This window comes from Balearica regulorum, chromosome 7 (assembly GCF_011004875.1).
Source record: "Balearica regulorum gibbericeps isolate bBalReg1 chromosome 7, bBalReg1.pri, whole genome shotgun sequence".
NCBI classification, from domain to species: domain Eukaryota; kingdom Metazoa; phylum Chordata; class Aves; order Gruiformes; family Gruidae; genus Balearica; species Balearica regulorum.
Window position 1 is genome coordinate 23,185,271 of NC_046190.1, and position 485,904 is coordinate 23,671,174.

Genomic DNA, 485,904 nt, shown 5'->3' on the forward strand with positions numbered 1-485,904 from the left:
GACGCTCCAGCACATACACCATTTGAACAAATCTGCTGCTCAGTAAGTCTGAGTATGATTTCCACAAACAGTGTCCACAAACTCTGTTGCCTTCAAGAGAAGGAACTGTGCTAGGTAGTTCTGTTTCCATATACAGAAGGATTCTATTTACACAAATTCGCGACTGCTACAACTGCTAGAGCACCGAGTTGCTCTTCATTTTATTATTGCTTTTTTGCAAAAAAACCCTACGCAGTCGGGTCTAAACACATATTACAAACACAATGGGAGAGCATACAAACATAGAGAATAAGAAATTTGTGTTGAGGAGAACTGAAATTATTTTAAAATATAAATTTGAGAGTGTGTGTGTTTCACTTAATTCCATCCATTAACCTAGTCTGCAGCTAGAGACAGATAAATTTTACAAAGAAAGCCCTGGCTATGTTGTATTAAAGCTTACAAACTTTATAAACTCTAAGAAGAAAGACTGTTCCAAAATAGCTGCTGAATTCCTTGTGGAAGCTTCCTCTTCATCCTTCTTATAGGCAACAGTGAACTTTAATAAGCTATTAAACTAACACATAATTGATTTTTCTAGGGTTTAAATAGCCAATAAATATCAAAGAGACTTACAAGTTAGCAGTCAGACAAATGAATTACAAGGTAGAGATTAACTTACCTCACTAAGACTTGCAGGCACAAGCTACAGATGAAGTAAAGGTATTTTTCCAGCTTCACATTTTCTCCCATGTTAAATATATTGCTGAATCTACTTCTGTTTGTTCCTGTCCCAATATACTAACATACTAGCTGGTATGGAGCTGTTTCAGAGGTTATGTCCCAACCTTCCCTTTTCAGGCCTCTGAGTTAATTTCATAGTAAGTAATTGATATACACAGGACATCTACAAATCAGTTTTGAAACCTGGTAGACAAAACTATGATGATGGGATAAAAACAACAGTCAAAGAACAACCGGATACCACCAATGATTAAAATGAGTTGCATCAACTTGGGATTATTCTGCAGAGCTTTACAGAAGTGTACTTCCCCCTTCCCGGCAGCTAGGATTAAAATAAATAAATAATAAATCTAAGCATGTACATTTTCTTTATTTGCAAATGTTTCATACTCCATATTAATTCTTGAAGAGGTGACTTTGTACTTTATTTTGGCAGATTATTTTTTTAGATAATTGAGTTCAAGACTACTTAAGCCTCACTCTGCAACCTGAATTTTTTAGAGCTGTAGTCAAGCAAAGTGTCAAACAGTTATCCATGTTCTCATTCGCATCCTGAGGATACTGTAACTTCTCCAACTGCTGAAGGTAACAAAAAGCTAAAAACAAACTGGAGCTGCTTCTGCCCAGAGTCCCTTTACTCAAATAATATCCTTCTACCAATGAGAGAACTGCAACAGTAATGTTTCTGTCCAAATATCCACCTCTGAATTGCAGTCACTTCCTAAAATCATAATTTCTATGGCCAGAAACTTAGCTGTTGCCTATGGTCTATCCGTGTGCAGCGACAGAGAAACAACTCCGTATCTGTTGGGAAACCTTAATCAAATAGTTGTTTCAGTAAAATAGTACTCCATCATTTTATATTTATAAAATTAGTGAAAAATTAGTACTGTTGAAAGTTCCATGTTATTAAATTGACAAAACCATTACATGAAAAAGTCCATTTTTTGGAATGGAGGGATGAAAGAAGAGAGTGCTTTGTTCTGGTAACCACAACTACCGGGGCAGTTAAGTACAAAGCAGCGTGCAACAATCCCAAACATAAAACACAATTTAGCATAATGTAATTACATGAGATTGTAACAGACATAACAGCAATTTAGAAACAAGAAATTGAGAAGTGACATTTATTAAAATGAACACGACTCAAATCTCAGACTAAACAGCGAAAGCTGATGCACTGAGGTGCAAAAACATGAAGTGAAAATGAAGAGCCTCACCTAGAGCCGATTCCCAAGGAGTACCATGCGCTAGAGGGCAGCCTGGACCTTCACTGGCTGCGCGAGAACTACGGCAGCTCCACTCCCACGCTCAGGACAAGCAGGTAACAGCACCCTCCTGCACATTTCTGCACAACTTCTAACCACACACCGGAAAGCGTCCGCAAGAGCAGGAGTGCAAGTGACACTTCTCACTACACCAATCATTTGTAATGACTCTTCTGTGCAAGAATCCTACCTGCATACACTGCCATCTTGCACAGATTCCGTAGTTTCCCCTCCAACAAAGAAGCCACAAAGTACTTTTCAAAGGACACTTAACTACTGTCTATTATGAGGGGAAAGTTAAGCACAGAGTTGTGATGAAAAACATCAAACCCAGGGACAAAATTACACATGACCTCCAATCTAACTAAACATTACATAAACTTTGTTAATGATCTAGAATAAACAATTTACTCTTGTTTGTTAGTGTATAAGAAAATAAATCAGCAGTTTCAGGCCAATAGATGAGTAAAGCCAAATAGCAAAGAAAGCTCATACACAGACAGGTAAATAGAACTATTTTCATAGATTTATTTGGAAAATACTTACAAAAGCAAGTATGTTTGACACTAAAATAGTTAAACTTATTCTGTGTTTACATTGGTGTAATTAAGCGTGCAGCATTAACAGTCTTTTCTGTTTGAAGCATTGTTAGTTTGCCTTAAGGAAGTGGGGAAAATTCTGGTTTACTGATGAACAAGGTCTCCCTGCCACTTCCTCAGCAGCAACTACAACTGTGATCTCTGCCTGAGATCTCAACACACTGAAACCTGGGTGTGCTTTACTAACTGCCAGTCTGCCAAGTACAGATTTACTGGAACTTGGAAGGCAGGTCAGGTTTTTTCCCCTAGGAAGAAATGAGGGAGAAGGAGAAGAAAACAAAAGGATTGGGTTTTTTATGTAAAGAATTTACCAAAGCTACATTTCATGAGAGAGTCCTTAAAAATGTCCTTTTGTTAGTGTCCATCTTCCTTCAAAACACGCACGTACTTCTGAACTTACCCGTAAACCAATGCCCCTGAAGCTCACCATTCCTATAGCACTTTTTTTGCTAGGAGAGGCCAGGACTAGAGTAGCTAAGATTCCCCATCCAGACAGCAGTTCAGCAGTGTCAGAAATGAAATACAGTGCAATTAGTTTCCACATACTGTATAGCTACATTTTAAGACAAAACTGGCACAGACACTGATTGAAAGAGTTTGCTGTCTCCATGTAATCCATGCTCTGGCAACAGCTATAGACTGTTCTCAGAGCAGTTTATCAGGGCGCATGGAGTGGATGGGATCTCACCAGCCATTATTTTGCATGCTGCCAGTAGCTGCTGCTGCTCGAGCCAGCATATTTCTGTGTGCCTCCGAAGCAGAAGAAAAAGTCCCATCCATCACATGCATTGGCAGCATTCGCCTTCTGCCAGGCTGAGGGGTGTAGCTGTTCTGTCGCCAGTCTTCTTCCGGGGGCATATCAACTCTCCTTGGACCCGGGGCCTTAACGCAAGAAGGGGGCACAGGACAACCTTGAGAGGCACCGGGATCCCAAGAAGGCTCATATGGTATTCTTAAAGTGCTGTAGTCTGTGCTGGCTGGTAGCCTGCAACCGATGGCATAAGATTCATGCGTTTGATGTTGCAAAGGCTGCTGGAGGAAGCCTTCCTGTAAACTCTTGCCTGGCTGGCCAGCATGTTTCCCCCAGAGCATTGTTCGTTTATCTGGTAACGTGGCTGTTTGCCTGGCAGGGTAGCTCGTGTTCAGCCAACGGCCAGAGACACTTAATGCTCCACCTCCTAAATGCGGATTAACAAGAGGCTTTTGCCCCTGGGAGAGGGTGCCTTTGGGTGCACAAGGGAGACTCCCATAGCTCAGTACCACACCTGGGTAGTCTTCACCTTGGAAAGCTTCACCCCTGTCAGGCACAACCAAAAGTTTCTGGATGATGTTCTTCTGATCTCCTGGGGGGGGGGGGGGGGAATAAAAACAAATTTTGCTTAGTTATATTTTTTGTTTCATCCTCTCTGAACTTTCAGCTGTGGCCAACAGGTGACAGAAGAAAAACTAAATCACTAGTACATCCAGTTACTGGTTGACATGCAGTTCTGAACAAAAGCTAGCTGTACTCTTTCCAGCATTCACTTTCCTCACTGCATTTCCTCCTTATCCTACCAGAGCTGCTGTCACAGACTTCAGATGATTTCTTTAATAGACTTTGTGGCATCAAAGAGGAGCCCAACAAAATATTTCAAGTCTGGTGGATCAAACCGGTTTTGATGGCTGTCACAGGGAAAATAATTCTCATGCAGGAATTAGTTATTTCTATTGGCACAACTACATGTGTGATTTGCTGGAACAAGTAGCTTGCGGAAGTACTCTCATACATGACAAGGTGGTGGGTCTTACTGCTACTTTTACACTAAAGAAAATACCTCACAAAAATGTGAATACAATTTTATATGAAGTTATCATTATGATAAATGTTTCCATAAAGATTATTCCCTTCTGTTATGTCCGCTTAGCATGCGATCATGGAATGACTCAAAAGGGCATAGAAGAAAAAGAATGTGATTTGTCCTTCCAGATTTCTGGAAGAATTCAGGCAGATGGTGAAACACCATTATAAAGATCAGATCTGAAGAGCTGCATTTCAGCAATATTTCTGATCGTGAAGGAGGATGAAAAGTCCTGTGATTACCTGATGGTTTACGTGCCTTGCCCACCATGCTGGGCATCAGTACATCATGGGGTAGGTGCTGCACCTGCTTTGGGTTGTGCTGGGGATCAAAGGGAAACACAGGAGGATCATGGGGGAAAGGAAGGGAAGTGGAGCTGGAAGAACGGTGGCTGGTGTCCACTGGCATTTTCCTCATATTTGGTGCTTCCTTTTATAAAATGAGAAAGAAGAAGAAAAGAACATAAAACGATGAGTAAACACAGAGTTGGGTTGAATCAAGCAAAGATGGTGTTGATCCAAGGAAAGGGATGAGTCACCAGAACAAAAACATGCATCTGTATGTGAAAAAGAAACACAAATCAAAACTGCATCAAGCTAGCAAGGCTCTTTCTGCAGTGGTGGGCTACTTAGAAGGATCATTTGACTGGAAATATACCACAGAGAAAAAGCCAAAACAAACACAAACCACTCATGGAGGTTTGGTTCACAAACTGAATCCACAGAACAATGGCAGGTCAGTCAGCACTGGAACTGCCATGCTACACAAACCATGAAGTAAAGAAGGGTATTGCTGATCCTTCCTTCCTATTTCCTAGCAGGCTTTACTGAAAGCTCTGATTCCAGGCTATGACCAGATTGACCTGTTACAGCTGAAGTATTTCCCAGTGCTGTACCAATTCCCTCTATTAGGAGGCACCAAGCACAAAGCACGGATGGCTGAATGGCACAACGACTAACTTGAGGAGTGGTGACAGACAGCCATCCCATCAACTGCTTCTGTTGTGGGGATAAAACCTTCAGCAGAGGGGGGTGTTGGACAGCTAGAGGTTTTAAATTGCTTCTGCCAGCACCTCCAGGTATGCGTTAAAGCCCTCAACTAAAGCACACTGAGGAGCAAACATTCAGAAGTTGACATATTCTTAGTTTGTGGTACACAGCAGAAAGAATCACACTAATCAGTTAGTTTAACTAAGATTTCACAACTGAGACTCTTCTACACTTATTATGCAGTTGGTTTCAAATCAAAACTTAAGCACAGTTTGCACAAAATTCAATCTAAGCCAAATCTTCACATTGTATCTGGCTATGTTGCTAAACACCAACAATAATCTGTTACTGTTTTCCTCACTGGCAGTTTTAATTTGCACCTAAGACTACTTAACAGAGATCACAAAGAAAAAAAAAACCAAACCCACCAAACCCCAACAATCTCCCTATTTTTAGTTACTTCCTGTATGTAACTGGCTGCATGTAATGTACTAAGTCTTGAATTGTCTCCCCTTTATGCTTACTTCTACTCTCTAAAAACTCTACTCACTGAAAATACCCACAAGGGAGCTGCAACTTTCACATGGTTAGTGGTGTCTATTTAAAATCATAGGTATATTAGAAGCTTTCTTGAAAATACTCTAAGTCAACTGAAAAAAAAAGTTTATACTGGATGTCTTTGTATACTGGCACGTAATATTAGCTCACATGCTTACCAGCTACAGCAGGTACTACTCTGCAATGACTCCTGAAGAAGATGGCTTCGGTAATTAAATAAAAGAACATTCTTCTTCCAAAAAGAGAACAAAAATTCACAAAGACAAGCTTTCATCCTGGCTTATTATTCAGTTGTCTGCTGTCTTGTTTGTTAACTACTAAATGCAGACAGAGAAAACAGCAACCCAACACACAGACGATGGCTCTTTGGAAAGCTGTACATCATTCTACTTACAAAACTGTGAGAAGAGACCAAGGTCTCTTCTCTGTTTGAGATGACTGTCCCACTGAGACTGCGAGCAATGCGACGGAAATTCTCTGCACTGTACATTTCCTCCTCTTCTGGTTCCCTGCTATGTTCTCCGGTATATGTGACCTGCACATAACATCACACATTTCAAAAAAGGCTCTCCATAATATCAATTTTGTATAATAATTATAGAGAAGAGATCAATATAAATCTAATAGACTACTTCAATGAAACTCCGTGATCTTTTCTTTTTTGAAATCATTCATTCAGGTACTACCTTGAAAACTTACAGCAAATGGATGTGGTGATTAAGAATATTATTCCTTATAGCCTTTCTTTCTTTGGTAAATATATACTGACTGATGTGTCTAAGTGAGATTCACTCTTTTATAAATATCTGAAGCCTGGACAAAAAGTCTCTATGGGATGAATGTACCTGAAGGACTGACTGCTGCTACAGGCATCACTGCCCCACAGGGATAATCATGGCTGCAATTGACAGCCATCCTATGATAAAGTACTACAGCCTTCTCATAACAACAACAACAAAAAAATCTAGTATTATTTAATTTGATTATTTGATGAGTGCTGGAAGTTTGTTAATCTTATATTAGCACGGGAAATGTTTATTCCTCCTTTCTTTTCCTCTGTTCTACATAAGCAAGACCATTTAAGCTCCCTTTAGTAAGTATGGAAGTATTATATGAAGTGTCATTTCCCCTTGAAAATACCTGAATGTTTTCATGTACAGGCACTGACAGGTCACTGCCAGTTATTTAAACAGTTTCGAGAGAAGAAGAGAGAAGAAGAGAGAAGAAGAGAGAAGAAGAGAGAAGAAGAGAGAAGAAGAGAGAAGAAGAGAGAAGAAGAGAGAAGAAGAGAGAAGAAGAGAGAAGAAGAGAGAAGAAGAGAGAAGAAGAGAGAAGAAGAGAGAAGAAGAGAGAAGAAGAGAGAAGAAGAGAGAAGAAGAGAGAAGAAGAGAGAAGAAGAGAGAAGAAGAGAGAAGAAGAGAGAAGAAGAGAGAAGAAGAGAGAAGAAGAGAGAAGAAGAGAGAAGAAGAGAGAAGAAGAGAGAAGAAGAGAGAAGAAGAGAGAAGAAGAGAGAAGAAGAGAGAAGAAGAGAGAAGAAGAGAGAAGAAGAGAGAAGAAGAGAGAAGAAGAGAGAAGAAGAGAGAAGAAGAGAGAAGAAGAGAGAAGAAGAGAGAAGAAGAGAGAAGAAGAGAGAAGAAGAGAGAAGAAGAGAGAAGAAGAGAAAAAGCATCTTCTCCCACTCTGAGGTGACCAACTACCAATTGTGGCAAATACCAAATTATCCCCTCCTATCAAGATATGTAGTGACACAGCAAAAAAACCAAAATCTGTGCCCCTGCAAGTGAAAACATCAGGAAGTAGTTATTGTAAGTTGTGATGCAAGGCAGTTCGTATCAGTACATTCAAAGAGACTAGATCTTAAATTTTTCAGGGGTATGTTCCTCAGTCAGAATTTATAAAATCTGATTGCATGCAAACTACGTGTAGCATGAGTCACTCATTTTTTAGCTAATGAATCTTGAACTAGACTGCACTTAAAATTCTCTCCAACATTAGTATCAGTGACCCCAGTACCAGTTTCATTATATATTCAACTTCTCCCACTATAAATTCTTTCACTTGCACATCTCTCTAGCACATCTTCAGTAACAACAAGTCACCTTGGAGACAGAAGAGACAGTGGATCCACACAGACTGCGCTCGATCTCTGCTGTTGGGGTTTTCGAGACACCCATGCCAGCTGTGGCATGCGGCTTCCTCACACTCAGGTTCACAGAGACTGGGAAGGAAAATGCTATGGTTAAATTCAGCACTTGATTGCACATTATGGCATATTTCTGACTATCTTACATCTGACTGCAGGAAAGACAGACTGACTATCCACACAGAGGGAGAAGTCATCAGAGGTCCTCTGAACATTAATACATAAGCTAACTCCCAACATTTCAAGAGGAGACAGTCTATCAGCACACTCACATCTGCCTCACTTGCCCTTTTGCAGGCTTCTGGGGAGCAGTAAATTGAACTATTTAAGAGTTAAGTGATTAAACTGCGCACCAGCATTTGTTTGATACAGAGGTGAGATAGTTTAAGGGGCCTAAAGGGACAGGAAATCAGCTACCAGGAGCAAGTTACCTAAAGTTAACTTGGGATAAATAAGACTCATCAGCTTTAAATTCCCCACACATTCTCACCTGCTTGTTCCCACCCAATGCCAGTTTGTCAGCCATTTTCTTGTGCTGGTTAAATAGTTAGGAGTGTTATTTTTAACTAGGATTACTACATTCACTTCACTTCAGCGCAATCCCCACCAACCCTTATAATCCTACAATTTCTCATGGAACAGACAGGCAGATCAATGGCCTAAAGAAAATGGTCACAGGGAATCTCTCCATAAAGGAAGAAAGGCGATGTGCTGGTAACGACATTTTCTGCATTGAGCTGGTGTTTGGAGGATCAGGTATTTGCTTTAATCTCTATTGTAAAGCTCTAGTAATCAAACAGAGGCATTTTCACCATGATTCTGAATGCAAAGATCTGACAAAACCAGTTGATATGAGGCTGAAAGCTTAAACAGTTTTTGCAGATGAATAGGTAATCCAAGCTAAAAGTGAGAAAGAGCTGTCCTAGACCCACTCAGGTGATTTTCATCCAGTTCACCACAGTAGATGCATGGGTTCAAATTTTTTGGTTTTATACAGAATTTACAGAAATTGAGAAGAAGCATCTGAAAGTCACAGCAAACCAGAAGATCTCAAACACAAACTTCACTTTAGAAGAATATCTGAACCTCATATCCTTTATGTATGTACTGGGAAAATAGGCAAGAAAAGTGTCAGCCTAAGAAACAGTGCACTTGATGACAGAACTCTGATGTTCCAGCCAACTCTAAAGCAACTGGGCTCTATCCTGTCAGATTTCCAGAAAGAGCTTCCAGAATCAGTATGCTAAGTAGGAACACGTAAGACCTTCTGATTCAAGACCATGCAAGAGAGTACCTGCAAGGTTGTGAGGTCAGATCTTGCCTAACTCTGAAAGAAAACCAAAGGACAAATGGGAAATGGCTACCTTTGGATGTGTCACTTGGTCTGCTAGTGGAGTGCAAGACAAGAGAGTTTCATAGAAAACTGGAGCTGCTGAATAAAAACCTGTTCAAAAGTTTACTGCAGTATTCACTCTGGGCACAGCCAGGCTTGATTTGTCAGAAACAATGGAGGCTCTGCTTCCAGGGCTGCAGGTAGGGGAAAACCTCTCTTGTATATGTATTGCAATATATATATATATCACGTATACATATATATACACGTATATATATCACTTTGGTACCAATCAAGTTTCAGGCTGCTTTGTATTTGACCAGAAAATTCATAGCTAATGCTATGACATGGATCATAAAGAAATTTGCCTCACTTGTGCCAAGCAGAGAATCAGTGTTGCCCTATCTCAGGCAAGAGATTAGATCAGCTTAAGTGGAACCAAACTGCTGTCATCAGACTCTAACTGAACGTCTCCAGCAACAGCTGGATGTTCTCACCAACAGAACAGAATCTGGTCATTTGCTTTCAGCACCAACTAACCTACAAGGTCTCAAGGATCTTAATGCAGATTGTGTGCCCCCAGTGCTGCTTTCACAAGTAATTTTCCAGAACTTCAAGCAGGTAGTCCTTAGCAAAACACAAGTTCAATTCTCATAGATCTGGAAACCCTTTTAAAAAGTTATTCCCCTCAACCAGGTACAGACTAAATTCTCAGATACAATACAATCAGTTAAAATTCACAAAAGTGGACAACATTAACTTCAGGCATAGAAACAGTTTAATAAATTCCAGCAGTGATGTAGGACTTTAAAACAGCAAAATTCAGCAGCCTGACCTAAGCAGCTAGCTCCCTACTTAAAAAGAGGATCAATTATTTTTACGTTACTCTTTAACAGATGTCGCTCTCTGTTTGCCAAGATCAACAGCTACTCTACAGCCTCCCCAGGCAGTGCTATCACACTGCTTCTCTACCTGTACAGTTAGAATGTTTTCAGAGTCCACAGCCTGAATCTTTCTGCATCTGTGCACAAATTCATGCCTGTTTAACTAAATTGACTGGAAAACATACCTCCACCTACATTGGAGTACATAAGCAGGTCAAGCAAGAAAAATAGCTGCATCATTCTTACCTGATTGGTCAAATGGATACCTAGCACTGTCCTGTCTTCCCAAGAAAGGCCTAGTGGCCTGAGATACCTGCAGACTAGTCTGATAGAGGGATTCCAGTTCTGAGAGCTCCTGTTCTGTGTCTTGATTCCACTGTGGATGCAGATGCACTGGGATCCTGCTCAAGTCATCTCCAACTGCTTTCTGATCAGAAAGGGGTGGACTCCTCCCAGGTACAGGAAGCCATTCAGTATTCTTATTAGCCTTCTGAGAACTGTAATACCTAGTGACATTATCCACCCAACGGTCCACAGGCATAGAGGCAATCATGCTACTAGTAGCTCCATCATCCACCTGTTTCATTCCTCCATCATGACAGTGCCTTTCCAGGTAGGGTGCAGGGTCTGCTACATTCTGTCCACCGCTTCTACACAGCTCTTCACTGTGAGAACAAATACTCTTAGAAGCAACATGTTGGGCACTAAAACCCTCCAAAGAAACTACCCTGTCCCTAATATCCACAGTTGAGTGTAATTTTTCAGAAGACTGGTTTTTGTTCTCTTGGTTTTGATGGATTAGCTGTCTGTAACCAGAGGATGAAGGGTTGATGAAAGATTTTTGTGTTAACTTTGGAGACTTCTCATCCTGACACACTGCAGCAATCCAGCCTTTTTCATGAGTACCTTTTCTCTGGGAGACTGCATGCATTTTCTGAAACTGCTCTGCCAAGGAGCGAACATGTCCCTTTGTACTAAAAGCCTCAGATTTGCAACCTCCTGCTGTGCCATATTCATCCTGTGAGGGTAATAAAATCTCATGGCTGTTTGCTCTGGAGTACTTATTTGTGTTCTGCAAAGGATCCAAGGAGCACTGCTGTGTAGGGGATGAAGTTGCAGGGCTCACTGCATGATAGCCCCCTAAGTGATCAATGCTGGGCTGCACTGGAGAGCTTGCAAATTTGGAACAAGGACTGTGCTGGCTGTCCTTTTCAGGAGATGCTGCTTGTGGTGGATGCGGACAGGGAAACAGTGTAGGCAAAGACCCGGAGTTTACTGTGTTAGCCTTGGATTTGTACTGAGGTGTGAGAATAGGCGTTATGTTATGGACCTCTTCTAACTTGCTGCTACTGCAGCATTCCCTATAGTCTTTTGTCCCTGTGACTGTGGTGTCAGCAAATTCCACACTATGGTGGGCATCATTCTCAGTTCTTGCAGACCTCTCTGTCAGCCCTTGCCTACAGGGAAAAGAGGGAACTCGGTCATGAAAATCAGCAGAAGCAGACTGGAAGTTTGGAGAGATCCTGTTGGATGGATTGCTTTCAGAAGGGGGCAAGGAGGAAGACTCTGGATATAATGATGAGTGCAATTCATGGCAGGAAGCAGGTGGGTGGAAGAAAGAACTGGACCCAAATTCCACTTCTTTGTTGGGTTCCAGTGGTAACTCCTGGCTCAGCAGTACTTGGAGCGGGCCAGTCTGTTCACTAAAACACACAGAAGGGTACATGATTAGCAGTAGTCATTGCTTACGTTTATCCCTAGGGTGCAGAACTCACACTAGGTGACATAAACCTCAATACACTTTGATAACTGTGTTCTGATGAAGACTGTGCATTTATTCAGTAGATACATACATGTTAGTTCTTTGCTTCTAATCGTGATTTCCTACTATAACTGATCTACTGAATCCATATCATATTTTTATGAATTTTTTGCTACAGTTAGGCTCTATATAAAGTATTCCTGCACAGCACCCTAGGCACTTTGACCAGCAGACTGAGCATGTGGGTAGGGATAACTGTAAAAATAATAAAAATAGCATTTATATAAAAGTAAAACAACTGTTTCCAACATTAGTGTCTTAGATATTTCTGAAAATACTTTGGACACATTCATGATCTAAACATGAACTGACAATATTTCCCTCTCTCCAGGCAACTTCATGAAGAATAACTGGACAAATGGAAGGAACAGGTTGAAATTTCTCTCGTATCATTGTAATCTGATCTTTGAGATATTTCTCTAACACATTAAATAAAGTTCAAGCTAAATATGTAACTATTATTTTTGTAATAATTTGTATTCTAAGTACACTTCTAAAAAATAACTTGTATTCTTTTACATACCAATGCAAGAATATTCTATCCTTGGGTCATACACGTCCTTGGCATTTCTCTGCATTTAGTTAGCATTTAATATGCAGACAGAAAAAACCAGTACCAAGTCCATGTGCCTGTGAGAAAATGACTGGCTACAAACAGCTCCAACAGAGAACTTAAGGAAACCTGTAACATCATTGCTTTGTTCCCTCCTTGAGATGCATACAATGAAAGTTATCATGAAGACCTAGTTGGTGCGTGTAACAAAACAACCTTGTCAGTGAGTAATTGCAAACTTTGCACTGTCTACAATGTTATTATATGAAAGCAAGAGTACAGAACTCTGGCTATGAATAGATTCTTTTCATTGGCTACAATATTAACATTTGTTGGATATAACTTTTTGCAAAAGTAACGTTCTTTTCACAGAGCAGCAGTGAGCAAGTTCAGCATTAACAAAATTAGTTTAGGAAGTCCCTTTCTTTCATTTTCTCAGAATCTGCCAAAACGTATAACTGCATTTCTCCTATAAAAGAGGATATAATGGACCTCTGACTGACAAACAGATCAGCCCTCACTACATATAATTCAACTACTGCAGGAAAAGAAAAGAACATTATGAACTATAGCCTGGCAGGTGTGCAAATTACCTGAGTTTCAGTATATAGCCCTATGTGGCATTTAAAAAAAAAGGGGGGGGATTCTCATCTGAGATTTCATCTAAGCTTCTGATAATACAACATGTAAGAAAAGGGAGAGGGAAGAAAAGTAACAGTTCAAGAAACAGCCTAGAAATTGGATAGGGATGGTCTAGTGCTAGGAGGGAATGGCATGGGAAGAAAGAAGGATTAAGCTGCATGCTAAAGAGGGTAGGAAGAAAGAATCAGTTACAGCAGAGTTAATTATGCTATAGTTAAAGTCAGTATGGAAGAAAGAATCATGAAGAGACACTGAAGAGGCTGCTAAGGCAGGCTACAGGATGCTGGGAAGCACAGAAAGAAAATGAAGAATGATACAGCATCAGGGACAGTAGTCAAGGTGACAGGATCAGGATCCAAGAGTTGTACCAGTGCACCACTAGAGAAGTGGACTAGAAAAGATGAGTGTACTTGACGCTTTTCAAACTACTGAGCACTAAAACAAGCTGGTTGCTGTTCCCAACATTAAAGCAGTTATAGCAAGATTTTTCCTGTAGTTCACTCTTTTACTGAGTCCCAACACTGTTCCTGATTGTAAACAGTTGTATATTTCATCCACACACACCCCGCCCCCTTTTTAGCCAGCTTATTGTCTATTATACTCTTCCCCTTGGTGCATAAAACATCGATGCTGCCAGGCACTGACTGCTACAATTCTCTGTCACAGACCACGTTTTGAACACATGCACATTGAACTATGCTATAAAGAATGGGGGAAAGAAAAAAGGTGGTACTTGACCATCTTCAAATAGGATTTAGCCTAAAGAAGAAAATAACAGGGAGTAACAGTGTAGGATTTGGACTATCCAAGGGAATATATATATATATGTATAGGTTGCTATTTATTTCCAGACTGCACTGCTCATAGATGCAGCTCAGATCTGGGTCTAGGTGATATACTTGGACTACCTTGTAGACTGGGCCATGGTGCCGCCCTGTGGTGGGTGGCAGGTTGGCGGCGGCAGCGGCTGCGATGGCTGTTGGTGCTGCATGCGATCCTGGAGGCTCCGGGCTTTTCGGATACTGATTTGCAGCTTCTTATCGACTAGGGCTCTGCTGTGAGTGCTAGCGCTGGCATCATGCATGGCAAGTCTTAGTTTAGCTAAAATGCAAAAGAAAACATAGCAAGAAAACAAACAGAAAAAAGGAATAAAATTGAAAAAAAAAAAAAAAATGCAGCAAGAACATAAAACATGGACCATGCAAATACTGCCAAAAAAGAGTTCACAAGGATGCTACTGTTTCCATTAATGCACATTCAGCTTAGCCAGGTGTCCAAACACGTTAATTGAAACTAAACCAAAATAAAGTAAAACAAAAAAAAAAATTATCCATGTTTTAGCCCAACTTCTCATCCCCTTCACACAGGCTCTTTCCAACCCTACCACATTGATGATTCATTCTGTCATCTACCCTCATCCTGTATCCTCCATACCTGGGACTCCCTTTATGTACAGGAATACCCAGCTGGGATTTGAGATTCAGCATAGACCTTGCTGTAATGGAAGTTAACAGAGCAGAAAATATCACAACAGCTGAATGCTGTGCCCCTTATTCTGCAATCCGTAAGAGCCAACTTCTAAATGCAAATGCACAGGAGCTACCCACTCTGTCTGCAGCCATTCTATACAGACAGAGAGGAGCATGGGGTGAGACAGCCAGCCAGTCATAATGGAGAAAGACTGAAAATAAAATAAAATCACATAGCACGCATTCTCAAAGGTCACAATGCATTTAAGCACTTCAATGTCCTAATGCTTTTTTCTTCATGAAAATCAGGTACAGCATAGCTCATTTCTATTAATCCAGAGGACTCGAGTGAGATAACCATTTTTTCTTCCTATGCTACAACCCTCCATGAGAAACAGGGGAGCTTAACCAACCCTCTGTAATTTGGTCTGAGGATTGGGAAAAATTGTTATTGAAGACCAAGTTGCAGGGGAGATACCTACCAGGTGCTTGCTGAAATGCACCATTTAGCACCATAAAAGGGCACATCAGCACCCAGTACTCTTACTGACATTGCGCTGGAGAGAAACAACAAAAACGTATGCAAACATGAAAAACATCTGAGATGCAGAGGAGTAGGACTAAAACCCTGAAAAGGGAATGCTTGAAATAAGGAAAGACAGTCACCCTGCACATTCCATAAATATCAGCTGGATCCCCATATTACTACCTATTTCATGTGATTCTGATGTTTCACACTTTTTTCTACAATATTAGTAAACTGTCAAAAGCGCAAAGCTCAGGCGGTTAGAGTTACTTACATATAGCTTCGTTACAGAGAGCCAAAGCTGCAGCACAATCCCCCTTCTGCTCTTGATTCAGCGACTCTTCAAAGACCGAGTCTGCCTCCTGCATCGACTTCTCAAAGCCATCACTCCTCCCTGCAACGGGGAGCACCCTTCATTTTGGTTTCATTCATTGCAGGACCCTCACTTACCCTCATCCCATTAGTGATTGTCAAGTTCTTCCATATACGGAGTCTCGCAGAGGCTGCGCATATCCCAGACTGCATCACCTAAGCTTCCCTAGCAGAATACAACTTGAGCAACCTGACATGCTTGATATCCACACAGTAAAGCAACATGAACCAGATTTTTTCCAAAAATTTTGCTTTCTACTTGAGAAAGTTGTACTGGCTTATTATATTATTTTCAACAATCTAAATCAGTACAAAAGATGGTATGGTCGTATCACAGAGTCGGTTTCAGATGACTTCTGTCAAGCAGGAATTAATCTAAATTTAGAATTAAATCTGAACCAAAATGTATTAGTAAAAGAAATATATCAGGTCAGGGCTTTCCTTGTACATTATCTTAAATTCCCTGCCAAAAATCTTCTGTCTCTCCTTCGGATATCCAATTACTTCCACACAAAATGAAACAAACTGAGACATCTGGGGAACAAAACTCAGGCTTGAGTACAGTGTAAATGCCTGCACAAAATACTTCTACAAATGTGTGTTCAGTACATACACTCAATGACTAAGAGAGACACAAGGATATGAAAACCCAATGGTCTTGCAGCTTTAAGAGGAAAAACACAGGTCTAAGAAGCCAAGAAGAAAGGGACAATTGTCAAGAATTCTTTTTGCAACAATTTAGAAAACAGTGTTGGCTAAGGGAAGGATAAATCATCCTTGGATGCAAGAGAGATGAAACACTGCGTCCTGGCATCAGAATATCTACTCCAAGAGGATGAAATACCCAATCTGGTGTCACCTATTAGACATTATGCAAGTTACGCACTGAAATGTACACATTCAAGTGAGGCATGGAAAAACAGAAAATAAAACTCGACATTTTGTTTTGATAGGGGTGGGGTCTTTTTTAAATGGAATGTCTCTGTCATTGTTGTAGAGAACATGGGTATCTTTATCAGCTAACAGTAAATTATGTTTTCTCAACTTTCATAACATATGCTATAGCCTGGCCTGCTCCCCGACACCATCGTGCACAGATGCAAACACAAACTCTCTTATACCATAAACCCCAAAAAACTCACACAAAAAGCAAGTACTGCAGAGAGAAGTGAGAGGAGTTAGAGCAGTGAGTTAATCAAGCAGCACATTCAGTTTCAAAATCAAGGCTATTGAGGCTTGTAATTAAGGCCAGTATACTAAAGTTAGCTTTCTTTGCATGAATTTAGCAGTTTACTTGAGGGAAAATGAGTCACAAGTGTTCTGGAGTTCTGCATACAAGCAAGCCTTCCAGGCAGTCAAGCAGTCTGTTAATGCTAAGCTATTACGTCTCTGACTGGGGTGGGGAAAGGCTTAAAAGGAATAAACAAAAACTTTCTCAGATCTCAAGTCAACGCCTGTAAACTCTGTAAACATTCTACTGAAGTGCTTTTTTTGATTAAGCATTATTCTAGCTACTTTTTTTTTTGAACAAGGAAATTAAGCAATTTTTGCTTCTACCAACTAATACAACAAGAGATCAAAGCAGGGTGATATCTTGGAGAATATGCTGTTTTCTTTTGGGCAGAAGCAGCAGAGAAGACAACATCCTCGTGCTGAACAATAGTGGTTTACTTTTCAATTTTTACATCATTAGCATTTATATTACAAAAGTAAAACACTAATATTAAAGATGTCCACCTACTCTGGTACATCAGAATTTTTCACCTGGTTACTGGCACATCACAGCAGCACCGTAAAGGATAACCACATGGCTCACTGATGGTCAGCAAAAATTATAAAAATATTCCCACAGTCAGACATTCTTCTAGAGATCATATTTTTCAGCTGCCATTGGCACAGTGACATGCTGGCAGTTGGCATGACTGCAGAGCACTGGCTGCATTGTGCCCAGAGCTAGCATTGCTGTGGGGTGTCCCTCTCCTTCCTCTCTGTCCTGTAGCAGCAAACCAGCACCTCAACTCTTATCTACAAGAGGTTTGAGCAAGCAGCATGGAGAGGCCATGGCAGGAGGCCTGACAACACAGGAGGCCACAGTGGGCTTGCCCCAATCATGCATGCATTTGTGGGAGCTGAGCCCAGGCGTTCACTACACCTTCCTTGGCTCTGCTGACCCAACAACCACCCCCCAGTTAAAATGCTCTACCAGGCTTCAGCCTTCACTCTCCACTGGGTCAGTGCGCTTCATCCCACCTTCTGACTCCCCTTACTGGCTGACAGAGATTGAGGGCTAAAACAAAGGCACTACACGTGGTTCCTGTCACCAAGTTCCCTCTGCTGCAGCTTCATCCTTCCGATTATACCTTTTCCGCTGCCATTCCTTGCCAGAAACATGAGGAAGTCATGGAAAAGATAATCAAGCTTAGTATTTGACTGTTTTATTGGGGTTTTTTTTCCCCTCAGAAAAGATATGTAACTAAACCCAGCTCAGATTTTCAACATTAGATCCAGCTTAAGCCTGCCACAGTACTTGTTCCCACCCCTGCGGCTGCACAGTGGGGCAGGGAGAAAAAGAGTGAAAATACAAGGGCAGGAACAAGCAGAACTGCTTAGGGCAGTGATGCTACCAGAAACAAAACAATGGTGTAAATGGACAAGCTATACTGCAGGTCAACCCGAGGTTGTCTGAAAGGTAGAAACAGCCCTGCTCATTGCGAGATGTTGGTTGAAGCCTTTTAGCTAAATCTAGATACCAATATTAGTAATGGTGCACATCACCACATGAAAACTGAAAGGTGCAGATATATTAAGGACATCTCTGCATTACTTTGTTGTTTCATTTCAGAAGGAATTTAGTCAAAATACCAAACACTGGTTTTCTGCATTCTACAGCTTTGAAATTGATGGTCTTTCACTAACTGAAGGTACAAAATTGTAATGGAGGGGGAGAGAGAGAGAGACTTAAAATACGAAATTAAGTACAAAGGTTCAAAAAACTTCAGCACTACAACCTTGCAAAGCATACTACGTTCAAAAAGTTACCCTGATTCTGCAGTCATCTAGATCATGAACCTGCTGGGACGGGATTAAAACCCATTGCTGCCTCCATTTCCTTTTCTCTTTTTCTGCGTAGTTCTTGTTCATGCGCTCTCCTTGCCACCTCCTCTTGCAATCATTCCAGTTCACTCTTTAAAGGGACAAACATCTCCCCACCTTCCAAAAAAAAAAAAAAAAAAACCCACCCCAAAAAACCCCAATGAAACATTTTTTGATAGTAAAATCTCTTTAAAGTGTCCCTTAAAAGACAAAGAAATATTAATGGAGAATATAATTAACATTAGAAAATAACAAACTGACCAAGCAAAGATCACGGAATTTCAAATCAAAGTTTTGCTTTGTTAAATTTTACTTTTAAAACCCTGCCCGAGCCATTTGGTTTCCAGTTGCCTTCTCTGTGTCAGCGACTGGCAGAAATGCTGCAGTATTGCTTCAAGCTCCCCTGCAGCACAGCCCATCCATCCCTGGATTCAATGACCCAAGCAACTGCAAATGGAACAGAGAGAATCACTGGAAAGATAACCCTAAGTTGATACTGAAATCTTGAGGCTTCTTACTGTGCTTATAATTTTGTAAATAATTCTATGTCAAATTAGTCAGATCATTAGCTTTAGTAAATAAAATGGATTCCAACTGAGATGCTTTTCATCTAAAAAAAATGAGAGGAAAATAAAGCACATCAATATCCTAGTCAACACAGCAGAAAATCACTCGGTCATTATTCTCACTTCAAATATGACCTGCATTCAAAAAGTGTCTCCCCTCCTCACTTTCCCTTCCCCAGACATTCTCTGAAATAAAGTATTTGCTCAGAACAATAAAAAAGCAGAACGCATGTTTTGCAGAAAAGCTCAGACCTTAGCCAAGCATCTTGTAAACATTTATTCTCATTTCTGACAATTCTGAATTTTGTATAGCATTATGAGCTTCTTTCAGGACTTGTCATCCTACTAAGTTATCATGAGTTATGCTTGGAAAGGTATTTTCCACTGATAGTAGAACACTGAGTTACAGGAAAGAAAAAGGAAAAATAGGCTTCACGTTATCAGTTAAGTGAATACTCAAAAAAGATGCCAGAGAAACATGATCAAAGAAATATTCCAAAGTGTTTTGCAACCCCTTTTGGTAAACCTTATTAAGTTGTAAAACTGTGTTTATGTTCCTCCATGTTTCTTTTCCCTTTCCTCATAATTTCACTGTGAGGATAAACAATTCCAGAAAGAAAAGAATAACTCCAATACAATTTACCTTGCAAGGCCACTGCTACCGAGGAAGCGTATCTTACCATCTCCAATGTGTGGCGGGCTGTTTGTCCAGCTCCCAGTTGTTGAAGTAGACTCCACTTCCAAGATGCTGCTACTGTGAGACTTTGGGATGTTACGCCAGGCAGGAAACCAATCCACTTGCTCGCTTCATATGAGCATCCCTCCAAGAAGAGAGTAATTATAGTTTACCATTTTACTAATCTCCAGGAGAAATTACATCTTCCCTTTTTTTTTTTTTAACCATCACGTGAATGTTTACTTGCATTTTAATTTCATTTTTTTAAAAAGTCTACCAGAAGAAAATCTTGGGGGAAACAGAGGAAGAGAAAGTTAACACAGGGGAGGACAACAATTCTAAACTCCTCCCTAAGAGTCTACAATGTATATTAAAACCCATGGTCTGATAACTGTTCAACAAATTCTTATAGCTGAAAATCTACTATTCTGGCATTAAACAGTCTCAGTTGGTGATTGCCTGAAGCATTCTAAGCCAAGGAGAGAAACACATTGTGCTGCATATTTATTTTTGCATATAAATATTGCAAGCGTCTTGCAAGTCTTCAACAAACCTCTCAAACTGAAAATGTCAAAGATTTCTATACAAGACTGTTGATTTCTGATTTTCTACAAGACTTCTATTAAGCAATGGTTTAACTGAAACAAAAAGGTCTATGACCCGTTCAAAGGACAATCATAAAACTTGATATTTTAGTTGAATTTTTAAATCATAGAATACGGGTACGACTATTTCAGATGCATCATTTTAGTCAACATTTCTCATGCAACTGAACCCCATTTCTTTTCCTTCTTACTAGCAGTAAGCTATCAATATACTGACAAGAGAATGAATCGAACTCACTCAGACTCCTACTTCCTTTCTATTTCTCCCCTGCCCCCCCCAAATGTATTACAAGCTAGCAGCACCATTTCATATTTTTAAAAAAAAACTGTTCTACACCATGTCGTCACTACAAAAAAAGAAATCAAGACTTCAACCACTCCAAAAATGAAGTTTGTTAAAATCTACCTGTGGGTGCTTGAGCTCTCAGACAAGGGCATGTCCAGACTAACTGGGCTGTTGCTGTTGCGCTCGCTGCTTTCATAGCCAGACTCCATCCTTTGTATTAGGTGAGGATGTTGATCCACCATGTGATGCTGGGTGCCCCGGCCTAGCACACCTCGCTTGTATCTGACATTTGACTGGCTTGATCTTGTTTCTTGAACAGTGCGTTCCTTCACCTCATTCTCTATAAGCTCTTTACCTGTCAAGACAAAAGAATATAGCTTGGTAGATGATCCAAGCTTCAATACCAACAAATCATCCATACATATATTAGCTTCTCAACCATGCTTAAACCAGAAGCGGTGCCTTTAATTTAGTGTAAAGCTAGCAAAAATTAAGCAGAAAAAAAACCCCAAACAATTTTACAGCATTCCTAGTAATATTAAGCAATAATCTATCCAACAAATTTATTTTTAATCTCTCCCCTTTACTATAACTTGCCATATTTCCCCCCAGGTAACAATCAAGTCTGGAAAGAAAATCTCTTCCTCCTCATACAATACGTATTGTACGAGATGATTTTACAGTATACCCAACTGTATTTCCAGTTTATATTTGTTATTGTACTCTGTCATATCTACTTCAGACACTGCACTTTTTACATTGTTTATTTTGCCATTTATGATTTGATGAGGCTTATATAACATTAGTTTATAGAGGATAGAAAAAAATTTTCTTCTTTTTTTAACTCTTGCTGACTGATTTCACCATCTTCCCACTTGCCTCGTTTGCTCCCTTCCCTAGACCTGTGTTCTCTTCTCCCTTTATCTTGCTTACATATATTTCTTTATGCTTCCCAATTCTTTTCAACCTTTAGCTCCTTCTAGTAGGTCTGCAACAGCATCCTCAATAACCACAACCCTACTGCCAGTCACGCAAACCTCTTCCTTCTCATCCCACAGACCGTCCCTTCAAGCACTCTAAAACGGGAGCACAGCAGCTCCAGTAGCATAACAGCATAAAACCCAGGCACTGGTAAACATCTGCTCTCCACATCTTTTACAGTTTTTATTACCTTCAAAACCAGCAAAGCTGAGGACAAAGTCTCTAGGTACAAGCTGCATAGCTGCTATGGTGTAAAGCAGCCCCAGGTAAATCATCACTGGCTGCCAGGCTCTTACCCTCACAACAAGAACTCAGCACTGATACATGAGGTACTCGCCGCACCACAGTCTGAGCCATTATGCAAAAATACCATGATGAGCCAGAGAAAAACAGACCAATACAAAAGGCCATTCCACGGGATAAACTTCCAGATACTTAGCAGTCTAGTCCTGTGACCATTCAAGCAGTGCAGACACTAATGTTTCTCTTATTATTTCCTTACATATGAAATTTAGCACACAGAAAGCAAACAGAGGTACCACACGTGCAACATGAATACCCCCACAGAAACCAGCTTTCAAGGACATGACTCACCACTGACCTAAATGCCATGTTCAAAATTTCACTCTCCTACTTTACTTAAACAAAACAGGATACTGGAGGATTATAAATTCCACACATTCTGAAATAAATCTTTCTTCTCAAAGTCTTACCTGCCTCTTCAGAGAAGGGGCTAAGCTGAGTGTAGCCACAATGCTTCCTCTTGTCTTTACTGAAGATGCTGTCTATATTCAAAGACTCTCTTTTGGGTCTCCAGGTTGGCCGGTACCTGCTAGATGAACTGGATTTAGACTCACTACTGGTACTTTCCACCTCCCAGTCTCGAGAGTGTGCAGACAGACTTTTTGAGGATCGTGTTTCTGCCTGATCCACGCCACTCCCTCCACGAGGGGAATTCTGGATGGTTTGAGACATCTGCTGTGGTCTGCTGTGGATCATATTGCTCACTGTTTCTTTAAATTCCCTCAGCCTGCTGGTGCTGCTGGATGGTTTGGGGGCAGTTCTGGGGGCTTGTTTCTCCTTCAAGGTTTCTCCTGAAGTTTATAGAGACAGCAAAAGCCACAAAAATAACTTCAGCTTAAACTAGCAGCCTTACTTGCAGCATCTCCATGCAGACTTTGAAAAACAAAAAAACCCCAACAAAATAAAAAAATCCCAACCAACACCCCCCCAAACAAACAAACAAAAAAAAGCAAAGACAGGGCAAAATACAGACAAAGATATAAGAAACAAGGAAAAAAAATGCTTGTACACACTGTGGATCTTAAAAAGATGCAGAAAGAGGTATCAATACTTGAAATAAAATAACATCTCTTGCCTTCACTATGGTATCCTGATGATTGAGCCTCATCTCCTTTTCGCCGAGACCGGCTAGAACTCCTCTTGCGGTCTGCCAGCGAGCTCTTTTTGGAAACATGCCTCTGATTGCACTCACTGTCAGTCAGGTGCCCTGGAAGGACAGAAGAACACAGCAGAGATGACAAGAGGCTTTGGACCGAGTGTGCTGTACACTAAGAGCAGCAGGGCGCTCTTGCTCCTGAGGAGCTGCAGATGCTCCAACGCTAACTGGCAGATCTGGGTAAGTTTTTGTATCCAAAAGTTTTTGGTTTTGTCTTGGGGAGGGAAGGGTATTCTGTTTTTAAGAGTCATAAGAGAGCAATACAGCCCCTCCAAGGACTCTGGTTAATGCGAGCTCATCCACAGGGAGAGGAAAAAGTTGACTCTGCCTTGTCTAAGGACACCACTTCCTTGCTGTCTGAATACTTTTTCAATTTTAACGGCCATGATCACAAAACTCCTGAAGACAGCTTGCTTGACATTACTCTGTTGAATGAAGACTCAAACACATGAACGAGTTACCACGTAATAGTAAATTACCGCACATGATCAGCTGCCCTGCACTAACTATCCATCTGCACTCTCTTCGCCTGTAGCAAATACTAAGTAATCTGAGTTAGCTTAGTCTACAGTGAGGAAGCCTCAGGTGGCTCTCAAGGGCTAAATCAGCTAATTCACATTTGCCACAAACTAAGAACATACACACAAACCATCAACATGGATCAGCTGACACATGACAACATTCCCTTACTATAGCTCATGTGTCTGAGTGCTAATATTGTCTCTTGCACACAAGTTACTCCCTATCTCCTCACACCAAACATGAATTAAGAGTATTCAACATCACAAGTTTTCTGTATTGCCTTTTATTTTCCTAATTTTATGGTTCTCACACGTTCACAGTCCTAAACCTGCAAACACAAACACACGCATGGCTTTACTCACGTGAGTAGTCCCAAGCAGAGATGCAGGATAAGAAGGGAATTTATGAATAAGCTACAAAGACTTTTCTCTAGCCTTATATCACCAACTTTCACCTTGCACAAGATGATAGGAAAGGAAAATTCCTACTACCCAATAGTGGATTAACAGCCCCCAGACTAAGTAGCTGGCTGTTCTGAGCCTTCCCTCTTCTTTAGAAATCAGCATAAAAACCAACAACATTTAAAGCAGATTTTACATGCAAAATTGTAACTTCCAACAGTTGAAAAAAAAATAATTCACTTCAACTACAATTGCTACAAAGATACAACAATAAATGAGTGGGAAGGAATCCAAACAACAAAAAGCAAGCTACACAAGACTCACATTTCTATTCATTGCAAAGTGGAGAGTGATTCTGTAGCCAAATTCTTTAGAAACAAGCAGATTATATAAAAGAAATTAAGGAAGTAAAAGAGAAATGTTGGCAGTAAAGATAGAGGATGTGCAGCATTTAGGTGACTGAGGACGAGTCAATGCTTTGGGAGAAGTTTTTTTCCTGCACAGCACGGACTGGACTGTCACACATCTTTTAGGGACTGAAGGAAGTGTATTATTTTATACCTTTCAGTGGCTCCCCTCAAGATAGAAGCTGCTTATGTTTTACTTCAGCGTGTACAACTTCTCCAGTTAAATATTTGACCCCCCAAAGTTCTTTTGACCTGATGAGTGCTTGGTTACCATCCTTCAAGTACTGTAACAGAAACTATTTAAAGAGATTTAATGCTGCTTGAGCTAGCTTAGAGTCTGCACAGACTAATTAGAGCCCAACTTAGCCTTGTAGAATGAACGTTGCTAGTGTCGCATAAATATTTTCTCCTCCTTTCATAAATAGCAAATTTTATCCTAATGTCACTGGACATTTCATAGCCATGGAGGAGATGCCAAGAATCAAAAGTTTGCAGGACACAGGCTTTGCTGTCTTTACCTGGACCCTCTAGAGTAAAGACTAAATGAAACATAATACATGAATATAGGAATTACAATCCCAGAAATATTAGCTAACATGTTACAGTTTGGTTTGGTTTTTTTTTTTAATTCACTAAAATAACAAGTCAGAATTTCTGCTCAGGTGCTTAATCATATGCTTAAAAGGTGTCCCTCGCTGAACATATCACTTAAATACTTCATCCTCTAGAGATGGGATGGCTTCATAAGCAAACCGTGATAATCAATGGAAAAGTTTGTTCTCATAGGGGTTGTGCACGTGCCTAAGAATATGGTAGAGAAGAGAATGAAATCAAACAGGTTAAGACACAACATCCCCTACTCCCTCCCACTGTAATCTCAGTTGCATGAATAGGGCAGCCAGAATACGCACATTTTTCTCAGCAGCACAGGTTGGTAGGAGCAAAGGAGGGCTTATGCAGCCACCCTTCATGCCCCCATTCTGAAGTACCCAGGTGCCCTGAGGTCGTACGACCCAATGGTGGTCCTTCCCTGGAGGACGATGTGGGATAGGGTCCATAATTTTCTGGGCTGGAGTAGTGGGTAAATGGCCACTAAATGAAGACTGCTGCTCTGCCCAGAATGATTCAGTTGACAGGTCAATGTGGATGGCTTCTTTATAGCCCCACGGATCAGCATTTGATGACTGAGCAGTTGTATGAGTTGGCAGATTGACCTTTTTGGAAAGGTTTTGGGTAGGTAAAAAAAAAGGGGGGGAAATGCCCAGACAGGTGGCTCGCTAAGGGGACAGACTGACTATAGCTAAGGCTGAATTGGGGAAGAGAAGGACAACTGAATTTAGGTTGTGAGACGGACTAAGCTGAAGGGAATAACAGGATAGAATTAGTAGGAGAAGAAAGAAAAAGAAAAGGAGAAAGTCACTAAAAATGACAGAACGAACAAAAGGTTACATGCTGAACTTCATGCTTAGATGTCTGCAACCATTCCCATACCCCCCCTTTTCTACTGACTTTTGCATGGCAACTTTTGCAGAGAGGAACCTAATCCAATAAATTCTGTACCACTTTTGCAGACTATATAAACAACATTCCACTAACATTTTCAATTTAGGCTTCGCACTCTGAAAATCAACATAAATTTTGTCTCCTCATCACTCAAAATCTGCTTCAGCTTTCCCTTCTTTCTCAACACTCTACCTAGGACTATGACTGGAACCTACAGTACCTGCTAAAACATTAAAAGTACTGTCAGGCTATCTAAAACCATACATTACAGTTACTTGGACCTCTGAAGAAGAATGAAAGAGTACTGAAGAAAACCAATTTCAAACATTTTTTTCTGGATTTTGACGTGAAAAATATTTGCACCATGATTGTTTCAAATGAAATAAATATACGTATATCATCACAATAAAAGAGACCAACTATTTTGCAACTAAAAGGACAAAGTAATATGATAACTGTTGATGCTCTGGTGCAACAAGCAGTTGTTGATTCAACTGTTACGTCCTCTTAGAAAGTCTATTTAAGGCACAATAAAGTAACTTTTCACACAGACTTATAGCAGATTGTATTTCTGATGCTTGAGAAAGTCTAACCTTAACTCATGCATTACTTCTTCAGAAGTGATGTTAGAAGTTAGTAGTGTACAGAGAAACAGGCTCACTAGGGTCACTGGGCATGAGTAATAGAGCAGATCTAAGCCTTCAGAGACTTCCAGTTAAGCTCTTTTCAGCTAAAGAATTTTCAGGCAGACAATTCAGCTGCCTGAAGGAATACATATACAGATTGTCTTCTCATTGCAGATTCTCACTTAACCTGCTTCCATGGCAGGGGCAGAAAATCATCTTATGTTCCTCCCTGGTGCAGTAAATACTACCAACACCCACTCACATAGAAAGTCCTTAGTGCTCAAGTATGGGAGTTTCTGGTGATGAAAGCACCTTTCCCAGACAGCTGCAACTCCTGAAATGAAGTAACTGCCTGTAGATGAGTATCACACGTAACACTTACCAAGCCAAACAATGGCAGTGTACAACAGACTCCAACTTACAGAATTATATAACAAAGAGAGCAGGTGGGATTGTAGATAACAGAAAACATGCCTGTAGATGTTTGTCTGGCTAGATACAAGTTTACAAAAGCCAACATGACATTTGAAGTTATGCTCATTTTTTGTGAATGCCAATGGTTCACTACAAACCAAAAACATTTAGGATACAACCTGTAACGAAATAGCGAACGCTGTTTAGTATATAGAGATTTGTCACTGGAATCCACTGCAGTCATCATATTTAATGACAATGATCACACAGATATATAATGGTATCTGATACCTGTGTCCCTGCTGCTTTGTGAAGCTGCATCATTCTCCACATTGTAGATGACCGTCCCCTGTGAGTCAGAGGAGAAGTGACTGACCACAGACTCATGGTGTGCCTGTTTATAAGGATAGCTATCTGTAGAGGAATCTGTCCTGGTATCACTCGAGATGGAAGGTTCTCTCCCTAGGGAAGGAAGCAATGTCAAATTTCAATCTTTTTGGGCTACTCTGAAAGGAAGTAGAGGCTAAAAAAAGAAAACAGGAACGGAACGGAAGAAACTACACAGAAGTCAACAGAAAAAGAGACTACCAAACATACAAACTCAGATTCAAGGATGCCAGAGCTTATGGGAAAGGTCCTCTCCTTTGGAAGGGGGGAGTCTCATTCTTTCTGCAAACATTTACTTCTTTCTCTCCAATAACTGAAAATTTATCAAATCCTTTTATTAGGCAAAATTAAACCACATCCATTGGACTGACATTGGTATCACACTGAAATTATTCCTTATTAAATTTCGACACTGTCAAGTATCATTAAAATATGAAATACACTGCTTCAGGAGAAGTCAAAGTTAAAAAATAGTCAAGTACAAACTATTAATAAGGTAACAAGAACATCGCAAGTTATAACAATTAACACACTTCACCTACTATGAATCAAAAGCTTATATAGTAAAACTTTATACTGAAATTACATTATCTAAAGCAAAGTAACCTGCTCCTTCTCAAGAAGCTAGCATTGGGTCCACTACACAAGTGGGATACTGAAAAGGATGAACCATCATGATTCAACTTCAGTACAGTAATTCCTAAACTCATTAAAAGAGGAGAAAAAGACAGCCTCCTCTCACCACTTTCAGTACATAAAATTAGAAATCTGAATAGTTTGAAGACTGCTGGCCATTTTATATATGTGAGGTAAACACTTCTGAATACACAGGATATTAATTTCATACTTGTTCCTCAGCAGACAAATTAATGAAGAAAAGAGAAATTAAAGAAGAAAGTAGTTCTTCTATTTAATCACAAACACTCAGCCTGAGGGAACTTCATGCTTTTGGTGAGAGCAAGTCCTGTAGCTGATGTTTTATTTAAGGATGTCTAACAACTTCTGAAGTCAGAAACTTCACCCCACCTCCCTACTGGTTAAAAATCTTATTGGTGTAAAGAAATACAGAATACAGCTGTTAACAGAGATGACAGTCACAGAAAGAAAGGTGAATGTAGTCAACAGGAACCAGTGCTGTGGAACTGAGTACTAGAAAATAATTTGTAACTGAAGTCTTTATTCAACAAAAAAAAAAACCACAACAAAACATTAAGAGGAGTTGCATGCACTTAGCTTCACAACATTTCACACCAGCACCTTTGAAAATCTTTCCTCCATAATTTGTACTGTCAGATGTTGGTGTGGTTAGATGCGTTTATAAGATTCTCTTGACAAAATCACAGTATTCTGCCTGAACTTAACAACTTAAGAATAAGCAATTTCTACTCATTTCTGAATTATGGGCAGCGGCTATCTGGTAACACTGAGGAATCCAGAAGAAGCTGTAGCTACACTTAGTGAGAGACAAAAAGGCCATTCTGAAAAAAGTATACTAGTGTAGAAAACTCTGGATATCAACAAGGCTAGAGCATAATTCACTTCTATTTGACAGGAAAATGTGTAGGGTACGATTTCTCCTGGGACTTCAACCTACAGAATCTCACAAATTCTCTCAAGAGGCTGGTATCAATGTTGAACACTGCAGATTACAGGAGTAAGCCTTGAGGGCTCACCAAGTGTTTTTGAAATGAAAGAGCAGGTTACTCACTATAGCCTTCTGAATTTTATCTGAAAGGAAACACACACACACACATATATATATATATATATATGTATTTTATACTCAGTCTCCTGAAGTAATTTTAAAACATATTAATATTAGATACTGCAGAGACAATGAGCAGAAGGGTTATCTATGTATTTCCTGGAGATCAGTAAGCAGAACAGTAAGGCAAGTTTACAGTGTATATTGACATGAAGCTTGTAGAAGTGCTCACAACTGATACATAGCACTGAAGGTCCTCCTCTCCCTCTTCCAGACTTCTCTTTTTTTTTTTTTTTGGAACAGGAAGATACATTTATAAATTGCAAGGCATCTTGTCAAGTGAGAAGTGAAGGTCATCTTACCAGTGTTTTTATTTAAGATTTATTTTAAGAGGAGTTGGAGATTTATTTCATTACTGGTAGATTGTCAACACATAAATAAAGAGACAGCAGATGTTCTCTACATATTCATTGACCAGGAAGCATAAAGTTAGCTATGGGTGAGGAAAACCATAAAATATTCTTGGAATTTCAGTTGTATAAATAGCCTAAAATCCTGGAAGAAAGGTATTTCTGGTTTTAGTCTCGCCTTGCTGTTCTTGGGAACTTATAAAACTGTCTCTACTTCACGATATTCTATGCAAATATCTAAAAAAAAAGGAAATCATTTTCATTTGCAAAGCCATTACAATATAAACTTAAATCCGGGGGGGGGGGTGGGGGTGGGGTTTCCTCACTCTATCTAGATTGTAATTGCTTATCTTTCTCAGAATTTATAAATTCCTCTTCAAATGAGGCCTCAATCACCAATAGTGTAACTAGATGTCCAAAATTACTTCAGAAAACTTCAAAAAACCAACAGCCTGTTCAGACCACTACCGATATCTCGAGCAGACCAAGTTCTAACCTCTGAAGCACCTTAATTGGACATATCTTTCTAATTTAATGGTCTACTGTTAATACAAAGAATTCAGGAAGTATTGTGTTAAAGGCCTCCGAGATGTTAGGTGCTAAAAACGTATAGCTGTGGATCTTCATGGATGCAAGACCGACCATGAAAAATGAAGAAGTAAACATGATTTAAAGGGCACAAGACTTTGCCAACCCCTTCCCCCTCAGTCTCCCACAAATCAGTTCATATCTCTTGCACTGCTTTATCTGAGTAGAAGACAAGCCAAAGGCTGAAGATAAGCTGCACTGATTCTGCATCTCATTTTTTATTTTTAATAAAACTATTTTCTTCCCCTTCCCCCCACATCCTTTCACCATCCTAGCAAAGGACTCATTTATGACATTTCCTTAATGTTTCTTTTCCCCAACTTCCCCCCTGAGTTTAATTCTGCAGCTTCCTTTAATTTTTATGTGTTCGTGCATCTCTGCTATCATGCCCTTCCTGTTACAACTGCTGATGGATTTATGAACTCAGTCACTGTTATTGTTCCTCTCTACATCCATGCCACAACAGGTCCTTCAATTCCCCCCCATCCCCCCTCCAGTTTCTTTCTCCAAACCTTTTTGGAAAAGATTAATACACAAACAATCACAGTCTTGGACTGAGAAAGAGGTTCAAAGGTGAACACTGGAAGTCCTCTTCAGAATTCTAGATCAGCTTTGACAAGCAATAAGGACCCCTGCTAACAAGAACACACCCAAAACCAGCAAAAAACTTTTCACATGCAGCATTACAGCATAAAAGTATAAGGCATATAGTCCAGACTGCTTACCCGAGTCTTCGCTATCATAGCAAGTCCTGCTATATTGCTGTAAATCCACTTGAGGGGGCAAGTCTTGTGTTGACACTGGAGTTCCTCTTGGATCTGCATACAGCAGCAGCAAAGGCTGATAATGACCCTTGATGCACTTTGTCACAACATCTTTCCATTTTGGACCAATCTAAATTAACAACAACAACAAAAATGCACAAGAAAGGTTTTCTGTCATCATTTTCTATAAGCAGCTCTCTTTTTTTCCTTGTACTTCTTTCAGAGTTTGATTTTCCACTGACATTCTTTAACTCCTATATCTAGCACTGAACTGGACTCACCAATAAAACTGACTGCTGGTCACATGTTGGAAAACACATCAAAAAGAGATGATTTCTAAAATGTAACTGAAAGTAAACTGTCTCTTAAAATTGGCATTTCCATTCCTCATTCTGAGATTCACCTTATTTGAGAAAAAAGGTACCATTTGTGACACCAGCTGGTCAAGAACACACCCTTGGAACATCCTGGAACCAACCCACCTAAAATCAAGGTATTCACCATCTTATGGCTAAACAAATTACAATTCCTGCTAAAAATACAACTACAAAAATAATCCTTTCTTTTCAGATTCTTTTCCCCAGAGAAAGTTTTTCATCTTCTGAAATGTTCTAACTCTGCATCAGTCAAAAAAACCAAAAAATAATTTGTTAACAAAATTTCTTAATCCATCCATCAGCATAAGCAAAATGAACAATAAAAGACATCAACAGCATGACAGCAAATCCAAATCCAAGCTAACCACTTTGGTGTGTAAATATTTCTGCTGTTACAGAACCTCTGCAAGCATTTTGATAGGACAGGCAATAATTCATACACTTATATCCATCTCAAAAATCTTCCCCGTGTACTAATACAGGTTTCACCTAATACACTGAACATCTATTCCAACAAATTTGCTCCATACACGAGTATTCTACTAAAGCACTGCAGTACCTATCCTTGGCAAAGTTTTGCTGCAGAGAAATGTGAATGTGATTAGAGCTTTCCCTTTGAGACTGTGCTTGACATGACTACAGGACAAAATCTTCCTCTCTCATCTCTGTGCTTCCATGACTAGAAGGAACAAAAGGAGAGTGGTGTGAAATAATGCCAAACAAACTAATGCGATGTAAATAACAGTGTGCCAAGATCCCAGCACTGGTATCTTTAATGTCAAGGACCTCATGCTTGGTGAAAAGGGAGAAAAAAAAGCATTAACAAAAGAAGCGGAAAATTTATTGTTGGCAGCAACCACTAGGGAAGACTGGTATCAAGATACTTCAACAAAGAACGCAAAAAGCAGGCACTAAATATCTATACCGCTTGCAAACAAGGGAAAAGTATATATGTTAGATATGCACATGAGGAAATGGTAGGTTTTCAAACAACAGCATAAAAGTAAGACTGGCAGCCAACAGAACAGAACTAAGAAGGCTTCTGAGATTTCTGGTATCCTTTTTTGAGAATGCTTTACTTTGCTCAGAAAAAGGAGCATCGGAGTTAAGGGTCTTGAGTGGAAAAAGCCAAAATTTCTCAAAATCTGTAGAAAGCAGTATGGATCTACACACAAGTAGCTAACAAATTTCAAACAGATTATTTTTCTAAACATTATTTTCTCACCTCTTTGACATGAGCATCATCAAAGTACATCCACTTGCGGATTTTAGTTTGGAAGAAGAAGGTAGAATAGTGTTTTCCATAGTAACAGATCATTCCCACCAAATACAGCTCTGAGTGTTTTGCTCTGTCATCAGTTACTCTGAAGAAGAGCTTCAAGAAGGGAGGTAAGAAAAATGAAAGGAGAAATTAATAAAATGCCAGAATTTTACATACTGCTTTGTCTTTTAAGACCTCAAAGTACTGTATAGAGGTGTCAGGTTTTTACTTTAAGAGATAGAAAAAAAGCAAATACTTGAGTAATTAACCAATATTTAAGCAAACCCAGTGACACAGACCTGGAACAGACTCCTATCAACTCACCAGGCGCTCAAGAATCAAGTCAGTGTTGGAGACTGTGGCTGTACCTTAAGGAAGGCATTTACAACAATGATATAATACCTTTTCAGGATTTGAAATGTGACTTCATTCTGAAAATTTGTATTCTCTGTGTCATGCTTGCTGATTATATCAAATACTGTTTAAAACATTCATTCCTCTTTGCTTTGTAGAAACAGAGCAGTTCTGACAGTGAATAGCTGGCACTTATTTTGACTTAAGCAAAGACAAATTTATGACAACATCACTTAAAAGATGAACTGAAGATATTAGTAGGTCAAAAAAATTTAGTACACAGAAAAAATGTTTTCTGACTATTTAATTGACCATGTTTTATTTAAAAATGCACAGGATTCATTTTTCAGTGTATTACTGCTTTACTATGCAAGGACTGTGCTGTTTCATAACCACATTTCCATTAACTTGCACCAACTTTGGTAGACGATGCACTGGCCAATGCATTTTTTTATAGATGTGTATACTTTGGTTGCTTGGTTTTTTAACTTTCATGTAATGCCTCAATGCTACAGTAAGACACAGCTACAGTTTGGTATACAAATAATTCAGCTCTAAAGCATCAGCTAATGTAGAACAAGTGAATCCTCTAGGGGACAAACTTCCAGATCCCGAACACAACTTAATCTATCATTCAATCACACAGTGCCAGCCACCATCTCTCAGAGACAGCTCAGTTATAAATAACTCTTAAGTGTTATAGCTACTCACGTCAAAGAAAAGAGGATTTAAAGAAGTTTGGGGGGAAAAAAAAAAACCCAAACAGAAACAAACCCCCCTTTACTGCATTTTTCTCTTCAAAAGAAATAAACTTCTGTTCTTCAAAATAAAACAGTACATACGTGTTTCCATAGAAACAGCACAAACCTCTGCAAAAATTCCTTGCACTTGCAAATATTTTTTGCTTCAGATAAGCTTTGTCTTCCAGAGTAATTTTTAATTTTCAGTCATTTCAGAAACTAGAGAATATACAATTACACTAGTACTTTCACAGGTTTTGTGAAGCATTCAGAAATGGGTCAGATTCTTGGATCTGCCCTCTATTCCTCTATTTATGAATACCAAAAAGGTTAAAGATGTCAACCTTTTATTTTTCTCAATCCATTACTATAGACTACCATGAGAAAGACTGTGTTTGTAGGCAGTGTCAAAATACAAAAAAACCTCACATCTCCCAGTTTAAGACAAGTGCCCAGGCTGTGAATCACATCCTCAGCCAGATCAGAGTGGTCCGAGTCCCAAACCAGGCCAATGGTGATGATCTGTGGAGAGTTCATCAGCACACGACGAATACGGATCTTTTCCCCACAGTTACTCTGAGAATTTAAAGAGAGCAAAACATTGAATATAATTCTTCTCTTATTATGTTAAAGCAAGGCACTAACAAGTACAAGTTTCAAAAGTACAGCTTCCAAAGAGATGGTGGTGAAACACAGCAGATATAATATGTTCAGTGTCAAAATATGAGCTTATGTCACAGATGAAGAGTGTTATCAAGACTACCTGGTATTTGCAAGCTTTAAAGTACACACTGCTGATTCCTCCTCATACGACTGATAATGATTAAAAGGTATAGTGCAAAAGTTGGTTATTTAAAAAAAGATAAGCATGCATACATGAAAGATCCCAAAAACATTCTTAGGAATTGCAGAGAAAGCTTACTTTCTTTTGATTAGAATCTCCAATTAAAAATTATATTTACAGAGACTGATCCTTTATAAGATAGCGTCAGAAAAAACTTCAAGGGGCTACTTTGCTGTGAAAATTGGGTGGTGGTTGTACAAGGTACCTCAAGCATCTCATCTGGGACATGATAGTTAGGTCAGTATTCATATATATATATGAGAGCAGCAGTTGGAAGATCAGGAGAATAAGAGGTGTTTACTAACCCATATCAGTTCATTTCTTATTTCCTGTTTCCTTTCCCTCTCTCATTTTTTTAATTTTTTAAATATCTACCAGTGCTTATTGACTGGCCAGTCTCCCCTCACTTGCTAGCCAGAGTACTTCTCAGAGATCAGCTTGCTTCTGAAGCTAAGACATTTCTCAGTGGTCCTTCCAATCCATCGCCTCTTGGAACTGTGGGCATCTTTAAAGCATCATGAACAAAGTTCACCATCTGAATTAGGAGATTATCACTGTCATTTTAGCAAATGGTGCTTTTTTTTTGGGGGGGGGGGGGGGGGGGGGGGGGAGAGGGGGTGCATGGGGACGGTGACATGGGATGGACATGGATGGGATAACACAACAACTATGACAAAAACCTTTTGCAACACCCACTCTCCCCCTGTGGCAGGTCACAAAGGTACCTCTGCAAGATTCTGAAAAAATATTTTCATACTGAGAATAGTTTCTCATCTCTACAGAGACCAATTTCACAACTGGAGGTAATCATTCCTGACACTACAACCAGGGAAGAGATCATAAAGCATTTCTTCCCTGCAGCAATCTGGAAAATTAACCGGAATTTTAGTCCCAATTATCAATGAGAAACAAAAATGAAATGTTAAAAAAACAGATAGAAATGAGCTTACTTGTAATGAAGACATTACTTTACAGGTAGAAGACTGGGATGTTTAAAGGTAGATATGAGGTTTTAATATTAAAAGATGGCTCTATTCACACATATTTTGTAAGGGTCAACTCAAAGTACAAAAGCATTCCTGTGGACTACCTCACAACAAACCTATCTTACTCTCAAATTGTTAGCTAGCTGAAGTAAAGATGACATCAGCATTTTCTGCAAGACAGGAGGAGTATTACATCCTGATAAAAAGCTTCCCTTGCGTAACTTTTAAACCACCCTTGGCTAAGCCTCAACAGAAAAATTTCCCAAATGGAAAAAGAAAGGAGCAGCAAGTACGGGTAAGTATTTTCATCCAAGCGATTATTTCACAGTTAAATAGCAGTTCACCCTGACAAAGAATGTCTTTATTAAATTTCCCATGCTTTGGTTATGAATATCAATCTTTTAAACAAAAAACCAATATCTTTATTTCTTTTACTCAGATAAGTGAGTCAATATTTGCCACTATTCAAAAAAGAAAAAAAAAAAAGAAAATAATGTTTTGATGAAGACTAAACGTGAATGTTTCAGAGTTAAGCGCTACAGAAAGTGGGGGGATAAAATGGAAATACTGCCCCTGGGGAACAGGCACACAAGCCATTCCTGTTAGTGCTTGTACTGCTTCACTGAGGACTGGTGAGGCATCTAACAGTAGCACTACATGAAGCAGCAATTATGCAGCTGTTTCCTGCCCTACCTATTAATCAATATGTAAAAAACAATGATAACTCTTGCATACTTACACAAAGCCCTGGGTCTGGACATACTCAAATTAAAAGGCAGAACAAGATATCAAACACTTGCTTTAGAAATCAAGCCCTTATGATTTAAAAAGTAATAATAATTCTATATACTTACATGAAAAAAATTTTCTTAACCCAACTGATACACAGAATTAATTCAGCTGAATTTTGTCAGACTTACTGCACAGCAGAACAGAACATTTTTAAGAATAGCAGCCTGTGATTATCAACTGGACACATGCAGTAATTGTTTTTATGTGGTTAAACGCCAGTCATCACTCAAAACAACTACAGCCTACGCTTTCTGGTCAGTATCTTCCACACTGGACAGCAAACCTCACTCAGACAGACAAACCAATACTCCCTCAAATTTTCTGTGATGATTTCTGCCTTTGGCTTAGCTTTTGCAGATAAACTGTGTAGCCTATAAGCCCTTCACTGTCGGGATTACCCTCTGGCAGTGGGAAGCAGTAGTTCTTTTCTCTTTCCCTCTGAATGACATTTTGGCTGTATGCTGCAGGTACAGCAGTTTGGTTAACAGTTCAATTTATTCCAACTGAACAGTAGTAATGAAGTTGAATGGAAGCTTATCTAGGTAAAACAACTGATCTTGTACACACAATTACCACGAGTGGTACAAAAGTTCTGCTATCTGTGCATAGCATGGTACTACTGAAAAGATTTTACAAGAAGTACTACTTTTCTCATTATTACAGATGAAGCACACCATCATCAACAAATAATCACCTGAGAAACCGGATGAACTGTGGGAACATTGTTCCAAAAAGTGTAGCTAATCAAAACCACTGTCAACATACAGAAGTCTTCTATAAAAGGATACAGCCTCCAAATTCTTTGTCATTTCCATTTCTTTAGGTAAGATCTCAGAACTTTCATCATAGGATGAAAGCAGCATGTTTGCAGCTTCATATAATGCTAGTGTTGGAGGCCTCACCAACTCTCAGTGAAGCTGAACAGCATACATATGATAGATACTTCTAGCAGCAACACAGGCTTGAACAGAAATGGATCGTGTGGCCATTCCCCAGGAGCAATGTAAGCATTTCCAATTTATTCCCCCTCATCACCTTTTTTTTTGGTGGTTTCTAACTCTCCAGAACACTCACTTTAGTTTCCATCCAAATACTACATCTATTCTTGTTCTCACTACTTGAGTCTAGTCAAAGAAGCACTCAACATCAGTAGTTTTTCCCTTCCTTTATTGAATAACTGAGAGGTACTGAATTCAAATCAAAAGAAAACTCTCCTTCTTATCCTTTTTATCATTATGATGAGCTAAACCTTGAAAATGCCCATGAGTTAAAGGTACGCATCAGCGTAATCTACTAAACCTCTTCTGTCCTGTCCATCCCTTTGCAAAGGAAAACTAAGGATACTAACTGGACAGTTTCGTAGGTCTCCCATAGTGCTGGCGTTCTGTAGCAGCTCTCCAAACATATCTGGAGTCGGTTTCTCTCGTCTCTCCAGCATGCAAATAGCTTGATTGCTTCAGTATAGAGCAAGCATGGAAAACAAAAGTTTAATAACAAAATAAAAACCCAGACCAACATTAAGTAAGTATGTGTTTCACTTAAATTTTATGAAAAGTTAAGAACCTTAAAATACACAAAACTTTTTATATTTAATATTGTAGTACAGAAAAATCACATTATTAAGTGTGAATTACTACACCTTCCCTGGTAATACTGCATAAAGAAAACAAGTAAAACTAAAAATAGAAACAGTTTCCAGTTTGGCTTAAAATTTACATCTTAAAAGCAAGCTTTAGCATTTTGATAAATACTTTATTTCAAAAAGAAATATTTGCTTCAAAATGCTTCCCTTCAGTAACCACAACCGTAGTAAAGTAGCACAGTAAAGCACATCCTTAATAATAAAACTATAGACAAAAAAATATAACAGTACCCAATTCATTTCATTGTCCAAGTTGAAAAAAGTATGACAGTAAGTACACAAGAATATCAATACTCAAAGCATGTTCAAGCTTAAAATCATTTAAGAGGTAAATGAATATATCACTGTTTATTGGTGTTCTTAAAATAATGCATGACTTAAGATTTGAGATATTTCATATAAAATATTGAATACCATTTACATAATTTTTTTCCTGTTTTTCTAATAAACAATATTCTGATACACATTGTCTACTGGTAACCTGAAGAAAAACTACAGTTTGATGGACCAGCAGGTAGCAGCCACAAGGGAGAATGCTTTACAATATTCCTGGTACTCTAGTAAAGTGGTAGCTTTTAACAGAGACCGGCATGAGAAGAGCAACTAACAGTTTTCAAGACAATTTTTCCGGGCTCTGTAACTACACGTCTCGTGCAGGACAAGAAACAAAGAGAAGTTTTCATCCCAATCAAAATTTCAAGACAGAAATACACTCCTGCCTTGATCAGATTTAAGCAGCTTTTAACTGAGCAGCCAGCTACTAAAAGAATAAAAGACATCTCTCCTCTAGCATTCATTCAAACAAACTACTACAGAGCTATAGCTATTCCTTTATGCCCTCTTTAATGAAAGGTCATGTTGACCAGGGGAGTTCCCAAGTAACTAGAAAAAGCAAGAGCTATATCTATCCAAGAAAGAGAATTTAAGGAACCACAGGCTGGTCAGTCTTGCTCCAGTACCTGGGGCGATGAAAGACCAAATCCCCTTGGAAATCATCTCCAGGCATATGAAGGACAAGAAGGTGAGTGAGAGCAGCCAGCATGGATTTACCAAGGGCAAACTATGCCTCACCAACTTGATTATCTCCTATTATAAAATGATGGGTTCTGCTGAGGATGAGAGAGCAGATAATATCATTTGGTCTCTAGCAAGGTTTCCAAATCACCTACAGCGTTCTTGTGGCCAAACTGGGAGGTGTGGACTGCACAGGTAGAATACAATGTGGACAAAAACCTAGCTGGACCTTCAGTCTCAGAGGATCAAAACATAACCAACAGTCAGTTGAGACAAGTGTTCCTCAGGTGTTAAATACCGGGGCCAATGCTATTTAACATTTTCATTAACAACCTGGATGATGAATCAGAATACATCCCCATCAAATTTACAGATGACACCAAACCACACAGAAAAGTCAATATACAGAAAGGGTGTGCTGCCATCCAGAAAGATCTTGACAGGTTGGAGGAACAAGCTGACAGGAACCTCATGAAACTCAGTAAAGGGAAAATACAAAACATTGCACCTTGGACAAAGCACATTCAATGCAGCAGTACTGGCTGGGCAGAGAAAGGACAAGAGGTAAAAGATGCAGAAAGGGAAATTCTGACTGGATATAAGGAAAAAAAAAAATTCACACTGAGTGGTTAAGCACTGGAACAGGCAGCCCAGAGGAGTCCTTGAATGTTTTCAAAACTAGCTGCACAAAACCCCAAGCAGCCTGATTAGCTTTGAAGTTAGTCCTGCTTTGAACAGGAGGATAGAGTAATTGTGCAAAGGTCCTTTCCATTATAAATTATTTTTTATTTTTCTTATCTTGTTTCTTAACTCACCTGCTTGCATATTAAGGTCTTTCAAAATGTACACAAGTCCTTGCCACTACAGCGTCAGATTCAGAATCATAAACAAGCAGACACACTGATCCATGCCTAAATAGATATCTTCTGCTCCACTAAATCCTCATGTTCTTTATCATAGTTATCAAAGCTCCACTAACTTTGAACGAACCACATTCTAGACATTTAATCTTGTGAAGGTAAAGATCAAACTGCAATACCAGTATAAAAACAGGTAAGTTCTCACCCCTGTAAAAATCTCAACTCACCAGAGCGAGGTTGTAGAAATATAATGTACCATTTGGATGAAAGGTAATGGGTCAGAGGTGGCACCACAGCTGGTACAAACACACTAAAGAGAAAGAAAACATAATACATTGACAAGATTAAACAGGTATTTCTACAGCAAGACTTCTGTTTATATCTTTTTTTACCATGGCAATGTATGTCTTGGGAATGAAAATGTGAAACTTGAGAACTGGTGATTTGTATAAAGCATGTCTCATTACCTCACCTGTTCAAACAAAGTCATTGCAAACTTCTGATGGGAAACACAATGTGATGCAGTGCAAATATCTTCCTTTGTCTCATCTGCAATGTGGAAGTGAATTCGCATTAACAGGTTTTCCTAACCAAAGAGAGAAAACACAAAAAAAAGCATTATATCACTTCAAATATAGACAAAAGTTAAAATATAAATCACAAAAGCATAACAGATGCAATAATATTATAAGTGTTACTTACAGAAGGCCCCTGTAAATTTTTGAAAGTTGCTTAGAAAACAAAGAAGTTGGCATTTCTTTGATATGAAAGATTTGAAATGCTATGTCAGGTAACCATTCATTTTATTTACTAGCACAGCTGAAGATTCTGTCACTGATTATTCTGTCCAATTCCCAAGCATCAACAGATTTGACCAAATCTAATAGGCAGAGCAGCTCTGCAGGTTTAAAATCATTGGGTTGCCACTAACATCTCCTCATCAACACAAAAGTAACCCGAATCAATTTTTACATTCCACAAGTGCTTTGAAATATGGCAAATAATCTACATTCTGTCAAAAAGGGAGGAGAATTAATAAATGAAGAGGCAGACCAAATTTTGCATGAAACAAAAGCACTGAACATTTTCTAGATATTATTTCAGACAACCCTATTTGTTTTCAAGTTCCCAGGAGTTCTTGTCCTAAGATGTCCTCTCCTCCCACTGTTGCCAACATAAACCTGGGGGTGCCAGCAGTCTACTGACACTTTGTCCAGCAGCACACTTTTTCACTATCACTATGAGCTGCCTGGATGGTTTATAGGCCTGCAACAAGCAAGTCAAGATTATTAGGCAAAATAGCTCTTATAGGCCTGCAATAAGCAAGTCAAGATTAATTATTAGGCAAAATAGCTCTGACCTTGTACATTTTCCCTTGAACTTTAGAATCTAAGCTCTTCTCCATTTAAATTAAATCTCTGCCTCTAGGGCTGAAAAGGTTAACTAAGTGAAAAGCTATGGAATTATCTCTGCCTTAGAGTTTAAACTCAAAAGGGAACTTGTACCCATTTTAACAGTCCTTGTGCCAGTACAGTTAACCTAACAAACCTGCTTGTGGGGAGTCCCACAGCAGTATTAGATGGGCTATTTAGATTAGTTTTCTCAAGGAAGAAACTAAATCAAAAGTTGCCATGTTGTTCTACATAGAGAACTCTGTTCAAATGCTGGGCTGCATAAGACAATTTGCCATAACTGTGTTCACAGTGGCTCCTGTGTAGGCTGATGCAATTTATTTCACTTTGAGTCTTTATTAGTATGCTATACTTCCATTTTAAGTGAGCTCATTAAACTACTGTTTTGCTATATTAGTATTCTACAAACACAGAATACCTCAGGTTATCACAGGCCCACTATCAGTCCACTTAGTTTAAGAGAAGAACTACAATAGCTATATGCATTTATCCCATTTCTATGATCTCTCACAGTGCAAGTGTCAAACTAGGTAGGTACAGGAAATGAAAGATTTAATACATAGAAAAGACTTCACTCTGATAGGTGCTTTACCTGAGAGAAGTTTTACCTTGCAGTAGTTAATTCAGTATGTTTATACTTTGGTTAAGAATTAACATAGAATCACAGAATGGTTTGGGTCAGAAGGGACCTTAAAGATCATCTAGTTCCAACCCCGCTGCCATGGGCAGGGACACCCTCCACTAGACCACGTTGCCCAAAGCCCCATCCAGCCTGGTCTTGAACACTTCCAGGGATGGGGCATCCACAACTGCTCTGGGCAACCTGTTTCAGTGCCTCACCACCCTCACAGTAAAGAATTTCTTCCTAATATCTAATCTAAATCTACCCTCCTTCAGCTTAAGGCCGTTACCCCTTGTACTGTCACTCCATGCCCTTGTAAACAGTCCCTCTCCAGCTTTTTTGTAGGCTCCTTTAGGTACCAGAAAGCTGCTATAAGGTCTGCCCAGAGCTTTCACCAAGTAGCGTAAAAAACACACTTGGGCCACCCTATGGATACCATTGCAAAAAGGGGAGCAGCCAACAAGTCAGCAAGACAAAAATACCTCCTAATTAAGTTAAAGAAATTTAAGAGCCTGAAGAAGGAAAAAGAAGGTATGTGGGTAAGAAAAAAAAAATGTTAACATAATGGATGTCAAGAAAGAGTTTAGAAAAAGGAAGCAGGTGGGTAAACCTAGGGATGCAAGATTTGTGTAAAAGCCATCTCCCAACCACACTGGTGAGATAACCAGCATAAACAAAAACTGTCAGATGGTTTACAAATACAGCAACAGAAATATTTGGAGATGATGCATTTTACTGTTGTTTACATCAACTTACTAACATAAACAACTGTGTTGAGTTGTGTTTGATTTATTTTTACTTTCCCCTAGCTAGAGTTTGTGAAAACACAATTTCAGAATAACTGGCAAACAAAATGTCCTTTCACCCTTTTCAGGTTATCCTTAAAACTAGAACTCTGGTTCATTCTGTAGTGCCATTTTTTCTACAGTTCCTATCCAAGACGCACTTGAGACTGCAAGCAGTACATACGCAAAACTAACTGTAAAAATGGATAACATTGACATTTCCATTTCAAAATCATTAGCAATAACTCTCAAATCAAATACTGGTTTCCCATTGGATCAGTTCAAGCTTGGGTATCTCTCTGTGGACTTCTCCAGCCCACACATGCAAGGTCTGTTGGAACTGGGGAGGGGAGAAGATTGCATAGCAGGGGTTCGCATCCTGGCCTGTCAAACCACCTTTCAGCTATACTCACAAAACATTCAGCAGCATCATCCATAATGCCCAGCTGGAAGCGCTGTTCATCCTGAAATGTCTTTGCAAGAGCAGTGCGCAGGGCATCAGAAGGCAAGACCTTCTCACTGCTACATTGAAACTGGTTGAAGATACCCTAGTAATAAGACAAAAACATAGTTAAGTTACTGTATTTTCAAAACATTACTCTTATATGAAAACAAACAACAAACCTTTAACTCACTTTGACCAAGTAACACACAGATATTTGTAGTGTACAAGAGAAAATCCTAAAAGTTCCTCCTTTGAAATCATATCCACCTTTGTGTATTCCTTCCTTTCCCTTCACATATCCAAGGGAGGGTGGGGAGCTTTGGAGTAAACTTCCCTCAGTGTCAATCCCCCTTGGATCTTCCTCCAAATTTGATTCCTGAAACAAGTACAATGGACACCAAAACTTCTTCACTGTTGATTCCTATTTCTCCCTCTCCAGTTCACTTTTTTGCTCCCAACTCAGTAGGTTTCTTCTTACACATGCTGCTTTCTTTTCTCTTTCAAGCAACTCTTTCCAAATGTCTTAGCCCTTAAACAGCCGCAACCTGCTGCTTGCACTCTTTAAAGAATTTACCTTCCTTTAAGTCCAAGAAGTGGGTCAGAATTAAGACTATTTTTGGGTCAGCATGCAGAAGGGAAAAGGCACAACACAAACAGTGGTTCCTATGTATGGCCAGCTGTTCACTTGTTACTATAAACCTGCGTTTTCATAACTGTATCTCACAGGTTATCTGAGTAATTATTTGCAAGGACAAGTAGTTCTGTAAAGACAAATTATCATTTACAGTGTGGGTTATATGCATGGAAGTTCAGTACATTTTCCCAACTGATTAAAAAACCACTTTTATTCTGTGAGACATCCAAACAATCTTCTGAACAGTTATTTAACTTTCATTGTGCCCTTCTACAAAAACAGGAACATAATTCTGTATGCAAGATCCTCAGTTTAAGTAAAAACTTCTAACCCCTATTTTCTGCAAGACTATTCCATCTCCATCACCACTGTGCTCCACTTTCTACCTCATTTCATATGACAAGCAACCATCTTCATCGGTGTCAATCTCAAAATTCTGCTTGTCCTTTCCTATAAAACTTTCCTCTCCATTACCCTAAAGATTGCAGAAAAGCTCCGTTCTTACTGCAAGAGAAAAAAAGGATCATCTTCAATTGTGCACCACTTTGCTTTTCTACCTAAATTTAGTCAAACAAGGAGGAAGCCAGCCTCCAAACGGTTCGCCAGTTTGGTTTTCTTTCAAATCTACTGAGAATCTGTAGTGATGTCGACTCACATATCACTTTCTCCCTTAATTACAGAAAGCTTCTCCCCAGCATACTTAGGATCTCCATTAATTGGAAATAAATGATCTGAATCTTTCTCTTCTTCAGCTATTCTTATTTGTTTCTTATCAGGAAACAAGCAGGTAAGCCAGGAGAAAGTTTGCCAAACTGTATAATCTCAGCTGCTTTGAGGAAGCTGAAGGAACGCAGAACACAGCTGTGACTGCACAGCCAGCAAACCAACCTCCGTGTCTTGCCATTTCTGGCCACAGGAATGGTACAATTTATAGTGTTGACATATCTAATACAGATGTAAAATGCCCATCTCTCCCTATTGCTATTTTTATTTTGCTGGTCCTTATGGTGCTCATTCGTGGGTGAGGGCCCACTGTGCTGAAGCCCATAGCTCTTCTAATATTGCCTTTATTAGAGTATCAGATAATGAGGAAAGTGGTGAGAGAAGGCTGTGAGGTAGTAAGTCTCACACTTCATGAAGTACAGACAATACCTCTCCTCAGTTACCTTTTATATATACATACCTAAAAATGGAAAGAATGACAAAGTCTCTGTACTTAACCTTGATTCTCATTTCTGTCACTGATAACAGAGCAAGTTTCATGTTTCATTAGTAAATTTTCTCATTTCAGTGGATCTCAAAAGCAAAAAAAGCACTGAAACATAATTCTATCCTGCTTCAGCTCTTTACATTAAATAATTTAAGAACACTTGCAAATATTCATGACTGTGCTTTAGAAATGTGTTTATTCTGGTTATCATCAATCTCACTTCATAGATCTGGAAACTGAGGCACTTGCCTAGCAACTGGCATGCAACCTCACTGGGGGAACTGATGGACAGAACCCAGTTTACTTCAATGAGAGCTCTGAAATGGCTCTGTACTCTTGATAGGGAGGAGAGAATCAATGCAGTCTGCAAACTAGGCAAAAGCAGAAGCAAGTAACCCCAAACTCCTATTTTAAATTTCCATTTTTAAAGAAATAGTAGACTTCTACCCATAACATACCTACTAGTTAACAAAGAGATCCAGTAAGGAAAAAATGATCCTGATCATTATAAGCAACTGCTTTTCCCAAGATCCTGCATTTTCAATTTTTTTGCATCACAAAATAATTACAGCCTTCACAATTAAAACCAAAGAACTTCCATTAAATATAAACAGCAGAAAATGGAAATCTATTACCATAACCACAGAACAGAAATAATTCAGTAACATCAAATAATTCTGTGAAGAATTCTAATATGGAAAATCAAGGAGTAAGAGATCCTAATATTATATAGAAGAATGCATCCTAATAATTTCTAATGACATAGCACACAATGGTTTAGTCTTATTTAGATTACAAGGGGGGGGAAAAAAAAAGTCTTAAAACCAGTAAGTAATTGTGCATTTTAATCTAATAAAGATCAAATCTTATCATGTCATTGCACAGTGCAGTTTAGAGCACATTGGAATACAGTGCTTGTAGGAAGTCCGAAAAGCACATCAAATGGAGTCAAAAGCATTTTGAGCACAGGGGAGGATTTGGTTTTGGTTAGGTTTTGTTTGGGGTTTTTGGGGTGGGGGTTTTGGTTTTTTGGGTGGGTTTTTTTTGGAGGGTGTGTGTTGGGTTGTTTCCCCTTTTCCTTATTTTTCAAGGCAGGTTCTTTGCTTACCTTCAGAACAGGTCTTTCTTGTCTCTCAGCCTTAGAATGGCAGGTGTGGCATTTCCTGCAGTTTCATCACTTTAAGTTATCTAAGTCAGATATCTCTCCTTAATTTCAGGTCTTCCCCTTAAGTGATACTGTTAATCACTAACATACTTGTTCCATATACAGGTCTGAAAGCCAGCTGGGTGCAGACCAAGAAAGCCCTAGTGATTCTGCCCCAGAAGTTTTCATGACACCTTTTCTCCAAGTGCTTCTGTAACTTACTAAGAACTTTATATATGAAACATTCAAACTTTGTTCTCTTTCAAAAACTTCTTCACTTGAATTTGAAAATAGTGAGAACCCCATTAGTGTATTCACCACACCGATGATCTCTCTCGGTGTCTACATTCCAACACAAATGAGCTTATCTCTAACGGCAGCAAAAATATGAAGACACTGCTAAAAGCTTCAAGAACAAGGGAAGTCTCTGCTATTTTACAAATTTTCAGTAAATAAAATAAAGGATGCAGAACAAAAAAAAACCAACCCCAAAACATTATTAGCTTAACATAAAATCTGGGCAATTACTAATATTGAACTAGCAGCAGTACTTTGATTTCTACATTAATGACCTATTCTTGGCATGTTGGTAAGTCTACAAGCCACGACAGAGAACAGCATGAGCAAGGGATTTTTCAGACAGGAAGTATGCCTTCTGGTTACACTGCATTCCTGAGGTCTATATAAAAAGAAGCCCATCTCCCTCCATATCCCCTTCCCTACAGATCTTCAAAGGTCTGGAAAGAGTAGCAGAGACAGCAGAATTAGGAAGCGCTAGCATTCTTTCAGAAGAATAAATTGCCGGAGTCCATCTAGTTGCATCTAGTCTCAACAATTACATAGCTGATCTTTCACCAGCTTGCTTTCAGAGGCATCCAGATCTGGAAATTCCCTAACCATCCCAGGCAATCTATTGTAGGGCCTCACTTGACTTACTACCATTCAGAAGGCTTTTTCCTAATTTTGTAACTGGAAGCTTCGTGTCCTTTCTAGAAGAGGTCTGGGCTTCCGACACATGTCAGAACAAAGGCTTGCAGAGCCAGCAGTCTCCCAAAATAATCTCCTCCAGTTTGGGAAGTGTGGGGATCAACATAAACTTTCTAAAGCTTCAAAGGAAAACAACCTAATGTTTGAGACAAGGAACCTTTATCATACAACTATTCAAGTTAAAACCTGGCTTTCTATTTCAGAATGCTAAAATTCACATGCTTGATCATAAAACAAGTTGTTCTTCATTTGATTAGAGAATAAAAATAGCAATTATTCTTTGAGGTAATTCATGTGATAGACATTTTAGAGTTCTTTTAAATTTTAAGATTTGGAACCTGAAATATCAGTGAATGCCCCCATAGTTTACAAGATTTGCTCCAAATTATCTCTAACAGTGTTTGGAATCCATTTTCTTCCTAGGAAAGAAGTATTCAATTTATTTGGGGTAAATTGACATCTGCACTGTGTATCTAACCATACTGATGAAACAAACCCCAGACTTGATACACATGCACATACAACTTTTTAATCAAGCATGTAAAAGCCGACTGGCATAAGAATAAATTGATAGCTGAAGACAACAGGCAATAGCTACTGAATCAGATCACTGTCCATGCACTGTAAATTTGAGTTCTGTCCTTGGCAGCTGAGAACTAATTATTCCTCTTCCAGCATTGTGCAGAAGTTCCTTCTGGATGAGGATATTGCTGCAGCTCTGGCAGTGTGGTATTTCTTTCAAAGAACAAAACATACTCCCCCAAACACTTTAGCATTCCCTACATTAACAGTTTCTGCCTTTTAGCAAAAGCTACGAATACTAACGTGGCCAATCCTCATCCTTCTCTCACTGCTCAACATATCAATGTTATTCTTGCTGTCACTCAATTGTGACTTTTGTTTGTTTTCAAACTTCCTCTCATTTCAATAGCATGCCCTTCTTACTCCATTGCATTCATTGGACTCTACAGTACCTTATCTCTCATCCAGAACATCACACACTTCTCCTAATGCAACCTCTTACTCAGTACAACAACCTGTGTCAATAAAAATTCTGGCTGCTAAAATTACTCTTCTCCCATGCAACCACATCAGTCTCCACCCACAGTATTTCCACCAGCTCACATTTCTTCCCCACATTTCCTCATTTTATGTTTGCCTTCAAGAGTGCAAATAATTCTAGCTCTATTTGGTTTCATGTCTTTGGATCTCTTTCCAAACCTCCAACTCTGGTAACAATCAACCTATATTTCCATTATTCCTCTCTTACAGTCTCTCTTCCATTTTTACTCACACTGTGCCCTGAACATTAACATAAGGTCCCCAATATAGACTGTAAAGTCAGGCACCCCTGGCTACTACCAAAATCAAATAAAAATATACTTCTCTCAGGTTTTTTTAGAAGGATGTCAAGAAAAGAAACCCAAATAACAGAGTGTCCATGTGAACTAGGTGACAATTTGTTAACTGCTTGATCAAGATCAAAAGAGGCAGATGTTATTTGGAAGCTTCAATTACCAGTTTAACAACTCAGGAAACTGTGCTTGCTGCTAGTTTATTTGTCAGGCAGTTAACCGCAAGTGCCAACTGAAAAAAAAAGTTTAAACAATAGAAGTAATTACTTTATGTATTTTTACTACTGTTTTACCCTGAAATACTATCCTGATTTGGAAAAAAGCACAAAACAAGAGGATGAAATCTTTGCAACCAACTTATTACTGTCTCAACCATATAATGAACTTTTCTTAAGAAATCCCTCCACTTCAATCAAGTGGCTTATCAGAACCACAAACTATAGTCATTCCACTTCTTTAAAACACTCTAATACCCTATTGTTCTCAGTTTTTGTCTTAGAAAACATCATTTCTACACAGAAAATTCACATTCTTCCTGCTTTTGTTGCACATGACTAAGTTACAGAAAAGACCAGCCCTACTGGAATTTATCAATCAATAGAGCATTCTTCTTTGTGAACTACAAAAACCGCTCTGTCCTATATCCTGGCACTATGGAGCTCCCAGTACAATCCCTGGAAGGAGAACAAACTCTCTGTGGCATGCTCAGTACAGTGGACGGATTTCCCCCTTCCTGCACTCTTCCAGCTGTGATAAACAAACACCAAAGCAAAGTCATGCTCTAGAAAAAGGAAAATAAACCAGAACACAGTAGACTTCAACATTAACAATAAATCAAAAAGCTGTTCCAGTGTTACGGCAGGCAAACCACACAGCAGTAAGGACAGCTTGTGTACTGAAAAAACCCCACTTAAATAATGCCACATCTTAAGGAACAGCGTTTGGGATTCCAGCACAGAGTCTGCAGTTATCCCTTGTCTTTTTATAGCTGTTGATGCAAGGTTCCTTCAAAATAACCAATAAACGTATGTCTGGAATGATTTTAAGGTTCATTTTGTAGCCACGTAAACATAGCCAGATAGCATGGTAAGTTTTAAAATCACTTCAAGAATTTGTGCAATGATGTCTTCAATGTGGTACAAAAATAAAATGTGATTTGAGATCAGCTATGACATCACCATCCCGTGATCCCTCATCTTATAAAAAGTAATTTAAAATAACAAATAATATTTATAGACCTAGCTGAGCATTTACAGTAAATATTGTGCATGACATCAGAATCCCTAGGAACAGTTGCAGCAAGCCAAGAAAGTGTGGAAAAAATACAACTTCTTTGGTGTTATTCGAAAGGGCTAAATTTAGCTTAGTGAAGACGATCTTCCTCTCAAGTCAATGGGAAGAGAATGTCGCCTTTAGAGCAACACGTCAAAGCAGGGGAAGAGCGCGAACCCTCTCTGCGCAACACAGCAGGTATGAGGTATCCTGTGGAGGGAACCCGCGTGGAGGGGGACAGGACGTAGACTCTTCCCCCCCCAAGTATTGCCCCTGTCCCAGGCCAGGCTGGAATCTGAACATGCCAGCATGCTTTGGAGACCAAACGTGTCCTGCCTCCAGCCTGCTTGGTCTGGACAGGTATTTTGGGCAGATCCACCTGACAGCATGCAAGGCTAATTACCTCTCCCCCAGACCCTAATGGGAGATTTTCGCATGGTATAGAGCTCCAAATTCTTGTGTTCCCACTGGATCCAGCCACATCTTCTCCCTCATCTTAGCAAAGCCTAAGGCAAGATGCAAGAGAAAGAGGATGTCAAAGACCTGGAGGCTAAGCTGGCATTACCCCGGCAGGACAACAGTTAAAGGCTTCCAGAGCAGACAGGAGGGCCTGTGCAGGGGAAGAGATGAGCACGGAAAGGAAGGGCTGATCCTGCTGTACTGGGACACGAAACATGCTCTCGGTGATGCTTGCTGTATTAGATGCACATTAAGCACATTACCCATTTGTCTTATACAAGTTTACATATAGGATGTGCCAGATAGTCAGACTTTTACAGGACAAAAAAAAGAGCAGTTTGAGAACACTGATCCAGAGGGCAGCAGAGAACAAGTAAATACCTTAAACAGCCTTCCCCCCCCCCCCGCCCCCACTGCCCGCTTAATGAGTTTATGAAGATGAATGGGACCATCTCCATGGTTTGAGGCTATCTATCCCTTGTAGACACTTTTATCATTTAGTATCCCTAACTTTTCAGTTGCATGCAAGCAGAAAAACCTGTTTCTGGTGTTTGGGGTTTTTGGGGGGGTTGAAGGGAGGTTTGCATCCCCAATTTCACTTAGAGTTAAATGACGTCCTTTATTACTCACCTTTGACAACAACATAAAATGGGGGATTTTTTTTTCAAATATTTATGTACACACATCAACATTTTACACAAGTTAATAAAGTGGAAACTTGTCATGATATCACCCAGAGAAAAACAAAAAAATTGTGAGTTGCTTTATGAAAGTAAGGGAACCAGAAGCAAAACAGTTCTATAACATCTAACAAACTTTTATGTATTTTTTCTCTTGTATAGTTTTATAATTGATGTCTATAAACTTTCTGAAGGTTCTGGAATAGGCTTGGGTAGAACACACTGAAATTTCCCATGAAGCACAGATAGAGAAAATACTAACATTTTGGTTTGGATTAAAGCCAAGTGGAATTCATTTATTTACTTTGTCAAGTATTGGTTACTGCCCCTCTTCAGAAATACTTGCCCAGATAATTCTTTATTTGTTTACACATTTCTTCAGAGTTTTTCATTGTACATTGAGTTTTGTGAGCTATAGGAATTCTGCACACAAGCAGGCGCAAGTTTTCTAAAATGTGCAAAAGTACTAGAGGACTGGTGCAATGTTATGGCTTTCTTGGAAAATAAGGGTTGTAACACCTGATTAAGCGTGGCATTGGTAAGAACTTCAGATAGGAAACAAACCAAAAAATCCTTGCAGATATCTGGGAGCAAGAAGAGAGAGCAGCAATTTTTTTTTTTTTTCCAAAGGCTGCTTAATTTAAAAAGTTAAGCATATGGCTGCAGGCATACAATTTGTGAATTCTGCCACTCTACCTGTCACTTCCAAGTTTATAATAGCATACTGAACACTTCAGCAAGACATCAAAAGCAAGGGTTTTATCAATAAAACGAAACACTCCTCAACCCAATGTCTGCTTTTAATACATACATTCCAGAGATCCTGTCATCTTCCAGTCTTACTGTAGTGCTTTCCCCTCTCATATGGGTACTGCTAACGCAGATGCATCTTTGACCAGAATTCATCTTTCAATACCAGTTCCACAAAGATTCATCCTCTCCTTGTTCCTATAACACCTTCCCACCCACCCCCCCCCTCTTTTTCAGTACTGTCATTCAGAAAAAGACTTTTAACTATTATCTTTATATTAAAACCTCTCAACTCTGCCTCAAAGTCCAGTCTACTTTCATTCAAATGGCAGAACCTGTCTGATCTCCTGATATTTCCTTGCCACATCTTGCTATTAGGTTAAATCCCAAAACAGCAAAAGCTTACACTCATAACAACTCCCTAAATCCTTTTATTTCTGTCCTCAGCTACCAAAGAATGCAAACAATCACTTGGCAATACACGAGGGCATGACCCAAGAATTAGCTTCAAATTATTTATCCCACAAAACTTAATGAACTCAAACCAAATCATGCTGTCTTGTCACTTCCCTATAGAGAAGGGGATATATTTAATAGTCCATCTTTTCTCTGTCTGGATAGCTGTACTTTGGATGTGCTATCTTGGTCCTAACCCACTGTTATATCCTCCCCGATGAGACTGCTGTAAATATCATCTTGTCTCATCATTTCAACAGATACGTCTTGAGACAAATTTCCCTTCAGAAGGAAATTACTTATCTTCTTTCATGCCTTAGTAGTCTCCTCTTTGCTGTTCTTTTGCAATGAAAAACCCCTCAGTACCAGTCCAAAAACTCACTAGATAACTCATTTCAAGCCTGTCTCTACCAGAGCACCTGTAAAGTCACTTAACAGTAGCAAGATAGCTATTATACTATAAATATTGCCTGTGAACTTCAGATGATCCCAATTTAAACCCTGCACTCTCTATTTTGCTGTATTTATAAGACATGTTGCCTGTAGAATTCATGACAATAAATTCTCCCACAATTAATTTATATATTTAGTTGGATTTACAACCCATTTATGATCAAAGAAAACGTCTCAGTCTCAATTTCAGAAAGAAAAATTACTGCTCAGGAAGATTAAAGCTGGTATTTTCATTGTGTTTGCATCATGTCCATTTCTCCCGAAATTTAGAGGGAGTCATGGGTTTGAAGTAGCAAAACTTAGAAAGGAGGGCACAAAAACCCAGAAGCGCTAAAAATTAACAGGTATAGACAAATGGAGATGTAGGATTGCACAATTTACTCAAGTACTTAACAGTAATCGGAATCAGAGCTAGCATCTAGATCTTACTGTCCAGGCAGCATCTATGGCAGTCAGTTACTATATCTGCATCTACAAACAGAATTGATGTTTTTTAAAACAGAGACCACAAAGAGCTGAGCCATTTAACGCAGACATCAATATTTACAGTAGAAAACACCTTTTAGTCTTACATAATCCACAGTTTTGAACAGAAAGACTGAAAGCTAAATGGCCTTCTCCATGATGACATTTAAACTGGCTCTGAAGGAAGGGTAACTTCTGAAGAGCATACTAACTGTATACAATATGATATTTATAAAGCAAATGATAAATTAGAAAAAATAAAGCAAACCGATGTTTTACTGGTTGAACTCATCTTTCAAACAACACGGAGACTCACAATGATCTGCACTTCACTGATAAGAGTCCTTGCATCTAAAACTTTAGCTACAGTATTTTCACAACTTACTGGCTTAAACATATTTTAAATACAGCACTATGAGTGCCTTGGGCCCATATCTATCAGATTTACCTTTGCTCTCACAAATTTCCAGTGCAAGTTTGATTACACATATTAATCAAATATCAGAAAGATTTCTGTTCAATTTTTTTAAAAATTGTTTTTAATTTATTTCTAACTTTTACCTTAAGGGCACAGAAGATGCAAGAATCGCCCATACATTTGTGTGTTGTGATTTGCCGGAAACTGCGGCGAAAAATGTCCAGGTGCCAGAGAACCTGAAACATAAAGAAGGGCACAGCCATTTTATGAATATATAAAATAAAATACTGCATGAAGTTCTCATTAAAATTGCACATGCTAAATAACCCCAGAAATAAACTAATGTCAGTGAACATCACTTTTAAAACAGGATTCCTTTCATCTAACTGCAAGTTGATATTTTCATCTTTCTTCCTCAACCGTAGCATTCACAAACATTAATTTACAGTAGGATATACCTCTGGATTTCTTGTCATATGCTTTTAGATTAAAGAACTTGCTTCTTTGTCTGTGTGGCAGTGCCAGCTTAAACAGCACTTGCCCTGACTGCACCATCACGCTGGCACCAGGGCCGGTCACTGTGCAGCCGTACGGGGAGGCTGGGCAGAGCTGCCAAGGACAGTCCACCGACCGCCGGGACCATACCTCAGCACTCCTTCACCTCCCAACAGCCTCCTTGTTCCCAGCAGGAGGCACAAACACTGTAAAAAAAATGGAGCACCAACAGCATATACATTAACAGCTTCTTGCAAGTCAAAATGATACATTACTAAGAGCCGTTATGCCCAATATTATCATTAGTAAGTTTATTTGCATGCCATGATTACCGGCAGATTTCTAACTCTAACCCATGTGGGTAGTTATACTGTTCTCTCAGGACAGGTATGGTGGTAATACCAAGTATGTGACCAGCTATGGTCACAGCATATAAAAGCAAGCAGGTTTGTGTATGTTCTGTTAGCAACAGCAAGAGGCAACATTTGCTGTAACAGCACCAAGTTTCATCCTTAAGTTTCGCCACTAATCTGTGCAATCTTGGGCAATTACCTAAATTCATATCTGTAAAATAGCAATAATATCGATCTCTGAGATGTTTCACAGTCACCTCTTTATATATAAATCTGATCAGTGCTGGCTATTTCAGCTTCAACTAACAATAACTGGACTTTCTCGTAAGTCTCAGCCTCACCAGCCTTTCAGGAGGCAGAAGCTTGCACTGAAAGAAGCCCTGACCTAAACTGTGTCCTGCCAGGTTCCAGACAGAGCAGCAAGGTCCAGGCTGGCATCAGATGGGCTAAATGCTTCGTTAGCATATGCAGAGGGACCAAACTTCTTATTTCCATTTAATGTGTACAGAGCAACTGGCTAGAAAAAATTTCACACCCTGAAAAAAGTTGTGCTGTTTTCAAGAAGTGCTTCCAGCTGGAACAATTTGTTAACATATAATTTTAGGTAACATTTACGTGCTATGGTGTAGTTAAAACATGTTTGTTGAATATTTCATCTGTAAAGTTTCCCAAAGCTTCAGAATTTTCATGGCTATATTTATACTCAAACTCTCCCTATACTTAAAAGTCCTGGGAGGGAACATAAGCCTTGGAGCCATCTGATTACACACAACATTGCTGAAGAACTACTGCAGACTTCACAAAAGGACAAAAAATAATACATTTAGGAATGAGTCCAACTTTTCGATGTAATTGCCTTTGGAGTTTATCTTGAATGTTTATAGAAATACTTAAGAGTAAGGAGCAACAAACATTCAAGAGCCTCTCAGACTAACACTGAATGTTAAAAAAATTAAGATTAAAATTCCAGAAGCATATATTTTATCACATGATTAACATGTTTGTTGTTTGGGTTGTTTTTGCTGTAAATATTTTTGGTATCCTATCTCTCTTGAGCTTTAGGAGAAAATGGTTTATGTAGAAGACTAAAGGCCAGGTCATATGCTTTCATCTTCATGTATGGCATACAGCTGGTATTAGGCTCTACCTAGTTCTGACCTAGGTTCAGTACCTCAGTAGTAGGGGGCAGCCGGTGATTACACCTTACAACTTAACAGAAGCAATTACTACAGTACATCACTGGAAACACCATTTTTTTATTATAACTTCTCTTTGTACTAGTCCTGTATTTCACAGTGTATTAAGCCTATTGAGGGTCACTGGTGTTTCTATTTGTATTATTTGCATCAGGGGGGTATCTTGAAGCCTGAAGTTAGTTGAGAACCTAATCATGCCCATGGAAAAAATAAGCCACAGTAAACAGTTTGTCCTGCACAGACGAGTCATATGAAGGAACGAAAACTGATGTGGAGAAAGGGTTTTAAACCCTGCGGCCAGAAGGGCTGAATCTCAAATGTCAGACATTCAAAACATCTAAATGGTGACAATACCACTATAGCATCCATACCACTGCACTAAATTTTGACACAGGAAAAGGTTTTTCTTCTAAATCAAAAGGTAAAAGACTCAATCATCTAAACTAAGTTACAAATCAGCAGTTGGAAACAAAGCTGACCTACATAAAAAGGATCTTGTATAGCTAATATAAAACCTTGAACTTGACTGGTTCAACAACAAAGTTAAATTTACTTTTAAGGAGTAGACATACTGCAAGCTACGCAATATTCTAGTATTTCAAAATAAATTTTCTACATAGATTTTCAACTTTGGTTGACATATTACAAGTTTACACAAACAAGAGATTGAAGTACACTAAGTGATTACCACGTGAATGCTGCTGATTTCACCAGGAGAACCTGAAAATTAAAAAAAAAACACCTGTTCTATACTCAACTAATCTGCAATTCCAAGTGTAGCTTTATTCTACTTCGACCACAAACAATTATGTAGTCAAGCCTGGCTATATTTGTTGCACAATAGAGTCTAAGAAAATACTGCAATAGATAGAGGACAAAGACAGAAACGTTTTTTTATTCTGTGCTCTTACCTGTAGTGCACTATTCAGGAAGCAACTGTTCTGTCCTGGTTCATTGCTGAGACCTTTACTGGGTGCTATTGAGGTTGTATTTCGTGGAGTAAACATGCCCTGTACATTCCCCCGACCCACAGAAAAGTAATTTCTTTTCCAAGACATCTTCCAGACTCAGGTGTAGGATACACAGGTTTAAGCTGAAAGAGTATTTGACTTGATCAGACCCTTCCTTTCTTTCACCAAAATTCAAAACTGGAACAACATCCAATCTTCTTTAAATTATAGTTTAAACAGAATTTATCCTTTCATCAGGACACAAGCAGTTTGCTGCTTTCAAATCCAGTCCAGGATGCTATTATTCCACTGATGCTTATGTATGCAAAAACCTCTTTTACAAGCAGCCACATACAAAGTTTGCAAAGGGAAGGAATCCATAGTCGTGCAAGTTCATCTGCTATGCTGCTTCTCCCTTTTCCAAACAGGCAGTGACTTCAGAGAACAAGTAGCAAATCAAGGAGGTCCCAGAATTGAGTGGGGAAAAACAATAGCTACCTCCCACACCCCAAAACCCCAGCTTCTCTAATCCTTTTATAATCCTCCTGCAGAAGACGGGAAAAATCCAATTAGTAAGGGAGCAGAGAAACCAAAACCAAAATAAAACCTTGGCAGCTCCCTTTCAGTTACGTCTGTCTTGGGTGATGAAAGAGACATTATCCTCACAGGGAAAAAAGATGCAACTCCAGGTCTTGAGAGCGAAGAACTTTAAAGTAGCAAAAAGTCTCCGATACAGTTCTCCTAATTCTGCATGCGATCTTTAGAAGTTTCTTCTCCTGATCCTCCTTTTGCAATCGGAATGCCCAGCTGTGCCAGAAAGCTTGAGAGAGAAAAATAATCAAAGGCTTGCGTCATTTAATTACTCTCTTGGTTTTGTGGTGTTCTGCCAAGATCACTGTTGCCTCACCTCCCACAATACACTGAATCTTCTAAAACAAAGCAAAAAATATAAACCTTCCTCCACCCAAAAAATAAAATAACATGGAAAAGAACAGAGAATAGCAAGAAAAGTATGTAGGAGGGCTGGCGTATATTGGGTGAAGAAGGAAGTTAGATTAAAAAAATAAAACATAACATTCATGTGAAACTCCATGGCAGTTTTCACACACATTCTTTACAATCTTGAAGTGTTAAATTTATTTAAGATCTCTTAGTCATTCAAACACTAGTACAAGGATTTGTGATCCTGTGAATACATGCTAGCACGTTGTCCACGCTAGAACTGGGATTTTGCACTGAACTGGGAAGGCTGAGAAGACAAAGGCACAAGGCTCTTCCCAACTCAGTAGCCCACAGCTCTCTCCAGAACAAAACAGTCTCCAAGTTTTCTTAATCAGAAACTACGTGTATCTCTAAAAACGTTACTTAATCCAGGTGCATGGGATATATAATGTCTTCCAAAAGACACTGATGCATCTGAAGAAGCTGGAAGAACCACTCAATAGAAACTGCTCTTACCATAAGTTTACTTTTTCCCCCTCATCTCACAAGAAATGTAAAAAAGAATTTGATCTAAGAAATTCCTAGAAACAGGAATTACAAGATTCATGGCAAAACTTTTTTTTAAAGTTCTCACAAGGGTAGCCCACCTGTATTTACTTTACAGACAATTGCATAGTATTTTCCAGGGACATTCCCAATGACATTTAGGATTATCCCATTTTTGATACACATAGTAACAACTGAATGTACCTATTATGGCTGGTATAAGGAAGATGACTCTATTCCACATGTACTGAAGTAGTCATTCCAGCACAAAGTCACTAAAAAAGTAGACCCATGTATAGTTTGTGCATCAGCAAAAATTAACTAAGAGAATAATTCTTTACAAAGACATCCTGGGTATCTGTGAAGGCACATTTTTTGCCTTCCACATAATTATAAATTCTTCATGGAAAGAACTTCCTCAACATCTGTGAAATTGTTACAGCAGACTAACCCATTCCCTTCTAGTAGTATTTTGTTTGTACTTCTATTAAACTCATTCTACAAATATTAATGAAGTCTCAGCATTGCTGTAAGGCAAGCAAATATCTACATACAGATGAATATTCTTCTCGGTTGCCAGCGTGCCATGCAAAATTTTCAGATGTGCTTGCAAGCCTGCAGACACAGACCATTACCATGCCCGTCGTGCAACATTCCTGAGCACTGAATGTATACAGGATTAATTTCAAAGCAATTTCAGCCTCAGCCCCCTTTCTTTGCTCAATCCCTTGATGAACCATGAGCCAATCATACTGTGTGAGGTAATTCAGTTTGAAGCAACAATTTAAGGATCACTGTAAACCAACTCCACTTGCAATAGGTGCAGTGGCTAAGCCTGTGCCGCAGAGACGGAGCAGAACACTGCACGGAATGAGCTGAGGCAAGCAGGCTCTGTGCTAACTCACAAAAACCCCTGAGCCAAGCACTCTGTCTTCTCCCTTCCACAGCACCTACGAGATGAAAAATACAATCCAAAACATGCCCAAAGTGGTCAGCTGGGAGCAGTACCTATCCAGTGGACTTCAAGTTTAAAACAAGATTCTGCACTGAAAATGGGCTATAAAACTAAGCATTGTTGGGCCAAGCTGTTTCAGTTATGAAACAGTGAATACATTTTTTCTATTGTTTTTTATTGTCCTGGAACCAGAATCAGATTAGAGGCTTTGTAGTTCGCCTGCCATTGCAGCAAGACTACTGCAAGCTGGCCAGGACTCTCACAGTAACCATGCAAGCTTACTACCTACACTGCAATTGCACAGGCTTAGTTGAACTGACTTCTTCCCACAGGTTCGCTATGATCACTCACAGCAGTGAGTTCAGTTTGCTCATTTGGCTATATGGCCTTCGCAGAGCTAAGAACCAGCAGAAAACACTATGCTGGTAACCACTGAGTTATGACAAAACCAGATCTCGAGTGATAAATGGCACCTTCATGCCTTGCCAACCTTGAAAAACTCACCACCGTTATGTAATAGCTACGAAATGGAATCCTAATTAATCTGAAATATATGTAAGGCACTATTTGTATGGATTATTTACAGACCCGCTTAGCTTCTACTCTACCATAAAAAGGGTAACAAAAAGCAAGCAGGAAAAAAGAATTTCTGTAAAACCCAACCATCATTATTAAAATATCCTGCTTTGTTTCCACCATCACTGATGAACCATCAGTAGAAAAAAAGCTAAGTCTCCCATACTTTAAACTCCTCACATACAGTTGCCAAGAAAACAGCAGTGCTCTATAAGGGAAGAGGAAGGCTACTGCTGCGCAAGCCTATCAGCAGATGTAGGCGTTCTCCAAACATGCTACTTCTCCCAGATACTGTGTTAGCTTGTAAGCGGTCCCAACCACAGAACTAAAGAATTGACAAAATTTACTTTCTTAAATGAAATCACAGTAACACTTTGATGATATATGCCATGAGTGTCAGAGATTTACATAGTTAAGTGAGAAGAAAACATTTTCCTATATTGTTTCTGATTAAAGAAGTTTTTGACAAAGGCTGCTCCCTTATTAAGAACATATACAAGCCAACAGCTTTTTAACAGTACAAGGAAAACACCTACAATTGAATTGCTGATGGAGTTTCCCAGCCTTCTGTAGCATTTTACTGTTAGGTGATAACAACTGCAACTCCATATAACTCTTGTATTAAAAAAAACAAAATAAAACAAAAATCACACACAAAACAGAAAACAATGAAAAAACTAACAAAACCCCATTAAAAAAAAAAACCACCCAGAAGACAGATTCAAAAGCTGTATCTACTGTATGTCCCAGTGGCATCTTGGCACAACTCCAGAAAACTGAGTCCAAAGTAAAAGAAAACAGTATTATCAGACCTAAGAAAACTATTCTTAGAGAAAAGAGACAGAATTCTCATTGCTGGAAACTTTACTAATACAGAAATATGACCAAAACAGGAGGAGTGTCAGATGCAAAAGCATAAATGATGCTCTTGGTTCATTACTCAAAACATTATCTTAGAGACGTAATGAACTGAGGCAGAAAGCCTAAAAACTTTTAAGATACTTGAATTTTGTTTATCGTATTAAGAACACTATTCACTGGAACAAGGCACAAAATTAACGTAGCCAGCATGATTAAAAAAGCTAACTATAATCCTGAAAATTTGCACAGCCTTATAATAATGTTATACAAATGTTGAAGAGGAAATAATTTATTAAAAACCATAAAAAGAGTATAGAATGAAAAAAGGAAATCCAACATTCTAGATCTTCCCTTGAATTCATACTGTCTGGCAACAGCTTTCTTTGGGAAGGCAGGAGGGCTCCCAGGTGCACAGACAGGCTCAACACACAAGAGAAGGGCATGTGGCACCACTCCCACCGCATCTCCAGCGATGCAACCCCAGAGCAAAGCTGGCTATGGTTCAGCACTTACTTCTGGCCTGAAGAAACCTGAATCTGTCCTTGGGACAGCACAGCACTCTACAAGACATGTACCACAAAGAATTTCAAGTCCATGTTCATTCTCATATTCGCTTGCTAAATCAATCACGTAGAAACGTAACATCTCAAGGTGCATCCTTTGTTCTCATTCTTTGGTGAGGTCCCACTATCGCTGTTCATTTTAAGGGGGAAAAATTTTAACACTCCTCTCTTACTGCAGTCTCACGTCTCTCTGGACATTTTAGGCTATTGCTTGATGAACTGTTCCAGGCATATGGCTGAATTAAAACAATCCATTTTGGAAAGGAGATGCTTCCATTTAGCACTAGGTATGGCTGAAACCACCAATTAAGTATTTATCACACTGTTAAATAAGAGGTCCAGAATTTATTTTTCATTACTTCTATTTCCAAAGAAACTATCAAAACACAGAACAAAGTAAATGCTTCAATGTACAAATGTGTGTGTATTTAGAAAAGAGACCTCCCACCCCCAAGATACTTTTTGGGCTGTAGGAGATTAATGGTGTTGAGGGCAAGTTGTCCTTACACGTGCCACAACAGCTCCGAAAGCCTAAACAGATGAGAAATGGCTTTTAAATCCCTTATTTAAATATTTTTCAAAGAAATTGTCCAAGACAATGGATTTTGGTCAAAGTTTTCACTTAGATGGCTCCCTGCAGGTTGGCTCTCTTGGTGAGTAAGCACAGGTATGATCCCCTTGGCTGATCCCATGGCTGTTCTCAGCTAGAGGAAAAAAAGTTTTCAAAGCTAGAGAATGTACTTTCTCCACGTAGTTGAAATGATGAAAACATTTTCTAATTTCTGCATGGATTAAATTATATTTAATTGCAGAGCTATCAATATTAAGACCTTCATTTACAGTTTAGACATCCCAAAGGATAGCCAGCTTTGCAAGTCAGTCTGAATTCAATCTTGAAGGTGATGAAATAGAGGGACAAAAAAAGTTCCCATTAAACTGGATGAAGAAAACAGTGAACAGGACAGTGATCCTGAAGGTAAACATCTCTGACAGAAGTCAGCTGCTGCACAACCTCAAGGGGATGACTTCCTCCTCTTCGAGATGTCTCCTCTTTTTGAGATTCTTAGCTAGCCAGAAATACTGGACAGATCTCTTTGCGCACCTAGACGATACAGTGTAACTACAAAAAAGTGCAATTATTTCCATTCATTTCTATCTCCAAGATTTTTCTGATAGTGCAAATGGGACAATAGAGGGGGGAAAAGAAAAAAAAAACCTTCTGCTTTATGCATGCATTTTCTCAGTCTTGATTGCTATGCTGGGAGAAAGGGGGGTGGGGGGAAAACCTGCGATGCTTTTGCTGTCAAGCTTACACCCATTTGTCAGTCTTCCTCTTAAAGGAACAACTTAATTACCTAGCTCTGTGCTACTTGTGCCTACTGGGTGGAACCAGGAACTGACAGCACCTGACAGCGCCACTGATTCCCATGACAGACTCATACTGGTCTCCCTTATTTTTCATTCTGCTATTGCACAATTACTAGTCTGTGAAGTGTTGTAAAGTTACAACAAAGCTGTGAGTATCACAGACCTTAGGCTAACTCTCCAGAACCATGTTAGAAAATATACTCAAGAGTTTGCATAAGGGTATGATAAATGGTCTTTCAGACACCAAGAAAATGTTTCCGCTTATCTGATGCAAAAGTAATTATCCAAATGTGAGGCTAAAAGTTGCTAGTAAAGACCATCAAAATTATCTTGGAGTGAAGATCGAAAACAAGTCTCCCCAAAACCACAGATATACTTTTTTAGAGAGTAAGAGTACAGCAAACCTGTGACAAACACTACAGGATTCCCAGCAAATACAAATTAAGGCCACTTCTGAGAGACCACTGCAAGATAATGGCAACCAAAACTGAAGGGACTGGACAGAACAGTGAGCAAATTAGGATAACACACATCCTTGACTAAAACTGCAGTAACTGCGGTCACTACCACTGTATTTGTACAGCCTGCCAACCACTAGAAGAAACTGTAGGCAGGATACTGATGGGCCAAACTGCCTCTTGGGAATGCAGCTCCCTGAAGTGGCAATGTTGGCATTTCTGAACTAGTAGACAGCTTACTGCTTCTGCAGTGATTGGAGGGAGAAAACTGAACAAATTTTTTTTATGAAGAAAGAATATATTCTTATACCAACTTTTCAAACCAACAAATAACCCAGGAAAACCAAAACCAAATCCACTTGATGTTCCTGTTAACTGCTTAGATCAACAAGGGGCATGGAGAGACTGTGTTCTGCGAAACACCCCAAAGCAAGACTCTGCATGCTGCCGGGGTCAAGTATAGCTTTATACTGCATGAAGATATTCTTTACAGCAAGCAGTTCTCCAGCTTCTTCATCCAAAATGCTTGTGGGTTTTATAAAACTATAGTGGATAGTCTCTTAAAACAGTGTAATGAAATCTTGCAAACACTTACCTAATCTGAATCATTTGATTTTAAGCCTGACAGTCAGCCACATCTATTTAAAGATCATCTCTCACAGTTTTAAAAAAAAAAAAAAAAACACAAAAAAAAATACCCACAAAAAAATCCCAGCAGAAAGACATTGGCTTTGAACTGCAGAAGGTTCAGTGATGGTGGAGGGCTGGAAATTTCTATCTATTCAAGCTCTTCCCAACTGCCTGCAGGTGCTTCTCTGGGATTACAAAGTCTTAGCAGTCATTTCTGCAACCCTCCCTGAAAGAAGAACATCAGCTGATAAACACTCGTCTTCTGTGTGAACCTAGGACCACGTACATTTTTGTTCAAAATAGTGGAAGAGTATGTCACTTCTCCCATAGAACTACAGAGAGAGAGTAGGGTAGCTGTGTCCAGACTTTCATAAAGCAGTTAAGAGGACTCAAAGTATCCAGTTGGCTCTCAAATAATCAGAAAAGCTATTAAAATCCATCCAGTAATGAGCTGTAATACAGCATGATAACCAAAGGCAAATTACAGTAAAATATAAAAGCCAAACACACAGCTCTAAATATCAAAAGCCAACTTTACAGCATTTTCAGATTGAAAATAACTTAACCTACAAGCTAATTTAGAAGTTTCTGGACGAAAGCATCTCTTCTTAGAGACTGCAGTTTGTAAGAGCACAGTGTGGGATAATCAAGTAATAAAGGGCTTCTGTTCAAAGACAAACAAAGAGAGATGAGGTCAAAACTAGGGATGCAAAGGCCACGTTATTTACTTAGTGTGGGGCTTATTGCCAAAACACACTTCACTCCCCAGATAAAACTTTTACTCATATCAAAAACACGGTATTAATAACCACTGATCTCATGCATCATGGTACTTTCAGAGCATGCATTTTCTGTGGAGGTTACAGGGAATGGAGGCAGATGAGCCCACAGCTTTGTGTCCTACTTCGGAAACGCTTCCAGAAGCAGCTGCTCCCCTTTCTGTTACACAGCCTGAAGGATCTGTTATCTCAACAACTTTTCTCTGACAGTTGAAGAGGGAAGGAATTTATATAAAATTAAGAAGGTCTGCCCAGCCTGAAGCAAATTCAAACCATTACAAAACAATCTGCACTCCCTTCAGATCTCCCCTTCAGAGTTGCCCAGTTCTTTAAGACAGCTGTACATGATAATAAAAGCCCAATTCTTAACACATCTAGATTTCCAAACTGCTAATCCTAAACTTTTGTATCACTTTGTACACGAAATCTAAGTTTATTCTCCCAAGCCTGTATTTAAAAAACAGCCTACCTACCCCTAGGCTTGGTGCTGGGCATTTCACAAGGAGAAAGGGTGGGGTGAAACCAGCTTTTCACCCCATTCCATATGGAACTTGTGGAGTTCAGATAAACAGGGAAAACACAGCAGCTTCAAATGTTATGCAAGCGCTCAAAAGCGGTTAAACATCACCAATCAATCCTGTGTAACAGAAAAATCATGACAAATAGGAACAGGGCAGCTGTCAACCATATGGTGAAATGGAAGGTTCTGGTTTGATTCTAGCGAACGCTCAGCCAGCCTCCTGCTGCCAGTTATTCCCTTTCCAAATCTTCACCTTGGCTCTCCAAAGGGGAGTTTCAAGATGAATTCCATATTTGATTCAATCTTCAGTTATAAATAAACATTTTCATTGCAAAACTCTGTATTTTACAGCCATCAGCTATGGCAATGAGATTTCAAGGCCCTTTTTCCTATGGCATCTTATTCACAAGAAAATAATCTCATCTCTATTCCCTTAATAGCACCGACCCAAGCAAATAGAAGTCTTCTACTTTGGCTTGCAAATTCCAGCCCAACATTGACTAAAGAGTTCCTAGAAGCTTTCAGAAGTAGTCAGTAGTATTCAGCAACATAAGACTTAATGACTGACAACTTTTTAAATCCTAAAATCCTGCTGCTATGTTTTTCCTGACCTTGCAGACTTTCAGTGCTGAACAGAAAAAATCTTCCTCTCCTGTAACAGCCACCGTGTTATGAGTTCTCCTGTCAATCTTCACACCCCTTTCCTTCCTTAAAACAGAATTCAGTAGCAATCAACTCCCAAAGCATATGCCGTTCACAAATCCCTTTGTTTCATTAAACTCTATTTCATTATACCTTGATTTCAGTAACATTTGAAACAACACACACATCCACATAGAATAAAAACCACAGGTAAGAAACAGATTTTGCAGGAAAACAAGCAAACAGAAGTACTCCAGCACTACTAGTACTTCAATTTCAAAGGAAAGACAAGGTAGACTAAGCAAAGGCAGCAACACATTGAGAGTAGCAGTGGACTTTGACCAAACAGATGGACAGCCTTCAGGTGGAAAAATAGGTCTTTCCAGCGAAGTGTTAAGAATCTCAAAGTGAAATACTGCAATGTACTGTTCTCTCCAGGTAGTGCTCAAGGGGAAAGATGACATCCAGGGCAGAAATCAGTTTCCTCAACACAGGCACAGAAGGGACTTTTTGGTACCACTGGCTACTGAAAACCTCCACAGAGGGTGGGCAGATACAATTCCCACCTCCCTCATGATCAACAGGTGGGGCCAGACAATATATTTGATAGTACCATAAAAGCATTTACTCCCTCCCTCTTTTCTCTTAGCTCAGCATAGTATCTGGTATTAAAATAATAGTTATAGCTTATTCTCACTATTAATTCACTGTATTTTGTGTTTTATCTATAACACCATTACCATGCATCAAGATGGCTTGTAACATTCATGTTCTTGCCAGACTAACATACCAAGGTGCAAAACTGAAGCAGTATAGAGGAACTTGCACAAACAAAGCATAGGCAGAGAGAGTAAAGAGTGAGCAGCAGTTTAAGGTGCCTGTGCTGGGTCCCAGTATTAAATGCTTACATCATTTTTTCCTGCCTTGCTAAAACTGACAAGCAGAAGGAGTGCTGCTGCCCTGCAGAACATTATATAGATTAATACTTCTACATAAAAATATAAAACCATGCCCCAGCATCCACAACATGCTGATTATTCCTTTTTTTTTTAAAGCAGTCATCTGTGCTGTATAGCTATAAATAACACTTCAGCACAATCACGAGTGTGCACACACATGCATAAGCACTTAATAATCTCAACTTGGGTTTAAGATCATTACTATTTAGGTTTAGGGGAATAAGCTCAACTAACAAGAACAGGGAAACTCATTTTTGCTTCATTTGGCTTTGTATACAGAAGCATTTTCCCGCAAAAACCACTGAAGACTTCATAACCTGAGTAGGAAAAACACTTGCACATACTACAAGAAAAAGCTTACTGAACCAAAACATCCTGTATTCAACAGCAGTTAATAGCACATGGGAAGAGTAAGACAAAGACAAACAAGTTGGGGGGGGGGGGGGGAACATACCATGATACCCAACACTTCATCAACAACCTGGAACAGATGAGCAGGGGGAGTAGAAGGCAACACCTGATTTCTCTTGCTTTCTATACAACTAGGAGACGAGCAGAGGAAAACATCTGATCAATGCATTTAGGGAAATTAGAGAAAAAGACTGTGCAAGCTGATGAGGTTTTTCCCCCCATTTTTTTAAATAGGAAGCAAACAGACATGACCAAAACTTAAAATTTCACATCCCAAACTTGCACATGATGCTCTTGTCTCCTACTAGCAAATAAAGCGTTTGCAATATGGTGCCATGGCTTTCCTGTGGCTCCTGTACCCCAGGACCAGAACTGGCCAACTGGGCCACTGTCAGCTAAGCCGACAGCTGTGGACATACTGTGCCTCTCCCCAGCTGCAGCCCCAATCCATCATACGATCTCATAAATAAGTGGCCATTTTGCAGGGCTCTGTGTGTTTTAAAGAAGAGGATAATGACAACTGAATGCACACCGGTCCTGAACTCACAGCTAAATATCAAATACAGGCAAGGTCATGTAATGATTCCTGCAAAGACAGGAAAAAGGAGCCCTCATATAAACAGGCCATACACCTACCTCCATTACTTGAAATTTTACTTTCATTGAGAAGCCCCTTACAAATAGATCATTTACACTGCTTAAATTCTTCTGGTATAAGACATTCTGAAAGATGTACTAGAATAAATACTTCGGAGAACAAAAAAACCTTGATACCTTTTTTTATCAAGCAGTTGTAAAAAAAAAAAAAAAACCCCACAAAAAACCCCTTCAAATCCAGTTCAACCTATTCCACTGTGTAGATGGCCAAAACAGGCAAAAGGTACTTTCACATACAGTATAGTTGTCAGAAATACATTTTAGAAACTAAAACATTACAGAATATGTATAGTATATATACATAGATGGAAGTTTCATGTGTGCAAAGCAGATTGTATCCTACAAACAAGTTTTCTGAAATACAGATCTTTCATTTTATGTTAGATCTGTAAGAAAGGTGAAGCTGTAAGATTTGCACATGAACTTTCACAAAACTCTGGCCTCTTTGAATTCAAATTTCTAAGTTACGATTCAAAGAGACTGTTCATGTAAGTCTTACCAGATGCTACCATGAGGAACTACTTCCATACTGATTTTAAAAAACTTACACAATTCTTTCCTTACAGATTTTAATACCTTAAAATCTTGGGATCTGCTGGGAAAAATGCTGCTGTTTGTTCTGTAAGATGCAGAAACAATGATACAATTACCTTGTACCAAAACCAGGCTTATGGAGATGATGTTATTGTTTTCATTCAGAAAGGTTATTTTATCTTCACCAGAAAAGTACTGTGAAACTACCAAATGCAAAAGGGATTATTTTGTGTCCTGCTGTGGCCTGGAGAGATCCACAAAGCATGAAAGAGACTCTTGTTAAGTACAAGCAAGCTCTGTCCTAATGGGTCACAGAAGCAGAAGCTGTGCAAATGCAGTATAATACAAGCTGAACAGACCAGTTGGGTGTTGGGGTAAGAAAAAGAAGAATGATGTCAACAGCTTTGATTTATTTTTTCTCTGCCTGGCGATGAAATGACACTACTGAGTGGCACCAGAAGCTCCCTACAAAATAAAACAGGAAGTGTTTGAAAGGAGGTATATACCATCAAAGGAGCCTTTCCACATTATTTGCAGATTGCTCACTGGCAGAAAAAGAGCATGAAGAGGTAGTTCACAAGAGTTTCTCTCTTTGCAACTGGAAGCAGCCTGTTAAATACGAAATTAAAACAGAATTCCATGGGTGCCCAGGGAAGTTATAGTACATTTAACCAACTAGTACGTGTGGAGAGGAAAACACCCTCAATAAAAATTGTTGTTGTTATTTTAAAATAGAATGAAAAAGAGCAAGTTTGAGGGTATGTACACGTTCCCCCATGTACAAAAACAAGGCCTGACCTGACAGCACTACAAAGCACCCAGCCAACAACAAATGTTAAAGCCACACAGTTCAACACTGAAAGAGTAGCTACTGAAAACAGCAGCCTTGTTCAACTTCAGACAATAGGATTTCAGCCTGGACTGTAAATAAAAGGATGCTTACTTCAGAGATTTAATTTCTTTCAGAAGTGCTTCAACTGTTTCAATGCTGCTGTGGGTCTGAGCTCTACCGAAAAGCAAGCAGCTACTTCTGTTACCCTCCCAAATCTGATCCTGCACCAATGGCCAAAAACACTTGTGAAACTTAAGACAATGTGCATCTGGCAGAAACCATATACCCTTCAAACAGTGACTCCCAGGAGTGCTGCAAGGGTAAGCACAAAGGATTACTCAATTTCTGGTTTAGTCCGGCCCAGAATACATGGTATTAGAAAGCCCAGTACCATAAACTGCTATGTTATATTCTGTGTACTCAGTTCATCTTTTTTTCCCCTGTAGAGAAAAGTACCCAGCCTAAATTGATGTGTCTCATCCCTTTAAGCAGAGTGCCTCAGGGAACGGGGCTAGGGTGGAGCACAGAGAAGCTTTGGGGAAAGGTCTTGAGCAAGCAGCTCTCAGGGTTTTTCTGCTCCATCGCACACAGCAGGGGATGGGGATGTAACTGGGTCTCAGGATGATATCATTTATGTAAGTATTTCTTTTCTTACTTCTAATTATGTGTCTGATCCTTTAAGAGCATGGCTGTGCCATCTAGCACCCTTGGGGGCAGGGGTGCAGCCCCATCCTGCCCTGTCCCCCTTGGGGAAGTATCAAGGGTGCTCAAAGGAGAGGGCTCCAGGGACTGCAGGGTATGGCTGGTCTTAGACACAGCACAAAATTTCTGATAGACATTTGAGGCCACTCAGTGATGGACAGGCTGGGAAGCAGAGACATAGTGGGCAACTGGAAAGTTGCATACAAGCTTATTTCCATTTTGTTTTCCCTAGTTCTCTGGAATTTTCTCTTTTAAAAAAGCAAAATTTCTAGTACTTATTTAAATGAAATTTGGCTTTTTGGATATTAAAATTCTTTCAGTCTTTTGGGAGCCCACCACAGGAAAAGGGTTAGATATGTCCCCCTCAAACCTGTGGAGGACTCCACATCCTGTCATGGCAATCCAAGACAGTCTCCAAGGCTTGCTTCTTCCCACAGTCCCCCGTCCAGACTACACAGCCGCCCCCTCACCAGCACCACCTGCAGCTGGGCACAGGACAGAGCCTTCATCTTCCAGCTGCACAGCAGAGTCACATGCCACACATTGCCCACACCTCCTCTTGCCAAATCCTCTTAGGACAAGACCTGTTGATACTGTTCCAGGCTTGTGTCTCTGACCATTGTTAACACTGCACAATGTAACTTGCTTTCCCCAGAATTCCCTAGACAATATGCTGGAAACAAAATAAGTTGCTGAAGGGACATAACTCTTGCATTTGACAGAAGAGGATCTGAGGAAGATTAGCAACTTGGTACTAAAACAGAAGCAGATCCAGAACACCAGCAAGGCAATAAAAGGACAAAACCAAAGAGTGTTCTGTTTAAAACTCCTCTCCCTCAGAATAACCAGCCTTCAAGGAATTATCACCTGACACCTGCGAAAGCAACTCTGCAAAAGCTATCCTTATCAAGGATTACCACACCACGATGGTACTTTCAGTCATCTCGTTACACCACAATAAATGCTTTGTTGAGAAATCAATGACAAAATTACTAGAAGAAAGCATTCAAATGCACTGTTACTATTATTATTATTATTATCCATTGCTTAACCGGCATTACAACATGTAACACTTCCTTCTACACACCTGTAAGGGAAACAGGAAAAAATAAGAATATTCTATCCAGATTAAGAGTCTATGCATCCTTCCTCTGTGATTAAGAAAATAAAATAAATCATACATGTGTGTGTGTACACGTGCAACCAAGTGGCTGACCTGGAAAAATCTTAGATTTCTGGTCAATCAGGACTGAAGTCACTCCATTTGAAGCTAAACTGCTCTGAGCTTGAGCCAAAACGTGCCATAGTAGATGTATTTTCTTTGCTAGACTAGAAGGAAGTTTTTTCCTGGCTTTTTAGCATTCTCATTTTTTCCCAGTACCCCCAAGTTCTCCAATTCCAATACGCTCTGGTGACAGAGGTACTCACCAATTAGGGCAGCAGTAGTAACGCACATCCTCTCATGGAATCAAGTAAATGAGAAACTTAGAGAAAACTTGTGGAATTTCATACACATTAAAATATCAATTAAAAGACTTATTATGATCCAAAACATCAGAACCTGAAAAGACAACTGGAAAATGGATGAAATTACATGGCTGTGACACACTATTCTTTGGAAGAAGTAATCTTGTCTCACAGTTTACATCCGTGACAACTCCCAGGAGAAACAGCAACTGATTAATATCACTTGGCTCTTGGTGGAGTCAAAAACTGTGTTGTACCGCAAAACCTTCCTACAAACGCATTTGTTCCAGCTCTCTTCATTTTGCTTCTTGATTACTAGAAAAACTCTTCTTCTTTAATAAAAGAATATAGATGTGTTTATATCTATTCAGAAGGGGAATATGAGCATAATTTTCTCTAACACATTGCTTTCATTATATCCCACTATTCCCCCTTCCCGTGGCACATCAGTCTCCCTGCATTTGCTTCTAAGGACCCTTGGATCTAGCATAATATTGACTTTCCCATTTGTAAGTGCATTATTAAATCCTGCCCCAAAAGTTGATGCTGCCAGCCTTCACCAGCCACTTGTTACATTACAAAGCAAGAGCTTCTGTTTTCTCTCCCTCAGAGAAGATGGAAACATACCAAAAACATCTACAAAACTATCTGGTTATCCTCCAAATCACTCCTTTCCTGCCAAGCACAGCGAAGCTCAGTGGCGAGGCAGCAGGTGTGCCAAAACCATTGTTGATCGTGACAGCCACCACAGTCTGCTTCCTTCGCTCCTCTGGCTGTTTGTCATGTTTCTCCGGCCTTAGACGGGGAACTCTCTAACCCGGAATCAGCCTGTTTGGGTTTTTAAGACACCTAAAACTTTGAGATTACTGACTGTAACCTATAGGCGTAACTACGTTATAAATGAACAACTTCAGAAAACACGTAAGCCCCCGTACGTCCACCACAAGGCTTCTCTGTCAAAGAAAGAGGTTTCTTGAACTGCCAGTTAAAAAACAAAACAAAAAACCCCCGTAGATTAGCGATGACCAGGTTCCTAAGGCTTCTCTAACTCCCACGAAGTACAATGTACTAGCAGGAGACCCATCATCGCACACAGGTGATGCCGGAGTGACCTTTTTGTAAGGACAAATGAACCCAAAACCTCAAGGGCTACCAAAGCAGGGCGGAGGACACTCCTCTCTATTCACCCCAGTGCTCTGGGGCAGTCAGTTAACACCTCTGCCCTTTGACTCACAGGAGTCAATTCAGCTCACAAAATTAGCACTTTTGGGGGGGACAGGAATAGAAGAGGGGCTTGCTTTATTTCCTACTGGTTTAGTGAGCTGAATCAACTCATCAAGAAGTTATAGCCACGGCAAGGAGAGTCGGACTTTCTATTCCAAGTGTGGATCAGCTGAGCCCTGCCTCAGCAGACTATGATCAATATCTCAGGCAGCCTGAAACACACTGGATTATGAAGAAGTCCTTAAAAAAATATTTGGAATGCATTTGAACACGCAGAACGTGTTTATTATGCTGAATAATTCCACCTCCATCCCCCCCAGTGACAAACTGGATTTATCATTTTTTGGAATTAAAACCTCTGCTTAGTATCACCAAATGTATGAAAATAGTTTGCGGTCTTTTTCAAATCTACAAATTTAAACAAAGATGTACTTCATGCTAAGCTGAAGCAGTGAGAAGTATGGAATAGTAGTGGTAGACTTCCAAAATTCACAGAATAATTACTATTTATTTTGGAAACAAGACACTTCACAGAAGGCAGGGATCAGGAAACCAGCCAAAGCAAGTTGACTTTGACAAATCAACACATTAAAATAATAAAGAAAAGCTCTACAGATATTTAATACCTCATTTCGTTATTAACTCTTTCACACAGAATTCAACAAGTAGAAGGAAGCAAAATGGCATCTAAATTGTCTAAAAAGCAGTCCTGAGAGTTTCTGGCTAGGTAATAGTTATACTGTAAAGTAACAAGGATGGGAAATGAACTGCCAATGTCCCTTCCAGCTCTGACAAATGTTAAGGTGAGAAGATATTCTGAATGGCTTCACCTTCAAATTTATCATGGATACTATTAGTCAGAAGAAGCTACAGTATGGTGGGCCAGAGGCAGCTTACGGCTTAGAAAGTGCCTTTCACACAGGTAGCAAAACATAAATAAAATGTACACATAAACATTAGACAGCAGGACTAGAAAATTGAAAAGCAAACTATTAACAAACTGAAGCGATACTCTTTCTTTGCATCTTAGAAACAAAGATAATCCATATTGAAAAGCAGTATTTTCTACCTTTCACTACCATACATCGGGGAGAATTCCTGTTACAGCTTGGATTCAATCAAAAAACCCAGTCACATCACAGCAGTGGTAACACTGAATTAAACAACAGATTTAAAAATCAGAAAGACTTACCTTCAGAAGCTGCTTTCTGTTGCATGAACTCCACAATGGTACTGAACAAAAGCTAGAGATCAGAGCACGTTGGGAAAACTCTCGCAGGACTCACTGGCAGAGTAACTGCTCCCAGTAATACTTGCATGGAAAAATTATTTAAGGGCGGAGGAAAGAGCTAGAATAGTGTGGGAGGGGACAACCTGCTGTTTCAAACAATAGGAAGCTGTTAAAACAAAAAAACAAGGGCCTCCCTCAGCACAGGAAAGTCTCATTTGAAAAGCATTGCCCCCGCTGCCACCTACCAGGCAGGCAGCTCTGACAACAGAGATAAGGCCAGAGGCCCAGCCCCGCTTACCAACAATTCCCTTCAGAAACAGGGCCAGGCAAGAGGGAGGAAGGTTTTCCCAAGCCTTTTATAAAAGAGACCAGACTGGGGGCAGAGGAGGGGGAGATAGGGCTGTAAGGGATGACTACATTTTACAGCAGCAGCCCGGCTGTGCAAGGCAGGGCTCCCCTTGTGCGACAAGTGAACTGGCGAGGTTCCTGCAAACTGTTTAGCTAAACATGAAGGATGTTTTCTCATAGGAGGGGTTGATAGCCAGGAGTGACATGTAGCCATTTAAGAGAAAATTGCAAAGGACTCAAAAGATGGCTTCAATTTTGATCCCTTGGTTTGCAGCCCCATGGTTGCAATGTAAATTTAAAAGCGGTTTTTCAAAGAATAATTATTGCAGGACAATTCCTGGAACCATCCCCTGTGGTTCAAAGCCAGTGATACCAATCAAGGAAAAAAGCAGCTTGTTCGGAAAAACAGCTTCCTACCCCCAAAACTTCCCATAAGCTCAGTTATTTAAATTCAGAAGCAGTATTACTACACAATTACTCCCAGAGTCTCTTACAGTACAGCTCCAGGACACTGGTTGCTATCTGCATTCAGCATCAATTTGTTCTTCTAACACGGTCACGTTCATAGCACATACAGGGAGAGTTACTGTATATCCAAGACCAAAATAACTTTAAAGAAAACTTTGGTTGTGTTACAAAAAACAATGCACAGCATTGTCTTTCTGTCCTAGCACAATATAATGCTAACAAACAGAATCAGATTGAAACATAATAACGTTTTGGACCATACAAGGTATTGAAGATACTATCCCCACCGGGACCATTTACCTAATAGAAACAAACAATGCAAAAAGGAAGCAGTTGGAATACAATTAAATCGGTTTGCCTTAAGAACAATCCAGTCCTGCAGGATAGAAGGGGCTGAGCCAAGTTTTAGCTATGTCTTTCCATAATGATAGAGTTTTGGTGAGACAAAAATAGGAGTTAGAACAAGAAAGGAAAAAAATATAGCAAAGGCAAAATACTCTAAGCAGTTTTACCTCACGATGCTTCTACGTACTTTTTTTTAAGATTTAGATTTGTGTATGCAAATTTCAAATAAAATAATTTTCTGAAGTGTACTAATAGTGGCATAATTGCGAACAAAAAACCAGTACAATGTTCAGTAACCATGCTAGGCTCAAAACCTGCTCCACAGCTGTGTGTGGTTAAAACAACATGTTAACTCTGTAGTACCCTTTACTCAGCTTGTTTCAAGGAAGCCAAACGGCTGAAAAGTACAGTTTGCAACACCAGCACAGACCTTTTCCAGGAAAAGGCAATATCCTCATTTTTACCACAGAAACAGTGACTGAGTCTTCCAGGTGTCTCGTACCATTACTTGGATCTGCTGGTTTCCTTTCAAATATCCACACAAGTCTTACCAAGAGTTAGCAGGTCCATTTGTTCAAGTGCCATTATGTCCAGGGCTCAATGACCTGAGGTTGGCAAGCACCCTTGCAAACAAAACACTAGTCTCTACGCTCCCTTTCTCCTCCTCATTCCAAAGGACAAAGCATTCGCCTTTCCTCCTCAGACACAAAGACCACATAGATGCTTCCCTGCCCGCACTGATTTCCTTGCTGAGGTGGTGTGGGCCAAAGCTCATGAAATGGCAGAGGCACCTAAATCAGTAACACCAAGAGTTTTGTAGTACTGAAGTTTACAAATTCCTATTTGCTTCAGCCTCGGTTTCCATCACTTCAGAAGTCTTTCTCAGCTTTTTGCTAAAATGCTTCTGGTGACCACATATACTTGAGTAACTGCTAGAAGTACAGATCAAATTGTGGATGTTTGTAAAATGGTGTCAAAGCAGGTATTTGAAAAGTCCTTCAGCATGTGGATAGTGGAGACTAACAGTTACCTGTGTAAACAATATCTGGTTCTTCAATAATTCAGCACATGAAGAAAGCATGAAAGTTATCTCTAGAAGTTCTCTTTAAAGGAAGATCAGTTCTGCTTCCATCACACTTAAAATTAAAACTTTTTAAAATCATACAGCAGCAACGACAGGTAAGTGTTTTACTGCTAAAACAAATCCCACTGCATCTGACAGAAAATAAGATTTTACTCCCTGCTGCTGACGGCCAAACAGTTCAGACAGCAGGCGGGGCTCCATGCCCCAAACAGAAGGGGACACGTCCCCAGCCAAAACACAACAGTACTGCTGCGCTCACAGGAGAGAGCTTTGCTAAACACACCAGCTAAGCATCTGACTCACTGCCACCAAACTAAGAAAGAATTCAGAGCAATTACCACATTTCTGCACAGAACAGGAAGAAAGAAGAAAAAGAGAGCGTTTCCACTCTTCTAACATTTCATCTAAATTAGGACAGCACAGCAACCCTCAAACTTGCTCTGGTCAAGGACGGCAGCCCCTAGGGCTACTAGGATCTGATAGCAAGGCTAGCAATTATACAGCCATCCACATAGCTGCCTCAGACTGAAACGAGGCAGGAAAACCAGGCAAGATAAAGCAACAGAAACAAGCCTGAAATCCCACTCTCTCCCTTCCTTGCTTTTCTGCTTTGGTTCAGAGATGAGCAATCTGAGAAGCAAATGTATTTGCAGACAACCCTATCTATTAGAAGCATGTATGCCTACAGCATACATTCACGGTTGGCAAGATAAACAGAGATTGTCTAAGAAAATGACAAAAGCATAAGTTAAAAGAAATTTGAAGAAACAAAACATAGATGACAGCTGCAATAACCATTCTTTCATTACTGAAAATAGTTCTTTTCCCAATGTCTGCAGAGTCATATGATTTCAGCTTCCTTCTGCTGTTGCAGATCGTGTAGCTTCCTACCCAGCAGCAAAGGCTATGCTAGCCCTTCCCTTCACCTTCGAATAATTTTCCACCACAGCCCTCCTACTCATAGAGCTGTAAATGTCAGCACATTTAGTATAGTTTAAATACCATAAGTTTGTCTACATGGAGAAGTTAGTCAGGAGCAAGTGTTATGTGGTAAAAATGTAGTTTCTTGACTGCCTTCAACAAAGAAGCTGTTTGCAGAAGTTCCTGCCCACCTTTCACAGATCACTCGTTCCTGTTGTCATCTGATGCTCTGTTCTGCAGATGGCAGCCTGTGTAGGACCACGTTACAAATGGCATCACGAAAACAATTTGGGTCAAAAATAACCAGAAAATAAAGGTATGAAGGGCACTTTTTTTATAATTCCGGTTCTTCAGAATACAGAGCAGTCCTGCAATAATCAGTTTTAACTGGCACAACACAGACCAGCAAATTACAAGGGGTACAGGAGCTGAGAAACAGTAGTTACAATAGCTTCTTCTCTGAGCGTTGCAACCAAAGCCAAGATACCACGTAGATGCACTAACTCCTTGCACAGGTAACTTACAATGTGTTTTATGATACAGCTATGCCAACCTGACAGCTGCTACCAGGGTGGATCCGTTCACCATCACGTGCCCCTTCTGCTCCCCTTATGCTAACATTGGGCAGTCTGCAAAATAAGCTAGTATAGGGCAGTAAGTGAGCAAAAAACAACTCTACCAATGGAAATAAAAATGATAGGGGTTTTTTTCATCAGCTAGCTGTCTCAAGATTCAGAAAAGCAGGCCTGATGAGAAATGCCTTGTAACAGTGGCCTGAAGTTAGATTTTCTTACAGAGATAACAAAGCTGCCCCTCCATCTGCAGACACATGTGTGGCAATTGGTAACACGGACTAAAGGCGTGGTTTCGTTTAACTGTGGGAAACGCCAGACTGTGTCGGTCTGTTTACTTTCCCTAGCCTCACGCTCCCACTGCTTCCGAGTATTGCGTTGAGCTGCGAGCCAGTTGCATGAGCCACTTCAACCAAGAGCAGACACGCCACACGGCCGAGCAAGGAGAGAGCAGGAGTACCCAGCCGAGACCCAGCAACCCACCCAGCCCTTTCCTGAAGCAGCCACAGCAAAACCGCGTTAGGGTAACATCACACTGCACTCCATGAAAAATCAGTTCAAAACAACTGCTGCAAATTAAAATCCCTGGTTAATCTTTTCTAGCCTCTTTGTTTTAAGTAAGTACATTCTTCTAGGACAGTAGTTTTTAATTTGAAGTATGTATCCCTTGGACTTCTAAGAAGTCTGAAAACAGATGTTTGCCCCCTTCATTGAAAACCTCTGAGGTCAAATAAGTTAGTTCTGTGAAGTGGATACAAAGCAGTGACCATCAACAATTTTTTTTTGGGGGGTGGGGAGGGTGGAGAGGGCGGTTAGAGGCAGAGAAGCTCATGTTCCCACATCAGCAGTACATTTTTCAAGAGGAGGGAAAAAAGCCAACAAAAATCTAACAACAGTCTAACAAACTTTAGGGCAATGTGTTCAAACATATTAGGCAAACACATATGCTGTACTCAGCTGACCTTCTCCACATGGCAAGACAACTGTTTAAATACTGTCTGGGTGGGGGGGGAAGCACAGAAAAATCTTGATTTTACTTTGTCAACAGAGCTTGCTTTGGTAGGGTGCACACAGCCTTGAAGCCAAGTGGATCCATACAATGAAAACTGATAAAAATCAATACTGCTTTCCCCCTTGAGATCTGAGATATTCTTTTATTAAAATCAGGTTACCTAGAGCTACTCAAGTAGCTTGTAAATTACAAGATGAGCAAAAAGCTTTTTTTGCCATTTCTGAATATTTCTAAAGAATAACCAAATACACTGTTGTTTTGGTAGTGATCAACAAAGAATCAGAAATATTTTTCAAGACTATTCAGAGACTGGTTAATGTGAGGCCAGAATTTTTATGCCCTTCACTTTCCTTCAGCCTCCCAACTGTTCATTCTCATCCTTGCACAACCCTTTCCAATAGGGCAACACAAGGACTCATGTGGCCACAGGGTCAACCTGGTCAGGGTAAACAGTGACCTGGTAGAAAGACAGGCCAGAGTAGTTTGAAGTCAGCTCTGTTCCATTTCCAAACCTTATGGTTTGACAAATTAATCTGGCCCATTTACAACTTTAAGAGTAAAACCAGTTTGTATATACAGTTTGTACACAGAGTATTTTCCACTTAACTGAAAAAAAGCTGTCTTATTTCTTACATGTACATACTACAAGGCAGAGTGTTCCTCACTGAAACCAGTCTTCCTTTTGGCAGATGACTCAAAATAAAAAAAAAGAAATACCAAGAAAAAAAGAAAGCATTAGTAACCTAAGCACACCATTATGAACATATCCTGATAGGAGTTTGATTTTTTACATGTAGGAACTGTAATCCAGTACTTCAAACTAGTTTTACCTATAGCACTGTGAGGTCTGGAAGTCTACAAAACAATCAAGTTTTAAAGGTTACCAAACACAAGCAGGAACCAAAATACCACTCTTTACCAAAGAGGTACCCCCACAGATACCACAAATAACTGCACTTCTTGTTGCTACTACACTCCTAAAACTAAAACAAAACCAAGAAAAGCCATTCTATTGCACGCTTATTCCCAGTGACTGCAAAACACGGTGCACTGCATTCAATCCATCTTGCTTTTTGTGACTTCCACCTCAGTGTGTGGACCAGAGCCAAAAAAATGTTTTATAAATATCCTATGAAAAAGACATGGTAAAAGGTCTGTCGTGGTTTTACCCCAGCCGGCAGCTGAGCACCAGGCAGCCGCTCGCTCGCTCCCCCCAATCGGGATGGGGGAGAGAATTGGAAAAGTTAAAGTGAGAAAACTCATGGGTTGAGATAAAGACAGTTTAATAGGTAAAGCAAAAGCCGCGCGCACAAGCAAAGCAAAGCAAGGAATTCATTCACCGCTTCCCATGGGCAGGCAGGTGTTCAGCCATCTCCAGGAAAGCAGGGCTCTGTCACGCGTCACAGTTACTTGGGAAGACAAACGCCATCGCTCTGAATGCTGCCGCCCCCACCCCCCCCCACCCCCCCGCCTTCCCCCAAGCTCCTTATAAACTGAGCATGATGTCATATGGTATGGAATATCCCTTTGGTCAGTTTGGGTCACCTGTCTTGTCTGTGTCTCCTCCCAACTTCTTGTGCACCCCCAGCCATCCCGCTGGCAGGGCAGTGCAAGAAGCAGAAAAGGCCTTGGCCCCGTGTAAACACTGTTCAACAATAAGTCCATAGAACAAAAACATCTCTATATTATCAATGCTGTCTCCAGCACAAATCCAAAACATATCCCCACACTAGCTACTATGAAGAAAATCAACCCTCTCAGCTGAAACCAGGACAGGTCTTCTTGCAGACAAGTAACACACCAGGCTATAGATACCTGTTAATCAAACAAAGCACTAAATTAAATTTCTTGATCAAAGCACAAGTACATTCTTTGAAAGAGTATGATGCCATGCCATGTCCAAAGCCACAGACAAGTCTCCTGTCACCTGTGCAGGTGGGGCAGACACACACACTGTTTTATGTCCTAAAAGGCACAGCACAAAATTTGTTTCCCTGTAGGAAAAGGAATTTCCTGTGGTTTAAGTATGACCCGAAACATTCAGGAATTAATTTACAGTTTGACTAAATTGGGAATCAGAAAATAACTTTTCCTATGCAAAGCATGCGCATGGCATTGGACCAGCGTAACTGGAGTGATAAATCCATATTGACTTTTCCTGGCGTCATCAAGAACTTAGGTAATTTTGTGACCCTAAATTATGGCACCCAACCTGTAAACCTTGATACATCAGAATCTTAGTAATGCTGTGGTCCTTGACAAAAGGTTTGCAAGAAAGTCTTGAGAAAGAAGATTATGCAATATTGATGCAGACAGGTGAAGCAAATAAACCCAATGCTTTTCAGGCTCTTATGTGACTAAAGAAAAAAAAAAAAAGGAGATGACGTGTTGGAGGTGGAAGATTCACTTCGGAAGCTAACTTACATCACTGTGAAACCAAAATGAAAGCTCACAAGAAAGTTCTCCCTGCCTATATTCATTTGTTCCCTTTGATATTCTAGTTTCTCATCTTTATTAGTTTACTTTTGTATCACTTAATTTAACAACAGAAAACAACAAGATCACAAAGCCACAGTCACAGAGAAGGTAATGAGACTCATAAAATTTTATCTTGCACCATTTTAAATTTCCCGCACTAATTATTTTCCATTGTGTCTTATTTTTAGTGTTTGTCCTATGACTGAACCTTGGCAGACTGACATGCAGTCAGGATATATAGCACAGAACTCCAGAGAGCATTTAAATCCATACCACAATATTGAAGAGCTGAAAACAAAAGTCAATGACACAGGTGATTCCAGGAATCACCCCTATCACTGAGGGGGGCAGATACCAGTATTTTAAAACAATTATGAATTGCAAATTAAAATAAGTAAATCCTCTATGAAAATCTGCCATTAGAAAGAAGAGGGGAAGTAACAACATTTCTTAAGTTTTCTTACTTTTCACCTTGAAATGTTTTTCTAATCACTTCATTACAGCAGCCAACATTTCTTAAAAATGCATGCACCTACATAAGCTGCTGCAGATGCTTAAAATCCAGTGACTTTTTCAATAGTATATACAGTCACACATGTGAGGGTTATTGTTTGTTTCACAGCCAGTGAAATGAAATTGGCTTTAGACACTAAAATATCAACAAGGAGGGTGGGAAATAGCTGATGACTTCCAGAGGGAACAATGAGCCACTCACCAAAAATCTACTGAAAGTCACATCCATCACAGTAATATATGCTCTAATGAAAAAATATACTTAGCAGTTAAAGAGATTTTCAGGTGGAAAAGTAATTGACCAGATTTTACCTTGTAGCCTAATCCTACTATGTCTTGGATTACTTACTTGTTCACCTTAGCCTAGCATCCTAAAACTGCATTACCCCTTTGGACTACAAATCTGCTTTTGACAGAACACCAGTACTCTCTGCATAAGTATGTGAAAAAATAGTACTATAGCAATGTGCCATTCACTCAGAGGTTCCTCCTGCCCAGGTGTGAAGCATACACAAAGCACAAGTATACATTAATATACCTAAATATAAAGACTCCATTGGTCTTAAACCATGCTAGATTAGCGTACTTCACCCCTTAAAAAAGCCCACTGCTAATATAAGTCAACTAGGATGATACAGATTCCAGGACGAAGGCTGTTCTATCCACGCAGGATGCCCACTACAAAGAGCAATACAGAATACAGAGTAAAGTATGAACATCAGCAGCTAAATTTAGAGAGTAAAAACATCATCTGTCGCATACTGATTAGACTGAAACACTATCAAGGCAATAGATGAAAGCAACCTGCAGAAAGATGGATTCAGAGGTGTGTACTGAAAACTAAAAATAGCACATATCATAACAAATATATACGGCTATATGTGAAAGTATTTTTCTTTATATTAATGAGGAATTACTCCAGAATCATGCTCTGTAGATTTAGAGACTAAATCTGCTTTGGAATCTAATGCAGAAATTAGATGTGGTAGAGATGGGCCTTTCCAATTCAAGACTTCAAAGGGATATGTTAGCCTACATTTCTAGCATAAGAATACCAGAGAGACCTTCCTCTAGTCAAGAGTCAAGCTTGAGAAAGCCTTGCTTTACTTTGTCACATTGTTCTGCTACCCACAAAATGACAGAGGCCCTCCTACCAACTTCATCTTCATGTGGTAATTCCCTTGAACAGGGAATTTTTTTCCATTATTTATTTCTGCCAATTTTAACTTATCTCGTGAAGAGTGAACACATTAGGCCAGAAATTAGAACCGCAAATATAAAAGTCATTTAATCTCCATGATAAATAGAATGTTCAAAGAAAGGTTTCAATGTTTCCTCTACCCTTATAAAAAAGACCCCCACAAAAAACAACCAACAACAAAAAAACAAATCCCACAACTAAAGCTATAATCAATACTTTGCCTTTCTTCATCAGAACTAGCAAATCTAATTCCTGTGCACGTGAAGATTTAAGTGGTGTAAATTCCATACAGGCTTGCACATTCCCATCTAACTAGCAAAGGGCATGATCATTACTCTTCCTCGTACAGGTGGGCTATAACCTTCCCAGAGCAGCTATAAGGCACCTTACATCCTTTCTATACTCCAAACTCCAGTGTTCTGAATTGCCTTGATTTACCCAAGTATCACAAGTTAAATTTAACATAGCACCTTCTACCAAGGACAGTAGGTACACAGCACAATTCATCACCATGAGAAATAGAAACAGCTAAGGTAGTGGCTGAATACCAGATACTATCTCAGCAACAGTTTAAACAAGTAAATACAAATGAAGAGTATAACATTATGTATGCTGATACAAAAAAGCTAAAAAATATGCTTGCGAATAATTAAACACCCTACACACTGCACATTTTTCCAGTGTGGTTTGCGAAGAAGAAAACCTTTCATTTGCTTGTACAGCAGCCAGTACAACACAAACCGACACCTGCTGCAATGGACGCGCATCGAGAAGCCTCGCCTGGCCCGCCCCCCCCAGCACCAGTACCCGGCCGCATTTAACGCGCCTTCCCCACCCGCCACTCCCCGTCCCGCCCCGCTCTCAGGGCCACGCACCGGCCCATCTCGACGCGGCCGCGGGCCCCCGGCACACTCACCCGCAGGCCGGGCCCGCCCGGGGAGCGCCGCCGCCACCGCCCCGCACACACGTGCGCAGCCGCCGCTGCCCTTTCCCGCGGCGCGGGCAGCGCGGGAGCGGGAGCCAGGGCCCCACCTCCGGCACCATGACGTCACCGCTCCGGCCGCGCACCTGATCCCCGGGCAGGTCGGGCCTTAAAGGGGCAGCGGCGGGGCCGGGGCGGTGAGGCCGCTGCCTCCACAACCACCACAGGGAAGGCGGCCGGCCAGCAGCGGGTACCAACGAAGATGGCCGCGCTCAGGTAACAACACCCGGAGCCCGTCGGCTTTCCCCTCGGGCGCGGGTTGGAAGCAGAGGGCCATGTGTGCGCTGCCCGAGGCCTTTCAACACCTGTCCTCCACCTGTTGGAAACGCGAAGTGACCCTTCGGCTGCGCCCTGCCCTCAGCGCCACGGCCTCTCACTCCAGCGCTGCCGGACCCCTGCTGCCCTCCTCCCTGGCAAAAGTTATCTCGGGGGTGCTGCCTATGTAAATAATTCGGGTAAGCAAACCACTCTCCTGGTGGCCTTTCGCAGCATACTTCAAATCATTTCCCCTTCTTTTCGCAGCTCTCTTCTTTAAGGCGGCCCATGGCCACGACAGGATGCACCTCTCTGACAGGCTTGTTATCCACAAATCCAAACCACAGCAGTTCTTAAGCACCTGAAGGCCACAACTTTCCTCTTTCACCCCAAAAACACAGTGCCAAGGGAGGCTTGCCTGTTCTCAGGAGCGTGTACAGAGCCAGACAGAGAAAAACAACTACTATTACGTTAGATACTGTATTTCTGCCAGAAGAAACCAACCAACTTAATATGGCACAAAACTGATAACCGGTTAGTTTGTACCATCAACGCCTGGTAAATGAGATCCACTCAAAGTGTAACTGGGACAAATCAAACCAGTATCACTATCCTCTTCCCTAATCAAAATCAATTGTCCTCTTACCCTGCTCAGTGATCCTGTCTGCTAAGGAAATGTGCTGGAGGACAAGAGACCTTTAAATCAGTATCTGCAACACTTCCACTCAGCTGGGCAAATAACATTAAACATGGAAGAGAGAAGAATTAAATGGAAGCTACAAACGCTAAAATTTCCTATTCAAGAAGCAAATTTGAATAGAAACACAGTAGTTCCTATACTGTGTCATCCTTCCTATTTATATCTAATCCATACAGAAAACATTGTACTGCCATATACCCAGTCATGAAAATACATCAGCCTCACTTAAACCTCGAGGAGGTTGCTAGGAATTCTCAAGCTGCAGCCATGCAGACACTTTTATTTCATTCACTACTGGTAGCAGAAAGTCACCAGTCTTAATTGCCATTCCTCCAACTTTCAGGTCAACTTCATGCAAATCAATTCATCTCTGCTCCAATTCCTCATCTGTAAAATATCGACAAATGATACTTACTTTCCCAATTCTCATCTATGCTCTCAGTGATAGTTCTTACTTTTAGATATCAAAGATGAAATCATAATAGAGGAAGGTGTCACTCATTGTCCAACTAATATCATAAAGGTTTTACTTAACCTTCTACAGGTATTTCCAAACAATTATTTGATTCTGCAAAGGTCCTTTTTATTTGGTTTCATACATGGGTTCCACCATCAATTATACCAGCACTCATCAAAAACAGTGTTGGCCTTTAGAAGTGCAGGAGTCAGAGCAGAAGATGAGAGACAGCATTCTGGTTTGCATACAGAAACAGGCTGAGTTCTACTTTAATACAATTTATTATAGCCTCATATACAAAATTTTACTTCTTGCTTTGGCAATAAGGAAAATACTATAAAAGATACATTTATTAAAATACCTGAATTACAGTCAACTCTCATTTTCCCCTACAGAGATTATTCCTTTTTTCTTTCCCTGACATTTTTAGGCATTTATAAATCTAAAAACATTTTCTTCATGTTTGGACCCTTATGAGGATTTTTCCTCATTTTCTGAGTATTTCTAAGATCTGTGTTTCTGCTTTACTGAGGTAAGTTACCTAAGATTACTGTACTAAATAATCAGGACTATCTTTCAGAAAATGGTGAATATGATATGGCATGTTTTCCAAAAAGGAATTTCACATTCGTATGACTCTCAAACTACATGTGGACAGAAGCTATATGACATTATTTTATTTAAGTACTTTCAAAAAAAAAAGGTTTTAGAGCAATCTAAATTAAATTTATATCGATGGTAAGCACCAATGCTAAACACTTTCATAAGTAGGGAATCTCATCCTCTCAGGTCTCTAGGCTATTACTGAAACATTAAAAGATAAAGTTTCTTGCTTTTTTCATCTTTTATTCTAAGCTGAAAAACAGTGTGGAACAATCAAAACAACTCTATCTACACTATAATTAAAAAAAAAACACTTATTGTCAAAAGCTAGGTTGTCAGTTCATTAGTGCTAGTTTCAATTCAGCGTCTCATTTGCTAAAATTTTAGTCTCAAGCAATGAGATTTTATTTTAAAGTAATTTAGAACAGATTATCGTAATTATTGATAGTATTAAATCTGGAATTTAAATACACTCAAATACACTTTTCCCTCAATAAAAATAATAATTTTAAAATGTCACATTAAAAAAAAAAAAATCCCTGGGCTGATTGTTACTGTGTTGGGTTTGCATGGCAAGGTTTTGGTAGCCGGGTGGGGGGCTACAGGGGTGGCTTCTGTAAGAAGCTGCTAGAAGCTTCCCCTGTGTCTGATAGACCCAATGCCAGCCGGCTCCAAGACGCACCTGCCGCTGGCCAAGGCCAAGCCAATCAGCACCTCTGTGATAACATATTTAAGAAGGGAAAAAAAAAAAAAAACCAGTTAGAGGGACCTTTTGCAGCCAGAGAGAGGGGTGAGAAGATGTAAGAACATCTGCAGACACCGAGGTCAGTGCAGAAGGAGGGGGAGGAGGTGCTCCAGGCACCGAAGCAGACATCCCCCCCTGCAGCCCATGGTGAAGACCATGGTGAAGCAGGCTGTCCCCCTGCAGCCCATGGAGGGAGGATGAGGGGGTGTAGCGATTCCACCTGCAGCCTATGGAGGACCCCACGCCGGAGCAGGTGGAGACACCTGAAGGAGGCTGTGACCCCGTGGGAAGCCCGCGCTGGAGCAAGCTCCTGGCAGGACCTGTGGATCCGTGGAGAGAGGAGCCCACGCCAGAGCAGGTTTGTTGGCAGGACTTGTGACCCCGTGGGGGACCCACGCTGGAGCAGTTTGCTCCTGAAGATCTGCACCCCGTGGGAGAGACTCACATTGGAGAAGTTAGTGGAGGACTGCCTCCCATGGGAGGGACTCCATGTTGGAGCAGGGGTATGATGAGAGGAGTCCTCCCCCTGAGGATGAAGAAGGGGCAGAAACACCGCATGATGAACTGACTGTAACCCCCACTCCCCGTCCCCCTGTGCCGCTGGGGGGGGGAGGAGGTTGAAGCTGGGAGTGAAGTTGAGCCTGGGAAGATGGGAGAGGTGGGGGCAGGTGTTTTAAGATTTGGGTTTATTTCTCATTCCCCTACTCTGTTTTGCTTAGTAATAAATTAGATGAATTTCCTCTCTAAGTTCAGTCTGTTTTGCTCGTAACGATAATTAGTGAGTGATCTCTCCCTGTCCTTATCTCGACCCACAAGCTTTTTGTTATATTTTTTCTCCCCTGTCTAGTGAATGAGGGGAGTGATAGAGCAGCTCTGGTGGGCACCTGGCCCCCAACCAGGGTCAACCCACAGTTACCCATCCTATTTGGTGCTCCTTTGATCACTGAGCTCCCACCCTTACAGAAATGGCTGTGCAACTTCAGTTGGAGCCTGGAAGTCGGCTCTTCACAGCTGACAGATCGACTATTGTCTGTAGCATGTTTGCAGCGCTATTTATCCAGACTATTGTGTTGCCTTCGTGTTGCCTTCCCCTAGAATCAACTATTAAATTAAACCAACATATTTACACATATTAGCATCCAACATAGCTATCCACTGGCAACGTTGAATATTCAAGACTTAAAATTACAGCTCAGTTCTGTTTTGCACAGTGAAATCAAAACAAAATCACTTCTAAACCTTATTTTATGTAAAGACCACTGGATTTTTTCTAAATCTCAGTAGCCTAAATAAATTCAGTGTCCTTTCAGTAGCCTAAATTAATCCAGTGTCATTTAAAAGCACGTAGCTACTAACATAAGAGAAACTTCATTTACTTCTGTTGCAAGGACATAGTTCAAACTCCACAGTGAAAGTGGGTGTATCTGTCTCATAGTCCATGTTTAGGCACATAAAAAAATCTTGCATTGAAATACTGCTGAAGAGTAACAGAGTAGTACAGTTTAGCATGGTGGTCTGTGCTCAAGAAAGCAGAAAGGACTAGAGAATTAGAAGTATCTCAAAATTTACACAGGACTCACTGACTTGTTAGCCCTCATTTTATGCATCAGTCATCTATAATATTTTCAAACAACAATGATCTTACAGTAAAGATGAGCCACATCCCATTTTGGAAGCGTATCAGTACCCAGTGCTGTGTTAAGAATGGACCTTCCTCCACTCCCTTCAGAACTGAAACCTACTACTCAAACTTTGGACTTTTTGAGACATCACTAAATTGCATGTTTGGATTGTAATTCTGCTAACAGAGCCTTCATAGCACCACACTTTAACTTACATTTATAAATAAAGCTTCTATTATGTATCTTGATGTTGTCATTCTACAAAGAGACAAATACCAGGTACTTTAAAAGGACATCAAAACAGCCTAATCAAGCATTCCATGGTGAGATGCGTCCTTCCTTTAAAGAATAAAGCAAAGCAAAAGTAACTTCTGTTGGTCAAGAGTAAGTTAATTATCTTCATTAAGACAAGCACAGAAAGTACAACATGATGCACCATAAACAGTTAAGGCAGGTGGTCTGTGCTTCCTCAGTACATTTTTTCAAGTGCAGCTAAGCAAGGTGAAAGTTCAGTTCCATGAAAAACTGAATTATTTAAGGCATACACATTCCATCTCCCTAAGAAAAAACAAAGCCATGAGTTTTCTGATCTACCTATAGCTTTCAAAAACAATAGGTAAAATACAGCATGAAATTATCCATTGACCAACAGCCCTCTGCTGCTGTAGATTTCATTGCTACCCAGCCCCGCAGGAGAAAAGCAGCTCTATCGCCCTAACCTGGAGGACTGGCATGAGCTCAGCCCTCGGCTCGGCAGCATCGCAGCACTCCCAAACCCCAGGCGTTCTCAACTAGATCATTTGAATTACACCAAATGCTGTTTTTGCCTTGTATACCCAGAAGCATCGCTACCAGTTAGAGCTGGTTGATGAGGTTGCAATATCTTGCAACTTCTATACTACGGTGTGTCTTCATTACATATTCCTCCTACATAGTAGTCTCATCCTTCCAATTCCAGTGGCACATGCTATTGGCATTCTCTCAGAAACTTAGCAATTTTGGCACATTTTTCAAAGATTATTTTATCACTGAGTATTCATCAGCAATAAACTGTGTTACTTTGCATTCCACTACACTAAGGGTCGTCCTATTTATTCCAAATTTCTATATCACCTGCTAAATTCATACTGCTAGCTCTAAATTTTCTATATAAAAGCAAAGATTTCTGGTTCTGATGGTTAAAAAGAATACCATTTGAATATGACCACACCCTAAACAACCACAAACCTGTGAGTTCTCCCACATTAGGGGATTGGAGCATCTCTTGTATGAGGAAAGGCTGAGAGAACTGGGTCTGTTTAGACTGGAGAAGAGAAGACTGAGAGGGGATCTCATCAATGCTTATAAATATCTAAAGGGCAAGTATCAAGAAGATGGGGCCGAACTCTTTTCAGTGGTGCCTAATGACAGGACAATGGGCAAACTGGAACACAGCAAGTTCCATCAGAACATGAGAAAAAACTTCTTTGCTCTGAGGTTGACAGAGCACTGGAACAGGTTGCCCAGAGTCGTTGTGGAGTCTCCTTCTCTGGAGATATTCAAAACCCGACTGGACATGGTCCTGTGCAACCTGCTCTAGGTGATCCTGCTTTAGCAGGGGGGTTGGACTGGACGATCTCCAGAGATACCTTCCAACCCCTACCATTCTGTGATGTATTTGTCTGGAAATTTGAAAGCTAATGATCAACACTTAAATAACCAATGACAGCAGTAACTTCCCTTGCTCATAATATGAACATGACCATCCAGTTAGAAAAACAAGGTATGTGATGAAGGAAAAAACATAAGAATTTGCAGAATTTAGCTCAAATTCACTGTGGGATGGAGAAACAAAATAGTGGGATAGGAGCAACCAGTGATCTAGCAGAAGAGAGAGGAGTTAAAATCATCCCCTCATATCCAAACCAATAACAAACATATCTTTCAAATGACCATTGTCCTTTCTGGGATTTGAAAAAAAAAACCCCAAACCTCCACCTCTTAAAAGCTCCAGAATGTTTCCTTGAAGGATGTTGGACCCCTAAAGTTTCCACATCAGACATCTCCCCTGCATTTAAAGGCTGCTCACCAACTCTCATCCAGCTGTCAGAACTTCCAGGTTCCCTCACATAAACATCTCAAAATGCCAAAGTAGTAATAAATAAATATTTTTTTAAAGTAAAGAAAGAAAAGGCAAAAAATGTAATTTTGAAGCAGCTCACAATAAATTATTAGAAAGAAGGAATACTAAAATGTTGGGATTTCCTTCACATTTACTTAAACAAAAGGCCTCATTAAAAAGTGCTTGAAGCTGTGACAAATTCCACTCTCAAAACGCAGAATTCAGGTTTGGCTGGCTACACTGTACACAGGTTGTTGGCTTTGACTCATGCAATTACTTATTTCTCTTTGAGAAAATAGAAACTAAAATTGCTAAGCAAGGTAATTTCCAACTGCGATGATTAAAGATGTGTGTTCTAGGGTATAACAATGCAAATAGAGACTCAAAGTATGCTAACAACACATGTTACAGCCCTAGGTAACTGAGGCTGCGCTCATTTCTCTGTGGAGAAATACACAATGGAAATTGAGAAAGATTTTATAAACAAAACAATTACCTACAGTACACTCCTTGTTTTCTTATGATAATAATATGTTGAGTACCCAAAGTGCTGGACTGACAACTGAAGTCATTATGAAAATGAGAAAGAAATAAAAGTTGACTATTGACAGACTTGTCAAGGGTATAAAGTAGGAAAAGTGAGCTGAAAATATTGCATGGTATACCTAGTACTTATGTAGAGAGGTACCAACAAAAACAAGATGCAGGCTACTGAGTTAGCAGACATTAGAAGTGGAAGGACCAGTAATATGGAGGCTGCCACATCATCTTTTTGTATAGTGGATACTGTCTCAGGGTACACTGTCTCCATGTACAAACCGTTCATTTTTTTAATCAGTAACATTCCAAAAAGTCTATATGTACTGTTCATCAGTTTTAAATATTGTTATTATTCAAAATATAGCTAAATAACAAAGATGCCTTATGAGAAACAGCAGTCAATTATCTCAGGAATTGGTCCTTTGTTCCTGGTCTGAGACCTCATCTGCATTTTTTGCAGATTTTCTTGCCCTACCTCTCATTGATGGGCCTTACACTTGACAACTCCCTACCTTCTTGAAATAGCCTACTACATACGCACACACACACAAAATTATGCCTTCCAGTTCAATTTTTGGGGCTTGCATGTTCCCCCCCCTTCAAATTATTTCAGTCTTTCGCATTATCAGGCCCCATTTTCTAGACCTCAAATTACTTGATTACTCTTCTCCCAGCCTCTGTTCATTTGAGCTGTATTTTCTTAGGGCATTTGCCCTAACTGGATGCAATACTTCAACTGAGGACTTACCCGTAGATTTAAAAAAAAAAAAAGATTGTTCTGTATGTTTTACATGCTATACTCATATTTTTATCCCTCCTGATATAACATTTGCCCTTTTACATCATCAGGAATTCTGGAAAATTGTCACCTAATTACTTGTTCCCTACCCTGAAATATTTATGTATTTCATTATTTCTGTTAAGTGCAGAACTTCAATCTGTCCCTACTTATCCCCTAAGATTTTCTCAATTTTCTCAAAATAATTTTCTGCTCGAACTTGTGTCCTATGTATATATATTCCCTCCAAGTTTTGGGGGCATTTTTAGTGAATCAATTTTGTAATTACAATCTCTAGTCTATCATCAAGGTCATTAACGAAAAGATTGAAGTGAAGCAGAATGAGTACTGACCCAACAGACCATGGTGGATCCACATTCAATACAACCATTTCATTTTGACAGACAATCATTAATAACCTCCCACTAGGCAGAGTCATCCAACAACTCTTGCTCCTACTCTACAATAGTTTCTTTCAGGCCACGTTTCTTCACTTGTTTGTAAGATTATTGCATTAAACAGTGCCAAAGAACTCACTAACATGAAAATATTAACATTCACACTTTTCTGTCAATTCACAGGCCTTATTGTTATGTTACAGAAGAAAATTAAACTCGCGTAACTATTTACTCTTCCTAAATTTGTGGTGGTTGTGACTCATGTTCTTGTCATCTCCCAGAGGAGAAGACAAGAATTTGTTCAAAATGTGGAAGACAAGAGGAATAGTCTATAATTTCCTGGCTCCCTTGCCTCCACCTCTCCTTTCAAGTCTTCCCACATCTCAAATAGCAGCTAGTGGTGCTGAGATAGCTTTGGTCACTTTTTTTTTTCTTTAACATGTCAAAGGATGAATTTCATCAGATCCAGACTAATAACCTGCCCAAGTACTGAGAAGCATGCAAAAGGCTTCCTTGCCATCCATCTTATACATCCTCTGTGCTTTTTATTTTCTTCTTGTGCTAACTGCTGCTCACTTATACTCCTCTTCTGCTAACGTTTTGCATTTTCATAGTACTTACTTCAAGTACATCTTACAAAATTGTGCTGCCTATCAAAAACTGCACAGTACAGAGCCATCGATATATTAGCAGCTAGAAGCAGAGAGCGGTGAGAGCAGCTCAGTGGGCAGCAGTGGTGCCTGCAGGCTGTGCAGCCCTCCCGGAAAGGTCAAGGCAAGGCCCTGGGAGAAGGAAGGGATGCTTCTAAACGTGGCCATTTCTAGTTCAAGGCAATACTGAGGCGATCTGCAATAAGACAGTAACACAAACAGAACTGGAGCTCTGCAATCCAGACTTGCAATCACACCAGCTAGGGAAGACCAATTAGCAGATCATTTGCAGCATATTAGCGTCACTTCTGTGTCAGTTATGAAGTCTGTCTCTGTACACCCCGACAGGCAGATAGAGCTCGGTTGGATTGGGGGGTGGGGTGGGGTGTGTAATTTGTTCACATGCTCATGCACATATACTGAATAAGGGATTGCAGATAAAACAGGGATTAAGCCTGACACAGACGATCCTGCAGATACTCCGGCTCTCACGGTGCATTTGCTCTGACAGCACAGTGCACGAAACCAGCAACCCTTCTGTACATTCCTATATTGTTGCACCACTGCATTTAGCAATGTTATTTGCTGTCATTGCCCAAAATTAAACTACATAATAATAGACTCTTGTTATAGTACATGCGTATATGGCAGTTTAAGATACAAATGTTTGATTTCATTATTTTAAAATAGCAACAAAGAACAGGAAGAAAAAAAGTTTAAAGACACTAGCAGCTCTAGTGCAGCTCTGCTGGTTTTTGCCAGATAACTAATACCTAAGTTTCCTTAAGTGTATTGTAGGGTATTTGCCATGCACCCAAATTGTTTATTTCCTTTTCACAGGAATTATACAGAATGATTACACAAAACTGAAAACTGTTCATTATCTTCTGTGTACACTAAGCATACTCATAGCCTTCTAGCTCGTCTCTTTATTGAAAAAATTAATTGTGCCATAAATACTAGAGACCAAAAGAAGTAGGATACTGTAATACAATTGTAAATAAAAATGGATAGTTTGGATGCAAAATATCTTTAAAATTAATTAGTTCCCCTAAGATTATCCAAAATTGATCTGACACATATAATTTTATGACAATATAAATAGCAGAGCAAAATCTAACAAGTTCAACATTGGAAGAAAAAGAATTAAGATACTACTTGCGTAGGTTAAGATGGTAAATTAATACTTAGCTTTTAGGAAGTATCTGACTTTATCTAATTAATAGTACAAGAAGTTTTTGAAGAAAAAAAAAAAAAATTACCATTCCAGACATACCTTGCTTTGTCCACTACAGGAGGAGACGTCTAAAACACTGATTTATCATGACTTAACAAGATACTGACCACCAGCTGAACTGCATTAACTGACTAATGCACTTCTAGTCCAATTACCCTGAGAAGCAAAACATGTTAGTATAAACCACTAGTGAATTAACTATATATACTCAAGGGAAAAGCTCAGACAATATACTTACGAAAGAAAATTTATGTTGCAACTGCTCAGTCGCTAATTCACAGCTTACCACATTTCTCCTTATGAGGCAAAGTAATTTCCAAGGACAAATATTCAACTGGTGGGACTGGGGGGAAGAGGGTGGGAGTGTTGTGTTTGTCTCCTTTTTGCTATGGACACACTTTAAAAGAGATTAATATTTTGGGAAGTGGTAAGAATGTTACAAATGTTACTGGTTTTTTTATTAAAAAAAAACCAGTATATATATTATTTATATATATTATTTATATATCCTCTTAGCAATATTGAACATTAATACTAATCACTTTTTGATAGCATTTTACTGGCCAATTTGAAGTGGGTTGGCATTCAGTATATTCTGAGACATTAAACAACAACTGTGTTTGATTTTCTTTTACATGAAGTAGATTAATTACTACAGCTCCCATAACTATCATTTCAACTCAGAGCTCAAGAACTTAATGTGTATAGGAAAATTAACATGGTGGAGGCATACCTTCTAGACAAGATTTGCACTACTGCTTCATCCATCAGAGCTATTTCCATCGATACAAAAAAATGACATTGATGCAGGCTCCTAATATTACCTCTAAACTTGGAAATAAGAAAGACCTCTGTCATATCTAGTTCACTATCTGCTACATGATTAGCTTCTCGGCTTTATTCAGAGCCACAGTGGAATTCAATCCAAATACCTATCTAGTTTAATTCTCTAACAGAATTTGAATGGTTAGTATAGTCTGTATTCACAATGCTTGTTTACGCTTAGTTTTAGCTACAAGCTCGGTTGCATCCTGTCTATGTGGTCAGGACCCATAACGAGAAATAATTACCACTGATTAACCTATGTCCAAAGAAAGACTGAACTATGCAGGTGAGCTTCTGAATTAAATCTCATTTCTCTCTCTTGTGTATAGATAAGGCCAACCATATCCCAGGCTGCATCAAAAGAAGCGTGGTCAGCAAGTCGAAGGAGGGGATTCTGCTCCTCTACTCCGCTCCAGTGAGACGCCACCTGGAGTCACCTTTCCTGGAGCACAGGAAAGACATGGACCTGTTGAAGCAGGTCCAGAGGAGGGCCACAAAAATGATCAGAGAGATGGAGCACCTCTCCTATGAAGAAGGGCTGAGAGAGTTGGGGTTGTTCAGCCCAGAGAAGGCAAGGCTCAGAGGAGATCTTATGGTAGCCTTCAGTACTTAAAGGGGGCCTAGAAGAAAGATGGGGACAAACCTCTTAGCAGGGCCTGTTGCAACAGGACAAGGGGTAACAGTTTTAAACTAAAAGAGGGTAGATTTAGACTAGATATAAGGAAGGTTTTTTTTATTTTTTAGTGGGTTTTGGTTTATTTGGTTTTTTTTACAGTGAGAGTGGTGAAACACTGGCAGTGGTTGCCCCAGAGAGGTGGTAGATGCCCCATCCCTGGAAACATCCAAGGTCAGGTTGGACAGGGCTCTGAGCAACCTGATCTAGTTGAACATGGCCCTGCTCACTGCAGGGGGGTTGGACTACACAACCTTTAAAGGTCCATTCCAACCCAAACCATTCTATGATTTTTATGATATGCACACAAGTTACATTAGCAAAATCATCTGCTAACTCATAAGAATTCATTGTAATGTAGTTTCATTATGTTATTTTGCATATCCTCCAAGAACTTTCACCCCCCAGCCCCCTACCCCTCCAGGAAGAAGTTAACAGATTTTAGAACTATTTCTGTATGAAAACAGCTCAAGATCTTTTTCCTCATCTCACTGAACTAGGGATGTGACAGCGCTGGAACAGCCAAACACCCAAATTCTAATACCAATTCTAAGCTAACATCCTCCTACAAGCCAAGCCTCTGTGCCCATCCATTTTGGCTATTTATGATACCATGCCAAAGTAAATTTGTTGAAATCTCTGGACTGAAAGACTCAAAACAGAATTCTGGTTAAAACAAAACAAAAACCCCAAAACAACAAACCAAAAGGTAAGAACAGCTGAGAACTGAGTTCACTTAGATTAATTTGGAATTTCAAACAGTAAAAGGAATACTGCCTGCTTACATAGCAAAGACAAGAATTAAAAAGAAATAAATCGTCAGCCCTGTGCTTGTCAGAGGAAGCCATGTTTCTGGACATCTATCACAACAAGCAAGGGAGTGGTGCCACATAAAGCAGCTGACCCTCATTCCAACACATTCAAGCCTGGGTAACAGTTACATACAATTTGACAGGGAAAGCTGGAATGGATGCTGATGTAATACACACACAGTGGAAACTAATGCTGTAGTGGCCCAGTTCGAAACTCCTCTAAAATTTTAAGTGCTGTCACCTTTTCCATAGTATCAACCCCCACCCACAGACACTATTTGAATTGATAAGCTAAACCTAAAGACATTATGCAAGCAAAAAAGTTGTGCATATTCTTAAGAATTTACCAATAAACTGAGCCTGCCAGCCTTCTCTCATTTATACTTACTTCCGCTTTGATAGGTCAACAGTTTTGCAACTTAAAAATTGGTTACCTTGAAACTGCAAAGTTTAAAATCATTACATTTAAAAAAATTAGATCATATCCATAGCTCCATTTAAAAACATGCTTATATTTTACTGAGTACACAGAACTTTTGCCAACATTACTACTTCTGCACAGATGTTTGTTATCCTTGCTTAATTGGGCACAGCAAGAATTAATCTAGAGCCAGGGCAAAGACAGAAGAAGTTAGACAACATACTGTCTCACTAAAAACACCTTCCAGAAGCAACCTAGAAAGCTGTACAATTACATAGAACACAGTGGGAACGTTAAACACAAATATACTCCCAGCAAGGGCTAACCTCCCCCACAAAGAGCAAAGCTGCAGTCAGACACTTTGGATAAAAGCACTAAAAATTTGTGTGTATCAAGGACTGTAGACCACATGGTCCTGTACACAGACTGAGATCTTCCTGGGGAACACAAAATTAACAAGTATTATATGCATAAATCCATTGTCCTTCTAAACCTTGAATCTCATACATAATTCCTGCCACCACATCCCTTAAATATTAAGGTAGAACCGCAAAAGATACAGCGAAAGAAGACAAGAGTAGATAGGAAGGGAACAAGGGGACCTCAATAGAGGTCTTACATTACAAGTGATTATGCATCATTTCACAATATTATAATCTGGAAAGCAAAGAAATTATGAAGTAACAGGTTTAAACACAAATATAAAGATAGAAATTTACTATACATCACATAAATTGCAGAATTCCCAACCACAGAACATTGTCGATGTCAAAATAGAATTTGATTGAAAAAGACTAGACTTATTAATGGCGGACAGGTCAATCAGAGGCAATTACAGATTACTAGCTAGATCCAGATCAGGATACCTCTAAACTACTGACAGTTGGAAAGATGAAAGATAAAACACAAACAAAGGAAAACACATCTTAGACATGCCTTGTTTTTTCATAATCTTTCTCTATGCATTTTCTTTAGGCCACAGTTGACACTGCTTGACCAATAGAAATTATGTAACCCTAGCCAAAAGCCTTTCCAAAAAAACCAAAACAAGTAATAACCACCCTCTTCAGCAAACAAAAAGGCCACAAAACAAAAACACAACACCAAACAAATAAAAAGCCATAAAAACAAAGACATCTAATTACCAATTGATTGTTGGGGACAAAGAATAAGAAAAAGTTAACTTGAAGAACAAATTTTAAATGAGGCAACCAGAGAAGGGCACCAAGCAAAGTTCCTTTATTAACCATTCTGCCTGTCATCAACTACCAGCCTACTAACACAGAAAGACAGTAAAGGAGGTATGATATTGAGTCCAAGTACATGAACCCTGGTAGCAACAGGTATAAGCCTAAATTAAAAGAATGACCACCTACAACCCTGGCATAAAACTGAGGGCAAGGAGGAGGAGAGAACCCCATAAAGCTGAAAAACCAAGTGATTCTGGGGAGCAACTAATGAAAATAATGGGGTGAGAAAAATACTCAGAAATGTAAAATTCCTGAGCTGGAGGAGAATGCTAAACAGACCACCCCCTTACTGATTACCACCAGAGTAAAAAATCGGGCTAAGCAGATTTTTCAATCTAATTTAGCATGGTAGCTCTCATGTTTTTCACTGAGAAGGTCAGGAAGACTGAATGTGAAAAGCAAACTCAGTACTAAAGCTTGCAAATGTTTGAAACCAAAACACCAGACTCAAGTTCTTCTATATTTTCCTCTGTATTTTTCTTCTTCTTACTGCAAAGGATCCAAAAAAGCTGAGTAAGTGAACGATGTCATTGTACTTTATAAAAGAGGCAGATCTTGCACAAAGTGTAAACATGTAAGTAATTGGGAAAAACTGATGTACCTTGCATAATAGATATGGTTGCTTTTTATATCTTGGAAATTTACACTGTTTTGAAATGCATGCTAATACTTTGCCTAGCAATTCTACCTGATTATCTTTTTTTTGTATTAGACAGAGTTATATTTCTCATCAAAACATAACTAAATATGCAGTCATATGACATATAACCTATGTCATTCATAACACAAAGCTTTAAGTGCTGGCATCCTGGCTGCATCCAGAAATCTGAAGGTACTACCAGCAAACATATTTTCCTGTTCTTCAATTCAATGGGAATAAAAGACTCAAGAGGCTGAAATTTAAACAGCATAAGAAAACAAGACTGATTCCAGCTGTATAAAAGTCTGTATTTCCAATCTGCAGTTGCTGCCTAAGGCAGCAACAGCCACTGAAGATACAGATATTCTCTCCTGGGAGAAACTTCTGTCTGCAAGAGAGGTTACTCCAATTGTGGAAGCAGAAGAATAGACATCATTAAAAAGATGACAAATGCTGTTCTACATTATCCTAGTCTAAATTCCAAATAATTTCTGCAGTACCAGTATACGTTGATAAAATCCTAGTGCAACAGAGGAAAAATTTCCCTAATGACTAAAGAATCTCCAAAGCAATTTTCCTTTGAAACTACACAAAGATGCCAGTATTTCCTCTGGGAAGATAGGTTTCTTTAGAAAAATGTCAAATGGATTTTTGGCAGTGATATAGTTTTCTTATTCCAACTTCCAGTTTCCAGTACCATGGTTTCAAAGATCTCAATCTGCCAACAGGGCAAGATGAGAAACAAGTTGTGACATTAAGTCCAAGTAAGCTTAGAGGAAGGCACGGGATTTGGCATTGCATTTCCCAAGGAACACACAGATGACAGGCAAACACATGCTTCCCCCTCGGCCCCCAAATTCAGAAATCAAGACATTTAAGTGAATGCTATTGAGGCAGAAGAATATAGTTTTCCCTCTCTAAAGTCATTTAGATAATTATAGCCTGCAAATAGTGCTGAACACTTGAAGGAACTATTAAGTAGACTTTGCAGGTGTGTCATTTTTTAAAGCCCAGACAGAAGGAAAAAAAAAAAAGCCTGACACATACACCTTTTTGATCATTAGCTTTTCCAGGAAGTTCCTACTAATATAGAAAGTTACAAGTGCCCATGTTTCAAAAGCCAGAATTCAAGTGATTAGCTTTGTCTAGACCAGTATGTGTAGCGCTCCATTAGCAGTACTATGTTTTTACAAGATCAATAATAAAATCCTTTGTGAAAGCTGATTGGAAAACCACAAAGAATGGGTTTCCAGAAGCTCATGGACAGAAAATAAAGCCTCCAGAGAGGAATCAAAGTCCTATATATCAGCTACTGTTGCGAACATACCTTATGTTCAATGAGTATATCGTGCTACTATTTCTTTTCCTTCTGAGGAGGTAAACTGCTTGTGAGATGAAGGATCAAGGACTGCACTATTAAAGACAACTAGTAACTGAGAGCCTTCACATGCTGTCCTGAGCTAGGGCACCTATGGATGATGAGGTAAAATCCTGGCTTTCATTAAAAGGGACTGAGGGTTTATCACCCCCCCAAAGATGAAGAGGTTTTCCACGACCTCTTTAAAGCAGACCAGAGCTGGCCTTCACCAGTCCGTGACAGACTCAAAGTCACCATAACTGCTTCTCTTTAATGTGATAATATTATCAGTCAACAGAAATTCCTTAGGTAAGCAGCTAAGGCAACTTCTCCCCATTCTGACAAAGAAAACATAAACAAATTAAAAACTCCACACTAGCCAAACAGGTTAATACTCATAAAAAAGGGGAGAATGGCAGACCCTTCATTTCATTTGACATCACCTTCCTCTGTATTCAGTAGTTGTTGGGGTTTTTTTGTTTGGTTGTTTGGTGGTTGGTTTTTTTAAGAACAAAGAATGTTGGCAGAATTAAAACTGCATGACTACACACCTAAATAATGGGAATAGGCAGAGGAAGGAAAATTCAAACATTAATTTATGTGCTAAAATTCTATTTATTGCCTACAGTCATCGTGGGGGAGGACAGATATAAGATCATTGTGGGGGCAAGTGAGAGGCAAGCTATTTCTTGAATTGTTTTTCAGTTGTTACCAACTGTGTGCAGTCCAAAACAAGCAGCTGGATCTCACTTTGGTATTCACACTAGAAAGCAGCTATGTCATATAAATGTAATTTGGCAAACCGGAATGCCCATGCAGAACAGAACACCACCACACAGCACTGCGGCAATCTGGCCCTGAACCTGGAGCTCTCCTTAAAAATACATAAATGAAAATCAAGTATTTGATCTTTCTCCAACACCAAGGAATAACAAAGAAATGTAAAATAGGTATTTAAAACAAAACTGACCAGTTTCATCAAGAAAATATTACTACTAAATAGAGAAATTTCTTCCTCCCCACTCTAAGCAGGTATTAACCTCTTCATAAAACTATACTAATTATATCCTATAGAGGCATATATTATGATAGTTTCTATATTTTTTCCTTTCTCATGACATAACTCTGAGACTGAAGGCAAAAAGATTTTTTTATACAGTCTCAAAAAAAAAATCTCCTGAAGAGATTTTTTTTTAAAAAACCTAAATGCATCTTTTCTTTCCTCTAAAAGACTGAGAAGTAACTGACAATGCTGTTCTTTTAAAAACATTTATACAGTTCAGTCTGCTTAACAGCTGATTGCAATTAAACAAAATTTATTTTTGGCCTCTTTCTGTCCTTGTTTATATCAGTAACAAAAAAAAACCCCACAAGAAAAAAAGAAACAAAACAAGTTTAGTTGAAGCAACAAGCTCAGCAACAGGCATGTTGTACAGTGCCTTGGTGACTTCCTGCTTAAAAGCCATCCTCAAGTTATCTGGTAGGTCTGAGTTTTGTCTCAGTTTTATTAGGAGAAAAGAGTGTGCTGGCTCCCTTGCTTTAATTCTTCCTGTGTGCATCATATCTAAGTTATGCTACATCCCACCAACAGCTACAATTTGTTCTGAATATTGTCATATGTGTCAGAATCCTCTATTTCTTGTACAAAAATTAATGTTTGCTTAGTCAAGTTCCTCCATAGTTTATTAAAATTTAGAACATAGAATTTCATATTTTGGTTAAGTTCTCTTAGGAAAATGGCTTGATCTATACTAAATCTTCACAGAAATATGCTTCAAAGCAGGAGTTAATCTATCCACAGCCTCAGCCACTTCTTAGGACAGTTAGACAGCAATTTCTCTGCACTCCTTTTCTTCCTGAGCTGGTGCCTCTAATTCTTCAGTCTCATGTGATGCCATTTTTACTGAAGGAATTTACTGAGCACTTGAAATGATCAGCTCATGCAGTTAAGAACAAATAATCCTGAAGAAGTGGAGTGTGATCAACAAGTAAAGAATAACAGAATAACTGATGCTAGAAAGAACCCCAGAGGCGGTCTCTAGTCTAACCTTATGCTGACAGCATGACCAAGAAGTCAGATCAGGTTGCTCAGGCTTTATCCAGTCAGGTCTTGAAATCCTCTAAGGATGGAGACTGTATAGCCTCTCACTCAAATGCATGACAGTCCTAAAGGAGGGGAGAAAAAAAAGAAAGAAAAAAAAAAGAAAAAAAGTCTTCCTTACAACCAGCTGAAACCTCTCTTGTTTTAATTTATGTCCATAAATTCATGACATACTTGATATCCTTCCAGATGAAAGTTCCTACTTCTTATTTATGAGTGATTTTGACAGGCCAAATGAGGACATTAGTATGACTGGACAAATGAAGACATTATTGTGTCCTATATAGAACAGAGACCTATTGGGACTCCCGTATCAGTTCAATAGGCTGGCATCATATAAAAGTAATGAAAATTTAGTATGTAGAAAACACTGAAACATTCTCAGAGTTCACCTCAAGAAAACCATTTCCATTGTTTTATTGAAGTAAATATCAAAATTTGAGTGTTATTAATACTTCACCTCAAGAAAACCATTTCCATTGTTTTATTGAAGTAAATATCAAAATTTGAGTGTTATTAATACTCAAGGCCATTCACAATTACACACAAGATTAATATCATAATTCATGCACATCTTTAGATAATAATAGGGGTCCCAGCATTTAGCCTTCATGTCATTACTCAAATGCATTCCAAACAAGCTGGAATAAGAAAAGGAAGGGAAGCCCATGAACAACGTGGAATATTGTTGCACTTTTTTTATTGATACCATCAAAACAAAGTGGGATGGTAGAGACAGGAAAGAAGCACTACAGCTAGCATAACTATTTTCAGACCTGCCAGAGACAGCTAGATTTGAAGTAAAACAATACTAAAACAAATTAGTATTTAATGTTTTTTGCTGTGAAAATCCAAATTAAAAAAAAAATATGCAAAGATGTTTAAAGAGTTTAGGATTAATTAGAAATCTTATTTTAGGCTTTGGATTCCTGTTCAAACAATTTTACATACTATTTTTATTTACCATGCATACATGAGATAAAATATCTCAAAGGTTAAAATTTATTGATAAATGACATATCAATCCTAACCTCTGTACAAACAGTACATATACTCCTTATCTGAGGAAAAAAGCAATACAATTTTGTAATTGATACTTGAAGTAATATTTTTCACAGCAGAATTAAGTTATTCAGTTGGGCATGACACTGCAACGGTCATGCGTTTTCCACCTTTTCTCTCCCAAAACCTCACATATTCCTCTGCAGAATAATCCTGAAAAAATAAGATCTTGTTAGTACTGCTGCTTCTGCCTAGAAACGTTCCCAGAGCTACGCAGTCAGAAAAAGAAACTTCAACTCGAAACTGTCACTCTTTATCCTTAACCTTGTGAAGCTCTCTGTTCTGGTAGAGATGGCAAGACTCTATCGTTTTCTGTCTGTGAACACTGGCAGTTCCTACCAGAGCAAGAATCGAAGACAGTGGAATTGCCCAGGTGCCTTTCCAGGCTGCAACTGTGGTAACAGACAAACAGGCAGAGTAGAACCCATCACAAGCAAAAAGTGAACAGAGAAAAACAAAATGGAGAAGTGGTAAATAGCTCAATTTATGTGATAATTATACTGCTGAATATGACTGCTATAATTATTAACAGTAAATGGACTAATTGAAGAAATGCATTACTAAATTAATGAAAAGTACCTTTCTATCTCTCCTAAAAAGGAAGAGCCCTTTAAGAAAATACATTTGTACAACACAAGGTGTTTCTTCTCAAAAGATGGCTATTTCCATATCAAATCTATAGTCTTACACCCAGCTATCTAAAAGGAGAAGATAATATAAATATCTTTTTGCTAACAGTAAAGTTATATTCTCTCCTTGCCCATTGTCTCCTGAAACAACGCATTTTAAGATGTTTAAAACGATGTATTAAAAAGCTTCCATGAAAAAATGCATGAAAGTTGTCTAGGTTCAAGAATTTAAACAAATTAGGAGCACCTTAAAAACAGCACTTTCAATGAAAACTGTTGTTTATCCTGCAGCACTGCCAAGCTCAAACTGCAGCATTCTTTCCTGGTTCTCTTAGAGAAAAATAAATAAATCTATATTTAAAATCTATCAAGCATCCATAATCAAGAGGATCCTGAAGTTTTTGTTGCCAATGCTTTTCTTAACATACTTCAAAAAGCATTTACATGTATTTTAATAGATGATATCTGGGGAGTTTAAGTACTGCATGGATTTGTTGTGCACAACAATGTCCATAACAGACATCACAGAGAATGCTGCAGTTTACTAATCACAAGTTTTATGAAGCTTTGCTATCTATTTATTAGCATGCCTCAGGTACAGTAGAATGGAAAAGTTTTAGGGAACAGCAGATTATATAATCAACACTTTTTTTTTTTTTTTTTTTTTTTACATTTTCCCTCCCTTTCCCCCCCATGACCTATTTTTTGAATAACACATAGATATAGTGAGGACATTAACCTGTTTCCATGTCATAGTACCGCTCATGAGATGCATTAGCTGTTGTTTATCGATCCATTTATAAGTTCATTCTACTGGGAATACCAGCTGGAGGATCAGAAAGTCTTTTGCTATCCTCTGTTTTGTGATACATTTCACTGATTAACTATTTCCCAGAATACATTTATTTTAACATTTTGTGGAAATGCTTACAGAAGAATCCTCCTCTTCAAACAGTCTCCCACATCTGAATCACTCTCACATATTTTTAGCCCATTCATTATTTTCAAAAGTCAAATTTAATAAATCACATACTTTTTTTTTTTTAATAAAAACATAAGAATTACATGCACCAAACATTACTACAAATACTGATTTACATTTTACTAGGTATTAGAAATAAACAAGGTAGCTGGTCTTTAGTCAAGAGAGTAAAATGCCAAAACAAGTTTCATGCAGATAGAAAGAAAAGAAAAAAGAAAACAAAAAAAAAAAGCTAGTTTCCCCTTGATTCCCTACAGGCTTGTTATATGCAAACTGTTCCTCCCCACACAGTATACAGTGTGTATTTCTGTATAAATTTTGGTGAGGCAAACTGTACCATAAAAAAGAAATCTAAACAAGGCACTAATATGTGATTATTATTTCTTACAGATAATCCTACCTGCTTCTGCCTTTAGCATTATTAACCTTTGAACCAGCAATTACTTACTGCTTATTTGCAATGTATATACTCATAAAAACCTACCTTTGTGCCAAGAAGTGTTTATACCATTTTGTAAGCTTGACTGCATTTTAAAAATAGACGTCTACAATAAGCCCACATTCACTGTTCTGATTTAAACAGGATGAGAAACAGCTGAGCTTTAACTGTCTGAATTTTCAGACCTGTAAAAGACAATAAGGGAAAGTAATTCCAAAAGCCAGGCTTCTAGCCTTCATATTCAAGGACTGCACTGCAAGCTTGACCAAATCCTTGCAGCAAATCAATAGTGGCAGAATGTCACGAGCCAGGGCAAATATATTTTTGCAAAATAATTAAGCAAAAGATCACCAGGGTTCATATCCTGTCACACTTTTAGACCCAACCACAATTTAGTGAAGTCCTACCTGCAACATAAAATGGTATCATTTCAGGCTTGGAAAGATGTTCAAAAGAAGGAAACATTCACAATTTAAATCTACGAGGTTTTAAAACCTGATTAATCCTAAAAAAAACCCTGAAACAAACAAATAAACCCCACAACAACAAAAAAACCCAAGGATTCAGACATTTTTGCTTTTAATGACAGAACCCCTGGGAAATGAGTGCAGTGCAAGCAAAGGAGTGGGAAAAAAATGACAAAACAGATACGGATCACATACTGTATACCAAAATTGCTATGCAAAAAAGGGAAGATATTGCTCTAAGTAGGATGCTATAACTGAAAAAGGGAGAGAAAACAAATGTGACCAAGGATATATCAGACAGCATGATCATAAGCCTCATTTCATTAGTAACTAGGCAGCAAATTATTTTTATTGCCCACAGAAGCATCTGACCAAAATCAGTTTTCTTCCAACACTTTTTGAATCAGTTGGCCAGTTTCCAACATTCTGAAATAAAACAACAGAGATCTCAAAAGTATTTCATATTCCTACAGACTACATGAAAATTGATGGTCAGGTGGAGGAAAAAGACCCAATTTGCACTTTTAGTGCGGAGGAAGTAGGAATATTCAGCTCCTACATATTTGATTTGGCAGCAGGTCAATCAGTACAGACTATCCACAGCACTGTCCCTTGTTATGGAGGGGAATGGGATTAAGGATTGGAGGAGAATGGATAAGGAGATAAAAAGACAATCCAAATACATCCAAATGTAAACTTTATTATTTTTGCAGCTCACAGAAACTACAACCTGCAAACAGTAACTTGTCTTAATAGCCTTGCAAACTGAGAATAACTTGGAAAACTACTTAAATTTCTTGACCTCCTTGTGTTAAGTAGGTTGCCTAGAAACATCTTACCTCAGAATAAATGGCAAAATGGATTATGCGCTCCTGTCTGCGTATTTCAAATATTTTGTTGAATCTATTTTATGAAATCCATGCAAATAATTTTCCATTATACTTTTTACAGCATTGAATACAATGAAGATACTCAATGAAGAGCAAATGAAGTAGACACGTAATAATGATAATATATTCTGAAAAGGCTTCCATAGATAAATACAAACCTGGATACAACATGCAGAAGTGTTTGTGAGGTGACTCAGCTCCTAATGATATTTCATTTAAGTTCATTTTCTTAGCAGCAGCCTGAGGTTATTAATAACTCCCAGTATGCTACTTAGAGCTCTGGATTCATTTTCCTGTTAATGGTAGCAATAGGTTCGTCGTTAATAGTCTCAAGATAATGCTGGGTTTTGCCACATGGCTGGATTTGTATGAAGTTTCTAATGAAAAACTGGAGAGTGTAAGAAATTGTAGCTATATATAACTTTAGCGTCCTCACATGCACAGCAGGCAATTGGAATGGACACTGTTCTAGTATTTACAAGTGCAAACGATGCTCAATATTTACTCCATGTTCTGTTTAAAAGGACTACAGGGACGTTAAACAAGAGAACATATGGATAGATCAGAGGATTGGTAATGCAATACTGAGCTTTTCACCTCTAGGTCATTGGTTCAAATCTAAACTAGTCGGTAATGAAGGCAAACTATTATCATCTGACAGCTCTGGCCTTCGCAAATTGATTTGTCAGGCTCAGTCCAGTTCCCATCAAACTCAAAATTCACCATTACAATTTGCATTCCTGAAAAAAAAAACTTCACCCCAGCAACGTAACAAAAAATTAAACAGATACAGAAGTAATGTCCTCCTCCTTAGGCAGCATCTCCAGACCAAGACCTAGGGAAAGTGCCAGAAGACCAGTGAAAATTACACCACTAGCAGCACAGCACATCATTCTGTGGATAAAGATTACTTCTACCTCTCAGATACCCAATTATAATTACTTCTGTACCAGCACAAAGCTTTCAGGTTTTTTATTACTAAAGAAAGAAGACACCAATATGCAGGGTTTAAAGCTGAAATTTCACAGTGCGGCTTAAAGATTTCTTTGGATATCTTGTTCAAAGACACATTTCATAAGGCTGAAAGTTTTGAAGAAAATGGTCACAGTGCTCTATAAAAGGAATATCAAATTTAATATCCGTTTTGTTATTATGTATTTGTAGCCAAAACGTTTAAACAACACTTGTAGCAGCAAAACTTAAGAATTTTATTTCCTGCAGATGGGTTTAATTCAGAAACTGATTTATTTACAAGTTACAAGAGGTCATGTTTTTACAGTATTTCTTCATAGATATGTTAGACAGAAAAACGTACAGGTTAGTCCATAACAGCACATAATTTTCTGCATGCTTTCATAAATGGAACAAAAATGGTTTTAAGCTTCAAAACCAGAAGTCTAGCCTCTTCCTTTGTCTCTTGATAGTTTGAGACAACTCAAACACTCTGCAGGTGCCACAGTTCTCCATTTTACCAAGTGATAACTGCTACAGAAGTGAATAGAGACACTAAGTTTTAATATAGCACCTTTAAGATCATCTTTAGTTCACGTAATTAGGGCACTAGACAACAAGATCTACTGGAAGTTTTACACTCTATGAACATGAAACGTTACTTCTAACATTCAAGAATACAACAGAAGACATACAGCTCACAAATCTTGGAAAGTGTGGGAAAAAAATAACTTAAGCAAGAGTCTCCTGCCTTTCTTGCAGGTTCCTTGGTTTTTACTGTGGTGTTGATAACATACAGGAGTTTTTCCTTCCTTTTCCAACAACTCCAGAAACAGAACACTTACTGTAACTTTAGGAAAGCCACAACACATTAACTCCTCAACTGAATGATTGCACATAAGTTTAGCAAGTGGAATGATTTAGCGGGCACGTAATCTATTGCTATAAAATCAGAGTAGCATAGCCAAGTGATACCCTAGTTTGGCAAAACACTAGTCCTGTGTCCTGTAGATAATGGCTGGTGAGAACCACCCAAACCTTTTAACTTCCTCAGGTCACAGAAAAGCAAACCCCATGCATCAAGTGGCATAATGCAGAGAAAAGAAGGAATAAACTGCATGCTAAACTTGCATGTCAAGAGACATGGTAAGAGACCTATATATTGTGTCACTTGCCTTAGAAAGCGTGCAGCTAGGAGTCTTACACGCAGGGCACAAGCTTAGGAAAGGGAATTGCCTACAGATGAAGGCAAAATCTTCAAGACTAAAGACTGCAGTTAACAGGAACAATAGAGAGATCCGTGCAAGACAATCAAAATTCCTCAACAGTCAGTAATAACATTTCTTGCTGCTCCTCTCTGCTATTAAACACTGCGTATCTGTGTTAGGGAATGACCTCCAGTGACAGAAATACACAATAACTTTGGAACGGTGACTGCAGCCACCACTGATAGGAAAGAAAGAAATTAAAAGGCAAAGTTTAGACAAAGGCAAGGAGTATTTCAGAGAACAAATTAAAATAAACTGTTTGAATAAATGTGGGTGGAACATATGTTAGGAAAATGAAGGATGTGTAAGGAATTTAAATTTCAGAATGTTGCATGAGAAAAATGGAAAGACTAATAAGTTATAATAAACCTGCCTGTTGGCACCTGTAGAGGACATACTTTTATTGGTTCTGAACAGTAAGGTAAGCAGATTTTAAAAAAAAAGAATAGCTGTGATTTTTTATTATTCTTTCATCATCTTACCTCACTTTTCTTTTTTGTATCACCTGCTGCATTTTGCATAGTTACACGAAAAGTTATTCAGGACAGCCACAACTGTTCTTTATATAGATATGTTTAGAGAGTACTCAGACACAATGGAGGCTACATTCTGATTAGCATGGATAGAACCTACTATAACTACAATAATGTGATACCTAAAAGCGCTGCCACTATTCTTTCATCTCTAGGTAACAAAGTTTTTGAAGCTCCACAACTGGGAAATAAACACACTTTCTCTTCCATGTACTCTCCATGAAAATTCACATAAGAAGGCTTAATGCCTAATAACATCAACAGGACTGGATAAAGAAGGATTTAAATTCCCATTATCCTTTTTAATGAACTCGTGACTACAGTCTCAAAATAGACTGTTAACCCAGAACAGAGAGAACAACTGACATAATTTTTACCTGCAATGACTGAAAGAAATGATCTGAAATGCTTTTACAGCTGTCACTAGCATAACGAAAGCAAAACTTCTAAATTCTCTGTGATAACTGTAAGCTTGTCTGTACTGGACAAATCAAGCACACCTTCCCCCTCACCCCACCCCAAGAACACTGTGGCAAAAGGCTTCCCGGCTGGCATCATCCAGGTGAGGGAGAAAAAAAAAAAAGAAAAAAGAAAAAAGAAAAGGCTCCTATTTAATTCAGTCTGAATGATATGCAGCATGCTTGATTAGCTATATACTCTTGATTAGATGCTGGAATAGAATTTAAAGAGTATCCTGTCTAGTGAAATTATCATTATTTCTATCACTCCCTAAATGAGAACAAATTTCAAAAACTCATTTGAATATTTTTTTTTGCCATAATAAATTTTTTGGTAATTATTTTTAAAAGCCATCATGTTCAAGTTATGTATTACCACCCCAGTTTAGTTCTCTGCACAGCAGTACTTTCTTTCCCTCTGGAAACAAACACAAGACTATCCATAGTGCTATTGCTGCTATTGTTTTCCAAAACTGCTATTCAATGTCAAGTATATTGCAGCACAAAACCTTTCAGTTGTAGATTTTTTTTCAAGTCTGAAGAGTAGCACAAGCTTAGAGAGGTGTGTTTTCAGTACATACTTCTTTCAAACTGCATGAGAAATTACACAACGATTTTTCCTCACATTTCACATGCATATTTTTTCCATTATTATAACACTCAGAGTTTGTTCTGAAATCTGAAAACCTCTTTGAATTCTTCTCACGATCAGCCACTACAACAACTTCACTCAGCTGAAACACCAGAAAGCCATTGTGTCTGCAACTTTTTGAAAGCAAAAGGTGGGTATTGTTATGGTTTCTATTTAGGGCTGTAATCCTCATGAGTCCTCACTCATAATCCTCCTACTGAACGAAGAGTTTCAAGTGAAATCAGATCCTGGAAAAGCAAACAGCTTCTGCTCTTAAAAAAAAAAAAAAAAAAAAGGGAACCACATGCCATACTTCTGCCTACCTTGGACCAACATAGTAAATATAATACTATAACTGAGCAGCTTCTTCTAACCAATAGCTTCTATGCAAGTGTAACTTCTAATGGCTGTTGGTCATGTCTGAGTTATTAACCAATATAATGCAATGTCAGTGATACTAGCTTCAAAGATCCCGGCTGCTAAAAGACCTGTTTAGCCACCAGAATCCTCTTTTTTTCGTACCTGCTATTCCTTTCTCCTCCCAAGCCGCCCAGCTGCAGGCATGCAGAGCAGGCCCCTCACTCACAACTCCACCGGAGGTCAGGCCCCGGGGGCCACGGCGGAGCCTCAGCACAGAAACCCTGCTGACCGCAGCCTGCCCACGCGTGGGCTGGCTGCCCCGCCACCAGCAGAGGCCAGGCCGTGCGAGCATGCGGGACTGCTCCCTTTTACAGAGCTGGGAGAGTCACTGGTGGGTCTCCAGACACATGGAACAAGCAACCAGTTAGTTAACGGTTAGGTTTTTTCCCCTGAGGGGACGGGACGGGACGGGAGGAAAGAAACCTCAAGAATTCCCGACAGCGGTGGATCCAGGGTTCCCGCCGCAGCCCGTAGGGACCCGGCCGCTGCCGGCACCGCGGTACAAACTGCCCCGGCCCCTCACCCAGCCCGCCCGTGCCGCTGAGGGGAGCGACCCCTCCCGTCCCGCCACCGGAGCCACGGCCCCGCTGCCGCCAGCGCCGCGAGGGTCAGTATGGCTCCGGAGAGCCGCAGCGGGACCCCGCTGAGGAGAGGGGAGGATGGTGGCGGGGCGGTAAGTCCCTACCTGCCGGCGTCGAGTCCCGCCGCAGCGCGCAGCATCCCCTCCCCTCGACCGCCCTTATCCCCTGCTGCTATAGCTACGGGGAGCCGCGGCAGCCGCCTCTCGCGAGAGGCGCCATCTTCCCGCGAGAGCCGCGGGCCGCGCCGGCGGCGAGGAGCGCCTCCTCTCGCGAGAGGCCTGAGGGGGTCCGGTCCGTTTTGGTCCGGTCCGGCGAAGTTCGGTCTGACCCGGCTTCTCCAGCGCTATTTCTCATTCCGTCAGCCCAGAGCAGCCCTTCCCCGAGTTGGGGCACTTCAGAGGGCAGGCGGCCTGACCCGGTGTCGCGTCCCAGAAGGGGCGAGAAGTCTCCGGAGTGTTTAATCCCCTCGTTGGGAGGCAGCCTGTAGAGCTGTCCCCGGACTCGGCCCGAAGCCAGGGCGTAGCTAAGCGTAATTTCAGGTGTGTGTGGGGTTAGCTCAGCCCCGGTAAACCGCCTTACACTGTGGAGGTGGCGGCGCTCAGGGGTCGGTGGTTCCCGGGTCTGGAGCGGGGCCGGCCGGCTGAGCGCCGAGTGAACCCCCGTTCGAGGCGGGCCCGGCCCGGCCTCGCAGGGCACTCGCTGCCCGCAGCGCCCAGGCTCGTTTCGCCCGGAGCAGGCTTACCGCGGTTAGGTGCTATAAACTGACGTAGCAGGGGTTGCTCGATTGAGCTGCCTGGATAGAAATATCTTTTTCTTGCCAGAAAAGAAATAGGTATGCTTGCAGAATATGTAAAATCTCTAGCAATTGCAAAGTATGGGCTCTGATAGCTGTGAGATGTGACTGGAACCAAAGGTAACAGTCCAACGCATTCATGTCTAGCAAAAGTTCATGTGAGAGCTGGGTTTCCTCACAGGTTACAGCTGTAACATCCTATGTTCAATATCATCTGTCCAAGTACTTCGGGCGTCAATTAGACCATCTCAGGATTTGGGAAAGTTTGAATAAAATACTTTACAAATTTGTATTTTGATTTTCTGAATACTAGACAATGTGTAAAATTAATACTAAACTCACATTCCTTGAATTGCATCAGCTGCATGTTGCAGTATGTGATTTTCCTGTCACCACAGAATGGTAATAATATTAACTCTGGCATAGAGGTATTTTTGATGATATCCAAGAAACACATCTCAAGCCCACTGAATTGAATGGGTCCTTTCCTATGAATTCAGGATCAAGATGACTGGGGGACTGCCATTTCCATGAGCAGTTGGTATCAGTGCTAGCACCCTGGATAAACAATGTAATTAATTACTCAAACATGAAGACATGAGGGCTAATGGAGTTTCTTTTCTGTCCTTGTATTTCAGCATTCCTAACATCTGAGAGATATGTCTTTTCTAACAATCCTTAGAGGAGTGCCACCAGCTCTGTAAGTTGTGGAGGAAGTTCTTTTTAACCAGTTGTTGAGCCCTGTTTTTATATATAAGAAGTGAGCAAGTTGATGCATAATGTTCTGCATCTAAAAGATGTATTTCTGTATGCCAGAATTGCCACTTTCTGATAATTCAGGTATACCGTCAGTGATATACCAGATGCATAGAGTATGCCTGGAGGACTGGGACTACCTTTTGTTTTGCCCAGAGCAAGCGCTTAAAGCATACTCTTTGTATATATGGGTGTCTGCAATGCTGTTTGTACCACTGCTGTTAATATAGCATTTCTAACACCACTAAAATAATGAAGAAAAAAAAAAAAGTTTGTGCATTTGGAAAAATGCTTGTTGACTTGTTGTGACTTCCCATCCCATTTCAGTCTTTTGCTTTAGGAATCAAACCAATCATACTGGGAGAGAGAACAAATGAGGAAGGCTTTGAGCTTCTCTTAGTGACCAAAGATAATTAAGAGAAACATTTAGAGACAGTAGATATAATGAAGCCCTGAATCCATGCTAGCTTCAGGCCCATTAAAGTATGGCTGTTTCTGTAATAGAATATGGAAGTAATTATTCATCTGAGCCAGGCACCGTGGAGTTTGACTGAAGCGCTCTTCAGTGTAATTGAATTTGTATAGCATCTGTGAGCAGGGGAGGTCCTATGCGGTAAGGCCCATAGGTTGTCCCTAGGCTGGCCAGCAGAAAGTTTCTCATTTGTTTGTCCCTCCTTCCAGGGGCCACTTTGTTTTCCCTGCAGTGAATGATGTATAATGAGATTGTTGCTTAAGGCAGGATCTTCCCCCAGTAAGAAGGGGAAGTCTGCAGAGTCCTTATTTACCCTTTTGTGTAGAGGGATATTTTGGAGCACAAGTAAAGCATTGCTTAGTGGGTAGCCTTTTTCACTGCTGTTAGTGCCCTCCTTGTATGTTTTTTTTCTCCCCAGCTACAAATGCAGGGACCTGGAATAAAACAGTGGTGCTGCCCTTGGCTATGTGTGAGCCTTGGAAGAGTTGAGACCTGTGTGAGCCTGCCGTAGTATGGTTGTACCTTCCCTGTCCAAATTCCCCAAAAATTAGTGTTCCCAGTAGGCCTTGTTAGAAGAACAAGGAAGAATAACTATTTTGATTTGGCACTAGAAGAAGAACTTATAACCATAAATTAATCTCGCCTTATTTATGCATTTATTTATTCACTGTGGATTTTTGAAAGGCAAATGTTTGTTATAAGTCTGGCTGGAGCTATACCTATAACTTCTTCCTGTTTTTTAAAGGATAGTAGCCCCTGTCTGCAAATTTATGTGTGTCAGTGCTCCCGGAAAGTACATCGGATGGGATTTTCTTTAAATGAAAAACACACTTCTAAAATGAAAAAATCTTTGCACAAAACATTTTCTAGTTTTTTAATTGTTAATCAAAAGGTCAAAACAAAAAAAAAGAGCCTACAGGTTTTCTTGAAAAAGTTGGAAGGTATGCATTAAAAGTTTTGATATAAATAATGTTTCTAAAAAGTATAATTGAAAATTAAAGGCAGAGTTTATATTTGAGAATTTGTTTATTAAGCTGACTGGAGTTTAGACTGGTTTTAAGAGCATTGCTTCAGAGTGGTTTATGTAGTTCTCTTCCCTTTACTGCATGTGTTAATTAACACAATATATATCTGAGCAAGTACTTGCACTCATTAAAGCATCATGTAAGCTGTACTGCAAGCAGAAGATGATCATCACAGAAAAGACAACACTTACTGTGTGTTAAATACATAGAGAGCAAGAGGTACAGCATCAAGGCACTGCTAATTAATTACATCAGCTGAAGAGACTTTTACTAGTACATGGATATAATTAATAGTGTCTCAAATCCCACACACTCAGCAGTTCACAAAAGTTGTAGGGTTCCACAAAATGTGTGCAATCTTGCTTCTGCATGTGTCTGCAAATTCTGCTTGATTATCTGTGGTCCTGGTCAGGCACATGTCCAAGACAGAATAGGCAACTTGTCTAAACTAGTTTGTAACCTGCAATTTGAGGATTTGGACATAGATGAGATTGCATATAAATGTATTAATGTACTGTGAGCCAGCAGGCTGGCTTGCAAACTTTTCTAATACTCATTCAGGAGAAATGAGCATACATGCTGCTGATGGGCAGCAATGGACTCCATAAATTGCCAGAGAAGTGCTAACAGCAGCTTGTTTTGCTAAGGGGCAGTCCTTTGGAAGTGGGGCATTTGCCGGATGATCTCACCTGTGGCAGTCTTCTGTGGAAGAGAACATATACTTGCAGACAAGCTAGGCAGGAAAAAAACCTCAGTGCAGTGAATTTTCAACCCTTGTGCCACAAGTCAGCACTTCCCATGGTGGGAAAGCCACACCCAGACCTCTTTGCTCCATAGCAGATCGATCATCTTAAGGCTTTTGGCTGTCTGGTGCCTGCCATCTTGTGTAAGAAAAGTGAACACATTTTATGTCTTCACAGTATGATTTTTAAAAAAAGTAAAACAAGACAAAGCCCGTATTCTACTAACAGCCTGAAAGTGTTCCAAATTTTATTTCAGAGAGTCACTAAGCCTAATGACAAAGCCATCTCCTCTAAATGCTCCGTCAATAACAACATCAAATGTAATTCCCAGATGTTAGTTGTATGAATTATATCATCATCATCACTAATGGCAAGCTGCTCACATGAGAGAGACAAGTATGAGATGCAAACCCTTTGATTAGGGAATACATTGCATTCAAATGGAAGATTTTCTGTGCAACACAGAAGCATAACAACTGTGCTACTATCTGCCAAATATTTATGCCATCAGCTATAACTTCAGGCAAGATTTTAATATGAGTCCATATTTAGGGATAGTATTGCTGAGATTTTGTTAAACGCCTTTCTTTTACGTTAAAACATGGGCACTGTTTTTTACACACTTTCAGTATGGCTTGGATTCTTTATCATACAAGTTGCCTTACATGAGAGAAAGATTTCAAAGCTTGGAAACTGTAAAATAATATTCCACAAAATTCTATCCATTCTGTTTTTCATGGGGCAGCCCCTCTCTATTAAATGGATTTTTGGCTGCTGTTCCATGGAGTATCAGCTTAATATCCAGTACATCCTCTATGAGGGAGCTGTAGCCTGCCTCTACAAGAGGATAGGCTCAATAATTTGTTAGTTCTTTTTTATCTTGAATTACAATGATCCTGCTTAAAAGCAGATGACTGAGTTTCCATTCTGTAGCTCCTAGTATGTGGGGGAAATCCACTGTAATTAAATCTTATAAAATCCTCTTATTCCCAATATAAATAATTCTCTGACATAGGCAATTCCCCTGAGACTACATCATAGCCCAAGGAAAACAAAGAGCAGGAGCAGTTACTTACTACTTCTTAAATATTTGATCATTTTGAACAAACTTCTGCCCTGATTACAGTAGCTGCAAGCCTCACTGAAATTATTTTTGAGACAGAATTTGGATTACTGATTTTTCTCACTTTTAATGTTACTTTGAATAATGACTAAACTAGCATATATTTTAAGCTATGTTAACAGCAAGACAATAGTTGTCAGAATTGTTCTAAAAAACGTAGTGTTGTATCTCCCATTTTTTACTAGAAATAAAAGCACATAAATCCTGCTTGACAGGATTTGAGATTGCAAGTGTACTGGCAAAAGCAGAGCTATATGCCTCATTAAGCAGATTTACCAAAACTGAAGGATCCTCTTAGCTTACAAGTATGAATTATAGTAATATTATTAATAATTTGAAATGATACAATACTAATTCCAAGCACATTGCAACTTTTTATCCCCATTTAGGGTTTGGGATGATGGAGCACACAGACAAAACCTCCTGTCAAACAGTACATTATGAACCAGAGCGAGCTTCAGGTATATACCCAGTCCTTTGACCTACTTGCTGGATACCACTGCCTTCTTTGTATGTGGGAACATTGAAACTACACCACCAGAGAGCACTGTGCTATTTCTGCACAGTATTTCTTACCTTTCCCTGCATGTTTAAGGACCTATTTTATTTAGTCTTTTTTTTCTGTGCTCCAGTAGAACTCAAATGATTGTTGTGATTATATTGGAATTCCCAAACATTTTTGGTATCATTGCGCTGCGTGCATCAACAGCCCTTAGTTGCCCTGACCAGCCTCACCTGGGACCTTCATCCCAGTTATGGCCCAGAAACTCCATTTAAGCTCAGTCTTGGGCCTGGGGCACTTGTCTGAGCTATGTTGTAGGGGTGCTGGCCTGCACTGTTGTCTCCTGGCTATACCTGAGACTTGTACTGTTGCTAGCCTGTCTCATAGATGGAGACCCACAGTGTAGCTTGTGTCCAGCCCTGTCTCCTTTTGCTCCTGACCAGACTCCCTGGATGGCCCCTGCGCCTGATTCATCCCCTCACCATGTCTGGGATGATTGATGGACCCCATCATCAGCACTCAGCTCTGCCTGCCATGCTCAGATGTGGGGGCTTGTGTGCTAACCCCTCCTCAGAGCAGCCAGCCCTCTCTGCACTTTGACATGTCTTAACTGGCCCATGATCTGGAATACCTGCTACTGAAAAAAGACCATGACATCCAGGTACGAAACTACTTTGTTTCTGCTGCATGACATATTTATCATGGAAGCATCATGTATTTCACTTAAGTTCATGTGATTCTATATTGCAAGAGTCTAAGATCTGTATTGTAAAAGGGGAGGCAATAAATGGCATATATGGTAGGAAAATATTTTGTTTACTCTCACCTAGTTTTCTCTGAAATTTTCTCTGTCTTTCTGAACTTCTGGTATTCTCTTTGTAGCCTGGATTGTTGTAATATAGTTGGAATACTTTTCGAACTGGAAAAGAAATCCCTACTCCTTAACTAAATGTAGATGAAAAAGCTAGATTGATTAAAAATGTTGGAAAACTCACAGCAACCTTACCTCCAAACAGAGATCAAATATGGAATAAACTAATAGTTTAGTATGTGAGAATCTCCCATTTAAATGTCTTTCACCCATGAAATTTGCATGCATTTATGTAGGGATTAAAAAAGAAAAGCAGTGTGGAAATGTCTTTTCAACTAATTTCTGAATCCATTTTATCCAAAGAAACAAGTTTTTCTGAGGATTTGTTTTCAACTCAAACTTCAAATACTTTGTAGGAACTTGTCAAAAAAGACAACCTTTTTCATTTTTGTTGTAATGTTCTTCAGAAGGTCAAAGTACCATCTTAATGTTTTTAAGTTTAATCACAGAACTGAGTTATGGATACTTCTTAATCATTTAATAGGACATATAATAAATGTTCTTTAGCCATTTCAGCAGAAAGGTTAGGAAACTACTCATTCATTACTTCTGCAGCTTGTTGTTGTTTCCACAGTTTTTAAGATCTCAGGGTAGCCCTGGCAGTAGCTTTTTAGAGGAGTGTAATAAAGCCAACCTCATAACTATCCAAACAGAATAAAAATCAAATATGATTGCAGGGATTTCTAGACAAGGAGGAAAAGCTCCTAAATAAAAATACTTCAATGGAAGCTGTCTGTGTAAGTAAGCTGTTTAGCCCTGTTTAAAGAGGAAATGTTGATGTAAAGAAGGCACCAGTCTCCATGCAGGCTGAACTAGGGTATGCTAGTGAAACAGGAGTCTTGTGTGTTATGTGTCAGAGTCAAATGTTCACGAAACAGAAGGTGTTTCATGTAGAAAAATAAGGTTATTTATTGGTTTTCCACAGTGCTTGCCTTTCTTCTTATATGTGTGGTATTGATAAAGCTATTACAAGAAATGGAATACTTTGATGCTGTGTATTTGAATAAGTAATGCACTGTGGCAGATGTCAAATTATTTCTGTTGTAATTAAAGCTTTTTCTTTCTTGCTTTGTAACTATGGGCAAGTCATCTCACTTGGGTGTAGCTCTGTTCCTTCCTGACCTATTGCATTCTTGGTCTCTCTTTGTGAAAAAAAAACCTGCTTAAGCTATCACTTATTTTATACTCCGGAAAATTGGGGAATCTTAGGTGACAGTGAAATACTTTGTGTGTTACATTGACAGTCTGACTTGCTATTTGATCTCTGATGCTGTTATGATTACCTGTATAATTTCCTCTCAAAATCATCATTCTTCATGATCATTTTTGCAGTATTTATCCAAGCCACCTTGATGTATACCTATATTATGACCATGCCCATCAGTCCCCGATCTTTCTTCCCATGCTAACAGTCTAGTTGTGAGATTGAAACTTTTGTTATTGCTAATCCCCAAATTGATTCAGCAGCATTTTTTAAAGAGAAAACACAAAGGCTTTTTTCCTCTTGGTATTTTATTACTTGTTAATATATGACAAAACAGATTTATTATGGAGCAGACAGGCAGCATTTAGCATTGCTAAACAGAAAAACACTTCCTAGTTTTGCCGTTTTATGCCCTGGTGAATAAAAAGCTCCTTTCCTTCAGACTGCTTCTTATATGGTTTAACACCACAGCAAATACAAGTTTAGAACCTGCTAGGAACTTGTCTGGGCTAAAGGCAAAAGAAAGGAAGGGCTGACAGGACTAGAGTTGCACATTTCAGCTCCTTACTATCAAGTTGCAAGTAGAAAGGGCTGAGAAAAAAGGAAGGACTTGGCTGTGGGGATTTACAGCTCTTCTGTTTCACCACTCCTTGGCACGTTGACCTCAGCATGGTACTCAGAGGAGTCTCCTGAAGGCATCCAAGGTATTGGGGTTCTGTTGAAGGAGGGTCTGTTGCTGAAATTTTGATTATATATCATGAGAGATTCCGGAAGCAAAGGGCAGATATCAAACTGAGGCACTTTGAAGGTCATCCGTTTGGCTGCTTTCTCATAACCTCCATAAGGCATGGCAGTCCTGGCACAGGGGAATACATGGAGTTAGCGAGCAGAGCATAGGTAAACAATGGGATTTAGAAAATAAAATTATTGAGATTGTAAATTTTATCACTGTTGCAGTTGACTGGCCAACAAATCCGTACACCTTTCACACCTGTTGGTACCCTGTACATGTAGGAGGCAGAGGCTATGTTATTGCAAAAATGAGTGGGATCTGGGTTTGTCCTGAGTATTGATGTCGTGAGGCTACGGAAGTGGGTGGCAAAATTATATAGAGAGGTTAACAGAAAATTGTTGCTGCTCTAGAAATATTTGTAAAACTTTCAGTTCTTATCAGAAGCAGCAGGAAGATCCTGATTCTTATCTGAAGTACTGTGAAGTATATGGCTTCTGATAGTAAGTATTTTTCCTGAACTCCTGAACTTTAAATGGCTGCAGTAATAAACAGTGGCAAACTAAATCTCCCTGGTCAAATGAGGCGAGAAAGAAAGGGAAATAGGATTAAAGTCCTCTTATCCAGCTGCGTAGGTTTTCTGTCCACAAGCTGAATTAAAATCTGTAGCTCTTAACATATCTTCTCTTTGTAGGCCTCCAAACGTTTCATCCACAGGAGGCTGTGCTAAGCAAAATGACATGCAACTTAAACTTACTGACATTGCACAAAACAGGAGTGCTATGGCCAGGGTTATTGTGTTTTCTCATGCTAAATAAACTGAATTGAATAACCAAGAAGACTTACCGGTTAAAAGACTTGTAATGGGGGAAATCAGCTTTGGGACTATATGACAGTAAGTCAATGGTGAACTGACTTTTGTCCTCGGGGCTGATACCCATTGCTCGTTCCCAGGGGGTGATGTACGTTTTAAATATAGTGCGTTTTTTGCCTCCTGACTTTCCATCTTAAACAGAAGAAGGTAAAACACTCTAGTTAGAATACATTTTAAATACATTGCCTTTCTGTATTCTGCTACTGAAGTTGAGACACCAGCTTTGTTTCCAGATTCTGTAAGTGTCCTGTTCCAGCCCAAGATGTTATGGTTAGATTTCTCTTTAAAAAGACTGTGATAGCCACTTCTGTCCTTATCTACAAAAGCAGATGTACCACAGTCTAAGAGCCGCTCATCCAAGAATTTGCATTAGAGCATATATTTAAAAGATAATTTTTCTTTGTTCTCTCTGGTCATTCAAATAGAAACATCTTACCCCAAGAACCAATGTCCTTACCCCATCTCTTTCCCTACCTCAGGAGAAGCTTTATACAAGGCAAAATGCTATCTAATTTCATAATTTACTTCTCTCTTCTCTGTCTGATCATAGCAGACATAACCCCTCCACATAAACCTCATCATCACTATCAGATGCAACAAAGCCCTGACTATAAACTCCAAAACTAGGCTCAAACTTTGAAGTTGGCTCTGACCAAAAACCTTTAACTATCGTATTTCAGGGTCTTGGCAACCCACAACCATCTTTCCTAATGTTTTCCTCAGTAGTCTGTTCCTGAATGTTCTAAAATTACCATCTCCCTTGTCTCAGTATTTTTATAAGTTGGCATTTTGTTTGTGATTACATGAACAGACATTCATATTTTCCCTCTTCTGAGCCAGGATATTAGAGACAAGTTTGGCTGAAACACCTCAGGATGACTGAAAGCAGTTTGAAAACATGATGGAGTATCTCTCTGGACGTTAAAATCCTGTCAATGACAGAGCTGTACTTTGCTGTTAAGTCAGATACTTGATTGCCAGAAATCTTATGTTAGCTTCTGGCTGCTCCATTAAGCAAATGAGCTTAGACAGCGGTTTTCATTCTGTGTGCCTCTTTTTTTTTTTTTCCTTGCAGTTGTGTATAATACCACCTTGTTAATAACTGGTTGTGTATTGATATGTAGCACACTTTTAAGATTCTCATCCCTCATAAAGCTTAAAACTCCTGAGCAATGACTTCTGCTTAGCTTGTTTAAAGCAGATAGGAATAATAGGTTAATGGCGTTAGACATTCTGGCGCTTTCATGATGCTATAGTTTGTGTAGAAAGCGTAAATCCTTATGAAGTCAGTGGCAAAGAATGAACACTATTACTCTTATCTGAAACTTCCTTTTTTATCACACCTTCTTTCTTTGTTTTGCTTATTTTCTTCAAACCTGGCCAAATCCTGGGCTTTCCTGGTTTCAGAGAATTGCAGACATGTACAAGAATCTCACTTTCATTAAAAAAAAAACAACTACCTTCCTCTTTCTGTGTGAAGGACTTGACTTAAACTAAGTAGTTTAAAAGTAAATTGATTGCTAGGGTTGAAAAATAAAAGCAGTTGGGATCCACCTCTGCAGTACAAGCTATGGGATGATGTTAATCCTCCTTCTCCCTGCACACAGACATAGGATAACAATGGAGAAAAATTTCCTATAAGAAGACAGTCTACACAGATTTCTTTTTCGCAGGGATGCCCCAAAATGTAAAAGGTGATTTTGATATAAAATGGACATTGTTCCAGAATGTAAATGAAAAACCTTGGATTTTACAAGTCACTCATTTGGTCACTTATGACAGAGGTTCCTGGTTCCCAAGCAAATTTGCTTTTTGTTGTAAAATCTCATAGGGACTGTTAAAAATAATGATTTCACCTGCTGATTTTCATACAAGGGATTTGGTTCTTGAGGTTTCTGGCCAAACCAAACAAAGGATAAAATTAAGCAAGGACTAAATTCAATTTGAAATACTTTTACTCATAAAGATATTGTTTCAGTAGACCAGTGGTGATTACCAGATAACTTTTTGAAATCTTTCTGTTCCTTTCTGAAGATTATCAAAAAAGTGCTGTTTGTTTAGGTGAAAATTTTGATTTGAAATCAGGGCTGATATACTCAAGACTGATGAGTCAGGTTGGATTACTGAGCTAAAGAGCTAATACTACTGTCTCCAGTAGCAGTCGGTGTGAAACCCTTGAAAGGGAAGGGTATGCCATACTGGCATACTGCTGTATCAACCTGAGGAGCTCAGTAGTTAAGTTTCCCATCATTTCTTTGGTCCAGCCAAGGAAGGTATTTCTGCTTTTTGCCTGTGATTGAGCAACACAGAAGCATGCAGACAAAACTGTTAAGCTAAAGGCAGTTCAACTTTTCTAGACTTTGCAATGAAACTTAGTTTGGAAGAATTCAGGTTTTAGTCAGATTAATTTACTTGTCCCTAAGACTACGGTTGGCACAAGCTCTGATAGCTCGAGCTATTTCTTGTTCTCGCAAAGAGATACTTGCCTTTCTCAGTACCATCACCTCCTTCTCCACCACTTCCAGCTGATTCCCCTGCACGCTCCCCTTCGCTGTCCCCAGGGCCTCCTTTGTTTCCAGGCCTAGGAGGAACAGCGGGATACTGCTGCTTACTGGAGCCATGCTGCCCAGCTGTCACTCCTCCTACCATCCGCCCGTGGGCATAGCCATGAGCATCTTCCCTGTAATGCCCTCCTGGTGGGATGAACTTCTGAAAGTGATCCTAGGGCAGGAGAAAAGAGAGTAGGAATCCCTGTTACAGGACATGGTCCATTCACATTGGCAGGGCTGTGTCCCAGAATGTGAACTCCTAAGTCCCTGTGATCTGACCAGTTTTGCATCTCAATTACAAAACCAGCGGCAGAACTTCATGTGAGTTATTCTCTATATTCCATGTAGGAGCAGTTGTAGAACAGCAACAAGGGTAATGGAAGCACACCTTTTAATGGACACTTCATAGTCATTTTTTATGATCCAAGTGTGAAGAGAGGGATCTGTGTATTGTCCCCAGCAGTGATCAGCATGAAATACAGGGGAAAGGGAGAAATACAGATTTTGCCAGAGCAGGTAAAGGCCCAGACAGAGATACGTTGGCTAACCTGTGGGAAAGCAAGCTGGACAAGAAATAGGAAGTGTTTTCATGTCAAGGTTAAGATAGCCCAGCTAAGTCAGCTTGATTACAGCGTGGGAGCTAAGTGTTACAGGGCAGTAGAATGACAGGGTACCTGTGGCAACATAAAAGCCTGTATGTCTGTTTTCTATATGTATGAAGGTCTGCATGGGGAAGGGTATTTACACATTGAGAAAGACCGAAGAAATAGCAGCCTGGGAAAACATGAAAGATTTCCTGGAGACCACAAGAGGAAAATGACAGAAAGGAAGAGTTTTGTTTGTAGCAATACATGCATTAATGAACCAAATCTAACCAGTAACAAGGCAAGAATGCAAGCTGTATCCATCAGTAAAGTCAAGTTGGTCTTACTGTCCAGGCTATCTACTCTCCCCAGTCCAGGCTAGAAAGCACAATCCCTGCAGTACATAGTGAAAGAGCACATAGTCCGTGCAGGATTTATAGACCGTGTGGTGCCAGCACAAGGTCCTGTCTTTGCACACAGCAATTTTAATTAATACTTGTGTGGAAAAGAAGCTGATACAATATGTTTGGAAAAATGTTTTATGTATTGGTCATAAGTGAGATCAAAGCTTGACTCCTATCAGATATAAAAAAGTATCTCTTGTATATTACAGCCCACACAGTTCTATAATACCAGTAACCTAAGTTATGTATCACATATGGTCTTTCCTGTTGGACTAGGGGATTAGCTATAGAAGCGCAAAGATGTAACATATCAGCTGAAGCTGTGTGGTTCCTCATGCTGCAATTCTGCCTGTATAAATGCATCTCAGTCAGTCAATGGGAGACAAGTGCCAACCTCAGGGCTGGCTCTCGAAGGGTTAAGGCTTTCTTAGGGCTCTTACACCTAGTGCAGTTTAGCAAAAAAGCAGCTTTCCAGGCGGTAAACAGGCTTCCAAGGCCAGCTGTTCGGTCAGCTAAAAATAGATAAGTGAAAACCCCACAAGGCTCAAGGCAGAATTATCTAACCCTCTGCTCCCTGTGTCTCCAGCAACAGCATCCAGGGTTTCACAGCAGGTCACCAGGCTGCAACCCAGGCAGGCAGCCAGCTGCAGGCTGAAGTGGCAGAGCTGGTGCCCCCAGGGCCTTTAGGGACTGTCTGTCCTCCTAGCTGTAGGGAATTCCCTTTTTAGGAACAGAGGAGATAATGTTCCCCTGAATGTCAGGAAGCACTGGGAAGGGAAAGGATTGTGAGCATTAAGTTGTACACAGCAGCTAGCAGGGCAATCTGTTTAATTATGCGTGGGAGCTATGTAGCTTTTAAAAGGCAAACTGAAAAAAAGGGGGTTTTGATGGCTAGGGGTCAGAATAAGGTTATTCTCAAAATATCAATATATATGCAAGGTTAATGCTTCCACCGATTTGCGCAGTAATTTCAAAACAGGATTTGCATCTGTTTTCCTTCAAGTTTCACCCATGCTATTTACCCTTCCTAAGAATTAAATGCTTATTTCTCTTCTCCTCTGGTTACTTACATGCACTCTCCTGGTGGGAAAAAGCCCGAAAGTCACAAAACATCAGCATAACATGAACTATAGTAAAAGGGGCAGGTTTGATTTTGTACACAGCAGTGTTTGATGTCACCAGGAAGGGGCACCATTGTCATCTGGTATTATTTTAAATTGCAGTATTGTCACTAAGCAGGAGTGAAGTTTCTCTGAAACACAGGTCTGCCTCAGGAAAGCGACACCTAAATCTTTAGCTGCAAATTAAATTAGTTTGATTGGTCTCCAGCTAGTTTGTGATTCTTCATGGACCTGCTGGGAAAACATCCTATGTTCAGCAGACATCACCATTCAGAGAGCAAAGAACCATTTTTCCATGTAATACCCTGGTCTAATTTTCTTTAGTTTTGGCTACCACAATAGATTGTCTTAGCTCAAATTAGCAGGAGAATCTTCTTTTTCTGTAACAGGAGGCAAAGGCAAATTCATCTTTTTTAAATACTGAACCTCGGTGGATTCAAACAAGCTCATTCCAAGAGAGCGGAGCTCAGGAACGGCAACCTTAAGCAGGAGTCTCAACGTAGTCAAAGCTGGGTAGGTGCAGCTTTGGTTCCAGTACTTAGAACTTCCTGCCTCTGGTCAGAATGTTCAGAGTGAAATACGGCTTACACGTGAGGGGAATGCATGTCTTGGGCCATTGCTAACAGGATGGGGAGCTTTTACGTATTTGCATGTTCACATCACAAAACTGACCTCTCAGGGTTGATTGACCCTGTTGGTGGAAGTTCCAGGAGAGAAGCCCAGGAGTGTCAGCTGAGAAGGCCAATAACCTCCTGTTGGCTCTGGGGGCCAGATCACACATTCCCTCTGTGGTAAGGTCTGCCCTGTCTGTGCGTTGCTGGAGGTAGTGGATGTTATCAGTCCCTGGGTGTCCCTAAATCCACTCTAACAAGAGAACAATTGTGGCAAGTTCATGTGATGTGTTAGTCCCCTGGGTTAGCTAAACAAATTGGGCTCATGTCTTTGAAGTCCTTAGTGCTAGCAAGACCCTGATCCTGCAGGCTGAGTGCCTAGATGGATGAATTCTGAATTCTCTAGAGTTACTGCATGTGCCTCATGAAAAATAGATAATGAAAGATGATCCAACTAATGGAGCTGAGATCTCTAAGTATCTCAAGGCCCTGATGCCACTGCAGGCAGTCCTCAGCAGGAGACACCGTGTGCTTCCCGTCAGCTCCTTGCTGTGCCCTAAAGAGAATGATTGAGGCCACCAAATGTGTTTCTATTTCCACCTCACTGATAAAGAGCTTCCCAAAGGTTTGATGCCTATGTGGTTACTAACACTTCTGAAGTTACTGTGACCGTGTCCTCTCAGTGGCAGACACTCAAATGCTCCTTAATGGTGGGATGGGAAATTTAAAATGCAGACAGTTGGAGAGTCTCATAGAGTGCCTCCTGTTTTTATTGAAGTGTGTGCCTTGATCCTTAATTTGGAGTTGCATGGCCTTAAACCTATGATTCACTTTAAAAAAAAAGGATGAAAATAAAAAGTAACATCAGCTGTTAAAGTATCTTAATCTATTTTTTTTTAAACGTGCTCCCCCAGGAAGCACAGTTCAATAACTTGAGCTCCTGCTTTCTATTTCCAAGTTTACTTCTGACTTATTTAATCTTAGGCAAATTATTTTGCCCCTCTATGCCTGAATTTACCCATCTAAATAATGGGAATTTTTATCTAATACTACCCAAAATTGTTTATATCTTATTTGCATATTTTATATCATCCTTGCCACATTTTATTTGTGAATGAAAGAAACTGAGTTTCAGAATTTCAGTCCAAAGTTTTCTCACAGTGCTCCAACAAACTGCTGTGGAAAATAAAATGCCTTTCTTGTCATTCTGCTGTTTCCACATAAATCACTTCTTCAGTAAAAAGGCATCAGACTTCACGTTCACTCTTACGCAGCTTTGAGTATAGTTCGGACCTCTAGGTCTTCTGCACCAATCCAACTCCAGCACAGCAAGGCTCATCATTTTGCTAGAAAAGTTACGTCTCAGCTGGCTCACTCCACTTAGGTTGTAACCTAAGACTCTCATATCTCAGTTTGCGGTTATCCTGTAACATTTGTTCAAGAGGTTTAATATTCCCTGCAGAACAGACTTTCTAGAAAGAATGTGTTTCCTAACATTTTCCCTTTAACCCCACCTCTAGTGATCTTGATTGCATTCTTCTAAGTACATCAGTGCACACTTGTGCATTAAACCAAGTAGCTGCATGATAACATGTCTGTTCCTCCATTGTTATGCTTTCCTTCACACACTGTATCATGCCTGGCTATTTAACATGTAAGACCTCTGAAGCAGGTTGCTTGTGTACTTCTGTTGGCTGTGAAGCATCACTGTTGGTGTTACAACCACTTCTATTTTCTTCCTGCCACCTCTGCTTACTCCTTTGAGTTCTTGTTCAGCAGCAAAAGGAATACAGGGTAACTCCTGCCATTGTCCAGAAGAACAGTAATCCAATTCTTTAACCCTTTTTCACCTCCTGTGCTTTGTTTCACATTTGGTGTCTTAGCTTATCTGAAGAGACATCTTGACCTAGAGTCCAGCAGAAATTACCTACCAACATATATTCAGCTTGTTTTCATACAAACATTGCCAAGATGTAGAAACTGCATTTAACTTGTGGGCAAGTCCAAGAAAGTATCGAGGTGGGGTTTTTTGTTTGTGGACGGGGGTTTTTTGATGTACTACTGCTGATAATTTTCTACTCAGATACTGGTTATTCCACCTTCCTACTGGTTTTAGTTTCAGATCTGGTAGGTAAAGCAGAAAGAGGAAAAAAAATCAAGTCTTTCTATAAACTATCTCCTGCATGTAACCCAAATCAGGCCACAGGTTTTGACTACCAGAAAGACTATTTTTAAGGATCCTCACTGGAAGAAAAACAGCATAACAGCAACATGCAAAAAACATAATTATGGTTTTGTTTTCAGTTTCCACTTGATGATAGCAGGAAGGTCTTACACAGAGGTTCCCAAAGCGGAGGAGGGACCTTGAGTGGAATTAGGGCAATAATGAGTGGGGCTGTAAGGCTAAGAAACATAGTTTCACATGATCCTGATGTGTTTGAGGCCAAACAAATTTAGCACTATGAAGTTGAGAAAAGGTCTGTGAATCTATTCTGCCAATCTCTTAATTGCTGAACAGTGAAATGGGATTCAGGAGACCCAGAGATAAGACTGAGACCCTCTCTGTGATTTTGAGTGTTTCGTTAATCTACCACATGGTTCAGTTTCACCGTTAAAAATAAATGTAGTAATTGCTTTCATGCTATAGTTGGTGAGATACTACAGCACTAGAGCACGTAGCAAGGTAGGATTTCATAATGGTCTTTAGTCAGTAATAAATTGCATCTTGCAGCTCCACAGTGAGGTTGATAATATCCTCTGAGACATGGAGAGAACCACAGTTCCTGCAACAGGGTGGCACAGCCTGGCATGAGTAGAAGAAATCCTTCTTCTGATTTACTAGACAGGGCTCAGCAGAGACCAGCTTCTCCAGCACCAAGTAAGGAGGACGTTACATGAACTCTTGCTGTTTGGCAGGATATCAGTGTGCTAAAAGTGTCAAACTCAGCCCTCCCTAAAAACATCCCCTTGTACTGTATATTTGCAAGAGAAGAGTGCCACAGTATTGAAAACAGCTGTACAGTAAGTAATGCATTACATTGTGCTCATGTTGGGAATGGTGAGTCCTTCTGACTGTGAGTTAGGTACCATTTGCCTTTAACTGGGTGCGTGGAGCTGCAGCAGTGGTAGAGAGTGTAGCAGGTTCTCACTTTTGCATGGAGCTGTCTGATATTCACGCATAAAATATATATAGGTTTTCTCTGCTAAAAGTAAGGAGTGATCTGATTGTCCAGTGTGGTTGTTTGAGTGGAAGAGAAGGAGGAGGAGAAGAGCAGGAGGGTGGATCGATGACACATGACTGCTGAGATCTTCTACCTTGTGTGGAAGGTTTATGGCTACAACACAGGCTAGTCTGGGACCCCTTATATGGTTTGGATTTATTTTTAATAACCTTTCTCTTTGTATGTTTTTATATTACGTTACCTTGCTGTTAAACCTTTTTTGGGGGGAAAGAAATAATCTGTACTCCATCCCAGACCTTTTCTTGCCCTGCTTTGCTAAGTGTGTCCTGAGAATATTATAAGACAGTTAAGAAATCTTTGACATAAGAACAGAAGACACACCACCAGCTTTAAATCCCTTCACTATCCTACAGTCTTAAAGCACAAGGACTTTGGGATGGGGAGCAAAGGACATGAAAATTAACTGGGAGGGGGAAGTAACTGGAAGTAGCAGTAGGAATTCTTTGCCATTATCTTCCTTCCACAGTACCCTTTTTTTTAAGCCTTCTTTTCTGCATCTGCCTATGAGCAGAGCCAGGAGCAAGAAAGGAAAGGAGCAGAAAGCTAATCAAATATTGCAATCAAAAGGGCTTTTTGATGAAAGTTATCTGGTGCTAAGGTCAGGCACTATCCCGATGATTTGGAAGATAACAGTGAGGCTACAGATCTATTGCCTTTACCTGTCCAAGAGCAACCAGCTCTCCAAGAGGATGGCTTAGTTGCTGCGATGGCTCAGCTCTTCTTCTCACTGCTCTGACTGCCAGCAAAGGTGCTAATTCATGCTGGCTGTAGTGATGAGAATAGTTATCCACGGAGGCAGTGGATGCAGCCTGGCAGAGTCCTTGTACAGAGCGCACTGGGCAGCCAGCAAATGGTAACAATTATGTTTGTGATACTGCTAAGCTGGCCCTGAGTGAGTGCTCTAGGGCAGACCAAAGTCTTCCTGCACTGACCAACAGAGAGTTGGTATCTGTACCATGAATGTAGAGAAAAGATAGCCCTGAAAGTGAATCATGGAGGATCTTAAAGTGGAGTACAAGCTGCTGTTTGGAGACTATGCCATTGTTCTCATATAGCAAAGCCATGAAGAAAATCCTAGGCTTGTTAGGGTCTTATCTAACCCCCAAATACATCTCTCCACAGCACAGTATCTTACAATCTTGCTCAAAGAGCAAGGGAACAGGGGTGTTCTTACAGAGCAGAGGGAGAAATTCCATACAGAAAGGATATAGAGTGAATGTCAGGCGCAGATGAATAAACAAAGTAGGAAAAACAGCCAACAAAAAAGAAGTGATTGTCATCAGCCTTTGTAATGTCAGTCTTGGAGGGACTCTGTGCATGTCCAGTTTTGAGTCAGTTTGTCACAACTCATTTGCTTTGTATTTCTCTGATTGGACACCCTTAAGTGACACCCTCAAATTTTTTAAGTTTGGACTTCAGCCTTTTTATTCCCTCACCTTATTATTTCCTCACTCCTCCTCACTGCAGCAGATTCTGACATACGAACTTGTGCCTCATATGTTTTAGGAGCTCTGAGGTTGCTGAGTATTTATAAAAACAGCTTGCATTTCTCTAGGATTTTCATCTGAAGAGTCCAAAGTTCAACGCACCATTCATTCTCACATCCTTTCTAGGAGATAGCTCACTGAAGAGATGAACTACCTAAAGCACAAAGAGATGAAGAAACTGCCCAAAGTCTAATAACACCAGATATGCTTGCTATATCTCTGATCTGTCATCCCTGATCTGTAATCTGACCTACTGTTGTAATTTTAATGACTTTTTTTTTTCAGGCATCTTTCCACATCCTGCTTCCTAAATTGTCATTTTTAGAAGTGAACTGCAAAGATTTAGTTATTGCTGCTTTTGAAAACATCAAAGGCCTAAAAAATAGCGTGTTTTTGTTTGGCAGAACATTTTCTTCAGCTTGACTTTTATTATTTTGGTCGAGTTTCCTTGGACTAGAAAATAGATGCCATAAAGGGATAAAATTACGCCAAATAAGTTGTAAAGAACATCAAAAGAGGAGATGCTACATCAAAACACATATGAACCTGAAACATTTTCTATTTGTTTTACTGAACTACTGACAATCATGTGAAAGGAGAGTTTCATTTGTAAAAGTTTAAGTATCTTCAGAAGACTTTACACCAGGCAACTAACAAAGATCAAATAACAGTACTAACTCATGGGAAAGGGAAAAAAAAGAATGTCTGAATTTATACACCCTATCTGATAGGAAAATAGTTTAGAAGAAAACAAACATAGCTTCTAGCAAATAAACTGAAGATATTGCAGTGCCAAATTAGAGGTTTCTGTCTGAATTTTCATTTGTGGAACTTCTTGCAGAAATAAGCAGAGGACTCTGCCCAGCAGGAAGCATGAAAGTGTATCCTAGGCTAAAAATAGAACTGCACCTACTGGAACTGAAGTCAGACCTGGATGGATCATTTCCATTTTGCAAAGAAGAAATGGAATGGGTACAAAAACAATTCATCCTGCCCTGTGCAGCTCTGAACACCTGCCAAACATGCAGTGCTCCCTTGTCACTCAGTACTGAATTTTCTCATGCTTCTGCATGTGTGATACCAAGTATTTGTCAAAGGAAACTAATGCTGCTGCCGAAAGAAAATAAAACTTGTGTGTTTATACAATTTTGGCTTTTTCCTGCACTTCTTTGCCCGTAGACACCCCCACCCCCAGCCCATACACATACAGACAGAGCTTTGGCACACTCTATTCCTGTCTCCCCTGGGTGTATGGAGCAGCTTTTTAGTTTTAATTTCCAACCTACCACAGAATTGTCGGTGAAGGCATCAGGGTTATTCTCATAAATGAACTTCTCCACCCTCAGCTGACGTAATTTGAACATCTTGGATCCTTTGTTAGTGAGGAGAGAAAGCTCTTCTAGCATCACATCTCTGGGGATGCTGATCTTCTTCCCCAAGTTCAGCTTGGACACCTCTTGTGGCATGACTACAAAACATATGAAATGGGACACTTTAGGGAGTGCTGTGGTCCAAGTCTCTTGCCCATTCCTTCCCAGCATCAGTAGTGACTTCAAACCAGCCAAATTCTCTTCTAAATTAAGTTTTTAGGAAATAAGAATTATAACCATTGTGCACCAAATTTTTACATTGATGACACTTTGGATATAGATGGGTGGAACTCACTATGGATTGCAATCAAGGCAAATCTGCACAGAGAAGGGTTGCCTAAGGGTGGAGCTAGATGCATGTGTCCCACATCTGAAGCACCTCAGTCAGTGCAGCAGGATTCCTTAGTACTGCTTCAAAATGCACCACTGCCTTGTCTGGTTACTGCCCTGCACTCCCCTCCTCTCCTCTGGAGTTAGATGAGTGGCAGTCAGTTCTTCAGACTAGGTTGAACATATAATAAAAGACAAATCTGGCATGTTTTGGTTTAAACAATATCCTGAAACCATGGCAAGACTCAATGTTATTATATCTTTTTGTTTGTTTAAGGAGAATTTTTAAAGGGAAAGTACCTGAAGTTCTCTTCAAAAGTCTTAATATGCTGATTACTCGATATGTCCTTTTCCATTTAATTTGGTACCACCAATTCTCCATCAAAGCAATGGATTCAAACATTTTCAGTGTAAAAATCTTGCAGAAATGCAGCTAAAGCTTTTCATTCAGAAACAAGCAACTTTTCCTAGGCTTTCTTTTTTCTGTATTAAGCAAGGTTAAGACCACTTCTCCATGTCTGCATCTCATTTACAACAGAGAATGAATCTCTGTCCTTAAATAGTATGAAATTGGTATAAGCCTATTCATTTTATTAGACATTCTCTGAAGAAATTATTGGGTTTTTTAGCAAGCCAATTGTATGTAGCACTATTTCATAGCACAGGAGGAAATGCCCTTTAACTGAAAATTGGATTTTTACTTTTTTGTTTACTTGAATAAAGGATTAGGGACAAACAAAAAAATATATACCTGTACCCTAGCAAAGAACTTTCTACAGCCCTTTTGGGGGGCTGAAGAAAGGGACAGCACTGAATTATTGCTTTTCAAAACCTCTAAAAACCTTCCCCATGCTATCAAAAGTCAAGAGAGCATAAGGATATCACAGTTAATTAAAAGTTACCCTACCCAATATACAGGTAGTTTGTAGAAAGAAAAGTGTCCCAAGTTATATTATTCCTGCTGTTTTACGCCCTCTAAGAGACTTTAACGTTTTCAACTCATGAGTGCTGGAATCAAAGGAATTTTTTCACATAGAGGAAAAACAAATTAGAGGCAAAGATTATAAGGGAGAGAACAACATCGAGTATAACTAGGCACTGCAATATTGATACCCATAAAAGATCATGTTCTCTTTCCACTTACACTGGTGTGCATCCAAATTAATGCTGCAGAAGAATATGGATTTACAAAGTGTAATCTAGGTCAACACTTGACCTGAATGTGTGTGTGCAATGCTTCTGAACAGTAAATTAGAAAATATAATGTGATTGAAGGCTGAGCTTTAGTAGTATTTGTGGTTCTGCCTCCTGGTATGTTGACTGCATGTCTTGCTCTGGGAGTTCAGTCAGACAGGGTGTGAAATTTTAAAGGCGGAAATTCAGGTTGAAATGCAAACAATTCTCATGTGTGCAGTTTTGCGTATCTTACCTTCGTGTGTCAGCTTCCCAATGAGTTTAGTGGACTTTTTCCTTTTAACAGGAGCAGGAGTCCCTGCAAGGGGCATTCCCACAAAGGGTTCTTTCCTTTGCTCTAAACACACAAGGAAATGGAGAATGAAACACTGGAAAGGTAATTCTTGCCTCTTTTAGTTGCCAGCTACGGTTAAGAGATACACAGCGTTCAGTTCACACACAGGTTCTTTTCTGTCCCACATGAAGAGGCTAGTGAATGGTATCATCCCATACAGAATACCATCAAGCAGGCCATTGTGGTATTCTTTGGGGACAGCATTATGACACAAAATATGGAAGCAGATCACAGCAGAAGCATTGCCAAGGTGCCATATAGCATTGTCATCCAAAATAGGCATTTTAATTGCAACATGGCAGTCTCCCAGCACCCATGTGTGCCACAGTGGTAGCCTGTTATCTTGTACTGCAGTAACAGAATGTCCGTTTGAAAATTTGCTCTATCATACCATATTATATTACCATGCAGTTATCATTAGATGATGATATATATTTTTGTATAAAGATTTTGGATCTGCCCATGAGTTATTTTGGAGCGTTTCGAATAATGTGCAAGTTTGGTTTGGATATTTAGATAGTCCTATTAGAATTAGAGTAGGTATTCAGAAAACCAGTAGACTGCAAGTTCTGGGGAAAAAAGGAAACAAACCAAAACTCTGTGTAATTCTGTCTTTTATGACTGTTACTGTTTCATTACAGAAGGGCTAGAGGAAGAAGGAACAGTCAAACTTCTTAAAGGAAAAGTTGTTTGCCCAAGTTGTTTGAAGTCACTTGCACCTGTATCTTATGTATTGATCTTATTGCATATCATTTTGGAAGGGGGAGAAGGAGAAGAGGGAGATTTCTTCTGGTACAGTGTTCCCCATCTCTGTCCCCAGATAGGATGAGAGATCTGTACTGCAAAGTTAGTAAAAATCAGGAGAAGTCTCAGCAATTCCACTTCAGGCAGCTTCTCAGAGTCCTTCTTGTGGGTTATCACACATAATGTAAGTCGGGTAAATGTCTTGCTTTCACTTCGGCACTGTCCATTCCCAAACAACAGCATATAGGGGGACAGATCCTCACCCAATACAATACAAAGAAAAATTATCAAAGACCCATTGGCTTCAACAATATCAGACAATAACTAACCATCTCTGTCCTTGTGCTTCATTGCACTTTAGTTGCTTAAAATTTCATAACTGAAGACATTGAACCATATTTTAAAACTAGGAAGCGAAGAGCTGGCTCTAGGATTTTGTACACTGCCCTTGTTGTGATGAAGCCATTTTTTATCTCCTATATATTTTGCAGTTTCATTCCACCATTGCTCCGGTTGCAACATGATTTTCATGTGATGAGGTGGTGATAACTGCTAAAAGAAGCCCAGCCACAGCAAACCAGCTCCCATCACATTGGCAGATACTCTCTTGGATTAGTTTTTCTTTCAGATTTCCAAGCTTTTTTTTTTTTTACTAAGATGCTGCCTACATAGTACACATCATAAAAGAGTCCATCCTGGTGTATTCCGAAAGCAAGTGTGAGCAGGTGCAGCCATAAAGCACACGCTGCACATTCTCCTTGAGCAGACAGACATCTGCTTGGCTATATAAAAGAAGCAGGCCCTGCTTGACAGGAAAGGAGCAATGCTGCCAGGAGGCAGAGGGGTGGGAGGTTATGGCCCATCTGATGGGTCATAAGACTGGCAAAACAGAGGGAAATAATCTCTATGCCCCAAACATACAGGGGCGAGGCAGAAAGGGCTGGCCCTGGTGAGGAACCATGGTCCTCTAGCACACCCATTCCCAAGGAGCAGCAAGGGCAAATCCATCCCATTCTGCTGTCCTCCTTTACTAATCCAGCAAGATTGCGGAGTGGAAAACCTGCTGCGTACAATTGGTCTAGCATAAGGAAAGGGGCAGCAGTCTCTCACTATGGACAGGGTCCAGAGCAACACTGGGACTACTGCTCTTTCAGCCACCCCACCATGGGGTCCCCATCCTCCCCACTATCCTGTACGTAAAGCCAGGGCCACAATTATGCTTTTCTCCCCTGAGGTCTATCCCTTGGTTCAATTTCTCTTTTTCTGCATCAATCTTTGCAGCAGTCATTTCCTTCTTTTTGCTGCAAACCAAACCAGTCTTTACCCTCTCCAGCACCTGCTCTAAACTATTTTGCTGCTCAGTAAACTCACCTCAGGCTTGCAGTGCCAGGCTCAGACCAGCTCACGCGCCTGCCCAGAGCTCAGCAGTGAGCTGCTTCCTCCCAGCCCGTCTCTGGGTGCTGCTGGGGAGACTTGTCCAGCAGCCCCACTCACCCAGGGTGCCTGGGCGCAGGCAAGCTCTGCCCAGCACAAAGTGCTGATGCAAAGTGCTGTGAATTTGACTCCTGAAAGCTGCTCGCACAGGCATCCTGCGGTTATTAATAGCCAAAGGCCCAGAGGGCAGAGTCTCAGATAGCACTGCCACCAGCCCCGAGGAGAGGGGAAAGGAAAAGGTTGCTCCTCAGGCCTCCTGCAGTCACTGCTTCAGTTCCCTGGAAGACCAGGCACTCCATAGTGCCTGGTCACTTCTTCCTCCTCTCTTTTCAAATGGACATGCCATTCCCCTTCCTCCTTCTATTGCATTTTAATGCAATTCATAAAGCCTCCTCAATATCCTGTTTGTCAGTAATGCCTCGAAAGCTCTCTTTGGTCTTGCTGTGTTTTACACCCTCCTTCTGCTCCCTCCTCACTCCATCATTGAACCCAGTGTTCTCTAGGCTCTCATACGTAATTCCTAAAATGCCAGGCATTCAAATAATACATCAGAAAGCACAGAAGAAAAATAATTGTATGCACAAAGCAAGAAGTAGTAGGAAAACCACAAAGTCTAGAAAGCTATTTACAGAGTTCTAGGAAGTAGCTGTGCAATGTGTGTGGGAAACCCAGCAGAATCAAATAGCAAGGAAACTAATTTTCTGATTCATGACAGAAATAGGGTTGATTGCTTGCATTTGGTGCAGCTTTGTACATGCAAATGACTCCCCTCCTTTAGCTCGTGTTCATTTTGTGGTGACTCTCCTAGTTACTTCTTCCATACGCACTTGGGTTGTGGTTCTAGGATGAAGGGAACATATCTCATTTTACTAGATTACTCAAAGATGCACATACCTTTCAGTTTCTATGTAAAGCAGAAATCCTACAGAAAACATTGTCTTCCTATTACACATTGTGTCAAAATCAAGTTGTCCACTGAATAAATCTAGAGTCTAAGGCGGGTGGGGACAAAAAACACAGCTGTGATTGTAGTAGAAAATCACTTGCAAAGAGAATTGCAAGCAAAGGTAATATAAAGAAACATCAGGATGCAGTCACTTTCCCTTTTTCCTAGATTTTGCGGAGTTGTTTTTGCTTGCACCAAATGTATATGAAACTTCAGCGTGGTAAGTGGGTTGAAAACACAAAGTGTTAACCCCCAGCACTGTTTGGAAGATCCTGTATAAGACTCCTGTAACATACCTATGGGCAATAATCAGCCTTTATACCCTGCTTGGAGTCAGGGCATGTATGGCAATCTCCTGGCCTAAAGTTCTCATTTTCCTCTTGCTTGCATCCATATAACCACTCTGTATACCTCACACTGTGCCTATAGCACAGCTCTTATTCTTCCTTGTTCATAGGCACTGTAGCACCGTGCTGCACGCTTTCCACTATCCAAAAGAGTGCTGTGTCTTTCACTGAGCCCAGCAGATACACCAGAATGATCTGTGGGGGCTGGATGGTCCAGATCCTGCCCCCACACTCCCATGCCAGTGATCAGGGAGTAACTTCCCAGAGCTGTGCCAGTGTAAAACAGGTGCAGGGGATAGCACAATTGAACTGTAAACACCCACTGCCTGCTCTGGGCACCATCACAGACCTTCATGCCCATGAAGGCATTTACATCTGCACAAAGCTGGAGGGTGTCAAATACTACTATCACAACTGACCATCTGTCCACACTTCACACTCCTCTGCACAAGTGCAGGTGGCCACAGAGGAGCAGGTCTCTTGGATGCTGGCCAAGCACTGCTCACTGCAGGTTGTACATATTTGTTTCTCTTGGATTGGTTTAGCATCATGCTGGGGATTTGCCCAGAGTGCCCAGTGCCTGCTATGAAGCCCAGTTGTGCTCTTTGAGATGCTGCCCTCCTATTCAAGTTCCCTGCATTATAAACCCTACTTATCAAGGGAGCTATTGCTTGTCACAAGGTGATGCCGTGTTGGGGGGGGCATTGTGAGAACAGACACAACATGCTGCTATATTGCTTAAACTCAGCAGCCCTTTGCCTCTCCTTTCCCAAAGGCATGAACTAGGATTACCTCTTAATTTTAGGAAGCTTCTACCTCCATTTTGATAATCATCTAAGAAATGAATGTGATTTATATTACGGGGTGAGAAGCTGAGAAATGCAGTTGCCACTATATGACACCTTCTTGCAGTCACTAGAGCGATGCTAAACTCTGCCTCCTATTTGCCTCTTGTCCGGGTTTTTCAATGCTGTTGTGCCTGTGGCTGTTGTCAGGCTCAAATTCTGAAGAGACCTTGGCCACCTCCACTTTGAAAGATGATCCATAGCCCTCATTCAGTGCTATGTGAAGTCCCGTTCTGTCCTTGCAACCCTGATCCTCCAGAGGTTATTTTCATCTGCTTGTGCATATCTACGTATACTGGGTGAGAAACAGGACCTAGGAGTGCAGCTGGAGCGTACTGCACAGAGCCTGAGCCTTGAACCTAGAAGGAATGTGAGAGAGGCTTTATCCTATTAGTATGGCACCAGGATTTATAGGGTGATTTAGGTAAAGCAGTCTTGCATCTGACACATATGCACCAAGGCATATCTTTAATTGAGATTTTCACCTCCTACTCTACCTTCCAATAAAATTATATGTCTCCATTTTCAGTTACCAGGCTGAGAACTAAATCCTGGTCCTTTCTCCTCTCTATGCACAGTTTTTTCTGAGAGTTAGAAATGTCTGGTTCACTAGTCTAGAAATGTCAATGGTGGGTCTAGCAGAGACTTCACTTGTGCCTTGCCATGGTGTTACTTTCAGCAGCTCAGTGACTTTTTCCACTGGGAATATTGTCCCAATCTGATATCTCTGCCATAAGTAATACAATGAAATCTGCATGGATAAGATAGGGCTCTTACTATTATCTTACGCACTCATGCTAGTCAGTGCTCAAGGTTTGAAGTCATTACAAGCCTTGCTTGATGAGCTGGTTTAGTTTTGGGTTGGATAGGGAGACGGGAATTTACCTGGCATGTGGTGAGGTTTGGTGGCTAAATTCAATCTTTGCTTGAGTACATGGAGTTTTCACTTAGGTCAGTGAAGTAGTACATGTGCTGCCTGTAGGACGTGTCAGCACTTCAGGGAGGAGTTTTTAATCATACAAGGAACTGTCTGTATCTCACTGTGACCACCTCCCTCTTTCCAAATATACCCTTTGCTTAAGTGGCTTTAGGAACAGCCTGCACAAAGCTTTGCTTTCTCTTTTTGCACTGAATTCTTGTGCACCTAATTTTAAATGGTCTAACTTAAAATTTTTGATGTCTGCAAAATCATTTCAAGAGCAGCAGATGAAATCTGCCTTGTTACACAGGGCTAGATGGACATAAGCGGTAGCTAAGACAGGTGTCGTCAGCAGGGCTGTCTCCTGAGCACATTTTGATCATGTGGAAGTCTGGCAAATGGCGTCAGTCTGGCAAATAGCCTTCACCATTTCAGTTTTCCAAAGACAGAGAATTACATCTTGACCCTGCTCCCCTTCTTCCCTGGAGCCCAGGACTGATCTGTGCTGAAAGTATTGAGAAGCAGCGGCTTTCAACATGATTCAATCTGTGCTGAAAAAAAGTTGCAAAACTCTTGATTTGGCTTTATTTTGGTTGTTTTTTCTTTTTAAATACATCATGTATAATATTTGCTATTTTAAAATTTTTCGTATATGCTTAATCTCTTCCACTTTTATACAGACATCAGGAAGACTTGTCAGTAGTTTGTAGCACCACAATAGGAGAAACAGTTAATGCCAGGCTCCCTCCTGCCACTAAGTGGGCTTAATGCACGATGAGATGTAGGACTGGGACAGAATATGTAAGATTTGATCACAGAGCTGGAGTGTGTGTTGAAATAGCTGGCATGCCCATGGTGTGTTACATGCTGGGCAGCCTGTTTGCCTGTGTGCCCCACACACTACTACACAGGAATCCCCTCCAAGCTGCAGCAAGCATCCCTGGTATGAGGCTGGCCTTCTCCTCTGGTATGTGGGACTGAGCCACACCATATGTGAACGCCAAAAGAGGATAGATTAGGAAGAAAGGATTTCCTAAGATTTTAAACCCTCCAGACTTAACATCACATCAGGTGAATGCCAAAACCCCAGGTAATTCAGAGAAGAACAGTGGCAACATCTAGTGGCCGTTGAAGCTATAGGTCTGTGCTGCCTGGGAATACCCTTATTCTTCATACATGCCACATACTTGCCCTGCTGTGCTCTTTGCTGGACACTTCTCCTTCCATCGGGTGTGATTGTTTGGGGGTAGATATCTCCACAAGGCACCTTAGTATTTTCTGGTTTCAAACTACCCTCTGAGTAGCACACTGAAGTCCAAGTTCATCCCTAGCCTGCTGCATAGCTGTTCAGTAATCCTTTGGCTTTGCTTTGGGTAAGTAACCTCAGGGCAGGCTCCTGTTCCACCTTTGAAAGTCTGTCTAGCTCCTTCTGACATAATCTGCTGTGAGAAGAAATGACTCTCACTTGAGAAGGTTGTAGAGGTTAACAGGGAATTTAATCAGAGCCCTGGACACAGCAACTGTCCTGCAATGTGTCAAACCATCTGGAATAGCTTGTAATCCTACTATGTCAGCTTTATTAAGAAAAACAAGATGCAGTCCTAATCTGCAGCCTGTGCATCTATAGACTTATTTCTTTGGGAGCTGTGCTCCTAGTTGGACAGAAGCTCAGGTTTGGCATCAGCAAACATTGCTGCCCCTTTGTCCGTTTCCTGTCCGCAAACCAATGAGAAATATGCTGGATAGTCCCAAGACCCACCTCCAGACCACTGCATAAGAGACCCCTCCTTGTAATTAATCTGAAAAACCTCCACAAAATGATACCTGGACAGGTGTCCGGAGTCAGCAGTCTAATCCTAGAGCTGACCCCAGCTTCTCCTGCAGTGCTCAGGAATTGCTGTCTGTGAGTGACATGCATCTGGGAAAGGTGACCTGGTAATACATGTCGTAAACTGAGCACAATGAACCTCTCAGGACCCAGAAATAAAGTAGACTTCAACATGAATTGGGTTAGGGTTAGAGTTAGGATTAGGCTTGGAGCCTGAGGATACAATGGGATATATCTGATTTTCTGACTGATTTGGTTTTCTGAACTCTTGGTTAATGTAAAGAATAAGTTGAATTGTTAAATGTGAGTTTATATTTGGATTTACCAGAGCTGACAAACTTCTGTTGATACTAGATTTACAAGCAGAGAGTAGGGTTTAGGTTAGAGTAGGCTGAGGAGCAGGGTTGGGGCAGGTGAGCTGGGACTGGCCTGTAAATTTTTTCACCCTGTCAGTAAGTGAGTGTTTTACAGCCTGTAGTACCGAAGTTTTGGATCTCATTGAAGTTTTTGCTTGCATGGGGCTTTTTTAATGTATAGGGGGGTTAAGTCCAACTTAGGTGTTTTTATTGCTGAGATATCCCGTCCTTTTTTTGACTCCTTATATTCTCTTGGCCTTAGTAATTTGTTGGTAGTGCTAACTGCATGTGCTGTACACATAGCAGTTCCTTCTGGGTGCCAAACAAAGGAGGCAACAAAATGCCACATGTAAAGTGCATATCACAAGTTTATTCTTCTGCACAAACAAATAGAAAGTGACTGTAATTGGAAGAAACACAAAGACAAAACAGAAAAGGAACAGAAGTATTTCCATAAACAAAGATGCCAACTCTGTTCTTCTGGGGTCACATCTTCCCAGACAGAGCACTGGTGCTGGGCTCCCATTTTCACATGACTGACAAGTTTCTTCTAGGAAGAGGGTCTGGTAGGGGATGCTGAATATTATAGCAGAAAGGGAGCATATTCTTTCTGAGGGACAATCTTGGATACTGTGCTTTTGTCTGGCAATCAGTGACTCCTCATCACACCAGTCTTTTCCAAGATTCTTCCTCTCAGCTGCTGCAGGATTGTGAGGTTATCTCTACCAAGCGTTCCCATCTATTCAGAGGGAAAGGACTGATACTTCTGAAGCAAAGATAAACCCCCCAGGTTTGCCATAGCTGCAATGTGTAACCTGTAGCATGCTAGAGAGGAGGTATGATAGGCAGTTTTAAATCAGAGCCCATGCAGACATCTTCAAATGCTTAACAAGAGGACACTGGGGTTTCGCCTACCAATGCAGCTTATAACTTAGCAGGTGGGAGCTAGAACTTGTCAAACAACTGTTTATGTCTGTGCTTGTTCAACAGCTGAGGAATTAGAAATTTGGACAGGCTCAAGACAAGCTTATGTGATTCAAAAGTATTCCTCATAACCTCACCTGTGACCTTTCTAACAGGTCAGCCACAATATTTTCATGAGCAGACACTAGCAGAGCTGCTTGAAGCCAGCAGTAGTGCAGTTTTCTTCCTTATAGCTTAGCAGATGCATCTCAGTATTATTTCTCATTTCATGCTACTTGCAGCCACAGGCCTTATTTGGGATACAGCACAAGCACTGTAGGCTTCATCTGCAACATCCTCTGCTTCTGCAGATCAAGCCCTGTGTCAGCATAGGATCCAGAAAAGATTGGGAGGGGCTGAGATCCATCAAACTACTTTGGCTTTGCTTCTAAACATAGCTTTGAACCAAGGATGTTAGAAGTGAAAGGCAGCATCCCCAGCCTCCTGGTTCTTTTCCTTGTTCTGATGTTTAATATTCATTCTCCAATCAGACCTAACTTTTTTTTCATCTCCTGCCCATTGCATTATCAGAAATGATGGGCCAAATGCAGTTATTCCACTCACTTGGGTCCTGACATCTAACATTCAACAGTGTTTGGCCATCACTCCTTGGCTTGCATCAGTGTCTCCCAGAAATCTGGAGTGGGACCACTGAAATACTTACTAACCACATGCAATCTCCCTTACATGCTAAGGGCAGACCTCTCTTTTTTTCCAGTGGCAAAATGAATTTCCCGTGACACTTAGGCCCTGAGAGCACTTACCTTTAGAGGCCTGAGGGAAAGGGACGCTGGAGTAAGATTCAGACTTTCTGAGGTTATTTCTTCACTGCAGAATTATCTTGAGCACCCTTTCTCTGGTCCATACAACCCCTCTCTACACCTGAGTTCAGCAATGCTTTGAACCTAGGCTAGCTTGTCTGTCTAAGGCTAGTGTCTAAAACCACTAGCCAGTGACAGACAGCACTCCCACAAGGAGACTAGAGACGAAGCTTTTGGAGCACTTGCTAGTCCTTTAGTTCCTTCCCAGAGCTTTCCTAGAAAAATAGAAGACGACTCCTTCCATGTTTCAGAAGAATCACAGAGATTCAGCTTGCTACAGCACACAGGATTTTTTTTCCAGAAACGCTGGCAATGCAATTCAGCACAGGTTAAGTGAGAAAGCAATCGTCCATGGCTGCTCCCCTTCACCAGAGCGAAGTGGATTCTAGCGACTGGAATTAACTCTGTGGTGACAACTTGTCATAAGACCTGCCCTCTGGGGCTTTCCAGGAATACACAGAATCACCTCATCAGTTCAGGTCTGCTGCTCTTATGTTGTACAACCATGTGCTTCTGGCTGAGCCACCCCTTTGCTCATTAACTAAAGGCATTCCCAAAGGTTTTTTTCTCCATCCTCTCCTATGGCTGAGTCTGCCAAGTGAGGTGTAAGTGCTATCCTCCTCCCTCCCTAGCATGCTCATCCTATGTTTCAGAGCCCCCAGAAATGTGCACTGCAAACACAGGTCTGCAGAACAAGCCCAGCCAGAGTGTGAAGGATTCAAAGGCAGGATTGTATATTACTTTTCCTTTTCTCTCATTCTCTCCCTCCTAAGCTTGTCTGGGACTAGAGCTGCTAGCTAGGGTTTCCAGAGCTCTTTTTCTTCATGGGAGAGCACACACGCAAAATCTCCAGCCTCTAAGAAAAAGTAGAGCCCCCAACTTTTGTGAAAAGAGCTAAACATTGTAAGCTCCAGCTGTGCAGAGGAAGGTTGGCTTGGACTTAGTGTGAAACCACACTAATTGCACTGCTTACAGACTTGGCATCAGCCCCATTTGCACTCCTTTTTTACTCCCCAGAACCTAGTTGTGTACATCCAAAATTTGTGCTCAGTCCCGTCAGAGAACAGCTTCTGCTTGAAGGAGAGGAGCAAGTCTAATGAGATGGAGACATGTCTCAAGCAGGGCTATGAAAGTCTCATCCTGCCTCCAGTACTCATTCCCGAGGGTCTAGCAAAAGGCTGGGCAACCCCTGCCCAGGAAGAAGTGGCAAGCCCCTTCCCTGCAGCTGGGGCATCTGTTGTGTTTGGGAGCCAATGCTTCAGGAGCAATGCTTTCTTGGTGTACTTGTAAGATCACACTGTAAAGGTGGCGGCTGCAAAAGGGGGAGCACAGGCAGAAGGCAAATGGCAGGGGTGTGTACAAACCAGAGCACAAATGACATGCACACACACATGCACTGTCCCTACTAATATCCTGAATTCTTCCTTGGGAAAGGGAATACTTTCTTCTTGTATGCCTTTAGTGTAGACATTAGGTCTGAGGCTAGCCTGGGACGTTAAGGAATAACCAGTCCTGTTTCCCCAGCATCACCAGCAAACTGAGCTCTGTATGTGTGTGTGAATGCAGACCCTCTGGGACTCTCAGAGCACTTCAGTTCTTACCAAATAGACCCCCAAGGACACTTAAATCATTTAGTATGAAATTCTACTTGTGACTTTGTTTTCCTGTCCTCCACTTCCATACTGAGAGTGTCTGTAAAGGGGCTCCGTTTTCCAACTCATCAGAGTTTTCAGCAAGTTTTATGTCATGACCCATTTCCAATCTAGCCACACTTCTGACCTAAACTAAACAAAAGATGATATGCAAATGCATATTCAATCCTGCCTCCTTTTAAAGCCAACTGTACCTCTCCCACGCAATCCTCCTTTGTACTTACAGCATCCTGTTCTAGTGGGACTAACACTGCAGGGCCTTCCTTGCACCAACCAGCCACTGCCTGAGCTTAGCTTTGACTTTGCGTATCCTGAAAAATGGATACTTCCTTCTGCAGTTCCTCCAGCTTGTGATAGCCCCACCAAGTCCATTCAACGCCCCTCTTTGGCAAACTGCTCCCGGACCTGATAGCCATGTTTAGCACCAGCTAGGATGACTCTCCTTTTTACCCCCAGCTCTGGTGGCTGGAGGAATGGGCACACATGGCCACCCTCCTGTGCAGGGCACGCTGCCCACACATGCACATGCAAACACCCCCACTCACTCTGCTCTCCCACCTCCTTTCCCATGCCCCTTCGGAGGTGAGTCTGGGAGAAGTGTCCAAGGCGAAGCCTCACTTCTACTTTCACTCGCTGCTGAGCGTTGCTGTGTGCATTTCTGTGCATGTGTGTGTGCACACAGGCGCATGTGTACAGACTGACAGACTCAGAGAAAAGCAGTCTAATAGGGAAGCTAGGGCTTCTGTACTGCAATCCCACTTTTGACCCTTTCTTCCTGGAAAGCTCTTGTCCCCCAATCTCCAAAGCCCTTGGGAAAGGAAAACCACTACTGCCTACATGTCCTCATGTGAGACAATCCCTGCCATTCACCCCTTCCAGAGGTGGGTTGTGCTGCTGCATGCAAGTTCCCAGTCTCTGTGTACCACACATGGGCCCCGTCTCCACATTCTTCCTCCTGCTGTAGCCACAGCCAGTAAGCCTTGCATGAAGCTGCCCATCTGAGACCAAGGGGAGGCTGGGGGAGAGGGTGGTGCAGAAGGGGAGTAATATTTTTTTTTCTCTTTTCTTCATTTTGTGTCACTCATCCCAATGTACTGAGCTGACATGAAAGACAAAATGAGCACTATCTCTGCAGAGCCACGGATGGGATCTGAGGGGTGCCTACCTCAGTGGTGGCCAAAGCTCGGCCTCCACACATTGGCCTGCATCCCTGTTCTCGCTGCTGAGAATTTGGGCCTGGCCACCTGAAACCGAGAGGCCGAGGCTGGGTTTGGGGAAGGCCCCCGGCCCACCTGACCAGGCTCTGGGGAGCTCTGGTACAGCTTAGGGGACTGGCTGAGCTCTACCTGGAAGGGTGCTGGTGTAGCGGGGGCAGAATAGGCCATTTCTGTTCTCCACACTGGCTCATCCAATGTGGTGGCCGAGCGGGGCACAAGCACGGTGGGTGTCAGGCTGCTTGAGGCTGGCATGGGAGCTGGAGTGGAGAAGCGACGAATCTCCTGGGTCTTGGCTGTTTTCACAGGGACTTGCTTGGCTGCTGTGAAGGACAAGCTAGTCTGCGGGGCTGGCTGACCAGGAGACTCTTGAATGCTGGGGCCTGGGGGATCCCCAAAACAGAACATGGCTGACTTTAATTGATAGGGCTGGTGGCGCATTAAATCAATGACCTTGATCCCTGATTTCTGGCCAGGTGCCTTTTTCACTTTGCTCTCTGCTTTGCTAGCCTGAGATTTGCTGGCTGCCAGGGGATAGAAAGGGGAATGCATTGGGTTGTAAGCTATTGGAGGGGGAGCCCGGATGTTGGGTGAATATTTCCAGGATGAGGGTAGAGAAGGGGAAGGAGAGGGGGTCCTGGGCTTGGACTCTGGCTTCAGCTTCGGTGTCGCCTCCACCACAAATTTGTCCATGCGGCTCTGGCGTTTGGCAAAGAGCTCTGCCCCCTTGCCTTTAAGCTGAGGCATGTCCTGGGCCCCATTTACCAGTCCAGCATCTTGCTGCTGAGGCTTAGGAGCCACTGGAGGTGGGGTCTTGAATTTGCGGCCAGAGGACTGCATGAAGTTGCAAGCCTCAGCACCCAGGCTGAGGAAGTCCTCCTCAGGGCCCAGACTCAAAGCCTGCCCCAGGGTGGTCACCTTTTGGCTTCTCATCCAGGTTCTGCACCAGAGATAAGAGCTCAGGGTTGGGTGAATTCTTCTTCTTATCCTCAATCTTACTGAACATGGGTTTTTTGTTGCCCCGCCGGCGAGCCTCCTGCAGGATGCCTGTGCGGGGAGCTGGCACAGCAATCCTCTGCTCCCTGGAGGTTAAGGGCTCAGAAGGAGGTCGTGGCATTGCTGGTGAAACAGCAGGAGAAGGCTGCTTTGGCATAGGAGAACTGCTTATCGTGTGCTGTGATGGTGCTGGACTAATATACAAAGAGGAAGAGGCTGTTCCAGGGACTCGTGGCTGGGATGCTGCAGAGGCCACCTCCCCTCCTGGCTTTGAGGGAGTTGACAGAAAGATAGAGGTGGTGGATGTCCGGGCAGTGCTGGCAGAAGGCTTAGTCTCTGGAGCACTTCCTCCCCCTCTTGGCTGTGACTCCCGTGGTGGTGTTGGCCTTCCTGGTGCGGGAATATACAGAGATGAGGAGCTCACTGGACTACGGTGCGTTGGCACTGGTGCATTGGCAGATGTTCCTGGAGGCAGAGGTGAGAAAGGGGGAACCACCACGCTTTGCCCACTCAGACTTTCACTAGGTTTTTTGGGTGCAGATGGCCTGAAGATGACAGAAGATGTTGCTGGGCGTTGGCCAGAAAAGCCAGGGGTAAAGGGCCGTGCAGACCTGTTGAACATGCTCGTTGAGCTTGCAGAGAAGGGGTCGGGGGTGCTTGGGGGAGGCGGGAAGAAAGTGGGGCTAGGGGGAGCCAGGAGCTGAGTGGGGAGGATGGCTGGCTGCTTGCTGGGCACTTGCACACCTTCCAGGTGGATGCTGAGGGGCATGCTGTCTACCTTCTGTGGCACAGGCATATTTCCGTTCACCGTGCCTTGCTGTGGCTGGGCAGCTGGGGCAAGCTGGGGGGTCTTCTGTGTTGGGACTTTCTCAATTGTGTACTTCCCAGCCCGTTCCCTCTGCTGCTCAAATAATCGTGCTCCTTTACCTGAGGCCTCACTCAAACCTTTTTGCTTCTCTTCCTTCTGTTCAGAGTCAGACTTGGACTTTTCAATGTCCAGGTAAGTGTTGTCCCAGTCTGAGTGATTAGTTAGGCTTCGGGCATCAGAGAAACCTTCCTCATCAAATTCAGACTCACTAGTTGGAAAAACTCCGTCTTCCTCCTCGTAGGAGCGGTCTTCGTCGACACTTCCAAAGCTTACCAATGTATACTTCTTAGCCCTCTGCCTGCGCTTCTTGAACATCAGCACCCCCTTGGAGTGGGGGTTGGGTGCATCTGTCAGCAGGGATGCAATGGTTCTGCACTTGGTTTTGGCTTCCTTCACATTCTTCTCTTGGATGCTCTCGTGGCGGTGGAGCTCTGCAGGAGACAAAAAGGCAAGCTCAGAGCTCAGCAAAAGGCTGGGTGGGCAAAGATGGACAGTGATATGGTGATAGGTATTCTAGTGCCTATACAAGGAAACACACTGTCACTCCCTGCCCTTCTTTTTCTTTCCTACCTTTGCTCATAGTGTCTTTAGGAACTGCTAATAGAAACCCAGGTGCAGTTTTCTCTTTCCCTGCAAACACAATAGAAGTCCATGCAGGTGTGGGGAGGGAACTCCCCCAACTCTGATGGCCAGTCTCTGTTTCCCGGTCAGACCTGGGATTTCCTATTTCTGCAGCACGTGTCCAAGAGTCTCAGGCTGTCAGCATTTTTACTGTGCCCTTGCTCCTGGGAATTTTTACCATTTACTTATCACTCTGAGGGTGGAGCCCTGCTCTTTGTAGGCCTCTCTGCCATATGGAGGATTCCCAGGAGCAAGTAATCTCTCTGGCCGTGAGAGTTTGGGAAGCAGCCGCTGCTACTGTTAGCACCCATGCATGTGAGCAATGGGAGAGGTGCTCTGCGGGCACAGCCAGGCTGCTCCTGCTCTAGGCCCTGCAGTGCCAGCTACAGAGTCAGTGTCTTGAAGCAGCAATGTGTGTAGGGCTGTTCACTGCTCTCTGTACCAGCCCTGCAAAAGCAGGAGGCGTGTTTTCACCCTTGCTGTAGTCCCTTGCCTGTGCCCCAGGCCCAGCAGAAGAGCATTTGCTCCCAAGCAAGAATCCTGGACCCCCCACAACTGATCAGCCAGGCCAGAAGGAATCCACTTAGACAGGCTTGCTTGGAAAAGCCAACACCTGTTGGGACACTGGCATGAAAGTGTGGGATAACCATTTTCCACCTGCTCTGCCAGCCCAGCGGTCAGTGAAGCCCCAGGGAGGAACATTGTGTTCTCTGTCTTGCATGCAGGGAAAGCAGGGAGTGAACAAGATTCAGTAGTAAAACCAAACTCAACTGCCCTAAGGAAAGTATGGACATGCCTTGAATTGGTGTTCAAGTGACAGAAATCAATGCTAACCTTGCATAGAAAAAAACCCACATACCTAAACCCTATATAGACTAATTTCTGATTTCTTTCATTTCATCCTTTTCCTTACTCCAGTTGTCTTTTTCCCGGCATGATAGTACAGATGAAACATCCATCCACTGCCTGCATCTAATAATTAGTGAAAAAACTGTGTAGAACCTTGTCCAGCCCTGACATTCTCAAGAAAGAGGTACAAAATTATGCCCTGCTGAAGGGAGAGGAACAGGGAGAGGGAGAAGAAGAGGGAGAGTAGAGCTGCAGGCAGTGCTGGGGGACAGTATTAGCTCAAGACAGGATGGAAGCTGCTTGGTCCTCTCAGGATCTCACTTCTGACCATTTTATCAGAGAGCATTCATTCAATGGGGACCTGCTAATGTGGCAAAGTTACCTGCAGTGAGGGACAGGGAGCTTAGCTAAGAAAGAATGCTAGTTTTCCTGAGGGCTGCACATGTCCCCCAAAACCTGGCTAGGCTGCACAATTGTGGCAGGTGTCATCATTCCATACTGCACCAGTGTAACCACTGTTACAGAACAGTCATCCCTTCCAGGAAGCTTAAGATAAATGCAAGGAAAGACTCTTCTCAAGGTTTGCAGCCATTCTGTAGCACATGCTGCTGCTTTGGGATTTCAGCGAGGGGATTTCTGTGGTTTGACATCACCTCATGTAGATGCACAGTCCATTCCTCCCCTTTGCACCCAGAAAACTGGAAACAGCAAAATTAATGCCGAAAAAATGGCTCACTATTTGTACTTGCACTTGCTCTCTGCAAAAATTTCCTTACAAAATGACCCTGCCTTGCTGAACCAAGACTGAAGTAGTGTCCAGGTTTTTGTGGAGACTTAGTGCTCTTCAGGGCAGTCGTAGGGTTGCCCTCAAAGACCTGCTCTCCACGATGGAAACGAGCTATAGTCCCTGAAGGTCTGTCCACTCCACTTTTACAAATCTGCACGCATGTGTCTCTGGGGATTGTTCACAATGGAGGAAATGAGAAGTTTCTTTCTTGCTACAAGCATCCTTGCTACAAGCTACCACACCTCACCTGGCTTGTATTTTGCTTCTAAATTTACAAGGAAGAAGAGCAGCACTACAGAATCTCAGTAAAGTGCAGAATATGTAAACTCCGGACCCTGAGTGACTCACAGAGGATTTCTGGCATCGGGAGCTAACAGCTAAGGAGCTACACCATCCAAAGTGTCTGTGCAGCCACTTCTGACAGCAGAGTACCATGAAAGCACTCAACTCTAGAGCCTGGGCTAGCAAATACTGTCAGAGACAATATAACAGTAGACAGTCTTGGCTATGCCTCCACCAACTCTTGGTCCTGGCACAGCATTAGCATCTATGTACAACTTCCCTAGGAAGTTGCTCTGAACTACCCTGTGCTCTGAAGCAGCTGGCAAGTGAGACTGTCTGGGACCTGCTGCTCGCCTCCCTCTTTTCTTCTTCTTACTTTCCTCCTCATCAAAGGCTAAAGCACATAACTAATTATACCAATCCTTCCAACAGAAAAATGATCATGCTATTCAGTTACAATCTCGCTCAACAGTTTAAGAAAAAAGAGAAAGAAATCTTCCTGAGATAACTTGCTGAATGTAAAGAGCAAGAGTGAAATCAGAATAGGCAAAAGAACAGGGGAAGGAGAGGAGAAGAAAAAGGAGAGGAGAAGAGAGGAAAGGGGTAAGAAAGGAAAAGAGAAGAGAAGAGAAGAGAAGGGAAGAGAAGAGAAGAGAGAAGAGAAGAGAAGAGAAGAGAAGAGAAGAGAAGAGAAGAGAAGAGAAGAGAAGAGAAGAGAAGAGAAGAGAAGAGAAGAGAAGAGAAGAGAAGGGAAGAGAAGAGAAAAAAGAGGAGACATCTGTACCTGCATAAGGCTGATCCAAGCTTGAGAAGGCAGAGTCCAGACCTGGAGAGCTGGGCATGTCACAAAGCCCGTTTAATTCACAACTCCCCATAAACAGAGAGAGAGGCAATGAGAGAGAAGCAAAGCAGTTCCCTGCTGGAGCAGAACCAAAACTCGGAGGTGTCCAAGCCCTTTGCTATCAGCTCCACAAGCCTTTTAAAGCCTCTCTTTTGTCTCATAGGCATTGCTGCCGAAAGCCATGAGGTCACTTTGTCTATTTTTGTCTTCTTAGCTTCATCACTGAGCAGTGTGATGGACATTGTCACCTGGCACTTAAACACCCTCCTTCTTTCCCCCACCCTCTACTCCCTATGAGGAGAAACTCCTCTTTTTTATTTAAAAATAAGAAGATATACTCTATACTCTCACTGCTTCTGTGGTACAAGTTTGAGCTTAGTGTTTCCAATCCCTCAATGTCCAGCATTTCTGTGCTAAAGAGTCCTTCAAAGAGATGAGACTAACAAAGTGCTCATGTCCAACATGGACAGGCAGAGAAATCCACCTAGGAGGAAAGCAACTTTCCTTGTCTGAAACCCTCAGAAAGCACCCAGCTCCAGGTAAACATAAGAAAGAAAAGAGAGAGAGGAGGCTTTCTTTTCCTATGTATATCAATTTCCTTCCATGTCTGAGGAGAACCAGTCCATGTTACAGGTTTCTGCTGCGTACCAGGACTAAGGAACATTTAACAGAGGAGCATTAGGATCCTGGGTGCCTGCAGTGAAGTGGTTTAGTTGAATTAAAATGGAAGAGACTGTTACCTACACCACTGAATAGTGTAGCTATGCCCAGGGAGGGTGATGGAGCGTTTGGAGGTCAAGGAGTGGTGTTTTGGCAGCACCATTCAGGGCTCCAGTGCTGGAGACTGAGAGATGTTGAAAGATGAGATGCTGATAGTGAGGACTGGGTTGGACGGGAAGGAAGGGAAGAGAGGGTGCTGGGAGTCTACAACTCTCTGCGGTTGTGGCCTGCTCAGTATCTCCTCACACTTTGGCTAGATCTCGTCTTACTGCCTCTTTCTGTATATGAGAAATAGCTCCTGTGAGAGAATCCCAGAGCCATGGCCAAGGGACACTGGCCTGTGATTGTGGATGCCCCATCCCTGGAAGTGTTTAAGGCCAGGTTGGATGGGGCTTTGAGCAACCCCATGCAGGGGGTTGGAACTAGATGATCTTTAAGGTCCCTTCCAACACAAACCATTCTTTGATTCTATGATTCTCCCTCCCAACAGACCCAGCCTTAGCAATACAGTAGTGCAGAATCCAGCAGACCATCTCCAGTGTTAGTCTAGAAAAATGAAGGTCTCACCATGCCTCCTGAAATCCACTAGCCATCACTGCATGCCAAGAAGACAACTTCCACAGGCAATATTGCTATGAGAGAGACCTGTCATGCCTCATACAGAGGCTTTTACAGCAAGAGCAATGAAAGTGTCTCAGTCTCTTCTTCTTTGGTGAATATTTACACATATAGGGATACAGTCTCTGGGAAAACCTTGCAGAATCTGGTATATACAATATGCAATTGGAAATGGAAATACAGCTCTACAGTACAGAAAAAAATCTCTATTAAGAACATTCAAATGGAATAGATAACAAAGTAAATGGAAGGGCTATAAAACTCTCCTAAATTCTGTTGGTGTGGTGGATAATTTCTATAGAAAACTTTTTGTTAAATTTTAAAGCACTTAGTTCTTGTGCCCACTAAATTCTGTTGGAATAATCCACAAAAGGAGAAATTTCTATTAAGCAAAGCCTACAAAGACTTTTCCATGAACTTAATTTAACTGAATTTCACTAAAGTGAAATGAATTATATTACTAATTACAGTAATGAGAAGTGTAAAAAGTATAAATCTTTTCAAGATCAGGCCCCATTAAAAGAAAGCATTTTAATGTATGCTAAGGAACACTACTGAACAAGCAGGCTTACACGATGCCAGATACTGTTCATGTTCACTAGGAAACAAACAATGGTAAATTTTATTACCAAAGACCAAATTCTAGAAAAGCCATTACCATGGAAAACAAGCACGCTGCTAATTTCAGAGATAAAGAGCCTGTTACTCTGTGATGAAATACTACTTGTCTACTATTTTTTCACATGGGTTCAACTAGAATTTTGTTCTTCCAGCTATTTATGTTAGACAAGGTCATTTTTCCATGGCTAACGTTGCAAATATCTCAGTAAGCCATTAGAGGCTATAGACATCTCATGCTTTTCATACCTGGAGTCCTTTCAAAATAAGATTTGGATAGATTATATTTGCCTTCTAAGTATTTCCCTGTTGAAAGCTTCAACCTTTCAAGCTTCAACCAATGTTTGAATTGCAAACAGGAAAGCAGAGGAGCATATATTCCTTTACGTAAAAGAAGTGGTAAAACTCTTGGGACAGAAAACTTGTTTCTTATTCTTGGATATTTGCAAACTTCCATCACACAATCTGTGCATAATATAAAACATAGATACGGCTTTATCTCAAATTTCGGATGCTACAGGCAAATGCTTCGAGTCTGCAACACTTAAGCATGTATCTGAGGTTAAATACATAGATAAATACTGGTCAAACCAGTATTTCTTCTTTAATGGTTAGTGATTTTAAGAGTTCCCAGTGAGACACTGCCTCACTGCAATCTCCTGGATTAGAAAAACAGAAATCAAGTTTCTCTGCAGGTGAATTGACAGCCCATGGGAAAAAAAATGCCCAATCATTCTGTAGAATTTTGACCATTCTTAGCCATTCTGCTCCCATGCTGCTTTGAAGAGCTCTGCTCAGCAGAGAGGGTGCAGAGACAGTGCTGTGCATGGATGCAATGTGTTAGTTTCATGGTTTCCTGCTGGAGACTTAACTAGCTTGTTCACTCAAAAAAGTCTCCCTCAGTTGAGTGAGAGTTCGCCTTTCTTCCTGAGCTGGATGGAAATGTATCCTCAATGCAAAAGGTAGCACACATGGCCAGCTTTCCTGTGCTAACAGCTCACATTGGGGCCCTGGATATTCCCTACATAGTCTTCTGTGACAAGACTGCCAAGGGAGAGCTTGCTTTTTTTGGCCAGGACAGCACCTGTTGAATGCACTAGTGAATCTGTCTTTTACAGATTTCCTAAGAAAGGTTTTTGCAGTCATGCTGCATGTCTTTCAATCTTATCTGTTTAATGCTAATAGCTTTTGAGCCCATTTGCTAATTTTAAGAATCTGAAGTCACAAAGATACAACGCTCCTACAAGTTCACATGCAAATAGGTGGCTGGACAGAGGAGATAGACCCCACCATAGGAAGCAGGAATCCTGAGTACAGTCTTAATTAGGCACCAAAAACTGAAGAACACACACTACAGAGAGATTATGAGTTCCAATTTTGAATGTGATCAGACAGATTTGCATTTTACTACACATGAGAGAATGAGATATCAAATACAAGACATAAATTAAAAGGACACCAGGATCTGTTAATTCTGCTGCTCACAAAATTGCGTGATGTCTGACAGCAGGATACCACTTATTCATCTTCTCTGTGTCCTTCAGTGTTTCCAGCATCCACTCTCTAGTAACAGAGACAAGCATATGCTCACCATCTGGGTCTGTGGACTTCATTAATCCTGTAGCACTTGCCATATATTCTTGTTATCCACTTGATTTTAGTCCTTTTCTGCAACCAGTCAAGATCCTACTACATTTAAAAATCCAGCCTTTCACAAGACAATTGTATACCTTCCATGCCTTATGTCATCTGCTGATTAATACACAGCAATCTCCATTGAATCCTCAGACCATCCATTAAAAATGGTATAATTGCTATTCCCTGTTACTGCTTGCTAGGTACAACACACTCAAGAGAAACAAAAAACATTTAAAAAACTTCACTAGCAGGAATTTGCAGTTGAAAAAGCAGATAGGGAGACAGTAGTGGTGTGCCTGGGAACACTTTTGAGCTCCTCAATCCAGGTAACCCACCTCCCTCCCCCGTGTCCCACACACACCTGGGTTTCTGTGGGAAGAAAGACCAGAGAAAAGCTGCAAGGTGTCCCAGGCAGGTCCCAGTTCTGAGTAGTAGCAGTTTCGGGGCTGTGGGGTGCCCCACAGCACATACTGCTTGTTCTGTCTAGATGCAACCAGAGGACAAGATCCACTGACAGAAGAGAGGAGGGCTGGGATTTTTAATCATCTGTCCCCTCGCCAGTCATATAACATTGAGGTGGAGAGGACATTTGATTGACATATGTTAGTGTTTAAAGCTCCATGGGTGAAAATATAGAGGTAGTCCTGTTAGATTCAGAAGCCCAGTGAAACACTACTACCAGCTTAGCCAGTTAGCTAATCTGACATCATAAGCCATAAATAGTTATGTTTTCTATTCTATTCTTAGCCAATTGTGCAGTCACCTTACAGTAGTCCTATCTCATCCATATTTCTCTCGTTGAAAAAGTCATGTGGAACTGTATCAGATATCTTACAGAAGCCAACATATACTGTGTCCCCCTTCTTTCTTTAGCCATAAAGTTTTATCTTACTGAACAGGTCAAAGACTATCTCTTTTTCCAGTTTTTATTAGTCCATGTTGGTTTTACTGATCATTTTATTTTCCACAAAGTGTGCTTCAAAGAACTACTTCGTTCACCTAACTGAAGCTAAACGTTTATTTTATTTTCTTATCCCCAGAGCCTGTGTCTATAAGAAGGGTGCTATTCTTGGTCTCTTTCCCTGAGACCCCTCCCATTATTCCAGGATATTTATCAAGGACTGAGGGCTATTTTGATACAATTTCACTAATTCCTTACATTTCACCTCTACAGAGAATATGGTTCAGCCTTGTCTTTACAGTATAGTCAGTGTATCAAGATATGCTGAATCCACTCGCCTCTGTTCCTGCTCCTATTTCTTTTATACAAAGGGCTAGATTCTAGGTTAGCATAACTGGTAGATACACTGAAGCTTTACAGATTTCACAAAATACTAATCTCCCTTTCTATGATGGATTTACGTGAAACTGAAAACGATTATTTGCCAGGTTGACAGTTTTCTCCTTCCTAGCTGTAATTTTCTCTCACTTTTGTTGAGCGATGACTCTGTTGTTTAATTACGCCTTGTCAAAGTCCTTTAATGGCTCACCCTTTTATGCCTCTCCCTCCTCCATCACTATCACTTTGTCTCATTTCAGTGTTGTCTCTGAGCAGACTTGTCCAAACTTTGTCAGCAAGTCCCATATCACTTTCAGAACTGATGGAAACAACATTGGACAGGGAGAGGGATTCCCATTGCCTGTTTGCATTATGATTTCTTTCAACTGAGCTCTCAAATCCTGGAACCTAGAAACTATCAGCTTGGCTAAGACAGTCTATGGGGTTATATATATAGTCATTTCAGTGTGATTATTGCTCTAATGACCTTGAAATCTGAATTATTGGCACAATTTTGGCTTAATCCCATTGTTCCCCAAGAACCTAACACATCCTAAGTCACTCCAGAAGTGCATGTGCAAGGACAGTCTATGTTAACTGAACGTGTGTGGCAGCATATTCTGAAAAATCACTAGCTGGGGCTCTGCAAGGGCCATGGAAGCATGAGTTCGGAAGAGAACTGCTGATGCTGTTTCACCAGCAGCAGGATGATGACTGACCTCTGACCATGTCTGAGGAACTGTGACGCAGAGTCAGAGTCCCTGCGCTGACAATAATAACATAGAGAAGTAAAGTCTGAGTAAGTGATAGTTTAAAAAAGATGCTCAAAGCAATATCTCATATAGTGGAAATATTAGGCTAAAAGAGAGTATATACCTTTTCATTTCAGGGATCACATACAGCTTTCCTCCAAATGTCTTCAAATACTAAAGATCTTTCCCCTCTCAGAGAATATTATATCCAGCTAGATTTATCTAGCTAAATCCATGTCTCTGTCAGACTCTGGGGCAGCAGGATAGCAGTGAAGTACAAAGGTGAAGCAGAGCAGAGCTCTATCAGCCTTACTTCCAGTGCTGCAACCCACAGCACCTGCACTGAAAATGCTGGACATGAGAGATGCCTGAGGGAACGAGGCGGGAAGTTTCCAGTGAGAATACCTGAGGAAGATGGCCAATTACTTGTGACAATTTCTGAGATGGCTCAAGAAGAAGGAAAAATTCATCCACAGTAGCCAAGACAGACAACACTAGCTTATAATCTCTGTCTTCTGCCCAAACAGTTCATAGATCAGCCTGAAAATATCACCCCTGTGCTTTCAATAGAAGAATATAAAACGAAGGCATAAGCTCAAATGCCATACTCAAGCCTAAAATTGGAGGAAGAGGGCTCCAGATGCACAGTGTTTATCTCACTGTAGTCTTTAATAAATGCCTTCCAAGCTGCAGAGAATTCAAAAATGAGTATTAGTTATTAAGTGGGATATTCTTAAGCAAAGGCATACAGCTAGACTGCATACAGCAGTGTATGTAAATTGATTTCCCAAGTGGAGGGAATTTCCAGTTTAATGTGTGCTGAAGTGGAATCAGAGTCTTCTCCATGGAGGCTGTCATCTTTGGTTTCCTAGTGGTTGGCTGCTCACTGAGCAGCAAGGGCTAAGGGTTATTCAGCATTGCTTCATACCGCTAGGAACAGACTTTGTGTAAGATCAGTAGTTCAGACAATTAATTTTAATCCCCTGGTCTGAACAGACTGCTTTTCTTTTTTACTTTAAAGCAGGTAGGATGGGGACAGTTGACTACTATCCTAAACCTTTTGGTTTTCTAGACTGCAGTGAAAGGCAAAACCAGTAAGCTAACCTAACAACCACATAACTGTTATCATTAGAGTCACAACTGTCAAAGTTGAAAGCCAAGTAGAAAATGTGGTGCAGTCAGTTCAAACTGCCATGCAGGTACTTCATCTTGTTCACAGCTCCTGTGGTCTATACTGATTGTAATAGGCTGATAGATGCCTTGCTGCACTCACCCTCTCTGCAGAGAAATGTGACTGCAGTCACTCTTAGAAGAGGTAATCTGTATGACCCTCCAATGAACAGGCCACTTATTTATAAGCATCCTATCTTGTCAAGTGATGCTGCTGTACATCCGCTTTAAACAAGAAGGATTTCCTTTTCTGATATGGAATGTAATAACTCTGATGACTCTGCACAGGCAGCCAGGCCCATATAAAGCAGAAGAGGAAATTTCCCCACCCATTTTTCCCTCCTTTCCTCTACCGTACATGGAGAGGCTCTTGAGTCCTAGGAACTAAAAATAGTCCGTGGATAATGTTTAATTGAGATATTTTGAAGCACTTCTTGCACTGACACAAATTCCTACAGTGTAATAGCAAGTTAAGACTAGACTGCTGTCCCGGTATGTCTGTGTTCCACTAGTAATTGGTATTCCCAGTTGTGAGAAAGCCTGAGCCCATTGTCCCTGGGAGACGATTTAGGATGGGGGTGAAAATACGGTGCACCTTAGAGAGCATAGGTGGCTGAGGAGAAGCAGCCCTGGCTAGAGATACATCCCAAGCTTCTAAGGGTGGGGTGAGCAGAGGAGGACACTGCAGAAGCTACGTGGAACCAAAGAACCTCACTAGCAATTACTTGTGACAACTATAGTCTGATTCTCCCTGCCACGAGCTCCCACTTCCCGCTAACCTCCTGAAACTCATTCAGATTTTTTAATTTGTATTTTCTGTCTGGTTATCTCTTCCTTTCCTTCTGCACTGTCCAAGCATCACAGAAATCATCTCAGGAAGGGATGTGGCTTGGCCCTTTACAGTGATGATGAACTAAGGCCCTAAAGTTCCCCAGTTTCCCCAGGGATTAATCACCTCTTTAAAGAGACCAAGTTACTGTTTTAGTGGGAAGGAAAAAAAATTGTACTTTTGTTTCTTGGGATTAGGCAAAGTATTGGCTATTCACATGTATGAATTCTCTCATGTAGTTCATTTAAAGTACAGCAAAGAGTCCCTGTTTGCTGGCTGTTCTCTTGACCCACCGAGCAAAACACCAGGGTGCATAGTAGCCACTGGGTAGCAATGAAGACTGAAGTCCTATTACTTGTAGGGCAAGTTCCCCACATTTGGATGGTGTGTGGCTCCTCACACCGCCCCACTAGTCTGCATCAGCAATGCTGTGAGTGGTTTTTGAGCAGGCATGTCCAAGTCACGTGTCCCGTGGAGGGCTGGGATGATGTACGTGCTTATCCCACAGGTTGGAAAAAATGAGCCAATACCAATGTGCAAATAGGACAGGAACTTTGGAAAAGAGATGGGCCCAAACCTCACTGCAAAGGCTGTTGCCTCTCTAAGGAGCTCTGAGGCCTTGTGCCTTTACCAGGGAAGGAGAGGCACAGCTCAGCAGCTGACAACATGCAGGGCATCCACCATCAGCTGCTGTCCCCTCTTTCCTGTGCTTATTTTGCTCCACCCCACCACTGCCAAATCCTCATCTCAGGCTGTTGGTACTTGCCACCACACTGTATTCTGCTCCTGGAGTCAAATCATTGCCTAGAGTAAATAAGTGAGCTCTATTTGCTCCTGTGTTACTGTGATGCAAAGCAGGTGTTAGACAGCAGTGACACCTCTGGCAATTGCCGTGTGATTTGTTTCCTCTTAGCAAAGGCAGGGAAAGCAGCTGTAGTTGTCAGGAATTAGTGGAGTTGATGCAAAAAACTACATGTACTGGAGAAATGTCAAACAGATGAAAATTAAGAGAAAATGAACCAGTAACAATCAGAGCATAAAAACTGATCACCCATCCTGGTGAGACTAGGAAAGATGGTGGGCGAATATGGGAAGCATTTTCTAGTTTCACTGATGATTTTGAGGACAGTATACAGTCAGCCCAGATCAGATTTGCTAACAACATCAGAAAGGAAGGAAGATCACACAGAAAAGGGGAGGCAGGGGGACTGAATCAACTTGCCTATGATCTGTGAGGCTCAGAGCTCTGGAAAGCATGCAGTGAAGACAAAGGTCTACAAAAGGTCCAGAGATAGGAAATAAAGACTAGAGCTACAGTTCTTAAGTTTGAGAAAACCCAAGAGCTGACAGGCAATAGCAGTCTTACTGAGATCCTTGCAGGGCAATAGAGCTGTGAAGAATGTCAGTTGCTACTCTTGGTGGTGTGCAAAAGAATTATTATGTGTCTCTGTTCTTGTACAGAGATTTCAATTATTCATCTAGAAATTTGATGTTTCTAGATACTAATCTAGAAATACTATACCTGTAATTCTTTTTGCCTGAGGTGCAGGGACAGGTGGGAAAGGGAGAAAGGCTCTGTAGCTTAAAATGAAAGTTAGAATGAATACAAAGGGCAAGAGAAATACTCCAAAAATGGAGAAAGATCAGAGCAGGCATGAGAAAGGAGTACATTCTAGAAGAGGAGGAACAATCTAGGTTACAGTCCCAATCAACAAAAAAGGAGTTTTTCACATTCTTACGGTGCAGCAGTGGGAGTCATAATAGAGAAAGCCATGGCAAGGCAAGGAGCGTGTGCTGAGCAGGTGTGCTGGGAATATATTTAGGGAGGTAGTGCTCCATGAGGCAGGCATCTGATTAGGCAGTCAGAATGGTCCTTAAATGTCTGTTGTGTGTATATCAAGCCCCAAGCTCCTATGACTGATCATCCAAGTCACCTACCATAGTTAACTCAGATTTTAAAAACTCACTTAGCTTCTAAACCATGAGCTTGATTTTGTGTTCCTGTCTAGCAAAACCCAGGACTCTCTGTGTCCCAGATTAGGCTCCTGTGCAGTGGGTATTGCTAAGCAAAAGCACAGAAAGAGAGCTTTAAACTCTGCTGGCTCCATGGGAGCCTGGAGCAGCTGTAGGAGTTGAACTAATGCAAGCACAAACATCCTTGCCAAGGCTACTTCTTCCTGGCAAGAGATGCTGTACCATATACCTCCCTTCTGATAGCTTCTCTGCAGGCAGCCTCCCCACGGAGCCAATGCAGCTCAGAAGTCCCTCATCCTCCTGTGTTTATTCCAGGTATAGGTGCTCCTTAGCTCTGCTCACCACATAACGAACACCTTCCATCCCTCTTTCTTCCTTTTACTGGCTGCTGATCATGACTTTTGTTTTAATGGCTGCTGTGCTCCACCATGATCAGGACATGGAGTTTTACCTTCACATTTACTGCCAAGATTCCTAGCCCAAGAAGAGGCCGAGCTGGCCATGTGAGTTGCCATCCATGGCAGAGTAACTCTTACATAAGAACACCCATGACCAAACATAAAGCAGAAGGGGGGTGAGCAGTGGAGGGGTAATAGGAGAATAAAATATTATCTCAGTCTGCAGTGCTTCTGGGAACCCTACCTCTAGCTGGCAATAGAGTTGCATCACCTTCTGCCATGGGATATTATTTTGCCATCAGAAATGCTATGCATTAAATACATGGCTTTCCTGGGAGCCTTCTGTACTGACGCTGTCCATGGAAATAAGTATTGATGTAAAGCAATTACTCATGCACTGCTAGGACTATCAGGTGGCAGGGAGCAGCTGAACATGCCTTTCTCAACATTCACCTCATGCTTGTACATTATTCAAAGGGGGAAAAAATAGCTTCATCCTCAGGGAGGCCGAAATTGCTACTTTCTTTGCTTTCCTAAGGAAAGTGAGTGCTAAAGACTATGAAGAAATAGTACAAGGCACCAGGTCCATTGTAGTGCCCAGCAGGGCCAGACATGAGGGACCCAACCAAGTCTGTTCTCTCAACACAAGGCAGAGCAGTATGACAGTGCCTGACAGAGGCAGCCTAAATTTGAGTTACCTCTATAGGATCCCTTAGGCAGAACAGATAAAAGAATGTTTAGCCCAAGAAAAGAGAAAGAGAAAAGAGAGCTTAATAATTGCCTTGCAATATTATCTTGCCTGGGGAAAAATGTCTAGTATTTGGAGCAGAGAATCAGAAGTTAGAATCTGTGTGCTTTATTTCTGATTCAGTCTAGTAAGTTTTCTGTCTATTTCCCATTCTATCCCCCAGCTAAGTCACTTTTTTAAAACCTGCTGCATTTCTAGGCTCAGAGAAGTGTAAATTAGTCAATCATACTGCACACTGAGGTACTCAGATGAAAAGGTTTTGATTAGCTTGGTTTTTAATATTATTGGATAGATCACAACTGTGAAATCAGGTAACATCTTGTTCTGCCTTCGTGTTTGGGTTTGAAACACTCCATGTGTAGCAGAAACCATGAAAGATATTCACAATTAAGGTCACTTCAGGTCCATCACCCGTGTACTACACTACATTTTTCAGTACTTTATTCCATGTGGAAAGGTCTTGACTAGTAGGGATCCCACTACAAGGAAGTGTTCCAACAGCTGATTTACCAGTTCCTGCCTGTCCTTGCTGGCAGCCCTCCACTGCTGATACCTAAAAAGTGATAAATTCTACCAGAGCTCACCAGCTGCTGCCAGACATGGACACCCTTGCTGGAGTAAGTCTGTGCAGAGAAAACATCCTCCAAAAGTCGATGTAGACAAGTCCCTCCCTGAGCTTGACAGGGTGAGAGAAATAAATGAGCTACTGACAACATTATTTTAGGCTGACTGAATATTATCTCTGCTCGATCCTTAATCATGTGTAATGCTACATGCCTCTGTGCCCATGGAGAGCTGAGCTAAGCTGAACAGGGGGCTCCTCGGGAGCCCCTCAGAACGAGCGCCCTGTGCTCAGACACACGGATAGCTAAGGAGCAACACTGAGCTGCTGTGAGATCTCTGAAAGGCCAGGCATGGGAAATCTAACCCCCAACTTCTTTCCTGACACCATCATTTCCCCTGAGTCCTCTTGAGCCCAAAGTGTTGAAACCAATGACCTCCACTCTCTTTCCAGCACATAGAGGTGCTAGAGCACAGCTGGTTGTGTGGCTGCAGCTATTACAAGTGACTCTCAGATACCAGACCCTTTCTCTCATCTGTTCCTTGGGACATCTTGGGTGAGGTAGACCCCAGTGTCAACGCTGCAATAGGAAGCCCCAGTCCCTGCATGTCTGATTTCTTCCCAAGCTAACCTATTTGACATTTGCAGGAATGAGGCTTTTAGAAGGTGATCCAGTGTAGGAAGAGGGCATGGGTGAGCAGCAGGGTGCAAAGGACTTACTGGCCTGCTTGGCTTTCTCCACATACGTGGTGGTTAGGTCTTCATCAACCGGATGTTCCACTGGCCCCACCATGGGGATGAGATGGCGTTCTGCTCGGATAACCTTGGTGGCATGGGGCAGGAGCATCGCCTCTGGAGAAGTCACCTGTCCCTCTGTTGATGGTGGCTGCAACTGCCCCTCACTCTCTGAGAATGGAGTGTCTGTGCGGCTGCCAGGCGGGCAGGCAATCTCCCTCTTGGCCACCCCGCTGGAGCTGGCCATCTCGGCTCCCCCTTGTGCAGCAGCCTCTGGCATGCTCTCATAGCCGCTCTGTTCGGACAGGGACACCTCATCCTGAGGTGCATCAGCCTTGCTGTTGGTGCTGTCGGGTGGGGAGCGTGGGCTCTTCTTGCGAGCCCGGCGGTGCTTCTCCTGGGCCACGTTGTCAGCATCGCTGTCTGTCTCACCATAGTAGGCCTCACTGTCTGGCGGGGAGGTGAGGCTCTCCAGGTGCCTCTGTGACCTCCGTGGCTGTGAGGGCTGTGTGGTGGCTGGGGCTCCTGCTGGTTCAGGGCTGAGTAGCTGCACCGGGGGGCTGAGTGGGGACGGTGGGGAGAGCACTCGCTGCCCTGGAGAAGGGGAACGCTGCAGCCGTGGGCCGATCTGTTCCCCACCAACTATCCTGCGGGAAGAAGGAAAAGCAGTGAGCAAGGTCTCGTTGGTGGGGCTGAGCTGGAAGGAAACCCCCACATGTGAGAGAGGGGTAAGGTTTGAGCTGGTGTTTCAGGTGCCTTTCAGGTGGTACAGACACCTGAAGTGCAGACACCAAGGGCAGATTGATGTCTGACATCTGCTACATGCTTTCATGCTGATTTTCTGCTTCACGACTATTTGAAAACCAGGTGTTGAGCACTTGAAAATCAGAATGCCCTAAGAGCATAAAAATCTACTGAGCCAGCTTAATCAGCTCCCCAGGCATTTCTCCTGGGGAGGTGAATTACTGCATAGCAAACATTCCCCAGGACGGTGGGACATACCCCTACAGCCGGCTGCTTGCCAGAGGAAGACCATGCCTCAGCACCACACTGCACTCCAGCTGCTCCTGCAGCTGGGACTGTACCGTGGAAGCTGCGTCAGCTCTGTGGATCCCAGCACCCCGAAACTGCTTTAGTTCAGAGTGGGCTCCAAACAAAAGTCAGCGCTGCTTGTTTACCCTGACCTCTATGTGGAAGTAAATAGCAAATACTTAGGAGAAAAAGGCCCAAGTGGTTTTCAGGGGTAGGACTCTGCTATCCTGTGGTAGGTGGTAGCAGCTCACCCTGATGTGTGGCCTGCTCACTGTAGGACCGCTCCGCAAGCAAGCTACCAGTGGTTTTGATGACTGTACTGCAGTCATGCCAGCCAGCCCAATCCATGGTGACATTTGCCTTTAGCTTAGACATAGCAACTTCTAGCCTGTAAGTCAGCTGGAAGGATGACTAGAGTAGGGGCAAGGCAGACTGGGGCAGTCAGCCCGATTGCTGACTGCCAGAGGGAGGGAGAACTGGCTATGCTGATGGAAAAAGATCCAGCTCTGTCCTCCCTTCTCCTCAAAGTGAGTCTGGATTTCAATGGTACTTTGACTCCAGACCACACAGATGGGGCAGGTAACTTTTTCCTTCCCTTGCCAGAGTCACCAGGGCTTGTTACAAAGTTACAAAGGAGCGCTATGTATTTGCCTTCTGAGCATGCATACCAGGAAGCCAGGCACACAGCATTGCCTCTGTAGAGCTGTGGAATTCATGACTTGGATCCCAATTCTAAACTGTGAAAAATTTATACTCATGTCAAATGCAAACCTTTGTGGAAGCTTAGGGTGGGACAATTTCTCTGACAGTTTATTTTTTAATAATATTTGCTGTTATGAACTCTCACTGGGGAGCAAACTCAAAGCTTCCCAAGAAAAACAGAGCAGTCCTTTCTCTTCTTTAAATACTCAACCAGATAACTGAAAAGCATCACTGCTTGTAAGCCAATTTCTCTTGTTCTGTACTGTCAGGTTACAACGTCTCTCCCTCTCTTCACACACATCCTGGACTGACAGAAATACACATATGACCTTGCATACTCCAGAGTCATCCAGCTACCTCTCCTTTCTGAACAGGACTGATTGGTGTTTTCTCTGGGAACATAAATATGAAGTGGGAATAGAGATGTGATCAGAAAGCAGTATTTGCTGAGTTCTCCACTACCCCAAGATGCAGCCAACTGGTTACGTTATTTCCAAACCATCCGATGTTTGTTCCCAGAGGGCTGCAAGAAGCCTGCCTTTGTCACTTTGCTAATTCAAAGTGTGCTGATTTTGGCCCATTGGAATTTGCCTGGGCACCTGTTGGCTGCAGATAGGCTCTGATGGGGTGAGATAAGGCCTTGGCAAGGGACCAGGAGCTATTCTGGACACCTTGTGCAGGGCTCACTCATCCCACTTAATCACAGCTAGGGTATAGGGTGAGCACATCAGAAGGCACCAGTGCTTTCCCTGAGCCAAGGGGAAGATCCTACGTGGCCAGGCTTTCCTTCTCCAAGCACTACCCACCACTGCCCCTGCTTTGCAGATGCCAGCAACTAGCATGGCTTTCCCTCCCCACTGTTCACAATGCTCTGTCTTTTCAGGGCTGTAGAAAATCACATCTCCCAGCCCCCTTCACCAGGGCCTTACTTCCTGAGAGCGACTTCTGTTTTGGCAGTTTGGACTAGCTGGGACCTCACACAGCTTTGCTGCCTTCGTCTTTATATGATTCATTTACAGCTAGGGCCTCATCCAGCATGCACTGAGGCACTGGGTTAGTTTAGCACAGGTAGAACCAGGGACATTACTGGGCCCATTTTTGTGCTTAAATTTGAACCTGATCTTCAGTATTCTGCTGGACTAGAGACTGCCAAAGATACTTCTTCCTGTAAAAAGGGACTCAGCTACACACCTCTTATTGTTGTGGAAGTCAGTTCACACCCTGTTGGACTACAATGGCCTGCTGTAGTAAATACTTGGGTAATTTTGGCTCAATTATGCAATGTGTAGTCAAATCCATTTCTACAGTACAGTTATTTACCCAGAATGAACTGGAGTCTGTTAATTGCTGAGATGAACTGCGCTATGACATCTGCTTGCTTGGAGCCTAAATTGCTCATTCTTTGCAGCATAGCCCTCAAACTGCAAACATTTTCCTGCAGCCTGAGGGGCAGGGAGGTCTGGGGTCAGTTCAGCCCCAGGGCCACGCACTCTGGAAAGCAGCACAGAGACAGTGCAAAACTTTGGATGGCCACATGTTTGCCATGGGGAAGTCCTCCTAGTACACCTTGCAGTATGGAGAAACCAAAGGCTTCAGGCCTGCCTTCTTTCTGCTAGGTATGGATAGCTGCTGCTCTGGATGAAGCTGCCCTGTTGCTTGCACTGTCACAGCATCGGCACTTGGGAACATGTTACCTTTTCACGCGTATGTTGAGCGTGCCGTTGGAGGAATCAATGATCTGCATGGCAGTAGCGTGGGAGAGGCCAGCACATGACTTCCCATTGATAGATACTAGCACGTCATTTTCCCACAGGCCTCCACGGCACGCTTTGCTTCTCTTTCGGATCTGGAAAAGCAGAAGAGAGAGGATAGGGATGAAGGGAAGAACAGCGGCTATTTAGTACACTTGTTTGTCTTCTGATGGCCCATCTATTGCTCTGTCCCTGACAATAAAATGAGGCCTAAAACTTCTGTGCTGCCAGGGTGTAGGACCAGTCCTCTTGGGTGAGCCCCAGCTGTGCCTTTTGGTCTCTGTATTCCTGTTAGTTCCAAGAGTCGTTCTGCTGAGCATAGGCCTGACATGATCACTAATCTAATTTGAGTCCTTCAGTGCAGACGAAAGACTCAGGAATACCTACATGGTCTTCTCAGGTTGCCCAGAGAAGTTTTGGATGTCCCCTCCCTGGAAGTGTTCAAGGCCAGGCTGGATGGGGCTTTGAGCCACCTGCTCTAGTGGAGGGTGTCCCTGCCTATGGAGGGGGGTTGGATCTTTAAGGGCCCTTCCAACCCAACCCATTCTATGGTTCTATAATTCTATGACTCTCCTCTCATTCCCTATCTCCTAAGTTGCTTAGGGAGTCTATGTTTCAGAGAGGGAACAGGAACTCTTTCCAGACTATCCTTGTACATGGCTGTGTGTCCTCTGCACCCCTACTGTGCTTCCTTGCTATGATCCCTGACACTCACACAGAATCCCTGCAGGTACCATCCCTGCGGAAGATGGCATCGGGAAGAGATGGTGGCTCTGAGGCACTTCCTGCTGCCAAGCATTCCTGCTCTACTGGCTTTGGCCAATGTATTTCTGGACATCTGCATCAGGCCATATGGTGTCCTGTTACACAAGTGTAAACTTGGAGTAAATCTTTAGCCTTAACAGGAGCTGTGCAGGATATGCATTGCTATATCTGAGAATGGAGCCTGGGTGTTTAGTTCCAGGCTAGTTCCTAGATCTGACCTCTCATGGCCAAATTACACCAAGGAGGTCCTGTGGCATGGCTGACTGGTATCAGGGCCCAGGCCCTCTGCACCCATGGGGTGTGCGCACACCCAGGGCTCAGCCCTGCTGGCTTGTGTTGAGCTAGCAAGAGCAGCACCCTTCTCTGGTCAGCCTGTCAGCAGGATTGAGAGGTGTTGGGGAAGAAGATGGAAAGAAGAGGGCTATGCTCCAAGTTGTTTGTGTGTTTGCTGGCACTTCATCACTCTGTAGCCTCTCCAGCTTGACCCCAAATTTTGCCTGCATGCTTAAAATAGGGACTGGCTCATCCCAGCTGCCACATCCATCAGCCTCTGTCATTTTAGTCCTTTATCTCCCTCCTTGTTAATATAAGCTTGGAATGAGAACGTGTGGGTCTGTAATGAACTGCTGAAGAACCACTTTTCTGCTGTTGCAGTATAAATGCTGCTTCCTGATACTCCCTCAAGGTGCAGCTGTTAACTGAGAAGAGACAGCAGACACATTTTCCAGTGCTGCCTACCAACACAGCAGCTAATGCAAAGAGTTAGAAAGTTGAAGAGAGGTTAGAAGGAGGGTCTCCTTCTGGTATTCCCCAAAAGGCCAACTGCTGTTCCATGGCCAAGTGCTTGGTGCTCAGCACTGGTTGGGAACACACTTTCTGAGTCTCTCTCCCAATATGGAGTGAATGGACTGGGGGTTAAAGGCTGTCAGCAGGTGCTTAGAGCATTCCTCACATCCCATCTTACTCCTCCATGCTCACTGAAACCAACTGGATGTGGGCTGGTGACCACCCAGAGCAGAGCCAGTAAGCTTCTTGCAATCCTCTGGTCCCATAGTACTGCAGGACTTTGCAGGCAAGTGTTTGGGATTCCCAGGCAGGGAGGGTCAGGCTGCCTGCTGCTGCTTCAGGCACCTTTAGATCAGAGTAGGCTGGTGGGATGCAAGCTGCCTCATGCAGGCTGAGAAATGTGAGCAGGCAATGCATTTCTTTTGTTGTTAGTAAAGATGCTGGCTCTGGCTTGGTCTATGCTTAGATTTTACCAGGGGGGTAGAAGGCCCACACAGTAAAGCAACTATAGTTACTTCAGTGCTATTGCAGAAGCCTGAAAACTAGCTCTATAATGCAGGAAAGGACTTGTCCCTGTCTCCATTCCCCTTTGGGAAAACAGGACCAGGTCTTTTTCAGCACAGGAGGAGACCTACAGAGTCTGAAAATAGCACATAAATGTTCCTGTCTGTGAGTCTCCCACAGGTTTATGAATCCTCCCTGGAAGTTTATGACTCTGCTTCCCAGGGGCAGAGGGAAACAAACTATTCACAGCTTCATTTTAATGACAACCCCCTACCCCACTGCATTTGCCAGGGAGGAAAGCAAAGGGGTTAAAGCACAAGAGGATTGTGCAGGGACAGAAGGAAGAAAGCACGTCGCACAGAAAGGACAGGACTTAATCCACAACCATGACAGCAGGTTGCAGTGTACCGGAGGCTGGAGAGCCTCTGGACTGAGACCAGCACAAGCCTGCCAGTTTTTATATGACCACCAGCACATTGCTGTGGAGACCTTTAATGACAACCCCTAGCCTGCATGTCTCACTCACAGCAAGAGCAGCACTGAGGCTTTGAGGCTCCGCGCCAGGGTGGCTGCCCAGTCTGAAAGCCAGGCTCACTGCCCACACTGAAGGTCAGGCTGCCCTCGGGCTCAGCCACTTGCTCCCCATGTCCAAAAGATGCCCTCTCCTGGGCACCCAGTGAGCCACATGAAGCGTCACTAACAGGGAGCTTCTGCTGAGGCTGCGGACAGGTTGGAACGTGTCACCCAGCAGCTGTTCTGAAGAGACAGGAAAGGATGGGAAAAGCGGCATTTCAGAGAGAAATCCTCTCTGCCTCCTGTAGCAGATCCCTGGAGAGCTTTCTTGTGTGAGTGAGAGGCAGCCCTGAAGGACTCTGATAAGTGGTCAGGGGTAGCCCCAGACCAGGCCCTGTGGGATTGCACTGTCCGATCTCCTAGCACATACTGTGAGGATTGACCCCTTCTTTTGGGGAGGAACCCCACAAATTCTGTCAGCCTCTTGTAACTACCTACCTGTTATACTTTCCACTCTGTGCCTCAGTAAACACACTCCTCCTGGCACACCTTGGCTCACATGGGAGGAATGTCCTGTTTAGATTTCAGCTGGGTTTAGGGATCCCAGTTTCAGGGCTTTACTGATTTATGCTACTGGAAATACAAATCAGTGTAGAAAACTGGAACTGTAAAGTAATGAAACACATTTACACAGAAGATTGTCCATTTCACTGCCCTCTAAGCAGGACTTCTGTTGTGACAAAAGGGCTCTTGTCAGAGAGGATTGTCTGCAGCACCTAGGTACATGCACATACATGTGCATGTTTTCTTTCATTACTTTGCCCTCTTCCTCTCATTGATCATACTGAATCAGACAGGAGGGAAAAGACAGAAGCAGCTGAGGGAGAAAAAAGTTAAAGTGTGAAGGCAACAAATGAGGAGGAAAGGAAGAAAAAAAGGTGTTGAAGGGAAGGCCAGTGCTAGGAGAGGCCAGGAAGGCCACAGCTGGAATCAGGCTTTAACAGTACAGTACAAGTTTCCTTGTACAGCTCTGGGGAGACAAAAGGACATGCTGATTATTGGACGTGTCTCGGGGGAATTCAGCCTACCTTTTGGGAACAGAATGCAAGAGATGAGGGGGTCAGATGCAACTTGCCAGCATCTGCCCTTCAGTAGGGACTATATTTAGATAGTGGTATGTGGGGGGTGAACACACGCTGGGATGCTAAGAATAGAGTAATCCTGATAGTAACTCAGTGGTTTCACATCTTGTCAGAGTACGGCCCAGGAAACCTGTTTTGAAACTTTGCAACCACCCTCCCTGCTGGCCAGCACCGCTTCTTCATAAGAAAGGAAATATGCTGTGGGTAATCAGAAGTGGTTTGCAGTGCCTTTCAGGAATAAGTTGTAATAGGTTCATGCCATCTCCCCCTTGCCTCCCCAAGGCACCTCCCACCTCCTCTCATTGGGAGAGCTCAGTCTATAAGGTAGGAAGACAAATTACATTACCAGTCTTCCCCTAATCTCCTAAAATCTTTCCAGCAGCAACCTAGCAAACTCAGGCTAAGTCAGAGTTGTATACTGAATACAATTCATCTTCCCATCCAATGCCCCTTCCACTCTTTGATTGTGTTTCTCATCACACAGCTGTCCCCCTTCCCTCAGCAGCTACCATGCCATGGGGTCCAACACTCCATGGCAACCTGGCAGTGTTTAAATTTCATTCCCAGCCTTATGTGAAATGTAGTCCTGTCACAGGGTTCCCATGCAGAAGTAAGAACTGCCTTGTTGTAGTATAAAGCAGTATAACAAAGTATAAAGCATTACCAAAAGGGAATGAACTCAGGCAGGAGCCAACCAGCATTTGGGTCTGCTCCTCCCAGAACTTCTGCTCAGCTGAACCACAGATGCAGTAGTTGCTTGATGGAAGAGCAGAAACAAATACATCATGTTGGTTACTGGAACAGTTTGTCTTCCCTTCAAAGCCAGGGCCCAATCTTTACTTGTGCAAGGAAGGAGCCCCCTGTGGCTATAACATTAGAGTGGGATTCAGGAGACCTTGATGATTTTTTGTGTGACTTTGGAGAAGACACTCAGACTGTGAGCCATAAATGACAAGAGCCTGGAAATCAGGACATTTTTCAACGGTCTTTTGCTCTGGCTCTTAACTTTTGTCTCAGCTGCCCACCTGAACACAGAGATCCGGTAAGATGCTTTTTCTGTTGCACTTAACCTTGTCTGTTAAGTGTGTGAATAACATCACATCTTCATGGCAATGCCATATTTTTATTGGAAGCTATTTTACAGGAGAATATTTACTGTAATCCATTATAATTACACTAACTATTGCAATTACACTTCTCTATTTAGTTCCAATAACTTCCTGACCAAACACCATATTCCTGTTTAAGAGGTGACACTGGATGACTTACCTCTTGGTAAAGTAGGTCCAGTGTCTCTGCAGACCTACTTCACAGGTCATCCACAGTGAAGCTTAGGGAGTCTTTATATAGAGAAAGAAGGGAGAGAACACACACTTTCTGAGATGAACACAGCACAGGAGGGTGGTGAAAGAAGTGGCAGGACAGACTTGGTGGCTTCTGAGCAAGGGGTTTAGAAATGAAACTTGGTAGTGGCAGAGGATGCTGGTGCTGGCCAATCGATTAAATGTATGCAAGACTACTGTAATATGTTACCACCTAGAGTGTACTGGTGAGGGGGATATTGCTATCCCAGTGTGGGAAAGAGAGAAAGAATTCTTCAGTGCACTAGACTTAATTCTGATTTGTACCAGGGGATACAAGCTGATAAAAACCAAAGCAATCAGGGCTTGTTAGTTTTCTCTCTCTGTTGAAACAAAGTGCCTTAAATGAGCATTTTGTTGTGATGATACAAGAGGAGGAAGAGAAAAACAACCACAAACAATCTACCTTCTTTGCCTAAGCAAAAAGTTTAGCACAGAGCTCATTGCTGGGTACAAGTATCTGTCCAGAGTTGGTTGCAGGTAGATAAAAGAGGCTTTATCTCCATGGCCTTTTGTTACTTGATGGGAGATTAGCAGAAAAGTGAGTTAAGTGTAATACCAATGACAAGGAATAATGCCACATGTACTAGAATAGATACTAAAAGTACTTGATAAGCATTTTACTCTCAGCAGAGTAAACAGCAGGATATCAAGGGGGTTTTATACAGAGCAAGGATTCAGAAGGAACAGATACATTTGTCAAAAAGCAAGAGTCCCAGTGCTCACATCTAGCTGCTGGGACAAAAGGAATCGAGTCTTCAGAAGAAACATGCTTATACATGTCCTATGTAGGTCCTTTTTTAGAGGCTCAGCCTTGCTCTTTTTTACATAAAAGATTTTAGGATCAAAATCTAAGGGAATTAGAGCTTATAAACAAATCTGTTTATGTCTCTTTACAGAGACATAAATGTCTCTTTACAGAGACAGTCACTGAACAGGGACGGAAGGGGTGAGAAAGCCTTGGAACACAGGGCAGAGTCATCCAGAGATGTGGCTTCCGTGGTCCAGAACAAGGAAGCCAGTCTATTGGTCACAGGGACCAGTGGCACAGCATACAGGCAGCAAGGACGTCTGGCAGAAGAGACAGTAGAAATAGTGAATTGTCAGCAGAGAAACATAAAGTGGCAATATGTGAGAAAGAGGTAAAAAGGAAGTTGTGATCAACTGCTCTTAAACAACAAAACAATTCTTGGTTTCAGAAGCTATACAATCCTGTGTCAATCCTTCCCCTAACAATTCACTCCATTGCTGCAGAGTATTTGCACAGAACAGGGAACTGAAAGGAGCCTCTTGAGTTATCAGGGCCAATCCCCTGTTGTTTCAGATGCCATATTGTTTACTCCAGTTCATAAACTGATTGCAAAAGGTTTTCAGTTCTTTTTCTAGATTGGAAAGTTATTGCTGAAGCTCCCTGGTTAGTCATTTTGTGCATATTTGATCGCTGAGAGTGCTGTCCTATATTTGAACAGTACTGCTGGTTTTGCCCAACATGTATTTGTAGACAGCAATCATATCTTTTAATCTTTTGCTAGGTGAAAGAAGGCTTCTCTCCTCCCCTCCCCTCCTTTTCTGCAGCTGCTGTACCTTGAATTCATTTTTCTTGAAAGTGGCTGGCTTCATAGGTGTGATATTTCCAGTGAATTCCCACTTGTGCATTAGATAGTAACATCAATGCCTTCCTATCTCAGATAGATATGGCTACCTGAGGCTCATTTGGTTATGTTTGCCTTTTTTTTCAGAGATACATCACTCTGCTGGCTCATTATCCTCTTGTGATGCACTAACAGTCCCAGGTCTTTCTCAGTACTTCTTCAGTATTACTCATGCACCAGACTATGCCGGAGGTACTAGTGCCTTCCTTGCTTTGTATAGTAAGTAACCGAGTTTCCCTCTCATGGAATAAATCCTCTTTTGTAGCAGGATCCCTAAAAGGCAGCTTTGCATGCACTTGAACCATCTTAAAGCTGCCCTGTTCATCTTGGTAAAAATTATTTCCCTAATATAGTTCTGTGTTACATTTCTACTTTAGTTGAATATGGGTTTAATGCTTACGTCCTATCTTATGACTTTTCTCAGACTAGCTATTTTACATTTTGTTTAGTTTCAAGTGCATTTGATGCACATATCCTTATTGCAAAGAAATCCTCCAGGAACCTGATGGTATTGTTCACTCTTACTCTCTTTTCAGCATGGGTGAACCTTCTTCTCATTTATACCTTCTCCTTGCAAGGAATGCTGCATATGTCAGGACCATGTACTTTTCCCTCAGCCTTTCTAAAATAAAAATCTTGCCATCTATGGATCTTTTTTATTTCTTGCTTTTATGCTTGCTTGCTTGCTTGCCTGATGACTGTCTGGCCAAAGATTTGTTGTGTTGTGTTGCCGTGTGCACCACAGCTACTGAGCTATATGAAATCAGGTTTATTTTGGAAAGGGGTAGTGTAAAATTCCACTGTACTTTATCTGCTTCACTGGGTAAAAGATTCGTTAGGAATCAGAGTAAGCCAAATACAAATGCACAGTACTTTGACTGATTTCACTTAAAAGGACATTGGTGTAACTAAGAACAAAACAGAGATTTTTCTTTCCTTTTTGGGTTATTTTCCCCTTTATTTTTTTCTCTAGTTCTCCATATTCCAATTCTTCCTAATTTCTGTAGAATTATTCATGCGCTCTGTTGATGTTTGATCCTGCTGTGTATCTGCCCGCTGTGCATATCAATGTCTGTTGTCTTTCAGCTTACTCATTACTGAGTTGATATTTTAATAAAACCCTAATTTAAAAATCATCTATTCTTTCTCCCTAGACACTAATGAATTTTCTTTTGCTTCTTCTTTTGTCTCACCCTCCACTCTCACTGTTTTTATGAGACTGCATTTTTATGGTACCCCTTTCATATACACATCAGTATGGTATCCTTCATATACACATCAGACATTTTTAGCACCCAGACACTGTAAATGAGTGTTTGAGTAGAACAAAATAGTCAGTATGGGCTCTTGTAGCCGAGTTTAAGATGAAAGGAATAGACATCTGCAGTTACAGATCTGGAACCATGTAATCAGTTGGTGTTAATACTAGCCTTTCACTCTTGCTTATGTTATTTACATTTGAGCTTTTTCTTCAATATCCACTGGGCACTGCTGAAAGAAGCAATGTGTGTTTCCCTGATCCTGAGGCAGGCAGAGCTGGATTGGCTCCATACGGTTACTTGAACATGAGGCTAGTTATGTATGACTCAAGAGGCTGTCCACAAGGTATATAATTCCAGCATCTTGCTCTAGGTGTGTCCCTGAACTCATAACCCACGGAGTCGGATGGCACAGAAGCTCTGTGGCAGCTGGATCCAGCATGTGAAGATCCAGCTGCTTTTCTGCCCCTTTGTGTTGGCTGGACTGAGGTTTAGAATTGATCCCTTGATTGGTCAAATGGTTTAAACTACAGCTATACATCCTTTCAGTCTGTAGAAAAATGGGCTCACACCCCACTTCCAACATGTTCATTTACTTTAGTTACGGCCAGTTGAATACTTTGTGCTAGAAAAGACGGTTTAAAATGCATATGCTCACTGTACGTTCTGAGTTAGCTGCAACTTGAAAAAAGTCAGTAATTTAAGCCATCATTGTGAACAGCTTACGACAGAACAATCCAGTAGAGGCCTACCAATGTATTTGAAGAGGGTAGAGAATAATGCCGAAAACATTCTAATGTCATTAAATACCATCTTGTCTCAAAAAAAAAAAAAAAAAAAAAAGGTAAGCATACAGCAGACCCGAAGAATTTTCAGGAAAACAAACAAACAAAAAAAGATCCCAAGAACAGCAATTAGTGATTGATTTTATCATAATCTCCATATAGAAAAACAATAAAAAGATGATGATGATGTAAACTTTAGAAAGAAGAAAGGCAAGAAGACCTGTGACTGTGTAAATTGATCATGTAAGTTGATTAATTATGTAGGGCTTTGTAATACAACAAGAGCGACTCAAACAGGAAATCCCACTTTGTGCAATTCTTATGTACTTCATAAGGGCATGCTGATAATCAGCTAGGGTGAAAGAATTTCCCTCTGCATTGCATTACTAGAAAATTAGATGCATTGGTGCAGTTTACAACTTCCTCTGAAACACTTACAGGAAACACAAAGGAAACAGGAAGCAGGAGATGGAGTGACCATTAACTAGTCTGGTCTAGCAATTCCAGCATCTCTACATAACATCAATGTATATCATTTATAGATAACTTGTTATACTTGATTCATTTCCACTTACTAGGCCCAAATTAGCTTTTTATCACTCTTCTTCATCCAGAAAGGTATATAGAAACAATTTGACTCTGCATCCAAGGGTAAGCATCTTTGCTTAGTGTTACTACTATGACTTTTCTAGTCTAGAAGTTGAAGTTGCCTAAAATGACAGCACTGGAATCCCGTGAGACACCAACTGTATCCACTCAGTTATCTCCTGGCATGTAGCAGATATTCAGGCCTGTGCCTCCTATCCCATTGTCTCCAGATTCATCTGTGTTCCTCTTCCGTTCTTCCCCATTCTGTCCAAAGGTTTTGCTGTAAGAACCAAAGTGCTAATATTTCTGTTCTGCTAAGCCAAAGTTTTCCTGGTCTCATATGAACACTTCTCGTTCTCCCCAAGAGAACTTTCTTTGACAGCAATCAGCTTACTAATAGACCCTCTCATTTATCTAATCAGTCTTTCCATACACACACAATACATTCTTCACCATACTAATGTACATCGTGGTGTTATTTGACCTTACCACTGCTAGGCAGGCTCAATCTCAGTGACACCTCCCTCTGACCACACTTCCCAGTGCTGCCCAGTGGCACTGATCTCCTGGATGGAGACCAAACAGAGCAAATTGCTCATCCACAGGAGTCCCAGCTCTAACAAACCAATGGAGAAACAGGCAATACTGCCCCGTTTCTCTATGCTATATTGTACGACCACAATCCCTGGTCAGGCTTCTTTTGCAATGGGACCATTCCCATCTTTGGCTCCTAAAACATCCAAAAGGACAATGCTAACGATGTCAGAGTTTTGGAAGACGCTTTGCAGGCAGGATTTTGGCCCAGACTTCATCCTGCTGGTGCCAATAGCACAATCCTAACTGCAGAAGAATGAAGATTTGATTTTTCAACTCAAAGAGCTGAAAACTGAGATTCAGACTTCTACTCTCTGCATGGTAAGAGGAGAACAATTAGGTTACTCCATGACTTCTGGGGGTTTATTGTCTTCTAAGCAGTTTACATTCAGATATGATCTTACTGGGTTCCCAGTAAGGATCTGTAAATCCTTTCTTTGGAGACTGTTTAAACGGTGTTGCCTTTAAGACAGTGAGCATGTATGGTCACTTGGATGCCATTATATTCTGGAGAATAATAGCCCAAAGTGATCATTATAAAATCAAAGAAATCCTGCTTGAAGAATGATGTATTACTTTGAGCCTCAAATGGATTTGTATCAATTATATTTTCCATAATTTTTGTCAATGCAATATCCAAGTATTGTAAAATAAAGATATGTTTGTATTGCTACACTTAAGGTATGATACCCAGTTCTGGGTGAGAGCTACTTCTAGTTAATATCTTTCTGGAAGTGCTACTAATCCGTGAACAATATTCCATTCATCCTAAGGTGCAACTTAGCCTGGGTAATGGCTAGTTCTTGTCACTGTTCAGTCCTGAGTAATCTCTATAAGACACTCGGTATCTCTTCCCTCTTCAGTCCCAGTTTCTTGTCTATTGGGGGAAAAACAAGAGTCAAAATAATCCTAGACATTACAGAGTTTATGTGGCCACTGAAAATCCCATCTTCCTAACAACCACTGATGCCAGATACCTGTTTCAAGGATATTGATTCTTTCTCTTCAGCACCTGAAGAGAAAGATTCTTTCTCTTGAGCTCTAGGAGTATGCACAGAAGGTGTTTTAGTGGAGAAAAATCATCTTTCTCTGTGTGAGAAACATCCACTTCAGGGCCAAGCTATGGGTTTCCAAACCATTTGGCAGAAGTTACAAACACTCCTTGACCTGGTGTGAGCCAAATGACACAGAACATTTCATTTCAAAATTCTCTGTCAGAGGCACAGTCTACTTAAGGAAACAGAAGGCGCTGGGCATAGCATTTTTTCATTCCTGCTGCTGGGTGCCTTCCAGGGAGACATCCCAAGATATCATTGTGTCAAGGCTAATGCAGCTGTTACAAGCTTAATAAACAGAAGAGGTTTTTTCCTAATTTTTAAGCTATTCAGTAGTCTTTATGAAAAGAGAACAGTAACAGCTGTTTATCAAAAGTAGTGCAACTCAAGGTTCATGTTTATTTCTTTTTTATTATTTCATCTCCCATCCAAACAACTGCTTTTCTTTAATTCTTGAAATGGAACCAATATTTGCTGCATAGACCATCAAAAATATTCACTTCAGACAGTATTGAGCAAGTTTCACCAAAAGAAGAGACCCTAAGAAATGTGCATCTATTTTGAAAGCTGGAATATAATAATGAAGTGTTAGGGACAGTTGAATTGAATTACAAATACAATTTGTTCCTTCAATTTAAATTATTTTTTCTTCAGTTGGATGTCTTACGCAAGTACTGAAGCTGCCATATTTAAGCCCATTTTCCTGCACTGTCACTACGGTCATATCTCTGCTGACTACTGGGTAGAGTTGTACAGTTTATAAAGCATCTGAGCCATACAGACCTGCACTGAAGCACGTCTTCAACTGACATTGTCTCTACCTCAACAGCATCTATTTCAGGACCCATATCCCACCCCATACCCTGCTTGACCATTCCACCCAAGTCTTCCTTTCAAGATCTGCTGCCACAGCAAGGAGTTCCTGCATTCCTTAATGGTAGTGAAAGATGCCCAACTCAGCAGGGATATCTGAGTTCAGCGCAACACCTTTGCCCTCACGGTTCACATCTCAAGGTCCTACCTTTGACACTTGAAGGGGTCTTTTCTGCTCTGAACCCCCTTGCAGCCGGAAGCCCCAGGGGGCACCTCCAGATAGAGTGATGAGCATTTCTTCCTCAGTTCCCATGATTTCTGCGCTTTGGATATTTTGTCTTCCCAACTTCAAAACAGATTCCAGTTCTTAACAAGCAGTATCTTCTACTCCCATCTTCACAATTCGCACAATTTTCCAGTCCCCCAAAAGGCCCTCTGCTCACTTTCTCCTTCAAGTTCACACACACACAACAGGAGAGTTGAGACTGTCAAGCCCAGCCTTCCCTGCTCTTCTGGACTCTCAGCTGCTGCTCTGCCTATGATTAGACATTTGATTCTGCTCTTGGTAAGGGGCCAGAGTTGTCCTACACACGTGTCATGTCAATCTCACCCTCTGTGCCCCCCCCACATACACCATGGATCTCTCACCGGAGCATGGCTGAAAATAGCGCACCTCCTGTCTCTCCAGAGCTTTGTCTGACACTCTTAAAGCTGGAAGCATTTCAGTAAAAAATTTATTTCCACTTTTCATTCCAAATGCAAATCCTAGAGTCACCCAGCACTCAGGATTCATGAGTTTCAGGCAAGGACATGACACAGGCACAAACTTGTACAAGATCAGGTGATAGCACCTTACCCTGAGAAACTGAACAAAAACAACTTGTGAGTGGTGTGCTCTCCACCTGTGTTGTCCCTGTGCAGCTAGTGTTACTACACACTAGCACTGTCTGCCCTGAAAACCACAGGCAGAATATCGATGTGACATGCTCCCTCTGCAGCTTGCTGCTCCCTGACATCCCCTACAGCCACTCCTAATATTAGACACTGGGACCAGAATAGCCAGGATAAACTACACAGATGGGATTCAAACAGTTCTGCAGGGCACTGCGTACATAGACTCCCCATGGCCAAGAGAACGGCTTTGCACCCAGAGCCTTCACTGTCTTCTCTCTAGGACCATGGCAGACAAGACCTCCTGGCTATCCCAAGCTACCTTGATCCACTGGAGTTACAGGATAAATAAAAAACATGTTCCCCCTTTTGCTACAGGGCTTAAAACATAATTTTCTGCTAAGATCCAGAGGACAAACTTATTTCTTCCTTATTCTGCATATGCTTATCTCTCAGTGACTAACAACTATCTTGCCAATCTCTGTGATACCCTTGTACTGTAACATTCAAAGGACAGTTTTGCTCTGACACCATTGCTCGGTAGACTGCTCCACTACCAGTATTGGAACACCTAGGGCCATCACATGGTGCTGGTGGGTGCATGCCAACAAAACGTTACTAGGTGGTAAACGACTCTTGCACCACCATTGCATTTTGGTGCCAGGCTGGCCCTGGGTGCTCCTGTGTTGTGGTCACACGGCCAAGAGCACCACGATCGGCGGGGGACGAGGCTCCGCAGTGTCTGGCCGCGGTGGTGCCGCAGCGCAGCCATGCCCTCCGCCCACGACTCAGCCGCTCTTGCGGCGAAACGCCGGTTCTAGGGCTGTGCGAGCAACCTCAGAAAACGGCCCCCGCGGCTCTGCCCCCCACCGCAGCCACGGCGGCCCCGCAAGAGCCCTCCCGCCCCACTCGGGGCTGCCCCGGGCCTGAGGGAAGCGCACGGCCCCAGTCAGGCAAGCGCGGCTCCGGCCTGGGCGCCCCGGCCGTTGCCGGCGTGGCAGCTGGTCTCCGGCCAGCCTGGGCCGGGCCACTCCCATCGCCACGGGGCCGGACAACCGCCCAGCGACGCCACAGAGCACGAAAACTCTCACCGCGGCCCCGCACCACCGAGCAGCGCAGCGATCGGCGTGCGCCCCCGGAGTGGCGTCCGCGCCCGCGGGCGAAGGCGGTGCGCGCGCTCCGCGCCTCACGGCGCCTGCGCCGCATCCGGGCCCTGCCGGGTGGGGCGCTGCGGCGGCCGGGGGTTGGCGGGGAGTGCGGACGTGGCAGGCAGCGGGCGGGGGAGCGGCGCTTCCGGGGGAGCGGCGGGTCCGGGAACCGGAAGCGGGGCCGGCAGCAGCACCGGGAGCGGCGGGCAGCGGCGGTGAGTGAGGCTGTGGAGCGGCTCCCGGCGGGGGGGGTGGTGGGCCTGCTGGCGGCGGCCGCGCAGGTGCTTGGGGTGGGCGGCTGGCAGGCAGGCAGGCGGTGCGCCCGCCGGGGCCCTGAGCCGCAGCCGCCGCTTCCTTCCCCGCCGGGGAGTTGAGGCCTGGCGGCGCCCAACTGGGTGGTGTGTCGGGCCCACCGTGCCTGCGCGCCACGCCCGGCCTCTGCAGGGGCCCGGGTCTTCCCGGTAACGTGTCCGGGTGGGAGCGCCGTGCGCCGCCGGCGGCCCGGCCCACCGAATGCTGGCCTGCGGGATTGGGGCCGGCTGTTGCGGGGCCTTCTCCTTCAGGGCATGGGCTGTCCCGAGGGGAGCCGTCGGCGTCTCGGTGTGCTGCGGCGAGTCCCGGAGGCTACGTGTTGGGCCGTCGCTCCCTCCCGGAAAGCCCGGGTGTGCTGTGAGGCAGATGCCCCCTCTGCAACGTCCCTAATCTCTTGTAATCCGTGGATCCTTCCCCCAGTATTTGTGTCGTACTCTTCAAGCTTCCATTCATTCGAGGCTCGTAAAGGACAGTCGTCCCGTGCAGAGACCCGGTGACTGAGTCTAGTTGGATTTGGTAGTGAAACTTGGCAGTCGTCTGCCTGTGGCTTTGAAAAAGGAAGGAGGGAGGGAGTGGAGATGGAATGACCAAAATACAAATGTAGTCTTGAAAAAGTGGTGATGTGGAATGGATTCTTGCTTTCCATGTAGATGATGCTTTAAATGTGTTTTGTATCAATGGAATTTACTTTTACTCTTTCTGAACAGTGCTCTTTGGCAGTAGAATGAAGGTTAGATTCTTTTTATTCTTGGGATGTACTTGGGTATTGTTCAGTATGTCTCTGTGGTATCTTAGCTCTGAAACCTTTAAGAGACTTTGTAAAACCATCCAGACTGGGCCTCCTTGGTGACTGTCATGCTGCAGTTGAAGTTCTGCTTAAACTTACTGGCTGATGGAAGTGGTTGCTGAAACGTAGGTTTACACCCACATCATCAATTGCTTACACCCGCATCAGAAGTTATCCACCAGAGTTAACATTTGTACAGTCATGTTAAAGTACAGATTTTTCAGTTTGATACTCAGGCTTGATTTTTAGCCATTAATGTGATAGTTTCATAAAATACTTTACATCCTTTTGTGTTACAGGGTTCCTTTAGTCAACTTTACCAAATGTTGGGGGGAGGGAGGATTAGAGGGAAAGAAATTGCCATCTGAGACATAACATGTGATGCATTTTTTGTTGTTGTTGTTTACAAGTAGTGTAAATCACACCACTAGAATGGGAGGTTCTGGTTATGGGGTGGATAGAAATGTATGTGGCGTAAAACTCCAGAGCCTTCTGTCTTTAGAGGATACTTACCTTCAATCATCTATATATACTGTCTGTGGAAGCATATGCATTTCTATCCATTTTTGTGTGGAAGAGGTTCTTGCTTCTGGAGCTAACCTTTTCTGCTTGAACCTGTACAACTCAGAGTTCTTTATTGCTCTAGACAGACTGTAAAGTGGACATCAATACAAGGAATATTTCTTCTTAATATGCTGAGACACTTGCTACAGGTTCCAATTTCATGGCTGAAAGCTGAGTTATAGCAGTGAACAGATGTCTGAATGATTGTTTCTTAAATGGGTCGTTTGATGCTTGTACCTCATTGAATGTTTTCTCCTGCTACTGTAAGGCTATATTTTCTTCCTATAACACTTATCAGAAAGAAGGTCAAAAATCCAAGGGAGAATTGATGGTTGGCTAAGGAAGGGCAAGGTACAAAGACTGACTAAAAATTATCAACAACAAGGTCTCCACAGAAGAAAGAAGGTGGATGTTTCTTGTTCTTTAGGCTTCCAAAGCTTTATTAGTGATGAATTGTGAACATAGAGCTTGTTCTTATATGTTCAGCAAGATTTATTGTTAACACAGAAAGGACTAAAGGCCAGCGTAAACTGGGTAGTATGCCTTAGGAAGAGCTAATTTTGAGCTTTTTTTGTTTCTTGTGAGCAATGGGAATTGCGTAATGCATATTTGTGTAGAGGAAGTCAGAGTACAGAAATTTTGGATGAAAGATGGTCAGTATTACAATGTATGTGAAGAAAACTTGTTTAGCCTGATAACATGTTATTTTAGTCTTATGGATCAATGGGAGTATATAGAATTCTTCCTTCTGGTCTCTTCTCTAAACTTTACACTTGTAACTTTCCCTAATCAATTATACTTGTGCAAAGTTCACAGAAATGAGTCAGATGACTTCACACATTGTAACATGTACGTGGAGGTAGCTAAGGAAGAGAGAAATCTTTCACTGTCATCTTGTCAGTGTCATATTTTTCAATGATTCTTGTTTCCACAGGGTTGCTCTCCAGAAGCAATGCCCATATCTGAGCATTTTTGAAATTTCTTCTTAGAGCTTTATTACAGAGATGGAAAAGTAAATCAGTCTCACCAGGAGACTTCAATCACATTTTATACTCTATGTTAACTTAAGTAAAAATCTGGTGGTGGTGGCAGGGGTTGGAAATAGTGGTAGGTTTAAGGTCAGGTCAAGACTAAGCTTTTTTTTTTTTTTTTTCATTTGGTTTTTAAGCACTTTTCACTCTCTCATAACTTGTATGTTGTATTGGACCTTGCCCAAAACAATGAATCAGCCTAACAAACCAGGGTTTAATGTGGCCCTTCTAAAGAAGAACGTAGAAGTGATCACACCTTAGATGTGAACCATGATTTTTATGTCCTGAAGCCTAAAAGACCTCTTTGAAACAGCCCAGGAAAGACTGGGCTGCAAAAATCTGCTCCAGTACCTATTGTGTCAAGTTCTAGCAGCTAATCTATCCTTTCTTCTCTTGAAAGTCTTCTGTGAAAATATTGTGGCTTCTGGACTTTCATGATATTAAATTGTAAAGTTTAATTTTGAAAACTGTGTCTTATACCCCTCATGAACTGTTAAAACAGGTGTTTCTGGTGGTGACTCAAAATGCAGAGATGAAGAAAATATTACCTATGGTGTGACAAGTTGAGAATCTGCCCAGGTAGAAAGACAGCACCACAAAAATACAGCCAGATTGGAGGGTCAGTTCCAGTAGTGCTGTTTGGATTGATTTGGACAAATGTATGGGAGACATTTGTTATAATAGCCTGAGTGCTTCCAGATCAGTTGCCAGTCTCTTAACTTCCAGGATATGAGCTTCTCTTACAGGATTTTCTTTAGAAAAACTAAATGGGACTTGTGTCTGAAGAGAACCAAGTGTTCCATGAGTGCTTGTAGGGGACCTAGTCAAGGTGTAGCTGAAACAAAAGCAAGGACATCTGCCTTTCAGAAGAGTGTTCTGAACTCCAGAGTCTAGGGCTTTCTGGAGAAGTAGCAAAGTTATGCCATTCTTACAAAGTTGCAGAACAGAAACATTAAAAATACTAGGTGATATTCTGAATTGGTCTCTGAGGATGCTGATGGTCCCCTTCTGTCCCATCTTTTGGAAACTGTTTTGAGTTCTGTGTTCAGAAACTAAGTAGACATATTTCCTTCTGTTTCAGCATAATATAGGAGACCATGCTGTTGTATTTTTTATTTATTTAATTTCTTTAAGGCTGACTCTCCCCCAGAAGTTGAAACAAACAAGGCTTTTATTTCTTTGGGACCAGTAAAAAAGGCACAAGCATCTTTCTGAAGTAAAATACTTTTGTTGTATCAATTACCTTTAGAAAGCGATTAAGAACTGATGAGATCAAGCGTTTTGGTTTCAAAAGGGAATTAACAGTGAATGCAGACCATAAAAATGATGAATATGCAGTTTTCAGTGATTTGGGAGATTTGCTGATTGAAACAAGTTCATATGAATCACTAGGTTTTTTTTTAAAAAAACAGGCCATGAAAACAGCACTGTAGTCCTCTTTGTTTGGATACTAAGGAATGTGGAAACTATTGTAAAAATTAAAAGATTTCTTCCTGTCCTCCAGTATTGCTGTGTATTTTTCTCCCATCAGTTGGTTTTCTGCCTTGTATAACAGTGTTCCAGTATGAATTTTAACTGTGTAATTATTTTGACCTAAACTTCCACGGTCACCTGCCTTTATAGAGAGGAACAGAAAACAGCTTCATGCTTTGCAAGAAAATCATTATTTATAGTAATGACCACTTATTGTCATAGTATATTCCTAATAGCATGAGTCCTGCTTATTTGAGCTTTGTGTATTGTAACTGCTGAGTAGTAATACCATGTTCAACAGCATCTTTTAATGTTATGTTTGACTTAGTCTTGGTAATGTGTTACTACATGCAAAGGAATATCCTCAGTATTTTTATCAAGTGAAACAGCCTGTTTTCTCATTTTTTCCCTATTTGGTGTATGTATTTCATTTTTTCTGCAACTTTTCTTTTTTTTTCATGTCATAAGACATAGAGCATAAAATTCTCCCTTTCCCCATGTTTCTTCAAGTGATCAGGTTTTAATTTACATATGTATTTTTTGAGTGGAGACAAAATGAATGCTGTTTGGTACAAATGACTTATACTGGGGGAGAAGGAAAATGGACTCATTCAGTGACAACTGTTTTCTGCCTTCTCAGAGGTAGATACCCTTGGCCCTGCCCTTTATGGTGTTCCACATCAGTGATGAGCAAGCATGCCACTAGCCTTACTTTTAGAGCAAGTTGAGCAACCGAAATAATGAAGCAGCCTTGTCCCCAGCTTCAACACTAAGCTTGTTCTCAAGTCTTCCTCCTCCTTTCCAGCTCCATTCTTGATCTTCTGCCAGTATGGAGCAAGCATCAGCTTGTGCTATGGTGGAGAGAAGCCTGTGCTGGCTGCCACATGGGCTAGCTAAAGGTCTGAGGTATATCTTTACCTTTCTCTCAGTTGAGACATGGAGTTAGAACCATCTCCTTTGTGTAGCTATTTTTTCCATAGAAAGCGTGGGAAATTATCTCCAAACTCTTTTCCTCTGTCAGACTTGCATTAAATGAGCAAAACCTCTTGGTTTTTGTGGAGAGAGCAACAAGCCAACAGATACTACCTGCTCAAGAGGGCAATGCTGATATTCACATGAGGGAGGGGAGAGAAGGCTGAAAAGACAATAATAAAAGATCATCAGGTAAGACGTATTGAGTACACTTGCAACAGTAAGTCAGAAGTGGTTTGCAAGGGATGTGCTTGAGTTCTTGCCCTATCATGCTTTAAAAAAAAAAAAAAAGCATGAAAGATTGATCTTCTGCCCTGTAGTAATTCCTTGTTCGAACATCAGATCTGTTCAGGGATTTCTGTAGGTGTAACTTGTGAAGACTGTCTTAATGAATATAGCTCAGAAGGTATCCCACAGGATGCTGTGACTTTGCCTGCAGCTTTTCCTGGAGGAAGGACCTGTTTGTAGGAGCAGTGACTAGAAGCCAAGTTCCTCATGCACAACCCAATAAGCAGTAGTCAGGGGCAGGAAGAAGAGAAAGCAGCCTTCCTTCCTTGGCAGAAAGCCCTGCCCAGATGTTCCAAGATGTGCAGGTAAAGCAGTCAGCTTGATGTGTTCTCCCTTCCCTTTACTCCTAGCTTTGCAGGAGGAACTCTCCTGCTTTACTGTTTGCACTGAACAGGAGGTGGTTGGGGTTGGTCTGTGATTGCAGTGTGGTGACACTGGTTGCTTGCCTGGGGAGGAAGAGGTTAACCTTTGGGGGAACTTGGAAAGGGAGCAGGTCCGAAAGTCCAGATTTCCTGGCCCCATGGCTGCTCAGGTTAGGCTGCTCCTCAGAACTAAGTCAAAGGTGGTGTGGGGAAACTAGAATCTTTAGCAATGACTCTCTTGCTGGGATGTTTATCATGTGTAATCACGTTTAAAAACAGTGCAGGCTGATCAAAAATTCTGTCACACTGTTGTAAGCTGTGTTGCAAATGACATTATATGTTACTTTCAAGAGCAAATTACCTTAAATATTTAAGATAAGATCTTTTTCTAAACAAATGCTGTATCATTACCTTTATACTGCTTAAAGAACAAAAATGTAAAACTTTATTTATTTCCCTTCATATAAAGTTTAATTTCAGAGTAAGCATTAACATTCTTAGTATTGACACTTGTCACGTGTACTAGCTGTAGGAGGTTAAATGTAGTATGTATGTATTATGCTAGCTTTCTTCTGTAAATAATTAGATCACTGTTGTGATATATGTATTTTCCCTTTATTGTATATATATGGATCTGAAAGAATTTTTGTGTGGATGGTTCTTAGAAAGCTGTAGTTATTTAGTATTCTTGCTGTACAACTGTTGTCAGTTGTTGAAATAATTCTTTGACATCATATTTTTGGTAATGTGAAGAACTAACCTTAGCATTGGTTAGCATACTGTAATCAATTTATAGGCAAAACAGCTCGGGTGTTTGTTATCTGCTTGAGTTAAGCTGTAGATTCCTTGCTGGGATTTGCCTCAAGTGGCTGATAGCTGTTGCAGCTGTATGTCTCCTATGTGTTAAAGATACATAGTAAATCTTAATACAGAAGTTTATCACAGGGTTTGAAGCAAACTCTGAGGGCATATTCACCCTAACATTTCATTTTTAGATAAACTGCAGTCTTTTAATAAAAAAATTAATTGTTCTAAACACACATTTCTTCAGTGTTAGTGTAGATACTGTTACTCTCTTCAGGGAAGACTGACATATGGAGTGTCCAAAGGAGTACAGGGGATGCAAAGTATCCTTGAGAAATAGACTGTAAGGGAATCTCCTAACTGTGAAGTCATCCCTTTGGCTCTCCACAACTCAAGGGCTCTGTGGCTCGCCTGCCTGCTTGGTACAATGGTATTGTAAGAGTTACCTGCTTGGTTTGGGGTCTCCCAATGCCATTTCTGTGTGTTTGTAAAAAGTTACTCAATCTCTTTATACAGTCAGTCAGAGGAATCAGGAATCTGTTAAGTAAGATTTCTTCCATAACTTTGCTAAGAAACATCTCTCCTGATGCTCTGTTTCAGGTCTTACCCTTTTGTATAACTTCATCTTTGCCTGTGATGCTTTTCCATTTTGAACATATTTCTTAGATGAACATTCTGCTTTTGGAATATCTTAGTTTTCTGAAATTCATGTACCTAACAAGGACTTTAAGTCATCTACTGTTGGGGGGGGACAGGGGGGAAGGCTAAAACCCCCTATTTTTGTCTTGTTCCAGATTCTATCGCATACTTCAAGAAGCAACCTTTGTGGATGATGAAGTGTGTGTTGCTTGTAGCAAGGAAGCATGATCAAGTAGACTAACATAGAGATGAAAGCTGAACTTGTTCAGTGTTATTGAAGTGTTATGTTAAGGAATCTCCCATCTATATCATGAACTCTGTTTTCTGTTGGTCTGATGTACTGTGGGGTGGAAGTAGTTCGTGAGGTGTCTCAGGAAGCTTGATAATCATCTGCTATGGAATGGGAAATTATGGTATTTTTTTCTTAGATGATGATCACAAGTCTAACCAGAATGAAGCGGTGAATAAGTTGGTTAGAAAATATAGTTTCTGAAAATATTGTTTTGTAACTATGTCTTGTTAAGTATTTCTCTTACTTGAAAAAAATTGCTGTGCAAGAATAAATTACCATTAATGTTTTACCTTCGCTAGTATCTCCGGAGCTCTCATTTCTATGAGAACAGTAGAGAAGTTGGCCAGTTTCGTTTATGTCTGCTAAAAGCCATTTCCCTCCCTTTTTGCAGGTGAGATTATTTTGGGGATGTGAATACAATGAGTGTAAACCAGCAAGCTCACACAGGGCCTCCTTACGGGCAACCTCAGCCTGGATATCAGGGATACCAGCAGCCTGCCTATGGAGGACAGCCATTGCCAGGGGTTCCTCAATCGCAATATGGAGCTTATAATGGTCCGATGCCAGGATATCAACAGCCAGTCCCTCCACAAGGTACTTCTCTGTCAAAACTTCATGACTGATAACTTGTGAATTGTTGCGTGCATGGAATTTTTCTGTATACTTCCTATTGTTAGTCTTTATTTTGTGGTAGCAATTGTATTTTCTTCAGTACATAGCTTACGTGATAAAAATCACGTTCTTCCTGTACATTCTGAGGTTATTGTTCTGTCATTTGTCCGTTTTAATAGGGCTTACTCTTCTTTTAATAGCTCATAAAATCAACACATTGAGAAGCGCAGCCTGCCTTTTTTTGTATGTCCCTGACCCTGTGGTACTGAAGCACCTGACTAGGATGCTCTTCCAGATGAGATTATGGTGAGGGCAGCAGTTAGGGACTGTAACAGATTTATAACTGAGACTGCTTTACATTATTATGCAGAAAGATCTGCACTCTATCCTGAAAGATTAAGACGTACAACTCTAGGCAGAAGGTGTACTTGGAGATATTTTCTTTAATACCTTTAAAATCAATAGAAAGTTTGTGGACATGTTGGCAGGCTAATGTGTCCCTGAATTTCCCTCATTCTGCAGGATCATATCACTTGTTGGTTTTGTTTGTTTAAAAAAAAAAAACACAAACCCACAAAAAACAAAGTAGTTCAACTTTTTTCCCAGCTTTCAAAAGAAAGGCTAACTTAAAATTATTAAAGAACTTTAACAGAGTCTTTGTTTCCAAGTACCTGAATCGCTTTAGGAGATTAATAGCAACTTCTACATGTGAAATGTAGAAGAGAAAATACCATTGCTTCGAGTAGAAGTATTTCTGCCTTTCAAAATCACGTAGATGAATTCAGTTCTGCTGAGATAAGCACAACATGAACTTTCAGTCTGAAACGTTTGTTTAGATTTCAGATTGGTATTCTAAGGAAATAAAGAATATGCTAATCATGCTAATGGTCTCTGTATTATTGTCCCCTCCAAATACATCTTGAATTTTTTGCAACTTGAATTTTAAACCAAACTCAACAAGAAGGATAGAACAATCAAAGTGCCTGCAGTTGTCTCAAAACTAACAGAAGTGGGAGACTGAAATTGGGGAGCTGAATGACTACCCTGTTGAGTTTTTTGTCTGGAGTTAGCAGGGTAGTGGAGTAGAAGAGTTAGTGTGGTGTGCTAAAGAATGGGTTATTCAGTTGCTCCATCATCCTTTTCTTTCCTTAATCCTCTTCTTCCCCTCCTCAGTAAATCCCTTCCAACAGCACTTTTAATCTGTGGGTTTTGAACTAATTTAACAGAGGGTTTAAATTCCTATCAAAGTTATCAAAATCAGTGCTGGGCAGAGGAAAAAAACCCTGTTTCCTGGGAAGGCAAGAGGCAGAGCTCAGCCATTGAGCACTCTGTTTGGCTGCTCAATGTAGCCATTGACTAACTAGTGTTTCCTGTCCCGTGGAAGGAGTGGGGAGAAATTGGACTTGCTTCAGTGAGGGAGAGAAGGAGATTCAAGAAGGACAAAGATTACTACAGATTTGTTGGAAAAGTTTCATCAGTGCAGCTATTTATAGGAAGCAGGTTTTAGCTGTTAGCAGTGTGAAGAATGTTTATTATGTTTGTGAAAAACTGATGGGCATGTTCCATCAGATACTTCAAGAACTTTCACACTTTACAAGTCTGAAAAGTATTTCTTTTTAAGGGAATTATTTTTTTCCTTCAGAATTATTTCTGGTTTGCCTTTTTTAATTTTAGAACAACGGAAATGTGGTTCATGACAACTCAGTAAGGATATACCTAGAAAACTTAATAACATGCATGTAAACTTGTGCAGATTAAAAATGCAGATTTTGTTTGTGCCAGTAATGATTGAAAGGTAGTGTGACACTGAGAGCAACAAGGTGGTCTTATCCAGACAAGTGTATTGCACTACTCTTTAAGTCAATCTATTGTACTTTAGTGATATATCAGGCAAAGGATACCCGTGGTTTGTGGAGATTTCTCTTCCATCTTTTCTTCTGAGACCATCCTTCCTAGATTTAGCAGACCGTATTAAGGAAATCTAGTTGTCAAGTTGCACGTTTTGGACCTGTTACTGTAAATCCAGGATTCCTATCTTTAGAAGGAAGGAATGTAAAATTCAGAGCACTAACACAACAGCTGGAAGTTGACATGTTCAGTAGCTGCTGAATATGACATCTAGGTGGAAGAGAGTGGCAAGCAAACAACACATTATCAGAGAGCAGACAGGTAATAGTGAAGGCAGTAATGTTTATACTTTCTACCCCCATTTTCAACATGTTATATTTATCACAGGTCTTTGCAGCAAGCCTGTAGTAGCTGCATAACGTAGAGGAGAGAGAATTAATTTCAGAGATGCTAGTGACAAGAATTTAGTGAACACTGAGAGGTAAAAGGAAAACTGCCAATGTTATTCTGTGATCTCAAAATAGTTGTCTTAGGGATTTATTTTCAAAATAACAATAAAATTGCTTGGAGGACTGAGTGAAAAAGTTTTGGGAGCAAGTGCCATCCTCAGTTAGGGAGTCTTTCGCATCTGATTTATGTGACAAACCCTAGCTCCAACTAATGGAAACATGGGAATGCTGTGCCAGTGATGCTAGTCTTGCTTGGGACCAGAAGTAGAGTACTGTGCTGCTAGCTGAAAATAGCTGCTTCTTGCTATGTGAATGTTGAAAGAACGGGGACAATTTTGTACCAGTCTTTCAGTCAGTCTCTTGGTTTCCTTATGATGAGATCATGCAGTTGAAGGTGCAAACACAATTATCTGAATACCAGTAACAATTAGGATGCTGTTGGATTGTTTTATGTAGACTCAGTTTATGATACTATTAACACTTGTATTAACATTAATGTATGATCTCTGTTAGTAATGTATATTATGGGTGGTAGAACAGTGAGAGGGAGTGTAGCTTAAGGAATAATGTGGTAAATGTGACATGGATTTTATGTATATGATATTTTCTGCACTACAGACTGTCCTCAGCACTGGAAACACTATCTCTTGGTGCTTTCTCTCAGGCTTGATTTACTGGTGTATTCTGTCTTTCCAGGTTACTTTCCTTCCTTGGGGTTCCCTTCGAAGGGCTCTCCTGTATCTCTCAACTCTGACACTTCTTCTCTTGCACCTAATTTCATAGGTAAATGGTGTCCTTTCTGTGGGAGTATTTGTGCTGTGCTGCTGCTTCTGTGCCCAGTTCCCATTTAATATGGATATTTATCTCAAAGGTGTGGGTACCTGATTATTCAGGCAGAGGTGGGTGGGACACTTCCCAATCTATTTGTAGGCAGCACGCCAGAAACATAAATAGGATATGAAGAAATAATCCTAGTAGAAATCCCGTATGCCTGCAGATTCTTAGATAAAACCTGACTTGTGACTAATGTTTTCCGAAGACTGATTTCAAAACCTAAATTGGGCCATTCAGGTTCTGTCTGGGAGAAGCCTTAGTTTAAAAGAATGCAGTCTCCTACTTGACAGAGAACTAAAATGTGAGGTTTGAAATGATAGCATTGCAATAAAGAAATGAAAAATCTCCCCAAGCACCAGGAGGTTGTTCTTGGAAGTCATGAGATTTTTGTAACTTGTACTTTTCATTCGAGGGGAAAAAAGTTTTTAGCTTCCTTGGCCATAGCATAGAACCCAAATATATGTTAGGAATTATTACGATTCCAAAAGCTATGGCTTGAAGAATGAAACACTTTTGCAAAGCTAGCAATCAAGATGTAAGAATTCGAAACACTGCAAGATGTTGTGTTGTATTTTTCCTTCTTTCCAACTAGTGGTATTTTGGAAGAGCTATTTCCAGTGGTGTCAATTTGTTCAGAAGAGTAGGAAGCCAGAACTGGTCTAAGACCGTATAGTCTTGGGGCTTTAGGTAAAATCACAGACATTTCCCATTTTGCTGTAATCTACCTCCGTTTTGAGTAAGAGCAATATCTCAAAGGTGCTGAAGGGAAACTTCAGGATTCCTCAAGAGTAATGAACCTTAAGATAATAAACCACTAGATATTCATACCTGTTTGAGTGAATTTTTTCAGTGGCTATTTGAGCAGTCTGTGATAATGGTTACAGAAGTATATTTGTCAGAAGAACTAGAAAAAGAAGAGTTCAGAAGCTTTTTTCTGAAGTAAGCATGTATTTGTCAAATTGCCTGCCTGTTAAAGTTGGGGGGGGAAGTTAACTTAATGTTAAAAAAAAACAAAACACCTTAATGTTTAAAAAAAAGTAGAGACTCACTCCAGGAATTGGATTAAATTCACTTTCATAGGCAAAAGATAACAATGCCAAACAGTTTTACATGTGCTATCAAAGGAAAAAGATTCCAAAATAAAGTATATCAAATTAACTGAAAAGATATCGCAAAAAGACATTCAGAAATAGAAATACCACATAAGATACAAATAGTTAGAGATTGGGAAATGCTTTGCCAGAGGAACAGTAAGGTGGGGGTGCTGTAACAGTGATTTACAAAAGACAAGATTTAGTGAGATGAAAGTATATAAAAATAATAAACGTCTCTGGAAATAATTAAGTCCTAAGTCTCAAAATGAAGAACAGGAGGAGGTTTATTACTAAAGGAAAAAAGCCCCAAGAAATTACTGGTTATTCATACAAGGTCTAGTTAATTCCTTCCTTGAATTTACATCAACAAACTTACTAAGAATTACATGTAGCAGATAAAAATATATGAGTTGAAATCTCATGCTTTGGTGTGTAAATTGTACTGTAGAATTGAGAAATGGCTTCTCTTATTTCCTGTTTCATAATGGTTCCTCACAAAAAGGTTTCAGAGTCCTTTCCAAACTTGTTATGCCAGTCACTGTCAGGGGAGAGACAACAGTGTGTATGTGCTGCCCTGGTCTCATGTAGCAGTTTATTTAGTCATCCATATTTAACGATACCCCATACATGAAATATGTTCCCTTGTGGTTAGCAGGCACGGTCATACGGTTGTTCTAATTATCAGCATTTTTAACATGATATTAAAATAGAAGTTTATATTCTATTTTTTGGAAGTAGACACTGCAGTTGGTCTCCTAGTATTGTATCCAGCATTGTGTGGTCTGTGGAAAGCGTCAAGACTTGTTTGAGGCAAATATGTTTGGGCTCTGACTGAACCAGCTCAGTCTGAAAGATGGGAAAGTATCTGTGTTAGCCTCCAACCTTGAGAGGGTGGGAAGAACAGTCTGTGGTGGCCTCCATTATGTTATATATCAAAGCAGTCAGATGTAATTTTTGAAAACTGAATCTACTCACGTAACCCACTTACCTTTCAAGTAGGGAAAACTGACCTGTAATGAACATTAGGTTCTGTGTGAATACTCACCTTGGTCTGGATAAAAATAATTGGGCTTGGAGGGGGAAGAATTTAGTGCTTTACTGATAAGATGATGTTTTTTTCTTCATCAAAAGTTGAAGTTGTCTTTTGAAGACCCTCCACAGTACGTATTTTCTATTTGGTCTGTGTGGAGATGGTAACTAGTGACACTGGCTAAAAATACTTGTGCTTTCAGTTTTGCTACTTCTAATATAGTTGTATAAATTATTTATTGCTCATGGAGTATTGATGCATCAATTTCACCATTGCCAAACTGTTCCTACACTTTTTTCTGTCCTGGATTTTTCATGGTAGTTGGTTCAAGCTCTTTTTTCTGTGAGTAATATTATTATTTTTTTTTCCCCTTATGTCTGTAGGTTCATTAAGAGCCCCTCCAACATCTGGGGCTCCCCCTCCAGCCTCTGGAGCATCTCTTCCTTCTGGCCACCTGGCATACAGTCAGTTTGGACATGGAGATGTGCAGAATGGGATTCCAACCTCAGCAGCCCCAATGCAGAGGTACATAGAGCAAATCATAACAAAGGCCTGCCTTGCTAGACCTATGTTAGGTCTAAACCTTTTAGGATCTAAACCAAACTAAATACTTCACTTTTCCTGTGATGCACATTGACTTTCTTTATTGCTTCCTTATACTGTTTCGGAACAACGTTTTGCCATAGGTGTGTGTGTTAGACAATACGAATCTCTGGAGACTGAAAAATTCTGGAAGGATATGAGCAGATGACAGTAACTGATCAAAACGACTTCTCCTCCAAAGACTTTCTCTGTGGTAGTCATTTTCCCCATAAGGAATTTTCTGATTCCCATAATCTGTCTCATTTTAAAACAATTGCATCCACACGGCCGTAGTATTTAATTCCTTGGCAGTGTGAATTGATCTCTGGAGCATGTTGCTGTCATTACTGAGTAATTCCTTAGAATTAGTTCTGGATCCTTTTCTGTCCACTGTGGATTCCCGAGTTACCTTCATCTAAAGCTATTGGGCATCTTCTCCAGAAAGATACTGCCCTTACCTCTGGTGAAAGTGGCAGCAGTCCTCACTGCTTCTTTCTGATTACTGGTTATGGGGGAAGGTGGTTGTTTTTTGGGGTTTGTTTTTTTATTTCTTTCCTTCTGGTTAAGCTGAGCACTGTCAGCTGGAGACTCCAAATCTTTTGAGCACCTGACCATTCTTACATAGCTGTGCAGGCCTTACTGTTGCTCACCCTGTAGACTCTGTTGCAGTATTTCTGATTTGTTGTGATAACTAAAATGGGATTAACAAAAAAAAGCTATAAATTTAGAATTTGTATTTTAAGAACTAGTACATTTTTTTGATGAAAGTCATTCATATCCATGTAGGATATGTAATTATTTTTCCAAAACTGAGCTAAAGTGCTTCCTGTAAATAATTGAGACCCAGGTAGTGTTTATGTGGTAGGAAAATTTGAAAAGACAGAGAATTGTAACTGCTTGTATAATGGGGAATCCAGTGAAGTTTCTCATCTTTCTTCTCAGGCCACCTGCTTCTCAGCCGTTTCTGCCAGGCTCAGCACCCACGCCTGTCAGCCAGACATCTACGTTCCAGCAATATGGTCCCCCCCCAGCCGGTGTACAGCAGCTCAGCAATCACATGGCAGGGATGACAATTGGCAGTACTACAGCCTCTGCTCCTCCCCCAGCTGGACTGGGCTATGGTGAGGTTTCCTGGCTACAGAAATTTGCTATTTCTTTTAATTTATGCTAGTAATTTCATAAAAGATTTGCTCTTGTCAATGATTCATTACATATGGTGATAGGGATTCTCTGGATGTTGACATCTGCCATAGTAAATGGTAGTTTCCTTGACTACTAATAAAGTCATCATTGGGGAGAACAGAACTGAGACTGTTGTAGGAGATAGTGGAGTCAGTACTGCAGGACATGAGTAACAAAACATGGATAGACTGGACACCAAGATTCACCTAATTGAGGAGAAATATTGTTACTCTGAGTAAGCTGTTGGAGAGTCTACGTGCCTTGCCACTGTTGTGCAGCAACCCAGTCAAAAAAAAAAGAAGGAAGAGGGGCTCAGTAAATCACAAAGGGATGAAATTACTCTGAATGATTCTGTGAAGGGTTTTGCTGGAAGTTGAGGAAAAGCTTACTTAAACAGTATAAACTGAGTTTAGATATTTTGTTCTGTTGTATTAGATCTACAGTCCCACTAGAGTCCGACTACACTTTGATTTATTTCTTTTAATTGTTTTGGTAAAGTACTTTTTGACAAGCATCTCACTCTAACACAGACTTTATAGGAAAATTAGGAGTAGGGGATGCATATTTCTTCAGCCTTTTGTCAATGTGTTTGTCTAAAATTATCCTCAGAAATAGTACAGTGGTAAATACAGAAGATGCTAGTTCCATGCTATCAAAACCATGAAGCTCAAAACTGTTCTTAAACTACACACTAAGTTGGAGCCTGTAGTTCAAGATACAAACTTATTTCAGTTCAAGAAATCAGTAGCCAGAGTTGTGGTGGGTTTTGTTTTGCATAGTCCTGGCTTTGCGCCTTTTTTCTGGCCCTGAATCCTGAAAATGTGTTCAGATTATGTAAAATAAGAAGGTTAGACTTTGAGAGAGAATACAATAAAGGAACTGGCAAATTTCAGATCCCCTGGAGGAATTTCAGCTCTGATCAATTTAGGAGGGTGTTCACTTAAGATTTGTCTCTCTGAGTAATGGCAAGACCATCTGAAGATGAGAAAGTTGTAGACCTATTTAGATCATCTAGAGCAAATGGGATTTGCTTGCATCTTAATTGTCTTGAGGATAGAAGAAAATGTTATATCTTCTTTTGTTCTTATCAGGTCCCCCAACATCGGTTCCCCCAGTCTCAGGAAGCTTTAGCACAACAGGATCTGGTCTCTACACACCTTACACTGCAAGCCAAGGACCCCCTCCTACCAGTGTGTCTCAGGGTCTTCCTTTGGCACAGCCTCCATTTCCTGGTCAACCAATATCAACTCAGCGCCTCCCTACTCAAGTCCCTGGTTTTGCCCCACCTCCCTCTTCTACAGGGATCGGACCTTCTTCTTACCCTCCGACCACAGGTGCCCCAAGGCCACCTACCATGCCAGGCCCACCACTGCCTGGGCAGACAGCTGCTGGACCACCAGCCTCCCAGCCTAATCATGTATCCTCACCACCACCTCCAGCAACTATGGCAGGGCCACACCCTGGGCCTCCCATGAGTGGCCTCCATGGACCGCTGCCTCCCACTCATCCTCCTCAGCCAGGATACCAAATGCAGCAGAATGGTGAGTGTTCCTAGTGTAGGAATTGTAAGTTACATGTGTTCTCTGTGTGCTGCAAATGGAGAACTGGATTTCAGGTTTGTAACTTGCTGGCTCCTGGCTGCACTTCAAAGCTTCCCTCTTGTTTCCCTGTGCTAATATCTGAAGGACAAATCCAAGACAAACAGTAGGATGACAATAAGATATTTGTCATACAGGTTTTAATCAGATTAATGTAACTAAAGGAATCCTAGCTTACTTGGCCAAAAAGTTGCTTAATAATTAGTGCTATAATACTACAAGAATTTGTGATCAAAGTTTTATTATGAACTTTAATTTGATGTCTGTAACCTCAACTGTTCAAATGTAGAGATTTGAAATCCTGAAAAGCCTTATTATCTTTTTTGTGTTTTTAATTTGTGGCCAGTGTGCATATACAATGTGTATGAGAGGAGTTGTTAAACATTGAAAAGGAGTTGCTACTTTTTCTTCTTTAATTCACGAAACTGTATATTTTTCTCCTTGTAGAACCTTTCACATTTTGTGTGTTCTTAGAAGTAATGTTAATTAAGCTTTCTGAATTATAAACACTTTTGGTGGATTTTTAATCAGTAAGATTTACAGATACTAGGATAAAATAGTCATGTGCAAGTGTCAGGATTGAGAATCCTGTCCCCATGCAGGTTTGCACAACTGGCCAGGTAAATTACTTTAAAATATCTGTCCACTTTGCTATGAACTGTGAAAACACCAATGGAGTAAATCAAGCCGTTACTCCAGAACTGACTGAAATTGTCTAAAGTAATATGAAATAACTTCAGCTAGTTAGAAAACAAAAAAGATAATCACACATTAACCTATTACTGTAATTTCAGACAGGCCAAAACTGCCTGAGAGAACTCCTTGCATACCTTCAGTTTGAGGAATTACAGTTCATCCACTAGCTGTTTTGCTGGTTTATGTGCACTTTTTATTAGGCAGTTCTGCAGTTTAATTTAAATGTTCATAGTGCGTGATCTTAATGCATATTTTAATCATATTGTTCTAAAAATAGTTATGTTACTCTAAAAACTGTTTACTTAAGTCTGGTTTTAAGGAGGACTGTATCCATCAGTTTATTGGATCATGGATAGAAACGTACAGGTTTAAGTTGAAACACTTGTTAAATGTGTTTAATCTGAATTAACTGAAAAGCAGGTGACACTCTCTTGTTTTTTGACAATGACAGGAAAAATGGGAAGTGCCTAATGAGGAAATGCCTGGTATTAGCCATTGTTTGACTTTGTTGTCCCTTTCTTGTAAGGTTCCTTTGGGCAGGTGAGGGGTCCCCAACCAAACTATGGAGGAGCCTATCCAGGAACACCAAATTATGGAAGTCAACCCGGACCACCACCTCCACCAAAACGCTTGGATCCAGATTCCATTCCTAGCCCTGTAAGCTTACTTTGTTGTTGTAGTGTGAACTCTTCCATAAGATCTTTACATAAAACAGAACTGGCAAAGACCAAAGCTGAAAACGGGTTTCTCATTCCAAAGAACGTCAGTCTGTTCTCCTGCTTACTTTTCTCTCGTATCAGTCTCTTGTTGTGAATAAGCCTAAAAACAGTATTTTTCTTGGTAACTAAAGAAAGGCACTGTATATGCAAATTGATGCTCTAATTCCTCAGGTCTTTTTCTGTACTATGTTACATTTTGAGAATCCTTGAGGGCTTTCATTAAGCTTGTTTCTCCATTTCTGGATTCTTCCTTAATGACTCTCAAAGGTGAACTAATTTCAGATTTTGAGGTGACAATCTATGAACTGTATGATCCAAGTTTAAAGTATGGTTAATAGGAGATAATTGTAGTGCTTTTCCTTTCCCTTTTCCTGTCATCTTTCAAAGAGCTGGTTAGTGGTTTTTTTGGTCATTACATCATGACACTACTTCAGTCAAATATGGACAACTTGTCAAATTGTGATTATCTTTCAGATGGAGGTTCTGAGAAAGGATGAGCAGTGATGTGTAATGGTTAGCAATGATGAGTAGTATTAAGCCTGGCAGTATTATTGCCACTAGTCTGCTAATGCTGTTCTGTTATTGTCTCAGAAGGCCACAGTCATTTGATAACAGGAAATCTTTTCAGGGCAGTGCTTACAAGCAGTTTACTTCAAAACTATAAAAATAATTTAGTCTTGAGTTACATCTTAGACCAGGGTCTGAACTGGTACTGTTCAGAAGTTATTGCTATTCAAAAAAGATAATCTGTTTAGACTCCAAGTTTATCTAACTTTATGACCGTATTTTTTTCATAGAATATAGGAAGCCTTCAGTTGCTTGCCTGCTTCTCTTCTCTTCCACTAAATGAGATGTTAAATGGCTTGTGTCAGTTGCCTTCATTTTAGCATGTTCTTAAAGCATAAATCCCCAATTTCTAACCAAAAAGAGCACGTGAGCCACTACCTCTGTTAGCAATGTGTTCCGACTCCAGGCCCAGTATCCCAGCAAGACTGATTTTGGGATGGGTGTATGCTGCAGAAGCTGATGTTTCCTGTTGCATGAACCAATGTCCAAATGTATCTAATTCTGGTGCTACAGGTTTGAGTAGAGAGAAGTAACTCTGTTACTATTTGTTTTATTATTCTCTTCTCTTTTTTCTTTTTCTTTTTATTTTTTTGTGGCACTCTTACTTCTTTTTTTTTTAAAAAAAAGCAACTTAATGAGCTGCCACCCCAGCAGAAACCCAGGCACAGAATAGACCCAGATGCAATTCCTAGTCCAGTAAGTGCTGTGTCAATTGTAGTCTGTGTGTTGGTGACCATCTGTGCATGCCTGAAACCTGAACTTCACCTCACTAACCCTCCATCATTAATCCTTTACCCTTTCCTTGCTGTCTTCTGCTTGCCTTATCAAAATGAGTAACATCACACCACAAGAGGTTGTTAAAATCTTCTCTTCTGTGATGAATGGTGAGGCAATACAAAGCAGGCTGTTTCAGAAACAGATCATGAAGAATGTCTCCCCTTCACTTTGTCTGATCTTTAAAATATCTCCTTCATCAGATTCCAACTGACATTTTCAGTGTCAGCCATCAGTATCATTGTCCATACAATGTGTGTCTCGTGTTAACATACACACAGCATGAGCCTTTGTAGCTGTGTTTCCTACTACTATTGAGCAGAACTTGATGACTGTTCTTATTGATTACTAGTACTGGGCTAATACTTTGAAGTTCTAAAATTGCAGATGAACTGTTTTGTTTTGATGTTAATTCCTGATGTAAATCTTCTAGTAGATTAATATGAGGCATGGGGAGCTATAAACATTCTCTCATTGTCTGTGCTCATACATAGCCATTAAATTCTGAATTTGAAAATTTAATGTTTGTGTGTGGAGAATCTTACCTAAAGAAAGTAAAAAGCAGCTACCTTTTGGATTGGACGAACAAAACGCATTTGACTCTGGTACCCTCGTATCACTTCTTCCTCACTTAGCCAGAGTTGGTTCTGTAACAGTTACCAGTGGTGAGATCACCAATGTCTGTCAGTCTGTAGAGTTTTGAAATGAGACTAGATTTATCCTAGAGTAGTCACTGTCTCATGCTATGGGAGGCTTTCTGCTGGCAACTTGGAATCCTTAGTGAGGGTAGAAGTTCTTCCATGCAAACCTCTGCATTTCAGAGTTTACTCTAAGCAAAGGCATGTGTGTTTGGTGGCAAAATAAGATCAGAAGAATGATTGCTAGCTTTAATGCTTTCATTCGGGCACTAGTATGGAAGTGTAGTTAAAACTGTATATATCTACAATTTTCTGTTCTTATGCAAAGCTCAGTGGATATTTTAGTCAAGTAAATCTGTTTAATGCATTTCCATTATCTTAAGCATATTTGCATTAATGAAGAATTTGAAATACTAAGAAATTTAAGATTTTTACTGGCTTTGTGAAGTTTAAGCTTGGTTCATTGACAAGTTTACTGAGACTTCACTTCCCACATCCTCCAGAATTCAAAGCATAAACAGTTGAGCGCCACGGACTAGTGAAGACTTCCACTTGAGCTTGCAAGCATCTGTCTTTAGGTCAGAGTTACAGTGGTTAGAAATAAACGCATACTATGAAAACAGTGGGAACATAACAGAAAGGAAAGGCCAGGTTATCTATAGACCTTCATCCTGAGGCTTACAGAAGCTTCTAATTTTAATTTGGCTAGGAGCACTATACAGGGGAATACTACCAAAAATTCCTTTCTTGACTTGGCTTTTATGAGTTCAGATCAGGCCTTAAATCACAAAATATGCTGCTAAAAATACTTGAGGAAAAATGCTATTTATAACTTGTAATTTATTAGTCATTAAACTGAGAGGTGACTGCTTGACAAAACTTGTTTGCTTTAGACTTCTTATTTTTAGAGACAGTAATGTTTGCCTCAGGTCCCCTTTTCACTGCCTTACAGATACAAATCTTATATTTTACAGTACTTTAAAACCAAGCCTCCAAACATTAATGTGACGTTTTCCATCATAGATTCAAGTGATTGAAGATGACAGAAGTAACCGTGGGTCAGAACCATTTGTCACTGGAGTGAGAGGGCAGGTCCCACCTCTTGTTACTACGAATTTCGTGGTCAAGGATCAAGGTAAAATGTTTTTCTTTTCCTAAACAAAGCACAAACCCTAAAGTGTCAGTGACAGAACTGTGTATGTCTTTAAAGGAAAGGTTTGAGGAATGATTCCAGTGGCTGGGATTGTGTATTTTACCAGCAGAAGCTTAGCTTCAAGTCCTGTGTTGATTTGGTCTCAATTTAGATTTTCCTGGTTGTTCGGTAGCTAGTAACCAATTTGCAAGTAAAAAATGTTTTCCAAGGCAGGTACCTGGGACCAGCATTAGCAGGGATATCATAAAGCAGCAAATGAAGCCTGTTCTGTAGAGCTATGTCAATGACAGTTAAGAACTGAAATTTACTAGCAATATCATTTGAATTGGACTGGGAACCGTATTTTTTTAAATGTGTCCTGGCTCTGGGCTAAACCACGTCAGATGTCAATTGATCCATGGGCTTCATAGAGAAAGAATATTTCATTTTTTAATTTTCAGTGCCTTATTGGAAATTTTAAGCTCCCTTAAAACTTCAGAATCAAATTCTACAATCAAGTGCTTTACTCTTCAGTCAAAAGTACAAAATCAAACAGTAGAGATGTTTGAGTCTTCTGCCTTTAGTACATTTTAGTCTGCAAAAAGAGTGAAACAGGAATGCCTTTTTAGAGGTTTAAGTTGATGTGGAGTCAAGTTCATTTTTTTGAGTTAAGGGCTTTTATTACATATAATAGTAAAGAGGCATTTTGTTTGGAATTCAAGTTTCGCATAGATTGAAATGAATTTATTGTTTAGATAAGCTCTTAGTCTCTGTGACTTAACACAACTGAAGGTATCTTTATTTCTGTTCTTGAATATAAACTTAACTTGTACTGAAATTTGTGGGGATTTTTTCTTTGTTCCCTAGGTAACGCAAGCCCCCGCTACATAAGATGCACATCTTACAATATTCCGTGCACCTCAGATATGGCCAAACAGTCTCAAGTTCCCCTAGCTGCTGTCATAAAACCACTGGCTACTCTACCCCCAGAGGAGGTAAGAACCGTATGCAGGGTTACATATGCACTATATGTGCTCTGAACTCATCCGGAGAATGCTATTAGATATCAACATTTAACAGATAGGTTGAGAAGGAATGTTTAAATAATAAAGACTAGGTAGACATTGATTTTCCCACAACTGTATGGTAGAGATCTGTAAGGCAGAAGAACTGTTTTGTGTTCAAAACATTTAATATTTTGATCGCCGTGATAATTTCAGCTTTTTTGCAGTAACTGTCAAGCACTATGACCAAATGAACAAAATACTAGGATGGTCACAAACATGTACACTTCCAGTTGATCTCAATTTCTTTCTTGGCCTAAAGTATTTAAATAGTTACTAATCACTGATGTTAAGTCTTTTCTAGGATGTCAAGTTGTGGATTGGATAAGAATGTATCAAGCAGCACTGGTTAAGCTGTCTAATGTGCATGTACATGCACAGCACTGTGTGGGATGACAGCACAAGACTGAGTGCTAGGCACTGCTGAGCTGCACTGGTATTTCTGCCCTTGCTCAATGCAGCATTTATTTCCTTCTAGGTGTAACGTGTGGCTAGCTAGCCTTTTACCCACTCTGTCTGGTTGCTGAGAACACGAAAGCTTCAAGGATATTACAGAGCTAGAAATTTTATAAAATATGCTAAATACTCTGGCTACTGTGTAGTGTTAGCCTGCTTGGAGCAGTGACATAAGGACAAATATGCACGTTAAATTTGAATGCATATATCTGCAGCATTCTGTGCCCTGTTAAACTTGACTTTAGCATCTGCTCAGGAAAAGAGTATCCTCTGGGCTTTAAGGGTGGTTTTTTTTCCTGTTGCATTTCATTAATGTTCCTAAATTATGGTTTGGATTTTGAAAATCAGTTTGTCATAAAACTGAGTCGTTAAGTTAATTCCTGTGTTGCTGTATTGTGCCTGGGGTTTAAAAGGAGCACAATAGGAGAATGTGATCTTATTTGAGAAACCTAGAGGCTTGTGGAGCCGCACATTTTCAGAGAAGCTTTACAAACAACTAGTTGTTAAGTCTCCTGGTGTGTTTATGCTTTGAACAAATGCTTGTGATATCCAGAAAAAACACGGCTAGGATCGGAAAATTGCTCTGGAGACTGGTCAGCTTCTAGCATTGGAAAGTTCTTTATGGCAAAGGCTAACTCCCTGTGGAGAGGCCGTTCCAACAGATGAAGGCTCAGCTGTTCAGAGCAGTAAGACTGTAAATAGACCTAAAGCTTAACATATCAGTAATGAGAGGATAAGTGTCTCGTGAAAATCATAGAATCACAGAATGGTTTGGGTTGGAAGGGACTTCAAAGATCATCTAGTTCCACCCCCCATGCCATGGGCAGGGACACCCTCCACTAGACCAGGTTGTTCAAAGCCCCATCCAGCCTGGCATTAAACACTTCCAGGGATGAGGCATCCACAACTTCCCTGGGCAACCTGTTCCAGTGCCTCACCACCCTCACAGTGAAGGATTTCTTCCTAATAATGAATCTAAGTCTACCTTTCTTCAGCTAAAATACAGCATTCAGATAAATCTGGAATATATAAAAATTCAACACCTGGTTGCCAGATACGGGACCTTTGCCCTGTTAACGCACAGTTCAGAAAGCAAAGCCTGAGGCTTCAGAAAGAAGTATCTCTGTGCCTTCTGGGAATAAGTGGTTAGTGACAAGTTAGGCATAGCACTGCATGTTTACAGCACCCTTGTAGTTTGTTTGCATGTGTGTTATTGGGGGAGAGGCTGAGGAAAAAAGCTTACTATGTGGAAGTACGATACCAATGTTGTCTGGCAGTCAGAAAACTTGAAATTTTGTTTCCTCTGAGGAGGTCAGCCTGGGCGGTAGGAGCTGAGAAACACTGGCTGCAAAACCATTGTATTGTCAATAAATGATTAGTGAGGTTAGATGTGAGATGTGGCATGTCTGTGACATGAAAAGTAAGAAAGTGGCTGGAACATTTGCTCAACTCCTGGTCAAGGAATATGTTGCCTCTTAAACATGATCAGAGGTTTAGGGTGACTGAGAGAATTAAGACTGGACACCTTTAGTGTCAGAAAATTTAAAAGTAAGTAGTTAAACTTTATTTTGAGCTAGATTCTTATTTATGAAAGGTGCTTTGAACTATGAACGCAGCTTGTAGCTTGCATGAGTTCTGTCTTAACCGTTTTAAAATGCTTCCTGCATGTTCTGAGGTTGAGAAGCTGCAGAAGTTGCCAAGCATCTTATTCTGGTTTGGCTGCAAAAATTAATATATTATCAGTAAGTTCAAAAATGGTATCCCTACATAACAATTTTGAGGACTTGCTATACAGTGGGATCAAGACAAGCAGAACTTACGGATATACTGTATTTCATAGTGGACTTCAAAAATCAGTCTTATCAGCTGAAATTTTTTAAGATAGTCTGGACACTCTATTGAATATATGGAATGCAGTGACTGGCTTCTATTTTGTCAAAAAACTTGCATTTTACAAGGGAAAAATATAAGAGGTGAAGAGTTGCTTTTAAAACACCCAGCCTGTGGTGAAATGTAAATTGTACGCTCATTCCCATGAGGTTATCATGGCCATTCTTAGCACGGCTTCAGTCTTTTGCATTCACTTGGGATACGTTTGTGCGGTGTGGTACTCCTGCTCAGGCTCCTCAAGCAGGCTCCTATATAAATTAGAGCAGCACCATGCAGAAGTACTTGTTTTTGTCCAAGTGGGATAGCACGTTAATGACTGCAGCCCACGGAGAACTGCTGTGCTAGAGCATGAGTTGAATAGCATTTACAAAATACTTGTTCAGGCTTCCCTACCCCCTGCACTCTCTCCCACAGCTGCCAAAAATGCTAAATAGCAGATAGTTTTAAGCTTTGCAATATGTGTGGTCACTTCTTTCTCATCATTGTGTGACCTGTCTTTTCTGTTTTCCCTTGCTTCCACAGACCCTTCCTTATTTGGTAGACCATGGAGAATCTGGTCCTGTCCGATGCAATAGGTGCAAGGCTTACATGTGCCCTTTTATGCAATTTATTGAGGGTGGAAGGAGGTTCCAGTGTTGTTTCTGTAGTTGTGTCACTGAGGGTAAGTTTTCTTATGGAAATTGGTCTGTAGGCTCTATTGGAGTGATCTTTGAACAAGATGCAAGCCAATAAATCTTTATCATCTTATGATCGTTTATACTGTATACCGTGCTTTTACGTGTGTTTAGTCTTGTAAAAAGCTCATTGTAAAACATGTTCAGTGCTTAGTTTTGAAAGGATGTTCAAATTAAGTAGGTGCTTATGCATTGCAGTGTTATTGTACCAAATTTTTAACATGAGATACTTCTAGCATAATGTATGGTGGTTTGAAAAATTATTTATGCTATTTTCTTAGGATGATGTTTTGAGTGTTTCATTTGGTAGCACTGATGGCTTTTAATGAACTAATGTTCTAATCACTTCAGTTAGGCTGTACAACTGTTTGTATAAACCAAAATGGGAAGGTGACGGGTTAGAAATGGTAAATTTTTAAAAAAAAGTTTTTTGTCTGGTGATTTTCAGCCTGCATGCATTCCCTGTCCCTGCTCACTCAGCAGCTGTATGAATGGCTGTACCTGCAGCAGCTGAGCAGGGGCAGAAAAGGGAGGGATGCTCAGAGACTGCTGATGAAAGCAATGCTGTGAAAATACAGTGTAGTTGTACCTAATACTTGAGAGCAATTTGGTTTTGCTCCGCAAAAACAATTGGGTAATTAGCTTGTACTGGATGTGTACTTGGACAGAAGAGTGATGGGTGCTTATATACAGTCTTAATGATATCACTTTGTTTTCTTTTGAACTGTCGAAACTTTTAATGTTTAGAATAATTGAAAGGTGATGAATACTACCATTATAGATAATCTAATTTTATTCTGCCCTGGAGCTCTGTAGGCAGCTATAGCTGGGATAGATTTTGTCACCCTAGCAGTTCTGCAGGAGGGACTCTGTCATGGTAGTTCTTGGGGCACAAGGGAAATGCTTTTTTTGTTTCTGCAGCTGACTCTTATAGGCGAAAACTTAATTCCCATTTTACCTTCTGTTACCTGGTACAGCACAAAAGTACTTGGCACTGGGCATGTGGTTACACATTCGGTTCCCCCTTTGTAATGTTTTACAATCCATGGTAAGAAGTGCCCTGTCCTGACAAAAGGATTAGGGCAGTCTCTGCACCTGAGTGTGCCTAGAAGGCTTTATGTTTGTGCAGCATGGGAAGGGAACGAAAAAATTAACTCATATTGCAGGATAAGGAGCTCAATCTTTTAGTAAGCCTGAATTGAGTCCTTAATGTTGTAGCCTGTAATTTGCCTCAATCTCTATTGTAAGTCATTTGTTACTACTCGTACAAGATTGTTACATTTTTCCTTTGGACTAAATCACTCAGAAGAATCCTGAGGGCACATTGTAGTGACATTTCTGATATGAAATGTAAAATGAGAATGTAAAGGAGATTCAGGAGAAGTGCAATAATGTCTTTAATGATGCTCTTAAATTGCGTGAATATTTTTAGTAATACTTGTATGCTAGCACAGTGTGCCAGCTAGCTTTCCTGGAGTTTTGAGACAGCTGTTGTCATGTTAGCTCTCTAGTCAGAGTGTTTATCATGGGTGTGTCACTGAACCAAATGTGTTTTCTCTTCCCCAGTGCCACCTCACTACTTCCAGCATTTGGATCATACTGGAAAACGAGTAGACTTCTATGACCGACCTGAGTTATCACTGGGGTCTTACGAGTTTCTAGCAACAGTTGACTATTGCAAGGTACAGTAGTATGTATTTATTACTGTATTTTGGTTTGCTTTTAAAAAGCCTATTTTCCTAAAAGTAAGAATGACATGAATTGTCTGGGGCTGCTTTCTAACTGGCAGAGGTAGTTAACAGTATTAATCCACCCCCCTTCGTTGTGTAAGAGAATGTGCTTGTCTGCTTACTTCCCAAAGTAGAGGAAGTCTTGATCACACATGACATAATACAATTTTGTTATAGCTGCCGCTGTGATTCTCTTCTGGAGCTCTATAAGCTCTATAACCTTACCAACTCTGCAGGAGGGACTCTTGCAATAGTTCTTGGGGCAGAAGAAGAATGTAGGAGAGATTCAAGAAAAGTACAATAGTAACTATGCAATGTGCCACCTGTGCCTAAAACAAACTTTATCTATTGAGCTTAAATTTCAAACACAGCCATATTGGTTAAAAACGCAAGAGTAGTGTAGAAATATATATTGTTGGAGCTGGTTAATTTTTAAATTCAAGATTTAAATAATAAACAACTTCTAAGGAATAAGGAAAATATGTGCAAGAAGTTTATTAAAGCAACTTTTATCTCTGTTGAAATAAATGCTGGGAAAATAGATGCCTAAATGTTGCAACTTTATACTGGTTACTTTCTGATTCCTCAGCTTTACTTCGAGTTAAGGGAAAAACCAATTATCTTGCTTCTAACAGCATAAGAAGCATTTTTAATTTGAATGAGATACAATCTTCTGAGCTTTTTTTTTTTGTAAAAGTTCTGTTTTGCTTTTGTTCTATGTGCTTCTTCCAGTGTGACCCATAGACTACAGAAAGCTATTGACTGAAACAAGTTTTTTCTTTCCCAAAGCAAACCTGATATTTAAGTAGAAGGGAAAGGTTGCAGTCCTCAGAGGAAAATCTTTTGGTTTATGTTGATGAAATTGCCTAGGACAAGTCTAGTCAGATTCCAAAGTCTTAAGAATTGGCAGGAAACCTCCCTGTCTCCTTTCCCTATCTGGCCTAGTGATGTAAATAGATGATTTAGTTGTGACTAGCCTGTTCTTCACTGAGCAATGGCAAAATCAGTCTAGGGCATGTCATACCAGTCCATTTCAAGCACAGTGTGCTTAGATGTCTGTTAGTTGGGCAGAGATGGGAGAATGATCTGAGGAAACAATTACCGCTCATTAGTAGAAAAGTACGTGAAAGCTATTAGGGTTTTGATCAGCATTCATTTGTCCGTGTTACAGAGCTGTTATGTGGGCTGCATTATATGGCCATAATGTAACTTCTTCCCTCTCTTCCACAGAATAACAAGTTTCCCAGTCCACCTGCTTTCATTTTCATGATTGATGTGTCTTACAATGCTGTGAAGAGTGGCTTAGTGAGGCTAATATGTGAAGAATTAAAGTCGCTCATAGATTTCCTGCCCAGGTAGGTATATTGTGTACCACTGCAGCCAGTCAAAATGGGGGAAACTGATACTTTTTTCCCTTTTAAAAAAAGCTAGAAATTAAAACATTATTTGATAATCCTATCAAACTTTTCTTGAGAGAAAGGCCAAGCAGAACATCTTCCTGGGTACCTTTCTAGATGAAAATAATTTTTTTCCTTTCATTTTTCCCTTATCCCTTATTATGTTGGGTTCTGTGTAATGATTTCACTGCCTATTTAGGTGCGAAGGCAAGTATGTCTTTTACAGGGAAGGCAACATGGAAGAATCAGCCATTCGAGTAGGCTTTGTCACCTACAACAAAGTGTTACACTTCTATAATGTGAAGAGCTCACTGGCCCAGCCACAAATGATGGTTGTCTCAGATGTGGCAGATATGTTTGTGCCACTCCTTGATGGTTTTCTGGTGAATGTGAATGAGTCCAGGACAGTTATTGCCAGGTAATAGAAATTGATTTACAATGTGTGTAGTAAACTACTTGTTTGTTATATTCAAGTGTTGCATGCTTATTTGTCATGTTATTCACCTAGAAGTCACTCCATGTATTTTAACTTCCTATACTCTTTGAAATTAAGCTGACAAAGTAGGATGGGAAAATTGATGGGGTAGGGGTGTATTTGACTCGTAGTCCAGCTTGGCAGGGGTTATGTATAAGGGGATGTAGCACAGAAGGGCGTTTCTGTGAAAAAAAACCAAAGAAACCCACAACTAGAATGATGCAGAGTAAAAGTTATAAGAATACTGAATCACTGTCTTTACAGTTATTTAGGCAGTTGCCTTAAACTGAGACAACAGTGGTGTCTAATTTTGGTTCTGTGGAGAAAATTGAGTGAGTGGGATAGAGAAGATAAAATCTCAAGTAAAGAAAGAGAAATTAGCAAATTTTGGCAAACTATTTAACATGATACTTAACTGTAATTAAACTATAGTGTGTAGCTAACAATGTTTTGGGAACTGGATCTGGCACTGCATGTTTTTAAAGAAACTTTCTCACCTATTTTGTAGTGCATTAACAAGCATAAATACAAAACTGTAGTTTTAAACCTATTAATCTTTGAATAGTACACAGGATGCTTGGCAAACAGAGGCCAAGTGTCACTAGTCTTTTCCTAAGAGTTTACTTAGCAATAAATATTGGAATATATTAAAAGAGCAGGAAAACAGTAGAGCTATTGGAGTAGGCATCAGTTGAGGCTATACAGCAAGCACTGAGGATATGGATGAGAGAAAGCAATGAAGAATGACGAAGTATCATTTTTTTTCACAGATAAATGATGAGATGTCAAATACTGTAAAAATTATGCAAATTTACAGACACATTAGGGACTTCTGTTTAAACCACCTTGGTCTCATAGGTCATCAACTGCAACTGTGTGGCTTTTCCAATTAAATAGAATCTTGAATTCCTCATTTTTCTTGTTCTTTGCTAGTTTGCTGGATCAGATTCCAGAAATGTTTGCAGACACAAGAGAAACAGAAACTGTTTTTGCACCTGTGATTCAAGCAGGGCTGGAGGCGCTGAAGGTTGGTAAATGCATTGTCACGGCAAATTGTTTTCAGTCTGAGTACTCTGAAGTTCGTATTCTGCTAACACGCACTAAGATGACTGTTCTAAAGCTTTTTGTAAGTCTCCTTGTAGTAGATGTGCTACATGTAGGGAGTACTTCGCTCGTTCTTCAAGTGCATGTACCTCTGGTTCTATGTAGCTATCCATCTGTAATACCCAATTTTTTTTAATAATTTTTGCTCAAAGTACAAAACATGTGGCTTAAACCCAGCCAGGTAACTCAGATTTGATTTGAACAGTTGATAGAACCTACCAAAAAAAAAAAAAAAGACCCTCCAATGTTAAAACCAAGTGCTGCAGTCTGTCATGTCTCATTGAGTTCTGTAACATGGTGTCTTTCTGATCCTGTGCCTAAAGCTCCAGTACAATCTTAAATAGGAGGAGAGAATGCAATCTGTTGAAGTGTATGTGCTAACCAAGTAAACCTTTCCTAAAGTTCTTCCATTCCAGTACTTCTTCCAGATAATTACATGTATGATCTAATTCTGACTTGTATATACTGATCGAATTGATTGCCTGTATGATTCTATCCAAAACTGTTCATATAGCTCTATTTGTCTGTCATGTAAGGCCCTAGAAATCTCTTTAAAATCAGTTTCCCCGACAATTGTTCAATCCAGAAATCATATAAATTACTAATTGTTTACATACTGTATGTGTCAGAGAAAAAATAACCTACTAAACATTGGCTAGTGTTGATATAGGTTATTGATTTAAAATTAATGATTCGTTGAAGCTCAGATTACAGAATCCTTTGCCATTTCTGTGACTCTCTTCCACATTTCAGTTGCTGCAAATCAGAGAAGAAAGCCATCTTTTCTTTAACACATTTGAGCAAAACCTTTTGTAGCTGAGTCCTGGTTACTGCTTTGTGTCTCCTTTTGTCCCCGCCATGGAACCAGCAGGGTCCAGTAGAACTGAAACTGCCTTTTTTTTTTGTAACTGACCAGTAAGCTGTATTCCCTGTGTTGGATACCACTGAAGTAATCGCTGAGCCTGTGTGTCTGATACAGTGCCTTCCTGATGTGAAGAAGTAATGAGGATGCTTGTTCTTGAATCAGTTCAACTTACAGTTTTTGTAAATGTTTCTAACCTGTACTTTTGCACTTGGCTTTCCTGCAGGCAGCTGAGTGTGCTGGCAAGCTCTTCATTTTCCACACTTCTCTGCCTATCGCAGAGGCTCCAGGGAAGTTAAAGAACAGGGATGATAAGAAACTGATCAACACAGATAAGGAGAAGGTAATAATGACTTGCATGATGCATAACTCTGAAGCAACATTAAAAAAATTACAAGGGTAGCACGTAATGTAACCATCCCAGCTAATGTCTTTTAACACTGGACTTTTATCTTCTGCTCTGAGCTGTGTACGCTTGACATCATAAGGACAGCTCTGGTATGAGACCAAGAAAAGATACATCTAGATTCTTATAAAATACCATAGCTGGACTAAAGTAAATGTGCTGAACTTACAATTAAAGCAAGGTGTGTAGTAATTTTTGCAATATTCAACAGTTCTTCACAGGCAGGGTCAGGAAGAATTTATATGATCCTAATCTCCCTGAAGAGAGACTTAATGTGTAAAAGTGTATTGACTGGGATTATAAACTGGATCTCACTTTTCTTTTCTTACCACAAACTTCCAATCTCATCTTTGACTTCCTTTTTTAGACTTTGTTTCAACCACAGACAAGCTTTTACAACAACTTAGCCAAGGACTGTGTGGCCCAGGGCTGCTGTGTGGATCTGTTCCTATTTCCAAACCAGTATTTGGATGTGGCGACACTAGGTGTAGTAACTTACCAGACGGGAGGCTCCATTTATAAGTATGCATATTTCCAGGTAAGAGTGACGTTGACTCAGACTGGTATTTGATCTAAGAATTGTTTAGTTAAGAGTTCTCTTTCATAGTGTGAACCGTAGTGAACAAGTACTTCTTTGGAAATAAATTGCTACCTAAATTTCAAGATTTTCACCAAAATTATTTTGTTAGCTTTATGTCTTCACACAAAATATCTCTATTAAAAACAACACGAAAAGTTATGCTGTTCATCTTTTAGCACAGTATTTTATTAGCAGGGCACTGAGCCCTATGTGATGGCTAATTTTTAGAGTAAGACTGCAGGAGATAGAATCTGTTTTTAAATTACTTTACAGTTTATGGAACAGCTCTGATTTATGGGAGTGTGAAACTTGAATTATTGCTTGTGTTCTAGCTGGAGACAGACCAGGATAGGTTCCTGAATGACTTGAGAAGAGATGTCCAGAAAGAAGTGGGATTTGATGCTGTAATGAGAGTGCGCACAAGCACAGGTGGGTATTGGCATGAATGAGTCTTAATAAATTGACCACTTCAAGGATGTCATATGGGAAGTAACAGATTTTTTCCCCAATTTAAAACATCTTGAGACTAGTCTGTACAAAAAACCTCTGCTAAAGCTTTGGAATTCTAAGACTTTTGTTCAGACTGAGCAAAGATCCCTGCTGAAATCTGTCAAGATAACTTAGTGGCACTGATGACAGGATTTTCAGGGCTCCAGAGGTTGTCTGTCTTATTCTGTTGAACATTGCGATTCATGTTGGGTTTTTTCTTTTTTAGGTATTCGAGCAACTGACTTTTTTGGAGCTTTCTATATGAGCAACACAACTGACGTAGAGATGGCAGGTTTGGACTGTGATAAAACAATCACAGTGGAATTCAAGCATGATGACAAACTGAGTGAAGACAGTGGTGCGCTCCTTCAGGTGAGGGGGTAGGCTTTCTAGGAGAAAGTGATTTGATAATTAAGAATTGTCAAAAAACTGTGTCAAGGGGGAACCAAATCTCAGTTGGGGAGAGTGCCAATTGCAGAAAAAGATGAGGTCATTCTGAACTGAATTATTAGACACTCCTTCAAGGAACTGTTCAATTCTTTCTTTCTGCCCCTTACTATGCCCTTGACCTTTCAGCATACTTGTTCTCAGGGTGACCTGGACTGCTTCAAACTACAATCTGTTTTCCAAGACAGTTCCCTTAATACAAACTGCTAACATTGCTGCTTGTTATCTTTCATTGACCCTGATTCTTAGCATATGCTTTAGCTTATTGTGCAAGTTTTTTACATAATTATCTTATTTGTTTAGGCATCTGAGTCCTAGTTTTTAATGAAATATATTCAAACCCTGCCTTTCTTATTGTAGCAGGACCTCATTTTTCTATATCCTGGCATTTTTGTCTCCTACAGTGTGCTCTGTTGTATACAAGTTGTGCAGGACAGCGAAGACTCCGCATTCACAACCTGTCCTTAAACTGTTGCACGCAGCTTGCTGACCTCTATCGAAACTGTGAGACAGACACGCTTATCAACTACTTGGCTAAACATGGTACGGGTAAATATGGTAACAAGAATTCCAACCTTTAGCTACTGTTAATATGCCTGTTGTCATCCAATGACACCTGTTTATTCTATTTGCATCAAATGTCAGGTGGCAATCCTGATACTTCAGTAATTTCTGGGAAAGAGCATAAAGCTGTGATTATTGCTTAGGACGAGAGGTACAGGTAGAGGGTGTAGGCTTATCCTTCATACAAATTCTTCTCTAAATTTTTTTGAGAGGTTTGTATTGAGAGCTGTCTGGATTCATCCTTTTATTTATTTTTGGACTGGTTTAGTCTGTTCTTTAACTGTTTCAGAATTTAGCTCCGGGAGTAGGAAGTGGTCGCCTTTGCTCATAGATCTGGGTTAAATATCATAGTTTTATTCATTGTACTCTATTTACCATTTCTAGTTTGCAGTAAAAGCCTATAAATCCAGCAGATATTTAGGCTTGTGTCTGTTTATCACCATTAAAATGTAAAACCCAGTCCATTTTCAGTCCATTAAAGAAAGACGGCCAGGCTATAAGAAGAGGTTTTATAGTGCCCCATGCTTTCAAGTATGACTAAGTGTATTTTAAAGTACATGGGAGAGAGACAGTTGAAGAATACTTAATACAGTGAAGTAAATGAGCTTTTTCAGATCTTCAGTAGAAACGTATCATCTCTTTCCCACAAGTTTGAAGGTGAGGGGGGAAAAAAGACTTTCATAAACAAACAATAGTTGTTTAGATTTACTTTGTGGAAGTAGTGTTGGGTTTTGTTACTGTTCATGAGCAATCACTTGATAGCCATCCATTTCTTTCCTCTTTGTGCAGCATATCGTGGAGTTCTGGGTAGTCCAGTAAAGACTGTACGAGATGCACTGATCAACCAGTGTGCCCAGATCCTAGCTTGCTATCGAAAGAACTGTGCTAGTCCCTCTTCTGCTGGCCAGGTAACCTCCAATGCTTTCACTTGAATCACAGGCTTGAGGATTAAAAGGCGATGAGAGCTTCTTCCTACTTAACTTACTCAGAAAAAGTCAATTGCTGTGCTCAGCAGAAATTTGCAAAGAGGAGACTTGGGGAAGCAGTGAGACTGCAAGTAAAACTGTAGTTGAGAATGAGTTTTATGTTACTTTAGCAAGTCCATGATATAATTAGACTATCAGTATTCACTCCTCACAGCTGTACCATGCTTTGTTGGTTCATGCAACCCTTGTTTTGTCAAACATAAGCTTATTCAGTAAGACAGCTGACCAACTTCTGTCTGCTTGTGACTTGTAGCTGATCCTCCCTGAATGCATGAAGCTGCTTCCTGTGTACTTGAATTGTGTGTTGAAGAGTGACGTCCTTCAGCCTGGTCCAGAGGTCACAACGGATGATCGTGCCTACATTCGTCAGTTAGTCACATCCATGGATGTGGCAGAAACAAATGTTTTCTTTTATCCCAGGCTTTTGCCCCTGGTAAGTAATTCAGGATATTCTTGCCACTTGAGACTTGCTGTTGTCTTGACTCATCATAAGGACTGGCATTTATATTTTAGCAAGGGAAAGTGATTTGAGAAAGATTTGGGATCAGCCATCTGTTGGGATACTTCACTTAATTCCACATGGTGATAGATGCATTGCTGTATCTTGTGAATTTGCTGGGCGATTTTTTTTTTCCTGAGCTGTGAGCATGTGACTAGTGCCAAAGACAACACTTTTGATGCTTTCATGATCTTTCAAAAGTCCCAAAGCTTCTTGTAACTTTAGGTAGCAATTTTCATCATTGCAGGACAAGTCCGCATACTATTCCAACTTTTCAGTACCATAGTTGCTGGAATAATACTAACAACTAATTACATTCCTGCTCCAGGAGGTAATATTGGAACTACGGAGTAATTTCACTGCAGCCTTATGTTCTCTTTTGCTGACCAAGAGTCTCTGATCTGCTTCTGTGTCACGTTCAGTTAGAAAACTGAGCTAAGGAAGATGATACTTAAGTCACAGCTGTTGCAGTCTTATGAGTCCTAGAAATGAGAAAACCATTGGGGTCTCAGTGGCAGAAATTTTCAGGACTTCATAAGATGTTCTTGTTTTATAACCTTTATTTATTTTTTTTATTTCACTCTAAAACAGACCAGAGCAGATGTTGACAGTGACTCCTTGCCAGCAGCAATCCGGAACTCAGAGGAACGTCTCTCCAAGAGTGACATATACCTGTTGGAGAACGGGTTGAACATCTTTGTGTGGGTGGGAGTCAACGTGCAGCAAAGCCTGATCCAGAACCTCTTTGGAGTGTCATCCTTCAGTCAGATTAGCAATGCCTTGGTGAGCTGGATGGCAGTGTGGGAGCTAGTGTCTGTGATAGTCACCCAAAACTTAAAACAATGAGAAAAGAGTGTTAAATTTTTCATGTTAGGAACAAGAGAAGCACAGGTATGTGAAACTATAGTAGAAATGTCCCTAGTCTGGGCATGTCAGGCATGCTTTTGCTAAGCTTTGTTTGACAAGCCGCATCTCCACTGATGGTCAGTCGATACGTAAATTGAATGAATGTTTGACCTTTAATTCTGCTATCACATTATATTCTCTTTTAACTAGTTGAGGTCAAAGAGATTGAATGTTAGTGGGGGTAGACATATCTCTACACTTATGTAATAGGACAAAACTGCTGAGTTTTGTTTAATATTGCTTTACTTTGTGTGACTAATGGGGATTGGATATCTTTCATTCTAGAGTACCCTGCCTGTCTTGGAAAATTCCTTTTCAAAGAAAGTACGATCTATTGTTGACATGCTTCAAGTGCAGAGATCCCGCAACATGAAGGTAAAAATGTTGTCCCCCATCTGTGGCTTTAAATCCTTTTCCCTTTTAGCAGAGCGGTGATGCCTAGTAATGCTGCAGTGCTGAACTTTATTCGTCCTGATCTCATAAATGTGATTCAAGTTTTAAAGGATCTGAAAAAATTTTTTTACTGGTTTTGGAATTCTGTGCTTACCATAGGTCTAAACCTAAACTTTTTTCAGAGCTATATAATATACTACTGCACAAACCACGTACATGGTATTTTCCTTCTGTTTAGAAAGGATTGAGGCTTACTCCAGCTTAGTTACAGAAGTCAAAGCACATAAGCCATATATGCTGTGGTTCTGGTTATCTGTCTTTGGATTTTTGAGCTATTTAGCTTTTTGCTCTTGTTTTCCCAAGAACATTAATTCTGCTAACTACTCACTGTTGGTTTTGTTCTTGTTTTGTTTTTTGTAGTTAATAATTGTGAAGCAAGAAGATAAGCTGGAAATGCTGTTCAAACATTTCCTAGTGGAGGACAAGAGCCTGAGTGGGGGGGCTTCATATGTGGACTTCCTGTGTCACATGCACAAGGAGATTCGGCAGCTACTGAGCTAGAGGAGGGAGTGGTGCTGGAACTCAGCAGTGACATTTCAGTCTCCACTAATGACCTGATCAGAAGGCCCAGCGCCCTCAAAAAGGACAACATAGAAATCTGTACAATTCCATAATTTTTAATACACATTGCATAAGCAGAAATCCTTTCAACTTCTCCCAGTCCCGTATGAGAGATGAAAAATTTTCCTGGTGAGGGCTAAAAAATAAAAAAAAAAAAAGGCCTTTGATACCAGGTCTTTTACTTGTATCTAAACTGTTTCCTGTGCTTGGCAGGAGTTCACCCCCCTACCCCATGCTCGCTAATCCTGTCGTAATGAATGTAGGTTTTTTTTCAGTTCACTGTACATGATTCAACATTGGGTGAAAAAGCGATAACTCTTCAAAACTTCTGGTAGTTGCTGTGTGTTTGTATGGGCGCGTGTGCATGCTCCAAGTGTGAAGAGGATGCGCAGGTCGGAAGACAAGAGGCAGGTCAGGTGATGGGAGCTGGAGCAGCCAAACATTTTGTGTCTCCCTCTCTTAAGAGGGAAACATGACATTGCAGAGCAGATATGTATCATGTGGCTGTCTGAACCAGAAATCCATGAAAAAAAAAGTAAATGGTAAGCCAGGAGGCAGCAGGGTAAATTTCTTTCCACAATCTCCCCTGTACTATACGTTGCTGTGCAGATCTGTAACGGAGTAATAGTTCAGTGAGCAACAATCAATGGCTTCCGAACAGTGTAGGGGTAGAGACAGTGCTTCGTTGCGTGTGTGGTGACTCCTTTCCTTCTCTTTGCACAGCTCTGTAATGTCCTACTCAATCCATGTTCCATGGCCTCTCCTGCAGAGCTTACTCGTCTATCCAGATGGCGGTGGGAACAAAAGCCTCTTAACCTTAAGCGGAAAATACTTTTAGCAAGGTGATGTGGGGCTATGTAGGAACTGGATGATAAGGAAGGGGCCATTTTCAAACATATTGTTGTGAATTATAGCAAGCAAGCAGGAATTTGAGTTATATTGATGCAAATTTGAGACTGCTTTGTACCCTGGAATATAAGGAAGGGGGTACAAAACCTAAGGTTTAGACTGTACTGTATTGCAAGTACCTGATTTCGGTTATTGGAAGCATCTGGGCCATAGTGAAGAGTTTCATTACTGGATGTTTATACCCTCCTCCATTCTACCTACTGATCAGCTTGCACAAACCTTTTTATAAGCCTGTTTGTTAAACTAAAATACCTCAGACAGATTAATCCATCCACTTTGGCCGATCTGCTCCATTCTGCAAGGGTGGGTGAGAGGACTCCTGTGAAGAGGGAGTGAGTGTAAATCAAATTCCAAATTCTAAGGGCTTCATTTATCCAGTTTCGAAAGGGGGCTTGTATATTTTAGCTTGAACACCTAACAAGTGTTCTTACAATACCCAGGAGTCTAAGTTACCAGTAGCACTAAAATCGCGAGGAAGAATGTGGGTCGATTAGAGAACATACTGTCTGGGCTTGATATTTCAGAGGAAAGTCCTTGTTAAGATCAGAAAAATATCTGGCTGTGGTTTTAGTTCTGTATCCTGTAGCATGTATATAAATCCATTTTTCTTCTAATGCTGCTAGTTTGTCTTCCCTCCCATCACTACACAGAAAGGGGAATATGAAAATTGTAATGGAGAAACTCTTTCAAGATGTAGTTGACAGAGCCTTCAGCGTTTTTGTATGAATGTGGCCGACTTTTTACTCCACATACTGCCTCCAACCAAAAAATCTAGAGGATTTTTAACCAGAGGGGAAAAACAACTTCCTGGGAATATAAGACACAGCAACCACAGACTTCCACAAATACTAATTTCTAGTATTAATATTGGGGGTGTGGGGGGTGGAAATGAAATCATAAATGAACCTTTCATTTTCTTCACTTGTTTTTTCCAATGCATCTTTTAATTTGTAAAGAAATAAAAATATATTAAGATGTATTTTATGTCATTGTTAGTAAATAAACACTGCTTATTTTTCCAAACCCTGTATTTTGCGGGAGGGAGGAAATGGGAAGGGCTGAAGTCTAGCTGGTGGATCCTTTACAATCCAATCTTCTACTGACCAAGTTCAGTCTTTGTTTTTTCCTTATTCACAGTGAACGGTGATAAGAAATTCATCAAGAGTCAACAGGCAAAAGGTGCTGTTTAATCTCGGTATTACTTTGCTTAGATTAATGTTTTTTAACTTTCTGCCCCTTCTGAACTTCCTTTTTGCAAGACTGCCATTTTCTCTAACAGCTTGGGTCAGATTGATTGGGAGTTTTTTGGTCTGCTTTAGAAAGTATTCCCCTTACTTTGTGACAATGTTAAAGACTTCTGCAGTCTTAATTTTTCAGACAAATAGAGCTTCTATTTCAGAGTTAAAGAGCAGGGAAGCTGAGTGTTTTGGGGGTTTTTGTTTGTGGGTTTTTTTGGGGGGTTGGGGGTTTTTTTGAGGGGAAGGTGCTAATTGCAAAAGTAAAGTTCAGAGTAAACTGGCAGTGTAACTTGACTGTAGCCTAGAACATTGATATTGTACAGTGTGCTGATAACCTTACACCAATCTGTATGAAAGCACAAGACAATCATTGCTAAATATCCATCAACACTTAGTTTGCTGTAGAATATTTTTGAGATTTGTCTCCTACAGATGTACATTATATCCAGAGTCTGCTACTGAACTGATATATTGTGATAATGATGGGTCTTGTGCATCTTGTACATTAATCGTGTGGAGTAAATTGTGCTTGTGGGCATTTTTGTGGCAGCACCCCTTCTGATGTTGTGGAAATTGCCTTGTAGAGCCCATGTCTGTTAGCATTCTGTCATGATGGCAGTGGAGGAGCTGGTGGGGATGCCATGGGGGTGGTAGTCTTTCTGCACTGACTGCATTGTGCTGCTGGATCATGCCTGTGCTATCTCAAGAGATAACTTTTCAAAGGAAAGCAAAAAGATTCCAAAGTTTTAACCTGTTCCTTAGATAGATAGAGAACATTTATTTGCTCATGTCCATACTGACTAATGTCCTGTATTATGAATTATCAGTTATAAGTATGGTGATTGGGATTAAGTTATCTCTTAAGGAATGAATTTGAAGCTTCCATGACTGAGTAGTAATTCTAGCATAGTTTTTTTATTTTTATAGCATAGCCCAAACTCACCACATTCCCATTTACAGAATATTTTAACACATGAGTTATTCGATGTTGGTACAGAAGGGCAGCTTAGAGGGAGCTTTAAACCTACTGCTAGATATTAAAACCCCACACCATTTCTGTTACGAAAAGCTGTTTTCTGTTCCCTCCCTTTATGGTCGGCAGCAGGAGCTAATCTCGGTGCAGGTGTCCAGCCGGCTGTGCCGCAGTGAAATACCACCCACTTCCATTCGTGTTGAGGATACAATTGCCGGGAGGGGGAGACAGGCGCTACCGCAGCCGCCTCTGCCCCGCTGCCGGGCCGCCCTCGGCCTTGCCTTGGCCGCACCGTTCTCTGGCGGAACACCGCCCGGGGGCGGGGCCCTTGCGGCTGCTTCCTGGGCCGGGCTGGGGGGGCTGGCCCAGGGCGGAGGGCATGGGTGGCGGCAGGCCCTGTCGCGGGCCGCGGCGGGGTCCCCCTTGCCTCCTGGTGACGCTGGCGGTGGCCTGGGGCGCGGCGGCCGCGCTGGCTGCGGAGGGGCCGGAGGCGGCGCCGGGCGGGCTGCCGGTGGAGGGGGAGGCCGGGCCGGTGGGCGCCGAGGAGCCGTGCGGGGCGGAGGGGTGGGCGCAGGATGCCGTCCCGCCGGGCGCGGCCTTCGTCGCCGCTGCGTCCTACCGCGGTCCTGGCAACAACGACACGCGGAGCAACAAGGCGCTGCCCATCCTGCTGTGGTGGAGCGGGAGCCTCTTCCCTCACTTCCCCGGCGACACGGAGCGGATCGACTGCCCGCGCGGCTCTTGCCTCGTCACCCGGAGCCGGCGGGTGGCCCGGCACCGCCGCACCAAGGCCCTCATCTTCTACGGCACCGACTTCAGGGCCTACGAGGCGCCGCTGCCCCGCCTGTCCCACCAGACCTGGGCGCTCTTCCACGAGGAGTCCCCCATGAACAACTACGTGCTCTCCCACCCGCCCGGCATCCAGCTCTTCAACTACACGGCCACCTTCCGCCGGGAGTCCGACTATCCCCTCACGCTGCAGTGGCTGCCCGGCGTGGGGTACCTGCGGGGCCCGGCAGTGCCCCTGGCCGAGAAGGACGCGTGGCGGCGGAAGGGCTATGCCCCGGTGCTGTACATGCAGTCCCACTGCGATGTCCCCTCGGACAGGGACCGCTACGTGCGGGAGCTCATGAAATACATCCAGGTAGGTGGGGTGCGCAGGGAAGCTGCAGCGTGCTGTTGCTGGGCCTGCCTGGCAGCCCCCCTCCACCTCTTTTTAATGGGGTTTGTTTGTCCTTGTTTTTAGCCCAGACATGAATCGTAACGGGATGCATGCCGACTACAAGCTGGACAGAAAAACTAGTTGTATTCCTTCCCAAAGCGTGGTCTAGACTACACCGCATGTCAGTAGGTAGGCCTGATGGTAGCTGTTAGTTGTGGAGTTGGCCTGACTCGGGATCAATCACAAGTTGGGCTAAGCTCAAATTAGCTTGGTCTTGTGGACCAAGTACTAGAAGTTGCTGAAATCTCTGGACCTTTAAGTTAGCATACAGAAAGGCTGCCCATTTACAAGCCTTGCTCCCATTTGAAAGTATAAGTATGCGATAAAAAGATAGGTTGCTGTGTTTTGAGAATCCGCTCCTTATCTGCGTTGTGGTAGGACCATGTTATTTCTATGGCTGTTTGTATTGCTGCGGTACAGCTGATGGAGAGTAGCTTCATAAGCTGAAATAATGTCGTTTCTTTCAAGCAGACAAAAGTTTAATGCTTTTTTTCCCTTAAAAATGCTGAAGGATAGTAATTAGTAAAAAAAAAAAGCATGCTTTTAGTCTTTATCTGAAACATCTCTTTCCTGGTAATTTCTGCTATTTTTATTGGTAGTGATTCGTTTGTTGTGCAAGTTCATCACGTACTCAATAGCGAAGCAAAAACAGATTAATTTTTTAAGTATGTGTATTGTCAAAGTGCGAAGCAAATTCCAGATCAAGTGTGTTGTCTTTCATTTTAGATGGTATTCTTTTAGCTCCTTGCATCAATTTTTCTGTCTAACAGATGGAAAATTTTTGCAAGCCTGCTGAGACTGGCAGGAACTGTGTAATAACTGTTTGGAAAAGTACTGGGTCTCTGTTAAGTAGAAAGATGGCTTTTAAAATAACATAGAGTTGAATGCCCTTCCTTATCTCTCAGTTTCTGATTTATCTGCTAATAAATACATTTTTGGGTGGCATCTTCCTTTCTCCGCACTCTCCCGCTCCACACCCCAATCTGTAGCGTAGTTTATGCTGCTTTTGAAACTGAGCATTTGGTTTCCTCTATAGCTGTTAGAACTGGGAGTCTAGGAATAGTCACAAGGGAAGGAACTTGGAGTCCAAGTGAAGCTAAACTAAGGTAGCTAGGAACTGATCTAAGTTAGGAATGCTGCAAGAACTACAAGCTCTGAAAACAGCTCCGGGCAAAAAAAATCACTTTGTAAAAATGCTGGTTGTTATTTTAGGTTGACTCCTATGGGAAATGCCTGCATAACCGTGACCTTCCCAGTGAGCGACTGAGAGACACTTCTACAGCCACTACAGAAGATTCTGAATTTATGACTTTTATCGCCAGGTACAAGTTTCACCTGGCCTTGGAGAATGCCATATGTGATGACTACATGACAGAGAAGCTGTGGCGTCCAATGCATTTGGGTGCTGTCCCAGTTTACCGAGGCTCCCCAGCTGTGCGAGACTGGATGCCAAACAACCTCTCCATCATTCTTATAGATGACTTTGAGAGTCCCCAAGAGCTGGCAAAGTATCTTGATTTCCTGGACAAGAATGGAGCGGAATATATGAAGTATCTAGAGTATAAAAACCTTGGTGGAATCAAAAACCAGTTCTTGCTAGAGAGCTTGGAGAGGCGGGAGTGGGGTGTGAACGACATGACTCTGCCCAATTACCTGAATGGCTTCGAGTGTTTCATCTGTGACAGGGAGAACACCCGGGTCAAAAAGGAGCAGGAACACAAAAAGTCTCATGGGAAAATTCCAGGTCCCAGACCTCGCATAGCTCAGTTCAAGCACATGGGATGTCCCATGCCAACCCCTGGGTATGGAAGTGTTGAAGACCTCTCTGGAGGAGACAGGTAATGTACCAATACCATGCTTTTTGAAGGAAAAAAAGCTTCAAATAATAGTAGCTGTAACTTTTAATAATGCTTTGTACTTGAAGGATCTCTCTAATCATAGAATGGTTTGGGTTGGAAGGGACTTCAAAGATCATCTAGTTCCAGCCACCCTGCCATGGGCAGGGACACCCTCCACCAGACAAGATTGCCCAAAGCCTCATCTGGAGTTACACTTTACATGATGTCTTGTGGGTGGTATTGTAGTTCTGCAATATTGTGTAACACTGCGGCTGAAAAAGAGACTTGGAGGGTGGTATTGGTTAGTGGTTGAATGAGGAACATGAGACACCCATAATATTCTGTTAAAATGCTCTGCGACCTTGGGCAATGTGGTTATCCTTTGCTTATCTTAGCCTATGGGGTTTTTTGTTTGTTTCTTTGTTTGTTTGTAGGAGGGATGTTTTTCAGTACAGCGACGATAATGGTTGGACTTGATGATCTTTAAAGGTCTTTTCCAACCTAAATGATTGTATGATTCCATGATTCTAAAGCACTTGGTAGCCCTTGGGTGAAGGAAGCTCTATACCTCCTGACAAAGTACTGCGTTAAGAATGGGGTTGCCACTGTTCAGTGCAGGTCTGGTTAACTCCTGTTGATTTCAGAGCAGATGTCAGGCTCACCCAGAATACTTTACAAGAATTTTTTTGTTTTGTGTGACAAAATTCTGTCTTGTATTGAAGGATGCTATCCTGTTTATTTAGGAGAGGGACAATGCAGGGCAGAGAATAGGTTGAGTAGTTTCTTGCCCCCTTTTTGCACAGGGATTGCTAGTGTTGGTGGAAACTCCCAGGCCTATAGCTAGCCATCTCTTGTGCAAGCTGCCCTAAGTCTGTCAGCAGGGAACTAACGACACCAACCCTCAGGCAACAACTTTGGACAGGCAGAATAGAGTTTTGTTTGCATAGCCTCCTTAGTCCTTAGCATTTATACATGCGTTGGTACAAAACAAGTCAGTGCTTGGGTTCCCAAACCTTGAGTTTTGCCATTGACGGTGTTTGAAGTTGCAGTTCTTAGAGTTCATAAACTATGTGTGCACTTTTTATAGTGTGTATTACTAGTGCAACATGTTTGGATCCCCCAGGTTTGCAATTTTGCTTTGTGTTACCTGCAACAATTTTTGTACTTTTTAGGCAATTACTTAAATGCATGCAATTCACTTTCTATAAGCCATTGGACAGCCATTGTAAAGATGAACCCTCAGCCATAGCAGATCTTGCCTGTGTTCATAGCTGTCTTGTCACGAAGATTTCAATCTTCTGATGTCAGTTCCACTGTAGTATCAAATTAATGAATTTTTGAAAATACTGGGAAGATCTCATGCACTGTCCAGGAGGAAGTTGTCAATATACTCTCTCCCAGTTTATATCAGTTCACAGCTTTGTTAATAGTTTCCTCGACTAAGGAATTGAACACTTACGAGTGTTAAAATGTTAGAAGAAACAGTGCATTGAAAATGCAGAATCCATCGTTTCAAGTACTGTAACTCAGAACTAAATTCCATGTGGGTATGAAGCTCTAAAAGAGTTAGGTTATCCATCCACAAAAAAGCATGAGGAATTTTGTAACTGTGGGGAACTACTTCTTCCTATGTTTCGATGCTTTAAAAAATAACTAAGTGAAATTAAAAAAGGAAAATAAGCCTGAGGTCATTCAGGTTCCTTAGGAAATGCCTATTTCACAAAACTTGCATGTTGTCATTAAAAAGCATTTTTCACAGTACAAGTAATTCTCAAATTGACTAATTGAAAAGTTATGCTTGTAAGTAAAAGGGGACCATAATCCTTTGTTTTCTGTTGGTTGATTGATTTATTGGAGCTTTTTTGTAGTAATCTCTTTTCTCAGTCTCAGTAGCAAAATGTGCTTTTCCTTGTAGCACGCTCTGCAGCATCCTACTCTATGTTCTCTACTTTCTCATAGATTTTCTTTTGCTTGAGCAGCAGATGGCAGTAGAGAAATACCTTCAAAGGTGCAGCATGGGTGCCTATGCCACTTACTTGCAAGCCGAGGTACTCCATCATTCTGTGCAGTGGTCATCAGCAAGGAGTTTTGAACAGTTAGTCCATAATCCCAGCTACAGTTGCACCCACAGAAGTTTTCATGTCTAATTGAACCGTAGTGTGTTATTCTTCCCCTGTATAGACATGAGACGTGTCTGGAAAAATTATACCAGGGAAGCTTTTACATTGTCTGCTATCTACTTTAGGAAGTTACGTATCTATACCTTCCGAGGCATGATCAAGGGGATGTCCGGTGAAATACAGTGGTTTCTATCTCATAAGCATCTGAGCTTTCACCGTTTTTATCTCCAACATGGAACATGATTACTTAGAATTGTAAATGATGTGACAGTAACATAAAATTGCCACTAAAGTATTAGCTAAACATGCTCACATTTTGTCAGAGTTTGACAGTAATATTATGTCAACAGTACGATCAATGTAGATGAGTGTATTTTGTTACTTTAGAAAACATTCTAGTGGAAAAACAGTGCAGACCTAGTGGGGTTACAAATGATAGAATATATGCAACAAACAAGGTCTGACTATAAACATGGTGATTTTGGGTTCTGGAGGCTTCTGGAACTCAGAGAACAACAAAAGCAATCAGAGTTTATATATTTTTAGAGCAAGTGCTCAATTACAGTATGGTTACCCTGTGGATCTGCATGCTATGTAACCCTTATTCCCAGATATAATTTTTTAAGGTTGATGAATATGCTGAATTGACAGAACTGTTGCATCAGAATCTCTCTCTGTGTAGGTACCTGTAGTTGGAGCACGTTATTGTATCTTCACCTTGCTGTCCTTTAGCTCTAAGTGTGAAGCCATAGTTCCTAAATCCTTATGCTTGCAGCCTCATTTGTATTTGAACTTCTGAGCTTCACACCCAAGTGAGCTTGAGAAGAAAGGCTGTAGAACAACCATTTGTATGTGTTAGGTTATGGGTCAGTCACTACAATCTATTGAATTCTTGACTGCTTTGTACAGAAAATAGTGAGTTACAGTGCTACTGATGATTAGAATATCTGTTTAGTAGGAACTGGAATCTCCAATTATTCTTGGACTCTCACCTTTTTGGTTTGTTTCATTGATAAGGATTCATTTTCCAAAAGCGGAGCGTTTGAGAGGATAACTGTAAGAAGACTATGTGATAATACCTTTCCAGTTACCTAAACAGTTTTCATCTGTGGTAGCATGAGAAGAGAGAAGCCAGTGTGCCTTTAATAAAGGAGTATTTTGAAACTGTGGTTTTGCTGGTTCCTTTTTATGTCGATGTCACAGTTTATATGTGCAAGATGAAGACCAGCTTAAAATTGTATCAGATTTGCCACATGTAGACTGTAAGGTGTCTCTTGCAGTAGAATCCAATAATCAGTCAGGATACGTTTCAGGTGTATGTAGTTGGTAGTTTCTGGATATTTGTACAGTTCTGTTCATCCTGGGGTACTGATTTTTTCCAAGTTACAGAATCAGAGTGAAATTATTTTCTTGAAAACCAGTAACAGCAATGTAAAAAGAAAAATACCAAAGTGGTCTTATTTAGTGTTTTTGACTAAAGTCGTGGATTCTTCAGTGTTGTTCCCATAGAGTTCAGCTGGAAAACACTTTCTTTTTTCTGTTACCTATTGCTACTTAGTCTTGTGTCTAGTACTTAATGCAAGTATACTCATTTTCTTAATGTGTGCCCTTATTCAGTGCTGTAAAAAACAAGTAACTCATGTTGGCTGTCCTTAAACGAAGGTTAATGAATTTACGTTGTAAGCAAAGTGATCTCACAGTATGTCCAAGTGCTACATTTTACAAAGGAACCTTTCGGCAGACTTTTTTTTTAATGCAAAAGTAAGCGTCTGTCTATGATCCTTCACATTGTAATGTATGTGAAAAGGTTTGTTTTGCAGTCTCTGTTGGTATATGCTGCAGAAATGTCCCACCATAGATGATGCTGTTGACCACAGAAAACTAATTCCCATGGCATACAAGTTGTATGCTGCTCTACAAAGAAAGCGACTGTGACATGATGTGTGTTTCTTTTGGTCTTCCTGGAGTAGTGGGTGAGATCTGCTTCTGAGCAGTGCAGCCATGCTTGCTTTAGTATATGGTGTATAAGAGTGAACATGGAAGGCACTGTACTTATTTCTGTGATTGGGATGGAGAAGAAGCAAAAAGCTGTGTATGTAAGTTAACAAGTATTGAGTAACTCCATATGAACAGATTAAAAGGAGCGTCATGTTTGGTCCTTTTTTGCAAAATTTGTGATGGGCTTATGTGGCTGGGTAGCATATATAATGGAGACAACGTAAATAAATTATTGCCATACCTTGATATAGCACAAATGAGAGAAGCAGTCCACATGGTCATGAATGGGAAGGGAATTGCTGAAAATAGCAGTGATATAGTCTGTGCTATGAAAAGTTTGAGAATGTATACATTGAAAAAGAGAAAGTGTATACTCGACCCTGTAGTCTGGAGATAAAGAATAGAGTCAGGGTTGAGGTACATAATGATTTTTTTCTCTTTGCCATGTATAACCTGAGTTTGTAATGAGTAGCTGTCATTCTGTAATTGTTAAATGGTTTATCTGAAGAGAAAAAAAAAAGATTCTTAGGCTGTTACTTGCATACTGGCCATGGAAGGCTACTCTCAAAATCAGATAAGAACTCGTGCCAGATTTTATTTTAATAGAAGTTTTTATTCTCTACAATTAATAATTTAGTCTCTTTGGTTAACACTACAATCACATGCTGATGCTTCTAGAATGTTGTAAAGCTAATAGTGATCTTATATTTTCTGTAGGGAATTTTCATAGCAAATTTCTTTAAATGACTTGGAGCACAATGGCAAAGTAACAGCGTACTTTTTCATGACCGTCTCTGGGCCTGTTTTCCTCTTAGGTGAAAGAAAAAAATGGTTTCAGTGCTATTACAGCTGCAGATTCATTTGGTTTTTTAATGGTTTATGGTGGTCTCTCTTTTTGTTTCAGTTGGAAAGAGATGTGGCTGCAGGATTATTGGCAAAGCCTTGATCAGGGTGAGGCCCTCACTGCTATGATTCATCGCAATGAGTCGCATCAGGGAAGATTTTGGGACTATATGCATGAGATTTTTCTCAAGAGGACGAGGCAACACTGACCCATCTTTGTAACAGCTTGATTTGAAAATTGCATTGAAAGTTGAGACTGCGAATTCTTACCTCACTCCAAATGTTTGCCTTGAAATAGAAGAAAAACTCTCATGGAGACTATTTTTTTTTCTGGTGTGTGAAGTGAGTAAGTTCCTGCTATGATTGGATTTCAGCAGTGGAGATCTTAGCAACTGCTTTGATTTGAATTTCAGTTCTGTGGTGTGAAGCCACTCCTGACTTGCAGGTGTCAACATGTGAGACAAAAGAGGAATTTACTCTCCTTTTGCATTTGGTACAGTTTCCTTGTGGCTTACATGACTTCAGAGGAACACCTCTTCAGACTCTTACTCAAATACCCTAAGTTATTTCAGGGATTTTTTTTAATCTCCAAAATACTAATCATTTTTTATAAGTATTTTATCAGTCACTTATTCCCTTCATTAAGGTATACTTTTAGCTGCTATTAACAAATAGCTTTTCCAGTGAAGGAATTACAAAAGACAAATGCCTGTGGAGAGCAACTGTGCCTTATGAAATTGCAGCAATAAAGTCTCTTCTTCTCCCCAAGTAAGCATGCCTCAAATACTCTTACTTTTCAGTGTAACTGAATAGCTACGGGCAGGTCACTTACTCTCTGCCTAATTGTCCTCTTTGCTAACTTACCAGCTGATACGTACAATGGGATGAGAGACTAAATTTAGTTCACAACTTTCAACAAAGTATTTCACACCAGAAAGTGTATTACCTGATATTGTGCAGAACTAGAGTAAAATTAGTATGCTTTGTTTCTTTTAAATTTCCATCAAATCCGAAATCCCAGCTGTAATCTTGACTTTTTATCTCCTTAGTGCTCACAATTCAGAGGCCTTTGACTTGTTCTTTTTGAATATCTGCACCTTTCTGCAAAGACAAACACATTTTAACGATGTTGCCTTTCCAGTGGTCTCTTCAATTTGGATAAAAACCTTGCAGTCTTTCTGTGCTGAAGTGGAGGATCAGAATCAGGTGCACTGGGATGGTTTTGTATCTCTACCAAATCTTAACACAGTATGATCCTGGCCTGTGACTGGAGTTCCTAAGACTAAGTGATGACATGTGGACAGATCTTCTTTGTCATGTGGTCTGTATCTCTTACAGATACAAATAAAATCCACTGTCCCCTGCCATGTTGGGTACCTTTCTGAAATAATCGATCTTGCACTGGAGGGAAATTAATTCACTTAGTGTCGCAGCTTTAAAAGCAGAGGTAAATATGGCCACACTGCAGTGATGTCTCTAATGGTGTAATGGTATTTTATTTCTCTGTTTCTCCTCCCTCTTCAGAAGTAACTACTGACTAAATAGCCAATTTATCTGTGCGCAAGACAGAATGTTGGTAATGAAAGTCTGGAGTCTGTGGGGTAATTTCATTTTGTAAGGCAGTTCATGCATTGCTAGGGCAAGTCTGAAGCCTCTTAGTAAAAGTTAGAAACAGGAGCGAATCTACATTCTGTCCCTAATTAAGTCACTATCTGTCACTTAGCTGTGGATGGATCACTTAATCTCATTTTTCTCAAATTCCCATTCATAATGTTATAGGTATGATATTATAGGTATAATATTAGTATAGGTAATGATAGGCATCTCAGTGTTTGCCTCTCAGGTGATACAACAATACTGCAGTGTTAAAATCAGGGCACCTTGACAGAGGATACTTCAGACCCATAACTATTGCTGGATTCTTGTAAATATAGAAAATGCATACACTGTGCAGTGATCTCACCTGATTTTTTTTAAAAGTGCTTTTTTGCGACTGTTCTGTAATAATAGTAACAAGTGGTTCTTCAGCTAAAATGCATTCATCAGTTTACCATTCCTTTTTCCATTTACTCAGGAGACATGAATACCTAATAGAATATATCTGAATTAATTGTTAAAGTAGATTATTAAAATCAGATTAAGATTACAGATATGTGTATTCAGGATTGAAGTGGCCACAATGTGCTTGCGAAGTAAATTAAGATAAAACAAATTAAGGCTGCTTTAGTTCTGAATATCAACTTCTACTGAACAGTTTAATGATATTTAAATAAATCATTTTAATTAATACCTTCAGTTACTTCAGATTCTCTTCATTCATGTTTCTGTTTAGAAAATCATTCAGTCTTCTTTGACTGTGTGGTTCTCTTAATTAGCTATATCTCAAGCCCCTTTCTTACTCAAGTGTTTGGTGGGATGGTCAGGAGGAGAAATTCTCATTTTGCTTTTTGTACTAAACATAAAAAATAAGAACCAGGTGGTAGCACATTCTGCTTTTGCCATTTTATCGTGTAATTTAAGTAATTTTCTAGAAATGTGGCATTTATAATCAAGTCCAGGTATTTGTTATAAGTTATCTGCTGTTGCCAAAATAAGACATGCTACAGTTAATGTATTGTCCTTGCAGGAATAACAGGAGGAAGTACCAATGTAAGCTTGTGTTTCATAGCACCTGCTTAGGTCTTGATTAGCAATGTCCTAAAGCCTCACTTTGCCTTCCTGCTCAGGAAAATGAGCGTGTTTGTCAACTAACAACAGAGTTGTAGCTAGCAAACCAGATAAAAACTTATTCCTTGGGACCCTGATTCATTATTTGCTAGTTCACAACCAAGTATTTCTTCACCACTATTTATTATCTGCAATCAGTATATTACAGTCACCAGTCAACAAGGTTTTTTGTTAGTCCTACAGGGCTTTGGTTTGGTTTGGGGTTTTTTTTTGCTATACATATGTACTACAAAAGGCTGTTGCTTTGAGCTTCATGACTGTTGCCAAGCATGAGTATTTCTGATGGCTATATCCATTCTTAGAACAGGTATGAAAGTAGCACAGATATGAAAGTAACTTTACACAGATATTCTGTGGGTTTTGTCTGAGTTTTTCAAAAGTACAGCTTTTGGTTTGTAGTTAAGTTCAATAGCTTTCGCTTCTGAGTTCTTAGTCTCTTCCTAGGTTTAACTGTTTTTTACAGTCTTACAGGTGGTGAGCTTCTCAAAAGGTAATGAGTACCAGGTACCACTCTTCGCAGCCATGATGCTTACCCAAGCTTAGTGTTTCTCTTGTATCTGCAGAGTTTTTTCTGTAGTAATAGATCATACTAGCTTTATCGTCTCTTGTATGTCACAGTATGTCCATGATTTATAAACAATGTGTCTGTTGCCTATAGTAATATACTAAATGTGTTTCACTTATTGTAAATGGTGCACAAAACTTAAAGGCTGGAATATTTCTTCCAGTGCGTAGTGTGAGTAACTTGTATAGCTGTCAGGCAAACTCCTCAGGGGCAGGAGAGGCTGGAATCCTCCCTAGCTGGCTAAAGAGTTGTGGTCACGGTTCTGTTCTAGGCTGCTGACTGACCTTCACAACACCCACTTCTCAGCACAGCAAGGACTGCAAAGTGTTGAATAAAGGTGGTTCTCCCACCAGGGCTTTGCTTTCATCTCTCTCCTGTTATTTGGAGGAGGCAGGATGAGAAGCTGGGTCTCATAACCTTGAAGAGTTTGTGATTAATTTACGTAATAATGCATTTGAAAGGATTGCTATATAATGTCCAAAGACTACTGCCAGTCTTAGCCAAAGTGATTTCAATTTACGATCCTAGCTGTCTTTTTAGTAATGCAAATACGTGAATGCAGACAAGGAGGAAGGTCACTGCAGTAACTATTAATATTTTGGAAAAAGGTTTCTGATTTTTGTTCTTGACTGCTAACTGGATTTCTCACTTCACTGCTTTAAATGCAAACCAGGTAGACAGTGGCTGAATGTCATTGCTCCTGTTGTGACTACTGGAAAGCTTATATGATACTCAGAATCAACGGTGTATCCAGCATCTTTCTTAATCAAGTTCTTACAGTGCAGGTGCCCATATTCATAAAAACATGCAACTGAGACTAATCATGAATTTTAGCAAAGATATCCAATATTGAGGATGATAAAGAGATTACCTCTGTACACCATTCGGCAGGCTTCTACTAACGAGGGTGTGGTGGGTTGACCCTGGCTGAGGGCCAGGTGCCCACCAGAGCTGCTCTATCACTCCCCTCTTTCATTAGACAGGGGAGAAAAAGTACAATGAAAAAAAAACTTACGGGTCGAGATAAGGACAGGGAGAGATCATTCTCTAATTATCATCGCGAGCAAAACAGACCGAACTTAGAGAGGGAATTCATCTTATTTATTACTAAGCAAAACAGAGTAGAGGAATGAGAAATAAAACCAAATCTTAAAAACACCTCCCCCCACCCCTCCCATCTTCCCGGGCTCAACTTCACTCCCGGCTTCAACCTCCGCCCCCCCCAGCGGCACAGGGGGATGGGGAGTGGGGGTTACAGTCAGTTCCTCACGCGGTGTTTCTGCCGCTTCTTCATCCTCAGGGGGAGGACTCATTGTTCCCCTGCTCCAGCGTGGGGTCCCTCTCATGGGAGACAGTCCTTCACGACCTTCTCCAACGTGAGTCTCCTCCACGGGGTGCAGACCTTCAGGAGCAAACTGCTCCAGCGTGGGTCCCCCACGGGGTCACAAGTCCTGTCAGCAAACCTGCTCTGGCGTGGGCTCCTCTCTCCACAGATCCACAGGTCCTGGCAGGAGCTTGCTCCAGCGCGGGCTTCCCACGGGGTCACAGCCTCCTTCAGGTGTCTCCACCTGCTCTGGCATGGGGTCCTCCACGGGCTGCAGGTGGAATCGCTACACCCCCTCATCCTCCCTCCATGGGCTGCAGGGGGACAGACCTGCTTCACCATGGTCTTCACCACGGGCTGCAGGGGGGGATGTCTGCTTCGGTGCCTGGAGCACCTCCTCCCCCTCCTTCTGCACTGACCTTGGTGTCTGCAGATGTTCTTACATCTTCTCACTCCTCTCTCTGGCTGCAAAAGCTCTCTCTAACTGTTTTTTGTCTTTCTTAAATATGTTATCACAGAGGCGCTGATTGGCTTGGCCTTGGCCAGCAGCGGGTCCGTCTTGGAGCCGGCTGGCATTGGGTCTATCAGACACAGGGGAAGCTTCTAGCAGCTTCTCACAGAAGCCACCCCTGTAGCCCCCCCGCTACCAAAACCTTGCCACGCAAAACCAACACAGAGGGTGAGTCACTTCACTGCTTGTCATGCATTTTGCCTGTTTACTGTGTTACTAGAGGGAGGATTTCAAAGCCATCAGGATAGCTTTATTCACTATCATTAGTGTTCTAAAAATAGGTATCTCCTCATTACTGCTCATATGAAACACTAGTAGATTCTATTGATACTGTGTCTCAGAATTGACTTGACAAGTTAGGATAAGTTTATGCCCTCTGAAAGGTGAGAGAGGAGAAACAAATGTCTGCCAGAAGGTTAAAACTCTAGCAATCCATTCATTACATTGGACAAGCTAAAGTTCTCATTCTCCTGCCAAATCAGTGATACCAGGTGTTTTTTCAGGAAGAAGCTGAGTATTTTGTATACTGAACCTAGTAGTCTGTTTTCTGTCCTTTACCGAGGACTGCAATTTCTAGGAAGCAGATAAATTCACTCAAGAATATTGACTTGATACCTAACATTGGTAACTTCCAGAACTGAAAAAGAATCACCTTTTTTTATTTCTGTCACTGTAGTAATTTTCAAATGAAGGATCTCTGTGTCCTCTGTGATGGTAAGTAGAACGAGAGCCAAGCAACAGTGGGTGTGTATGTTTGGAGGGAAAGGAGAATGAGATTCTTTCCCTGCAAAGTGCAGCAGCTGGAGAATCACAGCAGAAATGCCCCTCTTGCACCTTGGCAGAGGGTAGTTTTAACTGACGTGGAAGAGCAAATAACTCCTAAAGGACTGGGAACAGGATAAATTGAATTGAAACACTGTCATCGGGGACATCACTGTTTAAACAGGCTTTGCTATGTTAGACAAGCAGCCATCTGCCTCCTGTACCATCCTTGCATGAGCACTCTTCAGCCATTGTCCCGAGAGAGCCACTCCCTTAATGATTAGCTGTCATCCGTTTGGTTGGATTTAATTAAGATTGTTGATGGATCTCCAGGCACCTTCTGAGAAGTTGTATTAATCGGAAACATACAGGGTGGCAGGTTCCTTCATTCTGCCCAGAGACCTCTACTGACAGGTTGAAATTAATCAGAAACAAAATCCTTTTAGTGATATGACCAGCTGAGCCAAACCCTCTGTCAGGCTTTAACAAACTGCACTTCTCTTACGATGCAGTGTCTCAGAGCTGGCAGTGAGAGATACATGGCCCTGCAGAGGGATTAGGAACGGTGGAGAAGAATGGAGCTGCAGAATTTGTTCCAGCGCTGTGACACGACTCGCATCTTAATTTGTATGCTGTTGTATACATTCTTTCCTGCAGAAAAGACATATCTAATGCTGAATTGTCTTGGCTAGAGATGGTTCTGGGGATCTTGGAATGGATCAGAGCAGATCATGATACTTTGTGGCATCTCTGAGCAAATAAGGAGGCATCAGATAATTTCCAGTGGAAATGGGCTGGGTTTGAATAGATGTTGGAGTAGAGGATTAGGGATGGCAGCTCAGAGCTAGTCAGGTGGACAGAATAATGCAGGGCAGCTGACCTGATTGAGATAGCTCAGGGTAAGGTAGACTAGCATTGGAGTTGGGGCAGGGGGTGACATCAGAATAGACATTGTATGTGTCATTGTGCTAATGAATGCATTTGTGCTAATAAGTGCATTAAGTGCTAATACTGTCCAAACACAGTAGCTCAGCAGACAGGAGTAAGTCTGAACCAACTGGAATCTTAGCAAACCAGTTAGTTTCACTACTGAAGTTAAAGTGGAGATGCCTTAACTTTTAAAGCATCTCCAATTAAATTGGACTTTTAGGAGGTCAGTGTGAGACAGCTGAGAATAAATTGTGGTAGGTGAGGGTATTATGAAGTTGTATGAGAAGAATTGGGGCATTCAGGATAAACTTGGGTGAATATACTGGAATTTACCTGAAAGCTGGATCCAAGCAGTTCAGAAAGACATGGATATCAACTCTATTCATTTCTCTGAATACAACTGATTTCTTAGCATCATCCCCTAATTGTTTTTAGGCAGTGTCTGGAGGTTTTACATAGTTACTCCAGAAAGCAAAGGATCCATGGTATAATTTCTCACCTCTTAAAGAGGTATTTAAGACAACACTCTCATTTTACAGGTGTATTTTATTACAGCATTGTTAGCATTTTATTTAATTGTGGCATAGCATTTACTGTAGCATCATAACTGGCCCTTATTCCAGTTGTGATATAGATTCTTTCCAAATCTAATACTAATAGTTTGATCTCTGAAACAACACAGGCTAAGATTCAGTTTTAACTAAGTTGATTCAAGTAAAGAAGTTGTAAATGCAGTTAGAATTTTACATGTTCTTTACAGTTGTGCATCCAGGATTCACAGTGAAACATCTGTGGGGTTCACTCGTCAGTGTGTTGAGGGAGTTGGGTTTCTCACTGACCCTGAAAAGTCGGTGCTCCTGTCCTATCCATTAATGTCTCTGTGCTATCAGCAGGACAAAATACAGGCTGTGGAGAGACTTGGCTGTCGAGTAACACCCCTCTTCTGTAGTTCCACATTCTCCCTTAAAACGAATGTTTGTGTCTTGCTTCAGACATCTCTGCGTGGTGTGTGCAGACACCATCATGTACGCTATTTTGTCTGCTCAGGAATTTCTTAGGCTGATGCTCCAATCCCAGGCTGAATGCCAAAAAAAAAAAAAAAAAAAAAAAAAGCTGCTAATGCAGAGAGCAATAAATGACAGGAAGCTATTACAATTCTCCTTATGTAGCTTGCCTTTCTCAGCCTCCCCTCCTCTTCCCCCCATTTTTCTTGGAATTGCTTAAAAGAGAGATCGGCTTTTGAAGGTGAATGTACCTGAAGGTGCTGCTACCATTAGCTAATGTAATTTGGAAAAAGGGAGCTTGATTTACAGGGAGTGCAGTTCAGCTGCTCTTATGTCCTAGTATTTGCATCTTTCCTTTTTATTGTTCTTGTGCAAGTCTAGTTAGTAATTGCAGCAGGCAAATGCAGCAGGGAAAGGTGGATATCAAAAGGGGGAACTGGAAGAGGCAAACACAAGAGCAGCTGAACCTCACATGAACTGGAATACTGATATGTACTTCATCTCCCTGTCTTGAATTTGCAAGATCTCTAATGTTTAGAGTTGCAGGATGCAAGCCCTCTAGCCTAATTTGAAGGTGTCAGCTTGTTTTCCTCCTTCTCCACTGGTAGCCAAACTAGACCAATAGCTTGTTTCCTGTCCCATCACAAAAAACAGAAGTAGAGAAACTTCCTTCTTCCCAAAATATTTTCAGAACTTCCAGACAGACTTTGAATTTGGACCTAAGGAGATGGAAATTTGCTCCTAAAGAGGGCCAAAAGAAATATTTTGTTTACTTGAAAATGTCTTCTCATACTCTTTAAATTGGACTCTTAAGAAAATACTTTTTAAAATAACACAAAAATAATTATAGAATCAGACATACCAGAATATATTGCCTGCAGATGCAGTAAATTCTAGTAATGATACTGAGAATATTCTGGTATAGGTCTGGTGAAGTTTAGCTCAAGGTAACAAGATTTCCAACATGGTATTAAGTTCCTTGACTAGGCAGAGGCAAAGGGAGTGCTCTGGGTTTTAAGTCTGGGGTTTATGTCTATAGCTAGGAGGTTGAATATATTTTCCTCCAAAGCAACGTGCTATGCAAAAAAAAAAATGTTCCCAGCATCTTTGGTTTGGCCTTCTGTATATGGTTAGAGAACTCCAAACATATACAGCCCTTCCTCTGGAAGAAAAATGATTCTTCCTGCGTCCTCCAGTGGACACGGGAAATTGTTGGTGCCTGAAGGAGCCCTCAGATGGTGGTAAGATGGCTTCTTCAGTACTACTATATGACAGTATTTTAGTCCCCACTCCAATGTCTAATTCCTCAGTTCCCTGTATCTACCTTGTCCCTCATGCTGTGCAGAAATCTGTTTGTACCGCAGCCCTTGGAACGTTACTGTGCCCTCTGTGTTACCTGCCTTTTCAGCTGGGGACGTAAATCTGGAGCCCTTAAACCCTGCACAGGCAAAGAAACTTCTGGGAACAACGGGATTCTCCACCACCGCACATGGGGCTGTGAGAACACCACCACTGTTTCAGAAGAAGCAGTTTTGGTATCTTCCTGGAAGATACAGTAGGAACATCAGTAAACCATGTGGGGGAGATCCAGCTGTTAGTATGTAATGGAGAGAGACGAAGGGCTGCGGGCGAAGTGATGCTGAGCTTCACGCACCAAGGAAAGTTTCCATGCACTTGCAAAAGAATTTCTTAAGTTCCATTTGAATTCTTTGAAACAATCATGGCTTTTTCTGCTCTGGTTGAAGTGTGTGTGCTCTTTGATTGGTTAGGTTTGCTGCAGAAAACGTTTTGGGATGCAAATTGTTGCAGTGGTGATTGGGTGGCTCCCCGTAACACAGAAACTCTGAGTTTTCTGTTCCATTTTCACGGCCTTTGGCTGGAGAACGGGATGGGGGAGGAAAGCCGAGGTTACTCCACCAGCGGACTGATGTGCCGTTTAACGGGACGACGGGCTCCGGAGGGCTGTGGTCAGCCTGCCCGTGCCCCTGCACGGCCGCCGGCAGCAGCGGCCCCGTCCCGTACAGCGGCGGCACCGGGCCGCGCAGGCGCCCGCCGGGTGGGCGGGTCCCGCTCGCCGCGCGGCCTGTCGCAAAGAGCATGGCGGCGCCCGTGTACCCGGCCTGGGTCAGCCGCTGGGTCTCCGGGCAGTGGCGGCAGAAGAAGCGGCCCCCCGTTTTCCGCCCGACCCGGCCGCTGGTGCTGGCCAACAAGGTAGCGAACCGCAGGGAGCCGGCGGGAGGTGAGTTGCCGGCGCCAGGCCGTTAAACGCCACCCCCCACCCCTCCCCTTCTCCCCGGGGAGACGCGTCCGGGCCCCCGCCCCTGGGGGGGGGGCCCTGCCCTGCCCTGCCCTGCCGCCGGTGGGCTCTGCGGCCTTGTCCCCGGGAGCTGTCCCATCGCTCTACTGCCGCCGTGCCCGGGGAAGGGTCATGCTGGTGTCAGGCTGGGCCGAGTTCGCGCTGGAAACGCCTGTGCTCTGCAGGGCACAGAGGGGAAGGGGGCCTGGTTCGTGCCATAGAACTCACACGCGGGTTCTCTTGAGAAGAATATTTTCTCATACAACAACCCTAAATTTGCATCTCGTGATATTCTGTATGTGAATCGCATATGTAAAACACTTTGTTACATCTCAGTATAGCGTTTACCTTAGTAATTCAATCAGATGTTAGACGGCTGCAGTGGTGCTAATCTTTGGGCTAGCGGCATCTTCTCCACCCAAAATAAAGATGAAGTCTTTACTTCTGTGTTGTTTTTTCTCACCTGCCTCTACCCTATCTTAAACTTCTCTCCGGAGATTTATGTACTGTGGAGGCTGTTAGCATGAAATCCCAAACACCGGAGATTTTTGGTTGTGTCTTTCCCTTCTAGAGGCGACATGCATTACGGAGATGTCAGTAATGATGGCCTGCTGGAAACAGAATGACTTCAACGATACAGCTTGCGCCGAGGAGATCCGGATGTTCTATGACTGCGTGGCAAAGGCAGAAGTAATTAAGGCCTCTCTTGTGTTCTTAAAAGGCTAGTAGTAGGGAAGGAGGAAGCCCCCAATCATTTCTTGTGTGCCAACAGTAATAATGTTCTCTGAACAATTTGATTGGTGTTGTAACCCATTTGAACTGTAGGAGAGATGCAGGATGATGTAGATGAAACATACAGTCCTTCCTTTTTGAATGCAGAAGCTAAATTAAAATTAAATTAGAATTAAAATAAAAGACTGTAAGGGACTGGATTTTTGATATGTTATAACTAAGGACGAAACGATAGTCACATCCAGTCCTTTTTGTGTTGTCAAATTGTTGAAGTAGAGCTCAGTTGCTGTGCATTGACCCTAACCTAGGCCATTGCTTTTGATTTCTTCCAGTGTTAAATCTCTGAAGTCTCAGCACTAATGAAACAATAACAGTCACTTCTCCATATTACATGATAGTTCTGAATGAGAGTACAATTTGGAGCTGTTATGTAGAACAGTCATTTCTATGGTGTGATATGCGAATTATATTGTAATTGGGGAGATTAACAGTGTAGGCAAGTTTCCACAACTGCTGTGATAAATAAACTTAAGAAATAGTTGACTCGGGTGCCACTCCAATACCCACATTATCTAGGCAGTGGGGGAGAGTAGTAAATTAGGATTCCCAAATTCCAGTCTGTCATAAATCAGTAGATAGTTCTATGCTTGCAGGGGTGAGGGTGGAGACAAGGTGGTAGAGAAATAACAGGTGGTTTCAGTAATCCTCATAACAAGCAGAATTTTTAGGATACATGAGGTAGTTACAGCCATTCTTGATTCTCTGAAAATTAGTTCTTTTAGGCTGTTTCTGACTTTGAAGGCTAGGCATTTTCTTGAAAAGTAAATTGTTTGGAAATTAGAGGTTTCCAGCTATATGATAAATTTGAAATCAAGTCAGTTTCAAAAGCAGACTAAATGTAAGTATATGTACTAAACTTGTCCTTAAACTGATTTCAAGTTTCCTTTTTTTTTTTTTAGTAACAGTGCCATCATTTAATAAATTCATTATTGCTGTTTGACAGCATAAATGAAATATTGTTCACAATTTATTTGGTAGATTACAAAGAATCAAAGTGAGTAACAGAAAGTAAAAAGAAAAAAATCTATGTTGTTACTGTAAGTTTATAATATTGTTAACTAAGAATATGGAAGAATATAATCTTCGCAAGCTATCAGTCAGTCATTAATTGCATCATTTAAAAGTCATCAGCTTTTGAAAGCCTTGTGGTTATTGAGCCAAGTGCTATTGTACATGTTCCTTAAAGAAATTGCATTCTTCTGAAAGAAACATCCCAGTTTAGTTAGTTGTAGTCTTTGGGGGTGAGCATCAACTCTGCAAATAATCAGAGGTAATGTTTTCAGGTTTCTTCTTCTCTTTCAGAAGGAGCGCAAGGATCAAAATGAGGAGGACACCCTGTCACCCAGGGGAAACTTATCTTCAAGTAAAGTGAACAAGCTCCTGAGGAGGTTTCCTCAGATCACACGTTACGTGTAATGTGCTTTACTACAGGGACTGTGGACAAGCAATTAAAGTTGGAGTCTTTGGCAAAAAAGCAAAGAGTAGACTTGAGTGAGCGTTTAATGTCAAGTGGTATCTGTCAGCACCGCTGTATGGATCTGCCTGCACCTTTGGTTCCAGAGCAAAAAACACCCACCTTGACCATCAGCTGACTTTCTTCATGAGATTCTTGGATCTTGCAGTCTTAGGATTTATGCGGCATGTTGTTCGGCTAGCCACAGTGTGGAGTCAGGTCCTCACTGTGAAATAAAATCTTCTAGGAATGCATGTAAACGCCTTTCCTAACAGTTAGGGGGGGACCTTTCCTCACATACAAGCTTCCTGCCTAACTTCTGAGCTGCTATCAAAAAGTGCTCAGGCCCAGACATTGAGCCAAATTAAAATTGATAGTAGTCTCATGACTGGTACTCCTACATGTATGTATACACAATTTGGTTCCTCTTGAAATGTTTTCAATTCCTGCTGCTGTACAAGAAGGCTGTAGAATGAGGAAGGAATCTCCAGCAAAGTACCTTGTTAAGACACAATACATTAGTATGGGTCAAATCCAACTTTAATGTAGAAGCTTGTGATTTGCAGGTGGGACAGGTATGGTGCCATGTCAGATCCATCATGTTGTCTGTAGTACAATAAAATAATGCAAGACTGTTGTTTGGCTTGAGTGACTCATAATCTACAACAAAATGTTCCATTGTTTTGGTAAAAAAACTAAATGGGGGAGAGAAAGTTCAAACATGGACTAATACTGAAATAATGTAATTACTAGTTTTGGTTTGTTATTTTTCACTAGAGTAGCACAAATTTGCAGGCAGGTCCCTGTTGTTTTCGGACCAGTACCTAACTGTTAAGAAAAATGCAGTGTGTCAGAGAACTAATAATATAACCATTTATGTCACTAATTCTTTGGGGTGTAAAGAAAAAGCAAAGAGTAAGAGGGGCATTGGGCAGACAGAGATTGTGTGATTACTCAGGTGTGACTGTAGAGTTTGCATGGAGCTGGAGCTGACTTCTCTGGAGCCTCAGGCTAATACGTGTTCATCACACAAATATTGTTCAAGTATATGCTTTCAAGTTATTGAAGCAATTTTTCATTTAACTGTTACTTACAGTGGCATAAATAGGTCTTTCAGAGGACTTGGGGTCTGTAAGAACGTGATGTCCACATCTAAGCAGAGCAAAACACTTTGGTGACGTTTTGCATTTTCAGTCCAAAAGATGCTCTCTCAGAAGGAGAGCTACTTGCTAATTCTTTGTTTCTGGAGGAGGCAAGTTAAGTTGGGAGTGAGGAACCGATGAATTCTAAATGCTCTTCTATAAATGGTATTTTTTCTTTGTATTAAAATTTACAATACAAGTATAGTTTTGCACCTCTTAAGCTGGCAGCCGTGCTAAATGTACCAAATTCTAGTGTCTGAAGAACTGTCTCATTATATAAGAGACTGTAACAGAAACTAATACCTTTCTGGTTTTACTTTTAAAATTTTGTGCAGCTCCCACTAATCTGGACAGCTATTTTTGGATTTTACTGCTTCACAGTGAGTTTCACAAGTTCAGTTGTTTGGGGTTTTTTCTGACCTTTTACATGTCTACTGTAAGCTTAAAATTACTGTGCTAAGGTTTTCCAGTGCTTAAAGGAATGCAGTTATTTGGAGGAAGAAGGAAGGAAAGAGAATGCTTTTCAGATGCACCCAGGTTTTACAGTGCTTTTTAAAAAAGTATTCTAGCAGTTCTTTTGGCTCTGGATCCCATGCTGTAACCAAAAATCTTCCAGCTACTGATTGTCCTTGGCAATTTGAGCTGCTGCCATTTCCCCGAATCTCACCGTTAAGCTTTTATCAGGCGTATAAATGTGTTCTGTGACATGCTCATATTGGGGGTCATTCCATTAATAGTTCTTGTGCATAACTGCAGTGAATGACACTGTCCTCTCTGAGTTCAGGGCTTGTACCACCCCATGATGCTGTTGCTGGGGAATAAGAAAACTGGGTTCTGGTGCTGAGCCCACTGGTTAAGAGCATTGCTGCAGAGACCTGTATGTGATTGCGTGGTGGGGAAAGAATTAAACAAAAGCTGACTAGCTGTTCTACCCTCCTAAGTCGGATTTACAGGATTTAAGCAAATCTGCTGGAATTCCTTGATCTTACTCCTGTTCCTTACAGCTTGAGTATTATACCAGCTCTGGGTATGATTGCTATTAGCTACCTCTCTTTTTAGGCTCTCACTGAAGATCTCTTACGGGGAAGCATTGATATTCCAACTGGTTTTGATGAATAGCATAGTCCTGCCAGCTCAGGAGAAACAGGTTGAATTCCAGAGGGCCAAGAGCATTTTAGAAGATGATACTTCTTATTCAGAATAATCTGGAAAAATCAAGACAAAGACTCTGTAGGGAATCGTGGACTTACAGAACTGTGCTTACATCAGGGTGAGATGGTGATTTGTGTTAAATGGGGACTTCGGTATTTACAGCTACTTCAAACTTGCCCACACACGAAAGTTCAAGATCTGTTTATCTTTAGATATGTTACCTATCTAAACTGCCATAGTCATATCGGCATTTCCTTCTTGGTCTTCCTCTCGGCTTTGGAGAGGGGCATGTAGCCATGAGAAACTTTTGAGAATCTGAGATCCACCCCTCTCAAAAAATGTCATTATATGTGCCAGAAAACCAGGGGGAGTCTTGGCAAGAAGGAGATTGTTCCAAAAGAGGACCCATCACAGAGGAGACAACTGCAAAACCCACTGTATCTTTGCACAGTTTGTCATTCCTCCAGAAACTGAATACCAGACTTGGACTTGTTGGTTTTGGTGCACTGCTTTGTGTTTCCTTTAAAATCCCTTTATCTAGGAAATCACTTCAGAGGGAAGCAACTTACAAGCTACCGTGAGAGAAATCCAGTACGGGCTTATAGAGGTTTTAAACCCTATTAGTACATGTGAGAGGTTGAATGCTGCTGTTTCTTTCCAGGTCTAAAGGGATGAATAGGTGAGCATCTTATGGGAGTCCTGAAGGGGCATCGACAACCTCTCTACTCCTGACTAAGGAGCAGATTTCTCTGAATGCTGGGAGAGTTTTTGTTCCTGCCTCCACTATATCCTTTCCTGGTGTTTCCACTGGAGCAAGTGGTTCTAAACTCCAACACATTCCCATCTTTTAATTTTGTTTTGCTCCTTCTTGCCAACGCTGCCTCAGAGTTGCAGTGTGCTGCAGCATCTAAGCTATTTCCATCCTCTCTTGCCATGATCATCTGCCTCCCTCACTATGAGGATACAGGAGATTTGCTCCTAATTAACTGAGCGTAATCCTTGGCCAAATCCGCTGTGTCCAGAATGCACTGTGGTAAAAATCCACTCCAGAAAGGGCTCCCTCCTACCACTCGGTGACTCCTGTAAAAGATCCAGCATGTAGTGGAATTGCCTTGCGTTTGATGAGTGACTTGAGGATGAGGCAACACGAAACTGTCATATGAAGTGAGTAATGGGCAATAAGTGAGGGAAGAAAAAAGGCTTTTTGTCAAGCCAATGGATTTTTATCAGCCCGTTCATTGTTTTTATGCTGAAGGTGTCTTTGGAAATGCTGCTCAGCAGACTTGGCCAGAAGTGAGCTCATTTCTTAAGGTGACCTTCATGTTTCATGCTGCAGAACACCAGGACTTAATCCCTCTAAAATCAGAATATAAATATAAGAAATGCCCATCAGACTGAGCTGAGGAGCAGCACAGGGAGAGTGTAAAAAAATTTCCAAGTTGAACAGCTTCAAATTGACCAATTCCTTTCTTAGATTTAATAATGTTTTAAACTTTTATTGTAGCCTCTAACCCTAATTTATAGGAAGGAGCAGTAAGCTGAAAACACTGAAAGACCCCATAGGATTATTCATAGCAGTACAATAATGATCAACCCTCTGGAAAGCATCCTAGCCAATGCAGTGAAAATAACTTTACAGCCCAAGGTCAAGGAGACACTTGACGGAAAAGATCTCTGGAGGCAATACCCATGACGGCAAGATGCAGGGCTGCAAATGGGGAATGCACCCTGGAGAGGGCTGTGCCACCTGTGGGTTTGCCATGGGGAGAGCTGGAAGCTACTTAACGTAAAGTTTTCTGGGTCCCATTTACCTGGGTTCAAATCTGGGGAGAGTTTGACCTCAGGAAGCTGCAAGCAGCTAATAGAGGAGGCAGCAGTGGGGGGATAAAGTCCAGATTCCTTCCAACAAGCCTAATCTCTGGCAAGTGTGCGTGCACAAGCTGTTTCCTTTTCCAGCTTTGTTGCTGGAGGTTCTGCAGTAGGATACATCCCCAGATCCCCGCCGTAGCTGCAGCCTTTGTGCCTGGGGGAGAGGAGGAAGAGGCAGCTGTGAGAAGGAGGCATTGGAGGAGAGGAGAGAGGGGAGAGGAGAGGAGAGGAGAGGCTGGGTAGAGAGGGGCGGAGAGGCGGGGGCTGGCACTGGGGAGAAGCGCTTACCTAGAGCTCGGGGAGAGGGAGGGGACAGCGGGGTGCGGGAGCGGGCTGAGGGCTGCGCCCCACCCGCCTGTGCTTGCCTCCTGTTTTTAAGGGTGCTAGAGAAATTCTGGGGCATGTTCTCCTCCCTTACTTCTCTCCCCTCTTTTTCTCCTTTCCAAAGAGAAGAATCAAGGAGAGTTGATGAGGAGACGAAGGCAAAAATGAAATGCTAAGATGCTGCTGAGAACTTTGATCTCTTCCTTTAGACCGCTTTCCCTGCATAGAAATGGAAGAGGCATCCCGCTCCCTCCGGCGCGGAGCGGCTAGTGCCCTGCTCCCGGGGAAACCCAGCTGCAGAGCCCGGGGAGGAGGCAGCAGCTGAGCCCGGCAGCTGAACGAGAATGTGATGCTTGAAGAAGCTTCTGGCCACTTTGTACAGGAAAGATGAAGATCCCCAAAGTACTCGGGCTCCTGGTAGAGCTCTCGAGTCTGTTGTCCTGTCTCCGATGCGTAGAGGTAAGAAATGGTTATTCTTCTATCTGCTTGTAAGAAGTCACATGGCTCTCTTAATATCCTTGCTGTAAGTGGATCTTTTTATTACTTGAATATGTTTTCCAAAGCATCTAGGCAGCTGTGGTCTCTGGGAAGGGCTGGGGGCTTGGGGAGGGATTTATTTCATTGTGCATATGAAATTCAGAAAAGGAAGCAAAGCAGGAAAGCGGGATGCACAAGGGCTTGCAGATGCTTTGGCTCAGGTTTCTTATGTTTCTCAAGTGCTGCACTGACCCTGGCAGGAGAGATCCTTTGTTTCTGTTCTTTGCTGATTGACTGATTACCCCTATTGCTATTGCGGACACATGATTTATAGCCGCGTGGACCTGGGGTAGTGACTGCAGCACAGGCTATCTGCACTAAAATTTGGTAACGACAATGGTCAGTGTTGGGGGATTTTGGAAACTGCTACAGGAACTGGCAGCAACTAATATTTCATTAGAAGGGAAGCGTATTACTTGGACTGCAGTGCTTTTGTTTATGGTCAGTCTCCAAGAAGAGTAGGTTCAGGCTTTCATATATAGCCTTTTATTAGTCCAACCCATCCCTCTTTCGCCTGCAGGCTTACATGTGCGTGCAGGTGCACGCTAAAAGCGAGGAGTCGGGGGACCTGGATTGTGGCTCAGTCACCTGTTAGATGCAGTCACCAAAGTGTAACTTAGTTCATTTTCCTCCCCTTGCAAAGAGTTTTGAGAGCGTCAGCTGAGTCCTTCAGCATTGTTGGTTCACAGACCATTATGTGGGCTCGGAATAGCCCGACGCACGCAGATGGATGGATTTTGGCTGAAAAGGGGTTTCCAGTTAGGTGCTGGTTTATCTGTGCATCCCCTTGTGCATACGCACCTGAGATCTGATCTGCTGTTTCTGAACCATGTCAGAAATTCATCTTCAATATGCAGTGTCACATTCTGGCTTCTGGAGGGTGATGCTGGAGCTTGGCCATGGTTGTCAACACCTGCTGGACCATATTCGTTAGCTTGATTTGAAAATGACATCTGCCATGAGTAGGTGTCATTCTTGTCAGGTGTCTATGGGAACTATCCCTGCTTATTCCAGAGGTGGATTGGTTTAATTCCAAATTTAACTCTTCCCCTTTTCCAGGGAGAAGTGAAGCTGAGAAGCAAAATCACTGCATTTTGAAGAAAAAACAGAACCATTTCCAATAGCTAGTTTTCTTTATATGCACACCTCTGCATTTTCATATAAAAGTATTAGAAATGTTCATATAAAAGTATTTAAACATGAATTAAACTACATGGAGCTAGCAGAAGCACGTACAGTTTCTTCTTTTAGCTCTGGGTCTGTGAAGATCTTGCACCTGCCTGCACATCATGTAATGGTGTTGAAGTGGAGATCCCTATCTCTCAGCCAGCAGTCAAGCTATAACCACCAAAACCAGTGCCTACAAGAGGAAATGCTCTTTTGGGGCCAGACAGGATGCTGGAATTCTGAGGGCTTTGTTTCATATTTTTTGTTCTTAGCTATTTAGCCCATTTGGATAATAATACCATAGGCCATATCACACTCTTATGTATTAAAAACAAAGTCCTCAAAAAGCCTTGTTGGATTTTCTTCTTTAGATATTTCTCACTTTGTATATGGATGTTTATTACTATTTTAACAGGGATCCCTGGGGGCATCATCCCATCATGTAGATACATCTCTGTTTGCTGCTGTGGCCATAGATGGCTTGCCCTGTACATGGAGAGAGAATGAGTGGTTATTCATTATTTTTCTTACTACTAACAAGTATTTTCTTCTAGCTTTTCTTTCCATACGTATCTCAGGCTTCCAATTCTATTGGAAAAGAACAAGCAGAGCCCTGTAATGCAGTGCATAGATCAAGGGGAAATCTCTGCAGGCCAGTAATTATTCATTTTGCTGTTAGTGGGCAGAGCTGTGATTGGATTTGAAGAGGAGCAATGGGGAAGCGGAGAAGAGGCTGGTTACTAGGGTGTGTTTGCCTAAAGCAGCAAAAGGCCGAGCTGCTTTTAGGACATGCCCATGTTTATTTCATCGGATAATCATCTCTCTGCTTTTGCTCTGTTTCTTTTCCCAGGCTTTCCTGGGATCCCAGCCCAACCAAAACCATTTGCAGAGTGCAGGTAAGAACAAGAAGTGATTAATTCAGTCATCAGGCAGATTCTTTCCTGCAGTGGTGATCTGAGACCATAGGTACGATGAACCACTGCTACCTGGCATTCTTCCTTTCTTTCCATCACATCTTCAATCTTTTCTCCTGCCTCAATGTCTGTTTATCTCCTTCCCCAAAAATGGCCAAACCACTTTCTTTTCTTCATGTCTACTGCTCTTGCAGTTCCCTACTCCTCCCACATGTTCTTTTCCTTTCATCTTTCTCTGCCTCAATCTTTTTTGCAACCTCACCTTTCCTCCACTCTAATAATTACTGAATTCTCATACACCCCTCTCTGAGGGTCCCAGTTGATGCAAAGAGCACGGTGTGTTTTCCAGACATCTGCCCGTAACTGCTTCTCATTTTTGTACCTTGCAGTTAACCTTCAGCTGCCACTTACTCCCTCTGGGCTTGGCAGCGGCTAGAAGGCAAATGGCATGAGGCAAACTTTCTTTGTACCATTGATGTTTCCCCTACGTGTCTTTATGGCAGAAGGGTTTTCTGAAAGTGTCGGCTTCTTTTTGTTTATTCAGTGAATAGAGCTGTAACTGTTACCCCTTTCTGAGCCTGCTCTTCCCATGTTACGCTCTCTAAAAAGCTCACTCTCACACAGAATCTGGTTCTGGTTTTTTTTTTCTTATTTCGGGGTCATGAGAGGAGAGTTTCCTTCTTTTGTTAAAGACCATATTAAATTAATTGTTGGGGTTTCTTTGCATGAGGTATTTCACATGGGCACTGGCCTGGAACATTGGCACCTGCACTTCCCCCCAAAATAGGTTCCCTTTCCCTTCCTATACATTGTCCAAGTTCAGATAAGCCAGGTGATATGCTAATGTGTATAGGGAACATACATACAATGAAATACAATGTCATTTCCCACCTCCCTGCTTTATAGAATGAAATTATAGCTAATTTTAAACTCTTTGCAGTTGCAATCAATTTAGACAGGCAATTAGTCTTCTAAAGAGCCTAGGATCAAATTTAAGAGTATCTTATTCAGGTGCCAAAGCAGGTGGGGAAGGAAGTGGAGGAGTGTGTGCTAGGCTCAAGTGCTGCTCCAGAGTAAGTGAACACATTTATTGAAATAACCAGTAATGGGAACTAGTTCAAGTTGTCCATGTTTGGGCCCAGAGTTAACACATTTCAAAGGTGTGTCTGGGCAGTTCATGACTTTCAGATCAATTTGGGTTTTAGACAGTGCGTATTATAAACATTCTTTGAGCAGCTGCCTTGAAGAGTGACAGAATTGAAACCAAGCAGGCAGCAGTTAAGACTGCAGACACGGGAGGTGTTTCAGGAGATCAGCTGGTATCTCCCACATTGTCTGAGCCTCGGTGTGTGATGCCTTCAGTGACGCTGACAGCTCCCTTCCTGTGCCCAGCATCCAGCGTGTGTGGTGTCGGACCTCTTGGGTATTACAATGGCTCGCTGGCGGTCACTGAGGCCGGGGCAGAGTGCCTCAACTGGGCTGAGTTCCCTGATTACGTTCAGCAGTACCCAGACCGTGGCTTGGGGGACCACAACCACTGCAGGAACCCAGACGGGGGAACTACACCCTGGTGCTTCTACAGGCTTGCGTCAGGGGCCATCGGCTGGGCTAACTGCGACTGTAACCAAGGTAAGGGCTGCTGCGTGTCTCTGCCAGCGCCCAGGCTGCACTGTCTGGGGGGCTCGGGCCAAAAACGTGTGCTGCACAGACTTGCAAGTAGCAGGTAGAACACCCTGTGAAAGAACCACAGTACAGTAACTGTTCTGAATTGTTGAAATAATTAGGACTAGAGACTAGTCTGTGTGGGAGAAGAACGTCTGTATATAGTAGGGGGTGGATTTAAGCTGCTGTGGCCATAATGCCTTGTATAGATCTTTTTATTCTCATACAAGGAGACTTGTTTTTTTTCTTTTTTTTTTTTTTTTACTGTTAACTTATGCCACTTTGAAAACATTTTAAGTTATGTGGAAAACAACCCACTCCTACTCCGTAAGTGTCCATATCAGAGCTCTGCTCATTTAAGTGTAGTAGTTCAAATACAACAAGGAAAAATCTTCTGTGGCTAGGTTTGTAAATCCTCTATGGCAAGGCAGGTCATAGGCTTGCTTTAAAATTCCTCACAGTGCTGACACAAGGACTGCTGCTTACTTTAAGGCATGCAAGTGAGCTGAGCTCTCTCAATGCACTGACTCCAGCACAACATTCTTGAAAATGTTCTGTTCATCCTCCTGTTTTCTGACCCTCCTTGCTTTTCCCACATTTTGCAGAACAGATGAAGTACCAATTTAATAAATGAAATGGCAAAGTATTTTCCCTTGCCAGTGGAAGTGCTTTCAAAGCTGTCTTTGTTAAACTGAAGGATACAAGTGTAGTTGTATTATAGACAGGAGGTGTAGCCTTCTCCCAATACGTAACTGAGCAAGAGATATGCTTTCTAAACAGTTGTAGATATTTGTGGTGCAGTGGGAATTGAAAGGGCATTTACATTGGCACTTGCTTTTCTTAGAGAAATTAAAGAGGATTCACCTGCTGTTACTGAACGTCTAGCTGTAGCAACAGTGACTCTTGTAGGTGAGGTGGTCAATGGAAAATTGCTGTGGCAGAAGCCAAGTTTCCTGCCGATATTGCCGTGGCTTTGAAAAGGACATAGCACCAGCCATCCTCCCGAGCAGCCACTGCTGGAACTGGGAAGGTTCCACGACCCGCACGCATTCATACAAGTCACTTCAGTGACAGCACCAGCAAAACAGGGATGAGAAAAGCCAAGTGCAATTCAAAACTTGCTCATCTGAAACCTCCATCAGAAAATAGCAGCTTTTTTTTTTTTTTTTTCTTTTCTTTTTTGGAAGGTGCTGTGCGGTTGGCTGAAGACAGTAGTGTGGAGCTGTACATCAGTGGACTCTGGGGCACCATCTGTGCTGACCACTGGACTGACTGGGATGCCAGCGTTGTCTGCAGGCAACTAGGTCTCAGGTGGGAACCTCAGTCTGGTTGCAAGAGTTACATGCTCACGTGGCCTTTGAAAGAACAACCCCTGTGGTTACAGTCCCTTTGGCATAGTGTGTTGGCTGGGGGAGAGGAGTTTGTTTGTGGGGTCGTTTCCCACTTACCAGGGTTCTTCCCCATTGTTTTCTTTCTGTGGCTATGCCCAACCCCAATCAGCATTTGCAAGAACTTTTAAAAGGAGTGGTTTCTGCTTGGTGCTCCAGGCTGTGATGAGTGAGCTGTGAGATTATATCCCTTTTTTAGTATTACCAGCTGGAGTTACTGTAGTCATCTAATACAAATTTTGAGAGTGTGAACCCTCTTTGGGAATCTGGGATTTGGACCTTCAAAATTCCAAATAGCGAGGAGATAAGGACCACAGGGAAGGAAGAAGGTGATTCGGATATTTGGATGTTTGAATCTATTGATGGGTTTGTTCTTCACTCTCAAATGAGAGTGCTGTTTCTGACCGGATCAGCTCCTCTGCAGTAAGTAGGAGGGCAGAATGGGTTAGATGGTGAGAAGCGCTTTGCACTTGCTTGTGCTTTCCCATTAAACTGTAAATAGCCACCCTGTCATGCACTCCCAATCAACTGGGCTTACTGGGATGTGAAATGCCACAACTGGGCTGGGGAGTCACAAGAACTGAGGAGAACTTGTAAATCAAGCAGTACTATGGCGTTTCATTGCTCTGTTGCTTTCTGTGTACCAGTGAGATCGGCACAGCTGGGAAGAAGAGTCATCCCGGGCTGTGGCCGGTTCCCCTGCACCTGCAGTCAGCAAACTGCCACGGGGATGAGAAAGCCCTGCTGCAGTGTGGCTATCGGGAAGCTGTGTCAGGAGCTTGTAAGCAGGGGAGTGCCATGGTAACATGTGTCCCTCCAGAAGGTAAATCTCCAGGGGACATTTGCTCCCTGTTTCTTGCATCAGTGTTCCTGACAAGATGTAAAATCTAAGGTTCTGAAGCTGTGGAGAGGAAGTCATTGGAGCATGTTCTTCTTTCACCTGCTGTATGGGTGGTTATCTTCCTTCCAGTGGAAAATTATCCATCCTTTCTTAATCCCAAATGCTCAGAGCGTGCATGCTTTTACAATGACTGAAAGATGGCTGTTGCTTATGACCACATCACTTTTTTATCAAACCAGGTTTTTGTCTGCAGGCAGCAAAGCCCTAGTCACTGTAGCAGCCAGTTGAATAGCCAGCCCTGGACCATCAGCAACCCATACTGTGGGGTTGCATCATGGATGCTTCTGGGGGGCTTAGGGGGGAGGATGTGATAGAGTGAGATAAGAGCATCCCAAGAACTGCTGGATGTGCTTTGTCTCTGTTTCGCTCTGTTGTGCTCTCTTTCCCTTTCTTGAAGCACAGGTGTAGGTGCCCCACTGCGTTTAGTTGGGGGAAAGGAGAGCTTTGAAGGGCGAGTGGAGGTTTACCACGATGGCAAGTGGGGTACCATCTGTGATGACCAGTGGGATGACCGGGACGCTGAAGTAGTTTGCAGGCAGCTGGGACTCAGGTAATTTCCCTGTTGTACATCATGGGGTGGTAGTAGAGGTAGGTAGAATGAAGAGTGTGAGACCATGTCCCTTCACTATAGTACCAGCCTGTTCTATAGGAGGTATATAGAAACCCTGGGAAAGGTAATTCTGGAGTGGTCATCCCATAAATGGATCTTGCACTTAATTCCTGTCAGTTTTATGGGTTTATGCTCTGAAAATAAAGAATTGGTGCATCCCTATCTAAGGTTTGTGTTTATCCCTGTTCATTATTTTTGCACACATATCCTAGTGCAAATCTTGGCCTCAGTGATAACTTGTCATGGTGATTTCCATATGTGAACTGCAGTTGTTTACCTGGTTAAATTTAAACACCTCCAGTGTCACTGACTGCCCTTATCCTGTTCAGTCAGCAAAGCAAAAGAGCACACCTCATTCTCCTGCGCACCATTCAGCGCTTAACATGGGAACTGTTGTGTACTGAGCATTCTTGAAAATCACATCGCTACAGAACTGCTCACAATGGATGATTCAAGTTTACCATCCCTCAAACTTTGGGAGTTTTGCCTGTCACTGAGATTGAAACATCATTGTCCTCAGGACTTCCCAGGCATCTGAACTGTTCATGTTGTGGGCACATTTTTGTTATGCGTTGTAAAGTCTTGTTACAAAACTTTCCAATAAGATATTTTGGTTAACAGTGGGCAGCACCACTGTGTGAGAAATTACCAGATTATCTATGGGAGGATGCCGGCCTAGCGTAGGAGGGTCCCCGTGCAAGGCAGACTCTGAGGGCACAAGGACTGTGACCTTCCTTACTGAGCATGTGTGCCTGTACCATCTGCAGTGGGAACCCGAAAGCCTTGTCGTGGGCTCACTACGGGCAGGGGTCTGGCCCAATCCTGCTGGATGAAGTGGAGTGCTCAGGCAATGAACTCTCACTTGACCAGTGCAAGAAGAGTGAGTGGGGACAGCAGAACTGTGACCACATTGAAGATGCTGGGGTCTCCTGTGACCCTTTCACAGGTACAAATCTACAGCTCTATGTCAGCCAGATGCAGCCAGTCTTACTCCCCTATTACACGGCTTGTTCGGCAGATATCACCCTGCTTCAGGGTCCCATAGGACTTCTATGTATGGCTCCCACAAGGGCTACTAGATGTGGAGGCAGAGAGCAAGCAGCAGGTGGGAATGAATCAGAGCCAGGCTTGGTGATGTTCCCATGGCTTTCCACAATGGTATGGAAAGGCTGAGGTGAATCCTCCCCTGACAGATGCACATGTTTGGGAGCAATGATTGTCAATTTCTGAGTACCCACAGATACCTGTGTCTTTGGTTTCTTCCACTCACGGGCTGCACAGATGTCAGCAGTGGGGCACAGGCTGTTTCTTTTCTCCTCTGCTGAGTGCTGATCTTCCTTTCTCCCACCCCTTGCAGAGGGCACTGTCAGGCTGGCTGGTGGCCGCAGCCCCAGCGAAGGCAGGGTAGAAGTTTATTACAACGGAGTCTGGGGCACGGTATGCGATGATGGCTGGACAGACCTCAGTGCCCAGGTGGTCTGCAGGCAGCTGGGCTTCAGGTAGGAGCATGTGTAGTGTCTGTGCTTCCTAATTTCGAGGATTACATTCCATCCCCCTTCAGTGGGCTAGGCTGGACCTTAATCCTTCAATGCTGTCTCTGTTAGAAGAGTTATTGCCATTATACGACTTTATTCAGAAAAGATTAATAAGTATCCACATCCTTTCCCAGGGGGAAAAAAAATTATTATTTCTTGCCTCAGCCTGTTTTGAAAGCAGGTAACAGGCTTGATACTGTCTTTATGAACCCCTTGCCAAAGTCAGAAAGTTCTCTTAATATTCCTTAAATTTGCAGGTATATCAGCTCAGTACTGCCACCCCCTCTGCTCTGTCAGCTAAACGATATCACCCATCTGCTCCGCCAGCTAAACAAAATCACCTGCTTCAATAGTTGAACAAAGACCATCAGGGCAAAAAAAGAGTAGTATTAGGGATCTTTGTAATGTTTTTCTTTCATCCCATTGCTGCACTGTTGTCCCCCCAGGTATGGTTTTGGGGAAGACATAAAATCAGTATACTCTAGTCTTGGAGACAGTAAAGGGTTTTTTTGTGGATTTTTTGGTATGATTAGGATATCCTTGTAAAATTTTGGCTTTATAGACTGAAAAATGTCTGAACTAAATTCTTCCCTTTGAGTTCAGCTGCATACTGTGTTTGTCATCTCTTGCAGTGCCTAAAGGTTTGCAGCGTTTTGCATTTCAATTCCAGGTAGCCGCTTCCTATAAAAAGAAGTAGATTTAATTAAATGTTGGTACTTTTGATGCCTCCTCTGCTAGCCCCTCCCCAAACTGATGTACCTGGTGTCACATCTGCAAAGCAGCCTCTGTGGTATAGCTGGCCCTCTGGGCTACTCTGATTGTGCCTTTGACCAGACACTAGAACATGGACTGGTCTGAGTCCCTGAAAACTGAAGCTGGTGAGAAGTGGAAGCTGCTTGGCTGCCATCCTGTGTGTCAGGATGCCACCAATATCACAGCTGAGCTCTGCAGGGGGGGTTATCTTTGGGTCTGAGCTTGGGGCCCTCTGTGGGATTAACAAGATTTAATGAATCTGATGTTATGTTCTGTTTCCTTCCTCTAGCGGTCCCGCTACCCTGGCCTCTGAAGGAGACTACGCTGCTGGCCAAGGCTTTATCTTACTGGATGATGTGGCTTGTGCGGGGACAGAGCTGTCCCTCCTGGACTGTCCCCACAGCAACTGGGGGCAGCATGACTGCTCCCATACTGAGGATGTGGGAGTCCGCTGTTCCCCTGAGAGCAACACCATCATGGATGGCAGCCTGGGTAACTTGCCTCGCCTCTCGCCCCGGACGGTGGGGAAGTCCCACTTACTGGTCTGCTCCTTTGGAAGCTCTGGCAGATGTTGGCATTGTGTTGGCAGTCTCTAAAACAAACCTGAGGGGCTGAGGAACGATGGCTGCCTTAGTGTGCCACTGCTCACAGAGGCTGAGATGCCTCAGCCCCGTGTCTGTGGGAACACGGGACCCCTTTAACTAGACCCTTTAGGAAACCGGTGTGGTTATGTTAGTGTCACACCTTGCCAAGACAAGAGGACTTCAGATGTGAGGGGCTGTTGTGTGGAAATTTGTACACTCTTGTGTGGATGGCACACTTTTAATTAAAAAATTGTGAATGTATTTCAAGTTAGGATAATTTCCTCATTTATATGAGGCCTGATACTCTCCCCTTTCCCTACTACAGGACACTTTCCAGTTTGTCAGACACTTTTTATTGAAATAGATGGCATCCAACATTTTTGTTTTTCCTCGATGTACAGTTCTTGTCTTGCTTAGAATAATGTAATAGTTTTAGAATTTAATGGATTTCTTTCCCAGGCATGTTTAAGCTTGTCCACTCTTGGCTCAGGAGTTAATAACTTTCCTTCTGTTCTTCTTCTCCTCTTTACTTAGCTTTCAGAATATGATCCATTAATGATTTTCAGTATATCTTAAATAAATTAATATGCATGTAGTCTTCTGATTCAGCACAGAGATGAAATGTTGCATATAGAAACACTCCTTTTTTTTCTTTTTCTTTTTTTTTTTTTTTTAAGCTTACTGATATCTGGGACTCATCTTTTCCTATAGAACCTAAGTTCTGGGCACCTCACACTCTCTGGTGGTTTTGCTTGCAGTGACCCATGTGTTTTCTCCTGCAGGGCCTCCTGTGCGGCTGGTGGATGGAGAAAGCACCAAGGAGGGACGAGTTGAGGTATTCCTGAATGGGCAGTGGGGCAGCGTCTGTGACGATGGCTGGACAGACAGAGACGCTGCAGTGGTTTGCAGGCAACTGGGATTCAGGTAAGAGCTCTGGTACATGCATCTTACAGATAGAAACAGCTCTCAGGGGGTTCACTTCTTTCTGGACCTGTTTCTGGGGGCTTTGCTTCTTATTTTTGGCATACCCACATATGCTTGAGGGAGTAGGGTCCTATTTTCCCTGTACTACTGTCTGTGTGTGGAGTGACACATAAATATTTTTCTTCAGATGTGCTGGTGCATCAGGTTCACCTGCCTCCTGCTTACTGCAGGTTAGCCACCCTCTCTCTAATTGCAGTGGTACAGCGAAAGCCAGGGCAATGGCTTATTTTGGTGAAGGCCATGGGCCCATCCATCTGGACAACGTAGAATGCAGTGGCACGGAGCGCGCCCTGGGGCAATGTGCCAGGCCTGACACCGGGATTCACAGCTGCTGGCACAGTGAGGATGCTGGTGTCATCTGTGACTACGTGGAAGAGAAGATCCAAGATATCAGAACAGGTGACATGCCCACTTCTTCTATGCAGAAATCTGGAGATCCAGTTGTAGGATCTCTGCATGTTTTTATGCTTTTTCCCTTTAGTTCTTCTCTTTGGCTGAAACTTTACCTACAAAATAAACATGTCCTGTCTTGCACCTCCTACTTTTTCCTTGTTTTCATTGTCTCTTCTTAGGAGCACAGGGTGCTCCAGACAAGTCTGAGGAACTCCACCCATGTCAGGTCTTTGAGCCTGCAGAACTTCCCCACAGCCAAGTCACCGTACCTTTCCTTAGAGCAGTAACCATGAGCAAACTTTGGGGTTTAGAGTTCTGAGGAAATAGTTCTAGAGGTCCCATTCCTGGCATAAGACTACAGAAACTGCAGGTAAGCACCTCCACCAAAATGAAGGATACCTATGGGATCAAATCTTCTATGAATTCCATATGCACAACACAATGCAGTCAACTACCATGAGGATTAATGCCCTCGGGGAAGGCGAATGGTATTTGGCTCTGTGACAGCAATTGTTGATACTTACGCTGAAGGTATGTATCCAACTGCTCTAACTTTGCTGTGCAGGTCCAGAGTCTGGTGTGTGTGGGATGCGCCTGCTTCACCGTCGCAAGAAAAGGATCATAGGTGGAAACAAGTCTCTCAGGTACTACCCTGTAATTGCCAGGAAAGCCAGAACTGGTTCCAGCTTTCCTACAGGGTCTGGAAATAGCCTGGCAAATGCTGAGTATGTTAACACATTTTCACTGGTGATTTTTGAACTTGATTTGAACTAGTGGGCCTGTCTAGGGCAGGATGCATGCCAGCTGAGCCCAGGTAGGGCAGAGTGGATGGGAAAAGAGGAAAAAAGCTCCCATGTGTGTGACACCTATTGTTCCTCTGTTTCTTCTTCAGAGGCGGTTGGCCATGGCAGGCCTCGCTACGGTTGAAGGGTTTTCGTCAAGATACTCGTCTGCTGTGCGGAGCAACACTGATCAGCAGCTGCTGGGTACTGACTGCAGCCCACTGCTTCAAAAGGTGCGTTTGTGAGTAGGGAGCCCTGAGGGATACTCAACGATGAAGGAGATAACCTCGTACAAGGTTATCCTCCCAGCGCAGTGGAACCACATGAACAAAGTTTCTAAACCAAGACCTTCAGGTTATGATGTGTGTGATATTGGAGCACTTATGGGGATGACTTTATATAGGCTTGCTTTATCCTTCACTGCTCACACCTGCCCTCTTAAGTTTGAGGCTTTACAACTTAACGGGAACCAGCATTTTCCCATTCTTCAGTGCTTTAAGGATCTATGAACAGATAAGGTCACAAGCCTGTTGCAACTATTGTAGCCCTTTTTATAGGAAAAAAAGTCCTGTGCGTGCTAGACAGTGATTTGGGACACCAAATCACTGCAACAGCTGGCATTACCACATCTGCTAAAGAGGTCCCACAGTTGTGTAGCTGGCACTGTGTTACCAGTTTGTGAGGAGACGGTTCAGCCTCATAGCAACTGAGACATGCGTGAGTCTGTTTCCCTCTTAGTAGGGTATCAAGATCTTGAGTCTCTTTTTCTCCAGGTTTGGCATTGATGTGCGGCGCTACCTGCTGCGGGTGGGCGATTACCACACAGGCGTGAAGGACGAGTTTGAGAGGGAGCTGTCTGTGGAGCGGATTGTCCTCCACAGGAACTACTGGGCCGGCAGCAATGATAATGACATTGCCCTGGTCCGGATGCGGGGCAGGGAGGGACACTGTCTCTCCTTCAATCACCACGTTCTGCCTGTCTGCCTGCCCGACAGGAAAGAAAAGTCTGAAATCAACAGGCAAGCCTGCATCATCTCCGGCTGGGGAGACACAGGTGAGTGATGGGGCTTTGAGGGGCAAGAAAGGTGGGGGAGGCTGGGTTCAGAAGCCTACATGGGCCATTAATTGATGTCTGCACAACTCAAGGCCATGTTCTTACTGATCCTATTGTCTGTGCCAGCACGTGTTGTTAAGGAGTGGGGAGGGGAGGTGATTTTTTTGTGCCATTGTGTTTTCTTCTGATTTTGAGGCTTCCTGAGCCTGCCCATGGTGGAAGTTTTGGTTGCCATAGCGTCCCTCTGAAGTTGTGGGAGACAGCGATGCTGCCATCTGTCCACAGCCCTCTCTTTCTTCCCCTTTCTACACACATTTGCCCACTGCAGACCCCTTTGGCAGCAGCCTGGGCAGAGCTGGTGTATGAAGCCTATAGGATGCTCCCATGTTTCCATGACCTCTTTCTTCATGGTACTGTAGTAGTGAAGTGAGGGCTTAGAGGTGGAAAGAATCTCCCTCAAACTATCTTGCTCGATGTCCCTGGATATTGCTGCAGGCACAGCTGGGCTCTGAAGCTGGTTTCTGCACTAGATTTGAGACAGCCTGTACCTGTCCTCTTGCAGCACATTGCTATAGAACTTTGTAGGTAAAAGGGAGCAGGGAGTATTCTAGAAAGTATTCATTATTAAGTACTTAACTCTCTCAAGGCAAAGTTTTAAAATGCTGTGCTTGGTGGAATCATGACATGGATGCGTTAGCAAGGTCTGGAGACAGCTTTAAACTCTAAACAAAGCTTTATAACCAGCTGCCCAGTCCTCCCCCATTTGGGGATCAGAGATGCAATGCAGGACTTGGGGCAAGGAGGCCTTTCTGGGGCTGTTGAGACTGGAGCACAGCCATATGTTCAGAGAGACTTGCTGCCAAAAGGCAAATAGCCCCAGGAGCTTGTCTGTTGATTTTGGACGTAGCCATCCTCCCCAGCTGTTTCCCTAGCTGTTACCCAAGTATTTAACTGCAAGTATACGTTTGCCATTGGAGTCAGTTGCACCAGGTGCACGTGTCACTTCGGGGTGTCTGGGGAGGATCAAAGAGCAACTCAGCCATATAACTCCCTAAAGCTGTACTGGGGCTTAATGGTTAGACTCCCTCCCACGCACCAAACCCGGCTTTCCCAATGAGAGGGGCACTTACCTACTACCTTGGGAACTCACCATAAACCTTGAGCACAGGAAGGTCATACTCTAATACAGCACAGGAACCTTATGTTCTGAGCAAGTCTAGGGTAATGAAGAGATTTGAGCAAACAGAGACAAGTCTGGCCAAAGATGACGTGAGCTCCCTTTAATAATGTTTAGATGCCTCTGAAACATCTTCCAAAACTTTTCTGAGGATTGAGCAGTTTACTAATATTACTGCATTTATTCTCTTGAGAAAACACTGTCCTTGTTTTGCAGAGGAGGAAATGGAGGCTCAGAGCGGTGAAATAAACTGAACAAGGTTCAGATTACTTGCTGGCAGAACCAGGAGTAAGACTCATCCTTTGATCTAACCCCTTTTTCCAACCTCTTCCTCATTTCTTTGATCTTACAGCTCTTTTTTGTGGTCTGGCTTGGCAGCACTCTTTTCTGAAGTTCTGGTGGTTCAGAGATGCTGAGCTTGGCCTATTTTTGTGCCGCAGTCTTGACATTAAATGTACAAACATCTGTTTTCGTGTGGAGCACCGTTGCTCTAGGTCGCTGCTGTTGTCTGTACATGAATTGGTCAGGCTGGTGTGTTCTCTTCCAGGGAAGTCCTATTCGAGAACCCTGCTGCAGGGGGTGGTGCCTCTTCTCCCACGGGAAGACTGTGAGGTCCGTTATGGGCAGAAGTTCACTAACCGCATGATTTGTGCTGGGAACCTCTCTGAAGATAAACGGGTGGACAGCTGCCAAGGTGACAGTGGAGGGCCACTCATGTGTCAGAGGTCAAATGGACGCTGGATCATTTGGGGATCACTTCCTGGGGTTACGGCTGTGGTCGGAAGGATTCCCCCGGTGTCTACACAAAGGTCAGCAAATACGTACCCTGGATCAAGAAAGTGACCAAGCTAAAATGAAAATGTCTGAGCTCTGGGAACTTCAATGTACGGTCCTTTTGCCCTGCAGCAGCAGAAGGCTGTGGCTTCTGGCCAGTGACTGACTGATGGAGATTTATTTTGGGTTGGACACTGGGAAAATACTTTAATGTAGAACTGGGAGAAAAAAAGTTATGGCTGATTCTTTAAAATCTTTGGTTTCACTTTAGCCCGTAATCTCTGAGCAGAGAAAGCAGGTGCAGGCTGGTAAGAATGATAGGTCTGTGTTGCTCTGACTATGCGAGTCCTGCAATGGAATCTCACCTGTTCCTTCGCCCTGGCACGCAGAAATGATAGAAGTGGAGAGACAGCTGCCTCTCTAAATCTATTTCTGTTTTCGTATGTTTGCACACTTGAAGAACACTACAAGGAGAGGTGAGATGCTTGGAAGATGGCACCAGGCTCTGCCATAGTGGAAATCTTCAGATGCTTTTTCATAACAGCTCTCTTCAATTCCAGGAATCAGAAGATTTGACCTGAGCTGAGGAACAGGCGAACAGCTGGTTTTTTTCCTTCACTGTTATGTCTCTAGGGGGAACCTTTTCTCTTCTGAATAGTAGGCCTGCTCCCATATGATCCCTTTTATGTGTCTGTCCCTCCTAGAGAGATGCTTGTCCCTCCTGCTGTAATCCTGTATCACACATTTCCAGCTGCCAGATGCTGCGGGTTAATCGCTGCTTTCTCAATATAGCAGCTCTTTTGTGTTTGTTGTTTTGTTTTTTCCTGAAAGCAGCATCTCCTAGTACAAGTTGTTGGTGCGAGAGTAAATCTTTATTTTTAAGAGACAATAGCTTTCTTGCCTTTGTGATTACTAGGAAGAACTTAAAAATGTGACATCAAAAGGCTGAATAGACACATTATTTTTCTTTGAATCACAATATAATCTCAAACATTCAGGTGTTGAGTCATGAAGTAACAGCACTGTGGGGACTTTCTCTTGGTACCTTATTCACCATAGTTATTAGCTGCCCTTTATTTGTGATGTTAGTCTTTAATATCTCTGTGTTCACAGTTCTCCAATGAAACATGGAAATACTCCTGGGGTTTAGATACAGAACAAACACAGGGAGTGAGTAATTTGCTTGAGGTATAAAAGAGTAAGTGTGCTGTAAAGGACCTTCCTGCTTTCCCAAAGTGTGTCCTATTCTCGCAACCTCTGGGCCGTGATTCCTCTCTTCTCTTCTTTGCACAATTTCTCTTTTCATTCCTCTCAGTGGCATTAAACTGGCTTAACTCAAGGGTATGCAAGCAGTGCCGCCAAGCTGTAGCTCTCCACCTGAACAGAAATAATGCTGAGAGAAAGCAGGGGTTGATGAATACTTCAATTTCTTTCTTCCTTCTCATCTGACAAATGAACAGAGTTTCCTCTTAAGCCTTAATCACTTCTGTAAGTTAATTTATTATTCTCAAGTAGGTCGAAATATATAAAAATAGGCAAAAGGGCTAAGTGCATTAACAGTTGTGCGGTGCACAACAGTGTGTTCTAGCTGTGTGTAGACAAGCCAGAGATAAGACAGGTCTGCTCAGGAGCAGGGGCAGTAAGCTTTGATGTATAACCAAGGACCCAAATGCGGAGTAATAATACAGGATGATACACATGGAACTTGTGGCAGATGTGCACGTCTGGGGTTCGTTCACGTGCTGTAGGGTAGGCAATGACTGGGTCAGGCACTAGCCTGCTGCCTGGAAGGTCTGTGCTCAGGGCACCAAGATGTTCAATACCCAGGTATTACCAAGGCAAGAACAGAAGGCAGGGCACAGCCTGTGGATTAGCAATGTCATATTACAGGGCATGTGGTGACAGAGTCCTCGAAATTGCCTTGGATTCAATAAGTAGTGATTGCCTAAAGCTTTAATTTGTCTTCTATAAACCAGCTTAATGTAAAGGTGCTGACCTGGCTAGGTGGCTGATCTTTGTGTGTGAATGCTAAACTAAACAGTTCCATTTACCCTCTCCAGGGATTATAGGACAGTTGGGCTACCAATGCTGCAATGGACTGCAATGGAAACTTTATTTTAAAAAGAATTTTAGGCATCCTGAAAACACACAATGTCAGAACCCTTGCAAACTGGCCTTCGAGACAGATTTGATCTGTTCATGCCTCTTCTTGAGAGGCTGAGCATCTGCAGTGCGCCTTGTGCTGATAACCCATTTTGAAATGCCAGGCTTGATCCTTCGGCAGCACTGTGCTTGGCTGCGCGCTGTGCTTGGCTCCGCACGGGCTGCGTTCTCCTACAGCTGCTGGCGGAGAGGCCCCAAGACACAAGCTGGAGACTGCTCCTTATCTCCCAGGAATTAAAATGACAGGAGGACCAAGGGCAATTATGCTACAGACCTCTGGTCTTGTGGGGGATTAAATGCCAAGTTCCACGCTGGCAGCAACAGTACCTGTCTGGGAAACATGAAGGGATTTGGCTTTTACTTTGCCTTCCCCCAAGCGAGCATGCTACAGCAGCTCAAACGGAGTTTCTGTGCCTTGGGTGCCGTCACATCTCTAGTTTAACCTGGTTTGATCTTCCAGCTTATACCCATAACCCCAACAGGCACAGAAACACCCAAAGGATTGAGACTATGAGGCTATTTCCCTAAGCCTACTTAACTGCTTGCCATTCAGGAGTTAGAATAAATTACCATGTAATACGAGTGAGACACAGGCCTGGCATTGTCTTCTGAAATTCACATGTTCTAGGTCAAAATATTTCTTTCTCCTAGATCTTGTCACCACAAGAGAGAATCCTTGTAAGTTACATCTCCTAAGTTCTCCATGAGCCAGGAAGAGGGAAGGAAGTATTCGATCTCCTTCGCCTAATTTTACACCTTACTGGCCACTGTAGGCAAGCCTGCCGATACTCTCCTCAGTTGTCCTAACCTGTTTCAGAGCACCACTATTGCTCTTTACCGTTTAAACTGGGTCCGTGGCCCAAACCAAACTCACGTGCTTTGCCACCAAGGCTTACTGGAACTGCCTGGCTGGATGAGCAGCGCTCAGCTGCTCTAGGACTGTATTTTGTACCTAATGTCGGCCAGCAGCAGATGTTTCAAAGGATAGTACGTGTGAGTTTGTACTGAACAAGTTTTAACAACCTTTCCTTTTGGGGAATTTTGTTCTTGGCCCATTTAAATTAATTACATTATTATAATTAAAAATAGAAGTACAAGTGCTTGGTCCTTGAGGTGTTGTACAAACACTATACACTATCCTTTTGTGATTCTTTTTTTTCTAAAGCATGAGAGTTTATATCCCTAACTTTTAAAAAACTACTTAATGTAACCAGCCTTCATCTTCCATATAAATGTTTAATCCCTTATTTAATCCAACTAAGCTCTCAGCCTCAATATTTTCTGGCAATGAGAACCAATATAATTTTATTCTCCATAGCACATAATTTGTTTTTATGGTTCCTGAATTAATTGCCTTTTGTTTTCATTGAATCCCATCTGTCCTTGTGTTCTCAGCTATGAGAGGAAATAAGGGGCCTGGCTTTATATTCTCTGTTGTCCATTACTCTAGAGATAGTCCCTTTTCTACCACTGTGGCTTTTCTGTCTTTCTTCAACCCAAATTGTCTAGGTATCTGATAACATGCTGACTGTCTCTCCACGTCTTCTCTTTCTGCTGGATCTTTAAGCTTTGGTAACCAGAACAGAATGCAGTTTGCTGGGGGGGGGGGGGGCGGGGCTGTGCCATCTGCTGATTATTTTCAGTATTATTTTCTATAGTAGGCAATGTTGTAAGTGATTTCAGCGCTGTATATTATGTATGTATGCTGGACCTAGCTTTAAACTTGCTAGTGTGGTCTTGTGGCCGCCTAGCTACATCGGGATGAAAACCCACCCAGGTTAATTCCCCTGTGTCTCAGGCAGCAGCGCCTCTGAGCGCAGAACAACTGCTGTAGGTGTATGTCTGGGGAGTGTATCGCAGTGCTGGGCAGGGAGCACCTGAATAGCGGTGTAGAGCTTTGCCTTGGCTGACATGCCTGTAGGGCTGATACAGTCTGTCTTTGCAGCATTAGACTGTTGGATAAGGCTTATGCACATACCCTGCTTCCAGGAGCTGAGAGCTCAGTCACTGCTGCTGGTGGCTGCCCTGTGCCACGTGGATGCTGTGAGACAAGTTCCCACAGCACTGTGGCACATGCTGGTTTTGTGGGAAAGGCAATGTCACTATGACTGCCTGGAAGCATTGGCAGGAGTAGAAACACAGCTATGGTAAGGGTCTAAGGAGCAGCTGTTAGTGCTCCAGGTATCCCTCTTTGAGGGAATACCCCAGCGCTCGACAAAGGCTGACCCTGTGCCAGTGTCTTCCTGACCTGCAGTGCCTGCACTGGTACCCTTATCAGCCCTGTCTTGACACCAGTCCAGGCATTGGCCAGCTGAAGCTGGATTAAAGATTTATCCCTTTCCTGTAGCTAAGCACTGTTCTGATGATTTCTATGAATTATGTTCTATGCTGTAATTAATCCGGCAGCTGTTTATTAACTGGGACAGGATGTTGATTACCCTTGTAATCCTTGTACACTTGTAGAGAATAACAGATCAGTTCCTCCAAGGTGTTAGTGGAGGCATTGGTGAGCAATCAGGAACATGGGTAGTTGCTATCTCAGGGGTAAGAGGTGTGGACCTGCCTTTTGTCTGTCCTTCTTCCTTTCTGAAGCCAATATTCTGAAGACTCTTCACCCAAAAAAAGCTGCGGCGATCCACCAACCACTTGAGGACTGATTTTTATGTATATATTCAGCAATCAGATGAAAGCTTTTGAGAGAACGGCACTGTGGTATTTAACACCATCTTGATAGACTGGCTGGGAGTTTCTTGCAGCTAGAGGAACAGAACGGACCCTGGTGGTAACCAACTCGGGATCGCTCCTTGTGGAATGAGGCACTGTGACCCCGACCAATGCACATCTCATGGGGTATTTTTTTACTTGTCAAGAAAAATATTTAATTCCCCATATCAAGGAGAAACACTCGCTTGTGTAGTAGCCCACTCAGTCCTGTTAAAATCCCTTTCTACAAACCAGAGGCTGAGAACCTCTGAAATCAGTCAAGTGCCAAAACTGTCATGTCCCCTGGATCAACACCAATGGCTCACAAGGTATGCTAATAAATGGATTATACTGTGACTGCGTGGGGCTCTGTCTTATTTTTAATAAAGGAACCTGTTCCAAGGGCAGGTTTGAGGATTTTTTCAGCACTGAATTAAGTTAATTAAATTTCTGTATAAATGTTGTTTTTAGAGTGGCTTTAACTGCTAAAGCATGTTCCCAAGTCAGCATCTTGTTAGCTACCTTTACAATGAAATGCGACAGTTTTTCAAATGCCACATTTTGTGGCCATTTGGAACAGGTGGGGGGTGTCTGCAGATTAACTCATTGCACTTAAAACTTAACAGGATTTGATATATCAGCTTCATAATTTATCTTTCTATCTTTTCTACCTTTGAAAAAAACTTGTTCAGCATGATTTAGTCTCGATCTAGGATTCATGTGTCACTGCTCTATGAATCAAAGCCAACCTCTGGAAAAGTGAAAACAGGAGGAGAGAAATGCAGTTTGAATGAAACACCAATGCAAGAATACTCTTCTACCTCCCCCCGCCCCCCACCGCTGAAATCTGCATTGCTGTATAAAAAGTCTGTTTTGAAAAATAGTTCAACTCCTTGCAAGGTCACTGCTACTGAGCTGACTTTCCCAGGTCTTTAGGGTGAGTCTGGGGCTTGGTGTAGCTGGTGCCAGCAGACTCCAAGTATTATCCCGTGTAAGTTTTCGTGTGCTGGCTCCAGCCTGCTGTTGGGAACTGACATGCGCTCACTGAAGAAAGAGCTGCTCGTGGTTAACACCCCCCTCACTTCACGGCTGTCTTTGAGGTTTTCTACACCTACCTACATTTCCTCTCTTGCTTGTGCAAAACTGAGAGCTTGTGGCTGAGGTCTTGCGAGAATGGATGGCAGGTATATCAGTGGGGGGGGAGCAGAGTGCCGGCATTTTAAAAGGCCTTTCATGTGTCAGCGGGCAGTGTTTCACTAAGTTCTGCAACGCTCTTCTGCAGTCACTGCCTGGGAAAGAAACAAAGTCGAAACTGTCGTTAAGGTTACAAGTCTGTTGAGTCTTGTATTTTGTATTAAAGCGCTTGACTGCTGCCTTCATGTGGTGAAAAGGCTTGGGAGGAGGGTATGGCATGAGCTTGCTCTTTCAGACAGCCAGCTGTGGGATAGCTGGCTTTGGGTTTTGAAGCTGAAATATGAATTGGGAGGAAATTGGGCTTTACTTCATGCAGTTTTCTAACTAGGATAGCTACCATATTCATTAGGAGAGAGGAAGGCGGGCATTCAGGTATCACCACTGACATTAAAAAAATTCTTTCTTGGGCACTATTTCCCCTCCCTAATGGAGGAAGACAGTATACTGCTCAGACAACCTTGGGTTGCTAGGCTGGGTGCTGTGCCACTCTTAAACTGGCATGTCTAGAGAGGGTACCTGGCATTGGTAGGAGGTGTCTGTGGGATTGTGTTTATGTGCAAAAGTGAAAAGAGGAAGTAGAGCCAGCAAAATGGATCTTTAAGTATGTGGATGATCCAGCTAGAGTCATTTACATTTAGAAAAACCCTTGGATGTAAGAGGTGCTGATGGAGGACAGGAGTAGGACAGACAAATTCAAATTGGTGAAAGTCTCTTGGCTTTTAAAATCCCACACATTCTGCCAGAAATAAAAGGCACCTTCCTCTTCACAGATTTTCAAAACTAGTCTGTCTCTTGAAAGGAAGAAACAAGTGCTTCGGATCAGCTTTACCAAAAAGCTGTGTTCCACTGATGTCAGCTAAGCAAAAGGCCTTGTTTCTCCTATCTGTTTATATCCGCGCTGGCCTTATCACAGACATCAGGGCAGCTGTGGCTCAAAGGGCTGAGCTGGAAACAGGTGTAACTCAATGCTGGGCTCATGTTCACTTGCTGCCCAACAGAGGAAATGTGCAGCGGCTTGCTGTCACGTCTGCCTGACACACTAGCCTGGACAGTGGGCCCTCCTCACTGTAAAGACAGGGAGTGTGGGAGAATTTACCGTGGCAATGTAACTGGACAACTCAGCTGAAACCACTGTAAAAGTTTATACATCTCAATTACTGTCGTCTCAAAAGCAGAACAAAACTTCTTCAATCAACAACAACAAACTCTTCTTTGCAGTTTAACTAATCTGCTCTGCTTAAAACTGAGCTGTATGCAAAGAAGAAAATGTGCTTCTAAATGTTACTTCCTTCCTTCCTATTTTCCCCCTCCCCGCTTTATGTACAGGTCTGCTGGAGATAAAGTAGGACTATAACCTCTGACTGTGGGATGGAGACCTGTTCAAGAGGGAACAAGTGTACTATTCAGACTACTGAACGCTGTGGTTTTTTAGAACCAGTAATGAAACACACCAGAGGAATGTTCCTTTGCTTCAGGTTTCCCATTTTGTTATCTCTAGCAAGACTAAGGTGGTGATTCCGTGATTCAGCACAACTATACTGAGGTCTCAACAGAAACCCTTTTAACTCTCCAAATATTAAAACCACAGCTAGGTTGATTGAGATTTGAGAAATCTTTATTGTTCTACAAGATTTGTCTTTGCAATTACATGGGTTTAACAATTTGCTTAAACTGATGCAACTTTATTGTTGACAGTTGGGGGTGACGCACTGTCTGAATCAGATGCCTCTGTTTCAGCTGAGGCAGGAGTGTCCACGCACAAGATGCCTGAAGAAATAAGCAAAGTGCGTGACACCACTGACTAAATTCCTACTACTGCTATATTTAACCATCCTGAATAAATATAGGTTGCTAGATTCAACACAAAATGTGACGACAGAATGACACAAATCTACTTTTCTTCCTCCACGAAGACATGTGAAATTACCTGGGGAAATGCATTAAAGTTTTGAATGGTAAGTTTTACAGGACTTTGTCACAGCATTTTGCAGGCACATGGCTGAAAATGAAGATCTGCCTAAAAAAGCTGGTAGCCTTTGAGTCAACTGACAAAATAACCAGCTGTCAGTGCCTGCTAAGGGCTGGTCACCTACCTACAGAGGAGAGCTGAAAATAGAAGCAGCTGATTTAATCTGGGAATCCCTAAGTCTCTTAAAGGAGGCTTCAAAGAGCTTGCCTCCTGAGTACATCAGGGATATGAGATCTGCAGGTAAAATAGAATGAGACGAATACTCTTTACATATAAGCACCCAGGTAACGTTAAGGATTGACTGATTTGTTTTACAGACCACCGTGCGATAGGTCCTACTTGCTCAAGTAAGTAGGTCTAGGAAAAAAAAAAGACAAAATCTTTTCTCCCTCACTTCTAACAGAAAGAGAAAAGTAAGAGGTGCTATCTCTGTATCTAGCAGCCCAGGTAATTTTCAGTCATCGTGACATGCATAATATTTTTGCATATCTCCTTTTTCTTACACGAAAGAGGCCAGTTAAGCACATATAACTTGGAAAGTGCTGACTCTTACCCACACTCATGAGCACAAAACTTGTCAAGGTGCGTTTTCTTAAATGAGTGCTGCCATACAGATTGTAGCAAGCACACTTGTCAATTCAACATAACGTTCTCTTACAATTCAATTGACAATTGATCCTCCCATTGAATTCTGATGGGAGATAGCATTAATTAGATTTTTAAAATAAAAAACCTCACATCCCTAACTCCAATGTTAGATTGTTTTTCTGAGGAAAAGCTGTGCAGAATACATGGACAATTTTACTGTCCATATAATATAACACTGCAAGAACAGTGTTGTTCTTGCACTTCAGAATCACCTTTCCTTAGCAATCTGTTATTCTTATATTTAAGTGCTAAGGTGCCTAATCTTTATATTTTGAAAGACTTAAGTGCTGAGAGGCAGCTATAGCGCAAATTTTGCTATGGCTAGTTTCATTTGAAGGAGCAAGTTTCATAGCATGTGGAAAGCTTCTGCTCCTGAAGATGTGAGAAGCATGTAAATACAGGAGAGCAAGGTACCTCTGAGTTTGCTGGATTACTTCAGTTGGCCAAGATCTGCTTATATATTTTGCGGAATAGCGTATGTTGGTCTTGACACGAGTGGATGGACTTGCTATGTCTCCCTAACACTGATCCTTTCCTTCTCAACTGACTATACCCTCAACAGCAAATACAGAAACCTGACTTCTACAGCAAAGGTGTGTTGAGAGTCAGCTACTGCAGCACTTGCATCTTTTTTTTCTGTGATTACCATTTTTGATTTCTAAAACTGTAGATTGATAGAGAAGGAATGTCACATTTAGAAATTTTCCTTGATTATTTTTGGCAGACTGAAAACAAGCCAAGGAATCTATGTTTTGCTTAATGCCTGCATCGAAAGAGGCATCTCGGAGTATTTAGGAAGCTTTCAAGTATATAACATTGCTAGTTAGGGTAATATGCTCTCTAGACAAACTGAGTTATCAATTACTGAGTTTCTGTGAATGGGGTATCTGACCTGCTCTCTAGACAAAAGAGAGATTACTGTTTTCACAATCTTTTCACCTTAGCTGAGGAAATGTCCCAATGTGATATCAAATGAAAAAAAAGAGGACTTGCAGTATAACAGTTGTTTTCTTTCCCCTCTGAGAAATGGCAAACATCTCTTTCCAGTTCCTTTTAGCTTGATGGTACTCCTTTAATTTATCTGTGAACTTATAGCGGATATTAGAGCCAGCCAGACCGTCAGCTTTGGTAATGGCAGAAGAAAGAACAAAGTGCAAAAAAGAAACAAATTCTCCTGCAGGTTACTGTGAAAGGAAGAGGAAAATACACTTGTAACTTGTGACATACAAGACAGACAAAATACACTCAGTAATCCTTGCAGGCATTATTATCTATAAATCGTATCGTATCCTTTCTGAAGAGTAGTAGTTATGTTCATACATGAGGTCTTAGCCATAATTGTTGTCTCCTGCTTTATAACAATTTTAACAACTGTTGCCAAGTGTTCCCCTACTGATTCCATTTTCCATGTATGTATGTACCAGTCACTTATCTCACAAACAGTGAATTCATTTTTTATTAAGGCTTTACTATCAGGCATATCTTCATATTCTATAAGATTCCAAAGAGACAATCTCGGACACCATCAGTTCAAAGTCTCCTCTGGAAAGGATTAGTCAAAGATTGGAAACTGCTCAATCCAAATGGAGGAATTTGTTTTCCAGGGCTTGTGATTCCTCAGGGCAGCTCTGCTTTCAGTTTCCCAGTACGTAGTGTATGGAAAGCTCCATGCATCTCGTACAGCCACTTGTCTAGTTAGAAGCAGAGCAAGAGGACACGAGCTGCGTGCTGTCCCTTCTTTTGTGCTAAAGCAGTATTTGTTCCATCTGTTCTACAGGCCCAGTGTTTTGAAATAAATAACAATGGTAGTTGGTTGTAATGTCTCTGGTGATGTTTAATATCTGTTATTAACAGTGATCAGTATGTAGTGAAATGGCAATCTTCCAGGAGGAACAGGAACTTAAAAGAATTAGCTGCAGTTTGCCATAGTGTCATAGTGCCCGAGCCCAAGAAACTGTTCTGCATATCCAATGTATTACTTAGACACAAAGCCATATGTGTGCTTTAAAAATTTGCCTTTGCTTGTCATTTCTGAGTGCATTATCGCATGTGAAAAGACAATGAAATCTTTCCTGAGTCAGAATGTAGCTGAACAGCTGGGTCCCACTGCATTAGCAGTGATAAAATCTCTAGAGTGCTTTATTTTGTTATCGAGTCTGTGTTAGATTCAAGCCATAGCAAGAATGCCTTTTACTTTCCATGCAATCAGAAATAAAACCACGCTGGATATAACTTGTAGAGTACCACATGACTCACCAGTGAAAAGCAGATACTTCTGGGGTGCAACATAGACTCTCTTTGATTTTTAGTCCCCAGTGAGAGCTTAAGACAGGGAACAAATGTAAATGTTGCAATTCTGCTTCAGGGTATGTGTGAGCACTCGTCTCTCTTATATGAAATGCTGCATTCTAAAAAGTGTGTATAACGGAGGCAGAGGAATTTTGAACAGCAATTTCCTTCCTCTGAAATAAAAGAGAAGGGGGGGTGGGGTGGGAAACGTACATCCCTGTAAGGGAGAAACCATCTTAGTGGCAACCTTGTAATCTCTGCAGGATTTCTTATTGAATTTCTTTCTTCCCAGCAGAGAACTGCTGAAATTGTCAGATACTATTTTTCATTGTCTCCTCAGCAGTTACTACAGCTTTTGTCTATTGAGAGATCCACAAGGGAAAATATATGTCTGTCTTATGCAATAAGTTGGCTGGGAAAAAAATAATGGATGAGCGTTAATGAACTCCTGTGCCTTTCCAAGCCATAGCCCTGAGGACAAGAAGTGAGTAATCACACCTGCACTCCCTCATGTTGGCCAGGGGAACAACACACCCAAGTTCGGTCTGCACAAGCCAGAAGACACATTTTTTCAGTCTCTTGAAATGCATTTTAAGATAGAAGTGCAAATGTTCACCCTGCTTTGCTTGCCTCATTACTTTCATCACCTCTTCCATACTTTCAGCCTGTGGTGTTTGAGAAAGCGAAAGGAAGATTTCTTTGGAAATTTCTGCAACTTGTGGTATCCAAAAGCTGGAAGAAGGAATGGGAATGAGGATTGCTCCAATTTAATGCAGTTAAACGTAACGTGTTGAAGCCCCCTTTTAATCTCCTTTTTCCCCATCAAAATACACTTCAAAATTTCAGCTGTATTTTTTAATTCTTCTAGACTTCCACAACTTTCCTAATAATTTTTTTCCTCACCAGGGAAACACTTTTCCTGCAGGTGAAACCCTTCTTTCATGCAACATATCACAAAGTATTGCGATACCTTCATGTACCTCTGCTTTCTCATGTGGCAGAGATTTTTTGCAATGTCCTTGACCCAGACTGCTATTGATGTAACCTGCCGGAGTTCCCACTATCAGGCAGGTGTAGCGCTCTCTCAAATTACTGCTGGTGCTGTCCAGTAGCAGGTCATTTGGCAGTTCAAATTCGATCCAGCCAGGCACCAACGCATGACGACTTTTCTGTCAGATTAGCCAGAACACATGAGACAGAACTTGTCACGACGTGCTATGGCACATTGCCTCGTACCTGGCTTGCACGGTGTCCTGCCTCCACTCACCTGTCCAGTGCACCTATGAGATGTTGACCTTGGTGCATTATGGGGATGTGTGTGTAGATTGCTTGGAAGAACCACCTGTCACCAACCTTAGCCACCACCTGGGGAAAAGTCTTGGGAGAAGCACCACGCCAGTGTCAGCATGTTATTTGCAGCCTGGCATTAACCAACTATTAACACGGTGAAAACCATGAAAAGTCACTTTAATCTTTTTGTTTTCTTTCTGTATTCAGTACTGAGGAACAGGCAGCAACCCCATTGCAAACAGGTCTCACTTTGTTATATGAAATTTTGTGTACGCTGCAGAAATTTGTCTTGTCTTTTCTGTGTGTGCGTCCATTTCCTTCAAAGTTGTTGGTGGCTGCATCAGACACGGGAAGTTCAGGAGAAGGTGTCAGAAGGGACAAAATACCTGGAGCAGGGTAGTGCTGCACCTCTGCAGACCAAGGCTGGGGAGACAGCGTGGCGGGCATACCCTGCCAAGATGGAGAGGCTGGGAGCTGTGGCTGTCAAACCAGCCTGGGAACATGGCATGCAGCAGTGGTACACACTCAAACAGAAATGGTGGGAGCAGAGAGCCTGAGAGCTGCTTCTTGGCAAAGATCCCGGCACTTGGCAGAGCACCCAGAAACAAATCAAGACAAACCAGAACCATCCCAAATTAATGAAGGGATGCACTAAGCAAGGCTTTCTTACCTGGAGGAGTGTGCCCTCATCCCACCCTCCCCAGCTTCTACAGACTGTGCATCTTCTTGAAGCATTTGATTCAGATGCCTGACATAGGGAGCATCCTCCTGCTCCCCACCTAGTCTCTTCTCTCATAGTGTTCTTGTTCTTGCCTTCTTTCTTTCCACTGGAAAATGCAAATTGTTCTAGAAGTTGGGGAGTACCAAACGCTGCCCTTGAGGATGTCTATTGAATTTGGGAATTATTTCTGCATGTTATTTTAAGAAGTGATAATCCTCCTCATACCATGGAAGAGAAGCTCTGCTGACAAGAATTCATTACTGAGAGGTGTCTTGTGAACCCAGGTCAGAACCTGTACTCTGCATTGGCTCAGATCCCTGAGGTGTTCACACGAGCACCAGAGCAGAGATTTTTGTAGTAAATGCATCATTCCTCAAATTCTCATATCAGCCTATGCATGGAAACTTTCTCCTCCTAAAACCAAACAGCTCCCATACCTCTGCCTGGTAAGACCGTGGTGTGCTATAACTGAGGAAAACTATTCTTCATCAGACGGATGAAGACAATCACCAAGTTTGCATGCTGCACTGGGACTGACTGTTGTTTTGACTTTGGCTGTGACTTTGGGCCAGATTTGGGTTGATCAGGAGGTCAAAACTGTTGTCTGTAATGGTTAGGTGTTACATTGCATTTTGAGACAGTCTTACTTCAAGTCATTTGGTAGAAGGTTAACAAAACCACAAGAAAGACTGGTAAATTCATAAGTGAGAGGGTACCAGCACTGAATCTACCTTAAAAATCACAGACATTATATTCAGGTTCCCACACCTCAGATCTCTGACCATCTTAAAAAGGAAAAGAACCCATTGGCTAGACAACGAAGTGCCAGCTGTGGAGAATGGTGTGGTACCAGCTAGAATTACACCGATGAAGATCCTCCTTCAGACGTCTGTGGAGAACTTTCTATCAGTAAAGCCACTTTGCACCAGCTCAGCACTGACATACTGCTGTGGTGGTTTTGAGGATATCCAGTATCCTACCACTGTTATCTTTGTGGAGCCAAGGTCTAAATGTTTTGACTTTGTAGAACTAAGGGCAAAGCATTTTACTCTACTTGATGCTCTAAATCCCCAGTCTCTGCTAAGCATCACTCTCTGCCTGGCCCTGAACACTATAGAAAGGGACTGAGCATAGTAATTACCTAATCACCTGACTGTGTGTCATTAGCTCACAGGGTAATTACAACAATGATTGTTAATTAATAATATTTCTTGCTAGCTGAAAAACAGGTTCTAGGCAATTCTTTTATCTTCACCAAGGAAGAGTCTCTGAATTTCAGAGATCCTGAATTAATTTAATAGGTTTTAATACATATATTATTGTGTAACAGACTATTAAGGATTATATCACCCTTCAGATTCAACCTTTGCCATAAGTATAGATGAGCTCTTCCTGTGAAATGAAACCATATACATATAGCCTGAAGGCAAAAATTTCTGAGAAAAAAGCACAGCAAGCCTATTAATGTTCTGAGAGTTTATTCAGCTCAAAATGATTTATGTAAAAAGACATGAAGTGAATACTTTTCTCATTTACCTATCTGTGGATATCTCCTCAAGAGGATCACTGAAAGTAATTGTGTAAGTACTTTTAGAACAGCAGCTTTGGCTAAGCAACACATTAAGTTAAATGAAATCTGAGAGAAACATTTGAGGACTAGGAGGCTGCGGACTCTCCCTTTTTCTTTACTGGCGGGAAAGCCAGCGCTTGCCATTGCTTGGGGTTCTGACACTTCCCAGAAGTTACATTACACTAGGAGGCACCAAAGGATCTGACGTTTACTCAAGATACCACTTGTTACAGTTGATGGACATTTTATTAATGCATCTTTATGTGTTCAAGATCTTAAACTGGTAAGCATTACATGTGCAAGGACAAGCCACATAAGAAGTCTCTCTTGGGGTCCAAGGGGCATTTTGTTGATCAAGAACTACAGTGAATTAAGATGAGGGAGATGGTGAGTGTTCCCAGACAGAGCAGTTCTGTTTCTCTCAGCTCTAAGTTTACTGTTTCTTAGTACTGAAGTCTTTTTTTCCCTGAGTTCTTCTTTTTTTAACTCCCATAATTTTCTCCCCCTCTGTACAAACATGGGAAGGGAGCTGCAGGTCCAGCCTACGGTTGTGCAGCTGACGCTTACTCAGCTTACAGAGAAAACTTACCGTTTGGTATCTTACCGATCTGCACTCACAACGAAATGATAGACTGGATCTTGAAAACAGAGCAGAATTACAGAAAAAGCTCAAACAGAAAATAAAACCTGCTTTCAGAGTGAAAATAATATGAAAACCTTACCTAACCTGTGCAACTCTATAGATAACTAGCATGTGAGTTATCTTCTCTGTATAATTTCGGAGCTGTCCAGACTCCTGCAGCTGCCCAGACACCCGCCCCCTTCCCTCCGGCCCCCGCTGGAGACAGGGGCCTCGGGCTCCTTGCGGTTTGACCGGTACTTTTGAACAGGGCTTATTCTCGTAAGAGCCATAGTGTCCTCATGTTTTATTTCCTTTGCGCTCTTTCCTAAGTCTTCTTTCCTGGTTACATTTTGTGGGGTTTTTTAAATAGAAAATGTTACAGGGACGTTTAATAATGCTTTAATTTCCAATCAGATGATTACAGCCGAGTTATTTCTACCTCATGCAGCTTATTTGCAATATGTTCCGGGGATAAAATCCCACATTTTAGCACAACTCACGCTCTCCCGTTGACTTTGGCGGTACGCGCAGGTACAACGCACAAGCTCTTGTTTTATTACAGCCCCTTCAAAGCAAAACCGCCCTGCAGCCACCGCTCCAGCCTGTCCTCGGGTGCACCCGCTTGTAAAGAAGCGGCAGCAGGCCCCAGCCGAGCGTCACGGCCCTTCCTCGGGACGCCCCGGCTGCCGGGCACCCCTTTTTCCACAGGCAGGTCCCTCAGCGCTTCCCTTCCGGGAGGTGCAGCCGAGGCCCCTCACCCCGCTGGGACCCACGGCGCTCCGCTGTCCCGGCATGCCCTGCGCACCCGCCGAAGCCCAGCGGCGGAAGCCGGAAGCGCCTCGGCGGAAGTAGAGCTCAGCTGGCGGGGGGGGGGGAGTCGCAGGTGAAGCTGGGAAGCGCGGAGCCATCTTGGTGCCCGCGCCGGGCAAGGACCCGCCGCCGCCGCTGCCGCCGCGCCAGGACAGCGAACCGCCATCGGGCCGGGCACGGGGGGGCGTCCGCGCGCGGGCCCCGCTGGCCATGGGCACCTAGAGCCGCGGGGTCCAGCCGCGACGGGAGCGGCGGCGGCGACGACCGGCTGCCCCACGCCCCTATCCGCCGGCGACCAGAGCCGGGCTGTCCTCGCCTGCCGTCGCCCGCGCCCCCATGAGGCCGGAGCCGCTGTCCGCCGCCCGCTGGCGCCGGTGACGAGCCGCCGGGAGGTCGCGCCGCCCCCGCCGCGGGCGCTCCGGCCCTGCCGGGCCGTTTTTAAGCCTCCGCGAGCGGGAGGGAAGTTGTCCCCTGTCCGTCCCCCCCCCGTCCCCGTCCCCCCCCCCCGCTGCCCCTTCCCGCCCTCCGTCGGGTTCCTGCACCGAGAGTGAGAAAAGCACAACCTCAGGGAGACCTGGCCCTGCGCACAGATACCAGCTTTCCCTCAGCGGGAGCCCCGGAGAAGGAAACCGGCCCTTTCCCTCGTCCTCCAGCGCCGGGGCCGTTGCCGTCGGAAGCCGTCAGACCCTCCGTGTGGCCGGCAGGCACCTGTCCCGCCTGGAGGCAGCTCTCGTAGACTAACCAAACCCCCTCCGCCTCAAGTACATTTTGTGGACATAAGCATTTTTTAACTTTTTAAAAAACTTTTTTTTTTTTCCTCTGGGATTTTTACGAGCTTCCCTTTAGTTGGTGTTGATTTCCTGCTTCTCTCACCTCAGACAGCACTGGCTCTGTTTTTCTTGCTACCGTAGTGTGGGGATCGAATCAAAATTGAGATTTTAGGTATTGCAGGAGCCCTCAAGTCCATCCACCTGTTAAAAGTGAGCAGTGCTGTTTCTGTCTGTGTTCTTTTCCCCCCACGTCGCCTGTCGGATGTGATGGAACTCATGTTCGCAGAGTGGGAGGACGGGGAGAGGTTCTCATTTGAAGACTCTGATCGCTTTGAAGAAGATTCTCTTTGTTCCTTCATCTCAGAGGCAGAGAGCCTTTGCCAGAACTGGAGAGGATGGAGGAAACAATCGGCTGGACCCAATTCTCCCACTGTCAAAATGAAAGGTGAGGTCACCCGGTTTCATTGAGATGCTCTTTGGATTCATGGAAGGTGTGGGGCGGGGGGTGTTCAGTGGGTGAGGAGATCTGCAGAAGGAATGTCAAAGGTACAAAGAGAAGTCAGATGTAGGATCACTGTCAGGATAATTTTTGACCACACATTGAAACTGAAAATTTAGTGGGGATCTTGAGGCAAAGCTGTCTTTTGGGCTAGTTTTCACCTGCACGCAGTCTGTAGTATTGTAGTGCTGCTTTTGTGAGTACATTTTATGGGTTTGCTCTTGGAAATCTGAAAACATTTTTCTATAAACAAACTACAGACTTGGCTGGGAATAACTATACATAGGTTCCCACTTGCATTGATTGAAACACACTAAGGTTTCATGGAGGTTTTTGTAATTGCTGTAAAACTACTCATGTAGAGGCTTGTAAGCCATCATTGTACAGAGCAGTCTATTTTCCTTGTCTGTTTCTTTAGATTTCTCTTTTTCCTAGTAAATTAGCAAACTTTCTTTTGCAGTAGTAGAGCAAAAGGACCTTAAGACTGTCACAAAGAAGTCAGCAAACTACAGTGTGTCAGCTTCAAGAGTTGTTATATTTCTTTTCTTTTGGTAGTAGTTTCTTTTCATACCAGACAGGCAAATAGATAAATAATTTTTAATTGCTAATGTTAAAATTATCATATAGATAGTAACTCTTTGCTTGATTTTTTTTTTTTTTTTTAAGTGAAACATAATTTCTCTTTTATCCTGATGCATCTTGACTCTAGAATTCAGGTGGTGTTTATACCAAGCTGAGCCAGACATACAGTTAACTGCAATTACACAAGCCCTTTCTATTCTTCCTTTTATCTCCTTTCTTTTCTTTCAATCCAGTGTCAGTATTTTTCCTGTTATTGTTGACTTTTGTGACCATCAGCTGCCTCATTAATATCTCCTTATCTGGAACTGCAAAACTTTGTTCTCCTCTGAACGTTGGCCTTACATGAACAGAGAATGCAGTTTATATTGAATTGTGCTGAAATCTGGCCATGTTATGCTATGGACAAATGTTCACTTGTCACTGGATTAGGACCAGAAAGTACATTTTGCATTAACTGTAGGCTTTCCAGAGCAGCTTAAGTTTTAAATTTTTAATAAATTTGAGAACTGTCTTTAGTTCCAGATACGTAACAGCCTATGTCCCTTGACTAGTCAGGATTAAACTTGAGGGTAGGATGGAAAATCTAAAAAAAACCCCCAACCCAAAACAAGAGAAAAAGAGAAATGCTGAATACATATTCCAGTTGGATAGCTCTCTTGGATCCTGCTGCCGGGACATTTTGATATTATTATGGAACATTCTCTTGGTGTAAAGAAGGGAAACAGTGTTGGTGTTTTTTTAAAAAGCTATGAATCCTAAGATGTAGAAATAAGCAATGGGCACAGGGCAAAGCATATGAACTTCATGTTTTACTTTAAGTCTTTTGCATATGTTAACTTGCTGGAAAGCTGCTGAAGTTTTGAAAACATATTGCTGTGGAAATAAAGCTGTCTCCAGTTTGGCAGAGGTGTTGTGTGAAACTGGTTTGTACAGATCTACAGGTCAGACTGATGTTTGAAAAGGTGATCGTTTTTCTTCAACTTTGAGATGGTTTTAGCTGACAGTTCTCCACTGGTTCAGTGCACGATTGTGTGCTTTTCTGGGTCTTGGCCTAGTTCCTTTAGATCTCTTGACTGAATTAAAAGCAAGCAGCAGTCGCTCTCTCTGCTGTCATCTACTTGTTGCATTAAAATGAAAAATCACTTCAGTAGATTGTGAGTATTTGCAATCCTCAGTCTCTTTCCTGACATGAGAAACACAATAGCTAATGTTATTGTTGTGATAATTGTAATTATTTACACCATATTGAGATGTTGCTGTTCCAGGTTCTGCAAACCTGCATAGGCAAGGCTTGTATTGTTTGTACTTGCTTCATATTTTTTAGGCTTTGTCTGTAGAGAGACTTAATTTCTTTGTACAAAAGTTTTTCTTTAACAAGAGAGACATTCTGAAAGGATAGTATTGCCTGCTTTAAAGGCATTTGCTGGCAGTTCCCAGGCTCTGGTCAGAGCTATTTTGAGAAGTATGTGAACATGGATTTGCTGCCTAAATAATTATTTATCCACTCTATGAAGTCATGTATGATATTACCAACATGGAACATTTGCAGATACTTTACTGTACACAGAGTGTTGCCAGCGAGCCTGGTCTGATGAGGGATCTGTCATCATCTGGGATCTCCTTGGATTTCAGAACTCCTGCACCAATTTAATTATTTTTAACACCTCTTTTTGCCAGTGTTTTTGTAGTCAGAAAAAACAGTTTGTATTGAGAACTTGCCGGATCCTGAAGTTGTCAGTTGTAGTGAGTCTTCTAAGATGTGCTTATTCTGAATTGAGCTGCGTGTTTTTATTTCCACAGTTTACCATTTTGCAGTGGCCTGTGATGTAGTTACCTATGCAAACAAAAAATGAGGTTAAACACTGAGTACTTCGGTGTTAAATGCTAAGGGCAAACAAGAGGAGCTATATTCTGTTAGCCTTTTCCTCCAGTTTGGATCGCAGCCTGTGTTTTGATTTGGAATCAGCCAGACAAGTTATGTAATAGAAAGGATTTCTAGCTTATTCAATTGTTTTGAGTCTGTCCTTTTGAGCATCCAATTCTTCATTAATTAGTTCAAAGAGAACCCCCCTGAGACTGATGGAAGTGCTGTTGCTTGGGGAGTCCTCCTCTTAAACAAATAAACTATCCACACACACCAGTTACGGCTTTCTTACTTTTTGCGACTTTTTATTTTGTTATTGGGTATTTTTAATATTATAATTATGCTTACTGCAAATTTAACAATAAGGCTTGGGATAGCTCGTTGCAAATATACACGTTATTCACCACAGAGGGTCACCAAAAAGTGAAGTTATTCATTTGTCAGTCACCCTATCAGCTTGCTAGAAAGATGATGAAAGGTGGAGAAAAATGCCAGAGTTTCTCTATTATGATCCTTGGAACAGAATTCTTTATAAAAATCAGGTATCTTGAGTAGTTACATCAGAAAAATAAGATTGTACCTGGTTGGGTTTCCCTCATTTAAATTTCATTGTGGTAAAGTCCTCTTACAGTCCTCTTGTATTATTTTCTAGAAAGGAGTTTTCTTTTTAAACATACAAGTGGTAATGTGAAGGAGGAATGCATTGCATCCACTTTATGGATGCCCTTAGATTTCGAAACTGCTCTCTGTCTCCACTGATTTACCTGTACTCAAATTCTGGAGGAAACTTCAGCAAAACATGTCAATTTTGGGAATGCCAAGAGTCCTTTCATAATTTTGAACGTGTATTTTTAGAAATTACTTGTTTTCACATTCGACTGCCTTGATTGCTTGTTTTTACCCCTGTTTTTTTCATTTTGCATGAGGTAATGCTTGTAACTGGTATTTGGCCATTGCCTGTATACACCATTGATTAGGAGCTTTCAGCTGTACTGGGCAGGCAGGGGATTCAGCACTGGAGTTAAGGTGAATGGATGTTTCGAAGATCAATGTCCTTGCAGTGTATTCAGAACCATCTGGTTCCCTGAGTTGGTTTGTGATTGTAACTCACTTTCTTCCATATCAAATTACAATCCACCAATTTGTTACCTTTCTACCAATGAATGCACCCACTTGCCTTTTCTCTGCTTTTTTGGACAGTCTTTTCTTTCCCAGAAACTGTTGAGAGCCCTTACAATCCTCTCATTTCCCTTCTCGCTTTTTAAAACAGTTGTATTTTTCATTGGTAATTGAAATAGTCTAGTGTTTCTGCAAATGTTTTGTTATCAATTATCTTCACGTAAGGATTTTTCTGACAGAGGTCTTAGAGTGAATGTTCAAGTATGCTCGTTATCTCTCCAAACCCACTGTGGCTTTGCTTCTTCTTGAAAGCTTCTGAGCTCTTTCCCAACCTTAGTCCTTTCTATTTCACAGTTTCTGAAGTACAAATGTTTACCAAACACTTCAAGAAGTTGCAATAAATACTGTAGGATTGCTAAATAGTGTGTTCACAATATTTTTGCTCAGTTTGTATTTATTCATTCACACCGGCTTCTGCTGGAAGTGTGCTGATGAATTGTGTCAAAAGTATTTTCAACAGACAGCTAGTGAGAAAGCTTGATTTTTTTTTTTCCCCTTTCCTTTACTGTTAACTTGAACCATTGCATACCGTATTGCAAAACCCTCTCAAACTTAACTAAGAATTGGTGCAGGCAGAAATCTCCTAGAAAACGTTGTCATTATCCAGCCCCAGACAGTTTATGTTCTTCCAAACTGTTAGGAGTGCCCGCGACGTTAAGTTCTGGGCACAGTGCCTCAAAAATACAAGCTGTAGAGAGGGAATCATTGGCAGAGAATAGACAGAGCCTGAGGTGGGGATATGATCAGTAGAGAGACAACGTGATCAAAGTCTGAGCAGTGTCTACACTGGTAAAATGACAGTGATTGATTTTCATTAATTTATATGGATAAACAATAAATGTCTTGGAGAACAACACTTCTTTGTCAGGATTGCCAGTAACTATTTAATAAGTTAAAGTTAACTCTTGCTCAAGCAGTAATTGCAGAAAACAACAGGCAAAATGTGTATTATCTTTCATATTAGTACTGTGCTCTTCAGACTCTTGTCCTTTTTGGAGGAGAATGTTGGTGTCATACAAAGTGCGTCTGCTCCTTGAGCCTGGTGAAGCTGGAAATGAAGACTCGGTGGTTCGCTGCTGTTTTGTTTCTATTACTGTGTATTATAAAGTTACCATTGATTTTTTTCCCCCTACTTTGTTTGTGCCTCTGATATTATGAGGGAGATTATGTAATCAACTCACACCTCTGGGAGGTACAAGTGTAATATGTCCTGTTTGTTGTATTTTTTTTAAAATTTAGTACAACACACGACAAATCTGTTTTAGCCCAAATACATCTGTTATAATATATGCAAGTTCACTAATAACAATAAAAACCCAAACCAGTAACTGGCAAAAAGTATTGTATAGCTCCCTAATGAATTTCTTTATAGAAGCAACAGAATTTTAAAAATATAAATGTTGGTGAGAAGATGTCACAAATGGCAATGAACTAAGCAGAGATCAGCTGTCCAGAGAGTGAAGGTAACATGAAAGTGAAGGCTTAGCTACTAGTAGAAAATAGGTTTCTCTATATTTTCTCACCCTAGTAGATGAATTTTACCTACTTTTGTACTCTATTCCATAGTGCCTGGTGGTGATGACTTGCTATATAGCAGAAGCAAGAGTTCAAGTCAAGGAAGGGACTTACTGTGTTGTAATACAAGGTGCAAAGGGGACATTGATCCATTAGAGCTGAAGACACCACAGAGAAGCTCTAGAGACAGTCATTTATCAAGACTGATTGGCATAAGTAAATGCACAGCTTCAGAGCTGGAATGTAGATTTCGGAAGGTGACTAGAAGTTTCTACTAAACGAACAGGTTGTTTCATAATGCAGTGATACCTCTGTCTTTTGGAAGGATGACAAGTTGAATGACTCTTACACATTTGTCTCTTCATTTGCATTTTCCTGTGCCTTTCTGAGATTATTGAATTTGTGTGCTCCTCTCTTCAGAAATGTGCACCAGAGAAACCACATAAAGAAGCTATCAGAAAAAGATGCTTTTTTGCTACTGAGATTTTAAATGACCAATCCAGTTTTAACTCTATTGTGATCTTTTGGCCTCTTCCTTTAGATAAGCTTCTCTTCCCCTCACAAGAAGTTTTGCACATTCTTTCCCTATTTTAATGTCTCATCTTTTTACCAGGAAATATCTCATTTTCTCCTGTCTCATCTTTCTGCTCATCTTTCCTCCTGGCTTCCATGGATTTTTCTTTTTGTGTTTGTTTTCTCCTTCCTTTCACCTTGAGGAGGTCTCTCTGTTGCTGAATGACCAGAGTTCACAGATGCTCTATTTGCATTTCAGACTGACTGAAGCTATAGCGGTTATTCTTCTCTGTGGCATGTTTACATCTGGGGAAACAAGGATAGGGTTTGATCCTAGACTGTGGATTGTGCTCTCCCTTTGTCTCCTATCCCTTTCTTTATCTCCCTATTTTTTTCTTTTTTTTTTTCCTTTCTTTTTCTTTGACCTGTTCTTCATTGCTAAAAAGTAGGTTTTATTTTTATCTATTTATTTTTTTGGGTAACTAGTTTGCCTGTAGGTAACAAAGTGAAGGCAAAACATCTCAGGATTTCTCTCAAACGACACTTCAGGTTTGAAGTGTGTGGTTATCTCAGCAAATGTAATTCTACAATGAAATGCAAATGTCTTTTGTTCGTTGAACATTTTACTCAGAATAACATGTTAAAACAGCTTTTTCTTTTCATGCTTAAAAGTTTTTTTTTCATGCTTAGAAGTTACTTCTTTCATGCTTATGTTACTTCTTTACATGCTAGCACAGAAGTTGTTTTCTTTGTTAAATTAATGTGTTTGAATATCTATATGATCTAGTGCTGAAAGCAGGAATAGCAGGTAGGAGACTAATTATGTGCATCTTACAGCCACCACAGAGCGCCTTCTGTTTTGAGCTGTGCCCCCTCTGCATACCTGCAGTCGTGTGGGGAATGAAACTGAAAAAAAAAAAAAAAAATCCTGCAGCTTCTGGAGTGTTGCTGATAAAGACCAGGAGCAAAAGAGATCAGATTTATTTATTTATTTATTTATTTATTTATTTATTTATTTTCTGATGGATTATAAAACACATAGGAGAAGATGTAATTCCTGCCTTGATGAAAAACCTGGAAGATTTTAAATTGCAGCTTAGTTACTCTCAAGATGCATCTTCATTTCTAGGTAGATCATGCAATTTCAGTACCTGCATTTTTTGGATCTGCTTTTTGCTAATGTACTACAATATGGGTGAATCTTTGTGACTCTTCAAGTTGTCATTAGCTTTTTTTTTTTGTGAGTTGCTGAGTTCAGAAAGTGATGGGAAGTTTCAAGAAGCCAGGTAGGCTTGTTTAATAAATGGAGATGTCCTCATAACTTTATGAATTGTATTGGGCTGTTGTCAGTTCTGTGCTCCTCTTGCTCTGATTTGGTGTTGCTTCTGGTCCTAATGTAGTGGCATGATCTGTATGTTTGAAGAGCCATCGGTTAAATGTGATTTAATATGCAAGTTTACAACTTCGGAGTTCCAGTTCAGTTTGAGGAACAGCAACAAAGGCATAGCATAACCTTTATGCAGAAAAATAGCACTTTTTGTACAGTCTATAGGTCTTGTGGTTTTAGTGAGAAAAGAAGTGAAAAAGTGAACTGGTCAGGCCAGTGGAATGGCTGTTTACAAATATAATATACCCAAAGTAAAAATTATTCTGCGTATGAGTTGTAGAAGTAAAACTCACATGTTGACTTATGACCAGGCCTTTTTCTTTCCCTCTCTGAAGTGGTACATACTCCAATCAATGTCTGTTTTGCAGCATTTGTATAATAACTATTGTGAAGTTCATTTTTAAGCAAATGTAAATTAAGTGATTTCAGTTACTATGAAAAGTTGATAGAGGATTAGAGATGGCTTAGGTACTCAAATGTGGTGGGTTTTTTTTGGTAGGATGACTAAGTTGCTTTTTGTATAGCCTAGTTTATGAACCTTTGCTTGGTTATGTTGTCCAGGTTTTTTTAAATAGTTACGTTACCCTACTAGCTACCGAGTATAACAAAGGTGCCCTTACATGTTTTTAAACTCAGAGAATTGAAGGGAAATGTGTACGTATTAATGCTAGTCTAGTGTATAGGAGAGAGCTCTCTTGTCCATATCAAGTTCTTAATAGTCCATAGTTGCTGAGTAGTATAATTTGTTATAGCATGCTGAAGAAAGGATAACACAGTGAGTTAAATGTTCAAATAAGGAGTATGAAACCAGAAATAAGGAATTAAAAAAAAAAAAAAAAAAAGAAGGAATGGCAAGGATCATAGGGGTTTTTTTTAAACAAACAAGCAAAAAACCCCAGACCCCTCCTCCTCCCTCAGTATACCTTGGAGGGAATAGAAGTGGACATCAGTGATTTGAACAGTGTCTCATGTCGGTTATAAAACCGGGAGCAGAGACCATCTCCTCTTAATTGTCCAGTGTCCTAGTTATTATACAGTACTTTGTTCCAGAGGAAGAAAGGAATGTACAGTTTCAAAAGATGTTTTACATACTTTAATGAACTTCTGGAGTAAATGTTTGGTTATTCAGAATATCTGTAATTGGTTTTTTGTTGTTTATTTGTTTGTTTTTATATTTTTAAGTAACATTTCCAAAGAGTCAAAACCAATTTATTCTTTAGTTCTTAAAGTGCAAAAATGTTTTTAAGATTTCGTTGCTCTTTTTAGACTGACAACTTTTTTCTGTCACCTATCTAGTTGTAAGACTGTAAAGCAGTTATAAGAGTAATTTAAAATAGTGCCATGGGTAGAAGTTATTTTTTCAACTTGATTTTAGTGCACTTTATCTGTATTAATCTTTTTCCTCCCTCCTGTTTTGTGACACCCTTCCAAACCATCCGAATGTAAAATTCAAAGTACATATGTATCAACTAGCTAAAATACTAGGCCTGGATATTTTTTTTAAAGATTAAAGAGCAGTGATGAATAATATACAAAATATTTTAAATACTGGTTCTAATTTCAAAATACTATATCACACATTTCTAAGTTACCTCCTCTGAAGCTGTGTAGTCTTGAGCAATAAGTATAGGGTTACCAACAAGAAGATTCTCATACTGCTTATAATTTGTGTGGGTTTTGATGCATCCTTTCGTCTTTGTTTCTTTGCCTGTAGAATGATAATAACATTCTGGCAAGGCTGTGGATAGTTGTGTAGCATTTTTAACAGAAAATACTGGAAGTGATGTCTTTGAGCATGTTTCATGATGGTGCTTTAAACATTATAGGCAAGGCTTATGGAAACATTGCTGTTTTGATTATGCTTAATTCATTTATATTTGCTTTCACATGGCTGGAAACATAATATATCTTTGGAAAGAACGAAACAAAGGAACTCTGTCAGGCTGTGATATACCTATTACTTAAAATCTTCTGGGATTGCACATTTTGAGAAAAGTGATGCTGTGAAAAGTGTGTGGTTTTAATAAAATATTGTTGCTATTATGAATCATTATTAGTGTTCCTAGGTCACTGCAACACAAAAACTAAGAAAGGAGAAAAATGTCGGTATTTAACAGTATCAATTAGGAGAATGTTGAACATGTTTAAGATGTATACAACCGGAAAATCAGTGTGCTGATTTTTCTGTATTTACCTAAATCTCTATTGATATGTGGTTAGTGCTGGAAAAAAATTGGAAGTTAAGACATTTTCTTTCCATTGAAGAGAGAAACCTGAAGAGATTGCAGGACTAGTGTCTTTAAACAAATTTTTAACATCTTCATTTAGCTGCTGCAAGTAGGGGGACCTGAGTGTTATTTCTTGATGTCTCAATGACTTTTATGCCTTTCTTTTGTCCACTTGGTTTAGTTTGTGGCTGTGAGACGCATAGTAGAGCTTTGAAGCTTCTTTTTCTTATGGGATGAGGATTGGCATATAGAAGGAAAGGAAAGGATAAATGAAGAGAGGAAGTAAAAATTTATCCTCAGAAGAAATCTTGTCCCTTTGTGGGAGAAAAGCTGGATGCTGGAGGGGAGAATAGACTTGAGAGAATGAAAAAGAGGTTAGAGACCAAAAACAAAGTAGAAAAAGAAGTCCACAATTTTTACAAAAATATAAATAGGTAGTGTGGTTAAAGAAACCCAGAATTTGTCTGCAAGCAATGGGAGTCTTTACAGGAAGGCATCCAGCTGTACTTTTTCCTCCCAAGTTAAGACACTTAGGAGGCGACTCATTGAAACAGTGGGCAAGCAAACACCTGGGCCACCAGTTCTGGCTTCCTCCTCTGTTCAGACAGGTGAAAAAAATTAAGTGGTTGATGATTGTTCTTTGCCCTTCAGAAATACAGGTAAATGTGAGCAATTCATTGGTGGAGATCTGAAAGTGAAAACACCAATGTTTTAAAATCCAATTAGTATGGTTCTTTGTTTTGGTTTGTTTGGGTTTTTTTCCAGATAAACAAGTGGAAAAAGTTAATTGCAGCTTTTCTGTTCAGTGGGCTTGAGATCCCTAAAGATGCTTCTTTGAGCATGTCTCCCCAGCCAGAACTAAAGAATGGAAAAAGTGAGGTGGTCTTAAAGTGAAAGTAGCCAAGTTACCATCTGGACTCTGTTTTAGATATATTCATTAAAACAGTGCCTACGTGCAGCCAAGTCATTCTTACTGGCATCTTGTCAATGTATGTGACAGAACAAGATTCTTCCTTGAAGTACAGAAAAGTTTGCTGAACCTGTGAATATTGAGTATTGTATGACTGTATGAAAGCTGTCCATGTCTTGTTTCTGGTCTTTGTAGGACTTCAGGTTTACGGTTCTCAATATATGCTCACTTTTGCCTGACTTTCTGTATCACAAATGGTGATTCTCAAGACTTATCCTTTAATCTTTTTCTTTGCTTTTTAACATCCCTGTACTGGAATTCTTACCTGGTAAATATGCATCTTTCTCATCCTGTGGAGAATGTATCAACACAAATCCTTGCTAATCCGTGTCAGAGGCTAAGTAAGTATCTTGATGATGACTTGAATGCCCAAGTTCTGTGTTTTTAGGAAACACTCATTGCTGATGTAAAAATTGTTGGTAAGTATTTGACATTGAAGCTTCATGGTAGTCCTGCAGGTTAGTATGTAATTCATAGGTGTACAAATGAAAAGACAACTTTTTCTGAGGATCTAACACCTTTGAGAAATCTATAGGGCATCATTTAGTAATTCTCTTGAGCTGTTGACAAGTCCTGCTGCATATTGCATATAATTCCATGTGCTACCTCATATTTAGGACAGTAAATGCTGAGATGGGAGAAAAAAGGAAACGTAGCTGTAAATTTGATTACCAGCCCTGGCTAGATGGGCCAGGTGAAAATATTAGTAACTTACATCTGCATTTAACTTTCATGTGTGGCTTGAAGAGAAGGTGATCTGATACAGAGAAGTTGTATTTGACTTGGAATGTCTTTGGAAGTTTTCATTGACTAATTGATTGCTTTTAAAACAGTAATGCATGGGGTCAGCTAAGCTGCTTATCCTTCTCAAGGACGGGGAGTTAGTTTTCCCTGGCTACTTATGAGCAGCGAGTGTTTCAAGACTTCTGCGGGCATTTTCAGAAGATAGGTTGACTTGGCTTCAGTCTTGTGATGTTAGAGGGATCTTTGGAGATAATTGTGCATTTGCCTAAGCAAATTCATGCAATGGACTGTAGTTAATCAGTGCCTCACAGTTTTCTAATGCTGCTTTTGTTATTATTTTTGTGCACTGAAAATTATAGATGTGCTTGTTATTAGTTCCATCTCTGTAAACATTCTGTAGCTGCCTGCTTGTTTCATATATGCTTCGTGCCCAGTTTTGTTTCCCTCCTTCTGTTCTCTCTATAGGTGATGAGAGGGAAATGGAAGAGAATTTATTTCTTGTTGGGAAGGAACTTCCGCCAACTGCAGGATACTAAGAAATGATCAGACAGATGCCTTATTTTGAGTGAGAAGAAATGTGGTTACTGCAGGGTGGAGAGCTTGAGGAAGGCTGTGGACCGCTGGCTTTGGAAGCCTGTGTCCTGCGGCAGCGGTTCAGACTGGTCAAGGGACTGCTGTGCTGCACCTCTGCACTGCAGTGGGAGAACCTAGAATTGAGGGACATCACTGAATGGGCTCTATAACCTCTCGTAAAGCCATAGAGCTGGTATTAGATTTGGGGAGATTTTTACAAAACCAAAAGAGATAAAAATAGGAGTCAGGTAAGATTTTTTTATTTTTTTTCAAAAGCATTTAGGTATCTAACTTCTTTTGACTCCTGTCTATGAAACGGATTTTTAAACCACTAATAGTTTCCCGTTGGTGATATTAAGAGGCAGTATCTTCTTTTAGTCCATGACAGATGTTTAATTAATTTTTTTTTTACCCTAGAGGTGAGAATGCCTCATCCTTGATCTATTTTTTTCAGACAATAACTTTCCCATCAGCCCCAACAAAATTGGCCTGATCTCATTCTGATATGTTCAGTAATGTAGCTCTTCAGTGTTTGCCAGTGCATTTGTCTGGAGGCCAAGTGATAACTGCTCTGGGATTTAGACACAGGAAAAAAGCTGGTTAGAGATTAATTTTGCATGCAATACTTAAGGATGGATACTAATGGTAGAGAGCAGCACATTAAACAGTAGAGGTTGCATGGTGTTTTGTATGACTTCCTTTCAGCATTTGAAAACATATCAATACTTCTTGATAGAGATTGATGCTCAGCTGTGATGCAGTCTGACATTTTGATTTGTCTTTATGTTCCATCATCTCTGTTCAGAAAAATATTTGGCCTCTGTTGGTCATTCTAGTTTGTTGTGGGGTTTTTTTAATTGTTGGCCACTGGAGATAATTTTGGATTCTGAGCTTTTAAAATACTGTGTGTGGGGCAGAAGTGGGAATGACTGGTAGCACTGAGCCTTGCGTTCAGGAAGCGGGAGCTGTTTGATGTCTGTGCTCTGAATGCACAATCCTGGTTATGCAGTATGCTTTCTGCATGGGGTGAGAGAGCGAGGAGTAACAGTGCAGGGGAAATGACTTGCCTGAAGCTGATCTGCTTCATCAGCTGTAGAGTTATTCTGAATGCAAGCTGCCCAATTTGTCATGAAACCTTGGCCAGCACTGGCATGAATACAGTGTTTTGTAGCACTGTCTTGCTTTACAAAAATCTGCTGTTCATTTTAGGATTTCTAACAGCTGTTGGTTGCTTCCCCAGGCTGCTCTTTTTTTGAAATGAATTCTTTTTTTAGGGAGGGAAATGGAAGGGTGTTTGGATTAAGAATTTTCTTGTTTGAATTTCCAGAGGAGGTTGTCAAGTTGTGAATGCTGCATTGCCTACCTAATGTTGGTATTACAGTTTTGGGATCTCAATCATGTTAGAGTGGATGAGAGTTGAGAAAAGAGCTCACCGACATTTTGCTCTTGAGATTCAGAGCTTATGAAGAGACAAAGAGATCTCATCTGGCATATAGCATCAACATAACATCAAATACTTCAGTTTCATCAGCACAGCCCTGTGCAGATTTTCACAGTTACCGCATAGGAGAAGCGACAGAGTTAAATGGAAAATACACCTTTCCTTTCTGATCTGGATTTGAGTTATGTTTGGAGAGGTTCAGACATTTGCTCAGAGCAGATGTTTTCTGTAGGTATGTTGTACATATTTGCAACAAAATCTTATGTGAACTGTGAGGCAGAACTTAGGTGACTAGCATCTTTGGAATTCGAGTTTAGTGATGGAGGAATGTGCCAGTGTTTCTGTCCTGAAATCATGAAACCAAACAATGGATTTTGGTTTCATCTTTATTTCTCTCTCATCTCCCCTCAAACATCTTTTTGGTTACCAAATATAACTTGTAGCTTTCCACTTTTGCCTTGTCCTGAAGTTCTGAAGACTTGATTCAAGTTTGTTTTGGTTTTTGTGTTGGTTTTTTTTTTTCCTAGAGATCTGGTTTCTAATATAGTAAGAGTGTTGTAGAATCATAGAATCAAAGAATGGTTTGAATTGGAAGGGACCTTGAAGATCATCTAGTTCCAACCCCCCTACTATGGGCAGGGACACCTTCCACTAGACCACATTGCCCAAAGCCCCATCCAGCCTGGCCTTGAACACGTCCAGGGATGAGGCATTCACAACCTCTCTGGGCAACCTGTTCCAGTGCCTCACCACTCTAACAAGTAAAGAATTTCTTCCTAATATCTAATATAAATCTACCCTCCTTCAGCTTAAAGCCATTACTCCTTGTCTTGTCACTCCATGCCCTTGTAAAAAGTCCCCCTCCAGCCTTCTTGTAGGTCCCCTTTAGGCACTGGAATGTGCTATAAGGTCTCCCTAGAGCCCTATTTTCTCCAGGCTGAACAACCCCAACTCTCTCAGCCTGTCTGAGGTGCTCCAGCCATCTGATCATCCTCATGGCCCTCCTCAGGACTTGCTCCAGTCAGTCCATGCCCTTGTTATATTGGGGACCCCAGAGCTGCAGTGGTCAAAAGTACTCCAGGTGGGGTCTCATGAGAGCAGAGTAGAGCAGGAGAATCACCTCCCTCAACCTGGTGGTCACACTTCTTTTGATGCAGCCCAGGATACGGTTGGCTTTCTGGGCTGCAAGCACACATTGCTGGGTCAGTGTTGAGCTTCTCATCAACCAACAGCCCCAAGTCCTTCTCCTCAGGGCTGCTCTCAATCTGTTGTCCACCCAGCCTGTAGGTGTGCTTGGAATTGCCTCGACCCACGTGCAGGACCATGCACTTGGCCTTGTTGAACTTAATGAGGTTCACACAGGCCCACCTCTCCAGCCTGTCAAGGTCCCTCTGGATGGCATCCCTTCCCTCTGGCATGTTGACCGCACCACACAGCTTGGTGTCATTGGCAAACTTGCTGAGGGTGCACTCGATCCCACAGTCCGTGTTGCTGACAGAGATGTTAAACATTGCTGGTCCCAGTACCACGCCCTGAGGAACACCACTCATCACTGGTCTCCATTTGGACATTGAGCCATTGACTGCAACTCTTTTGACCATGACTATCCAGCCAATTCCTTATCCACTGAGTGGTCCATCTGTCAAATCCATGTCTCTCCAATTTAGAGACAAGGATGTCATGCGGGACGGTATCAAATGCTTTGTAGAAGTCCAGATAGCTATGATGCTTTAAGGATATAAGGAAGACAATCTTGTAATGAAAGAAGGGAAATCTGTTCTTCAGCCAGCTGACCTTTGGAGTGCGGAAAAAGGAGCTGTTTCTTGTGTCATTTTCTAAAAAATCCTGTAGCAGAAAGCATTGGCCTTTTTCTTCTGGTTTAGGTCTGCTCAGCAGTACTAAGCATCCTAGATTTCCCCTGGTAATGCCAATACTACATTACTTGGTTAAACTGTAATTTCTCCCTATTGATTACGTTGTGGCAAGATTAACAGTAGCCCATCTGACTGTTGTTGCAGGTAGACACTGATATTTTGTGGGGTCAAAGAATGTTTCTGAATTGTTTTGTGGAAGTTTCCAAACAAAGTTGTGTTTGGATTGACTGACAAGGTGACCTGAGTAGTTGGTCTGGCAGTCAGAGGACGTTAAACTCACTTCCCATGTGTGTCAGGTTCTCATCCAGTGTGGCATAGGGCTGAGAGGTCTGATTCTCAGAGAAGTATCATTTGGAGAGAGTGCAGGAAGAAAAAAGAACCATTTCCCCACAAATCTCTAGAAATTTAGGGCAAGTAAATTCTGCGTGTATTAGTGTGTGCTTTGCAGGCTAACATAACAACCTGTACTATTCATCTCTGTCTGCTTGCTTGTTTCAGCATTGTTTCAGCTTTAAAAGGAGGGGCATTGGGAACTAGAGCATCTCAAAGAAAGCCTTTCTGAAGTTAGATTATGGCCACTTTATACAGCAGTAGAAGATTTTTGCTACTGGTAGAATGTTTTTGCTAAGAGGAAGAAATGATTAATTACTCTAGGGAAAGTTGGGTCATGGTTGTGGAATTTTTGGCATACTGATTTAAACTCTTAGTGGGTTAGGACTCTTGGACCTTACACATCATGCATCTTCTAAGTTTTAGTTCTCTTATCAGTTATTGCTTAGCATTATAAAGCCTCACCTTTCTTTTTGTAGGGCTTTTTTTATACCTCATGAAATCTTGTGGAAGTGTCACCAGGAGCTGGCATAATACTTGAACACTTTATGATTAGAAGATGTAACTTTAAAAATAATAACATAAAGATAACATACTTTTAAACTCAGTCTAATATTGAAGCAGCGGGAGTTGAGCTGAGTATGTGGGATCCCTCCTCTGTTAGGTGCTCAGATTCTGTAACAAACATTTTTTTAGGATGCAGTCTCTATACTTGATGTTAGCACAACGGTGATGCCATTTCTCCACACATGAGCAAAGTTAAGTAAGCTGGTTTAGAGGTTTTTTTTTAGCTCTGTACGCATGCAGAGAGTAAGTGTAGAAAACCATTGTGAAATGGGTTTATCAGAAATGTTTTTTTTAGTAATTCAGATGACCAGAAGGGGAACTGCAAGCCTTAACAGATTTAAAATTACTGACACTTGAAAAAAACCCAACCCACCACCATTCATCCATTCCAAATCCACAATGTGATTTCATATTATATTCTGCAAATCTACAGGGCTTATGTACAAAATAAAAAAATGAGTATTATTTTTTTCATATTTTGATGTATTTTAAGGTCTACCTTATAGAAGAAACTAATTCTTGCTTCTTAAAAATGTCTTAATCTTGGAGACAGAACTCATGGTGTCAGGATATGTTATTGCAGTCAGCCAAATAATATACTTCTCTCACATTGAAGGGAAATGTAAATACAGCAACAAAAAGATAGTTTGAGCCATTAAATATTTTGACTTACATGTATGAGCTATTTGTGATGTAGTGTTAAGCAATTTTCAGAAATCGAATTAAGCTGAGATTTGACTCTGTGCTATGGCTTTTGCTGTAGATGGTGGAGACTTTGGGGTGAATTGGACAAACTCCTGTGATAAAATGAACCTTTTTGCTTTGGATTTAAAAAAAAACAAAAGCCCTTGTTAAAACGTTATTGTGATGGTTGTAACGGAATTTGTGTAGTAATAGTTGCTGCAGTTTGTCAGTTAAGCATGAGGTTTCCAATTCTGGACTGTAATCTGCCCATCTGGGATTTGTATTTTTAACGGTTTTTGGCTATGAATCTCATCAGTTTTATCCAGTAAACGCTAATGAAAAAGTTCTGTTGCTTGTTCGTCTTCTCAACTGTTTTGTACATAAAAATGTCATTCTGTGGCTTAGGGCTGATGTAGGCCTCCCCCTAATTCTTCTTTTCGCTTTCAACACGGTCTTATGTATCTCTGCATTTGCTACCCCGTGACATTATTCTCGGTGTAATTTCACTGCTGCAAAATGGTTATGGGATCCAGACAGAGTTGTATAACTCTAGGTGGGAAAATAAGAGGTGTAAGAAAGTCTTGTAAGCACAGATCCCAGTAGGGTTTTAATACTGTTAGTAACCTTGCGGGGGTAGTTGCATTGGAGGAGGAAGAAGAAAACAGCAAAAAAGAGAAGCAGACCTTTTCCTAAATTTTAAAAAAACATATTTAGTTGATAACTTTCCTTCCTGAGAATTCTGCACTGTTTACAGGCAGTAAGAAGAGTAATGCGCAAATTTAGCTGGTGAATTACAGGGACAGAAAAATAGAACCAAGTAATGCTGATAGTTTTTTGTTTGCTTTATACTGTGAGCAAATCAATTCATTTGTTCTCTGGAGCATTTTGCTAGTTTGTTGATTACTTAGTTCTCTTTAGGACTATGTTTTTGGTTATTTAAAAAAAAAGTGTGTATATGTGTGTGTGTGGTTTTTCAATTTTAATTTTTTTTTCATTCTTGCATAGTGAGAATATCATCCTGCCCTAAAACTCTAGTGGAGAAAGATGTATCTGTAGAGTTTTTCCTGTGGCTAACTTTGCCTGAAATACATGATGATTGTACTACAGTGCTCTGTCCTTGCTGTTTTTCTCGATCAGTTTAGCTGCACTTGCTAGCCTGTTAGGTGTTTCTGGATGTTTTAAAAATACAAAACCCAAAGGGAGCCCTCAAATCAGAATGCTCCCTCCAGTCATCTTTTCTGAGCAAACCTTATTAACAATCAATCAGCAGCAGCATTTGTAGCATCCTTTCTCCATCACTTGATCCCTATTCTTATCTAATTAATCATCTTGGTCTGTCACAGCATGTTGAAAAGCTCACGCAGATGAATTTCACCAAAGGCTTTCTTTCCAGAGTTTACTGTTCTCCATTTGTTGTTGCAGCTGGCTTTATGAATGCTGAGGTGTTTTGCAGGGAATTGGTTTGGAGTGGGTAGTATCTGAGAAACAAATAGCTGGAACTTTATTCTGACTTGGTACAGCAGGTGTTCCAGTGTAAAGGAGTTGCTTATTTTCTTAAGATTGAAACTGCTTGAATAGTTGAGGAACCAGGAACGTGTTTCTTTGCATCAGTTTCCTTAATCTGTAAGAGGAAAATAAACCCCTACTTTTTCGCAATGCTGTGGTTTGCTCGTTTTTTACGAGGAACGTTGTGGGTTTTTTCTCCCTTGGTATAAAATGGCATGGAATTATTAATCTGAAACAGAGGAATGCTAATTGAAGACAGCTGGGAGTCAATGTTTGAATATTATACTGTGCCTTCAGCTTCTCAGATGCTTCATTCTGCGCATAGTCAAGCTAGACCAGGACTGGGTGTGTGGGGCTGCTCCTTGTGTCCATTCAACTGTCCGTGTCTGATGTTGCAGGGTCTTGGTTCAGTCTTGGGGTCCTTACCCCTTGGCTTGCCAGTTTGGTTTCTTCTCTTGTATTGTATTTGGGGAAAGAAAATTCATTCGTGGTGCCTGTTCAGTACTTGGCATGTCTGCTGGGCTGCCATAAGAGTACCCATTAGTTCCAGTTGTGCTGGAGCAGTCTGATGTGGGTGTGTATGTATGTGTCCACTACAAACACCACTGACACCAGCTGCGTGATTCGAAAAGATCATCTACAACCCAGAGAGTGATGATTTTTTGAAGGGAAATTAATTCCTATTTGGAAGAATCAGAATACAGGCCTGAAAGAGGACATCTTGAATGAGATTTTTCTTTAGTATCTAATGTGCTTTCTTAGGTAGTCTACTTTCAGCCTGTCTAGCTGATCTTTTTTTTTTTACTACATGATAGAGGTTCATAGCTGCTCCAGCAGTTCACCTGTGAGCCTTTACAATGGAAGTTTCTCATGTTGTTCAATTTAATATGAACTCTTATCCCAAATCCTCTCTCCCATAACTTGCGCCATTTTGGCATGAGTGTTAAAAGGTGAATACTTCTTGTGTTGTTTTAAGTGCTTGTGTGTTATCTCTTTCTCTTCTATGCTTTTAAAATTACCTATTTCAATTGCTTTCTCATGTTTCATTTAGTTTCCTTATGGAGCTTAGTGGTTGTGGTTCAGTACTTCATATGTTCTAAGTCAAGTCTTCATATGTTCCAGGTCTTTTAGGCACAGACTAGAGTGGCTGCCGTATCTCTTCTACTCAGGTGGAGAACTTTACCTCTTTGAAAACATAACTATCCTGTTTGTGACTGCATCATGAAGCTTACATTTAATTGTGCTTAGTCTGATTTACTCCCAAGATTGTAATCCCAAGACTATACAAGGATGCTCTTAATATTCCCCCATTTCTATATATTCTGTACTAGTGCATTGTAGATGTGCTGCATTTTTTAATAATGCTGCCTGAAGTTTGGGAAATTGTATGGGACAGATATTAGCTAGCTATCTTACAAGTCTGTGCTTGAAAGCCGGTCTGCGGACAGAAATGTACCCTTACTGCTTATGTAGGCTGCAAGTATATTAGTTCAACACTTCTGAAGATATTGCCTTTCTGCTGACTTTGTAGGGCTGGGACCTACCTGGGGAAAATGTTAATGTAACAGAAAACTGACTGGTGGTAGTGTATCTGTGACCCATTGAATCAGTTCTGCTCCTAATTGAATGCCTCTTTGAAAAGAGAACTAGAGTTAATGAGCCTTGTAGACTGAGGTTTGGGTGAGAAATACTTTTGAAGGAAGAGAAAATATCTTCTTTTCAGACTTTCGCAAGATGCTTCTGTTACATACTATGTGTCTTATCCTCAGTTCAGAGGTGAATTTTTATTTATTTTTTAAAACATATATGTTGCTTTTTACAGGATATTGATTATGCAGTAAAATGGAAGAGGAACAAGTAAAGAAGTATAAGTAATGGCCTAAATGCCTTGGATCTAATTTATTTGAAATGAGGAGTAATTTTTTAATTAAAAAGCTTGTTTCTTTTGGTAACGTTCACCTTGGGAAACTTTTTTTAAAGTACATTCAGAGCATTCATATTCGAGTATTACAGAGTTTGAGACAAAGGTGAAGTTTCCTGATGTTTCTTGCAGAGTTTTGAGACCTGAAGGAATATATTACTCTGGCACGTACTTCTTAAAGACATTGACTCCGAGAATAAATTTCTAGAAAGGAAAAAAGAATGAGAGAATAAAGTAAAACCAACAACAGAATTTTAGAAGGAGCTGTAAAAAAAAATAGAAAACAGTAAGAAACCAAATATTTTTGAAGAGTTTTGATTTAATTATGTTATATTTAAATGTAAAGTTTGCTCTGCTTGCCCATATTTGAGAGTTCTCAGCACTTTTTGGTTTTTACAGGTATCAGAGAGAGAATATCACTGACTTAAGTCAAGGGGCATTTTACTGAATTTTTTACAGTTTAACATTTAACTAAAATAAAACAAGCAGAAATACTTAAAGTGCATTCTACAGTAACAGATTTATCTTTCTACATGACAAATCCTGTAAAGGAAATGTAATATTTACCATTTTTTTAAATGAGATGTGTAAAACAGGTTTTATAATACCTCCCTGCGTACCTTTCTTCATCTCCTTGTTCTGTGTATAGTTGTATTACTTTGTTCCACTCTGTTACATTTTGGACTGAAGCCAGCGGGAAAGGTGAGGGGAAATGTGAGATGAGGACCAGAGATAGCTGTAAAATCAAAGCTCTAGACTCATCTCTGAAAAGATAATGTGGCTTAACATGCCATTTTTCTTAAGGCATGTATAGCAAAAGCAATGTGTCCTTTCTTTGTATGGTGTCTTACCTCTTACTGTGAGATTTGTTCACTTGCATTTGTATTTATTCACTTCTACGTATAGTTTATTTTTAGGGATGTGTGTCAAATGAAAGTAACCTAGTGGAAATAATGTAATTAGGTAACAAATACATTCAGCGCTTGGCCCAGATGGGTTTGTTTCAGTTCCATTTAATAACTCTTTGGTATTTTCACGGCCCCTATTTTGCTGATTATTCAAGCATTTTCTTCTCTATTTATCTATCATGGAAACTCTATTATTCTACTGCAGGAATAATAGCTCAATTTGAACATGATCTGGTTTTATGAAGAATGTTGGCTGCAACTTGTTCCAGCCTACCCTGTTTAGGAAAGGTTAAGCAATGTAGCTACACATGCATTGGTATGTCAGTAAGCCCTGCTGGCACAGAAATTGTTTCCACTGGTGAAAATGTATGTTTATGTGCATAGCTTATGTTGGCTCATTTGGAGTTGGCTTTTCGTTGTTGTTTCGACACTAGGAATTATGTCTATGCTGGAGTTTTAGCTATTATAAAACATCCGTAAAAATCAAACCTGTAATTCTCATAAAACAGTAGCAAAAATGGTAGGATAGTCCTCCTTAAAGCTGCATGTTCCACGTGGTAGGTAATTAGATGAGACATGATTTATTCAGAATGGTTTAGATATGCCTGATCCTGCCTCTTAAGTAGGAGGTATAGATTAGACGACCTCTCAAAATCCCTTTCTGACCTGGGTTTTGCTAGTCATTCAACCTGTAAGTGAGAATTGTTGGAGGCTCCTTATGCTTTGCCTGTGACTTTATTCTTCCAAGATTTGAAATGTTGCCTTTGTTCTGCTTGGGTCATCATGTCAGCTTCCCAAGAGGAAGCAGTGATTCTTGCTAGTTTTGCTTCACAATTTAAAATGATCTTCTCCCTTGGATAGACTTATCTTGCAGATTTGTCAATTTTCTACATCTTTTTTACATCTTTGATTTCACTCCTGTATCATTTTTTATATTATATTTGCAATCTTCCTTGCTGTCCTTATCTTTGCTTTCTGAGCTGAAGCTGTGATGCTTTCTCCTTTTGTTAGCAGACTTTGCCTTTTTTCCTTGCTCAAAATATATTTATTGTAGTACTTGAGAGTACCTTTTGTCTGTTTTATTGATAATACCTTTTGATACAAGTAGGTATGAATCCACCAACTGTGGATTTGTGTATCTAGAGATAAACTTGTAGTGGATCTCTCTTTGTTTAGGACTCAGAGGAAAGTGTTCAGTCTAATTTAAGCACCTAACTCAGACTGTCCAGCTGACTTTACAGGAGGCCTAATGGGAAAAGACCCTCTGATGCTGTGCGTCATATCCTCGATAAACGTCTCTCTCACCTTGGCTACGTAGGGTACTACCCCCTTGAAACTTAGGGAATTTTAACTTCTTAATTTTAGTATTTACACTGTGTGCCAAGTTAGCTACTGTGAATTCACTTGCTCTTAAAGTATCATTGAAAAATTATTTTCTACTTTTCTGTTATCTTGTACCATTTCTTTTCCGTGACTCTTTTTCCTCATAGAAAAATCAGCATTTTAGAGAGATGCATGGTCTTACGGAGAAGTTTATTGCTCTTCTAGATTATTTTTTCTCCATCAGGTTTTACTGCTTTCACCTTATTCTGAAATGTCCAAGCTGTGTGCTGTGAATGTCGGACTGTGGGTTATGATAGGCATGCCAGATAATTGCCACCTGTCTTCTGCTGATTACTGCTAACACAGTACAGCTGATGAATCAGTTAATGAGTTCTATGCAAAGTCAGCCAGTTACCTTAGTTCACTGTGTAGAACTGTTATAATCAAGCTGGCTGACTTGCACTGGACTTGGACTGGAGCAGATAAGGAGAGTTCATGTTGTCTTTCCACTTGGAAGAAATGTTTTCTCAGGAGAGGTAATTTCAGTAACACTTGTCAAAGTATTATTCTTGAGCTAGTTTAGTTTAGTTTGAAAGAGAACAGTTGTACTATGTAATGGAGAGATTGGAGAGTAATTGCAATGATTGTACTACTGTTTCTAGTACCAGTACTACTCTACTAGTACCATTGAGACCGAGTAACTGATTGTATGTATGTCCTACTCCATTGCAACACTGAAGTAAAATATTTTTAAGAATAAGGTGTACTGCTAGAATAATAAGCAGAATGCATTTGCCTTTTGCTTTTTTGTCACCTCAGTCTGTCTTTAGCATTTCTAATCTAACTTTCCTGCCCAGCACCAAATCCTTGTAAAAAAGAATACCATCCAGGCTGCAGGCTTCCAGTTCTTTGAATAATGTGCAGATGTTTCACCCAGTACTGAAGTCTTTTTTGAGTCTTGTAACTTGTAGAGGTTGTTTAGGTGTTATCTCTTTTCCGGTATTGTCTAATGGAAGACTTGGATGAAGTGCCTTTGTATAAAAAGTGCAGTTAAAATCACAAGAAATATCTCTCCTTTCATTGCTCAGAGTAATTTCAAGTATTAAAGTGCCTCAGTTTGGACATTCTGTGGTATCTACTACTACTGTAGTAGCAGCAATGGTATTTGACTATGTTGCACTAATTAAAAACTAATATTTTTTTTTTTTAAGTGACTAATTAAAAATAATTTTTTTAGTGACTTGATGAAAGCTTTACACCTGTTCTGGTTGTCAAAAGTGGAAATGAGATGACTTTTCTGCCAAAATCTTGTTTATCTGCTAGCTGTAAGAAAGGGACACTCCACTTTTCCATCATTGTTCATTTTACTATCTGCTGCTCTCACATTTGTGGATGGGATTATAGCACTATAAAACAGAGGCTTGCTCTGTAATATAGAGTCAAAGTCACCACTGATGGAGAAACAATCCTGATAGTAAAAGACTGTCTCTATCTGGGAGAAGGGAATGCTGCCTAATGAATCTAATTTGACTGCAATCAAAAAATCATAAATGTGGATGTTTGAAAACTGTATTTTCTTTCCATATTTATGTAATCCTTCCATTTGACAGGTCTGCTCAGTACTGGGGGAGATGTCTGCTTTGCCGTGTGCATGCACTTTCAAAGCCCTCTCCCTTCCTATCTGGTTCCCAGCTGTTCGGACTGGAGGGCGTCTCTAGGCAGAGGGTGAGAAAGCGCTTACTGACATCAGGGCTTAAGTTTTCCTTTGATATGTTGCCTGGAGGCTGGTGGGGAGGGAAAGCTGAGGGCCAGATTAGTTTACATTCTGGCTTCCAGTGGTGTTTTAGAAGCTGGTTAGGGAGGTGAAGAGACATAACATCGAATACCTGAAACTGAATTAATTAGGCTCTTGGCAACAGGATTTGGGAGACAGGGGAACCAAGGCTGCTGTAGTGATGGATCAGGAAGTGAGCTCAGTAAAGCAGCGAGGTGCTTGCAGATAAGACAAGTCTGGCATTTTGTATAGAGTGTAATCTAGCTCAGAGCAAAGCAGAAACATAAGGCTCCCATAGCCTAATGATAAGAAATCTTCATCTGCACTTAAAAACATAAAAAGTGGAGTTAGTTTTGTAGAAAGGTGGTGGTTAAATGTATTTGTATCAAGCTCTTGGTGCCTTCAGTTAAGATCCTCATGGGCTCAGTGTAGTCAGCACTGTGCAAACATGTGAATTTCCAGTTGCTTCTGTAAAGAACCTGAAACATAAAGACAGCATACAAAAGATGATGGTGAGGGGAATAAAATGACAAATTTTAACTGAAATTAACATCTTGTAAATTGCTGAATACTGATTGTTACCAAAAAAGTCAATACTAAGGTTCCTGTATAACCTTTCCATTGCCGTCTTGTGCATATACACTGTAATAATTCTTCTCTGTGTAATCACCTGTCATTCACAGGGTGTTGCTGCCATATTTTGACAGAAATATTTGTTATTTGAAAAATATTTGTTTACCTTAAGTCTTGCTAAATGGTTTCAGTTTTGTCAGGAGACAAAGTTCAAGTCGCTGATCTAAGCTAATGTAGCTCTCCTGACAAAAGACTGGTTTTTTAGGAATGTGTACCCATGCCCTAGGGGCCTGAAAACAAACATAAAGATGGCAGGCAATTATTCAGAAAATTTCTGTCCTGCTTCTTACTGTTTATCAAAATTGGTCCTTGAACTTGGTGAGATAAGGGAGGAAGTGGAAGAGCTCTCTATTCTCATCTATTTAGTCTCTCATGAGTTTTGTTCTCTGAACAACTAATTGCATTTTGTTTCTTGTCTTGATAGATGGGCTGGTGATCCCATTGGTGGAACTGTCTGCAAAACAGGTTGCATTTCACATTCCATTTGAAGTGGTGGAGAAAGTTTATCCTCCAGTACCTGAGCAACTGCAGCTTCGGATCGCCTTCTGGAGTTTCCCAGAAAATGAGGAAGATATCAGGTAATGAATACTATTTCTGTTTCACTGACACATAAGGAAAAATTCTGTTCACTAGAGGAGAATCACTGATCATTTGATGTCCTGTATATTTGCTACTTCTGCTGTTCTCATGTGCATTTTGTAATACAGGGATGTGTTACTGTGGGATATGCTATGATACGGGGTTCTATTTCAGGGTGAGCTGCCCTGCATATATCCCAGGAAAAGCAAGTGCACGTGCAGGTTCTGTGTGTAAATGATAGCAGAATAAATGCACCCTTTAATTTGCCTGACAGTAACTTGTTTGTATAGTTTTGTCCTTATTGAATCATAGAATCATTTAGGTTGGAAAAGACCCTTAAGATCACTGAGTCCAACCGTAAACCTAACAACGCCAAGTTCACCACATGTCTGTAAGCACCAAATCTACATGTCTTTTAAATATCTCCAGGGCTGGTGACTCAGCCACTTCTATGCAGCCTGTTCCAATGCTTGACAACCTTTTTGGTGAAGAAATTTGTCCTAACATTCAATCTTAACCTCCCCTGGTGCAACTTGAGGCTGTTTCCTCTTGTCCCATCAGTTGTTACTTGGGAGAAGAGACCAACACCCACATCACTACACCCTCCTTTCAGGTAGTTGCAGGGAGCGATAAGGTCTCTGCCCAGCCTCCTTTTCTCCAGGCTAAACAACCCCAGTTCCCTCAGCTGCTCCTCATAAGACTGATTCTCTAGACCCTTCACCAGTTTTGTTGCCCTTCTTTGGACATGCTCCAGCACCTCAATGTCTTTCTTATGTAAGTCTTATGCAGTATTCTTTCCAGTTTGAATCTGTTGCTTGAGTCAGAGCTTGAACTGGGCTCAGAAATTGCTGGGGAAGGCAAGCCTTTTGTTGGTGTAAGTAGGAGAATCAGAATTTGCTGAGTATGTCAGTGGTTAGAGTGGATACCGTCAGAGAGATGACTATATTTCTTATGTTTCCATGTAAACTGTGTGAGTACGTAGTCAAAAACACTGTGCTTTTAGATCTTTTACCAAAGTATTTTTGCTGAAGCATTTATATTATAGGAGGTCTACTCATGTAACTGTGCATTCAGAATTTTGTTGCAAAGTAGTGGTATTATGCTCGTTTAGAAAGAATCATCCTGAAAGTTCTTAGATGCATTCGTCTAAGGTTCTGGTATCAGGTGAGGGAGGTAATGTCAGAAGTGCCGATGTAATTTGTAAGATCACCTGTGGGGAAATAGGGCAAGCCAGCTGGTTGTACATGTTCCTTATTCTGATGAGCACAGATGTTAAAAAACCCTCACATGTGCAGGTAGGTAACTCACCTAGAAGTACAAGGAATTTTTCCTGTGGCATGCTAACACTGGAGCATGAATTGATATTATATTGTATATAAAAGCTTAATTTTAGGCTATGAATGAATTTGTATTTCAGAGCCTTAGACTGAAATTCCTAGGAATGCCAGTGGCTATACACAAACTCAGTTAGGAAGAGACTAATGATTTTTACGGTTTAAGTGTGATGGAGATATGGCAGAAAAGAGCTGTACTTCATCTTAAAGATGAAAATAGTAAGGATTTTTCAAAAGCCATGTCAACAAAGAATGCAAGAGGATAATAATGTGAAGTTTCTTAAAAGCAGGCTGATCTTTACATGTTATATGTATCTCTTGCAGATTGTACTCATGTTTGGCGAATGGCAGTGCAGACGAGTTCCAGCGAGGGGAGCAGCTGTTCCGGGTGAGGGCTGTGAAGGATCCTCTCCAGATAGGTAAGAACATTGCAGCTCCATATCTCTGGATATTTCAGATTCCTAAACCCATATTGGCAATGGGACAAGTAGTGGTATGAGTGTGTCCCAAAACTAGCTTTTCTGGCATCCTAATCTAAACTCCCTGCCATGTGTATTCTTTGTAACGTCTTGAGGTAAATACTATGTTTATTTCAGCCTCAGTCAGCTCAGCTGTGGAACTGAATGAAAACCCAGAAATGTTCTGAAAATAGATCCTTAATCTGTCTCAGCGTTTTGGAAGAAAGTGTAGAGTGCCTTTGTCTCCATAATGCTTAAATTCCTCATTGATAAAGAGAACCTGGTTTTCTGGTGGTCTGATCAAATGAATGCCTTGCCTAAATGGCAGAGAGGAAGTTTGCAAGGTTTAATTATTCTTGTAGCAAAAGAGTTGTATTAATAATACAGTTACTCATGTCATATTTTGGCAGAAGGAAATTCCTGTTGCCTGACTGTGGGTTTTATTGCTTCTCTTCACTTATCTTGTTGTTTTTATATTTTATGGTTATGGAAACTAATCTTATCTTAAACAAAAATTGGACTCTAGATTTTTCATTAAATCCTTTGAAGTAAAGAAGAATATTGAGTTGGCTTTTCCAGTGACAGCTGTTAGACAGGAAAGCATTATGTGAAATAAAGACACTATTGTGTCAAGGTGGGCCATGTCAATCCAATGCAGATGTGTTGTTTTTTCTGCAAGTGTAAGTTTCAGAATTAGAATATTAGTTGGCATGTGGGAACTGAGCCTTGTTGTAATAAGAAAAATGATAACGTAAAAAGCTGTATAATGTTAAGGAGGAAAGTTCCTGTATTTTCCTGTGATGAGAGGGAGAGACTTCACTGGGCCTGTTTAATCGTTAGTACCAATACTACTTAACTCAGTGATCAGTGGAATGAATGAATTTAGGTAAGGGACCCTCAAAAAAGATATAAAAGGGACTGATAATGTAAAAGTTTGGGGAGAACAAAAAGAGAATGAGATTGTCATTGAGATAGGCAAATTGCAAGAGACCGATGAACTGTTATCTGAATATAGGGTAAAGCATCTGAAAAGATGTCATCTAGTCCATTGTCTACTGTAGTAACAATAGCAGGAATTCTTGGGAATGGAAATGAAGTACTTCCTCATACATAATGTATATTGAGTTGTCAGTGAGACCAGATAGTAATTTTGGAATATTGATGAAATTCAGCTAAATAGGACTAAACTGACTTTTGAGTGCATTCATAAGCTCCTGATGTCAGGACTGAAATGCTGAGAGAGGCCTCTAAGGCATCTGCTGAACTTCAAGAAGGCAAATGTTTGAGAGAGACAAAATGAGTTAAAATGCAACTGGCTGAAATTCAGTAATTCCTGGGACTTTCACAATGGAAAAGAGCAGAATATTTAATATACAGTGCTAAGACTGTGGTCAAAACTTGTTTCAGTAATAAATTAAAAAGGTGAGGAGATGTAGAGCAATGTAAATGAACAAAGGCTAGGAATATTAGTGCAAAACCTGTGCTTGGGGGAGGACGTTAGGAGTAGGGAAAAAGAGGATGTGGTGAATGATACAGAGGATGAACTTCTCGAGTACACATACAGCAACTGGGCTTCTTGACAAAGGATTATGTGTGTGGAAGGGAAGGAAGTAACTTTATTTAAACAGTAAGGTTGTTTCCTCCTGAGTAGAGGAACTTTATCTAATGGAGGGATTTATTTATTTATTTATTTATTTTTTCCATGAGTAGCAGCCCAGAAGCTGGGCAGTACAGGTGGGGTGGATATAATTTCAATTGTCTACTCCAAATGATTTTAAGGTGTGTGGTTGCAGTATTGAGTTTCATATGCTGACAACTGGGAAAAGAAACATAGGAAATGAAGCGGCCTTTGAGGAGGGATTTGATTTGGAGGGAGATTGGGCAGTGCATTGTGATACTGTGATCAATAGGACAAAGCTTGAAATGTGCTTTGTGCTCTTTTGTCCCATTTCCCTTTGTAGTTTGAGATTAATTTTTTAAACATAATGTGTAATCTTAGTCATCTTGTCCACATGCTAATAGGACCTCAGAAAAATGAATAAACAGACCTGACATTTCACAATAAATGAGTTTCATTATAAAATACATATTAAATGCAAAAGACATTGACATAACTATCCTAAAATTCTGAAAACTGGATTTTAACCAGCAGGAAGCATACATTTCTTTTGCATACTTTTCCTGAAAGGTTAAGTTTCAGGGGTAGAGCAGTGAGAAGGATATGTTATGGACTGAAAAAGAAGCTATCTATTTCATAGGACCTAATCTAGGTACCAGTTGATTATTTCCAGCTTTTACATTTGATCAAACTGTATGTCTTAAGTGAGTACCAGAGAGTACAGTGTGCTGCTACCCCTTCTTGGAGTAGGACTTGAATGTAGGACTAGAAGGTGTTGTGAGCAAGTTTGCAGATGACACCAAATTGGGAGGAGCTGTTGATTCCATCCAGGGTGGAGAGGCCTTGCAGAGAGATCTGGACAGATGGGAGAACTGGGCAATCACCAATCGCATGAGGTTTAACAAGGGCAAGTGTCGGATTCTGCACCTGGGAAGGGGCAACCCTGGCTAAACATACAGACTGGGTGATGAGACACTGGAGACCAGCCATGCTGAAAGGGTCTTGGGGGCCTTGGTCGACAGCAAGTTGAACATGAGTCAACAGTGTGCCCAGGCTGCCAGGAAGGCCAACCGTACCCTGGGGTGCTTCAAGCACGGCATTGCTAGCTGGTCTAGGGAAGTGATTGTCCCACTCTACGCTGCGCTGGTGCGGCCTCACCTCAAGTACTGCGTGCAGTTTTGGGCACCACAGTACAAAAAGGACATAAAACTATTGGAGAGTGTCCAAAGGAGGGCAACAAAGATGGTGAAGGGTCTAGAGGGGAAGATGTATGAGGAGAGGCTGAAGTCCCTTGGTTTCTTCAGCCTAGAGAAGAGGAGACTGAGAGGAGACCTCATCACTGCCTACAGCTTCCTCACGAGGGGAAACGAGGGGGCAGGTGCTGATCTCCTCCCTCTGGTGACCGGTGATAGAACCCGAGGGAACGGTATGAAGCTGCAACAGGGGAGTTTTAGGTTGGATATCAGGAAAAGGCTCTTCATCGAGAGGGTGGTCAGGCACTGGAACAGGCTCCCCAGGGAAGTGGCCGCAGCACCGAGCTTGACTGAGTTCAAGAAGCATCTGGACAGCTCTCTTAGTCATATGCTCTGATTTGGCTGGTCCTGTGTGGAGCTGGAGTCGGACTCGATGATCCTTATGGGTCCTTTCCAACTCAGGATATTCTATGATTCTATGATTCTTCACTGCATGATAAAATAGATCACTCCTGGTGCTCTCTGTGCATAGAGAGTATGTTGTGCAGTGCATGTACCTGACTCATCCTCTGAAGCATTGGTGCTGGCTGCTTGCTGTGCATGAGTAGTAAATTTGGTGTTCGTAAGAAGTGTAAGATGCACTTTCTGTGCGGAAAGCCTAAGTGCATTCACAGAAGCACTAAGCTTGCTCTGCGCCCACAGTGCATTTAAGAAAAATAGTAGCTGGGGGGTGAGACTCCTGGCAGAGGAATTCCTTTGGCCTGCAGCTCATTCTCGAGGTCTCCTGGGAGTGGAGTTTGCCAAGAATAGGATATAGATCTTAGGGGTTTTTGGGTGGGCTACATGCAGTTGCAGAATGAATGGTGCTGGTACATGCTGACAGTTTTTTGTAATGTACTGTTATACATGGAATAGATAAGCTGTTATAAGGTTGTGGGAGCAGGGGGTGGGTGGGAGGGAAGAACATGCTTGTGGTCTCCATGAGGTGGCCAGATGTGCAGTAGGTGTGATTTTTGTCTTCACATTGAAGCAGGATGGTAAGAGCTGTGGTCTGCAGGAGAAGACAATAGTTCCACTTTGACTGTAAAGAAGTACAATTTGATGACCATTTCTTTAAACAGTAGTGTTGAGCTAAGCACTCCAGAATGGTCCTACTCATAGTCACCTTTTCAGTCTCTGCAGGCTCAGACTTTTCTCAGCTGCACAGTGAACTGAATTGTGGTATTTTTCCTGGTAAAAATAACCATTCATTTAATCCAGAATTTTTTCCTGGTATGGTTTCCTGTGCCATTCCACAAACAGTTGCTCAGTACAGCAAGCCTGGTGGTGCAACAGAATTAGCAGTGTCAGTGTCAGACATGTTCATCAAGGTACAGTTTGAGTGAAGCTTGTGATATGTCATGCTGAAGCCCTTAAATTTTGTCTCTTTTTATAACTGTTGTTCTCTCTTTGCATGTAATCAGTTAACTGTCCTCATACACAAATAAAAATTTCATGGTAGGAGCTTCATAAGAGTGTATAGCTGTGACCTATTCTAGAACACTTTTCAAATACTACTTTTTCTTAGTGAAACAGAGTTGCTGCAATTCCAATTTGTGAAATGCTTAATTTGCTTTTGTGAAAATTAGGGCATTTTGGCATTAGTCTGAGATGCTTCTAGTATAACAGAAGGACTAGCTGAACTGTTTTGGTTGTATCATCCAAGTGTGGAACATAAATTAGAACCGTAGCTAGTAATAAGCAGTGCAGTAATTTTGTGGTGAATGCCTTCTTTTGTTTTGATTCTCTTCCAATTGCTAAAATGGCTGAAGAATTTGGGTGGCATTATGTGTACTAATCAAAATAATCACCCACATCAGGAAGAGGATTTGAATTCTGATGAACAGGAGAAATAGAAAGGTTAAGCAAGGTGAGAGCATGTTTGTATTGGCACGGGGATTATATTTTGAGGAAGGAATAGTGCACATTGTTTTAAATGAGATTTAGTAGGTCATGTGCAATCCTGAACACCATCATTATTATAATCTCACAATATCATAATAAAAAACATGTAGATTTATAATGTACGTCCCTATGCTGCTGATGAAGAAACTATTTCAATCATCTGTCCCAAGCCATATTTTTTCACTTAAGGTAGATTGTTGGACTGAATTTTGGTTATGAATTTGATACCCTTGGTGCTTTCTGTGCTTCATTAATACTGCATTTGAGACTAGCAAAAAGGTTCTGAGGCTGATACTCATTGCTGTAGAGGATGATTAACTGGTGATAGGGACCTTCAAGACAAGTAGAAGATTCATGCTCCTGATGGCCTTTTCCTGCTTGTAATATGTGTGCCTCTGGATAACCATTATCTGTAGAGTAAGCTGCATTATGAGTACAACTGGTATGCATTGTACATGAGCTTACACGAAGCCAAACCTCATTAAAGTTCTTTGTCATCCTGCCTAAGATGAGATTCATAATTTATTTGTTTAATCACAGATTAATGGGGCTGGACTCATTCAAGTGTTATTGCTGAAATTTCCCTTTCCCATTGATTTTAGTCTATGCAAGACAGGTGTTTTGTTTCTGAGTACATGGTTTATAAAAATGGGATATTTGCAAAATTGCAAGGAGGTATGTAATTTTTGAGAAATGGGTAGCTTCTGAAGCCACAAAGCAAAAGTAAGTGTTCAGGTGTAAGTGCTGCCTTCTTTAGTTCTCTGTAGAATTGTGAAAATTGGCTGACTTGGAAATAATTCTGAAGAAGTTACCTATCTTGTTCTGCACTGGTGCCAGAGGTAATTAATGTGGAAGTCATGTCTAAAATATGTATAGTCTAGCGTTGACCCTGTGATCAAAACCCCAAACTTTTCAGTGGTGGCTTTAGCCAGTTCTACTTTTCTTTGTTAAATATTAATAGAAATAAATATATAAATAAATTAGTGTATTTAAAAGCTGGTATTTTTGAACCTCTTTTAACGTGTTATGCCTCTCTGCTAATATTCTGCCACAGCTAATTGGGAAGAAACAAGTGCTGGAGACTCTAGAACCCTGTCCATCCCTGTATGGATGTTGTTGCTAGACATGTTGTTTTGCTGTTTAAATGGCACATACCTAAATTTCTGTGCTAGCTGAATCTGTCTCCCAAGCACCAGAAGAGTAACTTTGGACTTTTGAATTTTAACAGGTTTCCATCTGAGTGCCACTGTGGTTCCTCCACAGATGGTGCCACCCAAAGGTGCGTACAATGTGGCGGTGATGTTTGACCGATGCAGGATCACGTCGTGCAGCTGTACCTGCGGAGCTGGAGCCAAGTGGTGTGCTCATGTTGTGGCACTCTGTCTCTTCCGGATACACAATGTAGGCCTTTAAATACCATTCTGCTCTCCCCTAGGCATCTTCTCTGAGTCTCTCCTCATTACAGTTTTATGCAACATGCATTCTCTTTAGGGAAATTGTTCTTGGCACTCCTTTTGGTTGCAGATTGTACAAATGTGCTTGCAGATTGTGCAAATGTCCGCTCACATTTGCAGTTTGAAGAGTGAATTGTCTGAGGGTCTAAACTGCAGAATGTCCTTTGATAATGTGTGCATTGCTAAGGGTAGATACAGAGCCCTTTTTGGCCCCTTCCTGTTTCTCAATACTGGAGTGAGTTACTCTTTCTTCAGTTCTGGAAGGAGTGAAAGATCACCAATAGTTAGTCTTTTACTAAAAGTCTTTGTAAATATGGGATTTGAAAGCTCGTTCTTCTGGTTGTTTGATCATTCAGCGTGCAGAAGGAAAGTAATTTTGATCACTGTTGGCCTTTATGTTTGCCAGTTCATTTTAACACATACTGAGGCAAATATGTGTCATTTTGACTTGCGGATTTCAAACAGTCAAGTTTATGTTTTTATTTGACTGCTTGTATTCTATGTGGCCTTGTATAGAGCGAAAAGTAGATGTTTCTTATCCTAACAAACTCCAGGTGAAAGTGCTAGATTCAACATGAAATACACAAGTTGAGAGTTCAGTCTTGCATACAGATTAATTTCCTTGGTCTTTGGGAAGCTGAGAAATACACCTTAAGGAAGGGTTAAGCTTGGATGATTGAAAGGAACAGAAGATTTTCTGTTGTCACAGAACATTTTATAGCTAACATGCTTATGATCAACTCCAGATTCTTAAATAAGTGCTAATAACCTGCTGAAGCATGTTAATATTTCACAATGGATGATTGTAATAGGCTTAAATTGATACTCTTGTGAAATCACTGGAATATTGGTATACTTTCTGTGCTTAGTACTGGAGAGTTGGCAAAAAAATGGGTTCTGCTTTGAAGCATTAGTTCCAGTTTTAAAAGGTGGGTATAGAAAGTGAGGATAGGAAACAAACTTTCATTTATATTATTTACATTCAAAGTTTGGACTCTGTGTAAAATAAAAATAATTCTTTTCCCTCCAATCATTTCTGCTACCTGAAAAGTGATAGTGAAAGGAATTTCATGTTTGTATATGCTGACTGCTGACACTAGCAAGTTACAAGCCAAGATATATTGTTCTGTGTAGACAAATCAACATCAGAAGCATCTTTGTTATCAAACTGCTCTTGCCTGTTTCCAGGTTAAATTTTAGGTAGGTGCCATTTAGGCATTTTTATTCTATAGAGTGAAAAAGGTTAAGAAAGTAGTGGTGGGTTGTTTTTTTTTTTTATCATCTAAGTTGATCTAATATATGGAAAGAGACTGTTTTTAAGATTGAAGTAAAAAACTCTAATGAGATAAGAGGTGGTTGTGATTCTGTGAAATAGCCCCCCACAGAGCTGGTTGGTTTGCCAGAAGCTTAAAGAATAATGTGCTATTTTAGAGGTTTGTTTGTGAAATCCCTGCCAGTATTTGTACAATTGCTAGCAACAACAGATCTTAAGCACAGCTGTTAAAGCAGTTTCCTTGAAAAGAAACTCTTAAAAACAGGTTTTATAAAGCCTAGACAGCTTATTTGCCTCTTATCTGCAACACACCACTTAATTACAGAAAAAAAAGACCCAACATGATATGCATCAGCATAGCTACTGCTCATGACACTTCATTCAGTGGACACAGCTTCATTAAATCTGACCTGTTAATGGCAGTTTATATCTCCTTTTCTTTCTTCAGGCATCTGCAGTATGCTTACGAGCACCTGTTTCCGAGTCCTTGTCTCGGCTACAAAGAGACCAGTTGCAAAAATTTGCTCAGTACCTAATCAGTGAACTTCCACAACAGGTAAATGGGGACAATGGATAGGACCGACTTTTTGTTAAATTCAGTTATCTTTATTCCATGTCAGTTTATATGATATCTTTTGTTGCAAGATAACCAGTTATGCTATTTGATTGTGATTGCTGGGAAGGCTTTCAGCTCTTGCCCTTTTCAGGTTTGCCATTCTATTATTTGACAATTGTCTATTGCAAAGTAAAAGATTAGAAGTGTCTTAAAAAGGGAAAGAAGAGTGGTGGCTATTCATATTAGCATGAATATGTGCTTAGCTTGTGGAAGGTCAAACACAATAAAATAAATGCATGGTGGTGAAAAACTTAGGTCAGAACAAATTAGGTTGCTTCTTTTTTGCATGTTTGGTTAGTTAAGTGGAGAAGACTACCCAGGAGATGCGTTGTATATGACTTAGGTGCGCACTTCCTAATGCACCCAATTGGTGACCTTTTGATTTCCCCCATTGGGTTATGGAAAGTAATAGACATGAAATTTTGTTAGTCAAAGGCAAAATCTGCTCTCTTATTCATTAAATACTTATGTCATTCAAGGTCAGGTCATTTATATCATCTGCCTAAAACGCTTGCACAAAATACAGAAGAATACCTAATGATTGTGAAATGTTTGCTTATAAAATATAAGGGCTTGGGCAACTTTTTAATGCTGGTTCAGCCAAAGGAGGTTGAGAAAAACTGACCTGCATGGTTATCTGTCACATTTCAGTAGTGCGTGCATAATGGCTTAAGTAGGAGTTAGATTACTGTCAGCATGTGCCTGCAATTCATATTATGGTGCTGTGCTTGGGACACTTAAGATATTCTATTGCTAAAATGTCCTCTAAATTTCCTACAGAAATACTAGTCTTCTTATGAGAGGAAATAGAGGAATCATATAATATGGAAGTGATGTAGAAATACTGCTTTTTTGTTGCTGAGAGTTCAGCACCAATAGTGTGTGCTTCTTGCATTATGTAACAGACAAAGCTTTTTTGGTTCTGTAAGGGCTCAGAGCTTTACGCCACATAGTCTGGTGCTTAATAAAGGAGGGTTTTGAAAGACTACCAGTGGTGGTAGTTTGGTTGATTGCTTTCAAATATTCTGTGTCTGCTAATTTTTGCAGGGTTTATTTCTCCTTTGGTCATGTGTACTAGCTGTGCACCCAGGAACATCTGGACTATTTAATTTAATTATTACTATCTTGCCAGATAATCTGATGGATGCTGCCCAACAGAAGAGTTTGGGTGTTATTGGCAGATGTGTCTTAACCTGTGTTGTGTAATTCTGTTGAAGAAGGCAAGGCACACCCCAAAAATGTTCCAACAGTCTAATTCCTGGTCCTCAAGATTTCTGAGTGGACATAGATACTCTAATACCTTGGGACCCTGTATTTTGACTACGTGATGTAGAATTAGAGTAGGCTATACACGTGATTCTGTTCTATCCTTATTTCCAGCTTGTGAATTACATTATAGTACAGTAATACTGAATTACTTTCAAGTGTAAAGGGAAGGTGGTCTGTAGGAAAACAACTAGATAAGGAGATGTTTTTCAAAAATCTCTGTAGAAAGAGATTTTCTGTATCTATGAAAGTATCAGTGATTCTGAGCAGCTGGAATTTATTACCCAGTTGTTCTCCCAAGAGCTATTTCCCTTCATGAAGCCAGTACTCCTATTCCAATTAAATATGAATATCTTGGCAAAAATGCCTGAAGGAGAGTCACTGCAGGTCCCTGATACTTCAACCTTAAGGTGTGACATTGCCTAGACTTTTCTGCTTCATGGTGACTTAGAATATGTAGTAGTGGAAAAAGGTACAAGAATAGTTTAATGCTGAGTTTGTTTCTTCAGGTGACTTAAATGCAAAATATCCTTCTGAAGCATTTTTTTTCTTCCATCTGTTTGAGATGGGTCCATATTATTTCCAAATACAGGTATACTGAATGTGCTTTGCTTTACAGTGAGTGTGATCTTTAATCTCAGCTGTTGTGCAGAGAGAGATGGGGGGGATATCAGATGTTCTGTTTCAAGTAATTTAAAACCCAACTATATGCTTAACCTGTTGTAAGCATGTATGCTAAAGCCTGAATGGATCTATGGTTTCAGCCCAGACTTGGTTGGGGAAAAAACACTTTCTTCTATGCATTTTTCTTTCAAAAACAGCACATTAAGGGTATATCTACTTAGGATTTTGCAGTCAGGTGTGAGCCTTCTCTGCTTGTGCTCTAAACTGTCCAGAAGCTATGATTGCATTAATTTAGTGCTGAAACTGCATTAGTTTATTATTGAGTCTGAGTTATATATATGGTCTCTTTGCTAACAGGATGATAAATAAGCTCAAATCTGCCCAAAAACTTATGTATAGATGTAATTTACAGTTTTCTCCTCTGTTCCCATTAGCTTGGGTTTTAGAGACATGATTTAGGAACAAGAAATAAAAACATTCAAAGTGCATGAAAATGGTGACCTTGACTGTGGTCATTTCCATCTCTCTCAAAATTAGCTGCAGTATCACTCTCTGTGGGCTCCTACTCCTCAAGAAATGAGAAGGGAACTAATAACCTATGATGCTTTTGTTCACTGCTTAGGGTGTAGATGTAGGAAGTAAGCCTTGGATATAGGTTTGCTTTAAGAAAGGAGAGGAAAAAGTGTAACAGCTGGTTTGCTATTGTATAATCTTTAGCACCCTCTATTGTCCTTTCTGAAAACATGACTGTGTGTATTTGATATTTCTGAAATTATGAGAGTGCTTCAATCATGAAACTCCAGGCAGATCTTTGGCTGGGTGTATCAGGATAAGAAATACTGTGTATTTTGAAAATTTGCTTCATGTTTTCAGATTCTTCCAACTGCTCAGCGCTTGCTGGATGAGCTGTTATCTTCTCAGTCTACTGCCATCAACACAGTGTGTGGAGCTCCAGGTAACCTTGATATATCTTATTTCAGTAATCTGTGTCACAGATAGGAAAGTGAATCTATTTCCATTATTTGAGTTTCTCAACTGGTCTGTTATCATGTAGCTGGGATTACAGGTGGAGTTCAAGTAAAAGTGATAAGTACAGGCACTTGCATGTATATATGGCACAGCAAGAGGCACTTGCTGGTGTAATGGATGCCCTGGAGTGTATGCAGAGGAAGGGAGCATCAGGAAATGCACCTTTCTAACAAAAGATTTTTCTTTTTAAGTCAGTGTTAATTATAGACTCCTGGAAATGTTGATTGGAGGGGACCGCTCCAACCTCCTATTTGAAACAGGACTGTTTGCAATGCTAGATCGGGTTAGCTGTGGCTTGGGCTGGCTTAGGCAAGTCCTGGTTACCAGACACGTTGCAGAGTATTCCTATTGTAGTGCCGCATTACCCTTTTGGTCAAGAATTTTTTCCTAATGTCCAATGTGAATACCCTTTTTTATAATCTACTACTTCCAAGAAGAGTTTATCTGCATTGTGTTTGTGATTTGAAGTAGTTACAGGCTGTTAATGGTCATCCCTCACCCTCTCCTTTTTAGACAAAATTAGTCCATCTTCCTTAATGTCACCTCATAGGTCATGTGTCCGTGCCCCCAACTATCTTGATACTCCTCCACTATATCCTCTCTGGTTTCTCATTATTGTTCCTGGTCTGGGGGATGTAAAACTGGATACAGTATTCCAGATGTAACTTTACCTGTGCCAGGTAGAGAGGGATAAAATAAGTTCTGTGCTTTTCCTAATATAACTCAGTTTGCAGGTTGTTTTTTTTTATTTGTGTGTTCAGTGAAAGTTTTCCATTGGTTTGTGTTCATCTTGACATCCACCATAATCACCAAATCTTACCAGCTACACAGCCATTTGGTTTTCAGTTTGTACTGATGCATGGGGTTTTCTGTCCCAGGTACAGAAGTTTACATTTTCCCTCAATGAACTTCATGACCTTTCTGTTGACACAGTCCTTGAATTTCTCCTGGTCCCACTCGTTGTAGTGTCACCATTCAGCATGCCGGCCATGTCTCCCAATTTAGTGTTGTCAGTGTTTAAAGTAGTGTTATGATAGCATTTTGAGATAGTTCTCAATAGTGAGTTCTGCAATGGCTGAAATAAACTGAGTAACACTGTCTGTGTGCTCCTTATAATCTCTGTGGTTAATACAAAGGAGAATATCTTCAAAGCCTGAAGACTGTATATGTGGTGGTGTTTTTTTTTTTTCAAGATCCCACTGCTGGACCCTCTGCATCAGATCAAAGCACGTGGTACTTAGATGAATCTACTCTCAGTGACAACATAAAGAAAACCCTTCATAAATTCTGTGGACCCTCTCCTGTTGTTTTCAGGTAAACTGTTTCTCATTGAGGGGAAAGCGGGATATTGACGTAACCTGTAAGCTCATTCACTGTGGGACGACTGAAGGACGTTTAGTTTTGCGATCACTCTTCTGGACTGTATTTTTGCATAGCTTGTCCAAAGTTATTTCAGTAGAGCACACTGTATTTGCACAATCCTTTACTTGTGTGGTGTTCTCAGTCTCATTATGCATCCTCTCTTTTAGGCTATGCATGTCTGTCCCATTTAAGGTGCAAATATACATCTGGATGTAGAATATACTCAGGATTTTGTATGTCTGTGCTTGATTTCATTTTTTCTCATCCCTGCTCTTCTGTTTTATATACAGTGATGTGAATTCAATGTATCTGTCTTCCACGGAGCCACCAGCTGCTGCTGAGTGGGCCTGTCTCCTGCGTCCTCTGCGAGGAAGAGAGCCTGAAGGAATCTGGAACCTGCTTTCCATTGTGCGGGAGATGTTTAAGAGACGGGATAGCAATGCAGCTCCTTTGCTGGAGATTCTGACTGACCAGTGTCTCAACTATGAGCAGGTATTCAAATCTCTTTGCTGTGGGGGGAAAATTCTGGGGAACCAGGCTGAGCCAGTGACTGATGCCATGTGCCTGTACAATCCATGGCCGAATAACTTTTTTTAACAGCCTGTATGCATTATGGGCATATGCTTCTCCGTGCTAAAATGATGTTACAGTTTGTTCTTGTGCGGATTTAGTGATGTCCCAGTAGCACTATATCCCAAAAATACCTCAGTACTTTTAACATGAATATGTGGAGTCTGAATTATTTTGTTCAGCATATTTGATTTGATTTCTGCCCAGTCAAGGTGATTTATTTTAATCTTTTTTTTTTTCTCTAAACAAAGTACATCACATATGACCTGTCATTTTGATAAAAAATAAGTGTGTGGTAGAATCTCAGATTCTTTTGTTATTTTTATACAAGACATCTTTTGATGGGTTTAAGTAATAAAATTTTTTATATTTTTAAAAATAATATTAGGAAAAAGGTTTCCTTTTGATACTTCAGGACACTGATCTCACTCTGTAATATAAACTGCAGTGTAAGTTTCCTTATTGCTCTATCACATACCTCAACTTTGAGCAGGGGAAAGGAAATGCTTCATTTATCACATTAGTTCATTTTTTCCCTCCAAGTGTGGAGGCCTCTAGTAAGAGAACCTCCTGTGAGTGTTTTGTTCTGTGGGCACGTGGCGTCTAACCAGAGAAATTTTGAGGCCCTTAGTTCTCACAAACCAATACTTCTTTAATGCTCATAGTTATTTTGGAGTCAAATGAAAACATGGTACTAGCTACAGATCCCATTTCCTTGTAGTTATGAGGTTAAGTGAGAGCAGGAAGTGAGATGTTGGCCACAACACAACTCCACTGATTGTTTTCTTCTGCAGATAACTGGCTGGTGGTATAGTGTGCGAACGTCTGCATCACACAGCAGTGCTAGCGGGCACACAGGACGCAGCAATGGCCAGTCAGAAGTAGCTGCTCATGCTTGTGCAAGTATGTGTGATGAGATGGTGGTTCTTTGGAGGCTGGCTATCCTTGACCCAACTATTAGTCCACAGAGGTGAGCACCAGAATCGGATCCAGTCTCTCTCTTATTTCTGTGATATTCAAGCACACTTGAGAGTTTCTTCCTGTAGATTTCTTGTGTTTGTGTCATTACTTCATTACCTGTCCAACCATTAGTCCTTCTGGACTATGAGGTATGTAAGGTTCAAGAGCACTATAATTGCTTTAATCGCTATTGCTGCTTATTTTAGCAATGTCACGTAGTATGAATAATTTGTTTTCTGAGAGTTCTCTTTTACATATGAGTGTAATTCTGCATTTCAGTGTCCCAGTGGAGAACGTTTCTTTGAATGATAACACTGGCTACCAATAAATTTTAATGCTTTCTAAATTTAACTATTCAGCAGTTTAATGGATTTCTGTTCAGCCTGATCATTCATTGTTGTCTGTTTTAAGATGAGTCATTTCTTGGTTTCTGTGCTCTTAGGGAGTTTATTCTCTGCAGTGTATGGGTAAACAGTGTCATCGGTGTATGATTTTCAGTGTTTTCAATTGTCTGAGGAAAATTTGTGAGGCTTCTGCAGGTTTGTAAACCATATCGTGCCTTGGTAAATCACTGCCATCTTTATTTAGCACTAGTTGAATAGCAGTGGAGGTACTGAGGGCTTGTGTTGAGATACTGTGGTTGACATTGTAATAATTTGTTTTGTACATCTAGTCTACAAAGTGTGGTGTGTAAAATGTACTGAGTTAGTTTAATGTGCTATAAATGCTAAGAAAATTTTTCAGAACAAATGAAAACAGGATGGTATTTTCAATACAATTACATATTAACGGGATTTGCTTTACGTGAATTGTTATGTAACATTAACAAAATGCCCTGTGTATGTAAGGCACATCAGGGACACTAAAATGGATGCAGTTTCTGACTTGTACAGATTACAATATGAACTAGATAAATATAGGAGATGAAGACAAAAAACTGTAGGAAACTGACATTGAGGCTTAAAATAAACACAAATGTCAATCAGATCACACAGAAAAACCATGAAAGGTTTTGGCTTGTAATAAAGTATGAAGTTGTGCTGTGTGTATTCGCATTTGAGTTATTTGGCCCAGTTCAGATTTGCTCAGATCTCTTACTTGAGCTCATGCATAATTGAAATGCTCCTGCTTGATTACCTGTTCTTTTGGCATTTGAATAGTCACCAAGAAGAGCCCTCTTCTACCCATCCTTGCTGTTCTTTCCAGTGAATCATACGGAGACTTACTACCTCATTCCTAATTCATTGCAGGCTCTCATCCTTGTTACCTTTCCTAAGTAGTTCTCCCTTCTTTTTCCTTCTGAAAATCCTCTTCTTGATTAAGCCCTACCAGTCTGCTGCCTTGTTAATTTAGTCCTTTAGCGAACAAATAGCAGCAGTCCATTTTGTTTAGCCCCTTTTGTCCTAATACCCTTTGGACCTAAATTGAGTCACTCTGTTTTCTGTTTTGATTTGATTTTTTTGTTCTTTTGCTTTTGATAGGAAATTTGAGAGGATTGAAGTGTTGGGCTTGTACATCAGATCTCTGAAATGTGTGGCAGAAACAAGATGGCAGTTGATTGAGACACTTGGTGCAATTTCTAGACATGTCTTTTTCTCTTCTTGAATCAGATCATCCAAACGTGTAATTGATTTACACGATCTTGGTCATGTGCTTAGGCCCTGTGTGAGATTTGGAGCTGGGAAATGCAGAAATGCTTTGTTCTTCCCATGGTAGTATGGGGCATGGGACTAAGTGCTGTGTAATTTAGGTCAATATAACCTTACCAGCTTGCTTCTTTCTCAGAGTTATTTGAACATCAATTATTTTTGTCTAGCTTATTCTGTGCCTATGGCTTGCAACAGTTTAGCCTTCTGAGGACAGCCTGCTAAAGCCTAAACTAAATTGTTGGGCTGTAGATAGGCATATCAGCGTAAAGCAAGTAAATGCCTGGGAGGTAGATTAGGTGGTCATGTCTGGCATTGTGCTTCCATGGGTGGGCTGTTTAGATTGTACTTGTGAATGTCTTGACTGGAGTTGTTCACAGGGCTGTTTCACAGCTGCTGCAAACTGTTTTACAAATGTTTCCAAGAGCAGCTCCCCATGGCACTCACTGGTCTCAGACTGCTGAGGCTCACATCACTAGTGCCTTATTTGGGGCAGATAAGCAAACAAGGCAGACAGTATTTCATTTTAAACCTCCTAGTTTGTATCATGCTTTCATGTGGGTACTGTTCACATTTTGTTTCTATATCATGGGCCTATCTAGGATTTGGTTTTTAATATACCTGTTTCCTTTTTTCAGCCTGTCTTCTTACTAATGCTGTCTATACTTAATTTGGCAGATGTTTCTGACCAGAAGGAGGAGGTGTTCTGTGGATTAAGAGGTATTGTCACAGGTGTGTTTTGTGTCTGCTTTCTAACCTGTCCTCTTACTTCTTCTCTTAGGCGGAGGGACCTTTGCTCACAGCTCAGACAGTGGCAGCTGAAAGTCATAGATAATGTTAAGAGGGGTCAGCACAAGAAATCACTGGAGAAGCTCTTCCAGGGTTTCAAGCCAGCTGTGGAAGCCTGTTACTTTAACTGGGAGGAAGCTTATCCCATTCCTGGGATCACTTATAGCAGCACTGACAAGAAGAACTCGTTCTGCTGGGTAAAGGCCATCCAGCAGAGGAGCTGCCGGTTACAGTGTGCAGAAACTGCCTGTGAGGCTGGTAGAACCCATGGGCAGGAGCCTGGGGGACCATGTCTGCAGCCTGGAGACAGGCTGCGTCCCTCTCCCCAGGAGCCAGCAGTTCGTCCGAAGGAACTTACTGGAAAGCGGAAAGTTGTCTCTGAAACGCCGCAGAGGGTTCTGAGGCGACTTTCAGCAGAAGGTGATAAAGCTGTGTATAAAACTGCAGTGGGCAAAGCAAAGTTGCCAGTGAGCAAAGGCTTGACCAGTAAACACAGTGGGAAACGCCGCATGAGCAGTGAAGACAGCTCTCTGGAGCCAGACTTGGCAGAGATGAGCCTGGATGACAGCAGCTTGGCTCTGGGGGCAGAAGCCAGCAACACATTTAGTTTCACAGAAAGCCCACTGAGCAGGAGCTACAGGGACACCTTTGAGGAGGATGGTGGGGTTTACTTCTCTGAAGGACCTGAGCCCAGTGTCAGGAGCAGTTCCATGGCCAAGAAATCACCCAAGGATCCTGTGGGGGAAATGGGTAGCGGTGATGATGACCTGCCTTCTGCAGATGAGAACAGCGGTGGTGTGAGCCTGAAGCCAGAAGAAGTGGGAGAGAATGGTGCAGCGGGGGGTGCGGATGATGGAGAAGAGGAAGACGATTACCAGGTATACTATCTGAATCCACAAGAGGTAGCCAAGGAAGATGATGACAAAGCTGAAGGGGGAAATGAAGAGGAGCAGGATATATTTGCTGGTATAAAGCCTCTGGAGCAGGAGAACCGGATGGAGGTGAGCTTAGTCTAGTTCAAAACACTGTTTTGCAGTTTTATGTATTGTGTACATCACTATCTTGCCACCCTCGTACTTGTCGCACCTACTATGTTGTTAAATCAAGTGCTTAATTATAATGTCATTGTAACCCATTGTATCATAAGGTATCTTCAGTCTTAATGCAGTGGTGTCACATGTGTCTGTTTCCCACATGCTTGACTCCCTATTTCAGTGCTAACTTCAAGTGTGTCCCAGTTTTAGCTGCTCCCATCTCACACTCCAGGATTTACAAATGTAGGCAAAGCAGTGTGTGTTTTTCACCTAGTCTCACTCTTGGAAATGGCAAAATTGAGCTGAAGTTAAAAATGAGTAAGACCAAAACATGCCCAGCAGGAAAAATATAAATCCAGCGATGTAAACAGAAATTCTCTGGAAAGCCAGAGGCAATCTAAATAGTTTGTGTCACATTCCTGTAATAACTTCAAAATATGTTTAGATCTTGCACCTGTATGAGCAAGCAGCTGAAATGGAGATGCATGGAAATAGTTATAGTCAGTCAGTTTGGGGTTTAGGTTTTTTTTGAGTTATTCTCTGATCTTTTATAGCACTTGGAGGGAGGATGGAACTTAATTATGGAAGAAAAGGCTCTTTAGGGGAGTGCTTAAAGGGATAGTGGTGAAGGTCCAGACAAGGAGGACTCTGAGAACACCTGCTGCTGAAGTTAATTGTGAATTGTGTTTGCAGAATCTTTGTGACAAGTGGTTCAAGCAGGCTAGCTCCAGCCTAGGGGAGTGTGGTTTGAATATGACCATCTGCTCTTTCTTGCAGATCCTGTTTGCCTGTGCAGAGGCCCTGTATGCACATGGATACAGTAATGAAGCATGCCGTTTAACCGTAGAGCTCGCCAGGGACCTACTAGCCAACCCTCCAGATCTCAAAGTGGAGCAGCCACCAACTAAGGTAGAGAGAGACCATGTCTAGTTTTGGGGGTAGAGACTAAGTTAGAAGGAGTATGTGGGATGGATACAACAGCATTCCTAGGCATTTCTCATTTGCTGTGATACTTCCTCTGGGTTGAACTTCTCTGAATGTCATTAATGGGCCTGATCACTCTGTGTGTGTGTGAGAGAGAATAAAAAGGATAAAAATAAGAGGCCATTCAGCAGGACATGGAGTCTTCAGAAACTTGAGTTTAGTTAAAAGCTTCTTCACTTTTCTATATGCTTCAGAGAGAAGCTTGGTTGGTTTCTTCAAAGCTGTAGCTCCTTTAGGAATCTATTTTAAATCAATTGAACAAAACACCCTATTTAACATCAGCTTCAAAGGATGTTTTGTTTGAGATACCTGCTACTGTGTGCTATGAGATTATATAGCAGCCATAAGAAATCTTGACTTTTGTGCAGCTCTGTGCAAGTGACCCTGTTTCTTGTGATTCTCTCCAAAACCTTACTCTCCTATTTCATAATGTGCACCACTGGATGTATTAGAAGTTGTGCTGTTTCAGGATAGAGAGTTGGAGAGGGAAGAAATAAGCATAAACTTCCAGCAAATCACTTGTGGTGGCACTAAGCAGTGTTTGTTGTATGGAAGGGTTCCCTTGGAAAGGACAGGCACACAACATCTGCCTGCACAGCATCAGTCCAATAGTAGACATATGTCTTATCAACAGGCCAACTCTTCTACTGTGTTGTGTTGGGGTGAGATAGGGGAAGTGATGATGTTCATCAGTAACCACTGGGATTTGTGATTCCTCAGCAAAGGGAATAATGTTTAAATGTGTTTTATTCTTTCTCCTGTCTACTGATTATTGCGAAGGGTAGGAGGGCAAGCATAGAATCATTTAGGATGCTTAGGAAAGTGTCCTGTGACAAATTCTTCCTCAAACAGGGCAAAAAGAACAAGGTATCAACCAGCAAGCAGACCTGGATGGCAACCAACACCTTGTCTAAGGCTGCTTTCTTGCTGACTGTGTTGAGTGAGCGGCTGGAGTACCACAACCTGGCCTTCCAAATAGGAATGTTTGCTCTGGAGTTGCAGAGACCACCTGCCTCTACAAAGGCTCTGGAGGTATGAAACATCTCAAAAAGGCAGTATCCATAAGCAACATTGTGCTGCTTGAATACTTTTGCTCATGTGGTTTCCATCTCAACTCCTGAAGTTTGGTTATGCTTTTATATGTTTCCTTAAAATTGATTGCAGTTGGACTAAATGGATTGTGTGCACATCCTATTAGCACACGTTGATATGCCAGAAAAATGATCAGAAATACCACTTCATCTGGTGTTACCTTCATTGATAGGAAGCTCAGACCACATGTGCCAACAGGCCTTTGATTTCAGATGAAGCTACAGGCTTGAAAATATTTAAATGAGTACAAAATCTTTTATGAATATATTATTTTGATTAGAACACCTTGTTTCTTATCTTAAATAGGTTTCCAATTTGCTTGGCTAATCTGGGGAAAGTAAAGCCATTTGTAAATGGAATTGTCCATATTTGCATTGGTAAAATGGTTTGAAACTTATTCCTTAGGATGAATTTGTGTAAGTGTTACATGTTTGAAAATTGTTGCCCTTGCTGATACCTCATTTGTTGGCAAGTGAATGTATGCACTATGCGGGCATATTATTTTGGACACTGCTTTATTAGGCTTCCTCTTAAGAAAAAAGAACTGTCCAGTTAAGACTTTGTCTGTGCGATTTGCCGCTACCTTGCTTTTCACTGCAGGGTTGTGCAGTCCCTGGAGGTGTGTATTGGTGTTAGGTATCCACCAACTACACTTGTTACACTAATTATCTGTACTTCTTAGGGTCTCATTAGAAGATTGTGAGATTGGCAGTCACTTGCTACCTAAAAGAAAACAATCCCTTTCACATGTAAAGAATGGAGAGAATACAGGAATGGCACAGAGTGGTGAAATGTAATGGTCTTCATCCTGGTGGCATGCATGCTGCCACTCCATGCTGCCACTCCATGCCCATTCTTCTGCCAGTCCCTAGTCAGTCTCTGTTGTCTTGGATGGATACTAAACATAGCATCCTTTCTTCCTACAATTAAGAGTAATTGCCTTTTCCACTAACTTATCCAGTCAAATGTTTCTTCTGCTGTTCTTATGAAAGCTGATGCATTTTTTTCTGTATGTAGCTCAAGAGTGATAATTTGAGTTAAAAAGATTGTGTATAAATGAGGCAAGACTTGTATTAGATTTCAAAATCTGTGTTCAGTGTAGAGAGAAGGGCAAAGGTGGCTAGGGTGCTAAGAGTTGCTATGATTTAACGATCCAATAAAAACTATTGCTGTACTTTATGCATAGGGAAAAATGGTCCCTTGCCCACAGGGCCTGTGCTGATGACAGCTTCTTCTGTTTCCTTGTGGATACTACCAGGTGAAGTTGGCATATCAGGAGTCTGAGATTGTAGCCCTCTTGAAGAAGATTCCCTTGGGCACTAGTGAGATGAACACTATTCGAGGAAGAGCTGAAGAACTGCGAGAAGGGACACTATGCGATTACCGTCCTGTCCTGCCTCTGATGTTGGCTAGCTTTATATTTGATGTCCTGTGCACTCCAGGTACCGTCTGCATTGGCTTGAGTGTGTGACAGGCATGTTCTGAGATGCCAGGTCTTGAGGGGTTTTCAAAGAGAAACTATCTTTTGTATAAGAACAACCTAATCTTGATTCTTCACACGCTGTTGTTTGCACTTCCTTCCACGTTGCTTTAGAGGTACTTTGTGCCCCAATGGAACTATCTCTCCTTACGTTTGAAAACAACTGGAAACTTACCACATTTCAGCACTCTGTGTGCATTCGTAAAATAGTTATAAATGACTGACTTTTCTACTCTTATGCTGGTTATATTTAGTGGAAGCTAATATAAATCTAGTATTTAAAAAAGAACACAACGACCTGGGATTAGAAGGCTGACTTGGCCATATACCTGCCTGGTTTGGAGCCTTCTGAGTTTAGAGAGAGAAAGAGAAAAAAGGAAAAAAAGCGCTATGGTCTTGAAACTGGTACAAGCCTAGAAATGGGATCACAGGAAGCTCTGCAAATTCAGAAAACTCTCAGAAATGGCTTTTGCCTTGAGTTCCGCGTTTTGAAAGCTGAGCGCTAATTCTATTGTCTTCTTTCAGTGGTTTCTCCTACAGGCTCTAGACCCCCAAGCCGTAATTGGAATAATGAAATGCCTGGAGATGAAGAGCTTGGTTTTGAGGCAGCTGTTGCTGCTCTTGGTAAGAATCTTTTACAAGAAAAGTCTTTCTTCATCCATGTTCTGCATCCTGCCTCATTTTGGATGGCGCGAGTTAGTAGTTCATTCCAGTTTGGTGCAGAAATGAAAGTGTTTGCAGGGTTTGTCAGAACCAAATGCAGAAGGATTCTACACGCAAGGTGTCATGGGCTGAGATAAAACCAGTTTAATAGGTAAAACAAAAGCCGCGCATGCAGGCAAAGCAAAACCAGGAATTCATTCACCACTTCCCATTGGCAGGCAGGTGTTCAATCATCTCCAGGAAAGCGGGGCTCCATCTTGTGTAATGGTTATTTGGGAAGACAAACACCGTCACTGTGAGCGTGTCCCCTCGCTTCCTTCTTCTTCCTCCCAGCTTTATAGGCTGAGCATGATGTCATATGGTAAGGAATGTCCCTTTGGTCAGTTGGGGTCAGCTGTCCTGGCTCTGTCCCCTCCCAACTCCTTGTGCACCCCCAGCCTACTTGCTGCTGGGATGGGTGAGAAGCAGAAAAGGCCTTGGATCTGTGTAAGCACTGCTCAGCAGTGTTATCAATGGTTTTCTGCACATTCCCAAAACATAGCCCCATACTAGCTACTATGAAGAAAATTAACTCTGTCCCAGCCAAAACCAGCACCCCAGGGTTGAGGTGCCTTTGCAAAGCTGTGAAAAATGGAAGGAGGATACGGGACAGGAACTGAATGTTTAATGTAGTAACATGAATTTTAGCTTTCTTCATGCTCTTTTGTTGTGGAGGATGTGTTGCCTGGGCTTTAATGGAGATGAGGTTAGACAATGATAGTGAAAGACTAACAGAAGTACTCTCAAGCATTATCATATAACTCAGGATCTTAGTATACTGTATTCTTGCCTCATTTATCAGCTTCAGCAACAAAGCAGTGATTATATATGTTGTGTTGACAACACATGCACGCCTGTTTTAAAACAGCGTGCAAAAAGGAATAGAATGGATTAAACAAGCCCATCCTCTGTTGCCTCATCTCTGAAAGGAGGAAGAAGAGTTCTTTATGGTTTAGGAATGCTGGCTTGTAGCATCTGCAGAAACCTAAAAAGTTTATTTCAAGATGGAGTTGTGGACTTGCCTGGGTTCTTTTCCCACAGCATGTTAGGATCTGGTTGTTTTGACAATTGTAGCAAGCTTAGTATTCAGAGGACAGACAGCAGCTCCTGTTTATTCATGACCGATGTCTGAAGTTAACAGAAACATAGGGGAAAAAAATAAATCATCTTTTGCCTGTGACAGTGAGGTGAATGAAATAGCCTGAGGTATAGATAGTGCTCAGGATGTGGTGTAGTCCCATGGGCTCACTTGTCTCTCTATCCCCTGCAGGCATGAAAACAACTGTCAGTGAAGCAGAACATCCTCTGTTGTGTGAAGGCACCCGAAGGGAGAAAGGGGATCTGGCACTAGCCCTGATGATTACTTACAAGGATGATCAGTCTAAGCTGAAGAAGGTGAGCTTCCCTTTAAAAGGGGAGAGGGACATGCAGAGCAATTTTGGGTTTTGATGGATTTGATAGATTTGCCAGTGAGCATAAGTTGCTGTGTCATGTACTGATGATTTACAAGCTATGTGGTGGTATTTATATTCTTCCACTGATGCAAAATCTGATTGCACAGTGTGCGTTGCCCTGGAAGAGGCACTCTTTCCATAGGTTTCTTAAGGTCCAGTCAGGAGATGTGTTCTCACTGCTTGTAATGCTTTTGCTTACCCACTAAAACAAGTCCTTTGTCCCAGGGGTTTTCAGTGTGCACTGTGTGTGTGGTCTGGGGATTGATTCTGTTTTGCTGCTGAGATGTTGGCTTGCAGAACAGTATATCTAGAAAAGCCTTTGTTTCTTAACCTCTCACTTCTTTGATACACTAGATCAGTCTACCTGTGCCTTAATTTCCCATGCAAGACAGATAGTAAAACTCTGCCCCTCCACCCCAAAGGAGGAAAAAAAAAAAAAAAACCAACTGCTGAAGCTTTAGGAAGGATTTTATTAATCTTTTATACTCAGTAAACTCTTCTATCCAGCAAGAATATTATTAGTGTCTTTCTGTCTCCTAAAGGAGAAACACTTTTGCTACACTCTTCTCCAGGGAATAACAGGAACATTGTCATCTGCAAATAAATGCTCTGTCGCATTCATGGTGTTCATTTCATGTGGAGAACAAACAGTAGAAATGGACAAACCCTTAAAATGTGGTCATGCATTGTTCCCCAACTATGTAATAAATAAGGACAAGAAAGAGTTATTGTAGACCAGTAGAAGGCAGTTTTAGTGGCTTTACCAGTTTCTCAGTAATGGTATGAGGATTTTTTGAATGGTGTACACAGAATGTTGGTGACTTAAACAAGAACATCTAATGACTGGCAGAACTAAATACAGAGTTCTCCATTTTGTCCTTGATGTACCAGAATTACATCTTTATTGAGAGTTTTGGGTGCTTTTCAAGTAAAGCCTGTGGCTGCTTGAAGTGGAAAAGGAGATATTACTGAGTACGAATTAATCTGCTTTCTAAGTAGTGCAGACCACATGGCTCTCAACTGTGCATTGCTGATCTTCCGTGCAGGACAACAATGCCTACTTTCTAGAGAATAAGTATTTTCTTTTTTTTCCTCCAACAAATGGAATTTATTGTCCACCAGGAAGCTGATTTGGTACTTTTCTTCTATGTCTTAGTGTAATGCCAGTTCTCTTACCCTTCTGCTAAGCTCTTTTTTTTTTCTTTTTTTTTTTTTTTTCTTCTCTCTCTCTCTCTATCCTCCTTGCTGTTAAAGATTTTAGACAAACTCCTGGACAGAGAGAGTCAAACTCACAAGCCACAGACTCTGAGTTCCTTCTACTCATCCAGCAAGCCTACAGTAGCAAATCAAAAATCTCCTTCCAAACATGCTGCCCAGTCCACTGCAGCTATCCAACAACTTCCAGGGACTTCTGTCACTCAGCAAGCTGCTGTAAGCACGGCAGTCCAGAGCAGTCCCGAGACCTTTGTGGAGAAGAGTGCACAGGGTAAGATGTGCTTTGTAACAACTGTGCTGAAACCCTTCTGCTATCAGTGCAAAACTGGAACTGTACATTTTTGTCTGACTGCTCAGTGGTTACTGGAATGTCATTCACCTATTATCTGTTTGGCTGGATCCATTTATGTACACGTTCTTGTGGCATAGAAATTCAAGCTATTTTTCAGGTTTTCCTACCTTGAGCCAGTTGCATAACTAGTTAACATAAAACTACTGTGACTCCATCTTTTAGGTTTGTATCAGAGAGGTGCAGGATTTCAAAAAGTTATGTGCTGTCAGGTACCTTCATGCAAGATAAGTAACTAAGATTCTGAAGGGCATTAGAGATAAACATGGTTTTCTTGAAGCTGTGCCTCCACTTTGTTGGCAAATATCACATACAGCAGCATTTGGTGGAAAGCAGATGCTTCTCAACTCTTCCCAAAGAGATCAATACTAGCTGAGGATGACTGCAATAAGGTTAGGATTGCTGGAGCATATTTATTCTAAAATTTTTCTGTAGTTGCAGCAAATTTTCCAAATCTTGAGTTGTTAAGATTAAATGTTCTTGGCCTGGTATTGGATTATATGCTTAATACCAAAAGAAAACTGAGATAATCCTGCTCATAAAATCCACTCATTTTATAAACCCTACACCTTTTGATGTTTGTATCTTTTAAATAGCCGCATCTGGTTTTAGAGATACAGAAACAAATCCTAATGTTTACCTTGTCACTGTCCTGTGTATGCAGAGAGCTCTCAGAGGTCCCCCTGTGAGCCAGCTGCGGAGGCCACTGTCTTGAAACAAGAGGGAAAGGTCCCCAGTCGTCTAGCCCTTGGAAACCGAGGTGGATACAATGGGAGATGCTGGGGTTCGCCTGTCAGGCAGAAGAAGAAACACACAGGTAGGAAATTACTAGTTCATACAGGATCAAGTGCTGTGCTAGGCAGCCGGCTGGGGTTTTGGCAATTCCTTTGCTGTTTCATTCCACTTGTCAGCCTTTCCTGTGCTACAGAAGCAGCTGATTGTCCCTGAGGTGTTTGGCATGGAGAAATAAGTTTTGCTCCACAGATTTCCTGCCCCCTTCTGTATGGCAAGTTACCATACCTTTCTCACACCAGATATATTCTGGGTGATGGATTAGACAGCTGGAGCTGAATGATTGCTCGACTCTGGGAGTGGAGCACTGTGCTCGTGGGTCCAGAAACAAATTCAGAGGAGCTACTGCCTCTCTACACTTCTCTTGGGAAGGGTGTAAGTGAGAGGCTGAGGATACGAAGAACCTTTGTGTAAATTGTGCAGCATATACTAGAAGGGTTTTCTTCATACTCATACAATCTGTGGAACTTGACTTTGTACATGTATTTGCTTCTTGTTATACTCTGCCACAAAGCTTGACAGATGGAGTGAGAGGCTGGAATGGTGTGAAGGGGGAAAGTAAAATTACATTTTTCTTGGACTCTTCTGCTTTTTGATCTGAGAACTGCAAAATGACACTGATATTGACTAATACAACTAACACTGGCCAAACAGACTAATTTAATCTTTCTTAATTTGCAAAGCTGAATGCCTGGCAGCTATAAGGCTGACTGTCACTGATGTAATTGATCTTAATTGGGATTGTAGGTGATGTGGGTGGTAGGAGTTTACCTACCCACATTACATTTACTAACCCCGGTGACGTTACTGTGTGGGTTCTGGTGTTGTAGGCATGGCTAGTATTGACAGCAGCGCTCCTGAAACCACCTCTGACAGTTCTCCAACGCTCAGTCGGCGTCCGCTACGTGGGGGATGGGCAACAACATCCTGGGGCAGAGGACAGGACAGTGACAGCATCAGCAGTTCTTCAAGTGATTCGCTGGGATCTTCCTCTTCCAGTGGCAGTAGAAGAGCCAGCGGGGGAGCCCGTGCAAAGACTGTGGAAGTTGGCAGGTAATGAATAATACCTATGCACAGAGGCAATCTCTGGGCCTGATGTCAGGGAAGTGACACATATGCATGAGGTGCAGTTCCTTGGGAGTGTTTGTTTTGTTTCTTCTGGACCCTAAAGACGGGAACTCTGCACTCCAGCTGGTAAACTTGGGGTACTTGTTGCTGTCTGAAAGGTTCCTCTGTCTTTTTCTTCTAGGTATAAAGGGAGGCGGCTGGAGAGCCATGCTCCTCATGTCCCAAACCAGCCCTCAGAGGCAGCTGCTCACTTCTACTTTGAATTGGCCAAGACAGTCCTTATCAAAGCAGGTGGAAACAGCAGTACCTCCATCTTCACCCATCCTTCCTCCAGTGGTGGGCACCAGGGACCACACCGCAACCTTCATCTCTGCGCCTTTGAGATTGGGCTGTATGCACTAGGACTGCACAATTTTGTGTCTCCCAACTGGCTCTCTCGAACTTACTCCTCCCATGTCTCTTGGATCACAGGTTACAGCAAAACTTTATTGGGAAGCTTGCTTTTGGGCAGGAAGGAGGGGAGGGAGGCAAGCTTATGCCCTAAAAGTGTGATATTGATGTGCTGTGGTAGCCATGTAAGCTGCTAGCACAGCTGGCAGTACAAGATGAGCACCACTGATTTTACACAGCCATGCTTGTTTTGCCCTGAAAGTTCTTGTGACCTGTTTCTTCTTGTTTGTATGGCAACATGCTTCAGTTGTCAGAGCTATAGACCACTTGTCACACAGAGACTAGTCTTTACTTCTCCTTTGGGGGTCTACTGAAGAGACAGACATTTGTCAAGTTTGAACATGGTCTTTGGCATTTCACTTTCCTCCTCCTCCTGTTTGCAGCCAGACCTACTAACTGCTATCTATCCATGTGGCTTCTAGAGCCTGAAAAACACACCCTTGAAAATTCATGTTTTCCTGACATGATAGAAATAGAGCAACAGTCCAGGCTGTGGTTTTTGGGTACTAAAATCAGCTATAGCAAGTTGTTCTCGCTGTCTCAAATGCATCTTTAGCTTAACTTTGATAATGGTACTCTCACCCATTGCTTGCTTACTGAGGGCTCTTGCTTGTCCTGTGTTTTGGGAGAAAGAGCCTAAATTTGACTTGAAGCCTAAGGGGAACAACTAGGCTTTGTTGCTGCTCCTGACAAAATGAGGAGTGCACCTCCTGTTGAGGGAAGGCTGACTGGAACCATGCTGGGCATACAGTGGTGTGAGAGTCTTTTCTTTTACTCTTAGGGCAGGCCATGGAGATTGGTAGCGCAGCCTTGAACATCTTGGTGGAGTGTTGGGATGGGCATCTGACTCCCCCAGAGGTGGCATCATTGGCAGACAGAGCTTCACGGGCCAGAGACTCCAACATGGTGCGGGCAGCTGCCGAACTGGCACTCAGCTGCCTGCCCCATGCCCATGCCCTGAACCCAAATGAGATCCAGAGGGCCCTGGTGCAGTGTAAGGAACAGGTGAGCATCAAATGGGGGCTGGCTAGCGCAAGCTGATTTCCAGCATCGAGGACATGCTGTTACTTGTGGAATTGGCTCCTCTGCTACTGGACAGCTTTAATCCCAGTTCTGTGGATTTCTCTTATCTTTAATGAATAACTCTGATTATTCTGCTGCATAGTTGTGATCTGTCTGCTCCCCATAGCATCAGTCATTTTAGAGTGCCTTACACTTTTCTCCTGTTGTAGTTTTGCCTTCTTGTGTTTCTAGTTTTGCATTCTTCACTTTTGCTTTTCTTTCACTGCCCACAGGACAATCTGATGCTGGAAAAGGCCTGTATGGCAGTAGAAGAGGCAGCCAAAGGAGGTGGCGTTTACCCAGAAGTTCTCTTTGAAGTAGCTCACCAGTGGTACTGGCTTTATGAACAGACTGTTGGTGGGACTCCAGCCCAGAGAGAAGGTGCTACTGCCTGCAGTGCCAGTGGTGCCCGGGCTGCATCTGAAGCAGCGCGTGGGTTGACAGACAACCGGGTGACCTCTGAGCCAGCCACTGTAACAGTGGCAGCTGCGGTAACTGCGGCAGCAACAGTCATGCCGGTGATCTCTGTCGGGTCGACTATGTACCAGCAGCATACAATGGCAGGGCCAGCAATGGCACATACACACACACAGGGTCTCCACCCTTACACCACCCTTCAGACTCACATCCCCTGTAATCCCCAGTATATTGGACACACTATCCAGCACATGCCGCGCCCAGCTGTCTTCCCAGTGCCTGGCTCAGCGTACCCGCAGGTGAGTTTTGCCTGTGCCTTGTTCACTTATGGTGACTTTGTGTGGCTGCTTTCAGAGGGAGTCCGTCTGACTGGGGAAAGTGTGGGACTCAGACCTCCCGTGGCTTGAGATCGAGCTTCTGCTTTCACTTACTTGCCGATTTGTGATACTTGCTTTGGCTCCCCAGCTCAGCTTACAAGGAGCCTTCTGTGGGTGCATGTAAAGTCTCAAGTCGTTTTTAATTTTTATTGCTCTGTAGTTTCTCAGAAGGTACTGGACAGAAAGCATGTCTTCTTGAGAGCTTGCAGACTAGATAGAGACTACAGAGGGAAAACCAAATAAAGTTTATTTTAAACTCTGCCTATTTTTGAAAGTTCTTGGAGTGGTTTTCTGCAAACTGATTAGATTTGAAAGGAGGAGGAGCAAGCAGATATAATGGTCATGTGGTCCAAGGTAGTTTCTATGCTGCTTCTTCCTGTGCTTCCTCCTCCCTGTCAGATTGGATTTCCCATACTCTGGGGTTAGTGTGGGGCCATTGTGTTTTGGACTACTTCTAAACAGTCAGATCAAGTAGACATGACTATTTATGTTCTGTTTTAGAGTGTCCATCCAGCTTTCATAGGAGCGCAATACCCTTATTCAGTAACAACACCATCATTGGCAGCTACAGCAGTGTCATTCCCCGGTGTGCCAGTCCCATCCATGACGCAGATTGCGGTGCATCCCTATCACAGTGAAACAGGACTATCACTGTCTTCCAATGTAGCAAGTAAGTGTTACAGCTCTGGGCTGTGCATAGTGTATGCTTATTTACTGTGCCTCTGAGCTGCAACCCAGTCGAGTCTTGCTCATCATTGACCACAGGTGGGACCAGGGTTCTTGCACTGAAAAGTTCTAGCCAAATCCACTCCATCCTAAAGATACGCATGCTTGGTGGTACTGGGATTTGTAATGGGGCCTGATTCAGCTGGTGGGGCTTTAATTTCTGTTTAGCTAAATTTCCAGTATAAGATTATTTTGGCCTCTCAGACTAAAGTGTGTTTGGAGCCTTCCTGGCCTTTCTGACCTCTAACTTATTGGACCTTTATTCCCCCTCTCCTTTGGGCAAGGTAAGCATAGATGATCTTGATCTTGTGGTTCCTTTGGGTCAAATGAATAGAGAGTGCGGGAAGCAGGCAGACTTCTGCTACAATAGCACTAATAGATGTCTTTCCTGCCTGAAGGGACTGGAAGCAGCCAGTACCTGAAATGTGGAACTTCTGTAGAGAAGATGTGTTTTGGCAGGATCCTGTCAATGACAATCTGAATGATTGCTCACATGTTGTATTGGGGCTAGAGCGGTGGTGAAGACCCATCAAGTAGTGTGCAGCACTGGGACAGCAGATATTGACTGAATTGTGGACATGCTCTCATTGCCATGGTGTTTTGCACCAGTGGGTCATGGTTGACCCAGGCTCTGTTATCCCCTCACTGGTGAGGCTGTAATGTTTGCCTCTTAGTACATTTGCTTATCAGTGCTTCGCAACTCACCAGATGCTGGAAGACTGGTATGTGGTAAAATACTTAAGAGCTGCCTTGGCCTCCTTCATATCCAGATTATCAGGAGAATCTTTTCAGTTATTTTTATCTTGCATTTTGATGCCAGAAAGCTACCACAAAAGCAAATAGAATAGTCCTGAAGGCCTCAGGATTTGAAGAGCATCCTTTGCTTTGCCTTAGTCCTCAGCTGATGCTGTGACTCTTAATTGTGAGAAACCATTTCTGTACTCCTCCAAAGAGTTATGAATCTTCCAGAACTAACTCATCCTAGAGCACTTAAAATAATGAAAGGAAAAACCAACCCCACCCTTTCCAATTGCCATTGTTTATGGCTTGCATAAAGTTCTGTTTTCAGTTCTTAAAATACTGTTTCACTGTTCCTGGAGTACATAGTCACGTGGCGACGCTTGAGCTCTGGCAACAATTCAGCTCATTCTTATGGGTTATTCTCCTTGGCCAGACTTCAAATGCAGCATGGATTTTGTCCCACTTTGTGGGTTGTTTGGCACCATGTGTCTGCTTGGTTGAGGAGGTCAGACAGATCTTTCCCGGGAGGCACATTGTTCTCAGGTATTCAACTATTCACTAGTAAACATTTAAAAAAATATGCTGGAGGTGGCAGGGGAAGAGGAGAAATCAGAACTCGGAGCATTGCCCAAGCTGGTGTAGTAGCACCACAGAGAAGCTGTGAAATAAGGGTGACACTGTGCACACACCTAATGGCATCTCTGGTCTGGAATTCTCAGCAAACCTTGCTTTTTCTTCTCTGTACCTTTCTTGAGAGGGAAAGTTTGATAAACTTGAGTCCCTTGTCAGAGTACAGTTTACTGGCTCAGTGTTAACTGCTGTGTGTACGAGTTTAGGTGGTACAATGTAATGGATTTTCCTGTGATTTCCCTTGATTTTGCCCATACTGGTTAAGTGAAGGTGACAGAGCTTCTCAAGTTTCCTTGCTGTTTTTACTGTTGGTATGTTCTGCCAGTGTATGCAATGGCTGTTCTTTCCGAGGATGGATTGGAGGCTAGCCTCCAGTAACACCCTTCCTGCATGGTAGCTGGATGGAGTCATAGCTGTCTTACAGCAGAAGTGGAGGAACCTCACAATGTTGGACTTGATCTTTGAGTGACTTAATACTGTTCCTGCTCAATGATTTTCCTCAGCAGTTTCTCGTCAGGTGTAGACATGCACATGCTTGTTTCCTTGGACAAGAAATCAGAACCAGACATGTTGTTAAATAATAGCAAAGACCTTTGAGTCAACACATGTATTTACATGTAAAACATGGATGATATGCACGTTCATGGTATACTGCAAAAGGCCCTTCAGGCCGTGCTTGCAAACAAAATAGAGATGTTCCTAGCCTGTTATATTTCAGTTGTAAGTGTATGGTTTTTGGTTGCTGTATTGTTCTGTTTAGGGGAACAGAACACTACATTGGCAGGGGGCGGTCAGGTGAGGGAGATGATGGCCCAAGGAAACCTTCTTTTAGGCTGGTGGTGGGTCCTAATGCTGCTGTTTTGCTCTCTTCAGTAGGAAGTGTCCATGCAGGATCAACGTTCCCAGCGATTCAGGGGGCTTCCTTGACAACTCTGTCCTCACAGCCCAACTCCCTTGTTACAGGGGGTTTTCCTGCCGAGGATGAGCAGCACAGTCAGCCTGTGAGCCCCCAGGGTCTGCACTACCTCCACTCCGCATACCGAGTTGGTAAGGACGGCCAAGTGGGTTTCTGTGGCCCCCTCAAGAGGGATTCAGGGCAAGGCTGCAGGTTTTCACTATCATTTGGCAATTTGCTTCTGCACCTGTTGGGGGTGATGGCATCTTAGCTACATGGGGAAAGCCAGTTCATGATCATGTGTGGAGGCTAAAAATGGAGACAAAGCGATAGACGAATGAACAGTTGTTGTTGAGAACCATCAGAGTAGAAGAGAAAGCTGTGTAGGTTAGAGCTGGGAAGAGTCTTGCCTTTCAGCAGGTGTATGCAAAGGAGTCTGGATAGCGCTCTGAGGATGTGATTGTGTAAGTTGCGACTGTGAAAAAATAGACTTCAGCTCCTGCTGCTCATGGATGGTGCAGGCACACCTCTAGTTTAATGATACCAGTTGAGTCTTCAGAGGCACAGAGGGATGTGCCCTGTGTCTCTCCAGAGATGACATTGAAGACTGACATGGAGGGAACTTATATTTTGTGGAGAGTGGGTATGTAATTAGCATTCTTTTCCCAGTCACACTAGTTATGAGGAAATAGAGTCTCTGCCTGAACTGCCATGGGTACAAGGATATCAGTCTTGGGGTTTGTGACTGAGCTTAGATTGCAGTAAGCTACTCGTACATAGGCATGGTCCAACCCAGTGGATACTTGTGGAGGGAGAAGAGAGCCTCTAAGATAAGCAAAGTCAGCCCAGGGCAGCAAACAAACAGCAAGAAAATGGAAGGAAGGCTATCTGGAGGTTGCTTGAGGGTTTTTTGTTGAAAGCTAGAGAAGAAAGTACTTGTTAGCCAGAAAAGGGTGCAGATGTCATTGTAAACATCACAGTGGTAAGTGGTAAACCATGAAGGGCATTTAATAGCCTGAATAACAGAGAAGGGGGTGGGGGAAGAGGGTCTGGAAGATCAAGACATAGTGCCTGTTGGTATTTTAAAACTTTTTAAATGGGCAGCTTTGTGTGAAGAACTCTAGTGGAATAAGTGAAATATTTGCAGATTGGCAATACTGCAGCTCAGTGTTGGCCTGTTGTCTTGCAGCTGAGTTGGTTGGTGTGGGTCGCTTTTCTGCTGCAAAATTTGGAGCAAATGCATTGCTTTGAGGACACCTCTTGTAGTGCAGCTTTTGGGGCTATCTGCTTGACCCTGCTGACTAGTGGAGTGTCTCTTGGCAGCTCTAGTGAGGTGTGATGGCTGCGCAGATTTCCCAGCCTGGAGCAGCAGATCCGGATGTTCTTGCAGATACTTCCTATGGTGACAGGCTCCAAGATGGGCCTTTTGTTTCTCTCTGGACTCTTCGCAGCTAGGGAATTTTCTGCTGATGAAGGGCAGGCCGATCAGGTGGTTTTGCAGTGAGTGAAGTGCTAGACTAAGTCTTACTGGGCAGAAGTGCTGCTTGACTCTGGCTGCCCCTTTCTCACAGGGATGCTGGCTCTGGAGATGCTTGGCCGAAGAGCTCACAACGACCATCCCAACAACTTCTCCCGCAGCCCACCCTACACGGAGGATGTAAAATGGCTCCTTGGGTTAGCTGCGAAGTTAGGTAAGGCTCAGAGCAGTACTTCAGCAGAAATCCACTTGCTGGGATTTGGACCATGGTGGGAAAAAGCTCTCCAAAGAGTGAAACTTCAGAGATTGGGTGAGCCTGATATCTGATCCCATTTCTGAGAATGTTTCAGAAGATGCCTGCTACTCTTTCATCCAGGCAGTTGTCCCATTTCTGGGTTCTGTAGGCATGCTGTAGACTTTTGAGGCACTGGATGAAGTGCATGGGGTTAGACAGGACTCAAAACTTGTATCTCTTCCATTCTATAACAACAACTTTTTCTTTTCCATTATCTTGTAGGTATTCCTCTTTCTTACATATATTTACACCTTCTGTGAAGACCTTTTATAGCAATAGGTGCTCAAACCACCAATTATTTGGTTTTTTTTGTTTTTACTTCCACTTTGCTCTTGGATCTTTTTTGTCAGTTCATTTTTTAATTCTTTCATCTGCAGTAAGAACTTTTAAAAAAACAACAACCCAATCTCTACAGTCTGTCTAGTGGCATGGCTTCTGCTGCTGGGGAGCTCCACTGTAGGCAGCAGTGAGGAAGCTTGACTGTCTCTCCAGGCTCCCTAAGGCCTGAGGGCTGGAGCATCTAGGCGCTTCCTAGGTGGGGAGGCAAGCAGCAATGGTACGAGGTGCAGTGCATCCTTGCCTCTGTAGTTACGTTGCACCTCAGTTTTCTTACATGTTCATATTTAAAGACAGGTGAACTGGGAATATCAGTGACTGAGGTAGTACCTGGTCTCTACTCAGACCTCACGGATATATCAGAACGGTCTCTTGTCCCCATGAGTTTGCTAGAATGTCTCCCCCAGGCCTGCTGGAGACTATTACACTGAGAAGAAGGTGCTCCAAATCCAGGTACTTGCTGGGAAGTACCTGATTTCTTGTGTTTCTCTTACCTTAACACTGTTGTTCTGACTTGTCCTTCCTGTGCAGGTGTAAACTACGTGCATCAGTTTTGCGTTGGTGCAGCCAAGGGCGTGCTGAGCCCCTTTGTGCTCCAGGAGATCATCATGGAAGCTCTACAGAGGCTCAACCCTGCCCATGTGCACAACCACCTGCGCACCCCAGCCTTCCACCAGCTGGTGCAGAGGTGCCAGCAGGCCTACCTGCAGGTAACGTGTGGCCTGTCAGAGCTGCCAGGCCATTGCCTGCCTTGCAGGTACTCTGTGTGTGTGTGTGCACGTGTGTCTGTGTCTGCAGAGGGGAAAGGACTTTGGGTACTGGTAGCTGAACTGGTCCATTGCCTGATGCATCCCTCTCCCTCAGCAGGAACTAGAATAGGCATCGCTTGCCTGTGTGGAGGCTACATCATTGTACCCTTTTTTCAAAGACCTCTCCCCTCCTGTGCTCACCACGATGGAGTGGATCTGTGTTCCCCATCCACTTTCTTCCTCTTTCCAAATGCTACCCCGTACCTTTTAACTTCTGTATTTTTTCTTTTCTGTGTTTTCAGGCCCCCTGTCCACCTCTCTTCCTAGCCTGTCTTTTTTTTCTTTCCTTGTTTGTAGCCTGTCTTCCCCTCGTCATGAAGCCCTGGCACGGCTGTCTAGTGTGCCAGTGCTGGCACTAGTAGTGGAAGTGGTCAGCTACCAGTACGGATGAGATATCTCAGGATTTATTGAAACCAGGACAAGTGTGTTTCAGTGAGCTAGCTGGAATACCAGAGCTGCCTGCTCCTTAAAACAGTGTAAACAGGACACCCCGCCTATACCTACTTCTCTTGAATAAATGCCCAGAAGGGTGATTCTGTAGACATACTGTCCAGGTTGGATTAGCTGTCCTATCACATAGATCATATTTTGGAGAAATGACAGCTTCTTCACTTGCTTTCTTTTTCTGAACTACATTTGAGAAACCTATTCCCCTAAAGCTGGACCTGCAGTTTTGAGGCCTTAGTTGAGAAGCCGATAGAAGTGACAGTGTTAAGTCTAGAGATATTTTATAGCAACTTAGTCTAAGCCTTACTCCTCCGCTCCTCCAAGTCTTGGGACATCTCCTGGGGTAACAAGATCATGTGATGTATCATCCTGGGAGCTCTTGAGTCCTCTTCTGAGTGTCACCAGCATGAGGGTGGTGAGCAAATACCTTAAGGCTCTTTCCCTGTTCCCATCCAGTACATCCATCATCGGCTGATCCATCTCACTCCAGCTGACTACGATGACTTTGTGAATGCCATCCGCAGCGCCAGAAGCGCCTTCTGCCTGACTCCCATGGGCATGATGCAGTTTAATGATATTCTCCAGAACCTAAAGCGCGGCAAGCAGACAAAGGAGCTGTGGCAAAGGGTCTCTCTGGAAATGACCACCTTCTCGCCGTGACATCTGGCGGAGCTCCACGGACACACAACCCTTTGCCCTGCATAGTTGTAGTTCCATTTACACCATCCTTCCTCCTGGTGTCTTTTTTATTTTAGTTTTAACTTGTTGGAAACCACTGATCTGATGTATTTATACCATGACATTCCTCTCCAGCACTGTTGCGTGTCGGCGCTCTGCTTTGCTCGCTCTTCCTCCTCCTTCCCAGTGGGCTGCAGGCTTCAGAAGCATCAGGAAACAAGAAGGAAGTTGAGCTGGCTGCCCTGTGGTGTAGTCACCGCTTTTTTCCCCTGAGCCCCTGGAGACTGTCCTGCGAGCAGTTTGCAGTGTGATTACGCACGTGTTAGAGGGGTGGGGGATTCTGTCTTAAATATTTATTTTGGCATTTATAAATATGTAAACTTTGGGGTTGTGTTTTGGTTTTTTTTTTTGTATGGGCTTCTCTTACTCCACACACCATCTCCTATCAGGAGAGGCTGGGATTGCTGTGCACCGCCAGTGCTTCCTCCATTCCTTTCAGCATCTCCTGCTGAGAGAAGCTGAGACTGGAGTAGCAGGGCCAGGGCCACCTCTGCGGCTTTCTGCAGCAGCTGCTGAGGGCAGAGCCTGGAGCTTGGGCAGTCAGAGACAATGACTACACTGAGCTACCTGGAGACTGCCAGAAGGGCTTGGCTCTTTCTCAGGAGTGTTCCTCACTGGGCACTGCTGGCTCATAGGATGTTTTGATCCTGGTCGTTCCAAGTTGTACAATCGTGTTTCTTTTGGCTGGGGTATTACTCTCCTGTAATCAGTTTCTTATCCCTTGTCTCTTCTCGTTTCCTGATTAAACACTCGTTTTCTTAGACTGACTCACTCTTCTCTCTCTGTTATGATGTTGACAGTCTGATGGAGCTGGCCAGCTGTGTGTCAGTGGGAGCTCCTGTGAGCCCTGGCAGATAGCTGTCCTGCCTTGGGGAGCAGCAGTCCAGCACAAGGCAGTTGGCCAGAGCTTTTACACAAGCTGAGAGCCAAAGGCTTCTTGCCTGGTACTGCTCTGAGAATGACATGTCTGTGCAGGGGCTGAGATACGTGTGGACTGGGTTGTTGATGGGTGTCAAGGGACTTGGTGGTAAGCCTGCAATGTTCTGCCTACACTTGTGCCAGCCACCAGGTTCCTTTTCTGGTCTTGACATCGCTGATGTCGTGTGGTAACGTGGAGCTTTGTATTTCCAAGGTATCAAGCAAAACATTAGCTGCTTACCCTGGATGTAATTGTTAAAGAAGGCTAGTGGTCTGCTCCCATGTGTTTAGAGAGATGTTTGGTGGACTACGCAAGATATCCAACAGGGACAGCATTGCAGAAAATTAATTTTAGAACACTTTTATATTTATGCCAAGGAAATTTAAAAGGCTATTGCCATTTGTAAGCATACAAGCACATAAATTTCAGGGCTTTTAAAACTGGAAGTCAGATGATTGGTGGATCCAATTTCTCGGTAGTAATGTATTTTGCTTCTGACTTGGGTTAACCCAGTGACAACGGCGAGCTTTTTTTTTTTCTGCAAGCTAGAAATGTGTGTCTGTTTGTATCTGTTATTTTCAATGATGCTCTTAATAAACAAACTCATAGGCATAGGGCAAAACAGATGAACAGGCTCCTTTGGGTTGACTTTGTGTACTGACAGGCCAGAGAGCGTAACTGAGGTTCCTGTATTTCTGATGGTGCAACTGTAACTATTTAAAGTTCTCCTTACAGCCCTGTGTTGGTCAGAACCAGGACAAGCCCCTTGTATTCCTTCATAAGGTGTCTAGTTACATGCTAATTATAAGTGCTGATGTTTGTAAGAATGTGTTAAGTTTTGTGGTTTTTAAACTAAACTCCATGTTGATTATGAGCTGGCTGTTATTCAGCAAAACTCCTGGATTTGACTGGAGAACACAGCCAGATCACTGGGATGTTTAGTTTCTGTTCTTGCATGTTCAGAACTATGAAAGGAGAAAATGAGAGTTTTTTAATAAAGCCTAATCTTTTCCTTTCTACTGCATATAGGAGAAAATTAGGGGAAGAGAAGGGAGCATCTTTTAGAAGGAAAGAAGCAGAAACAAAATGATCAAAAGAGCTGAATACGTTAAAGATCAGGAACAGAAGGTTACTGCATTGAGGATTTGGACTGAATAGGGAAATGAAATGGCAGAGCCTTGTCTGTGATACCTATTAGAAGACTATACTTAGACCCTGAGCAGGCAAGTTTTCAGACTATTGTAATTACAAAACATCAGGAGCATGAGAGCGTTGTCACCAGTATCTTTGGTTTGAGGAAATACGGTGGAGCTGCTTACTGTGAGGTTAGACTGGATTTTGTCTGGAAGTGTACTTGCTTTCATTCTGTGTAGCCCCCACAAAGACCGTAAGAGGAAAAGAAATCACAATGCCCATTATCTTTCACTGTGCTCAAAGCTTTCTCTCTTTGGTTATTCTAACCACTCTAGTCCTCATAACAGATTGCACAGCTTCCATATGACACAGTTGTCTTCCAGCAGCTGCAGAGCCCAAACAGAGGAAGAGCCAGGGAGTCTCACCTCAGGCTGACATTGACTGAACAAGCAGCTCGGTGATATGAGGCACAGGTCAGTAGTTTCAGAAGTTTCTAGTCTTTTCACTGAAAAAAAACCAACAAAACAAACCCTCCTCAGAGTGAGCAGAGATGGGAGCTGTGTGAAGGTGCTGCATAATCATTTTTTCAGGTCTGCTGGAACACACTTTCAGTCCTGGATCTCTGCATCTGTTAATCTATTGTTGTTCCTGAGCTGTATCCCATGGAAGTACATCTGAGTGAGGACAGGAAAGCTTAGTGAAAAAAGAGGTGATGTTTTTCCTTGCCATGTGGCTGGGAGGCTCTTGAGGTATTGTTGGAACCTTTGTAAGAGATGAGATGAGCCCTGGTGGCCCCAAAAGCATTAATCTACTATTAAAGCAGAAAAATTATTAGCCAGTGCAGTCTTGTTAGTTTGGTCACTATTCCAGGAGTAGGGAAATTCTGAAAAGACATTTGAACAGAAGACCTGTAAAAGAGCGCAGAGGTCGCAGCCATCTGAAATTTCCTTTGACTTTCAATTAGCCGGTGTGTTTTTTTACTTAGACTAAATATTTTCTGGACCAGCAACACATGAGGTGGCTGCAGTGAAGGCCAGGTGCCACAGCAGCTGGATGCTTTAGGGCTTTTCCAGTGTAGAAATGGTTTTACGTAGCTGAGAAGCTGTTTTCTGTTTGCTACCACCTCTTCCCAGACTGGGGGCAACAAATGCTGAATTTAGTCACCACTAATAGCTACAGATTTGTGTCTGGATAGGTCCTTGGCCCTCACTTGCATGAAGACAGATGAAATTATGTGATGTGAGACCTTGCAGTGGATTATTGTCACGTTTGGTGAAGTTTAACTTGCTGCCTGTTCCTTGAAGGTAAGACGAATGAGATCTTCAGACTATACTGCTTCCTGTGTCCTCTGCTCATAATGATTCACTTTCATTTGCCAGTTTTATTTCCCCTTGTGACCATAGGGGTCCCTTTTAGCCGTTGGTGTCTCTGGAAATAACAGCTCGCTTCATCAGGGAGTTGGGGAAGTCAAATTTGTACAGGTACAGATGAAACAAACTGAGAAGTGGCTGATGTCTTTTTTGCAAGATAAGCGTAGGCCGTTTTTTGCTGTCTTGCTAGTGTTGAAGGTCAAACTGCTTAATAGTGCTAAGGGCAGCCCTCACCCTGAGTTAACCCACTGTCTGCATTTGAATTTTTGTGCGTACTTTAGCTGAACAATTGGCATGGCACACAGATGTGCATTTTGATGCTCTGTCCAAGGATCAGTACATGCAGATAATAGCAGATGGTGCTGCTGTCTCATTTTTATATATGTGTGTATATATATCTATATATACACACACACACACACACACATATACGCGTAGTGGGGGCCATACGTCCAAAAATGCAAGGGAGAGGCTGTGAGATGATAAAGGTGAAGTACGGGAATACTGTGGAATTAGAGGTTAGATGGGTAAGCGAAAGCTCCCGTCCCTGAGGACACTAGTGGGTGGCCATGTACTGTCTTTACTCCTTGCCCGTATGCACTCCTTCCCTGTATCTGGGACAGCAGCATTTCTAGAACTTAACCTATTGATCCCTGCATAGTTTCTGAGACTGTAGAGGTAAAATCTTGGCTTTAGTGTATTTGGTAGCAGACATGCCAAGATTGCATCTGGACTTAGGGATATTGGGCTTGTTGGTAGGAATGGTGTAATTTTTGCTCTTATAGACTGGATAAAATAAAGGTTTTAGTCATTGCAAGCCTCATTCCTTAGAATGCACCTCATGCTTAGATACACTTTTTCTGTGTAGATCAGGTATGCCAACCTCCAAGAGGGCTGGCTCCCCTCCTCCCTCTCTGGACATGTTCACCTCCAACCATCTCTCCTGCCTGTGAAAGTCTTCCTTTGGAAGCACTTTCTTGGAAAGTGAGTTAGCACAATGTTTACCTTTGGACTTCGGTGTCTTTACAGCACATGAACAAGCTGAGCTGGAGTTGTCATCTGATGAAGCAATGTGCCTAGCAACAGGTACGCTGGAGTTAGCTGAAAAGCGTGTTTCTGTCTAGTTTTGTTTGCTGTCATTAATATTTATTTGGGATACGTATTTTTTCCTTCTCTGAGAACCCATTCAAAAATATCCTCCTGGGGAGTTGTTGAACCTAAACTGTTTTTTAATTCTTTGTGTGGGTTTTTTATCAGGCCTAGCACTGTTGTATTTTGGAGCAGAATACAGGCTTTTACTTTCCCAGCTGATTAAGAGCTAGGTTGGCTATTGCTACGCAGTGCTAGAGTGCACTGAACAGCCTTGCAAAACCCAGGGTCAATGGAAATGGAGTAAACAAAGCCCATATCCATGAAATTTAATCACTACCTCCTGGTATAAGTGAGTCAGCTGTATTTTTCTTACCTAGACATTAACAGAAGGGCGAAGTACTAAAATGAATTTTGCAGGATGCACCTCGGAGGAGAGTGCCAAAACAGAAAACCCTGCTCACAGTTTGCTACTGATGCCTTTTTTTAAAAAAAACTGAACTGAAAAAATAAAAGGGCAGGTTGGGCCATGAGGACTTCTCAGCATTTGTTGGTTACCATGACTGTTGTACACCTTTGCTTTTTAGCCCTACTATAGAGTGAATGGCTCCCAAGCACAGCTGTAGAGTATTTTGTGTTTTCTCTTTCTGTGCCTGAATTTAAGTGTCATATGACATGATTATGGTTACGAGGCATTAATCTGTGAAAGCTGGAAGTGCAGCTTGGGATGATTCTGGGCTGGCGTTTCCATTTAAGCCTATGACTAGTTAATGCTTTTTCTCAGGGTAAGGTCCGAATGCAAGCTGTGTGTCCTGTCAGAAGGTAACTTCACTGCTGTGCAATGCCTCTTGGTGGTATAAAGACAGTGACTGTGCTCTGTGAGCAAGTGACTTTTTTTTTTCCCCCCCTTGTTTGTGTGGCCTGCTGACAGTTACAGCATTTGTAACTACTTCATACTGCAGAGGCTGCACTGTACAATTACTTTATTGCCATGAAGGGCAATGATGTGAGCTATAAGAAGGGAAAAATGCTGGCAATGCATCAAAAGTCTATTGTGTATAGTGTACGTACATAGGTAGCGTGTACCATGAACAGGGACTGGGTCCCACTTTCCTTCCATGTCATGCTTTAACTTTGCCTCATTTAAGTCAGCCAGGAGAGCTGCTCTGTCACGAAGTTTGGGGCTTGAAGGGCAGCCAGTGTGCAGGGCCTCGGTGTCAACCTGTTGTTGTAAGCAAGTCCAGAAATGCACTTTTTTCCCAATGACTTGACTTTGGGGAGTTCTGAGACCAGCCTGACTTATGACCCTCTGTTACCATAAGTGGAATAAACATAAGCTGGGTTTCAGATGGCTGGGGCAGTGTCACCATTATGGACATGCTGGTTTACAAGCATTTGGGGGAGACTGGAGAGTTGATAAGACTATATAGATGAGAATGGGGAGAAATTGAGTCTTGGAAGAAAAAGCACTCATTAAAGCCAAAAATAGATTGATTAATACATTATTTCTACATAGTTCTGAAGAGTAGTAGAGATGAGTGTGGGGAATACTTTTTTGTAGCAAAACCAGCTTGCTGGTTGTGCTTTTGCTGGCTGTATGTTTCTCAGTTCCTAATCTTAACAATGCTCAGTGTGTTGTTTGTTTATCTATTAAAAAAAAAACCACACACACACCAAAAAAAAACAACCAACCAAACACTCCCAAACCCACAAGCCTTTAAGAAAAAAGGGGAAAGAACTGAAATGCAGGTAAAGCTCTGATAACTGGAGAGGCGGCACCAGTGCTCAATCCATGTCTCAGCTGTGTGATGGGAGAGATTTTTTTTTTTTCTTTTTTACTGCAGGCTTGAAACAGCCTGCGGGAAACGCATGTGTTAGCTTCTGCTGTCTTGGTGTCTTGCTTGCAGCCACACCGTGTCAGCCAGGAGACACTCAGGATTCAGCAAAGGGGATGAACAGCTGTTTCAGATTCATTTGGTCTGTTCAGTCCAGTTTGTCATTGCTTTTTCTTGCCATGTACTATTGTTACAGCAACATGACCAGCAAGGAATCAAAGAATTCTCTTCTCAGTTGAGGGCTGAAAGGCAACAGGCTGAGTTTGATCAAGTTGCTTGCTAGCTTCATTTAGCTACTCGTGTGTCATTCTGAGGAGCTGCAGGCCAGGAACATGTGCCTTTGCAGTGCTGACATCAATTGAAAAACTGCAGGGTTTGTGTTTTTTTTTTTAAATGATCAGATGATTATTTTTTTATGTAGTGTTGATATATGCTGCCACCTACAGCTAATATCTCCCAGTTCCTTAAAAGGCCTTTACTCTGTAGTTGAAACTCATACCAGTATTTCCTGTACCTAGTAGAAAGAGGAAGGAGCCTACTTTCAAGCCTCTGCCCCAACTGAATTCCAGAGGTTGTATGTGAGCAGAAGTTCCAGCTTCATATGCTGAGCTTTCTTTTCTGAGGTTAGTATATACACACTCTGATGGCTCTTGAGTTCCTATTGTTTGGTTTGCCAATTCTCAGCTTTTGTGCACCTTCCAGTTCTGAAGAATGACATGACCTGGCTACTGGTCCTGTTGCTATCACATGCCTTTCTGATACCTGGGTGAAATTACTCCTTTTTGAAGGAGTTAGTCCTATGCATCACACTAACAGACTATTTTTAATACATTACAAAAAAAATTTGCCAGGTAAGGTCTTGTGCTGTTTTCCTTAAAAGTGAACTGCTTACACCATGAAGTTGTTACGAAACAGTGAGGTAAGAAGATGAGCTTCATTTCCCCTAGTAAACTTAAATGCGAGGGTCTGTGATGTTAAGTGCCTAGTGGGTCAGTATCTAGTAACCAATGTAGCTTGCTGGAAAAGATGTTTTTGTTGGCTTTTTGATATCACAGAGCTTCTGATATTATAAGAGCTTCTCTTAGGAGGGGGTGTTTGTTTCCACAGCTTTGGAGGGATGGCTGGAAAGAGGTGGGCAGCTTCCACAGCAAAATGCTGTCAGAGGGAGTTACCAGATTTGAAAAATGACGCCTCATCAGCTAGAATGGATAAGGACATCCCACATTTGGCTCTGACTACAGCAGGTGATTTGTTTGCTGTTAGCACAAGCAGTAAGAACTAGCATAGCGTAGAAATGAATCCATCGGGGGAGGGAAAGAATAAATAATGAGAACACACCACTGCCCTTTGCTGCCTGGAGTGAAAGACTGGTGCCAGTAAACTAACACTGATATTTACTAAGCCCCTCCCAACACTTATTCCTGGTACCTTGATTATTTTTTTTTTAATGTTTTAAATCCATCTCCTCAAAGATGTACCATAGTCCAAGGTAAAGCATGAAGTAATTGTGTAAGTGACAACCTGTAATGGCTTAGGAGCAGGAAACTGTGTTTAATGGAGCATCAGTAGTGTTAGTCCTGGGATCCTCCTGTGCCTGTGGCAGCGCTGCTGCTGCTGTGTTTATTTGTGAAGTGCTTGGTGAAGTGAGATCTGTAAAGCTGTTTTATAATACTATCACAACCGTGACTACTTAAACAATATTTTGCTTCCAGTTCAATGTAAGGTTGCTTATTACTGTAGGTCTGCTGCTGGACCCCTGGCCAGGGCATGTGATGGAGTACACTGGGACAGGAGCTGCATAGTAAAGCTCTTGCTGCCACCACAGCAGCTGGGAACTACTGCAGAGTCAGGGATGGCCCAAAAGTCAGGGCTCGTGCAAACCATTAAGGAGGAGTCTCTACCTACAGACTGTGTGCTGTGCCAGCTTCTGCAAGCCCACAGCTGCACTTGCAGAGAAAGAAGCCTTAGGGCACCGTTTCTGTGTTGTTACAAATATGACTTAGACATCTTTGTTTTTCAGGTTGTTTTACGCTTCTACCAGCTTAGGGTCCATGACATCACTCCAAATCATCACAAAGAAGAAAAATAAGTAGTACATTTATTGAATCCACTTACTACTACTTCTAGCCTTTATTCAGACACTTGTGCTCAGTTTCGAGAGCCAAGAATTTCTCATTATCATTCAATGTGAATGATGCTATACATGAATCCAGTGCAGGAAGTCGGGCTCTTCTCTCTAACAGCAGTGAGAGAGGGGTTTCTAGTCTTTCTGTCATTTTTTTTTTGGCTGCACAAAATAACCCTTTCCAAGGGCACATGAAATAAAATACTATATTGCATACTATATACATTTACATACAATGGTAAATGCACCATTCATTCAGAAATACACAATACCTAAGGCTCAATGGAAAAGCTTGGTTGAAGCAACCTCTCTCCCCTGACAGGAGAAAAGGAGCTCGTGACAGGTGTGGAAGATTCCATAATCCGTGTTCATATGGATCCTGCCCCTCCGTTCTCTGGAACTGCAGCAATCTCCAGGGACCATCTGTGCCCAGGAGAGAGGGATGATGGCCCACACCACTCCAGAAGCCCATGGCTCAGCAACAGAAAACATGTACAACCATGATGGAGGATTTCCTCTGAGAGTAATTACCCAGCAACTGCGGGAGGAGGCAGAGCACCTTAAGTGTACTTACTTGACTATGTGCAGAAGTAGTAAACTAAACAGCCCCTTTTGGATATAGGAAACTGAACTTTCCCTTTGTATGTGAAGGATACTTAACTGCTTTTTGCTTTTCTCCTTGGATTGTTGGACTGCAGGGGGATTAAAACAGCTGCTAGCTATCAGCATTATGTGATAGGGGCCCTGGAGCTGTTGGAAGGAGAAAAATGTTGCTTTGCTTTTTTTTTAAAGCTGATCAGAGATGGGGATCTGAATTGTCTGCTTTCAGCTGCATCAGCCTTATTTTACAATACCTGAGTGTTGCCTCACCTCCTCCAGCTGCACTCCTGCACTAACACATGCCTCCAAAGTGCTCTAAGGGGACATACTACTCCTTAGTTAATCTTTTGAAATGTCGAAAGTCCCTGCAGAGAAATACTTGCCCCGTTGCCATATATGGCAGACAACCTTTTCTCTAAGATAACAAATCAATTCTGTGTGTTGGTAGCTGCAGCCTTGCCTCCTCTCCCACTGCCCAAGTCACTGGACACGTATCACACCAACAATGCTGCAGGTAAGAAGAGGCAATCTTCTGTCTGTCTCCAAGAAGGTGCAGTCCCCAACGGCCACACACTGTGGCACTGTAAGTAACGATCATGGCCACTGCACTCTGTGTGGGGAGGAACAAGGTGTTCTTGTACCTTGTCGTTGCCCAGCAGAGTACTGGATAAAAGCTGGGTTTCATTGGACTAGATTCCCCTTTTATTAAGCTGCTGCTCTTTTCTCAGCAGTGGGCTCGATAGCTCACCTCTTAAGTCTTGACTTCTGGACTCAGCGGAGTAACACGTTAACCCTCCAGCTAGTGCCCGTTTCATATACCGAGAAGAGTAATTTTAAACATAAAGTGTTAACCGTGCTCTCTCTCCCTGCTCAAAGTAGGGCAGGCATTCCAGATCCTTCCTGCAAGTAAAAGTGTAACACACCATTAATACTCAAGAATGTGATTTGCACTCCATGCCCCAGGGCAGTGTCAGAGGCAGCAGCCCTTCGTAATAGTGGGGAAAGGCTCCACATGCACATTCTCTGCTCCTGCTCGTTTGTCCAGTTGTTTTGGCTTGACAAGAGATGGCATCATAGCACATGGTAGAGCACCACACATCCCAATGGCACTGGGGGCAAGGGAGTCCCTCTCAGCTCCAGCTGGAGTTCTGCAGTTCCTCTCGGAGCCAGGTTGGAAAGGGCTGCCCAAGTCTGTTCATCAGCTTGGATAATTCAATGTTGTGCTCCCGGTAGAAGTCTCTTAGGAACAGCCGTGACTGTGTGGAAAATACAGACCACGTTAGCATGAAAGAAAATGTTACCCTCAACACGTATTCCCTAAGTCATCTAGGACAGAGGTAGTAGGAAAATCCAGGTTGGTTTGCTGGGATGTTGCTACATCTTTTGCTGCCAACAGATTTGAGACAGTTACTCACCGAGGAATCCATATCAGGGTATTTTCTTCCTTTACTCTTTCCTAGGCATTTAGTCTTTCCTCCATCTAGCAGCTGGCACCAAAATCCTTTTGCTTCATCAAATCTGAAAAGGACACTTCTCTTTAAAAGACATGGCCACATGCCTAATTAGTAGCAGCAGAAATTAAGTAATGCCATAGGTATTTCCCATTTCAAAGCTTTACAAATTGGGTTTGGGTTTTATTTATTTGTGGTATTGGTTCCCTTTTTTTTTTTTTTAATAAGAACTTGCCTACTTTGACAAATCCATTACAACCATAACTGTTTCAGCTTTATGTAAATTTCAGAGGTAACCTGGTGTTAGAATATTTGTCTGTTGAAGCTTGGAGGGAGGAGAATAATAATCAATGCTTTAGTGTATGTAAATTCTTTAAAAATCTCATTATAGTTGTGATGTATTAGAGAATCCCCTGACTGTTTAAAGAGTCCGTGTTTCTTTTCTTCCTAAAACACAGGTATAAGGCAATGCTGGGCACCATGCCTGGGTCTATCCTGTCCCCTCAACTGGGCAAAGGGGAGCTTGAGGTTTGAGCCAGTACTCTGAGGCGAGCTGCCCAATACCATTTCTTTTCTGACCCTGTCTGAAGGGCAGCAGCCAGTACCACTACTGTAAATAGTCTGCTCACCAGCACCACGTGTGCTTCAGCAAGTAAGGCTTTCAAAGTCAGCTGACATTTCTCTAAATCTGCCCTCCCCTGGGGAGCCACATGCCACCCCCTTGGAAAACAGCTGTGGGAGGAGAACTGAATTGGTTCTCCTCTCTTTACTGTGAAAGGAAAGGGCAATTGCTATATGCCTACACACATGCACACACCCCTCCCCCAGCTAGCATAGGCAGAGAAAATGTGAAAACACAGGTTTCAGCTGCAAAGAACAATATTCAGGATCTCCAGGGGGCTTGTAGAGTTCCTACTGAAGACTGCTACCTTCAGCTAGCGCTTAATCTATTCAGATTAATTGCACTTGCACTGGGGGTTACATCACAGTAATGGCTGAGTAACATCCTTCAATTTAGTAGCAGTGAGGTACACTCACACATCCTCAGATAGCTCTGGGCACCTGTCAAGTCCATGTCTTCTGTAATAACAGGCTCTTTACCTTAAAACTGTGCGATGTGTCCCTAATCCCCATCTCGTTGAAGATACAAGCAGCTTGTCACACATTTTTTATCATACCTCCTCTACTCTGTCAGATATAGGTATAACAACACAGAGCATAAGGAGCACTAATAATTCCAGCACCTCTTCTGAAACCACAAAGAGCAAATGGAAAACACTGTAATTACAGCTGTGAGCAACCTCATGCTTCTCCATGACAGCACCAAAACCCACCCCTTTTCCTATCATTTCTGGAAAGACTAAGCTATGATTCTAGTCTCAGTGTAGTGTTTCATGCTATCTGAACCTAACTTTAGGGTTAGGCATACCTCTGAAACCTTGGCAGGTCTTGTAGTCAGAGATAAGTATTCTTCCAGTCAAGTGCTTATTAGTATCACACTTGGCTAATAAAGTGCCCTCCCAAAACCAGTTTCCTTACCTGAGGGCCTGGGTGTAGTTAAAGAGTGGTGTAACTCCCAAGAACTTCTGGATGTTGTCCATTACGGAGGCAGGGTTGTGTCTCAGCTCCTGGCCATCCACAATGAGAAGCTGAAAAAGAGAGCAGCTACTTCAGCCTCTGGCAGCTTGTGCTGAGTGACACCCGTGAGCTGCTGGCTCTCAGAACTGCCCCCGGCCTTTGTGCCTGTGAGTAAAGTCTTCCAAAGCCTGTTTATTCTAGAGCAACACGACGGGAGGACACGTGGCCCATTTGTCACCATAGACAGAGAAGTTACGATACAGGGCATGGTACTATAAGAGTAGATCATGACAGGCCTTGCTTAGTAAATGTGCCTTTTGCCACACCCCTGTAACTGGGGATTAAGGCCCAGCAGTAGCATGATTTACAGATTGTCTCCGGAAACCTCATGTATTCTTTTTAGATGTCAGCAGCCATTCTGCTAAGTATTCTTCTGCAACTTCTGATTATTCTTCCATTATGTGTATAATAGACAATTATGAACAACGTTCCTGCTAATAAATTACCTAGTCCAAGGAACACAACAGAAAAATAGTCCCATGACCTGAAGTCTGGGGACCTGTAGTTAAGTACAAGGATGGTGTGTCTGGCTCTGTCATTCCTCACAGCAGTAACCTCCAGGAACAGCGAGGCAATGTGACACGAGCCCAAGAATGTTTTCCCGTGTCTCTTTTAGTCTTGGCAGATCTCGCATGTACAGTTTAGGCTACTGCCTTGGCAGAGAGTAAGAGACTAAATGGGCATTATAAAGCTCTGCTGGATTATAGACTGTCTGAGGATAATCCCAGCAGCAGAAAGGAACTTGAAAAAACACATCCTGACTCACAATGTATTAGTTTTTAAATTTCTTGGGAGTTTAGAGACAGAAACGGTCTATATTGTCTATTAATTGACTTTTTGCAAATTTATATACAAAACAGAATCCTGACATCTCTGCAGTGAAACTTCCCTTCAGCAGACAGCTGAAGGCTTCACAACATGGGAACCAACAAATGGCAGAGTCCAAGAGCCTCTTTAAAGCAATGAAACCACAGCAAGTAGCTGAACACCTACTGGGCTTGAAGAGGGTCCCTGGGCTGCAGGCTGCCAAGATGAAAGGAGTGCTAACACTGCTGTTCTTGCTGAACTTCATGTTCTGGAGCTCTCTGGGAGATCACAGTATCCCCCTTCCACTCATTTACTTTTACAAATACAATAAAGTGCAAAATTCAAGCCTGATTTCTTACCAGCTCAGGAAGCAAGTGGTGGCTTTTTTTCCAAAAGACAAGACAGAAAGTGAAACGAAAACAATGGGGAGGGGAATGCATACATGTGTTATAGTTTGTTCTCCTCTCCACTAACCTACAAGGGGCTCTAAGAGAGCCAAACCTCCTACCTGCCCAGAGGGGTAGTACGTGAGCCAGCGCTCTAGGTGACTTGAATACCAGCCAGGGAGCAGGCAGCGGCTTTGCAGGTTGCGCAGTTCCTGAGGGGCCTGGGATTTCGCAGAGATCACTTGGTAGAAGGTGTAATTGAGTGCCACAGGGTCATTGTGAGCACGCTGGTGCTGAAAAACAAGCTGAATTCAGGAGCAGGAACACACAATTCCACCTTACGCATCTCTGTGCAGGCCCCACTGACTCGGCACAACCACCCAGTACTGCCTTTGTTTGCAACTGCCCACACTCTGCAGGCAGCCTGCATCATCTCCCCACCCGCCCTGTGGACACGGATCCATGGCTTTCTGCCTCCCCCCACTGAACATCTCTGTCCCTCACGCGCAGAACAGTGCAGGGAAGTTACCTGGTACCACGAATAGGCTCGGTCAGCAGGGTTGATCAGAACAGTAATGATTTTGGCTCGAGGAAGCAGGGCTGCACCACGTTTTGGAACCACCTCTGTGTCAAAGTAATTGGCACTCTTCTCAAACATGAAGTCAGTGCTGGCATTGGAGGGGATGGGAAAGAATTCCATGTACCTGCCAAACAGACAGGATGCTGGTGAGCAGCATGGCCCAACAAAGAAATAGCACACAGGACAAAACAATGCCCTTGCTCCTCTTCAACAGACCAGCTCGCAGAACTGCACCACCCCAGTAACGCAAAGAATGGGCAAATGGGTGCAGAGCTGGCAGGGGCACGACTTGGAAAGGGGTGGTGGAGCACAACATAGAAAGTTGGAGATGATAAAAGGGTAAGAAAGTATTCTGGTGAGAGTGTGTTCCCCAAGTCTAAGTCATTTGTCTCTTTGTACATCAGTCCATAGCTGAGACACAAGGTCAAGAGCCCTGCTCTGCATCATAGGAGCTTGTCAGATTAGTAAGATGGAAACTCTTAAGGCATTTGAGTACTGGTAGGGTAGAGGGTAATTGGGGGACAGGGCACTAGAAGGCACTGGAAGACTGGTCTCTGCTGAAATTTAAGCTGTACAACGAGCTCATTCCATGCTAAACACAAAGACTCTCCTTTTGCATGTGATGCTACACTCAAATCAATTTGGATAACTTTCCCAGGGGATGCACATAAAAGCCCATCTTTCTAGGCCTAACCGTCAGCTAGCACAACTGCTCTGTTGTCACTCAAGTACCAGTCACCTTCCAATATCTTTTCAACAGTCCTCTAAATGATCAGAGAAGCGAGACAAAATCTCCCACAGCTCACGGGCAAATAATGCCTCACTACCACACAGCCGTCCCTCAGAGCCACACATGAGGCAGTGTAGCGCCACGGTCAACCCAAAGTTAATGCTTTGAGCAAGAAACAACTTTAAAATTTCTCTGCCTGGAAATATAATGGCATAGTAGTGCCACAGTGACACTAGTATTGCCCTGCCAGGTGGGAACACTTTATCAGGATTGCATACTTGTACAGGTAAAGAACAGGGTATGCATGTGGACACTGGAGCCAGCACAAGGAATGCAGTGACGGCTGTAAGTCTAAAGGGCTCAGAACTTCAGTAAGGAGGTTGTCCCCTCTCTACTATGTGTCTTAACTCAGAAACCGCGAAGAACTTTCTAATAAGCACATTGTTGTCTGTTTTGCACATCAAAGGAGAAGAAACCTCATGACAACAGTGCATTCAACAAAGACTGAATTTTTAAAGCTAAATCATGCCTAGAAATCTCTGGGAACAGTCACTAAAATCAGAAACTACCTGTCCTGCTCCTGGGGCTAAGCAGTTGGGTTAGCAGGGAAACAGAGAACATGCGCTGAGCAATAGCAATGAAAACAGCTGTTCAGGTCAGGAATAGAGAAGCTACTGGTGGCTGAGGTGGGCACACAGAGAGACTCAGGAGAAGACAACGTGGGCACACCTTGTCACAGAACAACACACGTCAGGGATTCTTACCAATCAATTCCTTTATGATAGTTGGGTCCATTAAAAAACTGGATCTCCTCAAAGGTGGTTGGACTTGGGAAGTTACTGGTGACAGCTGGATGCATGGTCAAGAAGAAGTGCACAGCTGTTGTGCCTGCAACAGGAACCAGTTAACGGGACCTGGGTCACACACAATGCTTGGCTGAATGAAAGGCTTTTCACTGCAAAAACAGTCCCCAAGTGGGCACACTCCTTAACTCACACAGGTTACAAGAGCGGTGACACCAAGCACTTTGGCATTGAACTCAGCAGTTCAATCCCACGTTTCAGTTCACGCAGGTGATTTAAGTCACCTCTTTAGCATGACAGCCATCACCCATTTCACCTATCTTGTGTTCTTACCGTGGCTGGGCTAATGCACACATATTTTTTCCCTGGTGGCACAGCCACACTGTCACATGGCACAACCCATACCTGCCAAATAGGAGGTGGCCTGGGCACTGCAGGACAGCATCACCTATTTGGGAAGGAGATGTGCTAGGGACAACATCAGTGTCCTTGCTGTGCCATTGCAAGCAGCTTGGGTGGTGATACAGGAGGGCCCATGCTGCACACACAGCAACAGAGCTTCGCAGTGACGCAGTGCGAAGGCAGGAGACAGCAGCTTGGCTGGGACAAGGCCAGCATCACTGTTTGCTGTGCGTGGTTTGAAGACCTAGCTTCAAGACCTGGGAGACTCCTCAGGACAGTATATACAGATAGCTCTGCCACTGCCAACCACAATGCCACAGCAGTTAAGAGGTGGTGACAGAGGTCAGACAAAAGAGGATCTCTGCCTCCCACTAGCAGTGACATGGAGCACACAGTGGGTGCACAGATCTATCGCAATAAAAGCACTTGGGGGCGTTCATCATAACCTTTGCTAAGCGTGTGTGTTAGTCCTGCTGACAGCTTACGTTTGTGACACACTAAGACAGGTCACAGTTTCTCTGAGCTTATGTGGAAAAGCCAAAACACAACTCTGCAGGTAGGGCTTTTCCCTGCAATCACGACTGAGCCAAGCAAAGTGCGCAAAGTACTGACAGACTTGCCAGATTTAGGTTAGAACAAATCTGAGATTCTCTGAAATGTCCTCTGTGGCCATTTGGCAGCTTGCACAAAGGGCAGCCATACAGACCTACAACACAGACCTTTCCAGCTCTCCTCTCTGGAGGAATGAGATGGAAGCTGCAATCTATCTTTCGATAAAGTATTCACATTACCGGTTTTCTGAGGTCCCACGATGAGGAACTTGGGGAGTCGATCACATGTTTTCTCTTTGGACCAGATATCCTTGTGCCTCTTATCGTCACAGGGATTCTGCAGCACAAGTGATGGGATTAAGCATTACCACAGGAGCTAATGGAAAGGGGAGGGAAAAGCTGGAAGGCCAGTCCTCTCAGAAAATGCTCTTAGCACGTGAAGAATACTTCACAGCCACACTGCTGCCCTGCCAGGCATCAAGAAGAGTTAAGTAAAAACACAGGGGAACATTTTAAAAAAAGTCTAACATGACACGGAAGCCAAAGTCCCTCTGAGAGTGTTAACCACAGGCCCTGCCCTACGCAGCCATGCTGGACTGGGCCACCGTGATAGTACAGCTCAGCATCTGTGAACTTCTGGCAGACAGACAACTCTATCACCTTCAGTTAATTTCATCTGCTCATTACCATGCAAAGAGCTGCTGCACTGGGATAAAATGGAATAAGCATGTTTTTATTTAATGAACACGAATTCTGCAGTGTGAAATTACTTTAAGATTAATCACATTAACATGCTTTGCAAGCTCCTCCAGCACCAAACAGGGTTCTTCCTCGCACACTTCGCATTTCACAGCAGCTTGCTCTAATATAAGCCCTTTAACGACCCAAATGCCTGCAAGCCTGCCCCCCAGTCACCTATGACAGCCATCCCTGTCCCTAAGCTCACACCGTGAGTGTGTCCTACTGCTCCTACTCCCCCTCCCTTCCACCTTGCAATTTGCCACCTGCAGCCTCAAGCCACAAAGGTTAAGCCTAAAAGTTTTATGCATTACCCCTCTGTGCTCTGGATCAGCAGTCTCACCACGCTTTACAGGTGGGACATACTTCTTGGAAGACCACTAGGAGCAGTTAAAGCTGCCTTCTCACCTGCCACAAGGGATTCTTCTCCTGGGGAAAGATTTCAAAGTACTTTTTTGCAAGTTGGACAGGGGGTAGTGTTTGCAGGCGAAGGTTGGTCCAGCACTGCACAAACTTGACCAGGCTCTCAAAAGTGTACAGTCCCAGGCGGTCATTCCCATAGTTGGACAGGTGGGTCATGAAGATGCTGATCTGAAAGTAGAAAGGACATGGGATACTGGTAAATCAGGTAACAGTACTGTTTCCTCCTAGTCCAATTCCACTGTCAGCAAGAGCCTGTTCACATCTCAGACTGCCTTGGCTGTCTGGGTTCACAAATGTCGATCTGCCAGGATACGGCAGTGCCTTGATGAAAAATGAAAGAAATGTAGTGCTTGCAAAACAGGGGGAACTCAGGAGAGGAGGGACACAGACCTCTCAGTAAGCCCTGGGAATGGTGTGGTGGGGTGCTAACTGAGCCCTGGCTGTGAGTCGAGAGCCTGTCAGCTTTCATTCACTTTGGAGTGTAAAGGAACAACTGGCAAGTCACAGTTTTAAATACAAACAAGTGTACCCAGGGATCTGAACATGGACTGCAAAGAGACACTGCACTAGGACACTGTCCTAGGAACGGACACCAACTGGTAAGGTTTTAGCTCACAAGAACCTTCAGCATAGGCAGCCCCTGAAAAATGTCCTGCCAAGCCTGAGGATGCAAACCCTTGGGCAAAGTGGCACTGAGCACCCATGGGAGCCCCAGCAGCACTGGGGTGCTTGGGAGCCCATGTGCTATCTCTCTGCCTTGCCAAGCCATCATTTCTCTCAAGCAGATACACTTCCCTCCTGCTTGTTTTTCAGCATTTTAACTTTTGGAAAAGAGTGCGAAAGACTGCTATCAGCTTGACTCTGGTGCGTGGCTTTGACAGGTCCCATGGCATTGTGCATCCCAGTGCCTGTAACACAACATGCAAACCAAGACAAAAACCACACCATGGCTAGAAGTTAGGAAAACAAAGGCAGAACACTAAGGCCAATGGAAAAACGACTATGTGGATGATTTAGCACTCCCCACCCAGTGTCTGCTAGTACAGGGAGGGGAAGAGACCTCAGTCACAGCAGGGGTGCCCATTGCTGCACAGTTCATGGCTGAATCCTGTGATGCCAGGTAAGGTCAGCAGGCAACAACAGTCTTCCCTGGCAGGGGGCAGGAATGGCTTTCCCACTCACAGTAGAGGAAGAATAAAAAGGGGAAGCAGGAGACAGATGGTCTTGGGATGAACACATTTGCAGACTCAGGAGGTCTGAATTCAGTTTTCTGCCCAGTATCACCATGGACTGGTCTGATAGGAGGTACTGACAGATAGTAGCTCTTCGTGTCTGAGCCAAGACATTGTGAAATGCATTTAATCCTGTCCATACAGTGCTCACGCCCCAGGGCCTTTGGGAGGCAACAGAAAACAGTGGCAGGACTCTGGGACATGTGGAAGGTAAGCAGAGTTAAGGATTTATCACATTTGTCTGCCTGTGAGTTTTTTACTTCTGGTTTCCTACTGAGCTGACAGAGAGGTTCTGCCAGATGGGCTCTGGTGCCTATGCAGGAAGGACACAGGTCACCACCTGGGGCACCTTCAAGATTTCCAGAATAAAAAAAACCCTGCATGTGACCCAGGTTAGCAACTGTGTCTCAAGACTGACAGCTTTTGGTAAAATGGCTCACACAGGTAATGCTGTCACCTGCAAACAGTCCCAAGCACCTGGACTTAGAAGATGACAAGCCCAACCAATGAGCCATTTCCCTGTACTTCTGAGCAGTCATGTCCTGTAACCCATGCACTGTTTAACAAGGCCTGGCAGCTTGCTCTGCCTCGTCACAGCTACTGCTGCCAAAACAGCTCTGAGCACTACTTCTGACATAAGCTACACTCAAATCCCATCTCACCATCCCTCCCATGCACACCCAGTAAGCCTGGAAACTGGTTTGGTAATAACACCTCCCTCCCCTTCCCCTCCCTTCCACTCAGCATGCCATGGCTTCCCTTCCTTGACACTGAGGAAAGGTCACAGAGAACCTAGAATACAGAAAACAGGAGGGTATGAGCATCCTTGCAATATGCAACAAGCAGCTGTGAGCACAGCAGTAACCTGCTGGCGTAGTGTGAGAAAAAGTGTTTGTGAGAAGTGATCACAAAGATGCCATTTGCTTCTGGGAGATAGTGACTGGGCACATGGCAGCCTGTCTGCTGAACATCAACAGTTGTTTCCTTCCTGACATCAGACCTTTTTCACTAGTCAGAAGATCAGACGTCTTCTCTTTGCACTGTGGAGTTAACCATAGGCATACAGGCTTGGAGACTCCTGCACATGTATACCCACTCAAAGGGAGCTGGAAGCACCAGAAAGGACTGAAAGAGCCTGGTCCAAGTCTGCCATGGATCACTGCTGGGGTTGTGGGGCTGGCCAGCTTTCTATCAGGTCTGCGAGATGGCTCTATCAGTGAGGGGAGGAATGCAAGGGTCTGAGTCACTGTGCAAACACAAGCAATGAAGAGGAGCTTAGAGCACAGTACTCCACTGCTGAGAGAGAGAGAAATGCTCCACTGCCAAAAGGAAGCAGAAGTGTAAACATCGGAGCATCTGAAGGCGCCTGAAAGAGTTTTAAAAGTCACCGCAAAGAGCCAACAGTAAATCTGGCAAATAAGCTCATCCTGTACCACAGCACAATCTTCCCCAACTTTTTGGATCACAGATCGCTGCCAGCTGCTTTGACCATCACATGCTTATCAGCAAATTTTAATGTGTAGCTCTAGAAACTACATTTCTACAAATTCCTTGGCACAGCCTCCTAGACCAGCAATCATCTCTGGATTACAGTCTGGCAACTGGTTTTCCAAGAGAAACCTAGAGCTCTTAAGTTTCACAGTGGCTACTTCTGCAGGCATTCTTTAAGATCTGACAATTATGAAGTGCGACAAGGTAGAATTCACCCAACATATGGGAAGAGAAACCCACAAAAGCAATGGTCACAGAGAAGAAAGCAGTTTCCTTCCATCTGACCGATCACTCCATATGTAATGCAAAGAATAGCCTTCTCCTTAATACAGACTTTGATTAAGCAGGTAGATTTGGTTGTGTCTCAGGCGACCCAGAAAGAAGGCTGGCTTGCAGATCTGGAAGTAGGAACCCCTACAGCTTTTTAGCTAGGGCTGTTAGAGACCCGTATCTTCTGCAGATCATACACCAAGCCAGAGCTGGTCACAGGCTAACCTTCAGAAACACAGGGCCTGTTTGTAACCTACAGCCTGTGTGATGCACCCAGGGCACATTGTGAAAGTCTTTTCACTATCACAGTTCTACTTCTAGGAGTAGAGAAGCACTAAACACTAGGAAAAGCAGGAGACAAGAAAAAATTAAAATTGAGGGAAAAAGCTTGATTTTCTGATTCACTGATCCTCTACAGCCCCAACCAAAAGTGGCTAAAGCTGCACATTCAGTCCTGCAACGAAGATACAAAAGAAGGAAGGAATGAAAGAAAACATCATGGTGCACAGAGCCACTGATGTTACATGACAAATCCTCCAAACAAGTACGCAATGACTGGACCAGTGCTCCAGGGTTCCCACCTAGGAAGTTAGTGAGAAACCACCTACTTTCTCAGATCTGCTTGCATGGCTTCTTGCCAATACTCAGGCACTGGTGGAAAAGATGTATAAAGTAGAAGTAAAAAGGTAGAAATTTGGAAGTCAGGAGAAAAGAAAAGATTAAACTTTATTATATTCAAGAGTGGCTACAGAAGTAGACATTCTAAAATCACTATGTAAACCTGGCAGGGTAATGCCCATTCAGAGAAACGGAGGACAACAGGTGCCAAATCAGCTTTAATAAGAAACAAATTCAGGTGGGGAATTGAGAAAGTTACTGTACCATCAGAAAGAGCAACATGTCTTCCTGCTGCAGCCAACAAACAGGAATGTGAGGGAATGGGATCTGCGCTTGGAGAGAGCTACAAAAGTTAATCTCCTAATCTATCCATTCAGGATTTTCTAAAAATCACCCCTTTTTTGTGTCTCTTGCCACCTCATACATCTTCCCAGCTTCAGTAGGAATGAGAAACTCACGTGATTTGCCATTCATGGCTAAGTACTGGGAAAGGACTGCAGGGTGTTGAAGGTACTACATTGGCTCAGTGGCTTGATGGAACTGGGAAATGTTGGAAAGAGAAACACCCGTGTCAGACCCAGATCTCCCAAAAATGCCTTAGGGTGACAGCTACATCATAAAAACAGCATATGGAAATTGTTTCAAGTGTATACATATAGAAAGAAAGGGGAGAACACTCCATAACAAAAGCCCACAGAAAGCAATTATTCTGAACAAAAACTCATCAATGAACCAGGGGAGAAGCCAACAGGCAGCAGATGTGTGTGGAACAGAAGGAGCCAAGACACATCTCACTTCTGATTCTTGAAGATGCAGCAGCCTAGGTAACACCCACTCTCCGTTGGGTCATGCTCAGCATGTCACCCTAGCTAGTTTTTATCTGCAGAGTGTTGCACTTGTCAACACCCAATACTGACGCTGCCTTGGCAGTGTGTAAAGCAAGGCAGCATTAACTCAGAAGTACTTCCTTGGCCCTCTTTTCACATCCATCTCGATAGCATCACACTGGAGATACCCACACTATGATGGGTGGGTAATACTGGATCTCCCATAACATCTAGTCCTTTCCCACATCGGGCACATAAGCCGAGACACCCGTGCATTGGTTCCCCTTTCAGATGAGGCTTACTGGGTTCAGGAGCACTGTCAGGAAGAGTTCACCACCACGATGCTCTTGTCCAACTCCTTCGAGCCACAGGATATTCATTATAGAAGATAGTGTGAGTAAAAAGACCACAGGTCTGTCGAGGCAGAACTGGCAATATCAGACAAAGCAAAATTAGGTAAGAGGCGGATGCAACAGAATTTAGACATGAATGTGTCCACAGCAGCACTCTGTGAATCAACATAAAGAGTAAGGGACATAAGCGACATAGGTTCAGAGGACTCTCTTGGTATTCCTCCCAACCATTTACTCATCACAGTGCAAACAAGTCAGTGGGATCTCATTTAGTCTCCTTGTGCTAGGTTTTGCTCTCCTTCATTCAGTACTGGACCTCTGAATTGTACTGAGAACACAGAAACTGCTTTAGGCAAGATTTTTCTTCTTTGCTTGACTTAATGATTTTGGAACACTGGGTGATACTAAGATTAATGTCTCTGATGCAGGTCACTAGAACACTGTCCCTTGGGCAGGAAACTGGGGTCCGCTCGCCTAGCTGCGCTCAACCATGATTCCATTATGGATGACATCCACAGCCGGTACCGGGCAGGCCGTAGGTGTGGGTATTCCTCTGTGCTTGTTACTTGATGCTCCAAACGGATTTCCATGCCTCATAGAGTTGTGTGTGGACAGGATAAACCCCAGAATGATGGGGGGCTACAGCATAGCCCAAGTCTGTGGGAATCCCATGGCTCCTGAAACCAGAACATGCATCTCAATCATTCAATATTTATAATATGATCCTTAATAAGGATCATATTTAGCAATAGACTCCAAGTTGGAGCAAGGTGACAGAGTAACATGTAAATTCTCCGGATTGGGAAACCTGGAATACAGTTTGTTCTTCTTGTTTTATGCATCTATGGAAATATAAGTGTGATTCTGTATCAACAAGGACCTTCAGCACTGGTAACAGCTGCTGTAAAAATGGTCTGGTAGCTTGCAGGTGTGACAAATCAGATTATTCACAAGCCTCAGGTCAGGCTCCTTGGTTACTACAAAGTAATCAATGCTGTTAAGTGACACATCTCACTCCCACAATGCCTAGATCTGAGTCACTAGAGGAGGAAAACAAAATTTCCTTAACTGATATAGAAGGAAAGGAAGATGACAACTGGGCTCTGTCTTTCCTCTAGCAATTCAAAGAAAAGCAGACATGAAGCAAGAGACTGTTGAGGGTGAAAGCTATGGGGCCTGGAGCTACTACTACAATGGCAGGAAATATCTGAATTTCATGGGTTTAATTATACTATGTTGGTTCTGGTAACATGACGACAGCTCTGCCCTGGTGGTGTACAATAAAACCAGAGCCCCTAAATGAAGCAACAACCCTCTCCTTCCCACTGCTAGCCTGTTTATGTTAAATATGTGTAATTGTGTTCTGTGCTTTGTCTCTCTTTGCAAAAGACTGCACTGTTATTTAACCAGGAAAAGAGGAGGCCTAAATTGTTTCTATAATGCTGCAACTGTGCTCTGAATTCAAGATCATTCCTAATCTGTGTGTGTCATGGGAACATAAGACAGCAGCCAGATATTCCCAAGGGGATTACCATCAAAAGAACCAAACTAGAGTTGAAGAGGACATTTCTTTTCAGAGAAACATGTACACTATATTCAACTCTGGGCTGTAAGCATCAAACAGACATTGTTCCAGCAATGCAGGATGTTCAAGGCTTCCCCCTCCTCTGCCAAAACCCAGGGAATTTCCCCTAGACTTCCTAGATAAGTAACTTCCTTCAGCATTGTCTGCAGAGGCCAGAAGTAGGGCTGTTAGCATTTTATACTACCGACCAGGTGACTTCCTTACAAAACCACAGCGAATAAGGATGGAAAAGGAAAAGCTTTCTCGCTGCCAGAGTTTGTAAATTAATTGGATTTGGATGGTAATGCTACAAGTTCACACCTCAGCAAACAAGAGCTTTGGGATTTGCACCCTGGGGCCATGCAGGTGCCAGGAAACACTTCCCATTGCACATGCAGGCACCGAACGGTGTTTCTTGCCTGAAGACAGCAGGAGCCACGCACCAATTTAAAATTTCAAAACTGCCTTTCTTAAAGGCAGCTGAGTTACCAGAGTAGCATTTGGGTTTAGCAGGGTCTGAACAGCTATTCCAGGAGAAGAATGTTTAAGGACTAATACTGTAAAGTAAATAAACTGTGATGCCCCTTACCACAGCAAACTGTTTGTTCAGCTTCATCTGCTCAGCCAGCACAGTGACATTGTGGAAAAGATGAGGCTGCATGTGACTCCACATGTGAGGGAACCACCAGAACTCCTTCCTGTGTTTGAGCAGCATGTCATCCCCTTCATCTTCCTCATCTGTACCTACAGAGAGCAGAAAAGGAAGCGCAAAAACAAAAGGCAGAAGAGGGGCTCAATGTTTCAAAGCATTGACTAACCCCTGCAATGCTGAGTCGTTCCAACAGAGAATCATGCTCCCACTAATGTGTTACACACTACACAGACGAAAGATGGGGGCCATATGCATGTGCTGGGACAAAGGGGTGCAAGGGGCTTACCTGTGTGGTAGAATTTCCCTGAGAAGCCCAGGTTGAAGGTGAAATTTGGGACTAAAGTTCTCAGCTTATTCTGCGTGCTCAGTAAAGCCTGTTCAAATGAAAAGAAAAAAAGAAAATGTTCATATTCAGTTGCTCTGTACATTTCTCTGTGCTCTATCGGTGCCCAGTTCAGTCTGAAGAGGTATCACAGGGGATGGGGCTATGGCATCGTTGCCTGTCGAGTGAAGCAGAGTAGCCAAGTGCTCCACATACAGTCTTTACTTGAAGTAATCCTGCCGTACTAAGTGATGCCACTTTAAAACCACAGTCAGATGATGGTCTTCACTTCAATGTGAAGGACCCAGAGTGTCTGTGCTAAGGCAAAGGAACAATAAATCACTTCCAAGCAACAGATCCCTTACTCTTTCCAGGTTCAACCTCAATGCTCCTCCCTTCCTCTCCCATGTTGGCTGTGACTTTGCTATTGAACCTCTGCCCTTTCTCTGAGCCTACATGTTAATGAAAAGGAGGATGGGGCAGCACATGATGCACAGTCGAAGGAAAAGTCAGTAATATCCAAAGGGATATAAGTAATCCAAAGAGAGGGGGCTTTTATTTAGAGAGGAAAGGTGGATTCGCAGAACTATCATGCAAGGGATCCTGTCATGGCAGGGCAGTATCCCTGGCTTTGTGTCCCTTAAAAGTGCCAAAATCCTATTGTAGCAGGAAAGTATCCTGGATTCTGGAAAGAAAACTTGTGGGAGCTGACATTCACAGTCATGACTCTTGCTCACTTGTGTCTGCTTTAAATGTCCAAAGTAATTGCCATAATCAAAGGGAAGGAGCCTTGTGCCATAAACCCCAAGGTCTAGCAGTGTACAGAGTAAGACAGCAGACAGCCTTGACAGGAAAAAACCCCAGAGGTTCAGTATGCCACAGACAAGTAATACACAAACTAGTTCCAGTCAAATTTCTTCTCCTGGAAAACAATAAAAGAGAGAAGCCCCGAGATGCACGCTCTGCTGCTAACTGTGTGCTTCGGGGAAAGTGTCACTGGTGCAGCTCCCTATGGGAGAAGTTCTCAATCAAAGAGGGACCTGGCAGGAGGGCTGTTGGGCAGGTGACTGAGATGGTCCTTGCCCGGCATTTATTAGATTTAATAGCTTTTCTAAGAAAGCAATGGATCAGTGGCTGCACCAAGGTGAAGGGGATGACCTCTCAACAGCAGACTTGGGCTAGATGCAAATACACGAGCAATTTGGCACATAATACTGGGGGAAAGCATACAGGCTTTTAAACTGTGCAGGGGAGATGGACAGATCTTTCTGTATCAGCTGCCCTTCCCAGCCTCAAGGAGCACAAAAGGCACTACAAACGCTGCCGTCACATGGCTCACTCTCTATAGGGCATTGTTTAGGCACACTGCTCCCTAGGTGGTGAAAGTGCAGTCACAAAGGCAGACTCTCATTCAGTGGGGGGGACCAGCTTGACACCTACCACTTAAGGATATCCTGAGAAATCACTGCTGTCACTAATATTTCAAAACAGTGTGACCAAACACTGATCATCACATTAATTTAAAAATTATGACTTCTGTAATTTACTTCAATCAGCCATGCACTGCAAAAGTATCTTGGAGCAAAGAAGCTGAGCGGTTTTATTCCCAAGGCAGGCAGCCCATGACCTCTCACACACAAGGTGGGAAGACCAGACAGATTATTTCTGCAGTGCTGCAGACACTCTCAGTGCTCTCTCTGAAGGAACCAAGCTTTCAGACTTTTCCTAGAGACACACTTAATAGCCTGATCCCCCTCCCCACAGTCCACACAACAGTGACATCAAATGCAGCCTAGGACAAATTTCAAAGATCCCAGCTCCTTCATGGCCACATGCCAACCACATCCTTACCCCAGTGCCCACCCAAGAGTAGTATTTTCAGAAATGTATGGCACATGACATCTCCAGAACCTATCACAAATGTAGGCAGTGCTTTTAAAAGGTGACATGCCAGCAGCACTGATCGCTGAAGCCTCCTTTGCTGCGTAAGATCTAGAATAGGCAGTGGGAAGTCAAATTCCCCTCAATGACCCCATAAGACACAGGGACTCATCCACACATCAGAGAACACAGACTAAGAGCTGTGTGTCTCTCTACAGAGAAGTACCTGTCTGCCCAGCTGGATGACAATAGTGCATCAAATTTGGGACCAGCACCTTTAACATATCACCCAGTACCTTAGACAGGAAAGTGCCACTTTCTTTTCTTGTCTCCAGAGCTGTCCCAAGCCTCACCACCTCTCTCTGCTGCCCTGAAAGGCACAGCCAGTTCCTCAAGCTCAGCAGGAGGTGGAGGGAGGAAAGACAGCGGTTAAGAGGCTTAGCATTCTCTACACAGAGAGAGATTTAAAGCCTGGCTGGGGTTACCATGACGACACATCTGTCTGATGATAAATCCCAAAAAGCCCTGCTCCAGCAGGCAGCAATCCTTTGTGTCAAGGGAGGGACCAGGGAAGAACTGTGGGGGCCCCAGAAATTCTGGGACTGGAGTCCTATGGAGTCTTGCTTTCCTGGTGGGTTTACTGCTAATCGTGTGCCACCCCTCTGCTGATGCTGAGTCCTTTTCGCAGCCACATCCATAAGGTGGGCATGGCAGAGGGTTTGAAGACATGTCTTTCCCCTGCACAGGATAAAAGAGACTAAGATGCCAAGTAAAAATATTTGGAAATTTGTTTCAACAAATTATGCATTCCCTAGCACACTGGTTCAGAGAGGTCTGTGAGCTGTAAGTGAAACAATACAGATGTGGGAACAGGCCAGAAGGTGGCACTTCTCTCTGCTCTGACACCTCTGCACTGTTTCTTTTTTACAAAATAGGATGAATATAATAGTACTAATAATATCTTACAGGTGACTCAAGTGGCATTTCATTTATATCCATAACATGCTCTGAGATTCTTAAATGAAAGGCAATCAAGAAATGTGGATGGAGTAGGCTATCCATTAAGATATAAAAATAGCTAGCCAGATGCAAACAGATCTTCATGTGCATATTTAAGAAATATAGTTGCTCATGTGGTACAGGACAGAACGTTAGCATTTTAGCTATCCCCTATTTCTAAAAAGTAAATTTTCTTCCCTAGAAAACTGCCCCTCCAATCCCTCCAAGTATTTGTTTCATATTTTCTAACTATCTTCCATTCCAGAAATCCTTCCAAGATGCCGCCAAGACCACCAGCTAGCCAGAAAGGCCCCTTCCCCAGCTAAGCTCCCTGCTAGAAGCTCAGCAAAGCTCACCCCAGGAAGGAAGAGATGGGGTCTCCAAGAGATTCCCAGCATTGCCACCAGACCTCATAAGCCACATCAAGGCCTGACCAGGCTTCACGCTTGTCACAGTCTATCAGAGAACGCCATCTGCAACTCACTAACCTGTATTTCTGGAGGCCTTTAGTACTTAATTGGGGCAGCCATGCTGCAGATCCAAGTGACAGCTGCATTCCAATGCACACTTCTGGACACAATGCAAAAAAGGTCTAAACTTCAGCCTGATGTTTGATGCTCATCACTTTAAAAAAAGGCTTTTTTAAAAATTTCAAACAATGATAAATATTTACTTCTAAGCAAATGTTAGGGGGAAAAAAGTTTAAAATTGTGCCTAGTTGCAACACATTAAAAAAAACCCCTATATAATCTTGCTGATGGATCTGCAAAGATTTACTCAACAGTCACTACAAGCTCTTGATGCCATCCAGTGAAAGACAAAAACTCTCAATGGGGTTAAAATTCTAGGAGTGAGAAGAATTCAGGGGAAGCCACAGCACCCTAACTGTACCCTCTTTAGGTTGCTTCTTTAGGACCTAATCCTCTTCTAACATGGCACAGTGTCCTTGGCATCGCAATAATACAGGACTAAATCTCGGTGCAACTCTGCTTTTTCAGCTATGAAATTTTTATCTTCCAAAAGTGTTTGCAGAGATTTTAGCTGTTTCACACAAACCCTAAGTATTACCTCCCCTATCTCAGGTCCCTCTAAAAAGAGGTCAAAGAGAAAAAGGGGGAAAATAAGTTGAGAGTCAGATGCTGGGAAGAGAGGATTTAATGAGTCTAGGAAAACACTACATGGACAAATGAAAAGAAACAGATGATAAAAAAAATGGAGGAAGAAAGCAGAGTGCTTTTACAGCCTTTTCTCAAATGCTCATGCAAAGCATACTAGGAATGTGTTGCAGAAACAGCTTCTTCATAGGAACTGCCCCTGTGGACATTGGGTAGAACATTCTCAAGAGGATTTTCTGCAGTTTTCTCACTGCCCAGCAGTAGCACTGGCACAGCTCAAAACAGTGCTGTCAAAAGAGAAAGCATTCATGGTACTGGTATTTCTACCTCCCCTACAATGTTAGAATTGGGGAGTTAGAAACTGCTGAATATTTTCATTTCAGGTAAGATCATCCTCTACAATTTAGACAGGCAAGAGCTGGCTGACGGCCACCCTCACTACATTCTCTCTCTTCCACCCCCATCATTCATAACCCAAAACGAAAGGACTGTCCCTGATTTTCACTTAGCTTGCTCTTAGATTTGCTAGCAACAACTGCTCACTATTTATGCCCTTGTAGAGATTACCAGCAAGAGAGGCAAAACCTCATCTACTTAATCTTCTTTCCTCTTACCTAAAGATGACCAGGAAGGATCATAAAAGCCAGATCCTTTTGCATTAGAAACAGCTCGTTGACCAGTTCCATGGAGGTTTGGTAAATTCCAAGGATTATTATTTTAGAAGAAACTGCACGTGGAATAATTGAAAAGAGATTCTCCAAGATTTAGTTTTGTTAATTACGTGCAGCTCAAATCTCTGGTAAACTTCACAAGGGAAAAATGTTTTCCCTGTGCAACTTCGAACTGTTTCACTTCAAGTGAGGACTGCAAGCTCCTGCTGTAGCCCTTTGCCAGAAAGAGGAACTCAAGGTTATCATCTTTAAAGTAAAAGCAAGTACGATTCCTTTTTTATTTTTTAAGAGGAAAGCTATTCAGCCCTCCTTTAAGCATCACAAATAAAAACATTTCTCCATTCACTCAGGACATCTACCATGGGCATGCATGTGACCAAATTATATTCAGCACTTTCTTTTAATAGTAATTTTGTCTGGGAAGCTCTCTGAACGTGGACCTGCATACGGCAAACAGGCTCACTGGGACAGCAGTCAATTTTATACCTTCACACAACATCCAATCTTCAAACCGCTACCCTGACCACTGTAATCTAAGCTTTAAGATAAGGAGCTGTGTGTTGAGATAACAGCCCTGAAACAGAGCTTTCATATAAAAGGCCAAAGAAAATACCAGCTGTTCTGTCACTATTATATCCCCTTCTCTCCCCACAGCAAGAGGCTATCAACAAATCCATGTAGTTATTTCTCACTTTTAAAAAATAAAAATTCATTAACCTCTTGTGGCTCTGCAATCAGAGAGCTTCTTTTAAATGGATAAATCTGGGTTTTATCTGCTTTGCCCGTGATTCTCTGCTTACTGATCACAGATTATGCCTCCATTTCACCCTGTTAAAACCCAAACAAAGCATCTTTTGGAATTATCTTGTATAGGTTTTGTGGGTTTTTTTTAACATCACTAGAGCAGCCTTCATTTCCAAGAGCTTTGGCCACCTATCTCCTGTTTTCTCACATGAGTCTGTAACTTGCACAAACACTACAGAGGTGAGAATCTCTGCTGGTTTTGACTAGAAGGTGCAGGGCCTGCTTAGGACCAAGATAAGATTGGACCCTTCAAAAAAAAAGCTTTCAGAGCATTTCAGCACCTCAAAACACAAGGACATTGCAGTGAAATGAAGAAAACATTAGCATTTTCCTTAAATAAGTATCATATACAAGTGTTCCATTTTTCTATACCTGTTTGCTTAGAGAGTTGTGGTCAAAGGTGGCTTTAAAGAATTATTAAAGAATGATGCAAGTAAAATAAATAATGGCATGCAATCAGAGCTGCTTCAGGCATGCAGCTTCAAATGATCTGAAAAGATAAAGCTGGCTCCAAACAGAATGCAAGGGTTTCCTTTGCCCCAAGGGAATCAGAAACAGAACTTAAAATCTCAAAGACCTGAAAAAATGGAGAGGAACTGAGATATGTCCTGCACGGATGCATAAAACATGTAGAAAAGGTGGTGAGGCTCCTAGTGAGGTGGAAAAGTGCTCTTGGGAATATGTAATGGATGAGGTTCAGTTCAGGTAAGGGGACACGTGTGTATAACAGTAGTTTGTTTTATACCTTGGCCTCACGTGTTCTGTGCCCTTGGATGAAAGGTTAAAGGGTGCTTCACTTTGAAGTTCTTTAGGAAACATGCTAAGACAGCTGCTATCACAGGCTTATTGTCATCATGGCTGGTACCCCAGGAACTCCAACCAGGACCTATCTAACGGCAAGCACTAAATAGGAATCCAGAGTGAAAGGCCGAGGGCCTCATACCTCCGGGAACAAACAGCCTCAGCAGATCTGGAGAAACAGGCAACGCACCTGCCTCAACAGCTACAAACCAAAACTGATGGGGAAGATATAAAGGCAAGCCCTTGGCTCGATGAGGCAGCACGAGTACATGTATCACAGACTTAGGAGAACACTATCACATACTTTCAAGGACACAGAAAATTACAAGGAGCACTTAGTTTCTTACCTTCTTCCTACTTGTTTTCTCCTTAGCCTGTCTGGCTTCCCTCTCCTCCACAAAATCTCTCTCTGTGCCTTTCCCACATCCTTTCCTAACAGGTCACTGTATTACTCAAGGAACTGCCAAGGAAAGCAAACCACAAAGATGGCATCTCTTCCCCATTTGCGAGGCCACAGAGACGGTTCTCATGAAGGCTTGGTCTGAGCATGTCTCCCTCGTGAATTTTTGGATATTCCCTGCCCAGGGATGGGGGTGGCTGGTGGAGGATATGAGGGAGGTGCAACGAAGGGTGAGAGAAAACCTTTCTTCTCCCAGTTTGGTCATGTCCTGAAAAGCCAGATGGCCACAACATAGACTACAGCAGTTTACACCGCATGGACTGGCTACAGTATTGCAATGTAATATATATAGTTTATATATATATATAAAAAATAATAAATAATACTATAATAAATACAATTTTTCTGTTCTATTCTAACACAACTTGCCTTTTCCTTTTGAAAGGTAGAGTTTACAGCTACAAATAGGTGGACAGAGAAAACCTACATGTGTTTGTTCCCTGTGTCAAAGGGGAAACAGGACAGACTACCACAGGCATCCTCGTGAATTCAGAGAGGCCAGTTACAGGTCCCAGAATGAAAAATGCTCCGTTTAAGCCTGTAAAACTGTTGAGATCATCACATAGGGTGCTTCCATATCTTTGCAGGCTACTTCTCTGTTTAAAATGAGAACAACTACAGCTATCAACTCTTTCACTCAAATTAAATGCAACCTTGACTTTCCTGGCATACCACACACCACAAACTAGAAATTTGTCTGGGGTCTGTAATTATTCTGGGGATTTTACCTCTACATCAGACACTTTCATGCGAGTGCCCTCTTTTCCCACAAATATATCATCAATGTCGACGAGGATATAGCGATCAAGTGTAAGACAGAGGCGCTTGCCAGTCAAATAGGCAATGGCATCCACGAAAATGAGTTTGTGCAGCCAAAAATTGAGGTTATTGCCAAAGAGAACCCGCTGAATCCCATCATGCAGACCCAGGTCCTGCACCACCGTGGCATGCAATGCTTTGTGGGTGGCTAGGTGAGGAATGGACTCCGAGGACTTCGTGCTGGCCAACAGCACTGGCTCATAGGTGCTGTGGTTTGACTGGAACACAGTCCAGTCATCACCAGGCAGGGGACCCTGCTCAACCTCATTAGCCCGGGTGACGTAGAGCAGGGGAGCACTAGGGTTGATGTGATAGTCTCGCAGCCCCAAGTTGGAATGTAGGAAAAGGGGGAACCCCTTGAGCTGTGCACTGAGTAGGCTGTTCTCGTTGGCTTTGAAAAAGCCTATAATCCCCACGCCATACTCTACACAGTATTTGTCCAGCAACTCTCGGTTCCAAGCATCTAGGTTCACATATTTAAGGATGTTCTCATAGATAATAAGAGCGTAGCGTCCCCTATCTTTGTCTGTCAGAGTGGGCATATCCCCTTTGCCAGGGGCGATCTCTGTCCTGTATTTAAACCGGCTAGATTCCAGGATGGCCACTATTTCCTGCCCCAGCTGGGAGTAAATGCTTTCCACAAAGACTAGCACCACAGGATCTGTGCGTGAGGTGGTCCACCGATTTCGTGAGCCTCCAGTTGGCTTGTGGGTGGGATCAAGATGCGGTGCTGGTTGCTGCAGTCACTGAATGGCAGGGGTGGCGGCTCCTTGATTTTGGGACTGTTAGTGACGTAGTAAGCCAGGATGCACATGGAAACCAGGCTGAATGCAAATGAGCAGCAGGATCAATCTGTGGAGCTCCAGCTGCCGCACGTGCCGCACTACTTCCACAACTGAATCATGGTGAGGCGGGCTGCCCACCCCCTCCTCACACTCTGCACCCACGTTGCTCTCGAGTCTCCAGTGCTGCTGTGGCAGTACCCAGGAGCAAGCTCACGAAAAACAAAGAGCAGCTGCGGAAAGAGACAAAGCTAAAGCAAACAGCTACACGGCTAGACTCCAGGGATCTGCCATTTATCTCAAGTAAACCATGGCCCTCAATTCCCATTGCTCTTTTGTGTGCTTCCATCTTGGTTCCTCTCCTCTCACTCAGGAAAGCCTTTGGAGGAGCGGGTTTCCTGAATCTCGGTCTCCAATAGCAAATCAGTCTGTCATCCTGTGTACAAGTGGGTTTCAGCTCAGCCTTCGCCAGGTGTCCTGTTTCTCCATTTAGCTGTTTCGCATTCACATGAATGGCACCTTCTCTTTGCATCCTGCAATTTAAAAAGAGAAAGTCAATTCTCAGTATGAATTCATGGTATTTAACGGGTTTGAGATGAAATGGCAGGATCAGCAGGTGCTAGGTGGGCAGCATTGCTTGCCTGTCAACAGGCAGACCCGTTTTCCTGGGAAGTGACGCACACCATTTGTGCGGGAGTTTGGCAGAACCACCATAACGGCCTGTGGAAGAAAGGTCCTGACAGTGCACCAGGGACTCAGCATTTGCCTTGGGTGAGATTCTCACACACTACAGCAAACCAAGCCGGTGTACCTGGCCTTCCCCCACTCCTCGTTACGCCACCGAACACAAAACAGGACCCCCTTTTATTCTAGCCTATATTTCAAAATTAAGAGGAGGAGGAACAGCCCTCACATTCTGTATCTTGTGCTGTTCTCATACTAACGATGATGTGTCTGAGTCCTTGCCAGTGACTTCCTAGGGCCCTTGGGATACGGCTGTCCTGAACCCAGCAGGATGCCTCAAATTCCCACCGGCTCTCTTGCCCCACAGCTCCCAATTTATATGCTTTCCACCTCTCTCTACAGGCCACCCCACTGGTCCTGGGAAATCATGTTCTTCCAGAGCTTTCAAAAACACAGATCTGGACAGCCATCATCCCTCAGGCATCACGGAGCCAGGGGCACAGGCTGCCCATGCACTGCACACCTAATTGCTGCCAACTGATTCAGTGGGACTTGGAGAAGAAACATCTCCTGAAACCTTCCCTCACATGCCACTGAGAGCATGAAGCCAGTTTTAAATCACACAACAGCACGACGTAAAATTTGGGTTGGTCTCAAATACGTGAAGCTTCTTGTTACGAAGCTCTCTCACCTCCTGCTTTGTGTTTATGACAGCAGACTTTTTCACCATATGTTGTTATTTTTCCAGGATAAAATGCTCAACAAAGCCAACACACACCAAGCCCTCTAAAAAACATAAACACCAGGGAAAGTAACTAAATCGCTCCTTGGTTTAAAAATAAAATAAAATCACTGTGTAGTTTTTCCTCCCTTACAAGAAGTGTGACCTTACCTACAGCAACAACAGCCAGGTGTGTGTTACTTGGGATACAGGCACATTTTTGGGGAGCACCTGCTGCCCTTCCAGTACAGTACAAGGACAACCTGAATACCAGATGTTCTCACAAGTCAGCCATGCCAAAATGAGCTCTCTGTAAAAGTTAAAAACACCCTTTTTCTCTGAAAACCTTTCTTCCTTACACACCCATGCTCCTGCAGACATGTGCTCCACCACATACAATCCCTCTAACCACCTGCTCAACTGGCACAGCATACAACACCAAGAGCAACAATAACAAAAAAAGTACTACCAAAACAGTTCTTCATCCGTTCTTTATTCCTCCCATTTTTGAGCCTTTTTGTTACTATCATTCTGATAAACAAGGAATATTAGAAGACTAGGTTTGTCCATGAGTTTAAGACAGACATAAGGTTTTTTATATAGTGAAGTCAGGTTTAACAACTAGCTCCACCAGAAAAGAATCTACTTGTGAGACATGCTTATTTTGCTCCACCAGAAGTTACTTACGAGACAGATGCTTATTTTGTAATGTGTATTACTAACAGAAAAAAATCCCTCTGAGTCAGGGAAAATATCAGTTCACAGATGAGGCCAAAGTCCCCTCTAAAGACTCCCACCAGGCTGTTTTCCAAACTGCTGGTGCAGCTTGAAGCAGAGACAAAAAAACCTAGCATATTTTCTATGAAGAGACATAATATTGCTAACTTTGTGACAGCAGATTGAAAAGAGTCAGAGTGCTCTTTACATAAGCCTTATAATGATCATTAAGTATTATCTCAAATAACTTCTATGCTATAAGCTCAACAGTGCAGAGACAGGCTTGTGTAGTGCACAAGGAAACCTTAGCCCCGATGAGGTCTTCAGAATAGCTGTAGACTGTAAATGTAAAGTATATTACAGAAATAATTTTCCACTGAAGAAACTGAGACACAGCAAATCTTATTGAAGGTCACACTGCAAGGGAGCAGATGAATCAAGATTTAAAAATTAAAAATCTCTGTTCCCCAGACTCCAAATGGATCAAGTCTCCATTCCCAAATGGCCCTCTGTAATGACAGAGCTGGCTTTGGAAATCCAGCTCAGCCAGCAACAATAAGCTGTTTTTTTCAACAAAGACAACCGATCATCTTCCACTTTTGCCTCTAAATACTGTTAACTTTTTATTGAAAAAAGGACAAGGGAGAGAAGAGGAGAAAATACTATGGGAAGATGTAAAAAACAGATTCAGATAGGTTTTTTTCTGTTTTTGTTACTGAAGTGACAACTGATTTTGAATGTATGACACTCTGGACTGAGTGCAGGATACAGCTTGTAATTTCAGTTTCAAGTCAAGTTCAGTCCCAGTGATACACTGGGACTGCCAGTGCATCATCAGCATAGTACCCCAAAACGTGCCATCTTTCAAAAGCAAGCAGGAAGATAACCTTTCCACCTTCAAAATGAGCCTTTATCATCCCACTGACTCTGCAAGGAGGCCCTGATGTCACCACCCTCATTCTTGGCATTAGAGCTCCAAAGTCGCACTGAACTGTGGAGAAGCAAGAGCCAGCGGAGACAGAAGTTAGCAGGGCAGAGAGTAGTTAGATAGAAACGTCTAATAAATGCTGTATCTTTTTTATGAGGTGAATTCCCTGTAAGACACAATGTATACACAGCTCCATGCATATCAGCTGCTATGAGAAGCGGTCTTCATTCTACTCCTGTGCAACAAATTAATACAAAACAACTCCACTCAAATTTCTACATACTCAATTTGACTGAGAAGACTGAAAATTGCAAGTCAGTGTCTTCCCAAATAGCTCATTTCCTTTTGCTTTTAATCCAATTGGATAAAACAGAATAATTAGAATATTTGGATTCAAAGATTCACTATCTTAACATTTTTTAGACAAGAAGTTGTTTTTGCAGGAGAAAATAATGTAAAGAGGGACTTTAAGCTCAGGAGCCCATGTGCTGCCTGCCAGAAATTTCCAAAGCAAGTGTTTCTGGGGTAGAATCCATAATGTAAACATCACAGTAACAGTAAGAAAATTGAGAGTATGCTAATCTATGCAAAAGTCTGGTGAAGTACTGTACTACTTTTACCACTCTTTATCCCCAAAACATCAACCTGGAAAACACTTCTCGCTGGTTACACTCACTCACCTCTCCTACTTCATTTTTAGTGTTGAACTGAGTCTCTATTTGCAAGAGCTGCAGCTTCAGTTTCCTGGTTATCAGTTTAAAGATGAAAATCACAAGGCAACTGGGATTATTCTGTAGAATAAGGATGAAACCAGAGTTTAAGCAAGGCTGCCACACCTGCAGTGCCCAGCTGAGGGGCAAGAGGGAGAGGAACCCCCTTGCTGGGCGCTTCTGAATCACAGCAGTGTTTTGATAACAATGACCCATTCAAGCCTCTAGCGAAGCTCCCAAACAAGCCCCCATTTGTTGTATGGGTGAGCTCAAAAAACAAATTAAAAAAAAAAGGCCTGTATCAGATTGCCTGCTCCAAGAATCTGTCAGCTCCGATCTCTTTAACAAGGCTTCACTGCCAGAGGGCATGCCAGCTGGCAGGGTATGCATTTAGCTCTTTGGGGACCACATCAGCTGGTTTAGGCTCAAATGAAAAGAAAAAAAAGGCAACAAAATATATACAACCAAAATTTATATTAAAAGGTGAGAGAGCTGTCAGAAAACCACCCATATCTAAAATACAAAACCCAGAAGGATCTATTCTGGAGAAACAAAAGGAAAAAAGAAAAAAAAAACACACTGAAAATTGATCCCTCTTAAGAAAAGCGAATACCTGTGCCTTCTTTTAAAATCAAACTCCTTGGAATCTAGCACCACCACCAAAAAAAAAAAAAAAAGTTTTTAGATAAATTAAGGTCCATTCTGAACTCCTGCCCGGACTGCCTGAGCGTGAATTGCAGGAGGCGGCAGTCAGAATGCGTAGCAAGGATGAAGTGTTTCACCGGTGCAAGGAAGCAGGCTCAGCAGGCTCCCATCCTGTCAGAAAAGCATCGCTAAACCAGAGAGCATCAGCTGTAATGTCAGCTATCTCACAAATCACCAGCATTAAGACAACGCTTTATAAAATTAGATGTTCTGTTTCCTAGTGATATACAGTATTAATGTGAAACATAAACCGTTTTGTGAATTATCAGCTGCTAAGCCACATGGCAACTGATGTGATATGAAAGCAAGATAGCAATCAGAATTGTGCAGTTTTAATGTCTGATCTCCAGATATTTCCAACACTTGAAATTATTGTGGGGGATCAGTATAAATGCTTAAGACCAGCACTTGTCCCAAAACCAGCGACCAGAATACATGTATTTGGGGCTGCTGGTACATTCATCCCAAGACATCTTTATCAAGAACTTCTGTCCTTTATAAAACTCCTCTCTAGCTGAGCCACAGAAGGTCTTACCAACCCTAAAAAACCAGTGTCACAAGTACGTTTCCCCAGTCCTTTTATTATTCATAATATAACCGCTCTTTCTGGAACGCACAGCAGCAGGATCTTGCCTTTGTCCACAACAGCTCTAATTGAGAGGTTTTCTTTGGCACTTCTGTGAGACGATTGTTGCCTTGGGCCCCAGAGGGACTGCAGTAATTGAGTTACACAGTAATCAGAGAGGAATCTGATTGATTTTCCAACCCATTCCACTTTAATGGTGTCATCATGACACAAAATTGTCTGCTTGATTATTAGACACCACAGCCCCTCCCTTGTCTGTGGTGGTATCTGTATGCCAGGCGTCCGGTACAGCCCCCCTCTCTCATGAAGGTGGGGAACCTGGCAAGGAACTTCAGCAGAGCACAGTAAGCCACATGGCAAAAGAATTAGCAGACCCTCAGGAGAATGAACACTGGTTGTATTCCACATATTGGATAAAAAAAAATACTGTGGAAATTACAGCCACCATTGTAATGTAATTGCCAACCAAGCTCATTTTTGGGCTCTGGCAGGTGTTTCAGCTAGCACCCACTGCCAGTCCAAATCCTGCAGTGAGAGACTGCCCAAGGAATACAAAACTCAGATCAAAGAAGCAAGAAACACTAACGGTGCCCCATGCTGCTCCAACAGACAGGCTTGCAGCCTCAAGCCAGCGCTGTGCTCTGCTTCAGCCAAGTGCAGGCATCGGTCTCTTTCGGTACAGACCTGTGATAAGCTGGAATGCTGCCAGCTGGCTTGAAACGTGTCAATCAGATATAAGAGGATAAGACCTGTGTGATGAAGTAATAATTATTTTTATTTTTTTATTATCATTTCCAGACAGGTATGTAACTTCCACACCTTCTGCAAGAGCAACAAACTGCAGTCCATGCTAAACAGATCTGGATGAACTCCTCAGCCCGCCTGGCCCGATGGAAAACCCAACCGCAGGCTTGAATTTTACCCTTGTGGCCAGTGCCGTGAATTTTGGAGGCACCATGAAGGCACAGATCTTGCAGAGGCCAGCTCATGCTGCCAGGCCAGCTCCACGGGGAGCTGCACAGGCATCACATGATTCCTGCAAGGCTCTTGGCTGTCAGGATATGTGATATATCCCTTCCACTGACACATAGTTCGCCGTGGATCTTTGTTCTCTTACTCCTTTTCAGTACAAAAAAAGAAACAACAGGTTTAGGTCCTTCCTGTGCCAGGTGCCAATGACAGAGGCACGGCCCAGCACTACCTGCTAGCAATGTAAACCAAGCCCTTTATTCTGAAAACAAAAGGTCCTCCTTATAAGAGCTTCCAGGAAATCTGGTTTTCAGGCTCCCTGCCTTCTCCCTATCATACTACGCTTGCTGCTTAGGGTCATTACAACTGACCTGACTAATTTGCAAAAGCAAGGATTTTCAAATTTTTACACTGGGGTATTTCCTCAAGTTGAACGTCAGCACCACAAGTCCTACATGTTTCACTGTCTCGGCACAGGATAAATTTGGAAAGGGAAACAGTTGTTGTCTTGTTTATCAGCCTGTCAAAAGATCAGATGTGCAAATCAGGAACCTGAAGAATTATTTAAAAAACAAACAAACAAACTGAATTCCAGACTTCACCAGTAGCTGATGCTACCTACTTAATGAAAATAATATGTAGCTTGGCAGCTGCACACCTTTCCTGGAATAAAACAGGAAAGACTACAAGTATCACATTAGCTGAAGTGCTCACAGAAGTCAGAGCTTTCCACAAGCTTAGGGGATGTAACTGCTCTGGGGCTGCACAGGTCCTCTATAATGCAACTGCTCTTACGAAAGGAAGGAGGCACTTTCCTCAGAGATAACCAAAGGGGCATCCCACTCCTTTATTTCATGTGCTTCTGAAGCTCTAACACCCAGGTATCAGGCCACCACAAGAACTACACCGCTTCATTCTGGACTTACCCTTCCTTCTGTTTCGTGGGCCTTCCCTAACGCAGAGGTCTACGCACACTCTGACCCTAACCCTTTTCCCAAACCAGGTGACAACGTGAGACACCAGCTCCTTTCTGCAGCCAGCCACGTGGGGCTGTGGGACAGAGAACGGAGTTAGTGCAGGTCAGAGCCTGCCATACAAGGGGCACTCTAAGTTGCTCATCCACTCCCACCCATGTGGGAAGCGAATATTTCAGTCACCCCAAATGGTGAGAACACACCATCTTCAGCCTCCTCCTTACATCGGTAATCCAACAAGTATACCCTATCATGGCAGAACATCTTCAACTCAGCTGTGAGAACAGGAAATAAATGCAGTTTCTTCTACATTAGATATGGACAAGGATCTAATTTCCATTCCCTCATGCACCCTGCTTATCAAAATTCAGATGAACGATCCTGCTGCAGAAAGCAAAATGTCTTCTCTGCTGCCTTCTCTTAAGTAACTTAATCAAGTGAGGAAATAGTCAAACTGTGGCAAAACCAAGACAATTCAGTGTCAGTCAGAGTTGAAGTGTCTTAATATGGAAATGTCCGTGATGAGAGTTTATCTGCAATTGCCATGAAAGCATCCCTAACCATTCTTCGAGTTACACTTAAAAATTTCACCTCAATTAGCAAGAAGCTGATCTTCTATATTCAATTGCTTTCTCCTGTCAGGTAACACATAGGAGCTAATCTTTTCCAATCTATTTTATCTAGGAGCATACAACAGCAGGAACAGGTTAATACCATTACACTGAAAGTTCATCCAAATTGACATCAGAAGAAAGCTGTAAGTATAACTCTACCAAAGCATAACACCTCAAGAAAGACTCTTGTGCTTACCTATTCTTGCATATTTGCACCAATACTCACAACAGTCAGAATTGCTGGGCTTGTAAAAGATGTGTTTCTCTGGCTGTGTACAGCTGCTTCCTCCCCTGCCTGCCTTTGGATGAGGTCATCTATTCAAAAGACCTCTATCCAGTGTGAAGCTCACAGTCTTTGTAGTTTCTAATGTTCAGTTCTCTATTACCTTGGTGTGATTGAATAAGTAAGTCTCCTGGACTCAGAAAACAAAATCCTCACATTTTTGCTATTGCACGACAGCTTCAACACAGTGCAAACTCTCTTCGTAAAAAGAAGGGGGAAATGATAGTAAGCAAGCGTATAAATCTGGCCTAGCAAAGACAAAATGAGTAAAAACCGAGCAAAGGGAAGAAGAGTGGAATGACTGCAAATGGAATTACTTGAGGCCTATTGGAGATTATGCAGGCTGGCTGAGACAGTGGTTTGGAGGCCTGGGTTTTGCAAGGCAGGAACAAAGTGCTCTCTACTGCTCTCACTAAGCCTTCACAGCCACTTGTACAATGAAAATAATCATCTGTTTTTTCACAAGGGTTATGGCAGAACAAGACCTGGGGGCTGGGGTGGTGGTAGTGAGGGTGGTGGTACGCAGACTGTCAGGTCTCTGAATGCCCTGCTCAGCCTCCACCTACTGACCCTGTGAGGTGTACCTGGGCTCAGGCCATGGCCTGAATGACAAGTATGCTCGGCCTTGCTGACCTGACTTTGGGACCTGTCCTGATGACTATGGGCTTGTCTGGATTCCAGATTGAACCTTGGGCTGTCACTGGACTGTCTCTGTTTGTCTTGTTGGGGTACTGTTGCTGAGGATGTTGCCATTGTTGGAGGAGGAGGAGGTGGATGAAGACCCTGGAGTCAGGACAACTCCAGTCTACTGAGGTCCTTATGCCTTGACGGACTCTGCAGCAAGCTTCACACACTCGTTAGTTTTCAATGCATGAAGGATATGCAAGTGACAGCAGGAGGGAGTCTGCTAGAGAAAACAGGGTGATAAAGAGTTGTGGCTATTGTTAGACTTCCCTGTCTTAATGTGGGTGGAATTATTTAATTTTCTCTCAAACCATCTGTGTTTGTAATTGTTACAAAATCAGAGCAACATAGGCAATGCACACTTATTTCCACACCACAGTTTACATTATGCCATGTTCACTACATTTTTAAACAAGAATTTCAACACTGTACCTTCTGTTCCCCTTTGTAGAAACCTTGTTTTTAGACACACAGAGAAATTAAACTTATTTCAAAAGACTTAAGTCTCAAATATATTGATTCATTTTAAACTGCACTGTAATTACACATCACTAGTTCTGCACCTTCCTCTCATTTTATAGACTTAATTGCTAAAGTGGGTGCTACATTCTTATATTTTTAATGACTCAACTGATTACGAGTAGAATTTTTTTCCGCTATGAAGCTGCAATCTTTAAAATACTCCTTCATGCAGAGTAAGTCCAGGACCTCATTAACAGTACACACAAACTCAGGAACAAAAGCTGCCATATTTGCAATCAAATCTACCCTCTCATAAAACCAAAGTTTTGTCAGGAAGGCTCAATAATGAGCAAAATGTACATCTCCACTAGGGACTTGCGGCTGAAGACAAAAGGATCTGGGTACTGAAAACCGCAAGGTATCCAATTATGCATTTTGGAGACTAAATCATCTATCCTGGAGGCTGTTTTCCAAAATGTACAGGTAGCAAAATTCCCAATAAAATGCATTCAACTACTGAAAATCTGATTCATTTTTCATTATTAACATGTAAACTATTTATGTTTTGAAGTAAGAAACTGTTTTTTTCCAGGAAGAAATTTAGTTTGTAAGTCCCCTTTTAATTTCTGCTAATGGAAAAATGTATGCCTAGCCTTATGTTGAAATTAATGGGGTTAGTCTTGTGTGCCATTTTGCAAGCTTGTATACGAATCCATAGGAATTAAACAATTATGAAACTATTTCTGTTTCACACATAGCAGTTTAGGTATGAGGTCAGATATTATCAGAAGTAAGACTTAAGAAAATGGAAGTATTCAGAACACTGTTTATTATGAAACGTAGTCTCAAGCAATGTTAATGTTTTCAGAGTTTCTTTTCCTTTCCTAATAAATCTTCAACCTGAGTTAAAATAGTTGAATTGAAACCAGAAAATCCCAGTAACTTTTTTTTTTTTTTTTTTAAATAAACGATCAGATTGCCTTGTCTCAGTTGGAATGGAAAGAACAGAATTGCCAGAAAAAGTGAAGTTCTCTCCAGGTGAAAACATGCATCAGCCTGCATGGTGAAGTGTTCAGTAAGAAAGAGAACCCACTTCTCTTGGTCTAGCCTGGTAGAAGTTATTCAGCCAATAAAATGCACTGCAAAAACCCAATGACTTGATCCACCGTTGCATACAACAACATAACCATTTACCACATGTTGTTTTACTAACATGGTGGGTCTTCTGCTTTGGCAATGTTTCTGTGGGAGGACTTATTCCACAAACAAGGACACAAAAATGCTTTATAACAGTAAGCAGATACATCTCCATGCCATGCCCCTGCGAGCTTCTCCGTGCTTGGAAAATAACAGCCACGGCACCACAATAACCACTACAGTGGAGCTCTGCAATGACAGCAATATTACTGAGCCACCACCAGGATTTGCCCAAGCCCTGTGTTTTCTACCACCATTTCATACAAGTTGATAAAACACAGCTGAAGCTTTGCCTATACAAACAGGCTAGCTGATGGCACTTGCTGTAATACAGGCGCTAATTTTCCACAGCCTAGCAATCATCTTAAGATAAAAAAAACGGCTGGTCTTTAATAGCATACGGAAAATAGTGAACTAAGTGAAAAATCTGCACTCAAAATGGGAAGGGGAATTTACTACTAATCATTGTATAAAGAGCTAATGCAAACAATGCTCAACAAAATAGTGGCAAATACATGGCTTTATCCTGCCATGTGTTCTATCTCACATTAAGAAACGTGATCCAGAACAACAGATATAGGAAAAGAAATCATACAGAGAGACAATTAGTCAAGTAAACAACTTGGGAATGACTGCTGGAAGAAACAGGTTTGCAAGAGGCAGAGAGAGGGAGGGAGGATTTGGCAGCAGAGACTGGGAGACTGTTCAGGAATAGGAGGCAGCGTGAAACAAAATGCAAAGCTGAGAGTAGGAGGAAGAGATAAAAGAAGGAGTGCACAGGGAGTCAGAGGGGAGTAGAAGAAAATGACAGCTCACATTGCTTAAGGAGGCAGAAACATAGCGCCTAAGACAGAATTTGCCTGAGACATTAGGTCTAGCTTACCTACTTTTAAAAACATAGGTTCTTTATTAATCAGAAGAAGCAGGGTCTAAAAGGCTTAACAGCTCTCTTCAAAGATGAATTCCAGCAGAAACACACTAGCATGCTTACAGCTTATATATTTAATGCTGACTTGAGAAAGGCTCATACAGTTTGCAAGTCTAAAAATGCACCATGTCTTGCAATATCCCAGACATACCACAGCATTATTTCATCCATATCCTGACTAAAGCCGCTGCTGGTTTGTTGTAAAATCTAATATGCTTGCAGTACTGTCTACCCACATTCATCCTTCCCTTTGTCCAGAGAGAAGCATTTGGGAGCACAAAGAAGGCAAGGACTGCGTTAGGCAGGAAAGTTGCCTCAACTACATTCTTAAAGTACCTTTCTGCCCTTTCAATTGTAAACCATTTTCCCATACAGAGCAAAAGCGTATTAGCTAGCTGACAGTGTAGATTACCTACATTAAAGAACACCACAATAAAACACTATAAATGCTGGAATTTCATCATTAATGTTGAAATCTCAAGTACAACGTGCTAATTGATCTCAGTGAGGTAACAGATACTTTATAGTTTTCAGACCACTTAACACTAAAATCTTGTGCGCAGATGTGATGGGAGAGAAACAACCGCATTTAGAGCATTCAAGAAATTCAAACTCAACTTTGCAGCAACACTATAACTAAATAATTAATGCTTTTTAGTAGCCCCAGATTACATTAACGCTATACTTCCAGACAAAGACTTTTTCTTCTTTTTCTACTCAACATTGCTGCGAAGGGGGAGAGCAAAGGCAGTCTGGATATCCAAACTCTGAATTTCTTATCTTCTTCATTGTTGCCAAAACACAAGAATTAAATAATTTTTAGCTAGACAGCAACTTTGAAGAGCTATAATTATGTTACTAAAAAATACACCGTGATAACATCTTTTAAATTTTTATACATTAATTTTAAAGTTAAATACATAAATTAATTTTAACTCTAATTATTTGGTCTACTTAACTCTCACATAATTAATTTGGTAGCTGGAATATAAAGATTACAGCTTTTTGGAAGACATGCTCTGTTTTCTTACACAACAAAGAAATGAAGCCTCTACTTGAATTGTAAAATTCAGTCTTCATTATGAATGTGGGTTAGTGTTTCTGCAATAATTTGAAACCCTTTGACTTTGTCCTCACGCTCCCGTGAAGCGCTAAGTGGCTTGCAGAACATCTGTGATTGCAAGTGTTAACAGAAAGTGCATTCAAAAGGACCTGCTGACATCTTGGTACCTATAGCAAGAATTCTGCCCCAATGCTTTTTTTGCTTATTGTTGCTCATATTTCCCCTTTGCCTGCTTGCATTTGCCAACCAATTTATCTGACACGACCAGGCAGCATTGCAAGGCAGCTGCCTGCTGCTGGATGCAACCCAGCCTCCTCTGTGCTGGCTTTGCTGCCTGACTGCCCTCTCAGCCGAGGGGGGCACAAGCAAATGTGCAAACTCACCATTATTCCCCCACCCCAGCCAGGAGAGCAGACCTGCACATCCTTCTTCTCCTTGGCCACACAGGGCTGCCAGTTTGATGAGGTCATTCCAGCTCCAGGAAACCCACCGACGCAGCTCTCTGTCTCAAACCCCTGGTCCAGTGGGACAGTCCCTTGGCAACAGTGCCAAGAGAGAACTCCACCGAAGCAGTGCCAAGGGGTGTGTAGGGGTTATCAAGCTATAAGCTCATTCAGCTCCTCCAGAGTTAGGACAAGGTGACTGTTTTCTAACTCACTCCTGCACACGTAAACTGAGAACCCAATTTTGTCCTCTCATCCAGACGCTGATTTTCCAAAGCATTCAGAGAGGAAGATTCCACAGCTGAGCCACAAGCAAGGGCTCCATATTCAGGAGACCAACATTGGGATCTGCCAGGTTCAGTGCTTTTTTTGGCTTCCTTCTTTCCTGGCACAGTTACAGAAGGGGTAGAAGGAAAAGCAGAATTATCACAGGAGATGAGACAAGGGTGGCCTATTAAAATCTTCAACTTCCCTTTGTGCACTGGTCCACACCATCAGAAATGGGTTGAAAGACCATCTTTGAGACAGTGAGACGCTCTTCATGTCCCTCTGGCAGGGTAGCTAGACATCATCCTAAAAGCTAGGGAATTAGAGTAAGACTGAGTTCAGTCCTTTATTCCGCTTTTAACCTGATGCAGTTACAACATTTCCTGAACCCCATCTGTAAAATGAGAATCATGTTACACAAAGGTGCTGAGTCACCGATGCCTCAACAGCACTTTGTGAACATATCAGAATGAAATTGGTATTGTGATGTTACCTGGGTAAAACGCAAACTTCAAAACAGTGATAAGGGTGGGATTGCCACGGCTCACTGCTTTACTGCAAACACTCCAGAGAATGACATTTGAGACAGACAGAAGATGAAAAATCTCTAGCAGTTCTCAATTAGCAGAAGGGTCGTAACTCAGCTTGGTTTGCTGACAGCACAGAGGTTGCTCGATGGAGGGGTGAAAATTCTCTTCCCCTCCACTGCATTTGCCAGGGGTCTCATACATTTCTTTTTCTTCACTGCTGTTATTTCGTCAAACAGGGGAACCACGCTCATTCAGCAAGGGCCACCTCAGAGGTTAAACTACTGGAAATGGCATTTAATTTATTGGGAAGAGGGAAGAGAGTGAATTTATTTTAGGTCAAATTGCCTATATGAAGAATCACCTTGGACTCTGCAAATGCTAGGAATACAAATAAGAGAAGATATTTGAGTCCTCTAACTTTTTAGAAAGAGTTCTACTTTCCTTCACGACCCTAAACAGACCAACGTCAATCAACCAATTTAAACGTACACAGGCTGAACCACACCACAGAATCATACCCCTAACTACCCCACCATCTCAGAAGAGACACTTTAACTTCTATCCCCCACTCCTTATCGAAGTCCAAACCAGAACAACTGTACATATATCAGCGGAGACACTGGACGTCTGCGTTATGTGCTTTCCACATTCCCACCCCAGGAAAAATATTTGGCCTTTACACAATATATTCTGTACTTGAATTTTCAGTATAAAAATAAATACTTATTCTGACATGAAGCACACAATATGGACTGGCCACTAAACACCACAGAAAGGCTGAAAAGCTACAACACATGAAAGCAGAGAGGGCTGAACTTCTCCATTTGGTCTTTTTCAAAAGGAGGGCTTCTGCATAACCTCAGCTCCTATATGGGGTTATGAAAAAGCAAGATTATGCTTCCTTTGTTGTATGATACCTAACTTTACAAGCTTTTGTTCGGAAGAAGGCATCACACTGGATTGAAAGCAGCTTTTGAAATGGTAAGCAACAAAACTCAATCCCTTTGAGGAATATTTTGCATTAAAGATGGCTTCAAATTTGCAGTGAAAGATTCCAGCACCAGCCATATTCTGAGAACAATGTGTGCTCTCTCTCCGCCAGCCCCTGTGCCTGGCTTGCTGGCTCTATAGTGAGTTTGTTATTGCCCTAAGGGAGTATTAGATAATGAAGATCTCAGAGTTTTCCTTTCGCTTCATGCCTGGGCTCATCCTGATGTGTGTAAGCAGGCTTAGTTTGCAGACTTTCCTTCTCAACCTCTTTCCCCTCCTATTTTCCAGCAACCCAGCAGCATTTTTTATAAATGAGCACTACCAATTGCCTCTCTTGAAACAAGCTTACTGAATCCATCACCTTCTTTAGAATGTTTCAGAGACTAAAATGAGGTTCCCAGCTTTCAAACACACCTGACTGCTTTTACTGCACTGGGTGACTCCATCAAGAAGCATCAGAAAACAGGCACCCCACAGACTGATAACTACTCAAGTACCCGCTCCAGTCCAGCTCTGCGCTACAGGTGGCACTTCATCCTGCCAAGAGAAAACTTTGGCAGGGTCCAGGTGTGTGGAATGAGGTATGACAACAGAGACACATCTATACGCCTGCAGCAGAAACACCAGGCTGAACAGGCGCTCACACAACCGGACCTTAATTGTGGTTTTAAGCAAATGGCTGCATCCACTCACGAAATGCCTCTGACACACTATATATTTTACTGAGCACACAAAATGGTTATTTCATGATGAAGGACAGCAGTGGGGTAAATGATTTTTTGTTGTATTTCATCTGAAGTAATACACTTGATACATCATTTCCAGATGGTTTAAAACAATAGATAACACTTTTATTGAAAGATCATTTGTATTTCTTTTTGTAATTTCTTTCAAATCATTGAAGCAGAAAGCCACATAAGGAGGTTGTCTGACAATTCCAGCAGTGAGGTAAGACCCAAGAGTCCTGGAGTTATCAGCAGGTCACCTCTGACAGGTTACTACTGCTCTGTTGGTTAAACACTCTGTCAACACGTACCTTTTCATTATCTCTTGGGATTCCTGAATTGAATGGCCCTGTAGAAAGGCCAGATCCTAATACAATACAGAAAAAATTTCACTGAAATTTTAGCTAACCCAAAACATATGACATCACTTAAGCAGAGACCACTACCCTTCCTCACCCTTTTGAGCTGAAGCTGGGGAGAAAAGAGGGAGAGAGCACAGAAGGGAACTGAAAATTCCATCTCCTCTTCCATATAGCAACATCGTAGAGGGAAGGCTTTAGACAGCAGGAGCTACATCTACACAGTTACTTACAAAGCAGCCTGAAGAGCTGACAACATTCATTACAATAAGAGGAAAACACTAAGACGAGAAGAGGCCCTGTGAGGAAGTTTCTGGTCTGTGCTCCAGGCCAAGCTCTTGCTTCCTACATCTGCAGTGTTTGGCCACATTGCAGAAACATCTGTACTAGGAGTATGAACTTGACTGGTTACTTAAAGCACGTTTTTAAAGGCCCAATTTCTGTTTAATGTGCCCTGACTGAGAGAATGGCAGCTACATCTCATTTTGAGGATCAAGAAATTTCTTGATGACCAGAAAATCCTCAGTACTCCAAGCGAATCTTATTTCCCAAGGAACTAAAAAATGGAAAATAAACACATTGTTAACTCAAGGGTCTTTTACTAGTTGTGGTGAAAGGAAAAAGAGTATCTAGAAAGCTTAGAAATGGAACTTTTTAAGTTGCTAAATATTAACTTAGCACAACTAGCTTTGCTCTTGAGATGCAAATGAGAATTTAGATTGCTGTGTGACAAACCACTAGAAAACGTGGTTGCATTAGTCCCCTGGGAACATACAAGACATCATCTGATTTTTAAAATGTTCTGTCTGTAATGGCTCTAATCTTTATAATGATTTCATCAGTTACCAATATTGCTGGTATCTGTTCATCTTCCAGTCAGGTACCCAAGACATAAAGTGACTACAAAGGGTCAAGGGAGCATCTATTTAATAGTGCAGCGTAAGCAGTAGCCTAGGCGAAGGTGTGCAGCTATAACCAGCTTCCTTGTACTGTTCAAGTGCATTCATGAGCCACCAGCTCCTCACAGGGCAGATTTCATCCTCCCCTAGCACATTTCAGAACCTGAATTTAACCCAGCAGCAAGGTTAGATGCAGAGACATCCTATTGGGGAGAGAAAGGGAGAGCAGAGGGAGGAGGAGAAGGAGAAGGAACTAACAAAGAGCTTAATGAGCAAGGAACATAGCAGGCATATCAGTGTGAGATACAAGCCTTGCCAACTCGGCTTAGTGCACTGCCTATACAGTCACTGAAGAGCAGCTCCTCCATCCTCCTCTCAAAGCATTGTCCTTGCATATGATGACTGGCTAACAAGCAGCCAAATAACAAGGCATGAGAGAAAATAATGTTTTCTTGTAACAACCTAGGTAACAATTAGATAAGGAATAGCAAAGATAAGCATAAAGATTCAAATTCCTACCTTTAAAAGCGAAATCCTCAAGTGAAGTTACTGTTCTCAAAAGGGGTCTGACAGTCAGCAACCCAAGGAAAGACATGGAGCCAAAGGGAAAGCAAGAAAGCCTGAGAGCTGCTCTTCACAAAAATCATATAGAAAGTGAGCTGGCTTTCTGGAGAAGGGCAGCTGGGCTGCACAGTTGGTAGATGGCTGAGCCATTATTAGTAGCAGTAGCTGCCTTGCCTTCACTCAGTGTTGCCAAAATCTCTCAGATCATTTTGTGAACTAAGGATGCTGGAATTTTTAAGTGCAGACGAATGGAAAAATGTAAATAATTTCAATGCTAAAAAAGAGCACATCACTGCTGAGCATAAGCACCATTAACCACTAGCTGGTATATCATACTGCCGCTACAGGTGGGTGCTGGCAAAGCACAGTCCCACATAAACAGCCCAAAAGCACAGCCCTCTTCTCCCCAGAAACTATCTTGTCTTGCAGCTCCTCTCTGAAAAGCTCCATGTCACTCCCTGAAATCTCAAGAACGACGAGAGGAAAGTAAGGAAGATGGTGTGCAGAGGAAGACAGGGAAGCATGGCCAGTACTCAGATTATCATGGCACACAGCAGATATGAGATGCTCCTTCAGGGTGGGGATACAGCTCCATTCCTTCCTCCTCTTACACACTGTGCATCTAATCACGGCAGGGCGTTGAACTCCATTTGCACGGCAGACAATGGGATCTGGCAGCAGTTCAAAGGCATTTCTAGTGAAGTGACTGAACAAGCTCACTGCCAGCGCAGGCAGAGCGGGATGCAGAGTGCCCCGCTTTCCTCCCCTTCACTCCTCAGGCTGCACGGGCAAGTGCTGCACCACGGGCAGCCAGTTCTCCTTTTGTTCCAGTGGCAAGAGGATCAAGGAGGAAACCAAAAAGGTACGGCCACGGAGAACAGCAGCACCTAAACCCACATCAATAAGGTAGAGGGAGGCGGGGAGCAAGGGAGAAGAGGAGGGAGAGGGAGAGACAGGAGAAGAGAGGAAGGCAGGGCAGAGGGAGGGCAAGCAGGCGAGCAAGGAGGGAGAGGGGAGGAAGGGAGCCCACAGATAGCAGTGCCTGGCACCCTGACAGCTTTGCTGCCGGAGATCGTCTTCTGAAGCTGTCACAGGTTTATGGATGCCTCCAGACTGACAAGCTGACAAGATGAGGGAAACTACACTCAGCAAATGTATTCAGCAGCAGTAAATTGCTTCTCCTGCCCTAATGTGGCTCGTTTCACTCAGTGAACTGATCTCATTATCAGGGGAGGGGGAGCACAGCAGCTAAGTACACTCAGACACTATTATTGGAATCTGGAGACTGGAATAAATCTGCAGAGGGACACAGAAAAATCACCTTTTGTGCAGCACTAATAAAAAATTAACATGTTTAAAGAACAAATACATAAATCTGAGATTATGTTCTGTCCCTATCTAAGCGTGTTTGGTCACAGTGGTGGTGGGAGAGCTAACCTCTCTTTATACCCCTAATAGACTGGCACAAGAGGGGTTCTCCAGTGTAAAACGTAGTAGAAAACAGTGCCCTAGCGGACTGGAGAGGCAGGCAGGAAAGGAGATGCTTCTGACCACAGTATACTCTGCTATTTGAAGATGCAAAGCCCTAGGTATGCTCAAAGTTGTATCCTTTCCCTATCAGGGTTTGGGAGAAGAGGGTTTTTCAGACAGGATGACACACTAACACACATCTCTAGAGGAGTTATTTTAACAGGAGTTGACAGTGCACAGTAACGCTTCTGTAATAAGACAGTGAAAAACTTAATGTGATGGAACATTACAGGGTATTAGACAGTGCTCTGCAAGAGGCCTGAATCTCAGTGATTCAGGTGCTATTTGTTATAAAGCGAACAAAGTACCTCCTTAAAATTTTATCCTGGCAATAACAAGCTAAAAAGAAAATCAGTTACCAGGCTCTTGGAGTTACCTACTATGACTTAGCCTGCTTTTGCACAATGTCTAGCTTCTCACAGTTAAATTGATCAGGTAGCTGCAGCAAGGTCTGTCTCAAAGATATTTTCTACTGTCTCATTGATCCGACAAGCCCCAGAAGCTAAGGTAGAAAATGTTTTAAAGTGTTTATTATAAGTAGATTATTTTCCTTTTGAATTAACAATAAAACTAATTCAGAATGTGCATACTATTATGCATTCTTTCTGTCCTATAACAGCACAATGATTTGCTCAGTGTTGTTTCAACCTGGAAGATACCTTACAAAACCACAGCAAGTTATTTATTTATTCATTTATTTAATATGAAAACTGAAAAAAGCACTGAAGTCTTTCAGAAAGAAAAGTACACAGACATTAAGATACTTGTTGCTAAGCGGTGAATAAAAGACGAGGTGCTGAGGGATAAGGATTACACACATGAAACTAGTGCTGCTGCCCTAATCAATCAACAAAAGTTAAATGGATGTTGAGTACCTTTGAAAAATGTGGTTTCCACATCTAACAGAGGAGACAACTCTCTATTCTGCCTCTTGTTTGAAAAAAATCTTCTCACATACATGTCATGCTACAGTGCAGCACTGCAAGTTTGCAAGCCTCTTTGTGAACTGCAGATGGATGATGCTGACAAAAATTTTCATTTATACATAACCTAAAATCATTTAAATTTTAAGCTTCCAGCTCCCATCTATGCCAGTAAACAAACCCTTTCCACTCAAGCTGCAGCATGCAAAAAGCAGATGTTGGAAATCTCTCCATACTCCGCTAATCACAAAAACGTCAGAAAATCCTTACTCCACACAACAAAGGACTGATTTTTAGAGTAGCCAAGATTTTCACGACAAGTGTTCACCATACACTTAATACATTTTTCTCCAGTATCCAGTGTTTTATTGAGATTCAGGTTTATTGGACACTTGCTGGTAGTCTTTTCAAATTTATTCACTAGAAAATGTTAGAGAGAAGAATTACTGCTGCTCCATGTATACAAAGACAATTAACTTAAAGTCAAAACTTCAGTATCCTCTCTCATAGGGTAGATTTCCTCTCCTCCACCCTCCCTACCCAAACATCCCATACTTTCCCACTCCCTGCCAACTCCCAGAACTACTCCATACTGTCCCCCAGATCAAATGGCAAGTAGAGAAAAATTTAGCTCAATTGCTGAGCTCAATTAGAGGTATCACTTAAGCAGCAAGTACACCACTATGTCCTCATGCTAGCAGGTAGTTATAGTGAGATTTCAGTGATATTTCCTAAACAGTCCAGTCCTAACTACCCTGCGATGATGCAAGCTGTAGTTCTGCTCAGTATCACTTTGTGGTGACTGTCTCCAAGAGCCCTTGAACTAAAGGGGAAATGCTGGGTATTGCTACTTGTTAAGAGACAGCCTCTACTGCTGCACATTGCAGTAGAGGCTGCCTCCCCTTTCCAGACAGCTTCCCCTCTGTCATGAAGATTGAGATAATCACGTAGGTCTCTCTATAACCTTCCCTGTGCTGGCTATGATATACAATAAGGCCTTTCTGACACCATTATATGTTCTTTTTATTCACTACTCAATGTATTTTAATCACTGTAGCGAGAGCAGAGGCACAGCTGCAGAATTATACAACACCACAGCAGAGGTTTTCCACCAGGATCAGCAGAATATTTCTGAGGGGTCCAAGGAAAGGTTATCAAGAAAATCAGGCCAATCATCAGTAGCTTTAATTCACTGTAAAGATCTCAATATCTTTATTAGACAATTTTTGTATATCTGTGAATTAAAACAGATTTTAACTTTTGTTAGCATAACGCCCAGGAAAATGAAAGCAAACTCAAAATATCTAGTCACAATTCAGATAAAAGTCTCTCTTCTCTCACTGGCTGAAATCACATGCCCGCTGCAGCATTTCTGGACCAGCCTGTATCTTTCCTCTACTTCTAATACTCATAATCTGGAAAACCCGTCGAAAACCAGAACCAACTATCTGGAGAAAGAAAGGGGGGCTTTTAGAGTCTCTATACCTAAAGAATGGTGATTGTTACAAAAAATATTAACAGTATTTGCAGTATTTCCTCCTTACCGGGGTCATACTGTGTAACAGCATGATTTCCAGGGTGTTGGTTAGACCCAAACCTCTTGCTGTGCTTTGTATGTAGCTTATAAAGGTATATGGTGTCAAGAGAAATATGTTTTAAATAAGTGGCCTTAAGTTTGTAAATAACTCCATCTTGAAAAGTTAAATTAAAAAGGAGCAAAATGCCATTGTCCAAGCAAATCTGCTAACAGACCTATACTGAAATCCTGGCTTCATACCCAAAAAGACACTCAATAATCCTCTCTGATGCCTCTCATTTATTGGGCTATACTACAAGGCATTTACTTGGACCTTTACAATGACTTTAAATGGCTAGGCAAAACACATTCCTCATGCCCTGCCAGGTCAGAGGGGACATATGCTTTTCTGGTACGTATTTTTCAAAAACCTCGGTTTAGGATGCTATTTACACTGATTGTACTGAGAAACGGACAGGGGCTAAATGGTTCTGGAAACACCAAGACATAGCAAGATATGTTGTTTTAGTTTACATTCTTTGAAAAATTTTCTTGATCAAGCTTATTAGTAAGCCACCCACAGCATGACAGCATTGATAGTGCTATCCCTGAACAATTCTTAACCTCCAGACAGAAACACATAACAAATCTAGTGTGATTTATAGTAATGTGCCAAACAAGAATTTCTCACCCAGTCTAACACACACTCCCACACCCCCCAGTCTCCTCTGTGCACAGATCCTGTCCCCCAGGGCTCTGTCCACCGTGTCACTGATTCACTTTCGATTACCACATTTTACAGGTAGAGACAACACACAGGATATGCTGTAGCCAGTGCCATAAATCTTGAAACTCTCACTGGAGCCAATGAAGACCAAAAATGTTTGTGTGCAAAATTTCACCGAGAAAATACTAGCAAAGATAGGTCACTATTGAGGTACTTTACTACTGAACTAAGTACCTGAAAAAAATCATTTCTTTTGAGTTCCTTCCATCCTTCCTCACCAAAGTATTAATAAAAAACCTAGATTACCCTAGCTCTTCTCAAAAAGATACTTGGACACAAAGCAGATTTTTCTGAGGATGACCGAGGGAGGAGGGAAAAACTTCTTGTTCTCTTTAGCAGCCACAGAAGGGATAAGAGAAGATTAATAATGCATTTAAACCCAGCCAATATCTGTTTGTTAGCAGAGGAACAGCTTTCCTGTCCTGAATTTCCCCTTTAACTGAGGTTAACAGAGATCTTCTCCACAGCACAAAGACGACTACAATTAAACCCAACAACAGCTTATTGGCATAACAAGCCATGTGAACATTGCCAGAATTGAGGCAGGGATGGGGACTAAGAAAGGAGACAGACCCTGCAGACTTGTGCAGGTACAATCCATTCAACTCCAATAAGTTAGTTTTATTTGCACAGATTTTGGTAAATTTCTAGCTGGCTTGAATATTTATGTTGTCACTTGTGAAATCTACCCTACCTGAATTTCAGTTGAAGACAGCTATGATGTATTACCCTTTTTTTTTTTTTTTTTTTTGCCTGTCACTGAAATAGAAACAAGAGTGGTTCTTGAGAAGGTCTAGTTTGTAGTTGACTTTGGGATTAAGGGGGGAAAAAACCCAAACAAAAAAACAGTAAAAGGTTTGTATTCTAAAAACATACCTCTGTCTCTTACATCAGGAGACAAATAAGCCATCATCTACCCTGTCTGGAATGAAGTGCCTACCTGAGGGATGACAAGAATTTCTGAGGCCAGAACAGGCCTATGAAAGAAAACCCTTTTCTTTCCCTTCAGTGAAATAAAGAGGCTCTATTATAGCACCAGTTATATCATTAAAAAATGTGAGAGATGATGGCATACAGAGCAAGCAACCTTTCACCTGTCCCACTAAGGAGCTGGAGGTGTCAGGACCCGAGGGCACCATAAGCCCATAATGGCACAGACCAGGCCTCACGTGGGACCTCCACACACCCCCTCTGCCTATGGCCCAGCATCCCGTTTAAGCTCAGGCCTGGGCCTTTGCTCTTTGCCTGAACTTTGCTGTAGGTGTACCTGTCTGCAGCCCTGCCTCCAGCCCCATCTCCTGGATTGACTTAGGCTGTAGGTAGCTTGTCTCTTGGAAAGACTCCTTGTATATACACTGTAGCTTGTACCCAGTCCTGCCTTTGTCCCTGTCCTGGGTGGACTTTGGACCTGTGCTGTAGCTCTGTCTCCAGCCCTGTCTTTTAAACTCTTGGATGGAGCCTCAATCACTCCATCTTGCCGGGGACTGTCAGCCAGCTCTGCCTGCCATGCTCAGACCCTGTGGGACTGCACCCCATCGGTGAGGGTACTGCCTGCGCTGGGGTCACCCTTGCCTCCTGGCTTGCCTCAGCTCCCAGCCCTTGCTGTGCCCTGACAAGAGGCTGGTGCATAGTGGTTGCAGGAACAGATTTAAAAATCAATGGAAACAATATTCATCTCTTGTAACTGTTGACTGGTCACGTCCTTTCCGGGAAGGCCTCCAAGTTGTCCATAATCACAACCTAAGTTGATTTCCAAGCCTTTAAGCATGGCCTTAGGACAGATCTTGGCAGTTTGGTGAGGGCCTCAGCGCAGTAATGGATCAACAGCTTTAATGCCAGATACAGAAAATATAATCTGAGAGACCAATAAGAGTTTTGTAATATAGAAGTACATGAATCGTTCTGTGGAAGAAGGTGAAGGAAAGGAAGAACATGTGTTTGCATTTATATGAGAAAACTTAATGGCAATGTGTTACTTTTCCTCTTCTACATTGAAGTAGAAAAAAAGCTCTTGATGCATTGAACACAGCATTCCCCAACCATAAGATTATATTCATTTAAAATGCAGGGCAAGAAGGGTGAAAAGGACCAGAGTTAAGCCATTCAATTGACAAACAGATGACACATTCAGAAGAGAGAAATGTGTCCCTGCCAGAGTACCCTAAGTTGTGCCCTTCTGCTTTGTCATTAACTTTTTCTCTCTGTTCAGCTGTGCTCACATTTCTATCTCACAGAAGACCTCCAAAGCTCACGTGGGGATAAAGTAAGCTTATATGGAGGAACGGATAATGAGGTTAGTAGGTGTTGCTATGCCGGTTGCTACCCTTACATAGTCTTCTACACGTAGTAGTGCCCACAATTTGAGACAGTTATTTAATTTTTGTATTCATCTTTAATACTCAACAGGCTCATCTTCAGCAATAGCCAACCCTTAAAAATGATGTAAATAGTAACTGGCAAAAATCCACCACTAACTTGCCAGTTCTCTTGGACTTCAGTCCAATAAACTAATTAAAATGTTTAAGACCAAATCCTGTCCAAGCACCAGAATTCATCTCCGTTGCATAAATGCGGCATGATGTCCGTGAAGACATACCATCTAAGTAAACCAGCATACTTCTGGAGATGTTTCAATGACAGTATCTCACGGATATGATTAGATCAATTCCACAAGTTTCAGAGGAACTGGTTACTATAACCTGCCCCAGACAAGGAAATGAAGAACTGGTGACTGCAAAGAAATACATGATAGACAAGTTCTTAATAGAACCAACTGACAGAACAAAATGGACACAGTGAGGAACCAGGAAAAGATAAAATATAACAGAAGAGAAAAGGACTTACTTGTCCCTCTACTTCTGCTATGACTGAAGAGAGTTGAGATGTCTTTTATAAAAATAAAGGATTCTTGAAAAGTTGCAGGCATTTTGTGGCTTGTTCTCTTATTTTTTCGGTAATTTAACTGTGGGATATTATTGGCATAGGCATCTCATTGCAGGAAACATTAAAACATTATTAACGAATAAGTAAGTATTGCTAATGATGAACTAAGCATGGATTAGCACAAGGAAAGCCCAAAGTCCACTTTTAAATTAGTAACAGTAACTTACAGTTTCCCGTAACTCTACTTTCATGTACAGTGAAATGGATTTGCATGGCCTACCTAGCTATATATACTGCCTGGTCCCCTCTCTACCTGCTACCATTTCTACATTTTTTGCTGTCTTTTCCCATTTCCTAGCCTTTGTGTCAATGAAATCACAGGTGCAGTGGCTATTTACTGTGGCTGTAGCTGAAATCAAACATTCTTCTCTCTTTGCTGTTCCAGCCATGACGTCACATATACATCAACATTAGTAGAATATATGAAGCATTCCATTAATATTTTCACTTCCTCACTTGTTATAAATATTTATCAATTTCTCATGTGAATATTACACCAAGTTTCTCTGGAATTATACATCTCTGGATTACACCTTTATTCAAGCTGGACAGAATGCTAATGTGGTCATTACACCCATTCTACTCCATCACAAATTTTTGTTTAATTTATTCTGGTTCTACTCTTGAGTTTGCAAAAGTAGCTCTGGCTTCTATTACAACTCTACTCCTCAAAACACTGTATTACAAGTACAAAAACCTTTGTCACGCATTTCATGTTATTTCTGCTCCTTTACTAGTTTCTGCAAATTGCACCTGCCAAACTGACAACAAAAAGTTTACAGGAGACAAGACTTACTATTTGAATCACATGGAAGAACTGGCTATGAAAACAGGGGCACACCAGCTACACAGGTCCTCCCTCTTTTCCAAGCCCTCCAAATCCTTTTATCTGACCAATGCCTGAAGACCCTGGTCTACATGTCTCCAGAAAACTCAGGCTTAGGGTTGAGAGAACAGGAAAGCACAGACCTGCACTGTGAGTGGAGCTGGGAAGGGGCTGCCAAAAGAAAGCGGGAGCTGCACGGAAACTGGCCCTGGAAGAAATCTTTCATTTGGGCAACAATATCAAACTTGTCTATGGCTTCCCAGGAAAATTAGGGTTAAAGTTCAGCTTCCAGTTGACAGACAGAGGAAGTTTAGAGCTGTAGCATGTGTAGGGCTCAAAGAGTCTGAAGTCCCTCTTTTTAGCATGTCTACCTTTCCTCACCACCTGAGTTTCTGTACACTATTCATCCAGACAGAACTGAGTGAAAAAAATGTAGGACTCCTTTCCTTCAGCACAGAATTTAGACAAAGCTAGTATTTCTATTTTTAATTACATTTACGATATTTCCTGTGGGTATAAGTCATGAATGCAGCTCCAGTATGCTGGGAGCAACGTAAATACAGTCATTCCCAAAGGGATCTTACAGCTGTTATGCATGGGTCAGAAATTCTGTGAAATGCAAAATCTGAAACTTTAAAAGCTTTTTAGCCCACATCCTTCCCATTCCTTTTCAAAGGCAGAGTTAATGGATACTGAACAACATTGCCCCAAATTTTGCCCACAAGGTATGGAAGTTGTAATTCTGTTTGTATAAAGCAATATTTAGCAATAAGCAACCACTTGGTCCTATTTCACTCAGGAACTGCATCAGAAATTCCTTTCTGATCCAAATTGTCTGCCACTTGTCTGCCACTTCATGCTGACAACTGTGTAACTGAAGACAAGACACACGGAATTGTTTCCGCTGCAAATCATTCTAAGGGGGGAAGGAGGAGTGCAACTTCACACTGCAGCATACAAGTCTAGCTGCCTCCTCCTCCCTAGAATTATAGAATGGTTTGGGTTGGAAGGGACCTCAAAGATCACCTAGTTCCAACCCCCCTGCCATGGGCAGGGACACCCTCCACTAGACCAGGTTGCCCAAAGCCCCATCCAGCCTGGCCTTGAACACTTCCAGGGATGGGGCATCCACAACTTCTCTGGGCAACCTGTTCCAGTGCCTCACCACCCTCACAGTAAAGAATTTCTTTCTAACATCTAAACTAAATCCACCCTCTTTTAGTTTAAACCCATTACCCCTTCTCCTGTCACTACATGCCCTTGTAAAAAATCCCTATTTTCTTGCCTCTTATTTTGACATGAGACCACTCAAAAGTCTTAAGTAAGAGACTTAAGTAAGCTCTTCCCCTTACCAAATCTGGAGATGTCAGCCCATAAAAACACAAAAGATTCTGCACTTACCTCTGATAGCAGTCTGGTGAAGGAAAAATACTCATCAGCTGCTTCTCTCAGGAACAACGTTCTGTTTTTACAATAAATAAAAAAGAAACAAGACTTTAAACAGTGCTTCTCTCTCTTCCCTAATATTAGCCTCCATCAGTGTTCGTAAACATTTACTTAGCAGGAGCACCTTCGCTCTCCAGAACCAAGGTAATGATTACATTACACTAACCATGGCATGAGGACAGAACGAGGCCATGACAACAGCCTTGTTGGCACCGACTAGACAATGACGTAGGGTTGCACTGCAGCAGGCTCAATTGTGCAAGAGTGAGAAAGCGTAGGGCAAGATGAGAAATGACAAGTGCAGGGAGGAAAAAAACCAACAACCAACAAACCAGGAACCTGGATTTAGAGGTAAACCACAAAGAAAAAAGAAAGTTCACAGAACACACAAATGCAGTATGAGCTGAGAGAACTGGACATGCCACCGTAGTCCTAATGGGATTTCTCACACCTGTTAATTAATATCATTGCCTTTGAAACAGCCAACAAAGCGAACTATAAGATGCTACCGGCTTTAGTGTTGGCCACAGCTAAATCAGTTCAGTAAAACCAGTGGTGTGACAAAGTCTGTGTAGTGTATTGCCAAAGCCTTTTAAAGAGTCAGGACCATTAGGCATACTGAGAAACAAAAACAAACCACTGAAGGACAGAGTTACACCCTTCCTCCACGCCTCTACCTGGCTAGTGATCACACAGATGAAAGTACTTTGTGAAGCTAACTGAAGCTCAGGAAACTTCTGTGCACGTACACACACACACACAGAGACGCACACACAGAGCAGCTTGCCAGTGAGAGTGTCTCAGTGGAGTCACTGAAACCCCAAGGGAGGGCACAGATTAGAACACGGTCAGAGCTAAAAGGCTGACTTGACTATACCTGGTGGATAGCCTCTAAAGGCAGCTCTTCCACATCAGCTCCATCTCAGATACACAAGTACTGCCCTGTAGCTTTCCAGCTCACACAGACCTTGATTCAGCAAAAAATCTGACCTTTGAGTTTCCAATAATCTTTAATACCTCTACAGCCAGTTAGTAAACAAATAAGAACCACACTTCCGCTGCCTGTAAATATAACCAAGTGCGCCCAAGCTCCCTGCCTTCCACGCAAATTTACAAGACCAAAATTTTCTCTTTTCCTGGTTAGATAAAGATTAGAAAAAAGCACCTACCCTTTCTCAGCCTTCCTCGGTACACAACTTTCCTCTTTTATTTTCATGCATAATTCTTATGTTTCTTCACTAAATAGTCTGAGAAGGCAGAATGAAAAGCCCTGCACACCTGGCCTCCACAGATCCCAACACACCAGGGTATAAACATCAAACCAGTCAGATGCAACAGCAAAACAACTAAACTACAAAAGAGGTGAATGTTTGATGTCACTGTAAAAGGAACAGACAACTAAAGAAATGTTTTTCACAGAACTGTGACAATCCAATGAAACTGACTGAGGAAAACAATCAAATTAGGAGGTTAATTATTAGTAGAATGTATACTATGGCTGTGGATAAGACTCACACATGTCCACTACCTCCCACGGTAGTCATTAAGACCCACACAAGCAGATACATCAACATTCAACTAATGGCATTTAATGCAAGTTTCCCATAGGGGCTGGCTGTTTCACCACAAAATCTCTTGCACTTTCTGATGCAAACTATTAACAAAGTGGCAACTTGCATTAAGATGGAGTATCACTCTGGTCTAGTTGGTTTTACTTTCCAGAATACAGCAGACTTGAAAAAACCCCAAAAGGATCAAAAGATCACAAATGCAGGGAAGACACTCAAAGAGGAACACGACTTACAAATAATTTTCTCTTCAGCTTTTAAAAATGCAACTTGCTCACACTTACAGAAGCTCAAGACAGTTATATCAATGACGTAAAGAGACTCCCGCTCTTTGCAGTCCCACATTTTCCCACTAAGGCATGTCACAACTTATAGAAGTAGAAACACAGCAAGGCAGGATAAGAGGGGAGGCAGAATTTAACACCAGTTGAATGGGGTAACAAGGAATTTAAACTGAATGCAATACTTGATAAGTAGCCAGTTATGCATCACAAAGAACAGAGTAATATTATCAAGCAGATAGATTTTTCCATCAGAAGAATATGACTGGAATCAGCCAAATCTGATTTCACTGCAAGATTTATTTTAAAGAACCTTTAAAGCAACATTAAAGGGATGACACTGCTGTCACTTCCACAGAAAGCCAAGTGACGTGGCAAAAACTTTACCTAAGAATTTCCCATTTCCCTCCTCCATACATACTCATCAGCCTATGTTGTCTGTAAGAAGTAAACAGATTTGTATGTTTGGAAAGCCCTCAGCACAAGGCGCACGTTACCACCATTATGAACAGCTGCTAAACACCACCTCCCAAACACTTAACAGAGAAGGAAACACCACACTTCATCTCCAGGCATCAAAGCATTTACTCATGACAATGAACCTCTGCCTAGCACACAATTAAGTGATTTTGGAAAGATGTCATTAACTCTAGGAACATCATATCTTTTCCCGTGTTTGTATTTAGTTTCAAATTTACCAACCATAATAGAGTGGGCAAGCTCAGAAGCTTGCGTGCCGGCCATGCAAGCTCCTGCAAGAGCTCCCGTTAGGGTGTGTGCTGTATGGAAACTCAATAAGCAATGACATTTGTATTCCTGACAGTTTTATTTCTTAAAACACTAGCCACACTGGAAGTTGCACTTTACTTTTTACTCTGGAAAAAAGGCCAAACCTGAGTGTAACAGATGCTATCTGGAACGCCCAGAACACATACAAAGGCATGTGTGTGGTCGATTACAAGATAAAGCATAATTCACCATTACAAGATAAAACAGCTTTCAGGAAAAATGAGAAGGGTGCTTAGCTTTTCTAAGCATAAAACCCTTAATATTTACACTAATCAAATACAACAGGGTCCACTTAGTCAGAAGAACAGCACTCACACTGGAGCCCAACCAAGTAGAACTATTTTCCCATGAAGATCTTATCCTCAGAACGGGCAAACAATCCAACTCATACTGGACAGACAACAGTTCTACTCTATATGTCTCTGTAGTAATTACACCAAAGAAACATGGTAGTCCTTAATTTAATAATAATAATATTAAAGCCCAAATCAGAAGCAGAGTGAAAATATAAAATGATAAAGCACACATTGGAAAAACATAGAAGGTAGCCTGGTATGGTCAAAATATGAAAAAATTCACAGGGACATGAACAGAGAGTAGAAAGTCCTGCTTAGTAAATGGTGGAGATTTTTAGTTAATTTCTGTGAAAAAATAAAACAGAGAATAAAAACCACAGACACCTGAGGTTTACATTTCTTCCTGAATAACAAATACTTTATAACATCACTGAAAGAGTTGTGTAGCTTTACAGTTCAAAGCTGCACAACGACAACACAGAGCAAAGACAGGGGTGACTTTTAGTGGGTATGGAGAGGAAGGATAGATGGACTGCAGCAATCAGACAGGAAAAAGGGGAAAATATACGTAGAGACGAGGGAGAGAAAAGCCATAGAGCTATGTGGGAAGGAGAGAAACCAAAGAACAATTATCAGAAAAAGTCACTATCAGAAACTGCAAATGCTCAAGCAAGAAGCACCGTGGAGTAAATTGCATTCCCTGTCAGGACCTCCTAGGAAATGAAAGAAATGGAAACTAGGCAGCAAGGATATACTTGAAATAGTTAATCAAGGACATTTGCCATCAAAACAGATTACCTTAACACATATAGCTCCTTTATGGCTCATTCATGTGCATCCAGCAGAACCAGTCTGAGAAGGGAAATGGTTTCTCAGACCCAGTGAAGCTCTTAAGTGAATTCATATTTCTGATGAGAGAAAACTGTCTCATTTTCAAAGTTCTAGAATTGAACTCTTAAATTTCTCCCTTCGCTCTTGCATGATGGGTTGTCTTCAACACAATTCACCAGAGAAGCTTTCACAACAGAAGAAAAAGGCAGAGCCATCTGAGGAAGGAGCAGCATCAGTTTGATAACGTAAAGCAAACGGCTTAGCACAGTTCATAGTTCAGCAAATGCCCTACTTCAGATCTTGCACGTCCTTACGTGGTATCGCTCTGTCTGCACATAACAAAGGAGAGGATTCCTCCCAATGAGCCTTTTCATGGCATGGAGGGCACATGGCCTAGTCCCCATCTGCCATCAGCATGGCAATGCTTTCTTGCAACTGTGCTGCTCTGAAATGCCCACGACCCTGACTGCTCCAGCAGTCCATTTTCAGAAAGGCCAATGCAAGCAGTGAAGTGTTAAAACCATAATGCTGTCTTTGCCTCTGTTCTTTTCTCTCCTCCTATCAGCTATATGTCTTCCAACAGGCAAAAAAGCAAACCAATTGCAATCAAGGCCAATGGGGAAAAAGAGATCAGTAACAACCTTCTTCCCAATGCTGCAGCCCAGCAGCTAAAACCATGCCATCTTTGTGAGAAGAAATTTGTAAAAAGGGATGAATGACTACAACTAAAATATTAGAAAAAGATCTCTCCTTGTTCTCTTTTGCTTTCTGCTCTCATCATGCAGGTAGGAAGGAAATAGCCTTCTCAGCTGATGAACTCCCATTGCTACAATTCTCTCTCCCCCCCCCCCCCCCTTGTTTCTCACTGTTCCTCAATAAGCAAAGGATGGTCATGAAGCAGCAAAAATTATGATTTACGTATAAGACAGATATATCTTAAGACACTGTCAGTTTCCATCCTGCCACAGAGCCACTACCTCGTGATGGCAATGCTGTAATTAAGTTGATAGCATTCAGCATTCTCTGAATTACTCGGTTAAAGCAGCAGAGTGCTGTATTCAAACCTTTCACCCCATTCAGATCATTTAAACAATTCTGCTCATGGCTTGTTTAGGCTACTCCTCCCCAAAGCATTCAAAATTAAGAGCACCCAGAAGAACTAAAGACACCTAGTTTGGTACAAATCTTTCCCTGGTCCTAACAAACCATGGCTCTAACAGACAAAGCAATGCCTTATCTCCCCAATGCCAGTCATAAAGCCATTGTTATCTTAAGAAAAATAGCATTACAAAAAGGCAAACAAATAACCAGATTAATGAAAGGCAATCATACGCTAGGTTTCCAGACAGCCTGAAAACACCTAGGAGCCCAAATCCCACAGGAATGAACTTAATGGCAACAGAAAGCTATGTAAAGGCTTTGTACCTCAATGGTGACCCCCAATTTACAGTGAGGTTGACAGCTACCACGGAGAGTTTCAAGAGGAATCGGGTCATTTATTTTTCTCATTCTATTCCTCTGTTGAATAAAACAAATTAAGTCAGAAGCCTGCTGACTTTAAGTCCATGTAATTCCTTCTCTACATTTTTCATTTATCATTGTCAATATTTGATCTGGACAGTGTTGCCTCTTCAGGCTCCTTATGCTTACTTTTATCTCCGTCTTTCATCATAAAGTGAAGCGCACTCTACATTGCAGAGGAGATTCCTCCAATATCTAAGATGATGTGGAGGAAAAAATAAAGTATAAACAGCTCATCGCTTAACCCCACAAAGGTGCCTACAATGTTATGAATTGGCAATTCCAAGTTATGATTCACTGCCACCAAGGAACTAATTAAAACTAAAATTAACATTGTTCATTTTTTATAAAGGGGAAAACCAATAAAGCCAATAATCTATACCCAAATAAAAAGTATAAAACATGTTTGATATGACTGTAAAGACGCACTGCAATAAAGAAAATGGACTTTTGCCCATAATTCAGTTCTAATGTGCTGTTTAAACAGCTTTCCTTGTACGCACTTTGAGATTCATAGTAGTAACTTCCAAGATGCCCAATAAGCGGCCATAGCACGGCTGGCTGTACAGAAAAGATACATAGTGAGAAGAGGTACTCCATCCCATAAACCAAATAAAAATTGCAGCTACAGGGCTTCTTCCTGGATCCAAACACACAAAGCTGAAGTAAATCCAAATCTGGAAGAACAAATATGCTATCTTGAAGCCAAATTGCAAAAGGATAAGACTTGTTAGCACATGGGCTGTATCCACACCTGTTTAATTAGGTGCATTTTGCCTTTTTCAGTAGGTGAGAGGAAGGAAATTTGCATACATGGTAACAGCGAAAACAGGTAAAAATAATTCATGCTTTCAGGGGGATAAGGGGAAAAGAGAAATCAAAACTTCTTACTCGATTACCTTTTACAAGTCTAGCCAATGTTCACCCCCAAATTCAGCTTAGCCTACGCTCTGAAACAGACATGTATCTTCAAGATCTTTCCCACACCGTGAGGAATGATTGCTTTCTTTCTCTTTCCACACAGTCTTCTCAAGCTCTGCTCCTCACTGCTGCTGCTCTCCAAAACGCCTTTATACCCAGCCACTGATGGTGAAGGCTGAAAGTGCAATCAGCTGGTGAGGAACGCACAAAGTTGAACAGACTGTTCCCTCCTCCCTGGGGACTCCCAATCACCACTGAGGTTGGCTATATAAATGCTCAAATCATCACCAAACCTTCCCACTAATGGAAATAGATACCTGATCCATCCACAGAAGTCTCCACTACCATGTGAGTTTGTTTTGAAGAATATTTAAATGCACTATTTTAGCTCTGCATACCATCCCTCTTCCTTTATATTTTCTGGGATGCAGAGGTAAAACAACTTGGTACACAAATGGATTTTAAAAGAATATAAGTGATCCTATTGTTCATTATGCCCAGAAAAAATCCTTGCATGAACCAGTAATTCTCTTTCTCCTTAGTTTCCATGAGACAACACTACAGATTGTGGCTACTGAGAGTAGTGCCAGAACAATGTGAGGAGAAGAATATCAAAATTCTTTCAATGCTACAGGTGCAAGGACTTGACCACATCCTTTCACTCGGTCTTTTGAAGTCAACAATCTGACTGTGGTTGAATTGTCAGGAAGAATGGCATCTGAAAAAAGGTACACATGATTAACCAACCTGAGTTCAAGGCACACCATAAATGCTTTGAGATTAGTAGTCAAAAAAGCCTGCAGATTCTCTAGGACACTGGGTTACGATAGGCAGAAGTGTCACTACTTACAGATTGACTCATGGAAGCACAACTAAAACAGCTCTGTGCGGCATTGTTTGCGAGTCATTGACCCAGAAAGGCACTAAAGCAAAGCTGTACATAACACTCCCAATACAGGCACTCAGCTCTGTGCTCTGTTGCTAGAAGCAAAACACTGTGTGGAGCTCCAGATTTTCATAGTTCGCATCAACAGCTAAGGGAGCTTTTGTGCTTGCAATGAAATGAAAATTTCTACTTCCTTCTTAATTTCTTTTCATACCTCAAGTTAAAATCTGTCTGCTGCCTTCCTTCTTTCTCTTCCCCCATCTTATTCCACCCTTTCACAGTGATTCTGAGTCAATCAGTGATTAAATTCTCTGTGGTTTCGTGCAAACATCTGACTTTCCTGGCTTCACTGGAACATCAGTGAAGGCCCCCCTCCCACTCCTCTCTCATCCCAAGAGACTGAAGCATACACAACTTTGCCTGAGCATCATTTCAGAATAAGGCCACATTTGTGTTTTTAAGAGAGGCATCCAGCCAGCTGGAGGTTTCTTTATGGCTTCACTAAGTGCAAAGACTTTTAGACTCGTATACCGAGCCAAAACCCTGACCTACCATGCCCTTGTGGGACCAACAATATTCTTCCACTACTTGAGAGAGAAAATACATGAACCGTCAGTTTAAAAAGCATGCCACATGGCAATTGAATATTATCACTCTAGGATACTATCAAACAGTGTTTCAGTAGATGAAACACAGCAGGGTCTGGTGTGCAGGACAAATTTTTTTTTAAGACTTTCAATCAACTCTGCTCCATTTTAAGGCAGGTAGAAAAAATTTACGCAAAAGTAGTAGCTTCAGTTTGAATTTTAGACCACGTTTACACGTCAGCCTGAGAGTCTGATCTAACGCTTGTCACAACCATCAGAAGTATTTCCACTGAATTCAACAAACACAGGGTCGAGATTTAAATGTATGTTGTGCCTGTATTTGTACATACATTTACATATGTAAACATCATGCTGTATAGTATTATAATTATGTATTTGGCATGGAATTGTTTAAGCATTAGACATGAATCACAGCAAAGGGTTGGGTTTTTTTAATAATATTTAAAAACTTCTTTCTCCTTTGGGACCCAACCATAGCCCATTCTTATCTCTGTAATAACATAGATTTTCATCTCACTAATCTTCTCCTCTCCTCAATACAAAAAGAGTATTTGCAAAGTGGATGACTAACCAAACCCCTTTCAGTTAAGGCTCACCCTGCTTAGATGTTTTGACACTCCTAAGCTATATTTTTCTACTCATTTTTTGAAAATGTATGTTCCTTTTGTTTCAACAGATTTACAATAGACAAAGTCAGAGACAATGCTCCATCTGAGTTACCTCATAAATCAGCAAAAACACCAGGGGAAACTGACTTTTTTATTCTAGCAGTACAAACAGGAATTGCCCTTGTCCAGCCTTATTTACCAGAGCATCTTGCCAGTGAACTGCATAACACTCACTCTGTGTCCTGAACACATCCATGCTCCCGTGGACCTAGGCAGCTGCAGATTATAGGGCTTTTCATGGGAAACACTTTTTTTTCTTATTCCTTCCCTTCAGCTTAACTACCAGTCCAACCTGAACAGTATAAAACCAGACAAAAGGGAAATAATTTCCCAAGTACCAACACTCAAACCACTTTGTACTTCTAATCACCATTTTCTCCAGGCAAAGGCTCTGCCATTTCACCCTCACCCGGACTCAAGTCTGACTCAACTGTCAAAAGAAAAAAACTCTTTAAATACAGTAGCATTTGAGTCTTGTGTCAACAGAATGATAGCAAAGCTCTCCCTAAAACAGGCTAAGTATAATTTTTATGATTTACATGACAGCAAAACTGTGGAACAGAGCACAAGCTGAGGCACTTATATGTCAGCAGCAGCATCAGGAGCATGAGGTCTCATGAACAGAGTTCGCAGGCTCCTAACCACTGCCTTTTTGCTTCTGGGGCACTATTTTCTGCCCACCCTGAGAACCCCCCTGATTTTTTTGCCTCATATGGAGCACAGGTCAGACTGTGAGCTCTTTGAGGTTGCTGGCATAGCCAGTGCTGGGACTGTGGTGTTCTCAAAGTTGTGTCTTCCAGGTGTCATCCTTTGTTGCCACAAGTATTAAATATCCAACATTCAATACAGAGCACCTTCAAGTGTTTACCAAAGGGAAAAGGCAGTCATTTGATGCTAAACCAATTTCCCACTAAAAATCACTGTTCTTTCCTTTTTTTCCTAGTACCTTCTTGTCAATTCCAGCTCACCCTCAGTTACACATTTCCCTACTGAAGGGTGTCCCACACTGCATCACAAAATTAAGGAAAACATTTTTTTCAGCAACAATAAGACTGATACCTTCTTACCAGGCAGAATGAGAATAGTTCTTTTAACAAAATCAGATTTTACAGGTTATCAGAGCCATCTCTTCCCTGTTTCAATGGTGGCTGGATGACAGTTTTCTGTCCCTTTTGCTGCCTTTCTTGTCTATCTCAGCTGGACTCAAGCTAATCAGCTTCTCATTAATGAAATGACTATGCCAAGGCACTAGCAGATGGCCCTATGTTCCAAGCACATCTTCCCATTCCCTCCCTCCCAGAAGCCCTAATCTATACACAGTGTAATCGTCACAAAAACATATGCTCCCTGACAGAAAGCTTCCCTTCCATTATCTCTGTACTCTAGGGGATTGCCCCCGCAACCTCAGCGACATGAAGCAACTCCCTTCCTACTCAAGTCTCAGTTTCCTATATGCCTGAAAACACATTCACCAGGTTGTGGCCAAAGTGCCTGTACAAGGCTTAAAATCCATGCTAATCTCTCCATAGCACTGTCCATATCCCAGTCCGTTACTAAGCAAAATGCACACACACACGTGTGCATATGCACATTGAAAAAAATATAAAGTAATATATACCTCATATTTCTTATGTGTAATACTTTGCCACTGTTTTATTTACAGGTCCCTGTAACAGCGCACGAGCCTTTCTCTTAGATGAAAAACCATATAGTATGATTTATTGCGTTGGTTACCAGTAAATCTCTTGTGCAACACTTCCATTTAAATGCTGAGTGAGTCAATCACTAATTGAGTATCTCATATATCTTAAAATAATCTGTTTGTTTCATCTGCTGGATCCCTCTCCCCCATCAATTTAATCAGATTATTGTGATTGATGAATTCATTAATACAGTCATCGTATCCTGAGAGCACAGCAACTTCTAGAGACAGAAAGTTTCAGGAAGGAAGAGCAAGCATCTCCCTTCTGCACACATTGATAATTATGAGCAGAGGAATAAATGAATGCTATCAGTTTCCCAGCTGTGGGAAGGACTGCACAAAGGTTATTTCTAGACACTTAGGATCACTTTAGCTGGCTCTGCTGGAGCTCCTCAGAGAAGGCTAGGGGTATGACAGGCACAGACAGACCACCATAATGTGAAGGGTTGTTTTAGCTCTCCAAATTGACTCTGAACCATCTGAAAAATCATTTCTTTCCAGAGGAAGAGAAAATTTTATTGTCAGCTCTTCTCTGCATTTAATCCCAACAGTACTGAACAGGTTTTCCCCACTGTAGACAGGGAAAAACACCAACAGAAAGTAGAAAAACTTCCCTTTAATCTTTGCTGGCTCCTTTTCAACGTCAAGTTGAAAGTCTTCAAAGCAAGACCTTTTCTCATACTGTGTAACACCTTAAATCACTCCTGACTGTTGTAGGAAATAACTTAAGCTTAGTAACTCCAAAACTATCTACCTTACAAAAGGTGAGAGTTCATTTCTAGACTGAAACAAAACCCACTAGGTCAAATACAGGCAATGGTGGAGAAGAAGAGAGTGAGAAATACTATTTAGGCAGCAGTAAAAATAACATAATTATGCTTCTGTAGCTTTTGTCATTCAAAAATAAAGAAGCCAAAGCACTTTGATAGTATACCTTCCCAATCCTCCCAAACAGTAAAGGAAAATAGAAGGAACTTGGCACTTACCAGGAAAACCAGTAACTACAGAAAAGCACGCAATGGCACTGCTCAAGTACCCAGGAGCTGTGATGGCCCGAGGAGGGTGATATAAATGATCTCCACCTGTGCTTACTAGTTGGCTGAAACTGTGTTCACAAGTGAGACAACTGTGCCTTGAGCTGTAACTTTATATCTTTCTAAAAACATCATAAACCAGATAAAAATCATATTACTTAAAAATATGGTGAGACACCAAATTCCTACGGAGAAAACCTAGTCCCTACCTTTTGCTGTCTGCTTGACAAGATGACACTGAGCATCTGAGGATCAAAAAGGCTCTCGGCAAGCATCTGTCAAGTGGAGAATTTGGATGAGGATTACTTTGGGAAGATGGCCAGCCTGGTAAACAGCAGCAAGCAAACAGGAAAGGCTACTTGTCGGAGCAATGCACAACAGGCTTCCAGAAAATAAACACACCATACGTAATAAAAGCAATTTATTACTGTTATGTGGCTTCACGCATTTGCAACTGCATTTCCCCCTTTTTAGTCTCGGAGTGGTGTGCTTATTCATGCAAACTGAAAGGAAATATGTAAACAGTTTTGAAAATACAAGAAGAAAGTGTGAGAATGGAACGTTTAATATGTCATTATCTTGCAAATGCTTCCAGATTCCTCTCTGGTCACTGTGTGGGCAGCACATTCCCAGGACAGAGAGCAGGGTGGGCAGGAGAAGAGGGACTGTAAAGCTATTCATAAACTGCATTTTGTCGTTTCCCGCTGAGGTTCATTAGTGACCTACTGGAGCACTCAGGAGGAGGGAGGGCTTGCTCCGGCAGGAAACGCGGGCAACAAGGAGCCTCCAACACCCAACGTGCTGGAAGAGGCTGTGCCAAGGGAGCGTGGCCCTCTCCCCGACTCCCTGCCCACACAGGGCCTTTTAATTACTCTGCTTGGGCTGCCAGCCTGCTCTGCAATCTCTCATTTGAATGTACCATACGCAATCATTCAAGAGGGAAGTTAATCCATTACAATGAAGTTCTTACAAACTGGGCAGCCCTTTCCCCAGTCCCTGCATAAATAAAAATACACTTTACATCGTCTTGATCGCCTAGACTTTCCCTGATCCCACTCAAGTTCAGAGATGGAGGCAACAGCTCCCTGAGACAGATGAACTAAAGAGGACAGCGGAGAACCCGCGCTCATAGCTATGCTGACAAAGCCTAGGGACACCCAGTGTCTCCACATATTGCATCATACACCTAAGCTGCTGTGAACACAGGAACCATCCTACATCTCCTTGCTACGCAAATTCCCCATCGCACAGCACATTATTTTTGACAACTGAAAACACTGGTAGAAGTGGAAACGCAGTTTACTAGGAAACAGGTCTGCCTGGGATTTTTCTCTCGACCACCCTCTGCCTGCAGATCCCCCTTTCCCCCATTCACAGTACCCCTTGGAGCATGGGGCAGCCCTATAACCAAGGCAACACAAGAGAGCAAGGCCTGTCTGGAGCTCTGAAGACAGGGATAGATTTTGAAGCTGTGGTATGGAAATAATGCGCAATTGCTGGCAAGTGGATGATAAACCCCAAGTACATAACTGGTGTAAGGCTGGCTACTGGTGCAAGCTGGCTATGGACAGAACAGCACTGCCAACAAGGTAAAGGAAAAGAGTGGGGGGAAAACAGATGGAGAATCTGGATAGCTGGTTTATTTGTGCAGCCCATCGTTACTCCAGGTATCCATCACAGCAGAGTGATGTGGAAATGACAGCGCTGTGATACAGTCCTGGCCCCTTTCAAAACGTTCTCCCTGTGAGAGGCATGGAGATGCATTCATACACAGTAGCCTGTGAAAGCATTAAAAGAGCGTTTGGGGGTCTTCTGAGTTCAGGGTTAATTTCTGTCCCATTTTTAGACTGGTAACATCTGGGGCTCAAGAGACCAATGTAGGATGAAGAACGGTATAAAAGAGAGAGAAAATTACTCTGCCATGTAAGAAGAGAAAGACATAACAAGCAAAACTGAAATGCAGTAGAATGACAGAAGTCACTAGGCTGTGATCACAGCGGGCTGTAAACCAGAGTACATCACATTAATGAGGTAGGAAAAGATTTGTCATATGCAGAGGATTACATAGAGTCTAATAAAAACATTCTCTATTGAGAGAAAAACAAAATCCAATTCATACGGAAACAACTTTCACATTATACAAATCATGGTACAAAATGCAGAACACAAATTCAGGAAAAATGGCACGTAACACTGACGCAAAGCAAGCTGTCAATAAAATCTAATAAAATCGTAACACTGACAAACAACAAATATATCTATTTGAACTAATCAAACGTAGCAGTAGGAAAAGATTTTAAACATTTGAAGTAGCAAATGCTGTAACTCTAAAGAAGCAGAAACGGTGGCACAGTGAGGTTTTGATTAATAATCCTGACTTCTGTAGCTTGCAAATGAGTTGAAATGTAGGATTTGGGTTTTATGCTGCATTCACGGAGCATCCAAAACAGCTGGCATCTGATCTGTGATGAGGACTCTATGCACTTTGGCAATACAAACAAATTGTAATCCAAACAATAATTTCATATATATGTATCCCCCTCAGAAGAACTGACTTAAGAAGAAGAAACATGATGATGTATTATATTTAAGGTTAATAAAAGCAAAGTAATAAATAGTGAAAATTATAACCACTCATACTTTTTTAACAGGGTCATAAATAAATTACTAACTCAAAAACAGGGGAAAAGCTAGACACCTTCATGAAGGCATGCTGTGTGCTCAGTGACAGTAAAAAAAAGCAGTAAAAATGCAAATTAAGTTATATTAAGATGTATAAGGAATTAGAAGATGAGTAGTACAAGAACTAGCATGTGCTTTCCACTGTGAAACACTGTTCAGTTCTCACCACTTTATCCTAAAACAACAGAAAAACATAGAAGTAATGGATTGAAATTGCTAACTGAAAAAAATAATATAAAGGAAAACATCTGAAGTCTGTGGGTTTTTTTTTTTTTTAAATCCAACAGGAGATTTAAGAGGCACATAAAAAAATCCAAAACAGTCAAGAGGAGAGACTGGACAGATTAAGAACTATTAATTTGGTTTCCTAATAAAAGAACAAGGGAATACACAGTGAGACTCAGGGGAAAAAATTTGGGTAATTTGAGATTATATAGTTTCACATCATACACAATTATCCAGTAGTGCCTGCTATGGCATTAACACTGATGTTAAGAACATTATGAAGCATTAATATTTATAATGAACATATCTGAATTAATAACAACAAACATCAGTCACAAAGCACAGAAACACTCCTGTTTGAAGGCGCAACATAATAGACATCTAGGAAAAATGTAATATAATAACCTTCTCCAGATTTTTTTTCTGAAACAATGAGAGCTACTGTTGATAAGGAAAGGACTTTGAATCTTGATGGACAGATGCTCTGATCCACTATGGGCAATGGAGAAGACATACCAGTAGCAGTTTCTTCTGCAGGAAAAACATGTTGTAAATTACATCACTGTAGCTACAGAGATAAAAAGTTTTATGAAGTGTGCCACACAAACACAGAACAAAGAGGAGCTTATAGTTTAAACTTAAGAAAAGAGACAACACAAAGATGTATAGGTAAAGCTGCAACAGAAGGGAAGACAGCAGTAATCAACAATACTGGTCTAACTTTTCTAAAATCAAGGGTGTTTTGTAGGGATTTTGAACATTCCTAGAGACCTTCCTACATATGAGGGACAGAAGGGGAGGATAGTACTTTGACAATTTATGAAGTACAGGATGGAAGCCATTATCATTGACCTGAGATAAAAGACGTTATTTACTGCCACAAAAAGGAAGACAGTACTTATTTTTTGACAAGATCTTATCCCTTCACTTTAGGATCCCTCTCATTGCAAGAACCCATATCAGCAATACAGATAGTGACCACCACCAATGGTATCACCACCACCTCCCATATTGTTGCTCCTCTGGCAAGTATAGGGAGACAGAAAAGAGAATTTTCGCTATGTGCCATGTGCTGTTTACCAGTACTGTGGGTGGCTGGTGTCAGGCAGGAACAGCTTTAAAAAACAAAACAAAAACCCCCTAAAATACCACCAGCAAGAAAAGAAATGCTCTAAGCCTGTGCTCTCATGTTTTCACCTCTACAACTGTTTCAGCTTCAAAAGGAGACAGTGATCTTGCAGGTACTTTGTTCCACCTCTTCTGGCTACTTTCTCACCAGAAATGACTCGGTAAAATGTCTTCTGGTCTCAGGGTGCATCAGGGGCTGGCTACTCCAAGAGCGGAATAGCAGGAGACGCTAGGGGACTTATGGGGTGCAGTCCCACCATATCTGAACATGGCAGGCAGAGCTGTGTGCTGGTGACAAGGTCCATTGACAGTCCCAAGCAAGGCGAATGATGAAACAGGTCCAAGGGCCACCTGGGGTCCAGTTAGGAGCAAAAGGAGATGGAGTCAGGGACAGGACAAGACAGAAGACACACTATCTACAACATAGGTTCATGGTCCATCCAGGAAACAAGGCTGGAGACAGAAAAGGAGACCCGCAGACCTACCACACCACTCAGGCCAGGACTGAAGGCCCAGGCCTGAGCTTGATGGCAGTCCCTGTACCCCTGGGGAAACAGCACACAGGTGGGGGTCCCGAATGAAACTTCTCGGGATGCTGGTGTCCTCAGGACTGATGCTTAGCTGGTTTCTGTAACCTCTGAGCGCAAGGAAGGGCTGTGCACATCTGAAGGGACAGATGACCTGCCAAAGGTGTGGTGTGCAGGGTGGTTTATATTCACACATTCTACTGTCCCCAAGGGAATGTACACAGAATTACAGATCTCTGAAAGTGGTTTTTGCCATGGGAATATACACAAAATTACAGATATTTGAGAGCAGCTTTGCTACTAATTACGTAAACATATTCCTGTCATAAATGGAGGGGGAGGAAATACTTTTTTCCCACTTCAGGTGCACTGGAGTGCTCTCCTGTAATTGCTCTTTCAACCCATACCGGCCTCTTTATACCAATGCAATCCCCACTCAACTGTATCTTAAAAGGTCTGAAGCAGCACTGTGCCTCCAGCAATCACTATCCCAAGTGTTCTAAAATGCTCTTGACAATACAGGCAATACAACTGCATGCCCTTCTTCCATGCTTTGCTATTGTCTCTCACACCCTCTTCAAACAAAGATCAGGGGATGGGGAGCCTCACCTTCAAGAGAAGGCAGTCCTGGAAGTTAGAAGGAAGGAGAATAGTGAGGAGGTGTGACATGAGCAGGGAACAGCAAATCTAAACAGAAGATAAAATCTTCTGGACTAATTCCTTCCACACAAGCAGAACTGAGCTTGTCTACACCAATACTCTTCTTTAAAATTTTCTCTGTTTCACTGCTGCCAGTGCCTGCAGGGGTTGCAGCGTGAAGTGCTGCTCTGTACCAGTTTCCCAGGTACAGCCATTACACCCATATGCTGATTCCAATGGGAAATGCTCATTTCCCTCTTGCCTGGGATTTCCTTGCTTTAAAACACTTGACCAGCATGGCCCAAGAGTTTCATTTCACACGTTCAACTAGGTCACGAAGAAAAGTACTATGGATGCAGAAAAATAAAAGCCTTCTGTAATTTGTTGGGTTTTGCCACATAAAACTGCCATAATTATTAAATCTTCAATTAAAAATCATACTCCTAAATTTTTTTTTGTCAAGTAGCTTAAAAATTTAAAAGTACACAAAGTTGTTACCAACGTTCAGCCAACAGTTACAACACACTGACCTCTACCTTAACTCAACATGGCTCTAACTTCAAAGCCTTTTTCAAACTCTTTAAATACCAACATTATTAAGCATAGCAGGCATGCTGAATACTCAAATGGAGCCAGCATGCTTTATGCAAAATCCAGTATCTGCATTTCCTCCCCCTTATTTCCCAGGCTAAGCTTACCCATCCTCCAGAGCAGGACTTTCCTGTCACACTTCTTCTGACACAGAGGAGTGGTGATTCCCTGCTCTCTCCTCCTTGGACTGCTGCTTTTTATTTCCCGATCTCTTTCCCTTTTTACTAACTGCAATGGAGGCTAAGCACATAGCTTCTTTGTTTCAAGTCACAGGCTCGCGCCCTTACCCCAGTGGTTCTGCAGGCACGGTCGCGATTGCTGATGGAGAGAACTGAAGGCTAGACTGAAACCCAAGTGTGGCTCTCCTGCTGTACACCTGGCAGAGGTGAATGGAGATCCCCGCTACCACTGACTGAGCTGGGGGGGCTCAGGAGGGTTCACACCTGACTGCACCTGCTCGTGTCATTTTAGAGGCTGTAACACTACGGAGATTTCTTTAAATAAGTAGCATATAAGGAATCTGCAAGTGTTACCTTCAGAAGGACAAAACAATACATGAATTTTTGCAGTCATTCACAAAATTAACCAAGAACAGAGCTATTGTAAAAGGCTCTGTCTCATAAGATGACAGGCAAGCGGTGGAAAAGCCTGGACAGCTAAAGCCCTTCAACAGAGACTTTCTGGAACTTCCAGCATCTTTTTCACCATGTGTGTTACTGATCACGCATCTTGATTGACACTGAAGCAAAAACACCACATCAAGAAAATTATCTGCCATCAGCAATGGTTATAAGGAAATGCTGTAGTCGAACCAATGTCAAGAAGAGTTTAACTGTTTAACTATCAAATGCTTAGCATACTTTAACGCAAAACTTTCAACTATTTCTCAATCATCACTCAGAGGCTGCCATTAGTAACATTTGGATCTCAAGAGCATTCAGTAGTACATATTGCTGATACCCACCAGCAAAAGAAATGTTTAGTTGCCTGAAAAACGTCCAAGGGGTAAAATTTAAGATGCAGCTATGAAACTGCACAAATCAGGAGCACAATCCCAGAGGAACAATCTTCACAAGTTTTCACAAAAATTATTTTTATTTTTTTTTAAACTCTTCCCCTTTCTGTCTCTTAAGGGTCCTAGGTGCAGTTATGATACCCAGAATAGTACTAATCATTGTGGTTTATGTATAATTTTCCTCCTGGTCTGTATTGCTATAGTCCAAACACTTTTAGTCTCTCCTGAAAACCAGAGCATGGAGTAATACACTGTTCACTGAGACCCTTCCTTTTAGACTGCTAGACTCCAAGGCAGTCTTTTAAATCAAATTATTCTTAAGGCTCACGTCAAGTGGTAAATGCATCAAATTCTTGGCTCCAACAAAAACAGAACAACTCCCTCCAACCTAGAAGACATATACTTTGCAGGATAAAATTTTCAGAATTGTCTTTTACCTAAAAGCCATAGACAGACCTTGTGCTTCTAAGTAATAATTTGCTTTTTAAAATATTACCCTTGAACATGATTTTCTGTAAGTGGGAAGGAAAAAGGAGGAATCTGAATATAAAGAGTCTGTGAGCACATCGGGAAGTCTGTGTTCTGTGCTCACAAGTTAACCAGTACTTGGCACAAGTATTGCATTTTTCCCTCACAAGTTATATCCCCTGTCTCCAAAGTAATATATTTTAGTCCTATCTACAGAAGGTACATACGGTAAATTGAAGTTTAGACATCCTTAAGCTTATGTACCAGCAAAGGACTTCAGTTTACAGTCACTTTCTCCACTCCCTTCCCAAAGTAACTTAGCCTCTGAGTGAGGTCATTCTCCACTACTTTGCAATGATCTGTTTTGCATTCTGGATACTTGCTATGAAACCTCAGAGGAGCTGAGGGATAGACAGGGAGTAAAAGCTGGATATAAGAGACCACTCCAGCACAAATATCCCAGATCAATTACCAATACAGATTCATTGCATTAAAAGCTGCTTGTTTCTGAACCCTTCCTAAAAGCTCCCTCATGTACACAGTCCTACTGTATGTAATAATGGGATAAATTAAAAATGGTAGGAGAGAGAGGGAAAAAAAGAAGAATCCTAAACATAAGTTTACTTAAGGAAAGGTAAACATGTTCAAAGAAACAATCACGAACACAGTAATATCTACAGACTCAAGCTGGAATTCAGATGCAGATTTCTGGTACCTGATATACAAATCATTGAGAAGTCTTGGCTACTACAGTCAGTCTTAACACGCCAAAGCCTTCTACAGCAAAGCTTTCCATAGCATCACTGAAAAACTTTGAGTACTAGCTCATCTTGCATCTGTAAGATGTACCTTCTTTTAAAACCTGGAAGACATACTTTGATGAGGAAGGGTAAGGCAGGAAGGGACGCCAGGACTTGCCTATAGGTTCAAGCAGGTGTTCTATCATTTCGCTGCAGAGTACTCTTGAGCACTTTCTTAGATCACTTCCAAGTTGAAATCTGTTTTCCCCTCTCAGACATGTTTCTATTCCCTCAACATGCTGCCAAAATTATTACTTTGGCAAGAAACTGTCAAAAGATCACTACAGGGTTAATTTCCTTTTACCTTCTACTATCACACTTGAGTGCAGAATGCTCAGCTTGGCTAAAAGCTCAAAAGGCATGAATAATGTAAAAGGACTCCACTTTGAGGACCATTAATGCCTCAGAAAGCCTTCCCTGGATCTCTCACCAGTTCTCACTTGCCTTATCTTTCATTTCCTTTAAACGTTACAGTACCAGCCTAAACCAAACTCAAAGGTCTCACATCGAGCACCTCCCCACCAGTGCTGCAGCCAACAGACTATAGGGACCTAGGAGTCAAAGCGGGGCCAGGAGGGAAGTGACCCCTGCAGCCTCCTGGCTATGCCAACCAGCTCCTCCACCTTCTCAGCCTGCTGTCAATTGTTCCTCAGTTTCTTTAACTTTTGCCTTCAGCACTGAAATATTACATCCTTGGATTAAAAAAAAAATCACTTCAACTGCCTTTGAATTGTATAAAGACTTAACAAATGCAAGACATAGTTTTAACATTTCGAAAAAGTACTTTTTGCTTTCAAGGATGGCTGAAATCCAACTGAACTATTCACCTTACTAGATGGCCTGTGTCACATTAAGCTTGGGAAAATTTGGCAATAAAATGAGTTGTGGTTACAAGAAAACCTAGTCAGGTGCATGCACAGAGGAAAATGGTGGGTCTGAACATTATCTGGTGAGCCACAAACTTGATACATCACACATCTATGAAATTACATATAGTTCTTAATTGAATAATTCAAAATCAAATCAGGAAAACACAACCAAAATTACAGGAAATACTGGGATCTTGGGCAAATTGCCTTCAGTGTCTGCTCTCAGTTATGCTATCTGTAAAATACAATCAATAAATGTAACCATTAAGTAAATGCAAAACTTGATTAGTCCAATTCTTAAACAGAAGAAAATTAGGCAGGGACTTGTTTGGTGTCATGTGTTAGGTATCTGCTTTGCACCCCAATGAAACCATAATACAATTTCTGAATGCTGGAGAGGCTGGAAAATGGGAGCTGGAAAAGCACATTATGGGCAAACAATTTGAACATAGAAAATGTTTAGATTTGCATATGCACAATTATGACTTGTATCAGCTTTCCCTGCATACATAAACTGAAGTAATAAAATACATAAAAACAAATTGTGAGGACTTCAGGAGGAATGTTTTAACCCAGAGCTATAAACCTAACACTGCATACAGAAAAAAACATTCTCTGCACTTCAGTTTTCAGTTAGTTTGGTAAAGTCCACACAACAAGAGTTTTAAGTGATGGTGCAAGTAGGCAACAAAGAATAATTGAAGGAAAAGATGGGAAATCACAAGTATTTTCTGTGGTGATAAAACAATATTAAAAGAAAATTAAAGAGGAGAGGCTTGAAGAGCACTAAAGATTCTAAGACTGGCTGGAAGTAGCTGCAAGCTGTGGTTTCAAATAATTAATATCTATAGAGGTATACGTTCCAACCTTTGGAGAGTTAACCCAAACCTTCTTCTGCAAGCTATACAAACTGAGTTCTGTGTTAGAAAGCACTACACAACTATTTTGTACTAAACAGTAAAAACTGTAACACAAGACATCTGTTGAAGTTACAAAGTGTCCTGTAGCTCTTTAAAATGTATAAATTTGCTTTGGTCATTAATTTGCCTAATATGTTTTCCCAGTATCGTATATGATTGTACGAAGTGCTTTGAAATGAAAGATGTCATGTAAGTGCAAAACATTACTGTAACACACTCAACTTAATTTGGGCATGCTATAGTAGGATGGCTCCTTTATTGAGACATCTGCTAGGAAACTGATTTGGCCAAATCACAGTGAGTGATAATGAGGGCTGTTTAATCAAGACAGTATTAACATAAATTTTAACTTGTGTCAAGTAACGTAATAGTAAATTACTGAATGTTAAACAGACGTGGTATTTTACACTCTGGTCTTTCAATAAACAAGTTCCTGAGTAAACCAAAACGTACAGTTTGTTCAATGTGCAGTCAAAAAGAGCTAGATACAACCAGAAAAGCTGAAGTCAAGCATTGCAAGACTTGAAATTATAAACTTCATTGTAAATTTTAAAAAGGTGCAGTACTGGAACGCTCTTCATCTTTGAACTAAATACAAGATCTTTAACAACAAAAGTACATCCGGATGTGCTTATAATTAGAAAGTAATAAAAGGTATTTTAATTAATTTCTGGCTTTTGTACATATATCACATTTCTGACTTGGATGCTTAATCCTGAACAGCTTTTTACATTTTATATGGGTAAGCATCAGTGAATTTCTGGCCTTAGCACTGTAAAGATGGCTATAAACAACATGCCTTTCCCTGACGATCCCAGATTATGTGGTTTCATCCATTAGCCATTGATTTTGCCAGTCAACACATTCACTTACTATTTTGTCAGAGAGAAATATAAACTGCAAGCATCAAAACTACTAGGATCTAAAATTCTGATGGAGAAGAGTCACCACACTCTGACAACAGGCAGAAGCCTTTACTGCAAAAGCAGTAACATAGTGTCAGATAATGCTTTAAATATTCACACTTAAAGGCAGGGAGATTCCCAAATACAGTATGAATAATATAATTGACTTTTCTGAATTTTAAATTAAATGCAATTTTAAATTATTCCAATATATACTCAGTGAGTATGTTAAGAGCAGAACAGCACTTACTATGATGTTCCCTAGAACATGCAATTCCTAAGAAAGGGAAGAGGAGTGAAGGACACAAAAAAATAATCACAAGGAACAGATCAGTACCACAAATTATATGCTCTGCAGGAAAAGATGGCAGTTTAGTTCTTAGGACCAGGATACTGGAGAAGAGGCAAAATAAAATAGTTGAAAAAAATAAAGCAATTGTATTTAGGCTTGCTTTAGGCATCCACATAAGAAGAAACTGCTTCCTTAACTATAGATGATAAAAGCCAATCCCAGCTCCCAATCTTAACTATAGATTCTGCCAATCCCAGAAGCACCACGTGCTTCTGTTCTTACCCACCTTTAAATGATAGCAAGAAGGGACTGATCTTTAGAAATATTTGAAAAAATTAAAAGCTGCTTAGTCCTCGAGGCCGTAAATGTTGAGACTGGCATGTGTACTTCAGTTTGAAGGGAAGTGTCTTGCTACCTAGAGGAGGTACCATGCCCAAGAAGTGGCTTAACATTTACCTCCTATTTCAGTGGAGCAATTAAACATAACACTTCCCTTATCCACAAAGCTAGGATGAATGCTGTGACAGAAGAGGTTTCTTAACGTGACACGCACACAAAAAGTCTCTATGAGCAGACGGACAGAAGAACGGACACCTGGTTTCATACTGTGCACGAACACGTGCATGAAGTGGACATAGGTCCTACATGATTACAAGATCTCATGCAAAGGGGTAAAATGATCATTGCCAATGATCCAGTCCCAGGCCTTACATCTGCAGAGCTTAGAAAGAACCGTGACTTTCAACACAATCATTTTATTAACACTAAACCTCACAATTAAGTAAGACTCGTTCCTTCCACTGTCATTTCATAATCATACCGGCTCTGCCAAGAGTCACACTCTCCCCATCCTACTCCTTCCACTCTTGACCTGTGCAAGCTGAAGTCTCAATAGGGGACAAGAAGGCCAAGCTTTTCCACAGGTCTAATTCTCAAGGCAACAGCTACCTTGAGAAGGGGAAAAAAAAGTGTGCTGTTGCTGTGGAAACAGAGCACAAAAATACTATCAGATCAGGTAGATCTCAGAGGATCAAGCACGCCACCGAACAGTTACTGGAACTTCCCCTAGCACGCAGGAAGGGTTAGGACAGGGAACACAGTCAGCCCAGATGCCTCCACCATCTCCCAGATTTCACAGGATCCAGGACGGCTTTTCAAAAGTGAGTTCCTCACTACACTTAGTGAGGAAAGGTATCCTGTTTGTGAAAACAATTACCATCACATGAAGGCCTTGAAATGGGAAGAGGATACATTGCAACGGCTTGCTTAAGTTCTTTGTAGATGTATTAGTACAGAATACAGAACATGGTGTTTAACAGAGGACTCTGGAAATGCTTAGGCCTGTCCCAACAATTTACAGGCTGAATTCAAAAGCGATGCTGGTGAATCTTAAAGAAAATTAACCTACATCCTAGTAGAGTTCTTCTGTTCCTTGTTCCCTAAGAGATTAAAAAGAATAAATAGCATGTGATACTGTAATTAAAGACTACATAATTAACATAACATCCAAATTAAGACCACATGGGCAAACTCAGTATCAGACTACTCTTTCAGGTGACTTGACTTTCAAATCATTCTTAAGCATCAATCTATAGCTTTGTTCCTCTGTTCCTCTCTCCATTCCCTTTGAGATCCCTTAACTGTGTAAGCTGTTCATACTCTGAACTACATAAACTGTATGAGACTGCAAAAGTCTAATACAAATTAGAGAGAACACTGTAGTTTAAAACAGTATTAATGAGAACACCACATACACAAAAGCCAGTTCCAGGTTTTCAGGAAGAAAGGAATTGCCAAGTGTCAACATTAGAACTCCTCATATTATCAAAGACCAGGTGAAACCAGCAACCAGTAGCTATTTGATACTCTAAACCACTGATTTTGCTAAGACATTTTAAGCATCAGATAGAGATGGCAGGGGATTCCAACAGGTTAGAGATTTGTTTAGTTTATCATTGTTACAATGCTACCAGACACTAATTCCCCTCAACTCTGAATCTTCTACCCTTCCTTCTCATCCACACAAAACATCTCATATTAAAAGGAGCTAGACATTGGCAAGCTAGAAGAACGATTTATTTTACAAGGGTGTTGTGAAGCTTAATTCATGTTTGTAAAGCCCTTTGTATTGTGCCTTTCATCTACTGTGGGAACCCCACAGTATTATCAATAACGTCTTTTCTACAGTAGAAAAGCTTTGCTAAAATAGCTATACTAGCAAATCTGCCTAGTTGAGATGTGGTTTACACAAGCAAAAAAAGTTATTTTGCCAGAACAGCTAATACCAGTTTCCTGAAAAAAACAAGCTATAACTGGCAGAAGGTACATTTTTGGTAATACCTAACTGAATCTAGTATAGAATACTGTATGTCAACTAAGGGTAATTTCTGCAGAATCTTAACAAAACACAGTTATGCTGGCAAAACCTTGAAGGGTAGTTCTGACCAATGTATTCTGGAGACTGGAAATGAAGGATGTGTATTTGCTGCTTTCACAATACCAAGCCTCTGTGTTTGTTTATTTACATGAATGAGCTAGAAGCAATAGAGCCCTCTGTAAAGAGATCCCTATAAAGAGCAGAAAATGCATTTGACTTCACTATTTTACACAAAATAATTGTTGGATTATTTTTTTCCTTTAAGAAACAAGAAGCTAAAGGAATAAAGACAATTAAGTTAAAGTCTTGGTCAGATATATTCTGTCAAGTAGAAAAGAACAGAATATTAACAGCAGTAGAATGAATGCCTAGAAACTACTCGTATAACTGCAAAGAACACAGACTGTGGTACAAGAAACTAGTTCATGTAAAATAATTTTTAACTGTGCTATTATTATTACTTTCTATTCAAGACCCTAGATTTCACTCAAGTTTAAAACAACATCAAATATCCATTGTTATTTGTCTCCTAACAAAAGTGGAGAGGGCGCATCATGCAGGTTCCCAAATGACTACTTGCCATTTTTTTCTAGTCATGTTTAGCCTTATTCTGAGCTGGTTAGGGTGGTAGCCTGCAGCTACCAGCAGTAGTGCATTTACATTTTGCCTTTCAACATTTCTGCAGCTTGCTAGAAGTCTGTAGCAAATCTTACCACCTAAGGGCTTGCTTACAAAGGGAAAGGAAACTCATCTGTCTCATCTCTGGAGGCCTTTTCTCCAATAGATACCTCTATTTATTTTGGAAGGGTGTCTCTCCATATCCATCTGCACTCGCACACAATTTTCTAACACCCACAGCAACAAAGCCATGCACCACAGCATAACACTTCAAACCTTTGTTGTCTTACAAAATTGGCTAAACGTTTTTCCACAAACTGATTCGAATCAGACATGCTTGAATCTGGAATGGAGCTCAAAATCCAAAGACAGGAATTGCCATAGTTAAAAAAATTTGTTTTCTGTATGAAAGATGGTTTCATTACCAAAATTTAAGCAGGTGTATTCAGTTGCTTTCCACTGAAAAGTAAAGCTAAATCTACTTTAAAGCAAAACTAAACACAAAACTCAATCTTCTCTGCTATTGAGACAAATTAGAAAAAGACTAGCTACCATAAATTAATCAGTAACCTATTATTTACCGACATAGCACTGTAGAATACACAGCCCACATACCAGGACTACCTGATGTGCTGTTTTGCTTCACTTAAGAATTATTTATGTGACCTCTGAAATGATAAGCATAATAATAAGCAGTAATTTATAACTGCTACATGTTGTCTCAGTCACTGATGTACCTGTCTGTATAGCATGCAGAATAGCACTGACCTAAAAATTAGACTTGACAGTTCTGAAATAAGCTTAAAAAGAACAAGGTTCAAATGGGAGCCAAAATACGTGAAATCTTTTTGTACATTGGCTAAGCTATAGATCAAAGCTATAGCACCAAAATGCTGAGCTGCTTTCTTGCTTCCAGGTAAGAAGCACTTTCTTGTCTGTCGAGCATTAAAAAAAGCTGGATTATACTTCCTTTTTCCACTAGCATAAATTTTGCATATAAGCAGCTGTTCATAATCAATGAGAGTTTGATATTAACACTTCATATGACATAACAATTTATGACACAGTCTTCTTTCAAAAACTATAAAGACATTTTCCCCACTAGCTCTGTGCCATAGTTCAGACAGCACCCAATTTGCTGTACCTACAGCATAGCAACCACGTACCCCTCCATCCTCCATTGGTATCACCAGAAGGTTCGCACGAAGATCAAGGACAGAATACAGCTGTTAGACAGTAACTATACTTCTAGCTGGAAAATTTCATTCTTGCCTTTGGGATACTTAGCAGGAAAATTCAAGGTTAACCACCTTTAAAGGCAAGGCTATCTCACCCACTGTTTCTTCCTATTCCACTCACTTTTCTGTTTCAGCTCCCTCCCATCCCTTAACTGCCATATCACTTTAGCCTTTGAGGATGCTGACTGATCCCTTGGTTTCTTCCCAGGAAGAGAGCTCACAGGGAATTTGCAGGGTTCAGTTCATAATCTTTCTGTACGCTTGGGCCTGCCTACACAAAACTGCTCCCTTGCTGAGCATGTCATGGCAGTGAAGTTTAGCTAAAAGCATTGGGAGCAAAACTCTAGGAGCAAGTATGTAGAGGGAGAGGACAGGCTTCCCAGTGGAAGGTCACACACTCTGAAACATCCCTCCATCACTGACAAAGATATCCCACATTTATCATTCTCAAGTTCAAGTACACTTCAAGGCCAACTTTGTTTCTCTTAAGCAAAAAAGGAAGAAAAGGCATACACTCAGGCTGAGGCTTTTTTCCTCTTCGTTTTCTGGAATTTAGAACTGCTCCAAAGTTTCTGCAAAGGTAGAAATGAAATTTAAAGGGTAGAAACAACAGTTACTAAGCATGATCAGCTGTTCTGTTCTACACTGAGGCATGGAGTCGCAACCACAAAAGAAACGTACCATTAAATGATGAGGAGCCCACTTCTTCGCAGAGAGACAGCTGAAGCACCCTGAACAGCATGGGGAGACTGAGGCTACATGTTCTCAGCAAGCTCACACAAATAAGCTCAAGCTGTTGCTTGTGACCTTCAATGCCCTTCATGATTTGTGTCCTGAACCACTAAGATCAGGAGAAAGCCTAGGACAGGTTAAAGATTTAGCCAGTAAAGAGCATTTACATCTTAATGATGAACTTCCTAGTTCTAACGGAAAGGAGGTCCACCAACTTTCAGAGCATGCTAGGGCTTACATACTCAAACTTCATGGGCACGATGGAAAGAAGGATAAATAGAGAGGAATAAAAGATTTAATTTTTTGATATGTAGGTTTTGTAGTTCTCAAACCATCTGTATAGATGAAGTTTAGGATTAGCTCTAACTGCACCTAAAGATATTTATTGTAACAGAACAACATAATTTGGAAATAAATATGCAGAACCGAAGATATACTAATTTTGCACAAAGGGCTGTAGTACAATCAAATTCCAGAATTTCTTGCCTATTAAGTATCATTTTAAAAGTCAACCATAAATACATGAAAAATTTTGCAGTAAAAAAAGCAAACAGAAAAAGCAGAACTCAGGGAAATCAATCAGCCTGTCTAGGAATCCATTTACGCACACTATTTCTTTGAATGTAAAACACAGGCTTTAAAACCAGCTGCACCTATTTCATAATTCATATCTTCACCTAACTATAAAAGCAGTGTAACAATCTCTGCTTACGCACAGGGTATCTACGACAAACAATCAGTCCTAATTGAGGAAAATACATTAGGGACACAATGTTCAGAAAATTCATTGCCTTTTGGCCTCCAAGAAAAAAATGTTATCTTAAGACTCAATATGCAGGACACTTCAAATACAGGTGCTTCGTCCACCAAAATGTTAACACTTTTAACACTGCTTTTCCAAAAACATTTTAATTCCTTCATAAGGAGTTTTTCTTGAAACTGCTGTATAACAAGCAGTTGAAGATCAAAACTGTACAATGTGTGTCACACTTTTCCCCACTTTCCAGAGCATGTATCTTGCACAGAAGCACAGAAGACTACCTCTAAACCAGCAGACAAACCCATAATATGAAAATCTGTAATGTGATCTTATAATAGCTGGTCCTAAATTTGAAAAGGGGGGGGGGGGGGAAATCAGTGCTGGATAAGTTTCATGTAATCATCTGAATGGATCTATTGTCTCTTTGATTATGCTAAAGTTTGCTTTGTTGTTGTTTTCATCTTTCCTTTTAAAATAGACTCCTGCAGCTCTAAGCTAAAGATCTTCTTGGAGCTTCTATGCAACAGCTGCAGTATCTTAGCCATCTGTTTAATTTATATTTGCTAATGCAGCTCCTGCTGTTTTCAACTGACAGCTTTTTTCTCTCTTATTACCCCCACACGGGAAATCATTGCACTTGCCAAAGTTTCTCTGTAGTCTCAGATGTCAAATCAAGTCTGGTGACAAAAGGTGATGAATGAGGCTCCTATGCACCTCCCTTTTGTTTTGTTAAAATTATGAAAATCTGTAAGGGGGTTTTATGTTATTTCTTTAAAGAACAATTAAAAACAAAAAGAAAAAAAGGAGTATAGAAACAAAGAGGGAGGTAGTAAAAGGAACTCATACTCCCTTCCTCTCAACATGGCGATTCTGTGGGAAGGCTGAGGGTGGAGGATCTCCAAGATACTCTCAGAAGCAGAAGATCCATTCCATGTCCATTCACTAAAGCCATTATTCCACCTCTTCGGTCACCTATGCCCACCTACCAAACTTAGGGTTTGGCTGACCACTGATTTTCCCTCATTTGCAACCAACGTGCCTCCTACTTTTTCTGGAATGCTCTGGATCTCAGAAATATTTACAAGTCAAGGGGAAGCGATGGAGCCCCAAGGCCCGCATATTGCAATGCTAGCTCTTAGCGCCATCCTGTACACCCTCCTGCAGGAAGGTGCAGGCCAGCACTCTTTGTGTTATTAAGAGACAAGGTATAAAAGCACAGACTGGCTCCTGAAATACCAGTCAGCCTTATACAGCAAGCACTGATGCTACCTTCCTGATAACTCCCCTAGAGCACGATAAGAAGATTAAAGAGTCTATGCCTACTGAAAAGTGACATCAGGTTTAACATAAAACTTTGAAATTTATCAGATACCCCTGTCCTGCTTAAAATCGTATCAGCTGACTCACAGAGAGCTCTGCAATACCTGTCCCAGGTGATGCAACACTCCTGTGTTACAAGGACCACATTTCAGTGACTAGCCCCATCCCAGAAACACATAGACACATTAAACACAAAGAGCTGCACATAAACCAAACCCAGAAGTGTGACTGTGCTTACTTTCTAAATTCCCCCTTTTGAAACAATTTTATTAACTGGAGAGGCACACAGAAACATGAAACGGGCACTTCCCAAAGGGCCAGAAGATGCGTGCTTTCTGGTGCCAGAGAGAGCCCAGTGCAGCAGCTGATAAGGAGCTAGCAGGGGTGCATGTTTGAGGGAATACTGGGAGACAAGAAGTCATAATCTCTTATTACCACTGTTCCCAGATGATGATGATGGAAATGAAATCTATTGTTCTGACGCTCTAGAGTTGGCTCCAGATCCTAACATCAAAGCAACCCACAGGATGGAACTTATGACAGCTCCCTATCTTGTGCACAATCATCCCATCGAGCTCTGGAGGATAAAGTCACTTAAAGCAAAATAAACATTTCTGCTATTGAAAGTACAGCAAGCTAGTGCCAAAAATAACGACGGATACACTCTGGAGAAGGTGACTGCATCTTCATATCCTCACTCCTTGAATAATTGTGGTACAAAAAGTCTATCTTTGAAGAGTGTATTGGACAAAACAGAAAAGCTAAAAAGAATAACCTAGAATAACATTAGACCTAATATACTAATACTACACCATACATGAGGACATTATGTCCTTTCCTACCCAGGAGATTTTGTCCAAGGGCCAGACAAGTCAACTCTTTTCATTCTGTATCTCATTCTTTCCACCTGTGAATATACATAAATGTTGATATACTTCACTATAGTACTATTATACAGCGCTGTAGACTAGACACCCAGCACAGATTCCAACAGTTTTATAACTCAGTGCCAATACCAAGAGGGGGGAAAAAAAAAAAAGAAAAAAATCACCTCAAGGAATATACAGGCCTGAAATCCTGAAGAGTCACTACTCAGCTTCAGTTGATTACTTGCACTTTAGAGCATTTCATAAGTAACACAATCAAGAAAGCATAAAGCATTAAATTATAATAATGCAGATATAGATTAATGTCCCAAGTCACCAAAGATTTCTTATGAGTTTCATCAACACACTGAACCAAAGACTCACAAAATATGAATTCTCTCCCAGTGTCTCTGTCTACCATACTACCCAGCCCAAAATTATCCTTTGTATCAGTTCCTCCTTACCTTAAGAAGGGTATGTGCAGTCCAAGAAAGAGCTGTGTTTTACCAGATGCAAACTGAGTGAAAACACCATGAACCTGGGGAGAGAGAAGTTGTTTTGTATAAATATGTGTACCTGACACTGTAAGGCAGTAATATTTTCCAAACTACAAACATTCTCCAGCCAGGGAGTCTGATTCACTTCAGTACCTGAACTACTGCAGTTTCCAGCTCAGAAAATTAAAAGTAAAGTAGTGCCGATTTTAGTGATTCTTTCAGCCAGGAATAACTGAACTGACTAGAAATTACCCAAAGTTGCAAATAAAATAAAAAGATTAAAGAAGAACTGTAAGTTAGGCATAATGGCCTTATCTCTTTCAGCCAGATTTTTTTGTTTTCCTCCTTCTTCCTGGGTTAATAAGAATTATTGAGTGTTACTTTGACTAGCCTCTGGTCATAAGCTACTGAAAGAAAGAGGAGGCTCAGCCATGTGCTGTTGCTCATTACTGTACCTGTCAAGCAGAAAGGCTAAACCAAGGACTAGGAAGACCACAGGATTCCAGCTGAAAGGAGAAAACCAGTGCACAGCGAAGTGCTCTCCTAGGTAAGCAAAGATGTCATGCACAACACAACACTACTAAAGACCTGCCAGAACAAATGTTGCAAAATCAGATGCAGGAAACAAAAACTTCAATGTAAGATGGCAACAGATTTTACAGCTAACAAACTGATTTAATTTCTTCGCTGTAGACTATCACAGCCCAAGGATAGAACAATACTTTTCTACCCCTTAGGAGCAAACACAAGTAAATACTGGCAATGCTTCCTGCGGGAGGTTATATTATGGTAAGTAGTGTCTCCATGCACACCTCCTTTTGGACACCTTTTCACAATTTGACAACATAATATGTAAGGGGGGAAAACCTGACACTTTTTACCAGAAGAAAATTTGCTTCTTTTTTTTCATAAAATACCTCTGCTATACAACTTCTTAGTGCACGCAAACCATACAGTTCTACAGCCTGCCCTGGAACCTGAAAATAAAAAAAGCACCTTTGCTGTTCATACTACAGAGATAAAACATACCCCAAACTGAGTAAGTTTGTTTTAGGAAGAAAGCCATTATTCAAGGGTAGATGGATTCAGCAGCAGACTCAGGTACAGGATTATTTGCCCTCTTGATACTTCCCATAAATGTTTTGAACACTGAGCATCCCAGGAGAAAACATCTGAACTAAACACTTTATTCTTAGCTTGGTCAGATACCACTTGATACAGCCTTCAACCAAGCACTAACAAACTAAGTCAATTTTCCATTGTCCAGGATAATGAGGGATGGGAACAGCCAGATAATGGAAAACCCCACGTACACAAACCCTACTGCACAGAGGCAAAAGCCCAGTGTCTTTGCACCATGCTTTGCAGCGCTTCAGGTTCTGGGAAGACTTTTAGCTGGGGTGTAGAGGCAGCCCCCATAAGAAACTCCAGCTGACAAATCTCTCAAAGCGGAAGGGATCACAGTACATATAACATGTTACTCTCTTACCAGTTACTCTTCCTGGAACTAGTGCTATCATCACCTCCATGGCTCCAAGTCTGGCAAAGCCAGAGCTTCAGCCCAGATCTGCAAGTTGTGGACCCCAGTTGGCTCGTGAATGCTCCTCCAAAGCCAGCTTCCCAGCATCCCACGTTCTAGGAGCATAAAGCTGCAACATCAGCAGTGGCTCTGAACAAAGCTGGTGAAGGCTCAGCAGGTGAATTAGCTCAGGGTCTGTACCATGCAAAAACCCATGTTCTGCTTCCAGGTCTGAGCCTGGGATTTCTGTATGGATAACTTGTTACCTGAATAATCTACCCATGAAAAATAAAACATTAGCATAGAAGAAAGGCCAATTTCAGTGTCTACACAGGAATTCAGAGGTCAAAAATTAACCTATTATGCCTACAAAGGCTACTTGCAACATCCCCCATACAGTGTTTGAAATCCTGTCCTCTAAAGTTTTGCCCATGTGTATTCCTCCTTACTTCCCAGCATCCTCAGGTATTCCCCAAGAGCCGCTTCTGCAGAGTATAAAGATGATATTCTCAAGGAAATCAGACCTGACTCTCTAGGCTATCCAACATATGCAAATAATATATTTAATTAAGCATGACTATCTGTACATACACAGCACTTAAACCCAAACTATTACAGACCTTAATACTCACCACCCTGAACCTTAACTCTGAGCTCCACCAAACAGGTCATAGCCTTCCCCCAAAACACTAATGCTAGTTTACTTCAAGCACAGAGACAAGAGTTTTCAACAAATTCCAAAGAATTTAAAAGTTTCACCTTCCAGAAAACCAAGTTTTGTTGTTCATCTGCACTTTAGGTGCAAGTACAGTTGCTCACAGCTATTAAGGCCTCCTAGCAAATAGATGCTACTGGCATCTATTTATATCCATGATCCAGAGTAACAAACCCATGTACTTTAAACAACTGAAGAAACTGCTAGATAAAACACATAGAAATGGGAATATGGGACTAGAAGCCATCTCCTTTACTGTATAAATCCCTTCCCCATAAATCAAGAAAAAGCACATTTGGGTGAAGGTAATAAAAGATCCATTCTGCCTCTAAAGATCAACTGCCAAAGCCGAGAATCTCAAAAACAATTTCTAAGTTAGCACACAATGGCAACTCCTAACAGCATCTTGTTGGTTCTTGTCTGAATACTGGGGCCAGCACCTCTGCCAAGCCAGTTAACGTCTTTTGACTGAGGTCACTAACATGCTGGTTTGTGTACTGGCAACTTCTGCTGCTCAGCATTGCTCAGGAGCAGAGGCATTGCAGCATGACGTATCAAAGCATGAGTTTAGTGTTTGTGATTAACCTCACGCAATGCTTGATTTGTAGGATTACAAACCATAGATGGAAACACAAGCTTAAAGTCTTGGTCCTATGGGGCCAGGCCCAAGAGAGAGCAAATATGAGAGAAGACAACAGAGGAGGATGGAACAGAAGTGTGCTTCCACCTATGGCCATGCTAGCTTGGCCCAGCGCTCATGTCACTCCTGCAGATGATAGTCCAACTAAGTCTGAAAACCCCTGCGTAATAGGACATCACAACTCACACATACACAGTTATTATACTGCATTGAGATACTGCTTATAGGAAAAGAAACTGCAGCTTGCCCTGTACTCATCTGCAACATAGTATTGCTCAGTCTGTTATCGAAAAGTGTATTACAGAGGAGGGTTAATAGCTTTAGGGTACAATTCCACCAGGAGCATAAACCAATGTTAGCGGTCACCAGCAGAAAAGGGGGATCCACATCCCTGGCTATTCACAGCACACTGATCCAAATAACTAATCCACCAAAAAATTATTAGCAGTTGGTCAGATTTATGAGCTGATTGAACGAACCCTACAGCTGCTTGATTGCAGGAACTGAAGCAAGTCAGAAATGCCACAACTGTGGCGGATGAGAGCAACACTGACCTTTCCAGGAGAAGCATGGCCTGAGATCACCTTTCACATAACAGTATTTGTATTGTACCAACTAGAGGGGAAGGCAGGCGATATAGAGGCTGACTAGAGAATGCCCTAGTCCATTAGATCATATTTTTTGTGTGTGTGTCTAGTCCTAAATCTCAAGAATCACTATGCAACTGAGACACTGGTTATCTCCATCTAGACTTTTAATCTGTAAAATGGTAACAAACTTTGAATATGTTCTAACAGTCAAAACCCTGAACAAGAGTTAAATATAAGCAGCGTTTTTAAAAGATCTCTCTAGTGCGCCCTCCTGTTTCTTCTACAGTGTCTCTCTACTACAAAAAATGTTAACTTTTATTTAAAAGAGAAGCAAATACCACTTTCAGATATCCCTTCCCCTGCTTTTCTCTGTCTTAGTTTTTCGGCTGAGACAGAGTTAATTTTCAGCAAAAGCTGGGAGGGGATACAACCAGGACAGCCGACCCAAACTAGCCAAAGGGATATTTGATACCTGACTGAGTATATAAAGGCAGGAGCTAGCCAGGGAAGAGGGATTGCTGCTCAGGGCTGGGCACAGGGTTCAGGGTGGTGAGCAAATTGCATGGCATATTACCCACTTCGTATATTCTTTTATTATTATTGTTGTTGTTATTTTCCTCTTCCTTTGTTGTCCTAGTAAACTGTCCTTATCCCAAACCCATGAGTTTTATTTTTTTCTTCTGATTCTCCTTCCCATCCCACCGGAGGGGAGGGGTGAGTGAGCAGCCACGTGGTGCTTAGCTGCTGGCTGGGGCTGAACCATGACACTCTCCTATTTTCTTGCTCTGCTGACAGAATAAAAATCCAGTATCACAGCTGGGGAAGAGGAATACAGAGCCAACAAAAGATAACCAGACTGGGTGGGGAGGGATGTATTGGTACCGAGTGCTACAGCTCTGGAACAAGACTAAAGGAGTGGATTTCCCAGGGACACATCTGAAATAGCCAGCAGCTGGCCTTGAGGCATACACTACACAAATCCATCCACTTATAAGGGGCATCCCTCATCTTGCACCCAAATTTGACTCCATCTCACACTAGTTTGCTATTCCCAGTCTTTATAGTAAACTGACATCAAACACCTATTCAGAAATCCAAGGTTAGAGGGAACAGTATTTAAAGAGATTAATCCCACTTCTTGTGTCATGCCTCCTGTGCTATATTCTGGTTTATAGTTTTTCATTTTGATTTTGTGTTCCAAATTTAGGTTATGGCAAGACAACAGGAAATTCACTTGCAATGAATAATGTAAAATAAACAAAATAAATAAATAGTCTCAGATCTGGGAATTCAATGCTCTAAATCTACAGATAATGCAAGCACCAATACTATGTGCACAATGTTTAGGCACAAAAAAAAACCAGGCAGAAAAATCAGTCTCAGACGCTGACCGTTGTAATTTTAGGTATAAAGTATGCCAGACACAGAGTGACTTGGATAGGGATTACAGGCAAAAGCAAATGCACAGTACCTGAAATTGTCTCATTTTTTCCAAACCCTCACAAGTATTTAGCAATTATTCAAATCTCTCTATCCCCGATGGGCAGTAATACTGTACATGTGAGTCTTTTAACTAACAGCCACATGGTTTATGGAGCAGCCACTCTGCCAGGTGAAGGTAAATGATCGCCTGTTGTGCTGACCCAGCACAGAAACACATTTTGTCGCAGCTGGAAATCATTCTTACACAACCAGTGCTCTCAATACACTAGAAAATAGCTTACATACCCGATATCATAGATTTTAATATTCTGACTGTGGATATGGACATCAAAATCCCCACTGCCTCTCATTCCTCACACACTTAATATGTTGATTTAATTATATGCCTGTAACTCAGTTTACATTTTACAAGGTAAAAGGTAGAGATATTCCAGTAAAGGACACTTGAGATAAGAGAATGACCAACTGGAGAGCACGACACTCATTCTTTGCATATAGACCAGCCTATAATAAAGGGCTTAAAAATTCACTTAACCAGAGCAGGTAGGAAGCCTTGGCAAAAGCTAAACTAAAATTAATTTTCCAGACTTAAAGGTTATAAAGGTAAGTTGCAAAGTACAAATCAGTGAAGAGCTGTCTTCATAAATCCATGGACAGAGAGCTTCAGTCTGCTGCTCCGCTCAGGGCTTTTTTCCCAGCTGCAGTGAACAAAGCTTTGCCCGTCCTCACTGACTGGGGCACCAGGCGGCAGGGACAGGAGTGGAGCTGAAGCAAACAAGGTCAGTTCCACACTGCACTGCTTGGGAAAGCTCTGAATGGAAACCCAGACACTGAGGAAAAGGTGAAATAAAACATCTAGTAAACAGAAGGAGGTTTAGAGCTGGATATTCTGCCAGCTGCTGGTACGTTAATAGCAGCCAAGAGACTTTAGGACAAGATAAGAAAATGACAAGCTCTGGCTACTGTTCAGATGAGAAACGAGGAAGGAAAAATGATGTTAGCAGAAGAAAAGTACAGCGGGGAAAGACTGCAGGGAAGAACCAACACATTGATGGAAGAAGTAAGCAGTAGAAGGAAAGGGGCAGACAGATTAAAACCACAGATAATGATGTGAAAATATGGAAATTAATTTAGATACCCTCATTTCCACTAAGGGACAACTTGAGCGAAACAGGAATAAAAGACAAAACCCAGGGATTACAAATAATAACCAAATTAAGAACAGTCAAATTATCCAGTCTTGGTACAACAATTCATTAGATTGATATTCTTCTGCAGAATTAGAAACTTCTCTACGCGATCAAGCACTCTTTGTCAAAGATGATATAATGACAGATAACAAGAAAGTTAGAATAACATGTTTGACAAATTCATTTTACTTCTCTTCAAACCAGCTGTAGCATTAATTGAGATGTCATTTAAACATATTAAACAAGAAGTTAGCTAGCAATCTGTTGTATGGGCTTAATCAGCAATATAGAATTACTCCATTCCTGTATGCTACAGCAGGCACATGAGTAAGGTGTTCTTCAGCCCCCCCAGTTGTTGGATACAGTATCACTATCTGCTGATGGTCCTTCCTCACGCAGCCATTTTTTGGTCCGAAAATACCATTTATGCGTAACATTAATTCTTAGGCTCAAAGATTCCAGGCGCATGGGTATGATGGTCTGCCTTTAGCCAAGGTCTCCTGTGCCACGCGACACACGTCTTGGGATCCACCGTGCTTTCTCCACAGGGGCTGTGGAAGAGCGAACAAATTCACTGATGGGAAATTACTGAGTCCAATGGCAGAGGACAACACTGCCATTCTGGAATTCCTTCATTTTGCTGCATTTGAAATCCAACTTATTTTTGAGGCTTAGGGAAGAAATTTCAGAAAGACCACAGATGCAGAAAGCTTGGATTTGAATAAATAGTTGAAGTTGACATTAGATTACATAACATTTAAGTGTTTGCATTTTGCTTTTAGTATTTGTATTTTCCACAATACAAAGGATAAGTCCCAGGTGTGCTGGACTATTGCAGAATTCAGAAAGAGTAAATTCAAGATAAAAAGAATGAATATGAGAACTAGACTTCATAATCAAAACCTAAAGCAAAGGGTAAAATCTTCAGGATTTCTACAGCTGGGGAATTAATGGAATTTTGTCTCTAGAAAAATCTAGACAGTAGTATACTAATAAACCATGTCGGCAGCAGTCAGCCTTCAGAATAGCAGAAAAAACACTGTAAGAGAACAGTATGTTCCAGGGAGAATCACTGGATTATAGCAGTCACCACCTAAGCATCAATTTCTGAAGCCAGGAAGAGGTATTTCTAGGTATAATAAAAGAAGGAAAAAAAGTCAGCTTTGGTGGTTAATAGTACTGGCCACAGTATATTCATGAAAATCTTGGAACCCATAAAACGTCTGAGTGACAGTTTACAGAGGAGCAGTTACAAAACTGGTATTTTGCAACTCTGAATCTAAAATGAGTGGGATATTAAAAATTTTTCCAAGAATAATTTAACCAAAGACCAGATGGAATGAAGAAGAGGAGCTACCAGAAGTGTCCTAATAACAAAATTTATTGTTGCTGCTGCTGCTAAGTCAGTCCAATTCTCATTAGGGAAAACATAAAAACAAAAGAAAAACAATCAAGTAAAGGTCAATCTTGGTAGGGGGAAGAAAAGGAGGCCTTTCAGACAGCAAAGTGAATCTAAATATACCCATGTTGAAAACTGGAAGATCTTTTTAATGAAGTTTGGAAGATATTTCTTCATAAGTTGAAACCTGTCAGAAATACCCAGAAAAACTTTTGACAGCCTCTAAAATTATTAGCATAACAATCTTCACAAACAGAGCGGGAGAGAAAGATTGGGGATTTCATCGCATGCAAACTCATAAGCAGGTAGGAGTATATTTTTTCCACAGAGAAGGTAATATCCAAATCAAAAAACCCCAGCAGTGTTAACAGAATAAATGGAAATACACATGCAAGCCTTGATGCTGATGCTGTTTCGGCTCACTCAAAATCACCATGTTAAAACAGATGCTCACCCTTTCGCCTATCCCTACAAATGGTAACGTAAAGCTGAGTGCCTATTAGGAAGCTAATCCCAAACTACAGTATCATTCTGTGTCCCAACGGACTTCCCCCCTTTTCTCCTCCCTGTATCGCATTCTCTCAACTCCATCTGACATGTGTGATGTATTTCTGGTAAAAAGAAACTGCTTCAGCAGTGTATTTTTGAAAAATCCAAGTTTTTTGCAGTACCCCAGCCAACCAGGTTCAAATCAAAGTCCTGCTTACTATCTCATATGAATAAAAGTCACGAGTAATTGAGCCCACTACGTGTACATCCCTCTAAAGAATCCCTAGCTTTGGGGACAAAAATACTACTACAATCTTTACAATAAACTAATTAAAGAATGTGATGGTATATTAATACATAATTCATATACATATATCTATTTTTCTTTTGTATGTATTGACATATACACATGCTTTTGATGCAGGAGTTAAAAATTCCCTTTTAACACACCAGTGGCCAAACAGCTAACATATTAGCATTTTGGAAGTGGCTTGCACAACAGGAAAAGCAACCACACAGTAGGAAAATTCCAGCAGGGAGACAACAATCCAACAACAAACCGAACATAAAGCATCAAATGGAAAGTGAACTCTTGAGGAGCTAAGACAGATGCAAAAGCTGTTGGTGGTAGTGTGGAAAGATGTATTTGCTTAGCAAGTTTAGGAACATAAAGAAGGTGTGGAAATATTTATCAGTGCAATGTTCTGAAAAAATGTACTAAAAGAAAAGAGTTCACAATCGCTTATCAAGCACAGCTTTTCAAAAGCACCCAGAACAAATTTCCACATATGACCTTAAACAAGTTGAAATGCTGCCCACTAAAGTGTACCACCAGTATTAATTCCTGTGCTGGTATGGTCCTGACACAGTAGGTTTTAGCAGAAAGCTCACAAAAATACTTTCCCTCTCCCAACAAGTATATATTCGTGGAATGCTTCTGGTTGGAAAAAACATTTGAATTTAAATTCTGAAGTCGTAAAATTTTCTAACCATTACTTCCAGAAGTGAAATCCACACACCTATCAAACGATGCCAGATAGTCACTTCTCTCAAACTCTACTAAGTGATCATCAGTCAAAAACAACTCCTCCAGTAAAAAACAACAAGCTCAAAGCCTTTCAGCATAAGCTGAAAATTCTCCTGATCCTCTCTAAAACCATAGTTATCTTGCATGAAAAGTAATAAATCATAACAAAGAAATATTTTCTGTGTAATTTTACAGTGCTACTGTTTTGATTTTTCTGCTTTGTAGCTCCATTTCATGCACTTCAGCAGTATCCCCAACATTGTATTTCAACCCTGGGCCTGTCAAGATCTACATTTCCACATCTTTGTTATTAAAAGGTACCTTATTCAGAAAGCTGTTTTGACACTCCACTAGTAAGATCGTACATAAGCAACCAGTGCGTATGAGGACTGTTAGAATCCCTCTAAACATAGACTTCTGATAACTTCAGCATCGCAGCCAGGAAATCAGGCAAGTCAGACTGCAGCAAAGAAATTTCACTTCTTGCGTGATGTGGCACTAAAACGAAGCTTAAAAGGAGTATATACGAGAGAAACAGCTTACGCTAGAGCATGCATTGTATTCATTCACGCCTTACCTTTCTCTTTACATTGTAGAGGTTACATCACCCCTTGAAACACAGTCAAAAGCTCGAGCAGGTCTCGTACATGAATCTTTCTCCCCCTGGGTGCTTTAGGGAAGCGAGAGCATGCACTCAAGTGAGCATTCATGCCTCAGCCAGCTTGAGGACAAGGCTCTGCACCGAAGTCCTTAAGACCTTCTCACGGCTGCTGATTTCATCCACAGAACTGAAAGAGCATCTCAGCAGGACACTGCCAGCCTCCTTTTCAGCTCCCTCTCGCTGACTGCCAGTCTCTGGCAAGTGAAATGTCAAGAACCAGGCAGGGGCGGTGTTTGGAGAAGGAGGGATAAGAGATTCTCACCATCCATCAACCTCAAAACCTATTCAGCCGACAACTTGAATGGAACTGGCATTTCATTCTCCATGGTAACAAGAGATGGAAGGAGGTTGGAAAAAGAGAGAGAGGGGACAGACCCGGGAAAATCTGATGTTGAAGAAGCAGGGAAAGTTGTAAACTTTGCAACTTCTCTTTGCTGTGCGTGTTGCACGTAGAAGAGGGAAAAGCCCTTTGCTTGCCTGCACAGTCTCCGAGACAAGCTGTCCCATAGCCATGATGAGGTGCCCTTTCTGTGAGCAGTGTATTGATGTGAGGAGAGGAAATCCCTTATTCTGCACCAGTCCTCCCCAGAGGAAAGACAAATGCCTCTTGAACACTGGGAATTCGAGAAAGCTGCAGATTATTGCCCCACAAAAAAGAGAACTGCCTGAAAGGGAAAAGATACTGTCGTTCCCTTCACATCTACAGATCGAAGCTACTGATGCCAACTCAGACTGTGTGCCAGCACCGCCCACAAACTGGAGCAAGGAATTGGCATCACCCTCTTTTCCTGCTTTGTATCTCACGTGGAAGTAAATGTTTGTTACTTCTATTACACTGAATCACTTAGACACACAGAGAAACAGGGTATTTCTTCTTTTCCAAGCCACACCAAAATGAAGCATGGAAGCAGCTAGACTTAGAATTCAGGCAGCACCTTTGCTGAGCTCATGCGAGCTCTGAGTAAGTCAGTTCTTAATAACATTTCAGGCCTGGCCATCTTCTGAACTTTTTTTCCTGCTATTTTACATTCATAACTTGAGCTGTCACAGCCAGAATGTGCACAACAGGGAAATTACATTTGGATTCATGCACGTTTGCGTTCCAAGCTGGCCCCATGCAGCTACTGAAAGAGTCTCTGGCTAAAGCACTTATGCAAGATAACCAAACAAAGGACTGAAAAGCTCTGCAAATCCTGGCTGCTGCTGCTGCCATCTTATTTCTTTCTCAATTCTTTACACAGATTCTTTCCTGAAGGACACATTTAAATCTCCCCCCCCCCCTCCCTTCTCAATTCCGAGTTTGTTCTCACTTTTGTATTGCATATGGAACATGCTGTTGTGTGGTACTTTTTTAAATAGCTTTATCTATATAGTGAGCTTTTTGTTAAAGATATCCTGAAGAATTGTTTTGAGTTATCCCAATAGTCCTCGTGTATCACCAAATACGTTTAAAAATGATAGATTTTTTTAAAACCTATCAATTTTTCTTCATTGTTCCCATATGAATTTTAGATGTTCAGCTTTCAGTTTCTTATGTAAGTCTTTATTTACCATTCATGACATTGCAACCCATGAGGCATGTTAATACACACCCCTGTCCACTGAACTTCAGCCTTTGTCCACCACCAAACATTTCAAAGCTATGTGAATACATTCTTGCTCTCAAAAAATACTTTCCTCCTCTGAAAAAACGTGTTTAATTTTCTCCTTTGTCTTCCAAGATTCTGAACCTCAGAAAAAACAAAAGGAAACCTCAGAGGAAACAATCCTACAGTCACTTCACTTCCGTGGCCACTTTCAATTGCTCTCCAACTCATCTTCCCAAGACAGCCTTTTCCTTAGGTAAAGGGGGTTATATTTACCTTTTGAAATGTACTTCAGGTGCATAGTTGAGAAGCACTTTCCTTATTTCCTGATGAATTTAACAAGAAAAAGAGAAGTGAGCCTGTTCCATTCTCTCTCTCCCAAAGTCCACTAAACTTTGTGCGACACACATCAGTCAGAAAATGTTAGCCTCCCACAAGTCTACATAAGCAAATAAATGCTCTTAAATACATCGGCACAGATTAATTCAGTTCTTTTCACTTACTTTTGAAGATATTTCAGAATTCCAAGAAAATATTTCCATTCCTTTTAAAATATATTCTACCCACATCTATTAAGATGAAGATATTTAACTTGAAAGGCTTTTTATGTTTCTTTCATAGAACAATCTCAGAGTACTTTGTTACTTTGCTTTGTTACAGGAGCACAAAAAGGAAAGAAGGTATTTTTGCCACTCGTCACAAAGCAGGATCATCTTCGCTGCACTTGCTGTTCACTGAGTTACACCTTGATCCTCTTGAAGGTTTGAAAGCATTGTTGTTTATCTGTAGCTCAGAGAAGGGATTTTCTTTCTCTCTGAAGTTGATTCTAATGTACTTCAAAGACTTGCTGTCTACTAACATCATCCACTTGTCTTCCTGTGATCCAGAAACTATACTCATAGAAATGGAGAGCCTTCCCAAATCCATTCTAGCAGCACGCTTTAGGCAAGGGGGAAGACACTGACAATGTTACCAATATTCAGAAATGTGCCAAAAAACATTCAAGGAGCAGAGAGACATATCAACCGTACTGTCCTCCCGTGTGTTTTCCTACAGCCACCAGAAAGGGAATGCGGATGTGTCTCACCAACGAGATACACATTTTGGAAACAAATCTACTATGAGTTGGCTAAAGCTAGCATCTCAAAGGCACCCTATCAAGAGGCACTGAAGCAAGAAGCTTGCCTACACAAAATCAAGGTCTCATCCAGCTTCCCAAAACAGAAGAATAAACAGTTCAGCACAGCCAACATTCAAAGGACTGCCCACCATGTGTGCTTGTCAAGCAGCAATAAAAGCTAGAATACAGCAATAGCTTCAGGCTGGCTGAGAATGAAGCTGACTTTGGTTCTGATCGAGTTTGGTGGTCTCCACACAACTCTCATGTTATAAAAGCTACCATCTCAACTAGCAGAAATTTTACAGAGAAGTGAACCAGGGGGATGGCATTAGCAATGGCACGTCATAACGTTCTATATTGCACCTGCTTGGAGAACGGAGACTCTGCTGCCACAGCTCTGAACCCAGAACTAAATTAACTTTTTTCAAGTAGATGCCTGCTCTGAAAACCTTGTCATGCCTACCAAGAACATTAACATGTGAAGTGACTACGCTGTAACAGTGCTATGATTTAGCAGTAAAACACTTTACTACAGCTATTCCCTGAAGTACCACATTAAAATAGGGAAATGAGCAATTTCGTTCTATAGTTAAAAAAGAAAATAAATACATTCAAACTTAGCAAATATGCCAAGTGTTAAGTATCCATCCACCAACCAACACAGTTGAGACTGAGCCAGAATTTAGAGTGTCCAAGAGAATATGTCTTGAAAGATGACCCAGCCCCAGAATGACTCGCCTGACACATGGAAGCGGTAGAGACCAAATAGTCTCCTGTTCCTGCTCACAACCTTGAGGGAAGCTCAGTCAATCAGATCCTCCATATCCACAGGTACTCACAGAGACGATACAAAGCCAAAAATTAACACAACAGCAAAACCCTCTAGCTAAATGCCAGAACAGTGGAGGGACTGGCGGAGCAGTCAGGAGTCACTGTTCACCAGGATGCTTTTCTGGTCCTCAATGCCCTCTTATTTCATATAAACTAGAACCCTTCAGCCCCAGAATAGATAGCAGAGAAGGAAAGAGGGCATTTATCAAGTTGACAGGGCAAAAGACTCAAGTCCAGCAGTCTCCATCCAGGCCAACAGCTACTCCACTGAGTACCATGGGCAAAAAGAGACGACGTCTCAGGCTTCTACACCTCTGAGGCTACAATTCAGGTTTGGGTTTTTGTTTTTTAAAGGATTTTTTACTTCTGGGATTAAACAACACATTAACTTATCATCATCATCTGAGGTATAAACACACGTTTTGATTTCAGGTCAGAAATCACTCACCATCACAGAAATAATTTATGTGTTGTTAGGTTAACAGCTTTGCAGATCCTGTCAATGTCAAAAGTTCATCTGCTGTGAGAAAGGAACATTCATTTTTGTTGGTTTCATGTTCCCAATTTCATCCTACCTAAGCAAAAGACAATTTCTAATAAACATGGCAAAAGAACTACAAATTTACACTTATGAGCATCATGGAATAAAACTCATATTTTACCTGGCTGAAATGCAGAAGTGAGAAAGAACAAGCAAAAAAAGACAGATGCTCAATTATAAAGATTCAGAGGACAAAACAGCAAAAACATTACACATGAATTTTTCAAAGCATACATTAAAACAGTTTCTGGGAATAAAAAAGTGTAAAAAACATGATTAGAAAGCACACAAAAATCTTTCAATAAGTCAGACCTCAAAAAATTCTGAGGACACCATTCTGGAAACCCAAAGCATCTTGATTTAAATTGGCAACCATGGCTGAGATATCTCTGAGCTATTCTCAATACAAGTCATTTCAAGGTAGGAATAAATATGGTCAGAAAGTACACAGATTGTAGAAGGGTTTAATAAAAATTTCTTCAAAAGGATTAGTATTAGTTAGTTATTCAGACCACCCCCACAAAGGCAAAGATCTTCTGAATCCCATGGGATTCAAATTTTAACATGTTTTAGCTTAAGTTCTTTTTTTTATTATTATTAGTGTTTTAAAAACTTTTCATAAAATAGGAACTCATATTCAACATCATCCATTAAACAATCTTTCCACTGCTTTAGAAACAAAAAGAATAAATGCAAAATCCTGTGCACCATAAGAGTTTCATGTTTCATAAGCGACAGACAGCAAATGACCACAAGAGTCCTAGCAATTTGTTTGGCTAATGCTATCTAAATCAACACACACAGAGTCACCTCAATCTGTTATCCAAAAACTCGCAATAGCACTAAACATTAATGATACAGGGAAAGGTGAAAGCTATCAACCAGTGAAGGAAGAGCTCTTAGAAGAGCATTTTGTATCTGCAGTAAAGGTTTTCAGTACTTCACATAAACGTTTTCATGCAAATAAATACATGTTCCTGTAAACTGAAAAAGTTTACAAGGGCACAATTTGCTGTTTTCATTGAGTATAAATCAGACAGCTGCCTCTAATTGCAACCAGAAGCAAAAGATGTATAAGAAATGCTTTCATCTTTGCAGATGTTTTTCCATGATTTAAGGGAAAATTCTGCTTCAAAAAATGAATATAACATTATCCAGATCTACATGGTCTATGGCTTTACTGGGTAAATTTACATATGAATAGTTGGTTTCTTTTTTTTTTTTCCTCCCCAATTTCCTCTTAGATTTTTACCTATTTCATATAAGATTAAAACAGCTACAAATATTCTGTAAGCCAAATTAAGCACACCGTGACACCTCTGCAAATAAAGCTATCTTTTAACAAGCAGTGGGGGGGGGAGGGGGTCAATGCAAATGAATTGGCACTAACTGCTATCACTAACAGCACAAAAAAGAAAAACACTACTCCTTCATTCTAAGGGGGATCAGAAAAGGGTGCAAATTGTACAAAGTGAGTTTTACAGGTGAACAAATTAGATACAAGTTTCATATGACAGAGGCATGTCTAAATGTCTATTTCTGTCTACATTTCACAATGCAACTCAACTACAACTGATGCCCAACATATGCTTGGGAGACAGGACACTACTTAAGGCACAGCACTAAGCTATGCTTTAAAGGTTCATCAGTGTAAATAATGCAATAAACAATGGGTTTCGGAATTTTTTGGGGGCGTAGAGGGAAATGGAAAGAACACATCCTAACCATTCTTCTTATTTTCCCACTAAGTCAGCATCTCAACAGCTTAACTATCTATACATGAACCGATCTCTTAAGAAGAAACTGATTTCATTTACTTTTGTATCATTCTGCAAGTAAGAGGACAGTATTTAGAACAGATGGCACAATTTACTTCAGCCTTTCTGCTACAACTAACTGCTCTCATGATTTCTAAATCACTTTCCAGTTTTACAGACAATGATTCCAGCTGGTACAAAATAGAGAAACTTCCCCTTCAGTGGGGTGAAGGGAAAACCAGACTCAAAACACTTTTCAACATGCCAGCTGACCAAAACATTGCATGTAAATGCAAAGAAGAACCGTAAATTACATATTTTCATACACCCCCACTCCCAAGACACCAAAATAATGGAAGAACCAGCTGAGGTACCAATGCAGATGTGACCGAAGAGGCCTCAGGCACTGACAAATAAGTAACTTCTGCAACTTTCAAGGCAACACAAGTTCCCAGCTGCCGGCTTCTCTTCCCCAGTGTAATAAGATGTAACACAAATTCAGTTTACAGTATGATGCCATATTTTGGCTGGGAGGCATAAAAGACCTGAATTTAACAACGTGCTAAATTGCAGTGTAGCACCTGTGTCTTACTACCAGCCTGCTTGATTTCCCCAGGGCCAGAGACATGCCTGCCACCTGGAGATGGGCAGTGCAGGCTGACTTACACTTCCTAGGCAGAACTACCTGCCCGCAAAGTCCCAAACCTGAGCGCAGATCCTAGGTAGTGTGATAGTGGTGGGGAGGAAAAGCACACTTTGAATGCTATCAGATGCTTCAGAGAAAAGAGTTAGTCTCTGAAAGAAAATATTTAACATCATTTACAAGCATCTCTCACATTATCTCCTCCCACTTGTCTGTGCTGATCTAAGAAAGGTGGGCATACATTATAATTCTGGCAACTGCTTCAAGGGACCACATCACAGAGAGAAGCATCAACACCTACTGCAAAAGGACACATTAGGGAGGCTTGTCTCTCCTATAAAATGCTTTAAAACAACCCTCTCTGCTGCTGCATGGACTCTCATCAAACACCTGCATTCTCTCAAGGTATCTCACTGACAAACACAGGTAATATGACGTGTCATGAAAGGCGATAAAGCCCTGCTTCCCAGAAAATAAAATCAGAGAGCTGATTTTACCAGAGAAAAAAAAAAAGGTTAAAGCTCTCACTAATGGCTTTGTAAGTGTCTGATTTCTAATGCTAAAAGCTTCCTGCACTTAGGTTATGAATTTAGAAGGGAGAAATTATGAAACAAAAGTATGTTACATGTTGTCTCACAGGCATGTTAACTTCTGCTTCTTCTGAAGTTGATTTATACATTGCAGTTTTCTGCATTTCAAAATTTCATCATCTTTTGGAGCAAGAAAGGACACGTTACTGAAAGCATCTCCTATTTTCTAGGCTGACCTTGTGTTCACTGCTTCCCCACACAAACAAATGCCAAAATACCAAACCAATCCTTCTGTCCCACTGCCTTTTCTCTCTGACCTCCAAGTAAGTACTCCTAAATATTCTGTGACTGCTTGGAAAAATCTACTGTATTCCCACCCCCTCAAACCATTCCTCTGTAAAATAGTTAATCTTGAAAATACAATGCTGTCACCTTCCTTTTGCAGGTTTCTGCCATTGCTGTCACTATGGAAACAATCAGAACATCAAATATGTCAGTAAGCGTGATTTATAAAATACAAAAGCACCAAAGGTAGAGAGACTACATAAAAAACAATCAAGACAAAATTAGCTTGTTAGCATGGAAACATTGGCTTTAAAGGATTTTCAGGTTCATATGAATTCCTAGGGCAATGCTGCAGTGAGCTCTGGCCAAGGAGAGGGCTGCCAGTGCAGCATCACGCATGAAGTCACACAGCCAAAGGCTGCAACTATCCGCCAGGACAAAGTGTCATAATCACCCCTTTTCCATCCATTTAAAACACAAAAATCAGACAGGAAAGAAAAGTCAGTATATCCCCAAAACATTAGACCAACATAAGAAATATTCTAAGACATACAGATATTTGTTTCTTTGAGATTTAGAAATAAATTAAGGAAGGCCCATGCAGCTTGCATTGCCTTTATCTCAAAAGTGCATTCAGCACTCACCCTCATTCACATTTGCATCAGAAGCAAAGCCAAAGCCAATTATTCCTAGCTTCCCAACCAAAGAAAGATTTAAAACAATTCTTAGAGAAACATCAGCTATAGAGGTTGGTTGGACAGGTATTCTGTTGTGTTGTGGCTTCAGCAATGCAAAAGCAGAGTGCTTATTACTGCTGCAAGATGGGGTTCATCCAAGCCCTGTATGTGCATAAGAAGCAGTTTTCCCCTGCTCCCAAAGCTCACCACATACTTCACTATGACATGTTGACTCAATTATAGCACATGGGAGCCTCCAGGGAACAAACACAGCTTTTTGAGACAACTCCCTCTCCACCACACAAACATTCTATCTGTGCTTAGAAGCTCGTTTCAAGGAATGTTTTGCCTTTCATCATCCCATTATTCTCTCTTTCTCTCCCCTCACGTTACCGTGATGCACATATCCCCTTTGTGCTGCTGCTTTTCCTCACCTGTACTGGCTTAGAAAGTAAGCCACTATTCTTCCTCAAATTCAGCTACTGAAATTACAATACAGACAGCAAAAGCAAGAGGGACCTCTTCTTGTGCCTAGAACATTTCAGCTTAAGAAAAAAGGGCAAGAAAACAGCTCAAACACAAATTAGAGCCACAGAGCACTAGGAGAAGAGAGGAACAGACATGCAGCTGTGAAGCACTTTTAAAGCATCATGGAGCCAAAAGAATAAATATGCACTTTTCTTAAGAATTACATGGCAAATGGTAAGCTCCAGGTGCAATTTTCAGTAGGGCAGACAGTTTGCCAACTAGTCAGTGCTGGACAGGTGACCCTGAAGACTGCTTGCTGCCTTTAGGACTTGGCTGAAAGACTTCAGCACATACACTGCCTTCAATGCTACGTGCACATAAAGCAAATTCCTTTACATTCAGATTCTTCCAAGTGGCTCAGTAAAAGAAATTACAGTATTCTGCATTCAAAAACATTTTTTTGACTGGATATCTCAATGACAGTTGGAAATTTACCAGATTATTCACTTTTTACTACAGGACCAGCCACTTCAGCAGCAGTCCAGGTAATCTAAGATGGATATACTCCCTTTCTCACTTGAAACATTCACTTTTGATTCCTGATTTCCAAAATATGATATTCCATGCTTTGTCTGAGATTCCCTTTATTAGACTGCAGGAATCAGTGGGGATGAATCCAGACAGGAGCTGCAAGGAGAGAATGACAGAAGGATTTGAAATCCTGCACTGTCAACAGGGTAAGAAAGAACAAAAGACGTTATAAATTACAGAGCTGAGAGGAAAGATAGAACAGAGGAAGAGGTAAGCTGAATTAATAAGTCTTCTGTGGCAGCTTCCCTTCCACAAAAAACATCTTCCAGAAACAGAGAGTGAATTTTGATGCACTGTTTCCCTTATTAACGATGACAATAGTTCACAGTATCAGGAAACTGTACGATAATACAAAGGACAATTCAGAGCTGGAGTTTATCTTGCTCAAATATTGGACAATTTGAAATAAGTCATTCCACCCCTTTTGAAAAGTTCCAAGAAATCCTAAATTAAAATATGCATGGAAATAATCAAGTCTTTAGAAATTGACTTACACCTTGTATCATGTGAGTTTATATCCTCTTCTATCTGGCTCTTTTTTTCCCCTCTTTTCCATCAGTCATGCATGCCCAGTCCCACTGATTCCCACTTATACCTCAGAATTAATAATAAGTGTGGCCATGAGTTCCATGGACAAATTTGGGCATAATAAAAAGTACCTCCTGTTAGCAGTTTAGGTTTGCTTCTGCTCAGCTCCTCTGAATAACTCCTTGTTCTTGCATAGATAGAGAAATGTAAAAAAGGACGTTTTCAATTAGCTGTGTTAAAGTATTCACTACTTCCAAAATATATTACTTCAGATATGACGTCTTCAAAAAAGTTCCAAATTTTTAAACTTAGAATCATATTTATATGTTACTATGCTACTTCTCATTTGCATATGTACCTCTCTACCCTCTTTATCTTGTATCCTTTCCAGCCCTTTGAAGGGACTATGAAACACTGCACTTTGAAGTCCAAGTGACAATATGGTATCTACACAGTATTTTCAGTATTATCATCTACTGTGCATTTCAAGACCCTATAGTAAAATTCTGAGACCGCAATTCGGCTACTCTAATCATGTTGATGCTAGTTACCATGTGACCTCTAGTAAAGACTGCTCTTAGCACTCTGAACAACCTCCAAAGTCAGTGCCACAACACCAAACTGAGAAAATCTAAGTGATAAACATTATGAACTTTTGCATTTACTGTATGACTTCTGCCAGATCAATTATGCTACTGAGATCAACAGCAGAGATCATTAGCAAAACTCCTTGACATACATGGAGGGAGTTTTACTCTTTGGGCATTTGGAAAGGAAGGTAAAGGAATAGCAAACCCAAGTTAACTTGTTTCTGAATAAGAAGTTCACACCAGAATTTAAGGTACTTGAGTTTACTACATACTGACTTCCTATCTTTAAAAAATTAATTTCACCTTTTCTCAATGCATTCATGCAAACAAGTCCCCAGCAGTCAATCTGGCAAAACTCTCCCATCCTCCAACGTGCCTTCAGAAAACAAAGTGCAAGGTAGAAGAACTGTTTCAAGTGAAAACATTTTCTTGTGATGGTGGATTTATCAAAAATGAAAATTGATTTTACCAGACACTGAAATTAGTACTTTGTTTCAGTAGAGAAAAGGACCCTGAAAGGGTCATTATGTCACTATAAATATCATCCCTTATAGCCCTGAGATTGATTACTTTCAACCCCATTACTTGCATATAACTTCCAATGATCCATTTAGCTGGAAAAAACCCCAGAATACAAAACTTCTCCAATTTATGGAAGGAAGACCTGGGCAACTGGGGACAAGGTTAATTTTATCAACTACCTTGGCAGAAATACTCAGTGGAGGAAAGAAGTAGTCACTGAAGCCTGATGCATCATGTACATAAGTAGTCAGAAATAGTTTTCTTAGGGTGACTAGAAGTATAGCCACAGTTAATCATCTAACACAATATTTGCACATTTAACCAAACATATTTGAAATCCCTCAAGCTGGCCAACAGGCATTAAAGACTGAAGAAACCAAGCATATTTGGATCTTTGTAAAATAAGAGATTGATATCAGAGAACTGAGAAGGTTCATGAGCAGTTATCAACATGGCAAACCAGTACTAGTATGTAAAAAAAAGGAGTTTCATTATCTGTGATTCCACTAAAGATAACAGAAAATTTTTATGGGTCTTGCTTATAAAAAGGGCATACAAAGGAAGCAAATATAGAACTGAAGAGAAAAAGGTAATCCTGTTTAAGGGGAAAATGTACCTGGAGTCTGAAACACATACACATTTACTCTTCTCAGGCTGTTCTTGCTTACAATATCCAAAAAATAAAATTGTCTGTTACCTCTTCCCTCTTTGCTTATCTGATTAGTGAACTAAATACCATTTTCTTACTCTGGGTTCTTGGAGTTTCATTTTAATATATTAATGACAACAGAAAAGCTGCAACATTAAGTAGCAAACACTTGCCATTTTCTTTGCCTTTCATATATTTTCAAACAGCACTCTGAACTAGAAGATATTTTTCATATACGTACTCAAAGTTCACAGGTACAAACCACAGACAGAAAGGAGGGAACAAAGCACCAGATGCAGTATAATTGAGCCACAGATGTGGGCTAGTCAGTACCAGCTATACCTGCAGCAGACTGAGCTTGCTCCAGATATTCTGATACTCTAAAACAGAGAACTGACAAGGCAAATAAGCTTCAGAAGATTTATTTTTTTGGAAAATGACAGTGATTCTCAGTCACATAACAGTCATCTTCAAAGAAAATAAAGGAAATCCAAAGCATCCTACTAATTCTGCACTGTTTGGGAGCCAGCACTTAACACTGCCTATGTCCAAATGCAGCTCTATCGCAGCCCAGCAGGCTCTCCAGAGAAATCACAAACTACCAGAACAGTCAAAGTCAACCTGCAAACCCAGGCTCCCACCCTACACAGTATACATGAATATATATACATTCAAATATCCCTTTGCATTAACATAAGGGAAAAAGACAACCTGTTTGGTAAAAATGAACAAGTAGCAAAAAAAGACAGGATAAAATGTAATTTGCTACTCAGTAAATATATTAATTCTATGAATGAATTGCAGTGATGACATTTGCGTCCCTTTTCTTTGGCATAAACAAAGTAGTTACCCTACTGAGAGAACAGAACCTCTAAATCCAAATTAACCTAGCTATCTGTGTAGAGAAAGAATTAAGTGACAATCATGTGACATATTTATCACATTTTCAATGCAGTTCTGGAAGTTAGAGATGTTCAGCAATAAGCACACTGTAAGAATTTAGACAGAACAAAATGAAACACCCAAAAGCATGACCGTTGAGGAGCTATCCCCACGAAGGACTGAGGAAGAATGGCACTTCTCAGCAATTTTTCAGACCCATCATACATTCATTCAAAGCTTCTACTTTGTGGAATCTCTCCTGCTCTTCATAGCACATGGGAAATTTCATCTCTGCCAGACAATTCAAGGGAAACGGAACTGCAAATTACATTAACTTGAACTCTGAGACAGCAACTCGGCTACTGTGAGTCACTGACAGCTGGGAACAATCCTGCCAGCTTGGGAGAGACATCAAATTCAATGCACTATCCACCCCCGTATACTCTAGTCCACAAAAGCCAGCACATCTGAAAAGAATCACAAGGATGCTACCGCTTACTGGAGAGGGAGATGTCAGTCTGCTAGGAAAAAAATCCCTCAGCAGGAAGGGCCTGCTTTAGGCAGCTGTTGCTAACACAGCCCCATGTGCCCAGAGCTCCTCAGCAGAAGAGCACTTCATCTTCAAACCTGTTGTTTCTAACACAGAGGTCTGAAACTTTGCCCTGCACCTGAATTTCTGGTTTGGGTGAGGATCTGAAAAGGGAGCTTAGAAGGTTTTCCTGCAGTAAACTTATGTACTTACAATCACCTCCAAACCATAAGTTCTCTGTGCATAGAAAATGAAGAGTAGCATGTACTATGTTAATGTAAGGACTCTACAGATTCCACATCTATTGAAGAAGGTGTTCAAGCCTTCCTCCATCACCAATTGGAGCACAAAGAAACGGAGACCACAGAACATCAGGGATGAGTAATCAGTTTCTTTCAATACCTAAAATTATATGGCTAAATCCAACAATATTCCAAATGAAGAAATATTTTGTATCTCTGGTCTCATCAGTCTGTCTGATTAAAAAACATCTGACTTACGCATTATATACTGCTTTTGGAAGCTACATGAAGTTACTAAATGTCTACAGCTCAGCCAATTACAGGGATATGACAGAAGGCATAGAGTAGCTCATTTAAAAGGGTGAGAGAAATTACAAGAAGAAAGCAGCAATTTGATACAGAGCCCTAAAACTCCATGTTTTATAGAAGTATCACATTTGGAAATAAAGTTAAGGGAATTTGTTTGAGGTACTTTGTTGGTTTTGGGTTTCTTTGGGGTTGGGATTTTTTTTTTTTTTTCTTATTAAGGAATCCATGCCTTCCAGAGGACAACCACAAAATCACCAGTATCCTTAGTAACTGCCCTAACATTTTTCTACATATAAGCTTTGCTTGCGTTTAGGGCCTTGTCTACAACATGAAGTTTTAGAGAAAAAAACCAAAATGCTACTTCCAACTCAGTTATACTACTGAGTCTCACATGATTTAGCTGCTAATGGTAAAAAGACCAAAGATACTTAGCCTCAAGAGCACCATGGTAATTGCTGAACTAAACCTTATTGGAAATTATTATTCTCTACAACCCCCCAGGTACAGAGAATTATTCTTTATGATTATGTAATAAAATTATAACCTCATAACTGTAACTTCTTCCAGGCCAGATCCTCACATCTACCTGCCACATCTTGCTATTAAGCTTGCTACTTGCTTGCTTGCAATTCCTTCTGCATATTGTATTCCTCATGATGACTGCTCCTCACCACTTCCTGACAGAAGAAACATGCCAAACACAACTGGAAACTCCAATTCATACTACTGTGCCAAATGTCAGTCAGGGACACACTTCTGACACACAGAACTAGTTACAAGCTGTATGCAGTAGACTACTTATTTTAGTGTCCTGTTAAGAGATTGTAAGCATCCTTAGTCAGAAAGGTTCATCCTCATAGATGTCATAGAGGAAGAGAACCACAGAACAAAATCGTGCTCTACCAGGTATATTTATCTACACAAAACCAGGAAAAGAATCTTGCCTTGCCTTTCATGATTTCAAAGATATACCTGGAAGTTTAGTAGACATCTTTGAAATGACCAAAGTCCAAAAATCAACCAAACAAAACCCAAAACAAATAAAAAGAAAATAAAAAAGCATAACACCTTTTGGACACTAAACTCCATGAAATATTCCTATAAGGTCAGAAACACGATTGTGATACAATAGTGGCACATTAATAAGGACTTGTGACATCAATAGACAAATCTTCTGAGAAAGATGAAGAGGCTCCAGATCAGACCAATAGCAAAGAGTATCGTGAGAACATTCTGATTTTTAAAACAATTGGATTTTAAAAAAAAAAATCCAAATTGCAATTACAGAATGGGAGCTCTTCCAACCTCTTTCCTTTTAACAAATACCCATATCTCCCTTAAGAAATGTTTAACAGCTTCTTACAAGACAAGGCAATACTTAAATTATGATTATAGGTAATTAATATTTTATTAAATATATACATAATAATCACATTTATCTTAATATGATAGTGATATCTCTATTAAAAACTTTACTACAGGAAAAATTAAGCAAACAACAGTAACTGACAAAATTTATGTCTAGGTATCTCAGTATGTTCAAGTTTTATCAAGTATAAAAGTCTAGCTTTCTAATGAAATATAAAATATTTGCTTTTAATCTTAAACATTCCAAGATATTTCTCTTCATAAAGTCAAGATATTTACTTTATATACTTTCTTGTATATAAAAAGCCTTTTTAGGCTACTAGTTGGAAGTTTCTATAATATTTTACCCATGAATCTCTTTGGTTCCTAATATATTAAGCTAATGACCTCTAATGCAGAGTGGTTTTACAAGTAGAAGTAGATAACACCAGCATTTTTAAATACAGAACATGTATAAGGAAAATTGTCTGCAGAAGACCAACACACACATAACATCTGTCAGCATAAAGTTTTATGGATGCTCCCAAAGAACAATCTTCAAACCTTACGCATGACATCCCCATTTCTGGTGGTTAATGCAGTCTCATCGAAAACAGATCAATATAGACTTTACAGTATCACACATTTACTTTCATCTACCCTTCCTTAAAGTACTAATACTCTCCTATAAACAAAGTTTTGTTTGCATGCAGATAAAACACAAACATTATTTCTCAACCATAAAGCACTTAGATGTTTTAAAGTTTCCTTCTGTGCTAATCCTCTGTTGTTTTACTCTATTCACTGCCAATTGGAAACACTTGTAAAACGACCCCCCCACCTCTGCATGCCTGGCACACTCAGCATTTCACTGACTGAAAGGAAAGACTTTGAGAAATTCCTGCTGAAGTACTCACAGCAGAGCAATACCATTAAACTTATCCCCCATCTCATGAGTAGCTTTCTTGATTTGATAAAAGCCTGCTGCTTTCCCCCCCACACCGCCAGTTAACACTCAGATACCTCAGGTACTTTCAGAAAACAGCTGATGTGGTAGACATTAGATTTGATGAAGAATTCACCCAATATGTAGGAAATGGGCAGTCATGCACTCCTCTCAGCCATCCCTTCCCATGGTGGTCATTGGGTAAGAGTCATATTTTTATTTCTGTTTATTTTCAGAGTAGCAGAGATTTCTTTAGCTCAAAATTCAGATCTGTTCAAGATACGAAACACGCCTACCTTTTAGCTTCTCTGGTCTGCAGTGTTGCAGAATGCCACACAATTTACACTAGCCTAAAATCTAACAGTGCTTTGACACGATTTTATGAGCTGGTAGATTAGATTTTCTCCATTGCAAATCTAGACACAGTTTATGGCGACAGGTTTGGTGAGTCTACATATATCAGTTCCTCTGAACGTAAATCTACATCAAAGAGGATGGAAGTTAAGTACTCACCTTTTCAGCGGCACCTTTGTTCAGAAGCCAGCACACAAAGCAAAGCCAACAATGCCTGGCTCACAAGCACACCCTCCAGCTGCGGAAAAAAAACCCCCAAACAAACAGTAAAATAGGTCTTAGATAGGATTAGAGATTCACAGGAAAGAAAGATCACTTTATTTTATACAAGTATGAAGATCATTGCACATAGGCTGAGCAAACAATCACTTTGTTCTAAACACAAATTATTCAACTAGACAATGCACATACTATTGTGCCTCCTTAAAAACAAGGCAAGTGAAAGTGAAAAAGATATTTCTTAATCACTGAAACTGATCCCCAATTATATAAAAGGTAAAGTAGGAAGGGGAAGAATATGCTAAGAATCTCCGGGCTTGTTTTAAGAGCTGACAGTCCATCAGTCAGCTGCACCTTCCACGATCCTAAGCATCACGGCACTGAGAACTTGGGTCTAAATTTCACGTGAAGACCCTTCTTCATACTGAAAAAGTTAAAATACACCCTCAGATGAAGTCCTCGATACCGGAGCTCAGACAGCGGCTTAAATCCTTGTACAGACTGCACATAGAGACCATATGCAGAAATGCAAGGTAGCATCATAAAATTATTTTAGTGCTGTTTGAAAATTAAGGTTTAGGGGGTTTTGTTTTACAAAGGAAAACTCCAAAACTGGTACACTTCCCAAATTCTTTAAATAATCTCCTCAAATTAATCCCAGGGCCGCCTTCCAGCCAACAGGAATCAGCCAGCAAATGCCAAGCATAGCCATGTCATTCCTCTCACGAGAGAGCGACACGGGCAGCAGTTCCATGCAACTTCTGCTCGTCTTCCTTCACCACACCAGAGCCTAGCAGGCATCTATCCAGAAAAGAAGCCGCCGACAGTAGCGGTGAACCTGAACACCTTTTACTATTTACCCTATCACACAAGCCAAATGGAGCAGCTTACGGCTGCTCTCCATCCTCTCAGATGCAGTCAAACTGACTTTCTGGCTGCCATTTAAGATGCACTTTGTTTCACTAAGGAAAAATTCTCTGCTGCCTTCCTCTGTGCTAAAAAGGTTTTGTTCCTGTTCTTACCATCCCATCAATTTTAGGTTGGCCACATGTAACACAAATAGTAACTCACAATCTGGGAGCTCACTCACCATCATACACCTAGATGCAAACAGGAACAAAACAGTGCAACTAGACCTCTGTACCTGGTACTAGTTTGCTCCCATTTATTTGCAGCTACAGCTTTTAGGCAGAATGGAGCAAGACAATGTTCTTCAAAGTCATTCCCAAAGCTCATTCACCTTCTTTCTCCCTTTATATCTTTTTACGTCGTTTGCCCAACTGTTCCTTTTTTAAACATTTTTCTAAAGAAAGACAGCATCTAAGATTGGTATGCAATAATGTAGATTTGAACCAGCAGGAAGCATTAGGGAGGCAAATTAAAGAGTTAAGAGAGGTTGCCAACTTGCCTTAATACCTCAAAAGCAAACATAAATTAAATGGGTAAAAGAGACTTACTAATTTATTCAATCTATTTTCATCAGAAAGCTGACTCTTTGATGTTAGACTATTTCCTGAATCTTTCTACCACTCTTATATATTTGTTCTTACATATTTGTTCTTCCAACCTTTCCATGGGGCAGACTATTCCATACTTCAATATATTTTATACTCTCATTCCCTTGTTTCTAGTCATGCCCCTTCTCACCTTACTAAATTAATTAGTTTCTATCTTTCAAGTATGTGCCTCTCAAATATTTGTAGACTCCTATCACATCTCTCAGCTACACTTCTAGTTATCACATAACCAAGGTAGGCATATTTGCCTGTTGGTCCCTTGGTCTGTACTTATTCATCCCTCAACTCTTTTCACTTTGTTTACATCTGTCTAGAAACAGTATGTTTGGACCTGGACACTTGGCACATTAACTCTCACAGTTGTTCAAGAAGAAACTTCTCTTTAATTTGTACAACCTGTCATGGTTTAATCCAGGAAGCAGCTGAAACAACCACACAGCTGTGTGCTGACCAGACCCCCACCCCACCCCACCCCAGTGGGATGGGGAGAGAATTGAAAAGAGAAAGGTAAAACTCATGGGTTAAGACAGTTTAATAGGACAGAAAAGGAAAATACGTAGTAATAATAATAGTAGTAGTAGTAGTAGAAGAATATACAAAACAAGTAGTGCACAGCACAATTGCTCACCACCCAGAGCCGATACTCAGCTAGTTCCTGAGCTGCGCTGCCTCCCGGCAAACCCTCCAGTTACATAGTGAGCATGATGTCATATGGTATGAAATATCCCTTTGGCCAGTTGGGGTCAGCTGTCCTGGCTGTGTCCCCTTCCAGCTTCTTGTGCATCCTCAGCTTTCCCGTTGGCAGGGCAGTACAGTATAAGAAGCTGAAAAGTCCTTGACTGCTTAGCAACAACTAAAATAGCAGTGTGGTATCAACATTATTCTCATCCTAAATCACAGCACTATACCAGCTGCTAGTAAGAAAATTAACTCTATCCCAGCCAAAACCAGGACAAACCAAAACCCATATTAATTTCTTTTTTGCTGCCATGACACATCTGCAAATTGATTTATCTGCTGTGCATCTACCCACCCCAAAGGCTTCTGGTGCTTGGAAAACCACTAGTGCTTTTCCACTTTCACTATTCCCCTGGTTCACACACAAACACATTTCAGGTTAAGCTTTTTTTGACTGCATTCTCTCCAGTGCCTCCCCACAAATGGGAAATAACCTAATTTTGATAAGCTCTCATTCTTTCTAGTATCTCTAGTTCTTCTGTGCTAGTGTCTTTATCTACATCTGATTCACCTCCCACATTCAGCATCTTAGAAGCTTAAAAAACAAACAAACAAGCCTGTAATAAAGGTGTTAAAAACATACATTTCTCAGTAAGATACAATGAGACAAGGCCTCCACAGGGCTAAACATGATGTTGTTCAGCACTACTGTGCTTACATTTCTGTGACTTTCTGTTGAAAATTTCCTACTCTCAGCCTAAATTACCTAATGCAAAAGGAAAAGACCAAACCAGACAACCTGAAATACCTTAAGCCAGGTAAGATACACAGATAAAGCCAATAAGCACTGCCAGAAGCTGGCAGGAATCTCCCTTTTTTCTGTTCCCTTTCCCACACATTAACCAGCCACACATTGCTTTTGTTGTGCCGCCGCTGCCCTGTGTTGGCATACAGTGTGATGAGCCAGGTATTTTTCTATTTTAAATTTAGTGCTTTGTGCATCTGCACAGATACTTGTAATGGCACTATGCACCAGATTATGCAGGGACAGGGGAAGAGTGGGACTGTGTAAGAACTTACACCACTGAAAAACGTCCACAGGATATTGGCCCTGTATTCCCATTCATAAGCACCACCTCAGCATAGGAAAGTAAACCTGAAATCCTGTAAACTGGGAAATCTGCAAAAACCCAAAGACTTCAAGAACAGAGGGAAGGAGAATCATTCTGAGCATGTGAACACTGAAGATTTCTGCATAGTTGAGGGGACAAGATGAATTGAACACAAGGTAGATCTGTTAAGGAGCTGAATTCTTGCAAGGATTAGAAAAAAAAACCAATGGAGTAAAGGAATACAAGAACACATTGTTTATTGGAACTTTCTCAAAAGATTTTGTCAAGTCGTTCACAAAGGGCTACTCAAGTCACTGTGCAGGCAAGAAGAACAAAGTACTGTCACAAATGGGAAACTAGCAAAAAGAAACAAAACAAGAATCACTGATCAGTTTTGAGCGTGGAAGAAGGGTATTTGTGGAGCTCTCAAAGATTTGCATCTATTTCCTTTCAGGTTGTTATTAAATAGTTGCAAAAGAAAGAAAAACTGAAATAAAACTTCAACTGAGCACAACTTTTAGTGAAGTTGGCTAAACACACAGTAATGTGGATTAGTTTAGGAGATTCTAACAGAGAGAGCTGTTGGGCAGTTTGGGGCAACAGCAACAAATAAAATGAGAAAGAAATAAAAAACAGAGAGAGAGAGGTTTTTAATGATAAGCTGTAAATTACCTGTAGTTACTCTCTAAGAATTTATGTTGTGTGTCAGTGAAAACAGTCATTTGATCAGTATGGCAAAAAAGTAAACAAGACATTTAGAAAAAATAATATTGACATTATATATAAAACATTCTTTAACATACACTTTCTTAACACAAACCTTCACCTTTAATGTGTTTCAGCCCACCTTGACTGAAACTGTATTTACCAGAAAGAAAAATCTTCAAGAAAACTCAATGAAAATTGTCAGGACAAAGACTAAGCTTAAAACTCTGGGGAAGCTACACAGAAATGTTTTCTGTACCCCTAAAATCAGAGGGAACAGGCTTGGAAGGAAATTCTTTCAGGTGGGATCAGTGATATCTAATGGTTTCCCAACGCATTTGTCCGTTAACTCTGCTAGCATCTGCCAGGACAGAGCATCCAGAAGGTCCCTACACAATCCAGTCTATTACTTAACTGCTTGCACTGTTGGAAAGTTTTTTTCTGAAGTCTATTCTAATGCTGCAATTTAAGCCCTTTAGTTCTGGTCTTACCCTGTGTGAACATGGAGGAGAAATTGTTCTTTTTCTCTGTGCACCACACTTTGAAATTTTTGAATTATTTTAACTTCTCCAGCCTGAACAACCCCGATGGTTTCATTCCTTCCTTGTGGGTCACATTTTCATTGCTATTGCTTTCTCCTGAGATACTTCCAGTTGGTCTTCACCTTTCATCAAGTATGGAGTGCAAAAACAGCTGCAGCAGTCCATTGCTCCAGTACACAGTAGAGAGGAAGACTACACGTCTAAGATGCCGGGCTCCTTCATATACATTATTTGCATTGTTGACTCATGTGCAAGTTATGATCCACTACAACACCTGCTTCTTTTCCGTAAGCCTACTACTTAGCTAGCCTTTGCTGTTCAATATTTGTGCAGCTGATAAATCTTGCCTAAACAAGATGTTTACCTTAAGCAACAACAAAACACAGTAAAATTAAAAGTCAAGTTATTTAAAGTGGAAGGCAGGAATTAAGGGAGAAGAAGCCATGTATACCCATGTAATCCATTATCAGAGCAGTATTTTAGTAAAAGCCAGCAATAAATATGAAAACATACACATCTTTAGTTTCTACAAACACAAAGGAGATAGGTATTTATACAGTTTGTTGGGTTTTTTTAACCTCCTTGCCTTTCAGTGAGATGTGTGTGCTTAAATCTCTTAAGTGTTTCTGAAACTCTCACTCATAATTACATAATTGTCCATTATGGAGATTTTATCACTTCCTCCAAAACAACTGATCATCAGGTGCTACTGGAAACAGAACACTGTATTCCACATATCATTACTCTGACTGGATACGGCATTCTTTTCTTCTTCTTTTTTTATTTCTCCTAAGTGCATTTTATGACACAAAGTAAGCTGAAAAGGAGACTGGGTTTTATAATGAAATGAATTACGATACCAAAGAAATAAAGTCATGACATGACAGGTAGAAATTTTTCTTTTATGTATTTTTGCATGGACATATGAGCTCTGAAAGCTATCATACCGTATTTATGGCAAGACCTAAAAACGTCACCTACAGTTAAAACCAGGAAGCCATACTTTGTGACCAAATTGTTGAGAAAGCATCATATCATTTGTTTCAACTATATTCTCATTGCTATTTACAGTAAGGCACACACCAAAAGGCTTCAGCCAAGGTTAGGATTGCTACATATTGTTTATCTATCCAAACACATATACCAGCACACAACTGTATCTGTATACATAATCAGATTTCTGTATGCCTAACAAAAGACAATCCCTGTCCCACATGTTTTTCAAAAGAAACACAGATAGCATGCAAGTATTAGAACAGAAGTATTATCCTAATTTGACAAAAACAGAACTGAGGCAGCAATGAAATAAACTACCAAAGTTCACATGACAAGCAGAGCAAGGGACCTAGGTCAAATTTTTCTAATCCCAGTTAGAGCATATTAATCACAAAACAATCCTCCTGCATTCCTTTCCCTAATCACCATGTAACACAGATGTAAGATGTCTGCACCTAACACTTATTCACAGAAATAGTGGTGGCTAAACAACATGTAACAATTCTCCACATGAAAGTAAGAAACACATTCATTCTTTGCTGTACTCAATTTAGGAAGCCAATATCACTGTTTTCATTCCTCCTCGTCCTCTGCCAGTTCATACCACAGGCCTACACAGACAGGGTTTAAGTGAACAATTTATTTCGCAACTGAGGCAAACTAAGAACTCAGTCACTGCAGTCCAACTCTAGCAGTTGGTTATTAAGTCATGAGAACTAAAAAATTGCTTTACTTACTTCACCCTTAAAACAAAAGTATCACACAGAGTGCTATTAGAACAGCAGCTAGAAAGAGAAAAATCACACCTTAAGTTAAAGTATAGCTCTTCTATATGTGAACAGACTTTAAGAATCAGAGGATTAAATGAAGAAACCAAACTACCAAACCTGTCACAGACATTTTCATCTACACTTGAAAAAAGCATGCAAAAAGAGGTAAGACTTGCACCCATCAGAAGTGAGCATATATTTTCATGAAGAAAATCGGAAACACTGCAGGAAATGATGGAGAAGAAAACAGCTGAACCAGAAACTAGGTTAGAAAGGGACATCTCCCCAGAGCCCTAACAAATCCATTACAAGACCCTAGGGAGATGTTAAAAAACAAGGGGCTTTTGTGGCAATGTTTAACACTCTTTCATGCGACACAGTGCACATATTTACCAAGAAGAGTAATGCAGCACACTGAAACTAAAAATACAATTGTGTACTGAAAGAAGTTAAGACGACCAGACAGCATTTGATCAAAGACACACACAAGGTAATGGATTACAGAAGGGTACAAATGATGTGAGAAAAACTGATACGGGTTTATTTCAAAGAACAGGGAAAAAAACACAGAGAGCGAGCTGGCAGAAAATATCATGGAGGTTATACTTGCAGTTTAGTGAAAAGCCTAATGCAGCATTACAGCAAAGCACAATCTGCAACAAGCAAGAAAAAGAGCCAAGTACTGATGTGCACGGTGGGCACACAGGAAAAACATCTAACTAGGTACTTTTATGACCTATTTTGTTCGTTTTATATTAATGATAGCTTTCCAATCACTTTATGTTTGTATCCAGGCAACAGAACCAACCGTGCATGTAAGAGATCAGGATGCTATTAATATATCTTTAAGCTGGGGCAAATGACAATTTTTTACGGAGGCAGTGAAAAATCCCAGGCCTTGTTCTCTCCCCAACTGGAAAAAAACCCCCACATCCCACTCTCACTCCAGATTATCTGCTCTACTGCAATACAACAGCAAACTACTCCCATCACACAAATTATCATGTGATAAGAGTCAATTCCACTTCTATCACGTGATACAATTACTTCCAGTCAGAGGACAGAAAGTAAAAGTTGGCAAGAAATGGGTAATTGGGACAATTACATAAACTCAACTTGCTTTCCAGCATGTCTGCGGAGTCCTAAGAAAAGGGGATGGACCACGGGCAGGATTAACTTTTCTGCTGACGTGGATCCGATCTACTGTTCAACCTTCTCACCTTTGAGTGAGATGTTACAGTTTTTGCTCTCATCCTATATCTTTCATACACAGCTTTCAATCTAGCAACATCAGAATGATTTACAGAAGAAAATAATAAGAGTCTTCCCAGTAAAGATAAGGTAATGTACACGAACAGCTAAATGGCAATGGGATTTTCTGGCTCATGCCAGAAAGAGTAGCACACCGACCTCAGCTAAATACAGAATCCATCCCCTCTATCCAAAAGAAATGCCTGTATGCTATTAATATCACAAGATGAAGCTCAGCTGTATAAATAAATCCTCTCATTTCAGCTGAGTCTTCATCATCTCTCTGGCATCCACCACCTTCTCCTCTTCAGAACAAAACTCTCAGGAGGGCCTTCAGTGTAGGTTTTCCATAGCAAGCCTGTTGCTCATGTACACTGGACAGGAACGCAAGTCTGGTTTTATTATCTCCTCTTGGCAAGTTAACATTTACAAACAATTCGGTTGGAATTAAGAAAAAAAAAAATCAAACAATGAAGTTCTGAAGGAAATGCTCAAGTAAGTATTTGCAAGTCAGCATGGTTTAAAATAGAAATGTATTGTCTGGAAGTCAAGGGGATCTGCATGCTCTTTCAAGAGACTCGCTGCCATGCTGGATGACCTCAGGCACATCACTTGATCTTTCCCACATTAAAAAAAAAAATCCTTATACAACCTTCCTAGGTACCTCACTTTGAAAATTAAAAAATAAATACATTGTAAATTCTCCTATTATTATTACTGCTGTTACTATGGGGGCTGGAACTGTCGTCAGCAAACAGGCAGGACATAATTTAATTTTCTTCAAATATTTATTATGTGACAACATAGCCATCTGTTTAACACTCACTATATTTAGTTTCTGTCTTAAAAACACAGGGAAAGACAATATCAGCTTCTGCCTCTCACTTCCATGTATCCTCTCCAGCCACATATGCACTAATACATGTCCACTATCCTTTCAACTGTAGCACACAAGAAATTGCAGGAAAGCAGACAAAATTTCAGCTTGGATGAAAACAATTCCCACTACAAATTTATTCTCCAATATGCCAAAACCAGAATCACTAGTTTTAGCAATATTAAATAAATTTTAATTTCAGCATTGAGGACAAAGGACAGGATATGAAGAAATATGGGTGGGAAGAGAAGAGACAGACAGCAACAAAGCACTGTGCACAACAACCATATGCTAAAAGAGGACAGATATGAGAATATTACATACCTATACAGAAACTGTAACTTTTCAGCAGCATTGATTTCTCTCCAGTACATTATAAAATAAACCATCATTCTGAAGTAATAGCTGTGACACAAAGGTGTCTTTGGCATCTAAACATATTCTATTTGGATACTTTTAGGAAAAGGCTTTCTCTCCATTTGCACTGTATTCTTCCATCAGCCTGTATGCAAAAATCTTTATCTAACATGTCTCACATCCTGTCACTGGGACTCTGAGATAATACAAGTCAAGGAGGTAGCAAAAAATCTAAACTAATTAACATACACTGAGTGAATTTGGTAATGAGGAAAACAAAAAAACAGAAGGCACCAGCTAAAATGCACTCATCTCCTTTTAGTCTTCCCTATTCCCTCCTCTACTATTCCAATCCTGAGCTCATGAACCGCTCCCAACGCACCTCAGCTCCTGGCGGCGGCATGCCATACCAAGCCAGCCCTGGTCCAACAACGCAATTCCAACACACAGAGCTCAGCCCTAACTGGGAGTACGCCCTAATTTTCTAGAGCTATTTATAAACTGTATACCACATCAGGTCAGTCATGCCTGCCTCAGAGGCCAGTTTCTGATACTGCAACAAAAGAGTGTGGAGCTCAGGCCAAAAAAACTCCAGCACATAGGTGAAAATGCAAAAAGATGCCCAAAGTTATGATGCTTGGATTGTTTTTAACAGTTTCTTTTCAGATCTTCTATTGCTGACAAGTCTTCCTCCATTTCCACAGAATCAAAAGATAACATCTTATAACAGTAATACACTCATATTAATTAATTTATTGGTATTTGAAAATTGAATGGATAGTGAACAGTAACTCCCTCATAGAGTATCAGCATTTTGTCCATCAACTACAGATGTTTGCTGAGTTGTCTTTTTGCTCATGAACTGTGGACACCAAATGCATAAATAAACTGAATTTTTTAAAAAAATTGGGACTAACAGAACAGGTAAGGATCTAAATATTACCTTTTTGCGCACAAAGAGAAACTTAGTAATTTAGGAGAGGTAATGATTGTTTTGAATTACTTGTCTGTTTGCAACCACAACCCACCAGCTCAGTTTCTCTCACTCTAGCTTGTGGCATTGCACACATATTCAGAAGCAATCAGAAAAGGTGCAGGTAGCCCTGCCAAGGCCCGGCTGTGCCCTGATCCCACAAGGGAACACCAACACTACAAACCAACAGAGTCAAGGCTGCTCTGTACCAGAGCGGCCCAGCACTTCAGGCACGGTAGAGTAGGACTGGATAATACACAGCCTTTTTATCTGTAAATGACACAATAACGTCAACAGGCTGCTAGAGCACCTCTCAATCCACCTGTATCTGACCCCTATCATGGAAACTCAGCTGCCCATTTACGAGTCACACTTCTGTGGAGCAAGGGTTGAGCACTGGCAGAGGTCTCTAACCTCTCTTCAGTTTCTCAACAAGGACAAAGGTTCAGACAAACAAAGCAGCAGATAAACTTCAGTCCAAAATGAGATAATGCTGGCCTTTGTTTAAATAGAACATGATTTGAGAACAGGTTAAAGATTTGCCACTCTGTCTGATACATCCAAATAGCAACTAGGTCTAATCTATGTGTTATAGTTCTTGAAGATACCTCCAGGGAAAAAAAAATAATAAAGTCTTCATTATTCCTCAACCCCATCTAAAGCTTGCATTTACTTTAAGTAGCCTGCCTGCATTGCAGAATATGTTTCTACCTAATATTTTATTGCCAGTGTAATAACCTTAATATAATACCTTGGTTTTAGTGGGATATTCATAATTGGTTTGTGGTCTGGAAAGAATCATAGTTATTTAAAACATTTCAAAATTATAAAGGACATAAAAGTGTCATGCTGAACTTGGCCTTAAACTCATTCACATGGTATCCTACCATCTGTACTGTCCAGTTCCAGGCATTCCCGGATTAGCAGAATAAAGCCTTGAAGACAAATTTGCAAAATAATCATCAAGAAGAGTAGTCCTTCTTACTACCCTTTACACTTAGGGATACCTTAAGCTCAAGGAAGCTGTCTGTCCCTTCAAAAAGGCCTTAAAAGTTTGTTGTCATGTGCAGGATTTGTCTGTATAACAATTACTACTCTCATAACACATAAGTATCAGATTACTTTTGACCCATGAAGTTTTAGCCTCAACAATGTACTGCTGCAATGAGCTCCACAGACTAATTTGTGTGCTGAATGAAATATTTTTCCTTTGGCCAGAACTGAATTTGTTACTTTCCAGTACCACTGACAGTCTCCCTTTCTGATGACAGCAAGCGATCTACTCTTAAACCACTACTTGAAACAGTATCTCTTTTACAGAGAAACTATTTAATAAATAAAGTGTGTTCTGCAATGACTGTAATTCATAGACATGCTGTAATCGGTACGAAAGCTACCGATAATGCATACGCTGCACCTTCTGCATCCAAGATGATGCTTCTTACCAGCAGTATTACCCTTTCTGTGCCCCTGCGCCAGAGCTTAAAGAGCAGAGCTCAGAGCACCTCCCTCACCGCTCAACAATGAGGCCTAAGAACAACAGGACCAAAGTCCCACCATTGAATTACCAGCAATACCATCGTCATGAAGAATGGTGGCAAATACAGCGTTTTTAAAGAGCTGATGGGTTTTCTGAGCACATCAGCACAACTATAGTATACCAGAGACACACTCCTCCCTTGATGGTGGGAATAAGCGTAACAGCTGTACGAATTAGCTATTCACTGGAATATTGTTCTTTTGAACTTGCCATCAGATGTAATTCCTACCTGCAGGATGTGAAGTTTGCACAGTTGGTGCCTTCGTGATGCTGTTTTACAGAATTAAGAAAGTAGCATATATAAAACCCAGCCAAACAATACCTAAAAATTACTGAAAGAGGTTAGCTAGCTGACAGAAAGGAAGAAATATGCTGAACAACCCACGCTGAACTCAAACTTGGAGATTCCAAGACAGTAATTTGTGCTCTTCATCCACCCAAATTGTTAGAGTTAGCAGAGTAAGGCATTTCCTTATACTTTTCACTGCCATGAAGTGGATGATCTGTCCTGATCTGGCCAGAACTACTGACAGAAGCTGGAGCCAAACCACTCCCCATCCCCATCAGTGTGCTGCCTTGCTTCCCCTCCATCATCTGAAAACCTTGCTAGGATGTGTGTGACCCCTTCCTCAACCAAGAAGCATGGCATAGCCAGTAATTCATCTCTTGCAATTACAAGTGGCCTTGAAATAGATTAAATATCATGCTATCCATCTTCAGAGGTACTCTGATTTGATTTCAGTTTTTGTTGTATTCACAACTGGAAAACATGGACAGATATCTAAATATTGTTGAAGAGATCCGATATTATTTCCCTAATGCTAGCCAACAGGGCTTCACTTGGGTCAAATAATCTCTCCATTTATTAGAATAACAATTCCAGACAATTCAACGTTTTTTAAAATATTAAAGGATGTCTCTGATAGGCCTAACGATGAGATCACCACTAATTCTGAAATGACAGAGGCTTATGAAATGGTTTTGAGTCATTTGATGCTGGCAATGACCAAGTATCAATGACACTGGGTTTTTAGGACATATGAAAAAAAGTTTTTTGGCACTTTAGAGAGGGGTTATGACAAAGAGTGCTCAATCTGTACGAGCCAGAGACATTCGAACCTGTCATACACCAAAACATCACTGAAACAGCATTTTTCATGACTTTTGTCACGTTTATCTAATGCTAAGAAGTTAAATATGATGGATATTTGCTGAGTTTCTCCTTGTCAACACAAGCTATAAGTGAAGATGGTCCACTTGCCTGACTCCATTCCCTCTCTGAATCAGCAGAGGTACAAATACTGCAGCTACTGCTGCCCCTTCCACTGCACACATGCTTCCAGTAAATCTGTGACACAATCCAGTGACACCTACTTGGAAAACCATCATTTTAGCAGGTCCTGTGAAAAAAACAAAACAATAGTACATGATCTACCCACAAACACTAAGACAGGACAAAGACCTGCCCTGCGTACAAGCATGTTTTCCTGTTTCTCTGCATTCATCACTGAGAATTTGTTTTATCTACCTCCAAAGAATAATCTGTGTTCTCCTCAATTCACCAGTTTTTACCTTTCCCTAAAATAGTACTGACAAATAACTAAAAATAGTTACTTGCTAATTCAGGAGTCATGGCGGGGGAGAATAGTAGACACAGCAGGCACCTTCCACTGATGCATGTTATGCAGATGAGATAAAAGGCAGGGGCATTTTATAAAAAGTCCTTAAGCAAATGCCATTTCCCATTTGATCCCAAAAAATAACTTCTAGCACAGACAAACAACCTAGAGCTTCAAAACAGCTAAATTCTATGTTGGGGACAAAACGAAAAGGTCAATTACAAATCAACATCTCCTTTAAGTACCTTTTTAAAACATTTTAAAGAGGACTTCTCTGCATTAATTTTCCCTCTTCTGCCCAAGTTTCTCTTCCAAGCCTCAACACCTTGCACAGTAAGTTTGTTCTAATATGGAAAAAATGCATGCACTGACTTTTTCCTGTGGATGTTGCTGACAGAGATAGAGAAAAGTACTCGCTTCCTGTTTGTTTTTTTAAATCCATCAGCAAAGTCTGTGGCTGCCTCCTACCCCGACTTTCTGCTACAGAAGGTCTGATACCCACTCCCACCACCAGCCTTCCTTCCCCCCATAAAGGGTAGGTGGCTCACAACCAGCCCTGTGCAGCCCTCAGAAGTGAAAAAACCCTGCAAGCCATGGGTCAGCAGACAATAACATCGATGTCTGCTGCATCCCATACTTCTCATTAAATCTGTATGCTGACGATTCCAAGTAATAAGCTTCCGAATGCAAGGACTGCCTCTTCCCTTCTGTAGTGGAAATTTCCTAGGGCTAAATGAATTTAAAAATCATTTAAATACCAATCACAACTCTGAGAACTAACAAATTTCCACAAAGTTACTAGAGAAGCAGACACCTCAAAATTTGCACGCAGGTTGCCAGCAGCACTCTAACAATAAGGTGGCCTTGTAATGGACAAGAAGTGAAGTATTTTTTTTAACACAGTGATTAACTGATTGTTAACCTCTTTGGTCTCTTCAATGTGAAGACATGGATTTGAACTAGGTAATATGGAAAAAATGGATCTGCTTTAATTATAGTGCCTAATGAACCACTGATCACACAGATTTTTGTTCAGGACTGCTTAAGAATGAAGCACCAGATCACAGAACTGCTCAGCTACATCACCAAGTCCAACACCAACAGGACTAACATAACAAAAGATAGTCAAGTCTACAGAAAACACAGCAACTCGACTAAGAGCCCCCAAATTTAAATCCCAACAGATATAAATTACAAAAGCAGCAATCCTTCTGGAAACATAACATGGAATTCTTGATGTAGAAAGTAGTAATAAAAAGTGGTATTTTTTCCCCCTCAAAAGGAAACTTGAAAAAGCGTAACTACTAGACTCTGTGATAACGTGCTACTGAGAGGAAAAGGGAGCCATACCTCTAACTATTGCTTCAGTCATGAGTCTAAAAGGATTTCCCCACAATCAATCCCAATAACTTGTTTTGTCTAAAGACTCTGCACGTTAGCTATTACCTCAGAATATATTCTGAAGCTGCACGCTTCCTCACAGGCAAGACAAACTCAAGGTGGTCAGTGATCTGAGTTGTTAGGACATGCAGAAGATGGACTGAGAGGGATACGATCATCACTTATTCTACTATCTGTGGGATCTGCTGCTCCAGCAGTGGATTCTGCCTGTTTCCTTGCTCTAAGTTTCATGGCCTGAAAAACACACGTGCCACTGCATGTTATTCTTGCCATTTCTTCCCTAAAGAAACAGAGTAGAAAAAGAGGCTGGCTTGATAAGGAAAAAGAAAAATACCCCATCTGGACAAGATGACTGCAAAAGGAAAGGAAATTACTGACTCATAAGCTGTATATTAAGCTGTTTCAGAGGACCTCCCACCCTCAACTTCTCCACTTCCTTCTTCCCTAAAAGCGCTTAAATTTATGGGGTTTTCTCCCTGTATGTTAGCAAAGCTTCACTATCATTTAGGCCAAACCACTAATGTTATTTTCATAGAAGAGAAGACCAAAGGAAGTACAAGAAGTAACTCAAGGTATGACTTTTGTTGCAACTAATTATTCCCCAAAGACAGGGAAAAAATTCCTAGTCAACACAGCAAGTTCAGCTCCCAAGATCTAGTATTTCAAGGCTGCAAATTGCACATACCACTCTACATCAGCAGTAAGAAGAATACATAATGCCTGCTTAAGTCACACTGCTGGGTTCCAAAAGTTCAATTAATACCAGTAGATACAAAAACCCCTTCTATCTGTAGCATGCTTTCTTCCTTATAGGAATTATAATAAAATATGTATAGATGGCAGAATTAAGAGAACAAGTTTGGAAATAAGTTCCCCCCCCCCCCCGTATTTTCATGATCCATGTAAGTCAGAAATTGTTTTATTTAAGGGAATGCATTAAGGTTGCATAAATAAAATTAATTCTGATATTTTTTATCTTATGAATGTTTGTCCTCACAACCTTCAGAATATCTGAATATGGTGGTGTACATCCATACACATGCCTCTGTGTGTCTCTCCTCCTGTCTCCAATTTCCACATTAAAACAAAATCCTAAATGATTGATTCCACTACATAATCATCCCACTGATACTACATGGGCAAAGCCATCACCTGATCTGCCACAGGGGCATCCTGAGCTAACCATAACTTATAGCAACTAGAGGTGGTTGTTCTCAGTGTGGAAGAACTATAAAATGGAAGCAGCATTGCAGAAGGTTTTAGGTATTCTCTGACAGCCAGGTCTTCAGACTCAGAGACGTGGATTCCATTCAAGGCACAAAAAGGTGCTACAAATGTCTGTATTGACTTCTTACTATCTGTATCTTAGCTATTTCATCATCTTTTCTCCTCCAAAGCCTGTCTTTCCCAGTTATCAAGCACTGGAAGAGGCTGCCCAGGGAAGTGGTTGAGTCACCATCCCTCACCAGCCTGAATATACAGAATCTCTAGAGTGCAGTCACAAACCCAATACACTGCTTAGTCAAGTTACCAATTCCTGTAATTCTTATCTACCTACCTAAAAAAATGTGAGACTACTTTTCCCTTGGAAGGGGAATAGAGGTGTGGTGGCAAAGACTAAAACTACAGTAGAAAATGCTGCTATCACTGTAAGTACTAGCCCAAAAAGACTCCACGCTTCCATCACCTTCTGATGAAAATCTATGTGACAAAGTGCTGAAGCTGACTCAGCTCTATTTACAAATGCTTTAAATACTTGTATCTTTTGCTGAAAAGTAAGCTCAAAGTTTTGCAAGGCAAAGGTAATGTGTATTATATACTTTGAAAACACAGTGTGGTTTAGTAAATGTTTATCATTACTTACTCACTGGAAGGAAAAAAAAAAAAAAAGAAAAAAGAAGCAAAGTACAAAAACCTTCCAAAGAGAATCAAATTTTCTCCTTTTCCAATTTGTGTACCTGTGTTGGGAGGACCTTTTGATAAAGCCAGTGGCCAACCAGCACATGCTATTTAATCGTGATGAGCAGCATGATGTGTGATAAGAACACCTCAGAAGGCTGGGAAATAGCACTTGCTGAGAATCAATAGAACGTGCTAGAGGTGGAAATCTTCACAGGACCTCAGATGTATGGACATCACAGATCTCTCTATGCAATGAACTTTCCTGAGACAAAGCTGCTCTTTAGAAGAAAGTAAGTCCCATTGTGCAAAGCCCAGCCCGTGCAAAGTCATATGTTGAACCACTCTTCTAACCAGAAATAAACTGCTTTAGAAAATGTAGCTTTTTATTGGAACTGACTTTTGGGTCTGCTTCTGACAGCTGACATTTTTCTCCAAAGCAACACAGCAGAATGTCTGATATCTGTAAACTATTTTAGATCTCATAGTAACAGAAGAAAAAGATTACATTCACTGTTTAAACAGTGCAATCAGGAAGTGCTCTTACAGAAATTGCCACGTCAGATATCATGACTGGGTGGTAACTGGTTTGTCATCTCTGGTATGAGGCCTTCCAGTCCCAGCACCATCTTTCAGAAAAATAGCAGCTGGCACACAAAGATCAGAAATGTCAATATTGATTAGTTACATTCCAATTTGAAAATTTTAAAGCCATATGAAATTTTCAGACTGCTGGGTTTTGGGGGGAAAAAAAGCAATGCTGGCTTTCAAAACAGGTTTCAGATCTCCTGGAAAATCCAGATTGGTAATGTAGTAAAAGCCAACATACTAGCAAGAATGAAGGTCCCCTGTTGTAGGTGCTTTCATCCTCACCACACACATACCTCCTTTCTCACAAACCATCTGAGTGCAAATGGTCAGGAGGAACAGGGCTTACCTCGAATTGTTACGAGGCTGACACACTTCACTGGAGTTAGAAGCAGAAGAATAAGGTAGAGGTAATCTTATGACTGCCTGGATCTTGGAAGGGCCAGGGGGCTCTGATGAATATATTTATTGCTGTAATCTTGAGCCAAATGCCTAAGGGTGACTGCTATTTCAAATACTCTAAAGCCTGTGAAAACAGATAATCCATTGTCTAAAGATTTTAACTAAAAAAGACCAAGGTTGCAAAGCCCCAGGCAGAAAGAACAATGAAACACTAGACAGGAGAGCATTTTGCATTAGTTTGCTGCCCACATATTGCTATGTGCTGCACACTACACGAGAAATAGCAGCAATTGGACCTTTGCGTCAAGAAAGAGCTTTTACTGAAGAGGGAAGATACAGGGGATTCCTCTGCCCGGTCTCATAGCTACCTGCTCCCAGATACAGCAAAGGTTTCAAGCCTTAGCAATTAGTTATGCCCAATATGAGCTACATTAAACAGGCACAGAATTTTTAAAGCACTTGGCACTTGCTCTGCTAATGAGGCCCCTTTAATAAAATTACTTAAGCTGAATACTTAAATATTGCAGCATTCAAAAAAATCAGTAGCCATTTATAACACTTGCAGCTAGTACATTTAAAGCACGATGATGCTGTGTTACCAGTGTAATGGCAATGCTGACCTTGTACAGGAAGTCTGCCAAGCCAAAAAAATGCTCTGTATGACTCGGTCCCCAGGAGAGAGACACCATATCTGAGTAACCATGACAGGGGAAGAACTACTCCACTCGCTGCTCTCATGTACTGCTTCCTAGAATTTGCCATTTCCAAACCCAATAAAAAATTAACAAACATTTCTAAGAATTTTTGATGTGACATTTCCTCATCCCTGTTTAAGGTACTCTTGGGTGACAGTGATAGGACAGAATCTTTTGCACCTCTATTACCAACTCAAAGCTAGATTCAGATTAAAAGTCAAAGTCATTTCTACTTTTTTCTTGTATTCCGCACTGACCTCTATTTCTGCAGTCTCTCTGAGGCCAGCCTTACAGGCAGAAGAAAGGGATGAGAAGTGTCCTCACAATCACAGGATGGATTTCACTGCAGTAGCCAGTCTGTTCCTGTAACTTTACATGAAACAAAACATTTCTTTCTGCTTCTCCTTCCTTTTCCTTCAAAACAGGTGTAATCAAGCTAGATGGCAAGATTTTCTTAAAAATATTACCTAAGGATAATTCACTGTAGGAAATCTAAATTTAAGATTTGAGTGTGTTAGATTATATCCTAATGTCTACGCATACAAGGTGATTCCCATTTCATTTAGCTGAGAGTTCCCTCATGTTATTCTGGCCATCACAAAAGTCCTGGCATGTGTGCTCACAAGCCCTGCAATCACTTCCCCAGCTTTGTCTCCAGTTTCACAGCTACACTGGAAGACAGCTATGGTAAAAGGTCATGACTGCAAAGGAAGATGGAAGTCCTTGTAGCCCCAGGAAAAGTTACAGATATCTCAACAGAGAGTCAGTAGCAGAGGCTGGGTAACACCAGTGCCTAAGTGTTGCAAAGACAGGACAAAACCAGCAGAACTCTTAATGTCCCTTTTCAACCTCGATGCCATCCTGGTAGAGCAAGCATGAGGTTTCTAAATCACTAGCCCGCAAAGACCAAACAAGCTCTGCATCCCTACCTAATGCTTTCTCCACATGAAGTCTAAGGACAGGGGAAAACCAGAATCTTGTATTTGTGGCTTACACTCTACATCTGTATGAAGAGATGTTTGTCTTTATTATTTAAGTTTTCTCATTTTTAAAAGTACTGAATATAGACTATAAGACCAAGCGGTTTACAGACATACCCTTCAAGAACAGCCTTGCTTCCAGTGCCAGACACTGTATCAATTTCCACTGCTTTGTCTTTCAGCATTGCCTCTCGCTGATCTTCACCCTTGCACAGGATGAATTTCAGGAAGTTATAATTGCAGGAAGGGGAAGGGGCCTGAGCACTCACAGCAATTTCAGTCCCCAAAGATCTGTCCAGAATAGTATCACTGTTCTGGGTCAGACCGTCAGTGGCAGGGTGCTAGGTAAAGTGTTGAGGAAAACACAGTAACATATCTTTTGGGGGGGGAATTTTTTTTTTTTTTTAAACAAAGTATGGAAAAAACCCAAGAACCATTCTATAGAAACATAACTGGTTTTCTGACATAACGTGTCCTGTCTTGCTGGTAAATTGCACAGGAACATTAAGATAACGCAGCACTCTCATCAGAGAAGCTGGCAGGTCCTGGAGTAGGACGCAAAAAAATACAGTGCAGGACCTGTGACCCCAGGTCTGGTCCACACCTTGATCAAAGCGACTGCTTTCCTCTTCCCCTGGACACATCTTCTTTAGAAATAACTATTGCTATGGTTTCTTCAATCTTTCCTCTCAGAGGAAATCACTGATATAAAAACTAATCCAGTCTACAATTAAAGTGGAAAAGAACAGGCAGCAATGAAGGGCTGCAGTTACTGGCTCTTAGCCTGCTGGGTATGCAGCTCAGCTCTTATCATGCTGCCTGTTTCCGATATCCTTTTGGAGTTCATCACAACCACTGCTAGTCAAGTCTAGCCTAAATAAATTTGACATTTAAAAATTCTGTAGGACCGATACAAAGAGAAGTAGCGTAAGACTCCTCTCCAGCTTACACCATGTGAAATTGTACTTTTAAGATGATCATTTGGCATGTGTTGAGGTGGTCAAACCTCTCCCCTTCTCCAAAGAGAACAGCCCTGGCACCTCATCAATTCATCCTATCCTCAAGGCACTCTGTGGTGTGCCAGTACAAAAGCATTTGAGTCTGATTGGGTTTCTTACTGATCAACTGAAAAGTAACTTTTTCTCTCCTGGAGAATGATAACATAGCAAAAAAGGAGGCTTGTTTTGTTCTGTTTATTTTAATTTCCACATCAGTCTCCTGATCCTGCTTGCTGAGTGGTTGTGCCAATATTGAGAAGGGTCAGTATAGGACTGGATTGCTTTCCTCAGTGGTAGCATCAGCTTAAATGCAAACCAAGAGGAGCATGTTCAAAGGGCATCTTCACCCTGTTTTCATTTAGCAATAGGAAAAAGCTAGGATTGACATATATATAAGATAATTATACAATAGCTCTACAACGTGCAAAGGAATTAACTATAACAACCTCAGAGAAACATTATACTCAACACCAACTGCAATTACGACAATCCCTGAACACTAGCTTGTTCTTAACCTGCCCACATACGCAATGCAAGACCAAAAGGGACTTCCGAGCTCTGCCTGCTACCACAGGCACCGTACCGTCACATGTGGTTAGTGAGGAATTTGTATTTAGAAGTAACGCTGGGAAAGGCAAACATCAATATTTTGTTTGAGGCAAAACAAGTTTTCCAGCAGAAAGCTCTGTGTTTATATGTTTATGTGGACTTGGGCCATGGAAACATACCCGTTCCACGCACCATTACATGATACTAAACTATAGACACTAACACATGATAGCAGCACGTTTTCATGGCTGCCTTGACTCAGGGAAGTAGGCTTATTCACATCATGCTTTGATACAAGTGGCCAGATCTGAAACTGGAACATAAAGGAAGGATATGGATGAAAGCCTGCAGACAAAACTAAATCAGGAGACAGTGACAGATCTCTGCTTATGAGGAAGATGATTATGACTCAGCCAAAAGTAAAGCCCATGCAGTTTGAGCTGAAGTATTGCTGACTGACTCTAGAACATTTAATTAAAAATGAATAAAACCAATGAAATTACAAGAAACAAAATACATTATTTGTAACTGAAATAGGGGGGCAGGGGGAAGCTTGATGTTTCAGAGGTGTTCTGGACAATAGATTGGACATGGAGACTAGCAATTTATGCCAGGCTTCAATGCCGAAATGAATCTACCTCTTCATGGCTGTGGGACTGGGCCAGGATCCCACTTTATCCCACTGAAAAGACAGATTTGACATTGCGATAGCTCACATCATTCTCCTGAAAGGGACTTCGCACAGCTGATGAAATAGGGAGCTGCAGCAGTCCCCATGCATGGGCACTCTACATTGATGGATGCAATGTCTACACTAGTTTCTGCCTTCCGTTTTTAATACCTCTGCAGCCCTCGATAACTGGAAGGACAAGCGGTTCACCGACAGTAAGGTGTTGATGATTTCAGTTCTGTAGCTCCACAGCTGTGACAAACGATGCCACTTCAAAGACATCTCTACACTTGAAACAAACCCACACAGAGGTGATCCCCAGAAGAGAAACACAAACAAGACACAGGCAATGACAGATGGAAGAGGACAACATTTTAAGGAGTAAGCCAAGACACTAGCCTTTTCTCCACTGAAAATTTCTGCCTTTAATTAGATTGCAGAGTTCCCAGTCTTACTGTGCTCCTCGTTCACCTTGGGCCATCAAGGTATTCAACTTGCTGTGAGATTACATTATTCATCTCAAGCAGGGATCTAGATGCAATGTGCCACTGTGTTGAGCCACTCCAAGCCTGACCTGATCATTCATTCAAAGTTAAAACTTCCATCAGTGCAAAACCCAGACTATGCAGGAGAGAAGCCTGTCTCTTTACGGGGAAGGGGGGGGGGATCACATAGACTATTACCTGACATTTTGACATTCAGCTTGCTTCCAAAGCCAACTATAATCTCAGCAGTTAAGGTTTTGAATCAAAGACCTACCCATGACCTAGTCTGACTTCTCTGGGACAGGCATGGCTGGCCAGGACCACAGTAAGGTCCTGGTTACCAGTTATAGGGGAACCCCGGCTGTCAAACAACTTAACCACAGAAGCAAGGACAAAGAGACCATCAACAATTGCAGAGCATGCCGTAACACTCAGCATTTGCAAAAGCTTTCAGAATAAAGTATGAGTGGCACAGAATTCACTGCATCAGCATTAGCTAATTAAAAAAAAAAAAATCTAGAGAAAAAGTGTGCTAAAGATGGGAAAGGTAGTTAGGATCAGAAGAGACAAATTTATGAAAATCAATTATCAGTGAAGGTATTAAAAATACTACACTGAAAGCAGTCCAGGATAAGGAGCAAGTTAGTGTCACTCAGAGGTATTTAATTTACCTTCTGCTCTGATATCTGTCCCACTGACATTTTCGACATCTGGACTAACATCCTCAGTTTTCATTACATTCAGTCGAAAGACAGAAAAGAACTTCCAGAATGTGATTCACCTCACCAAATGTGGACATCTGCTTTAGGGTGAAATGAACTGTGCCCTAACGTACCCTTAATATAAAGGGAACTTATAGTGCCTAGCTCAGATGCGGACATCTTAGTTGTAGATCTTCACGCATAGCCAGATGAGTCCAACTCTCATCATCCAAGAGCTGACCGAACTGTTTTAAAAGCCCTTTTTGACATAAAATTTCCCGCACACTTTAAAGCACCATGTAGGGCTAGAGAGCTAACACAAAGCTGTTCAGTAAGAGGCTCTTAAGACAAAAATAGACATTTATAAAACATTCTGGGGTTCTTCTAACCTTTCTGAAGCAAATCTCAAGCTTCCCTTCTTTTCTAAATTGATCTCTATCTCTGTGAGTCTATCACAGCTAAGGCCTGTCATCCCACTGTTTCCTTTGAGGAATTTACACCAAAGTGATTCAAAATTTAAGAGTTAAGATCCATTGAAGAGCTCTAAAAATCCTCATGCAAGCTCTGATTTTACTTCAGAAGTACTGCCAAGCAAATTAGCATTAATTAGAGACAAGCTGAAAGACCAATAAAATATTAGGTTAATGGAATCATCTGGAACCGTAAGACTAAACATGATCAAAGAAAAACAAGTTGCTCCATCATATAATCTAATGGTCCTGACATGGAAGCCTCACAGCCTAAACCACTCAGAGGAATGCCATATTCTTGGAGAGTTTCTGATGCAGAAATGAAGAATGTAGGAGACCGGAGAAATGAACAGAGGAGAAAGGGCAGGGTGCTGGGGTTGTATGCTTTCAAAGAGACTGACCAGATGGCAGACCGGAACTGCAAAAAGAGATTAAGGGATAAAATTGTCATTTTGCTGTCTCTCTTCCCTCTTTCCTTGTTGCATCAGCTATGCCAACCCAGCTCCCAAGGGAACTGCTGAATACAGAGAAAAAACACACATCAATAAATAAAAGCAGCAGTGATCCCTACCCCTTGAGAGGGCTATGACTTGTTGACATGTCATTTAACACATGCAGTTTCATGTCCTACCCTCTCCCCTGTTGTGGAAACCCCTCCTCCCTGAGGAGGTACCTGCGAGCTCATGTCTCCTCGTGTGAGCCACAGTACTGGATGGGAAGGTAGGAGAAGAAGGGATAGACTCTGCTGTCTCTTGCTTTACAGGGAACGCCCAAGACAATCTTTTCCACTAATGTAGACACTTCCAAAGGGAAAAAAAAAAAAGAATCCAGAATAATACGCTGCAGTGCAGGGAGAAAACAGATCAGACTAGTGCAGTACAGCTGTATTCAGATTGCACCAAAACCCTAGATAACACTCCCTCATTGCCATCTCACACTCAAAACGTGCCAAAGCACTGAAGATGTAACTGTGGCATGACACACACAGAGCGCGGAGACCAGTGCCAGGACCTGCACAAGCCTTGTACACTGAGCAGAGGACAAAATGTGTCTCTCCTTTTCACCCTCCTTTGATTCTGGGGAAAAAAAAAGTTGGTATCTAATCACTGTTAGTTTTAACCCTTAACTTCCTAATTTGTTATTTAATGATAAATATTAAATTCACTTCATGGGGAAAAAAAAAGCATGCAGTATTTTAGGCTAAGGTAAGGTGTTAACATTGCAGCCTGAGAGCAGCTGCAAACACTGTTGATACTCAATGTCTGCAACCCCAGCAGGAGGAACAGTTTGTTACATTCAGCTACAAACACACTTGGAAGAGACAGGTATTTCTGAACATCTTCTTGGTGTTTTAAGTACAGAAGCAAGTGTTGTGTGAAGCTGTCCTTACTTATTTTGCACTATTCATTTTATTCAACAAATTCAAAAGCAGGCTGAGTCTATATATAGAGATAGACCGTGACCAGCCCTCTCCTTGTTTGGAGTTTGGGCAGCTTTAAAAAACAAGCAAACACCAATTCCCGCTTCTGTGAAAACGGATCTTGTGACATTGCCCAGTGTAAGCCACAAACGTTTTGAGAAGGTCCAAACTGCATTTTACAATCTCATCAACCCCCTCGCATTCACTGCTAGATCAGTTAGCTTACTAAAAATATTAGAGCAGGCAAGAATGTGATGGAGGATATCTTCCTGGTGCTGAAGATTAATTCATCATTCACATCTAGAGATTTCTACTGCATTTTTAATAGGGCACATATGGATTGAGTCTAGTGATCTATATAATTTCCTTCCTGGATATGGGTCTATATTGAAAAACAGTCCCCAAACACCAATTGCCAGAGGCCTGAGACCTTCAAATATCACTATGCAGAAAGAACAGTTAGGGCTCTGATGCACGTACTCCAGTAAATCTTTCAGTGGCGATTTAAGACATAACTGTGCTCACAGCTCTGCTGGAGATTCTTGCCTCCAGAGCAGGATCAGCAAAGCAGAAAGTCTGCCTATATCTTCACTGCTGCAACACAGCCCAGGATCTCAACTTCACCAGCTGAAGCAGAGGCACGTTTTCCCTTCTGATTTTGCTATAGAGGGAAAACCACCAGTGTAAGGGCAAGGGGCACAACTCAAAAAACCCACAAAAACCCCAGACTTTGAGACTTCCAGAGCTGATGTCAGCGCACCCGGGGATCAGACTGTGCTGTTACAGGCCAGAGGTGAAGTGCCTCGGTGCACGCATAATGAAACGCAGAGCTTCACCTCTTTGCATTACGTTCAATTAACCAAAGCAACTGTATTCAGGAAAGTCAGCTACAAAGACAGCTAATGTTGCTCTAGGCCTTCTAAAAATACTCTCCTACCATCAGCCTTCTACCAATGTGGTGCTCAAAGCCTGTCATCAGACAACAACAGAAAAACTTAGATGTATTTGCGTTCAATTGCAGAGACTGGAAAGACAGCTAGAAAGGGAAAAATTGAACTCAAAGACTCTTCCATCAGCAACAGCTACAAAAGGCTAGAGAAGCAGAGACAGCAAATGGGAGCATTCACCCCAATTATTTCCAGAATCTGGGACAGAATCAGCACTCATGCCCGGTGCCACCACCGCAGACTGCTCGTGTGCTGCTGCTGCAGCATTGCTGCCTTACACCCACAAACTCTACTGCAGCTGCCTGTTGAGCTGGAAATTTGATACACTGCAAAGGTTGCTGACAGCCAGAGGCTGTTCCCTTGTCTATAAAATATCCTGTAATAAATTACATTACAGACTAGGGAAAAGGATTCGGAAGAGAGAGAATTAAAACACAACCTTATGGGAGCTAAATGAGACCAATTAAAAGAGATTTGCTACAAGTGCTGAGGGATTTTGACCTGAGCTGTAATCAGGGATGGATACGCATTCCTTTAAAAGAGGAAAATGAGCGAGAGATCATATGTAAACAACTCTGCCAATTAAAATGAAATGGATTATCTTATCTATGCAGCTCTGCTCAGAGAATCACCACATATTCCAGATATACCACAGAGAGATCTGAGATAGACATTTAAACCTCTGAAACAAGGCTCAGTGATGAGGAGATAGGCTGTGGTTCAGGACACATCAAGGCCTCATCTGCATTTAGGTATTTCCTCCCCCCCCCTTTTTTGTTAAGAAATCATGGAATTATAAATGCTAACATAAAACTAGTCTCAGGCTTTTCTACCAGGTCACCTACATGAATCCTGAAGCAGATCAGACTGAAGGTTAGGAATCACAACAGTAACACACCCCTTACAGAAAAACCACACTGCAGATAGCACCATCACTGCCCTACTAGGTACTGCTGAAAAACAGACAGCTTGCTAGCACACACGCTCATGTCCTGATAAACGCTCGCACGTATTATTCCACACCTTAAAACAGTGATTCTCATTTTTTCTGTATCACAATGAAATTTTGCTGCCAGATGCCCCAGAACTCCTCTCTCCTCACAGTCAGCAATATCAGAGGTCAGGATAGGCCCCCACTCTCCACCAGGTTTGAGAACCCATACCCAAAAGCAAAATTCATTTCTGCAACTGCAGCAAAAAACTTGACATGGACAGATGTACCACTACTTCTGCTCTCTGTCCTTGCTTTGCAGCTCATTTTCACTGCTTTTTGAAGTTTCCAGTACTTCCTAGTTCAAAATCATATAAATATATATAAAAGCAGTTTTACAAGGGCTGAAAAAACACTGAAAGAGAAGAAAGGACACATTAGAAAACCATGTTCAAGAAGCAGCAGCAAGGAAAATAGCGTCATGGACTTAGAGAAGAGCAAAAGCTAAAAGGGAAGAAAGAACAAAAAGAGGAATGTGGGATGAGGAAGAAAATTTTAAAAAAAAAGCAGCAAGCATACAAGATAATAACCCTAAGAGATATGTACTTGTTCACAGTTGCTGACAGTGGAAAAGTTTTAGAACATTTTACGCTGGTTGCCAGATTTGAGTGCAGAGTTTTTCCACTGGCTTGGATCTGGTCTAGTGGAGTTGGGCTGCTTTTGGAACCTGCCTAGCTCTTAACGCAGCACAATCACTTTTGCCTGGTGTGAAGTACAAGCTAAAAAGCCTTTCTAGGTCCAATCTGCCAAAGAGTTGGTCTCAGTGCCGTGAAAACAGCTGCACTGAAAAGACCAGTGCAGAAACACCACCCAAACCCATTCTCTGCGGAAGAGTCCTACAGGGCTCGGCTCCAGGACTGCTTATTGGTGCAGAGCACGTGTGGGCACCCAGCCTGATAAACTCCTGGGGCTGATGTTGAGCTTGTAATTATTTATGGATCTCAGGGTGTTTTTGTACACAAAGCGTCCCCCTGTACAAGTGCTATCTAGATTCTTCCATCATCCAAAATTTCCCAGCCCAATTATCCTAGATAATTGAGTTGACTGTACATAACCTGGAAAATTCATCAAAAGTTTCTAGTTTACCTTTTTGCTACAACGGGCAAGGTTACATTTCCTAATGAGAAATGCATGTACAATTAAAAACTCTGAATACTTCTTTGGCAAGATTGGTCACAAAGAATCCCAGTGTGTAGTACTGTAACTTGTGGTTAAATTCAGATACATGACATTTGCCCACTTCTAATTCAGGCAACACAGAGTTTATTCACTCTTGCATAAGCAAATAGGGGTGTCTCAGGCTTTATTTATCACTTTACCACTGCAAATACATTTTAATGACTAAAGGGTGGGAAATAATATAGGAACGATTCCTCGCATTCCATCAGCTTTTTCTGCGTAACATCATTTTTGCTGTGCCTTCGTGCTACCACAACCATACCCGCTGCATATCCGCTGAACACAAGCCCCAAACGAGCGTGCATAGCACACGCAGTCCAGCTGCCGACGTACGACAGGGACACGAGCATCCTCTGCCCCGGTGCGCGCCGACTTGTTCAGCGGCGGTCCACACCGCACCAAGGAACACAGCCGTTCGCAGCACAACGCCATGCGGTAAACAAAGCCGGCGGGAGGCCGGGAACGCAGCTCCGGCACAGGACCGTGCGCCCAACCGGCGGCCACGGAAAAGCGGGCTCCGAGGGGCGGGAGCCACGGCAGCTGCGATGGGGAAGGAGTTGCTGCCCACGAAGAACAGCCGAGCAGGACTGTGAAAGCTCCGGCCCTGAGCACCGCCGGGAGACGGGGCCCCCGTGGCGGGAGAGGGGGTCGGCTCCCGGCGAGGCCGGACCCCCCCCCCCCCCGGCCGCACAGGTGGCTGCAGGGCGGGCGCCGCCGCGCCTCAGGGGCGGGGGGCAGCGCCCCACCCTCCGCCTGCCCCAGCTCGTACCCCCCGGCGGCGGCCGCAGCCGCTCTCCTGCCGCGGGCCGGCGCGGGGGAGCCCCTCGCAGACACCCACCCACCCCCTCGCCCGGGGCCGCCGTCCCCCAGCCGCCACACAACTTCCCCCGGCCCCGCCAGCGCCGCTCGCCTTCCCCCGCCACCCCGTCGCCCTCCTCCTCCACCTCACCTGCCGCAGGGAGGCCCCGCCGAGCGGGCTGGCGTGGGCAGGGCACGGCTCCCGGAGGGCGGGCGTCCCCCGGCGCCGCGGGGAGCTCTCAGGCCGGCCGCGGCCCGCCGGCTCCCGGCCGCTGGGCGTCCCTCCGGCCGCTGGGGGAGCCGCCGCCGCGCCGCTCAGCCGCCATCTTCCGCGAGAGACCCCGCCCTCCGCCCGCCTCGCGCCGAGGCCACTGCCGCCAGGCCGGGCCCGGCCCCGCGGGGAACAAGACCCGGCGGGCGGGAGCGGGTCTGGGGGACGGTGGTTTGGACGAGAAGCCGAAACGGGTCAGCTGAGGGCCGGGACGCTCCTGGCCAGGAGGAGCCGCGCCGCTGCACGCCGTTACCGAAGCACGTTGCGGCGGGTTTACCACCCCACGCCCCCCCCCCCCCCCGCTCGCCGCGGTTTTGTAGCAGGGAGGCACCGCACGCGCGGCGGGACGGCGGTACCGCCGCAGCCCTGAATTACAGGGCGCGCGTGCAGCCGCCGCGCTCCCGGCAGCGCGGAAAGCGTGGGATGCCCCGAAAAGCGCTAGGTAGGGATCGACACCGCCGTGACATCCCCTGTGGCAGCACCCTCCCGAGAAAAGCAAACACGCACGGTGCAATTTCCTACTCGGAAAGACGGAGAAAATTGTAGTAGGAAGCCAGAATGGGATGTGGAGCCACATCACAGGAACGTTTATTCCCGGCAGAGGATGGAGAAGCGGACAGCAGTTTGGGAGTGCTGTTACCACAGTCCTGCTTTTGAATCCTGGGCAGAAAGCACCCACTGCGAGAATTTGTGACAGGTTAGCATGAGTGGGACCTGGAGGGGTCAAAAGCAGCAGAACTGGCTGGTGGTAGAAGAGGAGCAAGCAAAGGGAAAGCAGGTGATCTGCTTCCCATCCCACAGAGCATTGCCAGGGCCTTGTGGATCGCTCCCAGGAAATCCTCAAGAAAGCACCACAAGATGTAAATTTGCTGTAGAGGGACTTGTTCCTCTATTGAAAAGTTGAAAAAAGTTGACAGTCAGTGCTTTTGGTTGCATTTATACAGAACTTTTCATTTTTAGCTAAGCAGTTTGTACCTGAAGCACCAACCGTTCTTCTGCAAGCTTGTTAAGCCTGAGTTAGCAGGTGTATCAAATAACCACAG

The 485,904-nt window shown here is 41.6% G+C and overlaps 9 protein-coding genes and 2 long non-coding RNA genes across 20 annotated transcripts; 6 read left to right on the forward strand and 5 right to left on the reverse strand.

Moving 5' to 3' along the window:
• Positions 1 to 2,495: 2,495 nt before the first annotated feature.
• Positions 2,496 to 83,350, reverse strand: USP54 (ubiquitin specific peptidase 54). Its single transcript, XM_075758499.1, is given in 24 exon segments — positions 2,496 to 3,933; positions 4,671 to 4,857; positions 6,370 to 6,510; positions 8,075 to 8,193; positions 10,582 to 12,038; positions 14,261 to 14,453; positions 15,622 to 15,741; positions 18,759 to 18,929; positions 20,059 to 20,164; positions 20,166 to 20,199; positions 21,066 to 21,300; positions 22,640 to 23,020; positions 23,305 to 23,436; positions 27,550 to 27,720; positions 31,074 to 31,242; positions 32,715 to 32,864; positions 34,274 to 34,420; positions 37,815 to 37,920; positions 40,210 to 40,292; positions 40,455 to 40,568; positions 43,215 to 43,349; positions 53,673 to 53,765; positions 56,485 to 57,343; positions 83,239 to 83,350. Coding segments are annotated over 23 exon segments (5,250 nt in total). The 5' UTR covers positions 56,632 to 57,343; positions 83,239 to 83,350; the 3' UTR covers positions 2,496 to 3,274.
• A 13,382-nt stretch (positions 83,351 to 96,732) lies between these two features.
• On the reverse strand, positions 96,733 to 111,021 carry LOC142602618 (uncharacterized). Its single transcript, XR_012836370.1, has 3 exons — positions 110,885 to 111,021; positions 101,417 to 101,534; positions 96,733 to 97,860 (listed from the first exon to the last, which is right to left on the reverse strand). It is a non-coding gene; the product is annotated as an uncharacterized LOC142602618 (long non-coding RNA).
• Positions 110,871 to 116,631, forward strand: LOC142602617 (uncharacterized). Its single transcript, XR_012836369.1, has 3 exons — positions 110,871 to 111,319; positions 112,212 to 112,273; positions 116,082 to 116,631. It is a non-coding gene; the product is annotated as an uncharacterized LOC142602617 (long non-coding RNA).
• Positions 116,632 to 116,772: 141 nt separating this feature from the next.
• SEC24C (SEC24 homolog C, COPII component) lies at positions 116,773 to 218,504 on the forward strand. Of its 5 annotated transcripts, none has more exons than XM_075758557.1 (25): positions 116,773 to 116,855; positions 124,921 to 125,044; positions 187,710 to 187,912; positions 190,924 to 191,010; positions 193,569 to 193,710; positions 194,710 to 194,888; positions 196,041 to 196,490; positions 197,770 to 197,900; positions 200,965 to 201,076; positions 201,941 to 202,068; positions 205,006 to 205,144; positions 206,724 to 206,839; positions 208,118 to 208,242; positions 208,511 to 208,702; positions 209,693 to 209,786; positions 210,952 to 211,068; positions 211,499 to 211,669; positions 212,044 to 212,140; positions 212,427 to 212,572; positions 213,052 to 213,190; positions 214,001 to 214,119; positions 214,451 to 214,630; positions 215,288 to 215,479; positions 215,888 to 215,977; positions 216,416 to 218,504. In XM_075758557.1, exons 3-25 carry the CDS (start codon positions 187,738 to 187,740, stop codon positions 216,554 to 216,556), a joined length of 3,462 nt encoding a protein of 1,153 aa, XP_075614672.1. In that variant the 5' UTR covers positions 116,773 to 116,855; positions 124,921 to 125,044; positions 187,710 to 187,737; the 3' UTR covers positions 216,557 to 218,504. The 5 variants fall into 5 exon arrangements, with proteins under 5 accessions (XP_075614672.1, XP_075614670.1, XP_075614671.1 ...); XM_075758555.1 differs by lacking the exons at positions 116,773 to 116,855; positions 124,921 to 125,044 and adding exons at positions 179,894 to 180,009; positions 199,157 to 199,225; XM_075758556.1 differs by lacking the exons at positions 116,773 to 116,855; positions 124,921 to 125,044 and adding an exon at positions 179,894 to 180,009.
• On the reverse strand, positions 118,560 to 135,394 carry MYOZ1 (myozenin 1). 2 transcript variants are annotated; one of them, XM_010307605.2, is made up of 6 exons: positions 135,215 to 135,394; positions 133,001 to 133,102; positions 131,158 to 131,339; positions 122,360 to 122,594; positions 119,846 to 120,005; positions 118,560 to 119,125 (listed from the first exon to the last, which is right to left on the reverse strand). In XM_010307605.2, exons 2-6 carry the CDS (start codon positions 133,074 to 133,076, stop codon positions 118,894 to 118,896), a joined length of 885 nt encoding a protein of 294 aa, XP_010305907.1. In that variant the 5' UTR covers positions 133,077 to 133,102; positions 135,215 to 135,394; the 3' UTR covers positions 118,560 to 118,893. The 2 variants fall into 2 exon arrangements, with proteins under 2 accessions (XP_010305907.1, XP_010305908.1); XM_010307606.2 differs by lacking the exon at positions 133,001 to 133,102 and having other exon boundaries at positions 135,215 to 135,393.
• Positions 140,869 to 178,099, reverse strand: SYNPO2L (synaptopodin 2 like). Its single transcript, XM_010307604.2, is given in 5 exon segments — positions 140,869 to 146,056; positions 146,058 to 147,463; positions 162,439 to 163,100; positions 165,882 to 166,033; positions 177,964 to 178,099. Coding segments are annotated over 5 exon segments (3,261 nt in total). The 5' UTR covers positions 178,069 to 178,099; the 3' UTR covers positions 140,869 to 145,120.
• Positions 218,505 to 220,068: 1,564 nt separating the features above from the next.
• Positions 220,069 to 230,019, forward strand: POFUT4 (protein O-fucosyltransferase 4). Of its 2 annotated transcripts, none has more exons than XM_075758569.1 (3): positions 220,069 to 220,880; positions 222,171 to 222,796; positions 224,756 to 224,911. In XM_075758569.1, the coding sequence occupies exons 1-3, from the start codon at positions 220,116 to 220,118 to the stop codon at positions 224,769 to 224,771; spliced, it is 1,407 nt and encodes a 468-aa protein (XP_075614684.1). In that variant the 5' UTR covers positions 220,069 to 220,115; the 3' UTR covers positions 224,772 to 224,911. The 2 variants fall into 2 exon arrangements, with proteins under 2 accessions (XP_075614684.1, XP_010302317.2); XM_010304015.2 differs by lacking the exon at positions 224,756 to 224,911 and adding an exon at positions 227,819 to 230,019 and having other exon boundaries at positions 220,071 to 220,880.
• Positions 230,020 to 237,635: 7,616 nt separating this feature from the next.
• CHCHD1 (coiled-coil-helix-coiled-coil-helix domain containing 1) lies at positions 237,636 to 240,758 on the forward strand. The gene is made up of 3 exons (XM_075758570.1): positions 237,636 to 237,819; positions 238,448 to 238,566; positions 239,971 to 240,758. The coding sequence occupies exons 1-3, from the start codon at positions 237,678 to 237,680 to the stop codon at positions 240,082 to 240,084; spliced, it is 375 nt and encodes a 124-aa protein (XP_075614685.1). The 5' UTR covers positions 237,636 to 237,677; the 3' UTR covers positions 240,085 to 240,758.
• Positions 240,759 to 244,673: 3,915 nt separating this feature from the next.
• Positions 244,674 to 263,572, forward strand: LOC104636788 (neurotrypsin). The gene is given in 16 exon segments (XM_010304050.2): positions 244,674 to 245,067; positions 247,163 to 247,208; positions 248,619 to 248,855; positions 250,076 to 250,199; positions 250,924 to 251,099; positions 251,580 to 251,727; positions 252,555 to 252,733; positions 253,145 to 253,286; positions 254,365 to 254,567; positions 255,442 to 255,583; positions 255,840 to 256,042; positions 256,602 to 256,680; positions 256,929 to 257,051; positions 257,592 to 257,872; positions 259,597 to 259,794; positions 259,797 to 263,572. Coding segments are annotated over 16 exon segments (2,463 nt in total). The 5' UTR covers positions 244,674 to 244,995; the 3' UTR covers positions 259,907 to 263,572.
• A 12,286-nt stretch (positions 263,573 to 275,858) lies between these two features.
• ZSWIM8 (zinc finger SWIM-type containing 8) lies at positions 275,859 to 340,633 on the forward strand. 4 transcript variants are annotated; one of them, XM_075758574.1, is made up of 26 exons: positions 275,859 to 277,017; positions 302,012 to 302,165; positions 303,825 to 303,919; positions 309,942 to 310,114; positions 311,889 to 311,996; positions 314,820 to 314,901; positions 316,169 to 316,289; positions 316,628 to 316,829; positions 317,702 to 317,877; positions 320,295 to 321,303; positions 322,114 to 322,245; positions 323,173 to 323,352; positions 324,671 to 324,854; positions 325,418 to 325,516; positions 326,865 to 326,989; positions 328,303 to 328,534; positions 329,277 to 329,429; positions 330,235 to 330,457; positions 330,654 to 330,943; positions 331,704 to 331,927; positions 332,218 to 332,700; positions 333,280 to 333,448; positions 335,839 to 335,922; positions 337,342 to 337,557; positions 338,410 to 338,588; positions 339,591 to 340,633. In XM_075758574.1, the coding sequence occupies exons 1-26, from the start codon at positions 276,840 to 276,842 to the stop codon at positions 339,792 to 339,794; spliced, it is 5,475 nt and encodes a 1,824-aa protein (XP_075614689.1). In that variant the 5' UTR covers positions 275,859 to 276,839; the 3' UTR covers positions 339,795 to 340,633. The 4 variants fall into 4 exon arrangements, with proteins under 4 accessions (XP_075614689.1, XP_075614687.1, XP_075614691.1 ...); XM_075758572.1 differs by having other exon boundaries at positions 275,860 to 277,017; positions 335,749 to 335,922; XM_075758575.1 differs by having other exon boundaries at positions 275,861 to 277,017; positions 335,749 to 335,922; positions 337,342 to 337,461.
• A 7,655-nt stretch (positions 340,634 to 348,288) lies between these two features.
• NDST2 (N-deacetylase and N-sulfotransferase 2) lies at positions 348,289 to 484,941 on the reverse strand. Its single transcript, XM_075758595.1, is given in 26 exon segments — positions 348,289 to 350,200; positions 350,360 to 350,462; positions 351,935 to 352,044; positions 353,349 to 353,519; positions 353,756 to 353,930; positions 355,301 to 355,424; positions 356,533 to 356,629; positions 357,439 to 357,621; positions 362,194 to 362,234; positions 362,237 to 362,260; positions 362,263 to 362,319; positions 362,729 to 362,815; positions 362,818 to 362,921; positions 363,571 to 363,572; positions 364,401 to 364,552; positions 364,747 to 364,834; positions 372,242 to 373,006; positions 373,008 to 373,046; positions 373,048 to 373,164; positions 373,166 to 373,218; positions 373,221 to 373,647; positions 400,043 to 400,103; positions 411,402 to 411,467; positions 430,629 to 430,702; positions 456,421 to 456,499; positions 484,742 to 484,941. Coding segments are annotated over 21 exon segments (2,634 nt in total). The 5' UTR covers positions 373,237 to 373,647; positions 400,043 to 400,103; positions 411,402 to 411,467; positions 430,629 to 430,702; positions 456,421 to 456,499; positions 484,742 to 484,941; the 3' UTR covers positions 348,289 to 350,074.
• Between the last annotated feature and the right edge of the window lie 963 nt (positions 484,942 to 485,904).

Excerpts from the sequence above, each read along its gene's own strand:
- MYOZ1 (XM_010307605.2), bottom strand. The coding sequence starts at position 133,076 with ATGCCCCTTGCAGGGACTCCTGCTCCTGTTAAAAGGAAAAAGTCCACT. Across the intron at positions 131,340-133,000 it reads TGGGAAGCTGACACACGAAG|TCATGCCACAAGAGGTGTCC; the intron begins GTAAGATACGCA and ends TATGTTTTGTAG. Across the intron at positions 119,126-119,845 it reads CATTACAAGTCTTTTAACCG|GACTGCCATGCCTTATGGAG; the intron begins GTAAGTCTTCTT and ends CCCCTGTGCCAG.
- SEC24C (XM_075758555.1), top strand. The coding sequence starts at position 187,738 with ATGAGTGTAAACCAGCAAGCTCACACAGGGCCTCCTTACGGGCAACCT. Across the intron at positions 193,711-194,709 it reads TCAGCAGCCCCAATGCAGAG|GCCACCTGCTTCTCAGCCGT; the intron begins GTACATAGAGCA and ends CTTTCTTCTCAG. Across the intron at positions 205,145-206,723 it reads CTGTAGTTGTGTCACTGAGG|TGCCACCTCACTACTTCCAG; the intron begins GTAAGTTTTCTT and ends TCTCTTCCCCAG.
- POFUT4 (XM_010304015.2), top strand. The coding sequence starts at position 220,116 with ATGGGTGGCGGCAGGCCCTGTCGCGGGCCGCGGCGGGGTCCCCCTTGC. Across the intron at positions 220,881-222,170 it reads AGCTCATGAAATACATCCAG|GTTGACTCCTATGGGAAATG; the intron begins GTAGGTGGGGTG and ends TTGTTATTTTAG. Across the intron at positions 222,797-227,818 it reads GACCTCTCTGGAGGAGACAG|TTGGAAAGAGATGTGGCTGC; the intron begins GTAATGTACCAA and ends TTTTTGTTTCAG.
- CHCHD1 (XM_075758570.1), top strand. The coding sequence starts at position 237,678 with ATGGCGGCGCCCGTGTACCCGGCCTGGGTCAGCCGCTGGGTCTCCGGG. Across the intron at positions 237,820-238,447 it reads CCGCAGGGAGCCGGCGGGAG|AGGCGACATGCATTACGGAG; the intron begins GTGAGTTGCCGG and ends TTTCCCTTCTAG. Across the intron at positions 238,567-239,970 it reads ACTGCGTGGCAAAGGCAGAA|AAGGAGCGCAAGGATCAAAA; the intron begins GTAATTAAGGCC and ends CTTCTCTTTCAG.
- ZSWIM8 (XM_075758572.1), top strand. The coding sequence starts at position 276,840 with ATGGAACTCATGTTCGCAGAGTGGGAGGACGGGGAGAGGTTCTCATTT. Across the intron at positions 323,353-324,670 it reads CCTCTACAAAGGCTCTGGAG|GTGAAGTTGGCATATCAGGA; the intron begins GTATGAAACATC and ends GGATACTACCAG. Across the intron at positions 335,923-337,341 it reads CCACTCCGCATACCGAGTTG|GGATGCTGGCTCTGGAGATG; the intron begins GTAAGGACGGCC and ends CCTTTCTCACAG.